This window comes from Erythrolamprus reginae, chromosome Z (genome assembly GCF_031021105.1).
Source record: "Erythrolamprus reginae isolate rEryReg1 chromosome Z, rEryReg1.hap1, whole genome shotgun sequence".
Taxonomy (NCBI): Eukaryota; Metazoa; Chordata; class Lepidosauria; order Squamata; family Dipsadidae; genus Erythrolamprus; species Erythrolamprus reginae.
In genome coordinates, this window is record NC_091963.1 from 136,132,365 (window position 1) to 136,657,217 (window position 524,853).

The following is a 524,853-nucleotide window of genomic DNA, read 5'->3' on the forward strand; positions in this document are numbered from 1 at the left end:
GTGCAAATTGGGTGCTCTGGGGAGGAGCTCCTTTTTCGCTACCCCACTGTGTTCCCCTCCATCCAGGCCTTGTGTGGCCCTTAATGAAATTGAGTTTGACACCCCTGGTATAGGGTGGAACTACGACGCCTTTATGACATGCGAGCTTCAACTTCCAGAATTCCTGAGGCAGCCATGATGGCTCAGGAATTCTGGGAGTTGAAGTACACAAGACATCAAGGCACCAAAAGTACACTGCTTTTTTCAACCATTATAACTTCAAATGATCCCTAAACGAATGTTTTTAAGCTGAGGACTATCTACATGGCTTTGCAAATCCTGGAATTAGATACAGTGTAGACCCAAACTCTTATGAATGATAAAGTCACTGCAGCATGAGCAGAGTCACAAAATAAGGCCATAAATTCTGCTCAGATTCCTGAGTATTATTAGATTAATTCCTGTTTTGATCTGTTTTAAGAATCCAGTTTCCCAGAATCCCCTGCTCAATGTTGCGAAGCTCTACTTTCCACCTGAAAACGGGGCTTGCAACAGAAGTGTTAGAGAAGTGCGAAGGGCAAGTTCCATACTTTAATAATCTTTATTAAATCTGTATTAACAAATTTACAACAAAAATACTCTATATAGCAATATAGATTTTTTTTCTCCATAGATAAATAAATCTCTCTGGATCAGGCCTGTCAACTTTGGTATTGAAATAGAAATATATATATAATATTATTCATGTTAAATAGCAATCAAAATTATATGTGCAAAATAGTATCTTCTTGTTTGTTTGCATGCAACAGGGAGAGGAAGAGGAAAGAGCATTACTGCCCCCTGCTGGTGTTCCTGCGACATGACCGCAGCTTCATTTGTAGAAATATATGCAGATTTTTTGGAAGTCACAAATATAGATATAAGCAAGTTATAGAGAAAACCTCAGTCAGCTTTCCCCGGTTTGATGTTCTCCGGATGAGTAAGAGTTACAGCAGTGTTTCTCAACTTTGGCAACTTTGAGACTATGGAACTACAACCCCCAGAATTCCTCAGCCAGCATGACTAGCTAAGGAATTCTGGGAGTTGAAGTCCGCATATCTTAAAATTGGTCAAAGCTGAGAAATACTGGGCCAAAGCAACCAGAATTCCCAGGAATATAGCAGACTCAGCTAGGAATTCTAAGATTTACAGTCCCAACACAGGCAGAGGGAGGCTGCCATAGGTTGATTTCATGGAAGAGGACATCCTAATGTAAGGGTCTCCAAACTGGGCAATTTTAAGACTTGTGGACTTCAATACCCAGAATTCCTCAGCCAGCCATGTTGCTGGGGAATTCTGGAAGTTGAAGTCCACAAGCCTTAAAGTTGTCAAGTTTGAAGACCTCTGCTCTAATTCATTGCAGAGTATAATACTGGTGTATTTTGAAGGAAGACTCTTAGGCCTATGCTGCTGTGCACTATTTCAGGTGGAACTGATAAAGTATTTTTATTTTTTTAGAGTTAGAAGCCTACTAGTCCTGCTAGTGGGTGGGTTCTGGTTTCTCCCGCTGCTGGTTCACTCAGGGCCGCCCCACATGCTGCTTTACACATGCCCACACACAGTACTTTTAAAAGGACAAAAAACCCAAAGTGGCGGTACCTACAGCGCCACTGACAGAACCAGCTCAGGGGCATGGCAGGCCTGGGTCACTACCGGTTCCAGCGACCCAGGCCGCCAAGTTACTACCGGTTTCATAGAACCGGTCCAAACTGGGAAGAATCCACTTCTGCTGCTCAGGCAGAAAACCTTAGCCCATTTCAAACAAATGACTTTCCAATGTCTTGTTTAAAACTTCCAGTGTTGTTGCATTCATGACCTTTTTTCCTTTGCCTGCCTGGATTTTAAGAACCTGGCCCAGATTCTCTTTTATTATCCATTATCCATCCCATTAAAATACAAAATAGATGTACAGTGATCCCTCGATTTTCGCGATCTCGATCTTCGCGAAACGCTATATCGCGATTTTTCAAAAAATAATAAATTAAAAATACGTGCACGGGTTTTTTTCTACACCACGGTTTTTCCCGCCCGATGACGTCACACGTCATCACCAAACTGACGTCTGCCATTGCTGGTTGGCCGAAATCTCGGCCAATCAGCTTTGCCATCGCAAAAAGTTTGCCCGGCAACGGTGTTGCAGCAAAATTACAGCCAATCGCTCCACAATCTGCGCATGCGCGGCCATGGAAAAAGGGCGCGCATGCGCAGATGGTGTTTTTACTTCCGCACCGCTATATCGCGAAAAATCGATTATCGCGAGAGGTCTTGGAACGGAACCCTCGCGATAATCGAGGGATCACTGTATTCTTTAGTATTTAGGCTTAGCCAATGCTTCCCAGAAAACAGATGTGTCTACATATCTACTAGCAGCTGAGCTCAACCCAAGGGAAAATTACTTTAAAAAAAAACAACAACAGTGAAAATAGGGTCTTCTGCGATGAACAGTTTGCTGGAAGATATCCGTGGGATATGGGTCAAAAATACAAGATGGCGGCTGCAGGAGTGAAGCGGACATCTTGGTGTTTTTTTTTTCATTCCCCCCTCAACGAATATTCCTGTTTTGCCAGCATTTGTCTCCCACTTGAAAGAAGGTGTGAACATTTCTTGGATTAGGACCACAACTGAGCTCAAAATTTCCACTCCTGTGCCTCATTTTATGATGTTTCTTGCCAGTTGTTAACTGTAATCTATTCCTTCTTCCGAGGGAGGGATGTGAGATTAATGTGCCCCTTCCTACCAGTCTTGATTCTATGAAAAAGTGAAGGATCAAAAGCCGTGTTTCTACTGCCATTCCACCAAAAGCTAAATGCTGCGACCTGTAGATTTCTCTCGAGCTGCCACTCTGGAATAATCCACTCAGTTGAGTCATGTCTCCAATTCACCAGAAGAGGGCGGTCTTAGAACTTGGAGTAGAAATTGGCCCACTGATGTTGGAAACCTAGATGGGTTTTAAAAGAGAGAAGACCCAATGTTAGTGTTGTACAATTCAGTATAACCATTAAAAGAGAATTGCATTTAATTCCATGACTTTAGCCAGCTCAATCAATGGGCCAACTGGTGCCATCCATTTCGGTGGCAGGTTGCTTACTGTTTCCCATCTGCTTAAATATTGTGACATTTTAAAAATCGCAAAAAAATATTTTTAAAAAGATGGCAGTGTGCACAGACTGGTAAAGACAGACTGGAACCGTCACACCAGAATTGTGCAATTGGCGGGCTGCTACTGGAGCGGGCACACCACACTGTACCACTAGAAACCCACCATTGATCCACTTGATTTGGCCTTGATTCAGACTGGAATGCTCTACCCAGCACTTGTGGTTACTTCTTGGATGGTCTTCAATAGTGTTTGAATTGTGCCAGCTGGGAATTACTGGTCTAAATATCAGAAAAATCATCTGGATGCATTGTGTTGTTAGAGGCTCCGTCAAGAGGTCCAATCATGGAAACTTTTAAGACCTGTGTGTGAACTTCAATTCCCAGAATTCCTCAGACTGGCTGGGGAATTCTGGAAGTTGAAGTATATAAGTCTTAAAATTGCCAAGGTTGGCATCCCTGGAGCAGATAATTGCACTTGTGGTGCAGTGGTTAGAATGCCTTGGAGACACAATGGTTAGAGCACAGTACTGCAAGCTGCTTCTGCTGATTGCTGGCTGTAGTTCACCAGTTCAAATCTCACCAGGCTCAAGGTTGACAGCCTTCCATCCTTCCAAGGTGGGTAAAATGAGGATTGTTGCGGGCGATAGGCTGAATTTGTAAATGAAGGACTCACTGAAGAACAGCCTAATACTGGGAACAGGGTGTCCAGAGGAAAAGCATTTTGAAATTTCCTGATATTTCCCTAACACTTCCATATAACTTGTGTCTAGTTAATGATGTCATACCAAATGGCTAAGCCGTGGAGAAATATCAGTAGCTGAGAAAGCAAGTTGTTGCCACAGTAATGCTCATTTTTACTTGACTCTGCCAGGCAGCACGATCTGTGTGTTTTTTTACATGATTTTCCCTGACTTTTAAACATTTTAATATAGTTTGGTTCCCCCCCCCTGATTTATTCCATTTTTTTCACGAATTCCCTGATAATTCCCTAATATTTCCTGAACCGCTAATTTCCCTGATAATTCCTTGTTTTCCAGGTTTGCTGGACACCCTGTGGGAAAGATTGAGGGCAAAAGAAGAATGGGGTGACAGAGGATGAGGTGGCTGGATGGAGTCACTGGAGCAGTCGGAGTGAGCTTAAATGGACTCCGGGGGATTGATAGAGGCCAGGAAAGCCAGGAGGCATGTTGTCCATGGGCTCGTGGTGGTCGGACACGACTTGGCAACTAACGACAAAACCATCTAGTCCTGCCTTCACATTTCCTTCACCCATTTTCCTGCCTTCAGCCATGTTAGAAGTTCCACACCTTCAACAATTCAGGTCTTCCGGAAGAGTGAGAAGAAACCCGTGCCACTGGGCATGCTGGCACCAGACCGAAATAATTCAGGGCCCTTGCCTTGTGTCGGTGGCTTTGGTGGTGGGGTGAGGCAGTGGCGTTCTTCCCGCTGTTTCTGGAGAAGTTGCTGGTGAATAATATACTGTATGTCATCCTGTAAACCGCAAAGAAAAAAAAATGATAATATTCTGATCAACGTGAAATAGAATCCAGAAATCCTCTCTTGAATGTCTCTGGAGCAATATCAGATATGCTTCTCCCCACCCACCTCCATTTCAAAGGGTTCATCTGCTTACAGTACAGATAGTCCTCAAAGTAGGACCACGTTTAGGACCAGATGTTTCCATTGCTAAGCAAGGGCATTGTTACGTGAGTTGCGCCAGATTTTATTATCTTTTTTGGCCACAGTTCAGTGACTCAGTGTAGTGTTTAAATTAATCATGCGGTCGTTAAGCAAATCCAGATCCTGCCATTGATTTTCTTGTGGGAAGCATCTGGGAAAATGGTTTGTAGATGGCAATAAACATGACCCTGGGGTGGTGCAACCATCATATATATCTCTAGCACTTAGCACTTAGATTTACCATATTTTTCGGAGTATAAGATGCAACTTTTTCCTCCCTAAAAGAAGCTGAAAATTTGGGTGCACTTTACACTCATTATTATTATTATTATTATTATTATTATTATTATTATTATTATTAATTAGATTTGTATGCCGCCCCTCTCCACAGACTCGGGGCGGCTCACAACAGTGACAAAAACAATATACTGTATATTGAAAAATCTAATAATTAAAATCTAAGATAACATACATTTAAAAATCTAAAAGCAAGGAACCCCAATATAAAAAAACATACATACAGTCATATCATGCACTAGAACTACATAGGCAGGGGGAGATGTCTCAGTTCCCTTACGCTTGACGACAGAGGTGGGTTTTAAGGAGTTTACGAAAGGCAAGGAGGGTGGGGGCAATTCTAATCTCCGGGGGGAGTTGGTTCCAGAGGGCCGGGGCTGCCACAGAGAAGGCTCTTCCCCTGGGCCCCACCAAACGACATTGTTTTGTTGACGGTACCCGGAGAAGGCCCACTCTGTGGGACCTAACCGGTCGCTGGGATTCGTGCGGCAGAAGGTGGTCTCGTAGATTCCCTGGTCTGGTGCTCACATACTATAAAAGTTTTTTTCGAAGCTTTTTTCACCAGCCCTAACGAAGTGCTAGCGATGTTCTCAGCTCTTACCAGCTTGCAAGCTCTTTCATTGTTACTCTCTGCAAAGAATGTTTTTCTAGCCCTAAGTCTTTGCAGGCTTTTTGCTCTACTTGCTCCGAATAAGTTTCTTTCCAGCCCTAACAAGGTGCTAACAATCTTCCCAGCTCTTACGGCTTGCAAGCTCTTTCATTGTTACACTCTCCGAATAAGGTGTTCTTTTTTTAAGTCCTTAGCAAGGGATAAAATAATGTGCTGAAGCTGACCAGACTAAGGACGCTAACCAGATGAATACAGATTTTTCCCTTCTATTTTCTTACCCAAAAACTAAGGAGTATATTATACTACGGTGCATCTTATACTTCAAAAAATACAGTGTATACCGCTTTATAGTATTTTATAGCCCTTTCTAAGGATTTACAGAGTCAGCAAATTTCCCCCAACAATCTGTTTCTTCATTTTACCAACTTAGGAAGGATGGAAGGCTGATTCAACCTTGAGCCCATCAGGATCGAACTCCTGGCAATGGACAGAGTTATCAATAGCAATAGCACTTGTATACTGCTTCACAGTGCTTTAAAATTCTCTCTAAGCAGTTTGTAGAGTCAGTGTATTGCTCCCAACAATCTGGGTCTTCATTTTACTGACCTTGGAAGGACGGAAGGTTGAGTCAATCTTGATCCAGTCAAAATTGAACTGCTGGCAGTAGGCAGTTAGCCTGCAATACTGCATTCTAACCACTGCACTGGGTCTTTCCCCACATAAATATACGTGCCCAAATATGGATCTTGTGACACTGGGGATGCTGTGACGGTTGTCCTGTAAATATTGGGACTGCTTCTAAGTTACTTTTTTCAGCCCCTGTGTAACTTGAACCAATCATTCAAGGAATGATTGTAAGTCAAAGGATTGCCTGTTACTTTGAATGAAAGGCATAATTTCAATCTTGGAGACTCCCACTTGTAAAGTATTTTTGCCCCAAATGCTCAAAGCAAAGACCAGAAAAGATGACTGTGATTTCATTTTGGCTTCATGGAAACCGAATGTCGTAATTTGTTCCCAATAATAGAGTTGCATCATTTTGAAAGTGATGTTTCCTTTTCTCGTACGATTAAGCACGCAATTGCAACCCAGATCCTCAATCAGTAATGTGTGCTCAGTGTTTACCCTGCTGGTCCCAACTCCAGATCATTCAAACACCTTTGTTGGTTTTTCGTACAGTAGGTCTTCGACTTACAACGGTTCGCTTAGTGACTGTTCAAAGTTACAACATCACTGAAAAAAGTGATTTATGACCAGAGGTGGGCTGTTAAGGTGGAACGGTGAGGTGTGCTCGCCCCCGTGGCTCTGAGTGCTAGCGGAGTCCAGCGCAATCCTGCTACTGCACCTGGGCAGGTAGTGAAATTGTGCGCAGATACGCAGGGGCACCAGAGGCCCAGGTGCAGTAGCAGAATTGCGCTGGACTTCGCTAGCACTCAGAACCACAGGGGCGAGCACACCTCACCATTCCACCTGAGCAGCCAACCTCTGTTTATGACCATTATTCACATGTACAACTGTACAACTCTTGCAGCATCCTCAAAGTCACATGATCAAAATTTTTATTTATTTATTTGCTTGCTTGCTTGCTTGCTTGCTTGCTTGCTTGCTTGCTTGCTTGCTTGCTTGCTTGCTTGCTTGCTTGCTTGCTTGCTTGCTTGCTTGCTTGCTTGCTTGCTTGCTTGCTTGCTTGCTTGCTTGCTCGCTTGCTCACTTACTCACTTACTTACTTATTGGATTTCTATGCCACCCCTCTCTGAAGACTCAGGCAAGCTGCGCAAGCTCCCTGCAAGCTCCACTTTTTATATTACATAGTTGGGCCTTTTCCTCCAAATGGTCCTGTTTTGTTTGTTAAGGGGTGAGATTCATACGCACTGAAGACAAATTTCTTGTGTGTCCAATCACACTTGGCCAATAAAGAATTCTATTCTGCTCTGCTCTGCTGCTCTGCTCTGCTCTGCTCTGCTCTGCTCTGCTCTGCTCTGCTCTGCTCTATTCTATTCTATTCTATTCTATTCATTCAGTAAATCTGAAACAAGCTGGGAGTGAAGGAAAAGAATAAAATTTCCCCCCAATTCAGATCCGTCAAAATAGCATCTGGGGAGGAAGCATTGAAGGAGGCAAGGCTATATCTGAGTGGGAATTTTTAAAAAGAGGGCATTGGGATTGTTACAATTCCTGACACATGGTTCACAGCTTGCAAACGGATTAACACTTAGGACATGTTTCCTGGTGGTTCCGATGTTTTGCTTACTCACTTGCCAAGCTTCCAATTCCTGGGAAAGGGCCATCTTCTGTCGAATGACACGCAGCAACTGTTGGCTCAGTGAATCTCGCTCCAGGGAGATTTTGGCCAATTCCAATTCTATTTCGCCTTTCCTGATAGGAAAAAAAAATTGTTGACAATCATCATAGGGATACATTCGGAAGCACCACCAAAACACGGTCGGCATTAACAAATATCTCCATCAGTCAATTGCAAAAGACAGCTTTACTTGGAACAGTGAGTGCCAGGAATGAAGGCAAATAGATTATTATTATTATTATTATTATTATTGTTGTTGTTGTTGTTGTTGTTGTTGTTGTTGTTTTGTTGTGGTGGGGTGGGGTGGGATAGAATAGAATAGAATTAGTACTTGACTTAAAACAGTTCATTTAGTGATCAAAATTACTGAAAAAATGACTTATGACCATTTTCACACTTATAACCCTTGCAGCAACCCCACATTCAGATACTTGGCAACTGGCTCCTATTTATGACGATTGCAGTGTCTTGGGGCCACTTTTGCGACCTTCTGACAAGCAAAGTCAATGCTAAAATGAGATTCACTCGACAACCGTGTTACTAATATAAGAACCACAGTGATTCACTTAACAAATGTGGCAAAGAAAGTCGTAAAACGGGGCAAAAGTCACTTAACACATTTCTCTCTTAGCAACATACATTTTGGACTCAGTTGTGGTCGTAAGTCAAGGACTACCCGTATTTCATTTAGGAACAAAGTTCATATGATTAGACACACAAGGAATTTGTCTCTGATGTAAAAGTTTTCAGTGTAGATGCAAAGCATATCAGTGAAAAATGTATTGAAATCCTCGGCACTACCCTGCAAGGGCTCCCTGATCCCCCTCTGATTTAGAAGGGAGCGGGTCATCCTAAACAAGGTGGCCAGGCGGGATTCCACTGATGCAATAAAGGAGGCATGATACTCACATCTTGCTGCCTTGAGCGCCTTAATAAAAGCTCTTAAAAGTGTTCGATCAGACTCGGATTTACTTTTCCTCCAGTACTTCTCTAGACGTCTCTTCTGGCATTTCAACACCTGGAGTTCCTCGGTGAACCAAGGAGCTCTCCGGGGTCTAGTGCCACAGAGAGGTCGCAACGGTGCAATCTGGTCAAGAGCCTCCGTTGCAGCCATATTCCAGGCTACAGCGAGCGACTCTGTCAAACTGTGTATGAGTGAATCCAGTAAAACCCCAAGCGCCCTATGAAAGCCCTCTGGGTCCATCAGGCGTCTGGGGTGGAACCACCTAGTCGGTTCTGCCTCCCTGCAGGGAAGGATTGGAGCTTTCAGGTCAAACCATAGCAGAAAATGGTCTGATCATGACATGGGCAAAACATCTAAGCCCCTTAATCCCAGACCATTACTCAGCTGCTCCGAGAGAAATATCATGTCGGGAGTGTGCCTTCCACTCATGAGTCGGACCCTCAACTACTTGGGTCTGGTCCATTCACCGAGCGATGGCAGATTAAAGTCCCCCAAGACGATAAATCCGGGGAACTCCATTACCAGCCCGGCTACCTCCTCGAGCTATGCAGGCAGGGCTGTTGACACACAGCTGGGAGGCAGGTACATGAGCAACAAGCCCACTTGAACCCCTAGGTCCAACTTCACAAAGAGAGACTCACAACCCGCAATCTCAGGAGCAGCGAGTCTGCGTAGGCTAAAAGTCTCCTTGGCTATAACAGCCACTCCCCCCACTTTCCTGGGGTCATGGCTGGTGCCAAACCGGCAATGCAGCTGGAAAAATTACAGAGAGAGGAACTCCTCCCTCTGGGCCCAGCCAGGTCTCAGTCACACAGGTCGGCCTCCTCATCCGGGATCAAATCCCGGATGAGGAGAGCGTTATTTACAACCTACCTGGCATTGAGTAGCAACAGCCTGAGCAACAGCCTTATTATCTTCAATAGAAGGCAAGGCATTGGGGAGATCACAAGTATCCAGATCTAAACACTGAAACTGAAAGAAAAGGGCTTAAACGCTGGATGCATACCCCAAAAATCGTAGCTGGAACTGAGAAAATATGAGCATTGCACCATTTCTGTCAGGCCGAATGCACGTTTTACATTATTGAACTCCCCGAGTTGCGATCTCAATTGAGGCCAAAATTTATATTGCCAAGTGAAACCTTTGTTAAATGAGCTTGTCCCATTTTACGACTTTCCTGCTACAGTTGTTAAGTGAATCATTTCCGTGGTTAAGTTAGGAACATGGTTGTTAAGTGAATCTGGCTTCCCCCATTAATTTTGCTTGTCATAAGGTCGCAAAAACTGATCACCTGACCTCAGGGCACTGCAACCGTCATAAATATGAATCAGTTGCCAAGCAGCTGTATTTTGATCACGTGACTGTGGGGATGCTGCAGCTGTCATAAGTATGAAAAATGGTCCTAAGTCACTTTTTTCAGTGCTGCTGTAAATTTGAACGGTCACTAAATGAACTGTTGTAAGTCAAGGACTATCTGTGTTTTCAAACTTGCAAAATGGATGCCAGCCCGGCCAAATAAACCAGACAAGAAACACAAATTCTATTTTATTTACTTTAAAATAAATAAAATTCTATTTTATTTACTTTAAAGTAAATAAAATTCTATTTTACTTAAAATAAATAAAATTCTATTTTATTTGCTTTAAAATAAATACAATTCTATTTTATTTACTTTAAAATAAATACAATTCTATTTTATTTACTTTAAAATAAATACAATTCTATTTTATTTACTTTAAAATAAATAAAGTTCTATTTTATTTACTTTACAACATGAAGATAAATTTGCAAATCTGAAATCTAAGACCTGGCTTTTCCAGCAGGCCTAGAATTACGATTAATTATAAGTATGCATGGTTTTTAGGATATTATAGATTTTATTGCACTGTTGATTTTATTGCTGTATTTTTATTGTTGCTGTATTTATGACTATTGTTAGCCGCTCTGAATCATTTTTGGAGTGAGAGGCATATAAATACAAATAAGGAAGGAAGGAAGGAAGGAAGGAAGGAAGGAAGGAAGGAAGGAAGGAAGGAAGGAAGGAAGGAAGGAAGGAAGGAAGAATCTCTTTAAAAGCTTGAGAAACTAGAGGAAATGTCTCCCTATTTTGTTCCACCCATTTTACAGCTGTAGGCTATGCTCTAGTAGTGGGTTCTTAATCCCATTGTTATCGGTTTATGCATGCGCAGAAGCATCCCAGGTGGGTGGGCGGAGTCTCCCACAGCTACTACCAGTTTGCAGAAACGGGTCGAACAGGGAGCAATTCACCGCTATTATGCTTCCACTTATCTGATGGGTCCCTAGATAGTTTCTCTTTGACTAATCTCCCAAAGCCATTTCCTACCATTATTACAAAAATAGAGGAGAGTTGCCATCTTTACTTTGGTTTATTTTCACCTTCCTGAGTAGACATTATTTTTATGATGTCATAAATTTGTGGTTTTGGGGAGTTACTATAATATTTGCTAAATATTGAATTCTCCTTTGTTTCTGATATAACCTGATGCTATGCTGTAAAAAGGGTTATTTTTAAGGAATAAGCAGCATTTTCCATTGGATCTGATAGTATCAATGCAGTGACTTCAAACCTGGTGTTATTAATTAACCCACTAGCCATAAACATTACAGTTGGTCAAACAAGCAACCTTTGCAGAGTGTACAGTGAAGTCAGCAAGTTTATTCAGGTTGAATAACTTTGATAAGCAGAAAAGGAACACGATTTGGCTAAAATTTGAAAGATTCAAGGCCGATGCTTAAAGATTTCCCCCAAGGTCACATTTCCATCATTTAAACCCTCCCAATAATGCAACGTTATATAAATAAGGCCGCTGGCTGTAAGAAAATGCAACGGTAGCAATAAATAAGAATATCTGTAGCTTAGGAATGAAATGAGTCCTTAGTGCTGTCTGAACTTGGTTGTTTTCTTGCAAACATTTCATTATTCAAACTTTGTAACATCATCAGTGCAATGCTAGATTATGGTTTTGATTGTTTGATTGTAAATGAATCACCATGGTTGTTAAGTGAACCATATGGATGCTAAGCAATCTGACTTCCCCGTTGATTTCTCTTGACAGAAGCAGACTTGTAAGGTTGCAGATGATGGTCACATGACCCTGGGACCCTGCAACCATTCTAAATACATGTTGGTTGCCAACCATAAAATTTGATCACATGACCATGGGGAATGCTACAAGGGTCATAAGTACGAGGACAGTCACTAGTCACTTTTTTTCAGTACGCCTTTGTAATTTGGAATGATGGCTAAATGAATGGTGGTTAAGTCAAAGGATCCCCTGTACATAAATCAATGGGGTTTGCAAAGCAAATACAGTGGTACCTCTACTTACGAACTTAGTTTGTTCCGTGACCAGGTTGTTAAGTAGAAAAGTTTGTGAGAAGAAGCAATTTTTCCCAAAGGAATCAATGTAAAAGCAAATAATATGTGCGATTGGGGAAACCACAGAGAAGGTGGAGGCCCTATTTCTACCAGGAGATTCCTAGAGAGGCCCCTCAGAGGCTTCTGCCCACCTTTTCCGGCCCTGTTTCCTCCCAGGAGATTCCTAGAGAGGCCCCACGGAGGCTTCTCCCTGCCTTTTCCGGTTACAGTTTTGGAGGCTCGGGTTTGTAAGTAGAAAATGGTTCTTGAGAAGCAAAAAAATCTTGAACACCGGTTCTTATCTAGAAAAGTTCGTAAGTAGAGGCGTTCTTAGGTAGAGGTACCACTGTACTCAGAACTTACTTGATTATAGCCTCATCCCGGTCTGCTACGGCTAACTTCAAGGCCTTGTCCCGATTGCTTTCTTGGTACAACCGCCGCTGGTTCTCTATCTCGGACTTCAAACCGCTGAGCTCCACGTGTTGCAAAGTCACCTGGGAACGGAGAAAAGCATCAAGCAACGTGGGGTTTCCAAGCTACGCAACGACGTTGCCCTCCTGTAAGAGAGAAATACGGCGCAGCTTACCTGATCCTGGAGTTTCGCAATCTCTGTTTCTTTCTGAGCCAGGATATCTTGCTGCTGACAGCTCAAGGCCGAAACCATTTTGGTGTATTCAGAGATTTTCTCCTCGGGTTTCGGAGAGGCCTTCTTTGGAGTGGAACCAGTCTTGTTGACGCCATGGGTGATTGACTAAAGCAGATAAACAGACAGACCACCCAAGGAGTGAGAAAGCTTAGTGCTAAAAAGTAGGCTCTGGGGTGGACTACAGGTAATTCTTGACTTATAACCAGTATTGGGTTGCTAACTGGTATGGGCCACACTGCGTACCAGTAGCGAAAATCGAGCTGAGCGTGCAGCTCTGCATTGCCGTTGTGCGCATGCATGCCCCAGTGAGATTTTGCTTCTGCACATGCGCATGCAGTAAAATCTTGCGTGCAAGAGAGATTTCGGCAAGTTTTTGCTTCTGTGCATGCGCGGAAGCAAAAAACTACCGCAATTTCTCACGCACATGCATCCTCATGAGATTTTGCTTCCTGCACATGCACAGAAGCAAAATCTTGCTGGGGCACGTGTGCACGCACCTGGAAGATGCATAGCTGAATGCACATTGCACCAATAACGGTGGTAAGTAGCCATCCCGCCTGCTTATAACCACTCGTTTAGCAACCATTCAAAGTTACAATGCCACTGAAAAAAGGGAGTTATGACCATTTTTCACACTTATAGATGTTCCGGCATCCCCATAGTCAGATGCTCAAAATTCAGATGCTTAGCAACTGGCATGCATTTATGATCACAGTGTCACGGTGCAACCTTCTGACAAGCAAAATAAATGGGAAAGCCAGATTCACTTAGCAACCGTATTACTATCTGAATAACTGCAGTGATTCACTTAACAGCTGTGGCAAGAAAGGTCATAAAATGTGGCAAAACAGCTGTCTTAATTAGCAGTGTAAATTTTGGGCTCAATTCTGGTCGTAAGTCAAGGATTATCTATATAGCCACATTGTCTTCATGTGAATCTCATCAGGCCAATTCGTCCTCCATGCTGCATTAAAATACCAACTATTTCTCTTTGGACCAAATTGCAGTGAACGGGAATGGGAATAGAAAATAGAATAAAATAGAATAGAATAGAATAGAATAGAATAGAACAGGACTTTATTTTTCTTTGAATATATTTCACTTCTCAACCAAGAACCTTCTTCACTTCTGACTGAATGGTGAAGAAATCTCCTCTGTTCAGTTAGAAGTGAAGAAGCTTCTTGGATGAGAAGCAACAAGTCTTCAAGGAAAAACAAGTCCTATTCTATTCTATTCTGTTCTGTTCTGTTCTGTTCTATTCTATTCTATTCTATCTATTCCGTTCTACTCTACTCTACTCTATTCTCCTCTATTCTATATTATTCTATTCTGTTCTGTTCTGTTCTACTCTATCTATCCTATCTATTCTGTTCTACTCTCCTCTATTCTCCTCTATTCTATATTATTCTATTCTGTTCTGTTCTGTTCTACTCTATCTATCCTATCTATTCTGTTCTACTCTCCTCTATTCTCCTCTATATTATTCTATTGTATTCTGTTCTGTTCTACTCTCCTCTCCTCTATCTATCCTATCTATTCTGTTCTACTCTATCTATTCTGTTCTACTCTACTCTACTCTATTCTCCTCTATTCTATATTATTCTATTCTGTTCTGTTCTGTTCTACTCTATCTATCCTATCTATTCTGTTCTACTCTCCTCTATTCTCCTCTATTCTATATTATTCTATTGTATTCTGTTCTGTTCTACTCTCCTCTCCTCTATCTATCCTATCTATTCTGTTCTACTCTATCTATTCTGTTCTACTCTACTCTACTCTACTCTACTCTATTCTCCTCTATTCTATATTATTCTATTCTGTTCTATTCTATTCTATCTATCTATCTATCTATCTATCTATCTATCTATCTATCTATCTATCTATCTATCCTATTTATTCTGTTCTACTCTACTCGCCTATATTCTCTTCCATTTTATATTCTCTATTCTATTCTATTCCATTCTATTACCATTCCCATCTTTGGGACAACCATGACCTGGATGACTGGGAATCTCCATAGACATTTGAGAAGGATTAGTAATGACTCACATATGGGTGATGCTTTGCACTCCCTCAAATTAGCATACAAATGACAACCTTCTTTTGACAGAAAGGTTAAAGGAAAAGAGGGACCTGAGATCTCCTCCCAGGTGCATCTCACCTTCTGTCCAGGGGCTCCTGGGGCATCGCCTAAGCTGCTCTCAATCTCAGATTGGATGGAGGTAACAGAGGTGTCCAACTCATGTAAACGGATCTCTTCCTTCAAATCCTTGACCTGGTTCTGGAGGCGCCTATTGGCAGTCCGGAGTTCCTCAGCTTCCGCATCTACCTGTTTAAACTTTGGATGGGAAGAGGAACAGGAAGAAGAGAGAGGCTGAAAATAGCTTCCAGAGAAGAGAAATGCAACTGTTTTCATAGAATTCTTCTTCCTAATTCTTTGCATAACCACCACTGGGTGACTCATCTTCCCATCAGTGGTTTCACATTTCCCTCGGTTTCGTCCCTTCAGTTTCGAGTGTGGCCATTGTTCCCTTGCACAGTAACACTGATGTGCAAGTAGAAACATCAACATACGGATTTAACAAATTAACAGAGTTGGAAATGACCTTGCAGGTCATCTAGGTGAAGCCACCCACTCAAGCAGAAGACTCCACACCAGTGATGGCGAACCTTTCTTCCCTCAGGTGCTGAAAGAGCGTGGGCACGAGCTATCGCATATGCGTGAGTGCCCACACCCATAATTCAATGCCTGGGGAGGGCAAAAACAGCTTCCCCTGACACCTAGAAATGGCTTATTTCTCAACTTCTGGTGGGCCCGGTAGGCTCGTGTTTCACCCTCCCCAGGCTCCAAAAACTTCCCTGGAGCAAGGGGAGAGTAAAAATGCCCTCTCCCATCCCCCTGAAGGCTCTCTGGAAGCCAAAAACGCCCTCCCAGAGCCTCTGTGCAAGCCAAAAATCAGCTGGCCAGCACACACATGCACGTCGGAGCTGAGCTATGGCAATGGCTCATGTGCCAGCAGATATGGCTCTGCGTGCCACCTGGGGCACCCGTGCCATAGGTTCTCCATCAGTGCCCTACACCAGTGTTTCCCAACCTTGGCAACATGAAGATATCTGGACTTCAACTCCCAGAATTCCCCAGCCAGCAAATGCTGGCTGGGGAATTCTGGAAGTTGAAGTCCAGATATCTTCATGTTGCCAAGGTTGGGAAACACTGCCCTACACCATTTTTGACAAATGCTGGCTGGGGAATTCTGGGAGTTGAAGTCCAGATATCTTCATGTTGCCAAGGTTGGGAAACACTGCCCTACACCATTTCTGACAAATGGCAATCCAGTCTCTTATTGAAAGTTTACCCGCAGATGCTTTTCATGGCTCTCTTTGCGGAGAAGGAGGAGGTTCTCGTGTAACGTGTCCACCAGTGCCTGGATGGCTTCGTTCTCTTCGCGGAGCTGGCGGATCTGTTTCTCCATATCTTGCGTCCGGTCTTGAAGGAGACGATTCTGCAAAGGAAGAGATCAGGAATGAGCGTAAGGGGCGTGCATAAGCACACCATTACGCCTACAGTCCCTGTCCTATTGTCTTCTATCGCTTCTTTTTATCATTAGATATTGACAATATCATTAGATATTGACAAAATTGAACGGGTCCAAAGACGGGCTACAAGAATGGTGGAAGGTCTTAAGTATAAAGCGTATCAGGAAAGACTTAATGAACTCAATCTGTATAGTCTGGAGGACAGAAGGAAAAGGGGGGACATGATCGAAACATTTAAATATATTAAAGGGTTAAATAAGGTCCAGGAGGGAAGTGTTTTTAATAGGAAAGTGAACACAAGAACAAGGGGACACAATCTGAGGTTAGTTGGGGGAAAGATCAAAAGCAACATGAGAAAATATTATTTTACTGAAAGAGTAGTAGATCCTTGGAACAAACTTCCAGCAGACGTGGTAGATAAATCCACAGTAACTGAATTTAAACATGCCTGGGATAAACATATATCCATCCTAAGATAAAATACAGAAAATAGTATAAGGGCAGACTAGATGGACCATGGGGTCTTTTTCTGCCGTCAGACTTCTATGTTTCTATGTTTCTATTACTCATCTAACACTTTATTTGTTCAAATTACCATCCTATAATTGTTTGACAAAATAAATAAAATAAAATAAATAAAATAAGAAGAAAGGAGGGAAGCCTTCAAAGATCACCTTTCCCTGATCAGTCAGTCCAATGCCTCATATCCAGTTTTGGCTTTGGACATGTAGAATTATTTTTCTTCCAATTCAAACCCAGAAAATCTGGAATAACACTGCATACCTGCCTTTATTATAGTTTTTAGAAAATATATTAGATAACAGATATCATTAAAGTGATAAATAATAATGATAATCACTAATCTGTCGACTCAGATTAGGCAATTGATTTGTTCATTTAATAATAATAACAACCAAGTTAGAAGGGACCTTGGAGGTCTTCTAGTCCAACCCCCTGTTTAGGCAGGAAATCCTACACCACTTGAGACAAATGGTTTTCCAACATCTTCTTAAAAACTTCCAGTGTTGGAGCATTTGTAATAGGAGATTGCACCAAGCGAAGAACATTTTGCCACAACAATCTGAGTCTTCATTTTACCAACTTTGGAAGGATTGAAAGATGAATCAATCTTGAGCTGGTCAGGATCGAACTCCTGGCCGTAGGCAGAGTTAGTTTGCAATACCTCCTAATCAGGTGGGTTCTGGCTTACCTTGCTGCCAGTTTGCTTCCTCATGCACCGTGGAGGCAGGCACATGTTGCACACATGCACAGTGCTAAAACCCAGCTCTGCGCATGCACAGAAGCAAAAATACACAAACAGCTTTTGTGCATGCGCAGAAGCAAAAAATGAGATGGTGGTGTCAGGGCTGTATTCAGCCGGCCATCACTGCCAGTTTGGTGAATGGGGGAAAATTCCCGCTATCAGTTTAATAATAATGATGATGATGATGATGATGATGATGATGATGATGATAATAATAATAATAATAATAATAATAATAATAATAATAATAATAATAATAATAAACAACAACAGAGTTGGAAGGGACCTTGGAGGTCTTCTAGTCCAACCCCTTGCTTAGGCAGGAGACCCTACACCACTTCAGATAAATGGTTATCCAACATCTGCTTAAAAACTTCCAGTGTTGGGGCATTCTGGAGGCAAGCTGTTCCACTGATTAATTGTTCTAATGGTCAGGAAATTTCTCCTTAGTTTTAAGTTGCTTCTCTCCTTGATTAGTTTCCACCCATTGCTTCTTTTCCTTGGGTGGCTTTGGAAAATAGCCTGACTTCCTCTTATTTGTGGCAACCCCTGAGATATTGGAACACTGCTATCACGTCACCTTAGTCCTTGTTTTCATTAACCGTTTTAATGGAAGGAAGACCAACCTGAACAAAAACAAACCATGTCCTTCTTTAAGCTATGGGCAACTCCAGCTGTGCAACATAGGTTAGGGAAGTGAGGGGAGAGTTGTTTAGGACGACTAGATGGGGGCTGCAGAATTACAGATGACCTCTAGATGGAAGCGAAATGGCAGGAAGCAGCAAGTTTGTGCTTCCATTGCTGATTGTCCATCTGCCTTGGACGGGAAGTGAACACTCGGACACCAAGCTGGGTAAAATGGGTCACTTTATTAAATATTAACAGAAAGACCTGCAGGGGACGCTAAATGGGGCGGAGTTTCCTGAACACAAACATGCTTGGGCAACTTAAATGGGCCTACTCCATGCCTGATCAGGGAGAGGCATGCCCCGCCTACACCCAGACCCTAAAGCCACGCCCAGCGTGTGGGAGGGCTCACCCTGCATGACCCGGAACCGGAAATGACGTAGGTGAGCCCCAAGGGCACCCCCTTCACACTGCTCCATCCGTGGAGGAAGCATGAGTTGTGCAACAGGGGTGCCAATCATCTTACAAAAGATGCCCAAAGGAGAACACACAGTTGCTACTGATACCCTTTCCGCCCCGTTTCTGCCATATAGTGACCAAGTATATAAACATCCAATTGTTGAATCAAAACCTATTTACATACAGATGCACCCCCGTAACCACAAACCCTTTCTCTCATCCAGGATGGAGTAGGCGAAAAACAATCCGTAGCAAATGCTAAATGATTGCAAAAATTCCTACTCGGCCCCAAACCAGGTGACCTATAAAATATCCTGTATTGAGCGGAAGGTGGGTGGGTGTCCGTCTTGTGAAAAAGCTCGGGGGCAAGGGAAGCCGAGGGAGCAAGCAAGCCCTGATAAAGGGTACAGGGCCCCACCCCTGGCTTCCCAGAATGCCCGAGCAGCCAATGGGTATTCTGGGGCGTTCCCACGCTACCGCGGGGATCGCCAGTGCCGAGTTAGTTCCCACCATCGGCAATTGTCGCCCGGGCATTAATTCGCCCGGTCTCTCATATTTTTTTAGCCCAAATTTAGTACAGTAGCTCTGAGTCATCAGTTACCAGTTTACTGTGTGCTGTAAATCCACTGTTTTCAAGCTAAGCGGCAGCACTCCTAGAATGGTGGAGAGGAAAGGGTTACAGTCTCTTTTTACCTGCCTGGCATCTGTAGTCAGGAGAGGGACATTAATCGACCGTCTTTTTTCTTACCTCGGCTTGCAGACTTTGCATCCGGGCAGCGTGTTCAGCGTTGCAAAGGGTCAAAGTCCGGTGCTCTGCACGTAATGCGATCAGATCTTCCTGGAGTTGCTGCTCCAAGTGAGTGACCTATTGTAGGTGGTGGAGCAGACGGCTCTGGGTTAGGCTTTGACAGTAGGGGGAGTCTCTTTAAAACTCTTTTCCAGGGTGGGTTCTGCAAAACGATGAGCAGTCCCCATTTCACGACTGTAATAGATCAGATTCCTAAGTTGTGATGGTCGTAACATGAGTCAGTCATGTGACCAGCCCAATTTTACACGCTTTTTTGTGGTTATTGTTTAGTTCAGTGTTTCCCAACCTTGGCAACTTGAAGATATCTGGACTTCAACTCCCAGAATTCCCCAGCCAGCAAATGCTGGCTGGGGAATTCTGGGAGTTGAAGTCCAGATGTCTTCAAGTTGCCAAGGATGGGAAACACTGGTTTAGTTAATGTGGCAATTGTAAAGCAGCTGCCATGCTCATTAAAGAGAGCACCATGGTCATTAAGCAAGCCCATGATTCATGATGGGTGCAGTTTTGCCAAAAAGTGGAAGTAAGTGCTGAATTTTGGCAAAATCATTGTAAAACATAATCAGTTGACCATTGAAGTCCAGCCCCTAAGCCCCTGAAGTTCAGCTGCATGAGTTATTTATTTATTTGGTTGGTTGGTTGGTTGGTTGGTTGGTTGGTTGGTTTTCTAGGCCGCCCTTCTTCAGTGGATTCAGGGCAGCTTCCAATATAAAATCAGATACAAAATGTAAGAAACCCAAATATAAAATCTAAATTTAAAATCCCAAACAATTAAAACCACTCAACTAGATTCATCCAGCCTTAACAATTTAAAGATTTAGGACATGAACATCTGCAAGAATTACAAGCTTTCAACGGGATGTTGTTTCTGGGGGTGGAAAACTGTATTACCAGTCTCTCTTTCTTATTATCCTATGTTGAGCCAAGCCGTGTTTTGACCTGTTCCCTAAGGGCTCCTTAACAATATCTCCAAGATACTCATGGTTTACATTGCCTTAATTTTCCAAAGATAAGAACAGACAGTAGCCTTGAATGTTAAAAGGAAAATAAACAATTTGCATACATATAATTTAATCAAACAACTTTTTAGATAGTTTGTTAGCAATATTGGACACTAATAAGGATTCCACATATTAGTACTATCCTATACATATGTGACATATAAATAAAATAAATAAATAAAACAGGAAGAGAGAGAGAGGGTGTATTACTTGGTTTCAGTCATTCTTTGGCTGTGTGTAATTGTCCAGTTCACAAAACAACCTCACACTTTTACATCCCATTTATAAATTTCACAAATGCAAGGGCCCCCAAAGAATCAGGCCCCTGACTAATTTTTAAATGGTTTTTTAAAAAATCTATGGCATCCCTTCATTTAATTTTTAAGGGCAGGGAGTAGGTATTTTAGGACTCTTATCTCACTCCTTTGATTTTCTTATCTTACTTGTGGTTAGATTGCTACTTTGCTAGAATCTTGCCAGTCTGGTTGGGGCTGTTAGACGGTAGGAATAATATAATGTGACTCAACAATGTTTTTTGCTCTAGCGTGGTACATTCCATCCACTGCGCAGTTATTGTAGTGAGAACAAATTTTTATTTGCATTTAAAAAGGAAATTCCCATTTCAAACCAGTTTACTTTCATCCACCTTATCTGTGGGGAACCTCGGGTTTTGGTTTTTTTTCCAAATATTGGTAAACTACAATCTCCATCATTCACACCACCAGCTCCGTTGCTTGAGATTGACGGGAAATAGAGGCTTGGTATGTTTTCCATAGATGCATAGATGGCGATGATGGGAATTGTAATTCAAATTTAGAAGGCACCTAGTTAGGGAAGATTATAATAATAATAATAATAATAATAATAATAATAATAATAATAATGACAACAGAGTTGGAAGGGACCTTAGAGGTCTTCTAGTCCAACCCCCTGCTTAGGCAGGAAACCCTACACTACTTCAGACATTCGTCCCCTTCTCTCTCTCTTTGCCACTATCCGCGAAATTCAAGTTAAGGAAATTGATGAATTTGGTCTTTTTAAGAGGGATGGGATTCAGTAAAGGTCTATGAACTCAACAAAACTGACCACTCTGATTTATTTTAAGTTTTACAGTAGCTTAAACTGACACACACTTTTGAAATTTCAGTGTTTTGAATCCTTCTCCTCTTGTTGCATTTCTGCAACAATGGATCAAATAAGGTGCAAGATATTTTAAAAGATGATGCCTCGTTCGGCAATCTCTTTCATGCTTCCAAAAGTGGTAGAATCCCTTAGGGCAGTGTTTTTCAACCAGTGTGCCGTGGCACACTAGTGTGCCGCGAGACATGGTCAGGTGTGCCGCGAAGCTCAGAGAGAGAGAGAAAGGAAGAGAGAGAGAGAGAAAGAAAGCAAGAGAGAAAGAGAACAAGAGAGAGAGAGAGAAAGAAAGAAAGAGAGAGAGAGAGAGAACAAGAAAAAGAAAGCAAGAGAGAGAACAAGAGAGAAATAAAGCAAGAGAAAGAGAGAAACAGAGGGAGGGAAGGAGAGAGAGAGAAAGACATAGAGGGAGGGAAGGAGAGAGAGAGCAAAAAAGAGAGGAAGGAAGGAAGAGAAAGAAAGAGGGATGGAGAGAGAGAGAAAGAAAGAGGGAGAGAAAGAGGGAGGGAGAGAGAAATAATGTAAAAGGGAGGAAGAGAGAGATATTTTTTTTGTCCAAACTTTTTTTAGCGCCCCCCCCCGCCCCACTCAATGTGCCCCAGGGTTTCGTAAATGTAAAAAATGTGCCGCGGCTCAAAAAAGGTTGAAAGTCACTGCCTTAGGGTACTCAGTACACCCTTTTTAACACGAGTGATTCACCTGAAAAAAACCCCAAGCCTCTGTAATCCGGTTCACTCATATCCAGTGTTGAGGTTCTTGCTTGTTTTCCTGTTCCCTACCAGGGTAATAAACATCTTCAGGACAACAACCAAACCCAGGGAACATGAAGAACTTGTCAGCTCAACACTGAGCTTCATATATTCTCAACTTCTGGATATGACAACGTGCTAAAATATATTACAGTACAGTCCTTTAGCCTACAAGCCAAGCTTCCTCTTCTCTAAATGAGAACATTGAGGACCAAACCTACAAATTGCACTCATAAATTTGATGTTTTTGCCCCTTTACCTTCATTGCCACAAAACTGGCAGCAGAAACATTCCACGGATCTGTTTGCATGGATAAAATTAGCATGGTGCTTCCTTGCCCATTGGTGAGCTTTCTCTGTTGGTTGACTTTGCCACTCTCCATTTTGTTGATACACCCCAAAAATCTTCCCTCCTAGGCCTCCGCCTTCCCAAGGGGGTCACGGAAACCCTGTCAAGGTCCCACCTCACCTGGCTGAGCTGCTCCACCAGACGTTGGTTCTGTTCTGAAAGGTCCAAGACGGCCTGTGAGCTTTCTCGACTGGTGTCCTGCTGTTCTAGACGCTTCTGCCCCAGTTGGGCTCGGGTGGCCAACAAGTCAGCCTCCAGCTCTGCCGTCCGGATTTCGAATTCCGCCCGGCCTGATTCCAGGTGCCTCCGGAGCTCGTGTTTCTCTTGTTCGAGGTGCTACAAGAAGCAGAATAGGAAACATGAGGGCCAGGAGGAAAGACTCAAGACTCAAGGTGTAGGAGAAGGATCCCAGAGCACGATTAAGGATCTTGAACTCCTTGACTTCAAATCATGCCTTCTATTAGAGCCTCCTTATTGATCCCACTATATAGAGCGCTGGTGAGACCACATTTGGGGTACTGTGTTCAGTTCTGGAGACCTCACCTACAAAAATGATATTGACAAAATTGAACGCGTCCAAAGACGGGCTACAAGAATGGTGGAAGGTCTTAAGCATAAAACGTATCAGGAAAGACTTAATGAACTCAATCTGTATACAGTGTCCCCTCAAGTTTCGCGGGGGGATGCGTTCCGAGACCGCCTGCGAAAGTCGAATTTCCGCAAAGTAGAGATGCGGAAGTAAATACACCATTTTTGGCTATGGACAGTATCACAAGCCATCCCTTAACACTTTAAACCCCTAAATTACCATTTCCCATTCCCTTAACAACCATTTACTCACCATTATTACTGGTACCATTGAATAAGATCACTTAGTGATCCTGATATTTATAAACATAATCAATTAATTAACAATAATTATTTTTTTGTTATTTATTTGCAAAAAATATTAGTTTGGTGATGATGTATGTCATGGTATAGAAAAAACCGTGGTATAGAAAAAACCCTGCGAAGTATTTTTTTAATTAATATTTTTTGAAAAACCATGGTATAGGCTATTCGCGAAGTTCGAACCCACGAAAATCGAGGGAACACTGTAGTCTGGAGGACAGAAGGGAAAGGGGGGACATGATCGAAACATTTAAATATGTTAAAGGGTTCAATAAGGTTCAGGGGGGAAGTGTTTTTAATAGGAAAGTGAACACAAGAACAAGAGGGCACAATCTGAGGTTAGTTGGGAGAAAGATCAGAAATAACATGAGAAAATGATATTTTACTGAAAGAGTAGTCGATGCTTGGAACAAACATCCAGCAGACGTGATTGGTAAATCCACAGTAACTAAATTTAAACATGCCTGGGATAAACATATATCCATCCTAAGATGAAATACAGGAAATAGTATAAGGGCAGACTAGATGGACCATGAGGTCTTTTTCTGCCGTCAATCTTCTATGTTTCTATGATGCACTCAAATTTCTGATACAGGTAGTTCTCAACTTACAACAGTTCGTTTAGTGATTGTTCAAAGTTATAACGGCACTAAATAGAAGGGATTTATCACCAGTATTGGGTTGCTAGCCAGTACTGGCCACGCTGCATTACCAGTGACGAAAATGGATCTGCATGCGCAGCTTTGCGTTGCTGGCATGTGTGTGCATGTGCTCTGGTGAGATTTTATTTCTACGCATGCGCAGGAAGCAAAGTCTCACAAGAGGACATATGTGCAAGATTTTGACCATTCTTTGCTTCTGCACATCTGCAGAAGCAAAAAAAAATTGCTGAAATCTTGCATGTGCGCGTCCTTTCACAAGATTTTGATTCCTGCGCATGTGCAGAAGCGAAATCTTACAGGGGGCGCATGGAGCTGCCTGTGCATCATTCTGGTAACGGCAGTAAGTAGCAACCAGCACCTGCTTATGACCATTTTTCACAGTTACAACCTTTTGTAGCATTGCCATGATCATGTGATCAAAATTCAGGCACCTGGCAACTGGTTCATTTATGATAAACCAGGGAGATCACCGTTTGCGACCTTCTGACATACAAAGTCAATGGGGAAACCAGATTCACTTAACAACGCTGTTACTCACTTAACAACTGCAGTGATTCACTTAACAACTGAAGCAAGAGAGTCATGAAGTGGGGCAAAATTCACCTAACAACTGTTTTGCTTAGCAACAGAAATTTTGGCTTGACAAAAGGAAACAAAAGGATGCCTGAAAATTGAAGAAATATCTATAAATAGCAATAATAATGAATAAGATTTATTTTATATATTTTATTTTATTTATTTATTTATTGGATTTGTATGCCACCCCTCTCCGGAGACTCGAGGCAGCTAACAGCAATAATAAAACAATCTACAATAATAATCCAATAAATACTAAAAATAATTAAAAACTCATTAATATAAAAAACCAAACATACATACAGACAGACATACCATACATGAAATTGTAAAGGCCTAGGGGGAAAGAGCATCTCAATTCCTCCATGCCTGGCGGCAGAGGTGGGTTTTAAGTAGCTTACGAAAGGCAAAGAGGGTGGGGGCAATTCTAACCTAAGATACCATATAGCATTAATACATATAGGAATAATGACAATAAGTTGAGGACTACCTATATATATGTCCATCTCATAAGATTATTTTAAGCAAGGAAGTTAGTTGGGGGAAAGATCAAAAGCAACATGAGAAAATATTATTTTACTGAAAGAGTAATAGATCCTTGGAACAAACTTCCAGCAGACATGGTAGATAAATCCACAGTAACTGAATTTAAACATGCCTGGGATAAACATATATCCATCCTAAGATAAAATACAGGAAATAGTATAAGGGCAGACTAGATGGACCATGAGGTCTTTTTCTGCCGTCAATCTTCTATGTTTCTATGTTGAATATCAAGTGCCATAATTACATAAGCAAAATAATCTACGATTGGTAAGCAATCCTCCCTGTTCTGAACACAGTGTTCAGATATAAGCCACAAATGATTGTTTTCCCCAACTAAAAATTTCAGAATTTTTGGTTATTAGCAAAAATTATTGAACACTTCTTCAGCCAAATTGGGTCTTTATAGCACTAGACAGGGATATAGGAACTCATTGTCTATTATATGTGCTGCATCTTGCTTAAGTGATCCCAATTTCCAGGACTTCAGGCTAAATTCTTTCAGATTCAGTATTGGAAGTTTGTACTGGAAACAAGGAGTGGTACCAAACAACCGAATATATAATAATAAAAAAGATTTTGTAATGGGCTGAAATGAACAAAATGACCATTGAAGAAAAAGAGGATTCAGAATACCACAAAACTTGGAATTTATTATATGAGAGGCTTGACAAAAGGAAATCAAATGATGCCTGAAAATTGAAGAAATATCTATAAATAACAGTAATAACAAATAAGATACCATATAACATTAATACCAAAACTGAGAAATATGTATATTAATAATGGGTGTTATAATTAACAGGGTATCCAGGGGGAAAGCAGTGTTGGTAATGACCTTTAAAGCCCTACGTGGCATTGGGCCAGAATACATCCGGAACCGCCTTCTACTGCACAAATCCCTTCTCTGGGTCCCGTCGACCAAACAATGTCGTTTGGCAGGCCCCAGGGGAAGAGCCTTCTCTGTGGCGGCCCCGACCCTCTGGAACCAACTCCCCCCAGAGATTAGAACGGCCCCCACCCTCCTTGTCTTTCACAAATTACTTAAGACCCACCTTTGTCACCAGGCATGGGGGAGTTAAGTTATTCTTTCCCCCTAGGCTATTACAAGTTATGCATGGTATGTTTGTGTGTATGTTTGGTTTTTTATAATAAGGGTTTTTTAGTTGTTTTTATTAATTGGATTGTTCATGTTGTTTTACCACTGTTGTTAGCCGCCTGCGGAGTCTGCGGAGAGGGGCGGCATACAAATCCAATAAATAATAATAATAATAATAATTTTGAAATTCCATGTGCAGAAGCAAAGAAAGGCTGAAAATCCCCCCAAATTGCCAATTTTTGCCGATTTCTTTGCTTACGTGCATGCGCAGAAGCAAATTCTTGTGCGGGGCCCCGCGGGGACACAGTGGGGATGCGCAGATGCACACACATTGCCGTTTCCGCTAACAAATCGGCGATCCCAGGCTTACCGGGGCAGCCCAACACTGACACCGAGCAATAACATAGAAACATAGAGTGAGGGCAGAAAAAGACCTCATGGTCCATCTAGTCTGCCCTTACACTATTTTCTGTATTTTATCTTAGGATGGATATATGTTTATCCCAGGCATGTTTAAATTCAGTTACTGTGGATTTGCCAGCCACGTCTGCTGGAAGTTTGTTCCAAGCATCTACTACTTTTTCAGTAAAAAAATATTTTTTTCACATTGCTTCTAATCTTTCCCCCAGCTAATCTCAGATTGTGTCCCCTTGTTCTTGTGTTCACTTTCCTATTAAAAACACTTCCCTCCTGAAACTTATTTAACCCTTTAACGTATTTAAATGTTTCAATCATGTCCGCCCTTTCCCTTCTGTCCTCCAGACTATACTGATTGAGTGCCATCCTCCAGCATTACCTCGAAAGAACGGGGCCCCAATTCCCTGCTCACAGTTCCCCTTTCCCACGTCTTGTTCCTGGAATAAGATCGCGCATACACCCCGTCTCCCACATGTATTCCTCTAACTGATGGTTCAGGCCGTTGCACCCCAATGGTGTAACCTGGGTGCAACCTATCCAGAATAATCCTCAATTTCCGACCCATCAGAAGCTCGGCCGGGGTCCTACCCGTGGACACACACGGAGTGGAATGTTGGGCCAACAACACTTCCGCCAATTTCTCTTTCCACGAGCCCTGTGGCATTTTCTTCAAAGCCTCCTTAACAGCCCTAACTGCCCGTTCTGCTTGGCCATTACTGGCCGGATGCCAAGGTGAGGAAAGGGCATGCCTAATGCCAGCTGATGCTAGGAAGGATTCAAACAAAACCGAAGTAAACTGTGGCCCATTGTCTGAGACTAATAGATCCGGAAGGCCATGTGTGGCGAAAAGGGCCCTTAAAGAATCTATCACTGTCTGAGCCTGAGTGGACCCTAACTGGGCCACCTCTACCCACTTGGAATAGGCATCAACTGTTATTAAGAATGTTTGGCCCAAAAACGGACCGGCCAGATCTATGTGTACTCTAGTCCAGGGTCCTGACGGCGGCTCCCATGCCAACGGCTCCGCCCGAGGGGGAAACGGTCTGCACTCCTGACAACTCATACAATTGGCCACTCTCTGCTCTATTTCCCTGTCCATACCCGGCCACCACACATAGTCCCGGGCCAATCCCTTCATTCTCACAATGCCCGGGTGACCTCTGTGCAACATGGCCAGCACTTGATTCCGTAACCTACCTGGCACCAAGACCCTCTCACCTCTTAGTATTGTGCCCTTCTCAACAGAGAATTCCGATCTGCAGCGCCAAAAGGGAACGAGATGCTCGGCGGGGGTCGAATTCGGCCATCCCCGCAACACCCACTGCCTAACCTGGGATAAAGCACGGTCCCTTCCAGTTTAACCCTAAAAGATTTGAAAAGGGTCCATCCACCACTATTAAGGGCAACTTGCCCACAAACGACTTGAATTTGACCGTAAAACGACCCTCCCCCAGAATTGGAATTAAGGAGCCTTGGTAGTCTTTGAGAACTGAGCTGCAGGGCCGTAGGTGATTCTTGCTTAACCTAGGAAAACAGCGCTTCAAGGTAGACCACGAAGCCAAAGAATGCGCCGATCCCGTGTCTACTTGCATTGAACACCAAGCGTCCCCCAGGCGAACTTCAACAGAAATTTTTTTCTGTGCCGCTCGACATCTTCCAGACATACGATGTTGCTAGACGCGGGAAACTGTAGACAGTATTACATTCATCTCGGCGGTTCGATGAATATTTCTTTTGCCAACGAGAGTTGTAGTTCTGGGACTCCCTCTGCTCCCTCCTCGGGGTTGGTGGGGATCTGCGAGAACGGCAGACCCTCGCAATGTGCCCCCGGGCACCACATCGCCGGCAAGCCGCGTCCCTAAATGGGCAATTTGATCTAAAATGGCTTCCCCCGCAGCCCCAACACGGAGACAACGGAGGACGGGGACGGGCAGCAGGCGGATCCCGGCTGCGGTTAGCTGCCAGCCGGCAAACCTCTTCCTCCTCCCCGGCATTGGAATCCTCCTTCTCTACAAGAGCCGGGGGCTTGTCTGGAAGCAGCGGCCCTTTACTGGTGACATTTACGGAGCTGTCCATGGCTGCGAGAGACAAGGTTGACAGCTCGAACGCGCGGGCTTCCGCCAGAGCTGTTTGAAAAGTTAAGTCTCGGGTGGCCAGGAGACACCTCTTAAGGCGTCCATCCCTCACCCCAAAAACCAATCTGTCCAATAAGTAGTCGTTTAGGTCTGTAAATTCACAGTATAAAGCCGCCCTGCGGAGAGCGGCTACAAAATCATTGATTGATTCCCCTTCCGCCTAGTTCCTCTGGTAAAATTTGTATCTCCGGGCACAGCGGGACGGGGCAGAGGCATAATGGTCCTGCAGCATAGACAGAAATTGCTGCCACGGAACCTCATGTATTGAGACTGGGGCGAACAAAGCCCTCGCCGTCTCAAACATCTCTGGGCCACAAAACCCGAGGAAATAAGATCTCTTCCAATCCCCTGATATTTCGGTATAGCCATTAGAAATTAAAAAACAATCGAAGCGGGCCACGTATGAGTCCCACGTCTCCCCTTGAGGGTCGAAGGGGGGAAAGGTCAGCTGTACCGACATCCTCACTTACTGTTACAATACTTAGTAAGAATCCGTATGGAACGTTCGCCTCTCGTCGCCAGTGTAATAAGTGAGGCCTCGGTTAAGTCAGAATGCTTTAATCAGAACTCATGCCAGGCTGGCAGGTACAGGCTTAAAGGAAAAAACATTACAGAGGCTTTTATACTCCAAGCTGCCTGAGGCAGCAACCAATTAACTTTAGAGAAACTTCCCGCTTACTATGTATCCAGGGGACGCGCGCCAATCAGCACCCTGGATAGCCCCGGCTCGCAAGACTCCTAGCGGCCGGCTGTTACTAAACAGACAGACACTACACTTTCCTGATAAGTTTTATGCTTAAGACCTTCCACCATTTTTGTAGCCCGTCTTTGGACCCGTTCAATTTTGTCAATATCTTTTTGTAGGTGAGGTCTCCAGAACTGAACACAGTATTCCAAATGTGGTCTCACCAGCGCTCTATACATGATCTTTGGCTCTGCAGCCAAGTCCCATATGGAAAGGAAATGGTCTATTATTGAGAGACAGAAGGTCCATGGGGCATCCCATGTGATTCGGGTAGAAAAGGTATCCCTCCTGCTCTCAAGAGGTCTCACTGTTAATCTCTTCACTGTTGGAAGTGCTTTCTAGGGATTACCTGACCACATGAGGTGTCAGCTATCATTTTAGGTCCCACGTAGTTGGCCTTCTCGGACAAAACAATGCTGTCTGATGGGACCCAGGGGAAGAGCCTTCTCTGTAGCGGCCCCGGCCTTTTGGAATCAATTCCCCCCGGAGATTCGAACTGCCCCTACCCTCCTTGCCTTCCATAAAATGTTGAAGACTCATCTTTGCCACCAGGCATGGTGGGATTAATCTCCCCCCTCCTTTTTTTTGCTGACCTTATTATGTTTATTATGTTTTTTATTTAGTTGGACTGAGTGTGTATGACTGTGTAGTAGATAAGTTTTTATAATGTATTTTTAAATTAGTCTTCGGAGAGGGGTGGCATACAAATCTAATAGATAATAATAATAATAATAATAATAATAATAATAATAATAATAATAATAATTTTCCTCCTAGAATTAACTCCCAGGCCCCTGCCTCATGGTAGGTTACTCCTAATCTCCTGAAGCTTGGGGACTGCAAAAAACAGCCCAAACGGAGGTTCACTTGTGTCCTCACCCCCAGGAGCTTGTTAAGGTGAGGACCCAAATTGTTGGGGGCAATATGCTGACTCTGTAAACCGCTTGGAGCAGCTGTGGAAGAAGTATATAAGTCTAAGTGCTATTGCTATTGCTGCAATACAATCCCAAGGTAGGGCAGGGCTTGTGTGGAGTCTTCACTGTAGGTGTCAAGACACCACATTGGTACAACTTGTTCCTTGCTTGCCAGCCAGAAAAACAGCCCAGCAAGGTCACCTGCCTCGTTTTCTGCCACCAATCCACTAATTAGTGGCTGAGAGTAAGCCAATTGCAGCTTGTTTTGCTTGCCGGCTAGCGATAATTAAAACTATTGTTGTTGTTTTCCCCATTTTTCCTTCCTTGGCTTGGACTTTTATTTAATTTTCCTGGAAATCCAGTTACAGCAGTGGGTTCCACAGGCTATATAATTCCTAATGAGGAGGCTATCAACTCCCCCTCCAGCAGACTTCCTTTTGCAGTGCCAATAAAATGAAAAAGCATGCCAAGGGGAAAGTATTTAAAGAAATCTTACTCCAGACACACCTGGAGGAAGTATGGCAGGTTTAAACATGACCTAAGCATGGCCCATAAAATCACCTCCTGCAACGTCCTTCCTGTCAATGACTACTTCAGCTTCAACCACAACAACACACGAATACACAACAGATATAAACTTAAAGTAAACCGTTCCAAACTCGACTACAGGAAATATTTTATTTTTATTTATTTATTTATTTTGTCCAATACACAATAATACACAAGGTTATAGAGGATATAGTAGAGAAGATAGGGGAGATATAGGAGAGACTATAGGACAGAGGACGGAAGGCACTCTAGTGCGCTTATGTACGCCCCTTACTGACCTCTTAGGAATCTGGAGAGGTCAACCGCCCCTTACTGACCTCTTAGGAATCTGGAGAGGCCAGCCATGGATAGTCTAAGGGTAAAATGTTGGGGGTTAGGGGATGATACTACAGAGTCCGGTAATGAGTTCCACGCTTCGACAACCTGATTACTAAAGTCATATTTTTTACAGTCAAGTTTGGAGCGGTTAATATTAAGCTTGAATCTGTTGTGTGCTCTTGTGTTGTTGCGGTTGAAGCTGAAGTAGTCTTTGACAGGCAGGACATTGCAGCATATAATCTTGTGGGCAATACTTAGATCATGTTTAAGGCGTTGTAGTTCTAAGCTTTCTAGATCCAGGATTGTAAGTCTAGTTTTGTTGGGTATTTTGTTGCGGGTAGAGGAGTGAAGGGCTCTTCTGGTGAAGTATCTTTGGACATTTTCGAGGGTGTTAATATGACTTTATCAACCAAGTAGTTAATGCACGGAACTCACTATTGGACTCTGTAGTTTCATCACCTAACCCCCAAAACTTTACCCTTAGATTATCCACTGTTGACCTATCCTGATTCCTAAGTGGTCAGTAAAGGGCGTGCATAAGGGCACCAGAGTACCTTCCGTCCCCTGTCCTCATGTTTCTCTTTTACTAGTATCATGTATGTAAACATTGTTATATCTTTGTATACTACCAGAATGTACTTGACACCAGTGTTTCCTCTAATTTTTTTGCGGGGTGGGCGGAAAAGTATAGTGTCTGAGCTGCAGTCCCTTCGTGACTGGGCGGCACAGAAATAATAAATAAATAAATAAATAAACAAACAAACAAACAAACAAAAAACCCACCCTGTTTTGCCTCAGAGAATATCAAAATAAAATACAGTACAGTACTGTACTGTGTGTCTATAACAGTGAGCTCATAATAGGGCAACTCTATCAATATCAAAATACCACTTAAATAGTTGAGCTAGTTTCAAACTAGATTTTGATTTTCTTTCTCTCTTCCTTACTCCCATTCTTTTTCTTTCTCTTTTCCTTCCTCTCTTTTTCTATCTGTTTCTCTCTCTTCCTCTCTTCCTCTCTCTCTCCTTCCCTCTCACTCTTTCCCTCTCAGCTTCTGGGCAGGTTTGGAAAACTCTGAGTTGATGATGATTTTTAAGCGAGCGATTGCTCACTGCTCAGCTTAGAGGGAACTATGCTTGACACAACTAAACAAACAAACAAGCAAACAAACAAACGATCGCACCAACAACAGTCAAGCAGGCTTGGCACAGCAAAAGTACATTGCTTTCCAGGACTGTCGTAAAGCCATAGTTGCCATGGCTTGTAAAGAGCCACAGCCCTGTGCAGAAATATTTGGGTACCGACATTTGTGGGTGAGGTCGTGTGGAAACGAGAGTGATTCACACTGGGTGCTTTCTCGCTTCTGTTCCTGCCAGTTTCACTCACTTTTATATCCTTCTTTCCGTCTTAGGTAATTATATCCACCCAGGTAAGCAGACTCGTGTTGGTTTTGTGATGCCTTCCTCTGGGCCAAACTGGTTCTCCCAGTAGCAATGGCCATAAATTCCCTAGTGTGATGCTGGTAACATTTGAAGTTGACGAATAGGGGAGCAGAGTATTTGAGGGCAGGGGAGATAGAGGGGCTGAGAAGACAAAATTTATCTGCAGGGAAGGCTGGAAAACAGCACTTGTTTCTGACAAAGAGAGGTGGCCCCAGCAGATGCCAATGTTGCTTCACATGCTAAGCAAGAATTCCCATGTTAGAAACTAACAATGTTTATGTGGTAGGCAGTGGCACGGCTTCAAGAAACGAACCTGGCAACCTTCCAGATGTGCAAGGCCTAAGGTTGGATATCTTGCATATACCTGAAAAACATTAGATCTACATTTGTCTGAAGTGAGATAGGGTTTCCTGCCTGAGCAGGGGGTTGGACTAGAAGACCTCCAAGGTCCCTTCAATCTCTCTTTTCTACCCTACTCTACTCTACTCTACTCTATTTACCTACCTACATATCTATCTATCTACCTACCTACCAACCAACCTACCCACCTACCAACCTACCTACCTACTTACCTACTTACCTACCTACCTATCCATCTATCTGCCAACCTACCTACCCACCTACCTACCTACCTACCAATGAACCTACCTACCTACCTACCTACCTATCTATCTATCTATCTATCTACCAATATACCTACCTACCCACCTACCAACCTACCTACCTACCAATATACCTACTTACCAACCTACCTACCTATCTACCTACCTACCAACCAACCTACCTACCTACCTGTCTGTCTGTCTGTCTGCCTGCATGCCTGCCTACCTACCTACCTACCTACCAACCAACCAACCTACCTACCTACCTACCTACCTACCTACCTACTAACCTACCTACCTACCTACCTACATATCTATCTACCTACCTACCTACCAATCAACCTACCTACCCACCTACCTACCTACCTACCTATCTACCAATATACCTACCTACCTACCTACCTACCTATCTATCTATCTATCTATCTAACTATCTAATTTGACTTCTATGCCGCCCAATCCCAAAGGACTTAGGGCGGCTTACAGCAATATAAAAAATACAAATATAGAGTTAGTTGAAGCAATGGGTAATGTTTTAATAGAATAATAGAGTTGAAAGGGACCTTAGAGATCTTCTAATCCTACCCCCAGCACAGGCAGGAAAACCCATACCAGTGATGGTGAACCTATGGCACGGATGCCACAGGTGGCACACAGAGCAATATCTGTTGGCAGGTAAGCTGTTGGCCTAGCTTAATTCCAACATGCCTGTGTATGCTGGCCAGCTGAGTTTTAGCTTGCACAGAGGCTCTGGGAGGGCATTTGGGGCTTGTAGAGAGCCTCTGGGGGGTGGGGAGAGCAAGTTCGGGGAGGCTTGAAATAGACTTCTGAACTTCTGGTAGGCCCATTTTCTGTAGGGTCCGTTTCTAGCCTCCAGAGGGCCTCTGGAGCCTGGGGAGGCCATTTCCCCCCTCCTGGATGCTCAAAGAAAACACCCCCTTCTCCCCAGCTGTAGTGCAGGAAGCCAACTAGGCTACAACCATGATGGCCACGCACAGCCAGCAACCACTCGCTAAAATTTTTGAAGCCCGCCCTTGGTTAAGTCATATATTGAAGCCAGTTGGAAATGTTTTCTAGTTTGCAATTCTGTGTCCAAACAGCCTTCTGTGGGAGGGGGAAAGATGAACCTCTGCTAAAGAAAGCTCCTGATCTCTCTCTCTCTCTCTCTCTCTCTCTCTCTCTCTCTCTCTCTCTCTCCCTCTCTCTCTCTCTCCCTCCCTCTCCCTCCCTCTCTCTCTCTCTCTCTCTCTCTCTCTCCCTCCCTCCCTCTCTCTCTCTCTCTCTCTCTCCCTCCCTCTCCCTCCCTCTCTCTCTCTCTCTCTCTCTCCCTCCCTCCCTCCCTCTCTCTCTCTCTCGTCTCCCTCCCACTCTCTCTCCCTCCCTCCCTCTCTCTCTCTCTCTCTCCCTCTCTCTCTCTCTCTCTCCCTCCCTCTCTCTCTCTCTCCCTCCCTCTCTCTCTCTCTCTGTACCCGTGAAAATCTATGAAAACAAATACAGTACATGTTTTGTGACATGGAAAGCAGCGGGATGAAACTATGTGAATCACGATCTGGTGATAAGACACAAGCAACCAATCAGGAAGCAATGGTGGCTGGCCATTTCAACAACTGTAGTTAAACAACTCCGGAAGACTATTTCACAAACCCGTCTTCAACAGTGAGTTATGTTGGGATGGGGGTGCACAAGTATTCCCCTACTTACGACCATTTGTTTAGCGATCATTTGAAGTCACTGCAGCAGTGAAAAAAAGTTATGGCTGGTGCTCACATTTTTGACCATCGCAGCATCCCCATAGTCGTGGGAATTTGGGAGCTTAGCAAACGGCATGTATTTAAGGTAGTTGCAGCATTCTGGGCTCATGTAATCGGCATTTTTTAAATCTTTAAATATTTTAATTAATTGGATTATTTATGATTTGTTGCACTTGTTGTGAGCCGCCCCGAGTCTTCGGAGAGGGGCGGCATACAAATCCAAATAATAAATAAATAAATAATAAATAAATATTTTTTTTTAACCTTCCAAGCTGATTTTTAACAAGCAAAGTCATTGGGGGAAGCCAGGTTTGCTTAATGACCACGGGATTCACTTTACGACTGCAGGGATTCACGTAACAGCCGTAGCAAAAATAAATAAATAAAATATTGCAAAACCGGATGCAACTCATTTAACAATCATCTTGTTTAACAATGAAAATTCCGGTCCCAATTGTAGTCGTAATTTGAGGACTAAAGTACCTGTATAGAGTTTTGGAGTTCACTTCTCCCAGCCTCTTTTCTGCACCACCTCTGCTTCACTCTCCTGAATACACTGTGGAGTTACAAGCAGCTGGTTCCTGCACCTGCTCACTATCTTATTTGGTTCAGAATTCCACCCTAAATGTCACAAGTTCATGTTTATCTAAAGTTTGTGGAAGCCACTCAGAACTCTTCCACTGTTGGGCTGGCACACCCAGGAGTAGCAATTGAGAAGCTCGTATATTCAAATAAATGAAGATTAAATGATGGAAGAGAAGAGAGAAAAGCACGGAGCAAATTCAAAACGAGAAATTTTGAAATTGATTGCTTGGTGCTGAATAAAAATGGGTGTAAATACAAGGGAGTGAACGAGGATGTTGGTGCACATCTATGCTCAGAACGAAGGGTGTGGAGATACAGCAGTAAAGCCGTAGAAGTCAAACTGCTACCCTTCCTACGAGAAAAACCTATGGAAGAAAAAGACTATGCAGGTAGTCCTCAACGTACGGTCAAAATTGAGCCCCAACTATCCGCTGCTAAGCGAGATATTCCTTAAGTGAGTTTTGCCCCATATTACGACTTTTCTTGCCACAGTTGTTAAGTGAATCCTGCAGTTGTTAAGTTAGTGACACAGTTGATGAATGAATCTGGCTGCCTGGTTGACTTTGCTTTCAAGAAGTCACAAAAGGGGACCACATGATTTCAGGGAATCGTCATAAATATGAGTCAGTTTACCAAGTGTTTGAATTTTGATCATATGACCATGGAGATGCTGCAAAGGCCGTACCTGTGAAAAATGTTCATAAGTCACTTATTTTCAAGGCGGTTGTAACTTCCAATGGTGGCTAAATCAATCATCGTAAGTCGAGGACTACCTGTAGAATGTTCCCACTGCAAAGAATGTCCTGATGCAACCTAAGACTTTTTTCACCCAACTCAATGTGTCATCTCCATCCGGGAAAGAATTCAAAGAGATGACTAAGAAGAAGGAAGAGAAGGATGAAAATAGAAAACTGGGAAGCAAACGGGGCAAAGGGCTCAAAGTTGGGATGGCAACAAGGGGTGGGCTGTAGGACTCTGAATCCATAACTTTGGTGAGAAAGTACAATGAAGCACAGCCCATGAGAAAATCCGCATCTCTGAGACTTTCAACCTAGCAAATACACTGGAGGGAGAGAACATGAAAGGGTTGAATAAATGATGGGTTGTTGTGGTTGGCTCTGGCCCAGCTCCTGCCCCAAGGAATGTAGAGGTGGATGCAGGGGAAACATCAACGTGTTATAGGCCTGCTTTATTGCCGACAGAGGCAAGTAGTGAAGTTTCCTCAGAAGAAGAAGAAGGTGAGGGTGACTTGGAAGAGGGGAGTTTGGCAGACAGCCCAGGACGAGATCAATCATCCTTATCATCCCTGGATTCGGAACAAGAATTTATGACACATCCACGCAGGCATAGAGTGATGCATAGGAGACAACAACTGAAGGATTATTACAGGAGATAAATGAGGCCACCTGTGGTTGGGTGGGGCTGCTGTAATTAGTGCTACAGATAAAAGAGCAGCCTGCTGTTTTAGCCTCATGGCAGTTTATCTGATTCATAGTTTCGTCAAGATCGTGGTTTTGGCTGTTCAACATGGTGTGTGGACTCTCTGGACTTTAGAATTGGACTCCATTTCCCAGTTATTGGGTGAGCAATTGGACTGCATTTAACCTGTGCCTTGTGTGTACCAGAAAATCCCTTTGACACTTAAAAAGGGAGCTGTTTCTGTTTTTCTGTTGATAAAGACTTTTGGGTATTCCTTCTATCATATGTGTCTTTCTAGACTAATTACCCTGTAATTACGGGCGGTTGAGACACGCCGGCAGAACAGTGGGTATAGGGCGTATCATAGCTCCAGTAGCTAAAATGGAGCTGCGCGCACATCTCCAGGTGACCGGAGGGCGTGCACACACATCTGAGCGAGATTTTGCTTCTGCGCATGCGCAGGAAGCAAAATCCTGTGAGAGGATGCGCATGTGAGGGAGAGTTCAGCGATTTTTTGCTTGTATGCACAGGCGGAAGTGTCTGAAAAAAAATCACTGAAATCTTGCGTGCATGCATCCCCTCACAAACTTTTGTTTTCTGCGCATGCAAAATTTAATTTAATTTAATTTATTTGATTTGTATCTAATCTGCCCCTCTCCGAAGACTCGGGTTGGCTCACAACAACATAAACAGTGTGCAAATCCAATTTATTAAAAATACAATTTAAAACCCTTATAATAAAATAATCACATAATCCAATCAAAACATGCACCAACCTTAACAATTGGGGTGTGTGTGTCAATTTCCCAATGCCTGGTGGCAAAGATGAGTTTTAATGACTTACGAAAGGTGAGGAAGGTGGGGGCAGTCCTAATCTCTGGAGGGAGTTGGTTCCAGAGGGCCAGGGCCACCACAGAGAAGGCTCCTCCCCTGGGCCCTGCCAGACGACATTGTTTAGTCGACGGGACCCGGAGAAGGCCAACTCTGTGGGACCTAACCAGTCGCTGGGATTCGTGCGGCAGAAGGCGGTTCCGGAGGTTTTCTGGTCTGACCGGAAATTGATTGGCAGCCAGTGCATGCACCGGTCATCTGGAACTGTACGTGGGAACCCCCGCTATGTGTAATCCCCACTTCACCCCTAACTCCAACCCTAATCCCAACCCCTAACCCAGGGTGGGTTCCATTTATCTTCCCTTCCAATTCACATTGTGATGGAACTGCACGTTTTGCGCGAAACACCCAGAAATACCCTCTGTGCATGCACAGAAAGCTTTGCGCATGTGCAGAGGAATGTATTTGCAAGCCGAAGGACCCGTTTGGAAGCATGAACCGCCAGTCATTGCTGCCGGTTTGGCGAGTGGCAGTAAATTTCTAATACCGGTCCAAGCAGGCAGCAACCTACCACTGCCCTAACACCAACCTTAACCCCAACTCCAATCATAATACCAATTCCAACCCTAACCCCAAACCTAACCTCAATTCCAAGCCTAACCCCAAATCTAAACCTAAACCTAATCCCAACTCCAATTCCACTACTAATCCTAATCCCAACCCAAACCCTAATTCCAAACCTAGCACTAATCCTAATCCAACCTCAATTCCAACCCTAATCGCAAATCTAAACCCTAAACCTAATCCCAACCCAACCCTAACTCCAACCCTAAACCTAAATTCAACCCCAACCTTAACTTGAAACCTAGTACTAATCCTAATCTTAACCCTAACCCCAGCAAGTTTTGCACCTGACCGAAACATCTCAGTCCAGATCTCCTCCCGTCTGCTCCTTATTCCGACCACCCGCCTCACCTCTTTCACTTCCAAATGTTCCTTCATCAGTTCATCATAGCGTCGTTCCAGTTCCTCGTTACGCTCCAGGAGCATCTTCCCCAACCCGGCGGCCAACAACAAGTCCTGTTCTTTCTTCTGAAGCAGCACCCCCAGATCCGCGTCTTCGGGGTCCCCTTCCCCTGCGGCTCCAGCTGCAGCAGCATCCCCCACAAAGGCTGGCTGGCCCTCGCCCCCAAAAGGATAGTACTCATCCCCCAGAGCGGGTGGGGGAGTCAGAGGGAAAGGGCTGCGGCAGGCATCTTCCTCTGGGTACCTGGAAGAAGCCATGAAGCCATGGAGTCTCTAAGGCAGACTGGGAAGGCCTGTCCCTCAGGCTGGTTACACTGCGGAGATTTTACAAGCCAGGATTCTTGGTCGCACTGGTTTCAGGCGGGTTGAAAAGGCCAGAGAAAGAGCTGAGAGGCAGAACCTGGCTTGTCCTATTTCCCCATGGAATAAGATGTCTCCAGGAAAAGAAAGCCACAGGTGGTCTCTATATCATCCAAGGTTCCAAGGAGGGGAGGAGATAATCAAACTCTTGAGGTCCACCAAAAGTTGTGGACGACCAACCTGGGAGATTTCTGGCTGCTTTCCTTCTGATCGGGTTTCGCTGTTTATTTCCCGATTGCAGCCTCCGCCCTCCCAGGCGACAGGTGAGGTTTGACGCTGTTTGCTCCACCTTTCCTAGCTCAAAGCCTCACCTGTTGCTAGTGTTTCTCCTCCCTTGGGAAATTCCTGACCGTGCAGTTTTTCCACTGCCTTGGTGTATCATAAAAGCAACCAAATCCTGTGGCTTAAAGGCCAGAGAAAAGCCTGTTTTCTGATTGCCCAGCCTTTTCCTTATTCAGACCACTTTTTTTGTTGTTGTTCTTGGGTTTTTTGGGGGCCATGCAGCCTGAAATTAGCAGTTCTTTGAACCTTTAAATGGGAGGTGCCAGGTGAGCAGGTTCATCCGGGTGACATTTAAACTCTCAAGAGTTAAAAGCACCAATTTAGGCTGTGTTTTCTATTTCCTTTCTTCTCGGATGGTTTCCCTGTTTATTTCCTGTTTTCTGCCTTTACGGCAAAGGTTACAAAAGTCTTTTAAGCACCTTTTGCAACTTCCTACTGCAGTTTGCAAATTGGAGATGGATGAAATAAGTTGGGTGCAGACACCAGTACATTCATGGCAGAGCTGAGATTTATAACTCTGCTGTCTTCAGCCACTAGATTATATCTGCACTCTCAAATATAAACATCCTCTGTTTATATGATATAATTAATAATTCCAGTTCCAATTCTTCCCGTCCTTAAATCCACATGGAATGCATAAGGATTAAAACAGGTTTAAAAATATCCCACATCAAGCAAAGCCGGAAGCAATACAGAAATTTAGGGGTAAATCTTCACACATATGTTGCATCATGCTAAGCATGAAGAAACATTTAAAGATTTCAGCAAAGAAGGGATAACATTTACGATAAAATAAACTGGAGCAAAACATAAAATGTATTTGTATTCTGTCTTTATATTTTTTTAAAAAATAACTCGGTGCAGCTAACATATCCACCATACTTTCTTCCTCCCCTTTTTCTTGTAACAACAACCCTGCAGAGTAGGTTAAGTTGAGAAAGAATGACTAATCCAAAGTCACCCAGCTGGCCTTCATAGCTAAGGCAGGATTAGAATCCACAGCCTTCTATTCTCTAGCCTGGTGCCTTAACTGCAAGACCAAAGTGGTTGTCAGGCTACTTTATTTTTAAATGTCATTTATAAGTGTGACAATGTTATTTATAATGCTCAATTTTTGGCAGAAAGTTGTGAAGATAAAGCTGATAGAGCAAAACTTCTATTATGGTCAAAATCATGTGTAAGAAGCCAGAAAATAAATTTGTTACAGCTTGGTTCAAATAATTTTTCACCCAAAGTTAGATTTAAAAATAATGACGGAATGTCAGAAAACAAGGGAGAGGGGTTTTTTTTAATCATGTGAGTAGAATTTATGATATGTGAAGTTCTCCTAAAACAGTATATTAATATTGTTGTTGACAGAAGTTAACCAAGTTATAGTACTCCTAAAAGTATGATTGTAAATATGCTTTAAATAAAATTCAGATTCAAGCCAATTTTTAACCCCTGTGAATTAAGAAGCAACCTCATTCTTTTAACATTTCTTACAGTAAGTTGCTTTCATATATATATATAGCCAAGATCAACATTTGTTTAAAAGAAAAACTTCAAAGAACTGAAAACTTCTAAGGGAAAGTTATTGTGAACTAAACTTTGAAATCGGGATTAACATTAAACAATTAACTGGCCTAATTCCCATTAGGTCTCAAAGATGAAGTTTAATAAATGGGATATCAAGCAGAAACCATTTGAATAATTTAATAATCTAATTCTGGTGATAGATCTGAGATAGGACCAATTTAATCAATACAGATAGTCCTCAACTTATGATCGCAATTGACCCCAACATTTATGTTGTTAAGTGAAAAATTTGTTAAGTGAGTTTTGCCCCATTATACGACTCTTCTTGCCATTGTTGTTAAGTGAATCTGGCTTCCCCATTGACTTTGCTTCTCAGAATGTCGCAAAAAATGATCGCTTGACCTTGGGACAACACAATAGACATAAATATGCACCCAATTATAAATCATGTGATCATGGGCTACAATGGTCATAAGTGTGAAAAATGATAATAAGTCACATTTTTCAGAGCCAATGTAACTTTGAACTGCCAGTAAAAATTGTTTTAAGTTGAGGACTACCTATATATAGATCTCTCCTAGTCTCCCTTAATTTTCAAATTCAGCAAAAAACACGTGACACATACAGAATATAGTTTGTCGGCTATGAATAAATTAACTGCCTTGGAAATGGCCCTGGGCTGGGCCGAGAGCTGTGATGTTCCTTCAATATACCAGGGTGATTCAACACAAAAAATATGTAACCCTTCCCTGGTACAGAGCTGAAGGGATTGGATACTGTAGCCTAGAGGTTAATTCTCTGCCTTACAAGGCAAAGGTTGCAAGTTCAAGTCCCAGTGAGGGTATGGCTAGCTGATGAGGCCAAAATAATGCTGAAATAGTCTTAGTCTCCCTTAATTTTAAAATTCAGCAAAAACATGTGACGTGTATATATATGTTATATATACTGTGTGTGTATATATCGGTGAATGTGATTTCACCGAAACGTCGCATCACATTCACCATCATCAGGCTGAAGTTGTTAGCTTCGTGCTGCTTTGAATATAGTTTGTTTGCAACTGCCATTTTGGGATTCCCTTCATTTTTGCTGGCGCTGCTTTGAATCCCAGCGAGGGGAGCCTCAGGGAAATCCCAGCAGTGCAAGAATGGGCGCTTTGGCTGGCAACGGAAGTCCGGAAGAGGGAATTCCCAGCAGCGGAGTGAGTTTTGGGTTTGCATGCATTATTCGCTATTTCATTGATTCCTATGGGAAACATTGTTTCATCTTACAAACTTTTCTATTTACGAACCTCGTCACAGAATGAATTAAGTTCGTAAAACGAGATACCACTGTACCTTCTTTGCTTTTGTTTATGTCTATACCATACCTGTTATCTTGTACACGTTTTGACAAATAAAATAAATAAAATAAAATAGTGGTTTGGTAATTTCTTCACTTTGCATCCTATCTCCCTCATTTTTGGTATGTGGGTGGGGAGATGAATATTCCCTCCCTGCTGTCTTTCTGGCAGATAGAATAGAATAGAATATAATTTTATTGGCCAAGTGTGATTGGACACACAAGGAATTTGTCTTGGTGCATAAGCTCTCAGTGTACATAAAAGAAAAAGATACATTTGTCAAGAATCATGTGGTACAACACTTAACGATTGCCATAGGGGTCAAATAAGCAATGAAGAAACAATCAATATTAATAAAAATCTTAGGATACAAGCAACATGTTACAGTCATACAGTCCTAAGTGGGAGGAAAAGGATGATAGGAATGATGAGAAAAAGAACTAGTAGAAATAGAAGTGCAGATTTAGTAAAACGTCTGACAGTGTTGAGGGAATTATTTGTTTAGTAGAGTGATGGCGTTTGGGAAAAAATCCTGTTCTTGTATCTGGTTGTCTTGGTGTGCAGTGTTCTGTAGTGACGATTTGAGGGTAAGAGTGGAAACAGTTTGTGTCCAGGATGCGAGGGGTCAATAAATATTTTCATAGCCCTCTTTTTGACTCGTGCAGTCTACAGGTCCTCAATAGAAGGCAGGTTGGCAGCAATTGTCTTTTCTGCAGTTCTGATTCTCCTCTGAAGTCTGTGTCAGTCTTGTTGGGTTGCAGCACCAAGCCAGACAGTTATAGAGGTGCAGATGGCAGACTCAGTGATTCCTCTGTAGAACTATCTATCTATCATCTATCTATCTATCTATCTATCTATCTATCTATCTATCTATCTATCTATCTATCATCTATCTATCTATCTATCATCTATCTATCTATCTATCTATCATCTATCTATCTATCATCTATCTATCATCTATCTATCTATCTATCTATCTATCTATCTATCTATCTATCTATCTATCTATCTATCTATCTATCTCCCGTTTTCCCCCAAATAAGACATCCCCTGATAATCCAATCGGGCTTTTGAGTGCATGGCAATAAGGCCAAGCACTTATTACAGGGTTCAAAAAATATAAGACAATGTCTTATTTTCAAAGTCATCCAGCCTGCTTTCATGTTGAAGGACTAGAAGACTACAATTCATCGTCTTCTGATTTCTAGCCTGGTGCTTTAACCCAAACTGGCTCTTGCCAAATTCTACTGAATTAAGCACTCACAGACAAAAGAGATTAAAATTTAACATGGCTTCTGCCTCAAATCTGCTTTTTACAAACAACCTAAATCCCCAAGGAAGGCCCTCTGGCTTCTTTTCTGCGCCTCCTCCAGCAACAGGAGGTACTTCCAGCATTTTATCTGAGTTTCTGGGAAGATTATCTCCCTATTTCTTTCTCCAGTTCAACAGCAGTAACTTCCGTTTCTGTTTTAGAAGAAAATTCCCCTCCAATTTTTTTTTCCTATTTAGAAAAGGAAAGAGATGTAGCGCCTGTCTGTCCCTGTGTTGATTCTGCTTGCTTAAAAGGAAGAAATGTGTATTCTCACTAGGAGGTTGACTGTCACTCCTGCGAAAAAAAATCAATGATTTGTTCCAGAGTTCAGATCCTAAAATGCCTGATCAATATTCCTGGCTCCTGCCTGGCTTCTCCTTTCCCCAGAAGAGATGAGAAATAATAATAATAATAATAATTTCCTTTAATATACTATTGCCAAGGAGAATACGTGCCACCAAATGAGTTGAGTACAGGTCTTTCCATAATTTATTTAGACCCAAGAGCTACCGATTACGATTTTGCACCCGGCCTTGTCTTGTGTTCATTTCCAAAGGAAGCAAACGGCCAACAAAATACATCCATACTTAAGGTTACTAACTGATAGGGAAGAATTTGACCATCTGTTCTTGAGAGCAAATTGGTCTCTGCAGAAATAAGCAGGGGAATTATTAATGCACGCAGTTCAGCTCTAATGTTTGCAGATCGACCCCTTGTTAATGTTACATGAGCAAAAGGTGGAGGGGGGAAAAATTGACATTTCCTCCCATCTAATGGGCATGACTTTTGGGGAGAGAGAAGCACGTGGTTCCTATTTTTAGAACATCTTGCAAATGCATGTTGTCCCTGATCTTTGGAAAGAGAATCCCCCAAGATAGATAGATAGATAGATAGATAGATAGATAGATAGATAGATAGATGGATGGATGGATGGATGGATGGATGGATGGATGGATGGATGGATGGATGGATGGATGGATGGATGGATGGACGGACGGACGGACGGACGGACGGACGGACGGACGGACAGACAGACAAATGAGAGATGATAGATTAGAGAATGATAAATATATAGACAGAGAGACAGACACAGAGAAAGATAAAAAATAGAGAGAGATAGTGTGACAGATGAGAGAGAGAATGATATAGACAGACAGACAGACAGACAGACAGACAGACAGACAGACGGATGGACGAATGGACGGACAGATAAAGAGACACGAGAATGATATAGATAGACAGAGATAGATAGGTAGATAGGTAGATAGGTAGATAGGTAGGTAGGTAGGTAGGTAAGTAGATAGGTAGGTAGGTAGGTAGGTAGGTAGGTACTAGGTAGGTGGGTAGATGATGGATAGATAGATGAGAGATGAGATAATGATAGATATAGATAGACAGAGGTAGGTAGGACGGTAGGTAGATGATAGATAGATAGACAGATAGATAGATAGATAGATAGATAGATAGATAGATAGATGGATGGATGGATGGATGGATGGATGGATGGATGGATGGATGGATGGATGGAAGAAAGAGAGAGAGAGAGAGGAGTCAGTTGCCAAATGCCTGAATTTTGATCACATGACGATGGGAATGCAGCAAAGGTCATAAGTGTAAAAACTAGTCGTACGTCATTGTTTTCAGTGCTGTTGTAGCTTCAAATGATCACTGCATGAACTGTTGTAAGTCGAGGACTACCTGTATTAGAATCTTTTCATGTCTGCAGTTATGCTGTTAACAGGAGGAACCGGAAGAAGGAGGAAATAAGTAAATGCCAGGAGATATAGGTAATCCTTGCATAATGACTGGTTATTTTGCGACCTACTGGAGTTATGACAGCGAGGGAACGGGTGTTTTATATTAAATACTACCAGTCACCATAAATGGTTACTGTGCCACTTCAGATTTCAAATGGGTCAGTTGTATGACTCATCCAGCATTCACTGTGGTTTTTTGCCAATTTGATGCATTTTTTCCAGCAAAAACACCCATTCAAATGAGTTTGCTTCATAAATAATGTATTCGTTTAATGAACTTTGTGAAAAAAAGTGGAAAATTTATTTCATGTGGGTGCCCCAACTTAGGATTCTAACGATTTATAACTGTAATTCCAAGTTCAATTATAGTTATGAGTTAAGGCAGACCTGGGCAAAGTGCGGCCTAGGGGCCGGATGCGGCCCACCCACTGTCTGTGACCAGCCCGTGGAGGTTGGAAAGAAGGAAGGGAGGGAGGGAGAGAGGGAGGGAGAGAGGGAGGGAGGGAGGAGAAATGGAGGGAGGAAAGAAGGAAGGATAAATTCTCTTTCCATGCCCTTTTGCAAAAGTCCAATAAATGCTCATTTTTAATTGTTCATTGGTTTCATTGGCCTTTCCAAGAAATTTGAAGCAAACCCCAACCCCACCTCTCAGGGGGAAAGAGAGGAGGAGGAGGAAGAAGAGGAATCCAAAGCTACTTTCAGGCAAAGCCTCCACTATGTTTTCTCAACTGACAATGTAGGTCTGTTGAAGAGAGGCACCTGAAAGGAATATTTTGAAAGAGAAGTAAAGGACTTCCCAAAAGCAGAAATAAAAAGCAGAGAAAATCAGAGAGACAGAAGCTTCTCTCCATCTGGAGAAGGAAGGAAGGAAGGAGAAATGGAGGGAGGAAGGAAGGAAGGAAGGAAGGAAGGAAGGAAGGAAGGAAGGGGTGGGAAATTAATTTATAATTGTAATAAAATTAACTCAGTTCTACCCAATAATATACAGTATTGGGTAGAACTGAGTTAATTATATTAATCTGGCCCTCTAAAACCATCCCAATTTCTCATGCGGCCCCATGGCAAAATTAATTTCCCACCCCTGAGTTAAGGAATACCTGTAATAACTTTTATCCCTCAGATTACCATAAACCTTCTACATGGGACTTCTTCTTGAAGATGAACTGGAAGCTGCACCTGATACCGAATGTAGCGTCCTCTGTAGTGACTGCGTCTAACCAGTTTAACAGAAAAGCCCAAAATTTCCATCGCTAAGCAAGGGACATATTAAATGAATGATGTCCCATTTTGTGACTTTTTGCCACAGTTGTTGAACGAGTCCCTGCAGTTGTTAAATAAACCATATGGTTGTTAAGTGAATCATGCAGTTGTTAAGCGAATCTGGCTTCCCCCATTCATTTTGCTTGTTAGAAGCTGGATGGGAAGGCTACAAACAGGATCACATGACCCTGGGACATTAAGACTGTCATATACACATGCTAGTAGCCAAGTGCTCAACATCTGATCATGTGGCCACGGCGATACTGCCTGCAACACTGGTAAATGTGAAAAGTGGTCATAAGTCGCTTTTTCCCAGTGCTGTTGTAACTTCAATCACTAAGCAAATGAATGTAAATTGAGGGCTATTTGTAGTCTGAGAGATATGAATTGAGTTTGAATGCTTTTAGTTAGGTAAACTGCCCAGAGTACATAGAAACATAGAAGACCGACGGCAGAAAAAGACCTCATGGTCCATCTAGTCTGCCCTTATACTATTTCCTGTATTTTATCTTACAATGGATATATGTTTATCTCAGGCATGTTTAAATTCAGTTACTGTGGATTTACCAACCACGTCTGCCGGAAGTTTGTTCCAAGGATCTACTACTCTTTCAGTAAAATAATATTTTCTCATGTGGCTTTTGATCTTTCCCCCAACTAACCTCAGATTGTGCCCCCTTGTTCTTGTGTTCACTTTCCTATTGAATACACTTCCCTCCTGAACCTTATTTAACCCTTTAACATATTTAAATGTTTCGATCATGTCCCCCCTTTTCCTTCTGTCCTCCAGACTATACAGATTGAGTTCATTAAGTCTTTCCTGATACGTTTTATGCTTAAGACCTTCCACCATTCTTGTAGCCCGTCTTTGGACCCGTTCAATTTTGTCAATATCTATTTGTAGGTGAGGTCTCCAGAACTGAACACAGTACAGTATTCCAAATGTGGTCTCACCAGCGCCTAGGCAGCTCAGAAATTATTAAAATTACAAAAACAAGCACATGCATCAATAATAAAAAGAATTCTCTGCACTTAGATATCTCTGAAACGCTAAGCAACAGTGGCTGCCAGGAAATGTTCTTTTAAAAAGTATTTTTAAATCATGATTACCTATGTACTTCTATGTACTTCTATGTACATACTTCTATGTGCTTAAATCATGAATACTTATGTACTTATTTTTAAAAAAATATGTTTTTATTGTGTTTTTCTCATCAAACAAATATTCATAATTTACATAACTGTGCTCATTTACATATTATTTACAAACCATTCCATTTTAATCTAAGTATATGCTATATATTTCAGTTATACTGAAAATAACAAGGCTGTTATTTCCTGTATCCATCTATGGATTTTTGCCCACTATTTTTTTTTTGTTTCCGTACATAACCACTGTGTATGTACCTTGTATTTGACCACATTTTTAGCAAATTGATTCTAAATTTGAGTATATCTTCACTAATCTAGTGGGTGCCATTGACTATCGATAAAACACTTTGTCCTAGTTCTCTTTATATTTTGCCGATTTAGTTATTTTATAATTTCTATTCAAATTTCCCCCCAAGTCTTCTAATTCTATACCATGCCCAATATTTTTTACCCAGGCTATTATAACTCTTTCCACTATGTCCTCTGCTGTGTCAAGTTCTAATAAATATTTGTAAATATTTGTTATTAATTTTTCACCCAGGCCAATCAATATTTTATCTAATTGCTGTGAGACTATCTCAAATCCATACTTTTTATTTATTTATTTTTATTTATTTATTTTGTCCAATACACAATGAGGGTTTTAGAGGGTATATATCTATATACACATAGTAAAATACATGATGAAGGTTATAGAGGAGATACCCATAGTAAAATATATCTAAGAAAGAATAGAAAAGAAGATATAGTAATAGAACATATCAATGAAAGAATAGAAGAAGAGATATAGGAATAGAAGAAAGGTATAGGAGATATAGGAGAGCAATAGGACAGGGGACGGAAGGCACTCTACTGCACTTGTACTTTTCTTTACCTTTTTTATATTGTGATTGAATTTGCAAATACAGCCGTCTACAATTAAACCCTGATTTTCCAATTCTTGTCTACTTTTTAGATTTTCTTGTCAATCTAGAAGTTGCTGATATTTAACCATTTTATTCAAATCCAAAGTATTCGGATGAATTATCACTTCCATTGTGGATACCTACCCAAGGACTTTCATGTAGTATTTTCTCTTAATCTCTCGCCATACTTGCATCGGAGCTTCTCTTACTTTGAGTCTGTTGAAGTATGTATGCAGTTTGTTCTCCTTGTTCCATAGGAAGGCATGGCAACCTTTTTGTAGATCCTCCAGTGTTAGTAATCTTTCATTTCTTAAATTAATCCACTCTTTAACCCATAAAAAATAAATTGCAGCTTTATAATAAAATTGTGGGTTATCCTATTGTCTTTTTATTTTTTTAGTTTATATGCCAGACACCTGCCTGCCTTATTTGCATTTTCAAAAAGGTGCTGGTTCATACATTTAATATTATTTACAGCTTTTTCTATTAAATTTAATTTGTGTTTGCCTATACAGTGATACTTCGTCATACGAACCCCTCGTCATACGAACCCCTCGTCATACGAACCTTTCGAGATACGAATCTGGCTTTAAGATTTTTTTGCCTTGAAACCCCACCTCTGGACTTCCGTGTTTTTGCAATGCTGCGATCTCGCTGAGGCTCCCCTCGCTGGAAAACTCCACCTCCGGACTTCCGTTGCCAGCGAAGCACCCGTTTTTGCGCTGCTGGGATTCCCCTGCTGGGATTCTCCTGCAGCATCATAAAAACACATAAGCCTGGAGGTGGGGTTTCCCATGGAAGGGAGCCTTAGGGGAATCCTATCAGCGCATAGACAGGTGCTTCAGCTGGCAAAAGGGATGAGTTTTGGTCTTGCACGCATTCATCGCTTTTCCATTGATTCCTATGTGAAGCATTGTTTCGACTTACGAACTTTTCACCTTACGAACCTCATCCTGGAACCAATTAAGTTCGTAAGACAAGGTATCACTGTACTGATAACATTCAACAATTTGTTCATCTCCTGGCTTCACAAGAAGAGTCCTCCACTTCTCTGCTCATAACAGAATACCTTTAGCCACCAGATTTGAAATTTTGGACTTAAACAACTTAGAACTATGCCACCTTCGGTATCTAACATAGTACATAAAATTATCTGCTACAATGTCCTACCTGTGTCATTGATTACTTTAGCATCAACCACAACAATACATGGCACACAAAAGATACAAGCTTAAGGTAAACCACTCCAAACTCAATTGCAGAAAATTCAACTTCAGCAACAGCGGTCAATGCCTAGAATGCACTACCTGACTCTGTGGTTACTTTCCCCAAATGCCCACAACTTTAACTTTAGATTATCTACAGTCGACCTCACCCCATTCCTAAAAGGTCTGGGAGGGGCGTGCATAAGCGCACCAGTGTGCCTACCGTCCCTATCCTAATGACCCCATTTATTTGTATCCATTTTATGTATTCATAATCATGTTTATAATTATACCTGTTATCTTATGCATGCTTGATAAAATAAATAAATAAAAATAAATTACAGAACTGTGGAATGGGGGATGTCTATTAAAACTTTGAATCTGGTTGTTCGTAGCTTTTGGGGGATTTGTCATAACTTTTGAAAGGAAGTAAGCAACTGGTCATAAATTAAGGACTCCCCATACTATTCACTCAGCACCATGATAAGTTTGAACAATTACTGAATGAGTAATCATTAAGTTAGGATCATCCCCTCCCAATATAGCCTTTGTTCCAAATTGCAAGCAAATAATGGGCAAGTGAAAAGCAGTTCCATTTAACTTAGTCTCACTCCAAATCCTAATTTATCAACAATTTCGCTTGCCTGGGACAAAGATTATAACTAGTGTTGGGTGAACCGAACCTGCACAATTCGGGTCTGTACTGAATTTTGTGGTATTCGGCATGCCGGACGCCAAACCCAATTTTTTTTTAAATTTGTGCTTCGGTTTGGCATTTGTGCTGAACATAGCGAAAGCCACCACCCAGCTGTCCTCTGCTGAGAAGAGGAGGAGAAGCTGGGCGCCGGTGGTGGCAGAGGAAGGCAAACAGCGGGGAGCTGTTGGCCGGTTGGGAAGCTGAGAGGGAGGCACAAAAGGAGCTGGGGAATCCCTCCAATGAAGAGATTCTGGGGGCGGAGCTTAGACATCACATATACCAGCAGGTTGCTAAGGATGCCAAGATGATCCCTTCCTGGATTCCCGGAATCTCTTTGTGGGATTCCCTAGCTCCTTCAAAGGGAGGTCTTTTCATGTAAAAAAAATATTTATTTTTACGAAAAAGGACGCCCTCATCACCTCAAGGCTCGACTACTGTAATCCTCTCTACATGGGGCTACCTTTGAAGAATGTTTGGAAACTTCAGATCATGCAGAATGCAGCTGCGAGAGCAATCATGGGCTTCCCTAGGTATGCCCATGTTACTCCAACACTCCGCAGTCTGCATTGGTTGCCGATCAGTTTCCGGTCACAATTCAAAGTGTTGGTTATGACCTATAAAGCCCTACATGGCATTGGACCAGGATATCTGCGAGACCGCCTTCTGCCGCACGAATCCCAGCGACCGGTTAGGTCCCACAGAGTTGGCCTTCTCTGGGTCCCGTCGACTAAACAATGTTGTCTGGTGGGACCCAGGGGAAGAGCCTTCTCTGTGGTGGCTCTGACCCTCTGGAACCAGCTCCCCCCAGAGATTAGGATTGCCCCTACCCTCCTTGCCTTTTGTAAACTCCTTAAAACCCACCTCTGCCGTCACGCATGGGGGAATTGAAACATCTCCCCCTTGCCCATGTAGTTTTTGTGTATGATTCGATTGTGTGCTTTTTTATATATTGGGGTTTTTTATATATTGGGGTTTCTTTTTTTGGATTTTTCAACCTAAAACTGTAATTTAGATTGCTAAATATTAGATTTGTTACTATGTACTGTTTTTTTTTACCATTGTTGTGAGCCGCCCCGAGTCTGCGGGGAGGGGCGGCATATAAAACCAATAAATCTAATCTAATCTACCTTTAATATTAAAAACAGAAGCCTGAATATAGTTTTTCTTTCCCCACCTCGCGGCTGTTTCCTTTTGTGCTGTGTCGTTATTTATTTATTAGATTTCTCTGCCGCCCATCTTGAGCCTAATCAGGGCGGCATACAACATTAAATATATACGAAATCTAATAACTATAAAGTATGAAAAATTACTAAAACACTTTAAAAGACCCCACGTGCACTCACACACATTCATTCATCCAATCCAATCATATCTCGTATTGGCTGGAGACAGTCTCATCACTCACGGCCCCTGGTTTAAATAAAAGAATTATTCTTACTGGTTCCCGCGTGGCAAGCCGAACACTGCCGCCAAAATTAAACGTCTGTCTGCTATTTTGCCGTGTTTTCTAGGACTATAAATAAGGCAACCGAGCAGCCGTTGCCTTTGTTGGGATTTAGCGTAGTTGGTTTATGTTCCTGTTTCAGTTCCTTGCTTCTAATAAAGCATTGAAGAACTTCAACGGTCTCGTGTGTCCTGACTTAACAGCCCCCATGCCCGCCGGCAGAGGTAGGTCTTCAGATCTTTACGAAAGACTAAGAGGGAGGGGGTGGTACGTATCTCTTGAGGGAGTTCCTTCCAGAGGGCCAGGGCCACCACAGAGAAGGCTCTTCCCCTAGTCCCTGCCATTTGACATTGTCTGGCCGACGAGACCTGGAGAAGGCCGACTCTGTAGGACCTAACTGGCTGCTGGAATACATGAGGCAGAAGACGGTCCCGAAGATAATCCAGACTATCAACTTTTTCACAATTTTTTTTAAAAAAATAACCTTGTTGGGTGACATTGGGTTAGTGCATTAGAGACATCAAAAAGAGATGAGCGACTAAAGACAAACACAAGAATCTGCCTGTTGCATCTGGTGGGTGAAGATTGTCTCTGGATGATTAGACAAGGATTGACCACACAACACACTGGTGTGGGCAAATCTATTACTGCAGAAATATGAAAAAACCCAGTGTGTAGATGTGAGTACCGGTAATTGTGATGGAAGGTGGAGAACTGGTATTCATTTTGAGAGAAACACTTTGATGCAAATCAAGAATTGGGCTTGGGATCCTTACGACTTTTACAATCTTTGCAGTTGTTGTTTTTGCTCTATTTTTAAACAAGAATAGTTAGAAATGACAAATGCTCTGCTTGCATCTGCTAACATCCTTATCATCAAAGCCCTTCAGATAACAGGAGGACAGGAGTATGGTTTTTCATCCCACCACATCCTGTTGCAACAGTTCAGGCAGGAAGGAAGTTAAGGCAATTATTACTCCCTTCTCGGACTCCTAAATATTTCTAATTTCCTCCCATTTGAGAGCTTGCAGAAAAACCACACATGCACACACACACAAAAAAATGGATTTAGCCGGCTCAGTTGTAAGACCCTCCATCTTGTCTTTGTCCCCCAGGCAAGCAGAGATGTGACCACTTTGTCATCACCAGATGGCCCACCCAACAATTGCACCATTGCTGTAACCAGATATGGGCAGATTACAAGGTCTGCAAAATTAAGCATCTGTCATCCCAGCCTTGTTTCCTCTTTTCTTGGCCTGGGGATCAAATGTCCGAGCTGGGGGAGGCAGCTGGTGAAGGAGAAACAGAGGATCCTTGCTGACTCCACCAAAGGTCAAAAAAGTCAAAAGACGATGCCCACAACCAATGCAGTTAAGGTCCTCCTCACCTCCGTTGATAAGAACATGGAAAGGAACAGCTTTGGTCACATGGTTGTAGCATGTGGATGGAGCCGTCTGGCTTTACAGGAGTCACAATTGGATTCTCCCATTTTGCATGGTAAACTGGCTCCAACATCCCTTGAGTTGTAAGCTTGACTAATTGCTCATCTACCTTTGAGCATAATGCAAATGGTATTCATCTTGGCTTCATTCTGACTGGAGCAACCTGGGGTCAAGGTTAAAGGCAGTGACGGGCTCCTACAGGTACAGTCAGTTACGCAGTACTGGTAGAAAATTTTTGAATATTTTTCCTTTTTTTCCCTTTTGGGCTCTGGGTTTTCTTATCGTAGTAAATCAGATTGAATGTGTATAATTTTAGAAGAGCCCTCTGTGTGTGTGTGTGTGTGTGTGTGTGTGTGTGTACATACCCATACAATTTATATAGTAGATAATTTTGTATTTATTTTGTATATATTTTGTATATACAGTGGTACCTCTACTTAAGAACATAACTCGTTCCGTGATGGTTCTTAAATAGAAAAGTTTGTAAGTAGAAGCAATTTTCCCCAAAGACATCAATGTAAAAGCAAATAATGCGTGCAAACCCATTAGGAAAGAAATAAAAGCTCGGAATCTGGGTGGGAGGAGGAGGAAGAAGAAGAGGAGGAGGAGAGTCGCTGCCGAACGAAGAAGGTGAGGTGAGAGGAATCAAAAAAATCCAAAACTTTAAGGCTTAAAAAAAAAAGAGGGACTTTGAGATGGCGAGGAGCACGCACCTCCTATGCACCCAGCGCGGGGCTGCCTCCCATGCACTGCACCAGAGAGAGAAACCCAGGTGGGCAGGAGGGGGGAACTTCCCACTCCTTTGACCGAAAGGCGGCGGCGGCTACCTGCTTCCTTCCCATACTGAAGGGCTCCCCTCTCCTCTCACTCGCTCACTTTGTAACTGGCACCTTTCCTACATTGTGGTGACTCCTCGGTTTGGCTGAAGCCAAGTTGATCTGGCCGGGGTGAAGCACCCCCTTTTGCTTTTCCATGCCCAGATGCTCAGGGGGGGTCCAACCTCACACCAGGTATATGGGAGGCAGCGCGAGGGAGTCACCACAGTGAAGTGATTTATTCCCTCTCCAAGGGCCCAGAGAAAGGAAAATGCTTTGTTCACTCTGGACTGCCAAAGCCTCCTTAAGTGCCACTGAAAGGCTCCTCTGGCAGCCAAGAAAAGCCTGCGATGGCTGGGATTAAAGGGGGAGTGGCAGGAAACTGGCCAGGCCTTCATGTCGCTCTCAAATTTCCTGGGAAATGTTTCCTGGCTCAGATTCTTAAGTAGAAAATGGTTCTAAAGAAGAGGCAAAAAAATCTTGAACACCCGGTTCTTATCTAGAAAAGCTTTTAAGTAGAAGTGTTCATAGGTAGAGGTACCACTGTATTTTTGTGTGCCTGTGTGTAATATGTATATATACATATGGCATATATACAGTACATAGAATTAAATAGTAATAGTTCTGTAATAGTAAATAAATAGGGAAAATGTATCTCTTTGAGGCAAGGAGAGGCCAGGCCCCCTAACCCTAATCCAAACCCTTGATGAGTGACATCAAGTTGGCCACCTTTAAGCCAGTCAGTCACATTAACTTTAAGCCACCCCCTGTCACATGATCCTTAAGCCACCTTTATCTGGACACATGGCCAGCAAGCCACACCACAAAATAAGCCATGCCCACAGTGTGGTAGTAAAAGAATTTGCAGCCCTTCACTGGTTAAAGGATATAGGTGTGCCTGTATTCTTGTTGGCAAATTCCTGGATCAAGGTCTCGATATCAGAGTCACTGATGGAGTTGATGCTACTAACTCCCAGACCCAGGGAGGAGAACGAGTCCAGTCCCAAGAGACTCAATAGGTAATTGTCCTCAACAATCAGTCTCAGCAGGCCCACAACGTCCCTGAATGAAATTTCAACTTTCAATGACAGGAATGCTGTTCCCTTGGTAGTTTCAGAGGTGAAGATGTTGATACTCCAGCTGTCTTTTAGAAAATTTCGGCACCAGTCTTTTTAACATGCTCCAGGAAACGATGGTCATGGAAGACCCTGCGTCCACCTCCATGTGACAAGAGAAAACCTCAATCATGATAGTGACATGGATCTTCTTAGCATAGGAGTGGTTGGCTTGCCCGATAACTGCTTCCACCCTGCAGGTGCCTTTGGAGATGGTGAGTCTTGTCCATGACTCTGTTGCCTATGCTGTCGATTGACAGCAAATTCTGGACAACTGTCCCTTCTTCTCACACATTTGGCAGATGGCATTTTTGAACTTGCAGGGGGATTTCCACCACAGCCAACACACGTGGTTTGCCTTTTTTCAGTCATATTTCTCCCTTTGGAGGATTTGAGTCTACATACATCATCATCCTTGTCCATTGACATCTCATGGTCAGCATCTTCATGGTGCACCATGAGTGGTTTCTGCGATGCTGTCAGGCTGTTCGGTTTTTTAATTTCCGTGGTTGATTGATTTGACCTCTCGGCTGCTTGTGCCCCATCGAATGCCATCTGCAGAGTGAGGTCTATTTTTTGTGAGGAGAGGGGACTGTAATTTGATGTCCCTCACGCCGCAAACCACTCTGTCCAAAAGAACATCATCTAAGTCTCTGAACATGCAATACAGCACTGCCTTCTGAAGGGCTGCAACATATTAGTTGATGGATTTGCCCTCTGCCTGGTTCCGATGATGGAAGGCATGTCAATGGAGGGATTTATGAAGGGTTGGACATGTAGTAATTCTGTAGCTCGCCCTGCAGTGTTTTCCGCAGCACTGCCTGAACAGCTGGAGGAACAAGGAGAGCTCTGACCATCTCAGAGATATGTGGGCCACAGAAGCTTAGGAACAGTGCCCGTTTCCTGTTGTCTGAGATTGACTTCTCCAGGTTTCTAAGAGGTCAGTAAGGGGCGTACATGTGCACTAGTGTGCCTTTCGTCCCCTGTCCAATTGTCTTTCCTTTATCTCATATATCATATATATTTTCTTCCTTTCATATATCTTCTCCTCTATTTTTACATATTATCTTTATATATATGACTTCATGTCTATTCTCTTCCATATGTATTGTGTATTGGACAAATGAATAAATAAAATAAAATAAAAAATAAAATTTCCGTAAGTCATTGGCTTCAGGGAAACTTTTGGAGTGAGCAATGTGTGAGTCCCATGTCTCAACGATTGGGGTGCAAAGAGTAAGCAGCTTTAGTGCAGCCATTTCTCATAGACCATTGCGAGCCTCAGGCAATCTGGGCTGATGCAATTATGGTCAATGAAGTTGCAGCAAACAGTGGATTCTCTCCATAGATTCAGCTCTTGAGTAGGTCAGTGATCAGCTCTTTGCAACCTCAGTTTCCATTTGATCCCAGTTTCGTCGCTAGTGTTAGGTTCTGGTGAAGAATGGAGGCGAAGCCAGAGCGATCTTCTACACACCTTGCTTATTAAACTCTTATGATAACAGCTCAGCTCTCTGGCTGACAGTGCTCCTTTTATAGGGAACTGACAGCCAACCAACCAACCAACCGGAATAAAGTATTTTGACTTGAGTGAGAACTTCAACTACTCATTTCAATATGTAATAGCTGTTTTGATTTGTTTTGGTCTAGGATCACATCTGTTGTCCATGACTTTTCAAAGATCACAGAAAACAGCTGTAGGATGGTGTCTGCAGGACTCTTAGGGGTAACACACTGATCCTGGAGATCTTAAGATTAATGCCTACTCCTTATTTATTTAGCTAATCTTCATTCGTTCCATCAGCTGTTTGCTTAGATCCATCTGAACCTTCCTTCTTTCTAGGGGAGGACAGGAATAAAGTAAGAGTTGATAGCCAGTTTGGTGTAGTGATTAAGTTAGTGTTTCTCAACTTAACATAATTCACTAGTGAATTCTAGTCCCACCTTGTGTGCAAAGTCAGCTGGGTGGCCTTGGGCCAGCCCATTTCTATCAGCCCTAGGATGGAGGCAATGGCAACCATTTCTGAAAAACCTTCCAGGGAGACTCTGAGAATTAGACACAGTAGAACTGGAGACACATATGTATGTATGTATGTATGTATGTATGTATGTATGTATGTATGTATGTATCTTCAGTAGAACACATATATATGTATCTCCAGTTATATATATATGGACGTGCATACGTACATATGCATGTATGTATGTATATATACATATACATACAAGGGACACCCAAAAAATGCATTGTACAAGCCACCATTATCTATCACAGTAATGGCGAACCTTTTTTGTTCGCCTGCCAAAAGGGTGTATATGCGTGTGCCAGCATGTGCATATGTGCCCACACCCATTCCCTCCCCCTTACAAATGTGCTCTCCACCCCCATGCTGTCCCTGCGCATGCGCACAATCTCCCCCTGTCCCCGCACATGTGCATGGGCCACACTGAAGGTGATAAAACAGCTAAGCTCTAGCTGATTTTTGGCCCTGGGGAAGGTCTTTTTGCTCTTTGGAGGCTTCAGGGAAGCTTCCCCAAACCCTTGGAGTGCAAAAAAAGGGCCAATGGGCAAACAGTAAGTTCGTAAAAATGGACTTCCGGTTTGCCTGCTGTGCTGTTTTTCGCACTGCAGAGTCTTCAGGGAAGCTTCCTGAAGCCCTTGAGTATGAAAAACAGCACAGCAGGCAAACCGGAAGTCTATTTTTCCGAACTTCCTGTTTGCCCATTGGTCCTTTTTTGCCCTCCAAGGGTTTAGGGAAGCTTCCCTGAAGCCTCCAAAGGCCAAAAAGAGCTTCCCCAGGGCCAAAAATCAGCTGGCTAGTGCTGGAGCCGACATAAGGGCAACGCCTCACGTGCACTCTGGTATAGCTCCACGTGCCATCACAGATCTATCATATCGTATAGTTAATTTGCCCATTCGCAGCGGTCTCTCTCTTTGCAAGGCAATTGAGAGGAGAAGCAATTCTATAAGACCTGTCTGTGGAGAGTTTCGTTAATTTAGGTCAGAGTTGCCTGCAAGATACTTTTTTCAAAAGGCAACTATTTTTTTCCCCCCTTGAAGAAAAAGGAAACATTTTATTCCTCACCGAAGACATTTAGCCATACACTTTGGGATGAACACCCTTCAAATGGTGTGGGATTGCCCTGAGGGCTCAGATTAAACCCCTAAGTGGCCTCAGCATCTCTCAGAGAGAGTGCTAATGACCAGATGACTGCAAAGAAATGCAATCCTTCCATGCCCCCTCTTCACCATCCTGTCACTATATTTCCATTCCCTCCCCCCCACCACCATCTGGTCACAACTGATAAAGCTTCTTGGATGCAAAGCGAAAAGTTTTCTTCTTCCTCAAGGAAACAGTCCAATTGCCTTTTGAACAGGGGTCCCCAAACTTGGCAACTTTAAGATTTGTGGACTTCAACTCCCGGAATACAGCTCATCTGTTTGGAACCCATACCACATTTCTGACATTAACACCCTCGAAAATGTCCAAAGATACTTCACCAGAACAGCCCTTCACTCCTCTACCCAAAACAGAATTCCCTACAAAACTAGACTTACAATCTTGGGTCTTGAAAGCTTAGAACTACGACGCCTTAAACATGATCTAAGTATTGCCCACAAGATCATATGCTGCAATGTCCTGCCTTTCAAAGACTACTTCAGCTTCAACCACAACAACACAAGAGTGCACAACAGATTCAAGCTTAATATTAACCGCTCCAAACTTGACTGTAAAAAATATGACTTTAGTAATCGAGTTGTTGAAGCGTGGAACTCATTACCAAATTCCGTAGTATCATCCCCTAACCCCCAACATTTTACCCTTAGAGTATCCATGGTTGACCTCTCCAGATTCCTAAGAGGTCAGTAAGGGGCGTACATAAGCGCACTAGAGTGACTTACGTCTCCTGTCCTATAGTCTCTCCTATATCTCATATATCTTCTCTACTATATCTCTATACTACATTGTATATTATTGCATATTGGACTAACTAACTAACTAACTATCTAAATAAATAAATAAATGAATGAATGAATGAATGAATGAATGAATGAATGAATGAATGAATGAATGAATAAATAAATAAATAAATAAATAAATAAATAAACAAACAAACAAACAAACAAACAAACAAACTGAAAAAATAAATTCTGGGTCCACAAGTTTTAAAGTTGCCAACTTTGAAGGCACCTTGGAGACAATTCTGTAAGGCAACCTGTTGCATCAACTTATCATTGTGTAGGGTGAGGAAGATTTGTTTTTGTTTAAATATCTTCTCTCCCCACCCCACCCCACCCCCAAATGTTCCCTACAGCAAACTACATCTGGCTTTGTAGAAGGAAGTTATTAATACACACCGACCCCATGTACACAACACATAAGGCCATATGGTTTGGTCTATTCTAGTCTTCCTTTTCTTTCTGAGCGTGGGACATAAAGGGATGGTCTTAAGTTACAGGAAATCCAGTTCCATGTGAATTTAGGAATTATTTCTCATGAGCAAGAACAGTTCAAGAGGAGAATTCAGTATCCAAAAGTTCAGGTAGCTTTTTGTTCCGTCATTTTACAACTGCATCATTCTGTTTGGAGAATCTAATTTTTAAAAAACCAAAACTTTAACCTTAGACTGTCTACTGTTGACCTCACCCCATTCCTAAGAGGACTGTAAGGAGCGTGCATGAATAAAATTTAAAAATTACAGTTAACAGCTGAACATGGGGTTTCTTAAATAAACTATGGCTACACTGTGGTTTATCATTAAATCATTCTATGACTGAAAGCTTTTTTTAAAATGCACTGCTTCCCCCTCCCCCACTCCAAGGCAAAGACTGAACCTAGCCCTGGTCACAGTCCATGCCGTAGTCACCTCCTGGCTTGACTACTACAATGTGTTCTATGTGGGGCTGCCCTTGAAAAATATTCAGTAGCTTCAATTGGTTCAAAATGTGATGGCACCGCATGGTTTTGTGCATGTCTAGATTTGCAAAAGAGTCACTTCTCTTGCAGAAGCTGTATTGGCTACTGATTTTCTTCCAGGTCCAATTCAAGGTGTTGGTTGTCACTTTTTGCAGTGGTGATATTCATTTATTTTTTAAAAAAAATAATCTTTATTGAATTTTAACATTAAAAACAACATATTGACCAACAAACAAGCCAGATCAAGAAACAACAAACAAAAAACATGTATACAATGTCACTATAGAGCACAAGACAACTGGACACAAGAACAGTTTTTTCACAAATGCTATCACTCTGCTAAACAAATAATTCCCTCACCACCATAGTTCCCTCTAAGCTGAGCAGTGAGCAATCGCTCACTTAAAAATCATCATCAACTCAGAGTTTTCCAAACCTGCCCAGAAGCCGAAAGGGAAAGAGTGAGAGGGAAGGAGAGAGAGAGGAAGAGAGAGAAACAGATAGAAAAAAGAGAGGAAGGAAAAGAGAGAAAAAGAATGGGAGTAAGGAAGAGAGAAAGAAAATCAAAATCTAGTTTGAAACTAGCTCAATTATTTAAGTGGCATTTTGATATTGATAGAGTTGCCCTATTATGAGCTCACTGTTATAGACACACAGTACAGTATTTTATTTTGAAATTCTCTGAGGCAAAACAGGGTGGGGGTTGTTGTTGTTGTTTTTTGTTTATTTATTTATTATTTCTGTGCCGCCCAGTCCCAAAGGGACTGCCGCTCAGACACTATACTTTTCCGCCCACCCCAAAAAAAAATTAGAGGGAACACTGCTCACCACTGTCAAACTATTGAATAAGTCTGACTGTAACTTGTTGTTTGTATCCCTAAGACAGTGTTTTTCAACCTTTTTTCTTCAGGGGAACCCTTTGGTGTTGTCAGATTTCTGGCGGAACCCTGGTTGAAAAACACTCCATTAAGCTATAAATCCTGAAGCTGAAATAGAATTCTTTCATTGGCCAAGTGTGATTGGACACACAAGGAATTTTTCTTTGACGTGTATGCTCTCAGTGTACATAAGAGAAAAATATATGCTTCTCAAGAATCATGAGGTACAACACTAAATGATTGTTATAAGGGTCAAATAATCAATCAAGAAACAATCAATATAAATAGAAACATAGAAACATAGAAGTCTGACGGCAGAAAAAGACCTCTAGTCTGCCCTTATACTATTTCCTGTATTTTATCTTACAATAGATATATGTTTATCCCAGGCATGTTTAAATTCGGTTACTGTGGATTTATCTACCACGTCTGCTGGAAGTTTGTTCCAAGGATCTACTACTCTTTCAGTAAAATAATATTTCTCATGTTGCCTTTGATCTTTCCCCCAACTAACTTCAGATTGTGTCCCCTTGTTCTTGTGTTCACTTTCCTATTAAAAACACTTCCCTCCTGAACCCTATTTAACCCTTTAACATATTTAAATGTTTCGATCATGTCCCCCCTTTTCCTTCTGTCTTCCAGACTATACAGATTGAGTTCATTAAGTCTTTCCTGATACGTTTTATACTTAAGACCTTCCACCATTCTTGTAGCCCGTCTTTGGACCCGTTCAATTTTGTCAATATCTTTTTGTAGGTGAGGTCTCCAGAACTGAACACAGTACTCCAAATGTGGTCTCACCAGCGCTCTATATAAGGGGATCATAATCTCCCTCTTCCTGCTTGTTATACCTCTTGCTATGCAGCCAAGCATCCTACTTGCTTTTCCTACCGCCCGACCACACTGCTCACCCTAAATCCTTCTCTTCTGAAGTTTTTGCTAACACAGAACTGCCAATGCAATACTCAGATTGAGGATTCCTTTTCCCCAAGTGCATTATTTTACATTTGGAAACATTAAACTGCAGTTTCCATTGCTTTGACCATTTATCTAGTAAAGCTAAATCATTTACCATATTACAGACCCCTCCAGGAATATCAACCCTATTGCACACTTTAGAGTCATCGGCAAATAGGCAAACCTTCCCTACCAGACCTTCCCCTATGTCACTCACAAATATATTAAAAAGAATAGGACCCAGAACAGACCCTTGTGGCACACCGCTTGTAACCTGTCTCTGCTCAGAATACTCGCCATTAACAATAACTCTCTGATGTCTATGCTTCAGCCAGCTTGAAATCCACTGAACTATCCAGGGATTAAGTCCAATCTTCACTAATTTATCTATCAGCTCTTTATGTGGAACCGTATCAAAGGCTTTGCTGAAGTCCAGATAGGCAATATCCACGGCACCACCTTGATCCAACACCTTTGTGACATAGTCAAAGAAATCAATGAGAATAGTCTGACATGATTTGCCCTCAGTAAAGCCATGCTGATTTGGGTCCAATAAGTTATTGTTTTTTAGGTGCTGGTTTATCCTCTTTTTGAGTAGAGTCTCCATCATTTTAACTACAACTGATGTCAACCTAACTGGCCTGTAGTTACCAGCTTCTTCTCTACTGCCCTTCTTGTGGATAGGCACAACACTGGCCATTCTCCAATCCTCAGGAACATCTCCTGTTAACAGGGATTGGTTAAACAAATCAGTCAGGGGGGTAGCAATGACAGATCTGAGTTCTTTAAGAACTCTGGGGTGGATGCCATCTGGACCCATTGCCTTATTTATCTTTAATCGTTCAAGTTCTTCTAAGACATCGGCTTCTAAGATCACTGGAGCTGAATCCGTACAGCTGGAAGCAATGCTATATCCCTCTATAGTATTATTTTGTAAGGTGTCTTTTGAGAAAACTGAACAGAAGTAGCTATTGAAATGGTCAGCGATTTCCTTATTCCCATCAATGCATGTATTATTCCTGGTACTAAGCTTTGTGATGCTGCAGTTTTTCTTCTTCCTATCACTAATATATCTGAAGAAGGTTTTATCCCCCTTCTTTACAGATTTTGCAATTTCTTCCTCTTTTGAGGCTTTAGTAGCATATATTATCTGTTTCGCCTCCTTCTGTCTCATTTTATACACCTCTCTATCAGCTATGCTTCCAGACTCTTTATACCTCCTATAGGCAGCCTTTTTTTCATTGACTATAGCCCTTACATCATAGCGGTTTCTTCTTCCTTTTACCTTTAGTTATTTGCTTTACATAAAGTCTTGTGGCTTTTAAGATGGCCTTTTTTAATACAGTCCACTGGGTGCTCCCTCCTGCCATTTTATCCCTCCCCTTTAATTCATTATTTAAATATTCCCCCATTGCATTAAAATTTGTTTTTCTGAAATCCAATACTTTGGTTGCAGTATAGGATTGCTCACAATCAGTTTTTACATCAAACCACAAACATAGATGGTCACTGCAACCTAAATTTTCTCCCACCTTGACCTCTGAAACCCAATTCCCATTTGTAAAAACTAAATCTAGAATATTCTCCCCTCTAGTTGGTGTCTTAACTAGCTGTGCCAGAGCTGCTCCTGTAAAGGCCTCTACTATATTCTTACTTTTGTATGCAAGGGCACTGGGGATATTCCAGTCAACATCAGGCATGTTGAAATCACCCATAACCACAATGTCTCCCTTTACTGCCATTAGGGTAATTTCATCCACCATCTTAGAAACATAGAAACATAGAAGACTGACGGCAGAAAAAGACCCCATGGTCCATCTAGTCTGCCCTTTTACTATTTCCTGTATTTTATCTTACAATGGATATATGTTTATCCCAGGCATGTTTAAATTCGGTTACTGTGGATTTACCAACCACGTCTGCTGGAAGTTTGTTCCAAGGATCTACTACTCTTTCAGTAAAATAATACTTTCTCATGTTGCCTTTGATCTTTCCCCCAACTAACTTCAGATTGTGTCCCCTTGTTCTTGTGTTCACTTTCCTGTTAAAAACACTTCCCTCCTGAACCCTATTTAACCCTTTAACATATTTAAATGTTTCGATCATGTCCCCCCTTGTTGTCATGTTCCTCAGATTGCCCTGGAGGCCTATAGATCACTCCAATTCTAATGACAGAACCGTCTTTATTTTGCATGCAAATCCAGAGGGTCTCCAGATCTTTACATGTATTTTGAATTAGTATTGTTTTTTGACTTTCTTTAACATAAATGGCTACTCCACCTCCCCTTCTCTCTATTCTATCCTTCCTATACAGTGTATATCCTGGTATGGATATTTCCCATTCATTAGAATCCTTAAACCATGTCTCCGTTATGGCAACCAGATCCAAATTATCTCTAGATATTATGGCCATTAACTCACAGAGCTTGTTGCTCAAGCTTCGAGCATTTGTGCACATTACCCGAAGAACATTATTTTCATTATTAGTTTGCCCCTTATCATCAACAACTACATCTATTTTATTTACAGCTCCCTTTTCATAAGCTTCCAGAAACTGATTTATCCTCATTGGTCTGGGACAGAAATCACCCACATCAGTTACACCTCTGTCCCCTTTACCTAGTTTAAATGCCTGTCCAAAAAAGTTCTGAATTCCTCACCGAGCACCTGGGTACCTCTGTATGATGGATGCAAACCATCCCTCTTAAACAACTCCCTATTAGACCACCTACTGACATCATGACTTACATAGCCAAAACCTTCAGCTTTACACCACTGCCTTAACCACACATTAAACTCTCTGATACAAGTTGTTTTATCCTCCTGGCCACAAACCGGTAACACCTCTGAGAAAGTCACTGAATCAGTTATTTTACCCAGCTCCACATTTAGACATTGAAAATCTCTTTTTACTACATTAACATTTCTCTGGGACAAATCATTTGTGCCAAGATGCACCACCACATCAACGTTATTACCTTTACTCACAGCCTTGACAATGTTTGTAATCCACCTCCTGTCCCTGCGGCAAGTGGCTCCTGGGAGACATAAATCGTGGAGAATGCAGCTGCGAGAGCAGTCATGGGCTTCCCTAGGTATGCCCATGTTACACCAACACTCCGCAGTCTGCATTGGTTGCCGATCAGTTTCCGGTCACAATTCAAAGTGTTGGTTATGACCTATAAAGCCCTTCATGGCATCGGACCAGAATATCTCCGAGACCGCTTTCTGCCGCACGAATCCCAGTGGCCGGTTAGGTCACACAGAGTTGGCCTTATCTGGGTCCCGTCGATGAAACAATGTCATCTGGTGGGACCCAGGAGAAGAGTCTTCTCTGTGGCGGCCCCGACCCTCTGGAATCAACTTCCCCTGGAGATTAGGATTGCCCCCACCCACCTTGCCTTTCACAAACTCCTTAAAACCCACCTCTGCCTTAGGAAATTGATTCACTTGGACCGTTTTTGTTTTATGCATTGTTTATGTGAAATGTATGATTGCTTTTGATATGAAGGGGTTTAAATTCTTTTAAATGTTGGATTTGTAATGTTTTTATTGTTGTGAGCTGCCCCAAGTCTTCAGAGAGGGGCAGCATACAAATCTAATAAATAATAATAATAATAATAATAATAATAATAATAATAATAATAAACAGATGATCCAAAGACTCTGTAAAGAAACAGATGAAACAATCGATCACATACTCAGCTGCTGCAAAAAGATCGCAAAGACTGACTACAAGCATAAACATGATGCTGTGGCACAAATGATCCACTGGAACTTGTGCCGGAACTACCATTTACCAGTAGCAAAGAACTGGTGGGATCATAAACCGGAAAAGGTGGTCGAAAATGAGCAAGCAAAACTACTGTGGGACTTCAGACTTCAGACGGATCAAATTCTGAAGCATAACATACCAGATATCCTGATTGTGGAGAAAAAGAAAGTATGGATCATCGACATCACAATCCCAGGGGACAGCAGAATTGAGGAGAAGCAGCTAGAGAAAATAGTGAAGTACGAAGATTTAAAAATCGAGCTGCAACGACTCTGGCATAAGCCAGTGAAAGTGGTCCCAGTGGTACTTGGCACGCTGGGCGCAGTGCCAAAGGATCTCAGCGGACATTTGAAAACCATCGGAATTGACAAAATCTCCATCTGTCAATTGCAAAAGGCCGCTTTACTGGGATCGGCAAACATAATTCTCCGCTACGTCCTTGCCTTGTTATTAAGTTGCGGAACCCCTGGCTTGCCCTTGCGGAACCCTTGGGTTTCACGGAACCCTGATTGAAAAACACTGCCTTTGGATTTTCCTAATGGGTTTGCACGCATTATTTGCTTTTACATTGATTCCTATGGGAAAAAATGCTTCTACTTACAATATTTTCTACTTAAGAACCTGGTCACGGAACGAATTAAGTTCGTAAGAAGGGGTACCACTGTATATTACAATATGTCCTTGGAGCTTTGCTCCTCCAGACTTGTCCTGTCTCCCTCACCTTTAATCTGTAGTTCTTCCTCTACTTTAAAGTATTATTCTTAAACTCTCTGGCCTCCCCCATTGAGGATATCCTATGTTTCTTGTTGGCTATTGAGATCAGCATTCCCTCTGGAATCAACCATTGAAATATAGTCTTTTGCCTAATCAGCTGCATGGATAAGACGTTATATGTTTTTCTTTTCTCTCTTACTCTCCTATAGGGATCTGGCTAAGTATTTTTTTCCCCATAAATAGTGAGTGTTTTCTCTCTAGACAAACTATATATCTCATCTCTTATATATATATATATATACAGTGGAACCCCGACATAAGAGCTGCTCTACTTAAGAGCAACTCGAGATAAGAGCTGGGAGGGGAGAGATATTTTTGTTCTACTTACAAGCCCAAATTCGAGATACAAGCGCCAAGGAGCTGTCTCCTGAAGCCAAACGCTAACTTCCGCGTTCGGCTTCAGGAGACAGCTGCGAAGCGGCGCGTGTGTTTTAAAAGGTTGCAGCCGGCCTGGGGGGCTCGGGGGGGTGCTTGCAGCTTTCTTTCTTGCTCTTTTTCTTTCTCTCTTTTACCTTCCCTTCCTCTATTTCTTCTTTTCTTTCTCCTTCCCACCTTCTTCCCTCCCTCCCTCCCTTCACTCATTCCTCTCTTACTCTCCCCTTTCATAAGTTTCCTTGCTTCCTTCCTCTGTTCCTGTCCCTTCCCTCTTTCCTTCCTTCCTTCCCACCCTCCGTCCATTCATTCACCCATTCCTCTCTTGATCGCTTAAAGCCGGTCCCTGGTGCAAAAAGGGTTGGGGACCTCTGTCCTACAGGATTGGGTGGCAGAGAAGTTGAACATATGTAAATTTAAAAGTTTAAGAAAGTTTACAAGTTAAGTGAAAGAAACTTCATTATTCATTTATATGTACATGTACATTTCTTCATTAAAAACATGTCTTTCTGCATAATTTAGACTAACTTTGTGAGTTTTTTGAGGGCTGGAACCAATTAAAATTATTTACATTAATTCCTATGGGGAAAAGTCGTTCGAGATAAGAGCTGCTCGACTTAAGAGCCCAGGTCCGGAACGAATTAAACTCGTATCTCGAGGTACCACTGTATATATATATATATTTTAATGAATTTAATAGGCACTTCTCTGGGTAACTTATACCTATGAGCATAGTTTGTGTACAATCTGTACACAATTCCTCCATTTCTCACAATCCATTTCTCCTATTAGTTCTTGTTTAGTCTTATACCCTAGGCTGGCTATTATGTCCGCTATTCTTATAGGGAGGTTTTCGTCCTTGTCCTCTGCAGTATCCTGAAATCTGAGATAGAATGTCATTTTCTCTAATTCCAGATGTGCGATGACTGGTTCAAGGTCATTACTTACAGGCTCTAGCCTCCCCTCATTTCCCTCTAGTCTTTCGTCTATTATTTCAGTTTTCCCTTCCAGTGTTTTAAATCTTTTTTCATTGTTTACGAGCACTTTTTGGATTGTTCCCATTTTTTTCTCAAGGTTCCCCATTCGGTCCTCCACCCTTTAAATATTTCCTTTCATTTCTCCCATATCCTTCCTCGCCCCTTCATGGTGTCTGTCCTTGGGTTCTTGCATCGTCAGCATCATTTCTTGCAACCCCATTGTTGTGGATTGCATAGTTTTTGTATTCATGGTAGCACCATTTTCTCACCCATTGTACTCTCTATGATACGTTAGCCCAGTGGAGGGAGGGTAACTACAAAGGTTTTTTCCCCTGTTTTGAAACCGTAATAATTGTACTTGTCATCTTCACATTCTTCCAAACTTCCAATATACCATATACGGTCTATTAATTATATAATGGTTATAATTCTAACACTACAATTTGTTATTACAATCACTTTCTTTACAGTGTAAATATAATAAATGTGAATAGAATAGAATAGAACAGAACAGAACAGAATAGAATAGAATTTTATTGGCCAAGTGTGGTTGGACACACAAGGAATTTGTCTTGGTGCAGATGCTATCAGCGTACATAAAAGAAAAAGATACATTTGTCAAGAATCATGTGGTACAACACTTAATGATTGTCATAGGTTCAAATAAGCAATGAAGAAACAATCAATATTAATAAAAATCTTAGGATACAAGCAACAAGTTACAGTCGTACAGTCCTAAGTGGGAGGAAAAGGATGATAGGAATGATGAGAAAAACTAGTAGAAATAGAAGTGCAGATTTAGTAAAAAGTCTGACAGTGTTGAGGGAATTATTTGTTTAGTAGCGTGATGGCATTCAGGAAAAAACTGTTCTTGTGTCTAGTTGTCTTGGTGTGCAGAGCTTTGTAATGACGTTTTGAGGGTGGGAGTTGAAACAGTTTGTGTCCAGGATGTGAGGGGTCAGTAAATATTTTCCCCACCCTCTTTTTGACTCATGCAGTACAGAGGTCCTCAATGGAAGGCAGGTTGGCAACAATTGTTTTTTCTGCAGTTCTGATTCTCCTCTGAAGTCTGTATTGGTCCTGTTGGGTTGTAGCACCAAACCAGACAGTTATACAGGTGTATGAATTGATTACAGTAGTCCCTCACCTATCGCTGGTGTTACGTTCCAGACCCGGCCGCGATAGGTGAAATCCGCGATGGGGAATTTATCGACTGATAGTACTTATTTAAGTATTTATATTGTAATTGTTTGGTAAGTTTTCATTATTTTAAGTGTTTATAAACCCTTCCCACACAGTATTTATTTTAGATACAGTATTTAAATACAGTATTTACAATTTTAGATATTTTTTTTTAAAAAACCTGCCGATCGAGTTCGGCGGGCTGTTTAAATCTGCTGATCAACTTCCTCAAAAACCCGCGAACCAGCGAAGATCCACGAATGATTTTTCTCATTAATATTTCTTGAAAACCCGCGATGAAGTGAAGCCGCAGTAGGTGAAGCGCGGTATAGCGAGGGGCTACTGTATAACACTATTCTCTTTTTAACTCTAGACCATATATTGCAAAGTCACACTCAGTTTTATCAGAAACACTAATTCAAAGCCAAATTCTATGCAGCCAGTTCTAATTTGTTACAAATATTCAGTTAGCAATTACAATCATTAATGCTTTTGAGAAAACAATATTTTCCCTGTGTAGTTCACTTCACTTAGTTAACAAACAAATAATCAGCCTGAATATAATTAATTTTTTCTTTGAATGTTTTTCCTTAAAAAGTCCAACTCAGTATTATCTATTATATATTTTAAGACTCATCAATTTCAGCATCCAGTATATTTACCACTCTTCATTATTTTCACTATCTTTGTACTTCTCCCCTTTCCTGCCCAGCTGCTGTGGCCTAGAAGTAGAGCTCTTGCCTCATAATCAGGAGGTTGAGAGTTCGATCCTAGATAGAGGCAGATGTAAGGATCTCCTCTTTTAAAGCAGTCTACCTAAGCAGGACCAAAAAGAAGGGCATTCTCTGTGGTGGCCACCTCCCTATGGAATATCATAGCCATGCAGATAAGGTTGGTCTCCCCTTTGACACTCTTAGGAAAGGCCCTGAAGACATTGTTTTGCTAGCAGGCTTAAAGACCCAACCACCAAGTGGTTGGCTTGATCATTATTACCAGTGGACCAGGCAGTTATACTGAGTTTTGTATTGTAGTTTTGGTCTTATAAGCTTCCTGGAGTCATGATTGCATTGGCAGTTCTGTGTTTGCATTGGCAGTTTGTGTTAGCAAAAACTTCAGAACAGAAGGATTTAGGGGTAGTGATTTCTGACAGTCTCAAAATGGGTGAGCAGTGTGGTCGGGCAGTAGGAAAAGCAGGTAGGATGCTTGGCTGCATAGCTAGAGGTATAACAAGCAGGAAGAGGGAGATTGTGATCCCCTTATATAGAGTGCTGGTGAGACCACATTTGGAATACTGTGTTCAGTTCTGGAGACCTCACCTACAAAAAGATATTGACAAGATTGAACGGGTCCAAAGATGGGCTACAAGAATGGTGGAAGGTCTTAAGCATAAAACGGATGAGGAAAGACTTAATGAACTCAATCAGTGTAGTCTGCAGGACAGAAGGAAAAGGGGGGACATGATCGAAACATTTAAATATGTTAAAGGGTTAAATAAGGTTCAGGAGGGAAGTGTTTTTAATAGGAAAGTGAACACAAGAACAAGGGGACACAATCTGAAGTTAGTTGGGGGAAAGATCAAAAGCAACGTGAGAAAATATTATTTCACTGAAAGAGTAGTAGATCCTTGGAACAAACTTCCAGCAGACGTGGTTGGTAAATCCACAGTAACTGAATTTAAACATGCCTGGGATAAACATATATCCATTGTAAGATAAAATACAGGAAATAGTATAAGGGCAGACTAGATGGACCATGAGGTCTTTTTCTGCCGTCAGACTTCTATGTTTCTATGATTTAGTCGGGCAACCATAAAGGTTTTCTAAATACAGGTAATCCTCAAGTTACAACCATAATTGGGCCCAACATTTTTACTATCTTTCCTGCCACCATTGTTAAGAGAATCACTGCAGTTGCTAAGTCAATAACACTGTTGTTAAGTGCAACCAACTTCCCCACTGACCTTGTCAGAAAATTGTAAAAAGTGATCACACGACACCAGCACACTGCAATAGTCATCAATATGAATCATTTCTCAAGCATCTGAATTTTGACCCCAGGATGCTGCAACAGTTCTAAATGTGAAGAATAATCATAACTCACTTTTTTCAGTGCCATTATAAACTTTGAATAGTCACTAAACCTTGTTTAAGTTGAGGACTAAGTCAATAAATCTGCCCTGGCTGCCGCCTCCTTCTCCCTTCCCCCTCCCCAGCCATTTTCCATCCTGTAAGAGCTGGACTTCAGTCTCTCACCCTTCACCTTCAGCTTCATCAGGAGGTAGCCAGGTGTGAAGGTGGAAATTAAACAGGGAGGTTTGAAGGAATGTAGGTAAACAAGAGCTGTGTTGATGCATGCCCCCAACCCCCACCAAAGGGAAACAAATGTTAAATGGTCGAGTAAACAAAACTTGGTTGGGCATAATACCCTAAGCTAAATCCCAAATACAAAGGCTTAGTGGTACTGTATTTTTAAAAAGCATGTTTATTTGGTAAAATGTTTGCAATGGAAGACAAAATATATATATAACAGTGGTAGTACAATCAGAGGAAAATAAAATAGACACAGTAATACAGATTAAAATGAACTCAAAAGAGGTGGGTGGGAAAGATTTATGTAGTATTAATACAGAAATAGCCAAATTCTGGGCATAACATCCTAAGCTAAATCCCAAACATAAAGGCTTAGTAGTATTTTTTAAAAGCGTGTTTATTTGGTAAAATTTTTGCAATGAAAGACAAAATAAAATATAACAGTGATAAGATCAGAGGAAAATAAAATAGACACAGTAATACAGATTAAAATGAACTCAAAAGAGGTGGGTGGCATTTATGTAGTATTAATATAGAACTAGCCAAATTCTTTAATGCAATGTTAAATCAACACTATTGGGAAACTTATTTCTCCATCTTTTAATTTTTACAACATAAATGCATTTTAATTATTGATAGAAAACAAATTTCTTGGATCTACTTTTTAATGTTTGGAGTGCTAATTGTTATTGTACCTTTATCATTTTCTTTGAAAAATTCCAGCACTGACAAGAGGCAGAAAGCATTTCTAAAAAGTGAACTTTTATGTTTTTATAGTATCATTCACGATTACATTTTATCTAACTGTTCTTCCTAAAGGATGTTTTAATGTAAATAATGGCTTGAATCCAAAAAGGGTCCATAAAGGAACATGACCACATCATCTGAATCAAAAAGACTTCAACTTTCTTATACCAAGCCACAAAAAACTCTGATTTTCATCCTATTCAAAACTATTTGCAAACCTTAGAAACATTGATTCCATTCATCATATATGTTATCTATATTAACTTTCATCTTTTTAGTTTCGAATAGAATGAAATTGTTATTTTATTTCAAGTCCATCTCCCAGCCACCCAAATCTTCCATGTACCTTTAAAACCACTAAAGAAATTGAGTCATATTTTGTGGCCATTGTATTATACAGGTAGTCCTCAACTTAACAACGGTTCATGTAATGACCTTTCAAAATTACATCACACTGAAAAAAGAGACTTATGTCCATATTTCACAGGTACAACTTTTGCAGCATCCCCATCATCATGGGATCAAAATTCAGATGATTGGCAACTGTTTCATCCTTTTGACCCTTGCAGCTTCCTGGGGCTGATGTGGATTACAACCTTCTGACAAGCAAAGTCATTGGGAAAGCCAGATTCACTTAACAACCACGTTAGTAACATCAACTGCAGTGATTCACTTTATAAATGTGGCAAGTAAAGTTGTAAAATGAGGGATAAGTAAATACTCACTTCGTTGGAGGGTTATGATAAAGGGACCACATATTTAGTTTTGCATGTACTGACAGCAGCAAGGATTATACAGAAATACCTCATCTTATGAACTTAATTGGTTCCGGAAACTTTTCGTAAGGCGAAAAGTTCGTAAGATGAAACAATGTTTCCCATAGGAAACAATGTAAAAGCATTTAATGCGTGCAAGGGGGATATTACAACAGTAATAATAATAGTAACCTGTTGAAAAATGTTGATTCTAAAGGAACAAACTGATTTCCCCCCAATATTTTAATACAGCAGCATAGATATAAATTATATTGCTACATAGCTCCTACAAAGTTTGGTAGGGGACATTAAATAATTCTCCAGGATAATCAAAATCAGAAGCATCTAATAAAAATCTATACTCAATGCTACAATACCTGCAATGTATTGGGAATTGCTTGGGTGCCATGATGTAACTCAATAGATGGAGAAAGAGATTTCTCTGGACTCACTCTACTCAGTGTTTTTCAAGCTTGACAACTTGAAGGTAGATGGATTTCAACTCCCAGAATTCCCCAGCCAGACTAGAATAGACTAGAATAGAATAGACGATCCATCTTTATTTTGTTTTTGATTTTGGCATACTATTGAGAAATTGACGGATGGGTTCCTTCAATTCACTCTGACCAAACTTCAATTCATTTTAGCCAAATAGGGCTAGGCCAGTGATGGCAAACCTATGGCACAGGTGGCACATGGAGCCATATCTGCTGGCACATGAGCCATTGCCCTAGCTCAGCTCCAACATTTATTGACTTGACTTGACTTGACTTGACTTGATTTGATTTCTATGCCGCCCCTCTCCGAGGACTCAGAGCGGCTCACAACAAGAACAATACAAATCCAACATTTAAAACAATTTAAATCCCTTAATATAAAAACAATCATACAGACCATACAGACCATACATAAAGTGGAAACGGACCGGGGGAATCAATTCCCCCATGCCTGACGGCAGAGGTGGGTTTTTAGGAGTTTGCAAAAGGCAAGGAGGGTGGGGGCAGTTCTGATCTCCAGAGGGAGTTGGTTCCAGAGGGTCGGGGCCGCCACAGAGAAGGCTCTTCCCCTGGGCCCCGCCAGACGACATTGTTTCATCGACGGGACCTGGAGAAAGCCAACTCTGTGGAACCTAATCGGTATCATCAGCGTACTGATGCATATCAGCGTAACATGCATACTTGTGCTGGCCAGCTGATTTTTGGCTCACACAAGGGCTCTGGGAGGGTGTTTCCAGAGAGCCTCCAGGGGGATGGGGAGGGCATTTTTCCTCTTCCCCAGCTCCAAGGAAGCCTTTGGAACGTGGGGAGGGTGAAACACGAGCCTACTGGGCCCACCAGAAGTTAGGAAACAGGCTGTTTCTGGCATTGAAAAGGCCTCCGGGGTGGGGGAAGGCGTTTTCGCCCTCCCCAGGCATTGAATTATGGATGTGGGCACTCGCGCATGCCCAACAGTGTGCACACATGCTGTTTCGGCACCCGAGGGAAAAAAGGTTTGCCATCACTGGGCTAGACTGTTAAATTTGTTAAATTTTTCACTTTACCACCAACCAACATTTACACATCTGTGGAATGGAAATTTCTTATTCTTTTCTTGTGTTGAGGTGGGGAATTCTGGGAGTTGGAAATCTTCCCATGTTCAAGTTGACAAGTTCAGAAACATTGCTTTAGATGAAGAAACTCTATTGTAAAAACCTACGAGTTTGAAAACATGTTTTAAAAATGTACTTTGAACAATATCAAAACTCTTGTTAGCATCCAGTACAGTGTATGAGCCAAGACAATGATGGAGAGGAGGAACAATGATGGGGAAGGAGATTCAGATTTTGTAAATTGGTTGGTTGGTTGGTTGGTTGGTTGGTTGGTTGGTTGGTTGGTTGGTTGGTTGGTTGGTGGGTGGGTGGGTGGGTGGGTGGGTGGGTGGGTGGGTGGGTGGGTGGGCGGGCGGGCGGGCGGGCGGGCGGGTGGGTGGGTTGGTTGGTTGGTTGGTTGGTTTCTTTGTTTGTTTGTTTGTCTGTCTGTCTGTCTGTCTGTCTGTCTGTCTGTCTGTCTGTCTGTCTATCTATCTATCTATCTATCTATCTATCTATCTATCTATCTATCTATTTATTTATTGGATTTGTATGCCGCCCCTCTCCGTGGACTCTGGGCGGCTAACAACAGTGATAAAAACAGCATGTAACAATCCAATACTAAAACAACTAAAAAACCCTTATTTATAAAACCAAACATACATACAAACATACCATGCATAAATTATAGAGGCCTGGGGGGAAAGAATATCTCAGTTCCCCCATGCCTGATGGCAGAGGTGGGTTTTAAGGAGCTTATGAAAGGCCAGGAGGGTGGGGGCAATTCTAATCTCTGGGGGGAGTTGATTCCAGAGGGCCGGGGCCACCACAGAGAAGGCTCTCCCCCTGGGTCCCGCCAAATGACATTGTTTAGTCGACAGGACCCAGAGAAGGCAAACTCTGTGGGACCTAATCGGTCGCTGGGATTCGTGCGGCAGAAGGTGTTCCCGGAGATAATCTGGTCCGGTGCCATGAAGGGCTTTATAGGTCATAACCAACACTTTGAATTGTGACCTGAAACTGATCGGCAACCAATGCAGACTGCGGAGTGTTGGAGTAACATGGGCATATTTGGGGAAGCCCATGACTGCTCTCGCAGCTGCATTTACCACCCTCCTTGGTGAAATGCTGGTTTAACTGCTTCCTTCCTATATCCCTCCCACACCCAGGCAGCACAAAGGCTTCTGTTTCACATCCACCATTTCTTTTGACTCAATTTTAAGGGACTCATAGAGTCCCTAGCAAGAAATTTTAAATGTTAACCAGTCCTGTAGGAGGAAAACCATGTTAGTCTATGGTAGCCCCAAAAAATCCAGAGTAGTCTGGTGCCACCTTAGATCAGTTAATGCTATGAAAATATAATGTATCTGCCTTTTAATTGTTTGCCTACAAAAGTGCAACTATACTGATTTGAGCCTTATCAAATCTCCCTCTCTCTTCCTTTCCAGCTTTGGCAGGCAGAAATTCAGCAGGTAGTGCACACACCTAAGCTACATCTACTGAGTTCTGTGCTATAAACAGACAATGAATGTACCAACCAGCTTCTGTTCAGCTCAACAAGCTCTTTAAATTCTGCATCCCTATCAGCCTTTGCTTTTTTTCCCATTGCAACCCCTTCTCTAGAAAATCTGGGGGTTCTACTTCCTATCTTTCTTCTCCCCCCCCCCCCTCTTAATTTGACTAGCAGGGCGGAGAGAAGAGAGAGGCAGGAAAGAGGGTGGGGAGATAAGGAGGGGGGAGAGGAGAGAGACTATATAGGACCTTCGACTGTGTCTGGAGACACCGCTGCCAAGATGCTCTTGATGTTGTTTTTCCTGCCATCGCTCTGGCCCATTGCTCAGATCCAGGCAGGGCCATCTAGGGCCCTAGAGTCGAAATCCCGAGACAAAATCAAGGGGTTGGTGAGTACAAATACCCTCAAGAAAGCAGGAAAACTGGGGAAGGGTCCAGAGAGTTAGGATAAATAGTTGGGTCATAGAAAATAATCTCCCCCCATTTATTCTGCCCAAACTGTTTATGGAGGGGAGAGACTGAATGGGAAGCAAGGGGGAAAACAATATTTTAAGGAGATTATTGGAATTTGGGGTGGTGGCATTATAAAGCAAAGAGGGCAGATCAGGAGTTGGGGAAAGAAATTGGTGCCTGAGATTAAGAGAGGTTGGAAAAGACAAACGCTTGGGAGATAAACAGAACTCACCAGGGAGGCTTGTAATAAAAGGTGAATGGGATTCACAGATTTCTTTTGTAGCATTTTGTTCCTCTTTCAAGAAAGATCAAATTGAATCGTCCGCCTTGGAGTTTCAAGTTACAGGCTGCCTTCAGGCAGGAAAGCATTGATCCCTAACATCAGTTTCCTTCCTCTTTATCTCCCCCTATAATTCGGCCATAAACTGTGGGAAATTGGGGGCCCTGAGTGCAGTTAACATGTTTATCAGGTTTGCAGATCTTTTTGATCCTCTGTCTCCTTGTCCAGAGGATCATAAAGAGATTCATGCAGCATATGGATCTGGTTTTCCACCCTCCAGTCCTGCCAGAGATTGGAAATAATCTGGAGCATTTACAGAGTGTTTCACATCTGCAGATGCAATTTACAAACACATGAAACCTTAACAGGATGGGTTTGATTCTGTCTTAGCATCTTTCACGAGTCAACTGTGATTTATTCAAAAATGTAACGAACCATGATTTTTAAAATGCTGTGGAAGCTCCCAGACATTGTTAATTCATTCAGAAACAAATTGCCTTTTTCAGGTTTGGGGTCTGCTGACTTTCAAACTTTAGCCACTAGGAGGCAGGCATCTGCTAGGCTCCCAAATTCCCACCTTGGGAAACTGTGGAATTCTTTGTATGGACCCTTTGCTCTGTGAAAATTCCCATGATCATTTTCCTGATTTATTTATTTATTTTGTCCAATACACAATGAGGGTTTTAGTGGGTATATATCTATATACACATAGTAAAATACACGATGAAGGTTATAGAGGAGATACTCATAGTAAAATACAGTATATCTAAGAAAGAATAGAAAAGAAGATATAGTAATAGAACATGTCAATGAAAGAATAGAAGAAGAGATATAAGAATAGAAGAAAGGTATAGGGGATATAGGAGAGTAAAAGGACAGGGGATGGAAGGCACTCTAATGCACTTGTATTCGCCCCTTACTGACCTCTTAGGAATCTGGATAGGTCAACCGTGGATAATCTAAGGGTAAAGTGTCGCGGCATGCGCACACCTGGTGGAAATGGAGCTAACCTACGTACTCCCATTTCCGCCACCGGAACGGCGTTTCCGACCATTCCGGGCCAGGCCCATCCCTGCTTGGGCCCCACCAGACGACATTGTTTGGCCGATGGGACCTGGAGAAGGTCAACTCTGTGGGACCTCACCAGCTGCTGGGATGCATGAGACAGAAGACAGTCCCGTAGGTAGTCTGGTCCTGGGTTTGCTACCAATACGGGAAAGGATGATGCATCGGTAGCGAATGCTGTGGTTCACGTGCAGGTTCAGTTACCTTACTTGGGTGTGCCTGTGTCCCAGTGTGGTTTTGCTTCTGCACACAAACAGGAAGCAAAATCTTGCGAGAGGGCATGGAAGAGAGATTTTGGCATTTTTTGTGCTTTTGCGCAATTTTTTCAGCAAAAAAATTGCTGAAATTTCTCACGCATGTGCGTTCCTCAGTGATGGGCTACCAAAATTTTTACTACCACGCTGTGGGGGTGGCTTATGCATTTTGTTTCAACATCTTTCAGTGCAAATTGGGTGCTCTGGGGTGGAGCTCCAAATTTTGCTACCGGAACTACGTTCCTGACCGTTCCCGTAGGAGCCCATCACTGGCGTCCCGTCACAAGATTTTGCTTCCTGCTAGTGATGGGCGAACTGAACCCGCACAATTCAGGTCCGTACCAAATTTTGCGGTGTTCGGTATGCCGAACACGAACCCCAAATTTTTCCAAACTTCGGGCAATGTTCGGGGTTGTGTTTGGCATTCAGAGCTTTGACATCACCGGCGGGTTGCTAAGGACACCAAGGTGATCACTTCCTGGATTCCATGAAATCCAGGAAGTGATCACCTTGGCGTCCTTAGCAACCTGCTGGTGATGTCAAAGCTCCACCCCCGGGATCTCTTTATGGGAGGGATTCCCCAACTCCTTCAAAGGGAGGTCTTCACGTAAAAATAAACATTGTTATTTTTATGAAAAAGGACACCGCAGTGGCACTGCAAGCAAAGGGTGGTCCTTTCACATAAAAATAAACATGCTCCGTCCCCAGAATCTTTTCATGGGAGGGATTCCCCCTTCGGGTTCGAGTTCAGGTTCGATTCAGGTTCGGCCGAACTTGCCAAACCTGAACACCATTGGGTTCGCCCATCACTACTTCCTGCACATGTGCAAAAGCAAAAACACGCTGGGACACGCGCACACGCATGGAAGCTAACCGAAGCTGTGCATGCAACACACCATAGCAGCGATAATAGGAATCCGCCCCGATTGCTACTATATTTTAGTATCTTTAAATATATCGTTTTCTGTTCTGCAGAACTAAAGAAAGCTACAAGTAGTCTTCAATTTACAACCATTTTTAGGGACCCAAGTTACAACAGCTTATGATTCTTGCTTGTATTTAATAATCTTGCAGCCACCCTGTGGTCACGTGATCAAAATTCAGGAGCTTGGCAACAAATATGTATTTATAGTTAGAGCCATCTCTGGACAGTATCTAAGAAGCAGTTTCAGTGATGGAAGAAAGATTTGCTGAAGAACTTTGTGATTCACTTTACAGCCGCTTGTTTCGCTTAACAACGGCAGTGTTTCAGTGGCAATTTTTTTTTTTTAAATAGATTTTAATCTTTGACATTTATTTATTTGCTTGCTTGCTTGCTTGCTTGCTTGCTTGCTTGCTTGCTTGCTTGCTTGCTTGCTTGCTTATGTTTTAAAGTAGATGCATTTTTGGTATGACTGTAAACTGCCCAGTTACCTTATGGTAAGATGGATGGCCAATAAATTTTATAAATAAATAAAGTCTTGAAATTAGCACAAGTGACTTAACAATTGCCCTGCTTAGCATATGGAAATTCTGATTGCAACTTGCTCACAAGTCGAGGATTATCTGTAGCGCATAGTTTGAAAATTGGAAGCTTTTTCTACCCAGCTGACTGCAAGATTTTCCCTGAATTTTTTTTCTTGAAAAACATGGAAAGATTTAAGAACCAAGTTAACAACAGTTGAGGTTGCATTGTCTGTAAGGATGCTTGATTGAATGAAACATCAGTTAACCTTTTAAAATCCTTTAATTTTTACTCTCTCAACTGAATCGGCTACATTGCTATAAGCCTAGTAACACAAGTAGTTCTCAATTTACCACAATTCATTTACTGACCATTTGAAGTTATAAGGGAACTGAAAAACGTGACTTATGGCCGTTTTTCACACTTATGACAGTCATAAGTGAATTTGCAATCCAAATTCAGACTTTTAGAAATTGACTCATAGTTATGGTTGTAGTGTCATGTTTTTTGCGACCTTCACCTGTTGCCCTGTTGCTAAGTTAACAAGTGCAATGATTCACTTACCAATTATGGCAGGAAAGGTTGTAAAATGGGGCTAAACTCATTTATTTTATTCATTTCGTGATATTTATATGCTGCTCAACTGCAGAAGAACACTGGGCAGCTCACAATAATCACAAAAATAGCACACACAAAAAACCCAGTGTAAAATACAACAGCAATAAAATCAACAAATAGCATTAAAAATACATAAATAACCAAAAAAAAAAAACCCCATGCATAATCATTCCTAGTCCCTAGCTTGCCAGAGAAGCCAGGTTTTAAGGGCTTCCCAGAAGGAAAGGGGTAGGGTGGGGATAGTACAAATTTTGGAGGCAGTTGTTTCCACAGGGTCAGAGCCATGACAGAGAAGGCCCTTCCCCATGACCCCATCAACCAATATTGTTTAGCAGATGGGATCCAGAGAAAGCCAGTCCTATAGGCTTTTATTGGTCGTTGAGAGGTATGAGGCAGAAGGTGGTCCCGTAAATAGTCTGGCCCTGGACCATGTAGGACTTAACAATGGTTTTTTCCTAGCAAGAGAAATTTGGGGCTCAATTGTGGTCATAAAATAAGGTCTACCTCAATATAAAATTATAAGGGACACGTTGGAAAGGAACGTTTAAATATCTTGTGGAAATAGACCCTGCTGCTTGGTGCCTGAGCTACTCTGCAAAATCAATAGCTAGAATGGAATTATCTTCATCCACTGCTAAAACCAAACTAGCTTCAAGCTGAGTTAATTGCTATTTCTCTTAATGTATAATTTGGCTGACTTGCTGGAAGAAGCAATGCTCTTGTACAAGTGCTATCAATCTTGCAGCATACTTAATTTACCAGGAATGGAGTAGTGTGGCTAAACTAGGGATAAATTTATTTAATTTATTTAATTTATTTAATTTATTTAATTTATTTAATTTATTTAATTTATTTAATTTATTTAATTTATTTAATTTATTTAATTTATTTATTTGTTTGTTTGTTTGTTTGTTTGTTTGTTTATTTATTTATTTATTTGTTAGATTTGTATGCCGCCCCTCTCCGTAGACTCGGGGCGGCTCACAACAGCAATAGAACAATTCATAACAAATCTAATAATTTTAAAACATTTTTAAAACTCCATTATTAATCAGACATACATACATACAAACATACCATACATAAATTGTATAGGCCCGGGGGAGATATCTCAATTCCCCCATGCCTGGAGGCAAAGGTGGGTTTTAAGGAGTTTACTGAAGGCAAGGAGGGTCGGGCAGTTCTAATCTCTGGGGGGAGCTGGTTCCAGGGGGTTGGGGCCACCACAGAGAAGGCTCTTCCCCTGGGACCCGCCAAATGACATTGTTTAGTCGACGGGACCCAGAGAAGGCCAACTCTGTGGGACCTAATTGGTCACTGGGATTCGTGCGGCATAAGGCGGTCCTGGAGATATTCTGGTCCGAAGCCATGAAAGGTCATAACCAATATTTTTACTTTAGGTTAATAAGGCAAATTTAGTTAGTAAAGTCTACAATTTCCTCCCACAATACCTAATGAATTTGCAGAATTCACTTTGGAATAAGTCGAGAACCCTCAACCTCTGAATACAAACTAAAAGAAGAAATTATGAAGAGGATAAATAAATACTTGCGATCCTTTTTTATATATTTTTTTAAAAGCTGTTCTGTTTCAACTGCCTCTCTATGAAACAGAGAAAAGTCCAGCCCAGCTTTCAAGTCTATTTTGAGGACAAGAGCAATAAATACTGCAAGTGTTTTAAAAGTGCCTTCTATGAAAGATTAATAACACACTTTCGAGTTGTTGGGGGGGGGGGTTGTTCTGCAAGCTGGATGGAAACTAATAGAAAGTCTCTCCCACTTGCCACTCCTCATCATGTATTTTACTATGTATATATAGATATATACCCACTAAAATCCTCATTGTGTATTGGACAAAATAAATAAATAAATAAATAAATAAAATAAAATAAAATAAAATAAAATAAAATAAAATAAAATAAAATAAAATAAAATAAAATAAAATAAAATAAAATAAAATAAAATAAAATAAAATAAAATAAAATAAAATAAAATAAAATAAAATAAAATAAAATAAAATAAAATAAAATAAAATAAAATAAAATAAAATAAAATAAAATAAAATAAAATAAAATAAAATAAAATAAAATAAAATAAAATAAAATAAAATAAAATAAAATAAAATAAAATCTCAGCCCTTCTGTCCTATGCTCATTCCCTATACTTTCTTCATTTTGGGAAGAAGCCATTCTAAAAATTAGTATCTTTGGAAAGAATCCAGTGTTTCCTGGCTTGGACCATCTTATCCTGATATTTGCAGCTGCAGTTTTAGCTTTCCTTCCGGTGGAAAGCAATGTTGACTAGCTGCTTGACCTTTTATTTTTTTTATAAAAAATGACAACTAACCCAACCAGCTGCAAACAGCAGGGGTTGTGTGCATTGATCTTATACATCGTTAGATAAGATAGATGGGAGGGGGGGGAAATTGACCCCTCTTGGAAACTGAGGCAAAAGGATGGTTGTAGGGAGGTCGCCGGGGTCTCGAGAAACCAGGGGGCGGCTCTTGGATTCTGCAGAAGCCTCCATGGAGTCAAACAAAGAAGGCTTTCAACCGGCCAGGGGGCTGAGGTAAATTGGGAATGAATTAAACTCACTCTGAGAGCCCTCAGGCCCAAAAAATGTTCAGAGCGCTGCCCCCAATTCCCAGCATGCCATCTGCTGGTCATAAGGAGAGTTGCAGGCTGGGAATTATCTCCAATTGCCAGCAAGTTATCCTTTTTAAGGTGTATCTGGGATGATTGTCTATAGCAGTGATAGCAAATCTTTTTTTCCTTGGGTGCGGAAAGAGCGTGGGTGTGCGCTATCGCGCATGTATGACTGCCCAAACCCATAATTCAATTCATAATTCAATCCCCCAGCCCCCTGGAGACCAGGAACGGCCTGTTTCTCAACTTCTGGTGGTCCCAGAGGACTCATGTTTCAGGCTCCAAAGACTTCCCTGGAGGGTAAAAACACTCTCTTCCATCCCCTTGGAGGCTCTCTGGAAGCCAAAAACGCCCTCCCAGAACCGCTGTGTGAGCCAAAAATCAGCTGGCCGGCACACACATGCACATTGGAGCTGAGCTAGGGCAATGGCTCACATGCCAGCAGATATGGCTCCATGTGCCATGTTTACCATCACTGGTCTATAGCTAAAGCATTTGTCCCAAAATTGCTTTTTAACACATTATTATGCATTGGCTGCCGATTGGCTGCCGATCAGTTTCTGGTCACAATTCAAAGTGTTGGTCATAACCTTTAAAGCCCTACATGGCATTGGACCAGAGTACCTCCGGAACCGCCTGCTACTGCACGAATCCCAGCGGCCAATAAGGTCCCACAGAGTTGGCCTTCTCCGGGTCTCATCGACTAAACAATGTCATCTGGTGGGCCCCAGGGGAAGAGCCTTCTCTGTGGCAGCCCCGGCCCTCTGGAATCAACTCCCCCCCGGAGATTAGAACTGCTCCCACCCTCCTTGTCTTCCGTAAACTACTTAAGACCCACCTATACCGCCAGGCATGGGGGATTGGAGACATCTTTCCCCCAGGCTTATTATAATTTATGTTTGGTATGTATGTGCTGTTTGGTTTTTAATTATGATAGGGTTTTTAGTTTTTTAATATTAGATTTGTGCCATTATAATATTGTTTTTATCGTTGTTGTGAGCCGCCCCGAGTCTTCGGAGAGGGGCAGCATACAAATCTAATAAATTATTATTATTATTATTATTATTATTGTTGTTGTTGTTGTTGTTGTTGTTGTTGTTTGATGTAGCATGCAAACCACTTTGAATGTAAGCACTGATTGCACATTTATTCTTTTTTTTCTACCCAGTCAAATCAGTTGTGATTTACATCTATTTGCGAGGCCCTACTGTCACACCACCAGTTTAGGATGTTTTTGCTGGAAATCTCCGATAACCCATCATGCTGGGTGGGGAATCCTAGGAGTTGTAGTCCATACAGTGAAGGGCTGGTTATTTTTTTTACTACCACTGTGGGCATGGCTTATTGTGTGGGTGTGGCTTGATGGTCATGTGACTGGTTAGGAGTTGTTTGCTGACCATGTGACCAGATGGTAGTGGCTTGACAATCATGTGATGGGGGTTGCTTAAAGGTCATGTGACTGGATGGGAGTGGCTTACCGAACAAGATAAGTTTTTAAATTATTTGAATAGCCACAAATGATAGACAGTGTTATTTGTTGAGAAGCACTGTAACGTTTTAAGGTTTTGTACTGAACCCACCAGGTTCAATATGATAACAGATTAGGCAAGTAGCTCAATTTTCTTTAATTGAGGTAAAAGTTCACTTTTAGATAATGATTAAAGCATTTATAGGTAAAAACATACTATTTAATTACAGTGATACCTTGTCTTACAAACTTAATTGGTTCCAGGACGAGGTTCTTAAGGTGAAAAGTTTGTAAGACAAAACAATGTTTCCCATAAGAATCAATGGAAAAGCGAATAATGCGTGCAAGCCCAAAATTCACCCCTTTTGCCAGCCGAAGCGCCTGTTTTTGCGCTGCTGGGATTCTCCAGAGGCTCCCCTCCATGGGAAACCCCACCTCCAGACTTTTGTGTTTTTTCGATGCTGCAGGGAAATGCCAGCAGGGGAATCCCAGGAGCGCAAAAACACCAAAGTCCTCAAAACCTCACCTCCGGACCTCTGTGTTTTTGCGATGCTGCGATTTCGCTGAGGCTCCCCTCGCTGGGAAACCCCACCTCCGGACTTCCGTTGCCAGTGAAGCACTCGTTTTTGCGATGCTGGGATTCCCCTGCTGGGATTCCCCTGCAGCATCGAAGAAACACAGGAGGTGGGGTTTCTCATGGAGGGGAGCCTCTGGGGAATCCCAGCAGCGCAAAAACGGGCACTTTGGCTGGCAATGGAAGTCCGGAGGCGGGGCATCCCAGCGGTGGCAGTGGGTTTGTAAGGTGAAAATAGTTTGTAAGAAGAGGTGAAAAAATCTTAAACTCCGGGTTTGTATCTCAAAAAGTTTGTATGACGAGGGGTTTGTAAGATGAGGTATCACTGTATTTCCTATTTTAAAAGTGATTAAGGATCATACTAAGTTACTAGAGAAGGAAGGACAATAAAAAAAACCTATTAAGTATTCAATAAGTAGTGCCTTAAAGTACTACCTCCACTGCGTTCCCCCACCCAGGGGGCAGCCGCCCATCGCTGATCTTAACATTGCTGAGGCTGAGAATCTGATGTCTTACTGAATTCTTACTTGAGGCCTCTACATTCCTACTTTCTGTTCCCTAACGCTGGAAAGAGACTTTGGGGAACAGCCTGTTCTGGATTCTTCTGAAAGCTGAAGGCATCTCTGTCCTAAAGCGATTTCCCCTCCACGGTTCTGCATTCCAGTTCTCATTTCTTTGTAAAGAAGAAGAAGGAACCACCGCTCCAGTCTAGAAAAATGGAACGAAAAGCAGCAATGAATCCTCTCAGGGACAGGCCCTCCGGGCAACCGAGGAGAAAAATAGCTCTCCTGGCACCGCCTTCAAAGGGAATCCCCAGAGTTTGCACGGAAAGATGCAGCACGGGCAACAAGAGGCTCTCCTTCGGGGATTTCTTGGCTTGAATTCCCCTGAGAGCTGCTTGCCTCAACTGAGCATGCTCCAGAGAGGTTGGAACTGCAACTCCCACAATGCATTGCTAGCCAGGAACTCTGGGAAATGTAGATGCATGCAATGGGAAGAATCCTCCATTGGAGAAACCTATTCTTTGTTAGCCAAACAAAGTAATGAAACTAGTAATTATTACTACTAATGCAGTACTAACGATACTACTATTGTTTCAATAATAATCTAGTAATATGTAATACAGTGATCCCTCATTTTTTGCAGGGGATGCGTTCCAAGACCATCCGTAAACAACAAATTTCCCTGAAGTAGAGGAAAGATTTTTTTTATGTATTTAAGGAGTATTTGGACTTTTAAAACCCATCCTGTGCATTAAACAGTCATTCTATAATGTTTCTCAGTTGGAACTACATGTGATATCGTACCAGTTTCTTTAAAGGAGTAGAGTAGTACTGTAGAAGAATTTTATGAATTTTTTGTTTTGCCAGGCTCTCTGATAGGAGCCTCCCAAAAATTCAAGGGTACAAATTTCAGACACACACACGTTTGAAAATTCAAAACAATGTTCTTTATCACAAAAGTCAAAATAAACTAAGCACTCTTTTTGTATTGCAAAGAACACTCTTCCCAAAACAACCAGGTAGTCTGTACAATTTCCCTTAAGCAGTCATTAAGTACTTAGCCAGCAGCTGTGGAGAAACTTCACACTCCTTCTTCTTCCAACGAAGTGACACACACACACGTTGCTCTGCTTTGGTTTCAAAAGCATGAAAAAGCAACAAAGTCCAGCACACAAGATTCCTGACAACTGCGAACAGATGTTCTTCCACAATGGCCAAACCCACATGCTGCTATTTATAGCAGCAGCCCTAATTACTGGAGCCCCACCCAAACACAGGTGGCCTCCCTTATTTCCTGTAACATGTTCTTACTTGGTCTCTTCTACGCATAATTCTGCGCTTGCGTGGGTCCAAAATGTCATCATCTGAAGCAATAGAAGATAAGGAAGATTGACTGCCTTGGCTGTGTGCCAAGCCCTCCTCTGCCGAGTCACTCCCACCTTCTTCTTCGTCCAAGGAAACTAAACTCTGAACTGATTCTGTCGGCAATAACACAGGCCTGTGACATGCTGAAGTTTCCCCTGCATCCACCTCCCCGTTTCCTGGGGCAGGAGCTGGACCAGAGCCAACCACAATAATTTTTAATGGATTAAAATTTTTTAATGGATTTAAGCCCCCTTTGAAAACCCGTGAAGTAGCGAATCCGCAAAAGGTGAACTGCAAAGTAGCAAGGGATTACTGCATACAGTAGGGGGTTGCTACCAGTATGGTAAAGGACAGCGCACTGGTAGCGATCGCTGTGCTGTGCATGCAGCTTCGGTTAGTGTGTGTGTCCCAGTGTGTTTTTGCTGCAGCACATGCACAGGAAGCAAAATCTTGCAAAGGGACACGCGCAAGAGATTTTATTTATTTGTTTGTTTATTTAGATTTCTATGCCGCCCTTCTCAAGGCAACTGCACAGGCAAAGAAGCAAAAAATTGCCAAAATCTCATATCTCCTCGCAATATTTTTCTTCCTCTGCATGAGTAGAAGCAAAATCTCGCTGGGATGCTCACTCCAGAGTCACGGAGTCATGCACACGGCTCCATTTTGGCTACCAGTGCGCAGTGTGGCTCGTACCAGGTAGCAACCTGATACTGGTGACCATGAGAAGGTTCCCATGGTCGTAAGTGTGAAAAATGATCATAAGCAGTGATTGGCTCCTACGGGTACGGTCAGGTATGCAGAACCGGTAGAAATTTTTTGACTTTTTTTCTTTTTTTCCCTTCTGGGCTCCGGGTATGTTTTTCCTATCGCAGTAGGAATGTGTATAATTTTAGAAGAGCTGTGCATGTGTGCGTGTTTGTGTACAAACACATACAGTTTATATAGTAGACAATGTACCCTGCTCAAAAAAATAAAGGGAGCCCTTAAATAAGCCATCCTAGATCTGAATGAATGAAATATTCTCATTGAATACTTTGTTCTGTACAAAGTTGAATGTGCACAACAGCATGTGAAATTAATTGTCAGTCAGTGTTGCTTCCTAAGTGGACAGTTTGATTTCACAGAAGTTTGAATTACTTGAAGTTATATTGTGTTGTTTAAGTGTTTTACTTGAAGTTATATTGTGTATATTGTTTAAGTGTTTTACTTGAAGTTATATTGTGTATATTGTTTAAGTGAATTATTTGAAGTTATATTGTGTTGTTTAAGTGTTTATTTATTTTGAGCAGTATATATTTTGGTGTGCCTGTCTGTAATGTATTACATACAGGCACACAAAAATATACATTATCTATTATATAAACTGTATGGATATGTACACATACACGCACGCATGCACAGCTCTTGTAAAATTATATGTATGGCATATGTACATAGAATTAAATAGTACATTTTGGATGTTCAGTAATAGTAAATAGATAAGGAAATTGTATTTCTTGGAGGCGAGGAGAGAACAGGCATCCTAATCCTAACCCAAACCTTTGACGTGAGTGACTGGCCACCTTTAAGCCAGTCACATGATCTTCAAGCCACCCCTCACCACATAACTGACAAGTCACTCCCACCTGGTCACATGGCCGGCAAGCCACACCCACAAAGTAAGCCAAGCCCACAGTGTAGTAGTAAAAAAATTTGCAGGCCTTCACCGATCATGTGACCTTGTCTAGTGCCATTGTAACTTTGAGCGGTCATTAAACAAATGGTTGTAAGCCAAGTAATACCTGAAATGTGTCAACTCATCCCATCACCTTGTTCTTTGTAGAGCGGCCCCATTGTGAGTTCAATCCTACCCCATAGCTGGGTCTCTGTATCAAGGGAAGGAAAACTATTTCTGAATTCCTGCCTGTTACGTGGCTAACCACTTCTGCCTGTCTGCTGTGTGGTACATCTTTTTTTAAAAAAATAATTTTTATTAATTTTAATAATAACAGATACACAGTACATAAAAGATGATACGTACTCCCACCACCATAGTTCCCTGTAAGGTGCACAGCGCGCTGTAGCGCAGGCAAATCCCAGAGTTTTCCAAGCTGGTGCGGAGCCGGCGCAGTTTCTCCCTGACCGACAGCTGATCCGCCCCTCCCAAGCTGTCGGCGGGGGAGAAAGCCCTGGCTTCCTCCGCTCTGCCATCGGCCGTGCCCACCTCCTCCCACGCCCTTCCACTTCCCCTCATGATAGACACCCGCATGGCGTCGGAGGAGGCGTTGGCCAGACCCCTCCACCAAGATGAGGGGTGTCCTTTTTTGTATTATTTTAAACCAAGAACATTACCATATTTGGGTATGTATGACTGTTTTTATATTAAGGGTTTTAAACTGTTTTTTAAAGTATTGGATTTGTACTGTGTTTTGTTGTTGTGAGCTGCTCCAAGTCTCTGGAGAGGGGTGGCATACAAATCAAAACAAATCAATCGATCGATCAATCAATCAATAGAAATTATAGAATGATTCCAGTTTATTCTTTATTACTTGGCCGCGAATTCTACTAACCTTGAAACCTCTAACCCTCCCTGTCCCATCTTCCCATCAGTTCTTTCACTTTATTTTCATTAATCATATTCATCTTTGAATCCATAATTTCAAACTGAATGTGTTCCGCCATGTACCGGTAACAGTTTTGTATTGTCCATTTTCTTGCATCCTTCCAACCTAAAACAATTACTGCTTGGGCATTTTCAATTGCTGCTTCTTTCATTTCTCTGATTCCACCCATATCACTCCTTATTACTAATACTACCATCTCCTTTGTTATCACCCATTTTATATCCTATTAATTTCCTCTTGCGCCTCTTTCCAGAGTTTCTGCACTACCAGACACTTCGAAAACATGAACACCCCTCTCTCCTAGCATCCGTGGCCCAGGGGAAGAGCCTTCTCTGTGGTGGCCCCGACCCTCTGGAACCAACTTTCCCCAGATATCAGAGTTGCCCCCACCCTCCTTACCTTTCGTAAGCTCCTTAAAACCCACCTGTGTCGTCAGGCATGGGGGAATTGAGATATTCCCTTCCCCCTAGGCTTATAAAATTTATGCATGGTATGTCTGTTTGTATGATTGGTTTCTTAAATTGGGGGTTTTAAAATTACTTTTAATATTAGATTTGTTATATTGTCTTTTTTACTGCTGTTAGCCGCCCCGAGTCTGCGGAGAGGGGCAGCATACAAATCTAATTAATAAATAAAATAAATAAATCCATGCTAACAGGCAGCCTTAACATTACGATAACTATACGCAAGTTGTGCAGGTGTATGATACCACTTATGTAAAAAAATTTCTCCTTGTTTCTCCAACCCTTGCATTCTTAATTTTCCTTATATTCTCCACTATATTCTTCATCTCTTGTGCATCTATTTGCAATTCACTTTGCCACCATCTAGTTAAACTGTGAATCACACACCCATCTGCCAGCATTAACATCCTATATATATTGTCTGCTTGTGCCTTTGTGCTGTCTGACACATCTTGTGAATTGTGCCCTCGCAGGAATGGTTGATCCGCTATGGCTACCTCCCCCAACCAGATCCCAGAGCAGCAAATCTTCAAAGCGAGCAGGAGTTATCCGCTGCAGTGGGAACGATGCAAAGATTTGCAGGTGTGCCGGTAACCGGGAAGCTAGGTAGGTGTCTCCATCCACCGAAGGATGCTAGCGTGAATGTAGGGTTATTAAATGGCCAGCAAAGGAAGATACGTCTTCATGTTGTCCTCAGGTTTTTACTATTTATTGATTTGTATCTTGCCTTATATTGTTTTTACAAATAACTCAAGGTGTTGTGTGCTCAATTTTTACAAAAGAATCCAGATGAGATGTTCAGGCAAAGACAATAGAAAAGTTTTATTCTCTTTGTGTATTCAAACGTTTTTAGCCAAAAGCGTGGTGAGCCCCTCGCGAGGCGACACCCTGCAAAAGCGGAGATGCTGGTTAATGTTGTGATTCCGTCTGAGGCCCCTCAGGGAACGGCTGATCCTCTGCCGGCTTCCTGCTCAGAGGGGGAGGATGAGGAACAGGAGGTTCAGGCAGACGGGGAGGAGGAATCTCAGGCTGAGGGAGAGGGAGGACAGCCAGAGTCCCCCGAGGGGGAGCTCTCCCCAGCAAGCAGCCTGGATTCCTTAGATGAAAATGCACAAGCAATCATCGATCTCCGGCAGAGAAGAGCAACACAACGAAGGGGACAATTAGCCAGGTACTTTCAGCACTAAAGAGGCAACAGCTGGGTTTGGGTGTGGTGCTCTCTGGAAAGGCTGAAAAGGCAGACCCACCCTTCCTGGCTTGTGGAGTATTATCTTTGGGAGTCCTGGGACCTGGCTGTGATCTTTGGCGTCTTGGAATTCTGGTTTGTGACTTTGAATACTGAAACCTTGGGGGGAAAAGGTGTGGGTTTTATTCTCTACAGTGGTGGGTGTGCCAGCAAGAAGTCTGCTGTATTGTCTGGCCGTCAGGACTCTGCTGTGAAGTCTCATAGCCTGCCTGTTGGGAAGAACAGGTTTTTCTCTGTGTTTATTTTTCAAACTATAAAGTGCCTTTGTTTTTACCAGCGTGTCTGGCTGTTTTTTCCAGTTGGTGTTGAAGTCTGGGGGCACCCAGACAGAACAGTTAATATGTCCTAATTACAAAAAAACACCCCTCCCATTCCTTCATCATTAGTGTTGGGCGAACCCAATGAGGTTCGGGTTCAGCGCCCGAATGTTTAAAAAGTTCAGGTTCAGCACCCCAACCCAAACTTTTGCTGGACTTCCGGGTTCGGCGTTCAGGAGAATGCCAGGAAGCGCCGCCGCCCAGCTGTCACCTTCCGGAACAGTCGGGGCGCTTCCCGGCACTCTCCCAAACCCGAACCCAAACTTTTGCCGAAATTCCAGGTTTAGTATTTGGGAGACCACTGAGAAATTCCACGGCTGTTTCTGAAAGTGACAGCTGGGCGGTGGCGCTTCCCAGAACAGCCAGGGAGCTGTCAGCCAGTTGGGAGGCTCAAAAGGAGGTGGGGAATTCCACGAGGGGATTCCAGGGGCGGAGCTTTGACGTCACTGAGACGTCCCTCCTGGAGTCCCCGTTTCAGCTGGCCAGGAGGAACATCTCAGTGATGTCCAAGCTCTGCCCCTGGAATCTCCTCGTGGGATTCCCCACCTACTTTTTCACCTCCCGACTGGCCGACAGCTCCCTGGCTGTTTTGGAAGGTGACAGCTGGGCGGCGGCGCTTCCTGGCACTCTCCCGAACCAGAACCTGAACTTTTGCCGAACTTTTGCAAAAATTCAGGTTTGGGTTCGGTATACCGAACCGCGCAATGTTCGATACGAACCCGAACTTTGCAGGTTCAGTTCGCCCAACACTATTCATCAACTATTCTGACGAGGTGGGTAACAAATTACATAAACATTCCTTTATAGTGATACATTTTAAACTAATGCTATGAATTTTGCTGAGTTTAAAGAAATAAGAATTATCTTCAAAAGGAGACAAGCATCCAAGCATTGTTTAGCTACATTTCTAATGGTCACAGCCTCTCAAGGTTGCAATACGTTCTCACATTCTAACAAAAACAAAATCTCAGCATTTCCTATCGGATTGAATTCCATCCCAATTTAGTTTACAGAGACAAAACTTAAACTCTTTTAGATTCTGCTTTCATTGTCAAATAGGGATTTCTTCACTGCCGGTTTGCTCAAGGATGCGCTGCACACATGCGCAGAAGCAAAAAACAAGATGGTGCCGCCTATAGCGGTGCTGAGAGAACTGGCTCAGCGGTGTGGCAGGCCTGGGTTGCTGATGGTTCCAGTGATCCAGGCCACCAAGTTACTACCAGTTCCATAGAACCAGTCCGAACCGATAAGAACTCACCTCTGGTGGCAAACGTATCTATTTTCGCTTTTGGAACACCTCCCCCCCCCATTCAGGTAGGAACCCAATACTGCTTATGACTTTAGCAGAATCCCTATGGTCATGTGATCAAAATCTGGGTGCTGGCTTGTATTTATGACTAGTCAGCCGCCCTGAGTTTTCGGAGAGGGGCGGGATACAAATCTAAATAATAATAATAATAATAATAATAATAATAATAATAATAATAATAATAATAATAATAATAATAAAAAGAATCAGAATCAGAATTAGAATAAATAATAAATAAATAATAATAACAACAACAACAATAACAACAATAATAATAATAAATAATCATAATCATAATGATTAATAATAATAATAAAATAGTAATAATAATAAATGATAATAATAATAATAATAATAATAATAATAATAATAATAATAATAATAATATGATTCCCTTTTGCAACCTCTTGGCAAGCAAAGTCAATGGAGAAACCAGATTCATTTAACAACTGTGTTGTTAACAAAAAAAACCTTAAAGTTGTAAAATGGGGCAAAGTTCACTCAACAACTATTTTGCTTAGCAACAAAAATTTGTGGATCCATTTTGGTTGTTAAGTTAAGGACCAATTGTAATTCCTGTTTGCAGGTCAGAGCAGAGAAAGGGACCTTGAATTAAAAAACATGGAAAATACAGCTTTGGTTCCATCGTTCCTCTCTCTCTTTTTGCAGATCATGAGACTTTGAAAATGATGAATAGGCCCCGTTGCTCTCTCCCCGATTTCATTGGCACCTCGGAGTTGATGCGACGGCGACGTAGAAAGAGACGCTATGCTCTCAGCGACAGTTCATGGCAAAAGACCGACTTGACATGGCAGTAAGTCTAACGGTCCCATCTCTTTTGACGGAGTAGGCCTGAAAACGCCGAGTAAAGCTAACCACATCTTCTTTGCTGTGGTTTTTGTCTTCCTGCAATTTGTTTCAAAAATCTCCGACCTCCATTTGTCACAGGAGTCATAATTCAACATCTCCTCTAAATTGAAGAAGTGTTACTTTCAGTACGCAGGTACGACCGAAATAGAGCCTGCCCTAAATTATAGTCATAAGTAGTTGACAGACTTAAAGCAGGTCAATCATGATTTTATGATTTTATGACCTGTTTCGTGGAGGTTATTAATTCATGGTCATTAAATCAACGTGTTTTTTTTAAAATAAATTCAATATTTGCTATAGCCGAAAACCAGAACTGAAATTCAATTCAATTTCAATTTATTAGATTTGTATGCTGCCCCTCTCCGAAGACTTGGGGCGGCTCACAACAACGATAAAAACAATATTATAATGGCACAAATCTAATATTAAAAATAACTAAAAACCCTATCATAATTAAAAAACCAAACAGCACATACATACCAAACATAAATTATAATGAGCCTGGGGGAAAGATGTCTCAAATCCCCCATGCCTGGTGATATAGGTGGGTCTTAAGTAGTTTAGGGAAGACAAGGAGGGTAGGAGCAGTTCTAATCTCTGGGGGGAATTGATTCCAGAGGGCCGGGGCCGCCACAGAAAAGGCTCTTCCCCTGAGGCCCGCCAGATGACATTGTTTAATCGAAGGCCAACTCTGTGGGACCTTATTGGTCGCTGGGATTCGTGCAGTAGCAGGCAGTTCCGGAGGTACTCTGGTCCAATGCCATGTAGCCATTTTTTTTTGCAAAAATGTTGTAAATAGTGCTCACATGACTACAGGATGCTGCAAATGGCTGCCAAGCACTCAAAATGCAGTCATGTGACTGTGGGAAATGGAAGCCCTTGGAACTCTGAAACAGTGGTAAATATCTTTTGAGGAGTCCACCATAACTGCGAATAGTCACCTAGCGGCTAGACATAAATCAAAGACTATCTATATGCTGTCTAGTTAATTTGTTCCCTGCTCACTTTTGTTATCTACTTCTAATTGTATAACTTACCCACTGGGCAACTGATGGAGTGTCAGGTAGGCAGTGAAGGACAGCCATTCACGGCCCTACCGGAATGCTCAGGGGGGAGGGACCAGAAGGGGGCGCACACACGCAATTTCCTGGCCAAAGCCATTCTGCCCAGGAGCTACCAACGAGAATAAATCCTCCAGGAAGGAAAGGATTTCTTTCCGCTGGCAGCTCCTGGGTGGGCTGGACCACCACCACTGCTGCCACCGCACAGGACCACAGCCTCATGGCTTCCAGCAAAGGCAAAGGCACCCTGTTAAGTCCCAGATTTCTTCCTTCTGTCAGCTGTTCCCTGGGACTAAATGGAGCTCCTTTGCCGGCAGCCATGGGACTCGAGCAGGCAGAGCACCGGGCGCGTCTCCTAGCTGAGCCAACTCAAGAAACAACTCAGAGAGGTGGCCGCCACCCGCCACACCCCCTATCCAAACCCGCTGTGGAGCATTTTTTCTGCTGGGGGCCACTTCTCCTAGCTGCTTCTTGCGCTGGCTCAGCTATGAGATGCACCCGGTGCTCTACCTGCTCGAGCCAGCCAGGTCCCACTCTTGCTGCGGTGGGGCAGCAGGCGCATCCCCTACCTGAGCCACTGCTGAGCCAGGAAACATGCCGGGCGGCTTGAGTCTCCTCTCCAAACGGCCTTAATGACAGCAGCAGCAGAGGTGCTCACACCCGCCAAACAAGTGTTGCGCTCTCTGGCCCCACCTAGCGGCAGGTGCTGTCGCTGCTGGCTGGGGCGGCGAGATTTGACTTGGCACAGCGCATGCATGGTGGGTGGCAATGGAGATGCATGCGCAACTCCATTTTCGCTGGTGGAACGGTGTTCCACACCATCCTGCCAGCAGCCCACATCTGCAGTAGGCCTCGACTTATGACCACAGTTGAGCCCAAAATTTCCATGGCTATCAAGGCAAGTGAATTTTGCTCCATTTTACGAACCTTATTGCCATCGTTGTTAAGTGAATCACAGCCAATATTAAATTAATAGCAATAGCAATAGCACTTAGGCTTATATACGGTTTTACAGCCCTCTGTAAGAGGTTTACAGTGTCAGCATATTGCCCCCGACAATCTGGGTCCTCATTTTATCCACGTCGGAAGAATGGAAGGCTGAGTCAACCTTGAGCGTGGTGAGATTCGATCTGCCAAACTGCTGGCAGCTGGCAGTTAGAGAAATAGCCTGCAATACTGCACTCTAACAACTGCGCCACTGTAGTAACGCAGCTGTTAAGTGAATCTGGCTACTCCATTGACTTTGCTTGTTAGAAGGTCCCAAAAATTGACCACATTGCAATCATCAAAAGTATACACCAAATGCCAAGAGTCTGAATTCTGATCACGTGACCACAGGAATGCTGAAAGGGTCGTAAATGTGAAAAGGTCATAGGTCATTTTTTTTCTGTGCTATTTTAACTTCAAACAACCACTAAATCAGTGTTTTTCAACCAGTGTGCCGTGGCACACTAGTGTGCCGCGAGACATGGTCAGGTGTGCCGCGAAGCTCAGAGAGAGAAAGAAAGGAAGAGAGAGAGAAAGAAAGCAAGAGAGAGAGAGAAAGAAAGAAAGAGAGAAAGAGAACAAGAGAGAGAGAAAGAAAGAAAGAGAGAGAGAGAAAGAGAACAAGAAAAAGAAAGCAAGAGAGAGAGCAAGAGAGAAAGCAAGCAAGAGAGAGAGAGAAACAGAGGGAGGGAAGGAGAGAGAGAGAAAGACAGAGAGGGAGGTAGGGAGGGAGAGAGAGAGCAAAAAAGAGAGGAAGGAAGGAAGAGAAAGAAAGAGGGAGAGAAAGAGGGAGGGAGAGAGAAATAATGCAAAAGGGAGGAAGAGAGAGAGAATTTTTTTGTCCAAACTTTTTTTAGCGCCCCCCCCCACCCCGCCCCACTCAATGTGCCCCAGGGTTTCGTAAATGTAAAAAATGTGCTGCGGCTCAAAAAAGGTTGAAAGTCACTGCACTAAATGAATGGCTATATGTTGAGAACTACCTTTATTCTGTCACAGCTGTTATATCCATTTGGAGAAGAACTACTATAAATTATCGCTTCTATTTCATCCATTTCTTGTGTCTTTTTTGTTCCAGAACCTTTATTCATTTTAATTAACTAACTAATTGATTAATTAATTACATGTATATGCTGCCAATCTGCTCGTGGATTCAGGGCAGCGAATAGCAATTAAAAATACAATAGGATACAATAAAAAAGCTACAAAAGTTAAAACCCCATGATAAAACATTCATCCATCAATCATTCAACAGTTAGGCTGGAGCAAGATGTTGGTGCTCAATAGCTCTCCCAAGTCTGCCAGCAAAGCAGTGTTTTGGGGGGCTTTTGGAAGGCCAGGAGAGTGGGGACAGTGCGAATCTCCAGAGGAAGCTGGTTCCAGAATGCCAGAGCCACCACAGAGAAGGCCCTCCCCCATGGTCCCGCCAGCCAGCATTGTTTGCCTGAGGGGACCCGGAGGAGGCCAACTCTGTGGGATCTAATTGGTCATTTGGTGGAAGATGGTCCCACAAATAATCTGGTCCTAAGCCATGTAGGGCTCCACAACTTTTGCCACAACTCCATCAGCAATTGCTTCTCATTATTCTTTGTTTATCATCACGACACTGAATAATACCGCAAGCTGGGTAACAAAATGTCCTATAAGAGGATGTTGCCTTCACATCCTGTTTGTGGGCTTCCAGTAAGTCTTTTGTTGACCATCTTGCAAAACTCCGATCCTGAACCACACAGGACTCTGGTATAACCTCATCCAGCAAAACTCATCTGGCGTTACCTTATTCTTTCCTTCTCTTCTTTGTTTCCCATTCCAGCATCCGTTCCTTCCCTACTTCCTCACAACTCACCCGCGATCATATCCGGAATCTCATTTTCTATGCTTTTCGAGCTTGGAGTAATTCTTCAGCCTTGACTTTCAAAGAAGTGTCTTCACCGCAAGCAGACATTGTGGTGGATTTTGCAGCCTCTTATCACGACGACACCTACCCCTTTGATGGGCCCGGAGGCACCCTGGCCCATGCCTTCTTCCCCGGAGAACATCCCATTTCGGGTGATACCCATTTTGATAACGAAGAGACCTGGATTTACGACCCGCAGAATCTTCGACAAGGTATCTTCCGAATTCCTCTTACCTTCCTATCGGTGTGCTGCATGCGCATCATGGCGTTTCGCACACGCGTCCCCTCACACAATTTTGCTTCCGTGCATGCGCAGAGGGACACTTAGAATTAGGGGGGGGAAAGACAGCACCACGCACAGACCAGCAAAAACAACACCGGAGCTGTCGCAAGCAAATTGCGCAATTGGCAGGCTGCTACCTGAGTTGCACACCAGACCGCATCAATAGTGTTCTGCCAGCATGTCTCAACCGCCTGTAATTACAGGGCAATTAGTCCAGGAAGACACACACCACACGATAAAAGGAAAACCCAAAAGTTTTTATAAACAGAAAAACAGAAACAGCTCCCTTTTTAAATGTCAAAGGGATTTTCTGGTACACACAAGGCACAGGTTAAATGCAGTCCAATTGCTCACCCAATAACTGGGAAATTGAGTCCAATTCTAAAGTCCAGAGAGTCCACACACACAATCCTGAAGAGCAAAAACCACGATCCTGATGAAACAATGAATCAGATAAACTGCCATGAGGCTAAAACACCAGGCTGCACTTTTATCTGTAGCACTAATTACAGCAGCCCCACCCAACCACAGGTGGCCTCATTTTCTCTTGTAATAATCCTTCAGTTGTTGTCTCCTATGCATAACTCTACGCATGCGTGGATGTGTCATTAATTCTTGTTCAGAATCCAGGGATGATACAGATGATTGATCTCCTCCTGGGCTGTCTGCCATACTCCCCTCTTCCCTGTCACTCACGCCTCCTTGGTCAGAGGAGACTTCGTCGGCAGATTCTACTGGGAGCAAAACAGGCCTGTGGCATGTGGATGTCTCCCCCCACATTCACCTCCACATTTCTTGGGGCAGGAGCTGGGCCAGAGATAACCACAACAAATAGGAACCCGCCTCTGGACTGGACTGTAGTATTTTCTAAAAATATTATCCAAAGAACCTCAAAATCCTGACTGAAATCTCCCTTTTCTCTTGATTTCAGGCCATGGCACAGATCTGTTTGCTGTAGCAGTGCATGAGTTTGGCCATGCCGTGGGACTGGCTCACTCTTCTGTTAAGGAATCCATCATGATGCCATATTACCAAGGTCCTGTGGGTTTGCCCCACCTCTTCCAACTTTCTGTCGATGACTACATGGGAATTCAACGCATCTACGGTGAGAGGCCTTGGTCTTATGAAAAACACAATTCTTTAATGTCACCCTCTTTCTGTCTGCCTTGACTGATGTTTCTCTTCCTTCTGGAGCATTTGACTTGCACCAGTCACCGTTTCTCTACTGCTTTCCTCTCATGCTCTGCAGTGGCTATGACAATTAAGGGTCATGGATGTTGCACACAACAAGCTTACAAAAAAGACAATTCTTTATTGAGTTGGAGGTAGATGTGCACATCTATTGATATACACATCCCTTCTCTTTTTCTCAGGTCAGGAAGTATCTCATACTGCAGTGCCTGTATGTCCATTTGATCTGTAGCCACCTCATTATTTCTCTCCTGTTTGTAGGTAGGCGGCATCATAGTTCAAATCCAGATCAAGACATCCCAGCGCCCCCAGTTCCCACAGCGCCTCCGATCCCAGAACTGCCACCAGACAAGCCGAGAGAAAAGTGAGCCTCTTTTCTGATTGGTTGGTCCTACTAATTCTTCCTTTCCTCATTGGCTCTTATAAATGTCAGGCAACGAGAAGGACAGCCACTGAGCCAAATCAGAGCACAGTTAAATGCAGGTGATCCTCGACTTACAACCATTTAGCGACCGTTCAAAGTTGCAACAGCATTGGACTTACAATTGGTCCTTCTACTTCTACTTATAAACCATTGCAGCATCCTCACGATTATTTGGATGCTGGTCAACCAGTTTACAACTGTTGCAGTATCCTGGGGTCTTGTGATTGCCATTTGCAATCTTCCCAGCAAAGTTAATGGGGGAAGCAAGATTTGCTAAATGAATGCATGATTCACTAAAAAGCTGGAATGATTTTTCTCTTAACAACTGTGACAAAGAAGCGTGTAAAATCAGGTGCCACTCCCTTAAGAATTGCCTTCCTTAATTAACAGAAATTCTAGTCCCAATTGTGGTCGTAAGTTGAGGACTGCCCTTATTGATCAAGGATGCAGAAATACAGTAAGTTAGCGATGGATTGGTTGCCACCTAGGACCATGCTAATGCCAATTAAAATGGCAACCTAAAAACGTGGAATGGCCAGGTACCCAGGAAAAGAAAAGGAAAGAAAACCCCTTAATCGACAGCAGTGTGTCCTTTTGATAGGTAGAAATTGAAGGATCTAATCTTTGATATCTTGAGCCACAGCCAATAGGAGAGGAGCAACCCGACTAGACAGTATGAGTAGTTAAGGCATTTGAGTCAAAGACAACTCACCATGGTCAACTCACCACGAAACAAAAGTCATTTAATATCTAAGAAATGGTGAAATTGATTCGTTAAAGAAAGCGGGGACACATTGAAAGGCGAATGGCAAAAATTAAAATATTTTTTTAATTTTTTAAAATAAGAACATTTAAAAAGATTGCATTAGCCTGCACCAAGTTTTCACAAAGTGAATTGTCCCGTGGCAAGTTGGGGCTATCCATGTGGCCCTGGTGAATTGGCAGTGGTGGGTTGGCCATGGCAAGTTGTCACAAATCTAAAAGCATTTAGCAGCTGGTTTTCTAGAAATTTTAAACAGCTGCCCAAAGATAAAACTTATGTGCTGGTGTTTTGTTTTTAAATTAATTTTCCATTCCTCTGTCCTTGGAGATTCTATTTGCTACTTTCACAAACCCTAAGAATGACCTTTTATCCAGGGGTGGGTTCCTTTTAACTTTCGCTACCGGTGCGCAAAATGACATTTCGCGCTCGGCCCCATGAATCATTTTACTTCCGTTAAGGTGACCAATTTTTTTTACAATGAAAAGGAGGATGAAAATATTTAAGAAAGAAGTACAATGTAAATAAATGAAACATTTATGTCCTTGTGAATAAATAAAATTAATAATTAAAACTGAAACTTTAATAACAAAACTTTACCAAATCTATATTTAAATTATTTTACACTTGTGTTGAAAACAGGGTTGTATAAAATTGAGTTAATGAATTAATAAAATGTGAATTGTACTTACCTGAGTATAATATTCACTGAGAAAGAAATAAGTTTGTATTTCCGTTAGAAGTAAACACAAAGTATAATATAGAGGCAATGGTGGCGAAAGTACAAGACACGTAAAGTTCTCCGGTGCCCTGAACATGCGTTTCATAATTGCATCTTTCTGAACTGTACCGTCACATGATGCATAATAGTTCAGCATGGCATTTCTGAGTACAGAGATTAACAGATTAGTTTTAAAATATCGAAAAGGAGGACAGGTAAGAGGACACTTTTCGAGGAAGGACAGAACCTACAAAAGAAGGACTGTCCTCCCTAAAGGAGGAGGATTGGTCACCTTAACTTCCGTGCATCGCCGAAAAATACCAAAACAAATATGGCGGTGCGCACAAACCAGCACAGCGCTGGAGTGTCACGCCACAATGATGTCATCAGCGGGCCACTACTGGAGCATCCGCAATGGACCGCATCGGTAGGAACCCATCCCTGCTCCTATCTTAGGTCAGCAGGGCAAAAGGCCACAAGTGCCCCTTGGCTGCTTGTGGGTGTGTGTGTGTTGGGGTGGGGTTGCGGCTGTGAACAAGACTGTTGATTTTTTTCCCCCACTGCTGCAATTGAGATTTGTCTGGAGGTACAGACAAAACGAAAAAATGCTAAAACTAAAAATCAAGAACAGGAAGGGGTAACTGTAGTGACCTCATGCAAAAATCCAAGGAGATGAAGATTGATATGCATATCTATTATGGGATGCAGAGGAGGAAGCGAGGCAGGGTGGAATTCCAGACAAGGCTTTTATTGTGCACCCCCAACGCCTCCTGCATGGAATTGAGCATGGAAAGCAGCATTGTTGGTTTCCATTGGTATCTGCCCCACATCTTCCCCCTGTTTCTCCTATTCCCCCCCCACTCCTACCATAAAGAAACCCATTAACAAGGGGAACAGAATAGCTTTGTTGTCTTCTTTATTGGGATCAGTTTAGAACCATCCAACGCTAATGAGGAAAGCCAAGTTTGGTTTTCAAATCGCTGTCCATATATTTCTCCTGCTGGTCTCAACTTCACCCCAGGGAATTAATGGATCGTCTTACTAATTCTCTATCCTTTCTAGGCCTTCCTTGCCAGCATTTGAACGTTGTAAAGCTGGGTTTGATGCTATTGCTAATATTCGTGGCGAAGTTTTCTTCTTTAAAGGTAAGTCAAACACGGACATGTATAAATACCATAGTCCTTGACGTACCGTATTTTTGGGATTATTATTATTATTATTATTATTATTATTATTATTATTATTATATTTACTTACTTACTTACTTACTTACTTACTTACTTACTTACTTACTTACTTACTTACTTACTTACTTACTTACTTACTTACTTACTTACTTATTTAATTATTAGATTTGTATGCCACCCCACTCCATAGACTCGGGGCGGCTAACAACAATAATAAAACAGCATATGACAAATCTAATATTTAAAATAATTTTAAAACCCTTATTTAAAACCAAACATACACACAAACATTTTATCTTTGCTTCTGAAAAAAGAAGAGGCAGATTTAATTTCTTCCTCTAGTTGAGGCTTTGCTCTGGCTGATGCCTGCCCAGGCCAAATGTATGGAAAAACTAATGCTTTGGTTCGATGGGCTGGGGAAGCAGGGAGACAGATGAATAAAACTGTAATATGGAAACACATATCTTTATCCCTTCCTTTGGAATCAACATGGAAATGACGAGTGGGTGAACCAGATGTGCTTTCTCAGAAAAAACTGGACTTTCGTGTTTTTTTCTTTGAAGACGTTTCACTTCCCACCCAAGAAGTTTCTTCAACTCTGACTGGATAGGGATGGGGGGAGGGAAGGTTTTATATTCCTTGCAGACAAACTGGTCATTGGTTTCCTTTTAGAGGGCATTGAACCACTTGAAGGTTTATCTTAGTTTATATTTATTATATAAACCTCCAAGTGCTTTGAAGACCCTCTAAAAGGATGCAAATGACCAGCTGTCTGCATGGAACATTCATTCATTCATTCATTCATTCATTCATTCATTCATTCATTCATTCATTCATTCATTCATTTGCTAGGCCGTCCTTCTTCTGAGACTCAGGGCAATTTACAGCATAAAATACATATTTAACACAGAAATCAGAATTAATCTAAAACAACCCAATCTAATGAAAAAATTAAAAACGGTTTACTCAACCACCACATCTCATACATCAATCTATCATACCAATTATTCAGTCAATGGTAGGGGCTGGAATAAAATGACCAGTTCAACAGCCCAAGGCCTGTTGGCACAAATGTGTTTTCAAGTTCTTTCGAAAGGCCAGGAGAGTAGGAACCATGCGGATCTCCAGGGGGGAGTTGATTCCAGAGGGCGAGGGCAACCATAGAGAAGGCCCTTCCCCAGCATTGTTTGGCTGATGGGACCTGGAGAAGGCCAACTCTGTGGGCCCTGACTGGTCGCTGGGATAGGTGAGGCAAGAGATGGTCCCGAATCCTTCCATTCCCTACCACTATCCAGTCAGAGCTGAAGACGCTTCTTGGATGAAAAGCAAAATGTCTTCAAAAGAAAAAACAAGAAAGTCCAGTTGCCTCCTCAAAGGCACCTTTGGGACAACCATGACTTGGATGACTGAGAAGCTCTACAGACTTCCAAAACTGAAGGAGTTCCTTTCCCCTCTACATGTAGTTCTCAATACATGTCTATAATGGAGCCTGCCGTTTGCCATTGTATTTATTTATTATTTATTTATTGGATTTATATGTCGCCCCTCTCCGAGGACTGGGCGTGACTTCCAGCATATTAAAAAACAAAATACAGTGATCCCTCGATTTTCGCGGGGGTTACGTTCCAAGACCTCCCACGAAAATCGATTTTCCGCGATGTAGCGGCGCAGAAGTAAAAACACCATTTTTGGCTGCCGCCGGCCCCCCCAGCGCCTCCGGCGCCCTGGCCGCTACCGCCCGCCCGCCCGATCCACCACGTTCCCCGTAGGCACCCGCCCACCCGCCGTTCACCTGGCCGCTCGCTCACTTTTATTTCACCCAACGCCCCCGGCTGATTTTCCCGAGCCAGAGCTGAGGCGAACTGGAAACCGTCCCTCCTTCTTCCTTCCCTTCTCTTCCTCCCCGTTCGGTCAAAGCCGGCGGCGAGTGTCCGAAGCCTGAACTTTTCACGGAGCTGAAGCCAACGGCGGGGGGTGGCGGGGCGGGAGGCTCCCTCCTTTCGAAATTGCGGAGGCGGCGTGTTTATTGATGGAGCCAGGAATGCAAGGGCGACGCCGGGCCGCACGTTTTCTGCAGACCCTTCCCTGGCGGCTTCGGCTGTCAAAAAAGAACTACGCCTCCGTACGTGCGCGGTTTAGGAACGGCGCGGTGGAGGCTTCCCTCTTTTGCAGCCTCGCGTTTAAAACTGAGGCAATTTCCCTCAACAAAACGCTTGTGCAATTCTGCCCCCACTGATGAAGAATGTCAGCTCGCTCGCCACTCGCCCGCCCTTCGCCCGGCCACCCACCGCTCGCTCGCTGCTCACCCGCCCTTCGCCTGCCCTTCGCCCGGCCGCTCGCTCGCCGCTCAAGAGCAAGAGGGGGAGAGATAGAGAAATAGAGAGAAGGAAAGAAAGAAAGAGATGAGAGAGGGAGGAAGAGAATGACAAGAAAGAAAGAGAAAGAGACAGAGAAGTGACTCTTGGTGATGACGTATGACGTCATCGGGTGGGAAAAACCGTGGTATAGCAAAAAAAAGTGGAGTATTTTTTAATTAATATTTTTTGAAAAACCGTGGTATAGCGTTTCGCGAAAATCGAGACCGTGAAAATCGAGGGATCACTGTACAATATAAATACAGTGGTACCTCAAGATACGAACCCCTCGTCTTACGAACAACTCGTGATACGAACCCGGGGTTCAGAAAAATTTTGCCTCTTCTTAAGAACTTTTTTCGAGTTACGAACCGGCGTTCGGAGACTGCTGGGAAGCCATGTGGCTGTTTTAAAAGGTGACAGCCGGGCGGCGGGGCTTCCCAGAAGCCTCCCAAACGCCGGTTCGTAACTCGAACAAAGTTCGTAAGAAGAGGCAAAATTTTGCTGAACCCCGGGTTTGATTCGGGAGGTTGCTGGGAAGCCCCCCAGGCCGGCTGCGACCTTTTAAAACACCCGCGCCGTTTCGCAGCTCTCTCCCGAAGCCGAACGCGGAAGTTTGGCTTTAGCGTTCGGAGACAGCTGCGAAGCGGCACGGGTGTTTTAAAAGGTCGCAGCCGGCCTGGGGGGCTTGCCAGCACCCCCCCGAACCCCGAACCCGAGTTCGGGGGGGTGCTGGGAAGCCCCCCAGGCCGGCTGTTACCTTTTAAAACAGCCGCACGGCTTCCCAGCAGTCGCCGAAAGCCGTTTTTTTGCGGGGGGGGTTTTGGTTGCACGGATTAATTGACTTTACATTGTTTCCTATGGGAAACAATGTTTCGTCTTACGAACCTTTCGTCTTACGAACCTCCTCCTTGCACCAATTAAGTTCGTATCATGAGGTATTACTGTATCTGAAATCCAATTAATTTAAATAATTACTTTAAAAACCCTAGTAATATTAAAAACCACTCATTCCCATTCAACAACATACATACATACATACATACATACATACATACATACATACATACATACATACATACATACATATATGACACTCGTTGGCCAGGGGGATAATATTTAGTGGCCCCAAGCCTGGCAGTATAGGTGAGTCTTCAGACTCTTATGGAAGGTGAGGAGGGGGGGCAGTACAAATCTCTGGGACCGCCTTCTGCCGCACGAATCCCAGCGACCAATTAGGTCCCACAGAGTGGGCCTTCTCCGGGTCCTGTCAACTAAACAATGTCGGTTGGCGGGGCCCAGGGGAAGAGCCTTCTCTGTGGCGGCCCCGACTCTCTGGAACCAGCTCCCCCCAGAGATTAGAACTGCCCCTACTCTCCTTGCCTTTTGTAAGCTCCTTAAAACCCACCTTTGTCATCAGGCATGGGGGAACTGAGACATCTCCCCCAGGCATATACAATTTATGCATGGTATGTTTGTTTGTATGTTTGTTTGCTTTTAAAATATGGTATTTTTTAATTATTATTTTTGAGATTTTAGAAGTTTTAAAAGGGAGCGGTCAGCCGCTTCCCCCCCCCCTCCATCAACTTTGATTTTCATGAATGTGACCATATAATTTTTTGCAGCGAGATATTTTTGGAGGATACAGCCATCCCAGAATCTGGTTTCTTTGGAGCCAGCCCAGACCCTCCGTTTCTGGAACGGACTTCCCCCAGATTTTAAGACAATTGATGCTGCGTATGAACGTGCCAACGACAGCAAGATTGTGTTCTTTATTGGTAAGTGTGTCAAGGTGGCAATGGAAGGTGGCAGATTTATTTGGAAGGAGAGTGTATATTAATGCAAAAAGAGGCTAAAATAAACCAGTTTAAGATAGTTTTTAAAGGAAAATCTTAAACACTGAGGTCTTCCGATTAATCTGCAAGTCAGAATCCAGAAATATATGTCATTCACTGTCAACAAACCAAGATTGACATGTGGAGTTAGTTCTGAGTAATTTCTTTATTGTGGTGTCCTTTTTATCTATCTATCTATCTATCTATCTATCTATCTATCTATCTATCTATCTATCTATCATCTATCATCTATCATCCATCCATCCATCCATCCATCCATCCATCTATCTATCTATCTATCTATCTATCTATCTATCTATCTTACTTATAAGCTGGCAAATCCCATTGGGACTCAGGGCACCTTACAACAATAAAGGAGCACAATAAAAAAGTCAAACATTAAGCAAAAAACCCCACTTAAACTAGTCAACCAATTCTAACAACTATAAGAACCTTTAGACTAACGATGCAATCATTCACTCACACATACAATCTAACCATAATTAATCCAGAACTAAGGGTGGGTGGGTGGAGGGAGGGAGGGAGGAGAGGAGGTAGATAGATGATAGAGATAGATAGATAGATAGATAGATAGATAGATAGATAGATAGATAGATAGATAGATAGGTACGGACGGACGGACGGACAGACAGATAGATATGATGGATAGATAGATATTTGGAAGCTGGGTATTAGATGTTAAAAATATCTGTTTGAAGGGAAAAGCTGAATAAAATGCATGTGGCTCCAGTAGAGGTTATTTATGGAATTGAATGAACAGAATTAATTTCTTGTTTCCCTTCTATTTGCAGGGGCCTACTACTGGGTTTTTTCTGACACGCGAGTCAATCACGGTTATCCCCGCCCCACATCCGAACTGGGGCTCCCTCCTGGCACCGTAGTTGGGGCTGTGTTTGTTTGGCCCCACAATGGTAAGACGTATATCTTTGAGAAGGATCAGTATTGGCGCTACGATGATCAACTGGGACACGTGGAGGCAGGGTATCCCAAATCTGTCACTCTCTGGAAAGGAGTGCCTTCTGACCTGGATGACGTCACCCATTGGAATGATGGTATGTTCTACCTTCTCAATTGCAGCAACTTGCAAGATGCGTGGGCTTCAAGTCCCAGAATTCCCCAGCTAGTAACTTAAAGTTACTGAGGATGAAAACCACCATGCTAAGGCTACTATCCTCTCGGGCTGTGATGCCGAACCTATGGAATGTGTGTCACAAGAGGCACATGGAGCTGTATCAGAGGACACACGAGGTGTTGCCCTATGTCAGCTCCAGTGTGCATGTGCGTGCTGGCCAGCTGATTTTCAGCCTTGGGGAAGGCTGTTTTCGCCCTCCAGGGGCTTCAGGAAGCTTCCCTGAAGCCTCCAGAGTGTGAAAAATAATCCAATGGGCAAACTGGAAGTCTGTTTTTCCAAACTTCCGGTTGGTCCCTTTGGCTGTTTTTTGCCGTCCTCAGGCTTCAGTGAGGCCAGTGCGCATGAGCGGTGGGCAGCAGGGGTGTTGTGTGCATGTGTGGGGTTGTCAGGGGTGTTGTGTGCATGTGTGGGGTCATGTGCATGCACAGGGATTGTGTGCATGAGCATTGGAGTGTGTGGGCACACAAGCCCAAAAAGGGATCACCATCATAGCTGTAGGAAGTCTCCAACAAGCCTATTCCAGACTTTAGGTTTTTTGCCCCATTAATTATTAGTTGCAATTACACACATGGTATGTTTGTGTGTATGCTTGCTTTTAATAATGGGGGTTTTAGTGTTTTTTAAATTATTAGATTTGTTCTTACATTGTCTTTGTTATTGTTGTGAGCCGCCCCGAGTCTACGGAGAGGGGCGGCATACAAATCTAATAAATAATAGATTAGATTAGATTAGATTAGATTTATTGGATTTATATGCCGCCCCCTCTCCGCAAACTCGGGGCGGCTCACAACAATAATAAAAAACAGCACAGTACATAATACCAAATCCAATGCCCACCAATCTAATTACAATTTAAAATTAGTAATCTCATAAAAACAGTATATATAAAAAACAGGCACACAGTCAATCAATCAACAAACAACATGGGCAAGGGGGAGGTGTTTTAGTTCCCCCATAATAATAATAATTGCAGAAATGTGCTGTGCAGTTCCCACGTATCAGAGCTCTGAACTATACAGAAATTGTTACCATGTAGAGGAAGTCTCCAGCTTACAACCTTTTGTTTAATAATCATTTGATGTTGCAACAGTACTGAAAAAAAGTGACTTGTGACCAGTGATGGGCTACCAAATTTTTTACTACCACGCTGTGGCCGTGGCTTATGCCTTTTGTTTCAACGTCTTTCAGTGCAAATTGGGTGCTCTGGAGTGCAGCTCCAAATTTTGCTACCGGAACTGCGTTCCTAACCGTTCCCGTAGGAGCCCATCACTGCATGTGACTGTCTTTCACATTTACAACCATTGCCACATCCTCATGGTCACGTGATCAAAATTCAGGCGTTTGGCATACATATATGTATGACGGTTGCAGTATTTGGGGGTCATGTGATTACCTGTTGTGACGTTCTGACAACCAAGGTCAATGGGGAAGCCAGATTCACTTAAACACCCTGTTACTATTAACTGCACTTATTCACTTAATGGCAAGAAAGATGGTAAAATGGGGCAAAATTCACTTAATAAATTTCTTGCTTAGGAACAGCAATTTCAGGCTGATTGTGGTCATAAGTCAAATACTATTTGTATTGATTTCTTTGACATATAGTTAGGTAATGATTATGTGCATGGTATCATGGTTCGGAAACTTCAGATCATGCAGAATGTAGCTGCGAGAGCAATCATGGGCTTTCCAAAGTATGTCCATGTCACACCAACACTCTGCAGTCTGCATTGATTGCCGATCAATTTCCGCTCACAATTCAAAATGTTGGTTTTGACCTATAAAGCCCTTCATGGCATTGGACCAGAATATCTCCGGGACCACCTTCTGCCACACAAATCCCAGCGACCGATTAGGTCCCACAGAGTTGGCCTTCTCCGGGGCCCGTCGACTAAACAATGTCGTCTGGCGGGCCCCAGGGGAAGAGCCTTCTCTGTGGCGGCCCCGAGCCTCTGGAACCAGCTCCCCCCTGAGATTAGAACTACCCCCACCCTCCTTGCCTTTCGTAAACTCCTTAAAACCCACCTCTGCCGTCAGGCATGGGGGAACTGAAATAACTTCCCCAGGTCTATATTGTTTATATATATGTTATGTGCATGTTTTTAAGTTATGGGTTTTTAGTTTAAATTATTAGATTTTTATTACATTGTTTTGCCACTATTGTTGTGAGCTGCCCCGAGTCTACAGAGAGGGGCGGCATACAAATTTAATTAATAATAATAATCATCATCATCATCATCATCATCATCATCATCAATGTATGTTTTATTTTTAAGGCAGAGAATTTTTTTAAAAAATATCCCATGATATCAGGAAGTTGAGTGGTCCATTCCAGATGTGCTCCTCCAAATTCAGGGACAAAAGGAACATTCATTCATTCATAAATATTCATTCATTCATTCTCTTGCAGGTCACATGTACTTCTTCAAGGATACTCACTACTGGCGCTTTGCAGGTGGCAGTGTGGCAGCTGATTCAGCCCATCCGCGCTCCATTCCCCGTGACCTGATGTTTTGCACAGATCTTCCCACCAGCTCCACCAGAACACCGAGAACAGGGCGGAGAGGGGAGGATGGTTCTTGCCTCTGTAGGTCTAGCGGACAAATCAACAACCCCTTCTTAGCTTGGATCTTGATTCTGCTCTGGATGATATGCTGATTGCTAGGTTAGCTACACGACTATGCACTTTACATTATAAAGAGGAGACAAAGCAGCGGGGGAAATACAGTATCCCCTAGCAAAAAGCAGGGGAGTGCTTTCCCCTTTATTCTTTTGGTGCTCTCAGTATCCGATGGAGGCTTCGTGCCCATGCTCAGTTTCTGAAAAAAGAAGTGCTTAATCTTAAAACTAACTTGGATCCTAGTTTTGGATTCCTAAGTTTTGGATCCTAACCGTGAATGTGTGATAATATCGTTTCTCAGAGGTAAAGGAAATGCACTCTGTGCATGCTCCGTGGTGCTGAACTTTCTGATTCTGTCCCATACCCAAAAGCTCAGATTTATCATGAATTACATGAGACCCTTTACGCTTTCCCTAATGGAAAGCAGAAGATTATTTTGGTTGGAGTACGCACAGTGTGATCAGGTGAGAAAACCCAGGAGCAAATACAATAAACAGAGGTTTTTATTTAAATAGTGTTTTATATATAAAAGCAGTGATGGGCTCCTACGGGAACGGTCAGGAACGCAGTTCCGGTAGCAAAATTTGGAGCTCCACCCCAGAGCACCTAATTTGCACTGAAAGATGTTGAAACGAAAGGCATAAGTCACACCCACAGGGTGGAAGTAAAAATTCTGGTAGCCCATCACTGTATAAAAGTACAGTGGTACCTCATCTTCCGAACGCCTCTTCTAACGAACTTTTCGAGATACAAACCTGGTGTTTAAGATTTTTTTGTCCTGGAACCAATTAAGTTCGTAAGACAAGGTATCACTGTATATATACATACCAGAGATGGGTTACCCCCAGTTTGGACCAGGTCTCTAGAACTGGTAGTAACTTGGCAGCCTGGGTTGTTGGAACTAGCAGTGACCCAGGCTTGCCATGCCTCCAAGCGCATTGCCTCGGCAGCGCTGTAGGTCCCACCACCTTGTTTTTGGCTTCTGCGCATGAGCAGCTTTGTTTTATTACTGTGCGTGCGTGCGTGCCCATGCAAAGCATGGGTGCCCAAAAGGGACTTCCCTGCGCAGCGCATCCCAGAGCAAACCAGCCATAAACCAAACCAGAACCACCCCGAGACATACATGTACTTTAGTCAGACCTCAAACAATAATCAGCAATTACAGCACAGAAGCACACACGGAAAGAAATGCCCAGGCGGGGGATCCTACTTACCGCCGCTACTGGTGTGATGTGTGTGCAGCTTTGTGTCACCAGCCACGCATCCCAGCAAGATTTTGTTTCTGTGCATGCACAGGAAACAAAATCTTGCATGAGGACATGTGCATGCATGAGATTTTGGTGCTGTTTTTGCTTCTGCGCATGCGCAGAATCAAAAAATTGCCGAAATTTCACACGCACCCTCATCTCCTTGTTAGATTTTGCTTACAGTGCACGCGCAGAAGCAAAATCTTTACTGGGACGTGCACGCAAGCATGCCGGAGATATGGAGCTGCACACACTGGTCCATTTTCGCTACCATTATACAGTGTGGCCTGTACTGGGTAGCAACCCTATACTGGATATGCCCCAACAGGGCATCTTCTTATTACAGGCATTTAAAGTGATATCAGCCCAAACACCTTGCTTATTCATTCCCAGTACAAACTCCTACAAACGCCTCTACTTACGAACTTTTCTAGATAAGAACTGAGTGTTCAAGATTTTCTTTTGCCTCTTCTCAAGAACCATTTTTCACTTATAAATCCGAGCTTGCGAAACTGTAACCAGAAAAGGCAGGGAGAAGCCTCTGTGGTGCCTCTCTAGGAATGTCCTGGGAGGAAACAGGGCCAGAAAAGGTGGGGAGAAACCTCCATGGGGCCTCTCTAGGAATCTCCTGGGAGGAAACAGGGCCTCCACCCTCCCTGTGGTTTACTCAATCGCACGCATTCTTTGCTTTTACATTGATTCCTATGGGGAAAATTGTTTCTTACAAACTTTTCTACTTAAGAACCTGGTCACAGAACAAATTCATTTCATAAGCAGAGGTACCACTGTATTACATAACCATAGCAGCTAGTTAGTTCTTAAATCTGACAGTGTTAATTCGGAATTGGCTTCAGTCTTCAGGATGTTGTAATGAAGTGGCAGACTGGAAAGGAACACATCTTAGAAAAGTAAGTCTAGTCTATGAATAAATTATCATATTTTCTCCAATAAATAAGAAAAATGTGAGAAAACCATGGGGTGATGAATATCTCGTGAAAGTATCACATCCCCACGGATGTTGTCCTCATTGCATTGCATATTGGCAATTACGGTCTGTGTATATTTGAATTTACGAAATAAATGCCATTTGGGATATCTCATAATTAAAAAATCTTTGGTTCCAGAACCAATTCTATGAGAAGAGCCCAAGAATTTTGGAGGAAGTTAATTTTACATGATTTAAAATCTTCTTGGAGACGTGGGGGGGGGGGGAGGGAAGAGCAGATTAGCCAGGAAGAAATCAAATGTGCATCACATTTTAATAATAAAACCCAGAAGAAAATCATCCTGACTTGTTTTTACTGTACAGTCTCGTTTTTCTAAGACAAAACTAAACGATGGAAGGTGGCAAAATCAGAGTTATGGGTCACAATTATGTTCCTAGTCTGTTCCGAGTCTGCAGAGAGGGGCGGCATACAAATCTAATAAATAGTAATAATAATAATAATAATAATAATAATAATAATAATAATAATAATAATAATAATAATAATAATAATAGTAGTAGTTCTTGGTCCTAAAATAGTTCTTGGTCCTAAATAATCATAGTTCTTGGTCCTAAAAAGGAATAAATTTCTGTGTGACTGAAGCTTGGCCATTTTAAGATATGTGGACTTCAATTCCCAGAATTCCCCAGCCAACATGGCTGGCTGGAGAATTCTGGGAGTTTCAGTCCATATATCTTAAATAAATAAATGTTGAGAAATACTCTCTTAGATCCCCTAGGCCCCAAATGAGGCATATATTCCATGCTCTTGTGATCCGACATCTCTGCAATAGACAACCTAAGAGTAACTTCTCTAAACCTTTAATCTAGTTGTTGTCCAAGTAATTCTACCTGATTCATTCTGCCTATCTAATCGGTATAGACACAAATCAAAAGGCAGTGACATTGAAGTACATTCTAAACCATTCCTAGTGAATCTGTTCTGCATATTTTGCCCTCCTTGAAGAAGGAACTGAACAATCAAGATGTACTATCACGTATTTCATAAAAACACAATTCACACGGTTGTTGCTCATCTATCTAATGAGGAACACCTTTGCGAGACTACATGGGGCTACCTCTGAAAAGTGTTTGGAAACTTTAGATCATGCAGAATGCAGCTGCGAGAGCAATCATGGGCTTCCCTAAATATGCCCATGTTACACCAACACTCCACAGCCTGCATTGGTTGCCGATCAGTTTCCGGTCACAATTCAAAGTGTTGGTTATGACCTATAAAGCCCTTCATGGCATCGGACCAGAATATCTCCGGGACCGCCTTCTGCCGCACGAATCCCAGCGACCGGTTAGGTCCCACAGAGTTGGCCTTCTCCGGGTCCCGTCGACTAAACAATGTCATTTGCAGGACCTCTGGAACCAACTCCCCCCAGAGATCAGAATTGCCCCCACCCTCCTTGCCTTTCGTAAACTTCTCAAAACCCAACTCTGCCGTCAGGCATGGGAGGAATTGAGACATTTTCCCCAGGCCTGTATAATTTATGTATGGTGTGTTGTGTGCATGTTTTTTAAATTATGGGTTTTTAACTTCGTATTATTAGATTTATATTGTACATTGTTTCTATCACTGCTGTGAGCCGCCCCGAGTCTACGGAGAGGGGCGGCATATAAATTTAATAAATAAATAAATAAAGTGGGACTTTGCATATCCAAACTAATGACTTGGGACCAAGAGAATGGGTTTCATTAAGGGCAGGAATTGTTCAAAATATGTACTTGAAGAAATATTTCCTAATTTGGTGCAAACAAAGTAAAATATGGGTTTCCACACAATTCAAGAAAGCCTGAAATGCAGCGGCTTGATGTAAATCGTGCAAAGTCCAGGAAGTCAACAGAAAATTGAATCATACCCCTGTGAGCTTATGGGAAGGGTCCTGTTAAATTTGCTTTTAACTTCCTCCTTTTCAAAACAGCAGCTCTGAAATATATTGGTACAGAAGTTCAAGAGGTTTCTAAATACTCTTGCCACTCGCCCATTATCTCTTTCCCAACACCTCGACCCTGTCTCTTAGGGGAAGAAAAAAAAGGAGGCAGGTTGCTTTCATCCATCAAGAAAGAAGCCGTTAAATGTGAAAGCCATTTTGCTTTCAATCGGGATGGAGAGAGAATGTTTTGGACTCCAGGGAGGGGTTCCGTGGAGAAAGATTTTTCTGCAGACTGGAGAGAGCTTGTTTTTTGCATGCTGCCTACATCCTGTTCTGTCCAGGCCTAGCAACAATCAAAAATAAAGAACCACACACGCTGATGCAAAGCTGATCATAAGCAAAATTTACTGATAAAACGAATCATGCACTTCACTGGGTAATATCTAAGGAACCGCCTGCTACCGCACGAATCCCATCGACTGATAAGATCCCACAGAGTTGGCCTTCTCCGGGTCCCATTGACTAAACAATGTCATCTGGCAGGCCCCAGGGGAAGAGCCTCCTCTGTGGTGGCCCCGGCCCTCTGGAATCAACTCCCCCCGGAGATTAGAACTGCTCCCACCCTCGTCTTCCGTAAACTACTGAAGACCCACCTATACTGCCAGGCATGGGGGATTTGAGACATCTTTCCCCAAGGCTTATTATAAATTATGTTTGGTATGTATGGGTTGTCTGGTTTTAATTGTGATAGGGTTTTAGTTATTTTTAATATTAGATTTGTGCCATTATAATATTGTTTTTATCATTGTTGTGAGCCGCCCCGAGTCTTCAGAGAGGGGCGGCATATAAATCTAATAAATTGAATTAAATTGAATTGAATTCTGGCAGCTATCTCTCTAATGAGCTGAAGATAAAACTCCCTGAAGCCAGAGTGCTATAAAGTGACTCTGGCAGCTTGAACAGACTCACGATTCATTGAAACTGTGCAAAGCATATCATCCGCATGAAGGAAAAGGATTTGAACCCAGAAAGTCCTCTCAACTTTGAGTCTCCATTATCCATGATGATGACTTTCCCTTATATACTGGCAAGGTGTGGCCAAGTGTCCCATAGATCTCTTAACACCAAGAACCATTCCTCTTTAGATATTCCTGTCTAGACCACATTCTCCTGACTCTTGCATCTAACGGTGGGGGGCCCTCCTCCTCTGATTCCCCATTTGACTCACTAACTTCCATAATTGGGAATGCTACAGTCCCTGGTAGTTCCTCAGTCTCCACTCTCAGTCTCCGAGGGCAAGAACACTCACCTGCGATGCCAGTACTTCTCCGTCTCCTGGTCCTCAAAATCCATGACCAGCTGAGCCAGACATGGATCCCTCACAGCACATCCCATGGATGGGGCTTTGCTTGTTTGTGCGGCCCAGTGCATGTCCACAGATCAGGAGTTGGGGACTTTGATTTAGAAGAAAATGTCCTTGTGCAAAGAATAAATGAAGGCATGGAACAGTGTTGTGGTTAGCTCTGGCCCAGCTCCTGCCCCAAGGACTGTGGATGTGGGGGAGACATCCACATGCTGCAGGTCTGTTTTGCCCCCGGTGGAGTCTGCTGATGAAGGCTCCTCTGACCAAGAAGACATGAGTGACAGGGAGGAGGAGAGTATGGCAGACAGCTCAGAAGGAGATCAATTATCTAGCTCCTCCTTGGATTCAGAACAAGAGTTAATGATACAGCCACACATGCGGAGAGCGATGCATAGGCAACAACAACTGAGAGATTATTATCAAAGAAAATGAGGCCACCTGTGGTTGGGTGGGGCTGTGGTAATTAGTGAGGCAGCTATAAATAGCAGCCTGTGGGTTTGGCCATTATGGAGGATTATCTGATCGTTGTGATTCGTGACTGCTTTACTGACTTTGACCTTTTGTGTGCTGATTTTCCCCCGCTTTGAAACTAAAGCAGAGCAAAGTGTGTTTCACTTTGTGAAAGAAGGACTGTGAATTGCCTCACAGCTGCAAGCTAAGTATCACAGAACTGATAAGGGACTTGTACAAATTACCAGTTTGTTTGGAGACCAGTGCTCTTTGCAATACCAAAAGAGGGCTTGGTTTAAGTGAATTTTCAGTATAAAGAACATTGTTTTGAATTTTCAGCTGGGGAGCGGATATAGGGAGTCCCTAAACGCGCGCGCTTTCCCCAGCAACGCGCGCGCGTTTGGGACTCCCTAGATCCGCTCCCCAGCTGGGGAGCGGATATAGGGAGTCCCCAAACGCGCGCGCTTTCCCCAGCAACGCGCGCGCGTTTGGGACTCCCTAGATCCGCTCCCCAGCTGGGGAGCGGATATAGGGAGTCCCCAAACGCGCGCGCTTTCCCCAGCAACGCGCGCGCGTTTGGGACTCCCTAGATCCGCTCCCCAGCTGGGGAGCGGATATAGGGAGTCCCCAAACGCGCGCGCTTTCCCCAGCAACGCGCGCGCTTTCCCCAGCAACGCGCGCGCGTTTGGGACTCCCTAGATCCGCTCCCCAGCTGGGGAGCGGATATAGGGAGTCCCCAAACGCGCGCGCTTTCCCCAGCAACGCGCGCGCGGTGGGGACTCCCTAGATCCGCTCCCCAGCTGGGGAGCGGATCTAGGGAGTCCCCAAACGCGCGCGCTTTCCCCAGCAACGCGCGCGCGGTGGGGACTCCCTAGATCCGCTCCCCAGCTGGGGAGCGGATCTAGGGAGTCTCCACCGCGCGCGCGTTGCTGGGGAAAGTGCGCGTGTTGCTGGGGAAAGCGCGCGCGTTTGGGGACTCCCTAGATCCGCTCCCCAGCTGGGGAGCGGATCTAGGGAGTCCCCAAACGCGCGCGCACCCCAGGCGCGAGCAACGGGGTGGGCGGGCGAAGGGCGGGCGGCAGTGGAAGCAAAAACACCATCTGCGCACGCGCAGATGGTGTTTTTACTTCCGCACCGCTACTTCGCTAAAAATCGATCATCGCGTGGGGTCCTGGAACGGAACCCTCGCGATGATCGAGGGTTCACTGTATTTGCAAACACAAGGCCCTGGTGGGGATTGAGCTGGTACAAAGACCTACCTTTAGAGCACCTTGTCAACCCAGGTGCTCTAAAGCAGTGATTTTCAACCTTTTTTGAGCCGCGGCACATTTTTTACATTTACGAAACCCTGGGGCACGTTGAGCGGGGGGGGGGGGGTAAAAAAAGTTTGGACAAAAAATTCTCTCTTTCTCTCTTCCTCCCCTTCACTCTATTTCTTTCTCCCTGCCTCTTTCTCTCCCTTCCTTTCTCTTTCTTTTTTTCTCTCTCCATTCCTCTTTCTTTCTCTTCCTTCCTTCCTTCCTCTTTTTTGCTCTCTCTCTCCCTCCCTCCCTCCCTCCCTCTATGTCTTTCTCTCTCTCCTTCCCTCCCTCTCTTTCTCTCTCTCTCTTGCTTTCTTTCTTTCTCTCTCTTTCTTTCTCTCTTGTTCTCTTTCTCTCTCTCTCTCTCGCTCGCTCTTTCTCTTTCTTTCTCTCTTGCCTTTTCTCTCTCTTGCTTTCTTTCTCTCTGAGCTTCGCGGCACACCTGACCATGTCTCGCGGCACACTAGTGTGCCACGGCACACTGGTTGAAAACCACTGCTCTAAAGCACCCACTTGCCTTGGAAGATGAAAACCCACCCAATCTGTATGTGGATTACAGGTAGTCCTCAATTTACGACCACAGTTGAAGACGGAATTACCCATCTTAAGTCATTGCATTCATATGTAGAAGCACTCACATACGAAGCCAGTAACCTTCTGGCTTTTATTAGGATCATTAATTGAACATCACAGTTGTTAAATGAAACCATTCGCTTAAGTGGGCGGTTTGCTGGGAACATCATGAATCAGTCATGTGACCATGGAATGCCATGACTGGTTATAGATGACTGTCCAATATGCCATCGTGTGCTACAATTTAAATAGCCAGGAGTGCTTTAAGGCTATAAAGCACCTGTTCTGTGGCAGTCATAACTGCAAAACAGTTCTAAAACAATCACTCATTAAACAAGGACTATCTGTACCCTGACTATATATGATGCAGGACACCCTTATTTATTTATTTATTTATTTTGTCCAATACACAATGAGGGTTATAGTGGGTATATATATATCTATATACACATAGTAAAATACATGATGAAGGTTAAAGAGGAGATACTCATAGTAAAATATATCTCTGAAAGAATAGAAAAGAAGATAAAGTAATAGAACATATCAATGAAAGAATAGAAGAAGAGATATAGGAATAGAAGAAAGGTATAGGAGATATAAGAGAGCAATAGGACCCTGAACCACAAATTATCACTACTATCGAATGGTTTCGAAAGCCCCATCTTTGTGAGTAGTTTATGATTCAGAAAGTTGTATAAATCCTGGAAATAAAACTTAGCAAACCACAGTTTAAGTGAATGTGTTGTGCAAACCTACTACCATGTGTGTAAACATATTGCATTAGGCAAGCACAGCCACTTTTGGACTGCAAATGGGGAACACAGAGCAATTTCATAAGAAAGAAAAAAGACATACAATCACTCTGCAATGACTGTGGCAAAATTCTTCTCTTTGCCATCAAGCCGACCACAAGGATGGGCAGCGCGCATGAGTTTAATAATCTGAAATGTAAAATCTTCTCTTGGAGTCAGAAATTTGCAGCCACCCAAGAAAGAAATTGAATGCAGCAAGGCATTCTCTCCTACATTTCAACTTTGCCATAAACATGCATGTTTTGAATTCCTGTAGAAGTATTCCCCAACTCCTATTCCAAAGTGGGAACATTCCTAGATGACTCTCCTGTGTGTCATTTTATTTCCTGGTGATATCAATTTATTTATTTAGTATTATTTATTTATTATTTCAATGTATAGGCCGTGTTCTGCCTGGCCTGTCAGTTGAGCAGTGATTAAGGTCAAAATCAAACACACAGACTGGAGTTTCAGAAACACCAAAATATATTTTCATAACAAGTTGGCTGAGAGCTGCAATTACGGCAAAAGAATATCTGTTACTGCCAAAGAGTCTGAGTTATCTTCGAGGCCGATAACAAATGTCCCAAACCCCACAAGGTTTGTAAATAATGTCTCCAAACTGGGCTGAAGCAAAGTACTCACTCTTTTATGCAATAGCTACACTCTTTCATAAAACAATTGTCCAAAGGCTGGGTTTCTCCAAGGAAGCAGGGGTATTGGTTTAGATCTGTTTCTCTTTCTCTGTTAAACCACGAACGATAACTCCTGTAAACAACACTCCCACAAACCTCCCCTTTTATGCACGCTGCAGAATTCCCTATTATTCTCAGCTGTGATCCAGATCTCCTCCTGCATCTGTGCAACTGTTCCTGTCTCCCCCTAATCCTTCGCACACGCACATTCAGGATTGGATCATTAATCACCCCCTCCTCATCCGACCCAGATAAGGCCTCCATAGGGATTACAAGGGCCTCCACCTCTATCTCTCCAGAGCCTTCATCTTCCATCTCTCCTTCCCCCTCATTGTCTGAATCCTCCAATAAACACACAGGTCTCCGATGCTCGGACGGATCCCCCTCCTCTGGCTCAAAGTCCATTATTAGAGGAGCTAGCTGTGATCCAACCACAACAGGCCGCCCTTCTCCTGATGGACTCGTTGACTCAATTTGTTCAAGCCATTTTCGTAGGCAAAAAAACCTGCCACCATACTTTTGTTTTTAATATACATTTATTTGAATTTTAAATTAGTTAAGTCTACTTAACGTCTAGCCCTCTCATCTCTCAATCCCTCCCTTCCTCCCTCCCTATCCATCCCATTCCTCTCCTAGAGATCTAGAGGTCCTGCCTCTCTGTTTTTCGGCCCTGTCCGACGAACTGTATTCTTCCTGTTCCAGACAAGGCAGGCATCCCGGTTTCCAAGTGGCACCCAGACCCAGAATCCTCTTCTCCCTTAGGAAACAGCTGAAGTTGAAGGAGCTTGCTCACAGGGAGTAGCTGCTCCTGCTGCGTTAGCATCCATTTGGGGTGAACGCTTGCGTTTGAAGAATCCAAACTGGAGAGATGATAGGGGCAGGGGTCGGGAAGAGAGAGAAGCAGGTTTAAGGTGAATCGCAACGCATCTCTCAACAGAACCAAAATAATAGACCAGCACTATGAGGATCTTCTAATCTTTTTTCTAAAATGTGAAAGTAGCTGCAAAGAGTACCTAACAGGAAATGTATTCCTTGCATCTGTTTACTTGTAGGTCCTGAAAAAATCCAGAGTGTAGAATTTAATGTGCTAATGCAGTGTTTTTCAATTTTGGGGACTTTAAGATGTGTGGACTTCAACTCCCAGAATTAACAATAGCCATAGCATTTAGACTTATATACCGCACCATGCTGCTTTTTCAGCCCTCTCTAAGTGGTTTAAAGCAGTGTTTCCCAACCTTGGCAACTTGAAGATATTTGGACTTCAACTCCCAGAATTTCCCAGCCAGCAAATGCTGGCTGGGGAATTCTGGGAGTTGAAGTCCAAATATCTTCAAGTTGCCAAGGTTGGGAAACACTGGTTTAAAGAATCAGCCTATTGCCCCCAACAATCTAGGTCCTCATTTTACCCACCTCGGAAGAATGGAAGGCTGAGTCAACCTTGAACTGGTGGTGAGATTTGAACTACTCAACTACAGCTAACAGTTAACTGAAGTAGTCTGCACTGCTGCACTCTAACCACTGTTCCTCCCCGGTTCTTGCCATGTATATCTAGCAGATGAGACACAACTCAAGAATCAAAGTGTGCGGGACAGATGAAGTTAATTTGGGTGGGGAATTCTGGGAATTAAAGTCTACTGTTGTGGTTGGCTTTGGCCCAGCTCCTGCCCCAGGGAATGTGGAGGTGGATGCAGGGGAAAATGCAACATGTCATAGGCCTGTGTTATTGCCGACAGAGTCAGTTCAGAGTTTAGTTTCCTCGGACGAAGAAGAAGGTGGGAGTGACTCGGCAGAGAGGGGCTTGGCACACAGCCCAGGCAGTCAATCTCCCTTATCTTCCCTTGATTCAGATGAAGACGTTTTGGACCAACGCAAGCGCAGAATTATGCGTAGAAGAGACCAAGTAAGGACATATTACAGGAGATAAGAGCGGCCACCGGTGTTTGGGTGGGGCTCCAGTAATTAGGGCTGCTGCTATAAATAGCAGCATGTGGATTTGGCCGTTGTGGAAGAATATCTGATCGGAGTTCTTCAGGAATCCTGTGTTGCTGGTTTCTGGACTTTGTTTGTTGATTTTTCACGCCTTTGAAAACAAAGCAGAGCAACGTGTGTGTGTGTGTGTGTGTGTCTTACTTCGTTGGAAGAAGAAGGGGTGTGAAGTTTCTTCACAGCTGCTAGCTAAGTACTTAATGACTGCTTAAGGTTAATTGTACAGACTACCCGGTTGTTTTGGGACGAGTGCTCTTTGCAATACAAAAAGAGTGCTTAGTTTATTTTAAATTTTGTGATAAAGAACATTGTTTTGAATTTTCAAACGTGTGTGTGTGTCTGAAATTTGTACCTTTGAATTTTCGGGAGGCTCCTACCAGAGAGCTTGGCAGAACAGTCTACATATCTTAAAGTTGGCAAGATTGAGAAACATTCTTCTAATATATGTGAACGTCACGTAATCCTTGATTTATAACCATAAGTGAGCCAAACAATTAAGGTGCAAGTTGTTACAGTTGTAAAGTAGATCACTACAGATCCAATGTTACAACCTTTTTTTTTTTTGGTGCTTGTTAAGCGAACCCATTGTTCACTGTGGGCTGATTTAAATGTAAATAATGTAATGTAAATCGTGGTCATGTTACCACAGGGCTCTGCAAATGGCTATAAATGTGGGCCAGCTGCCAAGCATTCAAAATTCAGTCATATAAAACTGTAAAAGGGATGACATCAGAAGCTCAAAATTCAGGTCATAATTAGCATTTGGAATCTGTTATAATTTCAAATGGGTCCTGGGTCATAAGTTCTTTTTTTTTGTTTCTCTCTGCCAGACCATACTCTGAGCTTCAAGAGGCTGAGATTTTCTGGCATAGAATGTGAACTGTCAAAGAACATTTCAGGGAATAATAATAATACTGCTGTATCTTACAGCATATGGAGAATACAGCCTGGGTACATGCTTTATTTCTATTTGAACTTCCTGCTAAAAAAAATAAAATAATCTGCTTTACTTTGCAATCAGATAGAGGAAATGCCTCCACTAAAACTGATCTAGGTTCTGGAGTTGATTTAACAGAGAAACTGACTAACTAATTAATTGACTAATTAATTGACTAATTAATTGACTAATTAATTGACTAATTAATTGACTAATTAATTGACTAACCAATTGACTAACCAATTGACTAACCAATTAACCAATTAACCAATTAACCAATTAACCAACTAATTAATTAATTAACCAATTAACCACTTAACCACTTAACTAATTAATTAGATTTGTATGCCACCTCTTTCCGAGGACTCGGAGTAGCTCACAACAGGAACAATACAAATCCAACATTTAAAACAATTTAAAACCCGTAATATAAAAGCAATCGTACATCTCATACAGACCATACATAAAGCGGAAATGGCCCAGGGGAATCAATTTCCCCATGCCTGGTGACAGAGGTGAGTTTTGAGGAGTTTGCGAAAGGCAAGGAGGGTGGGGGCAGTCCTGATCTCCGGGGGGGGAGTTGATTCCAGAGGGTCGGGGCCGCCACAAAGAAGGCTCTTCCCCTGGGTCCCAGCAGAAGACATTGTTTCGTCAACGGGACCCGGAGAAAGCCAACTCTGTGGGACCTAACCGGCCGCTGGGATTCGTGCGGCAGAATGAATGAAATGGGAATAATGTCCCATATGCTCAGATTCTAGCAAGTCAGACATCAAACTGAGTGACAGCACAAACCACCAGCACAAACCTTATACAAGATGGCCACTATAATGGCTAAAAGCACGATGCCTCCAATGGTGCTGCCAATGATGATGGGGACAGGATCGAACGGTGAAATTAGCTCAATTTCTGTAGTGATCTGAAAAAGAAAGCGATAGGAAGCTGAAAGCCTGTCCCCACAACCTGTTTCAATTTTAGGAATCGCTTTACCCAGAAACTTGCTTGCTAGGTTCAGTTTGCAAAACTGCCATTGAGACAGTGTAACACACTAGGAGAAATTAGCCTTTGCTGCACACTCATGTTGTTATTCCATTTGGTGTAATATGCTAAAAAAAAAGGGAGAAGAACAGTAGGTGAAAGAATTGTTGGATGTTCTCTGAACTTGATTGTTTTATTGTAGACATTTCATTACTATCTGATGATGGATGAACAATCTGAGTATTGCATTGGCAGTTCTGTGTTACCGGTAGCAAAAATTTCAGAAGAGAAGGATTTAGGGGTAGTGATTTCTGACAGTCTCAAAATGGGTGAACAGTGTGGTCGGGCAGTAGGGAAAGCAAGTAGGATGCTTGGCTGCATAGCTAGAGGTATAACAAGCAGGAACAGGGAGATTGTGATCCCCTTATATAGAGCGCTGGTGAGACCACATTTGGAATACTGTGTTCAGTTCTGGAGACCTCACCTACAAAAAGATATTGACAAAATTGAACGGGTCCAAAGACGGGCTAAAAGAATGGTGGAAGGTCTTAAGCATAAAACATATCAGGAAAGACTTAATGAACTCAATCTGTATAGTCTGCATGACAGAAGGAAAAGGGGGGACATGATCAAAACATTTAAATATGTTAAAGGGTTAAATAAGGTTCAAGAGGGAAGTGTTTTTAATAGGAAAGTGAACACAAGAACAAGGGGACACAATCTGAAGTTAGTTGGGGGAAAGATCAAAAGCAACGTGAGAAAATATTATTTCACTGAAAGAGTAGTAGATCCTTGGAACAAACTTCCAGCAGACGTGGTTGGTAAATCCACAGTAACTGAATTTAAACATGCCTGGGATAAACCTATATCCATTGTAAGATAAAATACAGGAAATAGTATAAGGGCAGACTAGATGGACCATGAGGTCTTTTTCTGCCGTCAGTCTTCTATGTTTCTATAAGGGGCACAAAATGTTGGGCAATTCCTATAAGGGGCACAAAATGTTGGGCATGTTGGGCAATTTGTCACAGCATTTGCAGTTCTGGTTTGAATGTTCTTCTGGGCTCAGAGGTCTGGCAGCCTTAGTGGATCAGCCTGCACCATGTTGATCAATCTTGTGCCAGGGATTCCCAGGAGGTGGTGTCAATATTGAGGGGCTTGAATGAGGCTTTCAAAGTGTCTTTGTATCTCTTGTACTGTATCTAGGTAATGTCATTTACCTAGGCAGTGGGATTGTTCTAAGAATGATAAAATTACCTAGCTCAGTAATGAAACATCCACAAAGAAAACAGCCAAGTTCAGAGAGCTCCAAGGACCTCACAGTTCAACCCTGATTTACAAATTATTATTATTATTATTATTATTATTATTATTATTATTATTATTATGATGATGATGATGTCTGGTTCTTCTCTGTTGCTCCCTCCTCTCTTCCATTCCCAGTGTTTCAAGTCTAATAACAACAAATCCTATTTATTTGTTTATTAATTCATTCATTCATTCATTCATTCATTCATTCATTCATTCATTCATTCATTCGACTTCTATGCTGCCCAATCCCGAAGGACTCAGGGCGGCTTACAATAATAATATAAATAAAGATACAAATAGATACAGAGCAATAAAAACAAGTCGAATATAAACTATGTAAAACCCCATATTAAAAGAAACCCAATTAATATAAAGCAGTCATGATCCCATATACATTTATACCAAAGTATATATACTTTGGGCACCTAATGGAAAAGTTTTGCCCGAAGGAAGTTGGTTAATCTTGAAGATGCTACCAGCTTACATGGTTCAGTTGCAGCATGGACTAAGAGAGCTTTCCAAAGAACTTGAGGGCAAAATAAGGCAATGAGTAGAAGCATATTAAAGATAACTAAGGAGAAACTTCCTGAAAGTAAGAACAATCAATGGAATAGCTTGCTTCGTGGAGTTATGGGTGCACCATTACTGGACATCTTCAAGAAAAGACTGGATAGAACTCCATGGTCCCTTCCCTATTATTCTATGACTCCTTCCTTGCATTTTCACAGCTCAACCATTCTTTAAATCAATCAATCCTGGCTCAGTTACCTGGCTGAAATCCTCTGCTTCGTTCAGGAAAAATCTGGTCTCATCCACCCTTATGGATGCCTCGCTGCCAACATGGAATGTTTCAGACTTCAGCTTTAGACGTGATAAGCAAATGAAAAAAGATCGATATAGTTTTGTCAATGAAAGAGGTCAATATAATATTGGTCTTGGAAGTGGGGCAAGGGCAATCCTGAGCATATGCAGAGCGACTGATTTAGGCTTAAGCAATCCTTCCATGGAAATCTCCCCATCCCTCCCTTATTTCCTCAATTGGTCCCTCAATTTTCGCGGGTTCGAACTTCGCGAAACGGCTATAACACGGTTTTTCAAAAATATTAATTAAAAAATACTTTGCGGTTTCTTTTTCCCTATACCATGGTTTTTCCCGCCTGATGACATCATACGTCATCGCCAAACTTTCATCCACCTTTAATAAATTTTTTTTTAACAAACTTTAATAAATAAACATGGTGAGTAATAATCTAAATGATTGCTAATGGAATGAGAAATTGCAGTTTAGGGGTTTAAAGTGTTAGGGGAAGGCTTGTGATACTGTTCATAGCCAAAAATAGTGTATTTATTTCCGCATCTCTACTTCGCGGAAATTCCACTTTCGCGGGCGGTCTCGGAACGCATCCCCCCGCGGAAATCGAGGGAACACTGTAATTGATCTAATAACCAGGTTGGAGTAGAAGACCTCCGTGATCCCTTCCAGCCTATGATTTTATATTTTTATATTTCTTTCCTCCTTCCTTTTTGCTTAGCTCACCAATCAATTGATTAAAAAAAAGCGAATTCTTTTTTCTTATTTTCCACATATGAATCCCAAACCAAACACCAAAGGTGGGTGTGATGGCTATTATAAGTGTTTCCCTTATAGGGATCATTCATGAATAAGAAACTCTTTATAATTCTTTCTATACCCAAGGAAGTAGAAATATGCCTTCCAAGCAGAACAATGTAATAACCCCAGTATCACATAGAGGTGCTTACTTACTTTGGAAGAGTTATCTTGTTTGGAAAAATCTCCGGAAAAATTGAACGTAATCCTTTCTCCCTTAGCAAGACTGTTGATAAAGCAGTAAATTTTGGGGCAAGCAACAGCCCCTAGACAACCTCTCTAACAAAAGAAGAGAAGAGAAGAGAATTGGCATTGCAGTTCAATCTGTCACCAGAAGTAAAAGTTTAGTCTTCCAAGTTTTCCGACTTATGCTGAAGGCCTCCCTCAGGGAATTTTTCCCTATCAAAATATGTGCTTTGGACTATTTTGATGTGCATATTGTTTGTGGCTTTGGCTCCTAAGTGTGTGATACGCTATTGGTAAATCACTCCTATTGATTGACAAGGGAGCCGTATTCTAAGGCTTCAAACATTTCCCTGGCTATTTTTGTACCTGCTCAGCCAACAATTTATTTTATTTATTTATTTTGTCCAATACACAATGAGGGTTTTAGTGGGTGTGTGTGTGTATATATATATATATATATATATATTTGTTTTCGTAAATTTTCACGGGTATATGTATGTAGATTGTTCTGAGTTCGGGTTTTGTCCTGTGTAATATTTTGCATGTTTATGCGACGTTTCGGTGAAATCACATTCACCATCATCAGGCTGAAGTTTCCAAGCTTCGTGCTGTTGTAAAATGGAATGTTTGCAACTGTCATTTCTTCCTAGTATATACTAGGAAGTATATTCCTACATACTAGGAAGAAATGACAGTTGCAAACATTCCATTTTACAACAGCACGAACCTTGGAAACTTCAGCCTACATGTGTCACATGCAAAGTCATGGAATCAATTATAAACCAATCAATTACTCTCCATCTAGAAACTAATAATTTGCTCTCTAACAAACAATTTGGTTTCAGAAAAAAACTATCCTACAACCTGCAGCTCCTCCACTTCAAAAATATATGGACAACTCATCTAGATCAAGGGAAATCTATAGATGCAATTATATCTTATATCTTAGTAGCTGAGAAATTGTATGTTTTTGTTCATTGCATATCCGCAACCAAGCCCCACGTAAATGCTACATGGGTCATTCTTTGTCAAGTGGACCAATTTTCAAAATCTTCCCTACTCGACCACCTTCAATTTCAATGAAACTTTGCACATATATTCCTTATGGTATAAAACTGAGGGGTGTGGATTTTTAGGTTAAAATTTTACACAGCTCAGTTTTATACCATAAGGAATATATGTGCAAAGTTTCACTTAAATTGAAGGTGGTCGAATGGAGGCACCTGGTCCACTTGACAAAGAATGGAATTGAGTAGAATATAATTTTTTTTATTGGGCAAATGTGATTGGACACACAAGAAATTTGTCTTGGTGCATATGCTCTCAGCATACATAAAAGAAAAAGAGACATTGGTCAAGAATCATGTGGTACAACACTTAATGATTGTCATAGGGGACAAATAAGCAATAAAGAAACAATCAATATTAATAAAATCTTAGGATACAAGCAACAAGGTACAGTCATACAGTCCTAGGTGGGAGGAAAAGGATGATAGGAATGATGAGTAAAACTAGTAGAAATAGAAATGCAGATTTAGTAAAAAGTCTGACAGTGTTGAGGAAATTATTTGTTTAGCAGAGTGATGGCGTATAGAATAGCCCATAGCACATATTCTGAAAGAGAGAAGTTCCCTGAGGATGGGCTCTAGCATGACTGCAAAAGCTTTGAAGACTAAGGTTCTGGTTGCGGTGATTGACCTCAAAAGTGGTCCTGCAACATTATCCTGGTACACATATATTTGCCTTCACTCCTCCACTCGAAACAGAATACCCTATGAGACTAGACTTTCAATCCTGGGCCTAGAAAGTTTAGAACTAAGACCGCCTTAAACAAGATCTAAGTATTGCCCACAAGATTATATGCTGCAACGTCCTGCCTGTCAACAACTACTTCAGCTTCAACCACAACAACAAAAGAGCACACAACAGATTTAAACTTAATATTAACTGCTCCAAACTTGACTGTAAAAAATATGACTTCAGTAACCGAGTTGTTGAAGCGTGGAACTCATTACCGGACTCCATAGTGTCATCCCCAAACCCCTAACACTTTACCCTTAGATTATCTACGGTTGACCTATCCAGATTCCTAAGAGGTCAGTAAGGGGCAAGTACAAGTGCACTAGAGTGCCTTCCGTCCCCTGTCCTATTGCTCTCCTATATCTCCTATTCCTTTCTTCTATTCCTATATCTCTTCTTCTATTTTTTCATTGACATGTTCTATTATTATATCTTCTTTTCTATTCTTTCTTAGATATATTTTACTATGAGTATATCTCCTCTATAACCTTCATCATGTATTTTACTATGTGTATATAGATATATACCCACTAAAACCCTCATTGTGTATTGGAATGAATGAATGAATGAATGAATGAATGAATGAATGAATGAATGAATGAATGAATGAATGAATAAATAAATGGTATTGCCACTTGCTACCACCATCTCAGACAAAAATGCACATGGCTTCAGTTGAAGTACTTTTGTCATAAAGAGATATTAAGGAAGGTGCATACTGGTAGTCCTTGATTTACAACCATTCATTAAGTGACTGTTCAAAATTAAAACTGCACTGAAAAGATGACTCACAACCAGTCCACACATTGATGACAGTCACACTTCCCTACAGACATAGGATCAAAATTCGGCTGCCTGGCAAACCTGAATTTATTTATAACGGCCTGTATTTATAACGGTGGCAACGTCTCAGGTTCACTTGGTCTCCATTTGTAACCTATCCAGCTGGTTCACAACAAAGAAACTCAATGAGGGAAGCTGGATTCACATAAGGACTTAACAACTGCAGTGATGCCCTTAACAACCATGTCAAAAAATGGTCACAGAATTGGACTTGCTTAAAAACCATCTTGGTTTGTAATGGAAATTATGCTTTCAATTGTGGGCGTAAGTCAAGGACTACCTATACCAAATTCTTACCGTGAGGCGTTTTGTGGCATTCTTCTTGTTGATTCCTGTTCTGAGAGTAAGCAATGATGTGCAGAAGTTATTTTCCTAGGGGGGGAAAAAGAAAAGCAATTTCGCATGAGTGGAACTTAACAAGAAAATGTACCAAGTGATGTTATGAAAGAAACAGGAGTATCACAAAACGACTAAACAATGTCGTTTGGCGGGACCCAGGGGAAGAGCCTTCTCTGTGGCGGCCCCGACCCTCTGGAACCAACTCCCCCCAGAGATCAGAGTTGCCCCCACCTTCCTTGCCTTTCGTAAGCTCCTTAAAACCCACCTCTGTCATCAGACATGGGGGAATTGAGATATTCCCTTCCCCCTATATATAAAATTATAAAATTTATGTATGGTATGTCTGTATGTATGATTGGTTTCTTAAACTGGGGGGGGGGGGGGATTTACATTACTTTTAGTATTAGATTTGTTCATATTGTCTTTTTGCGGTTGTTAGCCGCCCAGAGTCTACGGAGAGGGGCGGCATACAAATCTAATAAATAAATTAATTAATGTGAACAAGTTAATGGCCATTTCATGGTTAATCTTATGTGGAAAAACAATAAATAGTTCTATGATTAGTCTTTCTTTCTTTCTTGCATGCATACCAGACATTATTTTAACTAAACTAAATCAGCTAGCGGTACCTGAACACACTTGTAAGTACATCACAAGCTTCCTAACAGACAGGAAGCAGAAGTGAAGCTCGGCAAAATCACATCACATACCTTGGGGCACAGGGGTCCCCCAAGGCTATGTACTCCCAACACTTCCCTTCTCTCTATACACCAATGACTGCATCTCAAACGATGCATCTGTTAAACTACTGATGTTTGCAGATGATACAATAGTGATAGGTCCCATTTGAGACAACGATGAAAGGTGGAACACACTGAAAACTGTAGAAATGGTGATAGACTTTAGGAAAACCCCTCTCTCTCTCTACCTTCTCTTACAATACTAGACAACACAGCATCAACAGTAGAGACCTTCAAATTTCTAGGTTCTATCATATCTCAAGACCTAAAATGGTCACCTAACATCAAAAACATCATCGAAAAAGCACAACAAAGATTGTTGTTTCTGCGTCAACTCAGGAAGCTCAAACTGTCCAAGGAGCTGCTGATCTACTTCTACAGAGGAATTATTGAATCTGCACCTCCATATCAGTTGTTCCGTCCCAACTGAGCTTCCTATTTCCCAAACTGGATGACACGACTCTTATTCAAGTGTAGTTTTAATCACACAAAAAACAGACATGCGTGGAATAAATTTGCTACAGGTTTATAAAATACAGATAGGCCTCAACTTTCAACCACAGCTGAAACTAGAATACATACTTGACTGACTGACTGATTAAACAAACAAAAAAACAATCAACCAATAGTCTTCTTACCACATCACTGTAGGATGGCATTATATTCCAAAAGAATCCATGTTTTGTATTCAAAGGAAGCTCAAATGTTACATTGAGAGCAGTGGCGTTCGAGTCCAAATTCTTCACCTGCCGGAACAAGAAAAGGGAAATTGAATACATTTGGAAGAAATGGAATCAGGTAGAGAAGAAGATGTTGGCAGAATAAACGTGTCAAGAGATCAAAAAGTCCTCAGAACATGCCGTGCATTTGTCCTGATAGATTTCAATATGCTTGAGAGATTCGTGCGGCAGAAGGCAGTCTCGGAGGTAGTCTGGTCCTATGCCAAGGTCATAACCATAAAAATTCAGCAGTTTTTTTAATCATTTTTTTTCAGAGAGAGAGAAATTATCACACCTCCCCCCCCCCCAAAAAAAAAAGACCTCTCAAAAAGACCCCAGAGAGTGGTGAAATCCTACTGGTAGCAACAGTAGAGTGAGGCTTCGCCAACCTGCCCGAAAGTTGCCATTTCCTTGTTTTTAACCCACTGCACATGCGCTAAGACTTCCGTGAATGCCCAGAGGGTAAAAAAGTGTATATAACGATGCTGCACGGACTTCCAAACTGGTAAGGAAGGTAAGTAGATTTCTCCACTGCCCCAGAAAGACTGTTTGTTCTGGTACAAGCTCAACTTTTCCCAGTCAGATAACTCAGCACAATAAGATATCCCAGATCATTTTATTACAGGAATTCCTAACTTCAGTGGTCACTAACAAATGGTCATAAATCAAAGGCTTCCTCAACCTATACAGATGAATGCCTACAATCAAATGGAGCTAAATGCACTAAAACAGGAGTTTTTAACACTCTTCAGGAATGTGAGGACACAGTATGTTTGGAATATGGGGCCACCACAAAGAAGCCCCCCCCCCTATTTCATCACAGTCTTTCAAACTTCACTAGCAGGGTCAGTGGTGAAATCTACTTACCTTCCCTAATGGTTCGGAAGCGTACACTTTTTCACCCTCTGTGCATGCGCAGAAGGCTTTGTGTATACACAGAGGGTTAAAAACAAGAAAATGGCAGCATCCGGGCAGGTGGGCTGGGCCTTGTGCTGCCACCGCTACCAATTCTCCAATTCACCAGCGGCTGTCACTACCAGTATACCTGGACCAGGCCAAACTGGTAGCCTTTCGCCCCTGAGCAAGGTAGACTCTTAGCAGGCCTGCTTGAGAAGACCAGAGCAGATGGATGGAATCAATTTGGACAAATTATTATTAATAATAATAATAATAATAATAATAATAATAATAATAATAATAATAAGATTTGTATGCTGCCCCTCTCCGGAGACTCAGAGCGGCTCACAACATTGTTAAACCAACAGGGGGGGGAAAGACCAATCCATTACCTCATAGCTATGTGTAAGTGTTTTCTTCCCTGGTTCCTGAGTGGAGAAGTTGAGATATGAAGTGGACTGGAGCCTAGAAAGGAAAAGAGAAGCCTCCATTTGGATCACGAAAGGGGCAGAGTCTTACTTCTTCCTTCAGCAACAAGCAGGCTGAGCTGTGAGAACACAACTGGGCCCAAGTCACAGCAGGTTGTTATAATATGGAAGTCCCTGCTGTTAATCCAGGACTAAACTGATTTGCAATAGTGGTGAATATCTGTAGTTCAGGTGTAGGATGAGGGTGAAGGTTCATTCCCCGTGGGACAAACAACCACGTCAGTTAAAACCAGGATTCGTGAACACCGGCTAGCAGTCAATCACTACAATCCCAAATCTTTAATCTATAGCAGTGATGGTGAACCTATGGCACAAGTGCCATAGGTGGCATGCAGAGCCATATCTGCTGGCACGCGAGCCCTTGCCCTAGCTCAGCTCCTGAGAGTCAGAGTGGTTGATCATTGGAACAGCGATTTCACTTCTGCGCATGCTCAGAGACGATTTTACTTCTGCGCATGCTCAGAGGGATGATTTTACTTCTGTGCATGCTAACAAAGCAAAAAAAATCACTAAAAATTACCCCAAAAAATATGGCGGTACGCACAGACAGCACCGGAGCTGTGGTGCCAAAATTACATCATTGACAGGCCACTACCAGAGTGCCTGTACCGTACCATACTGACCTTCACTCTCACACTACCCTGGTTCTTGGGCTGGGAAAGTGGAACTAGGGCAGTGCTTCTCAATTATTTTCTATTATGCACCCCCAGGAAGAAGTAAATATTTCACATATAAACACAACTCCCTGCTGGGACCATTGTTTGCAATATTTGGCACATTTTCGCTGAAAAAACTCAAGTGACCTATCATCGTGATAGGGGTATAATGTGTTTAAGTGACACCTTAATTTTTTTGGCTTCATGCTGTCCGCTGCCAACATTTTTAGACACAGTAAACATACCGGTCTTTCCTCGTCTCCCACTGTAGTCACAGTGAAGGCAAGCGCTACATGCGCTTCGTCATATTTCTTCGTCTTAGCTTTCCGGTGACTTACATATGTCTCATTATCTCTGTCTCTCTCCTCCTTTCTTTTCATCTCTGTTAAATATTTTTCCATGGTGTCCCTTAAGGGTTTGTTATCTGCACTTCATATCTCCTGCTCTTTGCTGTGTGCTATTGTTTGGTGCAAAAAAAAACCCTACTCCCTGCAGCCAAAAAAAGCACGTTCCCTGGGGTTACTCGCCCTCCTGGCATCGCTCCATGCCCCCCCAAGGGGGCCCACCCCACTATTTGAGAAGCACTGAACTAGGCCAAAGACAAGAGAATGTGGCTGAGAATGGATTCGAATCCCTGTTTCCCAGCTCCTTTTTCAACATTTTAGCTAGAAACCAGGGTCATTCCTGGTAAATTGGCTCTCGGGGAAGGAAACCACAAAAATAGCAGACAGAATTACTCTTTCACTATGATGTTGACGGGTTGCAAAACAGGCAGCCGTCCGGTAGCCTCATTGTTTTCCTGCACATTGCTCTCATTCAAACTGGAAGAGACCAAAAAGGGAGAACGCAGTTAGGAGAAGCCAATCAGAAACTTGCAAGGGGATGGGGGGCAAACACTATCTCGGGTTCCTTACCTGTGTGCACGGATGGTGAAGTAAACGAACTTGTCTGGCCAGGTATCACCTTTGGAGGAGCGGAAGGAAACCCGAAGAAAGGCCTTCAAAAAAGAACATAAGAGATGGCACAGCCCATTAGCACGCTGGCTTTACTGTTCAACCCCATTTTCTTTTTTGTCAGCCATTTTCTTCAGGTAAATTGTCAGCCATTTTCTTTAGCTAAAACAGCTCCCTTCTCCTCACCAGCTGCAGCATCCCAAATACAGGTAGACCTTGACTTATGACCATAATTGAGCCCCAAATTCCTGTTGCTAACTGAGACATTCATTAAGTGGGTTTTGCCCTATTTTATGACCTTTCTTGTCACAGTTGTTAAATAAATCTCTCCAGTTGTTAAGTTAGTAAGGTAATATGATTGTTCAATGACTCTGTTTTCTCCATTAGCTTTCCTTGTCCAATTTTACATTTTTTCATTAGTTTATAATATAAAATGTAAAAATATAAAAGCAAATGGTAGGGGATAGGGGAAGGGGGAAGTGTAGAACAGAAGGGAAAAAAGAAAAACAAAGAGGTGTTGACTTCTGGACTGGTGCAATAGAATAAGACAGTAACATCAAACCACAACTTTTAACTCTTCCATGGTAGTATAAACTAGCCATTTCCATAACAACCAATCTATCTAATCAGTAAAATCCAAAATCAAAGTTTCATTTTTTCCCACCTCAAGCACAAAGTCCACAATCGGTTTCTAAGTAGAAACAAAAGTATTTTTCTTTTCTTTGATCAAACAAGTCCATTGACTTTGCTTGTAGGAAGGGGATCGCTTGATCCAGGATATTGCAACCATCATAAATAGGAGCTGGTTGCCAAGCATCTGAATTATGAACACTTGATCATGCAGATATTGCAATGGTCATACATGTAACAAATGGTTACAAGAATGGTGGAAGGTCTTAAGCATAAAACGTATCAGGAAATACTTAATGAACTCAATCTGTATAGTCTGGAGGACAGAAGGAAAAGGGGGGACATGATCGAAACATTTAAATATGTTAAAGGGTTAAATAAGGTCCAGGAGAGAAGTGTTTTTAATAGGAAAGTGAACACAAGAACAAGGGGACACAATCTGAAGTTAGTTGGGGAGAAAGATCAAAGGCAACATGAGAAAATATTATTTTACTGAAAGAGTAGTAGATCCTTGGAACAAACTTCCAGCAGACGTGGTTGGTAAATCCACAGTATCTGAATTTAAACATGCCTGGGATAAACATATATCCATTGTAAGATAAAATACAGGAAATAGTATAAGGGCAGACTAGATGGACCATGAGGTCTTTTTCTGCCGTCAGTCTTCTATGTTTCTATGTTTCTATGGTCATAAGTCACTTTCTTTTGGTGCCGTTGTAACTTTGAACAGTCACTAAATAAACTGTAATTTGAGCACTACCTGAATTTTGGATGCTGGTTCCCATGGACTCCAAAACTTTCACCAACCTATCTTATTGGTTGTGGTAGAAACTCAGAGACCCTAGTTTGTAGAAATGTTATGTATTTGCCTGTTTCTCTTTTAGTTATGGAACTGATTCTGTTTCATAAGAACATAAGAACAAAAGAAGAACCATGCTGAATCAGGCCAAAGCGCACCGAGTCCAGCATTCTGTGTCACACAGTAGCCCACCAATTGTACATGGGGATAATTTCCATTTAGTAATTAATTAAATAAGAAAGAAAGAAAGGAAGGAAGGAAGGAAGGAAGGAAGGAAGGAAAAAGAAAGAAAGAAAGAAAGAAAGAAAGAAAGAAAGAAAGAAAGAAAGAAAGAAAGAAAGTTCCATTCCTTGTTCCCTGCCAGTAATAAATGGAAATGATCCCCATGTACAATTGGTGGGCCACTAATGCTGGACTCGATGCGCTTTGGCCTGATTCAGCATGGTGAAAGTTTTGGAGTCCATGGGAACCAGCATCCAAAAATTCATTAATTAATTCATGTGTATGCCACTTTAGACTGTGACAGGGTGGTATATACATTTAATAAATAAATGAACACTATAATCTGTGCCCTGTCTCTCAATGCCTTTTCCACTTTTCTTCTGCTGGCTTTTAAAGTTGCATTCCCATCACAATTGCATTTATCAATGTGTGGAGTAGAAAAGTTTTCCTTGCAAAACAAGAGAATGCTGAATTCTTTCTCTTTCCCTGCAATTGTAATTGTGCAGAACTGGGACACAAGGCTTATACTGGCATCGTGCACACAGGAACTTTTTAGTTTTCCCATTTTGTTTTCACACACTTTCGTTCTCACAGCCCTCCTTTGCTTCTGTGTTTGACTTGACTTCCCATATCTTACCCAAGTGCCAGCCCTGAGAGCGGGAGGCCTGAAATGGCAGGAGCTGTAGCGTACGTAGGCATTTCCTGGATATGCGTGCATCTGACAAGCTGGGAACAGGGGCCAGTTCGACTTGAAACAGAGAGAGAATGTTTTTTAAAAAAAATATCAGATCATGCCCGGGGAATATAAAGGAAAGCGATATACAGTATTCCCTCAATTTTCGCGGCTTCAAACTTCGCGGAAAGTCTATACCACGGTTTTTCAAAAATATTAATTAAAAAATACTTTGCGGGTTTTTTCCCTATACCGTGGTTTTTCCCACCTGATGACGTCATATGTCATTGCCAAACTTTTGTCTGCCTTTAATAAATATTTTTTTTAAATATACTTTAATAAATAAACATGTTGAGTAATAATCTGAATGGTTGCTAAGGGAATGGAAAATTGCAATTTAGGGGTTTAAAGTGTTACGGGAAGGCTTGTAATACTGTTCATAGCCAAAAATAGTGTATTTACTTCCGCATCTCTACTTCGCGGAAATTCAACTTTCGCGGGCGGTCTCGGAACGCATCCCCCGCGAAAAGCGAGGGAACACTGTACAAGAGAACCAGGCTATCTGTCTTTTGCAAGCTACCCAGGCACACAGAACTTCAATAGATACATATTCCCAGTTAAACTTTTGCCATTAAATGTACATTTAATGGGAATGCAAGTAAAGGCTTTCAGGAATAGTTCCAAACTATGGAACTAAAATATACGAAGCACAGTTGTAGGAATTGGGTATGTCTAGTTTAATGAGAAAAAGGACTAAGGTGGGGTTCCAACATCTCATGGGCTGCCACAAAGAAGAGGGAATCAAGCTATTCTCCAAAGCATTTGAGGGCAGGACAAGAATCAATGGGTGGAAACTAAACAAGGGGAGAAGCAACCTAGAACTAAGGAGAAATCCCTTGACAGTGAGAATAATTAACTTGTGTAACAGCTTCCCTCCAGAGGTTATAGGTGCTCCAACATTGGATGTTATTAAGAAGACACTGGGCGACCACTTGTTTGAAATGGTATAGAACTTCCTGCCTGAGCAAGGGTTTGAACTAGAAGACCTCCAAGGTCCCTTCCAACTCTGTTATTCTGTTAATACTCTACCAGCTCATTAAATCTAGCTAATCCAATTCTCATTATTTGTCTGCTGGTAGACAAAGAAATTTTCTTTCGGTTGATCTTTCTTTTTCCCCGATATTTAAGGGGAAAATTAATACAGTAGTACCTCGTGATACGAACCCTTCATCATACGAACTTTTCGAGATACGAACGCAGGGTTCGGAATTTTTTTGCCTTTTCTTATGAACTTCTTTCGCCTTACGAACCCACTGCTGTGAACGCCAAACTCGGACATTCAGCAATAGAGAATTCCAGGGGCGGAGCTTTGATGTCATGGAGATGTCCTTCCTGGCCGGCCAAAATGTGGACTCCAGGAAGGACGTCTTCGTGACGTCAAAGCTCCGCCCCTGGAATTCCCTATTGGGATTCCTCACCTCCGTTTGAGCCTCCCGACCGGCCGACAGCTCTGCGGCTCTTCTGCGAAGATGACAGCTGGGCGGCGGCGCTTCTTGGCATTCTCCTGAACCCGAACGCCGAACCCAAACCTCTGCCGAACTTCCGGGTTCGGTGTTCGGGAGAATGTCGAGATGCCCCCTGGCTGTTTCGGAAGGTGACAGACGGGCAACAGCGCTTCTCACATTTCATCAACACTCTGAGGCTTGCATTGGCTGCCGATCAGTTTCCCATCACAATTCAAAGTGTTGATAATGACCTATAAAGCCCTACATGGCATCAGACCAGAATACCTTCGGAACCATCTTCTGCCGCATGAATCCCAGCGACTGATAAGGTCCCACAGAGTGGGCCTTCTCCGCATCCCGTCAACTAAACAATGTCGTCTGGCGGGCCCTAGGGCAAGAGTCTTCTCTGTGGCGGCCCCGGCTCTCTGGAATCAACTCCCCTCGGAGATTAGAATCGCCCCCCACCCTCCTTGCCTTTCATAAGTTACTGAAGACCCACCTATGTTGCTAGGCATGGGGAAATTTCGTTATCCTCAGGTTTATATAGTTTATGTATGGCATGACTGTGTTGTATGGTTTTAGTGACGGGTTTTTAGATGTTTTTTAAATATTGGATTTGTCACTTGTTATTATTGTTGTGAGCCAGGTCTTCGGAGAGGGGCGGCATACAAATCTAATAAATTATTATTATTATTATTATTATTATTATTATTATTATTAATTGGTGGTCTCTGAGCTTGGTTGTTTGTTTGCAGACATTTCATTACCCAACTAGGTAACATCATCAGTATTGGTAAGTATTGGATTTGCTCCTTCTTAATATACAGCAGTTGCAATATTTCTCCTGCTAGCTGGTCTTCTCTATAGAGTGTATAGTAGCTTATCTTTTTCTAGATCAGCCAACTCAGCAAGGTCATACCCTGATGGTGACACCTGAATTCTGAATTGCAAAAGTCCAGCATCTCCATCTTAATTCCCACCCCCATATTCTTTTCCTCCCCACTATAACCCCGAAAATCCCATCAAACTCACTTGAAGAACTGAAGCTCCCTGGAAGGATAAAACAGAAGAGTAGTTAAAAAAAATGGCCGGCTCATATGCCAATTCTCCGAGATTTTCTAGTTTCACTGTTAAGTTCAGTATGAAATTTGGGCTCAGCTTCAGTCCTTTAGATCTGTAATAGAACAAAGGAAAATATTTTCTCAATGCCAAGGACTCTTGGTGACATTTTATCTCTTTTATCTCCCCTACATCTAGATAGAATAATTTCAGAAAGCATATATCAAAAGTAAACTAATTCTTTCTAGGATTAATGATTCAACATACCGTATCTCATAGAAGTATTTTGTATTAGAAAAATTGCTTTAGCATACAATCTATATAATTTATGTATGGTATGTTTGTAGGTATGTCTGCTTAAAAATGGGGTTTTCTTAACTACTTTAAATTTTAAATTGTAAATTATTAGATTTGTTATGAATTGTTTTATTATGTTATGAGCCGCCCCGAGTCTACGGAAAGGGGCGGCATACAAATCTAATAAATAGATAGATAGATAGATAGATAGATAGATAGATAGATAGATAGATAGATAGATAGAAAGAAAGAAAGAAAGAAGAAAGAAAGAAAGAAAGAAAGAAAGAAAGAAAGAAAGAAAGAAATTGGTACCAAAATCTAATACAGGAATTACAAGGAAATTAATACAACACCTTCTAATCTAATGGTCAATGTTAGCATCACACAAAAGAAATTTAAAAAGGGGGCTGGTGGTCCAAATTTATTGCAAATTACTAAACTGCCCATCTCCAGCACTAAAGGACTGATAGAAATGGATACAGGACACAATCCAAGCGATGCAACTTGGACCGGCTATATAAAACGGATTGTGGAAGAAACAACTTTCACAGGCTCTGTATTTTATATAGGATTTGATCATAAATCTTGGGTTTAACCCTCAGCTTGTGCCCAGCGTCCTACTAAAGGCAGCACTTCCTAGTGGATGGTTGAGGTGTTTCTCCTGGCTCTTCCATCATTTCACATATTTTCCTGGGATGCTCCGAGTTTGCCGTATTAAAGACTATGGACACACGTGTCACTTACCCCGAGAAGTTAAAAGATACTGAAAGATCAGGCACACAAATTCCATCCTGACCACAGTTTTTCTGGAAGGGAACCTGACAAAATATGAGAGAAACAGCAACTGAAATTTGGGGGTCAACTGTGGTCGTAAGTTGAGGACGATCTGTACCAAAGCTTTGTGTTTATAGCAAACTTAGCTTTTGTAGGAGATGCAAAGAACCCTCTTGTGAATAGGTTTGCTTACAAATGTGACTGCAAGTTTGTTTCAGGAAGTGAAAAGTGTGTGAAATAAGCAAAAATAAGCACATACAGTGGTACCTCTACCTAAGAATGCCTCTACTTGTGAACTTTTCTAGATAAGAACCGAGTGTTCAAGATTTTTTTTGCCTCTTGTCAAGAACCATTTTCCACGTACAAACCCGAGCCTCTGAAACTGTAACCGGAAAAGACAGGGAGAAGCCTCCGTGGGGCCTTTCTAGGAATTTCCTGGGAGGAAACAGGGCTGGAAAAGATGGTGAGAAGCCTCTGTGGGGCCTCTCTAGGAATCTCCTGGGAGGAAAAAGGGCCTCTACCTGCCCTTTGGTTTCCCCAATCGCACACATTATTTGCTTTTACATTGATTCCTATGGGAAAAATTGCTTCTTCTTACAAACTTTTCTACTTAAGAACATGGTTCAGCTGTGGCGAGGGGGGCGTTTGCCCAGGTTCGCCTGGTGCACCAGTTGCGGCCCTATCTGGACCGGGACTCATTGCTCACAGTCACTCATGCCCTCATCACCTCGAGGTTCGACTACTGTAATGCTCTCTTTGAAAAGGGTTTGGAAACTTCACATCATGCAGAATGCAGCTGCGAGAGCAGTCATGGGCTTACCTAGGTATGCCCATGTTTCACCATCACTCCGCAGTCTTCATTGGCTGCCGATCAATTTCCGGTCACAATTCAAAGTGTTGGTTATGACCTTTAAAGCCCTTCATGGCACTGGACCAGAATATCTCCGAGACCGTCTCCTGCCGCACGAATCCCAGCGACCGATTAGGTCCCACAGAGTGGGCCTTCTCCGGGTCCCGTCAACTAAACAATGTCAGTTGGCGGGCCCCAGGGGAAGAGCCTTCTCTGTGGTGGCACCGGCTCTCTGGAACCAACTCCCCCCAGAGATTAGAACTGCCCCTACTCTTCCTACCTTCCATAAACTCCTTAAAACCCACCTTTGCCGTCAGGCATGGCGCAATTGAAACACCTCCCCCGGGCATGTTCAATTTATACATGGTATGCTTGTGTGTGTGTCTGTTAGCATATGGGGTTCTTTTAAATCTTTAAATTTTTTAAAGTTATTTGGATTATTTATGATTTGTTCTATCTTGTTGTGAGCCGCCCCGAGTCTTCGGAGAGGGGCGGCATACAAATCTAAATAATAAATAATAAATAAATAAATAAATGGTCACGGAATGAATTAAGTTCATAAGTAGAGGTACCACTGTATATCACTTATATATCACTCCCCAGGGCTTTATACCCCTCTCTAAGTTGTCTACAGAGTCAGCACACTGCCCCCAACAATCCGGGTTCTCATTTTATCGACCTTCAAAAGATGGAAAGTCAGCCTTGAACTGGTGAGAATCGAACTCCTGGCAGTCGGCAGAATTAACCTACAATACTGCATTCTAACCACTGCTCTTCCCCAGCTCTTGGTGGCAGATGGAACAGATTGACACAAAGCCAGAAATGCTGAGGTCTTGCTCATGACAGAGGAGATGTTAGTTCTAAATCAGAGTTCGCCAAACTTTCCGGTTGGTGGCTTGAAGCAGGAGGTGGGGGAGAGAAAGAGGGGTTGGTGTTGTGGGAGGGGCAAGCGCATGGGCGCATATAGGAGCACCCACAACTTTTGTGGTGCATAAAGGGTCACAAGTGCCAGTGCCGAAACTCACACAAATGGGGCCTCAAGTTCCCTGTGACAACACTCACACAAGTGGGGCTGTGAACACACATAGAGCTGTGCACACCGGCTGTCCAGTCACGTGGCTCTGTGGCAATTAGACCACGAACCCAGTAGTGGGTCATGGCCCAAAGTTTGGGGAAACCTGTTCTAGGTAAAGAAAGTGCTAGGACAGACAACAGAAAAATACCTCAAGGTCAATGAGGGTTTTTGTCTCGGGGTGAAGGACAGGTTGCAGATTCGTGTTATCTGGTAGCCCCCGAACTGAGAACTTTGTCCGCAGCACAACTGGAGAGAAGGAGTCATCGAGGCAGACCTGTGGCCAATTAAAAAAGAGATCAGACATTTCTCCATTCGGTGTTATAAAAGTTCTTACAATTACACTCAGCAAGAACTCCAAAGGCATCCGTTCTATTTCTCACCAAACCATTTGAAGCCAATCTACTTCACCTCTAAACACTTTGAAATAATAATAATAACAACAGCAACAACAACAACAACAATAATAATAACAACAACAACAACAATAATAATAATAGTAATAATAATAATAATAATTTTGCTGCTGCAAAAAGATTGCACAGACTGACTACAAGCATAGACATGATGCTGTGGCACAGATGATCCACTGGAACTTGTGCCAGAACTACCATCTACCAGTGGCAAAGAACTGGTGGGATCATAAGTCCGAAAAAGTGGTCGAAAATGAGCAAGCAAAACTACTGTGGGACTTCCGACTTCAGACTGACCAAATTCTGAAGCATAACACACCAGACATCCTGATTGTGGAGAAAAAGAAAGTATGGATCATTGACATCGCAATCCCAGGAGACAACAGAATTGAGGAGAAGCAGCTAGAGAAATTAGTGAAATACAAAGATCTAAAAATTGAGCTGCAACGACTCTGGCATAAGCCAGTGAAAGTGGTCCCAGTGGTACTTGGCACGCTGGGCACAGTGCCAAAGGATCTCAGCGGACATTTGGAAACCATCGGAATTGACAAAATCTCCATCTGTCAATTGCAAAAGGCCGCTTTACTGGGATTGGCAACCATAATTCACCGATACATCACGCAGTCCTAAGTGCTTGGGAAGCACCCAGCTGGTGATGAAATACGAAATCCAGCATAGTGATCTCATTTGCTATGTTGCATTGACATAATAATAACAACAACAACAACAACAACAACAACAACATTAATAACAATAATAACAATAGCAATAACAAAATAATAATAATAATAATAATAATAATAATAATAATAATAATAATAATAATTTATTAGATTTGTATGCCGCCCCTCTCCAAGGACTCAGGGTGGCTCACAACAACAATAACAGTACAATATAAATCCGATGTTAAGGAAAAAAAATAGTTAAAAAACCCACTATCATTAAAAACAATCAAGCTACACAATCACACCACACTCAAGTCCTACTAGTCAGAAGGAGGAGGCATTATGCTGTAAACATGCTGAAAACACTACAAATAAATTCATGCTCTCTCCAGGTAATCAGTTAGAAAGCACCAAGAAGTCTTCATTTAATCATCCCAGGGCAACAAAATCCTCGTCATTCCCATTAGCCCCAAACTGGAAATCAGATTAGATCTCAAAGTGGAAATCAAAATAAATTTCTAGCGTCACCTCCGTATCCACAGGTTTAGTATATATATGCATTTCTGTGAAAACATATGAGTTCTTGCTAAGAGGGGAAGTTTACCGGCTGCATCACTGCCGTTGCCGTATTGCAGTGATGGCGAACCTATGGTATGGGTGCCACAGGTGGCACACGGAGCCATATCTGCCGGCACACAAGCCGTTGCCCTAGCTCAGCTCCAGCACGCATGTGCTTACCGGCCAGCTGACCCAACTATTCTCTTCCGGCAGTGTGGATAAAGTCATAATTGTACCTACCTGAGCCCACAGAGTCTTGTTGATGCAAATGGGCATAATTCCAAGTCGTAGAGAATCTGAAAAACTGGGTGACTCGTTTTCTAGCATCAGACGTGGAAAATTCTGTTTAGCATCAACTTTGAAGGTGAAGTTGATTATGGCTCTCAAAGAAGCTTGTTTAAAAAAAAGAGTGACAGGAAAGACAGAAGGGAAAAAAATACTGAATCAAATGATCATTGATTGAGAGAACAACTTAATGGATGAATTAGCATCCAGAGAAAAAATTTAAATAACATGAGAATATATTGCTATTTATCATTGTGTCAGCGAACCAAACAGCATCTGAGAAATAAATCAATTTCCACTCCTGTGCATTCACACACGGTTCAATTTATTATTAATAATAATAATAATTTATTATTACAGTGTTCCCTCGATTTTCGCGAGTTCGAACTTCGTGGAAAGTCTATACCACGGTTTTTCAAAAATATTAATTAAAAAATACTTTGCGGGGTTTTTCCCTGTAACAGTTTTTCCCACCCGATGACGTCATATGTCATCGCCAAACTTTCGTCTGCCTATAATAAATATTTTTTTAATAAACTTTAATAAATAAACATGGTGAGTAATAATCTGAATGGTTGCTAAGGGAATGGGAAATTGCAATTTAGGGGGTTAAAGTGTTAAGGGAAGGCTTGGGATACTGTTCATAGCCAAAAATAGTGTATTTACTTCCGCATCTCTACTTCGCGGAAATTCGACTTTCCCGGGCGGTCTCGGAACGCATCCCCCGCAAAAAGCGAGGGAACACTGTATTATCCATCCAGGTTAAAGTTCATTTCACATCCCCACACTCACAAGTGCAATCATGTGGACCAATCCGGTGCAGGGATTTCTGGTTCCTTCTTTTGTTCAGTTAACCTTGGACTCAATGTGTGGTGGTATAAATCAATCTCTCTCTCACACACACACACACACACACCTCCCATTTCTCTATTGCTGCTACCTGTGTCAGGCAAAACCTCTAACTTCACATAATGACTGACACATTGTTTTACAGCAGTGTTTTTCAAACTTGGCACCTTCAGCTCCCATATTTCCTCATCCAGGATCAATTCCCTTAAATGGCCTAATAATGGCCTAAAAACAGCCCGGGCGACCCAGAATGGCTAAGAAAACCGCCTGTTTTTTGGCCCTTTTCTGGCGCTCCAGCTCCTGCAAAGACCAGTTGACCAGCATGCATTTGCATACCGGAAACCAGAACAGCGTCTGGCAATGGCATGCATGTAGGGTCATAGCCTTATATACTGGTACTCTGGTACTCAACTGCTTTGAAACTCATTGAATTTGGAACTTAATATCAGAGCTGCATTTTAGGAAGCTAGCAGCCCAAGCAGCAAACCAGCCCAACCAGCCATCCACAGACCAATAGATATGGAGTTGAAGTCTTCAATAAAACCTAGCAGCAGTAGGAAGTCTTGGAAAAATATATTTACTTCTTATTTACATTACTAACTGTATTCTACTTTACTATACATATATCACACTAGTATCACTAGTGTCTCACTACACCTATCTCAGTTACAATAACTTACAGGAACCAACAAATCAATACAGCAACTTTAGAGCACACTTCACACAGAGCAGGATCAGATGTCAGAGAGCAGCGAGCAGAGAACAGAAAGTTCTTGTGTATTTAAATACTTATCACCTAATCAGGTTACTGCATGCTTAATTGCCTCAGAATGGCTCAGCATTCTCTACTCAGGCTTCCTTCTGCATTGAGATATTACCTCAGGATATGCTTAATCCTGACACTTAATGCATTTTGATGTAAACATTTTGTCCTGGTGCTCATTGTTTGTTTGATACCCAGCTCAGAAGCTAGAACTACTACTCTTTCAGTAAAATAATATTTTCTCACGTCCCTTCTGATCTTTCCCCCAACTAACCTCAGATTGTGCCCCCTTGTTCTTAGGTTCACTTTATTTTATTTATTTATTTATTATTTAGATTTGTATGTCGCCTCTCTCCGCAGATTGTATCTTTACAGATTTTCTAGAATTAAAATGAACAAGGATTAAACACACCCTTGTGAAAGGATATTTCATAGCAAGGACAGCTATGAAACACAACTCCAGGCCTGCTCCCATATACTGGGAAGATGAGTTTTGGACCAGGGGGCAATTTTCAAATAGGCCTCTCCTGTTAATCTTAAGGGCTAGATGAGTACAAAATAAAGACAGGAAGTCCCTTATATAGCCAGGCCCTAACCATGAAGGACTTTAAATATTAATGCCAATATCTTATATTTTATTATGGAAATTCTGAGTTCTAGTCCTTTGTCAGACACAAAGTCAGCCAAATGGCCTTGGGCCAATCACTTTCTCTCAGCCCAACCCACCTCACAGGGTTGTTGTGAAGAAATTAGTAGTAGGACCTGATAGCTATGGCTTAAAAAGGAGTATTAACTGTGTTTCCCTGAAAACAAGACCAGGTCTTATATTAATTTTTGCTCCAAAGGATGCATTAGAGGTTATTTGGGGGAAAATGTTGTACTAAAATACATTATAATATTGTTTTTATCGTTGTTGTGAGCTGCCCCAAGTCTTCGGAGAGGGGCAGCATACAAATCTAATTAATAATAATAATAATAATAATAATAATAATAATAATAATAATAATTATTATTATTATTATTATTATTATTATTATTATATCAGACTGATGACCTTAATTGGGGCTTATTTTGGGGGTAGAGCTTATATTACGAGCATCCTGAAAAATCATGCTAGGGTTTATTTTCCAGCTGGGTTTTATTTTTCAGGAAACACCATAAGTGTGTTTGTCACTTCGAGTTACTTATACAAATAAAAAAGGTAGGATACAAATAAATCAGTTGATGAGAAATGTAAATTGGCAGGTGAAAAGATTGACTGCAAAATAAATTATCAACACTTAAGACGTGAGGGAAAGAGGAGAGAATCCTAAAATCTTTTAAAAATTAAGATTATGAAGCAAAAATAACAGTCATGCTGAGATGTTACCAGAGCTCCATTTTGTGCTGAGAAGAGTTAAGTTGAAGCAAAGAGTGACTTGCCCGCGAGAATCAATTTTTGAAATCTTCCTGTTTCCACACTCTGGATCATCCAAAGGTATTGAATCGGAGGAGAATCTCAATGAAGTGAGGACAGTGAAAACAGGCCGGGATCTGGAAAACAGAATAAAGATGTTGTGGTTTTTCCTAAACATCTGCTTTCCAAAATATGGAGATCTCTGATAAGGCGTAGTGCTGGCATGGGAGAAGTTACCATTTCACAATCCCCGTGTATCTCTATGCCAGTGTTTCCCAACCTTGGCCACTTGAAGATATTTGGACTTCAACTCCCAGAATTCCCCAGCCAGCAAATGCTGGCTGGGGAATTCTGGGAGTTGAAGTCCAGATATATTCAAATGGCCAAGGTTGGGAAACACTGCTCTATGCAATATGCAACACAATTCCTCTTTTACTATTAACAAAAGTGAAGCCTCTTTTGAGTCACGTTTAGCTTCTGGTTGAATTTGGTGGAGTCATTCATGCTGTAGTTTTCTTGGTAGCAGGAAGTGATCTGCCGTTAGCTCCTCCTCTGCCCGTGATCGCAAACCTATGGCACGCGTGCCACAGATGGCACGTGGGGCCATATCAAAGTACATGTGCGACTTTGACCTGTGTCACCTCCAGCACGCTTCTGGAAGCCTCCGGAAGCCCCAGAGTGCAAAAAACAGCACAAGGCTGCCCGCCCGCCCTCCCTCCCAGTCCTAGAGTACTTTCTTCCTTTTCCCACCACAGAGGAGAGAGAGAGAGAAAGAAAGAGAAAGAAAGAAAGAAAGAAAGAAAGAGGGAGGGAGGGAGGGAGGGAGGGAGGGAGGGAGGAAGGAAGGAAATAGTATAAGGGCAGACTAAATGGACCATGAGGTCTTTTTCTGCCATCAATTCTTCTATGTTTCTATGTTTCTAAAGAAAGAAAGAAAAGGAAAGAAAAAACGATGAAGGGAGAGAAAGACAAGAAAGAAAGACAGAAAGGAAAGAAGGAAAAGAAAGGAAAGGAGGGAAAAGGAAAAGAAGAAAGAAGGAAAGGAAGGGGAGAGAAGGAAAGAAGGAAGGGAGGTAGGGGGGAGGGAGGAAGGAAGAAAGGAAGGAAGGAAGGAAGATTAATGACCACAATTGAGACCAAAATTTTAGTTGCTAAGCAAGAGCATTGTTAAGTGAGTTTCCCCACATTTTACAAGTTGGCTTCCTCCACCCGGGCCACCTGACTACTAAGCCACACCCACCTGGAGCCACACCCACCTGGCCCCACCCACAAAATAACCATGCTCACAGAACTGTCAGTAAAAAAAATTTGAAACCCACCCTTGCCCCCTTCCCTACCGAAGCACTACTGCCCTTCCAAGAGCTCCAACGGCTAAGTCAGTCAGCCCGTCCCTGCTCAGATCCAACCTTCCCTGGATGGATTGTCCAAAAAACTGGAGCACAGGCGAAACAGAGGTGGCTGAAATCCGCTGCGGGGAAGAAGGAAGTAAGAAAGAGATCGTCAAGACTGGAACACATCAACCTACGTAGAGAAGCTTCAGTTGGCTATTCTTACCTTCCTTATTTTTGACACTTGGACTTACCTGGCTGTGTACTTCCTTCAGTTGGTCTGTTTCACCCAGGAAGATGTAAATGGCCCCCCGATTTTCGTCCTCCATGGGGGCTCCAACGGCCACATCTGTAAGGCCATCGCCACTGATATCGCCTATCGTGGAGAGAGCTGCCCCAAAACGGCCTAGTCCATTACCTGGGATTCCACGCAATGTTTGACGGTGAACAAGTTCACCCTGGAATGAAGCATACGAGTTACATTAGTTAGTGTAATTTTACTTTCCGCTAGAAGTTGTAAGTGCTCCAACACTGGAAGATTTTAAGAAGAGCCTGGACAACCATTTGCCTGAACTGGTATAGAGTTTTCCTGCCTGAGCAGGATGTTGGAGAAGAAGACCTTCAAGGATCCTTTCAATTTTTGTTATTCTCTTATTCTGTTTCAGAGCTACCTTTGAACATATTGAAGAAGATAACAAGGCTATCACTGGCTATCAGTCACACAAAAAAGGATTGGATGGATTCATTTCTTTCTTGCATATTACAGTAAAAGAAAGAATATATTTATAAGCAGGGAGATTAGAGTAGAAGATCTCCAAGATTCCTTCCAACTCCGTTATTTTATTCTATTTAAATTACAGTGTTCCCTCAATTTTTTCGGAGGATGCGTCCCGAGACCGCCCGCGAAAGTCAAATTTCCGCGAAATAGAGATGTGGAAGTAAATACACTATTTTTGGCTATGAACAGTATCACAAGCCTTCCCTTGACATATTATGAATAGCTTCTTTTACTAAAGATACATATATAGAGAGAAAAATTTTAATTAGCTATATGATATAAGATTAAATTTAGATAAAAAAGATTTTATTATTCTTTACATTGTTATAACCTTTTGTAGTAAGACAGTGAGGGAATATTTTTAAGTTAGAATTTTAAGAATTGCTAATAGTGTATAAACTTAACAGTAAATTTTATACGGGGAGAGATAAGACCCTCCATGGAGCGAGTAATGAGAAAAGAAAAGTTTGTATATGATTGATTTTAAGCATTGTTGTTGTGTTTATAACTATATGTTGTTTTATTTCATGGTGGAGAAAAAATAAAAAATCTTATACCAGCCAACATGTTCTTTGAGGAATCTATCTGTATTGAAGTTCTGATTTTAGCGGCTGCATTACTTGGAACACTGACAGATTACCTGTATATAATATATGTGTATAAGTATATATTTAAAAGATTTTGGCATTTGAAACTAAAACATGAAAATCTATAGTCAGACAGCTGTGAAGAAGGATTGAAGATTATGTTATGACCTGCCTCCTTTGGCAGAAATACAGTGATACCTTGTCTTACAAACTTAATTGGTTCTGGCACGAGGTTCTTAAGGTGAAAAGTTTGTAAGACGAAACAATGTTTCCCATAGGAATCAATGGAAAAGCAATTAATGCGTGCAAGCCCAAAATTCACCCCTTTTGCCAGCCGAAGCGCCCATTTTTGCGCTGCTGAGATTTCCCTGAGGCTCCCCTCCATGGGAAACCCCCCTCCAGACCTCTGTGTTATTGCGATGCTGTGATTTCAGTGAGGCTCCCCTCACTGGGAAACCCCACCTCCGGACTTCTGTTGTCAGTGAAGCACCCGTTTTTGCACTGCTGGGATTCCCCTGCTGGGATTCCCATGCAGCATCACAAAAACACGGAAGTCCTGAGGTGGGGTTTCCCATGGAGGGGAGCCTCAGGGGAATCCCAGCAGCACAAAAATGGGTGCTTCGCTGGCAACGGAAGTCCGGAGGCGGGGCATCCCAGCGGCGGCGGTGGGTTTGTAAGGTGAAAATAGTTTGTAAGAAGAAGCAAACAAATCTTAAACTCCGGGTTTGTATCTCGAAAAGTTTGTATGATGAGGCGTTTGTAAGACGAGGTATCACTATACATGGAAAAGCCTACTGAGATTATTAAGCATTTCCTCCAAGAAATGAACAAATGGAGCCAAAAACAATTCACCAAATGTAAGAAAGTTTGCTCTCAATCCTAGATTTCTCTTCCGGCCTCCAATGGTTTTACTCACCATGTTGTTGATGGAGGAGATATGGACAATCCCGCCTTGGCTTCCATTGTAATAATGAGGAGCCCCAATTAGAAGGAGGTCAGTATTTCCATCTTTGTTTAAATCCACGGAGGCGAGTTCAGCACCAAAGTAAGAACCCACCTAAAAAAGGAAGAAAACACATTATTTGAGATCGCACAACACACCGTCTGTAGGCAGACATCTATTTCGTAGATATCCAGCCGTTTTAGCATGGCAACCCTGTTGAGACATAGTATTATTTATTGCTTTCTCATCATGTGGTCTATTTATTTCTGATTGGAAACATCTTATGATTATTATTTTTTTGCAGAAAAGAAAACAAAACCCAATGATCAGAAGAAAGAGATAACTGGGGGGAGAAGAAACCTTTTATTTTTTGCAAGAGTTAGTTTTGTAACTGTAGTTATATTTGCTGTAAAGCAGTGTTTCCCAACCTTGGCAGCTTGAAGATATTTGGACTTCAACTCCCAGAATTCCGCAGCCAGCGAATGCTGTCTGGGGAATTCTGGGAGTTGAAGTCCAGATATCTTCAAGTAGTCAAGATTGGGAAACACTGCTGTAAAGAAACAGAAAGCGACTTCTTTCTGTGTCTTTTTCTTTCTTCTTGTGCTCTTTGGCCTCCCCACTCCCACTTTTATTTCTTTTCTCTCTATTCATTCTTATTAGTTATTAATCTCCTTTTCAAAAGGCTTAATAGAAAAAGTGTGCAAGAAAATAGGTCAGACTTTGTGGTCAGCAATTTTTAGGGAAGAGCTAACCCACAAAGAAAAGCTGCCCAGCTTGTTTAGGCAATCCTTCCACTCTTGTCTTTGTGTGTGTGTGTGTAAAGAGATCAGACATAGAACAACACAATACTGTGCTAACACCAATTTAAGTTTGACTGTTAGTAGACTAAATTCTTGTGAATCATCATGAAGGACCAAGGGAGACATGACAGCAGTGTACCAGTATCTCAAGGGTTGCCACAAAAAAGAAGAAGACAACCTATTCTACAAAGCATCTGAGGGTAGAACAAGAAGCAATGGGTGGAAACTAAACAAGGAGAGGAGCAACATAGAACTAAGGAGAAAATTCCTGGAAGCTAGAACAATTAATCAGTGGAACAGCTTTCCTCCAGAAGTTGTGAGTGCTTCAACAGTGGAAGTTTTTAAGATGTTGGAAAGCCATTTGTCTGAAATAGTATAGGGCAGTGATGGCAAACCTTTTTTTCCTTGGGTGCCAAAAGAGTTCAAGTCATTCCCACCTGGTTATAGGGCCAGCAAGCCACTACCACCCAGTCACATGACCATTAAGCCACACCCACAAAATAAGCCACACCCACACTGTGGCAATAAAATTTTTGGCTGCCCATTACTGTGCACAACCCCCCGGGCTGCCCCTGTACATGCATATAATCCCCCCCCCCATGTCTGCAATCATGCGCACAGGCCTCACTGAAGCCTGAAGACAGTGAAAAAACGGCCAAATGGACAAACCGGAAGTTCAGAAAAAAAGACTTCCGGTTTGCCTCTTGTGCTGTTTTTTGCATTCCAGAGCCTTCAGCGAAACTTCCTGAATCCCCCAAATGCAAAAAACAGCACAATGGGCAAACCGGAAGTCCATTTTTCCGAACTTCCGGTTTGCCCGTTGAGCAGGTTTTTTGCACTCCATTCTGTGCAGTTTTACGATCCTTCCAGCACAACAAGTTAGGTTGATCTGCATTCCGTTTCCTATCCTCCCTCACCTGTTGGCCTTGAATACTCCCTGTTAAGCGTCCACTCTTGCTTTCAAAGACCAGGACTTGGCCAATGTGCTGGAACCGAGGAGCTCCAGTGACGTAGAAGGTCTTTTCCTGAAAGTGAGCTAAAGCCACAGAGTAACCTGTCCAGCAAAGAGAGAGAAAAACAACCCATGGTTCTTGAATTTGACCAATTTATCACTCTGGGGCAGAGGGTGGAGAAAAAAACCCGGCCTCCATCACTCACCTATATAGGACTCATTGATACTGATGTTCAGGAATTGGGTCTGGGGAGGTTCTCCGAGGGAAGATTGTTCCAAGCCTCCAGTCCAGCTATAAGCACCGACAGCCCCAGTCACTGCATGTTCCTGAAGAGAAAAGGAAACAAGGAAGAGATGAAAAAGGGACAATTTATACACACATGTAGCTTTGTCACCAAGCAGAGGTGGTCCTCAACTTACGAACACAACTGAGGCCAAAGTTTTTGTTGCTAAGTGAGACATTTCTGAAGTGAATTTTGCCCCCATTTTACGTCCTTTCTTGCCCCAGTTGTTAAACGAATCACTGCAGTTGTTAAATTAGTAACACGGCTGTTAAGTGAATCTGGCTACCCCATGGACTCAGTTTGTCAAAAAGTCGTAAAACATGATCCTACAACACAGGGACACTGCAACCAGGCTGCCAATGTCTGAATTTTGATCACGTGATCGTGGGGGTGTCAAAAGTGTAGAAAAGGGTCATAAATCACTTTTCTCCAGTACCACTATAATTGTAAACAGTCACTAAGTGAACTGCTGTAAATTGATGCCTACCAATCATCATCATCTGGACCAGGAGTCACTGCTCACAGTCACTCATGCCCTCATCACCTCGAGGCTCGACTACTGTAACACTCTCTACATGGGGCTACCTTTGAAAAGTGTTCGGAAACTCCAGATCGTGCAGAATGCAGCCGCGAGAGCAATCATGGGCTTTCCCAAAAACGCCCATGTCACACCAACACTCCGCAGTCTGCATTGGTTGCCGATCAGTTTCCGGTCACAATTCAAAGTGTTGGTTATGACCTATAAAGCCCTTCATGGCACCGGACCAGAATATCTCTGGGACCGCCTTCTGCTGCACGAATCCCAGTGACCGATTAGGTCCCACAGAATGGGCCTTCTCAGGGTCCCATCAACTAAACAATGTCGTTTGGCGGGACCCAGGGGAAGAGCCTTCTCTGTGGCAGCCCTGGCCCTCTGGAACCAACTCCCTCCAGAGATCAGAATTGCCCCCACCCTCCTTGCCTTTCGTAAGCTCCTTAAAACCCACTTCTGCCATCAGGCGTGTGGGAACTGAGATATTCTTTCCCCCTGGGCCTCTACAGTTTATGCATGGTATGTCAGTATGTATGTCTGGTTTTTATAATAAGGGTTCTTAGTTGTTTTATTATTGGATTGCTACATATTGTTTTTATTACTGTTGTTAGCCGCCCCGAGTCCACAGAGAGGGGCGGCATACAAATTCAATAAATAATAATAATAATAATCATCATCATCATCGTCATAAACATAACAATAATAATCATAATAATCATAATCATAATTATTATTATTTATTAGATTTGTATGCTGACCCTCTCCGAAGACTCGGGGCAGCTCACAACAACAATAAAACAACACAGAAACAAATCAAATAATTAAAACTGTAGCTAAAACCGATTATCTTAAAAACAATCGATACTACACAATCATACCCACTCATAACTTTAATGGTCAGAAAGGGGGATACATTAGTTGCCCCATGCCTGGTGACATAGATAGGTCCTCAGGCTCTTGTGAAAGGTGAGGAGGGTGGGAGCAGTTTGAATCTCTGGGGGGAGCTGATTCCAGAGGGCTGGCGCCACCACAGAGAAGGCTCTTCCCCTAGGCCCCGGCAGACGACATTGTTTGGTTGACGGGACCTGGAGAAGGCCAACTCTGTGGGACCTGATCAGCCGCTGGGATTTATGCGGCAGAAGGCGGTCCCATAAGTATTTTGGTCCGATGTCATGTAGGTCACCACCAACACTTTGAATTGTGTCCGGAAACTAATCAGCAACCAATGCAGGCTGCGGAATGTTGATGAAACGTACCAGAAAAAATTAGGAGAAATGTGAAAGAACCAGACATTTGGGTTTTTTTAACTGTATAGCATTCAAAGTTCAAAAATGTGAAAAATAAATAAATGAATCACCATTCCCTCACCCACAAGGAATATACAGTGGTACCTCATGATACGAACTTAATTGGTTCCAGGAGGAGGTTCGTAAGGTGAAAAGTTCGTAAGATGAAACAATGTTTCCCATAGGAATCAATGTAAAAGCAAGTAATGCGTGCAAATCCTTCAGGAAAATCCCAAAGTTTAGAAGGGAGGCAAACAGAGGGCAGGGAGGAGCAGCTAAAGGGGGTGGGTGGAAGAAGCAAGGCTATGCTAAAGGGTGAGTGGGAAGGAAGAAAGGCAAGGGGGCGCCCCTCCCTTTTCTTTCTTCAAAAAACACTCTTTCAGTGCCTCTGCAAGCACACTGTTCTCCTACTTTTGTTAATGCAAAGTCTTTCCCCCTCCAAGCCGCCCCTCCCTTTTCTTTCTTCAAAAAAGTGGGGGGAAAGAAACCCCTTCATCCCAGCAGCAGCGGCTTGAGTTCGTAAGGGGAAAATAGTTCGGAAGAAGAGGCAAAAAAATCTTAAACACTGGGTTCGTATCTTGAAAAGTTCGTTAGAAGAGGTGTTCGTAAGATGAGGTACCACTGTACCTATATTTCCCGAAAAGTAAGACCAAGTCCTATATTAATTTTTGCTCCAAAAGATGCATTAGGGCTTATTTTCCGGTTAGGCCTTATTTGGGGGGAAATATGACACTAAGTACATCCATCTGGCTGGTAATCTTAACTCTGTCTTATTTTTGAGGTAGGGCTTAATGTACATTATTAGCCTTAGGGCTTATATTATTATTGGATCTTATTTTCGGGTAAACAGGGTACGTAAATATTTTAATAACTGATTTTTCACTGTTGCCTATGCATTCAGAGCAGCCTTCTGCAGGATTTTTATTTTAAAGTATGATTATTTTCCTTAAAATAGAGGTAAACAAATTGTGGGCCACTTGTGACTTTCAGCTATGAAAAGAGAGATGAAAATTTTCTCCTCCCCTTTTCCTTTGGATTTAGAGAAGTACTCCAGGTCAGAATGGGTGCTTAAAACATCCATCCCATGCCTCAAAACCCCAAGTCTTTGCTTTTTTAGTCTTTTTAAAAATATGACAAAAGGATATAAATTAGTATTGTGATGTCTACTCACTGGTGTAAGAAGGGAGCTGAATCCACCTTGGGAAAATTCTTTCTCGAAAAAAATGCTGTCTGAGGCATCAGGAGACGGTTTAGAGACTCCTTTTGCAAAGAAGAAAAATAATTAATAAGAGCAACAATTGGCCACAACATCAAAATATTTGAATCTGGTATGTGATAAATTTATGCAGTTTCCAATGGCTTCTATGAACTTTGCCACTTTAAGATTCATTTTATGATGTCAAGATTGTGGAGTGCTTGAATTATTATTATAGCCTCCCCATTATAGTCATAACTAATAAGGAGTTCTGAGTTGTAAAATGGATCAGTCACATAACCAACCCAATTTTAGGACATTTTTAGCGTCAGCTAGTAAGCAAGTACAGACACCGTGGCTGTTATGCAAATGTTGCGGTCATTAAACAAGTCTGGGGTTCAGTATGGTATGGTTTTGCAGTCATGTGACCACAAGGAGAGGTCACTGTTAGAACTTTGAATCTGGGTTATAAGTACCCTTAGAACAGTGTTTCTCAAATAATGGGGTGGGCACGGAGCAATGCCGGGGGTGGGGAAGCGTGACCCTGGGGAATGTGCTTTTTTTGCTGTAGGGAGTAGGGATTTTTTTGCACCGAACAATAGCACACAACACAGAGTAAAAGATACGAAATGCACATAACAAACATTTAAGAGACACCATGGAAAAATATTTAATGGAGATGAAAAGAAAGGAGGAGAGAGACGGAGATAATGTGACAAACGTAAGTCTCCCGAAAGCTAAGACAAGGAAATATGATGAAGCGTATGTAGTGCTGGGCTTCAATGTGACTACGGTGGGAGATGAGGAAAGACCAGTATGTTTACTGTGTCTAAAAATGTTGGTAGCAGACAGCATGAAGTCAAATAAATTTAAGGTGTCACTTAAACACATTACACCACAATCACTTGAGTTTTTTCAGTGAAAATGTGCTAAATTTTGCAAACAATCGTCTCAGTGGAGATGGGGCGCGCACACGGAATGTTTATTTTTTCCAGGTGGGGGGGCGTAACAGAAAATAATTGAGAAACACTGCCTTAGAGGTAGGTTGTAATTTCGACCAGTCACTAAGTGGCTGGTCAGAAGTTGAGTAATACCTGGAGTAACCTAATCTGTCATGAATGAAGCAAATGCTCTTGTTCCCTCATGAGATTACTGTTTACCAAATGTTTAAAAGTTTCATTTATCTTTTTATTATCTTGTTCGGCTCTCTAGAGATGGGCTGAATTATTGCTTCCCTGAAAAACCAAATGTGGGTTGGCTCTCCATCCAATGATTTTTATCTCCTGGACTTGAGATGAATTATTTTTATTTATTTCAGCTTTGAAATAAATCGTAGAGAAGAACAGGTAAGCTGTTATAGTTTAGCTGCGAAAGAAACTTTAAGAATTTTTTTAAAAAATAAAGAAATCACCCTCCGAAGAGCACCAGAAGGAGACTGATTGGAAAAGGATGAGTTCAAACCTTCAATATTAAAGATCTTATCCTTCAGCTGTTTCTGAAGCTGTTTAAGGGCATCAAAACTTTCCACACGGAAAACATTTTCATTGGATGAAGCAATTCTCCGCAACTCATCTTGAGCTGTCACGAAATCCTTACCAACCTGATAGATACAAAGGGGGAGGGAGGTAGAGGGATACACTGGATAATATATCTATGAAAAATGTCAGTCACCCAAGTCATGGTTGTCCCAAAGATGATTTATCAAAAGGCAACTGGACTTTTTTCCCGCTTGAAATGTTTTGCTTCTCATCCAAGAAGCTGTCATTGTTCCTAATAATGTCCGAGAAATAAATCTTGGCCTTCTTCCAAATTCCAATGTATTAACAGAGCCATGTTGTTTATGAACCATAGTCAACCCGATACTAACTTTTCCTACAGTTCTCCACCCAGCTTAAGGTTCACCCCTCATCCCCACACCCACAAGTTCATCACATGGACCACTCCGGTTCTCTCAACGTCCCCGACCCTCCCCTGCACTTCCGGCTGGTGCTGAACAAAGGAGAACCTTGAATCCCTGAAAAGAATTTGTTGTGGCTAGTATCTTTCCCTCTCATGCAACCCCCCCTTTCCAATCCCCACAGTACTATTCTATTTGTGGCAGGTCAAAGTCTCTAACTCAGAACGATGGCTTCAGCTCTTGAAGCTTCTTGGATGAGAAGCGAAGAACTGAAGAAACTTCTTGGGAGAGCAGTGAGACGTCTTCAAAGAAAAACCAGAAAATCCAGTTGAAAACGCACCTTTGGGACTTAATTTATGACCACAAATGAGCCTCAAAGTTAAGTGAGTTTTGCCCCAATGTAAGACCTTCCTTGGCACTGTTGTTAAGAGAATCACTGCAGTTGTGAAGTTAGTAAAAAGTTGTGTGAATCTGGCTCCCCTTCTGACTTTGCTTGTCAGAAAGTCACGAAAGAGAATCACATGACCTGGGGTACTGGAAATAAATACTAGTTGCCAAGCAACTGAAATTTGATAATATGACTACGGAGATGTTACAACATCCATAAGTGTGATAAATTGTCATGTTACTTTTCAATGCTGTTGTAACTTTGAAAAGTCACTAAATAAATTGTTGTAAGTTGAGGACTACCGGTAAGAACAAATTTGTACTAACATCCCATTCCTTTCCCTTTTTGGGTACCCTTTAGTCCAATTTCATCTAGGATGTTTCCTGAACTTAAAAAGTGAATTCCAATTAATCTACCCATACAACATTCCTATAGTGTTCTTTGATAAGTCAGAAGTCAAGCAGAAATATTGGTTATGTTGCTTTTAGTCTTACAATTTAAAAAAAAAAATACCGTATTTTCAGAGTATAAAACACACCTTTTTCCTCCCTAAAAAAAGGCTGAAAATTTGGGTGTTTCTTATACTGCAAATGAAGCTTTTTCATAGCTTTTTTTCCAGCTCTAACTAGGTGCTAACAGTCATCCTTGCTTCCCTCTGAAGATTTTTTTTCCCTGCCCTAAATCTTTGCAGGCTTGTTTTTATTCCTACTCCCTCTGAAAAAGGCATTTTCAGCCCTAACCAGGGGATAAAATAATGTGCGGAAGCTGAACAGACTAAGGATGCTAGCCAGATGAATACCTGGTGGGTAGATTCCCCCCCCCTTTTTTTTTCCTCCCCAAAACAAAGGTGTGTCTTATACTCCAAAAAATATGGTACAGTACTTTGCTATTCTGCTCAACCATAGACAAACATGGGTGGTCCATAGGATTTCCCAAACATGGGATCCCCCGCTTCATGCTAAGCTTGATTTAGCCAGATGTATAGCCCAACAGTGGTTGGGATTTCAAAACACATTAAGTCTTAAACCAGGACCTCGCCACTATCATGCTTTGTTTAGCAGATCAAGGACCATCCTTCAAAAGTGGACAGTGAGGAGATCCATATCAAAGGTTTTGAGGAGTGAAATCTCTTTGTAAATTCTCAACAAATAATTTTTTTTAAAAGGAGTTCTCCAACACTTGACCATAGTTTCACAGCTACTAAAGAGCTGTTGATGGGCCACAAGTAACCCTGAACCATATTATTTTATATATATTTCTGTCATATAACAAATATTAGTATATGGCAGAAATATATAGAAAATATGTTTTTTTGCTTGAACCTGGATTCATGCTATACCAACACACAACTTGTCTGATTTGACTCAATATTACCTGTGCCATTTAGTTTCTCGGAAACCAAAATAATTAACCTATTTTATTTCCTTTGACCCCTGAATCATCTCTGTTATGCTAGAGTAGGTTTTTCCAGCATTGGCCACTTTAACGAGAATGGACTTCAAATCCCAGAATTCTCCAGCCAGTGTATCCAGTCCTTTAAAGATGCTCTTGAGCGTCCAAAATTCTTAATCCAACATTCTCCAATTTAATGTTTTCCAGACAGACTTCAACTTCTAAAATATTTAACCAGCAAGTACAAAATACTTAGGGACCATCAGATTGTACAATATTACTTCGAACTCCTGAAGAAAATCCTAAAGTTGCATAGATTTTGCCCAGTAGGGTATGCCCAGCCTCTCTTTGCAGACAAGAAATGCCCAAAGTTTCATGTTTAATAAAATCAGATCTTGTCAAGATGGCAGTGACTAGAGATGCCATTACAAATTTCCACACGTCCAAGGGTGGGCTCCTACCTGTGCAGACCAGTATGTATGCACCGGTAGCGGCCTACTGGTGATGTAATTTTGGCGTGATGGTTCCGGTACTGTCTGTGCCGGTCCATGCGCGCCGCCATCTTTTTTGCAGAATTTTCGGCGATTTTATCGGGTTTGGATGGCTTCTCCGCCCACCCCTGCGTTAATACTGATCTTTATTTCTTTGCCCGGAGCACAGCTGAACAGCTCTTCAGCTGTGTTTGGGACTGAAATGCACAGAAGTAATATACCAAGGGCGCATGTGCCAAACGTCGCGATGCTCACCAGTAGCAAAGTTAACCGGAACCTGCCCCTGCACACATCCTTGTTTAAAGTCCAACCAGAGCAGTATTTTCAACCTTGGCAACTTCCAAATATGTGACTTCAAGTACCAGAAAGTTCTTCAATGGCCACGTTGGGACCTGCAGTTGACAATTAGTGTGGCCAATGATGAGAATTCTGGGAGTTGAAGTCCATGCATCTGGAAATGGTGAAGATTGGGAAACGTGGATCTAGAACCACTGTCTCCACACCGTATCCCTGCATACCCCAATGGAATAGCGGGTTATCCCTTTTTGGTTGGCAGCTTCTGTTGCCTGTTGAAATGTGGTCCCGTTTTCATTGGAGATACCATCCGTCAGAACAATGAGAAGCTTCTTGCTGTGAGGGCGCATGCCATGATTTGCTGTGAAGACTTCGTTTCTGTAAAGAGAACCACAACTGAGTGGGTGTTGGCTTGTCTCGGTATAGCTAGGCTGTGAAACCTTCGACATCACCAAGCAGAGAATTTTAACAGAGCGTGGACGTGTGATAAAGCCAAGACACAGACTTAGTTAAATAAGTATTATTTACATATAAACAAAATATAGAAACAATCCGGAATAAGCACAAAGCAAATACAGGATAATAAGCACTGAGCAATTACAAGATTAGAAGCACAAAGCAAAATACAATACAGTGGTACCTCGACATACGAGTTTAATTCGTGCCAGAGCCGAGCTCGTATGTTGATCAATTCGCATCTCGAACGAATGCCTTTAGATTTTGCTTTTGGCGCCGAGATAACTGGAAACATGGAATTCTTGCGCCACCTAGTGGACGCTTGGCTCATATCCTGAATTTGAGCTCAGGTGTCGAACAGAAATTTTGCTTGCGTCTCGGCTCGTAACTTGGAATACTCGCATGTGGAGCATCTCATATCTAGAGGTACTACTGTATAGATAATAAGCACGAAGCTTATACAAGAAGATACGCACGAAGCATAAACACAACTGCCCCTATTTCAGGCAAAGGAAATGACTGAGCAGAATAATGAGCTTTTATAGCTTCAATGAGGAAGTGATGAAACAGCCTTGAATATTAACTCTTCAAGTACAAGTTAACTCTTTAAGTGCACATTAACCCTTTAAGTACAAGTTTTACAGTAGCAACTGTAACATTTAAAGTGACAGTACAGTTTTACAGTGGCAAACCCTAACACACATGTACTCCTGTACTAACAATGGGTCTATAAGGCACACTGGAGACTTTTCCCTCCTTCCCTTCTCCGGTACTCACACCACATAAACAATAGCAGACGGGGTGTGGGTTTGTCCTTTGAAACGATTGTAATTGTAGATAATATCTTTAATCTTCTCTCTGGTGTTGTTATAGGTTGCAAAATCAAAAACAAGGGTAGGCATAGTGGAGTACTGAACCACAGCAAACTGGGGACAGAAAAAGAAAAAATATATTTATAATATAATTATAAATATGTAATACATCCATCCACACACATATACTGTATGCATACATACACAGTATATATAAATGTAAGGCAGTAACATATACAGTATATATAAATACTTAATGTTAAAAGTATTTATGTAAGACAGGAACAAAACAAAAATACAGTGGTACCTCGACACACGAGTTTAATTCGTGCCAGAGCCGAGCTCGTATGTCGATCAATTCGTATCTCGAACGAATGCATTTAGATTTGGCTTTTCACGCCGAGATAACTGGAAAAAAATGGAATTCTTGTGCCACCTAGTGGACGCTCGGCTCCTATCCCAAATTTGAGTTCGGGTGTCGAACAGAAATTTTGCTCGCGTCTCAGCTCGTAACTTGGAATACTCGCATGTGGAGCAGCTCGTATCTAGAGGTACTACTGTACTAGATAACCAAGAGCTGTGGTGGCGCAGTGGTCAAAATGAAGTACTGCAGGCAACTTCATCTACCAACTGCTTGGCAGTTCTATTCTCACCAGCTCAAGGTTGACCTAGCCTACCATCCTTTCTGAAATTGGTAAAATAATGACCTGGATTGTTGGGGACAATACGCTGAATCTGCATACTGCTTAGAGAGGTTTGTAAAGCACTATGAAGTGGGGACAATACGCTGAATCTGCATACTGCTTAGAGAGGTTTGTAAAGCACAGAGTGGGCCTTCTCCGGGTCCCGTCAACTAAACAATGTCGGTTGGCGGGCCCCAGGGGAAGAGCCTTCTCTGTGGCGGCCCCGGCCCTTTGGAACCAACTCTCCCCGGAGATTAGAACTGCCCCTACTCTCCTTGCCTTTCGAATGCTCCTTAAGACCCATCTGTGTCGTCAGGCATGGGGGAACTGAGACATCTCCCCCGGGCATATACAATTTATGAATGGTATGTTTGTATGTATGTGTGTTTAGAAAATGGGGTTTTTTAAATGTTTTTAGCAGTAATTTAGATTTGTTGCAAATTGTTTTCACTTTGTTGTGAGCCGCCCCGAGTCTGCGGAGAGGGGCGGCATACAAATCTAAATAAATAAACAAACAAACAAACAAACAAATAAATATAAGTTTAAGTGCTATTGCTAATCACTAAAAACAGACACATTGCAAAATTTAGTCCTATTCCCCATCTATCCTCAAAATTGTCAGAAGTACAGCTACTATTATTTGCATCACATGTTCATTCTTTGAGAGCCAATAAAAAAATCTGATTAATCTCTCTGTGAATTTCGCATTAAAATTTTATTGGTGACCTTAGCCCAGTGACAAATTAAGGAAAAAATTCCACTATTGAGTAATTGAGACTAAGACTACAAATATAATAAGTTCCCTTTTTGTTTAATGTTGACCTAGCATCCACCACACCCCATAAAAGATATTTAATAACTTCCATGATACAATGTCTGGTTCTCCTGCATTTATTATGGGAGCTACAGATCCATAGTAATAACTTTGGGGAAACTCTGGTAATTTCCTCTTAATGATCCCTCACTTTTCTTCCTACAGCCTACAATTCTTAAAAAATAATACTAGCGTACAGCTGTAACTGAGCCTAAAATTTATGCTGCTAAATGAAAAATTTGTTAAGGGAGTTTTCCCCCATTTTATGATTTGTCTTGCTACGTTTGTTAAGTGCATCACTGCAGTTCTTAAACTAGTAACATGGTCGTTAAGTGAATCTGGTTTCCCCATTGAGTTTCCTTATCCAAAAGTCACCAAAGAGGTTCGTGTGGGGCACAGCAACAGTCACAAATGTGATCCAGTTGTCAAGCATACGAATGTAAATCACATGGCATCACATGGCCAATAAAATTCTGTTCTGTTCTGTTCTGTTCTATCATATCCTTATCCCTATCCCTATCCATATTCCTATTATATTCTTTGAAAACGTCCCTTCAGATTTGGGCTCAGAATCTAACTAGCCAATGTTAGTTGCATAGAGCAGCTCTAAACCATAACTTGCACAAAGCCAACTTGTGATTATTCCATAAAAGGCTTGAAATTATCAGCTCTATGTGCCCTGCTGCACATCTCAAATGTTGTTCTCACCTGCACATCTGCCATAGCCACCGAATCCATCAGGTTCAAGAGGAAGTTCTTCATAGTGCGAAGTTGATTGTCTTCAATGCTTGCAGAATCATCGTATAAAATCACAGCATCCACACCAAAGACGCACTCTGGATGGACAAGAAAGAGGAGACATTGAATAAACCTTAACATTATCTTAGCAAATTTCAAGACATTGGTGAGAAAATTTTCCTGGGTTTCCTATATTTGGCATATGAATTCAACACACACACACACACATACACAGAGAGAGAGAGAGAGAGAGAGATGTGGAGCTAGATAGATAGATAGATAGATAGATAGATAGATAGATAGATAGAGATAGAAAGATAGATAGAAAGATAGATAGATAGATAGATAGATAGATAGATGATAGATAGATAGATAGATAGAAAGATAGATAGAGAGAGAGAGAGAGAGAGAGATAGAAAGATAGGTAGAAAGATAGATAAAAAGAAAGAAAGAAAGAAAGATAGATAGATAGATAGATAGATAGATAGATAGATAGATAGATAGATAGATAGATAGATAGATAGATAGATGATAGATAGATAGATAGAGATGGATGGATGGATGGATAGATAGAAAGAAAGAAAGAAAGATAGATAGATAGATAGATAGATAGATAGATAGATAGATAGATAGATAGATAGATAGATGAGAGAGAAGGACAAGCAAGCAAGCATTTTATGTATATTGAGAGTATATGCACCAAAGACAAATTCTTTGTGTGTCCAATCACACTTGGCCAATAAAGAATTCCATTCCATTCTATTCATAGTTTTATTGTTTTTAGATAAGGTTTTATATTCTATAAGCCACTTTGAGTAGTCACGTGCAGATAGGCAGCAATATAAAATAAATAAACAAATGAATCAATGAATGATTCATATTTAGGATGGTTGCAATATCCTGGAGTCGAGTGATCCCCTTTTCCAATTTTTGACCAGCAAAGTCAGTGGGGGATGCCAGAGCCACTTAACAATCGTGTTACTAACCTAACAACTACAGTGATTCACTTAACAACTGTGGCAAGAAAGGGCGCAAATGGGGCAAAACTAACTTAACAACTGTCTCGCTTAGCAACAGAAATTTTGAACTCGATTTTGTCGTAAATCAAGGATTACCTGTACATTCCAATCTGGTTTCTGATCATGGCTTATCATGACCAGGAATCAGAATGAGATACTATCTCTGACAATAAATTATGAGTGTCCCAAGAGGGCACCAATAATTACTTAGTGTGCTATGGTTGGCATTTTTACTGTTAAGGAGAAGAATAATTCCTTGCAGAACATTTTGCCTTGGCAATTTCTGAAAGAGATAGGTGCTATTTTTTATCCTTTCTCAAGTAGCAACGATCTTGGCACAATCTAGCTTTCAAATCTAATGTACAAATGTGAACTTCTCTTCTGACCTTGGAAAGCTGGCTGGATCTCCTTCACATTGCTATCGAGGCCATTCAGTATATAGCAGATTCCATTCAGATAATTGAATTGCCCACATCTTCGCTCCCAAGTGGGACCACAGGCCTGTGTGTAGGAAGAGTCAACACAAATAGCTCTTGTAAACTTTGGCAGTGTCAACCAAAATTCTCCATTATACACCCAGAGCAGCGCAGTCTTTGTGAGAAGTGGGCTCACATCCTCCACAAACTGACACAGATTATAGGATTCATTCTAATATTTTTATTGTGCTTAGATTTTTTTATTTTTTTAAAAAAAAACCTATTTAAATGTCGCTTACCATTATTCTGGATTCAGATGCTTCATCAGCAGCCAACGAAAGACCCAAAGATATTCTAGGAATGTCCTTGGCATCTGAAAAGATAGAACAGGGGGTTGGGCTAGAACAGTGTTTTTCAACCAGTGTGCCGAGGCACACTAGTGTGCCGTGAGACATGGTCAGGTGTGCCGCGAAGCTCAGAGAGAGAAAGAAAGCAAGAGAGAGAGAAAGAAAGCAAAAGAGAGAAAGAGAACAAGAGAGAGAGAGAGAAAGCAAGAGTGAGAGAAAGAGAACAAGAGAAAGAAAGCAAGAAAGAGAGAAGGAGAGAGAAAGAAAGCAAGAGAGAGAGAGAAAGAGAGGGAGGGAAGGAGAGAGAGAGAAAGACATAGAAAAAGGTAGGGAGAGAGAGAGAAAGAGAGCAAAAAAGAGAGGAAGGAAGGAAGAGAAAGAAAGAGGGATGGTGAGAGAAAAAGAAAGAGGAAGGAAGGGAGAGAAAGAGGGAGAGAGAAATAGAGTAAAAGGGAGGAAGAGAGAGAGAGAGAAATTATTTTTGTCCAAACTTTTTTTAGCCCCACCCCACCCCGCTCAATGTGCCCCAGGGTTTCGTAAATGTAAAAAATGTGCCGCGGCTCAAAAAAGGTTGAAAATCACTGGGCTAGAAGACCTCCAAAGTCCCTTCCAACTCTGTTATTCTGTTTGTCTCTATTCCACAGACTTATTACTTTCAAACACACAAGTCGAACCAAGGTAGGCTTTTTAAAAAATAAACAATATCTTATGAAGGATTTTGTTGGTCTTATTTGTGGCTCAAATGCATTCTGCAACTTTGCCTGGCTAAGAGTTTGTAAAAGGGATGCGTGGAGGGCCCACGCCCCTATGGGCACTGTTGTGCATTACTATAAGGAATGGATCAAATCAAAAGCTAAGAGAGCCGGGGTGGCGCAGCAGGTAGAGTGCTGTACTGCAGTCCACTGAAGCTGACAGTAGATCTGTAGGTCAGCGGTTCAAATCTCATCACCGGCTCAAGGTTGACTCAGCCTTCCATCCTTCCAAGGTGGGTAAAATGAGCACCCGGATTGTGGGGGCAATAGGCTGGCTCTGTTAAAAAGTGCTATTGCTAACATGTTGTAAGCCGCCCTGAGTCTAAGGAGAAGGGCGGCATAAAAATCAAACAAACAAATAAATAAATAAATAAATAAATAAATAAAGACTAAGAATGCACTTTTAAAAAATGATTTACTATTAAATATCTAATCTGTCTAATCTGATATTATGTAAATTGATTGCAAAAGTGTGTGTGTGTGTGTGTGTGTGTGTGTGTGTGTGTGTGTGTATGTATGTATGTATGTATGTATGTATGTATGTGTGAGGGTATGGCTAGCTGATGAGGCCAAATTCAGCAAAAACATGTGACACACATATATATATGTACACCTATATATGAAGGTCTTGGCATATACGGGTTTCTTCCCATGTAGGTTTCAGAGATTCCTGGTGATGTTTCGACAAGGTCCCACTCATCATCTTCAGGCTGGTGCCTTTGGCTTTCTGTTAGGGCAGTGATGGCGAAACCATGGCATGGGTGCTACAGGTGGCAACGCAGAGCCATTTCTGCTGGCACAGGAGCTCTTGCCTTAGCTCAGCTCCAACATGCATGTGAGTGCCAGCCAGCTGATTTTTGGCTCACGCAGAGGCTCTGGGAGGGCCTTTTTGGCTTCCAGAGAGCCTCCAGGAGGATGGGAGAGGGAGATTTTACCCTTCCCCGGCTCCAGGAAAGCCTTTGGAGCCTGGGGAGGGCAAAATGCTAGCCTACTGGGCCCAACAGAAGTTGGGAAACAGACTGTTTCTGGCCTCCAGAAGAACTCCAGGGGATGGTGGAAGCTGTTTTTGCCCTCCCCAGGCATTATAGGTGTGGGCACTCGGGCATGAGCGCCCACATTCTTTTGGCACCCGAGAGGGGTAGCAAAGCGCCCTAGCAGAAAGCCAAAGGCACCAGCCTCCGGAACATTTAAAATTTATTAAAAACTACTAAAGTCAACTAAGCTTTCGTTAGTCCTCTACTAATGTCATCAAAGTGTTAAAATCCTCATTGAAGACAGTTGATTTTATATAATGCTGCTCAATTTGCTAATTGGGGTTTTAAATTAACTTAAATATTAGATTTGTTTACATTGTATTATTATTGCTGTGAGCCGCCCCGAGTCCGTGGAGAAGGGCGGCATACAAATCTGATAAATAAATGAATGAATGAATGAATGAATGAATGAATGAATGAATGAATGCCCGCGTCACTGTGTCACAGTCACTGTGACGTGGGAAATGAGAAAATTGAGCAGCATCATAATTTTTCTGTGAGCCACCAACATTTTCTTGCAGACCACCAGTGCTCCATGGACCACTATTTGGTGACTGCTGCCCTAGATTACATCTGGACTGGATTCCCAACCATAATAATTCATGTTTTTTTCTTAATCATGGTTTATTGACAAATCACTATTATCTGGGTTCACAGACTTGCTAATCTATAATATTTAATTTAATTTAATTTATTAGATTTGTATGCCGCCCCTCTCCGGAGATTCGGAACGGCTCACAACAATCACAACGATATACAAATCCAATATTTTAAAAGAAACAAAACATTTAAAAAACCCATCATTAAGAACCATTCAATACAATCATACCATTCATAAAACTATATGTGCTCAGGGTAGCTCAGTTACACCCATGCCTGGCGACAAAGGTGGGTTTTAAATAACTTGTGAAGGGCAAGGAGGGAGGGGGCTGTTCTAATCTCCCGGGTAGCTGATTCCAGAGGACCAGGGCCGCCACAGAGAAGGCTCTTCCCCTGGGGCCCGCCAGACAATATTGCTTAGTTGACGGGACCCGGATAAGGCCAATTCTGTGGGACCTTATTGGTCGCTGGGATTCGTGCGGCAGAAGGCGTTTCCGAAAGTATTCTGGTCCGATGCCATGTAGGGCTTTATAGGTCATTACCAACACTTTGAATTGTGACCGGAAACTGATCGGCAGCCAGTGCAGGCCACGGAGTGTTGACGAAATGTGGGCAAATCTGGGAAGTCCTACAATAGCTCTCGCGGCCGCATTCTTCACAATCTGAAGTTTCCGACCACTTTTCAAGGGTAGCCCCATGTAGAGAGCGTTGCAGTAGTCGAACCTCGAGATGATGAGGGCATGAGCTTAACAATGAGCAATGACTCCCTGTACAAATAAGGTCATAACTGGTATCCTAGTTAAACAGCTAAAGTTCACACAACATGCTAACGAAAATCAAACTATATTATGGCTTAGGGATCTATGTGAACCCAGTAACATGGAAAATCAGTCCAAGCTTCCAATGGTAGTGTACTTTAAGAAATTCTCTTTTCATAAAATAAAATGAAAAAAAAATCCATTTGTAAGACAGTCACATATGTATTTTAGCTTGCACTTACGTTTGAGGACAACTGGTTGACACCTCTGTGTATCGTATGAGCACTGGAAAAGAGAACCTGTCCGATTGCCTGCGAAGGGAGCGCTTACTATCAACCTAATGGGATGTTAAATAATATTTTAGAATTAATAGTTGAGACACGCAGATCATTTCAAGAAATCTGAGATCCGTGTTCTTAACATAGTCAGCTCTATCCTCACCAGGAATTGCCATCGGATTTTGTCTGGACGACACGATAGCCAAACTGCTCAGTTTCTTCCCCAAGGAAAATCACAGGAGCCTCAAAATCGATGAGATTGAAAGCTGAAAAGCACGGAAGGCCTGCAAGGAAGCACAGAATCAATCAGCAGAGAAGCAAGTCCGGGTTTCTTTTCTTCAAATGATGACAGTAATGGAGGTAGGATAGTAAATTATTCATATACAGATGAATAATTCAGTGTACAACCATGGTTGGGTCTGAACTTCAGTCACAAGGCGGTCATTAAATAAATCGTGCCTGATCTTACGATCTCTTTTTCTGATTAAGAAAATCACTGTGGTTGTTAAGCAAATCCAGCTTCTTCCATTTTAACTGACAGTTAGAACAATTAGGTAAAGGTAAAAGTTCTCCTTGCATATATGTGCTAGTAGTTTATTCATTCATTCATTCATTCATTCATTTATTGTATTTGTATGCCGCCCCTCTCTGCAGACTCGGGGCAGCTAGCAACAATAATAAAACAGCATATAATAATAATCCAATACTAAAAACAGTTAAAAACCCATTATTATAAAAACCAAACATACATACAGACATACCATGCATAAAATTGTAAAGGCCTAGGTGGAAAGAGTATCTCAATTCCCCCATGCCTGGCGGCAGAGGTGGGTTTTAAGCAGTTCACGACTCTAGGGGGTGGTGCTCATCAACATCTCAAAGCCAAAGAGCAGGCGCTATCAGTAGACATTTCCGTGGCCATGTGGCCATTTTCTTCCCACCAAAGGTGATCCCTATTTTTCTATTTGCCTTTTTTTATGTGCTTTCGAACTGCTAGGTTGACAGAGGCTGGGACAAGTAATGACGGTTTATCACATTACACATCGCTAGGGATTTGAACCGCTGAATTGCCGACCTTTCTGATTGATAAGCTCAATGTCTTAGCCACTGAGTCGAAATGTCCCTTTTAAGAACAATTAATCACTGCAATATTTGCCTCCAGAAGTTCTGAATGCTCCAACATTGGAGGCTTTTAAGATTTTTACGACTTTTCTTGCCACGTTTGTTAAGTGAATCACCGTAGTTGCTAAATTAACAACACAATTGTTAAGTGAATCTGGCTTCCTCCATTGACTTTGCTTGTCAGAAGTTTGCAAAAGGTGATCACGTGACCCCAGGACACTGTAACAATCATAAATGTGAGTCAATTGCCATGTGTCTGATCATGGAGATGCTGCAATGGTCATAAGTGTGAAAAATTGTCATAATCCCTTTTTTCAATGTTGTTGTAACTTTGAATAGTCATTAAGTAAAGTGTTGTAAGTCAAGGACTACCTGAACCAGAAAGCTGCAGTACAGGTAGTCCTTGACTTACAACAATTAATTTAGTGAGTGTTTAACTTCCAACAACACTGAAAAAGCATGACTTATAAGATTTGGATAATTCATAAAATGGAAATACTGATATGATTCAGATGATTATGGATACTGATGGAATGATAAAAGATTAACAAATATTTAATATTACTATAAGGACTTTATATAAAATTAAGTAATTGATATATTAGATTTTTTTATTATGGAGAGTTCAGCTATTAACCAATAGAGGGAAGAATAATGATAAAGATTGTATTGGCTTAAATATAGAGAGTGAGTTAAAATAGAGAAAATTTATGTAAGAAACTTGAGAGAGGGATATAAAAGAGAGAATAAAAATAGGAATTTAGGGCATTTAGAAATGATAGAATTGGGGGGGGGAATGATGAGTAAAGATACTGGGGAGGGAATAACTCATCTTAAAATTAAGAGGTATGAGAGTCAATAACTATTTTGGGAAGTTAAGCTACAGTGATTAATGGGGTAATAATTGAAAATTATTTAGTGATAAACCCAGGGGACAAAATTAGGTTGGATGAGGCAGCATTAGATTAGTAACATATATATACCCAGAGTAAAGAGTCATACAAACAGAAAAAAATTAAAAATAACGATTGCAGAAGAGGCACCGCTGGTCTAAAAATGTAGGGAATATGTCATCAGTCTGTCAAATATGAAATGTGTTAGGATAAGAAGCACTCAGGAAAGGAGAAAGAAGGAGAAAGAGGAAGTAGAAAAGGGAAGGGAGAGGAGAAGGAGTGAAGTAGGAGGAGTAGAGAAGGAGTAAGAAGGTAGAAGGAGGAAATGAGATAGAGAGACGGAAGTGTAACGGAATGAAGAAAAAGAGACATGAATAGGAGTTGAAAATAGGTGCATAATAGGATATTGACTTTGAGCTGAATATATATATGTGTGTGTGTGTTATTGATAAATGGGTCTTTTTCTGCCGCTGTCAGCGTCTTTCATTCCTGCAGCTTCAAGGAAGATCTCAAATTTTACTATGTAGTCGTCCCAGGTGGACTTTTCTGGGTCGAAGGGATCGGGAGCTCGTCTGACAGGCAGGCTGTCCATGGTGAAGGATCGTAGGTTCGACCGTTCTTCGTCGCCAGTGAAGAAGACTGAGGCAGTCGGTTCTTTTAAATTCTTTATTTGGCTCAGCAGGAGAAAGCTCTTTTTGGAAAGTGACTTCAGCTCAGAACGCAACTGACTGAAACAGTGTCAGAGCGCTCCTTATATACTTTTACTTTCCCGCCTAAACTCAACTGTCAATGTTACAACCAATCAGAATGCTCAATCCACATTCAACTTCTTTACATGGCTTCAATGCATATTTAACATTATGGGTATGCATTGATGTGTAAATATGAATGGTGGAGAAAAAAAATTACAAAAAAGAAACAACTGTCTAGCTTAGAAATATAAATTTTGGGCTCAATTGTGGTAGTAAATTGAGGACTATCAGTATAAGTCCAAATAATAAATAAATATCCTTGTTGGGAAACCTTAACTATTTTGTACCAAAGGGGCTTTTTTGAGGGTAACTGGTCTTTTTTTTTTTTTAAAGATGTTTCACTTCTCATCCAAGAAACTTCTTCACCTCTTGAAAAAGCGAAATGTTTTCAAAGAAAAACCAGAAAGTCCAGTTGCCTTTTGAAAAAGCACCTTTGGGACCACCATGACGTGGGTGATTGTCTATTTGTCTATGGTTAGTGAATGATAACCACTCTTGCCCTACTGACCCCAGTATCAGCTGCTCCTCTGAGTCAAATCTGTGCCCACACCACAACGGAGAGCTAGTCAGCCCGGTAAAAACCCATAAACCAGAACCAGGAGTTGCCAAACAAAGGAAATAACCTTTACTCTAACTCTTGTGAGTTAGACAGATAATTCACTGAGGTTGAATAATACAGTAATTATTTCCTTCTTTGGCAACTCCCATGCAATGAGATTTTTGTGGCACGTCATGGTGATGAGGTCAGTATCATTTTGAGTGTCTGAAATGGAAAATACAGATATCAAGGGGACATACTATATGCAATTTATAGGAATTATTTAGGATTTATTTATGTTATTAATCCAATTTTTATTCATCCAATTTATATGGCTATCCGAGAAACCTTTGTAAGCAACAAAATAAAAATAAGTTTTATTTTTCATTAAATTTAAAAAAAAAAACCATAAATCCAGAATGCAAAATTATAAAACCCACTAATAAAAGGTACCCATATTACAGCTTCCATAATTAATTTCCTAGTTCTGGTGCCTGGAGGAATCTGAGAAATCTTTACAACTTTGCAAAAGAGCAACAGATTTGGGGCCGTGCATACTGCAGAAAAGGCTGTTTCCTGTTTTCCGAAGCTTACAAGGTGGTTCTGTTTGTTTGTTTGTTTGTTTGTTCATTCATTCATTCATTCGATTTTAATGCCGCCCTTCTCCTTAGACTCAGGGCGGCTTACAACATATTAGCAATAGCACTTTTTAAACAGAGCTAGGCTATTGCCCCCACAATCCAGGTCCTCATTTTACCCACCTCGGAAGGATGAAAGGCTGAGTCAACCTTGAGCCGGTGATGAGATTTGAACTGCTGACCTTCAGATCTACAAGTCAGCTTCAGTGGCCTGCAGTACAACACTCTACCTGCTGCGCCACCCCGGCTCATTACCTAGTTTACCTAGTCTACCTGAAGCACTCTGAGAATACTGCTAGGAGTGGCAGTCCTGAAAATTAGCTGGTCGCATGCCATGTATGGCTTTAATAACCAACACCTTTAATTGCATGCAGAAGCTACAGAAGGTCAGGTAGCTGTGGTGTTATATAAGCTCCTTTATCCAATAATAATTTTATTAAAGATAATAATTCCATCAATTAAAAAAGCATACAACCTAAAAACATTCAAAGAATATGAAGAAAGACCAGAAGATGCAAAAAAGTGAAAGAAAAGTATGTAGTAAGGAAAAAGAAAGTACATAAAGAGATTTCCTAACTTTATCTCAAGCATAACATTTTTAGCAACATTTGTTGATGTTGTTGGTCGTGAAGTTAACCTATCGCGACCCCATGAACAACATGCCAACACCCCTTCCCTCCCCCCTCCATGCATGCACACGCACCCCACGCTGTCCCTTGCACATGCGCACAGGATTTTCCAAAGCCTGGTAGATGAAAAAAATGCCCAAATAGGCAAACCGGAAGTGCGTTTTTCCAAACTTCCAGTTTGTTTGTTGGAGATTTTTTTTTTGCCTCCGGGGCTTCAGAAAAGCTTCCCTGAAGCATCTGGAAAACAAAACAGCCTTTCCCAAGGCCCAAAACCAGCTGGCCAGCACACGTATGCACAATGGAGCTGAAACATAGAAAAGTTTTGCGTGCCCTCCCATATAGCTCCGTGTGCCACCTGTGACCCAGGTTCCATAGGTTCGCCATCACAGACAGATGATTTTATTTTAGTTTTTTAAAGCCGTGTATTTCTGCGTACAAAATCATCAGAACCAGGGGCGCATAAGGGCACCTTTGTGCCTACCGTTCCTGTCCTGATGTCTTTTTTATCTTTTCTATCTCTACTTTATACTGATATTTATTATTTATGAATCAGATTTGTATGCCGCCCCTCTCCGCAGACTCGGGGCAGCTAACAGCAATAATAATACAATGTAAACAAATCTAATATTTAAGTTAATTTAAAAAAAAGAACCCCAATTTAAGAAACCAATCATACATACTGACATACCATGCATAAATTTTATAAGCCTAGGGGGAAGGGAAAGTCTCAATTCCCCCATGCCTGATGACAGAGGTGGGTTTTAAGGAGCTTACGAAAGGCAAGGAGGGTGGGGGCAACTCTGATATCTGGGGGGAGTTGGTTCCAAAGGGTCGGGGCCGCCACAGAGAAGGCTCTTCCCCTGGGTCCCGCCAAATGACATTGTTTAGTTGACGGGACCCGGAGAAGGCCAACTCTGTGAGACCTAACTAGTCGCTGGGATTCGTGCGGCAGAAGGCGGCCCCAGAGATATTCTGGTCTGGTGCCATGATATTATGTTAAACATACTACAATACATTACTATATTTGTATGACAAATAAAATAAATATATGAATAAAATAAATGAAATGCTCCCAGTTTGCTCATGCCTGTCGGTCATCGTAGAGCTGGTTGTGAAGGGAGTGCAAAGCTCCACCCACCTGCCCGGCCGCCACCATTTGGGTTCAAGGACGTTTCACCCTTGATCAGAATGGGAGCATTTCACCCTTGTTCTGAACTGTATGTTAGGGGTAGTGATTTCTGACAGTCTCAAAATGGGTTAACAGTACAGTCAGGCGGTAGGGAAAGGAAGTAGGATGCTTGGCTGCATAGCTAGAGGTATAACAAGCAGGAAGAGGGAGATTATGATCCCGCTATATAGAATGCTGGTGAGACCACATTTGGAATATTGTGTTCAGTTCTGGAGACCTCACCTACAAAAAGATATTGACAAAATTGAACGGGTCCAAAGACGGGCTACAAGAATGGTGGAAGGTCTTAAGCATAAAACGTATCAGGAAAGACTTCATGAACTCAATCTGTAAAGTCTGGAGGACAGAAGGAAAAGGGGGGACATGATCGAAACATTTAAATATATTAAAGGGTTAAATAAGGTCCAGGAGGGAAGTGTTTTTAATAGGAAAGTGAACACAAGAACAAGGGGACACAATCTGAAGTTAGTTGGGGGAAAGATCAAAAGCAACATGAGAAAATATTATTTCACTGAAAGAGTAGTAGATCCTTGGAACAAACTTCCAGCAGACGTGGTAGATAAAGCCACAGTAACTGAATTTAAACATGCCTAGGATAAACATATATCCATCTTAAGATAAAATACAGAAAATAGTATAAGGGCAGACTAGATGGACCACGAGGTCTTTTTCTGCCATCAGACTTCTATGTTTCTATGTTTCCCAACCTTGGCAACATGAAGCTATCTGGACTTCAACTCCCAGAATTCTCCAGCCAGCGTTTGCTGGCTGTGGAATTCTGGGAGTTGAAGTCCAAATATTTTCAAGTTGCCAATGTTAGGAAACACTGTGTTAGAGGGAAGAAGTTCGTTATTGTAAATAACTCTTTCAGTTTCTTTAGTGATTCACAACAGGACTGCTTTAGAAATGAGCTCCCAGGCTCTAAATCTCCGTGCTACATTTCTGTGAATTTTCTTGCGCAAGATGCCCCCGGCGCCCACTGGTGACCCATCTTGCATAACAAAACCCCAAACCGAAGCAGATGACAGGCATAGTTAGGACAAGCAGCATTGTCTCCTCATGAAAAAGTCCAATGAACCTGCTGTTCCGCTTTGACTGCCTGGATAATACGGTCAGCAATAACGGGAAAGAACCAGAGAAACAATTAACAAGAATTGCAGGCTCATTTATAGTGGGCATGCTCAGTGTCAAGGAAATTTTGGAACATGATTAGAAATTGCATAAAGGAAATAATAGAGCATGAAGTAAAATTAAAACCAGAAACATACCTGTTAAGGATTGTAAGAGGGCAACATAGTACTATCTTAGAATATCCTACTATCTTAGAATATCCTACGAAAATAGACTAATAATCCTGGGCCTAGAAAGCCTAGAACTACGGTGCCTAAAACATGATTTGAGTATTGCCCACAAGATCATATGCTGCAATGTCCTACCGGTCAATGACTACTTCAGCTTCAACCGCAACAACACAAGAGCACGCAACAGATTCAAACTTAATACGAACCACTCCAAACTTGACTGTAAAAAATATGATTTCAACAATCGAGTTATCGAAGCGTGGAACTCATTACCGGACTCAATCGTCTCAACCCCTAACCCCCAACATTTCTCCCTTAGACTCTCCACGATTGACCTCTCCAGGTTCCTAAGAGGCCAGTAAGGGGCGTACATAAGTGCACTGGTGTGACTTTTGTCCCCTGTCCAATTGTCTTTCCTTTCTTTCACCTATCTTATATATTCTCTTCCTTTCATATATCCTCTCCTCTAAGTTCACTTTACCCTTATATATATTACTGTATGTCTATTTTTCTTCCTATGTATTTGTATTGGACAAATGAATGAATAAATAAATAAATAAAATAATACATTTACTAACAACCGCTAGGATAGCCTTTGCATAGATTTGGAAGGATTCAAATCCCTCGACAGAGAACATGGTGATTAAGAAATTTTTGGATTGTGCTGCAATGAGTAGACTTTACTTTAGAAATACAGAACAGTCAAAAAAAAGATTTTTTTGCCATGTGGGAAATAAGTAACAACAACAAAAAATAAATAAATAAATAAATAAAATGTAAAAATAAAAAACAAGTAACAGTAATTGTAAACATCAACATTAATGGAAACTATTATTATTTATTTATTTTTATTTTATTTTTATTTATTAGATTTGTATGCCACCCCTCTCCGTAGACTCGGGGCGGCTCACAGCAATAATAAACAATATATAACAAATCTAATAATTTAAAAGAAACACTAAAAGCCCCATTATTAAAAGCAAACATACACACAAGCATACCATACATAAGCTGTGTAGGTCCGGGGGAGATGTTTCAATTCCCCATGCCTGACGACAGAGGTGAGTTTTAAGGAGTTTACGAAAAGCAAGGAGGGTAGGGGCAGTTCTAATCTCTGAGGGGAGCTGGTTCCAGAGGGTCGGGGCCGCCACAGAGAAGGCTCTTCCCCTGGGTCCCACCAAACGGCATTGTTTAGTTGACGGGACCTGGAGAAGGCCAACTCTGTGGTTGCTGGGATTCGGTTGCTGGGATTCGTGCGGCAGAAGGCGGTCCCTGAGATATTCTGGCCTGATGCCATGAAGGGCTTTATAGGTCATAACCATATTATGATGGATTAATAACTTTGTGAGATTTTGCTTCCTGCACATGAGCAGAAGCAAAACACGCTGGGACATGTGCCCGCCCACACAGGAGAACAGACGCTGCACATGCAGCACACTGGTAGCGGCAGGAATGGGAATCTGACCCTGGATGTCCACCCTTAACAACTGCAAGTGACTTGCTTAACAATGACAACCAGAACTGCTGCAACTGCCTTTGTTAAGTCTGTGCGGTCACATGGTATTGCAGTTTATAATTACATCACTTAGCGGTGGAGTTACCTTTCCCAATTACCATCATTAAGCGAGGGCTTATACTTGTGAAAAAGAGCCTCTCTCTCTCTGTCTCTGTGTGTGTGTGTGTGTGTCTGTGTGTCTCTCTCTCTCACACACACACAAACACACACACAGGGGTGGGCTACTGGCCAGACCGGGGGGGAGCTCGCAGTGGGGTAGTGAAAATGGAGCTCTACCCCAGAGCACCCAATTTGCACTGAAAGATGTTGAAAGAAAATGCATAAGTCAGACCTACAGTGTGGTACTAAAAAATTTGGTACCCTTCACAGCACACACACACACACACACACACATTCGAGCATGGAGACACAAACAGAAATATGTTTTTGCTTATGCTCAGTAACGTTGTCACCCTAGAAGGCTTTTATTCTATTCTCTGAAGATAATGAGATATGAAATCTCCTGGTTGAGTTGGGCTTAAGGTCCTGCTTGGAACTGCTGCTGCCGATGCTCTAATTGTGTCCATTGATAGCCATGGGTAACCCAATCCTGATGCGGAGAATCAGGCAAGTACATTTACTACAGGTCCTCTGTGAAGAATATTTGGGCTGAAATACCTTGGGGCTCAATCTTGTTATGTGTGATTTGGGAGAGGATTGGGTTGGAGCAGTGAAGGGCTACCAAAATTTTTACTACCACACTGTGGGCGTGGCTTGTGCAGGACGCCCTGCATTTTCTTTCAACATCTTTCAGTGCAAATTGGGTGCTATGGGATAGAGCTCCTTTTCGCTACCCCATTGCGTTCTCCCCCCCCCCCCCCCCGTCCGGGCAGTAGCCCACCCTTGGGTTGGAGTCATCAGAGGAAAAAGTTGCCTGTTAGTCCTTGGATTGTTAAGGCAGCTAGCAAGGTGACCTGTACTTGGATCTGAATGTGGGTTATAGGGACCCTAGAACTTTCCATCCATACTCTTAAGAAATGGTAGCACTTCCTCACTCAAACGTCCAAGGAGCTCAGTACAGTAAGACCTCACCTATCACTGGTGTTACGTTCCAGACCCAGCCGCGATAGGTGAAATCCGCGATGGGGAATTTATCGACTGATAGTACTTATTTAAGTATTTATATTGTAATTGTTTGGTAAGTTTTCATTGTTTTAAGTGTTTATAAACCCTTCCCACACAGTATTTATTTTAGATACAGTATTTAAATACAGTATTTACAATTTTAGATATATATTTTTTTTAAAAACCTGCCGATCGAGTTCCGTGGGCTGTTTAAATCTGCCGATCGACTTCCTCAGAAACTCGCGAACCAGCGAAGATCCGCGAATTATTTTTCTCATTAATATTTCTTGAAAACCCGCGATGAAGTGAAGCCGCAGTAGGTGAAGCGCGGTATAGCGAGGGACTACTGTATAGCCAAGGGGACTTTGTTCAGCTCTATCTGATTCCACTCTTTTTGGACTGGGATCTCTTACTCACCTAAGGGCTTGACTACTGCAATGACTGGTCATGGAACACTGCCCTTGACAACCACTCAAAAGCTTCAATAAGTCCAGACTGCAGCTGTGCTGTTGGTGATTTCTATGCCTCAATATGTCAATCTGTTTCTGGGTGTGAATCAACATGCTGGTTATTGCTAATAACCTGCCAACCTGCCTTCCATTGAGGACCTGTATATTGCACGAGTCAAAGAGAGGGCGGGGGAAATATTCACTGACCCCTCGCATCCTGGACACAAACTGTTTCAACTCCTACCCTCAAAACGTCGCCACAGAGCACTGCACACCAAGACAACTAGACACAAGAACAGTTTTTTCCCGAACGCCATCACTCTGCTAAACAAATAATTCCCTCAACACTGTCAGACTTTCTACTAAATCTGCACTTCTACTCTACTAGTTTTTCTCGTCATTCCTATCACCCATTTCCTCCCATGTTGACTGTATGACTGTAACTTGTTGCTTATATCCTAAGATTTTTATTAATATTGCTTCTTCATTGCTTATTTGACCCCTATGACAATCATTAAGTGTCGTACCACATGATTTTTGACAAATGTATATTTTATTTTATGTACGCTGAGAGCATATGCACCAAGACAAATTTCTTGTGTGTCCAATCACACTTGGCCAATAAAATTCTATTCTATTCTATTCTATTCTATTCTATAAAGCTCTAAATGTAGTAGGTCCAAATTACTTAACTATACCCCGTGATTTCCGTTTGGGCATTATATATTGGCAAAATTGCATTCTCTAGATCAGTGATGGTGAACATATGGTACCGACGCCATAGGTGGCATGCGGAACCATATCTGATGGCAGGCGAGCCATTACCTTAGCTCAGCTCCAAAGTGCATGTGTGTGCAGGCTAGCTGATTTTTGGCTCACACGAAGACTCTGGGAGGACATTTTTGGCTTCCAGGGAGCCTCTGGGGGGATAGGGGAGGGTGTTTTTACCGTCCCCCGGCTCCAGGAAGCCTTTGGAGCCTGGGGAGGGCGAAACACGAGCCTAATGGGTCCACCAGAAGTTAGGAAACTGGTCATTTCCGGCCTCCAGAGGCCCTCCGGGGGGTTGGGGGAAGGTGTTTTTGCCCTCCCCAGGCATTGAATTATGGATGTGGGCACTCACGCATGCGCGATAGCACACATGCACATTTTTTCAGCACCTGAGGAAAAAAAGGTTCGCCATCACTGCTCTAGATAATTTCAATTAACAATGCCATTCACTGGGATCCAGGAAGTGTGCCCTCTCTGTTATGGTGCCTGGCCTTTGGAATGATATCCTATCCTCTATCTCCCCCCAAATTCATGTTGCTCCCACCTTGTTGATGGTTCAATAAAGCTTTTAAAGACCTGTTTTTTCTCTTTGATCTTGAGATCAGACAGGAATCCCTGTGTAGACATTTTGTAACTTTTGTTTTGTATCTGAATAGTTTCCTGGATCCCAACTTGGTTTCGGTTTTAGTTTATTATTTGTGAATTACCCAGAATCAGTAAGAATCAGATGTTGCCCAAATTGAATAAAATAAATAAAATAAAATATCCATATTCAGATGAAAGTGGACAACCTATTCTCTTCCCCCCCCCCCCACCTGCTCCTAACTTTGGAATTCAGAGAATAAAAAATGGCTTAGAATAAAATATCAGTCAACAGAAATTTTAAAAACGGTTATAAAATATGAAGAATAAAATCCGACAGAGATTTTTAAAAAAGGGAATGCAAATGACATTGGACTAAGAATAGAATTAACTACAGAAAAGGAAGGGCAATTTCAATTATGCAAAGCACTAGAAACATCTTATTTTGAGGCATATCAAATATGAAATGGCTATTTCTGGTACAATATGGGCTGTTTTCAAGCGTTTTGAAAATGTGTCACATTCTAAATTACTGTCCCAAAGTTCAAAAGATCGCCAGAATGTTCAGTACAGAGGTTTTGATCTCAAAATGAAAAATTTAATACTCAGATCTGTTTGAAACTATGCATTTCACATACACACACCCTTCCTGGGAAATTATTGTATTTAAAAGCCCACACTTTTCCTTCTACACTGTTCCCTCGATTTTCGCGGGTTCAAACTTCGCGAAAAGTCTATACCACGGTTTTTCAAAAATACTAATTCAAAAATACTTTACGGTTTTTTCCACTATACCATGGTTTTTCCTGCCCGATGACATCATATGTCATCACCAAACCTTCGTCCACCTTTAATAAATATTTCTTTTAATAAACTTTAATAAAGAAACATTGTGAGTAATAATCTAAATGGTTGCTAAGGGAATGGGAAATTGCAATTTAGGGGTTTAAAGTGTTAAGGGAAGGCTTGTGATACTGTTCATAGCCAAAAATAGTGTATCTCTACTTCGCGGAAATTCAACTTTCGCGGGTGGTCTCAGAACGCATCCCCGGCGAAAATCGAGGGAACACTGTATTTGGTCTGGCGTCACAAGTTCCTAGCTGTTGTCTAGGAATAGTTTAAGATGCTTAGAGTGATCCAGATTAACCAGACCTCCTTAAATTAGAATTCATTAGGATGAAATACTGTGTCCTTTCTCAAGCATATACCAAATGCTATTTGTTATTGGAGTGTGTGTGTGTGGAATTGCATTATAAATATAAAATGCAACATTAATCAAATCTAAGTTAGCCTGAGGTTGCAAGGCTATTTTCTTCTTCTATGGTTTAAAAGCTGGTATTACTGCTTCTTGTGAAGATCATTCACATTAAAGCATAAAAAGTACTACTGTACTGAAATCAATGACAAAAGTACCTGCAACATAATAGCTAAATTAAACCTAGTTAATTTCATAGACCACCGCTGGAGAATTATACAGGAAATCTGTATAAGTTGAAATATATGATATAAATTGATGGCATTATTAGACAACATCTTTCATGTACTGAAATGGATAACATGACATTTTATAGTCTTGGAATGTTATTTATGTTGTATCGACTCAGGCAGTGATCTTTGCATAATCCCACAGAAAAAGAGTTAAACAAATCTTAAAAGCAATCTCCTATTTTAATAATTGTCTTGAAAATTGCTCAGGCAGAAAATGAAACATGCTATCAGTGAAAATTATTTCTGTAGCTGGGGGCGGTAAACACCCAGTCCTTTCTAATAATAATTTCCACATTAGGTATTGAATAAATATGCATTGCATAAAAACTGCTTAAATTGGATAAGGAGTAGGAAGCACTCCTTCAAACACAAGTTAATTTAAGCAAATCTAAGCACACTGTTCCCCCACCCCTAAACACCCCTGGCTGCAGTCTACAAGCCTTTAACCTATTTAATGAGCTTGACAGAAGGGCTAAGTCGAAGATATATTTAGCGATCCTCTCAGAATTGTTCAGCCAGTGCAACACTTAAGAAAGGCTTCTGTGCTAATATTATCTTTTCTTTTTTTTTTTCAAAATTCCTGCAGGTGATTCTTAATTAAATTAATTCAAGTGCATCTACTTGGCTCTTCGTTTTGCGGGGATGCAACTCAACTTTCTTTAGTTTGGCTGCAAATTGTCATTTATTCCCCAGCCAATTCCTCTCATTCAGGATAAAAAATATTACAGTAATCCAATTTGATTAAGGATATCATAATTCCTCCACCCCCGCCAAGCTGGAAAATGCTCTGAAATCTATGAAAGGCAAGATAAATCTGATACTTCTCAGGCCACCTGTTGCCCTGTTCCTGAGCCACCAACAGGGACCTGCTACCTACCACAGCCAAGGCAAAGAAGGATCACAGCATGGTAGAAGGGCTTGACTTCAGTGATAGGACCCATGTTGTGTGGCTTCACCTCTCTGGAGATTCTTCTCTGACTCCACTCTATATCTCACTTCCTTTTCTCTGCACGCCAATATATATATATTTCCTCCCAACGTTCTTAGTTCCTCCAACTTTTACTCCGGCCCTTCTTTGTGTAATCTCTAAGTACAGTATTTCTAAACCATTTCCTGGAGTACATTGAGCACTGGAGTGATTACATGGTCCCTATATCCTCCTGACCACGGTACGCTTAATGTGGTAGGCTGGCGATGGCAGACCTACCGTATGTTTGTATGTTTGATTGGTTTTAAAATAAGGGTTTTTAGTTGTTTTAGTATTGGATTGTCGCATGTTGTTTTTACCACTGTTGTTAGCCGCCCCGAGTCTACGGAGAGGGGCGGCATACAAATCCAATAAATAAATAAATAAATAATAAATATGTGAGTGCAGCAATATCATGCAAACTGATTACAAAGCTAGACATGATCAAGTTGCTAAATTAGTCCACTGGTCATTATGTTAAAAATACAACATACCTGTATCCAAAAAGTCATGTGAGCACAAAGTTGAAAACGTTACTGAAAATGAGATGGTGACAATTTTGTGTCACCTTTGAATATATCATTTGGAACACAATAGATATAATCTGAATAATTACCACCCTTTTCTATCAGACATGTTTTATATAAAATTCGTATAGCTTATAAATTTGATTTAATATTGAAAAGATTTAGATGATTATTGATGTTATAGGAATGATATAAGATCTGTATAATTAACACTTTAAGGGCCTCTATATAAGATTATATAACTTATTATTGCTGTTAGCCGCCCCGAGTCTCCGGAGAGGGGCGGCAAAGAAATCCAATAAATAAATAAATACGTGGTAGGTCATTTTTCGTGATACTTTAGGCCATTTTTGGTGACACGGCAGGCTTCCAGACTTTTGGGAAGTCAACTCAAAAATTGTGTGAGCATCCCTGTGAAGCTTTTGGAATTTCCTGAGCAGTGATGGACTCCTACAGGTACAGTCAGGTACTCAGAACCGGTAGAGAAAATTTATTCAGGTATACGGAACCAGTAGGGGGAAAAAAACAATTTCCCCCCCTTCTGGGCTCTGAATATGTTTTTCCTATCGCAGTAAATGAGGTTGAATGCATATAATTTTAGAAAAGCTGTGCGTGTGTACATACACATACTGTATACAGTAATCCCTCGCTACTTTCTCGGATTCGCTAGTTCACGGGTTTTCAAAGGGGGCTTAAATCCATTAAAATTTTAAAATCCATTAAAAATTCATAAAATTCTTCTACAGTACTACTGTACTCTATTAAAGAAACTGGTAGGATATCACATGTAGTTCCAGCTGAGAAACATTATAGAATGACTGTTTAATGCAAAGGGTGGGTTTTAAAAGTCCAAATACTTGTTACATACATAAAAAATATATTTCCTCTACTTCGCAGAAATTCATTTTTCACGGGTGGTCTTGGAACGCATCCCCAGCGAAAAACGAGGGATCACTGTATATAGTAAATGTATATTTTTGTGTGCTTCTGTGTAATATTTATGTACACATATGGCATATATACATAGAATTAAATAGTATACAGTGTGCCCTCGATTTTCGCGGGGGATGCATTCCGAGACCACCCGCGAAAGTTGAATTTCCGCAAAGTAGAGATGCGGAAGTAAATACACTATTTTTGGCTATCGACAGTATCACAAGCCTTCCCTTAACACTTTAAACCCCTAAATTACCATTTCCCATTCCCTTAACAACCATTTACTCACCATTATTACTGGTACTCACCATTGAATAAGACACTTAGTGATCCTGATATTTATAAACATAATTATTTATTAACAATAATTTTTTGTTTGTTATTTATTTGCAAAAAATATTAGTTTGGCGATGACGTATGATGTCATCGGGCGGGAAAGACCGTGGTATAGATGAAAAAATAGTGAAGTATTTTTTAATCAATATTTTTTGAAAAACCGTGGTATAAGCTATTCACAAAGTTCGAACCCGCAAAAATCGAGGGAACACTGTATTTTGGATGCTTAGTAATAATAAATAGATAGGGAAATTGTATCTCTTTGAGGTGAGGAGAGGCCAGGCACCCTCACCCTAACCCTTGACATGAGTGACGTCAAGTTGGCCATCTATAAGCCAGTCATGTGACCTTTAAGCCACCACCCCCAGTCACTTGATCATCAAGCCACTCCCACCTGGTCATATTGCCAGCAAGCCCCACCCTCAAAATAAGCACACCCACAGTATGGTAGTAAACGTTTTTGCAGCCCTCCACTGTTTCTGAGGCACCAGAAGAGCAGGACTTTCTTATACGATTTTCAGAGTCCAAAGAGGTAGTCTTGAGAAGTCTCCTTTGTCCATGTTATGTGTTTGTGATATGTGTGTATGATACACCAGCAGGGTCAAAATAGGCATTTTCTAAACCTTTGACATGCCAAGCTCAAAACATAGAAACATAGAAACATAGAAGACTGACGGCAGAAAAAGACCTCATGGTCCATCTAGTCTGCCCTTATACTATTTTCTGTATTTTATCTTAGGATGGATCTATGTTTATCCCAGGCATGTTTAAATTCAGTAACTGTGGATTTACCAACCACGTCTGCTAGAAGTTTGTTCCAAGGATCTACTACTCTTTCAGTGAAATAATATTTCCTCATGTTGCTTTTGATCTTTCCCCCAACTAACTTCAGATTGTGTCCCCTTGTTCTTGTGTTCACCATCACTGCTTTAGGCGAACCCAGCGGCCAAAATTCTAATAGGCAATGCTGATTTCGCTTCTATAATTCCATCCTAGGAAATTTTGTTCGATGAAGAAAAATTGACAGGGAATTCTATCAATGCCTCTAAGTCAAAATTGCCAACTGGACTGCAATGACAGCTGAGCCAAAATTTCCATTGCTAACCAAGACCGTTGTTGAGTTTTGCCTCATTTTACCACCTTTCTTGCCACACTTTTTGAATCTTTGGAGTTGTTAACTTAATAACATAGTTGTTAAGGTAATCTGGCTTCCCCATTGACTTCGCTTGCCAGGTCACCAAAAGTTGATCACATGACCCCAGGACACTGCAACTGTTGTAAGTACATGCCAGTTGCCAAGTGTTGTGATTGGATGGTGCAATAATTGTAAAAGTGAAAAATTGTCATGTCACTTTTTTTCAATGTTGTTGTAATTTCAAACGGTCACTAAATGAATGGTTCTAAGTCAAAGACTACCTGTATCCTAAAGATGGATATTGGCAGGCAAGCTTTCTAGAAATGCCGTTACTCAAAGTTTTCGTTAAAAAAATAAGACTAGCTAGATTTACAGGGATGTCAAAATGGTGGCTTACGGGCGGATGCGTCACGCGAAGACCATATCTATCCCAGCTCTGCAAAGGGGAAAAACTTCGTGAAACATCACGTGACGATAATGTGATGCTGTCAGTTTTACACCTGTGAGCTAAAACTTCAGTCGGAGTCACTGAATTGGCTCAATTTTATTCTGGCCATAAAAAGGGCCAAATTTACTCTGCTACAGAATAATCAGTTGAAAGAACGGCACACATTTTTTGGAACGTATGACATCTGCTTCCTGTCTGGGGCAATAAAATTCACAAGAAGCAAGAAGCTCGTTTTCTAAGAATAAATCTCTCAAGAAGTAACCAATAACAACTTTCACAGAAGTTGTGAAAGTTCTACAAAGATATCATGAGATAGGGTCCACCTCTAGAAGATGGTGGGGAAGAAAGGTAAAAGCCACCAGAACTTTCTCTAAAATTGAGGTTCCAATCCATTCTTTTTCTAAAATAAAAATAACATAAAGCTTATTTATCTATCTCTAGCTTGCTTCATTGGACATAGTAAAAGATCGATCGCTCAGATAAATTACTAAAGTTTCCTTCCTGTGTCAATGAGTTGGCTCAAGTTGAATTTCAAGACGGTTATCAAACATTTCCATCAGATTGCCTCCCACTTATTTAGTCATAAAAAAATTAATCTGTTCTTTAATTTGAAAGAGACATTCTGTCTCAGCAGATCTTTTGATATTATAGAAGAATTCATATTGAGGGCTCTTTTGAACTTGCAAAGAATCCCTTAATGCAGGGGCGGGCGACTATGGCCCCTTTAAAATCTGTGGACTTCAGCTCCCAGAATTCTTGCTGTCTCAGGAATTCTGGGAGTTGAAGTTCACAGATCTTAAAGGGCCAGTCACCTACCTCTGTCTTAATGGAGTAATGTTGAGACATCTACTTACTCAATAATAATAATAACAGAGTTGGAAGGGACCTTGGAGGTCTTCTAATTCAACCCCCTGCTTAGGCAGGAAACCGCTTTAGACAGATGGTTATCCAACATTTGCTTAAAAACTTCCAGGGTTGGGCATTCACAACTTCTGGAGGCAAGCTGTTCCACTGATCAACCGTTCTGTCAGGAAATTTCTCCTTAGTTCTAAATTACTTCTCTCCTTGTTTAGTTTCCACTCATTGCTTCTTGTTCTATCCTCAGGTGCTTTAGAGCAGTGATTTTCAACCTTTTTTGAGCTGCGGCACATTTTTTACATATACAAAACCATGGGGCACATTGAGCGAAGGCGAGTGGGGGGGGGCTAAAAAAAGTTTGGACAAAAAAATTATCTCTCTCTCTTCCTCCCTTTTGCTCTATTTCTCTCCCTCTTTCTTTCTCTCTTCCTTCCTTCCTCTCTTTTTTGCTCTCTTTCTATCTCTCCCTCCTTCCCTGCCTCTTTCTCTCTTTCTTGCTTTCTTTCTCTCTCTCTCTTGCTTTCTTTCTCTCTCTCTCTTGCTTTCTTTCTCTCTCTTGCTGAGCTTCGGGGCACACTTGACCATGTCTCGCAGCACACTAGTGTGCCAGGGCACACTGGTTGAAAAACACTGCTTTAGAGAATAGGTTGACTCCTTCTTTGTGTCAACCCCTGAGATACTGGAACCCTGCTATCATGTCTGCCCTGGTCCTTCTTTTCATTAAACTAGCCATACGCAGTTCCTGCAACTGTTCTTCATATTTTAGCCTCCAGTCCCCCAATCATCTTTGTCGCTCTTCTCTGCACTCTTTCTAGAGTCTCAACATCCTTTTTGCATTGAGGAGACCAAAACTGGATGCAGTATTCCAAGTGTGGCCTTACCAAGGCCTTATAAAGTGGTATTAACACTTCAAGTGACCTTGATTCTGTCCCTCTGTTAATGCAGCCTAGAATTGTGTTGGCTTTTTTGGCAGCTGCCGCACACTGCTGGCTCATATTTAAATGGTTGTCCACTAGGACTCCAAGATCCTTCTCATAATTACTACTCTTGAACAATGTACCACATATACTGTACCTGTGTGTTTTGTTTTTATTGCCTAAATGTAGAACCTTACTTTTTTCACCATTGAATTTCATTAGATAGCACCCATTGTACAAGATGTTGAAGACTTATCTATGTCGCCAGGCATGGGGGGAATAACTATCTCTTCCCCCCACCACCACCTTTTTTTCCTGACTGTAATTCATGAGAATGGTGTGATTGTGCAGTAATGATTGTTTTTAATATTTATGGGTTTTTAAATTTCATTTTTAATTTATATTGGATTTGTACTCTGTATATTGTATTGTTGTTGTTGTGAGCCGCCCCGAGTCTTCAGAGAGGGGCAGCATACAAATCTAATAAATACTAAGTTTGTCAAGATCCTTCTGTATTTTGCACCTCTCTTCTGGAGTGTTGGCTATGCCCGCCAATTTGGTGTCATCTACAACTTGACTGTAAATATCTTGCAACCCCATCAGCTTCTATTTCAGTTGCCATAAATTTGCCGAGTCCCATTAATAGAACTATTTAGATCCATGTTCCCAAACTTGAAATTTTATTTCGAAGGGATCTTTTGAAAAGATAATTTCACACAATTGTGTGAATTATTTGTCTAATATTTAATAATTTAATTAAATATAATTACAGTATAATATATTTAATAATTAATTTGTCTAATATTTAAAATAACTAAAAACCCTTACAAATATGTGTGTAATAGACAAATACAGATTTAAAAGCTCAAAAAAGCATTGATGACTAGCCTAATTCCTAAAATAAAACTAACATATTTTCCACTAAGGCTTGTTTAGTGTGCAGCCAAATAATTGTCTTGCCTCATGTTTCGATCATGTCCCCACTTTTCCTTCTGTCCTCCAGACTATATAGATTGAGTTCATTAAGTCTTTCCTTATACGTTTTATGCTTAAGACCTTCCACCATTCTTGTAGCCCATCTTTGGACCCGTTCAATTTTGTCAATATCTTTTTGTAGGTGAGGTCTCCAGAACTGAACACAGTATTCCAAATGTGGTCTCACCAGCGCTCTATATAGCAGGATCACAATCTCCCTCTTCCTGCTTGTTATGCCTCTAGCTATGCAGCCAAGCATCCTACTTGCTTTTCCTACCGCCCGACCACACTGCTCACCCATTTTCAGACTGTCAGAAATCACTACCCCATAATCCTTCTCTTCTGAAGTTTTTGCTAACACAGAACTGCCAATACAATACTCAGATTGAGGAGTCGTTTTCCCCAAGCGCATTATTTTACATTTGGAAACATTAAACTGCAGTTTCCATTGCTTTGACCTTATTTTCCAGCAACCAATCACGTTGTCTGCTGCAGTTGATATAATGCAGGTGATCCCAAATAAGTCACTAGCTCTGTTTAATGAGTCGTGATCAAGTAGTGCTGCACACGTCCAGGTAATCCTCAATTTACAACCACTCATTTAGTGACCGTCCGAACTTACAATGGTACTGAAGTTATGACTGTTTTTCACACTTACCACCATTGCAGCACCCCTGTGTTTACATAACCAAAATTTAGAACCTTGGTTGCAGTGTCCGGGAGTCACTTGATTGTCCTTTTGAGACCTTCTGACAAACTAATCCATCGAGGAAGCAAGATTCTCGTAGTAACTTTGATATTTAGCAACTATTGATGACTGTGACATTCAGTCATGTATGATGAGTGATTGAGAGACTACAGTGATCCCTCGATTTTCGCGATCTCGTTCTTCGCGAAACGCTATATCGCGATTTTTCCACCCGATGACGTCACTCTCTTCCTTCCTTTCTCATCTTTCTTTCTCTCTCTCTTTATCTTGCTTCTTCCTCTCTCACACTCTCTTCCTCCCTCTCTCATCTCTTTCTTTCCTTCTCTCTCTTTCTCTATCTCTCCCCCTCTTGCTGGCGGGCGGCGGGCGGGCGGGCGAGCGGGGGCATCAGCGAGGAGCCGGGGTTTCCTCTTTGCGTGGGCGACGAAGATCGGGGTTTCCCTGCCGCCCACGCAAAGGGGAAAGCCCGATTCGGCTCCTCGCTGCTGCCGCCGAGCAGATCAGCTGCTGGGCGGCCGCAGCAGCAGCGAGCAGACGAAGATCCGGGTTTCCCCGCCGCCCACGCAAAGGGGAAAGCCCGATTCGGCTCCTAGCTGCTGCCGCCGAGCAGATCAGCTGCTGGGCGGCCGCAGCAGCAGCGAGCAGACGAAGATCCGGGTTTCCCCGCCGCCCACGCAAACTCCACCATCTGCGCATGCACGGCCATGGAAAAAGGGCGCGCATGCACAGATGGTGTTTTTACTTCCGCAACCCTACATCGCGAAAAATCGATTATCGCGAGGGGTCTTGGAACGGAACCCTCGCGATAATCGAGGGATCACTGTATATGTGTTTTAATGGGGTTTTGTTAATGAAATGTTTTATACTGTTTTAGAAATTGTTGTTATTGGTTGGAAACTGCTCAGAATCCTTCGGTAGTTGGGTGGCATATAAATATAGTTAATAAAATAAATAAATACTAATTTAACAACTGTAGGAATTCATTTAACAACTGTCTCAAGAAAGGTTGTAAAATGGGGCAAAGCTTACTTAACAATTGTCTTGCTTAGCAACAGAGATGTTGGACTCAATTGTGGTCGTAGGTTGAGAACTAACTGTCGAAGATTATTTGTGTCTGGCAACTATTACCCCACACAAAACTTTACACAGCAAAGGGATGCCATAGCCAGCAGGAAAATAGAAAGAGCTCACTACCCAAACCAATTTAAAGGTTATTTTATTTTTCACAAAACCCCAAACATCCTCAGATTTAAATGGCGAATCAAACCCCTCTTTCCCTCAGCAAATGCAGCCACACACGCAAATAACCCTCACCCCCTTGCCCTCACCCCTCCCCAAAGTCTGGCAAGTTCTTTCAGTCTGTCGCTGGGTTGAACTCTGTCGTTTGTGCTCGGCAGGACCGGATCATGTGTACAGATCAAAATCAATCCGCTTGGAATTGTAAAACTGGCCCTCGGAATTATCCGTCTTCCGGCAGTAAATCCCATCGGGGAAATAGCCTTGGGAGACCCAGTCCTGAAGAGACAGGAAAAAAAGTATTTGAAAGTGGATGCCAGGGAAAAGAAGGAAAGGAAATAAAACAGACTCTGCACTGGACCAGAATATCTCCGAGACCGTCTCCTGCCGCACGAATCCCAGCGACCGATTAGATCCCACAGAGTGGGCCTTCTCCGGGTCCCGTCAACTAAACAATGTCGGTTGGCGGGCCCCAGGGGGAGAGCCTTCTCTGTGGTGGCACCGGCTCTCTGGAACCAACTCCCCCCAGAGATTAGAACTGCCCCTACTCTTCCTGCCTTCCGTAAACTCCTTAAAACCCACCTTTGCCGTCAGGCATGGGGGAATTGAAACACCTCCCCCGGGCATGTTCAATTTATACATGGTATGCTTGTGTGTGTGTCTGTTAGTATATGGGGTTCTTTTAAATCTTTAAATATTTTAAAGTTATTTGGATTATTTATGATTTGTTCTATCTTGTTGTGAGCCGCCCCGAGTCTTCGGAGAGGGGTGGCATACAAATCTAAATAATAAATAAATGAATGAATGAATGAATGAATGAATGAAGGAAGGAAGGAAGGAAGGAAGGAAGGAAGGAAGGAAGGAAGGAAGGAAGGAAGGAAGGAAGGAAGGAAGGAAGAAAGAAAGAAAGAAAGAAAGAAAGAAAGAAAGTAGTTCTCTAAGGATGAGATCTGGCCCAAGTACGAAAGCTCGATAGACCTAAACTTCTCGTCTCAGTGGCTGATCCAGATTGGGTTTTGCAACATTATCCTGGGACATGAATATTCGCCACCATTCATGAAAGAAAACAAAGCCACCTGGCATGAAATCTTACAAAACAGGCAACCAAAGTTGAAGGGGCTCACTTAATTGGCAGCATTATCCTAAAAGGGCCAAATAGGATCTGGTAGGAGAATATTAGAAGTAATCAAACTGTATGAATCACACATGTTTTGGCTAATAAGGAAGTGGAAGGTCATTTGTCATCAAATCTGGTGTTTCAAGGAAACTGAATGCTACACGTCCTTTCTGATTCTAGTTTTAACAGTTTTATTGAGTTATAAAACATTGTAAAATACAAAATACAAAAGTAAATAGAAAAGCAGCGGAAGGGGAAGGGGAAGGGAGGAGAGATAAGACTAAAAAAGCAAAAAAAAAAAAAGCATTGACTTCCAACTCTCCCTATTACCGTAAAATAAGGCATTAACATCAAATCACAACTTTTTGCTTTTTTCGTAAATATATTTCTGTAAAGATCTATCAAGTTACTCGGTGAAACCCAAAATCAAAGTTTCAACCTTTTTCACATCAAGCGTGAAGTTCAGAAGCGGTCTGATTCCCACTATGGAGGAAAGGCTGCAGAAGTTGGCTGAAATGGCAAAACTGACTACTTTGACTAAAGAAAAGAAGTACAGTGATACCTCGTCTTACGAACCCCTCGTCATAGGAACTTTTCGAGATACGAACCCAGGGTTTAAGATTTTTTTGCCTCTTCTTCCGAACTATTTTCACCTTGCGAACTCATTGCAGCCACTGGGATGCCCCGCCTCCGGACTTCCTTTGCCAGGCAAAGGCTCCCCTCGTTGGGAAACCCCACCTCTGGACTTCCGTTGCCAGCGAAGCGCCCGTTTTTGCGATTCTGGGATTCCCCTGCAGCATCGCAAAAACGCGGAAGTCTGGAGGCGGGGGTTTCCCATGGAGGGGATCCTCAGGGGAATCCCATCAGCTCGAAAGCGGGCGCTTTGGCTGGCAAAAGGGGTGAGTAGTCAGGGCTGTTCAGATGAGAATACGTTTTATAGAACATATTGGGGTGGCATGCAAAGGAGATGAACTCACTTAAGAATATTTTATATCAGTATCTTAGATTTGTTTAATATAATCCTTTGCACGAGTTATATTCTCATGTTTTACTACTCAATTTTAGCATATTATACTGCATTTTAACTTATTATTTATTCAAATTCGCTCTATTTTAGCCAATTTTATTGTTTATTCAAATTCGCTCTATTTTAGCCAATTTTATTGTATTTTAACCAGTCAGTTTTATGACGACCGATGTGGTCCCTTTCGTCGCTTTGATATGGTCGATTGACTAATCAAATAAAGTTGATATTGACTGAGTGAATTTTGGGCTTGCATGCATTAATCGCTTTTCCATTGATTCCTATGGGAAACACTGTTTCATCTTATGAACTTTTCACCTTACGAAACTCGTCCTGGAGCCAATTAAGTTCCTAAGACAAGGTATCACTGTACTTTTGTTTCCACACATCATTCCTCATTCTATATTCAAGGCTGCCTTTAGTTTAGGTTACTTCTAAATAAAAGAATCATCATTCATAAGATGTCAGGAAAATAAAAGATTCTAAAAGATGTACTTTGAGTATGCTACTATGGATTTAGGGCAGTGATGGCGAACCCATGGCATGTGTGCCATAGACCTGGAGTGCAAAAAAATGGCCCAATCGGCAAACTGGAAGTTTGGGGAAATGGACTTCCGGTTTGCCCACTGTGGTGTTTTTCCCATTCCGGAGGCTTCGGGGAAGATTCCTGGAGCCCCGGACTGTAAAAAACGGCCCAACGAGCAAACAGGATGTTCGAAAAAACGTACTTCCGGTTTGCCTATTGTGCTGTTTTTCGCACTCTGGAGGCTTCAGGGAAGTTTTTTCTCCGTCCTAGGCTTCAGTGAGGCCTCTGCACATGCGCAGGAGCAAGGGAGGTTGTGTGCTTGTGCAGGAGGCAGTGTGGGGAGGTGCACATACATGAGGGGAGAGAATGGATGTGGGCACCTGCGCATCTGCTAGCGCACATGCTCACCTCTTTGGGACGCGAACCAAAAAAAGTTTGCCATCAGTGATTTAAGGGCAGTGATGCGGTGTCAATCAAAACTAGTCCTCGAGCACCAGCAAATGTACTGTCCAGGAAACAAAAACTCTGATCAAGGAAATAAATTATAACCATAAACAACATAATGTGACACAGGATTAAAAATCCCTTTGATACAATCTCTCTAGGAACAAGCTTTCCTAGCCCAGAAGGAAGGCTGTACCATCAGAAACCTTCTTCCATTGGTACAGACTATCCTCAGCTTATGGCCACAGCTGAGCCCAATATTTCTGTTGTTAAGTGAGGAATTTGTTAAGTGAGTTCTGACTTTTCTTGCCATGTTTGTTAATTCAATCACTGCAGTTGCTGAATTGCTAGCACGGTTGTTAAGTGAATCTGGTTTCTCCACTGACTTTGCTCGTCAGAAGGTAGCGAAAGGGGTTCCCATGACCCCGGGACACTGCAATTGTCATACAAGTGATTCAGTTGCCAAGTGGCTGAATTTTGATCACATGACCACGGAGAGGATCATAAGCCACTTTTTTCTGTGCTATTGTAACTCCGACCAGTCGGTCACTAAGCCAACTGTTGTAAGTCAAGGACTACCAGAATTCATCGTAATCCAGGATTTAGGTACAATTGCAAAATTAAAACAATCAGCAACGCTAAATTATTTTTGGATTATTAGCCACTCTGAGTCCGTTTTGGAATGAGCAGTGCATAAATACAATAAATAAAATAAATGAAAAATAAATAAATAAAAGGAACAGAATTGTTGAAAGATGCATTTTTTTAAAAGTGACTCAGGAAAAAAGAAAGATAAAATCAGATATTGGAGAAGGGAATAGGATACAGTGATACCTTGTCTTACAAACTTAATTGGTTCCGGGACGAGGTTCTTAAGGTGAAAAGTTTGTAAGACGAAACAATGTTTCCCATAGGAATCAATGGAAAAGCGATTAATGCGTGCAAGCCAAAAATTCACCCCTTTTGCCAGCCGAAACGCCCCTTTTTGCGCTGCTGGGATTCCCCTGAGGCTCCCCTCCATGGGAAACCCCACCTCCGGACTTCTGTGTTTTTGCAATGCTGCAATTTCACTGAGGCTCCCCTCGCTGGGAAACCCCACCTCCGGACTTCCGTTGCCAGTGAAGCGCCTATTTTTGCGCTGCTGGGATTCCCCTGCAGCATCACAAAAACACGGAAGCCTGGAGGTGGTGTTTCCCATGGAGGGGAGCCTCAGGGAAATCCCAGCAGCGCAAAAACAGGTGCTTCACTGGCAACGGAAGTCTGGAGGCGGGGCATCCCAATGGCGGCGGTGGGTTTGTAAGATGAAAATAGTTTGTAAGAAGAGGCAAAAAAATCTTAAACCCCGGGTTTGTATCTCGAAAAGTTTGTATGATGAGGCGTTTGTAAGACGAGGTATCACTGTACAGTGGAACCTCAAGATACGAACCTAATTGGTTCCAGGGGGAGGTTCGTAACATGAAAGGTTCGTAAGACGAAACATTGTTTCCTATAGGAAACAATGTAAAGTCAATTAATCCGTGCAACAACAAAAAAAACACGCAAAAAACCGCTGCCGCCCGGCTGTCACCTTTTAAAACAGCCCGGGGGCTGTTTTAAAAGGTGACAGCCGGGCAGGGGGGCTTCCCAGCAGCCTCCCGAACCCGGAAGTTCAGTAAAAGTTTGGGGTTCGGGAGGCTCCGGGCCGCATTCGCCTTCCTCCGCCACCACCAGCATCCAGCTCTTCCTCCGCTTCTCCCTTCTCTACAAAATGACAGCCTGGCGGCGGCCTGGAGGCTAGGAGGGGGACGAAATACGGGAGAAGGAGGGAGGCAGCGTCCACCCTTTTCTTTCTTTGGCTAATTGGCCAAAGACGTTCCCAGCCCAGCGGCGCTTTTACATTGATCCCTTTCTCTGGCCACTTAGCTCTTCCTCAGAAAGGAAAGCGTGGAGGCTGCCTCTCTCCTCCCGTATTCCGCCCCCCTCCAAGCCGCATTTGCCTTCCTCCGCCACCACCAGCATCCAGCTCTTCCTCCGCTTCTCCCTTCTCTACAAAATGACAGCCTGGCGGCGGCCTGGAGGCTAGGAGGGGGACGAAATACGGGAGAAGGAGGGAGGCAGCGTCCACCCTTTTCTTTCTTTGGCTAATTGGCCAAAGACGTTCCCAGCCCAGCGGCGCTTTTACATTGATCCCTTTCTCTGGCCACTTAGCTCTTCCTCAGAAAGGAAAGCGTGGAGGCTGCCTCTCTCCTCCCGTATTCCGCCCCCCTCCAAGCCGCATTTGCCTTCCTCCGCCACCACCAGCATCCAGCTCTTCCTCCGCTTCTCGCTTCTCTACAAAATGACAGCCGGGCGGCGGCCTGGAAGCTGGGAGGGGGGCGGAATATGGGAGGAGAGAGGCAGCCTCCATGCTTTTCTTTCGGCGGAGCGAGAAGCAGAGGAGCTGGATGCTGGTGGTGGCGGAGGAAGGCGAATGCGGCTTGGAAGCTGGAAGGGGGGCGGAATATGGGAGGAGAGAGGCAGCCTCCGTGCTTTTCTTTCGGCGGAGGAGCTAAGTGGCCAAAGACGTTCCGCCCCCCCTCCCAGCCTCCAAGCCGCATTCGCCTTCCTCCGCCACCACCAGCATCCAGCTCCTCCTCTGCTTCTCGCTCCGCCGAAAGAAAAGCATGGAGGCTGCCTCTCTCCTCCCATATTCTGCCCCTCTCCCAGCTTCCAAGCCGCATTCGCCTTCCTCCGCCACCACCAGCATCCAGCTCCCGGCCAAGCAGCCAGGGCAGCCGAGCCGGGCGTGGCAGGGAACATCGGCACGGGAGGCAGCTTCTGCCGGACACGGGCAATGGGCGGGACAGAGAAGCGGGGAGAATCAGGAGGCTCCTTTGGCAGCTGGGGGCTGCCTGGCTTTGTTGTTTTGGCTGCAACGGGTGCCAGGCAGCCTCCAGCCACCAAAGGAACCTCCTGATTCTTCCCGCTTCTCTGTCCCGCTCATTGCCCATGTCCGGCCGAAGCTGCTGCCTGATTGCTCTGTGCCGGCGGGATGCAAAGTGCTGGGGTGGGGGGGGTGTCCTGACAGCCCCCCCACCCCAATGCTTCGCCTCCCACCGGGCAAGAGCGCTCAGGTGGCAGCTTCTTCTAGATACGGGCGATGGGTGGGACAGAGGGGTGGGGTTAAGCCCACGTGGCTGGGCTCCGCAACAGAGACCCGGCGGGGAGGAGAGCGGAGCTCACAGGGCTGGGCTCCGCAACAGAGACCATCGGCCAGCTGGTCGGGCCGGTGAGGAAAGGGGCGGAGCCCACATGGCAGGGCTCCACGGCCGCTGCCTGCTGGGCTGGTAAGAGGGGGAACGGAGCCCACATGGCTGGGCTCCGCAATGGAGACCGACGGCCTTCCCAGGCTGCTGGGAAGCCGCCCGGCTGTTTTAAAAGGTGACAGCCGGGCTGGGGGACTTCCCAGCAGCCTCCCGACCCCGAACCCGGAAGTTTGGCAAAAGTTCGGGGTTCAGGAGGCTGCTGAGAAGCTCCCCAGCCCGGCTGTCACCTTTTAAAACAGCCGGGCGGCTTTCCAGCAGCCTCCCGAACGCCGGTTCGTAACTCGAAAAAAGTTCGTAAGAAGAGGCAAAATTTTTCTGAACCCCGGGTTCGAATCACGAGTTGTTCGTAAGACGAGGGGTTCGTATCTTGAGGTACCACTGTATTTGTATCATTGAGGGGGGAAAGGACATTGCTAGGATAGCGAACAGATAGAGAGAAATGGGCACAAAGTGAGGAAGTGAAGAAGAGGTTCGTCTATCATCTTTTGGCCTCTTACCTGCATCTGAGAGCTGCTGAAGGGTCCGTAAAGTTCAGATGTGTTTGTGTTTTCCCACTTATATTCCCACATCACCTCCGAGAGTGTGTAATCATCACTCTCTTCCCGTGCCTGATTTCCTGTTGTTGGGGAATAAGCACACATGTCAGAAGAATTTTTCCTAATCAGCAAAGGGCCACTTTACTTACCTGCTACCGGAGCCCCCTTGGAGTCTGTCATGGGCGCGCGCACATGCACCCGTCGGCACAAGATTTGGCTCCTGCGCAGCCGCAATCCAAATCTTGTATGAGGACTCACGCGAGAGCGACATTTCGGCTACTTTTGCTGATATTTTTGCTTCCACCCATGCATGGAAGCAAAAAATTGGCGAAAGTAGCTGAAATCTTGCTCTCGTGAGCGTTAAGTGCGAGACTTGGTTCGCTGCGCATGCGCAGAAGTCAAATCTTGTGCAGGGACGCATTGGGGGACGCGGCTGCGGACGCACCTGGGATTTTCCTACTAGAGCTGCATACTTGGAAGCTCCGGCTGATGCCCGTCAGTGCCTAAATTCCCTAATAAAAGAACACCTATCCCCCAAAAGGTGATTGTACGGTTAAGGCAGCGTCTCTCAATCTTTCAAGATGTGTGGACTTCTGCCGCATGAATCCCAGCGACCGGTCAGGTCCCACAGAGTCGCCCTCCTCCAGGTTCCGTCAACCAGACAATGTCATTTGGCGGGGCCAAGGGGGAGAGCCTTCTCTGTGGGGGCCCCGGTCCTCTGGAATTAGCTCCCCCTGGAGATTCATATGGCCCCCACCCTCCTTGCCTTCCATAAGAGTCTGAAGACTCACTTATGCTGCCAGGATCTTTTCCCCCTGCCCAATGAATGCGTTGAGAAAATGCGGAGTGAATGTAATGATTGTTTTTTATGGTTTCTGGGTTTTTTTCTAGATTTTTAGTTAATTGGATTAAGATATTGTGTGAGCCACCCCGAGTCCTTGGAAAGGGGTAGCATAGAAATTCAATTAATTAATTAATAATAAATTAATAAACTCCCAGAAGCCGCCAGCAAACATGACTGGCTGGGGGCGTCTGGGAATTGGAGTCCGCACTTCTTAAAGTCCCCAAGGTTGAGAAATAACTGAGTTTAAGGATTTTTGAGCGGAGGGGTTGCATATTTCAAGGCTTCCCCAAATAAGCTCTTGACACACAACTTTACAAGTTTGGGAGGAATTTCCCTCCTGAATCCTGACGTAGTGAAAAACACCCCAACAGGTGATCCTTCGCCTGCTATGATAAAATTCAGCAAACCGTCTTAGAAGTCTGACGGCAGAAAAAGACTTCATGGTCCATCTAGTCTGCCCTTATACTATTTTCTGTATTTTATCTTAGGATGGATATATGTTTATCCCAGGCATGTTTAAATTCAGTTACTGTGGATTTATCTACCACGTCTGCTGGAAGTTTGTTCCAAGGATCTACTACTCTTTCAGTAAAATAATATTTTCTCATGTTGCTTTTGATCTTTCCCCCAACTAACTTCAGATTGTGTCCCCTTGTTCTTGTGTTCACTTTCCTATTAAAAACACTTCTGATCCTTATTTAACCCTTTAATATATTTAAATGTTTCGATCATGTCCCCCCCCTTTTCCTTCTGTCCTCCAGACTATGCGGATTGAGTTCATTAAGTCTTTCCTGATACGTTTTATGCTTAAGTCTTGACTGTATGTTTCCCATCCCGGAACACTGTAGCCCTCAGTTCCCCCAAGGAAACTCACCTGATGACGTCTTCTCTCCTAGTTTGGCTTCGTCGACCTCCTCAGCAAACATGTCGAGTTCTGGTTCAACAGAGGAAGGTGCCGGAGGAGGGTGCTGCAATGCCCGGAGCCTCAAGGCCAACTTCTCCCGGGTTTCCTGATAGATCTCATAGATGCCTCGTGCCACCATTTGGTCAGCCAGCCCTGACAGCTGTTCCAGCTGCTCTTTCCGCTCGGGTGACCCTGGCTTCTGGGGCTCATCTTCCTCAGCTGGATCAACTTCATCTACTTTGAGGCGGCTCCAGGGCTTCCGCTGGCGTCCACCACTTTTCGGTCCACCCTTGTCTCCAAACCTTTGAATGGCTCTAGCTACTGTCTCGCCAGGTAACAGTAAGTCTACCATCCTTTCCAGAAGTTCCTTCTTCTCCAGTGGTGTCCGGCCCAACTCAAGATCTTCATCATCTTCATCTTCTTCATTGTTTTCTGCAGAATCGAGTGATTTCTTTTGACCGGGAGGCTGTTCCTTTATTTTAACCTGGTAAAAAACCAAAAAGGATAGGTTAGGTAAAAGAAAAGTGATGCATTATGGATTAAAATGGATTTTAGGTCTGAAACAAGAATGTAAATGGCTGGTCTATTCTTGCAATAATTCCTATTATTGCAAGCACACTTTCCACCTGTCAATATTGGTCTCCATTTTATTGGTGTAGGGGTACTATGTAGAGGAAGCTAGGGAATTCTGGGAACTGAAGTCCAGACATCTTAAAGTTGCCAAAGTTGAGAAACACTGGTTTAAACTGATGACCATTATGGAGTGGATGGCCAAGAATTCTCTGGCTTGTCCATGGTATTTTCTTTTACATTCCTGAAACCTCCCTACACTTACTTCAAATAATGTATAGGCACACTTCTTCCAGTGATACTTTAGCAGCTAGAGGAAAATCAAACTAAATAAACAAAAAATAATAATGTGCCAATCTCTTATTTGCCTTCGTCGAAACGTTGCCAGGATTCTATCAACCTTACATGGGAAAAGACCTGAATATGCCAAGATCTACATACATATTCATGATGATTCGACACAAAAATATGTAACCCTTCCCTGGTGCAGAGCTGAAGGGATTGGATACTGTAGCCTAGAGGTTAATTCTCTGCCTTACAAGGCAAAGGTTGCAGGTTCAAGTCCCAGTGAGGGTATGGCTAGCTGATGAGGCCAAAATAAGGCCGAAATAGATCTATCCTAGTCTCCCTTAATTTTCAAATTCAGGAAAAAAACATGTGACACATATAGAATTGTCGGCTATCAATAAAATTAACTGCCTTGGAAATGGTCCTGGGTTGGGCCGAGAGGCAAAAAAGGAGCTGTGATGTTCCTTCAATACACCAGGGTGATTCGACACAAAAATATGTAACCCTTCCCTGGTGCAGAGCTGAAGGGATTGAATACTGTAGCCTAGCGGTTAATTATCTGCCTTACAAGGCAAAGGTTGCAGGTTCAAGTCCCAGTGAGGGTATAGCTAGCTGATGAGGCCAAAATAAGGCCGAAATAGATCTATCCTAGTCTCCCTTAATTTGTAAATTCAGCAAAACATGTGACACACACATATATATATATATGTCACATGTTTTTGCTGAATTTGAAAATTAAGGGCAACTAGGATAGATCTATTACATATACATACATACATACAGTACATATATATGCGCACACACGCGCACACACGCACACACAAGTACAGCACTGGTTTGTTGATTTATTTATTTATTAGATGTGTATGCCGCCCCTTTCCGTAGACTCGGTGTGGCTCACAACACAATAAAACAAGTCATGACAAATCTAATAATTTACAATTTACAATTTAAAATAGTTAATGGTTGTCTTGCCTTCAACTCTACCCAGAAAGACTTACCCAATCTATGTTGTCCAACCAATTATCCCGAATCAGTGCCTCTTTTTTCAAGAAATAGTTGCCTTCTGAATCAAAATGACCTTCTTCCATCTCCTCCTGCAAATTGAACGGGGTGATCCGGATACCATCTTCATAGTCAATAGTGGCAGATTCCTGCCCTAAAAAAGATAAAACAAGGATGTTGCAGATTTAATGTCTGATTGACCTGGCATTAATAAAAATGTTATTTAACCGTAACAGTAAATTATTGGAGTACAAGGTGAAAGTATGAAACCCCCTCCAAAATTACCATTTTACTTGAAATATAAAATCTGAAAACATTTTTTCTTATTGAGATTGATGAATAGGTGATGGGTCACTACATAATTCAGAGTATCTTAACTGTCATCACTAAAGAAATCCACCATCTTGGGGACTACTGACTTTTTTTTTTAACTGAGAGAAAAAAGATTACTGAACTCTATAATCAATACAGCTCCCTACTTACCTTCCACATCGTCTGATGCAAGGATGTCATATTTACTACCCTGCCCTTCATCTTCCTCATCATCTTCCTCATCGCTGTCCAATGAATGCTTGCCCTTAAAGCGGCTGCCTGGCCCTCCAATAGCAGGTTCCACCAGCTAATCAAGAGGTGAAGTGAATTTAGAAGTTCAGCATTTGAAGAACCTACACCGTTTACGTGTTTTCCCCCAATTGTCAAGCTAGAAAATTAGCTAATTCTCAAATTAGCAAGTTACTCCCTGTAACTTTCTCTACTTTTTCCCTGATAACCTTATAGGCAGTCCTCGACTTACGACCACAATTGAGCCCAACAGTTCTGTTGCTAAGTGAGGCAGTTAAGTGAGTTTTGTCCCCTTTTATGACTTTTGTTGACACAATTGTTAAGTGAATCACTGCAGTTGTTACTTAGTAGCATAGCTGTTAAGCTGTTAATGTAGGTTCTCCATTGACTTTGCTTAACAGAAGGTTGCAAAAAGTGGTCGCAGGACCTAGACCAGTGATGGCAAACTTTTTTTTCCCACAGGAAAAGAACGTGTGCTGTGCTATCGTGCATGCACAAATGCCCACACCTATAATCCAATGCATGGGGAGTGTTAAAACAGCTTCCCCCACCCCCGGAGGCCCTCTGCAGGCCAGAAATGGCCTGTTTCCCAACTTCTGGTGGGCCCAGTAGGCTTGTGTTTCACCTTCCCCAGGCTCCAAAGGCTTCCCTGGAGCCAGGGGAGGGGAAGAAACGCCCTTCCACATCCCCCTGGAGGCTGTCTGGAAACCAAAAATGCCCTCCCACAACCTCTGTATGAGCCAAAAATCAGTGCACACACATGCACATGAGAGCTGAGCTAGGGCAACGGCTCTGCGTGCCAGCAGATATGGCTCTGCATGCCATCTGTGGCACCCGTGCCATAGGTTCGCCATCACTGACCTAGACACTGCAACCATCATATATATATATCTGAACCAGTTGCCAGGAATCCAAATTTCGATCACGTGCCAATGGGGATGCTGCCATGGTCATAAGTGAGAAAAATATCATGTCACTTTTTTCAGTGCATTTGTAACTTTACAGGGTCATTAAACAAATGATTGTAAGTCGAGGACTACCTGAATTTAAGCCTGCAACTATAGACTACAATTTCACAGCCCAGTGTTTTTCAAATGTGGTAACTTAAGGATGTGTGTCCCAAAGGTCCTTTTTCAAGAGGCAACTGGACTTTCTTGTTTTTCCTTTGAAAATGTTTTGTTTCTCATTCAAGAAGCTTCTTCAGCTGAAAGTTCAGCTTTCAAATGAAGAAGTTTCTTCAATGAGAAAAAGTGTCTTAAAAAAAAACCCTCCAAGAAAATCCGGTTGTCTCTTGCAAAATGACATGAATAACTGAGAATTTCCATCGACATTTAGGATGTGTGGACTTCACACGTTAAAAAAACCCCAGCCAGGATGAGAATTCTGGGAGTTGAAGTCCATCTATATCTTAAAGTTGCCAAGTTGAAAAACACTGTTATGAACAGTTCCTCCTTAAGCTTTATTTTCTGGATCTCAGCTTAAATAATAGCCTTCCTCAACCTGGGTTCCATCAGGTGATTTGTCCTACAATTTCTAGGAGCTCCTACCACTAGTTTGACCAGTATTGATAAGAACTCTAACCAACAACAGGCAGAAGAATTCAGATTAGACAAAAGTACTATAAAGGTTTATTTCACCTTCTTCTTTGGGGGGATCATCTCCTCTTCATCATCATCGCCTTGGTCTTCAAATGTGACTTTCCGTTTTGACATGATGACCCTGTAAAATGCAACCCAGATCAACAGCAGAGTGTCTTAAGTAATTCACACACATCTGATCAACTTCCAAAACATGAACTTGGTAGTTCTGATAAGCCTCCTATCCAGCTTTACCAGAATGCTGGTTCCTCTACTGATAAGGACTTTATCATTACTACACGCTGCCTCTGGGGAAAGTGTATAAACAAGCAGCTGTCAACTCTTTTACTCCCCCATTCTATATTGCCTACTCTTTGGCGTCAATGAAGAATATGATAAACTTTCGGAATCAAAACATTGCCTCCAAAATTCCAATTTAAAATAATCCTGCATACTCCCTCACAATGCTATTATTTCAAATAGCTGTCAGGCTCTCCCAAATGTTATAATGATAAGAATCCTGCATTCCTTTAGCTGCTGAGACCCTTTTGCTGAAGTACAGGTAGTCCTCAATTTACGACCACATTTGGGGCCAAAATGTATTGTTATTAAGTAAGAATTTGTTAAGTTCTTAGTTAAGAAGGAGCGGGGCGGCATATAAATCCAATCAATCAATAAATCAATGTGAGCTATGCCCCCTTTTATGACTTTTCTTATCACTGTTGTTAAATGAGTCACTGCAATTGATAAATTAGTCACCTGGTTAAGTGAATCTGGCTTCCCTACTTCCCTTGGTCAGAAGGTTGCAAAAAGTGATCAAATGATCCTAGGATGCTGCAACAGTTATAAATAGGAATTAGTAGCCAAGCATCTGAATTTTGATCAGATGAGGAATACTGTAAAGGTTGTAAAGGTCACTTTTTTCAGTGCCATTAACTTTGAATACTCACTGAATAAAGTGCTATAAGCCAAGGACTACCTGTACTTGTAATAAAATAAAATAAAAAGTTATTTGAACTGCCTCTTGGATCTGGTTCACCTGCACTAGGCTAAACCTGATTTGTGGACAACAATTCTCCACTTTCTTTGGTGGACAGAAAGATGAAAAATCATTATTTTTTAAAAAAATTGTTACCATCTGTTAAAATAAATATCCTTCCCTTCCTGAAGCAGCACTACTCAGGTGATCCTGAGGACACACAGATAAATCTTCAAAGTGCTTCAAAGACCCTCTAAAAGGTTGCAAATGACCAGCTGTCTGCAAGGAATATAAATCCTTCCCATCCCCCACTATCCTGTCAGAACTGAAGAAGCTACTTGGATGAGAAGTGAAACATGTTCAAAAAGGAGGGGGGGACAAAGTCCAGTTGGCTCTTGAAAAAGCTTCTTTGGGATAAGCATGACCTGAATAACTGAGAAAGCCTAAAGGAAGAGAAGAAGGGGACTAACCTTAAAACAGTTTACTTGGCAGTAAAAAAGTTTACTTGTTTCAGTGGGATTTACTCTTAATAGATACACACGATTGCAGGCAGACAGCTTAGCTCAGTTGTTTAATAGGCTCTAGGTAAAATTTATACCTAAAACAATATAGGAGCAAAAAATCTGTAGACTTCCTGAACTACATAACAGCCTCCATTAATTTCAGCCGAAGCCCACCTACTTCCTTTTTCAATTGGGCATACTGGAGAATTGGCTAAAACGTATCGAAGGCAAAGAGAGGTTCCCACGATTTTTCTCGTGCATCCAATCCAATCAGCACCAAAGCAGCCACCAATGAAGTCAACTTAGGAGGCGACCTGGAGTCATTTGGTAACTTGGGGAGCCCCCCATTCCTTGAGTCTGCAAGCCCCTCCCCCCAGAGACCCTAAATTAGAATTGTTGGATTTGCACCTTCCCATCCCCGGACAAACGACCCGGATCGTACCTAGGTGGCTGCAACAACAGCACCTGAAGCCTCCCAGCAGCGCTGCGCAGTAATCAACATCAGACTCCTGCGGCCATTCGAGACGGATATGACGCCATATAGCTAAAAACATTTATTTCCCCCAAACCCAACTCGGCGCGCGGGAAGTGACGTTATTTCTGCACCCTGTGACTTCACCGCCCAGTTCGGCCGAATGAAGTGTGGGCAAAACTACGGGAAAAGCACTTCGTATGCTGAGGCCGATGATGGCGGCAGTGGGCCAATTTTTTCTCTTGATAAAATGCCGCGATCGATAGAGGATTTTTTAAAATTAGATCTTCCCGCTTAATAATAGTTTCGTCCTCTCCTGTTAACGGGGATAATATATTTATATTTTTATCCCTCGCTGACTTTCCCCCGCCATTTTCTGAATCTAATTGCGCAACGACGAATATTTAATGAACGCATGTGAGTTGGTTGTTGCGTTTAAGGGTTCTTGCTGTTCCGAGAACACTTGAAAAAAAAATGCCTCCCACTAGTTGTTTGAAAGATGGGTGGCATTGTAAATGTTTTAAATAAATAACTTTGTGAAAGATGAGGTGACCATTAATTCTAATTGGTAGGTTTAAAACTCCATGGCCAAAAGAAATCTATCTTAATTAAGCTCCAAATAAGGAAGAATACTCTTCAATCAAAATACTACGAGATATGGAAAGAATTTTACAGTTGGGTGGAAAACAGGAAGCAGAAGTAAAGCTGTATACAGGGGTACTATATTCAATAACTATAAAAACATGTTTTGTTGAAACTAAACAAGGATATACAGGGGTGGACAAAAAAATGGAAACACCTTGAAAAATCATCAAAATACTGTATCTTTTAATATGGTGTTGGCTCACCTTTTGCAACAAATACAGCCTCAATTCTCTGAGATATTGATTCATACAAATTGTGAATTGTTTACAAAGGAATTTTAGCATGGGCTTCAGTTAAAGTACCCTCCAGTTCTTTTAGAGACAATTGTGGAAATCGACTTCTTACTTGAATCTCTAAAATTGACCATAAGTGCTCAATAATGTTGAGGTCTGGTGACTGTGATGGCCAGATGAGATGCTGAACTTCATTAGAATATTCCTCCTGCCATTCTTTAACACTTCTTGCTCTATGGATTGGTGCATTATCATCTTGAAAGATGGTATCCCTCTCTGGAAACAGTTCTTGAACCATAGGATGAATTTGGTCAGCCAAAATTCCTAAATAGTGATGACTGTTAATTCTTCCATGAAGGGAAACCATTGGCCCGGTGGATTTCCAAGAAATAGCCCCCCAGATCATTATTGAACCCCCACCATGTTTGATGGTTGGGAGAAGGCAGTCTGGATGAAATAATTCTTTTGGCTGTCTCCAGATGTAAACACGGCCAGAGGTCGGAAAAAGGGTAAATGATGATTCATCAGAGAAAATCACATTTTCCCACTGAGGGACCATTTCTGGTGGTTTCTACACCACTCAAAATGCTTTGAAACATTTGTCTTTGAGAGCAGAGGTTTTCTAATTGCAGCTCTTCTGTGGAATTCAGATTTGTGAAACTCTCTTCAAACAGTTTTTTTGGAAACTGAATTCTGTACGTGTCTATTGAGCTCTGTAATGGTTTTAGGAGCTGTGGTCTTGCGATCTGCTCTAACAATTCACTTTAGGGTCCGACGGTCTCTCTCAGACAACTTTGACTTTCAACCAGACATGTGCTTGGCTGAAGACGTTTTCTCTTCTCTTTCAAAAGCAGTCATTACTTTTGAGACATTACCTCTTGAAACGCCAAACATTTGGGCACTTTCTGTTACACTAGCGCCTGCCTTTCGAGCACCAACAATTTGGCCTCTTTGAAAGTCTGAGAGGTCTGCCATTTCTAGATGGTTATAACCAATTTCCTTAAATTTCTATTAAAAAAATGTAGTTTTAAAAAACATATCAAATAACACAATTTTAAAAAACATTAAAATATGTCAAGTTTTAATTGATTTGAACATGTTCAAACATGCCAAAAAGTCAAGTGTTTCCATTTTTTTGTCCACCCCTGTATATACAAAGCAAAAAGGTTCTACATAAAGCCAAAAGAAAACTGTTGTTCTCAAACGCCGTAGAATAACATAAGAGAGAAAGAAGTACGGTAGCTTTCACAAAAGGGGGGAGGGGGCGAGCTGTTACATGTTCCTATGTTTCTTTTTTCTTACCTGTCCTGTTTCTGTCATCTGTAAATTGTCCATCTTAAGACATTGTACAATACAAGATTAAATAAATAGGAAACAGATGCTAAAGATAATGTACTGTCTTTTTTAATGTATACATTTTCAATAAAACTTTTTCTACTAAAAAAAAAAGGAAGAATAGCCTGAAGATAGAACTTACGAATACTCTTGGATGAGAAGTGAAATGTTTTCAAGGAAAAACAAGTCTAGTTGCCTTTTGAAAAAGCACCTTCAGGACAGCCAAAGGACAAGAATAGCCTACATTAATTTACCTTGTTTCTAAGTTACTGAATGCCTCTTTGTAAACAAAAATCCTGTACACAAAATCGGGAATTAAATGAAACATCATAGGTCTTCATAAAATCTTTTAATTTCCTTATGGAAACTTCCTTGAGTCAACCTTGGTTCCTGGCAATTTAATAAGTTTTTTGTGTATTAATAATAAGGAAATGATTTGCTAATCCCCCCTGTGTTTTTTTGCCTTTCCAATATATCTATTGCTTTCAAGTTTCCTGATTGGTTCCAAATAAATATTAATTGTTTCTGTTCATATTTAGGTTTTTGAGATCAGCCAAGGTAGTTAATCCTTGAGTATTCCACCAATTCCGCCAGCATGCAGAGATCCTTATACAACAATGGGGGTGCACAAAAGGCTTTGGGCACTACAACCATTCTATTAAACCAGTTGCTGTGTTTTAAGCAAAGTTTAGACTCACTTTTAGATTGTTGTTCAGCTCTTTTTCCTCTGTAATCTGGGTGCCATGAAACAAAAGATATTCAGTCCAGCGGCAGGTTCCACTTACCTGCATACCAGTGCACTGCGTGCGCATCCTCATTCGGGTGGTCGTGAGATTTTGCTTCTGCACATGCGCAGGAAGCAAAAAAGTCCCCAAAATCCCCAAAAGATATGGCACTGCCTGCTGGACTGGAATGGAAATTGCCCAATCTGGCGGTCGCTACCAGACCAGAACTCCAGGGTGTACCGGTAGCAACCGCACCATTTATTCAGCCCTAGAGTCTAGTTTGTATCAAAAAGAACAATTTGCTGGAGGTATTCAAAAGATCTTATTGAGGTAGAACTCAACCTATGTTCTTCTGCAGAAATATAATGCATTTGCTTTCCTCTGTCAAGAATTGCTTCCCTTCCTTATTTTAGTTCCGAGCTGAACCTGTGGGTCTATATCTGTTTTTCAAACTTGGCAATTTTTTAAATATGTGGAGTTCTGGGAATTGAAGTTCCCACATCTTAAAAGTTGCCGAATTTGAAAAACATTGTTTTACATGATTGTGGCTATTACTTGGCTGATGGATTGATGGGCATTAAATCCAATACTATATCATCTTACAAGTCACAGGTTTCATTATTCTTCCTTAGAGTGAGATATGTGGTAATTGCCTTTCCTCTATACTTGATGCTGACCCTTTGAAAATGAGACGAAGACCAGGATTCTCCAAATGTTCCACTAATGCAGATTACTGAAATTTGGTACCCCACAGATGAATGAGTACATATTGTATCCAGAAACACATATGATATACAGAAACACATTCTGCATGGTATTGGACCAGAGTACCTCCGGAACCGCCTGCTACCGTACAAATCCCAGTGACCGATAAGGTCCCACAAAGTTGGCCTTCTCCGGGTCCCGTTGACCAAACAATGTCGTTTGGTGGGCCCCAGGGGAAGAGCCTTCTCTGTGGCAGCCCCGGCCCTCTGGAATCAACTCCCCCTGGAAATTAGAACTGCCCCCACACACCTTGTCTTCCGTAAATTACTCAAGACCCATCTATACTGCCAGGCATGGGGGAGTTGAGACACCTTTCCCCCAGGCTTTTTTATATTTATGTTTGGGTATATATATGTTGTCTGCTTTTTTAAATATGATAGGGTTTTATGTGCTTTTTAATATTAGATTTTTTTCGCTGGAATATTGTTTTTATTATTGTTGTGAGCCGCCCCGAGTCTTTGGAGAGGGATGGCATACAAATCTAATAAATTGAATTGAATTGAATTCTGTCGTATAATAGTTTTTGCCAAGATCTGTTTATACACAGATAAACAATACCGATGGCTAATTTATACATGGTTTACTTAGTCCAGTTTTCACATAACTTTATTATATAGATTAATTTCACCTATTTGGTTCATGATGTCATGCATATATAGCATATGAATTCTCAGCCAACATAGCTAGCCAAAGGTTTTAGAATGTACATCAAATGTATCAGGACACGGTTAAGGAAATCTACCAAAACATATGCAAATGAAACTATTGAAAATTTGTCGGATATATTTTCTATTTCTTGTTTAGAAGGTAAAGGTTTCGCCTGTCCAATCAATGAGGTGGTGCTCATCTCTGTTTCTTAACCAGTATTGTCCAAAGATGCTTTTGTGGTCATGTGGGCAGCATGACTGTATGCCAAGGTGCCCATAATACTTACTTTCCCACCAAAGTGGTACATATATTTATTTGCTTTTGCATGGTTTCCAATTGCTAGGTTGGCAGGAGCTGCAGCAGGTAATGGGAGCTCACTCATCACGCAACGTTTGGGTCTCAAACCTAGGTGTCAGGGTTTCAAATAACACCCCCAATGAAATCAAAACCCCAAGGCAGGTGTTTTCCTCAAAGCTTGATTTTATTAGATATGTCACATATCTAAAACCCGAATCTGAAGGCCCTATGTTTTCCCTACCCAAAATAAAGTCAAAGTCCCTTCCCCTGCATTCATATGGACATCACATGGTCTAATCAGGTTGCTGCCCCAACTGTAGTTGACTCCCAGTCATGCCTCCCCAGGTGCAGGCTGAATGTCCTTGACTCCCAAGAGAAAATATGTTGTTATGGCTATACGCCAGACACCAGCTGCACTCCCTCCCGTTCTCACAGCTTGTCCATCCACCACTGTGGCAACCCTGAAGATTCCAAGTTAAAGGGCTGACACTATTCAGCTGATAAGCTCAACATCTTTAACTGCTGAACCACCACTCTCCTCCTCGACCCCATCCCCACTCCCATTTCTTGTTTAGTGGCCATAATTGGAACCAACAACTTGATTGTTAAGGAAATTGTTTGGTCACTAAGTAAAATTGCAGCCATGCTCACGATTTCACTTTGGTTTTCCTTTGCTTTGTACACGTGCAAAGGTTGTAAATACGAGGATTGCTTATAAAGTTACTTTTTCTTCATTGACGCAGTCGCTAAATGAGGACAACCACACCTAGCAGCTAAACTCCATCTGTCTTTCAGTAACTCTGAAGCTGAGCTGCCTGCCCTCCAGAAGCAAGCAGAAAAGTTGATTTCTAGAATTGTTTTTCTGTTTAGGGTTTTAATCATTCTATACCTCACTATATCATCATGCCAGGGTAACTTACAGTGTGAATAATAAAAAGGAAAATGGAAAGTTTTATTTAAAGGGAAAAAAACATTAGAAACAAATATAAGGTCCACACATGCAAAGTTTGAGAGATCCAAATATTTAAACAGAGTGCTATAAAAACGCATGAGTACCTCAGCTGTTTTATTCTGTTTGCAAAATTTGTGTTACATTCAATTTATTTCCCCCCTAAAACTGGTTCTCTTTAGGACCAGTGAGAACTCTAGCTTGTGGTCAAGTTATCTTCCTTTTTTTCTAGCCATTTGTTCTTCAAGCTCACTTGTGGGGAGGTGTGGATGAAGAAAACAAGAAACCATGATCAAAGTCATTTCCTGCTCTTATCTCTGTCACTTTGGACCAAGAGATCAAATGACTTTTAATGTCACTTGGATGGAGAGCATAGTGAGCATTAGCCCCACCTTCTTCATCTAGGAAATAATTGCTTTTGAATTGAGAGGAAAGGAAAAACCGTCCTACTGAAACACCTAAGGGGGGAAAAACTGATGAATTTGGAGCCAAAGGTAAGGGCTGAATGCAAATGCCTGCATGTCATACTTTTCTCTCATTACCCTATCTCGATCTTGCAAACTCAGAATCTTGCACCACTGTTTCGAGTCCCCATTTGGGCATGTCTGAAGGCTGCCTGTCATTTAATTAAGCAATATGACCTAGGAGACATACGATTACAAAACTGGTCTCTTTCCCTTTCCTTGCAATCCACTTTCCTTTCACGCTCAAAAGCTTAAGACTTTTTTTAAAATAACATTCTTTTTTGTACTACTTCAGAGTACAATTTTAATTTCTTATGTATCGGGCTTTCCATAGAAACATAGAAGACTGAGGGCAGAAAAAGACCTCATGGTCCATCTAGTCTGCCCTTATACTATTTCCTGTATTTTATCTTAGGATGGATCTATGTTTATCCCAGGCATGTTTAAATTCAGTTACTGTGGATTTACCAACCACGTCTGCTGGAAGTTTGTTCCAAGCATCTACTACTCTTTCAGTACAATAATATTTCCTCATGTTGCTTTTGATCTTTCCCCCAACTAACTTCAGATTGTGTCCCCTTGTTCTTCCATTCTCTGAAGACTCTCTTCATTCCCTTGTATGAATTCCCACAATTCTTTCTTTTGTGAAACTATTCCTGTATTTCCTCGTTCAAATCATTTCTCTTTTTTCCTTTCATTCCATTGCCCTCAATTTTCAATTTTGTATTTACTTTTACATCCTACTTCTTCTTTAAAAGTCCTTAATCCTTTCCAACTGTATGCGTTAAATTCCATGTAATGGTCTGACTGAACCTTTAAGGTTGAAGTTTGAAATCAGAAGCTTTCGCAGTCTGTACAGGTAGTCCTTGAGTTACAACCACAATTGAGGCTAAAATTTCTGTTGCTAAGTGAAACATTTGTTAAATGCATTTTCCCCCATTTGATGGACCTTTCCTGCCACAGTTGTTAAATTAGTAACTTGGTTGTTAAATTAATCTGGCTCTCTCATTGACTTTGCTTGTCAGGTCGCAAAAGGAGATATGATTTTGGGACACTACAACTATCATAAATATGAGTCAGTTGCCAAGCATCAAATTTTGATTGTGCGACCAAGGGGATGCTGCAGTGGTCATAAGTGTGGGAAATGACCATAAGTCACTTTTTCAGTGCTGTTATGACATTGAACAGTCACTAAATGAACTTTTGCAATTACCTCTGTCTCCTGTCTTGATGAATAGGATTGGTAGTTCTTGCCAACTTTGAGTCCCAAATTCTGGACCTTTAGTGTTGAGGTACATGACTTTTCTCTCCCCCTTGGAGGCAGTCCCTCTAGGGATAATTCAAATGCAACTTTGAAAGACAATTTTTAGTTTTAAATCCCAAACATTCATTGAAAAAAACCGGGAAATATAAAGCTTCTCATTTTCTAAGGAACTGTGGAAGAAATAAAGGAGAATATGAACCTTTGAGCAGAGCCATTGGTCTGGATCCAGTGTAGAAGTAGTTGCTTATAAAGTTGCAAAAAAAAAGTAAATACATACAAATACAGAACTTGCATAGAAGGAATACATTTCAAACACGATAAAACTTAAAATGTTAGTTTTGCCTAGTGGTACAGTATAACTAATCTTACGGGAAACACAGATTCATGAAATATAAATTTTTGCTTGCTTCCCTTATTTTTTCCCCATTTGCTAATACCTGTACAATAGTTTTCTACCTTGACAACTTTTAAGAGGTGTGGACTTCGACTCCCAGAATTCTGGTAGTTGACATCCACATCTCTTAAAGATGTCAAGTTTAATAAATACTTCCCGAATAGATTCAGACTTCCATCAAAAGTAAAATACTATTTATTTCCATTCTCTTTCCCTAGATCTGAACTTCTGTCTTTATTTTCAAACAAAACTTTCCAATACAGGATGATAGGAGCTAGGAGAATTTACTTCTTATCTTCTTCTGAATCTCTCTGAGATTATTGTACATTCAGTTAGTGCTCATTCAGTTTACCTTTGCTATACAGTAATTCCTATACAGGTTACTAGGAATATGATTGAGAGCATGTATGTTGATGGGGGTTTTTCAATGTCTTTTATTGTTTTTATGTATTGTTTTTTATTCATTGGAAGTTGCCCAGAGTCCTTTGAGAGTTGGGCGGCATATAATTTAATTTAATTTAATTATTTTGACTTCTATGCCGCCCAATCCCTTGGGGCTCAAGGCCGCTTACAGCAATAAAAATGTGATACAAAATGTTACAAAAGTCAATTTTTTAATTAATAAAAAGAATAAAACCCCATTATAAAACAGTAGCACCCCACTATAAAACGATAACCAACTATCCAATCAAACTCCCATGCATACCAAATCACTCACAATTTGGCCATGAGTAGATGTTATGTTCACGGCCTGCAGGCCTATCGGCAGAGCCAGGTCTCACGGCCTTTCGGAAGGCCGGTAGGGTGGGAATAGTATGGACATCGTGGGGCAATTTATTTATTTATTTATTATTATTTATTATTTGGATTTGTATGCCGCCCCTCTCCGAAGACTCGGGGCGGCTCACAACAAGTGAAAAACAATCCAATACAATCCAATTGATTAAAATATTATAAGTTTAAGAAAATCCCCTATACTAACATACACACATACAGGCATACCATATATAACTTCAACATGCCCAGGGGGAGATGTTTAGTTTCCCCATGCCTGACGGCAAAGGTGGGTTTTGAGGAGTTTACGGAAGGCAGGAAGAGTTCTGTAGGGGCAGAGAAGCCACAGAGAAGGCCCTCCACCGTGGGCCCACCAACCTGCATTGCTTAGTCGGCGGGACCCGGAGGAGGCCAAATCTGTGTGATCAAGCACGCGTGAGATTTTGGCAATTTTCATCTATTTATTTACTCCCGCGCATGTGCAGAAGCAAAAAAAAAGTCCGAGAATTGCCAAAATCTCACCTGTGCGAGCGTCCTCACACAAGATTCCACTTGCTGCGCATGCGCAGCAGCTAAATCTCATGCGGGGGTGCAAAGGGCAGGCAGGTGCATACGCATCGCCATTTTTACTAACTAATCGACGATTCCAGTTGTACTGGCTGCTGCCCATTACTGCTTTCAAGGTCCAGTCAATGAAGCAATGGAAGTGATGTGCCGGTGCCTGGAGGCTGTTGGGGCCTGGATGGGTGTCAACAAACTCAAACTCAACCCAGACAAGACGGAGTGGCTGTGGGTCCTGCCTCCTAAGGACAATTCCATCTGTCCGTCCATTACCCTGGGGGTGGGGGAATCATTGACCCCCTCAGAGAGGGTTCACAACTTGGGTGTCCTCCTCGATCCACAGCTCACATTAGAGAAACACCTTTCAGCTATGGCGGGGGGGGTGGCGTTCGCCCAGGTTCACCTGGTGCACCAGTTGCGACCCTATTTGGACCGGGAGTCACTGCTCACAGTCACTCATGCCCTCATCACCTCGAGGCTCGACTACTGTAACACTCTCTACATGGGGCTACCTTTGAAAAGTGTTCAGAAACTTCAGATCGTGCAGAATGCAGTTGCGAGAGCAATCATGGGCTTTCCCAAATATGCCCATGTTACACCAACACTCCGCAGTCTGCATTGGTTGCCGATCAGTTTCCGGTCACAATTCAAAGTGTTGGTTATGACCTATAAAGCCCTTCATGGCACCGGACCAGATTATCTCAGGGACTGCCTTCTGCTGCACGAATCCCGGCAACCAGTTAGGTTGCACAGAGTGGGTCTTCTGCGGGTCCCGTCAACCAAACAATGTCGCTTGGTGGGACCCAGGGGAAGAGCCTTCTCTGTGGCGGTCGCGGCCCTCTGGAACCAACTCCCCCCAGAGATTAGAATTGCCCCCATCCGCCTTGCCTTTCGTAAGCTGCTTAAAGCCCACCTCTGCCGCAAGGCATGGGGGAAGTGAGATACACTTTCCCCCTAGGCCTTTACAATTTTATGCATGGTATGTCTGTATGTATGATTGGTTTTTATATAATGGGTTTTTAACTGTTTTTAGTTTTGGATTATTGTCATATACTGTTTTATTACTGTTGCTAGCCGCCCGGAGACTGAGGAGAGGGGCGGCATACAAATCCAATAAATAAATAAATAAATAAAATAAGTAAGCAAATACCACTGCAACCTATCTACCCACAAGGGGAGGGGAGAGGCATGTGGCCCAGAATTACCTCTGCCCTGTTACTATTTTCCTTTTTAAAAAAAGAATAACTTCACCAAAGAAATAGAATACTTGATTTTTAAAAAAAAAACATCACTGTTGAAATGTCTTGAAAACTGGACTTGCAATTTTTTCTTTTTCCTCTGTTAGGTGAAATCGACAAGAATTCTGCCATTTTCTCCTTCTAAATCAAGTGACAGAAAAAAATGGTAATCCCCTCCCCTACCCCCTGGTCAAAATTAGGTCAGCTGTTGGGCACCTCAGTGTTGGAGGTTGAAATATTCCCATGAACATCCCTGAGATGGGAGTGATTGACAAAGAAGGCTCAAGGTGTAAATGCATACTGCTCTAGTCGTTTAGTGTTTCTTAATCTTGAGAAGGTTAAGATGTGTAGATTTCAACTCCCAGAATTCCCCAGCTAGCCGAGGAATTCTGGGAGCTGAAGTCCGTGCATCTTAAAGGGGCTGAGGCTGAGGGACACTGCTACATCCTTCTGCCCCCTTGGGTGTAGTGGGTCATGAGGCACTAAGTGGTACTTTTGGATTCGTAACTTTAACAGCTTGGAGGGAGGTCGGGGCAGATGACCATAGGGCCAAAGAGAAACTTCTCTGTAGTGCAGGGGTGGGCAATTAATTTTGCCATAGGGCCGCATGAGAAATTGGAAGAGTTTTAGAGGGCCAGACTAATATAATTAACTCAGTTCTACCCAATACTGTATATTATAAAATTATAAATTATAACTATATTATATATTATTATAAGTGTTCGGAAACTTCAGATCGTGCAGAATGTGGCCGCGAGAGCTATCGTGGGGCTTCCTAGTTTCGCCCACGTTTCTACAACACTCCGTGGCCTGCACTGGCTGCCGATCAGTTTCTGGTCACAATTCAAAGTGTTGGTAATGACCTTTAAAGCCCTACATGCCACTGGACCAGAATACCTCTGGAACAGCCTTCTACCGCACGAATCCCAGTGGACAATAAGGTCCCACAGAGTTGGCCTTCTCTGGGTCCCGTCGACTAAACAATGTTGTTTGGCAGGTCCCAGGGGAAGAGCCTTCTCTGTGGCGGCCCCGGCCCTCTGGAATCAACTTCCTCCGGAGACTAGAACAGCCCCCACCCTCCTTGTCTTTCACAAGTTACTTAAGACCCAGGCATGGGGGAACTAAGACATCTCCCCCAGGCTTATTATATGTCATGTTTGATATGTATGTGCTGTATGGTTTTTAATTGTTGAGGTTTTTATATATTTTATTATTAGATTTGTTCCATTGTTATACTGTTTTTATTACTGTTGTGAGCCGCCCCGAGTCTTCGGAGAAGGGCAGCATACAAATCTAATAAATTGAATTGAATTGAATATATATTATATATTATACCTTGAACACCTGATTCTTATCTAGAAAAGTTGGACCGATCTCCGTGGGCCAGTCATAGACAGGGGTGGGCCGCATCCGGCCCTCAGGCTGCATCTTGTCCAGGTCTGCTGTAGTACCTTAAAACCCCTATATTAGTGATGGCGAACCTGTGGCACAGGTGCCACAGGTGGCACGCGGAGCCATATTTGAGGGCACGCAGGGCGTTGGCCAATGTCAGCTCCAGCATGCATTTTCTTGCTGTTCAGCCGATTTATGGCCTTCTTTTTGGCCATTTTTGCTCTCCCCAGGCTTCAGAAAAACCAATAGGCCTACTGGAAGTCTGGAGGCTTCAGTGAAGCCTGTGCGCATGTGTAGGGAGGGCAGTGTGGAAGTTGTGCACATCTACGGGTAAAGGGCATTGCATTACGGGTATGGGCACACAAACCAACACTATCGTGCACGCACACTCTTTCGGCAACCAAGCTAAAAAAAAGGTTCGCCATCTTTGCCTTATACCATGGCTGCCAAACTTGGTCGCATCACATAACGTATCATGACGTATTGTGACATTTTTTGCTTTTGTGGAGGTGGGGTGGGCGTGGCCTGCACCTGGACACATCTGGCCCGCGAGCTGCTAGTTTGACAGGCCAGCCCAGTTTTAGTAATAGCAATAGCATTTATTTTATTTATTTATTTATTTATTTATTTATTGGATTTGTATGCCGCCCCTCACCGGAGACTTGGGGCAGCTAACAGTAATAATAAGACAGCGTATAACAATAATCTAATACTAAAAACAATTAAAACCCATTATAATAAAAAACCAAACATACATACAGACATACCATGCATAAAATTGTAAAGGCCTAGGGGGAAAGGGTATCTCAATTCCCCCATGCCTGGCGGCAGAGGTGGGTTTTAAGTAGCTTACGAAAGGCAAGGAGGGTGAGGGCAATTCTAATCTCTGGGGGGAGTTGGTTCCAGAGGGCCGGGGCTGCCACAGAGAAGCTCTTCCCCTGGGTCCTGCCAAGCGGCATTGTTTAGTTGACAGGACCCGGAGGAAACCCACTCTGTGGGACCTAACTGGTCGCTGGGATTCGTGCAGCAGAAGGCGGTCCCTGACTTTTATACTGCTTCATCATGCTTTTACAGCCCTCTCTAAGCAGTTTACAGAATCAGCCTATTTCCCCCAACAATCTGGGTCCTGATTTTACCCACCTCGGAAGGATGGAAGCCTGAGTCAATACTGAGCCGGTGGTGAGATTTGAACTGCTCAGCTACAGCTACCAGTTAGCTGAAGTAACTTCCAGTGCTGAACTCTAACTATTACACCACCATAACTTTGAATGGCTTTCTACCTACCATTTCTTAAAGGAGCATAGCAATAGCACTTATATACCACTTCACAGTGCTGTACAGCCCTCTCTATAAACTTTTTCGAATTAGCATGTTGCCCCCCAACAGTCTGGGTCCCCATTTTATCGGAAGGGTGAAAAGCTGAGTCAACTTTGAGCCAGTGAGAATCAAACTGTTGACAGTCGGTAGATTGAGCCTGCAATGCTGCATTCTAACCACTGTGCCGCCATGGCTATATAAGCATGAATTGTTCTCTATAATTGTGGAGTCTTTTTTTATTTATTATGTTTTTTTAATAGTATATTTTTAATAGTATATTTTAGATACTATTTATCGTTGTAAGCTGCCCTGAGTCCCATTGGAAGTGGGCGGCATAGAAGTCAATCAAATTTAAATTAAATTATAACTTGCCCAGGTTGCTGGGGAAAATATAATTCCACACATGTGGAAGCTCAGTTTAAGGAAAAAATGTCGTTTGGCGGGACCTAGGGGAAGAGCCTTCTCTGTGGGGGGCCCGGCCCTCTGGAATCAGCTCTCCCCAGAGATTCGCACTGCTCCCACCCTCCTCACCTTCCATAATAGTTTAAAGACCTATCTGTGCCGCCAGGCTTGGGGCCATTAGACCAGTGATGGCGAACCTTTTTTCTCTTGGGTGCCGAAAAAGCGTGGGTGGGTGCTATCGCACAAGCCTGAGTGCCCACACCCATAATTCAATGCCTGGGGAGGACAAACAGCTTCCCCCGCTCCCCAGAGGCCCTCTGGAGGCCGGAAACGGACTGTTTCCCAACTTCTGGTGGGCCCAGTAGGCTCATTTTTTGCCCTCCTCAGCCTCCAAAGGTTTCCCTGGAGCCAGGGGAGGGTAAAAACTCCCTCACCCACCCCCTTGGAGGCTCTTTGGAAGCCAAAAACGCCCTCCCAGAGCCTCTGTGCGAACCAAAAATCAGTTGGCCAGCACACACATGCACACTGGAGCTGAGTTAAGGCAACAGCTCACATGCCACCAGATATGGCTCCGTGCCATAGGTTCGCCATCACTGCATTAGACCCTAGCTCCCTGGCTGATGAGTGTAGTATATCTTGCTGTGTGAATGGGAATGAATGATTTTAAATGTTATTAGAGTTTTAAAAGTTTTTTAGCTATGTTAATTGCATTTTTAGATATGTATATTGTTTATTCTTTTGACATGTTGCGAGCAGCGCCGAGTCCTCAGAGAGGGGCGGCATACAAACCCAATAAATAAATAAAATGGTCAGCTCAGTTCTTTTAGCCCCTTCATCTTCCTTGTTATTTGTTCCCCCGTCCATTTCTACGATTCTCTCTCCAGTTTCAAAGCCAGCCCGCCATCAAACTCCACTTTGCCAGCATCCTTACCTCTCCCACCCTGGATCAACCCCCAGACCGGCAAGGCTTCCTTTTCAAGAAAAATAACCGCACCGCTTCCTATCATCGCTGCTGGTGTGAGCTCCGAGGAAATCTTCTTATCTGTGGGGAGCAGCCTGGAGACCGAAGTCAGCTCATTGTGTTAGAAGGCTGCACGGTGGAGTTGCAGGAGTCCAGCTCAGAGCCTCACACCTTTAAAATCTGCTACCCTGGTGACCTGCCCGACCAGTCCTATAAGATGGCAGCTGAAGATCAAGGGACCATGGAAGACTGGGTGCGAGCTCTAACCACGGCGGGATTCGAGTACCTCCGACCGTTGGTCATCGCGTTAAAAAGCCAGTTTCACAGGCTGAAGAGCCAAGAGTACTCTAAGGAAGAAGCAAGGTGCAAGGCCACTGACCTCCCCCTGCCACCTCCGAAACCAGTCGTACAAAGAAGATTGTCCCACATGGATTTTGCTTGCCTCCATCAGGAATTTGGGAAGGATGTCATAAGGGCTAGGAAACAATGGCAGGAGGGAAAGGGGAAGCCCGTCCTGTTAACGGGGCGTTCGATGCATTTTAATTAGAACAACCAGCAATCCCCAAACATTTGGCTGCGATCGATGAATTCCGTACCTGTGAAAAAAGATAATTCTTGTTTCAAAATATCGGTTCTTCTTTAAATGCTTTTAATAAACGGGTCTTTGGAAAAAGTTGGGTGCCAGGTTTTGGGGGGGTTTTTTGACTGAAATGAAGCAGTATAAAGGAGGACCAAGAGTTCTTCCCAGGAAAGGGACATTTGTGTGTTTCTTATTGTGGGTTTTCATTACCCCAATGTCTAGTGAACAAAATTACCTATCCAGAACAAAAGAGTGGTTCCACAACGGGATCTTTTCCAGGAGGAGTAAAAATACTGTTTTTCAGTAAGGCAGAATTGGGATCCACGAATACTGCAGCCTGATCTACACTAGACAGAGGGCTGTTACACTAATAAAAAATGACCCCAATGTCAGCCCTGAAGCCATTTCGGGGCTGCTATAGCCAGGCATGTTGAAGCTGTGGGGACATGAGGTGAGAGATAGAGATAATTGAGAGGGATGTGTAGCCAAAATAATTTTTTCCCCCCCTGTGGGAGCCAAGGACGCTGTATCAGATGTTAAGGGTGGACGAGAGCCAGATAGAGCTGAGACTATGACACGATTTTGGGCGATCAGATCATTCATTTGGCAGTTCCAAAAAGCTGCAATCTCCCTTTCCATTTCCTATAGTTTCCCTCTAAAGGGTAAAACAAATGTGGGGTGGCACCATAAGAGTTGGAACAACCTTGGACAGGTTTAGGGGAAAAGCAGCCACTCTCACACCTGTCCATTTTGCCCCCTGCCTTATAGAGCATGGGACTAAATGTACAATGAAATGGAGTGTCTAGAAAAACCAGGTTTTAGCAAAGCCTTTCTAGGATTTGATTTCAGTCACAAATGTCAGAGAATGCAATTAGCTTTCCAGAAAGCTGGACAACTGTCTGACTCCCAGCACAATCTATTTAGGACAAAATCTAAAACATTCTGGGTTGTCTGAATCCACCTCCCTCCAGAAAAAAAAATGTTAACTGAAATTTGTGTGGTACAGGCTTTCTGAACCTGGACTTCTTCATTAACAAACCGTTGCTTTTGATCTGAACCATCCCATAAAAATAAATAGCTTAATTCAGAACAAGCAATATTCCTGCTCTAACAGGAAACTCTACACCATTTCAGACAGATGGTTGTCCAATCCTTCCTTAAAAACCTCCAGTGTTGGAATTTCAGTCCAATTCATCCTTGGTTAACAAAGTTACTCGACAAACTTGATCTCCCATTTTCTCTTGTTAACATTTTTAGACAAAGCAATGCAAGAGGATGGGGAAATCTAATGAAGCACAAATTATTAAAAAGAAATAAATAAAAAAACATTAACAAGTAGGACAGCAAAGAGTTGTTATTTGTAATTTACTGTTTGATCAAATTAGGGGCAGCATTAAAAAAAAAAGTTTAAAAATAACAATAAGGCATGGGGAGATGATAAATTCCTAATTTCCAGTGTCCGTCCCATTAAATAAGAGCACAAGGTCAAAGAAAAAACCCCGAGGATCTGTATACATAATTACAATACTGAAACATATATATAATATATGTGTTAGAGAGAAAAAGTATATACAGAGAGGAGAATAGGCTAGTAGAACACTTTCGTTAGGGATATGAATCCAAAGAGAAACTGCTATTTGGTGCAGATACATTTGGGGAAGTTAAATTCTGAAACAGGCTCATGATTTTCAAACTATTCACAACTGCAGAGAACATGACACAAAAGAAGGAAAAAATGCTGCGGAAGAATTGGGAACTCACGAATCCAGTATGGACTCATAATACTGTAGCCCAGTCTGACTTCCAAAGCAGCATGAATTTATCTTCCAGTTTCAAACTCACCAAACCTCTTTCCACCAGTCCTAAACTGATCAAACCTATGAGCTGCCAATATTATTTTCCTAGACTGCATAGAATAGAAACCCAGAGTTTTGACAGTTGCCTTCTGCTCCACCATTAAAGATTTGCAAGGCAATTATCGGCACATAGTTCCTTAAAAGGAAACAGATCTCCATTGTGGCCACACAGCGAACCACAGAAAAAAAAAATGGCTAGAGCAAAATACATTCCAATTACTTTAAAATAGTGTTTCCCAATCTTGGCAGCTTTAAGTTGTATCGACTTAAATTCCCAGAATTCCTCAACCATTCCCAATGCTGGTTGGGGAATCCTGGGAGTTGATGTTCTGAGATCTTAAATTTGCTAAGGTTGAGAAATACTGCTTTAAAGGCCTATTTTCGTGGGACAAGGAAATCAGGCATGCATCCTATTTGTTAATATCTACATCAACAAGCTATAAACCAGCTTTATCAGCCACTGCTCAAGAAACCCTGTTGGTTTTATGAAAAGACAGGGAAGCAGCACTAAGATTGGAAAACATTTTCAGTTATCTTCAAAAAATACACCTCAGGAACTATCTAAGTAAATCAGTGGAGGTTAAAAAGTAAATCTTAAGGGATTTATTCTGTAATGGAGAAGGGTCTTTTGTTTTTAAGGGATAGGATTAAAAGCTAAATGTAACAAACAGTTCAATAATTTACAGCTACAGCCATTTGGAGAGACAGTTTGCAAAATCTCTTCTTGGGGACAGAAGTTCTCCCCCAAGGTAAATACCTCTTTTGGACAAAATAGCAAGCGGTCAGACAAAGATTACCCTCCTAGATTTCTCAGGAATGTTTCTGCCAAAAGCTATTACTGAAGGGCGGGGAATTGACTTTGCTCTGACTGAAACTATTTGACTACATATGAAAAACAGAGAACCAGAAATTTGAACCCAATCTCTAATTACTTTGCTTTTTCTGCACCAATGTAGTAAACTTTTCTAGAAACTGAGGGGTTTTTTTTCCCTTGTTGACCGCTAGGAATCCCTTACATGGGAACAGTCAACTGGCCACGCCTAGCTTCCTTGCTCTCCTGCAACTGTTTTGACACACATAATTGTAAAAGGCCAACAGGACCAAGCTTCTCTTTCCTTGAATGTCCAAGCTTGAAGAAGCTACCCTGGTTCCATGTCTGCCAATTAAGAAATGGTTCTGAAAAGAGAGGCAACTAGGCCAGGAGACAAGGCCGCTAGTTTAGCCTGTAAGAAGCCATGCAAGGGGGATTGTGGGTGGGGGGAAGTACCTATCTATATGGGATGTTTCCTAAGTGCCTTGTGGAGCCCATCAGGTTGGAGAGTATTGGGGGAGAAAATATGTGATAATGTTGAAAGGGCTAATCCACTTTGCAATGGGAGAAGAGTCTCTTAATATCGGGGAGTGGGGGAGAGTCCATATTTTGCCTTTCTGGAAGGAGGTGATGTCATCCCTGGAGCGGTCAAAGAGTTTCAAAGGGCAGCAGTTCATGAAGAACGCAATTGCTTCCTTGGTTAGGCTCCCAGCTTGGAGGGTGTGTGTGTGAGGAGGGCTGTGCAGCTGCATCTGTTGGTAGTAGTGAAATTTACACAGGGGGCGCCTCCACGCATAGAGCGCAGCAGCCATGGTTGACCTTTTCTCTCTGGTCCTTACGGTCGAGGAGAGCAGGATGGGGTGCCCACCTCAGGTGCATTAGAGAGAGGTAACCCCATGGACCCCCGTGTAATTCTCCTCCAACACCCCCCTTGACCCCTCGGTCTGTGGGATTTCCATGTCCAGTTGCGATTCCCTTTGGCGTACCTCTCCTCCAGTCCTTTGGGTCCTTCAACCTCATACTATGCCTCTAGCGGCAACCATGTTCTTGGTCCTCGGGAGTTGCTCAGCCTTGCGCTGTCCCAACCCTTCAGTATTACTCAAAAATAGGTGTCCTGGAGCACGGACCCCCCTGAGGTTTCCCCATCTCTCCCGTCCTCCGGGGCTGGCTTGGGTTCTTTCTTCCTCAGAGACAGCTTCTTCTCTTTCTTTAGCTTGGCCTCCTCTTTGGTCCGTTCTTTCTGCAGCTTCTTCTCCCGCTCCTTCTCCTGCTTCTCCCGCTCCTTCTGCAGTTTCCTCTCCCGCTCCTTCTGCACCTTCTGCTTCTCCTTCTCAATCTTCTCTTGCTTCTCCCGTTCTTTTTCCTTGCGCCTTTCTGCCTTGCTGCTGCTGCTGCTCTTCTTAGGGCCGCCCAAGGGGGTGTTGTTGCCGGTAGGGGAAGGAAGGGCAGCGTGGAGGCCTTCGGATACCACCACCTGGTTCTGGGCGGCAGCAGGGACCCGGGAAGGGGAAGGAGACTCAGCCAAGGTACTTATGGAATGCGCTGGGGAGAAGGAGGGGCCGCTGATGCTGCCTAGGGCAACCCTGTGCTTTAGCCCCGTGAGGCTCAGGAGGCTGGCGCTGGCAGTCAGGGGAGGGTTCATACGGTAGCGCTCTTCTTGGATGGCCCGCGAGCCGTGGAGTCGGCGGGAGGGTTTGTACTGAAGCTCCCCCCGAGTTTCCCGCCATTTCTTTAGCTGGGTGGTATTCTCTCGCTCGATGAGGGCTTCAGTAACGGGAAGATTAATCACCTGAATCAGAGAGGAAGAAAGAAGCAGGAGGGGGAGGAATAACTACATGTGGCATATTTTGATCCTTCTTCCCTTCTACAGCTGAGGACTCTGTCACGAAGGACACACAAGCCAGGAGCGGCTCTCATTCCAAACCCTTGCTAATAGAACCAGATCCCTTGCTTTTATACATAAAGCAATAGCGCCTAGACTCATAGATTACCTCAAAGTGCTTTACAGAACCCTCTTAAGCAGTTTACAAAATCAGCACACTGTTCCCAACAATACACACACACACATATACACAACCCTACCAATGCTCATTACAGTATTGATGCCAGAAAATCCTTCTAAATATATGTATGTATGTATGTATGTATGTATGTATGTATGTATGTATGTATGTATGTATCAAATGTTTTTAGCTGGAATTTTAAAATTAAGGGAGACTAGGATGGTCCCATTTCGGCCTTGTTCTGGCCTCATCAGCTAGCCACACCCTTCCTTACTGGGATTCGATCTGGCAGCCTTGTAAGGCAGAGAATTAGCAGTTGAGCCACCAGACCTGATCCCTCCAGCTCTGTACCAGGGAGGGGCTATATGTTTTTTTAATGTCGGATCACCCTGGTATATTGAAGGAACGTCACAGCTCCTTTTTGCCTCTAGGCCCAACCCAGGACCATTTCAAGGCAGTTAATTTATTCATAGCCGACAACTATATTCTGTATGTATATGTATATTTAGGACATAGTTAAAGAAAAGCTAAGGATATTCTTATCAGCCAATTTCAAATTACTGCACTAATATGATATTCAGAAAGCATTAAGCATCCCAACTAAGTTTCTGAATTTAAAATCCATTATTACATTCAAAACGTGATTATTTCAACAGGCTTGAGGATCTCAGGGAAATGGAGAATTGTGAGATGACGTATAGGTATGTAAAATGATCTTGGGAGAAGAGCAGAGATGCTGCCCAAGGAATAGTCAGGTAATGTAGCCTGAAGCCTGGCTGGTTCAAGGATTCTGGGTGTTGAAGCCCACTGTTTGTAAAGCTGCCATAGTCCACATGCCTGGTTTACATCACACTTGAAAACCTTGTTTCATTACCTGGCCCAAAAACTTCGGGGCAGCAATATACCATATTTTTCTGAGTATAAGACACACTTTTCCCCCCCTAAGAGACTGAAAATTTGGGTGTGTTTTATACTCCGAATGTAGTTTTGTTTGTTTGGTTTTTGTTGTTGTTTTTGTTTTCCCCCAAAAAAGTCTTCCCCCCCCCCCCATTCTAACGAGGTGCTAACGATCTTCCCGCTCTGGGCTTGCAGTCTTGTTTTCATTGCTACTCCCTCCAGGAAGATTTTTTTCAGCTCTAACCAGGGGATAAAATAATGTGCTGAAGCTGACCAGACTAAGGACGCTAGTAAGATGAATACCTAGTAAGTAGATTCCCCACCCCCCAATTTTCCTCCCCTAAAATTAAGGTGCATCTTATATGGTATGTAAAGAAAACTATGATAAGTAAAGAAAAACAACAAAGAAAAAAGTTGGGATTCTCACCTCGTGGACCATGTATTCCTCTTGCATGATCTGAACGGGGAGATTTCGCAATTTCTCCATTGTCTCATACATGCCTTGACAAGACCGCAACTTGTCCACCGAGCCCAAGGCATTCCGGAGTAGCACTAAGCCCACCCGGAAAATTATTTTCACTCCTGCAAGAAGATAAAGAGGAGGAAGAAAGGATCAAATCAAAAAGGGGAAGGAAAGTTAGAATAGAGGCCCAAATGCAAGATTTGATGCAATTGAAGGAACCAAAATCCATTAAAGGAGAAATGTCGTAAGGTTTTAAAACAATTCTAGTTGAATTTGGCTCTCAAATCCAGCACCCCACTTCATACAAATTGCAACCAATCAGGGGTCTCTGGGTGTTTGTGACAGTGTATGTTGTCAGCTACCAGGAAAATGTATCACCTATTCCTAGCTGTAATCTGCATTTTATTGCTCACTGAATGAGTAATCACCATTACCTTGTAGAACAAAGAGGATTCTATTATAAACTCCTGTGCAGAGAATCATTTAGCCTATCTTGAATTTTTGGTATAATTACATTTTTTATTTAATAATCCCAAATCCTAGCATAAAGAGTCATTTGGTTGAGGAGGGCTTGATTGAATAAATAAATAAGAATAAAATAAATACTGGAGCTGTTATTCCAAGCATTCTTTCAAAGGCAAGCCTTGTGAAATACAATGGAATTCCAAGCTACAATGCACCAGCACTGAGACAGACAAAATCATTTTTTTCAATACCATGCATAATTCACAAACATCTGAGTCGTCAGCTTAGTTCTCCTGGTAAAGAGATTGAATGACCCCCAGTACCATTTTGAGAATAATTACGTTAGACTAGATTTGACATCATATAATTCTCTTTCTCCTATCCGTTTTATTTTTTTGGTCAAACAGCCATCAAGATTGCCAAAATGCTGGCCAGGACATTTAAATAATGGCTGAGGGAGGTTCTCCTCCATCCAGTGAATTAAAAGCATTGGGGGTGGGGGTTGTAAGAGATTACAGATTCACTGTGGGTTTTTTCCCTTCCTGATATAATCTGTGTAAGGGAAGAAGCAAGCACACAGCATTTGACAGAAAGCCAAAAGAGAATTGAAGGTCACAGCTCACCTTCGCAGAAAAACATATCCCACACACGTAACACGGAACACCACGGCAAGGTCCGAGAGAAGATGCACATAAACCACTCGGTCATATATAAGATGGGGTCGATCTTGTATCTCTTCAGGTGACGATAGGCAATGGGAGACGCTCGCCGGAGAAGCGCAAAGAAGATCTCCCCGTCTAACTGGATTGCCTCCTGAACAAGAAGCACAAATGGGATCTGGAGTATTTGGGGGCTCTACAGATGATAGCCTGTATTCCCCCCCACTCATACTTTTATCCCCAATAAAAGGGTTTGTCAATAGGGTTTATAACCTCTGTGAGCAGCAAAGAAAATTAGGGTGATGAGACACAGAACTGAGTCATATATTGGCACCAAGCTTTTGTTTGTTTAGCCAGTGCTTGTTAAACATAGCAGGACTGGCTGGGTCCAGACACCAGACTAAGCCCTAAAGCATGCTTCGGATGACATTCTAAACCAAAGTAAAAAAAAAAAGATTTATGATGGGTCATCCTGCTATCTGAAGGCCAAACAAAAAAAAAATCTGCAAGACTGAAATGGATGCAACTGTTCAAGGTTTCTGGAGGGAAAAATGGTGTTGCTCCTTTCACTTCAATGAATTCAGAGACCAGATTGACCTCAGAGGGTGGGTGGGCAGGGTTCAGCTTTGTTCATCATCAGACACCTGGCAGAAGTCAGTCTGCTCGTGACAGATAAAGTCATGATTTAACTCAAGATGTCAGAGAATATGGAATTCCAAGTTGCCAAGGTTTGGGGGGGGGGAAGAAGAGGAAGTGAGATTCAACAAGAAAACTGCCGAAAAACAACTGAGATGAGGTGTCCCAATGGAAAAACCATCGCCTTTCCTTACAAGGAGTACATATTCTAGCTGTGGAAAGCTAAATGTTTGCAGGTAGCATCTTTCGGGAATTCCTTAAAACCACACCATCGGTTTTCAAAACTGCTCTACAGCTGCTCAATCCGGGAAAAAGGAGATTTTAAGGAACTGCAAAACTGTAGGGTTTTTTTGGTGGGGGGTCTTCAAATCCAATGCCCCACTAAATATTTTTCAAACTTTGGGCCACTGGTTCTTTTCAGAAAGTTCCATCTTCCAGCACAGTATATATTTCTACTAGAGACAATGCTACATCTTCCTTAGATGATACCAAGAAGCACCATCATTTCTGTACCTTAATAAGGGAATTCTATCCATTTCAGCCAGATTGGAAACCTACAGGCTGAATGACGTACCTTTCCATTCATAATTCCCCCCAATACTCTTTAAGATTCCACTGCCAAGAACAATGTTTCAGTAACCAGTGGATATTTTTCATCAGTGCAACCTATTTTTCAAACCAACAAGCTGTAAGATCAAAGAAGGTTTGTTAAAACTTCCAGCAAGCTTAACACGGGTAGTCCTCAATTTACGACCACAAGGGAGCCCAACAATTCTGTTGCTAAGTGATTCATTTGTTAAGTGACTCTTGCCCTATTTTACAACCTTTCTTGCCAAAGTTGTTATGTGAACCACTGCAATTGCTGAATTAGTTACATGATTATTAAATGAATCTGGCTTCCTCATTGACTTTGCTTGTCAGAAAGTCGCAAAAGGGGGGTCATGTGACTCCCCCCAGGGCACTGCAACAGTCATAAATACGAGTCAGTTTTCAAATGGCAGAATTCATCAATGAAGCTGCCATGGCCATAGATATGAAAAATGGACATTAGTCAATTTTCAATGCCGTTTTAATTTTGACTGGTCACTAAATGAACTGTTGTAAGATGAGGACTACGTCTACATTTACTTATTTGTATATATCTATTTTGGATGTTTTTTTAAAAATCCAAAAATCCACCCTTTAACAAAAGAGCTTTTATACTATTTTCCTTCTAAAAACACCCAGTTTGCTAACTCCTTGATTCTCAGGATTTTTAACATTTTAACAAGAAATGGAACCCTTAGTGCCAATCCTTACGGCTGGAAGTTTCTATGCCCAGGTAATCCTCAACTTATGACCATAATAGAGCTAGGACTTCCCATTGTAAGTTATGGTGGCTGTAAGTTGAGGCATCCATATGACCTATCCAACTTCACAACTTATTTCTTTTTTTTCTTTTTTTGCAGTGGTTGTTAAGCAAACACCTCAATCAGTAAGCAAACCCATTGATTGTTTTTCCCCCACCAGAAAGCACACTGTTGTAGAATGAGACCTTGTGGAAGATGTGTGTCAGAATACTGCCTTCATGAGATCACCCAGTTCACATAGACAGGTTAAGTTACCTTCTCTGCCTGGTGCATGATCTCATCTAGGTTACAACAACAGGATGCTCATTGAGATTGGGTGGAGGGGAAGATTGAAGGAGGAGAATTCACCAATGAAAATGCTGTGGCTCTCTTCTACCTTTTGCTGCTTGGAAAGCTGTATACAAGCAATAAACACTGCAAAGGCAATCAGACATCTTTGCATCCTGCCATGATTTGCCTCTAATTCTATCATACCGTGCTTCTCAGTATCTTATTTTCTTTTAGAGTTTGAAAATAAGCACTTGGGCAAGGAGGTTTTACTTTTTTGGAGGGGCAGCAAGCCAGACTGGGTGAGCTAGATGCGCCGTGGATGTACCGTTGCCTCCATTCTGAACCTTTGGTGTTCGGAATGGAGACTCGTTGGCGAACGGGAGGAAAATGGGGAGGGGGATTTTTCTGCCTGCCATTCTTCCCTCAGTCTGCGCTGAGCTTAAGGAATGGACGGCAGGCAGAAACATCCCCCCTCCCCCGCATTTTCCTCCCGTTCGCCAAAAAGCCTCCTCCTCCCAAAAAGAAGGAAAAAGTGTTGGTTATGACCTTTAAAGCCCTTCATGGCACTGGACCAGAATATCTCCGAGACCGCCTGCTGCCGCACGAATCCCAGCGACCGATTAGGTCCCACAGAGTGGGCCTTCTCCGGGTCCCGTCAACTAAACAATGTCGGTTGGCGGGCCCCAGGGGAAGAGCCTTCTCTGTGGCGGCACCGGCCCTCTGGAACCAACTCCCCCCGGAGATTAGGACTGCCCCTACTCTTCCTGCCTTCCGAAAACCTTTGCCGTCAGGCATGGGGGAACTGAAACATCTTCCCCTGGGCATGTTTAATTTATATATGGTATGCCTGAGTGTATGTCTGTTAGTATATGGGGTCTTTTAAATCGTTAAATATTTTAAATCTGTTTAGATTATTTATGATTTGTTTCCACGTGTTGTGAGCCGCCCCGAGTCTTCGGAGAGGGGCGGCATACAAATCTAAGTAATAAAAAAAAAAAAAAAAAAAGCAAAGCAGCTGGCTTCATGGAAGTGGCCAAAGGAACAGAAGTGCTGGACCCAGGAAGAGAAGGGGAGAAAGTGGTATTTGCACTGCCACCAGAGGGCTACACAACTGCCTCCCCCCTGCACTCATGCCCATTCCCCCTGGTCTCATTTTCAGGGTAGGGATAATATTAGGCCCACCCCCAAAAATTTAGAGTTGGGTTTATTATTGGGGTGGCTCGGAGAAACAAGGTAGTAAATCCTAACTGGGTCGCTGCAGAACACTGCAAATGGGTCATAAATGCAGGGCAGTTGCTCTCAAGAGGCAATCACAAGAATTGGGAAGGGGGAACTGGAGGGTGCAGCCAGAGGGTGCAGCCCTGAATCTATGGAGAGGGGCGGCATACAAATCTAATTAATTAATTAATTAATAAAAAACAAAAAAACAAACAAACAAACAAACAAATAAATATGGGTTGTAAGTTCCTTTTAGGGGGTCCATCGTAACTTCAAACGGTTGCTAAGTGATTGACTTTTAAGCAAGGATTACTTGTAATGCAAAAGTTATTCCCACTCAGGAATTCTGAAATTCTTTTCTCTTTTGGAATGTAGTTAAACTTACCAATCCAGCACTGTAGTATCCAGGAAGATATTTCTCACAGATTTGCACCAGGCACCAGAAAGCTTGCTGTGGAGAGAGACCAATGAATCTTTAGCCCGGATAATTGCAGTAGCCACAGTTGAGTGCATGGCAGATTAGTATTCTAGCAAACTTTCCAGTTACTAACCCAGCAAATGCAATTCGGGAGCCTTAGCCCTTTCCCAAACCTGGGGCTTCCAGGTTTCTTCAATGACACAGAAGTAACACCTTGGAGCTGGTAGCAAAGCCACAGAAGGAGAACAAAGTCACAATTTTGGGAAGGGACCAGATCCCATTAGGGCTGCTAGTCAGTGTAATGGTTATGTTTTAATCTCACACATGTAAACGTGGTTGCTATCAACATCAGGAATTAGTAAAGTCCTGGCAGTCCAAAAAGATAGAAGCTAACATGTAGGAGAGCAAGATGCCTGCTGTAAAAAAGACTTCCAAAGTGCAGCGACTATTATAGATATTTCAGTGGTCTCCAACCTTTGTGGCTTGGTGGCCCAGATGGGATGGGAGAGGGAGGGGAACCCAGGCCTTGCAAATGATGGTGGAATGTGCACAGCTCCACTCAAGCAAGAGGCATAGTTTCACGTACCTTCAGGCTTCTCCATGCCAAAAGCTTTCGCAAAGGGATGGAAGCCTGAAGCAGCACAACATTGTCCCCCCAAAAGCCTTTTGTCCATTTGCAAAAACCTTTGGCACTGAGAAAATTTTGGGGGTGCTGCTTCATGCTCCTTCAGATTCACCAAGGTTGCCCAACGGTCCAAAAATGGACCAAGTGTCCAGCACAGGATGCTTCAATGAGTCAGTGAAGCTGAGCAGGGCCCATTTATCCTCTACTCTCACCCCTCCCTTCTTGGAGTAGGCTGTTTGGTGGCCCAACTGGCAGAGGGAGAGGGGAACTGGCCCAAGCAAGGGCAGGCCAGGATTCACTCACAGACGTAGCTCCATTCACGCAAGGGAAAAGCCTTTGGGGCGGCACTCGTGCAAATGGAGCTGCACAGTGAATATTATGAAATATGGATGAAATTTTAGGTGTGGTTGGATAAGAAATGTAATTAGGAAAGAGATTGAGTAAAGTTTAAAAAGAAAGGGGGGGGGGGTCAGAAGTATTGTTATTAACCCAGGTGACAAGAATAGCAGGGAGGCAGCACTGATAAAGGTTATACAACCAAGATAAATGCTAATATTAGGTTGAAAATATTAACACAACAATAAAAACTTTGGCAAGACTATAAGATTGTAGAAAGAAACTGCCAGTCTGTTTCAATAAATGTTAGAATCAGAGACATTTCACTCAAGGAAGGGTAAAGAAAGAAGGAGAGGAAGTAGGAAGACAGTATGAGATAGAGGGTGGAAAGGGTGGAGAGGAAAGGGGTGGGAAGGTTGAAGGAAGTAGATGAGAGAGGAGAAGAAGAAGGAAAATGAGGGTCGAGTGAAAAGATAATGGAAGTCTAGAGTGGCAGACACTGGCAGTAATGACCTAGACTGAAGTCAAAGCAAGATATTATTGGCAATTCTTTATTATATTTTCTTTATGGTGATATAAATATTTGATGTATGGAGGAGAAAAATAAAAATATATTGGGGGGTGGGGGCTGCCTCTTCTGCAGCCTGGTTCCAAATAAACCATGGCCCAATAGTAGTCCACAGCCTGAGGATTAGGGACCCCTGATATACATGCTGGTTGATGAAAAGCCTAGGGAACAAACAGGGTGAACTGGAAATACTAACGTGACATAGTTGGAATAACTGAAACCTGGTGGGACGAAAAAACACGATTGGAACATACAGATTAAAGGATACAAACTTTTTAAAAAAAATAGATCACACAAAAAGGAGGTGAAATTGCACTGTATATAAAGGACCACTGCAATGCCACAGAGATACAAGTAACAAGAGAAGAAAACCCTCTAGAAAGCATATGGGTCAACATTAAAGAAAAAAGTGTGACACAACAATAGGAGTGTACTACAGCAAGCCAAACAGAAACAATGAACAGCTTTTTCATCAACCAGCTAACACACATATGTAAGATAAACAACACAGTAATAATGAGGCTTTAATTACCCAGACATTAACTGGAAAACCAATTCTGCACCAAGTGAAAAATCGAACAAATTTCTAACATGCCTTGGAGACAACTTCATAGTCCAAAAAGTGGAGTAGGGAACTAGAGGGGCAACCACACTGGACCTAATTCTCACAGAGAAGAAGTGATAGTAGGAGTCATAACAGATGGAATGCTTGGTGAGAGCAAGCCCACATTCTCAAGTTCAATATAATACTAACACAAACAATTCAACCCAACAACAGCAAGTCCCAGATTTTGGAAAAGCGGACTTCAATTAACCCAGAGAAAACCTGACAGAGGTCCCTTGGACAAAAGCCCTAAAGGATAAAACCAAGCAAGAAACTTGGAAGACTTTAAAAACTACAATCATAAAAGCCCAAAACAATGCTATCCCAATGAAAAAGAAATACACCAAATCCAAAAAGAAGCCAGCATGGCTGCACAAAGACCTTAGAAACAAACTGAATCAGAAAAATAAAACCAAACACAAAAAATGGAAAGAAGGACACATAACTAAGGCAGAGTACCAACAGACAGCCAGAATCAGCAGAGAAAAAATGAGGACAGCAAAGGCCCAGTATGAACTAAGCCTAGCAACAAAAATCAAAGACAATAAAAAGTTTCTTCCAACACCATAAACAGCAAAAAACAAATAACACCCCCCCCCCAAAAAAAAAACCATAGTTGGTCCACTAAACAGAGAATATGGCAAAGAAGTAACAGACAACAGAGACAAAGCAGAACTACTCAACACATTCTTCACGTCCGCCTTCATTCACAAAGAAACCGCAAGCCAACAAACCTGTAACGTGGTTGCAGAAATCAGAACTGGAACAAAACTCTATTTTAATAAAAGCACAGTAAGGGACCATCTATTGGAACTCAATGAGTACAAATCACCAGGAGCAGATGGACTACATCCCAGAGTTCTAAAGGAAATAGCAGATGTTATTGCTGAACCTCTGTACCACACCTTCCAAAGATCCTGGGTCACAGGAGAAGTACCGGATGATTAGAAATGAGCCGACGCGGTCCCCATTTACAAAAAAGGCAAAAAAACCAGACCTAAGAAACTACACCAATCAGCCTAATGTCTACATCTAGGAAAATACTAGAAATAATAATCAAGAAACAGGTCTACCACCCCCTTGAGACGAACAACGTAATAACCACCAGCCAACATGGATTCGTCAGGAACAAATCATGCCAAACCAGCCTCATTCTTCAACACTGTGACCAAGTCAATTGACCAGAGAAACATGGTGGACTTAATATACCTAGACTTTAGCAAAGCATTCAACAAGGTGGACCACAATCTACCACTCTGCTAAGTAAAGAAAAGTGGGATAGACAGTAACACAACAAGATGGATTGAAAACTGGCTGACTAACCACACCCAAAGAGTAGTCCTCAATGGGTCTATGTCTACATGGAAAGAAGTAAGTGGGGTACAATAAGGATCAGTCCTAGGCCCAATACTCTTTAACATATTCATCAACGATCTAGATGAGGCAATAGAGGGGGAATTAATTAAATTTGAAGATGACAACAAGCTGGCGGGAGTGGCCAATACCATAGAGGATAGGCTCAGGGTACAGAAAGATCTAGACAGACTTGTACAGTGGGCCCAAACAAACAAAAGGAAGTTCAACGTAGAGAAAATCCTACACCTAGGTAAGAAAAACCCAAAACATACATACAAACTTGGTGAAATCATACTCAACACAAGTGACTGTGAGAGAGATCTAAGAGTCTTGGTAGACAACCAACTAAATATGAGCCAGCAATGTGCAGCAGCAGCTTAAAAAGCCAACATAATCTTGAGCTGCATCAACAGAGGGATACAATCTAGGACCAAGGAGGTACTAATACCACTTTATAAAGCCCTTGTCAGACCACACTGAGAGTACTGCATTCAATTTTGGGCTCCACACTACAAAAAAGACATTGAAGCTCTGGAAAAAGTATAGAAGAGAACAATCAGAATGATAAAGGGACTGGAAACCAAAACATATGAAGAAAGGTTGTAAGAACTGGGCATGGGTAGTGTGGTGAAGAGGAGGTCCAGGGGGCTCATGATAGCAGTCTTCAGATATTTGAGGGGCTGCCACAGTGAGGAGGGGGTCACACTGTTTTCCAAAGCACCAGAGGGCCAGACAAAGGAGCAACAAATGGAAGCTGACCAAGGAGAGATTCTACCTACAAACAAGGAAGAACTTTCTGACAGTGAGAGCGATCAACCGGTGGAATGGCCTGCCTGCGGAGGTTGTGAACGCCCCAACATTGGAGACCTTCAAGAAGAGACTGGACTGCTATATGTCTGGGATAGTATAGGGTCTCCTGCACCAGAAAGTTGGACTAGAAGACCCACAGGGTCCCTTCCAACACAAACTACAATAATAACATGCCCTAAACTGCTGAAATATTCTGAAAATGTAACTAAAACTAGGAAGTGCGGTTCTTTCTGAGAGAAACTATGCTTTCTAAGCTGGCAACTGCAGTGCAAATGAAGCAGCTCCTCACCTCTGCGGGCATATGCATCAGCAAAACTGCAGCTACGGGCGCTTGTGCTTGGCAGTAACCTTCTTCTGGCCGGTAGATGGTATAGGCTTTCAGGATGCGATAGAGGTCCTGCTGCCTGTGACAGAGAAGGATGAGGAGGGGAAAATTTAATCTAGACCCTTGGACTCTAATGGAGCTCCTTGTTCATGAGACCAAACTCTAGGAAAGCAGAATTCTCTGTTGGGTTTCTTTGGGGGGTCTTAATTAACAACAAGGTCTATAGGCTAGTTAACGCTCAGCATTTCTCAGATCATGTGCCAGGATGTTAATGAAACAGCTAAAAGTGTCATGGCAGACATGAGTTCATGATTAACTTTGTGTCCCATTATCTTAAGTCTAGAGATCAAGAAAGGCACTGAAAGGCACATCAGAGGTCAGATGCAGGAGCAGGTGTAGTAGAGACTGGGGTGGTAGAGGCAATTCAATATAAGAAAGAGCCGGGCCAATACAGATAGTCCTCAACTTACCACTATTTGTTTTAGGTTACAACAGCATTGAAGAAAGTGACTTACGACTGGTTCTCGTATTTACGACCTCTCACAGCATCCCCATGATCACGTGTCCAAAATCCAGGCCCTTGGCAACTGGCATACTATTTATGATGGCTGCAACATCTGCAGGGGTCGTGTGATTGCATTTGCAACCTTACCAGCCGGCTTCCAACAAGCAAAGTATAATGGGGGAAGCCGGATTCGCTTAATGGCCATGTGATTCCCCTGACAACTGTGTGACCCACTTAACAACCACCTTGTTTACCAATGGGAATTCTGGTTCCGATTGCGATTGTAAATTGAGGGCTACCTGTAAGCTTATGAAAACTTTCAACAGGAGTTGGGAGGTGATGAGCTGATCCAGTGTGTGGAGGGAAAACTGTTGTACACATTCTGGGAATGGAAAGGATCGTAGTGACTTTCCAACCCTAGAGATCTGAGCACTGGACCCAAAACGCCCCTTCTTTAATTCTCTCACCCGTGGCCTCCTCGAGCTGCAAACATCTCGTGGAAAGGAAATTGCCTGTGGAGGTCCTTCTCAATCACATCTAGCCATTTGGGATCACCAGGCTGGCGCTCCAAATCCTAAGAGAAAAGAAAAGCCAACAAGGAAAGAAAGTCGGTGAATTTGGAGGCAGAAGCCTTAGAGCAGCGATGGTGTTGAAAGTGATGGTGCTGAAAGTGCACGCGTGCACGCTATCGCCCATTCACAAGTGCCCACACCCATAATTCAATGCCTGGAGAAGGAGAAAATGGCTTCTCCTGCCTCTCCGGAGGCTAAAAATGGCTCATTTCTCAACTTCTAGTAGGACTGGTAGGCCCCTTTTCATCCTCCCCGGGCTCCAGAGGCTTCTCTGGAGACTGAGGAGGGCAAAAACTCCCCCCCCCCCCCCAGGAGGCCCTCTGGAAGCAGAAAATTTGCTTCCAAAGCCTCTGCGCAAGCTGAAAATCAGCTGGACAGTGTGCACATGCGTGCTGGAGCTGAGCTAGGGCAATGGATTGTGTGTCGGCAAATATGGCTTTGCCTGCCACCTGTGTCATAGGTTTGCCATCACTGCCTTAGAGGATTTTTCCTTACTGCCTCTATGCAGGGTTTCCCAAACTTGGCAGCTTGAAGATAGGTAGACTACAACTCCCAGAATTCCCCAGCAAAACAAGCTGGCTGGGGAATTCTGGGAATTGAAGTCCACTCATCTTCAAGCTGCCAAGGCTGAGAAACCTTCACGGGATCCATTGTTAACAGTTACTGTTGTGGAAATGATTCCAGAAAGACATTCCAAGCGTTTGCTCAACCTTCTCCCTTCCTACCCTGTTATTTAGGAGAGTTCCCAATTGTTACGTTTAGGGGATTTTAATTGCATTTTCTTTTAATATAGTTTGATATTAGGTGTAAGCTACCTTAGAATATGTTGCGTTTGGAAAAGCAGGATATAAACATATCTGTTAGACACAATCAAACCTTCTGCATTCTCCAGGATAAGAAAGTAGGCTTCCCTGTATATTTTAGTAGCTTTAAAAGATTCGTGGAAATACCTCAAATTTTCCCGGATTTTGATCCAAAAGATCCTTGCTATTTGAGAGTAGCTGCCATGCTTTGGCACGGAGAGAAGAGGGAATCCCCTTCCGGCATCGCAATTTCACCTATGCGATAAAATGTACAATCATTAATACATGAAGTAAAAAGACAGAAATTCAAAAACCCCAAACAGAAATTAAAGTTCTTTATTAGCCAGGAACAGAGGTCTGTTCTCACCTTCTGAAATCGACGTGACAGCCACTTATCCCAATGAGAAAACATGTCCAACCACTTAAGTTCCCTCTGCCTGGCCACGTCCACAGGGATGGCGCTTTCCCTGCAGCAAAAAAGCAAACGAGGAAGATGAGGAGCTAAAAAAAATGCCACAAATGTTGTGCATCTTGCACAATTCTAGGGATTCTGCTCTTCAGGGGAAGGACTAAGGAAGTATACAATATGACGGATCTCTCAGCCTCTCCTTTGAGATTTCATACCAATAGAGACAAAGTAAATTCTGTTAATGAGGAAAGAAGAGCAAATTAATTCAAACCCTAAAAGACAAACTCTCGGGATAATGGCCAATTAAGCTTCTCCAAGGGTTACCTAATTCATCCTCACTCCCAGCATTTTAGTTCTTGGAAGCTCTGCAATCTCTTGCTCATTGTCACAAGATGGATCACAAACACCCTCTAAGCCAGTGTTTCCCAACCTTGGCCACTTGAAGATATTTGGACTTCAACTCCCAGAATTTCCCAGCCAGCAAATGCTGGCTGGGGAATTCTGGGAATTGAAGTCCAAATATCTTCAAGTGGCCAAGGTTGGGAAACACTGCTCTAAGCTAGCATGCTTGGCTTACAACCACAATCGAGCCCAACATTTCTATTTCTATTGTTTAAGCGAGACTTTTGTTAAGAGAGTTTTGCCTCATTTTTTGACTCTTCTTGCCAGAGTTGCTAAGTTAATCACTATTGTTGACAAATCAGTAAGCCGGTTGACTGAATCTGGCTTCCCCATTGCCCTTGATTGTCAAAAGGTTGTAAAAGGGAGTCACATGACCTTGGGACACAGCAATGCTCGTAAGTACGAACCAGTTGCCAAGCACCTGAATTTTGATCACAAGGTCATGGGGATGCGGCAATTGTTGTAAAGGTGAAAAATGGTCATAAGTCCCATTTTCAGTATTCTAACTTTGAGTGGTCACTAAATGAACTGTTTTAAGTTGAGGACTACCTGTAGTCATCCCATTCTGAACAAAGTAATTTTGTTAGATCTATATTTAGCTAAATTGCCTGCAGGCACAATCACTTAAACACATTCGTCATTGTTCGCACACACAAAGTAAAATATGGTAAAATTACACAGTAAAATATACACCCTGGATTACACTTTTGGCATCTCCCCTTGCTCCATGGCTCCAAGAGATTTATGGGAAAAGAGTTCTTTATACATTTGTATCCATAGGAAAAGAAAAGGCATTAGAGAACCATCTTTCAGCTGTGGCGAGGGGGGCGTTTGCCCAGGTTCGCCTGGTGCACCAGTTGCGGCCCTATTTGGACCGGGACTCATTGCTCACAGTCACTCATGCCCTCATCACCTCGAGGTTCGACTACTGTAATGCTCTCTACATGGGGCTACCTTTGAAAAGTGTTCGGAAACTTCAGATCGTGCAGAATGCAGCTGCGAGAGCAGTCATGGGCCTACCTAGGTATGCCCATGTTTCATCATCACTCCGCAGTCTGCATTGGCTGCCGATCAATTTCCGGTCACAATTCAAAGTGTTGATTATGACCTTTAAAGCCCTTCATGGCACTGGACCAGAATATCTCCGAGACCGCCTCCTGCTGCACGAATCCCAGCGACCGATTAGGTCCCACAGAGTGGGCCTTCTCCGGGTCCCGTCAACTAAACAATGTCGGTTGGCGGGCCCCAGGGGAAGAGCCTTCTCTGTGGCAGCCCCGACTCTCTAGAACCAACTCCCCCCAGAGATTAGAACTGCCCCTACTCTCCCTGCCTTCCGTAAACTCCTTAAAACCCACCTTTGCCGTCAGGCATGGGGGAACTGAATCACCTCCCCCGGGCATGTACAATTTATGCATGGAATGTTTGTGTGTGTGCTTGTTAGTAAATGGGGTTCTTTTTAAACTTTTTTAAATATTTTAAATTTATTTGGATTTGTTACGATTTGTTATATTTTGCTGTGAGCCGCCCCGAGTCCGCGGAGAGGGGCGGCATACAAATCTAAATAATAAATAAATAAATAAATGAATGAATTTAGCTAAATTGCCTGCAGGCACAATCACTTAAACACATTCTTCATTGTTCGCACACAGAAAGTAAAATATGGTAAAATTACACAGTAAAATATACATCCTGGATTACACTTTTGGCATCTCCCCTTGCTCTATGGCTCCAAGAGATTTATGGGAAAAGAGTTCCTTATACATTTGTGTCCGTAGGAAAAGGAAAGGCAAAACCTGGAAGTGGAATGAAAAAAAGGGATCAGCCTAGAATCCACCCTCCTCGCCTTTCGTAAGCTCCTTAAAACCCACCTCTGCTGTCAGGCATGGGGGAACTGAGATATTCTTTCCCCCTGGGCCTTACAATTTACGCATGGTATGTTTGTATGTATGTTTGGTTTTATAACAAGGGTTTTTTTAGTTGTTTAGTATTGGATTGTTACATGCTGTTTTTTATCACTGTTGTTAGCCGCCCTGAGTCTGCGGAGAGGGGCGGCATACAAATCCAATCAATCAATCAATCAATCAATCAATCAATCAATCAATGTATAGCTGCAAATGTACTTCCAGTCCTACCCAAGAGCCACTGGTTCTTATTTAATTCTTCCCAGGTACTAATAATTAATTGAGAAGATTATTGATTAAATAATCAAGAAAATTTCTGTGCACAGGACTTTAGCGATAAATCAGCTTAACTGAACCTTCACAACCTGATCTTTCCTGCCTGACAGTATTTCACAAAAATGTTTCTCTACCACACTGTTTATGGTTTCTGACTGCCCATTATTGCCTCCAGCATTAGCTGATGCACATCATCCCCGCCACAAACAAGGTTCACACATAGCCTCCACCTTAACAATAAAACAAAAGACATGAAAGAACGTGCAGGGCAGCTAAGCTATTGCAATCTGAAACTAGGAAGCTGCCCGCTGTGAGTGAGTCACAATCCACTGACTCTTTCTTGGGAGCTTAGGGGGCGATGAGAGTTCAGTTAGTTGTATGAAAAACTATAATCATGCAGCATCTGATTGAAGGTACCCAATTTCATCGGTTTCAGGCAAGGGGGTTCAGGGTTGATGGTGATCATAAAGCAAGATCTAGGCAGGGCTCTCATTAACAAAACCAAGCAAAAAACAGGAAGGGCTGCTTGCCAAACAGGAAGTGGTGGGACCGATTGTAAAGTCATAGAAATAAATATTCTGAGTGGGGGAGAAGAATTCTGTTCCCCCAATAGGGAAAAGGCAGTAACTGGTGCTTTTGTTAAACATTTTTTCTCTGTCAAAAGCAGGTGCGCCAACCTTATTAAGCATGTCTTTCACTGCCCTAAAGAAACCTATCAACCAGCTTCCGGTCACTTACTGACCATGGTCATATCACAGAAACAATCCTGGACTTGGTCATTAATGCCACCTCGAATCTGCATCTTCCTTTCCTTACGTGTCCTCCCCTAAACCTTCCAAGCAGTTTGCCAAAGGCTGTTCAAGGATAAACAGGAGATAGACAAGAGATCATTTGGATCCAACCGATCAATAGTCAGGTCTCAGCACCTGACCAGGCATGAGAAGGCTTGATCAGTACCTGAGTCAGACCCCATCAGCAAATCCCAAGCTGATAAACTAGTCCAGGAAGTCAAAGGAACATTCTGGAAGAAGGCAAAAGCAAACCTTTATATTTGCTAAGAAAACATAGATGTATGAGGGGAGAAAAAAAGAGAATACTATTGCACATCTAATTTAAATCAGACCCAGCTAATGTTTGGCTATTGGAATAAGGTAAGGAAAAATAGTTAAACGTGAACTGCAAACCCCAATTCTAGATTGTTTTTCTAACCTCTTCTAGTTCAAGCTATGAATAAAAGTGAATGTAACTGGAAAGTATATTCAAAGCTTGGTCAAATACTAAATACTACCTTCTCTTTTTCAATTGTAAGCCAATTTAGTTCTTAGCATACACATCTTTTTCTATTGGTTATTCTGCCTTGTGCTGATCAGCTTTCCTCAAAAAACAGGCTTCCTGTAGAGGGTTTCCACTCCACAAGTAGCTGAGAACGAACGACATAAGGTTAGTACAGATGGTTAGGCAGGAATAGCAGCTAATCCACAATCAAAAAGAGAATCTTGCCACAAAGAAACACCATCATCCCCTCCCACAGCACGTAGGCCAACAGAAACAAAGCGAAACCTACACAATAATCTATGTTAATATGCTTCGTTATTATCTGCTTTCCTGCAGAGAAATATCAGCAGCCTCAGGAAGGAAAGCACACACCTTTTTTACATGTGTAAATATGTAAGAAACCTTCATATTTAGCAAAAACGGGCATGCTTTGTTCAACTTCCTATTTTAACTTAAACAAGTTCAGAGAGAGTTCTTAGGAGATAATGCTTATAAATATCAATTAGCTGCAATAATTTATAACTGTGTCCAGTCTCCACCATACCTTATTCCTATTTAGAAGAGTGATTATTCAATCTTCCTTTGAGAGAGTGCAGGCTGCTATTAGACAAAGGAGCAGACATTAAAGATTCCTATACTGTACAACCAGAGAGATAGTTCTGAAATTTCCTTCAGTATCTTGAAATACCTTAATAAGCTGAATCTAATGCTGCATAATAAATATGCATTTGTTAGCAAATATTTTTCTTTATTGAACTGCTAGCTTCAGAGACAACTGCCGGAATTGCTGCATTAGTGCCAAAATGGACACTATAATGAATGGGTCAATGCCATAGATGCGTAGACACATGTGTTTACATGGCACGAGAGATTAGCACTGCAGGGGGTGGGGGGAATGATCCCTTACAGTCACCAGCGTATAACGCTAGCATAACCATGTGAGTTTGAAAAGAAGTGCTAACTGGATACAGTTTGGCACCTGCCATTCAGGGACTGTGGAAAGCGATACATGTTATAATGCTCATCTAACTGTGATCGAAGGCCACAGAGGCTCATTGCTTCCCATACTGCTGCACAATAACTTTTTCAATCAACTCCAAATTTCCCAGCTGAATAGGTTGTTGAGACAGCAAGGAGAAAAGCAATAAATTCCAAATGGCAGTGCTTGAAAGCTCTTCTGGAAAGGCAACACGTGCTTTTTCAGACTGCATAAAGAATGCATCAACCTCAGCACAAATTCATTATTGTAGCTGCCACCCTCTCTCAGCTGCAGTCTCGTGGGAAACATAAGCTGATTCTAAAACAATCAGCAGCTTTAAAAGCTGCTTGAAATTAAGGCTTGTGGGATGTGTGCATCAGAGCTTATACAAATTTATCTAATGGGATGCAGCATCTTACTGAACTTACCTAGGCTCAGAAAATAAGCAGAAGAAGCAAGCTTGCAAGAATTTGGATGGGAAAGGCTTATATACACTCTAGTGCAGTGTTTCCACACATCTTCAAATGCCAAGACTGAGAAACAGCGCCCTAGTGAAATACCAGAATTATAGGCTAACCTGGGAAGCAAAAAAAAAAAGGGGGGGGGATGGAGAGGGAATCCAGGAGGTGGTAACAAGCTGCTTGTCTATAATTGCCATGAAAATAATCTATAATGTCTATAGATATCAGTTAAAGTTATCAGACTCAATCTTGACTTTAAGAAGACTTCACCTTTTTGAAGTCAAAATCCTGAAGCAGATTTTTTTTACTGCTTTTCTTTTTGCATCATTACAAAAGTATGCAGTTACTGCAATAGGGATGATTTCAAGAGAACAGTATGAAGAACAATTTTTATGACAAGTATTCAAACTAACAAGAAACCACAGACAGTCAAGAGCCACATTACTGGTGTTCAAAAACCAAAAAAAAAAATGCATCACATGTATGGGCCAAGTCAAGAAATACAGCACTCAATCACAATGAAAAGGTGTATGAAGCCACACCCCGAGGGATGCAACTCTGATTTCATACCAAAGGAAACAGCATGCAAACTGAAAAGGAAAAATATAGTTATGGAAAAGAGGATAGAAATACATCTTAGCTATATATGGAGTGGGGAAATGACTCATTTGGCAGACCAGAGAACCAATGTTGCAATGTGATATTTAAGTGTTTAAGGAAAAGGAACCTGAGATAGTCCAATTGTCTATTTTACTACCCTAAGCTACTCAGATTTATGGACCTTTTCTCCCACGCAGAAGTGAATAGTGTGTATTGTCAATTTCTTTAGAGGAAGGAAAATGTAATTTGTTAGTCGCCCTTCGAATTTGATGCATGCCAAATACAGAATGATCAGAAGAAAGGGGAGGGTTTTTTTACTGAAAACCAACAATATTTTTTAATTATTTCTTCCTGAATGCTAATTAGAAAAATGAAGCATTATTAAAGCTTCCCAGAAAATTGTATTAGGTAAGAAAGATTATACAGTTTGAAGGGTCTACTAGTCCAACCCCCTGCTTAGACAGGAAGTATCCCAGAGTCTCAAATTGGAAGAAAAGTCATTTAAGAAAGCTGATCAATAATGGACTACTGATACACTTTAACTTCCTGGCAGAGTAATCAGGACACTACTTAAGACACAATTACTTCTCCTGAGTTCACTTTCACCAGGATAAGAGCTGGTGGGCCACAGGGCAGAAATTTGAAGCTCTCCATTATCAGCACTGTAGTCCAAGTGAGAGGGATGCCTTTCAGTGGGACTAGTTTGACTGAAATAAAGTACTTCTTCCTCCCAACATAGAAAGGCCATCACAGTGATGCTGATACTTACAGTGTAATGGAATACTGGTTGCCCCCTAGGAAGCCATATTTATCAGTCTTACGATAGGCAAGTCCATTGATTTCAGAATCGGATCCCAGAGAACTAGCATCGTCAAGGAATCCAGGACCAGTCAGCGACTCCAAAGTGCCCGACATGAGACTAACAGAATCTAAATAGCTCAAGGTATCAGAAGCTGGAGGGAATCTGGATGCAGTGGTGCCCAGGCTAGACTGGGAACCCATGTCTTGAGTTGGCTGAGGAGTGGAAAATTCGTGAAGCACCAAACCCTCCGGAGATGTTGGTGAAGTCTTCTCCGGTGGAGTCATAGGACTGGGGGCTACCACAATCACCGTCGGCGAAGCTGGTGCAACTGGTAGGGGTTTCACTACTGTGTCCCTTGGCATCGCCACCGATGGCGGCATCACCTGGCCATCATTCACGGTAGCCTTGGCAATGACAGGATCCATCGAATTGATCATGGGGACCACCGTGTCCGCTGAAAATGCGTCTCCAGCATCCATGGCTACGATTTCGGACCTCCCCTCTTCTCCAGGCTCTGCCCCCTTTCCAGCATTGTTATCCACGAGTGTTATCTCTGCAATCATCGTAGTTAACGTCACCTCCGCAGGTTTACAAGGTGCTGCCGGGGTGACACCGGTTGGCACCTCTCCCGGCTCCATGGTTATTGATGCATCGTTGGCTGTGGCCGCTGGCAAACCTGGCTTGCTGTTCGTGGTCCCTTCGAAGGCCTCAGCAGCCGGAGCCCTCCGCTTGAGGACGTGAAGGACCGAACGGGAGGTATTGGGCCTCGGAGGCGGCGACGGCGGGTCCCCAGAACCCGTCTCCATAGCAACGGGCCCCCCTCCCCCTGGTGGGGGGGGATGCGGCCTGGCCGCCCAGCCCAATGCCTGAGCGACGATGAGGGAAGGGAAAGGAGAGGGAGGAAGCTCAAAGCTCCGCGGCTCCCTCCCCCCCGCCTTCCCCACTTAGACGGGGGCAGCGACGGCGGCAGCTCCAGAAGAGCGAGCCACAGAGAGATAGCCACCCGAGTTGCGCACGCATTCCGGGCCGACGTTTCACCCAATGATCAGCGAGGAGGAAGACGGGGTTATCCAATCACGAAAGGGCTAAAAGGGAAAAAAAAGAAAAGGACGCTGAGGGACTGGGAATGAAGACAGGGGTCCTACGGAGACGTAGCCAATAGGAATAGCTTGTGACACTTGGGGCTTGCGGACGCAGCCAATAGCTTTTGGAGTTGGGGCTTGTGGACGCAGCCCATCACTAGGGGGACTTGTGGGAGACTGCAATGAAAATGAGGAAGGGAGGAGACAAGGTGTTCCGACGGGAGGCGGGACTAGCGGAAAGCGCCCGCCAATCCCTGACGCAACGTCGGGATTCCGTTTCTCTTAACCGGGAAGCTGAGGAAGCCGCAATGAAGTAGACCGATGTCGTTGTTCCGAGGCAGAGGAGGCGTGCACTTAAACACTATGCAACCAATGAAAAGACGAGACGGCAAGCCTCCTCCAATCAGCAGGGAGACCCCGTCCTACCGGCGCCACCAATGTACGTGATGCTCGTGCCGTATAAGCGACGGCCTGTCGTCAAATGAACGGCAGCCGTAAATGCGAGTCTTTCTACAGTAGCGTCCTTCCAATCCGACAAAGCGCCGTGTTGTTAATTTAGGCGTCAATGTGTCCAACCTTGGCCGATCGATTGAAAGGCCCGACATATTTTTCTGAGGGGAGAGCGCTGGGAGGCCTTATCTGGAAACAATGACGCTAAACCGAGCTTCGCATTTCAAACTAGCGAATTATTGGAGCCAATGAATGAGCAATTCGAACCAGGTGACCGAATCGCTTCCCAAGGTTTTGGATTGACACCTGACTTGGCAAATCGGAGGCGAGGGGAGGGGCGGAAGATCGGGAAAGACGGTTTTTAACGTTCTTTTGCCAGTTGTTTGATCCCAACGGCCTTTGCGCACCGGTTCTTCCCGATCCGGTTTTCTTTTGTGACGCTACGCAACGTCAGGATCCCCGAAGCCAAAATGGAATCCAAAAGAAGAAGCGATGTTAATTGAGTTGCTAAATGCTTTCGTTTCTTCGAGCCTTCCTTCCATAAAAGAGACAAGCAACCAGCCCAAAAAAGGAACAAACAGACCAAAACACCTCCCCCCGACCCAGCAATCAGCACAGATCAGCATAGATTAAACTCCAAGGTTAACAACAGACCAACAATCAGGTAAATAAACCCACAAAATGCCCTAAGGCTTGTCCATCCCAATATTTTGAGTCCTTCGGAAGTTGGGCGGCATATAAATCCAAACAAACAAATAAATACATTTTTATTGTCCACCCTACAATGTAGTGAGCCATGTGCAGATCTGTATCTTGGGAAAATAAAACAACCACTTGATAAAGACATGGCACAACAAAGGAGAGCAAACCCCTCAGGACTAGATTCAGCAGTCCACCTGCATTTAAAAGAGAAAGTTTACTTTTTTACTTTATTTTATTCTTATTGCAAATGGTACAACGAAATTAAAATGCTGTCTTCAGTTTACATTATAAAACTATAAAAGGAAAAACAAACACATTTTTACGTTCTATATAATTGAAATTGAATATCCAATATTGCACGATATCAGTGATGGCGAACCTTTTTTTCTTCAGGTGCCGAAAGAGCGTGGGCACACGCTATCGCACATGCACAGGTGCCCACATCCATAATTCAATGCCTGGGGAGGGTGAAAACAGCTTTCCCTGTCCACCGGAGGCCCTCTGGAGGCCTGTTTCCCAACTTCTGGTGGGCCCAGTAGGTTCTTGTTTTGCCCTCCCCAGGCTCCAAAGGCTTTCCTGGAGCTGGGGGAGGGTAAAAATGCCCTCCTCCATCCCCCCAGATATTCTGGAAGCAAAAATCCTCCCCCCAGAGCCTTTGCATGAGCTGCAAGTCAGCTGACCAACACACATTGCACGTTGAAGCTGAGCTAAGGCAATGGCTCGCATGCCAGCAGATATGGCTCCGCGTGCCACCTGTGGCACCCATGCCATAGGTTCGCCATCACTGCACTATACCATAGAATTAAATATAGTTAATGTCCTGGGATAGAAACTTTTTCAGAAATTTTTTATTTATTTCTAATTGTTTTTATTATCCTGTAACATCTGCCAGATGGTAATACAGTGTTCGCTCGATTATTGCGGGGGATGCGTTCCGAGACCGCCCACGAAAGTCGAATTTCCGTGAAGTAGAGATGCTTCCTTTCTTCCTCCCCCTCCCTCCTCCATTCCTGGTTTTACTTAACCGCAGAACCCGCAGGGGCAACGGGGTAGCAATCTGGGGGCTTTGCTGCACTCTAGGGCGCAGGTGATGGCGGCAGAGGCTGGAGTGGAGGCCGCGCATCTCAGCTACTCTGCAGCCCGCACATACCTGCTGCTGCCACCACCACTGATTTTGCCGCTGCCGGGCCTCTCAGCTGTTTGACAGCTCACAGGACCTCTGCTGCCGCTGCTGCCGCAGATCTTGCCACCGCCGGGCCTCTCAGCCATCTGGCAGCCCACGTGTCTTCTGTCGGTCGTTGCGGTGGCAGGAGGCGCAATCTGGGCAGCGGCGGCCGACACGTGGGCCGCCAAACAGCTGAGAGTCCCGGTGGCGGCGAAATTGGCGGCAGTGAAATTGGCGGTGGCATCCCGAAAGCGGAGGAGCAGCTCCCGGGATATCCCTCCGGCTTGCCCATCATTGTTAGGATGCTGACCAGCCCAAACCGTCGGCCCCCTTTGTTGCTGCAGGCAGGTAGCTGCCCATCCGTTGGGTTGTCTTGTGCCTCTGGATCCGGAGGCTCGCCCATGGCCACCGAGGGCTCCTCCCCAAGCGGCGCCGGCACCGAAAGAAGACGAGTCCGGCAAGGGGGCTGCCCAGATTGCACCTCCTGCCACCGCGGCGGCCAACAGAAGACACGTGGGCCACCAAACAGCTGAGGGGCCCTGTGGCGGCGAAATCAGCAGCAGCAAAATTGGCGGCAGTGGGTGGCAATAAGGCTCTTCAAGTGGAGTGTACCAACGCTCCAAGAATTAAAGGGGAAGGATCGGGAGGCTGGGTCAGAAGCGGAGCTTTTATTTAAAAACGGCTTCTTTAAATACATTTTAAAAATAAAAAAAATACCACGGGTTTTCAAATTTTTTATTTATTTATTTTTATTTTGAAAACCCGTGGTATAGGCTTTCCGCGAAAGTCGAGGGACCACTGTAGTTTCAAAAAAAAAAAGTGCCCAGGATGAGAGGGATCTTTAAGAATGTTTGAACTTTCTTAAGACAGTGGGAGCTATAAAATTCTTCGCAAGCAGGGAGTTGGCAGCCAATGATCCTCTGGGCAATGACGTTGAAGCTCGAGTGCTGTCCTATCTGCCACTATACAAATGCAATGTTAAAATATTCTCTATTGTGCATTGGTAGAAGGCCACCAGCAGATTTTCATTTAGTTGTTTCCTGAGAAGTCTCTGGTATAATCTCTGCTAGGTCCTTTGATCAGTGCTGCAATATGAGAGCTCCAGATCAGGTCCTCTTTTGAAGACACCAAAGTCCACATTTTAGACAGAGGATCACTACTTTGAAAAACAGATCAAAGTGGTCATCTATGTCAAAATTGAACAGTCCCCTCAACACTGGGGGAGAAATACAGTTTTTTCAGACGTTTCAATAAGGCTCCATACCCATTTGCACCATTCAGGTGGCACTGAGGACACAGATAAACCTCCAAATGTCCTTTATAATTCTCTACAAGAAAGCAAATGACCAACTGTCTGCAAGGAGTATAAATTCTTCCATTCCCCATCATCAAGTCAGACCTGAAAAGGCTTGGGTGAGAAGTGAAACATCACAAAAAAAACAAAGTCCAGTTGTCTCTTGAAAAAGCACCTTTGGGACAACCATCACCTGGATGATTGAGAATCTCCATAGGCTAGGGGTAGGCAAAGTTGGCTCTTCTATGACATGTTGAGTTCAACTCCCAGAATTCCTGAGCCAATCATGCTAGCTCAGGAATTCTGGGAGTTGAAATTCACATGTCATAGAAAATCCAACTTTGCCTACCCCTACCATAGACAATCAATAAACAATACCCAAATCAAGAAACTTCCAAAAAAAGCCAACAGTAAACAGTCCAACCAAAAAACAACTAAGAGCATTCCAGGACCAACCATTAGAATATAAATTGAGAGTAAACTCCACTCCTTACTAGCACTGATGATATTACCCACTTTGGGTAATGAAACATAGGCAAGAAAACAAGCTCAGAAATCACCAAAGGCCTCCCCCACTTATAAAGTTCCCCGTCTTGAAACAGGTGAGTTGAGCATAAAGACCATCATACCATCAGTCATCATTCAAAAATCACACCACTTTTTCCTTTGAAGCAACTGTACCCCGCCTTGACGTATGAGATTGAAGAAAAATGTTGGAGATGAAAAGCTAAAACATTAAATTTAACAGCAAGTAGGATAAAAAAGGACCAATGCCACCATATTGATATTGGTTGGTTAAGTGCCATCAAGTCAATGTTGATTCTTATTTACAGCACAAGAATTGATCCCAGAATAATTTTTCTTCAAATTGGCCTTTGTAAAATCTCAGTCTTCAGTATCTGAAGATCCCTAGAAAAGAACCTGAATGTTAGAAGGGATGGAGCAAGTATTGATATTTAAATATTGAATTCAACTTTGTAGCTCTCAAAGAACCATATTCCATCCAGGTTTACTATCATTCCCTTTTATCTGCACTAACTTTTTCAGAAAGCAGATTAGTGAACAAAGCTTTTGTTGGTTATACCAATCATTTTCAGTCTGATAAAATATTGGTTCAACATTTTGAAAGAGGTTTTGTAGACCCTTCATACTACACAATCTTGATAAAGATTGTCTGATATCCTGTGCAGTATATTTTTGTTAAAAGTACAGCTAGTCCTCAACTTAGAAGAGTTCATTTGGTGACCATTGACAGTTACAAGAGCACCCAAATTATTTATGACCATTATTTGCACACATGACTGTTGCAGCATCCCCATTATATAATTTATGTTCAGATGCTTGACAACTGACTCATGTTTATGAGAGTTAAAGAGTCCTGGGAGTGAGTATGAATGTGACCCCTTTTTACAATATTCTGATAAACAAATTCAATGGGGAAGCTGAATTCACTTAACAATTGTTTCTAATTTAATAACTGCAGTGATTCATTTCACAGATGTGGCAAGAAAAGTCATAAAACTCATTTCAATGTTCCATCTAGCAACATAAATGTTTGGCTCAATTGTATTTTGTAAGCTGTCTTAGCATCAAATAAAAAAAGACTTTTTCCTTCTGTTTCTTGAAGAACAGAAACAATTGATCACATTGTCTTTTTCTTCCTAAACAAAAATGAAAATGGACCCATTCTCAGCTGCTTGTACCTACCTGGAAGTAGAGAGAGAAAATGGTGCAACAATAGGAGAGCCCTTGCAGTCATTGGATCTTGATAAAAGCCTACTGTATATTGTCCTTGACTTCTTGTTGTGTCATTTTTACCTCTTTACACCTCTTCTATACTTTTCTGGCAGTTGTGACTGACCTACTTTTAAAACTGCTTTGCAGATTCATTGTCTATCCTCAAATGCTACAAAAGCCTTTTGACCTTATTTTTGGCTGTGTTTTATTATAGTGCTAGGTCTCCTACAAATCCATAGCTTTGGTGGTCTCCTATGTCCTGTAATTAACTACCTAAATCTTTCCCAAGTCAATTTGTGATGACTTCATTGTCCCATTCAAGAATTTACGTTGGTAGAAATACAAAGATTATTTGTCCTTGTTTTTCAAGATTTCTTTGATTTCCCAGTATCTGAATCCTTGAAGGTTTCCTGTCCAAATATTAACCAAGAATGATCCTACTTAACCTTTCTGAAATTGGCAAAGAAAGCTCAAAGCTACCACCTGGATGAAAAATAAAGTTATCTTTGTTTACCCCCATTTGACTGAAACTGTCTACTTAATTCTCTCCCTTAATTCTAAATTTACTAAATTTACTTTGAGGTTTCAGGGAAAATTCAAATAAAGACTTTAATTTCTATATTTTATTGAAATTAAGCCAAGTTTCTGTAACTGAAATAATCACATTTTCTTCAGCTGATCCATGCCTAAATTGCTTTCAAAGTTATAGTAGCACTGAACAAAGTGGCTTACAACCAATTGTTGCACTTATGACCGTCAGAGCATCCTTATAGTCATGTGATCAACATTTGGGTGCTTAGCATCGGGTATGTATTTGCAATGTTGCCCCATCCTAGGATCATGTCACCATTTGCAGTCTTTCCAGCTGGCTTCCAATAAGCAAAGTCAATGGGGAAAATCCAGATTCACTTAACAACTGTAGTGATTTTCTTAACAATTGCAGCCCCCCCCCAAAAAAAAAAATTGTAATGACTCGCTTAACAATCTCCTTGTTAGCAATGGAATTTCTGTTTCTAATTGTAATTGTAATTGAGGATTACCTCTACATCAGTGGTTCCCAAACTTTTTTTTGGCCAAGCCCCACCTAAGCATCTCTAAAAGTCTGAGGCCTCCTCTCCCTCCCACATATAATTCTTATTATTCAAAAAGTGAACTACTCACACTGAGGAAACCTAAAAAGCCATTAATTAGGTTTAAAAATGAAAATACCCACCTGTGGAGCATGGGCCCCATATTGGGAACCAGGGCTCTACATGCATGAACAAGACAATACTTTCTACCTTTTTATGTAGATAATGCTACACAATAAGAAGGCCAAATATAGATAATCCTTGACTTAACAGCCACAATTGAGCCCAAAACTTCTGTTCCTAAATAAGACAATTGTTAAGTTGTTTGCCCTCATTTTACCACTTTTCTTAACACAGTTGTTAAGTGAATCACTGCACTTGCTAAGTATCATGGTTATTTAACCACAAGGTTAAGTGAATCTGACTTTTTCCATTGGCTTGATTTGTCAGAAGATTGCAAAGGTTGATGACATGACTCCAGAATACTGCAACCTTCATAAATATGAGTCAGTTGCCGGATATCTGCATTTTGATCTCATGACCATTGGGATACTGCAATGGTCATAAGTGTGAAAAGAAGTGTCTTTAGTCACTTTCTTCAATGCTATTTTCATTTTGAACAGGTCACTCAATGAACTGTTGTAGGTCAAAGACTACCTTTAGTGGTAATTTCTTCCCCATTTTTCTCCCATTTATTTTTCAAAATCATGTTTGCTTTAGCAACTCAGACTAGGAAAAATGCAGTTTTCCCTCTTAATCATCTACCACCCCTCCTAACCGAGGTGGGGGCAGAGAATCCAAATCACGGGAATACACATGCAAACTTAGCACATTAGTTCAGAACTGTCTGCCATACGTGAACTGATTGCAGTTTTCCGAGATATCCAGCAGGAGTCTTTCTTAGCCACGGGGGGGGGGGGGGGGAGAGGGGCGGAGAGGGGAAACGACTTCTTCAACTCAAAGAATGTGCCTCTGAATTTTAATCCTTTTCCTGGAGAAACTATCACATGGATACATGGAAGCTCAAGAGGACTAGATCCATATCAAATTATGGGGGGGTGAAGGTTCCTCCTCCGAGCTTGTGAGTTGGTTTCTGAGCATTTCGTTACCAGGCTAGATTTAGCGGAATTTAGGAGAAACCCTTGTAAACAGAAGAACACGGACACTGACATCCCCTAAACTCCGCTGAAGATGTTACCTATCCTGATAACAAAATGTTTGGAAATCAGGAAATCAATACAAAAGCTCAGAGAACAAACACCCAACCTACAGATATTCACCACTATTTCAAAACAAATCAAATTTATAGATCCAAATAAAGTGGTCTAAAGACCTTGCTTACTATGTGTTGTGGTTGGCTCTGGCCCAGCTCCTGCCCCAAGGAATGTGGAGGTGGATGCAGGGGAAATGTCAACATGTCATAGGCCTGTTTTATTGCCGACAGAGGCAGGTAGTGAAGTTTCCTCGGAATAAGAAGAAGGTGGGGTGACTTGGAAGAGGGGAATTTGGCAGACAGCCCAGGAGGAGATCAATCATCCTTATCATCCCTGGATTCGGAACAATAATTTATGACATATCCACGCATGCGTAGAGTGATGCATAGGAGACAACAACTGAAGGATTATTACAGGAGATAAATGAGGCCACCTGTGTTTGGGTGGGGCTGCTATAATTAGTACTACAGATAAAAGAGCAGCCTGCTGTTTTAGCCTCATGGCAGTTTATCTGATTCATAGTTTCGTCAAGATCGTGGTTTTTTCTGTTCAAGATGGTGTGTGGATTTTCTGGACTTTAAAATTGGACTCAATTTCCCAGTTATTGGGTGAGAATTTGTATTGCATTTAACCTGTGCCTTCTGTGTACCAGAAAATCCCTTTGACATTTAAAATGGAGCTGTTTCTGTTTTTCTGTTGATAAAGACTTTTGGGTTTTCCTTCTATCGTGTGGTGTGTGTCTTTCTGGACTAATTACCCTGTAATTAAGGGCGATTGAGACACGCCGGCAGAACACTATGACACAGGTTTTATGATCTCCAGAGTTTTATTCTCAAGTCAAGAGTACAGAAGATAGATTTTCTAGACTGTCCATGAATATCGCTTTCCATTTTTTATCCAGGACGAGGATATGTCAGTTTGACATGAGACATTTTGCTGAGGCCTGAAGGGTCAACCCCAACTACACATCTCATTATTCAAATATCTGGTATCTTAGCATAGACTTTCTCAGGTTGTTTTTTAAAATATCTGAATACAGTGGTACCTCATCATACAAACTTAATTGGTTCCAGGAGGAGGTTCGTAAGGTGAAAAGTTCGTAAGATGAAACAATGTTTCCCATAGGAATCAATGTAAAAGCAAATAATGCGTGCAAATCCTTCAGGAAAATCCCAAACTTTAGAAGGGAGGCGAACAGAGGGCAGGGAGGAGCAGTTAAAGGGGGCGGGTGGGAGAAGCAAGTCTAGGTTAAAGGGTGAGTGGGAAGGAAGAAAGGCAAGGGGGCGCCCCTCCCTTTTCTTTCTTCAAAAGACACCCTTTCAGTGCCTTTGCAAGCACGTTGTTCTCTGCAAAAAATTTCCTCCCCCAAGCTGCCCCTCCCTCCTCCCTTTTCTTTCTTAAAAAGACACCCTTTCAGTTCCTTTGCAAGCACTTGTTCTCTGCAAAAATTTTCCTCCCCCAAGCTGCCCCTCCCTCCTCCCTTTTCTTTCTTCAAAAGACACCCTTTCAGTTCCTTTGCAAGCACGTTGTTCTCTGCAAAATGTTTCCTACTCCAAGCAGCCCCTCCCTTTTCTTTCTTCAAAAAAAGGGGGGGGGGAAGAAACCCCTTCATCCCAGCAGCAGCTGCTTGGGTTCGTAAGGTGAAAATAGTTCGGAAGAAGAGGCAAAAAAATCTTAAACACCGGGTTCGTATCTTGAAAAGTTCGTTAGAAGAGGCGTTTGTAAGATGAGGTACCACTGTACTTTGGTTGCTCTTTGAGGCCCCTGATTAGGGTATGTTAAGTAATTACACTGTAATTTCTTGTTTTATGTTGGGGTGAAGTATAAGCCTTGTTTTACTCCTCACTTGAGATGGTCTATAAATTCAGCCAATTGTGAGTATAAACGATACAGGAGTCCTTGACTTACAACAGTTCATTTAGTGGCCATTCAAAGTTACAATGGCAAAGAAAAAAGTAACTTGTGACCATTTTTCATCCCATCCTCATGACCATGTGATCAAAATTCAGATCCTTGGCCACTGGTTTATACTTAGGATGGTTACAACATCCCAGGGTCATTTGATCCCCTTTTGCAATCTTCTGAGAAGCAGTCAGTGAAGAAGCTAGATTCACTTAACAACCGTGTGACTGACTGAACGACTGCAGTTATTCATTTAACAACTGTGACAAGAAATGTCGTAAAATGGGGAAAAACTCACTTAACAGTTGTCTTTTTAGGAACAGGAATTTTGTGGTTGTAAGTCGAGCACTACCTGCATTTTATGGTTTGATGTGAACTTTATCTGTGTCCATTTTATACAAATAGTCCTTGACTTAAAACCATTCATTTAGTGACCATTGAAAAAAGAGACTTATGACTTATTACCCTTCTGACAATTGCAGCATTCTCATGATCATATGATCAAAATTTGGACTCTTGGCAGCTGACTCATATTTATGACGGTTGCAGTGTCCCGAGGTCCTGTGATCACCTTTTGCAACCTTCTGACAAGCAACTGTGACAAAGAAGGTAACAAAATGGGACAAAACTCACTTAACTGTTGCTAAGCAACATAAATTTTGGGCTCAGTTGTGGCCCTGAGTCAAGAACTACCTGTATCCTTTCCCCCCCTTTCCCTTCTCTTTATTTCCCATTAACTCTCATCTATTCAACCTTTCGAAAAAATATCACACACACACATTCAACACTGTGTTCCCAATCTGGGATTCTATCGCACCTTTCTATTTAGTGAACAGTTCATGTTCAAGCCAGGTATAGACACATTGAAAAACACATGGCACCTTTTTCTTTTGGGTTTTTCTTTTTGGATCATGGCAATTTAACCAATAATACTTCCTTTTCCCTAAAATCATATGACACTCACCATTTAACACTCATAAAAACCATGGAACATTTTTTTAAAACAATACAGCAGAAATTCAACATTAACAAATAATAAACCCTGTAAAAACAGTGACACCAATCTACATTGGGCAACATCCAATTTAAAGCACCACCTTGTAACTTCAAAACGCCACCAAAAGTTGTGCCTGCCTAGAATCCCTATACTATTTCAGACAAATGGCTGCCCAATCTCGTAAAAGAAATCCTGTTTTGGAGCATCCACAACTCCTGGAAGTAAGTCATTATACTGATTAGTTGAACTGTCAGATAATTTCTCACCCCAAAATCCCTAGCTGCTGATTTCTATATTGAAGAAAATTAAGCTGTGAACTGTTTTTCCGCCATTTCCCCCTTTTTGTGTTCATTCACTGATCTTGTAACTTGATTAGATATAGACATTGAATAACTTTATTATCACTTTGAATGTACACTAATCAGTACAGTATATATTAAAATTATCTCAGGAACCGCCTTCTGCCGCACGAATCCCAGCGGCCAGTTAGGTCCCACAGAGTGGGTCTTCTCCGGGTCCCGTCAACGAAACAATGCCACTTGGCGGGACCCAGGAGAAGAGCCTTCTCTGTGGCGGCCCCGGCCCTCTGGAACCAACTCCCCCCAGAGATTAGAACTGCCCCTACCCTCCTTGCCTTTCGTAAGCTACTCAAAACCCACCTCTGCCGCCAGGCATGGGGGAATTAAGACTTCTTCTCCCCCTAGGCTGATACAACTGTATGTATGGTATGTTTGCACGTATGCTGGTTTTATATATTAAGGGGTTTTAAGTTAGTTTTTAGTATTCGATTTTTACTGTACATTGTTCATGACTGTTGTTAGCCGCCCCGAGTTTTCGGAGAGGGGCGGCATATAAATCCAATAAATGAAATGAAATAAATGAATGAAATGAAATTAAGTTGCATGCAGCTCTACTTGGTCTGTTGTATAGATGTTGAGTGGTTCAAGGTGAAGAATCTGTGGTGGGTGGAGCATATTTTTTTACTATTATTATATGTGTTTGGACAGGCCTCTGGGCGTCATGTGACTTGTATGTGTATACAGTAGTCCCTCACCTATCGCTGGTGTTATGTTCCAGACCCGGCCGCGATAGGTGAAATCCGCGATGGGGAATTTATCGACTGATAGTACTTATTTAAGTATTTATATTGTAATTGTTTGGTAAGTTTTCATTGTTTTAAGTGTTTATAAACCCTTCCCACACAGTATTTATTTTAGATACAGTATTTAAATACAGTATTTACAATTTTAGATATATATTTCTTTTTGAAAAACCTGCCGATCGAGTTCGGCGGGCTGTTTAAATCTGCCGATCGACTTCCTCAGAAACCCGCGATGAAGTGAAGCCGCAGTAGGTGAAGCGCGGTATAGCGAGGGACTACTGTACATACCTATATATATTATATGACACGGGGAAACAACACTCTCTAATTTGGATGCATACGTATACGTGGCAAGAGTAATGAATCTTGTGAGTTTACCAGACAGATAGGGTGTAGAGGACAAAGCTGCCACAGAATCTGGTAGTCCTGCTAGAAAAACTTTACATATAAAAATACATGACAATTGACTTTACATATCTCACTAAGACAGGATGGTTTGTTTGCTTCTGGCCTAGCACAATATGTGAATGTAGCCAGCATGGGGTGTAAACTTTGATTGATCTTTCATATAATGTAAAGGTAGTCCTTGATTCATAACTGTTCATATAGTGACCATTCAAAGTTATAACAGCACTGAAAAAACCTGACATGACCATTTTCCAGGCTAATGACCCCCATGGTCACATGATCAAAACGCTTGGCCACTGGCTTGTTTATGACAGTTGCAGTGTCCTGGGGTCATCATGTGATCACCTTTTGCAATCTTTCAACAAGCACAGTCAGTGGGGAAGACAGATTCACTTTACCAACAGTAGCTATTCACAATGTGGCAAGAACAGTTACAAAAAATGGGGCAAAACTCATTTAACAAATGAGTCACTTAGCAACAGAAATTTCGGGCTCAGTTGTGGATGCTGACTACCTAAGGATATCCAGCCAGTCTATAGCAATTAGTTCAAAAACCTGTGATTAAAACAAATTATGGGTGAGATACTCGTTGGAGTTCTTTTAGACAAGAAAAGGAGGATCCACGTAAATGGACAGTCAGTCTATAGCGGGGCAAGGAAAGAAATTCTCATGGCTATCTTTAGGAGCGTCTGCTCTTGTCTGTGTGTCTCCCAAGTGACAGCTGAACCAGCGATCCCAAAAAGGAAATTTTCTCAGGGACATTGGATACCTTGAGTTCAGAGGGAAGGAGGGAGGAAAGAAAGAAAGAAAGAAAGAAAGAAAGGGAGAAGATGGAATACAGAAGTTCTCTTGGCATGTCGGGTCTTCCGTGCTCATGTGTGAAGCTTCCATGTATCTCAACAGAGGGGATCAATGGAATCTTCCATCCAGAAGCAGGAAGGAGGCTGATGCCCAGACCAGTACGAACTTCCAGGCTGGTATATTAGGGAGGAGCTGTCCAATAATGCTAGAGAATGTCTAGATCCTTAGTTAAAGATTAGCCAGCACGTCTTAAAATCCATGGAATGACTTAAATTCCAGACTGAAAAGGTTGTTTTAAACTTTGCAAATCCTGGTCCATCAAATCTGACAAATTCAGGATCTTTGACTTCTTTGACACTTTTAAAAATGCAATTGTTTATACCCAGAGTTTAGTATGCACCTTAAAAGAGATGTTGTTTTCTTTTTGGTTTCTTCTATGGGTGAATGTTTGAGCAAGGAATTATCCCCTGACTGGCTTCACATATTGACCAAAAAACATGTTTGCAGAACCATGGTTAAGTAGTAGATTGGCAAGCTATAATCAAGCAAACCATAGTAAGGGGTTTGTGTGGATTGTAAGATCATCCCCTTTGGATTTGGAGCTGGGTTATCACTGATCCCCAGAATAATAAAGGGTGTTGAATTATGGACCATCAAACCTAATGGACTTAACCACTGTCTCCAAGAAAGGAGTTGGCCCTCTTGCGTTCCTTTGGAGTCTATTTCTAGTTACCCCCATCCATCCTCCACCCACCCAAACTTGAAGATGTGACTATAGTTAGCTGTCCCGCCTCCTTCTGAGGGAGCCTATATAACCCCGGGGGAATTCACAGCCAAGTGTCTAGGCTGTTTGCCCTTCTGGCCCCCCGGGACATCCCCATCGCATCCACAGCTGCTGTTCACCCATTTACCTGCCCACTGAAAGAACATGGTAAGTGGTGTCAGGGACTATCTCAGTCCAAACAAGTGGAAAATGTATTGATTGAATTGTATCTTAATCTGCTTTTTTAAGCCAGCATTGGAATAGGAAAGTTTCTCAAATGTTCTTGACAAAAGATAAAATCAGAAAAAGGAATGAGTAGAAAGGGGTAAAATTTCTCTAGGCATTTTTTTTAATCCTTCATTTCAGCTTTTTTATTTACATATATGAGTGAATTTTGAGTGTTTTCAGTTAGGGCTTTTTTAAATGTGTGGACAAGAATAATGTGCATGTTAAGAGGAAGCTTAACAAACTGCTAGAGAGACAGGGAGGGCTGTGTGAAGCCAAAAGCATCTGTGCTGTTTTGAGATGAGGAAGGAAATGTGACTGAAGGCATGCAGACTAGCAGATTACTGTCTGTAGGTGATGATTTCACATCTATCATTCTGTTTCATTTTCTTCACTTTCTGAAATGGATCTGATCTTGCACATGTATCCCAACCCAAGCAGTTTTCATGCTTAATAATACTTTGTTTTACTTGGCTTTGCCTGTTCAATCTTATATGTGAATCCTTTAAAATCCCTGAATAAGTGCAATAACGCTCTTGAATAATACAGCAGGATGTTTTATTACACGTGGAATATTTTGGTTCTTTGCCTCCCCCCCCCAAAAAAAAAAGGAACAAAGGGTGGCTGGACAGCTGCTGAGCAGACAGGAGCCTCTGAGTCAGACTCCTCAAGGCACTTCAAGATCCAGACAAAAGAAGCTGCAACCTGTCTGCCCTCCCCCCCCAATAAGAAATAAGGAATAACTTTTAAAAAACTTTTCCTTCACTCTTTAAGTTTTGTTGTATGCCTGGTGTACCTCTGAAAAGCCACATCAGATGAAATGTAGGAGTGAGTAAACTCTGTAAGATATGTTGTTAGAGCAATCCTATAAATCTGGCCTTGGCAAGAAGACAACCCACAATAGTTTAGACTGTTGAATCTCTCAGGACCTCATTTCTTGATGCTAAAACATTAGCTTGTCAGCATGTATAAACTTTCTCCACCTGAGGCCTCCAGCCTACAATCCCATCATCTGACCATGCTTGTTATAAGGGCTTCCAAATTTTTACTGGGTTTTTACACCAGACCAATTGAATATGATTAGAGGATTGAGATGCATTTATTATTTCTAATCAATACCCCAAAGTTCATATTTTTGCTCTGCTTCAATTCATAAAAGAGACCCACTTAGATCTGGAACTGGATCTTCAGGTTCTCATTCCATTTTTGCCTTCTCATCTTTGGCTCTTCCTAGAACTAAAAAACATATCAGTTTTCAGGAATTGGGGATCAAGAAAGTGCCACTCTACAGAAAGAAGATTTTTGAAATTATTTCCGGATAATTAGTCATTCTAAATAACTTCCTTTGATGTAGATCATAATCCTATATCTCCTATGTATAAAATAACTTTGTTCAGAATGTGGCATAGTTTACAAAGTTGAGAGAGAGAGAGAAATTTCATATTATGTTTTTCTTTTCATCTATGGGTTAAATTTGCAAAACTAACTAAATTTATTTATATGACTATATTGAAAATAGTCTGCCCCCCTTCCCCTCTTTTCTATTAAATACCAATTGTGGATTAGTGCTACTTTCTGGAACAGTTGTCAGGTATCATCAAAATAGGCTTGTTCATACATGTTTTATTTGCCCAGGCTATCATTTTAAAGCGCTCCTCTTATTATATTAATTAATTACTTATATATTATTTATTAACTTAAAAGTTGCAAAGTGATTTTGGGGAAGATGAAAATTATAATACCCAAATACAGCATAGTTACCTTGAAGAAAAAAATCACCCTCATGGAAATTAGTTGTTATAATCCTGAAATGAAGACTTTAAAAAGATTCATTAAACTTTTATCAACTCGATATTTATATTAAAAGTAAGAGTAGATGCTTCTTCTTCTCAAACCAAAGTATACACTTTCTTTAAAATCATGAATATTAATGTTTCTCTCCAATGATCCAATTTTCTGTTGGGTTCTCCTTGATGTATTAATCCCTTCATTCCCTTATGTTACGGAAAATAACAAATACAAACAATATTTTGAAAATATATACCTAACCTAAAAAGACATTTAAAGGAAGTTTTAGTTATTAAGTTTAAATATTTTATATTTAGTAATGTCCCCTGCCCCTGGAAGCAAAAATGTAGAAAACTATGGCTTACTTAATCAATTCAAGAAAGTTCTCGGTTATGTTGCTTAAAGTCTACTATAATGGAAACCGTATATGTTTTGGGAAAACCAGACAAATAAGTAATTCTAGAAACTTTGCATGGTGGGAATCCTTTCTTAATAAGATGTTCTCATGTCACTGATGAATTGACTGCTTACACATTGTCCCCAAAGTGAAAATGCATCAGGATAAAGCAGGACCAAACTTGATGGTTTGTGTCACATTTGCAGAGAGAAAGGTACTAAACTATAAACCAGTTCTACAATTTATGTTGAAGGATAATTCATTTAATAGTAAAGGGTAAGCCATGATTAGATGTATGTATTTCCTTAATCAGTGATGTCTGTGCAAGTATCAGTGGCTCACTCCTTTTTTTTTCATTCATATAGTTTCAATTTTGAATAGAGACTCTCGCCTATAAAATTGGGAGGCTTGATTGCCCTAGATAAGGATGAGCTGATCTTGAATGCCCATCTTTCTTGTCTTCTAGGCACCCAAGAAGGCAAAGAGAAGGGCAGCAGAAGGAAGCTCCAATGTCTTCTCCATGTTTGACCAAACGCAGATCCAGGAGTTTAAAGAGGTAAGAACAAGAACAAAGATGGACGTGGGAAGGGGTGTCATCCATTAGGAAATATCACATATGTAATGATGCCATTAAAGGAGGGCTTTGGGGTAAATTACTAGATTCCAATCAGCATTGTCCAGGAGCACCACTCAAAATTGACATTCACTGAATAACTACATCACTGAATACAAAGGAATGAATTTTAAGAACAAAACGTCTTACACAAGTCAATTCAGATTCTGCCTTCCCTTTGAAAAATATTGCTGACTAATCACAGATATTTTGGCTGTTATAATAGAACCTAATTAAATGTTTTAGATAAGCCTGTTTTACATGTGCAGGTAGGTCCAGTTCAGTGTACTGCATGTATGAATCCCAGCTACATTTTCTCAACTTTAGCAAAAGTGACTAAATGTTAAAAATCTAGATAAATTATAGAGGTGTTTTTTAAAACATAATTTACTTCAAGAATCAACATCTGGATATCTGTTCATGTATGGGTTTGGTGGTGGTTTGATTTGAGTCGGAACCTTTTCAAAAATGTTCTTCTGTCTCCATATGATATGAATGCTAGCTTATTTTTGTTTTCTTCAGTAAGTCAAGATTAAGCAAAACATAAATTCTTGTGAAGTGTAAAGCAGAATACAAAATGGGTTTGTAAACCATGAGTAATGGCTTGTTATGATGTGTAAACATGGCCATATTTTGGACGAGTCAAAACAATGAGCAACTATGAGTGTATATCTCCACAAAATCCTACTTTGGAGCTTAGAACCCATTAATTGCATGGAAGATCAGTTTTTTACCTGCTATTAAAGTTGCTTTTCCTTTCCCAGGGGTAATTTCAGGTTATTCTCCTCAGGGCACTTGTTCTTTAAATTAATTTGGACTCACCTATAAAAATGAGAGTGAGGAACAGCTTTCCAAATGGAAACTCTTCTCCTCACCACTTAAATTCTTCTTTTCAGAGGAGCATTTTTTGCCCTTTGGCAGGCAGTAGACCTCCACACACCCACACACCACCTCAAAGTTGATGGTGTTTCCTTTCCAAGACCCTTGCAATGCAGCAGGGTCTATTTTGGGTGAAGGAGGACTGAGCAAAGAGGTGACATCTGTGCCTGGATGAAGCAAATGGCAGAGCCTTACAAGGAGATCTTTGGAAATCCATTCTGGCAGACTAGTTTGGGGAGGGCGGGGGAGGAGGAGATGAGAAGCCTCCCGATTTCTATCAAAAATGAAGCCTGAAGTCTTAAAATATCGATCAACTATAAAGGAGACTAAAGCTACATTAGAGTTAGAGTTGATAGCAAACTAGCATAGCAGCTCCTTTGGATTTTCTTCTTTTTCCTGCAACCTTTGTTTGTGCTTCTTTATTTTTTGAGGGCCTCCTGCTTTTAAAAATACTAGAGGACAGATCAGTCTTGCAATGTGCATACTTATTTAATTGTATGTATCACCTGCCTTTCCTTCAGAAAACTCAAAGAACAAGACTTGCCTTCTTTTCCCCCTTGTTACTTTTCTCCTTAAGCATGCAGTGAGACTGGTAACACTAAAAATCATTTATAGATGTTTGTGGCAGGATGGAACCCATCTCCCCTTAGTCTTCAGGCATTTCAGGTGGGCTCCTGCATTGTACAATAATCCTGATGTAATCATGGAATTTCAGGAGAACTCAGTGATGATTTCCCTTCATTTTACAGTAATTCTTTTGCCCTTCCTACAATTCCTTCTGCCATTTTTAAGTTTCCCATAATATGCTAACGGTGAAAAGATTACATTTCCACTTGTGGCAGTAGAGTCCACTGAGTAGATCTGTAGTGGAAACACAGTCTCATAGTCTGGTCGCAGAACCCCCAGGTTTATACTGCTGAAATCTATAGGCATCTGTTGGCATTTTGAAAAATGAAATAAAATTGGCCCATAGAATAGATAGGTATTTAATCCAAAATTGCAACTCCCGTTATAGGAATGGTGTGAATTTAAGTAACATCATGAGAGGGAATGAAGTTTGGGAAGGTTGCTTGAATACCGGCTAGCAGAAATAACAATCTTGATACTTAGATTTAGGGATACTAGATCTGGATGGACATTCACTGGATGGCAGGAAGGGATTTTAAAAAAACAACAACTAATTATTGACTATTATCTAGGAGGCATTAGGATTTTAGTAGCTCAGGTTAATCCTGGGTTCAGCTACTCATTTCTCCTTGGCCAGTTTGCCCCCTTGGGTATCAATCAACTGCTTTTCAGCTCTGCTTTTGTTGAATTCCATTCTGGATTGAATCTCTAGAGAGATCCTGCCATCCGGAACAGTGGAGAGGATGAACTGATGAGTTGACTCAGGATGAAGTTGTACGTCATACATAGTATTTTTCTAGCTAGAATATTTTTAGACTTTTGTGGGAAAATGGTAGGTTCACCATCAAGATTTCTGGACAGTCTTGCTTGTTTCTGCTTTGCTTTAGAATATCCTTTTATGCTTTTATTCTTATAATGTAATTTCCTCAAAGTAGAGAATCTTTCTCGCCCTTATTTAGCAAGTGCTGAGTAAAAAGCAACTGATCTTTTTTTTCCTTGAAGAAGAAGAGGAAGAAAACATTTCACTTTTCAAGAAGCTTCAATAGTTCTGATGGTGCCGGCATCACATAACCTGTTGTTACAAGTGATGAGAAATGAAACATTTTCTTCTTTTTCCTCAAGGAAGAAACAGTCTAGTTGCCTTTTGAAAAAAACACCTTTGAGATAACTATGACCTGGATGACTCAGAATCTCCACAGATAAGTGCTGAGTACATTGCTGACACTGTGGTGCTGATGTTACATTCCACCCAAAGTAGTCAGGGCCTTTGCTTTGTGTGAGTGTATATGTGTGTGGTGTAGTGTGTGTGTGTGTGTGTGTGTGTGTGTGTTTTAACATGAGTTGGAAAAGGTACTCCTGAGGTACTTCTCCAGCCAACATCAAAATTACAAGATTAATTAGTTGAGATGATGTAACTTCCACTCCATCTAGTAGTTATTCTCTGGAAGTTTCCCCCTTCTTTCACAGTGTAGAGAATCCATGTAGCTCTTCAGACCAGGGCTGAATTCACACAATATGTTGAGCCTGAAAATCTAAGAAACAAGCCCAATTTCTCCACCATTTTTATTCACACACTGCTTCTCAAGCAGTACTTTAGCTTGGTTTATAGGCGTTTGAGATAAAAAAAAGTGAAATTTGAAATCCAAGCTGGTTGTAGATTACACATTTTGACTTTCTTGTACCCTAAATGATAGCCATTCTACATTTGCACAACATAGCAAACATTATACTTGATTTAAGAGCCTTATTTCTCAGATGGCAAGGACCTGCCTAAGAGGGTAGGCTTTTTGACTGAATTTGTTCTGCCAGTGCAGTCTCTTTCAATTTGCTAAATTCTAGGATTTATTTTTTATTTGGAAAGAGATAGACACATAGCATTTAGCAAGAAAGAAAGAAAAGGAGGGGAGAGGAGAGGAGGAGTGAATTCCATCTGCCAGCCTTTGGAGACCTCATCAACAGCCCCTTCAGAATGTACCACCTGTCCCCTTAGGGAGGGCTTGGGGTTTAATATGAGACAGTTTAAGGTTGTTCACATTCTTGGCAGAAGGGAAGAAGGATATCAAGTGACAGGTGTTTCCAGGGCACAGCTGCAGAAAAGGGAGGAGGGAGAGGAGGATTGCACTCACTGGAGTTAACTCATGTCTCCAGTCCTATAATGAATTGCTAGATAAGTAGACAACTAGATAAACCACTGAAGTCTCCAGTCCCCATCTTACGTGCTCTCTGGAATGAAGTTCTTCCTGAGATAAAGATGGGGCCCACTTCTCTATGATTTAGAAAAGCCATGAAGATCTGTTTCTTCACTGAGGCCTTAGCCAAAGAAAGGGAGATCCCTCACTTTATCACGCTTCTCGTCTTTTAAGTTTTATTGATTTTATTGCAATTTGTTTGAGTATCAGAGGCTTTCCAGAGTTGTTGAATGCCAGATGGCATACAAGTTTAACTGTTTATGATGAAGATAATTTACAAATATAACTAACAGATCTTCTTTATTTGGCTCTGTATAGTTATTATACAATACATTAATCCAAATTAAAGTATATCTGATTGTAATATGCAAATCCAGCTGGATTTTTGTATCACAATAAACTAAAATTTTATTTAATTTGAATTAATGTGTTATATGAATCTAGCTCTTGGAATTGAGTCTACACAATTCTTTCCTTGATATTGTATGCATCCATCTAAAGATGATTCTTTAAAAGCTGACTTAGCATGATAACTAGCTTTGTCAACAATACCAATTGCTGTTCTTTTCACTGATTTGTTTCTTGAACTTTTGCTGTTACAATGTGATGTTTGGAATCAAAGCTGTATCCAGTGTGCATCACTGAAGGCCAGAAGGATCTTGCACAAAATACGGGGAAGAGAGAAGGATACAGAAGTTATTCCTTTCAAAATCCCATAATTATTTCTCCTGCCTGGTATACACCAATTTTCACAGCCAGAATCTTTTCTCCTGCAAGTTGAAATATCCTTTCCAAAAGGGTATTTGTGCAAGACTAAAGATATGCAAGAATCCATATGGCTCAGCTATACGGATGGTTGTGCTGTGGAATGGAAAACAATTACATACGGTAGTTCAAATGTAGGGTTTCATGTAGTTTTCCACTTATATATCACCTGTATAATTATTAAGTAATAAATGTAGGTAGATATATACATTCAACACAGCGGTGAAATTTACTTAACTTCCATACCAGTTCGGAAGTGCATGCTTTGCACATACGGATTACTGTCCCGTATGCATTTTCATCCTCTGTGCATGTGCAGAAGGCTTTATGTATGCGCACAGGATAAAAAAAGACAATGGTGACATCTGGGTGCTAAGTGGAGCCTTGTGGTGCTGCCACTACCAATTCTCCAAACTTCTGGTGGCTGTCACTATGCCTGAACCAGGCTGTCCTGGTAGCATTTCACCCGATTCAACAACCAATCAATATGTTGCAGATTGTACAAGTTGTCTGTTTACACACGTTCTTTTGTTAACTTAGTTTAAGAACAAATAATGTTAGGTTCTCAATTTGGAGTTGGGCTACACTTCTGGCAGGTTTCTACCATTGATCATGTTAACTAATACCAATAAGAATGGAAACTGTCAGATATCTAGAAGAATGCTAATTCCTGATCCCTATTCTAATTAATTCATGTTTGATGAATAAATTTGAATTTAAATGAATTAAAGGCATGAATTGCACCTAGAAAAAGCATTGCAGCTAAAAGTATCCATGAAGACAAGGTCAAAGCAGAAAAGCTGGTCATTGTGATCAAAGTTTTGTCTTTTGTGAAATCACCACTGCCTGTCTTTCCGCCTTCCCCATGTTGCTGGTTTTGTCCATTGGCTGCTATCCAAAACAATGATCAAAACAATTTCATCACGGGTTTCCCCTACTCTGGGTTAATTACATGTCACTTGATATGGCAGTGATGAACCAGTTCTCAGAAAAACAGAAAAAGCTTTCTTCCTCTTCTTAAGAAACGAAGATCTCTACTTTACTACATTGTGATTTGCAAAAATTGTGACAACATAACACATATACAGTCTTGAGTTGTCTTTGGTGCTCTGAAAGCACCAAGAACTTCTGATGTCAATCCTGAGCTACAAATGTTCTCCTTTATTAGAATATAATAAAGTCCAGTAGCACATTAGATGACCCTCACTCCGTCAAGGACCTAGGAGTACTCCTCTCAAATGATATAAGATCATTGTAACAGCATTGCCAAAAAGGCATTAAGAGTTGTTAACCTAATTTTACAAAGCTTTTTCCCTGGCAACACTGTTTTGCTAACTAGGCTATACAAAACCTTTGCCACACCAATTCTTGAATACAGCTCATCCACCTGGAACCCAGATGGACATTAACATATTTGAGCAGGTTCAGAGGTATTTCACAAGAAGACTACTCCACTCTTCTACTCACAATAGAACTCCCCATGCCATCAGGCTTGAAATTTTGGGCTTGAACAATCTGGAAGTGCACTGCTTGAGGCCCAATCTAAGCATAGTACATAAAGTTCTCTGTTACAACTTCTTACCTGTCAACAACTTCTTCAGAGACCCTTAGGAGTTGGGCGGCATTGAAATACAATAAATTAAATTAATTCAGCTTCGACCACAAGCAAACAATCAATACAAACTCAAGGTAAAACGCTTCAAACTCGATTGCAGAAACTTCAGCAACAGAGTGGTCAATGCCTGGAATGCTCTACTCTGTTGTTGACTCTGTTGTCACAGCCTCAAACTCTCACAGCTTCAATCTCAAACTCTACTATGGACCTCGCCCCATTCATACCAGCATACTTATCGTCCCTGTCTTACTGTCCCCATTTGTCTGTATTTACTTCCTTTGTTCATGTTTATCTTCATATCTATACTAGTTATCTTGTACACGTTTGGCAAGCAAGCAAACAAATAAATATATAGCCAGTTTAGATATGTGTTGGTTTAAATCCGAAAGCTACTATAAAGTAGTTTTGAGATCCTGGCTACTGTTTTGAGATCCTGGCTACTGTTCATTTTGGTAGGACAGGGAAAGGGAGTGAATTTTCTAGTGCCCAAACATGTTGGTTTCGTGTAGTCTGCTACGCTATAATGTGGGGTTTTTTAGTTTTTCCTTAGTGCAGCAGTTGAACCAAGCCATTGTGAATAGCTCAAAAAGCCCATTTAATGCATGTAATGCATGAATTTGTTAATGTATTTCTTTCTGTCCTGCTTCTTAGGCCTTCACTGTTATTGACCAGAACAGAGATGGCATCATTGACAAGGAGGACCTGCGAGATACATTTGCTGCTATGGGTAAGAAAAAAGAGAGAGGGCTGAAACTAAACTGAAGCTGGGCGGATGATCAGATCCTTAAATCAAATCCTCAGCAGTTAAACTTTCTTCCTTTCTGTGTAGGTCGCCTAAATGTGAAGAATGAGGAGTTAGATGCCATGCTCAAGGAGGCCAATGGCCCCATCAACTTCACTGTCTTCCTCACCATGTTTGGGGAGAAGCTGAAGGGTGAGTGAGTCTCTTGTTCTTCTCAGTCTTCTTCTATGTGACAGATAAGCTGTTCCAGCATCTCACTAATCTTCTGGTCTTGTCTCATCAGGTGCTGATCCCGAGGATGTCATCATTGGTGCCTTCAAAGTTTTGGACCCCGAGGGCAAGGGGAGTGTCAAGAAGAAGTTGTGAGTGTTTACCTTCCATTTCACTTCCAGCAGAAGCATTGAATCCATTAAAAGTCTGCAGAGGTTCTCAACCATCCAGGTCATGGTTGTCCTGAAAGGTGCTTTTTCAGGAGGCAACTGGACTTTCTTGGGTTGTTGGGTTTTTTTTAAAGATGTTTTGCTTCTCATCCAAAAAGTTTCTTCAGCTCTGAAAGGATAGTGAGGAATCCTGTCACAGCTGAAGAAGCTTCTTGGCTGACAAACGAAATGTCTTCAAAAGAAAAAAACAAGGCAGTCCAGTTGCTTCCCGAAAAAGCACCTTTGGAACACTGAATTCGTTCAGACCAAAACATAAAATAGCTGTTACTAGGTTCCCATGATCTCCTCTTCCATGTTGCAGACAGTTCGTAGTATTCCTCCCAATTAATTGCTTAAGCAAACCATATCTTGCCATTAAATTATATTCTAAATGACAGTTGGATCAGAAGTCACTTATATTTAGGGCCTTTGTCACATACTACGTTTCCTCTTGTCTTGCTACAGCTTGGAAGAACTCTTGACTACCCAGTGTGACCGATTCACTCCAGAAGAGGTAAGAAATTTTATTTGTATCTTGTTACTGTCCCATTCTTTTCTTTATTTGATTAATAGCAATAGCATTTACACTTATCGTATATACCATTTCACAGTGCTTTACAGCGCTCCCTAAGCAGTTCATAGAGAGTAAGCATATTGCCCCCAACAATCTGACTCCTCATTTTGCCGACTTTGGATGGATGGAAGGCTGAGTCAACCTTGAACCTACCGAGATTTGATCTGCCAAACTGCTGGCCCCCAGTAATCAGCAGAGGTAGCTTGCAGTGCTGCACTCTAACCACTGCACCACGGAGGCCCTTGTAGTTAGTTTGCCAATTAAGAGATTAATTGTTCCCTTGTCCAGATATTTTACTTCTGTGTTATTTTTTCATGTTGTCAACAATTCAACCTAAAATCTGTAGAAATAGGAGAAAAGGAGACAAGATAATCTGGATATACTGATTTCATTGAATCATTACATTAATTTTAAATATATGTGAGGCCAGTCTGAGACCAAAATCAATACTGAACTTTTTTTCCAACACAATAAGATTCTTCCAAGGATTGCATAACACTTTTCTGTTACCACAGAATAAAAACAGGTATTAACACTCACATTCTCTTTTCACATAAGTTAGCTCAACCACAGTGAGCAAAACCATGCCTGAAAATCAAGGACTGAGGGGATCAGGCCAGGAAAGAAATCTATAGCAATCTGTATTATTCTCGTTTAGCACAAATCCAAATCCTGAATAACACATTAAAGAAGTGTTTATAGAAACATAGAAACATAGAAGACTGACGGCAGAAAAAGACCTCATGGTCCATCTAGTCTGCCCTTGTACTATTTTCTGTATTTTATCTTAGGATGGATATGTGTTTATCCTAGGCATGTTTAAATTCAGTTACCATGGATTTATCAACCACGTCTGCTGGAAGTTTGTTCCAAGGATCTACTACTCTTTCAGTAAAATAATATTTTCTCATGTTGCTTTTGATCTTTCCCTGAAAGATCAAAAGAAGGATATGATATATCCTTCTTCAGTTAGCTATCCACAAGTCACTTTGGGCCAAGAGGCACAATTATTTATTCATTCATTCATTCATTCATTCATTCATTCATTCATTCATTCATTCGATTTTTATGCCGCCCTTCTCCTTAGACTCAGGGCGGCTTACAACATGTAAGCAATAGCACTTTTTGACAAAGCCAGCATATTGCCCCCCACAATCCGGGTCCTCATTTTACCCACCTTGGAAGGATGGAAGGCTGAGTCAACCTTGAGCTGGTGATGAGATTTGAACCGCTGACCTACAGATCTAGCAGTCAGCTTTAGTGGCCTGCAGTATAGCACTCTACCTGCTGCGCCACCCCGGCTCTTATCCTTTTCAATTATCCTTTTCATGGCTAAGGAGCCAGCTGAGGAATTCTGGGAGTTGAAGTCCACCAGTCTAAAATTGCAAAATTTGGAGACCCCTGATTTAGAGTAATAATTGAAAACATTGAAAGTCATCAACTGCAATCCTATCACTTCTCAACATACTCTTATCTCTTTCTGGCAGATTAAGAACATGTGGCACGCTTTCCCTCCAGATGTAGCTGGCAATGTTGACTACAAGAACATCTGCTATGTCATCACACACGGAGAGGACAAGGAAGGGGAATAAAACCTGATCATTTTTTTACCCTTGCTTTATGGGGAAATCCACCTAGACATTCCCAGGCTGGGGAATTTCATTTATGCTGGTCCCTGATGATCCACTTTTGTAATCAAACAACAAATATCTCAATCTGTTATTTATTATCTTATGGGGAGAAAAATTATGCCCCCCAAAACCAACCCTATTCACTACAACTAGATTTAACCTAACTGGGACTTCACACCATCAAGTCTTAATAAAAATGAGGACAGCTCTGTTTCTAATGCCCTTGTTTTCAGAGTCTGCTTATCTGCTCAGGCCACAGAATGTTAGCACAGATTCAATTTCTAAAACTAATTTAGCTTCAGGTTCCGAATGTGATTGTTTTTCTTCCTTTTAGTACGGCGATCATTCACTCAGGGTTTTTTTTTAGTGTGGCCAGTACAATTGTTAGAAAATAGTTTTGAGACACATCCCAAGTATAATTTTAAAAGATCATTCCTTCTTCTGTAAATGAGACACGATCACCTCTTATGTTGCTAGTACTAGAGAGTCATCTAAAATGAAAGAATGTCTGCTTCTGGATTCAGAACAAGTTGTTTTTAATCTATAATTCAATTTAAAGAATTATTTGATTAAAATAGGCTAATTAATTATGAAAAAATTTAAACTGAGGGAGCAGGCCTAATATTGCTTCACTTACATATTTTATTTTTATATCTTGGCTCCCATTTGGACCCTACTGTTAGTTCACTAAATCCATTCATGCCCTTTCCCAATATTTTTAAAATACTTGTGGATTTTTTTTGCTCACAAATAATCTAATAAGTGGGGGAAGGTAATTATTTGTGTTGGGTGAGATCAGAGTCACAGATGAAGAGGGATGAATCAAAAGTTGTGAAATTGCCTCCACTCTGGTTCTTCCCTTTCAATCAGCCATTTGTGGCTGATGGAATAGAGTAGAGGGGAATGGGTAAAAAGAGAAAACACAGACATTTTATACAATGTAGGGCACTTTAATTAACTGAGGATTGTATTTTACAAGGGGTCTGATACAGGATAACTTTAGCCAGGGCAGCTGGATCAGCTGAATATGACAGAAAAAGATTAGGATGACCACAAGTGCCATCTGGATTTTGATAGCTTTGCAGTAACTATGTAATTATTCTTATCAAGGGGAATTAAAGAAAAAATAAGGGATAAGTTTTCTCTCCATGCTTACAATGCTCATAAAATGGCAAAATGCGGATTTTGAATATGCAAAAAGATCGATGGATCTTGGCTTTGCGAGAATTGCCACAATTTTAAGGAAGAGAAAGCCACTGCAGAGATTCTTCAGAGAATTAGCTTTGAGGCTATCTAAAGTTTCAGCTCAAATTCATTGTATCTAGAAGAAAATTCCAGGGAGCCTTCAGCTACGCTTGGTTGTGATTTGCCCTGGAAAGTGTGTAATAGTGGTGAGGAATGCAATAGACTGGTAGGTGAGATGTGATGAAGATAGAGAGTAGCACAATTTGGGTGAGTTAAGTGCGAGGTGGGACAACTCAGAGATTGGACATGCGTACAGATGCACAACTCTGGAAAAACATGGGGTGGAAGATGAGAGCAATGTTGATATTGCAGGCCACGTCAGCATTGACAAACGACAATAGAACAATTTTTTTTTTTCAAAAAGATTTATTTGGCCAGTTTAACGAAATTGCAGTAGGCATGCAAGGCACCGTTTAAGAGAAAGTGGGAAGGAAATGGCATACATTTTATTGCTATCAAAAATCACATACACAGAAGACGTTTCGACAACAAACCCCAGTTGCCCTCCCTTCAACCCTGATGCTGGTTTTGTTCCCATAAAAGAAAATAATCCTTTAAAAAAATCCCTAGGGAGGTTTTACCAGGCAAACCCTGTACAAGAAATTTCCCGTCTTCCAGAAGTTTTGGAGTACAACCCTCATCATTTTAGATCAGCACAATTAATAAGCAGCAGATATAACTCAGCCCCCATTACCTCTCCAACTGCCCAACTCCAAAACATTTGAATAGGATGGTCCTGCCTCAGATCAGAAAACAAAATTACGCAGTGACGGCTTGCGAGTCTGCTCCTGGCTGATTTTGAGGGAGAAATCTACCACTTTAGCTGATTGGGTGAGGCAACCCAGGGAGATCACATCAATATTGGGCCCCACAAAGCGTGCCACATTCTCTTCAGTGATTCCTCCACTAGCTTCGATCGTGACATGGGGGAAGGAGGTCTTTATGGTGCTGGCTGTAGGATGCAAGTCCTGCAGAAGAAGAGGGGGGAAAAATGAGCAAAAGTACCCGGGAAACCAAACGTTTTCAGTCTTATGATGACAATACCTATCAGAATTATAGATATACTGTACAGTGATACCTTGTCTTACAAACTTAATTGGTTCCGGGACGAGGTTCTTAAGATGAAAAGTTTGTAAGACGAAACAATGTTTCCCATAGGAATCAATGGAAAAGCGATTAATGCGTGCAAGCCCAAAATTCACCCCTTTTGCCAGCCAAAGCGCCCATTTTTGCGCTGCTGGGATTCCCCTGAGGGTCCCCTCCATGGGAAACCCCACCTCCGGACTTCCATTGCCAGCAAAGCGCCCATTTTTGCGCTGCTGGGATTCCCCTGCAGCATCACAAAAACACGGAAGTCCGGAGGTGGTGTTTCCCATGGAGGGGAGCCTCAGGAGAATCCCAGCAGCACAAAAACGGGCGCTTCGCTGGCAACGGAAGTCCAGAGGTGGGGCATCCCAGTGGCGACGGTGGATTTGTAAGGTGAAAATAGTTTGTAAGAAGAAGCAAAAAAATCTTAAACCCCGGGTTTGTATCTCGAAAAGTTTGTATGACGAGGCGTTTGTAAGATGAGGTATCACTGTATATGGAATATGAGGTCAAAATTGAGTGCAAGCCAAGAGGGGGATAATGGTCCCACACGAGACAAGATTTTTAAAAAAATACACAACATGTAATGTGTTCTGAAGGCCTCTCCAGAAGCAGAACTTTCACAAATCATGTTTTGTTCAAGAGTGGAAGATACCCAAGTCAAAAGCTTTATCCACATTGGAAGTTTAATCAGCTGTTTACTGTAAACATGTTTGTATGCCATGTTTCACTATGTAAACCCCTTCAAAGAACTATCATGTGTGGTGACACATACATATTCTAAATAAATAATACAATTAAATCAAACCCTGCAGCAACCTAATTCCTGTTTCCAGGAAATGGCAGCTGGTTATAATTTGGGGAAAACAAAGATTTCAGAGGGAAGATGCAATCTCGAGCCTGATGCTTTGAAAGCAATCCTCTTAACAACCTTTGAAACACTATTTTATCAGCTTTCAAATGTCAATATTCCAATCATGATCCAAAAGAACCAAACAGGTTTTTTTAAAAAAAAAATCAGTCATGAATTTTAGTTTCTAGATCTGCCTCATCTTCTCTCAGCCAAATACCTCAGGAGTAAAGTTGTCCAGCATGACAATATCAGCGCCACCCCCTGATGCTTCAAGAGCTTCTTCTAAGGAGCCACACTCCACTTCTATTTTCAGGGCAAAGCCACCTACTCGCCGGGCATTGTGAACTGCCTGTGGGATTGAAAACATTGCGAGATGATATTGACAGTGGACCAGGTTATATGTTGATGCCTGCAGAAGCTTGAGCTAACCTTAGGTAGAAACATAGAGAAGTCTGACGGCAGAAAAAGACCTCATGGTCCATCTAGTCTGCCCTTATACTATTTTCTGTATTTTATCTTAGGATGGATATATGTTTATCCTAGGCACATTTAAATTCAGTTACTGTGGATTTATCTACCACGTCTGCTGGAAGTTTGTTCCAAGGATCTACTACTCTTTCAGTCAAATAATATTTTCTCATGTTGCTTTTGATCTTTCCCCCAACTAACTTCAGATTGTGTCCCCTTGTCCTTGTGTTCACTTTCCTATTAAAAACACTTCCCTCCTGGACCTTATTTAACCCTTTAATATATTTAAATGTTTCGATCATGTCCCCCCTTTTCCTTCTGTCCTCCAGACTATACAGATTGAGTTCATGAAGTCTTTCCTGATACGTTTTATGCTTAAGACCTTCCACCATTCTTGTAGCCCGTCTTTGGACCCGTTCAATTTTGTCAATATCTTTTTGTAGGTGAGGTCTCCAGAACTGAACACAGTATTCCAAATGTGGTCTCACCAGCATTCTATATAGCGGGATCATAATCTCCCTATTTCATACCAGCCATTTAGCTAGATTCTCCGTGAAAACGTATCCTATAGAAAACAAACCTTAGATTAGTTGGTCTATTATACCGTGTCATTTGAGGGCCTCTATTAGGCCTGCTCTAAACCTGGATACAGATTCTAATTCTACAAAGCAGGGTTTTCCAATGATGATTCTAAGACATGTGGACTTCAACTCCCAGAATTCCCCAGCCAGCTTCAAATTCTGGGAGTTGAAGTCCATGCGTCATAAAATTACCAAGGTTGAGAAATCTTGCTGCAAACAGTCCCAGCCAACAAAATGAGATTATTGGCGGGGGGAGAGGGGTGTTGGTTTAAACTAATTCTCTATTTCCAAAGGCGCAATCAATTTGGAACAATTAAATTATAAATAAAATATAAAAACAGTTACCATATAATAGCAAAAGGATCCTACCAAATCAAAAGAGCCAAAATGATTCTGAATCTGTCCACTGTTGTTTTTAAACTATATAGTCCAATGTAATTTTTAATCTAGATAACAAGTAATGGTTAGTGAAATTGAGATGTATGCTCCCTATCATTACATGATCATGTAGCACATAAAATAGTGCAAAACTGAATGAAGATTGCAACTAGTGCTGGTTTTAAGACTAACCCCAATTTAATAAATAATACAGAGCATTTAAATTACTTTTTTATTGTTGTAAATCTGATTATATATTGGATTTTGGCATTTCTTTTTAAAGGCTAATTTGTACAGCTACCAAAGCTGACCTGCCATACTCAATTCGACCCTTAGGTGGCAGCAGAGAGACATGAGAAAACCCCTATTCTCTGCTGCTCTCCAGCAATCATTTAGATTATTGCAGGCTAGATCACAATCACTGTATAACATGAACACCTTTGCATTTGCGTACTCACTTGTGTAATACTGCCAGAGGCCCAGACGTGGTTGTCCTTCAACATGATGAGGCTTCCCAGATCGTAGCGGTGACAGGAGGCTCCCCCAACTAGAAGTGCATATTTTTCTGGGAGACGGAAGCCCGGGGTGGTCTTCCTTGTCCCCGCGACCTCTCCATGCCACCCAGCTTCCTGTGCTGCCCGGCAAGCTTTTGCTGCTGATGTGGCGACCCCACTACAGCGTCCCAGACAGTTCAAAGCTACTCGCTCGCCCAGCAAGAGGTCATTGGCACGCCCATGGACTTCAGCCACTCGGGTGACGGGTTCAACCCAGGTTCCTTCGGTTTGGAGCCACTCCACTGAACAGCCGACTTCAGTAAAGATAGTTTCGAAGAACGGGAAACCAGCTAAGACGCCGGGGGATTTGCAGAAGAGCACAGCGGACGCCTGATGGCTGCCCACCGCATAGCCTCCATAGTCAAAGCTGGGGGCATCTTCTTGCAACCAATCCTGGGCGAGTTGACGCAATCGGGCAGCAGGGAGAAGGTGTGAGAGGTTTGAGGGGGAAGCCATGGTGACTAAAAGGAAACCACAAGGATGTTGGCTAAGTTGTACCAGATAATACAGGTAGTCCTGGACTTATAACAGTTCATTTAGTGACTGTTCAAAGTTACAATACTACTGCTGTAACGCTCTCTACATGGGGCTACCTTTGAAAAGTGTTCGGAAACTTCAGATCGTGCAGAATGCAGCTGCGAGAGCTATCATGGGCTTTCCTAAATTTGCCCATGTCACACCAACACTCCGCAGTCTGCATTGGTTGCCGATCAGTTTCCGGTCACAATTCAAAGTGTTGGTTATGACCTATAAAGCCCTTCATGGCACCGGACCAGAATATCTCCGGGACCGCCTTCTGCCGCACGAATCCCAGCGACCAGTTAGGTCCCACAGAGTTGGCCTTCTCCGGGTCCCGTCAACTAAACAATGTCGTTTGGCGGGACCCAGGGGAAGAGCCTTCTCTGTGGCGGCCCCGACCCTTTGGAATCAACTCCCCCCAGATATCAGAGTTGCCCCCACCCTCCTAGCCTTTCGTAAGCTCCTTAAAACCCACCTCTGTCGTCAGGCATGGGGGAATTGACATGTTCCTTCCCCCTAGGCTTATAAAAATTGTGTATGGTATGCTAGTGTGTATGATTGCTTTTTAACTTGTGGTGTTCTTAAAATTAATTTAATATTGGATTTGTCTTGTATTGCTGTTGCTGTGAGCCGCCCCGAGTCTGCGGAGAGGGGCGGCATACAAATCTGATTAAACTAAACTAAACTACAATGGCACTGAACGAAGAGACATGACCGTTTTTCACTTATGACTATTTCAGCATCCCCATGGTCATGTGCAGGTGGAGATTGCCACGACCTCTGCTAGCGGTGTGTTGCATGCACAGCTTCAGGTTTGTTGCGTGTGCGCATCCCAGCAATATTTTGCTTCTGTGCATCTGCGGGAAGCGAAATCTAGAGGGATGCGCACACAAGAGATTTTGGCTTTTCTTTTTTTGCTTCCATGCATGCTCAGAAGCAAAAAATTGGCAAAATCTCACGTACGCGTGCATTCCCTCGCAATATTTTACTTCCTGCGCATGCGCAGAAACAAAATGTTAGGACCTGCATGCGCACATGCTAGAGAACTGAAGCTGTGCGCGCTGCTCTAGTTTTACGACTGGTGTGGCGTCCACATCCGTACCGGTAGGAACCCAATACTGGTCATGTAGTCAGAATTTGGATGCTTGCCAACTGACTCGTATTAACGGTGGTTGCAATGTCCCAGGGGTCATGGGATTCCCCTTTTGTGACCTTCTGACAATGCAGAAGCTGGATTCACTTAACAACCTTTTTACTAATTTTAGCAAATGCAGTGATTCGCTTACCAGCTGCATCAAGAAAGGTCGTAAAATGGGGCAAAACTCACTTAACAAATTTAATTTAATTTAATTAACTCCTTGTGGACTCTGGGCGATGTACAGTAATAGAGTAATATAATATAAAAGCAATATAAATAATAATAAATAACATACCGCGTTTCCCCAAAAATAAGACACTGTCTTATATTAATTTTTGCTCCAAAAGTTGTGCTACGTCTTATTTTCGGGGGGTGCCTTATATTTCCCAAATAAGACAAATTCACAGGCAGAAAAGCTGACACTCCCAAAGAAAGTGTACTGTACTGTACACTGATTATGGTACGGTACCTGTCAGTATGGCACACACACACACAAACGACGGCACTTATATGGTACAACAGTATACTCCCGCTATTGCAGCTTCCGGCCACCAGAGGAACTACAGTCTATGTACTGTAGTGGAGACTGTAATGGCGGTGAGACAGCAGCAGACTGTGTCTGCTGTACTGGACGGTAAAAAGTGATGGAAGGGGCCAGCAGGGGACCCCACATTATTACGGTACCGCTATGAACAGCTTTGAATGGTACCGTATGTTTTTCCACCGTACCGTATGTAAACTTGACTACGCCTTATTTTTGGGGGGTGCCTTATATTAGCAAATTCTGCATAACCTCTGACGTGCCTTACTTTCGGGGTACGTCTTATTTTCGGGGAAACAGGGTAATAGAACAATGGCAATATAAAACAGTTTAAAAAACCCAAAATACAACAGTCATTCAACAAACCTGGGCCGGGCTAGTTGGTCTTGCTCAGCAGACTCAGGCCTGCCAGCAGAGCCATGTTTTCACAGCATTTCGGAAGGCTAAGAGGATGGGGGCAGTGCGAGTCACTGGGGGTAGTTGATTCTACAGAACCGGAGCCGCCACAGAGAAGGCACTCCCAAGCCAATCGGCACTGTTTGGCTGATGGGACCTGGAGAAGGCCGACCCTGCAGGTTCTAGCCGGTCGCTGGGAGATACATGGCAGAAGACGGTCCTGTAAATAGTCCGGCACAGGGTTGGCAAAGTTGCCTCTTCTTTGACATGTGGACTTCAACTCCCAGAATTCCTGAACTAGGATGAGTGGCTCAGGAATTCTGGGAGTTGAAGTCCAAAGTCGCAGGAAGAGCCAACTTTGCCTACCCCTGATCTGGCGCAATGCCATTTAGGGCTTTATAAATAGAGTCTTCGGAGAGGGGCGGCATAAAAATTTAATAAATAAATAAACAAACAAACAAACAATAAAATAATAAGCTGCATCAACAGGGGGATAGACTCCAAGACTAGGAAGGTATTAATAGCACTCATTAATACCCTGGTCAGACCACACCTGCAGTATTGCATTCAGTTCTGGTCACCACACTTCAAAAGAGACATAGAAACTTTGGAAAAGGTGCAGAAAAGAGCAACCGAAATGATAAAGGGACTAGAAACCAAGACATATGAAGAGAGGTTGCTAGAACTGGGCATGGGAAGCCTAGAGAAAAAGAGGGCTGGGGGTGACACAATAGCAGTATACAGGTACTTGAGGGGTTGCCACGGAGAGGAGGAGTTCACACTATTTTCCAGGGCACCAGTGGGCCAGACGAGGAACAATGGATGGAAGCTCACCAAGGACAGATTCAACATGGAAATAAGGAAGAACTTCCTGATGGTCAGAACAATCAACCAGTGGAAAGGCCTGCCAGCAGAGGTTACACATTGAAGAAAATGGCTGGGGAGGTTTAGGATTTCCTGCTTGAGTAGGGGATTGGACTTGATGACCTCTAAGGTCCCTTTCAACTCAAAATAAATAAATAAATAAACCTCCTTGGAGGCTTCCGACAACCAATGTCAATGGGAAAGAGAATTTGCTTAACAATTGTATAAGTCACTTAATTATCATGGTGGTTCATTTAACAACTATGTCAAAAAAGGTTGTAAAATCAGACACGGCTCACTTAATGATCACATCATGTAGGGACAGAACGTCTAGTCAAAATTGGGGTCATAACATGAGGACTATTTATTTATTTTTATTGATTTATTTATTTTGTCCAATACACAATGAGGGTTTTAGTGGGTATATATCTATATACACATAGTAAAATACATGATGAAGGTTATAGAGGAGATATTCATAGTAAAATATATCTAAGAAAGAATAGAAAAGAAGATATAGGAATAGAACGTATCAATGAAAGAATAGAAGAAGAGATATAGGAATAGAAGAAAGGTATAGGAGATATAGGAGAGCAATTGGACAGGGGATGGAAGGCACTCTAGTGCACTTGTACTCGCCCCTTACTGACCTCTTAGGAATCTGGATAGGTCAACCGTAGATAATCTAAGGGTAAATTGTTTAAATATATTTATATTTATACAGTAATACTGTATTTCTTACTCTGGGAATCCCACTTGAGAATCCCTCATAAACATTTCTGATTCAAATTGATTTTACAGAAATATTCTGAGTTTCCAGTTTTTTTTCATCTAAAATGAATGAAAGCTCAGATGTGTTAGCCCCAGTTAATTCCCATTGCAAAGAGAAGTCTGAAACAATACTGTAATGTTAGTGCCAGGAAAGTTAAACATTTACAGATTAACAATTAGGAAGCTTCTCCTAATTCTTCTCCTATTCAATGAACTTTTAAAAGTTTTCAGTATTGTATGTTTTGGAAGTTTTTTCCTCAAAAGGGGCAACAAATACCTGTATCAATTTTACCTCCTAAAGAAATGGGTACCTAATTCTACTATTACCCCCCCTTGAAAGATAAGCTACCTCTGAGAAAATTTGCAACTTCTGCCAATTTGGAGCCCCTCCTCGATGGACAAGATCAAATTTTAGAACAGCCCAAATAAAGAAACATAAAATCTCAGGAAAACTATTGTATTTCCGGTTCAATGCCAGGGAAAAGGAAATCAAGTAAACCAGTGTAGTCCCTTTGCTACTTCTTAATCTTCATTTTACATTGAACAATCTTGCTCTTCACTCCAAATCCTACCCATGGGAAATTAAAAGAAGGGTGGTTCAGTTGCTCACCTGAAGGTTTTTGGTCTGGCCTTCCTGGTGCCGTCTGCTCTGTAGCCTTTTCTCTTGTCCAACTGGTGGTAGGAAGTAAATTTTTGGAATTCCTGGGAGGTGGGAGGCTCCGTGGTGGGGGGTGGGATTAGAACCCTGGTGATTCTTTTTGGCACTTTGTACCTTGGCTGTTGAAATAAACAAATCTCTCCCACAGCAGCTGGGGATCCAGCCTCAGACAGCTCAGTTGACAAAAGGTCCTTTATGGGTATAAAAAGATTTTAAAGTTCTATTAGCCACATAAATGGACAAAAGGACTTTGCAACACTCCTGTCAAGCAGCAATTAGTGGAAATTGTTTCAAAGACACTCAGATAAATGGGCAATCCTAGTAATTTCCTTAAGGAAAGAGGGGAAATTCAGTTGAATTTTGCATGCGGTATTGTACAAACAGGGTCAACAATCAGAAGGTGCCCTGTAGTGCCTCTTTTTTACTATTTATTTATTTGTCAAATATGTATTTGAAGACAAATTCCTTGTGTGTCCAATCACACTTGGCTAATAAAGAATTATATTGCATCAGACTGGAATACCTCCGAGACCGCCTTCTGCTACACATAGTTGGCCTTCTCCGGGTCCCATCGACTAAACAATGTCGTCTGGCAGGGCCCAGGGGGAGAGCCTTCTCTGTGGCAGCCCCGGCCCTCTGGAACCAACTCCCCCCAGAGATTAGGACTGCCCCCACCCTCCTCGCCTTTCATAAGTTATTAAAAACTCATCTTTGCCGCCAGGCATGGGGAAACTAACACACACACCAATTGTCAAGGCTGGTGTATTGTTTGATTGGTTGTGTGATTATTTTATTTTATTATAAGGGTTTTAAATTGTATTTTAAAATTGGATTTGTACACTGTTTATGTTGTTGTGAGCCGCCCTGAGTCCTCAGAGAGGGGTGGCATACAAATCTAATATATTATTATTATTATTATTATTATTATTATTATTATTATTATATGTATTTTTAATAGGTATAAGTGTATATACACTGCTCAAAAAAATAAAGGGAACACTTAAACAACAGAATATAACTCCAAGTAAATCAAACTTCTGTGAAATCAAACTGTCCATTTAGGAAGCAACACTGATTGACAATCAATTTCACATGCTGTTGTGCACATTCAACTTTGTACAGGACAAAGTATTCAGTGAGAATATTTCATTCATTCAGATCTAGGATGTGTTCTTTGAGTGTTCCCTTTATTTTTTTGAGCAGTATACATAAGATGGATACTGATAAGAGGGAATATTAGGACAGGGGACGGAAGGCACACTGGCGCGCTTAAGCATGTCCCTTGCTGATCTCTTAGGAATCAGGTGAGGTCAACAGTGGTACCCTTACAGTTTTGAAAAGGAATATAATAGCAAAAGATGTTAATTGATGTTAAATTATATTTAACATTTATGGGATGTCATTTTATGAAGAATACTGGGCCTTGCAAAGAAAATGCTTATAAAAATGGAAAGAAGTCATTTTCTGGATATATAGGAATGGATTCGAGACATGTTAACTGATTTTTGAAATGTCATTATACTCTAAAAATGAAAAGATGAAATGAAATATTTTTATATGTGGTAGATTTATCACTAAGATTAAATATTATATTCAGTTATATGAATATTTATTTATTTTTCAGTTTCTACATAGTCAGTCAATGACTCTGGGCAGCTTACAATTTTAAAAAATGTATTAAAATTAAAATGCTAGAAACATAATAAAAACAAAAGAAATATCTTATTACATTTGTTGTTGTTTTATTATTTTATATTAATCACTATAAGTATGTAGATTTTTTATACTATGTAATCATCCATATATTTTGTTACTCGATATTTTTAAAATTAAAACGCTATAAGCCAGAGTCACAATAGGCCAGACCCACAATAGGCCAATTTATTGTGTAAAATATTAATAACACTGCAGCCAAAGCCTCTCAGCTTCATTCAAAGTAGCTTCTTGATTTTGGACTCCAATATTTATTTACTGGGATAAATCCATTGGAGGTTAATTGAAATTCCTTATGAAAACTTCTCAATGGAGCTGGTCTATTGGCTCAGCATCTGATAACTGAAGTCAAAGTACAACAGAAAATCTCTAACTTTAGAAACTGTTTCTGGAAAGGATAATACATGGAACTCACTTTTCTGCACACAACAACAACAACAACAACAACAACAATAATAATAATAATAATATTTATTAGATTTGTATGCTGCCCCTCTCCGCAGACTCACTTTAGACTTTAACTGACTTTAACAGACTTTATCTGGCTCTGCTTGTTGTACTTGCAAGACCACTGTGGCGTGGGGAAAAATTAAGTATCCAAATTAATGTATCTCAAGTCAACCTTGGCAACTTTCAAGATAATAGAATAACAGAGTTGGAAGGGACCCTGGAGGTCCCCTAGTTCAACCTCTCAGGCAGGAAACCCAGTATCATTTCACACAAATGGTTGCCCGATCCAGCGGTGAAATCTACTTACCTTCCCTACTGGTTCGGAAGTGCAACTTCTGCACATGTGCACCACCACTGCACATACACCACCACGTGTTTTTTCACCCTCTGCGCATGCACATAAGACTGTGAGCATGCACAGGGTGTTAAAAAAAGAAAATTGTGACATCTGGGTGGAGTCTCACATTGCTGCCGCTACCGGTTCTCAAAACCACAGGCCACCACTGCTACCAGTACACCCATATTTGGCCGAACCGGTAGCATTTCACTCCAATGTCTGTAGAAAAACCTCCAATGTTGGAGCATACACAAATTCTGGAGGCAAGTCATTCCACTGATTAATTATTCTAACTGTCAGGAAATTTCTCTGTAGTTTTAGGTTGCTTCTCTCCTGGATTAATTCCCATTGCTTCTGCTTTCTGCTTTGAAGAATAGTTGACCACTCACTTCTCTTCATTAAACTCGACAAACCCATTTCCTGCAACCCTTCTTCATATTTTGGGCTTCAGTCACCTAATAATCTTTGTTGCTCTTCTCTGCACTTTTTGTGTGGACATCTTGGCTCGGGAATTCTGGGAGTTGAAGTCCACACATCTTAGCACTTCCAAATTGAGAAACACTGGTCTATCTAGATAAACCTCTATACTCAGTTGCTATTAAAAGCATGAAATGGCCAATCTATAGCAGAAGATCACAAACAGAGGATCAGAAACGAGATCTCAGCCATGGCACATTGTAACAATCTGGCTTCCTGGTTAAAAAGAACTCAGCCAGGAGGATATTTTCCCTGGGGATCATGAAAGTTGGTCTGGAAGAACCTGATCAAGCTCTCCCCAATTTACTCTGGTGAAAGATAAAGTTTCCAAGTTAAGCTCAATTCAGATGATCCTTTGTGGACACAGTCTCTCTTGGCCTTTTTCTGGGACATTTTCCAGCTTCACCCAGGACGTTGCTGGAAATCTTCCCTCCAAGCTAGGGTGTCTGAAACTGCAGTGCTGAAATCTGAACGAAGTTTATCTGATCTATTCCAGGTCTACAGGGTTTAAAACATGCAGGATCTCAATAACAAAAAGCTTTTTGAGAGAAAGAAAAGGGGGGGGAAATTATTCACACCCAATACATCATTCAGGGCCTGAGGACAATCATACTCTCCATATTGCTGGTCTATAACTCCCAGCAACCCCTAGGCTCGGACCTGCTTCCAGGAGGATGCTGGGAGTTGTAGATCAACAATACTAGGAATTTTAGAGGTTGATCAATCCACAGCGCCAGTTTACTAAAACCTGATAGTCTTGGCTCTCCTCAAAATGCAAATGCCTTAGCTGGGGATCCCACGTCACCTTCATGTTGACTCCTGAAGTCTTCCCTCCCTCTGTTACTAATTGTTAAGAAAAAGAAACTTTGATTATTTTATTGAAATCAACATTTCTTTGGACAGGATAATTCAGCTTGCAGGGTTGCCTATGAACTAACTATATTTGGATGGCTACAAATTTTTATAGGAAAACTAAACTTCCAATAGAAGAAAATTAAATAAGTGATTAAACTTTTATTTTCCTCCCCATGTTTTTTTAAGAACCAGCTTTTTTTCTTCACGAACTGAAAGTTTCCAAAAGTGTTTCTACAATCTCTCCCGCGGGCGGGATGGATAAATATCCATTAAAAAGTATGCGAGTTATCCGGAAAGTAAGGTTACAAGGCACCTAGCTCTTGCAAGGAATATTTGCAGGGGAAGTTGGTATTACTATCGTGTAGCAGGAAGCCAGCGGAAGAGAACAAACGGTGCCAGTGGTCAATAGATCATTGACTGGCGTTGTGGTAAAGGTTAGAGACGAACGTCCTCATTCTGTTTCCCTCCAAGGGCGAAATGCGTGCTATAATATTTATTTATTATTTATTTTATTTATTCGATTTTTATGCCGCCCTTCTCCTTAGACTCAGGGCGGCTTACAACATGTTAGCAATAGCACTTTTTTAACAGAGCTAGGCTATTGCCCCCACAATCCGGGTCCTCATTTTACCCACCTCGGAAGGATGGAAGGCTGAGTCAACCTTGAGCCGGTGAGGAGATTTGAACCGCTGACCTTCAGATCTACAAGTCAGCTTCAGTGGCCTGCAGTACAGCACTCTACCTGCTGCGCCACCCCGGCTCATGCTACCTGAACGCGAAGGGCATGAACGCTACTGCAGTGGGTGCCCAAGATTTTTCTTGCCATTTGCTGAATTTTGCATTTTTTGGCTGAAGTAGAAAAGCCTCACCTCCAATCTCGAAACAGTCAAGAAATTCTTGGACGGCACCGTTGACTTTGTGCACTTCAGTAAGCATCTTGGGCTCCTACTGCAGTAGTGTTTGCGCCCTTAGCATTCAGATACCATATTACAGCGTGAACTTCGCACTTGGGAGGGAAACGGAATGAGGACGCTCACCTCCAACCTTCACAACGCTAATCGATGATCTACTGACCCCTGGCACTGTTTGTTCTCTTCCGCTAGCTTCCTGCTACACGACAGTAATACCAACTTCCCCCGCGAACATTCCCTGCAAGAGCTACGAGCCTTGTAACCTTACTTTCCAGATAACCCTTGTATTTAAATTTATCTAATTATTTAAAAAATATTTATATTGCTTTTATTATTTTCACAAATAGCTCAAGGGGAACACATCCAACATAGCCTCCTCCTCCTATAACGATGAGACAACTGATCAGAGAAGCCACTTGTTTGAAAAAGGTCTAGGGAGGCAGGTCTCCTACTTGGGCAGGGGATTGGACTAGATCAGTGATGGGTTTCTACGGGTACGGTCAGGTACGCAGTACCGGTAGCAAAATTTGGAGCTCCACCCTAGAGCACCCAATTTGCACTGAAAGATGTTGAAAGAAAATGCATAAGCCACGCCCACAGTGTGGTAGTAGAAATATGGGTAGCCCATCACTGGACTAGATACAAGACCTCCACGGTCCCTTCCAGACCTATTCTGGTTGATTCAATGCGTGAATTAATGAATGAAAGCAATTGGCCCAAAGCTACCGTACCTAGTTGGCTTCCAAAGCTAAGGCAGGATTTGAACTCACGGTCTCCCGCTGATTCATAGAAAAGGGGAAGAACTGTTGAAAAGTGGAAATAAAAGGCTTATTCTGAAGCCATGCCTGCAGCAGATTACCGTTTTACGAAGAAGAAGAAGAAAAGGGTATTTTAAAATATTTTCTCCCCGTCCCCAGATACTCCGCATACTAGCCTTTGTTTCCATCTACTTGCATTGTTTTCTTCCTTTCACTTCTCTGATTGGATGAGGTCAGGCGCAGATCCCCGCCTCTCTAACTTCCTTCCTTTTGGATTGGTTGGAAAACTCGGCGTGTGTTTTGATAGCTTCCTTCTATCGATCGCGGCTGCTAGCGTGTTAATGCTGCTACCCAATCAGAGGCCATTGCACTGGCTCTCGTTGATTGGCGGAGAGACTGGGTGAACCCGGGAAAAGAAATATCCCGCGATCCAACGTGGCCGGCGTGTGTTTTTATCGTGCTTGCTGTTGGGGGTGCCTCGCCGTCTGCGATAGGCAGAAATCCAGGTAAATTTCAGTGCTGTTTTTTTTTTTAATTAATTCATTTAGCACCAGAAACAGTTTTAATTTCAACAACTGCACAGAAAAAATGATATTTCAACCAGTGCTTGATTGAATTTCATGGAATTTATGGCTACCGAATCTGGTTTTGGAAAACACCCTGCAAATTCTAGACGGCATGAGGAAGTTAACCTCTGGGTTGGCATCTTAATGGTCGTCCAGAATTTTGCAGCCCAGATCCACGAGTCCCAGTTAATGATGATAATCATTTGCCTGCTATCCTTAAAACAGTGTTTCCCAACCTTGGCAACTTGAAGATATTTGGACTTTAACTCCCAGAATTCCCCAGCCAGCGAATGCTGGCTGGCGAATTCTGGGAGTTGAAGTTCAAATATCTTCAAGTTGCCAAGGTTGGGAAACACTTCCTTAAAAAATAGAATTAAAAAGTCGGAGAGATCAGCTTAGTTAGAGGTTCCGCAGCTTCTAGGGCTGGAGTTGGTTTTTAAAAAGAAGGATATTTTGGAGTGGTGTAAGGTGAAATTCTTGGAGGCAGGTTTTATCTAGCCCAGATTCCCCAGACGATCCAGCTAAAAACTTGTGAAAAGTCTGTACGATCTGAAAGAAAAAGCCCTTAGAGAGTTTTGGCTCAGGTTGTGCTAAATGGTGGTTTACTTCGTCATGATTATTGAACAAACCATAGTTAACTGTGTCCCTGAAAGGTCATGATTTACCAACCACAGTATTGTACTTGATATTATTATGGTAAGCCAAACCAAACCTCCAGGGACAGAGAAACCTATGGACCTATGGATATTCAATATCTGTCGGGTGTTTTACCTCAAAAACTACTATAGATAGTTTTAATGTCCTAATCTGCCTTATTATTATTATTATTATTATTATTATTATTATTTATTAGATTTGTATGCCGCCTCTCTCCGAAGACTCAGGGCGGCTCAATAATAATAGAAACAATATAACAGTGAAACAAATCTAATATTAAAAATAAAACATATATAAAAACCCAGCAATTAAAACCATACAACACATACATGCCAAACATAAAATATAAAAGCCTGGGGGAGGATGTCTCAGTTCCCCCATGCCTGGCGATAAAGGTGGGTCTTGAGTAATTTGCAAAAGACAAGGAGGGTGGGGGCCGTTCTAATTTCTGGGGGGAGTTGATTCCACAAGGCCGGGGCCGCCACAGAGAAGGCTCTTCCCCTGGGGCCCGCCAAACTACATTGTTTGGTCGACGGGACCCGGAAAAGGCCAACTCTGTGGGACCTTATCGGCCGCTGGGATTCGTGCGGTAGAAGGCGGTTCCGGAGGTATTCTGGTCCAATGCCATGTAGGGCTTTAAAGGTCATTACCAACACTTTGAATTGTGACCGGAAACTGATCAGCAGCCAGTGCAAGCCACGGAGTATTGCAGAAACGTGGGCGAATCTAGGGAGCCCCACGATGACTCTCGCGGCCGCATTCTGCACGATCTGAAGTTTCCGAACACTATTCCTTGAATGGAAAACTACCCTTACAAGAGTAGCAAAGAAGCTGATAGATAGCCCATGGAACTAAATAAGGATGGCATTTTGCTTCTGCTGCTGTGATTGATAGATGATCAGAAACCACTTTAGCAAAAGTACATCTTCCTTATGTTAAGGCTTTGAACCCTGTTTTTGAGGAGGACAGCCTTCTGCATATGCTCAGAAGCACCCCTTCCTTGAAAGATTCTGGTGTAAGCCCTTATACTGAAAGTAAATCTTCATCCCTGAGTTTTGGAACATGTCGACTCTAATTAAGTCAAAATTTGAGGACATAAGGATTATGTTTCGGTGAATTGGAGAAGTTGGAAATTGGGATGAAACTGGATTTTTGCAGTTTTTGGAGTGCATCTGAACGAACTAGAGAACACTGGGGCAGCTACTTCACCCAGGATGACTTTATGGCAAAACTCCACTTTGTCTGTCTCCATTCTGATCCTTACAGATGAAAAGGGCATATTTACATTCATCATCTCAAAGACAGAGGGATATTTTTTCCCCAAACCATAGGTCTTATATGGCATTGTGCTCCAGACACTGGGAGCAAAGAAGTTGATTTTATTTCAATTTTTGTTATATGTAATTGAAATTAAATAGGGTGATTATTCTCTGATTTTGTTTTTAATACTTAATCCAGAATAATATATGGTAAAAAACTAGAAGTTTATGGAGGCCATGTCTAAAGTTTTGAAGATGTTAAGATTGCTCTGACATGGCAGAATATCCTACAGTGCAGGTATTCCTCAATGTATAAAAGATCATATAGTGACTGTTCAAAGTTACAATGGCATTGAAAAAAGTGACTTATGACCATTTGTTGCAGCATCCTCGGGGTCACATGATCAAAATCAAGCAATTCTTGCTTGGCAGTTGACTCATATTTATGTCAGTTGCAGTGTCTAGGGGTCATGTGATCGTCTTTTGTGAACTACTGCCAAGCAAAAGGGGTGAATGGGGAAGCCAATTTATTTAAGAACTATGCTACTAATTTAACAACTGCAGTGATTCTCTCAGCAACTCTGGCAAAATTCACTTAACAAATATCTGGCTTACCAACAGAAATTTTGGGTTCAGTTGTAGTCATAAATCAAGGACTAAAGGAGAATGTCTGAAATAGTATTTCTTGTTTTTTGCCAAACCACTTTATTAAACCTTTCTTTCCTTCTCTCCTTCCCTCTATCCATTTCGTTTGTCTCCTTCCTTCCTTCCTTCCTTCCTTCCTTCCTTCCTTCCTTCCTTCCTTCCTTCCTTCCTTCCTTCCTTCCAGGTGTAACTGATCATGGCATCAACAAAGAGGGACAAAGGGAAGGAAACTGACACAAATGCCCAGTTTCAGGCCACCATAGGCAAGGAAGGAAGGGCAGCCTGCCAGACCTGCAAACATGAAATGTGTGTGAATCCATCTGACCCTCAGCAGCACATGGCCAACAATGCCCATGACAGTACCATAGAGTCTTCTGGGTCCCAGACTGGCAAAGAACATAGAGTTTCAGAAGATTGTGGTCATGCAAACACCATATTCAAAAAGACAGAGGTAACAGAGCTTCAGTTGTATTTGCTCACCCATAACCATTTTATGCATCTCATTGATTATTTGTCTCATCTTCAAGAAGTTCCTAAGCATTTTTTGAACTTATAGATATGAATTTCTTGGAATGCTGTAAGAATTATTTAAAGCCACAGTTTTGGAGAAAGTGAATGACAGAGTTTGCATGTGGTACTAAGCTGTTTAGCCATAGTTTCATGGGTAATTATGATTGCCTGGTTGTTTGCCAAAACACTATGCTTAGGCCAAGCCAATTATACAGCTAGGTAATCAGTGGGACAATTTGTCTCCAATTGTGAATGCTCCAATATTGGAAGGTTTTTTTAAAAGAGATTGTACATTTGGACAACTATTTATGTGAAATGATTTCCTGCTTAAATAGAGGGTTGAACTAGAAGACTAGGTCCTTCCAACTCTGTTATTCTGTTACATGGTGGCTTACTCTATAGATAAATCTGATCTTTGTCAACTTTCTTGTCTCTTAGATAGTGCCTATTAGCTTGGGGTTTCCAATGGGGGAGCATCATAGTGGAAGTGATTGATTGATTGATTAAGAAACAGATTCCACATTTCTCCCGATCTGTTTCCCACCTTCTCCATCTTTAATGGGGCCATAATGTTTGCTTGTGTATTAATGTGTATTTTTACAATTTTTATCTTTTACGGCTGTAAGCCATCCAGATTGACCCCATAGTAAGATGGGCGGCAATACATTTTATAAATAAGTAAATTTATATAAATAAATATTTAATTAAATCTGACAAACATCCAAAAAAATTATAAACCTTTTCTTAATCTCAAATTGCCCTAAAAAGTAAAGTAGCAAATCCTAGTGATTATAAGAAGCTGTGACACAAGATTGGTGGGTTTTTTTTAAGTTCTAATTTAAAACTCAAAGAAGGAAAGAATCTGGGCTACCATAGAAAGATCCACTTTAAATTTTCCTCTGCCCTCCGCTTCAAGCACACGTCTAACTTCTTATAATCGAGTTGTAAATAGGCCATTGCAAAGGGGTAGGGCCACTTTCTTATTCTCAAAAAGGTAAATATTCACTTTATTCTGATTTCTCTCGCTAGGCCTCCTTGAACGCCTGCTCAACGAAGGACGAGGAAGAAATAGACGAGGCAGTAGTGACTAATGGGCCCTGTGCATCTCCAGCACCATTTCGGTTTAGTGTCAATCCAACTTTGGAAGACATGTGAGGCACCCCTTTATCTCATCCCGCTTACCCTTCATTCATGCCATTTCCCCTTTCTGGAAGGGGGGCATATGGACAATCTCTTGGGCATTCTCATCCTCTCTTCCACTTTGTCTCCTACAGTCGGAGCCTCCAGTCGGCCTTCGCAGCTGAGAGAGGCTGGGGAAAGTACCACCAACCTCGGAATCTGCTTCTTGCTCTGGTTGGGGAAGTTGGGGAGCTGGCAGAGCTCTTGTGAGTATAGCAGTCTGTGCAATGTGGGGGGGGGGGGGAAAGATGGGGTATTGGTAGATCCAAAAATGCCTTCTTGGGGACCATAAATGTTTTTCTTTACTTCTGCTGCATTTGCCCACGCATGAGGAAAAAAGTCCAAAGTACTTTTTATTTTTATTTTTTAAAAAACAAAAGTACTTTCTACTTCTTCAGTAGGAAAAGGTACAAAGAAGATCAAGTAAGATTAATTTATTTATTTATTTATTTTAAATACATAAATAAATTGGGACAGGGTTCAGACATGTTGCTTTGCCAATCTGGACCCTTTGGTTTGATCTTAAATGACTCTTTTTTAAATTTATTCCATGATGCTTTTTTCATGATTTTATCAATTTGGAATGTTCCATAGGTCAGTGTTTCCCAACCTTGGCAACTTGAAGATATCTGGACTTCAACTCCCAGAATTCCCCAGCCAGCAAATGCTGGCTGGGGAATTCTGGGAGTTGAAGTCCAGATATCTTCAAGTTGCCAAGGTTGGGAAACACTGCCATAGGTTGTGTTACAAATGAAAGTGAATATGCATGTCCCAGGGTAATGTTGCAGAATCCAATTTGGGTCAATAAGTGGACCAGAAGTTTTGTCTTCTGAGCTTTTGGATTTGTTGTGGAGCCATCCAGAGGGAACTTCTCTGTAGTTTAGAGCACGAGTCTCCAATCATGGCAACTTTTAGGACTTGTAGACTTCCAGATTTCCTCAGCCAGCTTTCCTGAGGAACTCTGAGAGTTGAAGTCCACAAGTCTTAGTTGCCATGGTTGTAGGCCCCTGGCCTAGAGAGTTCCCTCAAGAAGGGCTCCACCATAAATCTGAAAGCTCGGAAGAAAGTATCTCTAATCCAGGTGACTGACCCAATGCAGACTGCGGAGTGTTGGTGTTATATGGGCATTTTTGGGAAAGCCCATGATTGCTCTCACAGCTGCATTCTGCACGATCTGAAGTTTCCGAACACTTTTCAAAGGTAGCCCCATGTAGAGAGCATCACAGTAGTCCAGCCTCGAGGTGATGAGGGCATGAGTGACTGTGAGCAGTGACCCCCGGTCCAAATAGGGCCGCAACTGGTGCACCAGGTGAACCTGGGCAAACGGCCACCTCGCCACCATGGGGGATTTGTCTTTTCTCATGGTCTTAGGTGACCCCTGTAAAACGGTCGTTCGACCCCTAAAGGGGTCCTGACCCCCAGGTTGAGAGCCACTGTTTTAAGTTGCTTTTTGCACTCGGTGCTTTTGTCTGTGGTCTTTTTTTAGCCAATGGCGAGAAGAAGCTCCCGAAGGCCTACCAGGGTGGACTGCGTTGGAGCGTGAGGACCTCAGCGATGAGCTCAGTGATGTCCTCATTTATCTGGTGGCTCTGGCAAACAAGTGCCACGTGGATCTCCCTACGGCTGCTCTCCGCAAAATAGAGAAGAACCGCCTTAAATACCCAGCCAAGCGTGTCTATGGTTCCTCCAAGAAATACACAGAGTATCAGGAATAAGTATGGAGTGTCTATCTTCCTGGAGGGAGGGAAGGGGGGGGGGGGGGAAACCACTCCGTGGCTTCCAGAAAATGCTCCTTTCACGATTTAGGTGAGATGAGTAGTTCAAAGCGACCCCTTTTTCGCCCTAGACTTTGTGGGACGGACCCAGCAAGCTCTGATCCAAAGATTGACAAAGAGACCTGTTGTAAAGGTCTCTGTTTTTTGTTCATTTATCTTTTCTTTTGCAAAACTAGATTTGGCCACCCAAGGAACTGTTGGGCTTCAGTTCAACCTCCCTGAGATCATATTGGCCGAGAGTCATTGCAGTTTTGAGCCCAACCATAGTTGGAAGGCTGCAGGTTCTCCATCCTAAACTTCAAGGGTTGCAGGTGGATGCACAGGTGTGCGGAGCGAACTCCTATCCGCTTGTGGAAAAAAGGTCATTTACTGAGAAATACATCCCCTTCCTCGTGGAGGTGTATCCAGCATAAACAAGCAAGGGGCTTTTTATAAACTCTGTTTTCTTAGTGAGGCCAGATTCTTCTCTCCAGCTCCTGGTTACAGTTTAGTTTTGCTTTTAAAATAAAAATAGGTGGCTGACGTTTTGACATGAGGAGTTGACAATTTCTTCCCGTTCTGCACATTCTTTCCAACAGAATTGCTCTCCCTGAGGTGTAGATTACATCTCATTTTGGTATTCCCTTTGGTTCTTAAAATCAAGCAGAGGGCATTTTTTAAAGGGGGGGGGGAGAGAATGGTGAGAGGCTGAAGAATGAAGCGGCTGTGGGTGGTTTTCTTGCCCAAAGTGGCAAAGTAGCAAGGCTACCGTTGTAAAACAATAAAATTTCAAGAGGTTGCTAAATACTGTACACCTTTTTTGTGTTTATTCATTTGACCCTACAAAGTGGGCGGAAAGGACGAGGGATATCATGGTGCAAATGTGACATTCCCCTATGACATGCGCGTGACAGTACAATGTATAGGCAGCGCATGCATGTATGATATTGCAACACGGGTGCAGAAACTGGAGCACATGTCAGGAGGTTGCAGCAAAAAATGTCACGATGTGGGAGGTATTGTGGATAGAAATGGATACCTGTTTTCTTCTTCGGCACTTCAATATCCCCTCCATCATATTCCTATTCTTGATGGCCCAATAAATTCTCCTGCTGATTCTGCATATTACAGGTAGTCCTCAACTTAACGACCGCAATTGGAACCAGAATTTCTGTTGCTAAACAGTGTAAGTCAGTGATGGTGAATCTATGACACGGGTGCCACAGGTGGTACATGGAGCCATATCTGCTGGCACGCAAGCTGCTGCCCTGGGTCAGCTCCAACATGCATGTATGTGCCAGCCAGCTGATTTTTGGCTTGCACAGAGGTTCTGAGGGCGTTTTTGGCTTCCAGAGAGCCTCCAGGGGGATGGGGGAGGGCGTTTTTAGCCTACCCTGGCTCCAGAGAAGCCTTTGGACCTGGGGGAGGGTGAAACACAAGCCTACTGGGCCCACCAGAAGTTGGGAAACAGGCTGTTTCTGATTTCCAGAGGCCTCCTGGGAATGAGGGAATATGTCTTTGCCCTCCCCAGGCATTGAGTTATGGGTGTAAACACTTGCGCATGTGCATAGCGCCGCCCATGCTCTATCGGCACCCAAGGAAAAAAAGGTTCGCCATCACTGGTATAAGTGAAGTGTGCCCAATTTCATGATCTTTTTTGCCATGATTGGCAAAATCACTGCAGTTGTTAAGTGAGTTATATTAAGTGAATCCAACTTCTCACATTGAATTTGCTTGTCAGAAGCCAGTTAGGAGTGCTTGAATTCAAGATGTTGCAATCATAAATACTTGCCAAGCATCCAACTGTTGATCACATCATCATGGAGTTACAACTGTCCTAAGTGCAAGAACTGTTCATAAGTCACTTTCTTCACTGCCTGTTCTGTCTGGGTGCCCCCAGACTTCAACACCAACTGGAAAAAACAGCCAGACACGCTGGTAAAAGCAAAGGCACTTTATAGTTTGAAAAATAAACACAGAGAAAAACCTGTTCTTCCCAACAGGCAGGCTATGAGGCTTCACAGCAGAGTCCTGACGGCCAGACAATACAGCAGACTTCTTGCTGGCACCCACACCACTGTAGAGAATAAGACCCACGCCTTTCCCCCCAAGGTTTCAGCCTTCAAGGCCACAAGCCAGAATCAGAGACGCCAAAGATCACAGCCAGGTCCCAGGACTCCCAAAGATAATACTCCACAATACAGGAAGGGTGGGTCTGCCTTTTCAGCCTTTCTGGGGAGAACCACACCCAAACCCAGCTGTTGCCTATTTAGGGCTGGAAATACCTGGCTAATTGTCCCCTTCTTTGGGCTGCTCTTCTCTGCCTGAGATCAATGATGGCTTGTGCATTTTCATCTAAGGACTCCAGGCTGCTTGCTGGGGAGGGCTCCACCCCGGGGGACTCAGGCTGTTCTCCCTCTCCCTTGGCCTGATATTCCTCCTCCCCGTCTTCCAGGGCCTCCTCCTCCTCCTCCTGTTCCTCATCCTCCCCCTCTGAGCATGGAGCCGGCAGAGGTTCAGCCGTTCCCTGAGGAGCCTCAGACGGAATCACAACACTGCCCTTGTAACTTCTGTTGCTGAATGAAGGTTGTAAGTGGAGGACTACCTGTATGATATTAAACTGAGAACTAGAGAGTTAATTTTCTTGGTGTCATATTTTTGTGGCTTACCAATTCTTGACCTCTAATATCTCGGCATTCTTGCAGAAGATCTGTAGATATTGTTGAAAATATTTGATTCTCATGTTAAACCCAGAGACGATGGTTTAATCATGATGGGTTTGCCTACCGTCATAAAAAAACACCCCTCCATGACAAAAGGAACAACGTACTTGAGTGAGTTGTGTCAGTTCAACCAGGGTGTCCTGATAAAATGATCCTCAATAAATCAGAATTGGATTAATGATTGGGTTATATTGAAAAGCAGCTACAGATAGTCCTTAGCTTACAACAAAAGCAGCTATAGATAGCCCTTAGCTTACAATCATTCATTTAGTGGCCGTTCAAAGTTACAGTGGCATTAAAGAGTGACTTATGAAAACTTTTCACATTTATGACCATTGCAGCATCCCCATAGTCACGTGATCAAAATTGACAATTGGCTTAATAATAATAATAATAATTTATTAGATTTGTATGCCGCCACTCTCCGAAGACTCGGGGCGGCTCACAACAGTCATAAAAATAGTATAACAATGGGACAAATCTAATAATAAAAATATATAAAAACCCCAATAATTAAAAACCATACAGCACATACACACCAAACATGAAATATAAAAAGCCTGGGGGAGATGTCTTAGTTCCCTCCATGCCTTGCGATATAGGTGGGTCTTGAGTAACTTGCGAAAGTTACTTGTGTTTATATTGATTGAAGACCCAGCATTATGTGACTTTGCGTTCTTCTGCCAAGCAAAATCAGTGGGGAGGCCAGATTCACTTAACAACTGTGGCAAGAAAGGGCAAATGTCATTTAAGAAATGTCCCACTTAGCAACAGATATCTTGGCCTCATAAGGCGAGGATTACCTGTGTTTGATTTGGACAAGACTCAATCACAAAGAAAAAAAACTGGGAAAGAATAACTGCATTAAAAATTCCAGGTTTGGCACAGATCCCAAAATTGCATTTTATTGGAGAGTTTTGAATTATCATTAAAGCACTAGTATACTGGCAAGTGAGAAATGTTTATGTTTATTTAGATTTGTATGCCGCCCCTCTCCGCAGACTCCGGGACTTAGAAATAATTCCCTTTTCCACTTCTCCAAGTGCAGAGTTCATTTGCCAGAGCTAACCTGGCCATTTTTCCAAAGCTGGTGGGTTTCTCTGACCCAGATTTCAGCTGGGGATGGGTGTATTCTCCTTTCGTGGATATCTCTGATTCTTGGGGAAAGCTTCTTTCACAAGCTGTCGCATTGTTCTCCCTTGTTCTGTAGCATCTGCTCCTGCATTTTCCGTAACATTTCCTGCATCCGACGGAGCTGGGGAAAGCAATGGAAAAATGAAATTTGTGCTCACAGTGCAGCCTTAGACTATTAGGAAAGAGCAGCTGAGGTTTGGATTGAAAAATTGATGGGTTGCCCTGGGCAAAGGCTATCATCCAAACTGTACCTAGCCTTACTAAGAGGGCAGGAACCTGCATTTTCCCTCTCTGTGGCTGGCAATTAGAAAATACATTTATCTTCTAGACTTAGTTAATAGATTGACAGTGTTGGGGAAATTATTTGTTTATTATTAATATTATTAATATTATTAATATTATTAATATTAATATTATTTATTAGATTTGTATGCCGCCCCTCTCCGTAGACTTATTAGGAGAAGCAAGATAACATATAATATCAAATCCAGGGAATTATTTGTTTAGCAGAGTGATGGCGTTCGGGAAAAACCTGTTCTTGTGTCTAGTTGTCTTGGTGTGCAGTGCTCTGTAGCGATGTGTTCTGGGTAGGAGTTGAAACAGTTTATGTCCCGGATGCGAGGGGTCAGTAAATAAAATGTAGATGGAAATCAAGCAGGAAAAATGTGATGGAATGTTGCAGAGGTCCATCAATTCCCCTTTGCCTTCAACTCATCACTTGCATAGTTGGAAGATTCAGTGGTTCAGGGAAGTGCAAAAATTTGCACAATGGCTCTGTTGCTCTTTGTGACTTACCTCTTCGTCCTTCTCGCGAATTAATTTCTCCGTGTCAGACATCGGCAGGACAGGCAAATCAGTGGCACTCTGGCGTGACAGTTTCCTAGAAAAACAGGAGTTTTAAATTTCACTGGGTCACATTCTTACTACTGTGTCTCCCCAAAAATAAGACCCTGTCATATTTTTTTGAACCCTGAAATAAACGTCCTTATTGTCATATACTCAAAAGCCTGATTGGGCTTATTATCGGGATGTCTTATTTTAAAGAAAACAGGGTATGTATCTATGATTTGCTTATTTATGCTTTACAGGTAGTCTCCGACTTGCAACGGTTCATTTAGTGACCATTCAAAGTTGCAACAGCATTGAAAAAAGCAACTTATGACTGTTTTTCAGTTTGTTTGTTTATTTATTTATTGGATTTATATGCCGCCCCTCTCCGAGTATTCGGGGCAGCTTACAACATATTAAAGGAAGCAGTGAAATACAATAGATAAATCCAATTAATTAAAACTAGATAAATTAATCTAAAATCCCCAATTTTGTTTTTAAAAAAATCAATCATACCCATTCAAACAACAATCACACATAACATTCGTCGGTCATGGGGCTAAGATCTAATAGTATGAGACCTAAGACTCTTGTGAAGGCGAGAAGGGTGGGGGCAGTACGAATCTCTGGGGGGAGCCAATTCTAGAGGGCTGGGCCCCCCCACAGAGAAGGCCCTACCCCTAGGCCGTGCCAAGTAGCATTGTCTAGTTGACGGGACCTGGAGGAGGCTGACTCTGGGACCCGGCCAGTCACTGGGATTCAAACGGCAGAAGATGGTCCCACAAGTAATCTAGTCGGATGCCATGTACGGCGTTATAGGTCATTACCAACATTTTGAATTGTGTCTGGAAACCAATCGGTAGCCAGTGCAGACCGTTGAGTTTAAAGAAACTTCTCACGCGGCTGCATTTTGCACGATTTGTAGTTTCTAAGCACTCTTCAAAGGTAGCCCAACATAGAGAGCATTGCAGTAGTCGAACCTTGAGTTACAACCTTTGTAGTATCCCCATGATCATGTGATCAAAGTTCAGATGCTTGACAACTGACTCATATTTACAACTGTTGCAGCATTCCAGGGTTACGTGATCCTCTTTTTTTGTGACCTCCTGACAAGCAAAGTCAATGGGGAAAAAACTCACTTAAAAAGCAGGTTACTAACTTATCAACTGCAGTGATTCACTTAACAACCATGGCAAGAAATGTTGTAAAATGGAACAAAACTGAACAAATCCTCACTTAACAACATTAATTGTGGCCGGAAATCGAGGACTACCTGTGTTTAAATTGGTGTTTTTCAGATTTGGCAACTTTTAAGGTGGGTGGACTCCTAGAATTCCCCAGCCGATGGCCATAGTTCCCCATAGAATCCCAGCCAATCCCTTGATTCATTCTTGACTTCCTTGTCTGAGTTCTATTAGCTAAATTCTCATTTTCCAAAATCGTAAAGCGGACTTACGCGCGGCTGCTGCGATCGCGAGCCCCAGGTCTGGTGAGACTCTGAAGGTACTGTGCGCGGTAATTTTCGTAATGAACCTCATGGGTCACATCCTTCAGGTCCTGCATATGAGTTTGAATCAACATGTTCCGAAGTTTAAGGAAGTCACAGTGAGCAGCGTTCTCCACTAGGGGAAGAGAAAATGAAATCAGTACCGTCCCGCGGCACAGCGCCCTCTGCTGCCCACGTAACTCTTGGCAGCACCCTTTCCTGTGAAGTGACAATTAACATTGACGTCAACTGCAGAATCGCCAAGGCAAGCTCTGCATTTGGTGGACTAATGACCAATGTGTGGGACCATCGTGGAATAAGCCTTGCAACAAAGCTCAGAGTCTACTGAGCAGTAGTGCTAACTACCCTGTTGTATGCCAGTGAGCCTTGGACTGTATACAGGAGACATGCTAGGCCAGTGATTTTCAACCTTTTTGAGCCGCAGCACATTTTTTTACATTTACAAAATCCTGGGGCACACCATCAACCAAAATGACACAAAATGATACCCTAAGACACTCTTCTCTCTTTTTCCATCCCTGTCTCCTCCCCCTTCTCTCTCTCTCTGTGTGTGTATACATACTCTTGAACCATTTCCAAAAACAGGTGAGGGCTGGGGGGTTTTTCTCTCTCTTATTCTTTGGGTGCTTTTTATCATATGCTTTAAATCAAGAGTCACTTCTCTCTCTCTTTTGTTTCTCTCTCTTTCCTCACATTCTCTGTCTCAATCATTTTCTCATTTCTCTTTTTTCCTCCCCTTTTTTCTCTCATTTCTCTCTCTCCCTTCCTCTCCTCTCTCTCTCTCTCTTGCTTTCTTTCTCTCTTGCTTTCTTTTCTCTCTCTTTCGCTCTCTCTCTTGCTTTCTTTTTCTTTCACTCTTGCTTTCTCTCTTTTCTTTCTCTTGCTTTCTCTCTCTCTCTCTCTCTCACTCTCTCTCAGCAAAAAGTTGCGAGACCGGAACCTGAGCTTCCTTCTTCGCGGCACACCTGACCATGTCTCGCAGCACACTAGTGTGCTGTGACACACTGGTTGAAAAACACTGTGCTAGGCAATTGAACCATTTCCACACAACCTGCCTCTGCAGAATTCTGAGGATCCGGTGGCAGGTTAAGGTGCCAGACATTGAGGTCCTCCCCAGAGCAGGCCTGGCATCAATTCACACCCTGCTGGTGAAAGCCCAGACATGCTGGGCAGGCCATGATGCTAAGATACCAGACCACTGCATCCCTAAACAGCTCCTCCTTTTCTAAAGGAAAGAGATCACACAGGGGACAAAGGAAGCGTTACAAAGACACATTGGCGCGTTATGCCCCAGCAAGACTTGCAAAAATTTATCCAAACTTAGACCCAATTTCTGGAAGTGTAAAAAAAAAATACGGAATGTACTGCCACCTTTGGTGGACAAGAAATTTTGGACTATGTTTCAAACCTGGATAAAAGAAATATTAGACTATCAATTGGAATTAAAACTGGAAACATACTTATTGGGAATAATAAGAGAAAAACATTCAAAAGCCCAATACTACTTAACTATACATATAATAACAGCTGCCCGACTAGCAATTGCACAAAGGCGGACAAATGAACACACGCCCTCTGAAACAATAGTAATGCACTATAATAGTAATGCAATAAACCACTGGAATGCACAGAAATGAGCAAACCTACCTTAGAACTGCGAAATGAACAAAGGAAAGAAATATACATTATATGGGAGAAACTATAAATACGTCTTGAAAAGAGAAAAAAATTATAAACTTAAAAACAATAAAATTGTGACGAGGTATTTCATAAAAGGTTGCAACGATGAATGTATAATTGATACATTGATGTTAAAGAAGCGAATATTACTGATAAGTAGTTAATATTGTTAGTTTTTCTTTCTTTTTATGTTATTCGCATTATTGGTACTGTATTGTTTTGTGTTTGTTTCTTTATCTTTTAATTTTTTTCCTTTTGTTATATGTATTTATCTCATTGCTTTTGTTTTTATGTTTGCCCGTAAAACTTTTGAAAATTCAAAACAAAAAAAAACCAAAGACACATCGAAAGCCTCCTTCAAGTCCCTCAATAATGACACCACCTTCTGGGAAACCCTGGCACAAGTTCAACCAACATGGCACATGTCGATCTACCAAGACTGCCACACATCTGAGGCCAGAAGTACATTCATAGCAGAAGAGAAGTGAGCACTCTGCAGAGCCAGGGCTGCAAATGTTGTGACAATGGTGCCCATACATGTCTGGCCAACATGTGGCGGAACATTCAACATGTTCCGGAGTTTAAGGAAGTCACAGAACAATTATCCCAGCGGCCAATAAGGTCCCACAAAGTTGGCCTTCTCCGGGTCCCGTCGACCAAACAATGTCGTTTGGCGGGCCCCAGGGGAAGAGCCTTCTCTGTGGTGGCTCCGGCCCTCTGGAATCAACTCCCCCTGGAGATTAAAACAGCCCCCACCCTCCTTGTCTTTCACAGGTTACTCAAGACCCACCTGTATCACCAGGCATGGGGGAAGTAAGACATCTCCCCCAGGCTGTTTATATTTCATGTTTGGTATGTATGTGTTGTATGGCTTTTAACAGTTGGGGTTTTTTATATAATTTTTATTATTAGATTTGTTCCATTGTATACTGTTTTTATTACTGTTGTGAGCCGCCCCGAGTCTTTGGAGAGGGACGGCATACAAATCTAATAAATTATTATTATTATTATTATTATTATTATTATTATTATTATTATTATTATTATTATTATTTTGTGACCATATAGACCTTACCAGGCACCTGTGGACCCATCATGTACAGCCCACAACCCATTAGATGTCAAGGTCTTCCACGAACACAATGGACCAACATCATCAACTCTTTAAAAGGTTTTAAGAAATCTTTAAAATATTTACCTTCCACCGTTCCCCATGGATACTCTCTTCCCCGAAATCCTTTGCCCTTTAACTCTCTGACCACATGGCTAGATCCAACGACAGCAAAAGGGATGCTTCTCTGCAGGGAAAACGCTAATTAGATCCTTGGCTGCTTTAACTAATCCAGTGCTAGACTTTAGCCACATGAAGAGGTGTGGACTTCAACTCCCAGAATTCCCCAGGCCCGCATCCAATGCTTTCACCTCTCACCTTCATCTCAGCATCCTGAGCTTTGAAAGCTTCATCTTCATCGGAGTCACACTCAGGAAATTCATAAAGGCAGATGCTGTTGGCTTCTAGCTCCTGCCGAATCTGTAATTTTAAAACAGCCTTGAAATGTAACTACGGAAAGGATCGCGAGAATTTAGTGCTGGTGTAGAATCAGGCATGACTAGAAGCTGGATGGGAGACCACAAGGAAATCCTAATAGGGATTTTTTAAAAAAAAAATATCATTCTAGAGAAAGCCAATATTATGACACTTAGCACTTCCAAGGGCACATGATCAGAATTTGGGTGCTTGGCAATCAGTGTGCCTTTATGACAGTTGCAGTATTCCTGAGTGGTGTGATTGGCATTTGTAACAAGCAAACTCAGTGGGGGGAGCCAGATTTGCTTAATGATTCGCTTAACAACTGCAGTAACTTGCTTAACATCCATGGCAGAAAACGTCATAAAACAGGGCCCAACACTCATATCAACCACCAACTGTGGTTGTAAATCAAGGACTATCTATAATACAGGCAAAAGAGGTCTGCATTTCCTCATAATAATAAAAAATAAGAATTTTTTCCTTGCAGGCACCTTTTCTTTCTTGAGTTGCACTTCTTTCGGTGTCAAGCAATCCGCTTTTCCAATCACAGGCAGAATGTTGACTTTGTCATGGACGGCTCGGAGGAATTCTACATCCAGGGGGCGGAGCCTGTAGCAAAAGGGGAGGAGCCAGATGTCTGACTGCCCTTGGAAAACATCCTAGAACACGGGTGTCAAACTTAATAATATCACATGATGTATTTATTTATTTATTGGATTTGTATGCCGCCCCTCTCCGTGGACTCGGGGCGGCTAACAACAGTGACAAAAACAGAATGTAAAAATCCAATACTAAAAACAGCTAAAAAAACTTGTTATAAAACCAATCATACATACAAACATACCATGCATAAATTGTAGAAGCCTAGGGGGAAAGATTATCTTAGTTTCCCCATGCCTGACGGCAGAGGTGGGTTTTGAGAAGCTTACGAAAGGCAAGGAGGGTGGGGGCTATTCTAATCTCTGGGGGGAGTTGGTTCCAGAGGGCTGGGGCCGCCACAGAGAAGGCTCTTCCCCATATTGCAACGGTTTTTGCCTTTGTGACACATGATGCAGCTGGGATGACACCCCTGTCACAGCAAAGGGCTCCACTTACTTTTTCCTACCGGTACAAGATACAAAGGCCGGCGTGGATGTACCCAAGACGTGTGACTGGACGGGGGTGGGTGGGGGTAACGCAATGGGGTAGTGAAAATGGAGCTCCACCCCAGAGCACCCAATTTGCACTGAAAGATGTTGAAAGAAAATGCAGGGCCTCCTGCACAAGCCAAGCCCACAGTGTGGTAGTAATAAAATTGGTACCCCTTCATTGATCATACCCGTGTCCAAAAGGCGAGAGGACGTAGAGGCAGCAATGAACTCGGCCATCCTGAATATTCTTGCGGTCAAGGCCACTCTCATCCCGAAAATACTGTTCAAACTGGCCATCAATGTAATCGGCAATTGGTTTCCAGCTGTAGGATAAAAGAGAGAGAAAGAGAACCAGTTTGGTCTAAAGCTTAAGTCACCAGGATAGAGAGCAGGAGGCTGTGAGTTCTAGTCTTGCCTTAGCCATGGAAGTCAGCTGGGTGACTTTGGGCCTGTCCCTGTTTCTCAGCCCAACCCACCTCACAGGATTGTCGTCACAGAGAAAATAGGACAAGGAAGGTGCATTGGATATGTTAGCCGCATTAGTTATTTATAAACATAATAAAAGCAGGATTAAAACAAACAAACAAGCACAAATAAATAAATACATAAATAAATTTGAAATGTCAGTTGTTTTTTTAAGCATTTCTAGAATGTGACTTTATCACTGGGGATGATAAAATAAGAGAATCTGAAAAGTTTCTATCTAAATTTTTCCTCACATTTTCTACGAAACAAAATTGAATCAGAGTTACTTTAATTCTCTTTCTTTCCTGTACTCGCTTCAGTCTCTGAACTATGTACTCATTGACTGACAACGATTGATGTGGTGATTCTTTAAAACTATAACAACACTGAAAAAAAGTCACTTGCAACCTGTCCCCATACTTATGGCTATTACATCATCTCCATAGTCACATGATCAAAAATTGGGCCCTTGGCAACCATCTTGTATTTATGATGTTTGCAGCATCCCAGGGTCACGTGATCATCATTTGCATCCTTCCTGGCCCATCTTCTCACAGTCAATGGGAGAAGCTGGATTCACTTAATGACCACATGGTTCTCTTAACAACTACTGTGTTTTACTTAACAACTGTGGCAAAAAGAATTAAATAAATAAAATTGAATTCAAAGTGTTGGTCATGACCTTTAAGCCCTACATGGCATTGGACCAGAGTACCTCCGGAACCGCCTGCTACCGCACGAATCTCAGCGGCCAATAAGGTCCCACAGAGTTGGCCTTCTCCAGGTCCCGTCGACTAAACAATGTCATCTAGCGGGCCCCAGGGGAAGAGCCTTCTCTGTGGCGGCCCCGGCCCTGTGGAATCAACTCCCCCTGGAGATTAGAACTGCTCCCACCCTCCTTGTCTTCCGTAAACTACTTAAGACCCACCTATACTGCCAGGCATGGGGGATTTGAGACATCTTTCCCCCAGGCTTATTATAATTTATGTTTGGTATCTATGTGCTGTTCGGTTTTTAATTATGATAGGATTTTTAGTTTTTTTAATATTAGATTTGTGCCATTATAATATTATTTTTATCGTTGTTGTGAGCCGCCCCGAGTCTTCGGAGAGGGGCGGCCTACAAATCTAATAAATAATTATTTATTATTATTATTATTATTATTATTATTATTATTATTCTGACATGGAGATAGCTGAAAATTGCACCAGTGGGTTCCTACTGGTGAGGCACTCTGGACCACACTGGTATGAACCTGCCACTGCCTACCATGCTTCAGAAAGCCCTGCGCACCTGCGCGGGAGGCAGCGCATGGGGTACGGATGTGTGGGAAGTGCTGTGGGCACGTGCATGCATGCTAGCACACCCACATACATCCCTTTTAGCATGTGAACTAGAAAAGGTTCACCATCACTGGTATAGTTTCTCCTGCTTGAGCCAGGGGTTGGACTAGAAGACCTCCAAGAACCCTGTTCTGATTGATTGATTGATGCAAATAATAATTAATATAGGCCCTCCCACTCTGTTATTCTCTAGGTGCCTCTTACCACTCCGTATTGTCTATTGCATCCCCAAGTCCTGGAGTATCAATGACTGTCAGCTTGACCTTCACTCCTTGTTCCTCAATATCTACTGCATGTTTGACAATTTCCAGAGTCTGGGGGATCCTGGCTGTGAAGCAGAAAACAGGAAAGCAGGACCAACACTGAGGCCTCCTAACCAGGTGACCCCTCCAGGCCCCTCTTCCCAAAACCTTCAGTTCTGCTCTCACCTTGTGCATCTGGGATCACTCGGTCCTTATAGATATCGGTCAAGAAAAGGCTGTTGATGAGAGTGGATTTTCCCAGGCCAGATTCTCCTACAGAACGAATGCAGAAAGTTTGTATGGTGTAGTGGGCTTCAGCAGGCAAGAAACAGCAGGCGATAGATACAACAACATTTATTGACTGAAAACTGGAACTGCAGGCAAATCCCTGTAATTTATACTCTGGGCCCACAGGGCCAATCATAATACTAGAAAAAGCCTGCCCAAATATGAATTTTCTAAGTTTCGGGAGTTCAAAGTTAGAGTCATCTAAAAGTTAGTTTCACTTTAGCAAGGTTTAACAAAACTATATACTGTATTTTTCAGAGTATAAGATGCACCTTTTTCCTTCCTAAAAGAAGTTTAAAATTCAGGGCCATCTTATACTCTGAATGTAGCTTTTTCAAAGCTTTTCTTTCCCAGCCCTAACTAAGTGCTAACAATCTTTCCAGCTCTTACCTTGCAGGTTCTTTCATTGTTACTCTCTGCAAAGAATATTTTCCAAGCCCCAAGTCTTTGCAGGGTTTTTTTTTTCATTGCTCTAACTTTCCCCTAAAAAGTTTATCTCCAGCCCTAACCAAGGGCTAACAATGTTCTCAGCTTTACTGGCTTGCAAGCTCTTTCATTGTTACTCTCTGTGAAGAATGTTTTCCAAGCTCTTTGCAAGGTATTTTTCTATTGATCTACTTACTCCGAATGTGTCTTTCCAGGTGCTAATGACGTTCCCAGGTCTTGCTGGCTTGCAAGCTCTTTCGTTGTTACTCTCCCCTAATAAAGTTTTTTAAAGCCCTTAACCAGGGGATAAAATAATGTGCTGCAGTGACCAGACTAAGGACACTAGCTAGATTGATACCTGGTAAGCAGATTCTTTTTCCTATTTTGTTCCCCAAAAACTAAGGTGCGACTTATACTATGGTGCATCTTATACTTCAAAAAATACAGTATATTGAATACATTATACCAGTATTGGGTTGCTACCAGAACAATAAATGGTGCTGCACTGGGAGCAAATGTTGAGCTTTGCACGCAGCTTTGGGTGTCTTCCGTGTGCATGCGTGCATCCCAGTGAGATTTTGCTTCTGCACATGCTCAGGAAGCAAAATTTCACGAGGGGAATGCACACGCACATGAGATTCTGCATGTGCAGAAGGGGGGGAAAAAATCACAAAATCTTACATTTCGTGGATCCCCTCACAAGATCTTGCTTCTTGCACATGCACAGAAGCAAAATCTTGCTGGGATGCATCTGCGCAGATGGAAGGCACCTAAAGCTGCGTGCGCAGGGTACTGGTCAGTGTTCACTAAGCTGTGCGCGTGCGCAAGCGCGCACCCCAAAATACCCACCCGCGCACCCTTTTCCATGGGCGCACACTCCCCATCCCCCTGCCAGCCCGCGGGGCGGGGGGGGCTGGCAGTAGAAGGAAAGGGAACCGCGGCTGCCCCTGCCTCCCCACCGTGCCTCCGGCCCCCTTGCGCACCTGGCCTCTCGGCGCTGCCTCCCACCTGCCCTATCTGCCCCTTCTCCTCCTCCTCCACTGAAAGAAAAGTGCAGAGGCTGCCTGCTTGAGCCTCCCGTTGATCCACGCAGCTTTGCCCTGCCTGTCATCCTGGGCGAAGCGCTGAGTGAGGGAGTCAGGAAGGTCCTCCCTGCCCCCCCCCAGCCGAAAACACAACGGAGGTCTGCCGCCACCAGCTTGAGCCTCCCGTTGCTCCACCCCGCTTCGCCCTGCCTGTCATCCTGGACCTCTGTTGTGTTTTCGGGAGGGAGCGGCGGGAAAGCCCTGTGCCGGCCAGGAAAGCCGGCTTTCCAGGAAAGCAGCGCGCCTTTCAGACACGCTGCTTTCCTGCACCTCTTTTCTGGGGGGGGGAAGTGGCCTCCTCCCCCCCCCCCGCCCAGGAAAGAGTTGAGGGAAAGCAGCGCATTTGAAAAGCGCGCTGCTTTCCCGGAAAGCCGGCTTTCCTGGCCGGCACAGGGCTTTCCCGGGCAGCTGGCTTGAGCCTGGTGGTGGTCAGCAAAGCCGGCTGCCCACCGAAGATGTGGAGAGAAAGAAGGGAAAGAGAGGGAGGGAAAGAGAAGTGGAGAGGAAAGAAGGAGGGAGTGAGGGAAGGAAGGAAGGGAGAGAAAAGTGAATGAGAGGGAGAGAGAAAGAGAGGAAGAGAGGAAGGGAGGAAGAGATAAATATAAAGGGAGAGAGGGAGAAAGAGGGGGGAAGGAAGGAAAAGAGAGAGAGTAAAAAGTGGAAGGAAGAGAGAAGGAAAGAAAGGAAGGGAGAGAGAGAGAAAGAGAGAGAAAAAGATAGGAAGGAAGAGAGAGAATGAGAGAGAGCAAGAAAGAAAGAGAGAGAGAGAGAGGAGAGGAAGGAAGAGCGAGAGAGAGTGAGACAGAGGAAGAAAGCAAGAGAGAGAGAGGAGTGGAAGGAAGAGGGAGAGAGAAATGATAGAATAAAGGGGAGAAAAAAGAGAAATGAGAAAATTATTGAGGCAGAGAATGACAGGAAAGAGAGAGAAACAGAGAGAGAAGTGACTCTTGATTTAAAGCATATGGTAAAAGCACTTAAATAATAACAGAGAAAAAAAACCCCAGCCCTCACCTGTTTTTATTAATAGTTATGTTTTTGGATTTGCTGGTTGTTTTAGTTTTAATAGTAATAGAGTTTTGTTTTGTTTTATTATTAATTTCTTTTAATAAAAAAGAAGGGATTATTTATTTATTTATTTATTTATTTATTTATTTATTTATTTATTTATTTATTTATTTATTTATTTATGCTTCTATGCCGCCACGCTATACTTTTCCGCCCACCCCGAAAAAAAATTACAGGGAACATTGGTACTGGTAGCAGCCGCAGGAGGAACCTGCCCCTGCATTATACCTCTCCTGCCCCCAGGATAGTTCTACCCTCAGTCTGTTCAATATTCATAGTCTTTGAGATACTGAGGCCCATGGATTCTGATGGGCCACTGCAATGTTCCTGGAGAATCCTGTTTAAGTGGAGTATTGTCCATCTCCAATTGGACAGAGTCTTGGTGGCCATTTTGGTCGCCTATGAGTGATGGTGGTTCTATGGCCCTTGGTACCTCTATTTCTCGAGAAATAGCCACAGGTGGCATAGGGCAATGTTTCCCAACCATGGCAACTTGAAGATATTTGGACTTCAACTCCCAGAATTCCAGAATTCAGAAATACAGAAATTCTGGGAATTGAAGTCCAGATATCTTCAAGTTGCCAAGGTTGGGAAACAGTGGCATAGACAAACTCAACAGAAAACAGTTTTCTAGTGAGTCTGCTAAAGACTTAAGATCCTCAGGAAAACACATTTCCAGTTTGCCCATTGTGCTGTTTTTTGCACTCCGGAGGGTTCACGGAAGCTTCCCGAATCTCTGGAGTGCAAATGCACAATGGGCAAACTGGAAGTTTGGAAAACATACTTCCAGTTTGCTGTTGTACTGTTTTTTGCACTCCGGAAGGTTCAGGGTAGCTTCCTGAAGCTCCGGAGAGCAAAAAACAGCACAATGGGCAAACCAGAAGTTAGGAAAACGCACTTTTGGTTTGCCCATCCTGCTGTTTTTTGCACTCTGGGGTTTCAGGAAGCTACCCTGAACCTGACACAGGCAAAGTGTCACATGCCCTCTGATATGGCTCCATGTGCCACCTGTGGAACATGTGCCCTAGGGTCGTCATCAGGGACATAATGTATAACACGTGTGAACTCAGTCTCTGACATAGTCTAACATCTAAACATCTAACATACTACACATCTGGGTATTGGGTGGGTTCTAACTTACCTCACTGCTGGTTCATTTCCTCCAGCACCGCATGGGTGCGCACACATGCACAGTGCCAACACCCCGGCTTCTGCATATTACCGGACTCAGTAGTGTCAACCCCTAACCCCCAACACTTTCCCCTTAGACTATCCACGATTGACCTCTCCAGGTTCCTAAGAGGTCAGTAAGGGGAGTACATAAGTGCACTAGTGTGCCTTCCGTCCCCTGTCCAATTGTCTCTCCTTTATGTCATATATCTTTTCTTCCTTTCATATATCTTCTTCTCTATTTTTATATCTTTTCTTCTATCCTTTTCTTTATATATATACAGTATTACTACATGTCTATTCTATTCAATATGTATTGTGTATTGGACAACCAACCAACCAACCAACCAACCAACCAAACAAACAAACAAACAAACAAACAAACAAACAAACAAACATAATGGCAGTGCCTGAGGCACCACCAAGAGAGTCAGTTCAAGCAAGTGTCCAGTTGGCCATCTCTGCCAGTTCAGTGAGCGGGGGGAAATGCTATAGAACCAGTCTGAATCGGCAGGAACCCACCTCTGCTGGGTGTCCTTCAAGGCTGAATCAAGGTGCAGGGTGTAACTTATGGCAGAAATGAATCAATGACCCAAATGCAATAAGAGAAAGCCTCAATTTTTCCTTATCCTGGCTATGATGTTCAGCTATTGGGTCAGTGGAGGAAGCGATGCAGGTATCCCTTGACTTACAATCATTCATTTAGTGACCATTCAAAGTTATGACGGCACTGAAAAAAGGGAGTTATAATTGTTTTTCATGTTTATGACTATTGCAGCATCTACATAGTCACGAGATTAAAATTCAGGTACTTGGCAATTGGTTCACATTTATGAACATTGCAGTATCCTGGAGTTAAGTGGTCACATTTTGCGACTTTTTGACAAGCAAAATCAAGGGGGAAGCCACATTCACTTAGCAATCCTATTAATAGGCTTGGTTGTTGGCTATTATCTATAAAACCCTACATGGCTCAGGACCAGATTACTTACGGGATCGTCTTCTGCCTCACATGTCCCAGCGGCCAATTAGGTCACATAGAGTCAGCCTTCTGCGGATCCCATCAGCCAAGCAATGCCAACTGGCAAGACCACAGGGAAGAGCCTTCTCTGTTGTGGCTCCATCCTCTGGAACCAACTCCCCCCCAGAGATTCGTACTGCCCTCACTCTCCTCACCTTTCAAACAGCATTGGAAACACACTTATGCCAGCAGGCCTGGGACCGTTGAGCAATATTTCTTTGCTCCGGCCAGTAGTATGAATGTGTGAAGATTGTATGCTGTTATGTTGGGTTTTGATTTTTATATGCTTTTATTCTATTATTGGGATATTTTAAATTGGTAATTATTTTATTGTTGTAAGTTTGAAAAACAATACAATAAATTTGAAAAATACTAACTTTACAACTACAGTGATTCACTTTATAACTGTGGCAAAAAAAGTTTGTAAAATGGGGTAAAATTCACTTAACAAATATTTCACTTAGCAACAGGAAGTTTGCACTCCATTGTTGCAGATCGAGAACTACTTGTGTGTGTGTGTGTGTGTGTGTGTGTGTGTGTGTGTGTGTGTGTGTATATATATATATATATATATATATATATATATATATATATATATATATATGTAGATTGTTCTGAGTTCGGGTTTTGCCCTGTGTAATATTTTGCATGTTTATGCGACGTTTCGGTGAAATCACATTCACCATCATCAGGCTGAAGTTTCCAAGCTTCGTGCTGTAATATTTTGCATGTTTATGCGACGTTTCGGTGAAATCACATTCACCATCATCAGGCTGAAGTTTCCAAGCTTCGTGCTGCACAGCACGAAGCTTGGAAACTTCAGCCTGATGATGGTGAATGTGATTTCACCGAAACGTCGCATAAACATGCAAAATATTACACAGGGCAAAACCCGAACTCAGAACAATCTACATACATATACCCGTGAAAATTTACGAAGGATTGTTCTCGAACCTGGCAGCATAAACTAGGTGCTCTTGAGAGTAGTACAGTACTATAAAAATTTAAGAATTATGAATACTAAATGTTAACTGCATTCTCTTTCAAAAGTGAAAACTCTCTGTTCGTAACCAAACAAGATGCAAACAAAATAAGACACCACCCATTTTCACCATCTTACATTACATTACAGTACAATCAGCAATTCTGAAAGGAGGAGAAAAAGGAGGAGGAAAGTCCCAGGAGCTCCCTTCAATGAATAGCACAGGAAAGCTGTGCTCCCACTGGGTACCGAGTGCTTTTTTCTGAATCTGGCCCTTAATGTTTGAATGCTGCACCACCCCAGAACATAGCGTGCCTAAATCAATTCAGGAAGCGAAAACGGACGGAAGAGGCAAGGACCTCTCGTGGGAAAAGAGCAGACGGGGTTAATGGGCTAAGGTGGGGACTTGGACATTTCCCCTGATGGAGAAAGCTAGTGGTAGTAGCAACTTACCTGCTACCATTAGCGTGAAGTCAAACCCCTTCTTCACGGTCTTCCTGTGGACCTGGGTGGGCAGCGTAGCGAAGCCAACGTAATCTTTATCCTGGAGGCCAGACAAAGAAAGTTAATCTCAAGATTTCCTGCTCTGAGGAAAGACGTCGAAGGTTGAGGGGGTTTGTTATATTTTCTGGGTTCTCTTACCATCATGGGTCTCTTGCTGAAGCGATGCGACAACGGCAGGAATGTCTGGGGCGTGCGTACCTTCGTGCCTCTGCCCGCCACTTCCTGTGGTGGTGAAACAGGAAGCCCATTTTGCATCTACATCAAGGCCTCCACATCTCCTGTTGTTTGCCTGGCTTTCATTTCCTCCAGTTTCTACCTGCGGGTTTGCCTTGTACTGAATCTGAAAATACACTTGCCTCAAAATAGTATCTGCTTCTCTTGGCTCTCCTGCTTGTGCCTAACAAACATTCAACTTCGACAACTTACAGGCAGTCCTCGGCTTACAACTGTCATTGAGCCCAGGATTGCAGCTGCACGTCAACGCTGATTGTTAAGCAGGTCACAACACGACTGCGTCCAATTTTAGGAAGATGTGTGTGCGTGGCAATTGTTAAGATGTTGACATGATTATTAAGTGCAAACAGCATGGTGGTTAAGTTTAGAGCACAGTTGTTAAGCAAATCCAATTTTTAGACAATGAGCGTTTTTGGCCAGGAAACAAAAGTAAAGACTATAAAATTCCAGTTATGTGATTGCAAAAGATGGTGTATTAGGTCATAAATTTAGGTGGATTGCCAAGCACCAAAGATGGCAATGGCCATTACAACTTAAAAAGTAGCTCTGGAGAAATCTGTTGTAACTTTGAATGGTCACTGATTGGTTGTAAATTGAGGACTACCTGTACTGACCTGCATCATTTAAACTACAGTGAGGGAAAGGCCCTGTGGATATTTTACAGATGTTTTAAAAGCTATTTAAGGGAGAACCAGAGAAAGATAGGAAAAACAAAATATAATCCAAACCACAGATGGATATCAGATTGAGATGGCTATGGACTTGCTTCAAATGCGCTCTGGTAGAAATAGTTTTTCATGATCTCATGATTAGTGATGGGCGAACCAAACTCGCACAATTTGGGTCCTTATCGAATTTTGCGGTGTTCGGTATGCCAAACACAAACCCGAATTTTTTTAAAACTTCGGGCAAAGTTCGGGGTCGTGTTCGGCATTTGGAGCTTTGACATCACCGGCAGGTTGCTAAGGACGCCATGGAATCCAGGAAGTGATCACCTTGGTGTCCTTAGCAACCTGCCAGTGACGTCAAAGCTCCGCCCCCGGAATCTCTTCGTGAGAGGGATTCCCCAGCTCTTTCAAAGGGAGGTCTTCACGTAAAAATAAACATTGTTATTTTTAGGAAAAAGGACGCCACAGCGGCGCTGCAAGCAAAGGGCAGTCCTTTCACGTAAAAATAAGCATGTTTATTTTTACATGAAAGGATGCCGCAGCAGCGCTTCAAGCAAAGGGAGGTCCTTTCACGTAAAAATAAACATGAAGGAGCTGGGGAATCCCTTCCACGAAGAGATTCCGGGGGCGGAGCCTTGACGTCACTGGCAGATTGCTAAGGACCCCAAGGTGATCACTTCCTGGATTCCATGGAATTCAGGAAGTGATCACCTTGGCATCCTTAGCAACCTGCCAGTATACGTGACGTCAAAGGTCCACTCACGGAATCTCTTGTTGGGATTCCCCGTTCGGGTTCGGTTCGGGTTCAGCCGAATTTTGCATAAAGTTCATCCGAACTTGCCGAACCCGAACACCATTGGGTTCGCCCATCACTACTCATGATTGAAGTGATTTATTTCTTCTATTTCCAAAAGGGTTGATATAAAAGCTTTCAAATCTTTAAAGTTTCAGAAGCTTTTATTTTAAAAAATTAAACACTGATTCCTTCTTCTTTCAAGAAGAAGGAACTGGTTCTCAAACATCTGAATTTTGATCACATGGCCATGGGATATTGCAATGGTCATAAGGGTTAAAAACACAAGTCACTTTTTTTCAGCTCCGTTCTAACTTCTAAAGAGTTCAGTATAAAATCATTGCAAATCCTCAAAGTTCAAAAGCTCGTATTTTTTTAAAAAAATAAATGATTCCTTCTCCTTTCATTTTCCAAATTATGTAATTACCTGCTAGAATTTGATAAAATGGAGGGTACAGTAAAGGGACAAATGATAGCATGGGCAAAGAACATCTATCATAACATACAGGTGAAACTCGAAAAATTATAATATCGTGCAAACGTTCATTTAATATGTGAAAATATATGAGAGATATTCATAACATGCAAGGCAAGGTGATTCAAGCTGTGATTTGTCATAATTGTGATGATTATGGGGTACAGCTCATGAAAACCCCAAATCCCCCATCTCAGAAAATTAGAATATTACATGCGATCAATAAAAAAAGGATTGTACAGAGAACAATATCGAACTTCTGAAAAGTATAGGCATGCATATGTACTCAGTATTTCATTTGGGCCTCTTTTGTAGCAATTACTGCCTCAATGCATGGAAGCTATCAGCCTGTGGCACTGCTGGGGTGTTATGGAAGACCAGGATGCTTCAATAGTGGCCTTCAGCTCTTCTGCATTGTTCCATCTCATGTCTCTCATCTTTCTCTTGACAATGCCCCTCTATAGGGTTCAGGTCAGGTGAGTTTGCTGGCCAATCAAGGAAAATAACCCCACGGTCATTGAAGCAGGTTTTGGTGCTTTGGGCAGTATGGGCAGGTGCCAAGTCCTGCTGGAAATTTTAAGTGATCGTCTCCATAAAACTCGTAGGTGGATGGAAGCATGAAGTGCTCCAAAATCTCCCAGTAGATGGCTGTGTTGACCCTGGACCTAATGAAGCACAGTGGATGAATACCGGCAGATGACATGGCTCCCCAAAACAACACAGACTGTGGAAACGTTACACTAGACCTCAAGCATCTTGCAATGTGTGCCTCTCCATTCTTCGTCCATACTCTGCCATAACTCCTCTCTGAAGAGGACAATGTGACCTTGTGGGCTTGTACAAGCCAAAAATAGATCTGCCAGGGCCATATGGATTTTCCAATTTTGCTTTAGAGAGGGGGAGAAAACTATAGATCATTAAAACAAAGGGGATTAAATCTTTGACTCCCAATTCTTGTGTTTGCCCCAAGCCTTGATTGGGGTTCTCAAACACTCCTTGATCATTTGCTAGTCAAAAAATTAAATTTTGAGTGATTTAAAGCTAACAAAAAGAAATGAAGTAGTTTTGTTTAGTAGAGAGGTCGGCAACCTTAAGTACTCAAAGAGCCATTTGGACCCATTTCCCACAGAAAAGAAAGCACCGGGAGTCACAAAACCTTTCCTGACTATTTTTTGAGCAACCACAGAACTAGCATATGTAGTTGAATTAAATGTCTTGTTTTCTTCTGAAACTTTTATTTATCCATGGTTGGCCTACTGGGAGTCGATAAACTCAACAAATCGTGTGCCACTGGGTATCGCACAATGGCGGTTGTGACACATATTTTGAACAACAGGGAGCTGCAGCAAAGTAAGAACACATGTAGCTCCATAGCCATGCGTTGCTGACCTCTGATTTAGTAGTTCAGGCTCTAAGATAAAATCCATGAGATGATGAGTTCTAATCCTGTTTTAGGCCGGGTGACTTTGAGATAATCATTGTCCCTCTGCCCAACCCATCTTGCTGAGTTGTTGTGGAGGAAATAATGGAAGAAGGAGCAGGTTGGTTTGTTGTTGTTTTTTGTTGCCTTGAGTTCAGTAACCGAGTTGTCGAAGCGTGGAACTCATTACCGGACTCCATAGTGTCATCCCCAAACCCCCAACACTTTACCCTTAGATTGTCTACGGTTGACCTATCCAGATTCCTAAGAGGTCAGTAAGGGGCGAGTACAAGTGCACTAGAGTGCCTTCCGTCCCCTGTCCTATTGCTCTCCTATATCTCCTATACCTTTCTTCTATTCCTATATTTCTTCTTCTATTCTTTCATTGATATGTTCTATTATTATACCTTCTTTTCTATTATTTCTTAGATATATTTTACTATGAGTATCTCCTCTATAACCTTCATCATGTATTTTACTATGGGTATATAGATATATACCCACTAAAACCCTCATTGTGTATTAGACAAAATAAATAAATAAATAAATAAAATAAAAATAAATACTTATAAAGTACAGAAGGTGCGATAAAAAAAACCTCATATATAAATAAAAATTGGACTTTTAAAATCTCCTCACAGCCTCTCAAAGCAAATACAGGGGGGGTATGGGAGAGAAAATCAGGGTATTTTTTTTAATTGTCTGCCCTGACAAACTTTCTAAAGTCCTTCAGAAGCTACAAAATAGGAAAAATGCGACTCGCGACCCAAACCAAACTGCTGGTTCTTGCATTTTAAAGATACATGGTTCATTTCAATGAAATCCCCCCTTCTATCTCTCGGGCAGCTTTTATTAAATCCATTTCAGCTGATCAGATGCTACAGGGTGCAGCATCGCACCACCTTTCTGAGGGTGGCTCAGTAACTCTTGATATTTAAAACTTAAGTTGGTGATGTCAGATGTCGCTACTGCAGAAGCTGCTTTCTCTCCTCCTTCTTTTCACTCTTCCCTCCTCTTCAGGTCTTGCTTTGCAGAAGATTATTTGATGTCGAAATTCAGCCTCACTTCTTCCCATTTCTGTTTTGGGAGTTGAGACTCGGTGGCTTCAAGGGGCTATCAAATTAGCGACCTACTGGTGTGCGCTTCTGGCCATGCGCTTGGGAAAGTGATCTCTCTTGCACCTGTTTTTTTCACCACTTCACGATGGCTGGTTTAATGTTTCCACGCGGTTTGTTCATCCTGCTGCTGGGACTGAGTTTGCGAGGTAAGCTGGTTTTGTGGGCAAGGGAAGAAGGTCTGGTAAACCCCACATTGAGTGAAATATTGGGGTCCTCTCTGCTATTTCCTTTCTTTTAAAGACAGGTTGATGATGGGGTGATGGCGGAGAGGGATGGAAGTGATAAAACAGTCATAAATGAGGTTTGCCAAGGTTGACTTTTAGGTCTGATTGAGCACTCAGCCAGAGAGACTCGAGGAGGAGCTGTTATTTAGCAAATCTTGTATGCAAAGTTCTCAGATTTGATTCTGAGCACTTCCAGATAATAAGGGCGGTATTTCATCATTCAATTTCAGACCATCCGTTAAATGGTGGTTAGAATGCTTATCCATAGCCTGGTATAGATTATTCTACCCGTTGCTATCATTATTCTATATATTCAGGAGTAATGGATCTTTTCGCGTTAAGCAGGCTTTCTCTGTCAAAAAATATCAAGAGAGAAAGAAAAGTTGAAAAGTTGGCCAAAGTCACTTCTAAAGGAACAGTTCGCCTGCTCTAATTTTGAACCGGGATGAATGATTTTTCACCACAAAAGCAGGGTTTGTTGTCGTTGAAAATGTAAAACATTGACAAATCGCGCGCGCACACACTCACAACCACAGGAAGTGCCAGCTGACCGGCACAAGATGCCATTGCAAAATGCAGTTAGCTATGCTTTGCTGGATAGTTTGAGAAATGTTTGCTGGGCCTCTTGATCATGTTAAACGTAATTAGTGCAATTAGTATATATATTTGTGGGTGTGTTTCTGTTTGTCCTTGTAGCCGCTTCCTTGCCCATTCATTAGTTTTATGTAGAGTAGCTATGCTAATTTTCCTTCAGATATTTATTGTGAATGGTTATTTATTTTAGTTATATATATATATATTGATTTATTTGCATTTACCCTTTATTATTTTTACAAACTCAAGGAAAACATACCCAATTCACTTTCCTCCTCCTACAATAACCCTGTGAGATGGGTTGAGCTGAGAGAGAATGGAGGACCTAAGGTGATCCAACTGGCTTTCGTGCCTAAGACTGAATTTGAACTCACAGCCTCCCGATTTCTAGCCTGGTGCCTTACACTAGATCAAACTGTCTCTCTGTGCTAAATTTATAACCTGTCTTTTTTCCAGGAACTCAATCTGATTCACCTTGGGATCTTCTTTAAAAAAAAATTTTAATTTTAAAAATAGACTTTATTTAAACAATTAAAATAAACTAAAATAAACTCATCTAGGGTTCTTCTATCATTGTTCCCCACAATAACAAAAACCTTGCAAAGGTTTATTTTATTTTATTTTACCCTGCAAACTGTCAGCTCCCACCTTGAAATATCATGGCATTTCTTGTTATCAAGATTTATTTCAAACATTATATTAGGCCACCATATTAAATATTTTAAAACGAGGGATATTTCTGAGGTTCCAGCACCTTCTGCCACAGGTTTTCACAAAAACAATTCCTGTCAAAGAGAACAAAATGGCACATTTTGTTACTCCACTCTGGTGTTGTGTAGGCTTTAATCTCTCCCAATTAACATTTACATCCACAGAGTGGAAAGGCTGTTCCAAATGTTGCATCAACATTTACCACTGGTGAGTCAATGCAGAGAACAAAATAGATAACTAGTCATTCAAATTTACAATAGACCCCATCCCAAAGTTAATGTCTCCACCCCCCCAGCCCCCAATTTTGTGTGCTTGCAACCAGCCCACATTTATAGCCATTTGCAGCATCCCGCAGTCACATGACCATGATTTACAATGTTTTGCTGAAATCTGGAATTTATTTTCAGGTTTTGACAGAGGACGCCATAGCAAACAATGGGTTTGTTTATTTTATTTTATTTTATTTTATTTTATTTATTTTATTTTATTTTATTTTAGTTTAGTTTAGTTTAGTTTAGTTTAGTTTAGTTTAGTTTAGTTTAGTTTATTATTTTAGTTTAGTTTATTTTATTTTATTTTATTTTAGTTTATTTTATTTTATTTTATATTTTATTTTATTTTATATTTTATTAATTATTTTATTTTATTTCATTTCATTTCATTTCATTTCATTTCATTTCATTTCATTTCATTTCATTTCATTTTATTTTATTTTATTTTATTTTATTTTATTTTATTTTATTTTATTTTATTTTATTTTATTTATTGATTGATTTTTATGCCGCCCTTCTCCTTAGACTCAGGGCATAACAGCATGTTAGCAATAGCACTTTTTAACAGAGCCAGCCTATTGCCCCCACAATCCGGTTCCTCATTTTACCCACCTGGGAAGGATGGAAGGCTGAGTCAACCTTGAGCCGGTGATGAGATTTGAACCACTGACCTGCAGATCTACAGCCAGCTTCAGTGGCCTGCAGTACAGCACTCTACCTGCTGAGCCACCCCGGCTCCTAACCATGGTGGTCTCTTAACAACTTCTGAGAAAAATTATCATAAAATTAGGACAGTCAGGTGATAACCCACTTTACGACTTACATCACGACTTACAAACCGTAATGGGCAAGTTCCATTTGGGTTAGAAGTTGAGGACTTTGATTCCATTTTAAAAAAAAAACAATCTTCAGCCTCAATAGAAGTTGAAAAAATAATTCTGATTGAAAATTCCATGAATGAGAAAAAAGTAGGGCAAAGACAGTCAGAGGATTTAGCTTTTAGAGTTACTTTTAACATGGTTGTTGTAACTCTGAACTCTCATGGCTACTATGGCAACTACCACATCTTCCAGCTTTTCAAAAATCAGAGTTGCCATATTATCTTCAATAGCAGGGCTAGGCAGGCAAGTAGGGGAACCTGTGGACTTCAAATCCCAGAATTCCCAAGCTAGGCATGCTGACTCAGGAATTCTGGGAACTGAAGTCCACAGGTCATAAAGTTGCCATAGTTGCCTGCCTACCCCTATTCTATCAGATACTCATCAGATATCATCAGATACTTCATTCATTCATTCAGAAAATAATGGTCACCACTGCGGAAACCTTTTCAGTAGGGTTTGTTGCTAAATACAAAGTTAAATTTTATTTACTTATTTATTAAATGTTTATGTCAGCCATCTCTCCTAGGTGACACAGTACAAATTCATTCATAAAAGAAAGTTGATGTCAAAAGTAAAGTTTGGAATAACTAAGTAATTTTTATTTTTTATAATTTTGTAACAGCAGTATTGTAGGATGCTTAGAATGACTTGGTTGAGTTGGATAACTATAAAAAATAATCATAATTAATTATCAATAATAATTAATTATAATTAAAATAAATAAATATACTTCTGACATCAAATCTATAACCATTTTCTGGTTTGTGGTCAATAACTATGTTATCTTGTGTTAGATTTCTTTTTAAGATTGTAGAGTGAATAAGTTTTTATTTTTTTAATGCTCCTTGGGTATAGAATCAAACTCTGCTATCAACTCCGCAGCCTGAAGGATACTTCTATAGTTTGGCATGTAATGCTTATTTGAAGTGCCATGCAATGTCAATCATTGTCAAAATGGCAACCATTTTGTTTTTTTCCAGAACATTTTGCTTTTAAAGAGGTGCAATTTGTCCTTGAGACCAATGATCTAGATCAACGGTCTCCAACCTTGGCAATTTTAAGCCTGGATGACTTCAAATCCCAGAATTCTTGGCTGGGGAATTCTGGGAGTTGAAGTCCGCCTGGCTTGAAGTTGAGCAATACAGTATAGCCTGTTTATGGCTTAACTGGTTGGAAATTAACTTAAAAAATCGTTTTCCAGATTTCATCTCTTTTCATTGGTTTGGCTCCAGTGGTGGATTTTCTTGATTTTTTTCCCCATCTCACCTGTACACCAATTGTGTTACTTCCTGTGTGTCAATCTTTGGAGGATGTGTTTCCAATGATAGATATAGATAGGAGAAGTTTCTCCTTCTTCTCCTATCTATATCTGTCATTGGAAACACATCCCCCAAAGATTGACACACAGGAAGTAACACAATTGGTGTATAGGAGATGGAGGAGAAAAGGGAGGAGGAGGAGGAGACCAATTTTTCACTTCTCCACAGGTGAATTTATTTATAAAAAAGTGTCGTCCATTGATAAAATGAAGAAAACAGCCCAGGTTCACTGAGCCTCCCACCCTGGCACTACTGCTTCTAATAACCGGTCCGAACTGGGAGCAACTCACCAGTTGCAGTGACCCAAGAATGGAAGCAGCATAGATTGACCAGTTGGAGTGGAAACATTTGTCTATATATGTAGTCTTCAACTTACAATCACAATTAAGCTCAAAGTTTATGTAGCTAAGTAAGAAATTTGATTTTTCTTGCCACAGTTGTTAAACAAATCACTGCAGTGGTTAAGTTAGCAACACAGTTGTTGCGTGAATATGGTTTCCCCATTGACTTTGCTTGTCAGAAGGTGTCGCAAAAGGGGATCACATGACCCTGGGACATTGTAAATTGTCAAGCATCCAAATGTAAATCACGTGACCATTGAGATGCTGTAATGATCATAAATACAGTGGTACCTCATGATACGAACCCCTCGTGATACGAACCCGGGATTCGGAAATTTTTTTGCCTCTTCTTACGAACTTTTTTCAGCTTACGAACCCACCGCAGATCGCAAAATGGTGCTCCGCTGGCCGCCGCCGCCCAGCTATCACCTTTTAAAACAGCCAGGGGGCTTCTTGGCGTTCTCCCGAACCCGAACCTGAACTTTTCGTGTTCGGGAGGCCCCCGAGAAGCGCCGCCGCCCGGCTGTCACCATCTGAAACAGCCGCTGGGCTTCTCGGCATTCTCCCGAATGCTTAACCCAGAAGTTCGGGTTCAGGTTCCGGAGGCCGCCAAGAAGTGCCCGGCTGTTTCAGAAGGTTACTTCCAGTCGGAGGTCTTCGTGATGTCAAAGCTGCGCCCATGGAATTCCCTATTGGGATTTCCCACCTCCTTTCTAGCCTCCAGATCGGCCGAAAATGCCGCCGCCGATCGCAAAAACGGCGCTTCGCCGAGCGGCACCGCCTGGCTGTAACCTTCTGAAACAGCTGGGCGCTTCTCGGTGGCCTCCGGAACCCGAACCCGAACCCAAACTTCCAGGTTTGGCATTTGGGAGAATGCCGAGAAGCCCCCCGGCTGTTTCAGAAGGTGACAGCCACGCAGCGACGCTTCTCGGCGGCCTCTGGAACCCAAACCCGAACCTGAACTTCCGGGTTCAGCGTTCGGGAGAACGCCAAGAAGCCCCCCGGCTGTTTCAGAAGGTGACAGCCAGGTGGCAGCGCTTCTCGCCGGCCTCCCGAACCCGAAAAGTTCGGGTTCGGGTTCGGGAGAACACCAAGAAGCCCCCGGCTGTTTTAAAAGGTGACAGCCGGGGGGCGGCGCCCAGCGGAGCACCATTTTGTGGGGTTTTTTTCTTTTCTGCACAGATTAATCGCTTTTACATTGTTTCCTATGGGAAACAATGTTTCGTCTTACGAACTTTTCGCCTTACCAACCTACTTCCGGAACCAATTAGGTTTGTAAGATGAGGTATTACTGTACTGTGTTCAGTTCTGGAGACCTCACCTACAAAAATATATTGATAAAATTGAATGGGTCCAAAGACGGGCTACAAAAATGGTGGAAGGTCTTAAGCATAAAACTTAAAAGGAAAGACTTCATGAACTCAATCTGTATAGTTTGGAGGACAGAAGGAAAAGGGGGGACATGATCAAAACATTTAAATATGTTAAAGGGTTAAATAAGGTTCAGGAGAGAAGTGATTTTAATAGGAAAGTGAACACAAGAACAAGGGGGCACAATCTGAGGTTAGTTGGGGGAAAGATCAGAAGTAACATGAGAAAATATTTGACTGAAAGTAGTAGATGGTTGGAACAAACTTCCAGCAGACGTGTGTGGTAAATCCACAGTAACTGAATTTAAACATGCCTGGGATAAACATATATCCCTCCTAAGATAAAATACAGGAAATAGTATAAAGGCAGACTAGATGGACCATGAGGTCTTTTTCTGCCATCAATTTTCTATGTTTCTTTGTTTCTAAATGTGAAAAATAGTCATAAGTCATTTTTTCAGTGCCGTTGTAACTGAACGGTCTTTAAGCGAATTGTTTTAAGTCACACATTACCTGTAATGAAGATAAGCTCAACTCATAAACTGGACGAAGTTGGGGCCAGAAGATTTTTTTTTTGGCGGGGGGGTTTGGTAGTGGGAGAGGCAAATATCACATGTTCCGGCCCTCAAGATATATTAACAACCTTCCTTTTCATGGAGGTAATGTTGATGATTGTGGAGATCAGCTATACAGTTTTTTCAAGCATTTGTTTGAGTAAATCCATTCGTGGTGCAGAAATAGATACTGTTGTGATGTCTGATAAAGCCGCCCCAGAGTCCTTCGGGACTGGGGTGGCATATAAATCCAAATAATAAATAAATAATAAACAATGAATGAGTAAATAAATAAATAAACAAACAAACTGGAAAGTTAGACACTTCACTTAGTTAAAGGAAATTGGGAGTCCAATGCAACCCCCAGACCTCCTAGATGAGGGCCGCATCTGGGTTTTAATTGATCTGGGGTAGGGAGGTGTTGGCTAGCTGATGCCAGCTTGACGTAATTTGTATTGGGGTCACCTGTGGTGGCCAAGTGTTAAGGCAGGATATCCCTCAGACTCTCCCTCTCTCTCAGTATAACCTTCTCTCCTTCCTTCCTTCCTTCCTTCCTTCCTTCCTTGACTCCTTCCTTGATTCCTTGATTCCTTCCTTCCTTCCTTCTTTTTCCTTCCCTCTTCATTCTCCTTTCTTCTTCCTTCCCTTCTTTCCTTCTTTTTCCTTTCTTGCACTCTTTCCATTTTTCCTTCTTTTTCTTTCCTCTTTCCCTTTCTTCTTTCCTATCCCTTCTTGGACGCACCAATGTCCAAGTGCCGGATGAAATGGATGTCCACATGCCACCTCTATGTTGGTTGAGGCAAGCAGGATTCCCCTGAGTACCACTTGTTGGGGGTCAAGGGAAAGGGAGGGTCTTGCCTTCTCTTTCTGCTCAATATCCCCATGGACAATTGGTGGGCCACTGTGGGACACAGAATGCTGGACACAATGGGCTTTGTCCTGATTCTTATGTTCTTATGTTAATGCAAAAGGGGAAACATGTCTCCTTTTGTTTTGTTTTGTTTTTAATTTGTTTTACTAGCCCACCTTGTAGAGAAAATGGAACCTGCCCCCCCCCAGGCCCTGTTTTTGTTGGCAAAGGCACCGCAGGCCAGTCCTTCACTGCCTGATATGGTCCCTGGGGCTTGAGTTTGACCTAGATAATGTTAGAACCTCCCAGAATACAGGTCTTTGATATACTCATCACAAGAAATAGGGAATCCATTAAACAATAAATTGATTGACCATGCAATATAAGACACAGATACCATTTGTAATTTTAAAAAATCCCATTTGGTTTCTTCTTTGATATAACGGATAATAGCCTCATATCTTGGGACAGGAAAGGCAGTTAATAACTGTGTATTGATTTTAATTTTAATTAATTGATTACCGGTAAGTAAATAAATATGTACACAAAAAGAGAATGAACTGAGTAAAGAGTAGACAAGGTTATAAAGACAAACAAACAAACAAAATAAATAAATAAATAAATAATAAACGAATGAATAGTAAATAAATAAATGAACAAATAATAAATAAATAAATAAATAAATGGTTGATTAAGTAAATAATGTGCACAAAAAGAGAATGAACTGAATAAAGAGTAGATAAGGTTATAAAGATAAACACAATAAATGAATGAATGAACGAATGAATGAAAAATAAATCAAGGAAGTGAATATCAATGAATTGTCAATAATACTGTTATATGCATTTTTTCTTTATGTTATTTGTATCACCTGTATTGTACAGTCTTGGGGGTTTTTTTGTTGAATGTGTTTATTTTATTGTTTTTTGCTCTTATGTCTGTTTGTAAAATCTTTGAAAATCTAAAATATTGTTTTGATAGATAGATAGATAGATAGATAGATAGATAGATAGATAGATAGATAGATAGATAGATGTATTTCCATGTATTCTGAGAGTCAGCAAAACCACACCCGTTACAATTAACATAAAAATAATCTGATTTGACAAAAGTATGATTCTTGCCCTTGGGACTTCATTATTCTAACACTTTCATGTTCACAAATCAATTGTTAAATTTTCAAAAAAATTCCAACATTGAGCAATGATTGTTTTTGTTGCTAAAAGTTAAATAGATAATCATCTTATTTTTCAAGGAATTCTTGAATTATACAAAGCCTTACTCTGGAGAGCATTTGGTTCTTAGTTTTGATATTATCTTCATCGGAAAGTTAACTATATACAGCCCTAAATTAACACAATAAATGGCCTTCATGGATATCGGGTAAAGATGATGTTCTGTATTCAAAATGGAAAACCACCAAGTTATTGGATGCAAAGGTCATCAAGCAGTCAAACTCTGCTTAGACCAAACCTACCTATTATAGAATAGAGTTGCATTAACCATTGAATAGAGCGGTTTGCTTGAAGAGAATTGAAGAGAACCAAAACCGATGAAGGTCTCAATTGCAACAAAACCACACTACACACCATGCCTAGCAGAACATGCGCACACTCAAATATGCAAACTTTGGGACCTTACTGTATTCGCCTTCATCAATTTGAAGTTCCAATTTGATGGACAAATATACAAATCCATTGAAGAAGCACCCAAGAGATCACTCATCTCAAGATTCGTAACAGAAATAATGAAACAACTCCTGAAAAAAATAGTCCTCCCACAGATTTATTTATTTATTTATTTACTGGACTTTTATGTCGCCCCTCTCCCTGGACTCGTGGCGGCTTACAATAATTCAATAAAAATACAATATATAAAACATTTCTAAATCCAATTAACAGAATAACTAATTTAAAATATTTTTTTTAAATACTAAACATTTAAAAATCAAACATTCAAAACACATTACAACATTCTACACACTCACTGGCCAGATGCTGGTGTCTAGTGACCCCAAGCCTGGTGGCATAAATATAGAAACATAGAAACATAGAAGACTGACGGCAGAAAAAGACCCCATGGTCCATCTAGTCTGCCCTTTTACTATTTCCTGTATTTTATCTTACAATGGATATATGTTTATCCCAGGCATGTTTAAATTCAGTTACTGTGGATTTACCAACCACGTCTGCTGGAAGTTTGTTCCAAGGATCTACTACTCTTTCAGTAAAATGATATTTTCTCATGTTGCCTTTGATCTTTCCCCCAACTAACTTCAGATTGTGTCCCCTTGTTCTTGTGTTCACTTTCCTGTTAAAAACACTTCCCTCCTGAACCCTATTTAACCCTTTAACATATTTAAATGTTTCGATCATGTCCCCCCTTTTCCTTCTGTCCTCCAGACTATACAGATTGAGTTCATTCAGTCTTTCCTGATACGTTTTATACTTAAGACCTTCCACCATTCTTGTAGCCCGTCTTTGGACCCATTCAATTTTGTCAATATCTTTTTGACAAAATTGAACGGGTCCAAAGACGTTTTCAAATTCTTACGAAAGGCAAGGAGAGTGGGGACAGTACAACTCTCTGGGGGGAGTTGATTCCAAAAGGCCGAGGACTCCACAGAGAAGGCTCTTCCCCTAGGACCCGCCAAATGACATTGCCAATCCATATGGTTCTATTATACGGAGGACATGTTCATCATTATCAAAAGGGTTTGCCTTAGATTTAGAACCATGTATATGTTGTAAGCCGCCCTGAATCCTCAGAGAGGGGCGACATATAAATCCAATTAAACAAATAAATAAATAAATTCCATGTAATCAGAATGAAAAGAAAAGAACAGCAGCCACAGTGTGCAGTCTTCCTGCACACATTCCTCAACAACAACAACAAACAATGGCATAGGTGTAGTATAAAACAATCCCAACAGTTAAGCACTGAACTGTCACACGGCCAAAGTTCTGACACAAAGCTGTGAAAGGACTCTCTATGGTCAAGCAAAAATGCACCATAATAATCCAAAACTCCCCAAAAGCAGAAATAAAAATGGAGAAACATGGCCTGCTCCAAACCATAGATATCTACACAGCTTCCTCAAAAAGTGCCTTTCCATGCATCCACCACAAAATCTGGCCAATTTCTGAATGGAATACTGTAATTCTATTCCATTCCATTTCATTCCATTCTATTCTATTCTATCTTATTCCCCAATGTACCTGAAGGCAAGACAAGAAACAATGTATGGAAACTAATCAAGGATTGAACCAACCTAGAACTAAGGAGGAATTTCCTAAGAGTGAGAACAATTAACTAGAAACATAGAAGACTGATGGCAAAAAAAAGACCTCATGATCCATCTAGTCTGCCCTTATACTATTTCCTGTATTTTATCTTAGGATGGATATATGTTTATCCCAGGCATGTTTAAATTCAGTTACTATGGATTTACCAACCATGTCTGCTGGAAGTTTGTTCCAAGGATCTACTACTCTTTCAGTGAAATACTATTTTCTCATGTTGCTTCTGATCTTTCCCCCAACTAACTTCAGATTGTGTCCCCTTGTTCTTGTGTTCACTTTCCTATTAAGAACACTTCCCTCCTGGACCTTATTTAACCCTTTGACATATTTAAATGTTTTGATCATGTCCCCCCTTTTCCTTCTGTCCTCCAGACTATACAGATTGAGTTTATTAAGTCTTTCCTGATACATTTTATGCTTAAGACCTTCCACCATTCTTGTAGCCCGTCTTTGGACCCGTTCAATTTTGTCAATATTTTTTTGTAGGTGAGGTCTCCAGAACTGAACACAGTATTCCAAGAGTCTTCGGAGAGGGGCGGCATACAAATCTAATTAATAATAATAATAATAATAATAATAATAATAATAATAATAATAATAATAATATATTACACTATAAAGCCCTACATGGCATCAGACCAGAGTACCTACGAGATTGCCTGCTGCACAAATCCCAGCGGCCAATTAGATCCCACAGAGTTGGCCTTCTCCGGGTCCCGTCGACAAAACAATGTCTGGTGGGACCCAGGGAAGAGCCTTCTCTGTGGCGGCCCCAGCCCTCTGGAATCAACTCCCCCCGGAGATTCGAACTGCCCCTACCCTCCTCGCCTTCCGTAAAATGTTGAAGGCTCACCTTTGCCGCCAGGCGTGGGGGGATTAATCTCCTCCCCCCTCCTTTTTTCGCTGAACTTTATTATGTTTATGTTCAGTCGGACTGAGTGTGTATGATTGTGTAACAGATAGGTTTTTATAACAATGTATTTTAAATTAGTTTTTTAAAGTTTTTAACATTAGATTTTTATTTATATTGTATTGCTGTTATGTTGTGAGCCGCCCCGAGTCTTTGGAGAGGGGCGGCATACAAATCTAATAAATTATTATTATTATTATTATTATTATTAATAATCAACCAATGGAACAGAAGTTGCTGGCTGGGGAATTCTGGGAGTTGAAGTCCAAATATCTTCAAGTTGCCAAGGTTGGGAAACACTGGTCTAGACTGTGACTCTTCTTCCTCCTGTCTTCCAAGGTCATTTTTTTTTACAGACCATGACATCAGACTATCAAATCTGAACTAAAAAAAAAAAGGAAAAAAAAACCTGGTGGCCATTTATTGGTCAGGTGGTTTTTGAAGCCCAAGTATAGGGTTCTACTGAGACGAGGGGAAGTCATACTCCGGGCAGAAATCTCATGTGATGTTGCATACATGATCACACATAAACCCCCACACATAACTAACACTGTTTCCCCTACTTTGTTTTTTGTTTACATCGATCTCTAACTCAATACACACACACACACACACACACACACACACACACACACAAACATAGAGGTTTATATCTAAAAGGGTGTGGGAACCATCCTTTAAACATTAGGTGTTGTGAGAGTGGTGAGAAAAAACCCAAGCTGCTTGCTTCCGTATACCTTAAAAGCAAGCAGCTGTTATCTCAGCCACAAAAAAACCCTAAAATCCTAATATCTAGGCCAGCGGTCCCCAAACTACGGCCCGCGGGCCGCATGTGGCCCGCTGAGGCCATTTATCCGGCCCGTGGGTGAGTGACACAACACAGTGTTCCATCTAATTTTCTATGAATAAAATGCGGTATTTTGTTAGTAACTAATATCAATCATCAAAAAAGTTGCAAAAGGTTTTTTTCTAATTTTGTCATCCAGTTACATTCATTTTCTTTTAATTAAATTCCCTCCTTAATGTTCCTTCAAAAAGTACACCAATTGTATTCTAACTTATTAACCAGTATGCCAAAGTGCTTCCTTCTTTCTTTATACATTTTCCTATAAGCCAAGAAAACCTACAATCAGATGTTAACAAAAGAAAATTAAAAACAAAACATAAACATATATGAATTTCAGACTTCTCCCACCCCCTCTAAATAGTACATTCCCATTTTGTTTTTTACTTTAAAACAAGGTATGTGCAGTGTGCATAGGGATTTGTTCATAGGTTTTTTTTATAGTCCGGCCCTCCAACAGTCTGAGGGACAGTGACCTGGCCCCCTGTGTAAAAAGTTTGGGGACCCCTGATCTAGGCACTTAATATTTGATAATTAGACAGAAGGAAAACAATACTAATTATTTTATAGGCCCTGCTTTCTACCGAGCTCTGGAACATAAAGATGTTGGTGGAAGATGCTTGTGTTGGTTCTATATGCATTTTCCTGTAATATTTAACTCATTATTATTATTATTATTATTATTATTAATATTATTATTATTATCATTATTATTATTATTATTATTTATTAGATTTGTATGCCGCCCCTCTCCGTAGACTCATATCTGTTTATTCAATTTATATATTCCCTTTTCACATTTCTACCCTGCTCATCATAAGCGAATCCTATATTGCATACAACTTTTTCATGCTTTAAAAATGCCAAACAGCAATAGATAGGCAGTATTCACCCACTTAAAAATTACTTCTGCTGAAAATCACGAGGCAACTGTATTTTGTGTTGTTAGAATTTCACTGTGACTGATATTAAGTATATGGACTGGAGCTTGTCAAATGTACATTCATTGTTAAGTTACTGCTATTCAACCAACCAACCAACCAACCAACATTTTACATTGGAAACACCAGTCTTCATTGTTGATTATTACTGATGACAGGTGAAGGACTACCAAAATTTTTACCACCACACTGTGGGTGTAGTTTATACAGGACGCCCTGCATTTTCTTTCAACATCTTTCAGTGCAAATTGGGGGCTCCAGGGTGGAGCTCCATTTTCACTACCCCACTGCGTCCCACCCATCCACCCACCCAGTCCGGGCAGTAACCCACCCCTGCTGATGACTCTCTCAGCCCAACACATCTTGCAGGATTGTTGCTGTGGGGAAAAAAAGGATGAGGAAGTACTATTAGTTGCCTCAAATTATTTATAAAAATAATAAGGGCAACTTGTAAATAGTCTAAAGAAAAAACAGAGTTAGGGTTATTAAATATATAACAAAGCAAAGAAGAACAAGGGTCATTTGAAAGGGAGGAGGACAAAAACCCCAGCAAAAATTAAAGAATTTAGCTTTACAGGTATATACAATTACTTTTTTCAGCATCAGATTTTTAATTATGATATTTCTCCAATAACGTTTTTATTTTCAAGAATCTATGCTTGCAATAATATAGAATCAAAGAATTGGGAAAGAAAGAATGGTGTGTGTGTATATATATATAATTAAAGAACACAGAAGTTTAAGTGATTACAGTTGTGAAAAGAGTCCAGAAAAGAAAAAAGACACTCATAAAGCCGGACAATAATTGATTTTAAACTTTTATGCCTGCCAGACAGAGAACAATGAAGACAAAATGAATCCCATTGGGAGTTGGTGGCATAGAAGTTGAATTAATAAATAAATTTTTAAAAGGGGGAAATTAGTTCATTTTGCCAGAGGTCTGGTAACTTAACCCTAATCAATAATCCAGCTGGAGCATTATAATCTAGATTTTTAATTACATTATGTATTGTATATTTTATATGTTGTGAGCTGCCCTGAGTCCTCAGAGAGAGGCGGCATAGAAATCCAATTAATAAATAATAAAATATAAATAAATAAATGAATGAATGAATGAATGAATGAATAAATAAATAAATAAATAAATAAATAATCTGAGGACATTCCTGATCTATTTTGAATGCAATCCACATGGCACGTGCTACAGTACTCAACCAGTAGAAGGGTATAGGAGAAATTCTAAATCAGAATTTACCAACTTTGGCATTTTAAAACATGTGGACTTCATCTCCCAGAATTCCGCAGCTCTGCTCACTGGGGAATTCTGGGAGTTGAAGTTCACCCCTCTTAAGATTCCCAAGCTTGGAGAACCCTGTTCTACATGGAGGACTGCTAATGCTAAGAACTGGTTTCATTTCATAAATTTCGAAAGAGGAAGAACAAGAGGTGGGTGTATTTGGGCGTTGAATGAGACAGGGTGATTCTGCATTTAAAACTCTTCCGTGGAAAGAACTTGGTGCCATGCCTTATTACGACCAACTCTGTCATTGGACCGAGATGGAGAGGCGATGCAGGGCTGGATGCGGGAAAACAATCACACTTCCTCTAGTTGCAATTTCAGCGGCATAGGAGCAGAATAAAAGCAATGTTGCAATGATTCCACTTCTCAGTACAAGAATGTGATTTTGCAAAACGCCCTGACTGACCTACGTGTGAGTTGGGCAGTTATATAAATTTGCTTAGTAAATAAAATGAAATAAATGTAATACCACAATGGGATGGAAACATAGAATATAGAAGACTGATGGCAGGAAAAAACCTCATGATCCATCTAGTCTGCCCTTATACTATTTTCTGTATTTTATCTTAGGATGGATATATGTTTATCCCAGGCATGTTTAAATTCAGTTACTGTGGATTTACCAACCACGTCTGCTGGAAGTTTGTTCCAAGGATCTACTACTCTTTCAATAAAATAATATTTTCTCATGTTGCTTTTGATCTTTCCCCCAACTAACTTCAGATTGTGTCCTCTTGTTCTTATGTTCACTTTCCTACTAAAAACACTTCCCTCCCGGACCTTATTTAACCCTTTTATATATTTAAATGTTTCGATCATGTCCCCCCTTTTCCTTCTGTCCTCCAAACTATACAGATTGAGTTCATGAAGTCTTTCCTGATACGTTTTATGCTTAAGACCTTCCACCATTCTTGTAGCCTGTCTTTGGACCCTTTCAATTTTGTCAATATCTTTTTGTAGGTGAGGTCTCCAGAACTGAATACAGTATTCCAAATGTGGTCTCACCAGCATTCTATATAGCGGGATCATAATCTCCCTCTTCCTGCTTGTTATACCTCTAGCTATGCAGCCAAGCATCCTACTTGCTTTCCCTACCGTCTGACCACACTGAATTTCCGTGAAGTAGAGGAAAGATTTTTTTTAATGTATTTAACGAGTATTTGGACTTTTAAAACCCACCCTTTGTATTAAACAGTCATTCTATAATGTTTCTCAGCTGGAACTACCAGTTTCTTTAATAGAGTACAGTAGTACTGTAGAAGAATTTTATGAATTTTTAATGGATTTAAAATTTTCAATGGATTTAATAGATTTAAGCCCCCTTTGAAAAACCCATGACGTAGCGAATCCACAAAAGATGAACCGTGAAGTAGCGAGGGATTACTGCATATGAAGAATGGTTACAGGAACTGGGCATAGCTAGTCCAAAGAAGAGAAGGACCAGGGGAGACTTGAGAGCAGTCTTCTGAATGGCTGCCACAGAGAGGAGGGGGTTAGGCTATTTTCCAAGCACCAGAAGGCCAGAGCAAGAAATAATGGATGGAAACTGACCCAGGAGAGATTCAACCTAGAAATAAGGAGGAACGTTCTGATCGTGGGAACCATCAACCAATGGAACAGAAGTTGCCTTCGGAAGTTCATCACTTGAACTTCATCAGTTGAGACTTTCAAGAAGAGATTGTGCTGCCCCTTGTCAGAAATGGTGTAGGGTCTCTGCTTGAGTAGGGGGTTGAGTAGGAGTGGATGACCTAAAGATCCCTTACGACTCTGTTAATCAATCTGTCTTTTAAAAAACCTTCAGTGATGGAGCATTCACAACATCTGGAGGCAAGTCATTCCACTGATTGTTCTAGAAATTTTTTCCTTAGTTCTAGGTTGCTCCTCTCCTTGTTTAGTTTCCACCCATAGCTTCTTGTTCTACCCTCAGGTGCTTTGGAGAATAGCCTGACCCCCTCTTCTTTGTGGCAACCCCTGAGATATTGGAACACGGCTATCATGTCAACCCTAATCCTTCTTTTCAATCAACTACCCAATTCCTATAATGCAGTGATGAAATCTGTTGAATGATGTAAATAGTTGAATCATAGAATATTGAATGGTGATTGGTTTAGAAATGCCCGGGAAATTCAAATAAGCGTCAGTTACTTTGAGCGGGAAGAAACAATGTATAAAAGCCGACAAGCCGACACGCGCCTGGGTTAGAGTTCGCATAGCAACTTTGTTTCTGCTATGCCGAGAATAAAAGTTAGTTGAAACTGACTACAGACTCAGTATTTTCCATTGGCGATAAAGGAGGTCTTACCTACGTACTTCCAGAATGGATAACCTGCCTGTGGGGAAAGCACCCGACCATTTTGACCCTGAGAAGTCTCCCTGGGACGAATACATGGGGAAATTTGAGGTCTTCCTTGAGGCGGCAGGTATGAAAAACGCCGACAGTGGTCGGAAGAGAGCTATCCTTTTAAACTACTGCGGCTCAGAAATCTATGCTTTAGCTCCAACCTTAACCGACCCGCTACCGGCCAACTCAGTTTCATGGGACACTTCAACTACTAAAGTGGCGTCTCACTTTAAACCTACCAAGCCTTCTCTACCGGTTCAGGAGCACCCACTTCACGCACACACACGCGCCACCACCATGTGCCTTTTTTTATACCTTCTGTGTATGTGCAGAAGACCGTGTGCATGCGCAGAGGATTAAAAAGAATTAAATGGTGATGTCCGGGTGGGTGGGTGGGCGGAGCCTCTGAACCAGTTGTGGCCATCGCTACCAATACGCCTTAACCCCTGCCAGCGTTCCCCGTAAGCTGCGCAAGGGAGCATGTGCGTGCCCCAAAATAACCCCTGTGCACCTTTTTTCACGGGCGCACGCTTCCCATCCCCCTTTATTTATTTATTTACTTACTTACTTACTTACCTACCTACCTACCTACCTATTTATTTATTTGTTTGTTTGTTTGTTTGTTTATATACCGCCCAGTCCCAAGGGGACTGCCGCTCAGACACTATACTTTTCCGCCCACACTGAAAAAAAATTAGAGGGAACATTGACCCCTGCTACCATTGTTCTTCGTATGTTTTAGCTTCCAGTCGACAGAATTGTCCAACGGAGAGTAATCAAATTGATGCCAATTAAAGGGAAGGGAAAAACATTGACAGAAAACTGGAAATTAAAAAGTAAATAGTGGAGAAAAAAGGTAATTGTTGTAGGCTTGTTTTTTGCATAACAGGATGTTTTGGCTGGCCCTTAAGTCGCAGACTGATCGACATGCCTTGATGTTTATTAAAAGACCGCAAAAAGAAAATTATTTCTGGTTATTTTCTGCTGATTAACTTGGTAGCCAAAATAGAAATAAACATAAGCACTTCCTGCTACTGTACATGAATCCCTGCATGTTCTTTGAACTGTTTAGTAGGCGGAAAAGTAACGAACAAATCGGTGGGTCATTCTAAAGGCAGATGAAAAAGGGCCCAATTTGGAAATTCCATCCATTTCTTCTATGCTGGCTGGGAAATTCTGGGAGTTGAAGTCCACACATCTTAAAATAGCCACGGTTGAGAAACCCTGATCCAAAATCATCTTCTTGCCCCCAACACTTGTTCCAGGCATGTCTTCCGTTTTATTAAACTATTTCACTTTCAATAACTCCCAGGACACGGCGAGTTTCGATCACACATTGGCATGGGAACGAATCCTTCCTCTTTTACTCTGCCTGATTTTAGTATGGAGAAACCCAAGAGGTAGTAGCTACAGTGGTTGCTGCTCTTTCAGCATCAAGGCAGGAAATTAGGCTTGTCATTTGACTAAAATAATTGCAGGCTGTCCTTTCCGTATTCTTTTCTTACGCCGAGATGTAACTGAGCTCTTCAAAACTAATTTTTAAAAAATCAAAATAAAACAGTTTATAAATGCAATTGTGCTGAGTAACCTAATTTATTTTTTATTTTATTTATTTATTTTGTCCAATACACAATGAGGGTTTTAGTGGGTACAGTGTTCCCTCGATTTTCGCGGGTTCGAACTTCGCGAAACGGCTAGACCACGGTTTTTCAAAAATATTAATTAAAAAATACTTTGTGGTTTTTCCCCCTATACCATGGTTTTTCCTGCCCGATGACGTCATATGTCATCGCCAAACTTTCATCCGCCTTTAATAAATATTTTTTTAAATAAACTTTAATAAATAAACATGGTGAGTAATAATCTAAATGGTTGCTAAGGGAATGGGAAATTGTAATTTAGGGGTTTAAAGTGTTACGGGAAGGCTTGTGATACTGTTCATAGCCAAAAATAGTGTATTTACTTCCGCATCTCTACTTCGCGGAAATTTGATTTTCACTGGCGGTCTCGGAACGCATCCCCCACGAAAATCGAAGGAACACTGTATATATATATATATATATATATATATACACATAGTAAAATACATGATGAAGGTTACAGAGTATATACTCATAGTAAAATATATCTAAGAAATAATAGAAAAGAAGATATAGTAATAGAACATATCAATGAAATAATAGAAGAAAAGATATAGGAATAGAAGAAAGGTATAGGAGATATAGGAGAGCAATAGGACAGGGGACAGAAGGCACTCTAGTGCAGTGTTTTTCAACCAGTGTGCCAGGGCACACTAGTGTGCCGTGAGACATGGTCAGGTGTGCCGTGGGGAAATTAAACATGGGTCCCCAAACTACGGCCTACATGTCGGATATGGTCTGTGGAGGCCATTTATCTGGCCCGCCACCAGCCACCTCCATCCAAACATAAACATTCCCCTCACCATCCCTCCAGTTACCAGCGACAGGAAGAGTGGAGACACAGGGAATGCTCACTGACCAATCACCTTCTAAGATTCATCCCGACCACTAGCAATGAACCAATAGCAGGCCGCCTCTCATCCATACCCAGGAAGGTCCCCGCTGGGGCTGCCGTGCACTTGTCATTGTGTGGCCGTGGTAAGTGGTTGAAGTTGCTACTGCTAAAGGTCCCGATTTATAATCCTGGTCAAGACTGAAGGTAAATGTTACCACCACTAGATGAAGCCTCAAGCCTCAGCTGGTTATGTTTACCCTGATGGTGTATATTATTAACTATATGTATAGTATGTACTGTGTTAGAGTGCCATTTTGTGTCATTTTGGCTGGTGGTGTGCCCCAGGATTTTGTAAATGTAAAAATTGTGCCACGGCTTTAAAAAGGTTGAAAATCACTGCTCTAGTGCACTTGTACTCGCCCCTTACTGACCTCTTAGGAATCTGGATAGGTCAACTGTAGATAATCTAAGGGTAAATTGTTGGGGGTTTGGGGATGACACTATGGAGTCCAGTAATGAGTTCCACGCTTCGACAACCTGGTTACTGAAGTCATATTTTTTACAGTCAAGTTTGTAGCAGTTAATATTAAGTTTAAATCTGTTGTGTGCTCTTGTGTTGTTGTGGTTGAAGCTAATGCTACTGTTGGAAGAAAAATCCAGATCCAGTTCCAAGCTGGGAACAAAATGGAGGCTGATTGGAAAGAAAGTTGGTTTCTTTATGAACAGAACCAACAACAGCATGTGATTCTGGGACAGCTGACAAAATGGAGTTGAGAGTAGAGGGGTTTTTTTTATTTCTATGGGGTCATGTAGGGGTCATGGCTGGCTCTATAGTCAAAAGGGAAAATGCAAATCCTAAGTGTTTGTCTGAGCTAATCTTGTCAAGCTTTGGCTTGTTGCTTATCTGAAGTTTTTTTCTGACTAAGTCTTTTTGGTTGGATTACCAAATCTGCATTTCTAAAAGCTCAGTTTCTGCTTGGGGCACAGATACTGGTGCTGGTTTTTGCCATTTTTCCTTTAGGGGAAATATTCTATCCTGCTTTTTTTAATATCCCCCAAAATATTTCATTTATCTAGGAGAATAGGTGGGATGCTTTCTACAGTACTGTTTCAGTTAGGTTAATACCAACAAAGACAAACAAAATGCTAAATTATGGTGTGATATGATCTGACATGAAAAGATAGTGTGAATGAATGGTTTGCTAAGCACAGTTTATGATTTAAATATACTTCATTCAATAAAATTAGAATGGTTAGAATTAGCAAACAACCATGTGCTATTGATCAGTTGTGCTGCATGGGGAATTCTGGGAGTTGAAGTCCATTCTTTTTTAAGTTGCCAAGGTTGAGAAATATTGCTATAGAATAGATGGTATTTGCAAAACAGCTCCAAATCAATAAAATGTTATTTAATATTCACTTGCATCAAAACGCAATCTGTTGGTCTTTTCTGGTTTCTGGGAAATATTGGAGGTAATTTATAAATAGGTTGTACAATTGGGAACTCTAGAACTAAGAGATTCAGGGTTCAGCATGGTGATTTATCACATTTTGATAAATTTTGATGATTCAGCACTTCTGCTGGAAGGCCTAGATCAGAAAGTGGCTATCAACAGAATGTATGAAAGTACATTTAAAAATTTTCTTCATTTCTTGTGTGTGTGTGTGTGTGTGTCTATTTCTCTCTGTGTGTCTCTCTTCCCATGTGCATGGGGTGTTGGTGTGTAATATCAGTTTGGGTTCTCTGTGTGTCTTGTTGATGTGAGTACATCAATCTGGGGTATTTCAGCCTAATCTGGGTATTTTCTATTAAAGTTACAATACCATTTGGTGCATATTTTAATTTATTTACTGTATTTATTTACTGGGTTTCTAGATTGCTGTATTCATAACACTAAGCAGCAGACACAACTAATACAACAGCTGGATAAAAGGAAAGTCATAAATAGATACAGTCCCTAATATCCCAGGCTCCAATAGCACAAGTCCTCAACTGGAATAGAATAGAATAGAATAGAATAGAATAGAATTCTTTATTGGCCAAGTGTGATTGCACACACAAGGTATTTGTCTTTGGTCAATATGCTCTCAATGTACATTAAAGAAAAAGATACATTTGTCAAGAATCACCTGGTAGAACACTTAATGATTGTCATAGGGGTCAATAAGCAATGAGGAAACAATCAATATTAATAAAAATCTTAAGGATACAAGCAACAAGTTACAGTCATAAGTGGGAGGAAATGGGTGATAGGAATGATGGGAAAAAACTAGTAGTAATAGTATTGCAGATTTAGTTAATAGTTTGACAGAGTTGGGGAAATTATTTGTTTATTAGGAGAAGCAAGATAACATATACAGTGTTCCCTCAATTTTTGCGGGTTCGAACTTCGCAAATAGCCTATACCACGGTTTTTAAAAAAATATTAATATTATATTATAATATTATAATATTATATTATTTTTCCTGCCCGATGACATCATACGTCATCGCCAAACTAATAATTTTTTAAAATAAATAACAGAATAAATAATTATTGTTAATAAATAATTATGTTTATAAATTTCAGGATCACTAAGTGTCTTATTCAACGGTGAGTACCAGTCATAATGGTGAATAAATGGTTGTTAAGGGAATGGGAAAAGGTAATTTATGGGTTTAAAGTCTTAAGGGATGGCTTGTGATATTGTCCATAGCCAAAAATGGTGTATTTACTTCCGCATCTTTACTTCCCGGAAATTCGACTTTCGCGGGCGGTCTCGGAACGCATCCCCCGCAAAAATTGAGGGAACACTGTAATATCAAATCCAGAAAGTACAGTAAAAGGTTATTCACTGAAGAACTGTGTCAAGAAGCGTCGTAAAATGAAGTAAAGCTCACTTAACAAATGCCTCATTTAACAACAACAATTTTGGGCTCCGTTATGGTGGTAAGTTGAGGACAATGGTGGGCTACTGCCTGGATGAGTGGGGGAACACAGTGGGGTAGTGGAAATGGATCTCCACCCCAGAGCCCCCAATTTGCACTGAAAGATGTTGAAAGAAAATGCAGGGCGTCCTGCATAAGCCACGCCCACAGTGTGGTGGTAAAAATATTGGTAGCCCTTCACTGGTTGAGGACTCCTGTGGTAGAAGAATATGTAGAATTGCAGCAGATCTTATTATTTAATAATACATATATTGGTTGCGGCAAGAATTACATTTGTGCAGAAATGGAAAGACAAAGAAATACCAAAGGACACAGAAGTTTATAAAAAAATAATGGAATGTGCAGAATTATATATGATGACAAAACGCTTGAATAATCAAGTAGAAACAGAATATTATAAAATATGGAATAAATTGGATGGTGGGATTTTAAAAATGATATTACAAGTTAAAGTAACAAGAATTTATAACTTTTTAAACTTATAGTTTTGAAATTTTATAAGTTAGAATTTAATAGTTTTAAAAAGGTTTATAGTAGAATAAATTTAGACATGATATTTGCTATATTATATGTTTTTGAATAAGTATTTTACAGACAAAGTAATTAATTAACATATAGAGTCAAATTTAATAAATATTTAATATAAATGTATGTTATTTTTCTATTGATCTGACTATAGTTAGTTAGGTTTTTATTTTTTGTAGTAGTTGGACTTCTAAGATAAGCAGAGCAATGGCAGCTCCTTGAGTGTTCAATGTTGTGTGTCTTTGTTTGTCCTTTAAAAAAAATTCAATTAAAATATTTTTTTAAAAAAGAATTGCAACAGATCTGCATAACACTGAATCTAGTAGGAAAACAGGATTATCCTTCGCCTTCCAATACGTTTTCACGCCAGCAGATGTTTTCTTGACCTGTTTATTTGTGTATTTGTTTACTGTCAATGATAACATTAAGAAACCGCTCACGGCGGAAGAGTTGAATCTGAAATAATCTGCTTTTTTTAATTATTATTTCCATTCCCAGAGGGGAAGGATGTCTGCAACCTCCCCAGAACCACACAGCACCACACAGCACTTTTGACAGTGAATGAGGTGTTGCTTTCCCTTTGTGGGTGCAAAATGGAGAGATAGGATCAAAGAGGGGCCTCTTCCTGTGTGACAGCTTGAGCATCTGCTTGTAAAGTTTTCATGCAGACCTGAAGGCCCAGGACTTTTTCTAAAGGGCTTCCAGACCATGAATGGGCTCTTGAAACAGACTCAGTGATGTGACAGACTCTGGTGGTTATGAAATAATCTGCCGATCAGTTTCCGGTCACAATTCAAAGTGTTGGTTATGACTTTTAAAGCCCTGCATGGCATTGGACCAGAGTACCTCCAGAACCACCTGCTACCGCACGAATCCCAGCGACTGAAAAGGTCCCACAGAGTTGGCCTTCTCCGGGTCCTGTCGACCAAACAATGTCGTTTGGCAGGCCCCAGGGGAAGAGCCTTCTCTGTGGCAGCCTCGGCCCTCTGGAATCAACTCCCCCTGGAGATTAGAACTGCCCCCACACTCCTTGTCTTTCGTAAATTACTCAAGACCCATCTATGCCACCAGGCATGGGGGAGTTGAGACACCTTTCCCCCAGGCTTTTTTATATTTATATTTGGATATGTATATGTTGTTTGCTTTTTTAAAAATATGACAGGGTTTTATGTGCTTTTTAATATTAGATTTGTTTTCGCTGGAATATTGTTTTTATTATTGTTGTGAGCCGCCCCGAGTCTTCGGAGAGGGGCGGCATACAAATCTAATAAATTGAACTGAATTGAATCTAGCCCAGCACTAGCAGTTTCCTAAGCCTTCAGATCAAGCCAGGGGTGAAATTTAGCAAGTTACGACAAAGTGAAGGGCTGCAAAAATTTTTAATACCACATTGTGGGCGTGGCTTATTTTGTGGGTGTGGCTTGCTGGGCATGTGACTGGGGGATGGCTTAAAGGTCACATGACTGGCTTAAAGGTGCCCAACTTGATGTCACTCACGTCAAGGGTTTGGGTTAGGGTTAAGATGCCTGCCCTCTCCTTGACTCAAAGAGATACAATTTCCCTGTCTATTTACTATTACCGAACATCCAAAATATACTATTTAATTCTATGTACAGTATATATGCCATATGTGTACATACATATTACACACATTATTTACTACATAAACCAGTGTTTCCCAACCTTGGCCACTTGAAGGTATCTGGACTTCAACTCCCAGAATTCCCCAGCCAGCATTCGCTGGCTGGGGAATTCTGGGCGTTGAAGTCCAAATATTTTCAAGTGGCCAAGGTTGGGAAACACTGACATAAACTGTATGCGAATGTACACACACACACAAACACGTATAGGCCAGTGAAGGGCTACCACACTTTTTACTACCACACTGTGGGCGTGGCTTATGCAGGATGCCCTGCGTTATCTTTCAACGCAAATTGGGTGCTCTGGGGTGGAGCTCCATTTTCGCTACCCCAGTGCATTCCCCCCCCCCAGTCCAGGCAGTAGCCCACCCCTGCGCACAGCTCTTCTAAAATTATACAAATTCCACCTTATTTACTGAAATAGGAAAAGTATACCCAGAGCCCAGAAGGGGAAAAAATTCAAAATTTTTCTACCGGTTCTGCATACCTGACTGTACCCCTAGGAGCCCGTCACTAGGTACACAAATCCGTTTATTGGCGAACAAACTAGAAATAGTTTTTCACTACTATGAAGAACTACACTATATGTGATCAAAATCAGAGGCTGGGCAACTGACTCATATTTACGACGGTTCCAGTATTCATGTGACCATCTTTTGCAAGCTTCTGACAAGCAGTTAATCAAATCACTGCAGTTGTTAAGTCAGTAATGCGGCTTCCCCATTGGTTGCTTATCAGAAAGTTGCAAAAGGTGATCTCATAACTCCAGGCCACTACGACGGTCATAAATATGAACCAGTTTCCAAGCATCTGAAGTTTGACCACAGGGATATACTGCAGGGGTCATGAGTATGAAAAACAATAATGCCTCTGTTTTTTCAGCAGCATGTTGAAGTGTGTCAACCCCTAACCCCCAACATTTCTCCCTTAGACTATCCACGATTGACCTCTCCAAGTTCCTAAGAGGTCAGTAAGGGGCGTACATAAGTGCACTAGTGTGCCTTTCGTCCCCTGTCCAATTGTCTCTCCTTATCTTAAATATCATATATCTTTTCTTCCTTTCATATATCTTCTCTTCTATTTTTATATCTTTTATTCTATCCTTTTCTTTATATATAATACTTCATGTCTATTCTCTTCGATATGTATTGTGTATTGGACAAAATTAATTAATTAATTAATTAATTATAATTTGGAATTGTCACTAAACAAATGTTTGTCAGTCAAAGATTACTTGTATTACTAATACATTTATGTAGATATCGGGTTTTTAATCTACTGTATTTTGTATAAATGAGTCCCATTATATTTTTAGAATAGAATAGAATTTTTATTGGCCAAGTGTGATTAGACACACAAGGAATTTGTCTTGGTGCATATGCTCTCAGCGTACATAAAATAAAATATACATTTGTCAAGAATCATGTGGTACAGCACTTAATGATTGTCATAGGGGTCAAATAAGCAATGAAGAAGCAATATTAATAAAAATCTTAGGATAGAAGCAACAAGTTACAGTCATACAGTCAACATGGGAGGAAATGGGTGAAAGGAATGATGAGAAAAACTAGTAGAATAGAATTTGTGCATACAATACAAAATCTACTTCTATAGGCAATCCTCTAGGTCAGGGGTAGGCAAAGTTGGCTCTTCTATGACATGTGGACTTCAACTCCCAGAATTCTAGCATGGTTGTCTCAGGAATTCTGGGAGTTGAAGTCCACAAGTCAAAGAAGAGCCAACTTTGCCTACCTCTGCTCTAGGACCTAGGTAGTCCTCGATTTACAACCATTCATTTATTCACCATTCAAAGTCACAATAGCACTGAAAAAGCGACTTATGACCATTTTTCACACTTACAACCATTGCAGCATCCCCATAGACATTTGATCAAAATTCAGGCTGTCCTGAGATCCTGGGATCACCTTTTGAAAGCTTCTGAGCAGCAAAGTCAATGGGGAAGCCAGATTCACTTAACAACCATGTTACTCACTTAACAACTGCATTGATTCAGTTCATTAAATGGGTCATTTTTGCCTTGTTTAGCGACATAAATTTTTGGCTCAGTTGTGTTCGTAAGTCGAGGAATATCCCATACATCCTCAACCTTGCTGATCAGTAGGCAGGGAAAAATTCAATAAAGTAAAAGATGCTTCATAACTCATTGGCCTTCTCCGAGTCCCGTCAGCCTAACAATGCCGACTGGCAGGATCAGGGGGGAGGGCCTTTTCTGTGGTGGCTCTAGTCCTTTGGAATCAACTCCCCCCAGAGATTCACACCGCCCCCAGCCTCCTGGCCTTCCGAAAGGCTTTAAAAACATGACTTTGCCAGGGCCATTGAGCGACAACACTCTGCTCCGACTAGTAGCAACGAATGAGAGATGGGTAAATGTTTGTTTCAATACTGGGGTTTATAATTTTGTATTTTTGTTTTATTCTTGTATGTCTCCCTGAATCCGTCAGGAGATCAGCGGCATATAAATCCAAGTAAATAAATAAATAAACAAATTCCCCAAAGCCTGAATAAATAATCCATTCCATTTGGGATTCAGTGGAAACATCTTGAATTTTCCAGCAGACAGGGTGCTATAGACCATTTTCCTCCATGGTATCTGGTCCTACTTCATGCTACCTCCTTGGCTTCTGGCCTCTCTTCCTTCCATTTAGGGCGTCAATATTTTCATGCTTACTTTTCTCTGAAGTTTTGATAAATTAGGAATGGAACCTTACCAGCTTTGCAGCTTAACTTTGATTGCTATTGTGAGGCTCTAGAAAAAATTCAGAGAAGAGCAACCAGAATGATTAGGGACTGGAGGATAAACATACCAGGAAAGGTTGCAGGAACTGGGCACGGCTAGTCTAGTTAAGAGAAGGACCAGGGGAGACATGATAGCAGTCTTCCAATTCTTGAGGGGCTGTCAAAGAGAGGAAGGGGTCAAGCTACTTTCCAAAGCACCTGAAGGCCAGACAAGGTATAATGGATGGAGAGATTCAACCTAGAAATAAGGATAATAAATAAGGAGAAACTTTTTGACTGTGAGAACAATCAACCAATGGAACAAAAGTCACCTTCAGAAGTTGTGGGAGCTTTCAAGAAGAGATTGGGATGCCATTTGTCAGCAATGCTTGGGTAGGGGATTGGACTAAAGGTCCCTTCCAACTCTTATTAATGTGAAGTCTAATCTGTGATGGCCAAATAAAACCGACCATGAGTGGTCAGGAGAGTGGACTGAGGGTTGCATGCTGATCTTCATTCTCAGCTTTTGATTACCAGGGAGCTGGGTGTGAGTGAAGTCATGTGCCATCCTGGATTTTTAACTTTGGTCCTAGTGAGGACACTGGTGGTTTGATCTAAAAATATTCTGAGTGGAGAACAAAAATGGTAGTTAGCAAGACCTGAATCCTTGAGTGGTTGTTTTTTTGTTGCAATAACAGACAAGGTAGTATATTTAGTATATATTAGTATAGAATACTAATATCGAATGACCTAAGTGCTAAAGCCCACTGCAACAACATCGCCAAAAAAGCCTCTAGAGTTGTTAACCTGATCCTACGCAGCTTCTGCTCAGGCAATCTCACTCTACTCACAAGAGCCTACAAAACTTTTGCCAGACCCATCTTAGACTACTGCTCATCTGTCTGGAACCCATACCACATCTCAGACATCAACACCCTTGAAAATGTCCAAAGATATTTCACCAGAAGAACCCTTCACTCCTCCACTCGAAACAGAATATCCTACGAAAATAGACTTACAATCCTAGGCCTAGAAAACCTAGAACTACGGTGTCTAAAACATGATCTGAGTATTGCCCACAAGATCATATGCTGCAATGTCCTACCAGTCAATGACTACTTCAGCTTCAACCGCAACAACACAAGAGCACGCAACAAATTCAAACTCAATACGAACCGCGCCAAACTTGACTGTAAAAAATATGATTTCAGCCATCGAGTTATCAAAGCGTGGAACTCATTACCGGACTCAATTGTGTCAACCCCTAACCCCCAACACTTCTCCCTCAGACTCTCCACGATTGACCTCTCCAGGTTCCTAAGAGGCCAGTAAGGGGCGTACATAAGTGCACTGGTGTGCCTTTCATCCCCTGTCCAATTGTCTTTCCTTTCTTCCAAGTATCCTATATATTCTCTTCCTTTCATATATCCTCTCCTCTAAGTTCACTTTCACCCTCTTTTATATTATCACATGTCTATCTTTCTTCCTATGGACAAATGAATAAATAAATAAATACATTTTTTTAAAAGTGGGTTTTGATAGGGAGGGAGCTTATAATTGCACTTAGATCAGCATTTCCTGTGCCAAAATTAGGCCAATGTAGTCAGTGATTCTCCACCCTCCCTGAGAAATAACAGAAATGGAAATCCCTTTTGATGATCTTATGAAAATGCTGGTATCTGTTTTAAATAGTAAGTACCGCCCACATTGAGCTAACTTTTCAGACGAAGCCTCTTTGTATGGTTGAATCAATTCTGAAATTAATAGTCGTCTTTCTTTAGTATTCATTGTGGGTTTATGATTATGAACTTAGAGGAAGCCTAGAGTTTAGCTTCTTACTCTTTTCAGAAAAGAGAAAAGTTCATTGGTTTTTGTTTTTTAAAATCAATTTCTTCTCTGCTCCAGAAAGACTAACTCAGGCCAGGAAATTTTCTAAATGTTGTGGTTCAGCCTGAGGCTCCTCAGGGACCGGCTGCGTCTCTGCTGGATCCATGCCCGGAGGAGGAGGACAGTGACCAGGAGAGGGAAGAACAGGCAGATGGGGGAGAGGAAAGTCAGGAAGAGGATGAGGGAGAGCAGCCTGAGAGCCCCGGTGGGGGGGGGGCTCTCCCCAGCCAGTAGCCTGGACTCACTGGATGAGGAAGCACAGGCCATAATAGACATGAGACAGCGACGTGCTGCTCAGAGATGGGGCCAATTATAAAGGTATTTGCACCACTGAATTGGCAACAGCTGGGTTTGGGTGTGGTTCCCCTCAGCAGGGTTTAAAAAGGCAGGCCAGCCCTTACAGCCTTGTGGAGCGTTATCGCATGGAAGTTCTGTGACCCTGCTCTGCATCTCGGCTTCTCTGATCTTGGCTTGTGGCCTAGAAGTCTGGAAGACTTGGGGGAGGCGTAGGTTTGTTATCTCCAGCGTTGTTTTTGACAGCAAGTATCCTGTCTTATTTCATGGCCTTCGTGAAACATCTGTGAAGTTCCAGAGTGTTCCTATTTGGAAGGACAGTTTTTGTTACCTGTGTTTGCTTTGAATTATATAAACTGCCTTTGCTTTTTACCAGTGTGTCTGGATTCTCTTTTTGGTTGGTGTTGGCTTCTGGAGGGACCCAGACAGAACACTAAATAAGCATCCTATTAGTACCACCTTATAAAGCCTTAATAAGGAATAGGATATATAAAGCTTTAATAAAGAATGCACCTGGAATATTTGATTTTGAGACTGGAGAAAGGGCAGAGAAGAGCAACTAAGATGATTATTTTATCCTGGATAAACCGGATAAATTAGTTTAGCCTGGAGACTAAAACACATGAAGAACGGTTGCAGGGTTTGGGTTTGGCTAGTCTAGAGAAAAGAAGGACTAGGAGTGACATGATAGCAGTATGCCAGTATTTGAAGGGCTGCCACAAAGAAGAGAGGGTCAACTTATTTTTCAAAGCACCAGAAAACAAGACAAGTAATCAAATTAATCAAAGAGAGAAATAATCTGGAATTAAGGAGAAACTCCCTAACAGTAAGGACAATTAACCAGTGGAACATCTTGCCTCCAGAGGTTGTGGAGCAGTGGTTCTCAACCTGGGAATCAGGACCCTTTTATTTTTATTTATTTATTTAATTTTGTCCAATACACAATAATACACAATGAAGGTAGAAGAGGACACCTTCAAGGAAATAAAATTAGAGAAGGAATAGAGGAGAGAGTACAGGATAAAATAAATCAATGAGAGAATAGAAGAAAGATAAAGGGATAGAAGAGAAGATATATGGGATATATATAATGGGACAGGGGTCGGAAGGCACTCTAGCGCACTTATGCAGTAGACTCCCTTTTGGGAGTTGAACAACTGTTTCACAGGGGTCGCCTAAGACCATGGGAAAAGACAAATTTCCCATGGTGTTAGGAACTAAAGCTTCTATTCTGGCACCTTGGAACTTTTTACAATCCGACCAATCAGGCGTTTACACAGGAGTGTCCTTCTGAACTTCCCGCCAATCAGCTTAAAGCTCTGTTGGGAGAATTGGCGCTAGACTTATGGTTGGGGGCAGTAATGGGCAGCCAAAATTTTTACTGCCACACTGGGGGTGTGGCTTATTTTGTGGGTGTGGCTTGATGGTCACATGACTGGGTAGGAGTGGCTTGCCGGTCATATGACCAGGTGAGAGTGACTTGAACGATCATCATCATTCCAGTGAACTGTTAAGTCCTCGATTTACAACCTCCCCAGTGTCGCTCTCTGTTGCGACAATTTGCTTCGCATTTTCCCATGGTCTCCTTCCTGGGTCACTCCCTGCCTCAGGCTGGGTAGCTAGGCGAATGGGTGCCAATCAGCTGTTGAGAAAAGAGGGGGGAGGAAATGGGCCCCCTGCAACTCTTGCCGGTGCTGGTCTCCCTGCCACTTTCCAAGGAGGAGGAGCAGGATGGGCAGGTGGGATGGTCTGCTGGCATTGGGCACACAGCTTCCTTTATGTTGTGAGCCGCCCCGAGTCCTCGGAGAGGGGCGGCATACAAATCCAATAAATAAATAAATAAATTTCCACTGATGGAGCTGCACTCCACCCCGTCCTGCCTGCTGCCCATCCCTGGTTGGGGGTCAACACAACATGAGGAACTGTGTTAAGGAGCTGCAGCATTAGAAAGGTTCAGAACCACTGTTGTAGAGGCTTTATCACTAGAGGTTATTAAGAAGAGACTGGGCAGTCACTTGTCTGAGATGTTATAATATAATCTATTGTTGTGAGCCACCCCGAGTCTTCGGAGAGGGGCAGTATACAAATCTAATAAATAATAATAAAATAAATAATAATAATAATAATATAGCAGTGATGGTAAATCTTTTTTTGCTCAGGTGCCGAAAGGGCGAAACCGCAAAACCGCGCACACCCAACCAGCAGTTACTTCCAGTTTTCTGCAAAAAAAACACACACCATCATACCCAACCATTGGTTCACTAAATGACTGTGGTATTTGCTTAATGATCAACACAAAAGTTTTTATAAAATCGGGGCGGGATTTACGACCGTCCTGACTTGTGACTGTGATGGGCAGGCTTTATTATGGTCGTATGTCAAGGACTGCCTGTACTTGATATATTTTTATTTCTCTACCCTGGATAAAGACGACTCCTTTTCTTTTTTTCTTTTACAGGCCCCTCACTATCTTTGGGGTACAACGTCGATCCTTTTCCAGCGATGGTCTTCGCATCGGACGAGAGCAAGCACTTTGGTTATCAGGTCCTCCAACTTGGAAAAGGCTCAGAAGCAAGGTAGCCCACCCTCTTTGTTCCCACCTTTGATATATCACAGTCCTCCACTTATGACCTTTGATTTAATGACCATTTGACTTTGGAATGGCGCTGAAAAAAGTGACTTATAAAAATAGTCCTTGCATTTGTGACTATCAGAATTAGTATAGGGTAAATACCGGTACGGATGAGGACGGCGCACTGGTAGCGAAAGTTGCACTGCGTGCACAGCTTCTGTTCTCCTGCATGTGTGTGCATGCATCCCAGCATGTTTTTGCTTCTGCACATGCACAGGAAGCAAAATTTTGCAAGGGAACATGCATGTGTGAGATTTGGGCAATTTTCTGCTTCTGCGCATGTGCAGAAGCAAAAGAAATCGCCCAAATCTCTCATGCACGTCCCCTCACAAGATTTTGCTTCCTGCGCATGCACAGAAGCAAAAAGACACTAGGACATGCACACATGCACACAGGAGAACAGAAGCTGCACGCATAGCGCACCGGTAGCAGCAGTAATGGGAATCCACCCGCGATCAGATGCTTGTCAACTGACTCGTATTTATGATGGTTACATTATCCCGGGATCGTGTGATTGCCCTTATGACAAGCAAAATTAATGGGGAAACTAGATTCATTTAGGATAGGATAGGATAGGATAGGATAGGATAGGATAGAATTCTTTATTGGCCAACTGTGATTGGACACACAAGGAATTTGTTTTCACCTCACCTACAAAAAGATATTGACAAAATTGAACGGGTCCAAAGACGAGCTACAAGAATGGTGGAAGGTCTTAAGCATAAAACGTATCAGGAAAGACTTCATGAACTCAATCTGTATAGTCTGGAGGACAGAAGGAAAAGGGGGGACATGATCGAAACATTTAAATATGTTAAAGGGTTAAATAAGGTCCAGGAGGGAAGTGTTTTTAATAGGAAAGTGAACACAAGAACAAGGGGACCCAATCTGAAGTTAGTTGGGGGAAAGATCAAAAGCAACGTGAGAAAATATTATTTTACTGAAAGAGTCGTAGATCCTTGGAACAAACTTCCAGCAGACGTGGTAGATAAATCCACAGTAACTGAATTTAAACATGCCTGGGATAAACATATATCCATCCTAAGATAAAATACAGAAAATAGTATAAGGGCAGACTAGAGGGACCATGAGGTCTTTTTCTGCCGTCCGTCTTCTATGTTTCTATGTCTTTTGTGCATATCCTCTCAGTGTACATACAAGTGTACATTTAACTCACTTAACACTTGTTGTGACTCACTTAAAAACAGTAAACAAGAAAAGTTGTAAAATGAAGCGAAACTCACTTAACTTATTTATCAACAGAAATTTGGAGCTCAGAGCACTGCCTGTAGTTACCTGATTGTGATTCAGGTCCCTGGAAAACTGGCAGATGTTTATGAGGCTAGCAGCATCCGAGAGTCACGTTCTTGTCATCTGCAGCCTTCATGGCTGGTTTCCAACAAGCAAAATCAATGGGGACACTAGCCAAAAGTTACAAGTCTCGCTTAACGACCATGGCAAAAAAGGTTGTAAAATTGAGTGTTTTCATGTGATACCTCACTTAACAAACATGCCACCAAACATAATTATGGCTGTAAGTTGAGGACTAGCTGCATAGCCCAGGTTTTGCAGGGAGAAATTGGATTGCCTGTTGGGATTCCTCGTAATTAAGAGCCGTGATGGCACAGTGGCTAGAATGCAGTATTGCAGGCAACTTCTGCTGACTGCCGACTGCCGACTGCCAGCAGTTGGGTAGTTGGATTCTCACCAGCTCAAGGTTGACTCAGCCTTCCATCCTTCTGAGGTTAATAAAATGAGGACCCAGATTGTTGGGAGCAATAGGCTGACTCTATAAACCGCACTGTGAAGTGGTATATAAGTGAAGTTGTATATAAGTCTAAGTGCTATTGCTAATTATAGGAGTGAGGTGGGGGAAGTAGAATTAGCATCCTTTTTTTATGTCAAGTTTTTAATGCTTTAATGTGACTCATCATGCAAAGAAGGGAAACTCACATTGAGACGTGTTTGCAATTTAACACCAGACACTAAGAATACAAAAAGAAAGACAATGTATGTAGAGTGAGAATTACGGAGGTGAGAATACATCAGAAGTAGAGATGGTTGAAGATAAGGAAAAAAAATACAGTAAAGTTCCTGTAATTCAGTATATTGGTTAAGCCTGATTTTGTAAGAAAAGTGTTTGCTTGTCTATCCTGATAAGCTTAAATACTAAATAAAAAATACTCTAATGCTTGCCCACATAAAAATAAATTGTTTCAACTCCTACCCTCAAAACGTCACTACCGAGCACTGCACACCAAGACAACTAGACAAAAGAACAAATATTTCCCTCAACACTTTCAAACGTTTTACTAAGTCTGCACTTCTATTCTACTAGTTTTTCTCATCATTCCTATCATCCTTTTCCTCCCACTTAGGACTGTATGACTGTAACTTGTTGCTTGTATACTAAGATTTTTATTAATACTGATTGTTTCCTCATGGCTTACTTGACCCCTGTGACAATCATTAAGTGTTGTACCACATAATTCATGACAGATATATATTTTCTTTTATGTACACTGAGAGCATATGCACCAAGACAAATTCCTCGTGTGTCCAATCACACCTGGCCAATAAAGAATTCTATTCTATTCTATTCTAAATATGTGTTTTGTCAGCATTTTGGAAGCTGATTGACAACCAATGCAGCAATTTCAAAATACAGTATCTGTTTTTTCAGCCACATAGTGTTGCTTTGTCACAATTCCATGTACTACATTTTATACAGTTGTAATGTCTGGATCATCTTCAAAGAATATGCTACAGTACTGTCAACTGTCTAATTAATAGACCCAATAAAAGCAGGCATCTTCCGGAACTTTAAAATCTCAAAAGCAAAACTTTATTGAGTTTATCAATTTGGCACAGAAGAAAACAAAACTAATTTTCCCGCACATCCCTATATAGTTAAAGATGGGTTTCATCCCCACCTCCCATGGAATGAGCCAGGTTGTCTAATTAGGAACCAGTCTTTTGTTTTGATAACAGTCCACATCTGCAGAAGTGTCCTTGGGTTTCACGGTTGGAGATTGTACCCTCCACATTCCTTCTCACCCATCCGTCCTCCCAATTCTTTGGCAAGTTGAAAAACCATAATAGTCACAGGAATCTTAAGCATTTTTCAATCTTGACAAGTACAGTCTTCAACTTGCAACCAGTCAGTGACTGTTAGAATGAAAATTATAGGGAAAAAAGGTGACATATGATTATCTATCTATCTATCTATCTATCTATCTATTTTTCTTTCTTTCTTTCTATCTATCTTTCTATCTTTCTTTCTTTCTATCTATCTATATTTCTATCTATCTATCTTTCTATCTATCTATCTATCTATCTATCTTTCTTTCTTTCTATCTATCTTTCTATCTTTCTATCTATCTATCTTTCTATCTATCTATCTATTTATCTATCTATCTTTCTTTCTTTCTATCTATCTATCATCTATCTATCTATCTTTCTTTCTATCTTTCTTTATTTCTTTCTATCTATCTATCTATCATCTATCTATCTTTCTTTCTATCTATCTTTCTATCTTTCTTTCTTTCTTTCTTTCTATCTATCTTTCTATCTATCTTTCTATCTATCTATCTATCTATCTATCTTTCTATCTATCTATCTATCTATCATCTATCTATCATCTATCTATCTATCTATCTCTATATCTATCTATCTATCTATCTATCTATCTATCTATCTATCGGATTGATATGCCACCCCTCTCCGAGGACTCAGTTACAACCTTCCCAGCTGGCTTCTGACAAACAAGGTCAATGGGAGAAGCCAGACTCATTGAATGACCATATGATTCACTTAACAGTGATATATTTAACAATTGGGGCAAAAATAGGTTGTAAAATCAGGTGCAGTTTACTTATCAATTATTACTATGATTATTATTTATTCAACTTCTATGCCACCCAATCCTGAAGGACTCACTTAGCAATAGAAATTCTAGTTCTACTTGTGGTCATAAGTCAAAGATTACTTGTAGTCCACAGCTCATCCAAGGGGCTATGGGGACATTGATTATCACCCCAAAGGCATCTTGGTCCTTGTAGATTTGTAGCTGATGTATCATCTGCAGCTAAATTACCCGGGTTCCAGTTTCCATCAGCCAAGAAGAACTCTTAAGTTGTGAACAGAACAGAACACAATAGAATAACAAAAAGGACCTTGCAGATCTTCTAGTCCAGGGGTAGCAAAGTTGGCTCTTCTATGACATATGGACTTCAACTCCCAGAATTCCTGAGCTAACATGATCAGGCCTGAGCCAACTTTGCCTACCCCTGTTCTAGTCCAAACCCCTGCTTAGGCAGGAAACCCTATACAGTGGTACCTCTACTTAAGAACTTAATTCATTCCGTGACCAAGTTCTTAAGTAGAAATGTTTGTAAATAGAAGCAATTTTTCCCATAGGAATCAATGTAAATAATGCATGCAAAACCATTTGGAAAGAAATAAAAGTTTGGAATTTAGGTGGGGGGAGGAGGAAGAAGAGAAGACAGTCACTGACGAAGGAAGAAGGTGAGGTGAGGGGAATTTAAAAAATCCAAAACTTTAAGACAAAAAAAAAAAGAGGAACTTTGAGGCAATGAGGAGGAGCACGCACCTCCCATACACCCAGCGCGAGGCTGGCTCCCACACACTGTGCCAGAGAGAGAAACCCGTGTCAAATGGCAGGAAACTGGCCGGGCCTTTGCGCTGCTCTCAAATTTCCTGGAAAAATTTTCTGGGCTTGGGTTCTTAAGTAGAAAATGGTTCTTAAGAAGAGGCAAAAAAACCTTGAACACCCAGTTCTTATCTAGAAAAGTTCTTAAGTAAAGGCATTCTTAGGTAGAGGTACCATTGTACTAGAGATGGAGAACCTATGGCAGAGGTGCCACAGGTAGCACCCCGGGCCATATCTGCTTGAACACGAGCCATTGCCATAGCTTGTGCTGGCCAGCTGATTTTTGGCTCACATAGAGGTTCTGGGAGGGGTTTTTGGCAGAGCCTCTGGGTGTGTGTGGAGGAGGGCATTTTTACCCTCTCCCAGCTCCAGGGAAGCCTTTGGAGCCTGGAGGGGTGAAACATGAGCCTACTGGATCCACCAGAAGTTGGGAAACAGGCCATTTCTGGTCTCCAGAGGGCCTCTGCGGGGTGGGGGAAGCTGTTTTCAACCTCCCCAGGCATTGAATTATAGGTGTGAGCATTCACGCTCTTTCGGCACCCAAAAAAAAAGAGATTTGCCATCACTGCCATATACCGTTTCAGACAAATGGTTATTCAGTCTCTTTTTAAAAACTTCCAGTGTTGGAGCATTTACAACTTCAGAACATTACTTCATCAAAACTACAAGTTATCCTTGATTTCCAAGCATTTGTCTAGTGACTGAAGTTACAACAACTCTGAAAAACGACTTATGATTGTTTTTCACACTTATGACCATTGCATAAATTCAAGCTTTTGGGCAACTGGCATATATTTGTGCTGGTTGTCAGGTGCCAAGGTCACGTGATTGCTATTTATGCCCTTCCCGGGCAGTTTCCAATGAGCAAAGTCAATGGGGAAAACAGATTTGCTTAATGACTGAATGATTCACTTGACAACAGTAGCGAGAAAGGCCATGAAATAGGGGCAAAATTCATTTAACAAGTGTTTTCCTTAGCAACAGAAATTTGGTGCTCAGTTGTAGTTATAGATCAAAGACTACCTGTAATTCTCAGAGCTATTGCTACTAATTTGCCCAATTGTCTATTGACGATTAATATTGATTGGTTGAGATTTCATTGGAACTGGATTTGTCCCATTCACATACTCACAGCCTCCAAGCACTAGTTGGCTGGACATCAGGTGCTTTATTTATTCTTGCTAGTTTCCCTAGCTTTGAGTTTGAACTGTGTTGTTCTGTTTCAGGGAATGTTTACTCTGCATTTATTTATAGCTAGGAGAAGGGTGGCTATTTCCAACCAGGTTCCCTTTTTGTTTTTGTTTCTCCTACCTTCCCACCACTCTAATTTTGAGGAAGTGAGAGTAAAGGCTAATAGTGGAATAGAGAAGGAAGTAAAATGGATACCTATTATTTTAAGGGAAGGGTTCCCCTTTAGAGCAGGAATTCAGATGCTGCAACTTCCTCATTGAAGAACATTGTCATAATGAACCGGCTTCTGGACTCTTCCATCTCAAATAAAGCTAAGTTCTGCCATCCAATATGAGAGTTGGCAGGAAACTACCATGCAAAATCATGGAATCAATCATAATTGGTGATTAGATGCTAGGGATTAGGTGCTAGAGCCCACTGTAACAGCATTGCCAAAAAAGCATTAAGAGTTGGAAACTTAATCTTACGTAACTTCTTCTCTAGAAACACTGAACTGCTAACCAGAGCATACAAAACATTTGTCAGACCAATTCTTGAATAGAGCCTATCTGTATGGAACCCACATTGCATAACAGACATTAATACAATTGAAAGAGTCCAGAAATATTTCAGAAAAAGAGTCCTCCACTCCTCCTTTCGAAACAAATTACCTTACTCCTCCAGACTTCAAATACTACGTTTAGACAATTTACAACTACATCGCCTCCAATCTGAATTAACTGTGGTTCATAAAATCAGACACCAAAATGTCCTCTCTGTTAATGACTACTTCACCTTTAACAACAACAACATAAAAGCACGCAATAGATATAAACTAAATGTAAATCGCTCCAAACTAGACTGCAAAAAATACGACTTCAGCAATAGAGTGGTCAATGCCAGGAATTCACTACCTGACTCTGTTGTTTCTTCCCCTAACCCCAAAATCTTCAATCTTATATTATCTACAGTCGACCTCTCCCTTTTCTAAGATGTCTGTAAGGGGCGTGCATAAGCGCACCATTGTGCCTACTGTCTTTGTCTTACTGTCTTTTTGTCCTTTCTATCATTACTTTCTACTTATGTTATGTTAATAAAAACAAAAATTCTATACTAGTTTGACTAAATAAATAAATAAATAAATAAATAAATAAATAAATAAATAAATAAATAAATATAAAAAAAATAAAACAATCCATTACCCTCCACCAAGAAACTAACAACCTACTTTCAAACAAGCAATTCAGTTTCAGGAAAAAATTACCCTGCAACTACTACACTGCAAAAACATATGGACCTCAAGGGCAAAACAATAGACACAATTTATATAGACTTCTGTAAAGCCTTTGACTTGAGCCTACTGAGATTCGATCTGCCAAACTGCTGGTAGCTGGTGAACAGCAGAAATAGCTTGCAGTACTTCACTCTAACCACTGTACCACAGAGGCCCTCGGAAAGCCATTCTTCGGCCACTCTTTCTTGCAGGAAAGTGAATCTTCTTCCTCCTATCTCCTGCCACTCATGAGAAGTGGGAAAGCCATTTTTAAAACACTGTCTAAAGATGAACAATCTTAAAAACCATTGGTCGGAAATCAGGAAGAAGATGTTCACAGTAATTCTGGCTGGTGGGGGTGGGGAGGAACTGTCCCCCTCTTTAATATTATCATGGAACTATTTGCGGCAGATTAAAATTGGAAAACAAAACGCCACCTTTGACGTGGAACAAGAAAAGGGGAAGACAGCCATTGCTTTCGGCTGAGGTTGGGTTAAGGTTGACATCAAATTGGTTGTGTCTTGGTCATGTGAAGGGAACCGTTTGTTGAGATAGTCTGTGATAGTCAAAGCTGATAATCAAAGCTGAGGTTTTAACAGAATAACAGATAGCCAAAGCTGAGGTTTTAACAGAATAACAGAGTTGGAGGGGACTTTTGAGATCTTCTAGTGCAACTCTATGCTTGAGCAGGACACACTATATCAGTGATGGCGAACCATTTTTTTGCTCAGGTGCCAAAAGGGTGTGCATGCACGCAATAGCATACGCACGTGTGCCCACATCCAAAATGTGATGCCCTCCCCTTGTGCATGCACACATACATCCCCACTCTCCATCCCACCGCACACATACTTGCAGGCCTCACTGAAGCCTTCGGACTTCTGATAGGCCCATGGGGCCATTTCCTGAAGCCTGTGGAGGGTGAAAAATGGTCCAACAGGCCTATTGGAAGTTTGTTCTGAACTTCTGGTAGGCCCTTTGGGTCTGTTTTTCGCCACCCACAGACTCTGGAGGCTTTCCTGAAGCCTGGACAGGGCGAAAATGGCCTCCTCCCACCCTCTGGAAGGCCAAAAATCAGCTGGCCCATGAGCACATGCACGTTGGAGCTGACACAGGGCAAAGCCTCGCGTGCCCTCAGATATGTCTCTGTGTGCTACCTGTGGCACATGTGCCATAGGTTCACCATCGCAGCATTATATCATTTTGGACAAATAGTTGTCCAATCTCTTCTTAAAAACCTCTAGTGATGGAACACCCACAACTTATTGAAGCAAGCTGTTCCGCTGATTAATTGTTCAGTTAATTGATTTTCTTGATTTATTTTGTCCTCTTCAGACTAAAGGTTGCTCCATTATTAGGCTATCATCTGTGTACAACAGCTGAGTTGAGTTTTCTGCTGACTCATTTGCTGTATCCAGAAACATAAACAGTTACGATAGTTGGGTACAACATTACAACATTAAGGCCAAGATAAAACTGCATTGCTCCATTCATTGCTTTCAGTGGGAATTTTAATATAGGGCAGGGGTAGGCAAGTTGGCTCTTCTATGACTTGTGGACGTTAACTCCCAGAATTCATGAGCCTATCATGCTAGCTCAAGAATTCTGGGAGTTGAAGTCCACATGTCATAGCAGAGCCAACTTTGCCTACCCCTGATATAGGGGAATGGCAGTTTAGTAGTCTGGTAATGTCATCCTATTGCAATTATTCTTTTTGGGGGGTTGTTTTTTTTACAAATAACTAATTAAATGCACACAGAGCCGGGGTGGCACAGCAAGTAAAGTGCTGTACTGCAGGCCACTGAAGCTGACTGTAGATCTGTAGGTCAGCGGTTCAAATCTCAGCACCGGCTCAAAGTTGACTCAGCCTTCCATCTTTCCGAGGTGGGTAAAATGAGGACCCGGATTGTGGGGGCAATAGGCTGGCTCTGTTAAAAAGTGCTATTGCTAACATGTTGTAAACCGCCCTGAGTCTAAGGAGAAGGGCGGCATAAAAACCAAATAAAATAAATAAAATAAATCTGTCATGAAAACAGGGAAACAGGTAGGGTGAAGTTACCTATTTATTTTACTTCTTTGCATGGAGCAGGACAAATGCGAATGTTCTTCCAGGACTTGCAGGAACTTATTTATTTATATATCAAATTAGAATTTACTTTTTTTAATCATTTGGTAAAACAGCAGGAACAGGCTAATGGTCAATCATTCCCTGTATGTTTTCTTCCTCCAAGAAATACAGGCCCGAGTTGGTTTTTTAAATTCTACTTTTATTTTATTCAAAAAAAGTTTAAAAAAGTTAAAGTACAAAACACCACATTTTAAAAGAAAAAAATAAGAAGGAAAAAAACCAGAACAGAAAAGACAAAAAATAAATTATTCTTCAAAGCACCTGAAGGCAGAACAAGCAATGGATGGAAACCAATCCAGGGGAGAAGCAACCTAGAACTAAGAAGAAATTTCCTGATAGTTAGAACAATTAATCAGTGAACAGCTTGCCTCCAAAAGTTGTGAATGTTCCAAAATTGGAAGTTTTTAAGAAGATGTTGGATAACCATCTGTTTGTAGGGTTTCCTGCGTAAGCAGGGGGTTGGACTAGAAAACCTCCAAAGTCCCATTCTATTCCATTCCATTCCATTCTTCTATGACATTAAAAAGAAAATGTATATAAAAATAGAGTAACACATATATATCAGTACATATGGTTCCCTTTAGCTGAGTACTAATTAATATAAGTTTATTATAATATTATTATTATAATATTATAATATAATACAGTGATATACCTTGTCTTACGAACTTAATTGGTTCCAGGATGAGGTTCATAAGGTGAAAAGTTCATAAGATGAGGGGAGCCTCAGGGGAATCCCACCAGCGTGAAAACGGGCACTTCAGCTGGCAACGGAAGTTCGGAGGCAGGGCATCCCAGCGACGGCGGCAGGTTCGTAAAGTGAAAATAGTTCGGAAGAACAGGCAAAAAAATCTTAAACCCCTGGTTCGTATCTTGAAAAGTTCGTATGACAAGGGGTTCGTAAGACAAGGTATCAATGTATTAGTTTCCTATCCCTTGCAAAATAGGCCCAAAGAATTTTGAATGACTAAAGTACCAATTCTACAATATTTTCAGGTTGTCATGTATATACTATATTCATAACAAAATAGTTAGGAAGAAAAGTAATAATAAAAAAAGACAAGATTAAAATTTCAAAATTGGTTTTCCAACCATTTTCAGGAAAAATAAACCAGCAGAATACAGAATTGTAGTTGGAACTATTAGGAAAAACATTAACTTGTTATTATTAATATTATCCCACCCCCTCTATTTATTCTCTTCCAGGGTCATTGTGGGAGCCCCCGGAGAGCAGAACTCTACAGGCAAAGTGTACCAATGTAATTTCAAGAGCCAAGATTGTGAGGACATTCCATTTGAAGGTAAAATGAAGGGTTTTACATTCTTTTGTGGCTGTGAATAAAAGGCCCATTGAAGGATGCAATGGTGGAGAAAGACCTTGATTTTCTAAAAAGTAGAGATGCTATCTGGTGCAGTACTACAGGCAGACTCTGTCTACAGCCAGGACTTCAATCCTGACCGGCTCAAGGTAGACTCAGCCTTCCATCCTTCTGAAGTTGGTAAAATGAGGACCTAGATCAGTGATGGTGAGCCATATCTGCTGGCACGTGGGCCATTGGCTAAGCTCAGCTCCAATGTGCATGTGTGTGCCAGCCAGCTAATTTTTGGCTTGCACAGAGCCTCTGGGAGAGTGTTTTGGGTTCCAGAGAGCCTTTGGAGGGATGGGGGAGGGCGTTTTTACCCTCCCTAGGCTCCAGGGAAGCCTTTGGAGCCTGGAAAGGGCAAAACACAAGCCTACTGGACTAACCAGAAGTTGGAAAACAGGCTGTTTCAGGCCTCTAGAGGGCATATGAGGGGTGGGGGAAGCTGCTTTCACTCTCCCCAGGCATTGAATTATGGGTGTGGGCACTCGCGCATGCACTATAGCGCACACCCACACTCTTTTGGCACCTGAAAAAAAGGTTCGCCATCACTGACCTAGATTGTTGGGGGGCAGTATGTTGACTCTGTTAACCACTTAGAGAAGGCTGTAAAGCACAGTGAAACGGTATATATCAATAGCACTTATATACTGCTTCATAGTGCTTTATAGCCCTCTGTAAGCAGTTTACAGAGTCAGCCTCTCACCCCCAACAATCTGGGTCCACATTTTACAGACTTAGGAAGGAGGGAAGGCTGAGTCAACCTTGAGCTGGTGAGATTGGAACTGCCAAATTGCAGGCAGCTGGCAGGCAGCTGAAGTAGCCTGCAGTACTGCATTCCAACCACTATGCCATCAGGGCTCCTAAAAGTTCTATAAGTCTATATGTCTAAGTGTTACGCCTCCATGGATGTATGTGCGAGGACAGCAGGGGAAGAGAAGAAGGTGGTCAGAAGCTAGATTAAATATTCTGAAACAGATCTTGTTTTTTATATATATTGGGGTTCTTTTGGATTTTTTAACTTAAAACTGTAATTTAGATTGCTAAATATTAGATTTATTATTATGTATTGTTTACCATTGTTGTGAGCCGCACCGAGTCTACGGAAAGGGGCTGCATATAAATCCAATAAATCTAATCTAATCTAATCTAAAGGATTAATATCTGTGGACACAGATAGTCCTCGATTTACAATCATTTGTTTACCGACTTTTTTCAGCCCTGAAAAAAGTGACTTATGGCCTGTCCTTACATTTACAATCATCACAGGCAGCATTGGTCATGCTGCCTTTGACGATTTGGGCATTTGACAATCAGCATATATTTGTGATGGTTGCAGTGCGCTGGAGTCATGTGTTCATCATTTGTGACTTGCCAGATGGCTTCTGACAAGCAAACACAATGAGCGAAGCCACATTTGCTTAATAATCATGTGGTTCTTTGAACAACTAGGCTGATCCACTTAACAACCATAGCAAAAAAAGTCATAAAACCAGTGACAACTCACTTAAAACTACCTCTCTTAGCAATGCCCATGTTCTGCGGACTGCATTGGCTCCTGATTGGTTTCCAGACACAATTCAAAGTGTTGGTCATGACCTACAAAGCCCTACACGGCATTGGACCAGATTATTTACAGGATCGCCATCTGCTGCATGAATCCCAGCATCCAGTTAGGTCCCACAGAGTCGGCCTTCTCCAGGTCCTGTCAACCTGTCAACCCAGGAGTAGAGCCTTCTCTGTGAGGGTCCCGGCCCTCTGGAATCAGCTCCCCCCAAAGATTCGTATTGCCCCCACTCTCCTTGCCTTTTGTAAGAACCTAATGGGGGCTTGGGGGCATCAGAACCCAGCCTCTGGACATTGAATGTTTGGTATGTTTACAGTTTATGATTTTAATGTTTGGCTTTTTATAATGTTTTAAATTAAGTGTTTATATTAATTGGATCTAGCTGTATTATTGCTTACTGTTTGGTTATTGATATGTTGTGAGCCGCCCCGAGTCTACGGAGAGGGGTGGCATACAAGTCCAATAAATGAATGAATGAATGAATGAATAAATGAATGAATGAATGAATGAATGAAAGTTCTGTTCCCAATTATGGTCATAAGCCGAGCACTAACTGTAAGGAGGAAATTTATGAAATATCTCCAATTAACCAATTAATCTTTTTCTGTTGTTCTCTTTTTTGCAGAGAAATCTCCAGTACCCCATCTCGGCATGACCCTGGCAAGCAATATAGAGGGAAATAAAATGATTGTGAGTTTGATCTGGAGGGGCATGAAAATAAGTTTAGGCATGGATTTAAAATGCTCTCTGACAGGTAGAGATAGATCTGTCATGGTTTCAGAAAACACCCCCAACTAAATAAACCTCCGAGGATAGAAGTTCCTCAAAGTTCCAATTTATTAGAGATTTATTTATTTATTTATTTGTTTGTTTGTTTGTTTGTTTATTTATTTATTTATTTATTTATTTATTTATTTATTTATTTATTTATTTATTTATTTAGATTTGTATGCCGCCCCTCTCCGCAGACTCGGGGCGGCTCACAACAAAGTGAAAAAACAGTTTACAACAAATCTAAATTTCTACTAAAAACATTTAAAAGAAACCCCATTTTCTAAACACACATACATACACACATACCATTCATAAATTGTATATGCCCGGGGGAGATGTCTCAGTTCCCCCATGCCTGACGACACAGAGATGTCTTATGAGCAAATCTATGGAAACCCAAATCTAAAAACTTCAATGATTTCCCACCCAGCTGAAAGTTCACATCCCTGCCCCACACCCACCGTTACATTACAAGGTCCAACCTAATCTTCACATTCAACTGGATGCGGTCCCCAACAGGTGCAGGCATTTGTCCTTGAGTAAAGAATTTTGTTATGACCAACTTTCTATTGCTCCAACAAAAACACCCCTCCCAATTTCCCAGGCTAAAATATGTGGCAGTTGAAGTAAACAGAAATAAGTGACAACATCTTTAAAATTGCTTCTCATTCCTGAGTCAATGTTAGAAGAAAAGCAGTATTTAAGTGGACAGGAATTTAAATGCAGGCATCATTTCTTGCAGACAAGTATTTACTCAGCGTCCATATATTTTGATCAAACTTGTGCTGGAAATTATTTTGCTGGTTAATTATTTCAAGTGTTATGAAAAACAAATTATTCTGAGTTTTCGCTGATTTTTGGCAATTTTTCTTCTTCCATGAAGCAAAAACAAGAAAATTACCAAAATTTCTCAGGCATGAGCATCCTTGTGTGAGATTTATTTGAAACTTCCACCATACAAACCTAGGCATCATGATAAACCAACAAAATCTATCCAGACCTATCCTAAGCAACCGAAAGGCCCACAGCCAAAGAAGATATAACAGGAGCAGGGGTAGATTCCTTCCATTTCAGACTGGTTTGCCCAAACTGGTAGTGACCTGCTGATGATGTCATGATGATGTCACCGAACCAGATCGGTCAGGGCCAGTCTATGGGCGCCACCATCTTTTTATATATGTGTGTGTGTGTGTGTGTGTGTATGTGTCTGTGGATATTCGTACATTTTCACAGGTACAGGTATGAAGGTCTTGATATACAGTGGTCCCTCGATTTTCGCGGGTTCAAACTTCGTGAAACGGCTATACCACGGTTTTTCAAAAATATTAATTAAAAAATACTTTGCGGTTTTTTCCCCTATACCACGGTTTTTCCCGCCCGATGATGTCATACATCATCGCCAAACTTTTGTCCGCCTTTAATAAAAAAATTTAAAATAAACTTTAATAAATAAACATGGTGAGTAATAATCTAAATGGTTGTTAAGGGAATGGGAAATTGCAATTTAGGGGTTTAAAGTGTTAAGGGAAGGCTTGTGATACTGTTCATAGCCAAAAATAGTGTATTTACTTCCGCATCTCTACTTCGCGGAAATTCCACTTTCGCAGGCGGTCTCGGAACGCATCCCCCGCGAAAATCAAGGGAACACTGTATTCGAGTTTCTTCCTGTGTAAGTTTCAGAGATTCCTGGCGACGTTTCAACAAGGTCCCACTCGTCATCTTCAAGCTGGTCCTTATGGCCTTGTAGTCTCCCTTCCAACTTCTGGCATTTAGCTTCTCGTCCAAGAAGCTTATTCAGTACTGACTCAATTCTGACTCAGAATTGAAGAAGCTTCTTGGATGAGAAGCAAAATGTCTTCAAGGAGAAACAAAGAAAAAAAGCACCTTTGGGACAACCATGACCGGGATAACTGAGAATCTTCACAGACATCCTTTTTCATCCCACACCTATTAAGAGAAGTACTCAAAAAACAATCAGGGAAGAAACAACACCCCAATCAGCACCCAAATTAAGATGCCACATATAAAGAGCCAGCAAACTCTATTTCTCCCTATATTGATAATGTTCTTCAGCCTCATGATGAAAGACTTGCAGCAATGGTGGGATTTTTTTAAAAAACGTTACTACCGATTCTGTGGGCATGGTGTGGTGCAGTGGGTGTGGCAGGGGAAGGATACTGCAAAATCTCCATCCCCTCCTGATCAGCTGGTACTCAGGAGGCAGAGAATAGATGGGGGCAGGGGCAGTCAGAGGTGGTATTTAACGGTTCTCTGAACTACTCAAAATTTCTGCTACTGGTTCTCCAGAACTGGTCAGAACTTTCTGGAACCCACCTCTGGTTTGAAGGAAGGAAAGCAAGCTTAGGAAGCATTAAGTACTCCCCCAAATCAACATAAACAAACATAATATCTGATGGCTGCTCTAATCTCACTAAGCTACTAAGCAGTAGGGGGCAGTGTAGAGCCGCATATGGCTCTTTCATCCCGCTGCTGTGGCTCCCTGTCGCTGGTCCGTTCCGCAATTAATAGGCCTTTGGGTTAAGACTAGTGGTGGGTTCTTACCAAGGCAGTCCAGAGCATTGCATCAGTAGAAACCCGGTGTCTTCATGTTGGAAAAAGGCCTCCCAGCCATCCTCATCTTAATGCCAGCCTTTATTCACCAAAATTACATCATCAGTGGGTTCCTACTCATGTGGTGCCTTGGACCGTAGCGGTAGGAACCCACCAAGTTAGGAAATGCATAGGGGGGGAAATGCAGCACTAAGAGGAGACTCTATAGTGGAGGAACTGGATTTCCGGTCAGCAGAGGACAAAAGGCACTACACAAGGAGGAGACTCTATGGTGGGAAAACGGGACTTCTAGTCGGCTCCAGAATTATATGGTTGTGGACAGCTTTTTTAAGAAGTGTGCACATAGTCCATCAGGTCCAATAGATAGAGATGGTTTTAGGTTGCATAATATCTTTCTAATGTTATCTTCTGTAAAATTGATTTGTGTTAGATAGTTGAAGTTGATTGTGGTACAACTAGGAAATATTGGGCATGAGCCATTGCTGATTACAAAGACTGAGCTGAAGAATGTGATAAAGAGGTTGCCTTTAACTGTTTTATCATGATAGTCTTTACCATTCAGTTCTTTAAGGGATCTTGAGTCTTTGAGTTGGTTGTTTACAAATTGTAGAATGCACGTGTGGACTTTGTACAGAGAAGATTTACTTCTTGATTGATGTGGCAGTTGGTACATTCAGTCTTTGGTCAGTTTGCAACGTAGCCTGTTTTATTTTTTTTAACAAAGAGATCTTTTTTGGGATTGGAGCTTCCTTATTTTTATGGGTAATTTATTTTTCTTGGTTTGGTGATTATTAGTGGTACATATAATTTAATGACCTATTGATTTATGAACAAAAATTGTAGCAGTCTTCAGCAGTATCACAGCCAGGGAATAGTGTATGCCAATCAAGAGAGCAGAGAGTGGCGTTTATGATATCATAGTTGGCTTTTTTAAAGTTGTAATTGATTATCCCATTATTAAGGTGGTTTCTGTAACGACGTTGAGACAAAAATCAATTGCGCTATGGTCACTGTTGGAAAATGGTTCTTTTATTTGTAGTCCGTAAATTGAGTGTAAACTATTGCAGAAGATGAGATCAAGATAATTGTTGAGTCTAGTCTTGTCAGTAACTTGTTGATCTAGTTTAGTTTAGTTTAGTTTAATCAGATTTGTATGCTGCCCCTCTCCGCAGACTCGGGGCGGCTCACAGCAACAGCAATACAAGACAAATCCAATATTAAATTAATTTTAGCCCTAGATTGGTAATAGCATGGTGAAGGGTTGAATGTATGGGTTCAGTTGTACATTTATTTAGGATCCAGTTTATAAGTGGTAGGTTTAGGCCACCAAGAAATATAAGATGATGTGGGTAGGAGGCTGCCCACGTTAGTAGTGAGGTTAGCTTGTTTGCATGTGTGATGTTGTAATCAGGGACTCTGTAACATAGTAGGAAGCGAAGTGTGGTATTTAAGGTCAATTCACATATGATAGTTTCTGGAAGATCAAGTTTGTGTTTAAATTGCACCTTTTTTAGGTTCAGTAATTTCTTATAGAAGATTGCAACTCCACATCCTCTATGGGTTTTGTGATCAGATTGGTAAACATGATCTTTAAACCATTATCACAATATCTTACTGTGATAATGGAGTTGGGGAGAGATGCATTTAGCCATATTTCACAGATAAATATAATGCCAAATTTAGCAATTTTCATTAGTTTGCATTTAAGATTAGCAGTGATTGATATTGAGGAAGTAAGGGGCATGCATACCTAGTTTTTATTTATGGGGGGTTGGTTTTGGTTGAAGGTGGATTGGAAGTTAGGATGGTTTTGAGGGTGCTTTGAAAGTTGGATGGTGGATTGCGGGTCTTAGTTTCGATGCAGCCAGCACAGTAGTCAATGTACAGGTCGGTTTGTCCTTGGTCTTGATGTTTTTTGAGATCTGCTCGGAGTTAATGGGGTTGGATTTATTATAGTACGCATAAGTCAGGTCTTAAGTGAAGTTTTTTGGGGCTTGGGGTTTTCTGCTAATAGAGTTTATAGTATAAATGAATGTTCGTTTGCTGACTTCATTTTTGCAAATGACTCTACAGAATTGTGGGCCACTGAGCCATCTCTATATTTAAACTCGGGGACAGCTCTAGAAACGTCAATGATTTCTTCAGCAGAGAATTTTGATGCAATAATATTGCGACCTTCATCTATATCAGGTTCATTTGTGACTTCAAGCCCGAACAGAATAGTGTTATTACATTTTTGTTCCCATTCAAGGATGAGTAAGGATATATTATTTGGATGGTTGGTAGATGGTTGAGGTATTGATTGCATGTGGTTGTGCATGTGGTTGAGGTAATGGTTGTTGTCTTGGAATATGTTTGGATTTCCATTTGTCTGTGCTGTAATTTTTTTAAATCAAAGATGTGAAGAATATTTCTACGCGTGCTTCCATGGAATCTATAGGGGTTGGGGTTTTTTTGCGGTGTTAAGGTTGTCTTCAAGGTCTGGAATCTATTAGACATGGAAATTAGATTTACATGTTGTACAGTAGTTAAATTGTTTTTATTAACAATGAACTGGAACAACAGCAAGTGATCGCTAACAGGCTGTGTAGCAAAAGACACACACTAAATTAACGACAGTCTATATATACAGTTCAACAGGGTAGGCACAGTTTTAACAGCCATTTTAAAACTGGCAGCAGCCGTGTTATCCAATCAGAGGCTGGTATTCAAATGGCCACTGTTGTCTAATCAGTGGCCGGTATGCAAATTTTCTCAGACAGAACAGTTGAGGTAACGGTTGTTGTCCTAGAATATGATTTTGAGCATTTGAATTTCCATTTGTCTGTGTTGTAATTTTTTTAAATCAAAGATGTGAAGAATTTTTCTATGCGTGCTTCCATGGAATCTATTGGTTGTTGTTGTTGTTTTGTGATGTCAAGATTGTTTTCAAGGTTTGGAATCTATTAAACATGGAAATTAGATTATCCAGTATAGATAGGCATGATGGACAGAAATAAATGTGGAGCTTTTTATAGGAAATTGACTATATTTTTGTTTACTTCCAGGCAGGTATTGTGGGCATAATTTGAGCACATGTAGCATTTTTTGCATCCTTCATTCTCTTTGGTGGTTTTGTTACATTTGTAGCATATATCATCTTTGGTAGAGATATCTTCCATTTGGGGGTGTTTGATTGTGGAGGTTTTTTATTTTCTGTTTGGCATGGTTAATAATCAAATAGTGGCTGACAAAAGATCAAAATGTAGTAACAATAATTCATCAGATCAATTAATTAATATCAATAGCCAATCAAATCAGTTAATTAATATCAATAATCAATGGAATTAATATCAAATCAATCATTTAATACCAATAATCAATCAGTCTAATCAAATCAATATCAATAATGGGCTTAATTAATATTAATATCAACAATCCATCAGTAACCACAAATAACCAGTTAATTAATTATACTAATTAGTATATCATTAATTAATATTACCTAACCAAGTCAAGCGATCAATCATAACAGTAAAATATCAGATTAATAAAAGTCAAATAATATAATTTATCTCTCAAGTTAAACAACGCTTGACCAATGCCTGAATTATTAATTGATCAATTGAATGAATATAAACAGTTAAATGTTATAATGAGAAATGATTGTGGGAAAGACAACCAGACTATCAGATGATTCTGTGGGTGAAACACACTGAAAGTATGGAATACTGTTGGTTATGACCTATAAAGCCCTTCATGGCACCGGGCCAGATTATCTCCGGGACCGCCTTCTGCCGCACGAATCCCAGCGACCAGTTAGGTCCCACAGAGTGGGCCTTCTCCGGGTCCCGTCAACTAAACAATGTTGTTTGGCAGGACCCAGAGGAAGAGCCTTCTCTGTGGTGTCCCTGGCCCTCTGGAACCAACTCCCTCCAGAGATTAGAATAGCCCCCACCCTTCTTGCCTTTCGTAAGCTTCTTAAAACCCACCTCTGTCGTCAGGCATGGGGGAACTGAGATATTCTTTCCCCCTAGGCTTCTACAATTTATGTATGGTATGTTTGTATGTATGATTGGTTTTAAAATAAGGGTTTTTAGCTGCTTTAGTATTGGATTGTTGCATGTTGTTTTTACCACTGTTGTTAGCTGCCCCGAGTCTACAGAGAGGGGCGGCATACAAATCCAATAAAAAATTATAATAATAATGCAGTACTGAAAAATATTTGGTACACATTGAAACAGGCTGAAATACTGTAGGTAGCAGCAGCTGGTTCAGGAGGGTCATTAAGTTTTAATCATTAAGTAGCAGAGAAGTGAAGTACTAACCTTTGATTTAAACTGTCTAGTGAGGGTTGTCTACAAGGTTGTATTTTCTTGATAACAATAAAATGTTCTCTTCTGCAGGCATGTGTGCCAGGCATTGAACAACACTGTGACAAAAACCTTTACGTAAGTGGAATCTGCTACCTGTTTGACACCAAACTGCACAACCCCAGGAACATAACAACTGGATATCAAAGTAAGGAGATGCTTTATTATTAATATTTTAATTGTAATGGTTAATACAACAGCGGAATGGAGTTATTAATCACTTGGGGAATATTTAATCCAAACCAGTTTCTTTCATCCCACAGAGTGCCTAAAAGGAAAAGTAGACCTGGTGTTTCTTTTTGATGGGTCAGCAAGCATGAAAACATCTGAATTCCTGATTATCAAGCAGTTCATGATTGACGTCATGAAAGAATTGAGGAACAGTTCTGTTCACGTAAGGATTTCTTACTGAGTACAGTCTCCATCCAAATACCTATTTACTGTTCTGTCGAGCTCTCTGGTAGAATCCTCTCGAAAATGCACAGATACAATTGCAGACACACACATGTTTGACAATTCAAAACAGTGTTCTTTATACCGAAAATGCAAATAAACGGAGCACTCTTTTTGTATAGCAAAGAGCACTCGTCTCCAAACAAACTGGTAATTTGTACAAGTCCCTTATCAGTTCTGAGATACTTAGCTTGCAGCTGTGAGGCAATTCACAGTCCTTCTTCTTTCACAAAGTGAAACACACTTTGCTCTGGTTGAGTTTCAAAGCGGGAAAAAGCAACACACCAAGGTCAAAGTCAGCAAAGCAGGCACGAAACACAACGATCAGATAATCCTCCACAATGGCCAAACCCACAGGCTGCTATTTATAGCAGCCTCACTAATTACCACAGCCCCACCCAACCACAGGTGGCCTCATTTTCTTTGATAATGATCTCTCAGTTGTTGCTGCCTATGCATCGCTCTCCGTATGCGTGGCTGTATCATTAACTCTTGTTCCGAATCCAAGGAGGAGTTAGATAATTGATCTCCTTCTGAGCTGTCTGCCATACTCTCCTCTTCCCTGTCACTCATGTCTTCTTGGTCAGAGGATTCTTCATCATCAGATTCCACCGGGAGCAAAACAGGCCTGTGGCATGTGGATGTCTCCCCCACATCCACAGTCCTTGGAGTAGGAGCTGGGCCAGAGCTAACCACAACATTTACTATGTTCATATTTATGTTTATACTATACCTATTATCTTGTACATGTTCCACAAAATAAATAAGTAGATAAGTAAATAAATAAATAATACTTGCCATGAAAATTTTATTTCCTTCCTCTCCTCTCCTCTCTCCATCCTTCCCTCCCTCCCTCTCCTGTTTCTACTCCTCCCTCCCTCCCTCCTTCCTTCCTTCCTACCTATCTACCTACTTACTTATCTATCTACTGCATTTCTTTATTCCAGCCTGGAAATGTTTAGACTGATTTAGTATATAAGAGGGTATAACCATTAAAAACCTTAATTTGACTCTCCTATAAAATCACACAATAAGAGGGAGGGAGGGAGGGAGGGAGGGAAGGAAAGGAGGCACTTGAAGTCAAACCTCCCCAATTCTGCTGCAGTGTTATAGTTGTGTATCTAGAGGCAGAAAGTGGGTCCATTGACTGATTTCATAAAGGGCAACTTATGAGACATGTTGGTTAAAAAAGAAAAACCATTCAAAATGACTCTGCCTTCATTAAGGAGACTGCCATAATTATAATCAGGGCTGGGAAATTCTCCTTATGGTTCTGTGTTGACTCCATATGGTTTAATTGTTTTCAACAGCACTATTTCATCAGACCATTTTGGTAATGAGAGACACACTGTGTTTGGCAAAAGACCTTTCCAAAAGCCATGACATGAACACCCATCTCTTTCTTTTCCATCCTTCTAGTTTGCTGCCGTGCAATTTTCAGAAGATGCCAAACTCGAATTTGATTTTAACAACTATACCAGTGATCCAAACCCTGAAAAGCTCTTGGCCAACATGGTTCATGCCATGCAAATAACAAACACCTTCAAAGCTATCCAATTTGTGGCGTGAGTAGTTTTCCTTTTGGTGGCAGGAGGTGGTTGGGGGGAAGGGTAGCTTGAGAAGAAATCCAGTCAAGTTGGAGATTTAAAATGGTGTGTCTTTTCTAAAGATTTAGATCACAATTGCATAGAAACATCTGGTGATTTATCAAGCAGGCCACCCAGATATGGAATGTGCATTGCATTCGAGGAACAGGGAGGCTTCAAATACAGTTTGAAATGACATTTTGCCTATTTCACTTGGCCATGTTGTCCAAAGATGGTTTATTGTGGTACTAGTTATATTAATGGGAGGCTGGGGTGGCGTTCCTGGTTCTGATATTCCCATCAGGATAAAATGGGGGCATAAAGCTAAGAAGAAATATGCAGTTTTTCCTATTCTCCAAGTCACTTGTTACTTTTTACTGTCTTAAGAAAAAATTTGGAAAACAAAACCTAGACGTTTCATAAATCCAGCCAAGACAAAGTGGATTTATCACAGGTGGCTGTGGCTTGCCATATTATCTGACGGTAAAGCCATGGTTAATTTTTTTTAAAAAAATTATTTTTCCAAAACATAATGAAGGTTAATGAGATTAACCATGTAGAATATTTATCAAAGAAAGGAAGGAAAGGAAGAAAGGATAGGAAGATATAAGAATAAAATGCAATACACCAATGGAGGATAGAGGAAGAGATATATAAGGAAGAAAAGAAATATGAGAGATAGGAGAGACAATTGGACAGGGGACGGAAGGCATCCTGGTGCACTTATACACGTCCCTTACTGACCTCTTAGAAATCTGGAGAGATCAATTGTGGATAGTCTAAGGGAAAAATGTTGAGGGCTAGGGGTTGCCACTATGGAGTCCGGTACTGAGTTCCACACTTTGACAACTCAATTGCTAAAGTCATATTTTTTACAGTCCAGTTTGGAGCGGTTAATATTAAGTTTGTATCTGTTGCGTGCTTTTGTGTTGTTGTGGTTGAAGCTGAAGTAGTCATTGACAGGCAGGACGTTGCAACGTATGATCTTGTGGGCAATACTTAGATCATATTTAAGGCGTCATAGTTCTAGGCTTTCTAGACCCAGGATTGTAAGTCTAGTTTCATAGGGTATTCTATTTCGAGTGGAGGAGTGGAGGGTTCTTCTGGTGAAGTATTTTTGGACATTTTCGATGGTGTTGATGTCCGAGATGTGATATGGGTTCCAAATAGATGAGCTATATTCACGGTTGAGTCTGATTAAAGTCTTGCAAGCTCTGGTAAGTAGAGTGAGATTGCCGGATTAGAAGCTACGTAGGATCAGGTTAATAACTCTTGAAGCCTTTTTGGCAATATTGTTTCCATATCATAAATCATAAAATGATTTAGACATGATTATTCCCTAGCTTAGTTTACCGTGTTGTACAAACCAGCTCATAAACAATGCTATACTCCGCATCTATTTCAGTTATGTTGATGGGAGTGAAGAGAGTAGTATGAATTCCATGCTGTGGTATGGGAAAAGGTAAAGGTAGTCCTTTACTTACAACCAGGGGTGGGCTGCTGCCGAGATGGGGGAGGATGCAGTGGGGTAGCGAAAATGGAGCTTGCACTGAAATTTGTTAAAAGAAAATGCAGGGCATCTTGCATAAACCACACCCACAATGTAATAGTAAAATTTTGTTAGGACTACCCATATTAGCTTCTAGCTGATACAACTTTCTAAATTTTCCATGAACAGCAGCCTTAACCAGTGGTGGGATTCATTTTTTTTACTACCGGTTCTGTGGGTGTGGTGTGGCTTGGTGGGCATGGCAGGGGAAGGATACTACAAATTTTTAATTGTAAAAGTTTGTAAAAGTTTAAAGACCTATCTGTGCTACCAGGCTTGGGGCCGTTAGACCCTAGCCCACTGGCCGATGAGTATAGTATGTCTCGCTGTGTGAATAGGAATGATGATTTTAAATGTTATTAGAGTTTTAAAAGTTTTTTTTGCTATATTAATTGGATTTTTTAGATATTTACAATTGGTTCCAGGATGAGGTTCGTAAGATGAAAAGTTTGTAAGATGAAACAATGTTTCCCATAGGAATCAATGGAAAAGCAATTAATGCGTGCAAGCCCAAAATTCACCTCTTTTGCCATCCGAAGCACCCGTTTTCATGCTGGTGGGATTCCCCTGAGGCTCCCCTCCATGGGAAACCCCACCTTCGGATTTTGTGATGCTGCAGGGGAATCCCAGCAGGGGAATCCCATCAGTGCGAAAATGGGCCCTTCGGCTGGCAACAGAAGTCCGGAGGTGGGGTATCCCAGTGATGACAGCGGGTTCGTAAGGTGAAAATAGTTCGGAAGAAGAGGCAAAGAAATCTTAAACCCCGGGTTCGTATCTTGAAAAGTTCGCATGGCGAGGGCTTCGTAACACTAGGTATCACTGTATATTGTATATTGTTTTGATATGCTGTCAGCCGCCCCGAGTCCTCAGAGAGGGTGGCATACAAATTCAATTAATAAATAAAATAAATAAATAAAATCTCCATTTCTCCCCCATTAGCTGGGAGATGGAGAATAGATGGGGCGGGGCCAGTCAGAGGTTGTATTTATCAGTTCTCTGAACTACTCAAAATTTTTGCTAGGGGTTCTCCAGAACTAGTCAGAACCTGCTGAAACCCACTTCTTGCCTTAACCTCAATTCACTCCAGCAATAGCCTTTGTTGTGTTAGCATAGTTTTAGCCCGACTGTGTCTGGAAGGATCAAATTATGACAAGGCCACTAGAGGCCAAACGTGTGTTTAAAGTTATACATGTGCCTTCACGTCCCAATAATTAAACTTGCACTTCGCATTTTCCTCAGTTTAGACCCATGTTTTTCAAAATTGTCAATTGTAAAGGGTGTGGACTATAACAGCTGTTGGCATGTTCAAAGAACACTGATTTAGATGATAATTCCTGTGTTTGTTGGTGGCAGAAATGAAGTCTTCATTCCTGAACGTGGCACGCGAAAAGAAGCGAACAAAGTGATTGTCATTATCACGGATGGAGACGCCTCAGACAGAGACCAGAAACATATAGAAGCTGTCAAGAAAAAGAACATTTTGAGGCTAATCATTGGGGTAAAGTATTCAGAGGTCTTGTGCCTCTGGCTAATGAAGAAATCCACCAAATAGTATCGAAGTGGTCTGCCTTATAAACATTACATTAATTGTTAATATGTAAACATGAGCTCCAAAGGAGAAAAGACGAAGAAGTGTATTTCAATTAGTAAGCTCAAATTTTTCCCCATTAATAGAAGTTAATTCCACACCTGCACAGTTAGTCCTCGACTTATGACAATAGTTGGGATCAGAATTTCTATTGCTAGGGCAAGTTAAGTGGATCAGGCCTGATTTTATGGGCTCTTTTGGCTACTTTTGGTAATATCAGGCTCCCTACATTGATTTTGCTAGTTGGAAGCCAGCTGGTAATGATATGGGGCTCTACAATACGCCAGATCATGTGTAATGAATATATGTGCTCTCCCACGCCGCAGGCATCTTTCGGCATGGCGATGGTGCCCCGAGCAAGTCGTGGCCTTCGGGAGCACAGCGCTGCCATGACTCGCTCAGGGCACCATCACCATGTGCGCCAAGAGATGCCTGCAGTGCAGGAGAGCAGAGATCAAGCCTTGCACCAGAGCTTGGGCAGGTCACTTTTGCTGCTGGCCCCACTCTAGGCGCCATAGCAAGATTCAGCTCCTGCACATGTGCATCAGCCGAAATCTCTCACGCAGATGTCATTCCAGCAGCAAAAATTTCCAGTTTCTTTCCTTCCGCGCATGCGCGGCAGCAACCCCCCCCCGCTAATTTTTAACAGAATCACACCGGTTGCATGTGCACAGCACATGCACATCCGCCCCAATGGAGCTAAGCTACACACTCTATTGCCGCCACCGGAACAGCGTTCCCCACCCTTCCGAGTCGGGCCCATCCCTGGTCATAGATGAAGCACTACCCCATGTATCAATTGTTCATATACAATTGTTCGTGTGCTGGCCCTAAGCCATGTAGGGCTTTAAAGATAATGACCAATGCTTTGAATTGCATCCAGAGACCAACTAGGAGCAAGTGCAGTTCACAGAGAATTGGGGGTGATGTGGATGTACCTAGTTGTACCCACGATAACTTGCGCAGCTGCATTCCAGACCAACTGTAGTCCCCGAATACTCTCCAGGGATAGCCCCATGTAGAGTGTGTTGCAATAATCTAACAGTGAGGTGACAAGAGATGAGTGACTTTGAGAAGAGCTTCCTGATCCAAGGAGGTTTACAATTGGTACACTGGGTGAACCTGTGGAAAGGTACCCCTAGTTACATCTGTCAAATGTTGGTCTAATCTTGGCTGTGAATCTAGGAGGACACCAAATTGTGAACCCATTCTGAGGGGGGCAATTTCTCTAACCCCCCCCCCCCCCAAGAATCAAGGATGGACAGTCGATATAGTCTTTTGGAGGCAACATCCACAGCCACTAAGTCTTGTCAAGGTTAAGTCTGAGCCTGTTAACCTCCATCCAGACCCTCATAGCCTCCAGAACCATGAACCTATGTGGGGTGGAGATATATAACTGGGTGTCATCAGCATATTGCTGATATCTCACCCCGTGTTGTCGGATAATCTCACACAGTGATTTCATGTAGATGTTAAATAGGAGAGGAGACAGTACCGAATCCTGTAGCACCCTGCAAACAAGGGGCCTGGGGGTCAACTTCTGTCCTCCTACCAACACCGATTGCGACCAGCCAGAGAGGTAGGAGGAGAACCACCATAACACAGTGCCTTCCACTCCCAGCTCCCTTAATCATTGCAGAAGAATACCATGGTATCGAAAGCAGCTGAGAGATAGAACAATGACCCTCTTCTCTGGTTCACCACAGATCATCCATCAGAGTGACCAAAGTAGTTTCTGTGCTGTAGCCATGTTTGAAACCCAATTGAAAAGAGTCTAGATAATCCGTTTCATCCAATGACCATAAGAGTCATTTTTTCTACAACCTTTCCCACAAAGGGCAGATTGGACAAAAGTTTTTAATTCTCCTGGATCCAGGGAAGGCTTCTTGAGGAGGGACCTCACAACTGCTTACTTTAATGATTGCAGGAGGGACCCCTCCCTTAAGGAAGTATTAACCAAAGCCTAGAGCCAGCTTTGTATCCCCTCCCTGCTGGCCGAAACCAACCAGGAGGGGCACGGGTCCAACAAACAAGTGGAGGAACTCATTGCTCTCAGAGCCTTATCCATATCCTCAGGAGCCACAGGATCAAATTTATTCCACACAATAGGACCAAGACCTGCCCCTGCCATCTTGGTCGGAATTGCCCAAACACAGTCCAGGTCCATCTGAATCTGAGTGACTTTATCCAACAGAAACTGAACAAATTCCTCAGTTCTACCCTACGATGGCTCCTCTGTGCCCTCTACATTGAGAAAGGAATGAGTCACCCTAAAGAGGGTGGCTGGGCGCGAATCAGAGGATGCAATAAGTGCAGAAAAATGCAAATATTTTGCCCTGTATCGCCACTAGATAAATCCTAATAAAGGCTCTTAACAGGGTCCGGTCAGAGTTACTGGTTCTCCAGCAGTGCTCTAGATGTATCTTCTGACACTTCCTCTCCTGGAGCTCCTTGGTAAACCATGGAGCTTTATTGGATCCACCACCATGAAGAAGTCACAAAAGCACAATCCGGTCCAGTGCCCCAGATGTCACTCTATTCCAGGCACCACCAGGGACTCACCGGATTGTGGACAAGGGTGACCGGTATTTCCCTAAGCTGCCTCTGGAACCCTGCAGGGTCCATTATGAATCTGAAGCAGAACCACTTAATCGGCTCTGGCTACCTGTGATGGAGGACTGATGCTTTAAAGTCCAACCTCAGCTGGAAATGATCTGACCATGACAAAGGAGAAGCATCTATACCCACTTAATTCCAGATCATATTTCCACTGCCCCGAGGGGAACACTATTTATTTTATTTATTTATTTATTAAATTTTTATGCCGCCACTCTCCGTAGACTCGGGTTGGCTCACAGCAACAGTAAACACAATGTTAAATACAAATCTAATATTTAAAAACCTAAAAAACCCATAATTAAAAAACATACACACAACATACCATACACAAATTATATAGGCCCGGGGAAGATGTCTCAATTCCCCCATGCCTGACGGCAGAGGTGGGTCTTAAGAAGTTTATGAAAGGCAAGGAGGGTGGGGGCAATCCTAATCTCCGGGGGGAGCTGGTTCCAGAGGGCAGGGCCGCCATAGAGAAGGCTCTTCGCCTGGGTCCCACCAGCTGACAGTTTAGTCGAAGGGACCCAGAGAAGGCCAACTCTGTGGGACCTAACTGGTCGCTGGGATTCGTGCAGCAGAAGGCGGTCCCGGAGATATTCTGGTCCGATGTCATGAAGGGCTTTATAGATCATAACCAACACTTTGAAATGTGACCAGAAACTGATTGGCAACCTATGCAGACAGCGGAGTGTTGGTGAAACATGGGCATACCTAGGGAAGCCCATGATTGCTCTCGCAGCTGCATTCTGTATGATCTGAAGTTTCCGAACATTTTTCAAAGGTAGCCCCATGTCGAGAGCATTAAAGTAGTCGAACCTCGAGGTGATGAGGGCATGAGTGACTGTGAACAGTGACTCCCGGTCCAGATAGGGCTGCAACTGGTGCACCAGGCGACCCTGGGCAAACGCCCCCCTCACCACAGCTGAAAGATTGTTCTCTAATGTAAACTGTGGATCAAGGAGGATGCCCAAGTTGCGGACCCTCTCTGAGGGGGTCAGTAGTTCCCCCCCCCCCAGGGTAATGGATGGACAGATGGAATTATCCTTGGGAGACAAAACCGACAGCCACTCCATCTTATCAGGGTTGAGTTTGAGTCTGTTGACACCCATCCAGACCCTAACAGCTTCCAGGCACCGGCACATCACTTCCACTGCTTCATTGACTGGACATGGGGTGGAGATGTACAACTGGGTATCATCAGCGTACTGGTGATACCTCACCCCATGCCCCTGGATGATCTCGCTCAGTGGTTTCATGTAGGTATTAAATAGCAGAGGGGGGAGGACCAACCCCTGAGGCACCCCACATGGGAGAAGCCTAGAGGTCATCCTCTGACCCCCTACTAACACCGACTGCGACCGACCGGAGAGGTAAGAGGAGAACCACTGAAGGACAGTGCCTCCCACTCCCAACCCCTCCAGCTGGTGCAGAAAGATACCGTGGTCAATGGTATCGAAAGCCGCTGAGAGGTCAAGAAGCACCAGGACAGAGGATAAACCCCTGTCCCGGGCCCACCAGAGAACATCCATCAACGCGACCAAAACAGTTTCCATGCTGTAGCCGGGCCTGAATCCTGACTGCTGAGGGCCTAGATAATTGGCTTCTTCCAAGGACCACTGGAGCTGGAGCACCACCACCTTATCAACAACTTTCCCCATAAAGGGAAGGTTGGAGACTGGACAGTAGTTGTTGAGAACGGCTGGGTCCAGGGAAGGCTTCTTGAGGAGGGGGCGCACAAGTGCCTCCTTGTAAGGAGCCGGAAAGGACCCCCTCCCCAAAGAAGCATTGACAATTTCCTGGACCCAGCTCCGTGTCACCTCCCTGCTGGCCAAAACCAGCCAGGAGGGACATGGATCTAGTAAACAGGTGGCGGAATTCACAGCTCCAATGGCCTTGTCCACTTCATCAGGTGTCACCAGATCAAACTCTTCCCAGACAGATGGACAAGTACGGGCCCCAGTCACCTCGACTGACTCATTGTCAGTCGACTCTGTTATCCAATTGGAGTTGAGGTCCGCCTGGATCTGAGTGACTTTATCAGCGAAAAATGTGTTAAAGTCCTTGGCACTACTCTGCAAGGGCTTCCCAACTCCCCCCTGGTTAAGAAGGGAGCGGGTCGCCCTAAACAGTGCAGCCGGGCGAGATTCAGTTGATGCAATCAAGGCGGCATGATACGCGCATCTTGCCGCCTTGAGCGCCACTTTGTAAGTCTTAATATGAGCTCTTACAAATGTTCGACCGGATTCGGACTTACTCGTCCTCCATCGCTTCTCTAGACGTCTCTTCTGGCGTTTCAACTCCCGGAGCTCCTCGTTGAACCATGGAGCTCTACGGGGTCAAGTGTGTGCCCCACCCACCCCCATGAGTTGGACCCTGACCTACTTGGGACAGGTCCACAGTTGTCATGGAAGTTAATAAATGAATTCTTGTAAGTCACAGACAACCTGTACTTTATTCTTTACTGCTTTTCACCTCCTTATTGCGTTTTCCTTTTTCTGCATCTTTCAACCTTTTTAAAGACAGACGACAGAAATGCAAAATGTTCCTTCCTTGTCTTTCCAGATTGGTAACCATCTTCATGCACCCGAGTCCCAAAGGAATCTCAAACAGATTGCCTCAGAACCCACAAGTCAATTTTTCAAATACCTTGCCAGTTTTGATCAGCTCAAAGACAGTTTTAATGATCTCCAGTCTAATATCTTTTCCATTGAAGGTAAGTTGGGCCCACCTCAGTGTTTTCGCCTCAGTTGCTGCTTTTAAAACGCTGCTTTTAAAAGTCTTTAAAATATATATATATACATCAATATCAATAAATAAACAGTGAGGCATCTGGGTATCATTCTTTGAATACAAGTTATAGTGACAGTATTAATATTTGTTGTGATTCAGCCTGAGGCTCCTCAGGGACCGGCTGGATCTCTGCCGGATCCATGCCCAGAGGAGGAGGACAGTGAACAGGAGGGGGAGGACCAGGCAGACGGGGGAGAGGAACGTCAGGAAGAGGAGGAGGGAGAGCAGCCTGAGACCCCCGGGGGGGGCTCTCCCCAGCTAGTAGCCTGGATTCATTGGATGAAGACGCACAGGCTATAATAAACATGAGGCAGCGACGAGCAGCTCAAAGATGGGGCCAATTAGAAAGGTATTTCCATCCCTGAATTGGCAACAGCTGGGTTTGGGTGTGGTTCTCCTCAGCAGGGTTGAAAAGGCAGGCCCGCCCTTACAGTCTTGTGGAGAGTTATCAATTGGGAGTCCTGTGACCTTGCTTCGATTCTTGGCATCTCTGATCTTGGCTTGTGGCCTAGAAGTCTGGAAGACTTGGGGGAGGCGTGGGTTTTATTATCTCCAGCGTTGTTTTTGCCAGCAAGAATCCTGTTTTATTGCCTGGCCTTCGTGAAACCTCTGTGAAGCTTCATAGTGTTCCTGTCTGTAAGAACAGTTTTTGTTACCTGTGTTTGCTTTGAATTATATAAACTGCCTTTGCTTTTTACCAGTGTGTCTGGCTACTCTTTTTGGTTGGTGTTGGCGTCTGGGGGGACCCAGACAGAACAAATATTATTTGTTATTTAGATCATATTCGTGATTATAATGTTATTATACATATTTATGTTAAATATAGGCCTTAGTTATGTAGTTATTCGATATGTTAGTCCCCCATTCTGGTGACAATAACAAGATCATTAAAATATACATCGCATCACCATCTTTCAACATTAATCTTTATATCTAACTATTACTTTTAATATGTTATATAAAATATGCATAATAATATTCCCCCAGTTCTTGTTTCTGGCTTTATTCTAGCTCCTAGTCAAGCCAATCTTGTGTTGCAAAACATTTCTTCTATCCTTCATCTCCTGTCCATTTTAATATTTCAATTCTTATTCTTGACTTGCCCCCCAAATTCCTCCCTTGGGTCTTCATCTCTATCTACATCTTTCCTGTTTAACTTAAGTATTTTTTCCATTCTGCTATCTTTTGCTACCAAGCATTCAGAGGATCAGCCCAAATCTCTGTTTTGTTTTCAAAAATATCTTTCTGTTTATCCAGTACCATTTTTTAGTCTTTTAGCATTTTCCCTTACTTGCTTCATAATTTTTTTATTAGCTTCTCCTTATCTTGTCTTATTTGTTGATTTGTCAGTTCTATCTTTTCCTCTGATCTCTCTATTTTCTCTTCTATTTCCTGAACGTTTTGATCATTATTCATTATTCCTTGTGGACAGTACCTGTCTTCTCATTGATATCATCCATTAAATCCATTATCTCCTTATGTTTCCTTGACATAATATCATAAAAACTTTGAAACAATGACACCATTTCTTTTTGCAGCCCATTTATCTCCCCCTGCTAAAACATTTTATCTCCTTTTGATAAGTTCAAAGATAGCTCAATAGTCTATCAATGATCTGTCACTGTCCTAGAGTTTCAATTGTATTTGCCCTCAGAAAGTCAATCTGTAAACCATTTATTCAGTTCTGATGTTGCTCCTCAAGAAATATAGTAATATAGTCCTTTATAGCTCTTTTTAAATAATCCAGGAAAGTTTCCAAATGTTTCCTTAAATCCACTCTGTGAGTTCAATCATAACTCCTGATATTTGAAAGTCGCTTTAATTAGATGTCTTCTGTGTTTTCACCACTAGAACTCTAGCAGGTAAGTATAAGATAGAACAGCAGTCCTCCAGGTATTATTTCTACTCTTTACTCTGTCTTATCAGTCTTTCCCCAGGTTTATAGGAATATAATGTCTATTCCATTTACCAGTAGGTGGCACTTTTAGCTTAACTTCAACATTGCACAAATTATAACAAGACTGATAAGATTTGTGTTTATTCAAACATATAGTAAAAATTTGGACGAGTAATTCCAACATTTTAAAATACCTTATTGGCAATAGAAATTAGAGATCCATTCTTTCTATGTTTTTAAAGCTTTTGCGCTCTTTTCTTAAAATCATTTTTTTGGGTTCTATAATTTTTCTCTCTGTAATTTTTCACTGCTTAAAACAAACTCTTCAAAGAGTCTCTTTTCCAGAGTTTATTTTCTTTAGAGTAGGTTTTAGATTTAAAAAGGTCAGCTCACCCAGTTCCAGTCATTGTTCATCCACACCACTCCAACACATTCTTTATTTCTTTGGTAGCCCCAGCTTCACAGCAGCCATAATGGCTCCCTCTCCTCTTTGTCATTGGATGAGAAGGAATTAGCTCTGGATCTAGCAGGAGAGCCACTGCTCTCTGAGACTTGCAGAGCACTCTTCCACTCTTCATCACCCTTACAGGGTAACTTTAGCCACTTACGGGGTCCTCCAACAAAAGGATTCAACGCAAGTTCGTGGAGACCCCATTCTTTATGTCAGATAACATTGCAATGTCAACTGGAAGTCTTAAAACATATACGTATAATCCCCACTAGTTGAATACTGATTAATATATTATGCAATATTACTTCCTCACCTCTTGTGAAACTCTCTCAATTAAAAAATTCCCTTTCTTTTTTCATAACAGGTTCCAGTAACAGCAAATCCTTCCACCTGGAATTGTCATCCAGCGGATTCAGTGCAGATATATCCCAGGTAAGGCCGAAGGATTGAAAAGACCTCCTTGACCCTCCCCTCAATATACAGGTAGTCCTTGACTTATTACCTCAATTGGGACCAGAATTTCCCTTGCTAAATAACATGTTGAGATATTGGTGAACTAGGAGAACCAGTGGTAACAAGCCTAGCCAATGAATAGATATGGCAACTAGGCCGGCCAGAGGGCTAAACACTTCTGAGTCTGTGCAGAGAATTGAAACTGAGACTGGAGGGCTGGGCTCTGCTGAAATGAAACTAATTGTTCTCTGCTACCTGTGTGTTTTCTTGTAACTACATTGAAGAAGAACTTTGCTAATGGTATTGTAAATTCATCTGTTTACTATGTTTATAAAAAGTTAATGAATCCAGCTGGATTAGTTATCTGTGTATGCTTCTTGTTTTGATTTTTGCAACAAACTTTAATATAACATGGTTGTTAAATTAGTTTTGCTTGATTCGTTTACCTTTTCTTTGCCACAGTTGTTAAATGAATCACACAGCTGATTAGCAAATTAAACTTTTCCCACTAACTTTGGCTGGAAAGATTGACCTCAGGATGCTACAATTGTTATAAATATGCCAATTGCTAACTACCTGAATTTTGATCACATGACTAGTTCACACTGGCTAGAGATTTCTGGGAGTTGAAGTCCACACATCTCAAAATTTCCAAGCTTGAAAAATGGCAGATTCCAAGTGTCTGACTTTTGATCACATGACCAGATCTTGCTAGCTGGGGAATTCTGGGATTTGACGATCACATATCTTAAAATTGCTGAGAAACACTGGTATGGATTCATCATCCATAGAACATTTGTTTTTTTAAAAAGTAAAATCAGGACTGAGAATACTTCTGGATGAACACATACTATAACTTATGATCTGCCTTTGTAAAATAAGATTTTTTTGGTCGGCAGGATCGTGTGATTCTTGGTGCTGTGGGTGCCGACAACTGGGCAGGGGGCATCCTGGAACAGCAGGAGGATTTTTCTGGTGAAAGATTCATCACAACTCCCTCAGTCCGCAAAGAGATGGAAGGGGCCTACTTGGGTGAGTAGAGAATACCATCATCCCAATTTAATATGGCCTACTCTTCCCCCATCCATCATTATATATTTGCTGAGGATCATGGCCATTCTGGATGTGTTTATAGAAGGTGGATTTGGATGTTTGCACAAGCTGAAGTTAGTTTTTGTTGTTTTGCTTATCCTATGGAATTAGGCAGTATCTAACCATTTTTTCTGTGGAACGTAGGTAGGGGTGAAATCATTTTTTTTTACTACCGGTTCTGTGGGCGTGGCTTGGTGGGCGTGGCAGGGGAGAGGATACTGCAAAATTCCCCATTCTCTACCCACGCCTGAGGGAAGGATACTGCAAAATCCCCATTTACACCCCACTTTGGGACCAGCCAGATGTGGTATTTGCTAGTTCTCCAAACTACTCAAAATTTCCACTACTGGTTCTCTAGAACCTGTCAGAATCTGCTGGATTTCACACCTGAACATAGGGTTATGGGTCAAACCTGTCTTTCAGTTTTGTGGTTACTTCTTTTTGTTACAGATAAATTTAAAATTATTCACAAATATAAATACGGGTAATCCTCGACTTACAACCACAACTGACACCAAACTTTCTGCTAAGTGAGACAGTTGTAAAGTGAGTTTTGCCCCATTTTATGACCTTTCTTGCCATACTTGTTAAGGGGACCACTGCTGTTGTTAAGTTAGTAACATGATTGTTAAGTGGCTTCCCCATTGACTTTTCTTGTCAAAAGGTCACAAAAGGTGATCACATGACCCCAAGGTACTGCAAACCATCATAAATATGAGTTGCCAGGTGTCTGAATTTTGATCATGTGATCATGGACAAGTTACAACGGTCGTAAGTGTGAAAACAATCATAAATTACTTTCTCGGTGTTGTTGTAACTTCGAACAGTCACTAAATAAATGGTTGTAAGTCGAGGACTACACATAGTAATATTCAATAAGCAGTGGTGGGATCCTGCTGGTTTAAAACCTGGTTTGATGATCTCACACTTTGCCCAGCAGCAAACTTCCACTTTGCTACTGGGGTGTAACATAGCTAAGGTGTGTCAATCTGCTTTTATTAGCTGAGAGGATAGAGGTGAATAAAGCTCAATGGTGGGCAGGCAGGCCCAGCTGATCACCTAAGCAAACCTGTTTGCTCCCATCACCAGAGCTACCGGTTCGCCTGAGCTGGTCCAAACTGGTAGAATCCCACAATAAGCATTTCAGTATAAAATGACTATACTGATCCCTATGAAAAGTTCTTTTCTATGAAATCTTTACCTATCGCCTTGATGGTTGCACAGACTTTATATAGATCTCTAAATATCAATTGTTTAAAAAAGCAATTTTACATTATATGTGAACTCAGGGATTGTGGTTTATAAACCATGGCCTGTTGTTTAGCATCAGTCATGGGCTGCAGCTCACATGGGGGCGGGACCCAGTGGGAGTAGCAAAAATGGATTTTACATGTAGTAGATAATGTATATTTTTGAGTGCCTGTGTATAATATGTATGTACACATATGGCATATATTGGCATTCTTCAGTCTCGAAAGACCATGGTATCATGCTCTGGGTTCCCCAGAACATGAAGCCTGGGTAAGTTAGGCATATATACATATACGATTAAATAGTATGTTTTGGATGTTCAGTAATAGTAAATCTCTTGTATCTCTTTGAGGCAGTGAAGGTCTACCAAAATTTTTACTAACACACTGTGGGTGTGGCTTATGCAGGATGCCCGGCATTTTCTTTCAACATCTTTCAGTGCAAATTGGGTGATCTGGGGTGGAGCTCCATTTTCACTACCCCACTATCACATGACCATCAAACCACCCCCCACAAAATAAGCCACGCCCACAGTGTGGTAGTAAAAGTGTTTGTGGCCCTTCACTGTTTAGCATGTATAAGCCTAGTTGTTCTGCTATGCTTTCCCAAGTATGTACACTAAGCCTAGTGTAACGTGTAAGTCTAGCTATTTTATCTTATTTAAGAAGCCATAGTGAAAACAAGATTTGATGTAAAACAGTGTGAAGCCCAGGCAGAGCATCTAATCCTCCCTACTATAGAATTGAAAGATAAGCTTTTATTGTGTAAAAGGCCCTTAGTTTAATTCAGTGTTTCTAAACCTTGGCAGCTGCAAAATCTGTCGACTACAACTCCCAGTATTCCTCAGCCAGCATGAATTTAAGGAGTTGATATCCACACATCTTAAAGCTTCCAAGATTGACAAACATTGATATAACCCTTCTGTAGGATGTCCATCCATCATGTTTTTAACCTTTCACAGGGTACACACTCAGTTTTCTCCGGCGTCATCAGAAAGCATTCTACGCCGTTGGTGCCCCTCGATACCAACATGTGGGAAGGGTCCTCTTATTTGAGGTCGATGCCAAAACTCAGAACTGGACTTTAAATCAAGAAATTAAAGGGCAGCAGGTAATGGAGAGGGGGGGGATCATAGAATAACAGGGTTGAAAGAAACTTTGAAGGTATTTTAGTTAAAAGGAACTTTCTAGATGTTTTGGTCCACTGTTGCCTAGCATCATTGTTAGAACTAGGCCAATGTTTCCCAACCTTGCCAATTTGAGGGTTAATAGACTTCAACTCCCAGAATTCTCTGCAGTGGCTAAGCTGGCTATGGAATTCTAGAAGTCTATATACCTGGAAATTGCCAAGGTTGATAAATCCTGATAGCAAAAGGACGATCATAGTGGCCCAAGAAAACCTAATTAAGGCTCTTCTCCTTCTCTTTCGCTATTAGATAGCAGTGGCTGATTTTTGTGAGCTGTTGCACACTTCATCAGGTGCATTGAATGATTAATCGGGTACCCAGAGAGAAAGAGAAAGAGAGAGAAAGAGAGAGGGAGGGAGGGAAAGGGAGAAGGAGAAGGAGAGAGAGATGGGATAGTGATGGTGAGGAGATAATGATTTTGCAGATAAAGTTTCAAGGGAAAAGATTACAAATACCTTGTCAATTAACAAATGCAATGTGTTAAGACCCACAGTATGTGTTCAGACTTTGTCAGACTATGTACATGTATGTGATAAGATGATAAGTTAAGATAAGGTAAGATAAGATAAAGGTAGGACAGGGGAGGCTAGGGATAGGGATAGAGTAGGGTAAGGTAAGGTAAGGACAGGGTAGGGTAAAGTAGGGTAGGGTAGGGTTGGGTAGGACAAGGTAAGGTAGGGTAAGGTAGGGTAGGGTAGGGTAAGGTAGGGTAAGTTACAATAGGATAGGGTAGGGTAGGATAGGGTAAGGTAGGATAGATAGGGTAAGAGGGCACGGTAGGATAGGGTAAAGTAGGATAGAGTAGGATAGGTTAAGGTAGGATAGGGTAGGGTAGGGTAAGGTAGGACAGGGGAGAGTAATGTAGGGTAAGATAAGATAGGGTAGGGTAAGGTAGGGTCAGGTAGGATAGGGTAGGGTAAGGTATGATAGAGTAGGGTAGAGTAAGTAGAATAAGGTAGAGTAGGGTAATGTAGGATAAGGTAGGGTAGGGTAGGGTAAGATAAAGTAAGATAGGATAGGGTGCGGTAGAGTAAGATAGGATAGGATAGGACAAGGTAGGATAGTGTAAAATAGGTAAGATAAGGTATGATAGTGTAGGATAAGGTAGGTTAGGACAACACAGGAGAGAAGAAAAGATAAAATAACTTTATTGTCATTCTTTACTGTGAGCACACTAGCCCACAATAAAAATGAAATTCTTTTGCCGGCTCTCAAGAGAAAGTGTATAACTACCCAAGCATAAACACAAGGCACATATATACTGTACATTCATAAATATATGTATGTGGTCATTTCAAAGTACAGTACAAAGATCAACTGTTATTTTCTATGATTAGAGATCCTGTGCTGATATGCTGCCTTTTCACTCTATGATTTTGATGTCCCTTTTGCAGACTGGGTCCTATTTTGGAGGGGTGCTTTGTGCCGTGGACCTAGACAATGACCAAGAAACAGACCTGCTGCTTATTGGGGCTCCGCAATATTACAGCGAAATGAGAGGAGGCCGGGTTTATGCATATGGCTGGGAAGAGGTGAGCCAGGAAAATGGGCAGGGCAATACAGGTTGTCCTCAACTTACAACATTTCATTTAGTGACTGTTCAAAAGTTAAAATGGCACTGAAAAATGTGACTTAAGGCCATTTTTCACAGTTATGAACTTTGATCTTGGGATCAAAATTCAGATGCTTGGCAACTGGTTCATATTTAGGACAGTTGCTATGTCCCAAGATCACTTGATCTCTTTTTGCAACCTTCTAACAAGCGAAGTTAATGGAGAAGCCAGATTCACTCAGCAACTGGATTACTCACCTATCAACTGCAGTTATTCGCTTAACAACTGGAGCGAGAAAGGTTGTAAAATGGGGCAAAATTCATTTAACAAATGTCTCACTTAGCAACATAATTTTGGAGCTCAATTATTGTCATATGTCGAGGACTGCCTGTACATATCCAGCATACCTGGGAGATGCCCACACTGTATCCTCGATTTGGAGAGTGGATGCTGTCACAAAGATATCTGACTGATTTTAATATATAGGGATTTTAGTTTGTAATTTTTTAATTAATTAGATTTGCTGTTGCATTGTTCATATTGTATCTTGTGAGCCGACAGAGAAGGGTAGCATACAAATATTATTATTATTATTATTATTATTATTATTATTATTATTATTATTATTATTATTATTATTATTATTATGTCAGTACAACACAGCAAACGAGATCACTATGCTGGATTTCGTATTTCATCACCAGTCGGGCGCTTCCCAAGCACCTAGGACTGCGTGATGTAGCGGCGAATTATGTTTGCCGATCCCAGTAAAGCAGCCTTTTGCAATTGACAGATGGAGATTTTGTCAATTCCAATGGTTTTCAAATGTCCGCTGAGATCCTTTGACACTGTGCCCAGTGTGCCAAGTACCACTGGGACCACTTTCACGGGCTTATGCCAGCTCGATTTTTAGATCTTCGTATTTCACTAATTTCTCTAGCTGCTTCTCCTCAGTTCTGCTGTCTCCTGGGATTTCAATGTCGATGATCCATACTTTCTTTTTCTCCACGATCACAATGTCTGGTGTGTTATGCTTCAGAATTCGGTTAGTCTGAAGTCAGAAGTCCCACAGTAGTTTTGCTTTATTGTTGTTGTTGTTGTTATTGTTGTTGTTGTTGTTGTTGTTGTTGTTATTATTATTATTATTATTATTATTATTATTATTATTATTATATCATCTTTCCTTCCAGGAAAATCTCATTCTCCTTGGAGAATTTAATGGGGATTTAGAATACCCCTTGGGCAGATTTGGAGCAGCAATCGCAGATCTGGCAGACGTCAATGGGGATGGACAGACGGACGTGGCTATAGGAGCTCCCTTGGAGGATGGAGAGAGGGGAATTGTTTACATCTACAACAGCCACGAAAAGACTCTATCCATGGAGTATAGCCAGGTAGGACCACAGCAATGGTGTTGCATGCTAGGCTCACCCAAGAGATTTGCTAAGATGCAACATCCAGCTGTTTGCTACTGATCTCCAAAGCTAAGTAGGTCAGATCAGAATAATGCATGGATTAGAAAGCACTACTACATGTTACAGCTCAGGCCTCTCAGAAGACACCAGTGGTCAAGTGTTCCTGCATTGTTCAGTGAAGCTACATGGATGTGTATGTAAAATCATCAACGGGGGGTGGGGTCAGTTTGAAGGTTATAATAAATAAAAAATGTAAAAGAAATAAACTAAAGGATCCTATAAGCCCAGGGCACTTAACCAGCCAGGAAACTCCCAAAAGCGCTTTTTCAAGAGGCAACTGGACTTTCTGTTTTTTCTTTGAAGATGTTCCACTTCTCATCCAAGAAGCTTCTTCAGTTCCGACTACCAATCAGAGCTTCTTCAGCGGGCAGAGCTGAAGAAGGTTCTTGGATGAGAAGTGAAACCAGAAAGTCCAGTTGCCTCTAAAAAAAGCACCTTTGAAATAACCATGACCTGGATGACTGAGAGTTTTCATAGACATTTCACCAGGAACTGCCCTGGACATTTCTGTGCATCAAGAAAGGTTCATACAATACCTCTGACACATTCACTTCACATTTTGAAAGACAGTCTTGGGTTCAGAGGACGTTAGAACCAGAGAGTTGATGGCCTACAGCAGTGATGGTGAACGTTTTTTGGTTTGTGTGCCAAAAGCATGTGTGTGTATGTTCCAACCACGCATGCGCACCCACCATGCTTGCCCCTGCACATGCACACATTCCCTCCCCCACCCCCATGCATGCGTACAGGCCTCATTGAAGCCTGGGACAGTGAAAAAAACAGCCAAACCGGAAGTTTTGAAAGTTGACTTCCAGGTTGTCAGTTGGGCGGTTTTTTGCACTGCAGGACTTAGGGAATCTTCCCTGAAGCTTCCGGAGAGCGAAATGGGGAAGGCCACAAATCAGCTGGCTAGCACACACATGCGCACTGGAGCTGACATAGGACAATGCCTCACATGCCCTCCGATATGACTCTGCATGCCACCTGTGGCATTCGTGCCATAGCTTCGCCATCATGGGCCTACAGCAAGGAGTGTCTAACCTTTATAACATTAAGGCTTCTGGACTTCAACTCTGGCTGGGGAATTCTGGGAGTTGGAGTCTACAAGTCTTAAAGCTATCAAAGTTGGACTCTCATCGTCCACAAGGTTTCTTCTGTTTGTATATCAACTATGTCTTTGAATAGACAGCGCCAAATGACTGACCATAGAAATCCTGCATTTATTTTGTCAATCACTTCTTATTAGATCTCTTGTACTAAAGGGGGGGGAGGATGTGAAACGCTGGGGGAAATGATAAGATTAGGATTACAAATGGAAGACGATCATTGACTTCAAGCTTGGAAAGATACAACAGCAACAACCCTTTTGGATGACGATCTACTGTCATTCCAAGGAAGTAATAAAACAGATTAAAACGTGGCAATAGAAACACAGTAAAATGCAGACTGAAAGATTAGTTTTTGAAGCACCAGCTTTCTGAAAGAATCAGTCTAAAGCAGGGGTGGACTTCAAAATTTTTAGTAAGGGGTTCTTTGCCCAGTTGTTGGGTGGGCATGGCCATGGTGGGCGTGGCCTAGTCAGCCTCCTGCACCATAGGGGGGGCAATTTTGCCCTCCCAGGCTCCTGAGGCTTTCCTTGAGTTTCCGGGAGGGTAAAAATGGCCTCCCTAGGCTCTGGAGCAATGGTGGTTTCCTACCGGTGCAGTCCAGAGCGATACACCGGCAGGAACCCACTGATGACACAATTTTCAGCAAAAAAAATTTGGCATCTCAAATGTGTCGAAAGAAACTCTCCCGCCCAATGCGCAGTCAGTGGGTTCCTACCGGCACGGTGCTCTAGACCACATCGGGAGGAACTCACCACTGCTCCAGAGGCCCTCTGGAGGCGAGAAAGAGCCCCATTTACAGTCTTCCTGAACTTCTGGTAGGCCCGATTTTTACCCTCCTAAGCCTCCACGCATACCTTTCACGTACCTGCATCCAAAATGTGCCACGCAAGGACTCCTGGAAGGGGAGGAGTGGGCTGGGCAGGGCAGGACAGAACCAGGAGTTGGATTTGGGGGTTCTCCGAACTGCACAGAATCTTAGCTAGCAATTCTCCTGAACTCCTGATAACCCCCAGCAGCCCACCCTTGGACTCTAAAGGTTTTTCCAGTCTGGAACTTTACTTCTAGTTAAGTCAACACACAGCATTTATCTCCTGCAGAGAATTACGGGAGCCAGCGTTTTCCCTGGTCTGAGATACTTTGGACAGTCCATCCACGGAAAGACAGACCTCGATGGAGATGGTCTCACCAGCATTGCAGTAGGAGCCTTGGGAAAGGTGTTAGTTCTCCAGTAAGTGACTGAAGCTCATATTTTTGGGTTGTCCCAGTTGAGGCCATAAGACTTCAGAAAGTGAATCAAAGAGCAATTGCAGGACATATAACAATATTTAACGGGGAACTTATTAGGAGAGTTTTTGTTTCCTATAACAAAACATCAGAATAGAAATTTCCCAGCTTGCAGGAAGCAATTCACTTTTTGATACTATAAAGAAAGAAAAATAGACTTTAGATGTTTGAAAGATTCTTTTTTCCTTTCTTGAAACTTCAGCAGAATAATTGAAAATAACAAACAAAAATATATACAGTACTTTTCTTTTGAAAAGTGAAAGTGAAGATAAGGAATTTGAAATGTATGTTAGATATTATGTAGCTTCAGAAAGAGAAACAATCTGATTTTACTTCTTTCTCCTGTTTAAAAAGTTGCATTAAACATTAAAGGCAGAATAAAGGGAAATTCTAACTCTTGTTAACAATAATTAGTTATGGAAAAAGAGAAAATACAATATTCTTACTTTTGAGAAAGGTGACTTTTCTCTAATTGGCTGAGATGGGGAGGAGTAAATTATTAGAAATAAAATCCCTGGATTTTACGAAGGTAAAATCTGTCTGAGCTGGGAAATTATTTCTCAAATTCAATTATAATTACAGGTAATATTTGACTTATGAGCCCAAAAATTATGAGCCCAAAATTTCTGTCATTAAGTGAGACATTTGTGAATTTTATGACTTTTCTTGCCACAGTTATAACAATAACAACAGAGTTGGAAGGGACCTTCGAGGTCCAACCCCCTGCTTATGCAGGAAACCCTACACTACTTCAGAGAGATGGTTATCCAACAACTTCTTTAAAACTTCCAGTGTTGGAGCATTCACAACTTCTGGAGGCAAGCTTCGCCACTGATTAATTGTTCTGACTGTCAGGAAATTTCTCATTAGTTCTAAGTTGCTTCTCCCCTTTAGTTCCCATCCATTGTTTCTTGTTCTACCCTCAACTGATTTGGAGAATAAGTTCACTTCTTCTTCTTTGTGGCAACCCCTGAGATACTGGAACATTGCTATCAGGTCTCCCTTGGTCCTTCTTTTCATTAAACTAGCCATGCCCTGTTCCTGCAACCGTTCTTCATATGTTTTAGCCTCCAGTCCCCTAATCATCTTTGTCGCTCTTCTCTGCACTTTTTCTACAGTCTCAACATCCTTTTTGCCTTGTAAAAGTTGTTAAGATAGTAATATGGTTGTAAGTGAAACTAGCCTCCCCATTGACTTTACTTGTCAGAAGATTGCCAAAAGCGATCACATGACCCCAGGACACTGCACCATCATAATTATGAACCTGTGGCCAAGTATTTGAATTTTAATTATGTGACCCTGGGGAATGTTGCAATGATCATAAAAAAGACAAAATTTTATTTTATTCACTGCCATTGTAACTTTGAACATTGTCACTAAACGAATAGTAAGTCAAGGGCTACCAGCAATTCTTTAATTGCATAAACATAATGCTATTCCTTTTCCATAGAATGTACAGATAATCCACAATTTTAAACTCCTACATTTCTCTTCTGTAATAAATACCTAAATAAATACCTTACCTAAACATAGAAGCTTTGATCCACAGGGACTAGTAAAATATTTTTGTTTTCTGGTACTTGCAGATCCAGACCAATTGTTAACGTGGCCACGCAAGTGACTTTTGAGCCCAAAGAAATTCCTGTAAAAGATGTTGAATGCTCTGGGCATAACAAACACTGGCAAAATATACATTTGAAACTCAGGATCTGCTTCCATAACAGCTTTGTCACGCAGAGGTACACAGGTGAGTCATCTAAGGACAACCAAACTGGGACTGATCCTAACCCAAAGAAGAATCCAGCATTCACATCCGTTGCATAGCAAGTGATTTGAGGTTTCTTGCTTTCCTATGAAATGGCCAACTTTAGAAAGAACCCAAATGTAAAATCAGCCAGTCCATGGGTAGGCAAAGTTGGCTCTTCTATGACATGTGGACAACTCCCAGAATTCCTGAGCTAGCATGATTGGCTCATGAATTCTGGTAGTTGAAGTCCACAAGTCATAGAAGAACCAACTTTGCTTACCCCTGAGCCAATCTATTACATTTTCTGCTGTTATACTCTTTTTTCCCCTCATGTAAAATGGCTTGGTGGTCTTAGGCTAAGCAAAGCACTACCAAGTCTTTGAACTCAGCTTTGTCTTTCATTCAGTGCTTCCAATGTTGCTCCTTTTTAAAAGTAGTTTTCTATTTAGGCAGCAATGGCAATGGCCCTCTTTATGAATGGCCTCCAATTGCTTAAAACAGGGGTCTCCAAACTTGGCAAATTTAAGACTTGTGGATTTCAGTTCCCAGCTGCTGTCTGGGGAATTCTGGGAGTTGAAATCCAGAAGTCTTAACATTGCCAAATTTGGAGGCTCTTGACTTATACAGACAATCCTCGAAATACAACCACAATGGAGCCCAAAATTTATATTGCTCAGGAAGACATTTATTGAGTGAGGTTTTGCCCCATTTTATGATTTTTCTTGCCACAGTTGCTAAGTTAAATTATGGCCGAACAATACACAGTAGCTAAGTAAATCTGGTTTATCCATTGACATTGCATATCAGAGTGTCACAAAAGGTGATCACATGATCTTGGGACACTGCAACCGTCATAAACGTGAATCGCCAACTTTCTGAATTTTGATCATGTGACCATGGGGATGCTGCAACAATTGTAAGTGTGAAAAATGTTCATGTTACTTTTTTCAGTGATACTGTAACTTTGAACGGTCACTAAATGAACTGTTGTAAGTCAGGGACTTCTTGTAATAATCCTCTTGGGGACTTTCTGTAACAATTCCTCCTAATACTTATTTCCCCTTAGCACAATTTGTCGTTATCTAAAAGGGAAGAAAGCACCTGTTTCCTTGGCACTTTTTTATTTTTAAAAGGTTTATAAATGTTTGTATAGGTTGCCCCTCAACGTATGATTAGTTTCTTAGAGACCATTTGAAATTACGACCTATCTGAAAAAGGGAACTTATACGATGACTTCCTGTTTACTGGTACTTCACTCTTTTTTTAAAGGCACACGATTTGGGGGGGGGGAGTGGGGGTGGAATTGTACGAGGGTCGCCCAGATGCACCACATTTGTTTTCTTCAACAATTATTTATTGAACACAATGAAACTTACACACAAGAAAGAATGATGAACATAAGAACATAAGAACACAAGAAGAGCCATGCTGAATCAGGCCAAAGCCCATCGAGTCCAGCATTCTGTGTCACACAGTGGCCCACCAATTGTACATGGGGATCTTGAGCAGAAAGAGAAGGCAAAACCCTCCCTTTCCCTTGACCCCCAACAAATGGTTCTCAAGGGAACCCTGCCTGCCTCAACCAACATAGAGGCGGACCATGGACATCTGTTTCAATAACCACTGATGCCCTTGACATCCATGAATCTGTCTAATCCTGCCTTGAAGCTATCCAGGCTGACAGCTGTCACAACCTCTTCTGGAAGTGAATTCCATAAACCAATGACCCTCTGGGTGAAGAAATATTTCCCTTTATTTGTCCTCGCTTTCTTACCTATGAGCTTTAAGGAGTGCCCCCTTGTCCTAGTATTGTGTGATAGAGAAAAGAATTTTTAACCTTTTCTATCCCATGCATGATTTTATACACTTCGATCAAGTCACCCCTAAACGCCGTCTTTCAAGGCTGAAAAGACCAAGGTGATATTTTTCTACACTCCCTATTTTTCCATGTAAACTCCATCCCATTCTATGGCCTTCCCGCAGCAAGACACAAGGGTGGGTCTGCCCTATCAGTACCACTCCTTGTTCTGTTCACGAAGCCATTTCCTCACTGTGCGAATCACCTCTTTGTCATCCTAAAATGTCTAACCATCTAACCATAATCAGTATGAAGAAACATAAAATTTACACACGCACTCCTGACAATTCAAATAATGTATATCTAAAGTTTTGCATTCATACCATTACTATAGGCTGAGAAAACTTTTTGGGTGCATTATGTTCTGGGCGACCTTCGTATTTTCCATACAACAGGATCCAGAGATTTACTGTGATAGTCATCAAAATAGACAGTGGACTTGCAGAGTGTCCGCTCTACCTTTTGCACACCTGCCAATGTCTTCCTTCTAGGACACCTGTCTGCAAAACTCTTGTTCCGCCTGGAGATTGATCCAGACAGGGTGAAGTACCGAGGAGAATTTAGAAATGGCAAGAATATTATAAACGGGGTGGAAGAAATCTCTCTAAAGCCAGTGTGCGTATCGGAGGAAATCAACATCACGGTAAATCAAAATTAATCATTGTTAAATCTCTTGTTGGTAGATTCTAGATTTCTTCCTCTTGTGTGCTGGTGAAGCACCTTCTTGAGAAAGCTGACTAGTCTACCACCAGATATTGCTAATGTGATGGTTGCTAGCTACATTATCGTACAAGAAGCCTTGCTTAAGCAGCTCCTGTCATTGTCTTTCAGAACTGCATTGAGGATTACTTGTCAGCCATTAAGCTCCTTGTGAATTTCTCCCTTGAGGAAGGCACTTTGCAGAAGATTAGAACTCCCAGGCCTATTTTGAATCCTTTAAGCAATCAGACAATGGTGCAGGTGAGTGAGACCCTCTTTGAGAGTGTGTGAAAGGGGAGTGAGGGAATATAACAGCTTTAGCCATCAGTAGAAGAGAATGTAAATCAGGATGGAACTGTGTAGTGTCCTTAGTGCTCTCTGAGCTTGGTTGTTTTCTGGCAGACTTTTCAGTACCAAAGTAGGTAACAACATTAATGTTAGCAGAGAGTGGGGTTTGTTCTCTTTTATCCATATTGGTGGGAATGGCCTTGGTGGTTCCTTAATTGGGCTGTTGTCTACTGTTAGCTTGTTTGGGTAACAGATTAACAATCGGCTATCAATCAAGACACAAACAATACCCCGATCTAGGAACTGTCAAACAAGTTAAGAGTACAAAGCAAGCCAATCAAGGAATTACCCAAACCATTGACACTGACAGGGAAGCCTCTAGAACTGAGATGGCGACATGCAGAGCCATATCAGAGGGCACGCGAGGTGTTGCTCTATATCAGTTCCAGCAGGCGTGCATGCACTGGTCAGCTGATTTTTGAGCTTGGGAAAGGCTGTTTTGCAAAAAAACCCCGCTGAATGAGCAAACCGGAGGTTTGGAAAAACAGACTTCCGGTTTGCCCGTTGTGCTGTTTTTCACATTCTTCCTGAAGCTCCGGAGTACAAAAAACAGCACAACAGGCAAACTAGAAGTTTAAAAAACAGACTTCAGGTTTGCCTTTTTTGCACTCTGGTGCATCAGGAAGCTTCCCTGAAGGCTCCAGATTGTGAAAAATAGCACAACAGGCCAATTGGAAGTCTGTTTTTCCGAACCTCCAGTTTGCCCATTTGGGTGTTTTTTCACTTCCTAGGCTTCAGTGAGGCCTGTGCGCATGTGTGGGGATTGGGGGGGGGGGGCATTGTGTGCATGCATAGGGGCAGCACAGGGGTGCACATGCATGGGGGGAGGGAATGGGTGTGGGCATGTGCGTGCATTCTAGCACATGCACACACACCCTTTTGGCACACAAACCAATAAAGCTTCGCCATCACTGCTCAAGAATATAAAACAAGAGCAAATTCCACTCACTGCTAGCCCTCATGATGTTACCTAGTTTGGTAATGAAAGGTCTGCAAAAAAAGAACCAAGTTCCGAGAGCATCAAAGACCTCACAGATAAAGCCACAAAGACAAATATGCTTAATAGCTTGTGACAGAACTGGGACTGGAGGAAACTAAATTGTTTTGAGTGAATCTGAATTTCAGCAGTTAGGAACAACTGATTTGGATGGAGATAGTTGGGATGCACCAGCTTAAAGCCAGCTGGGTAGGAACCAGGAGATGGGCCTCAATCTGGCATATTTTAGTAGAAATATCTATGGAGATTCTCAATCATCCAGATGATGGTTGTTCCAGAGGTGCTTTTTCAAGAGGCTTCTACACTTTCTGGGTTTTTTTTCTTTGAAGACATTTTGCTTTTCATCCAAGAAGGGTCTTCCGCTGTGACTGGATGGTGGGGAATGGAAGGATTTATATTCCTTATAGACCGCAGGCCATTTCCATTCATTTGTTTAGACTATTTGAGGTTTGTCTGTGTCCTCAGGGTCACCTAAGTAGTATGGGAAGGAAAGGGATATGACAATGATGGCAGACCTTTCCTTTGGGTGCTGAAATAGCATGGGTGTGCGTTATTGCACATGTGTGAGTGCCCACACCCATAATTCAATGCCTGGGGAGGGTGATAATAGCTTCCCCCAGCCTCCGGAGGCCCTCTGGAGGCTGGAAATGGCCTGTTTCCCAACTTCTGGTGGTCCTAGTAGGCTCGTGTTTCATCCTCTCCAGGCTCCAAAGTCTTCCCTGGAGCTGGAGGGGTTAAAAATGCACCCCCACCCCCACCCCCCAAAAAAATGCCCTCCCAGAGCCTCTGTGCGAGCCAGAAAACAGCTGGCCGTCAAATACATGCCCTTTGGAGCTGAGTTAGGGCAACCGTTCATGTGCCAGCAGATATGGCTCTGCATGCCACCTGTGGCACCCGTGCTGTAGGTTCACCATCACTGGGATATGACATCATTTGTCTGCAGTCTACAATAAAGTCCTTTCAGCAAGTCCAAGAAGAGTTTACACCCATTTGCATTACTCAGGTGACCCTGAGGACAAAAACAAGCCTCCAGGTGACTCTGTCTAAAAGAATGCAAGTGGCCAGCTGTCTACAAGGAATAGAATTCCTTCCATTCCCCACCATCCAGTCAGAGCTGAAGAAGCTTCTTGGATGAGAAGTGAAAGGTTTTCAAAGAATAACAAGGAAGGTCAGGAGGGTAAGGTATTACCCTGGACCTATGTAAATATTCCCTATCTTATCAAATACAACAGATTCCTTTCGACAAGAACTGTGGAGCAGATGAAGTCTGTGTGGCTGACCTGAAAATCACTTTCCATTCTTCAGGGTAAGTATACATTCCCTGACACTGTCAGTCACTTTTCTTTGAAAAATAGGAGAAAAATCAGAAGCTGTCTAGGAATATCAAAGTTTCAGTTTTGTCAATACTAATGCACATTTAGTTAGTGTTATTTTAAATAATAGGTAGTCCTCACTTAACCACCAATTGCTTTTTTAAATATATTTTTTTTATTTTCAAAATTTTCTAAAATGTAAAAAGTATTTATTTTTAATTTCATTTTCAATTTAAACAATGTGTTGTCAGAGTGCATATTCATGTATACACCAATATATACTTTCAAATTTAATAATATTGTAAACCTTTTTAACATCTTCTGTTATAATTTGTGAGTTTTTTCCCAGTTCTGGATACAAAAGGCATGCATCTGGGCGAATGGATCTGCTTATCGACCAAATGATTTGTTTAATGACTCTAGTGAGTCACTTTATAAAAAAGGTCATAAAATAAAGTCAAGTCACAGCGATCCACTTAATGATTACAAAGGTTTCGACCAAAATTCTGGGCTCAACAATGATTGTTAAGTGAGGACCATCTGTAGGTTGTTTTAATAACTTAGCTTTGTAAAATATTGAAATTTGATGTGAAGTTGAGTGAAGCCATAGATGACGAACATGGCTACAGAGAAGAATCCTTGAGATTCCTTGGTCTTTTATAAACTCCTAGCTTCTCTTCTACACCAATTGCTACAGTTCTAAAGGCTGGATGAGATTGCATTGAAAAGCCACTTGTGTGGCTATTTAGCAAGTTTGCCTCAAGGTTGCATCAACAGAAGGATACTGAGAAGACCATGTGAAGTACTAGTACTGCTTTATATTGTAGTGGTAAAATGTATTTGGAATAGATTTTTATGAAGAGATTGGACAGTCATTTGTTCACAATGGTGTAGGTTTCCTGCTCAAGCATGGGGTTGGACAAGATCTCCAAGGTCCGTTCCAACTCTGTTATTCTGTATTTCATAATAATAATAATAATAATAACAACAACAACAACAACAACAACAATAATAATAATAATAACAATAACAGCAATAATAATAACAACAACAATAACAACAACAACAACAACAACAACAACGAGTTGAAAGGGACCTTGGAGGCGTCCTAGTCCAACCTCTTGCATGGGCAGGAGACCCTACACTACTTCAGACAAAGAACCATTTGATTCTGCTTTCGGTACATTTGTGAAACTGGGAATGGAATAGAACTAATCCACTTCTACTCCTGAACAACAGATCTAAGGAACTGGTTGTATCTCCTCAATATCTGGTAGAAATGAATTTGGAACTGGTGAATCAGGGGGAAGATGCCTATTTTACGACGCTCTACGTGCCCCTGTTGCCAGGCCTTTCTTTCCGCAAACATTCAGTGCTGAAAGTAAGTATACCACCTTTTCGAAGGCAGGACTTTGCAGCGTGTGTGTTCTTGTCCCCCCTATCGACAGGTGCCATGTGTAACGTGGGTCAAAAATGTGTAACGTGGGTCAAAACTCTCTTAATCCCTGTCTTGCTTAGCAGTATAAATTTTGGGCTCAGTGATGGTCCTTAATCAAGGATTATCCATAACTCCAGATATCATTTTTGGTTCTTGGGACCTGACCTGAATCTTGCCAGACTAAAGTAACTATACTATACTGCATACGTATAAGATATACTTTGTGAACTGCTAGGGAGGCTCCACCTTCACTCTCTTCCTGACTATTAAACATTCTAAGCTCTGCTACAGTATTTCTTTGCCCTCCGGGAAAGTGCCACGCCTTCCTGCGACCCTGGGCCACATCCCACCACAGGACAACTGATCTTGAGTTGGAAAGGAGAAAGTTGCAGCAATTAAACCGATTTTCACCACTGCTTCTCTTCTTTCCCAGTCCAATTCGTTCGTCATGCTGCAATGTAATTCAATGCTTCACCATCAAGACTTTCAAGGCCTTGCTTGCAATATCAGTCACCCCATCTACAGGAATAGCACAAAGGTATGCAATCACACTAGTGAGCTGATAGGGGGCTGGCAGTGGTGGATCTTCACCATTTTCTATGCAGGATGATGGCTGTATTGTAAGAAATGCTTACCGGTATCGAAATCATGGTTTAATCAACGAAGCTCATTTCCTTGGTTTGCAGGACACACTTGATTAACAGATTAACGGAGTTGTAAGGGACTTTGTGGTTCACCTAGTCCAAAAACTAAGCATACGTGCTAAGTTTGCAGAATTTATGGATAGTTGCTTGCAAACCTCGCCAATCCTGGGCTATGACCGGGCAGCAGACTACTCAAAAGTCACTATAGTTGAAGGAATAAGGCAAGGCCATTCCCACATATTGGGTCAGTCAATATAGGAACCAAGGATCCTAAAGTGCTTTTAAGGATGAGTTACAATTTGCAAGTCATTTCAGTTGCAATTCATCACAGCAATATGGAGCAGTTGGCAATCTTGCATTATTTGTTTATTTTTGCCTAAAAGCATCCTCTAAACTAGAGATTATGACTTCCCCCCACTTTTGGGGAGCAGAATCTGTTTAAAGATGAGATCTATAGCAAAACTGATATCCTGAAATAAATTGTGTGCTAGTTCAGACTTTACAAGAAATCATCATTTGTTTATTGGGCATAGTTTTCTGAACCATCCACAATGCCTGGCTCATATATTGTGCTAAATTAAAAACATGAGTTTACAAACCATGTCAGTTTGTTCACCTAATATTATGTTAAGCAATAGCATCGCATTTGCATTTGGCCACTGCAGGGTGAGTCCTGCTGATGTCTCTACTTTAGGCATCTTGATTGTGAATATAGAGGATCAGACAGAAAGAACAGAAAATGTGATATTTTTAAATTTACAGTATTTCAGCAGTTGAAGCTGCTGAGCTTTTCAGGTGGAGAGCTGACAGTCCGGGTTCGAGACCCGAACTCTGTACAACAGAGTGAGCTCCCATACTTGCCACAGCTCCTGCTTACCTAGCAGTGCAAAAACATGCAAATGCAAGTAGATAAATAGGTAACACTTAAGTGGGAAGTCAATGGCATTCCATGAGCCATATGACCATGGAAATTGTCTTCCAACAATCCCAGCTCCCTCGGCCAAAATACACCACAGAGAATGAGTGAGAGAGAGAGAGGGAGAGAAAGAGAGAGAGAGAGAGAGAGAGAGAGAGAGAGAGAGAGAGAATAATTGTAAGTTTGAATCAGACGAGGGATTCAGCAGGTTCTGACCAGTTCTGGAGAAATTTCTGGTAGCAGAAATTTTCAGTGGTTTGGAGAACTGGTAAATACCACCTCTGGCTGACTCCGCCCCCATCTATTCTCTGCCTCCCGAGTCCCAGCTGATTGGGAGGAAATGGGGATTTTGCAGTAACCTTCTCCTGCCACACCCACCAAGCCACACCCATGAAGCCACGCCCAGAGAACCGGTAGTAAAAAAAATTGAACACCACCACTGCAAGGATATGCATCAGTGGTGGGTTGCAAATAATTCTGCTACCGGTTCGCACGCACACGCAAACAATTGCATGCACACATGATGCTTCTACACGTGTGCAGAAGTGTCCTGGGTGAGTGGGTGGAGCCTGTTGCCGCCGGTGTTGCTGGTTCTAAGAACCGATCTGAACTGGGAGCAGCCCACAGCTGATAAGCATCTTCTATTGTTTAGTGAGATTAGCGGGAGTGAAGGAGCTTGATCTGATGTGTCAGAGGCCAGAGACATAGAATGAAATTGACAGTAAAATGCTTGGCAGACATTGTGAACTATCTAAGTGCTGTCCTGCTCTCCCTTAGACTTTGATCCAGCTTCAGTTTGGTGTGCTCGACAACATGGACTGGAAAGAAAACTTGGTGATGGTGGCGTATGTCAACAGGTAAACTTCAATTACTTATTTTACTGAACTGTTGCGTTTTTATCTCTGGCAGCCTTACTATGTTAATTGCCACCTAGAAATAAAAATTAATAATAATTTATTGGATTTGTATGCCGCCCCTCTCCATAGACTCGGGGCGGCTAACAACAATGATAAAAACAGCATGTGACAAGCCAATTAATAAAACAACTAAAAACCCTTATTATAAAACCAAACATACACACAGACATACCATGCATAACTTGTAATGGCCTAGGGGGAAGGAATATCTCAACTCCCCCATGTCTGGTGGTATAAATGAGTCTTGAGTAGTTTGCGAAAGACAGGGAGGGTGGGGGCAATTCTAATCTCCGGGGGGAGTTGGTTTCAGAGGGCCGGGGCCGCCACAGAGAAGGCTCTTCCCCTGGGGCCCGCCAAATGACATTGTTTAGTCGACGGGACCCAGAGAAGGCCAACTCTGTGGGACCTTATCGGTCACTGGGATTAGTGCGGTAGCAGGCGGTTCCGGAGATAGTCTGGTCCAAAGCCATGTAGGGCTTTAAAGGTCATGACCAACACTTTCAATTGTGACCGGAAACTGATCGGCAGCCAATGCAAGAAAGTAAAATGAGCTGTCCTAATTTTAAATCCTCTACTTAGGATGAGAAGGAAGAGGAAAGATGGAAAATTAATAAAAGGTTTTGGAAAGAAAAATTATGGAGAAATGGCAGGGCATGCATGGTAAAATTGTGTGGGGGGGGGGGGGGATCCGAAAATGTAAAGGTCTTTAAGCAAAAGAGGAAACTGGATTGGATCACTGTCCTGAGTCGCTATGAGAAAGGTGGCATAGAAATGCAAGTAAGTAAGTAAGGTAAGTAAGTAAGTAAGTAAGTAAGTAAGTAAGTAAGTAAGTAAGTAAGTAAATAAATAACAAACAAACAACAGAAAAAAGATTAGATTGCAGCTGCAGAGAAAACAAGGATAAAAGCCCTCAGTATACACCTTCTATTTATTATAATTTAGTATTAATTTAATAGTTATTTATTACGATGTAGTACATGTATACAGTACAGTACACTAATATAATGTAGTACAGTCCTCAACTTATGAACAGTTTTTTTAAATTTTAATTGGATTTGTATGCCGCCCCTCTCCAAGGACTCGGGGCGGATCACAGCACATAATAAAACAGTAGAAAAACAATCCAATTAATAACATAAACAATAGTTTAAAAATTCTAATTTTAAAACTTCAATTAACAATTCATACAACAGTCATGGAGTAATGAATTTCATAATGGAGTCCTGAATTTCCACCATAGGTTATGATCGTCATACAAGGCACTCACACGATAGGATCAAATCTGACAACTTTTTTTTGATGCTGTTGTTAATTGAACATGTTGGTCATTAAGGGAACACCTCAGTCATTACATGAATCTATTTTATGAGTGTTTTTTCTATGGAAACTCCCCCATAAGGCTGGAAACCAGCCAAAATGTCATAAATCATGGTCGTGTGACGGGATGGGTCTAACTTACCTCACTGCCAGTTTGCTTCCTCCTGCGTCGCGTGGCGGTGCCTGGTGGGTGAGTGCACACTTTATGCACACACGCATGCACAATGCCAAAAACCCACTAAAAAAACCCAAAGTCACAATGGCAGCACATGCGCAGTGTTGGAACTCAGCTTCTGAGGATGCGCAGAAGAAAAAAAGAAGAAAAAAAATTAAAAGAAAGATGGCAGTGTCCATGGACAGGCACCGACAGAACCGGTTCACTGACATCATTGTGAATTCACCAGCAATTTTCTAGCAGGGAGGAACTGGGTGGGGCCCACCTCTGCTGTGTGATTGCAGAATACTGCAACTGCCTGTGTAGCCCTGTGTAGCCCTCTGTGTAGAACTCTGAATCTGTAGGTACCTTTTTTTGGGTGTGGGGACTCAGTTATAACTTCAAATGGCCATTAAGCAAGAACTATCTGTATCACATGCTGGAGAAGAATTATTTGCTGTAACAGACATGTTGGCTACAACAAAATGTATTGGTTGTTTTCATTCTAGCCTTCCATCCTGTTCATTGCAGGATGAAGGCCTCTTCTGCATGCTTCCAACCCATGTGGTCCTGAGATTTTTTTATTTTTCTTTACCAATTGGGCCCACAATTCTTGACAATTTCATTTTGTTTTAAGTCTCTTTCATGGATTTTTCTTTTTTATCAAGTAGGATCCATTCTATGACTGCCTTGGTCCAGTTGCCATCAATTCTTCTTGATCTGTGGCCATCCCATTTCCATTTCAATTCTTTGCTCTCTTGATGGCATCGTATACATTCATTAGTTCTCTAATCCATGTGCAGGTCTCTCTATCTTGTCTTACAATGCTGAGTGTATATCTTTCCATGGGTTTTTGTGCCGCTTTTTGCTTTTGCACTGATTGTGAAGTCCATGTTTCGCTGGCATGTTAGAGCAGGAAGGACACAACTGATCAAGCATAGTGGGGATTTTGTCCTTTTTTAGTTACTTATGTATGCAGAAGTCTGGATCGCCTCTGGAATGAGTAGCTCTAAGATTATATTGTGCGTTACTCTCTTCTAGTGAGAACGAGAATAATGGAACTCTTCAAAACAACAGAGCTATTCATAGCATCCCTGTGAAGTACCCCATCAACATCATTGTCAAGAGGTAAGACTCTCAGTTGCCTTTTTTTCCATTTTCCTCCCGGAAACGAAATCAGAGCTGTACGTATTCCATAATTAAGCAGAACACCCAGAACAACCTAGTGACTGTGGATCAGTCAAACTCTGATTGTCAGGCCAAAGCCATTTTAATTGGGATTTCTGGCCTGCTACACTTTATAGTATTTAAATGTGCATCCTCTATGATGGGAATTTGGGAGGGGGAATTGCATGAGGGCTGTCTGTATGTAGCCATAACAAATTCTTTTTAGATAGTCAAGGTCGTCCTCTGTCTTTGCACTCCTGCACCTACAAGAAAGGAGATGGGTGGATTCCTGCTAGGTTGGCAGCTGAAGATTGGCCAGCTGGTAGACTTGGGGGGGTGGGGACAAGGACTTGAACTTTCAACTGGGTGGAGAAACCCTGGGGACTTCAGATTTGGATTTCTTCCAGATGTTCCAACATGGCTCTGCTAATAAATTGGAACTTTGAGGAATACTTTGCCTCAGACTGTGATTTAATTTTCAATGCTATTTGGAACCCTGACACTGATTTAGTAACTTTACAATTTCTGGAGTTTGAAATTCCTGCAAAATCTTCCAGGCTCATTTCTCAGAAGATACAACATTTCCTGGACTTCCAACAGTTGCTTATTATGGCATCATCACAAATGCAGAATAGGGTTATTTTGCTTGGTTCCAAGATTGGGCTTCTAAATTAGGTTTTTATTCTGTAATTTGTTGTTGGGATCATAGACTATTAGGCAGAATACACACCTTGTCAGCTTTGAGCTGCAGCCTTCTCCCCTCCCCGCTCCAACACTTTCTTCTTTCTTTCTACAAAGAGAACCAGTTAAAAATTCTGAATGGTTGTTTAATGTCTTTTTAAAATTATATATATATATATATATATATATATATATATATATATATATATATATATACCGTATATATATGTATGTCACATGTTTAAGCTGAATTTGAAAATTAAGGGAGACTAGGATAGATCTATTTCGGCCTTATTTTGGCCTCATCAGCTAGCCATACCCACTGGGACTTGAACCTGCAACCTTTGCCTTGTAAGGCAGAGAATTATCCTCTAGGCTACAGTATCCAATCCCTTCAGCTCTGTACCAGGGAAGGGTTACATTTTTGTGTCGAATCACCCTGGTATATACACACACACACACACACACACACACACACACATTCCATCTTCTCTTTGGTCTGGGTACAAATATCTCTGAGCAATAAACATCAGAATTTACAACATTTTCCCTACATTGATATTCTCTAATCTTACAATTATAGTATATTGTACAATTGATTATAGTAGTGTATTACTTGTTCATTTTTCCCTCCTAACATATCTTCTAATAAGCATATAATAATAGCATTATAAATAATAATTATAATAATTATAGTAACCATTATCATATTGTTTACATCTTTATCAACATATTTTCTACTCTTCTTTAATCTCCCTCTTTTATTTCCAACTTCCATTTTTATTCTCTAACCATTGATAAAATTATTCCCATATCATACAATATTCATTTTGTTCTTTCTCCTCCTGGAGAGCCAGCATTAATCTGTTCATTTCTACACATTCTAATCTTTTTTGCACCTTTCTGCACATTCTAATATTTTCCTAATCACATTCTCATTCAGTAGGGATCTCTTTTCCAATTTTGTGCAAATATAATGCTAGCTGCAGTTAATACATGAACAATTAAGTATGTCTTCCCTTTGCTATAAGTTCAGGTATAATCCTCAAAAAAAATAATTCTGGCTTTAATGTCTTTTAATAATATTAGGGGCCCTCTCTCTCTGCAATACTGAAAAATTATTTTTCCCTTTTCAGCTAATATTGTGGACAGTTAAGTTCTCTTAACTGACAGTAAATTAAAGATAGTTCTAGTAATAAGAAGGTCTGTTGCTGTGTTCCACTTCAGGGTGGATTTGTCTTTTTCACCTTCTTCCTTCTCTGCTTGCTCATCCATAGCTGCTTTCGTCTCTTGCAGGTTAGAAACATCTAGTCTTTACCTAGAGTTCATTTCCAAACGGCAAGAAAACAAGACTGTAACACATTCCTACCAAGTAAGTTGGTGCTTGCAAGATTTATCCGAAAATAAGAACTCTGTAATGTCGGTCATGGTGCTTAGAATCTAGGGGATTTGAGAGAAAGTGGTCCAAAGGCTTATTTTTGTGTATTTTAATTTATTAAATAAATTTATATGGTTGCCCAAGTCACACACCGGTAACTCCGGAGGGCTTACAACATTATACATTACCAACTTTATAATGTATGGTTGCACAGTTAACCAGATGTTTAGACTGGGTTTGATATTTTTGTCAATCTCTCAAATCTTTCCCATATACTTGGGATAGGCAAATGTTGTAGTTAGATGGAGTTAAAGGTCTCGTCTCAGGATGTAAACTGTTCTAAGCAAAGCTGCCTTTCACAATTGACTGATGGTAATGTTGTCAATGGCTATGGGGTTCAAGGGATGCTACAGATGTTTTGGGATTGCACCAGGGGTGAAATCCAGCCGGTTCTGATTGGTTCTGGAGAAGCGGTAGTGAACATTTTGAGTAGTTTGAAAAACTGGCCAATGCAATATCCTTCCCCCGGGAGTGGGGAGGGAATGGAGATTTTGCAGTATCCTTCCCATCCACCAAGCCACGCCCACCAAGCCACACTTACAGAACTAATAGTTTAAAAAAATTGGATTTCACCACTAGATTGTACCCAAGGCGTCTATTACTATTGGTCCTATCTTGCTTTTCTTTTGCCACAGTTGTCCTACTTCTATTTGCAGGTCTTTATATGTGATGATTTTCTCTAGTTCTTTCTCTTTTCTTCTGCTGTCTCCAGGTATTGTAATATCCACTATCCATACTTTTTTTTGTCTTTCCTAATGACAGTTGTTAAGTGTGGTGTGGCAGATGCTTGTCTGTTTGAATTTTAAAGTTCTAGAGCATTTCTTCATTTGCTATTTGTCTATTGGGTGGGCCCATCAGTTTTTGCTTGCAGGGAAATGGTGTTTCTGGTAGATTTTTCAGTGCACCTTTGTAGCTACTTTGCCCTTCACCTTCCTTTACTTCCAGGTAGCTAACTGGGCTCTGGGGGCATTCCCACCACCTAGAATATTGGTGTATATAAGTGTGCCAACTAAAGTTCCCTCTGGATTGATGTGGAACATTGATAACATCCTAATTAAGGTACGTCAACTTACTTAATAGAAACGTATGTGAACTGTTGTTCTGTGTTCAAATCTAAGTTCCTGAGGCTTTGTTTGGTTCCATCAAAAAGGATCTACCGGAGGTAAGATCAAAACTTGCAATTTGGCAGATGGAGCAGTATGACCCAAATCTATGGTGCACCTATAAAAGAGGTGAGACTTTGATCGCGATATCATATCCACCTCTTACAGATTTACACATAGGCATACACTCATTTTACAATTACCAGACACATTCAATTTTTTTAAAAAATACCAAGAATCTTCCCTGAGATCTCATTGTTATCAGAGGTGGAACTCTTGCTTCACAATCAGGACGTTGTGAGTTGTGAGTTTGGTCCTAGGTAGAGGCAGGTATAGGGTCTCCTGCCTGGGCAGAGGGTTGGACTAGATGACCCATAAGGTCCCTTCCAACTGTTAATCTGTTAAATGATTTTGTCTAAGGCAAATACAAGAGTGTTAGGAATTACAGGATGGAAAAGTAATGTCCAAGGTTACAAAGGCATGGTGGATAAGAGAGAATATTTTACATAATTGATTCAGGTATATCTTTCTATATTAAAAAGTTTAGAACAAGTAAGCCAATATTTTGAGCCTCCTTTTCAGATCACAAAAATGGTTCCAGTATAACCGCCACTCTCACATAATGTTCCTATCTAAATATGTATTTAAATAATGTCTTAATTAATGTTTACTTGATAATCATGCCAGATAATCTGAGGCTATCTTGTTTTCTGCACTTAAAACATTATTGGCGTGGATTCATGTAGAAACCCTACTACACACACCCACACAAAATTATTGGTTTCACTGTGTACCCTAGTTTACAAATCTTTTTTAAAAAATTTCTGTAATTCTTTGAAGGCCTGTTGTCTAGGAAATCCACAATAAGTTAAAGATTTTGATGCCAATAGCCTCTGGAATGCCTTGCTGCTTTATTTAGACTGCCCCCCCCCAAAAAAAAGGTTGCAGTGTCATAGTAGTGATGCTGCCCATTTCAGCCATCCATTTGATGTTACATGCTTTGCATGACAATAACATGGAATAATTGGGTGTTGTTGTTTCTAGGATCCTAATGTGATTTGCCAACCTGAAATGAACATGACCATAAGGAATTATCCTGCTTTAATTAAGGTAGGTTATATCTCTAAATAGGATGCAACATTCTTAAGTAATTAAAAATATGCTGCCGTACACGTGCAGGCTCATACACTGGGCGATTCATGTTAAATAAACAACAAATGGTAGATGAAAGAGAAAAGGAAGCAGAGATAAATCAAAGAAAAACAGGTACAGATAGTCCTTGACTTACAAGAGTTCATTTAGTGACCGTTCAAAGTTATAATGGCACTGGGAAAAAGTGACTTATGACCGTTTCTCACAGTCATGACCATTGCAGCATCCCCATGTTCACATGATCAAAATTCAGATGCTTGGCATCTGGTTCATATTTGTGATGGCTGCAGTATCCCAGGGTCATGTGATCCCGTTTTGTGACCTTCTGACAAGCAAAGTCAATGGTGAAGCAAGATGCACTTAACAACCAGGTTATTACTGCAGTGATTCACTTAAAAACTGTGGAAAGGAAGGTTGGACCATGAGGTCTTTTTCTGCCGTCAGACTTCTATGTTTCTATGTTTCTATGTTTCTATGTTGTAAAATGGGGGGAAACCCAAGTAATAATAATAATAATTAATAATAATTAATTAGATTTGTATGCCGCCCCTCTCCACAGACTCGGGGTGGTAATAAATGACTCACTTAATAACAAATATTTTGGGCTCAATTGTGGTTGTACATTGAGAGCTGCCTATGCTTATTTCACTGAAATAGTCATGCTTGCAGTAAATTAGGAACTAACAAAGGGTAGATTGGGATTTATTGATTGCCAACTTCATTTCTTTTAACAATAACCCAAATTATGCTGAGATGGAGAACAGTCAGGAGTTGATTAGATACTTAGACCAGTGTTTCCCAACTTTGGCAACTTGAAGATATTTGGACTTCAACTCCCAGAAGTCCCCAGCCAGCGAATGCTGGCTGGGGACTTCTGGAAGTTGAAGTCCAAATATCTTCAAGTTGCCAAGGTTGGGAAACACTGACCTAGAGAATGTAAAGATTCTCAGGGATGAACTGATAAGTCTTGTGTGCTGATTCTTATTCATTGTTTTAAATAACTTTGGAAACTAAGGTATCAGCTTAAAGGTTTAACTGAAGAGGTAGGCTTTAAGCAGAACTCTGAAGGAAGAAATTGTCCATAGGAGTCTGAGATTCTGGGTTAGGAACAGTAAGGCAGGAGAAGTATTTTGGGATTAGGGGAGATATTAGAGATTGGTAGAGACAAATGAGCAAAGTTGTTAGAGAGGGACATACTGGAGGGGAGGAGGGAGGGAGGGAGGGAGGGAGGGAGGGAGGGAGGGAGGGAGGGAGGGAGGGAGGGAAGGAAGGAAGGAAGGAAGGAAGGAAGGAAGGAAGGAAGGAAGGAAGGAAGGAAGGAAAGGAAAGGGTATTATCTGAAAATGTCTTCCACCATTTCTCCTTTTGCAGTATTATTATTATTTACAAGGCCTGCTAGGGTGTATGGGAATATTAATTTGATCAAAAGAAACTGTCATTTTAAGAAATTTAAAAATTCTTTAAAAATATGCTGAGTGCAGCTGGAACATTTCTTTAACAGCAATGTTTTCTTTCTAGCACTGGGCAGTTGATGAATACGTTATCTACAAATGTGATCTTGGACAGATATCTTCATCTACGATCCATATTACTGGGGTGATGTCTACACAAAACAAATCAGAGGTAAAAACAGCTCCACAATTGACAATGGTTTCTAAACCCAAATTCTCTTATTTCTGAAACCAGGAGAATGGGAAAATTTATTTTTCCCTCACCTAATAGAATATTTAATCTGAATATTTTAGTAGGCAGGGACATTCATGAAGCTTGTGGACTGTAAAGGAAGGAAATTACAGACCTACAAAAACTGAAATGAGGTATAAGGAAAGAGTCTGTGATGGGAGTAAATGTCTAATCTAGCTATCTGTATGGCATGACATTATCCAGATTTTTAAAAGAACCTGCTATTTTGTTATGATTTGTTAGGTTTCTCTTAGCATACAATAGGAACACAATTGCCAGCACAACTGAGTGACAAATTGCTGAACATCAAATGATTATATACATTAAAGTTTTCTAACTACTGGTACCTCTGAGGATCACAGTTGTGTTAATGGATTTTTAACATATTACAATTGTTCATTTACACAGGGCTTGTAATCTGTCTCACACAATCCTATCTCCCCTTTTTAATCTACATTGCATTTGATGAACTGTAGTTACTTCATAAGTAACAAAATCCTATGTATACATATAAATATATGATTTTGTATGCACACGAAATCGTATATTTATACATACGTGCTACCCTCCAATTTTGGGATAGTATAAACTAACATGGCTTTTCACCTACAATGTTTATAATTAAAAACCTGAAGCAAACACAAACATTTTTGGGCAGGCTACTTGAACTCCCAAAGAATTATTGCACCCACATGTGTTTGAAAGCAAATAGCTTCCTTTGATAATAGGCATATTCATAACGGGCATATTGATTGTATAATTTATGCTGCCTGATGCAATGTAAACTTTGTTACCCTTTTATCTTGTTAGTACTCTCTTCGAGCCAAGCTTCACACAGCCTTGTGGGTTGAATTTGATACCGGAAGATATAAAAATGTCTACAGTCACGAATTTGCCCATGTTCAGGTAGGTTTGTGATTGAAATTATTTCTTTTCCTCCTTCCCCAATAATTTTCTATATTCTTATGGTATTGTAATCTTATGGAATTGTTATCTCTTCTACTATAATATTCCTCCAAACAATCCATGCGTTTTAGGTTGGAAGCTCTCAGAACCATTCAGAACAGGGGTATCCATCCCTCTGGCTGTGGTCCACTACCAGGCCTTGAGCCTTTCAGAACCAGACTGTGGAATTGGAGGATGTGCGTGCCCACTGCTTGTGCAAATAAAGCTGCACGTATGTGCTTGCCCGCCATGCATGCAGAACCATCCCGTCTCACTCCCCACCAATCTACAAAGCCGAAAAGGTTGGGGTACTCTGATTCGGAAGGCTCACAGAAAGGATGCAGAACACTTTTAAATTTATTGAGCTTTTTTCTTTACTACAATATGGTCAACTGATCAAACCGGCTACAAACCCTACGTCCCATGATTTTTTGAAGAGTTTTAATGCAACCTACTTATTTCACCCCCTGTATTAAATAAGTTGTATCATTCCTTTGAATACAATCCAAAATCTAATTTGCAAGTGTTAGAACCAATTAAAAAACACAAACCATTGGATAAAACATTCAAGATCCTCCAAAACTCCATCATTTTCATACATTACTTCAAAGTATGTTGAAGCGCACCCCCAGAATTTGTGTTTGGGAGGATTTTTAACAACTTTTTAAAGTCACTGAGTGCTAGCTATTGGTTTTATTTAAAGCAACTGCTTAATTATTTTTTTTTCAACGGGGAAAAGTATGGCCATATGCCAATATTTAATATTTGCTTATTTACGGGATCTCCCTGGCTTGTAAAGATGTGATAGTGACTTTATGCTTTCCTTTCTTTCTTTTATATGCCCTACAGGTCACAGAAATAGAAGTGATAATTATGATGAATTATCTCCCAATTATAATAGGCAGCGCCATTGGAGGCTTATTCTTACTTATTCTCTTAATTCTAGCACTTTACAAGGTGAGAATTACTTTATGTCAGAAATCCAGAGCAATTCTAAGAAATTGAAAATTGGGCTCTTCCTGGTCAGTTGGATTTTAAAAATTATTGGATCAGTAATATTTTAAACTAGCATTGCTAACATTCCAAAATTATTCAATTCATCCATCTCTACTTTATAATTTCCAAGAATATTGTAAGGCTACAGTTTCAGCTAAGATTATTTGAGATGGCAGAAATGAAGCCTAGGATTTTTGCTTGCAAAGCTTGCTATACCACTTGAGCTGAGATCAATTCCTAATTCTTACCAATTATTGTTGATGTTGTCCCTAGCGTGGAAAATTGTTTCCCAACTCCAAGAAAGAATTATTGGAATTCTTAAATTCTTAAGATTGTTCTGACTTAAATCTGATTTTAGCTGATCTAATACTTTACTTACTGTACTTAAGTTTTTCAAACTTACCAAAGTTTGAAAAGCAGTTTAATCAGAAAAACAGCATGGTTGTGGTCTGCTTTTTGGTATTCAGATTTTCCTGAAATATATTTCAGGAAAAGAGACAAAAGATATTTGTATTTTTATAACATTTCATATATTATTTTTATAATAATGTTACAGTTCCATAACAATGACTAGTAGCTCATTGCTTTCCCTGGGCTCTCCAAAAAGCATGTTGGAGAATATGCTAAGGTCTAAACTAGTAATTTTTATATTAGGATGAGGTGTTTTCCTAATGCAGAAACATGGGGATTATAAAAGGTGGCCTTATTCACTGCTCAGAACAGCTCTGAAAAATATTCTTGTTCAGATGAATCAGATTTCAACCCATTTTAATTTAAAAGGGTTTAGCTAAAGTCTTATGTTATTCAGTTAAACTAAGTTTCATACGTTAAAAAAAGAAAATGCCTATATTTCCCACTAAAAATCATCAGCATCTAGTACGGTAATTATATTATTTATGGATAGTTTATGAACACAACTGAAATCAAAAGTTTCTATAGCTAAGCAAGATAGCTGTTATGTGAGTTTTGCCGCATTTAACATTTTCTTTGCCAGAGGTTGTTATTTATTTATTTATTTATTGGATTTGTATGCCGCCCCTCTCCAGAGACTCGGGGCGGCTAACAGCGACAATAAAACAGTGTACAATAGTAATTTGGTATTGATGATTAAAAATCAATTAATATAAAAACCAAACATACATACATACATACCATGCATAGAATTGTAAAGGCCTAGGGGGAAAGAGGATCTCAATTCCCCCATGCCTGGCGGCAGAGGTGGGTTTTAAGTTGTTTACGAAAGGCAAGGAGGGTGGGGGCAGTTCTAATCTCTGGGGGGAGTTGGTTCCAGAGGGCCGGGGCTGCCACAGAGAAGGCTCTTCCCCTGGGTCCCGCCAGGCGACATTGCTTAGTTGACGGGACCCGGAGAAGATCCACTCTGTGGGACCTAACTGGTCGCTGGGATTCGTGCAGCAGAAGGCGGTCCCTGAGGTTATCTGGTCCGGTGCCATGAAGGGCTTTATAGGTCATAACCAACACTTTGAATTGTGACCGGAAACTGATCGGCAACCAATGCAGACTGCGGAGTGTTGGTGTGACATGGGCATATTTGGGAAAGCCCAGGATTGCTCTCGCAGCTGCATTCTGCACGATCTGAAGTTTCCGAACATTTTTCAAAGGTAGCCCCATGTAGAGAGCGTTACAGTAGTCAAGCCTCGAGGTGATGTTATATGAATATATATATTGTTATATGAATCATCCCAGCTGTTAAGTTAGTAACACAGTTGTTATCTGATTTCTCCACTGACTTCATCAACAAGTCGCAAAAAGTGATCACATGACCCTGGGGAAACATCAAAAACACACGCCAGTTGCCAAGCGCCTGAACTGATCACATGACCATGGGGATGATGCAATGGTTGTTAAGTGTGAAAAAAGGTCATAAGTCATTTGCTCAGTGTTATTATAATTTTGGTCACTGAATAAATGAGTTAAGTGATGGGCTAACTGTATTTGTGCTTGTAGTTTTTTAAAATTCTTTTTTTTTAATTTTGTAACATAACAAATTACAAATTTTGTAACAGTTCTGTGTTAGTAAAAACTTCAGAAGAGAAGGATTTAGGGGTAGTGATTTCTGACAGTCTCAAAATGGGTGAGCAGTGTGGTCGGGCGGTAGGAAAGGCAAGTAGGATGCTTGGCTGCATAGCTAGAGGTATAACAAGCAGGAAGAGGGAGATTGTGATCCCCTTATATAGAGCGCTGGTGAGACCACATTTGGAGTACTGTGTTCAGTTCTGGAGACCTCACCTACAAAAAGATATTGACAAAATTGAACGGGTCCAAAGATGGGCTACAAGAATGGTGGAAGGTCTGAAGTATAAAACGTATCAGGAAAGACTTAATGAACTCAATCTGTATAGTCTGGAAGACAGAAGGAAAAGGGGGGACATGATCGAAACATTTAAATATGTTAAAGGGTTAAATAGGGTTCAGGAGGGAAGTGTTTTTAACAGGAAAGTGAACACAAGAACAAGGGGACACAATCTGAAGTTAGTTGGGGGAAAGATCAAAGGCAACATGAGAAAGTATTATTTTACTGAAAGAGTAGTAGATCCTTGGAACAAACTTCCAGCAGACGTGGTTGGTAAATCCACAGTAACCGAATTTAAACATGCCTGGGATAAACATATATCCATTGTAAGATAAAATACAGGAAATAGTAAAAGGGCAGACTAGATGGACCATGGGGTCTTTTTCTGCCGTCAGTCTTCTATGTTTCTATGTTTCTACAACTTAAACTCCATTCCTAACAATCTTTCTGTGAGATAGCTTATGTGTAACCATTTGTTTCACAAATGTTGCACAGCTTGGCATGAATTGATTTACTGTATATCACACTGCTTAGATCTGCTTTTTAATTACTATAAAGCACTTGCAGTAAATAAGCAAGCAAGCAAACTGCCTATAAATAAGCAAATCTAGATCAAATCTAGTGTTTTAATATATGTACATAACTGAAAAGAAAATGGCATCTGATAAATATGAACAATATTTAACGTGTTAAAAATTGAGGCTGTAAAAATAGATGTCTGGAAGGCAAGACATTTATTTGTTTGTTTCTTATCTTTATTATTTGTAAATAATTATAAGCGGTCGGTGAACTTATTCATCTGTATCCCACTTTTATTATTTTTACAAATAATTCAAGGTGGTGAACATAATCAATAAGCCTTCCTCCTCCTATTCCCCCCACCCTCTCTGTGAAGTAACCTGTGCTAAGAAAAAGAGATTGGCCCAAAATCACCCAGCTGGCTTTTCTGGAGAAGACTAGAACTCACAATCTGCCGCTTTCTGGCTGGTGTGTAACCACTAGATTACACACTGGCTCTCCTTACCAATTCAAAATCTTTAAACGGAGGCTGGATCTCCCTACTCCCTACTCCCTACTCTGCTTCTAATGTTTTTTTGTTGATTTGTATTACAGTGTGGGTTCTTCAAACGGAATTATAAACAGAAGAAGGAACTTGAAGGAGAAAATGAGAATGCTGTTCAAGCAGCTGACAGTCAAGAAGATGGTGCAGAGAAGGAAGGTTCTAAGGCAGAGAAAGAGAACCAAAACAAACTCCTTACAGAACATTGAATACAGAAAATGAGACCCAATGATCAAATCATGTTTCTCTCCAGAGATTACAGCAAGGTTACTTGTAATAAATGTTCGGGGGGGGGGGGGATCCAAGAGATTGTGGTGCTGGTAATGAAGACTTCCTTTTTCCTTTCAAAAAAGAAAAAAGAAGTTATCGTTGCATTTAAGTGCTTCTACTGACCATCTTAGAAAAACAACTATAATATGTGATTGCCAAGGCAGATGGCAGGTACGTATGATGAGAGGACTGGAATAAGACACAGGCAGGCAAATGTGTTTGTCTGTGTTCTCTGCTAGTCCCTTGATCTGAGACAAATCTGTTTTGTGTGCATATTTTTGTGAGATTATTTTCTAAAGGATAGCAGATTTGGGGAGTCTGAACCTTTGGCCTTTGTTTGTCTTATCAGTTGCACAGCAGAAATGGGTAAAACTTAAAGGGGGAATTGTGTGAATTCTACCTTCACCCACTTGGCAAAGATATAAAAGAAACTCTCCAGAATTCTGGACAGTAACTCTCAACAGATGATTAGATTCACTGAGTTATAAATGTCAACCTCCAAAACCAAGAAAGATTCACTGAGTTATTCCAAAGCAGTTTCCTTTATTATTCCTCATCTATGGACAGATATCTTGCCACACTAAAGCAAACCACTAACATCAATAAAGATATAACTGAGTTGTTACCTTGAGCCTCTTCCTCCCAATCAAACTATTTAAACTTTGCTGTCTCTCGGTCTTCTGGAATGTGGTCCCCTCCTGCCTCGGAATCCAGACAGCATCCCATCACATTAATTCCCCTTAGAGATTACGGGGCCAAATCCAACCACCAGTTTATCACCTCAGCTTTCTTACTGGAGTCTACAATCCTTATTTTGGCAACTCTCAAACGAATGGGAGGAGAGGACGGAACAGCTTGGACTCTAGTCAGGAGCTTCACCATCTTAAACACCATTACGGCCCTGTAGCATATCTCTAAATACTCTTAAATTAATTTGATATTTCTTCCTGTGTTTAATATGGAACTTATTTAGAGATATCCTACAGGGCCATAATGGTGTTTAAGATGGTGAAGCTCCTGACTAGAGTCCAAGCCATTCTGTCCTCTCCTCCCATTCATTTGGATGGGAACATCCACCTCCAAACATAGAAACAAAAAATAACAAGGGTAACAAATGACAATCTGTTGCTGGCTAAGAAAATGGTATAGTATTCTGTCATCAGAAAACTTGGAACAGAATCTGTAAGTTAGGATCTGTTTCTTTTTTTTAAAAAAAAGCAGTATATATCATCAAACCTGTATGGTTTCAAACGCTGGGACTGTTTGAATTTTTCATTGATCACTTTTGCACTTAGTTTTAATCTGTGTTGAAATATTTTTGGGACATTTTTTGAATTTCTATTTTCTTCATATTTCAGTAAGTGCTTTCTTAAATATATATTTTGGTAATGTATTTGCAATAATGTAACTTTTTCGGAAAATTTTTAACAGTAATGTGAAAAAAGTAAAATTATAATAATTTCACAGACAGTGGCTAAAATAAATGTCTTGGATAACTTTTAACTTAATAAATGAAATCAATTTTGCAGAACAAAAAAGGTTTACATTCCAGAATCTCCATATATCACAAATCACTAATAAATTTCCCCCAACTTTGAAAAGAGGTTGGCTGGGCTCCTTCTTTGAGAGAAAAAAAAATCATGGTTAAGCATCCAGTGTACAGTGATCCCCCAATTATCGCGAGGGTTCCGTTCCAAGACCCCTCGCAATAATCGATATTTTGGGATGTAGTGGTGCGGAAGTAAAAACACCATCTGCGCATGCGCGCCCCTTTTTCCATGGCCGCACATGAGCAGATGGTGGAGTTTGCGTGTGGGCGGCGGGGAAGACCTAGGGAAGGTTCCTTCGGCCGCCCAACAGCTGATCTGCTCCGCAGCGCGGCAGCAGCGAGGAGCCGAAGATGGGGTTTCCCCGTTGCCCAGGCAACGGGGAAACCCCATCTTCGGCTCCTCGCTGTTGCCGCGCTGCGGAGCAGATCAGCTGTTGGGCGGCCGAAGGAACCTTCCCTAGGTCTTCCCCGCCGCCCAGGCAAAGGGGAAACCCCAAGATCGCTTGCCGCTTGCCCGTTCGGCCGCCCGCCCGGCCGCTTTGCTTGCCCGTTCGGCCGCCCGCCCGGCTGCTCGCTTGCCCGTTCACCCGCCCGCCCGGCCGCTTCGCTTGCCCGTTCACCCGCCCGCCCGGCTGCTCGCTTGCCGCTCGAGAGCAAGAGGGGGAGAGATAGAGAAAGAGAGAGAAGGAAAGAAAGAGATGAGAGAGGGAGGAAGAGAGTGTGAGAGAGGAAGAAGCAAGATAGAGAAAGAGAGAGAGAAAGAAAGATGAGAAAGGAAGGGAGTGACGTCATCGGGTGGAAAAATCGCGATACAGTGGTCCCTCGATTATCGCGAGGGTTCCGTTCCAGGACCCCTCGCGATAATCGATTTTTCGCGAAGTAGCGGTGCGGAAGTAAAAACACCAGCTGCGCATGCGCGATCTTTTTTTTTTTTTAAGGCCGCGCATGCGCAGATGGTGGGGCGACGGCAGTTCGGAGGCTGGCAATGGTTATTTTTCATGCCGGCCACCCCCCCAGTCCAATTTGAACCTGGTTTTTTTGTGCTCTCAAGTTGCTAGCTCTCAGTGAGAACACTTACCACTTCTGATTTCCAAGTCCAATTTGAACCTGGTTTTTTGGCCCTCCCAAGTTGCTAGCTCTCAGTGAGGACACTTGCCACTTCTGATTTCCCAGTCCAATTTGAACCTGGTTTTTTGGCCCTCCCAAGTTGCTAGCTCTCAGTGAGAACACTACACTTTATGATTTCCCACTCCAATTTGAACCTGGTTTTTTGGCCCTCCCAAGTTGTTAGCTCTCAGTGAGAACACTACACTTTATGATTTCCAAGTCCAATTTGAACCTGGTTTTTTGGCCCTCCCAAGTTGCTAGCTCTCAGTGAGAACACTACACTTTATGATTTCCCAGTCCAATTTGAACCTGGTTTTTTGGCCCTCCCAAGTTGCTAGCTCTCAATGAGAACACTACACTTTATGATTTCCCACTCCAATTTGAACCTGGTTTTTTTGTGCTCTCAAGTTGCTAGCTCTCAGTGAGAACACTTACCACTTCTGATTTCCAAGTCCAATTTGAACCTGGTTTTTTGGCCCTCCCAAGTTGCTAGCTCTCAGTGAGGACACTTGCCACTTCTGATTTCCCAGTCCAATTTGAACCTGGTTTTTTGGCCCTCCCAAGTTGCTAGCTCTCAGTGAGAACACTACACTTTATGATTTCCAAGTCCAATTTGAACCAGGTTTTTTGGCCCTCATGTCCTCCTTCCATCCCTCCCTCCTTCCATCCCTCCCTCCATCCCTCCCTCCTTCCATCCCTCCCTCCTTCCTTTCGTAAAAAGCACTTAAACAATGACAGAATAAAACCCCCCAGCCCTCACCTGTTTGAATTTCATTCACTCAGTCATTCATTCATTCTTCTCTATGCCACTCAGTCCCAACACTTTCAACCCACAAATTACCATTTCCCATCCCCTTAATGTACTGTACTGTACCTCTACCTGTACCTGTAACCTGTACTGTACACATTGAATAACACTTAGTCATCCTGATAGAAATAATAAAAATATTTATTTACATTTTTACATTTGGGGGGGGGGGGTTAGCATAACTAGGATAAATCGGGATCTTCTTCTATCACCAAGACAGATCCACAGATCCAAGACACAGATCCAAGACACAACAACTCCAAGACACAGATGCAAGACACAGCTCCAAAGAACAGATCCAAGAAACAGATGAAACCGCTCCGACCAACAGCTCCTACAAACGCTCAAAAAGTTGCAAAAGTTTCAAAGCAAACCACGCTGAGCAAACAACACTGATTGGCCGAGATTTCTGTCCATCAGCAATGACAACGCTGATTGGCTGAAATTTTGCTGTATCACCATTGCCGGGCAAACTTATTGTAATGGCAAAGCTGATTGGCCGAGATTTCGGCCAACCAGCAATGCTGCACGTCAGTTTGGTGATGACGCATGACGTCATCGGGCGGGAAAAACCACGCACGTATTTTTAATTTATTTATTTTTTTGAAAAATCGCGATATAGCGTTTCGCGAAGATCGAGATGGTATCAATTGCTGAAAAATCGCGATATAGCGTTTCGCGAAGATTGAGATCGCGAAACTCGAGGGATCACTGTATAGCCTTTCGCAAAGATTGAGATCGCGAAACTCGGGGGGTCACTGTATATATGCTAGTTATATGCAAGTGTCTTGAAACTGATTTAAAATATATTGAGTAATAATCCTGGCTCAATTTAAAAGAATGCATGGTGCTTGAGTGGAATCAAAAAGAGCATTTATTAGCTCAGCAGAGGGAAACACAGAAAAGAGAGAAGGATTAGAATGTTACAAAAATAACTACAGTTGGGTGAGATTCAGATCATGCAACAGAGGTTTCAAAGGCTGTTCTAGTTAAATATTGGAGTCTTAGTGTTCCCACATTCTGCTGGTTTCCTAAGTGAAAATCAAACAACTGTATTATCTTTTTTTTCCCCATCCCCCGCCTCCATCCCAACTTCCTTATAGACTGAATTGAAGGAAAATTTCTCCCAAATCAACTCCTGGGATCCAGCAAGAATTGCCACCGTAAGGAAAGGCACCCACTTATTTATAAAAAAAGGCATCTTACCTTGGAAGTGTTGTGAAACTTTTTTTTAACAAAACTTGGGCTGGAGTGGGAAGTATAATACAGCCTGTACACAGGTAGAGTAACGTTTAAAAACGGACTGACTAAAATCACCCTTTGGAATTATTCTGATCAGCAAACGGCGCAAGGCTTGGAATGGTACAGGGAGCCGGATCATACAGCTTGACCATAAGGCAGCCACCACACAGCGCTCTGTAGCACAGGCATGCAAGGACTGGAGTGAGGGACATGTTCAAGTGAAGAGTAGACATCACAGAATACCCTACAAATATAAATACAACTGTATTTGTTGCAGAAGGACACGACCGCTTTGCATCAAGGTACGATTCTGCTGTGGATAACTCGCTGGCTTGAGCTATTATGAGCGTTGCAGGCATTCTACTCTCTTCTACTGTATCCCAGTCAATCATTTCAATTCCTTAAGCTCCTCAGCTTCAGCAGGGTGACTCAGTTTCCGACTTCTGCCTTGTGCTCTCCAAGCTGTCCTCCCCATCTCCTAGCCAACTTTGCTTCTCACTGTCATCTTCACTGTCCTGCCACTCCTGTCCCTCAATGAATTTCTCCTGCCTTAAATTATCTAGAGTGGCCTCCCATTCTCCCCTCGTGCTTTCGCCTCCATCATCTTGCCAGTCGTGATTTGTGATCTCATCCCGGCTTTTCTCCCCAATGTTTGAATTCCTGTCACCTTGTGCGTATTGTTCTACGCTCTCACCATCTTCATCATCATGACACTCAAGCCTCATACTCAGATTGTCACCCTGGAAACTCCCCTCCACCCTCCTGTAATCATCGTCATCCTCATCGCCGTCCTGACATTCCAGCCTCATGCTTTCAGTGCAGTCCCCCTGTAATCCCTGTTCCAGTTGTTCATCCTCATCGTCCTGCCACTCGGTCATGGAGGAATCCACACCAGCTTCCCAAGTCTGCCTCATGCTTTCTCTGCCATCATCATCATCCTGCAACTGTTCCTCCAGACCTTCAACAACGTCATCCTGCCACTCCACCCTCATAGCTTCATCCCCGTCATCCTCCCATTCCTGCCTGGTGGTCTCATCCCCAACTCCCTGCCATTCAGGCTCCATAATCACCATCCCATTCCCCTGCCACAGGTTGTGTGCTTCCCCTCCCACTCCCTGGTCCCTGACCCCTTCCATTCCCGCCGCTTCCCATCCTTCCATCAAAGTCAGTGTCTCCCCTCTCCTCACGTGGGCTCGCCGGTGCTGAGAAAGTGCCGATTTCTGTCCAAACCCTCTTCCACAATAGGGACATCGAAAGGGCTTCTCACCAGTGTGAGTTGCTTGATGCTGAAGGAGAGCGGAACTACGCACAAAGCCTTTCCCACAGTCTGCACACGAATAGGGCTTTTGTCCTGCATGAATACGCTGGTGTATGTGGTAGGTGGAGCTGACACTGAAGCTCTTCCCACACTGGCTGCAGCAGTAGGGTCGTTCACCGGTGTGAGTTCGCTGGTGTTGCAAGAGTGCTGAGCTTACGCCAAAACCTTTCCCGCACTCATCACATTTGAAGGGTTTCTGGCCTCGGTGCACCCGCTGGTGCTGCTGGAGGTTGGAGCTCTGATTGAATCCTTTCCCACAGTCTGGACAGCGAAAGGGACGCTCGCTCATATGGATCCGCTGGTGTCGTATAAGATGGGAGCTCTCTGCAAAATGTTTCCCGCACTCAGGGCAGCCAAAAGGCCGCTCCCCGGTATGAGCGCGGAGATGACGGACCAAATCAGCCCGGAGACGAAAAGTCTTGGTACACTCTCCACAAGAAAATGGACGCTCCCCAGAATGGAAGCGTTTGTGTTGTGTAACCTTTGAGCTCTGAGAAAAGCATTTTCCACAGATGGAGCAGACGTAAGGCTTCTCCCCGGTGTGGATCCGCTTGTGCTGAATGAGATCAGAGCTGTGGCTGAAGCTCCGCCCACACTCTGGACAGGTGAAGGGTCGTTCGCCTGTATGTGTCCGTTGGTGGATGATGAGATTGGAGCTTTGTGAGAAGCCCTTGCCGCAATGTGTGCACCGGTATGGCTTCTCACCTGTATGAGAACGCATGTGCTGAACTAAGTGAGAGTCTTGGCGATAACTTTTGTCACAATGGGGGCATTTGTATGGTTTCTCACCTGTATGGACGCGACGATGACGGATTAGGTGAGAGCTGTTGCTAAAGCTCTTCCCACACTCAGGACAAATGGCAGCTTTGAGTATTTTGTCGTCAGAAAAATTATCTGTAGATTCCTGTCCCAGAGATATGATAGATTCACTGTTAAAGACCTCATGCAGAGTGCTTTCCACTTGATAGTCTTCTATTCTTTTCACTGGAGAGTCTCTAGGCTGCATTTGTTGGTCTTCTTTCTGTTTGTTCTGCGATTCTGGTTCCTCTTCTTTGTTTTCATGTGTCATCTTAATGCCTATAGACAGAAGTTATATCACAACAGTTTAATCTCATTCTCACCAAATAAATTTAAACTTTTTGCTCTACGTTACTTTAGAAAAGCAGATTATATCTTAAAATAACTGATGGCAAACTCAAAGGATTTTTTTAAAGTCAAGTTCACTCCTAATTTACACTGTTATAAGCCCACACCATCTAAAATGATGTGTAGAGGTTAATTTCGATATCCAAAGTTTATTGAACTGACTTTCCCATTGAAGTTATGAAGACTAAACATAATTTTTCTTGGATCCTTGTAAAACAGAAATATTTAAAAATGTAACTATTATTGACTATCCATATTTAGAAGGATCTTTTAACAGTTGAAATTACGTAGAATTTAGCACTAAAATGGCAATGTAAATATATAGTGAACAATTTCTGTATAGAGTTTTATTTTCACTCTTATTCAGTCATTAGCATATTTATTAGTGAGACAAAATTTGTTTCCTGTATTTGTAGTGAAGCAAAGAAGTTAAAGAATTTAGTTGAGTGGCATTCTAATTTCTGCCATAAAGTACATAGAGAAGTTAATATTTTAAGCTTCAAAAAAGAGGTAACTGTAAAGTGATTTTGGTTATGAATCACTGGTTGGGGTGAGTACACACACACACACACAACCCTGGTATTCTCCTCCCATTTACTATACAATTGTTACCCTCCGGGTCCTTTTAGACCCGGAGTATAAAAGGGTTGGTTCTAGCTACTGGAATGGTCTTCTTGAATTCTTTTTTCACTAATATACTAATTTGAACATTTCTGAACACAATGAAATGAAAATTGAAGTGAAAAAATAATACTTATTTGTTTATTTTGCTCATCAAACCCCTCCCCCCCATTTTTGTGAAATTTTGTTCCTTTTCATCTAGATTAGGCTGCAAAATCTTACTTTTTTGACCGTCTTTAGTATTGGGAAACTAATTTGAACATTTCTGAACACAATGATATGAAAATTGAAATGAAAAAATTTATGCTTATTTGTTTATTTTGCTCAGAAAAGGGCCAACCCCCTCACGGTTGTGTGTACTTTTTTTCAACTTAGAGATAGAATAGCCTGCCAAATCACAATTTTTGACCATCTTTGACATTGGCATACTAATTTGAACATTTCTGAATATAATGAAATGAAAATTGAAGTGAAAAAATTAATGCTTATTTGTTTATTTTGAACCTAAAAGCTCAAACCCCCCCCCCCCCATTTTTGTGCAATTTTGTTCATTTTTATCTCGATTAGCCTGCCAAATCAGAAACTTTTGACCATCTTTGGCATTGGCATACTAATTTGAACATTCTGAACATAATGAAATGAAAATTGAAATGAGAAAAAATGATGTTCGCAAAGATTATACACTTGTGCTCCTCCGGGTCCTTTTAGACCCGAAGTATATAAAGGTTGGTTCTAGCTACTGGAATGATTTTTTTGAATAATTTTTTCACTAGTACACTAATTTGAACATCCCTAATCACAAACAAATGAAAAATGAAATGAAAAAAAAATTGATTTTGCAGGCAAATCTATCTATAAATTGAAATAATTGCACACAGCCAGGGAGGGCAGGCTTTTCTCAGCAAAATAAACAAATAAGCATTAATTTTTTCATTTCAATTTCCATATCATTGTGTTCAGAAATGTTCAAATTAGTATACTAGTGAAAAAAGTATTCAAAAAGACCATTCCAGTAGCTAGAACCAACCCTTTTATACTCCAAGTCAATATGACCCAGAGGACTACAAGTGTTATAAACATTTTTTTTTTCATTTCATTATGTTCAGAAATGTTCAAATTAGTATGCCAATGCCAAAGATAGTCAAAAAATTCTGATTTGGCAGGCTATTCTATCTATAAAAAGTGCACACAGCTGTGAGGGGGGAAGCCCTTTTCTGAGCAAAATAAACAAATAAGAATCAATTTTTTTCATTTCAATTTTCATATCATTGTGTTCAGAAATGTTCAAATTAGTATTTCAATGCCAAAGATGGTCAAAAATGTAAGATTTTGCAGCCTAATCTAGATGAAAATGAACAAAATTTCACAAAAATGGGGGGGGGGCTTTTCTGAGCAAAATAAACAAATAAGCATTATTTTTTTCATTTCAATTTTCATATCATTGTGTTCAGAAATGTTCAAATTAGTATATTAGTGAAAAAAAGTATTCAAAAAGACCATTCCAGTAGCTAGAACCAACCCTTTTATACTTCGGGTCTAAAAGGACCCGGAGGGTAACATTGGTAACTTTTTTTTGCCCAGCAAAAACTATACACCCCCCCTCCCAAAACCCACCACCCTTAGAAAGAACCCCTCAAATGAGAAAAAGTCATAGAATTTCAAGTTTGAGATATGCAGGGGAAATTTTTTACAAGGTCTCCAACTTCATTTCGGGTCGTTTTAGACCCGAGGGGAATACCAGGGTTAATATAATAAAAGCAGCAGCCCCAAGAAAATATCTGTTAAGGAACAATATGTTAAAATAAAATGATTAACATTTGGAGTTACATTTACATTGAAAAATAAACCTAACTTAAATCTTGTTATCAGAATCCAAGATCTATGCCAACCTTCTTCTATGGTAGATCTGAGTTAAAGGTTTATGCCCAACTTAAATATATTTTTAAAAAGCTATTAAGAAATTGGGCTAGGGACAGTTAATATTGTAAGGCAAAAATGAAATTTGAAAAAGAATTGCAAGACACTCTTACTGACACATGTTCAATTTATTCAATGTATTCCTCACCTCTTAATATCTCTCTTTGACTACAGTCCAGGAGGTCCAGAATATAGGCTTGTTTTCCACTTTCCATGTGGGAAAACTGCAACAGTTAGCTCTGAAGAATTCTGATTCTGGGGGAGGTGAAAAAAACCAAATTTCTTTAGCATTATGAATGCAGATGTTTGTGAAATTCTGTCTCAAAAGGGGAAAAAAGCTTCTGAGTCTCCAGAGTCCTTCAAACGATTCTCTGCCTCCCTCCCACAGGCATTTGCTAGAGCTTGAATACCCTCAAATTCCTTTACATTTTACAGAGATACATATTTCACAAATCCCAACCCTTCGAAACAAGACTTCTTATTCCTTATACATGTACAACTACATTCCTCCTCGGTCTGACAGGAGAGATCGAACCTAGCAATAGTTTTTTTAAAAAAAATAACATGTATTTACCAAAATCATTAGGTTTTTTTTTTTAATTATTCAAAGCAAACGAAGGCTATTTTGACAATTAAAAAAAACACAGCGAATAGGTGAACTGGAGCTTTTCTTCTTTAGCTTCTCCCACTCCAGTGTTGTTGTCATTAACACTTTCCTGACCAGGCTGTTCTTTTGATTCCCACATGTTCCCCAGCCCTTTTCATCTTCTCTTCAGGCTGTCCGGAGAGATGCTCCTAGCGCAGCCATTTCAAACCTTGTCATTTGGCTGTGATCCCCCTGGCGTGCCGCCCCCCCGGCTTTGTTTTCATTAAAGAGTGGGCACGGGGAGGCTGCTAGGTGCCTAGCTATAGAGATCCGCTTTGGAACAGGAAGGTCCCTATTATTAAGACCCTTCGCCAACCCTACTTCCTTCTGGGTCCTTTCTAGGCAGCAGAAATCTTGTCCGCTCTACTGTTTTAACTCAGTCGGCTCCCCGCCGGCAGCTTGAGCGCGACCCCCGTTTTAAGAAAGGAAAAGGGGAAAAAAGAAAGAAAAAACCCGCTTTACCTCAGCTTTGCGCGAATCCTTTATTTCCAAGTTACCGGTTTCTTTTCGAGGCAGCAGCCGAAGAAGCCAATGCAACCAGTTCTAAATTGCATTAAAAGAAGGATTTGAATCAAGATCACGATAAGTCTTAATACCACCCCAGAAAACCTTAGTAAGACCACAACTAGAATACTGCATCCAGTTTTGGTCACCACACTATTGACAAAAAAAAAATGCCGGGAATCTATAAGAGTGCAGAGAAGAGCAACCAGAAGGATCAGGGGACTGGTGGCTAAAACATATGAAAAGCAGTTGCAGGAACTGGGCGTGGCTAGTCTGGTGAAGAGAAGGACCAGCGCAGACAAGATAGTCGTGTTCCAATACCTCAGAGACTGCCACAAAGAAGAAGGAGTCAGGCTATTCTCCAAAACACCCGAGGGCAGGAAAAGGAGAAATTGGTGGAAACTAATCAAGGAGAGATTCAACCTAGAAATACGTTCTTTTATCATTACTTTTTACTTATATTATGTTTATACAAACATATCCTATATATGTTTGACAAATAAAATTAAACAAACCAATAAAACAAGGAGATATTTTCTGACAGGACAATCAGCTAGTAAAACAGCTTGCCTTCAGAAGTTGTGGGTACTTCATCACTGGATATTTTTAAAAGACCAGAAAGACACTTATTTGAGGTGGTAGCAGGAGGTTGGACTACATGACTTACAAGGTCCCTTCCAACTTTGTTATTCTGTATTCCTTTTCATGCACCAAGACAAATTCCTTGTGTGTCCAATCACACTTGGCCAATAAAGAATTCAATCCTATTCTATTCTATGTCCACCAAAGATGCCTCTTAGGGCTCATGGATGTTAATTCAGTATTATTGCTGTTGCATATAACAGTATTTATGTACTACTATTCAAACAGGATTTAGAAACAAAACACTGTTCTCTGTGTTTTTCTCAACTATCCTTCCTTATAGGAGGTAAAGAACTGTCACTCTGCAAGGAAGGATTGTTGAGAAAAATACAGTAAAAGCAGAATGTATTAAAATAATTCCCTTTTCGAGGGTGGGCAGATTCTGAATGCCATTGTTAACACAGTTACATTCATCATATACATACATACATACATACATACATACATACATACATACATACATACGATGAATGTAACTGTGTTAACAATGTCTTCTTTAACTAGACAATGTCGCTTGGCGGGACCTAGGGGAAGAGCCTTCTCTGTGGGGGCCCCGGTCCTCTGGAATCAGCTTCCCCCAGATATTCGTACTCCCCCCACCCGCCTTGTCTTTCATAAGAGTCTAAAGATTCATCTATGCCGCCAGGCTTGGGGTCATTAGATACTGCCCCCGGCTGATGAATGTATGGTGGATTTGTGGATATGTGTGCATTTTAATTAATTTTCTAGTTTTTAGATTTAACTCTTAATGTTAATTAATTGGATTTCAATGTACATTGTCTTTTTATATGTTGTAAGTCACTCCGAGTCCTCGGAGAGGGATGGCATATAAATCAGATAGATGGATGGATGGATGGATGGATGGATGGATGGATGGACGGACGGACGGACAGACAAGATAGATAGATAGATAGATAGATAGATAGATAGATAGATAGATAGATAGATAGATAGAAATAGATAGATAGATAGATAGATAGATAGATAGATAGATAGATAGATAGATAGATAGATAGATAGATGCAAATAAATTTAACAGGTAAAAATTTCACTGGTGATTAATACTAGTAGACATTGACAACTTTCACCCCCTTTTAAATCCACCTGTGTACAGCACAGATCAATAATGCAAAACAGCCAGTCTCCCAGCATTAATGACCTTACCCAAATATTACTTCCAAGTGAAGGTAGGCAGGAATGTTGAATAATTAATTTTTAAAAAATAGTCGTTTTTCAGTTACCTCTGCTTCCCTCCTCCCATTTTCTATTACCTTTGTCTAAATAGTGTATTCTGTATTTTGTAGGAAAACAGCATGCCCATCGAATAGAATAATTGGAAGGATCCTAGGTCATCTAGTCCAACCCCATGCTCAAGCAGGAGGTACCGTTTATGTAAAATAAAGTGTAATTCAGACTCACTGGGATCCTGAAATGTACCCCGTTATTTTATTGGGATTCCGCCAAAATAATTGCATTCCTTTCTTGCAAAACTTTATTACAGATCACAGACTTTCGCCTTTGAGGGCGGCGGGGGAGACGGGGAGGGGGGTGTCCAACGGCTGAGGGCGTGCGTTCGCCTCTAGCTCCGCCCCCTCCTCCGACAGCTCTATAAATAGCCCTAGGGCAGGGATAGGCAAACTTGGCTTTTCTGACTTGTGGACTTCAACTCCCAGAATTCCTGAGCCAATCATGTTCATTCAGGAATTCTGGGAGTTGAAGTCCACATGTCATAGAAGAGCCAACTTTGCCTACCTCTGCCCTAAGGGAGGCACTCATTGTCTTCGCACCGTTGGGGTTACTTTCCCTCCGTCTCGTGTTTCATAGAAGAGCGGCGGATTTAACACCCACGCTCACCCCACCCACCCCTCCCTAGCCTCCATCCCCATTCATTTGCTCGATTTCAGCTCTCCTGCGTTTAATATGAATGTGGCATATAGGAGTTTATTTAAAATTGCCATTTCTACCCTACTCAGTTCTAGAGGGAAAAAATAGTGTAATGGCCAGGTCACTTTGAATAGACAAAAGGGGGTGGGTTTATATAAATGTAATAAACATAGCTGCTAAGAATTGAACCTTGAGTTGATGGCATGTCATCCGTTCCAAAATGATTCATAGGCTCATAGCTGCTTACAAAATGATAACCTATCTTGCCTTTATTATTTTTAAAAATAAAGTAGCAAAATATCCAACGCATCTCTTCCTGTTTTCCCCAGCAACAAACTTATGAGGTGGGTTGATGGTGACTGGTTTACAAGGTCCATCGAATAGAATACAGTTGGTCTCCTGTAAACCAGTCACCGTCTTATTTGGTTCATATTTTAGTCTTATGATGAAAAAATAATGGAATTTAGGTATAATATGAAAAAAGAGACTGCAGGGAGCATTGGAAGTTACTGGAGAGCTTTCATGCCTTGCATGTCATATTTTGACAGATAGAGGTGATAACCAGTGTTAAGTACAAGAGACATGTAGTATATGAGATTTTGTGCAGAAGAAATAGACACAGAAATGGATGGAAGAATCCTGCTGTTTATTGGGGGTCTCCAAAATTTTGGGTTAGGTTGGGAAAGGTTTAGTAATTCAATTCAATTCAATTCAATTTATTAGATTTGTAGACTCGGAGAGTAACCATTGAAAGAGGCAAATGTCACAACAGGAGACAAGTACAATACTGTCATATTTTATTTCTAGAAATATTTCATGAAACATTTCATGAAATATTTCAGTTTCCCTTTCAAAGCCCAAATCCCTGGAAGTCCAATGCTCACCCTTGTTTATTCCCCACTGCTCAACAAACCAATCCTTTTAAAACAAAAACAAAAAAAGATCTTATTTGCAGACGGCCTCAAAGATCTCCAGAGTCCTTTTAATCTCCCGGATCTGCTTAGCGAGGATGTGAACAGGCTGCATGGAGCGGTCCAACTCCTCGCACCTGGCCATCAGAGTGTACATCCCTTTGATGCTCATGTCCACCGATTCGCCCAAGCTGTCCACAGCATCTCGGTAGGTTTGGATGTAGCCCACGCTGAGTGCCGTCATATTCTGAATGGCGCTGTTCAAGGCTCTCAACATCTGGTCCACTCTCTGTGCCACATCAGTGGTCAGCCTTTCCAGATCCTGAAGGACCTGGGGATCCACTGGAGGGATGTCTGCAGTTTTGCCTCTGACAGAGTGCTGGGATGACATTGCCGAGGAGGTGGGCTCTGTATCATCCAGACTGCCCCGAGAGCTCATCTTGATCTTCATTTGCAAGTTGTTGGCCACAAAATGTGTCAGGTCTCCATCGTAGCTCACGGTTCCTTCCAATTCCAAGGCGCTCGATATAGTGGCCCTCCTGCCTTCCTGGTTTTTGGATGCCCCGTATACCTGACATATCCCATCCAGGCTGTGGCTGTCCAACAGACGTCCTCCGGCCATGCTTTCCCTGGCTGCAACTCGCACGGGGTTCGGCAACCGCCTCGATTCTTCCACGGCCACGGAATTGGACGAGGGGGTCTGGATGTGGACCTGGGCCATTATATGTTGCCCCTCCATCAGGCAATGAGGAAAGGAGACCTAGAAACCCCGAGGGGAACACCGAAGCAAGGGAAGGAGGATGCAAAGCAAAGGCGGGAGTGGGGGAGAGAAATGCAGAGAGAGAAGCCCTGGGGAGTTTCAAAGAAAAGATTCCACCGGAGACACAAAGCACAAAATCAACCCTTTCCCCGCCATCTCCCGCATCTAAACACGCAGGGGAACCCCTTCCGCTTTTCGGGGGCGGAGACTTGATGCAGGAAAAGGCGGGAAAAAGAGCGGATTGGTTATAAAGAAGCCTTCTCATTGACTGGCTTCGGTTTAAAGACCAACCAATCGAGGTGGGAAAACCGGACGTTGTTTGATTGGCTCTTTCCCTGTCGGAAAGAGCAGAATACACAAAATGTCATCCTGGGCAGGGAGAGAGGATGGAAGCGGAGCCTGAGCTGGCATTAAAAGGAGCTGAGCGATCGCATCACCCAAACACCGACATTTTTATTAGTACAGTATTATTAATATAATAATAATAATAATAATAATAATAATAATAATAATAATAATAATAATAATAATAATAATAATAATATAATTATTATATCTTTGTACACCATATTATATATTATTATACTGTAATAATATAATTATTATATCTTTGTACACCATATTATATATTATTATACTGTAATAATATAATTATTATATCTTTGTACACCAGCAATATGTATTTGACAAAATAAATTAAAAAAAATAAAATTTCAGTTTTGACCCTTAAAGAATGCATTTACTTACTTACTTACTTACTTACTTACTTACTTACTTACTTACTTACTTACTTACTTACTTACTTACTTACTTACTTACTTACTTACTGATTTGATTTTTATGCTGCCCTCCTCCTTAGACTCAGGGCGGCTTACAACATGTTAGCAGCAATAGCATTTTTTAACAGAGCCAGCATATTGCCCCCACAATCCCAGTCCTCATTCTACCCCCCTTGGAAGGATGGAAGGCTGAGTCAACCTTGAGCTGGTGATGAGATCTGAACCGCTGACCTACAGATCTAGTCAGCTTCAGTGGCCTGCAGTAAAGCACTCTACCTGCTGCGCCACCCTGGCTCTTGTAATGTGTATTTTATTTCATTACATTTATATGTCACCTATCTCACTATCCAAAGCACCTCTGCACCAGACCAGGAATGAATGGATGGAAACTGATCAAGGAGAGATTCAACCTAGAAATAAGGATAAATTTTCTGACAATCCACCAAAGGAACACCTTGCCTTCGGAAGGTGTGCTCATCACTGGAATCTCCCAAGAAGTGCCATCTGTCAGAAATGGTATACTAGGGTCTCCCACTTGAGCTAGGGTTTAAATTAGATGACCTTCAGTGTCCCAACTCTGTAAATATATAAACTCATGTATTCGGAGCCCCCCACACACATATAGGGTAGAGCGGTACAAGGTAGAGTCTTCTCAGTAAAAAGTTGAAGAGATGCAATACAACCTCAACATTTATAGTGGAAGGAAAGCCTGGTGAATTCAATAGGATTTACTCCGAAGCAAGCAGTACAAAGCGTCTTTGAGTTTTAGTTTTTAATCCACATTTTCTTTTTTAAAATCTTGAATGAGATTTAATACAGCTGTTATTTTCAAGCAGGAAGGAAATATAGAATTGTGGTCCTGTAAGCTGAATCCACATCCTGCTCTTCTTCGGCATTTATCCCTGGTTTGCTCTTCCCATCTTTTAATTATAAAGCTCTTTTGGCTTTATCGGAAATGGAGGAATGGGTGGAGAATTGCTGCCAATGAAGGTGTTCACCCTAAGAAAGGTGACAGCAACGAAGCAAACATTTCCATGTTTACCTAAAACGTTACACCAGGTGGCCATAAATACAGAGACATGTACAAAAGCAGATGTATATAAATAGTTAAACATAGTTAATAGTTAATCTAAATATAGTTCATAAAATCATCTACTACAATGTCCTACCAGTAAATGAATACTTCAGTTTCAACAGCAACACACACACACACAAAATAGATTCAAATTCAATGTAAAGTGCTCGAAATTCAGAAAATATGACTTCAGCAAAGAGTGATCTTTGGAATGCACTACCTGACTCTTTAGTTTCTTCCCCAAACCCCAAAAACTTTAACCTTAGACTGTACAATCAAGCTTACCCCATTCCTAAGAGGTCTGTAAGGGGCGTGCATAAGCCTACCATTGTGCCTACCATCCCTGTCCTACTGTCCAAATTTACCTACACCTACTTGCTTTTGTTCATGTTTACACCATACGTATTATCTTGTACACGTTTTGACAAACAAACAAACATTTGCATCATTTACTTTAGTGAGGTTCTTGTAACAAAGATTATTTCCACTGAAGCTTCTTTTTTCTTTAAGTGGACTAATTAAAAAAATCAGTTATATAATGAATTATTACTATAGGCATGTATATGTTGTTCTTTCTAGCCCAATACATTATTTGCATTTGTATTATCTTTAAGACATATCTTTATGACGTGAAGCAACTACTTGAATAAATATCACCCAAGCATAGCCTAAGGCTTCTGCAGTGCAACCAAGATAAAAACCACAACCTTTGCTTGTTCAGAAACAAGAGTTATTTCATAGATGACGCCTTTAATAGTGTTTGTCTTCCTTATTTCAAAATCTTTTTCTTGTATTTTTTAGAAGTAAGCATGAGGAATCAGACAATCTTATTTGTAAACCAATTTAGAATCTTTTGTTTTAATCTGAAAAATGGTTCCTTATTTTTCAATTCTATAATTTCACAAGTTATTTGGAAAAAAGCAGTAAGAGAAAGATGAAATTATTGATTTCCTTCGCACTTTATTCATTTTTGGCTCACTTGAACAAGTGCCATTGCAAATTTAAACAGTCATTATATGAATGGTTGTAAATTGAGAGCCACCTATGCATATTTTTCAGAGTTTTATTGGCTTTTAATGTTTTAAAACTGCCCAGAGTAGTCTCTGGGAGTTTGCCAAGATGGGTGGCAAACAAACAGTTTTGTGTCTGCCTGCTTGGTTACCATTTTGGAATCGTTTGCTTTGTATTTTACTTGATTTAAAAATGATTCTATGACCCATTTCTGCTTTAGTAATTTCAGAGTTTGGGTAGTTTTCTTTAAAGCTCACATATTGCATTCACCGGGTGCTCTCTACTCATGAAGTTTCCATCTGAAACTATCTTTGCTGACAAATATTAGGGATCCTTTTAAATATCCCCCGGAATGGCTCCAAACAATGTGCTCCTTCATTCTGATTCAGGAAAGGTACTTTTCTCACTAGACTGTATGCCTATAACTTGTTGCTTGTATCCTTATGATTTATATTGTTTGCTGATTGCTTATTTGTACCCTATGACAATCATTAAGAGTTGTACCTTATGATTCATGACAAATATATCTTTTAATGTACACTGAGAGCATATGCACCAATGACAATTCCTTGTGTGTCCAGTCACTTGGTCAATAAAAAATTCTATTCTATTCTAACCAAGTACGATTCTAAACTTTTTAAATAATAGTGAAGTGCCTTATGACACTCTTTCTCTAGTGTTTACAGTATTTCAAAGTTCTATTATATCGTATGCTGGCTTTTGAATTTGGAGTGTGGTAGACTACATAATGGTAAACAATTTAATATACATAAATACATGTCCAGTCCCCAGGCCTTGCAAACTCAGAAAATAAGCACTCTGAAAATTGTTAATAAAGCTTTATTCAACCTGAGACCTGGCAGTATTAAATAGTTGTAACATCAGCACTGGCAGTTACTGTTTCCTAGTGTTCTATATATAGGCAAAACCACGCTCCTTTCCTACCCACCAACATCTGACATCAGCGTTCTGTTTCTCATTAGCACTTCACCATCCAGTGGCCTGCAATTTCGATCTCCATCTGGCCTCCGACCACCAATCAGTTGAGCTTTATTTTCCTACCATCACCCCACCCCAGTATGGCAAGCCCTTTGGGGTTTGAGAAGTGGCTCCCCCTCCCAGGGCCTCACCTGGAAGACAGTAAATATATATGTTCATCATGGTTGCCCAATTTTCACCCCTCACCCTGGTTTATGAAGGCAGGACTTGTGGAACTTTCGGACTAGTCAAGCAGCCCGTATGTCTTTCTCTGCCACCCAGCCAGCCTCTATGGAAGGGTATCCTTTCCACCACCCAGGTACTTTATTCGACCCCTATAGATTCAGGAATCCGGTATTCGATGTATTTCATATTGATCATTGCTGATACGCCCTGGTGACTGTGGTGGGATCCTGATGTGGGTACAGTGTTCCCTCGATTTTCGCGGGGGATGCATTCCAAGACTGCCTGCGAAAGTCGAATTTCCGCAAAGTAGAGATGCGGAAGTAAATACACTATTTTTGGCTATGAACAGTATCACAAGCCTTCCCTTAACACTTTAAACCCCTAAATTACAATTTCTCATTCCCTTAGCAACCATTTAGATTATTACTCACCATGTTTATTTATTAAAGTTTATTTAAAAAAATTATTAATGGCAGACAAAAGTTTGGCGATGACATATGACATCATCGGGTGGGAAAAACCGTGGTATAGGGAAAAAACCATGAAGTATTTTTTAATTAATATTTTTGAAAAACCGTGGTACAGTAGTCCCTCGCTATACCGCGCTTCACCTACTGCGGCTTCACTTCATCGCAGGTTTCTGAGGAAGTCGATCGGCAGATTTAAACAGCCCGCCGAACTCGATCGGCAGGTTTTTCAAAAAAAAAAAAAAAAATCTAAAATTGTAAATACTGTATTTAAATACTGTATCTAAAATAATAATGAAATTATGAGAGTTGAAGTCCATACATTTTAAAGTTACTGAGGTTAAGAAAGATTATTTCAAACATATTCACCATTTATAGCCCTCCTTGTGATGCAGGACAGCCTGCTCCATGGCTACAGTGACTCAAGTCTCACGAGCTTTGCGGTTTTCAAGCAATATGTTTTGTTAGTCACCTGAATTGTTTCCTTTGATAAATTCAGATAAAATAATTAGTCCTTGCGGTAGTCCTTGACTTACAACCATTTGTTGAGCGGCAATTCAAAGTCACCACAGTACTGAAAAGACCTGACTTATGACTGGGTCCTCACACTTATGACCATTACAGCAGTCTCACGATCCCATGGTCAAAACATAGGCAACCGGTAGGTATTTACAATATTCAAAGGGTCACCTGCTCACTGTTTGTGACCTTCCCAGTTGGTTTCTGACAAACGCAGTCAATAGAGGAAGCTTGTTTCACTTAACGATTGCACCATTCACTTAACAATTGTGGAGATTTGCTTAAACCACAATGGCAAAGAAGGTCACAAAATTCAGATGCCGCTCACTTAACAACTACCTTGTTTAGCAAGAAACATAGAAACATAGAAGTCTGACGGCAGAAAAAGACCTCATGGTCCATCTAGTCTGCCCTTATACTATTTCCTGTATTTTATCTTAGGATGGATATATGTTTATCCCAGGCATGTTTAAATTCAGTTACTGTGGATTTATCTACCATGTCTGCTGGAAGTTTGTTCCAAGGATCTACTACTCTTTCAGTAAAATAATATTTTCTCATGTTGCTTTTGATCTTTCCCCCAACTAAATTCTCACCCCTATTCTGGTTGTAAGTTAAGGACTCCGTGTATGGCTGCTACTGTGTGAGCTGACGCCTGCTGAGAGCAAGAGTTAACCAAGGAGATAATCAAGGCTTGCAATGTTCACGACTCCAGGTTTCCCATTTATAGAGACACTAGAAGGTTGGGGAAAATAGGCTAAATAACACACAACAAGGAGCCTTGTACAACAGGCTTCATTGGCACAATTTATTCAGGTGAGCCTAGTGCGCATTTTTCTTAAGATACTGTTTACAATTTTTATCCAAGCAAAACAAGTGCGTGTCTCCATAGTAAAAAAAAATCGGTAAGGCTTTTTCTTCAGAGCATCAGAGCTTAACCGAGATATTGAAGAAAACAATGCAATCTTGGGACATTTTGTGTCTCCTGTACAAAGCTCAAACACGGACCTAAATATAAAGCTCCAGGGCGTGTAAAAAAAAATTCTATATGCATGCTAACTAAATAAGCTTGCTCAGTGATCAGATTCTTGCCCGGTGGCGCAGCAAAACCTTGCCTTGCCTATCTGGACTTTCGGGAAGTGCGTAACTTGTGTTGCTTTGCAATCAAACATCAGCCACTATTAGAAAGCAAATTGTTTCCCAGGATCAAGGAACAGGTGTTAAAAAGTCTCCTCTCAACTTCTTCGTCATTGCAGTGTCCTAGGTTACATCCATATAACCCTTCACTTTTCCAGCTACTCTAGAAGCTCCCAAATAATTGAGGGGAGGAGGAGGAGGAGAGACTGATACAAACCCAGTCTTTTGTTGGTTTATTTACTTTCAGGTCAGCCCCAACTGTCTTCTACCTGTCCTCACTCTATTGTACTCATTCAGCCATTGTGACTTTCCCTATCAGAAAAGAGAAGCTAAATAGGGAAACCCACCCTTTTAATTAATTAATTTTAATTAATTAATTAATTTTAATTAGATCGTCATTTCTCAACCGTGGCAACATTAAAACCTGTGGACTTCAAGAAATTGCCAAGATTGAAAAATACCGACCCTAAATTTCACACCACAACCAAGGAAAGGAATTTAAAGAGATGGACTCAAGGGGCCAACGAAGCCAATTCGAGCTCAACTCCTTGCAAGGGGTCAAGCCCGTTCAGTGAATGAGAAGACAGAATTGCCCCTGGCCTAATCTATGTCTCAAATTGTTACTGACAGATCAATAATTCTCTTTTCTTACACATTGGGCTTTGTGTTTGGACCTCAAGGAACCAGCTACGTCCAGCAGCTGTTACCGCACTCGGTACAGCTGTAAGGCCCTTCCCCCAAAGCCAAGTCATCTTGGTTGGTTTTCCGGAGGCTGGACTCCAGGTGGAAACCTTTGCCACAGTGGCCACAGATCAGAAGCCGGTCGCCTTCTTCATCAGAGCTATCGTTGCCATTGGTAACGCCGGCCTCAGTGCACAAAGTATCAAGACCAGCCATGAACGGGATCCCAACGCTTCCGTCGTCGTGGCCCTCAATGCTGCCCTCGTCAAAAGTCGGGTCACCCTCACACAGGAGGTCGTGGCTCATGCTGGGGCTGTGAGCGCTGGCGTGAGTGCGGCGGTGGCGGATGATGTGCGAGCTGAGCCGGAAGCTCTTCCCGCAGTCGGGGCACACGTAGGGCTTCTCCCCTGTGTGCACCCGCCAGTGGTCCACCAGGTTGGAGTGGTGGGTGAACCTCTTGCCGCATTCAACACAACTGTAGGGCTTCTCGCCCGTGTGAGTACGCCGGTGGTTAGCCAGCGTGGAGCTCCCCGAAAAGCGCTTCCCGCATTCCTGGCACTGGTAGGGTTTCTCTCCGGTGTGTGTCCGCTGGTGGCGAGTGAGGCATGAGCTCCCGGTAAACCGCTTGCCGCACACGTTGCACTCGTAAGGGGTAACCCCCGTGTGGCCGCGCCGGTGCAGGTTGAAGTTGGAACTCTGAGAGAAGGCTTTGCCGCACATCTCGCAGCGGTAGGGCCGTTCCCCGGTGTGGAAACGCCGATGCTGGAGGAGGTTGGAACTCGCCGTGAAGGCCTTGCCACAGTCCCCGCAGACGTAGGGGCGCTCCCCGGTGTGCGTCCGCTGGTGTTTGGTGAGCGCCGAGCTCTGGTTGAAGCTGCGGCCGCAGTCGTTGCAACGGTATGGTTTCTCCCCCGTGTGGATGATCTGGTGCTTGGCCAGGTTCGAGCGGCGGCTAAAACTCTTCCCGCACACACCACACGTGTTTGGGTGCAAAGAGGACGACTGCAGAAATGGAGAAGGAAGCGTGAAGAAGGGGGCGGTTTGGGGGCGGAGTTACACCTGTCTAGACCTTGTTCACCTATTTCTGAAATGGGTGCTCAGGGAAAAAAATGGTTTATTTGTGCCTCATCCCTTTCAGCAGTGGCATTTTTGTACAATACAATACCTAACTGAATTTCTACAAGCAGGGGCTTCTGCAGAGGTAAAAACAAGAATCAAGATTGTGGCCAAAATGGCACAATCGACTTCTTACAGATAGTCCTCAAGTTATACCTGTGTTTTTTCCAAAAATAAGACTGGGTCTTATATTAATTTTTGCTCCAAAAGAAGCATTAGGGGTTATTTTATGTTTGAGTCTTATTTTGGAGGAAATACGGTACTAAAATCTGTCCGTCTGGCTGACAATCTTAAATGCAGCTTATTTTGGGGATAGGGCTTATGTTACAAGGATCCTAAAAAAATCATGCTAGGGCTTATTTTCTGCTTGGGTCTTATGTTCAGAGAAACATGGTAACCATTTATTTAGTGATTATTCACAATTACAATGGCATCAAAAAGTGACCTTTGACCAGGTTAGGGTTATGAATTCTATAGTAGCCCTTGGCAACTGAAATGTATTTATGATTGTTGGCTCCGATAAAGACAATCAGATCAAATTATCAACCATATTACTAACTTAACAACTACAGTGATTCACTTCTTAACTGTGGCAAGGAAAGTCATGAAGTGGGACTAAACCTCACTTAACATCAGTTGAAGATTACATGTATGTGAATTCCTGTAGCCACCATCTTGATTTTTGACTAGAGACGGAATTGCCTTGAAAAAAACCCAGGAAAAAGGGGGGGCAAAAACCCCTCCCCATTTTTCCTGTTTTTTCTCCAAAACTTTCTTTCAAAAAAACAAAAAAACAGGGGAAAAAAGGGGGGGAAATTTCCCCCCAGTTTTTTCCAGGTCTTCCCAATTCTACTTTTGATCACACTTATCCCTTTCTGCCTCATAGTAGGGGAAAAAGCTCCCCATCTACAAGTTCATTTTTATTTTGCATTGTGCAATAGAAATACAAATCCCTTTGGTGAATAGATGATTCTTGGAAAGAAAGTCAGGGATGCTATTCCAGAAAAATTTCAAGTGGTGAATTACTATTTTTTCTTTCTTTCTTGTAACTTTATTTTAATTATCGGCCACCTAACCCCATCTGAGGTAGAGAAGCAAACTTTAGAATTTTCTTTTTCAATCAGTCCACGAATTAATAAAGTTCTGCTCAATATCCAAAATGAAATCCTTGGCTCAACTTTTCCTAATTATGTGAGCCTCTCATTCATTCATTTGTTATTATGTGCGGGTCAGCGACAGCAGAAAAGGGCAGGTTTGGAAAATTCAGGATGGGAATTACAACTACCCAATCAAAGGCCCACCCATTTTCAATGGCTCATGTGCAGAGATAGGCTTTGATTAATTGCACTGTCACTGCAGCCACCTTCATGCCTTTGACTCCTCTTACAGGGATGCTTTTGATCAGTATATAAGAGAGGAGGAAGCTAGAAGTGGCTGCTCCAAATCTCAGAGAATTAGGAGAAAAAAGTACAGTACTAAAAAAAACCCTGAATAACACCAACTTGGAATTCTGCAAACGGCAATACTGACCCATCTTAAGGATACTAAGCATGGAAGTCTGGTTAAAGGAGGCTTTCCCTAGTGCTTCAGCCCAGTGAATTGAAACATGCATCTGTCAACCACGATAGAGCCAGTTTTGGAAAGTCTGTTATGTATAATAGTGCTGATGCATAGCTGTGGAACTACAAGTAGTTTTCACCTTACATTGGATCATTTATAAGGCCATTCAAAGTTATAACAGCATTGGGAAAAAAGTACTTTTGACTATTTTTCACACTGATGACCACTGATCAGCCTCTCCCTGGGTCATGTGATCAAAATTCAGATGCTTGGCGGCTGGTTCATATTTATGATGGCTACGGTGTCCCGGTGGTGTGTGTGTGTGTGTGTCATGTGATCAGTTTTTGCGACTTTCTGACAAGCAAAATCAATGGGGAAGCCAGGTTCACTTAACTAATTAGTAACCAGTTAATTGTTGCTGATTTAACAACTGCAATTGTTGCTGATTTAACAAACTGCAGCTAAGGCAAGAAAGGGGGTAAAATAGGGCAAAACTCATTTTCTCACATATTTGGGGCTGAATTGTGGTCCTCGGAGAGGGGCGGCATACAAATCTAAATAATAAATAAATAATAAATAAATAAGTCGAGGACTACCTGTATTCCATTAAATAATCAGAAAACCATGTCGTTGTGAAGTTTACCCAGAAAGCTATTGTCAGAATGGACAATATGGACCTAGGGACCTAAAGAAGGTTGGAGCAAGCGAACTTCAACACACTTTAATAGATATGGGCTCATTATTTATATAAGAGGATAGATATTGAATTTTAGCTTGTGCTCTTATAAATGAAAATTTTGTAATTGAGTTAATTTTTAAAGGTTCGGAAATGGGAGAGAGGATGATCTGTAAGGAAAATAGGGTTTAAGTTGTTTGAGGCAAGAAAGGAATGTTACATATTAATATCTTTAGGCATGGATGCTGTGTTTCTTTTATATCATGTAAGTTTTATTTTATGTTGGAGTAAAAATAAAAAATTTATATGCCCACTCCCCAAATATGGACCTAAAGGAGAACCCCATATTCTCAGATTGATAGACAAAGCTCAGGACAAGTCCCAATAATTTATCAACCTGTAGAATCATAGCGTTGAAAGAGATCTTGGAGGTCTTCTAGTGCAGGGGTCTTCAACCTGGCGACTTTAAGACGTGTGGAATTCAACTCCCAGAGTTCCTCAGCAAAACTGGCTGAGGAATTCTGGGAGTTGAAGTCCCCAGGTCTTAAAGTTGCCAAGTCCCATAAATTATTGGGACTTGTCTTGAGCTTTGTCAATCAATCATGAGAATATGGGGTTCTCCTTTAGGTCCATATTTGGGGGATGGGCATTTAAATTTTTTATTTTTACTCCAACGTAGTCTATCTCTCTGCTCAACGCAGGAATCCTTAAACTAGCCCTTATCTCAAAGTTCCCACAGTTGCACTTTTACTACTCACCGAACCCTCTATTGGGATTGTGACTTTTTGCACCTCAAACTCTTGTACCTTCTGCTCCTCAGATTCCACCTTCATCTCTTCCCGAGTTGAGGAACCTTGTGAAGGTGCAGGACCCAGCTGGTTTGGGCAGAGACAAAACAATCCAAATAATAACAATCCTTAATGGGTTTCTCTCCTTACACATCAGTTTTTCCACCCAGCCAATTAAATCTTCAGTTCTTTGCCCCCACTCACCAGTTTTCCACCTGCAGAAAGTTCCATCTCAAATTCCGTATCCTCCTCCTTTTTCTCAGACTTTTTGCAATTGCTTTTCTTCATTACCACGCACTACGGCAGACAATCTATCCTGGGAGAAGGAAGAGTCCAGCTGGGAAACCCAAAAGAGCAAAACAAGAGATTCGGCATTTATGTTTTGTTCCCAAACAAAGAGATAGCTTGTTTAGTTTGTTCCCAAACAAGCAGACAGAGACAATATTTCACAGTCAATCTTAAAAGTTAAAAGTCAACAACGTATTTCAGCTTGCAAGTTCCTCATGCAACTGCAAACAAGAATTTACACACAGGTGTAATAACTTCACTAGGTTGCAAATTGCTATAGCTACCGTATTTTTCGGAATATAAGACGCATCTTTTTATACCAAATGAGAATAAAAATTTATCGGACCATACTCTTCGGAGATTTTTGGCCTCTGTGTATCGCATTTTTGAGTGGTCCCAGGCGGCAGGGATCCTCACTTTCACTTGGAGGTTTAAAACAAACCCTATCACCCTATGTGCATTTATTTGGAGTGGTGGGGTGGGAATGATTTTTATGGGGGCAGAAGAGGGACTTTGCATTGAAGGCTCCGCTCCCAAGACGCCCCCGTCTTCTTACCTATAGCTGTAGGCGTTGAAAGCCTAGCTTTCTCAAGAGACTCTGCACTTCAGTCCTCCTGGATGCTGCCACCTCATAAACACATTGGCGGGCTTCCTAGCAAACCCCCTGCGTCTTTGCTGGCTCGGTTGGAGCCTGATTCTTGAAGTGGGAAATTGGGATTGGGCTGGCACTTCGCTCGCCCCATTTTCCACATTCGTTAAAGACACGTTACAGCGCTAGCACTGTGCCAGGCAAACGTCTCCTGTTCTACCCGCTTTCAATGATTTGGTTGATCTCGCACCCTACGTCCCGATAGCAGAAATCAGGATTGCAACAAATGGCTTTCCTCCCCAATTCCAAAAACACTGCTTTTTTAATTATTATTATTATTTTATTTTTTAAAAATATTTTATTTACAAATATACAATGAATACATATAATTGCGATTGACAATGAAAACATTCCGAGTTACAGAAGACAATAATTATGTCGGATTATAGTCTAAACAATATACTTGACAATATACCAAGACAAATAAACAAAAAATTCGATAAACATATAAACATACAAAAAGAAAGAAAGGGAAAGAAAAGAGTAAAAGGAAGAATGGAGTGGGCAGGTGTATGGTAGATCTGTATTGAGATTATGAACTAGATATATTTTCAGCAGCTTATTTCCTTATATCTAATATTTATAATTGTGGATAAGTAAAAGAAAGCGTTGAATAAATCAAGATAAAGAGGTTTTAAGAAAGCCAGTCCAATTTTAGAGTACATATCAATGTCCCTTGCATCTATTGAGAAAGAAGGAAAGGTTTAATACCAGATTTGTGTCTGTTTGAATCATAGTTCCCTCTAAGCTGAGCAGTGAGCAATCGCTCACTTAAAAATCATCATCAACTCAGAGTTTTCCAAACCTGCCCAGAAGCCGAGAGGGAAAGAGTGAGAGGAAAGGAGAGAGAGAGGAAGAGAGGAAGAGAGAGAAACAGATAGAAAAAAGAGAGGAAGGAAAAGAGAAAGAAAAAGAATGGGAGTAAGGAAGAGAGAAAGAAAATCAAAATCTAGTTTGAAACTAGCTCAACTATTTAAGTGGCATTTTGATATTGATAGAGTTGCCCTATTATGAGCTCACTGTTATAGACACACAGTACAGTGTTTTATTTTGAAATTCTCTGAGGCAAAACAGGGTGGGTTTTTTATTTGTTTGTTTGTTTGTTTGTTTGTTTATTATTTCTATTCCGCCCAGTCCCGAAGGGACTGCCGCTCAGACAGTATACTTTTCCGCCCACCCCCCCAAAAAATTAGAGGAAACACTGGTTTGAATATATACAGTTCTTGTCATTTGTTAGGCAAGTTGTTCTTTTTTTCCTAACCAACGGTAGAAAGGGTAAGGCTGCTTCGGTCCTGTCTCCCAATGCGGGCCACAGGGATTGCTCTCCTGCTAGCTGGTCTGCGAGGACTCTTTGTTCATGATTGGGGAGCATGGATTCCCCCCACCCCCCATTTCACACTCTCTTCCCCGCCCCTGTCCAGGTTCCCTTCCTAAGCACACATGGAGAAAGGCGAAGGAGCCGGCGGTGGGGGAAGGCACAGGGTATTGGGTTCCTCCATGGCACAGGAGGCTCTGTTCAGTCTGCTGGTGCCTGCCTTGCCTTTTGCCTCTCATGCAATGCCCCTTTGGCCAAACAAGTCCAAACCTCCCATTTCAGGAATCAGGCTCCCACCGAGGCAGCAAAGGCGCAGGGGACTTGCTGGCAAGTCTAGCAATGTGTTGGAGATGGCAGCATCCAGTAGGACTGAAGTGATACGTCCCTCTCGAGAAAGCCAGGCTTTCAACGCCTACAGCGATAGGTAGGAAGACGGGGGCGCCTTGGGAGCGGAGCCTTCGGTGTGAAGTCCCTCTTCTGCCCCCATGAAAATCATCCCCCACCCCACTCACTCCAGTTAAATACCCATAGGGCGATAGAGCTTGTTTAAAATGGATTAAAAGATCTATGCTGCTCGTTATCAAAATCCAAGTGAAAGTGAGGACTTTGCTGATCCTGATAGGCAGATGCAGAATTGTTTTTTCTTATTTTGCTCCCCCAAAATTGAGGTGCGTCTTATACCCCGGAAAATACAGTAAGTGTCCACAAGGAATCCTCTTACGTGAAACACCACAAAGTGAATGCTAAGTACTCAGCAATTTAAGCCTGCGCATTCCAGATTTAAAATATGTTCCCATTATATTTCACAGGGGGGGCCATTTGAAATGCCAAATTTGTTTCCTATCGCAACTTCTAAAACCCTGGCTTTGTTTCTTTCCGGCATTCATTTTCTCAAAACTTCGTGGTATTCTAAGTCATGCGTAAAGGCATTTGCCACCCTAAAGCTAACCATGCTTTTCGTAATCACGTTACAATCAAGTGAAATGTGCCTGTTCCAAATCCAGCCTGTTCCTTCAAACCTGGGGTGGGGGCAGAGGGGAGGGGGGGAAACGACCCATGGCTTTGTCATGTTGGCTTTGTGCACCTTGATGTCTCGAATCCTTTCCACTCCCTTCTTCAGTCTAGCACTCAGTCCTGAAGAGTCCCAGGATCTGCCCTCACCTTTCACCAGTGGTCCATCCATCTACTTTCTACAGAAACTAGAAAAGGGAATCCATTAAAAAATTAGGCATAGGTCCAAATTAGATATCAAAATATTCTAAGAAACTTCCTCTATCCTATCTGGGTCTTCCTTATACCTGGGGCGGGATCCACTTACCTTCACCACCAGTTTGCATCACGTTTTGCACATATGCGCATCTCCCCCAATGCAATTTTTCTAGCAGGATTCAGCCCGAAACACAGCTGAGAAGCTGATCAGCTGTGCTTTGGGCGAATAAAGGTTAGTATTAACCCAGGGGAAGGCAGGAAGGCCCTTTTTTCAAGCAGTAGAAGAGGACCAGCCATCCAAACAGGGAATAATTTGCTAAAAATTAAAAACAAAAAAGATGGCAGCACCCACAGACAGGTACTAACCGTGACATCACCAGCGGGTTGCTACCGGTTCGGGCAATCCAGTCCAAGCTGGGAGGAACCCATCCTTGCCTTATACTACTAGTTTGGAGTAGAAAGAAATATAAGATGTTTGGAATTTTTAAACTGGACGTGTATAGGGAAACGTTCAGAGTTTGTGCTTGTTTATCTTGGTCCTGACCTCATCCAGAACAGAGATTCCCATGAACCAGGTTTTTCCTGTACTCTCCTTGTCCTCATCCATCATGAATGCACAGACAAAAGTAAATGGCTTTTGGAGGGAAACCAGATTAAAAGAAATCTCTTTAATGTAGCTGCTGAGAAGCAAGTAACTTGTCAACTGCCCACCATCAGGTCCTGCAGTAGTTCCATGAAGTTAGTGAGGCCATAATAAAGACAGGGTACTAATCAAATTCACAGTTTGATAGGTGAAATTTCGAGTGTACACCCTCAAAGCTTTCCCCAAAATTTCCTGTTGAAAGTCTCAAGTGTTGGAGCTCTCAGAACCTCCTGGTAGGCAAGCTGTTCCACTGGTTGATCAGAAAATTTCTCCTTATTTCCAGTTTGAATCTCTCTTTTGGTCAATTTCCACCTATTATTTCCTGTTTGCCTTCTGGTGCTTTGAAAAACAGCCTGACCCTCTCTGTGGCAGCCCCTCAGACTATTATCATGTCTCCCCTGGTCCTTCTCCTTGCTAGGTTAGCCATGCCCAGTTCCTGCAACCTCTCTTGGTATGTTTTACATTCTATTCCTCTAATCATCCTGATTGCTGTCCTCTGCACTTTCTCTAAAGTCTCAATGTCTTTTTGGTAGTACATGTATAGTGACCAAAACTGGATGCAGGACTCTAGGTGTGGTCACACTAAGGCTTTATAGAGTGGCATTAGAACCTCCCTAGTCCTAGATTGTATCCCTCTATTGTATCCCTGATATTCCTATCACCCATTTCCTCCCATGTTGACTGTAACTTGTTGCTTATATCCTAAGATTTTTATTAATTCTTCATTGCTTATTTGACCCTATTACAATCATTAAGTGTTGTACCACATGATTCTTGACAAATCTATATTTTATTTTACGGACGCTGAGAGCATATGCACCAAGACAAATTCCTTGTGTGTCCAATCACACTTGGCCAATAAAATTCTATTCTATTCTATTCTCTATTAACGCAGTTTAGAACTGCATTGGTTTTTCTGGCTGCTGCTGCACACTGTTGGCTCATGCTTAGCTGGTTGTCTACTAGGACTCATAGATCCCTCTCACAGTCACTGCTATTAAGTGTGGTTTCACCCAGTTTATATGTATATTTTTGGTGCTGGTTTACAACTTAATCCTGCCTAGAAAATTAAAGGTTTTGTCTGTACAGATAGTCCTAAACTTACAACAGGGTCATTCTTTATAAAGTGGCCCAGGTGTCCACTTGATAGATTTTTTTCAGCCTTATTTGAAAAAAAACCCATCACAAAAACATATATGATAAGAAAAAAACATGTTTTTTCTAATGATATAAAAATGAAGATGATTGAAGGTGAGAAAAAAAGAGAGCTCTGTTTCATCACCTTCAATCATCTTCAATAGAAAGAGCATTTTCTCCTATCACTCTATTTTCTCACCTTCAATCATCTTCATTTTTAATTCAATAGAAAGAACATGTTTTTTCTATCATATACTGTATGTTGTTTTTGTGATGGTTTCTTTTCAAATAAGGCTCCAATTTCACCTGGTCCACTTGACAAAGAATGACCCAACAGTTAATTTGGTGACCATTTAAAGTTGTAACAGCACTAAAAAAAAGTGACATATATGACCATTTTTCACAATGACCATTGCAAGCATCTCCATGGTCATGTGATTTACATTTCGATGTGTGGCAACAGATTTGTGTTTATGATGGTTGCTTGACAACTGGTTCATATTTATGATGGGCTCATGTGATCACCTTTTGCAACCTTCTGACAAGCCAAGTCAAGGTGGAAGATAGATTCACTTAATGACCGTGTGACTAACTGAACAACTGTGGTGATTCACTTAGCAAATGTAATAAGAAAAGTCGCAAAATGGGACAAAGCTCACTTAGGTTAGGCTCGATTGTGACTGGACGCAGCTGTGTGAGACTGTTGTGGGTGTACCTAGATACATCTATGTTACATTAACGCTTTGCGTTCCACACTGGCTCCCAATAGGTCTCCAGACACAATTCAAGGTGTTGGTCATCACCTTTAAAGCCCTACATGGCTTAGGATCAGATTATGTATGGGACTGTATTGTGCCACATACCTCCCTGCGGCCAGGCAGAGCCTACAGAGTCGGTCTTTTTCACAGTTCCTTTAGCCAGGCAATGCTGACTGGCAGGACCACGTGGGAAGGCCTTCTTTGTGCCGGCTCGGGTTCTATAGAATCAACTTCCCCCTGAGATCCTCACAATCCCTACCCTCCTCCTGGCCTTCCAAAAGGTGGTAAAAACAAGACTGTAGCCGGTGAATGATTTCATCTTGTCCCGGCTCAATTGATGAATGTTTTAATTAAGGGTTCTTAAAATTGTTATATTGTTTTTTTAATATTTATTTATTTATTTGATTTCTATGCCGCCCAATTCTGTGGAACAACAATATAAAACACAGAATAATACAATAATGGAAGTCAATATTAATATTAAAACTAAATAAAACAATAACAATATATGGCTGTTTTGATATTGCTGCTAGCCGCCCAGAGTCCATCAGTTAAGGAGTTGGGTGGCCTACAAAAATCGCATAAATAAAATAAATAATAAATAGATCGAGAACTGTCTATGTATGTATGTATGTATATATATACATATATATACTGTATATGTATATATATGTATGTATCACATGTTTTTGCTGAATTTTTAAAATTAAGGGCTTATGTATATATAAACCATATATATGTATATGTACTGTATATATATGTACAGTATATATATACAGTGGAACCTCAAGATACGAACTTAATTGGTTCCAGGGAAAGGTTCGTAACACGAAAGGTTCGTAAGACGAAACATTGTTTCCCATAGGAAACAATGTAAAGTCAATTAATCCGTGCAACAAAAAAAAAACAACCGCAAAAAAAACGCTGCCGCCCGGCTGTCACCTTTAAAAACAGCCGGGCGGCTTCCCTCTCTCTCTCTCTCCTTCCTCCCTCCTCCTCCTCTTCCTCCTCCTCCCGTATTCCACCTCCCTCCCAGCCCGCTAGGCAGGCCAGTGGTCCCCGTCACGGCGGCCCGATTGAGGGGCCGGTGGTCTCCGCCAGGGAGAGCTTCCTGGCTTTCGTTCTTGTTGGATTCGCGCGTTTTCATGCCCAGGAAGCTCTCCGAAGTGAGGAGAACCGCCGCTGTCGCCGCTCGGCCGCGCCTCCTCGCCCGCCGCCCGCCCGCCTGCCCAGGATGCAGACCTGCTGCCTCGCCCTGCGCCTGCTGCCGGCCCGATCCTGCGTCTATTGCTTCTGGGCTGGTTCCATTCTGTTCCCTACCGGCCCGATTGAGGGGCCGGCGGGAGGAAAGCGAATGCCTCTCTTCGTTGCGCTGCCTGGCTGGCAGCGGAAGATGTAAACGAGCCCACGGGGCCGGTCTCCGTGGCCGACAGGGAACGGAGCCTTCCATGGCGGCTGCCTGCTGGGCTGGTAAGAGGGGGAGCCGAGCCCAGCCCCGTGAGCTCGGTTACATCTTCCGCTGCCAGCCAGGCCATGCTGGTGGAAGCGCAACAAAGAAAGGCATTCGCTTTCCTCCCGCACGCAGCCATCTGACCGTGGGCTCCTTCCCGATCTCGGAGAGCTTCCTGGCTTTCATCCTTGTTGCATTCGCGAGCTTTCATGCCCAGGAAGCTCTCCGAGATCGGGAAGCCGCCCACGATCAGTCGGCTGCGGGCGGGAGGAAAGCGAATGCCACGGGGCTGGGCTCGGTTCCCCCCCTTACCAGCCCAGCAGGCAGACGCCACGGAAGGCTCCATTCTGTTCCCTGCCGGCCACGGAGACCGGCCCCGTGGGCTCGTTTACATCTTCCGCTGCCAGCCAGGCAGTGCAACGAAGAGAGGCATTCGCTTTCCTCCCGCCGGCCCCTCAATCGGGCTGGCAGGGAACAGAATGGAGCCTTCCGCGGGGAGAATCAGGAGGCTCCTTTGGCGGCTGGAGGCTGCCTGGCTTTGTGTTTTTGGCTGGGGGAGGAGACAGTAGGACCTTCCTAACTTCCTCCCCCCCCAGCGAAAACCCCAAAGATTGTTTGCTGCCACACGATTTAGCGGCGAAGTGACGTGAAGGGATGGAAAGCTGAAACCGGGCTGTTTCAGCTTTCCATCCATCCACGTCACTTCGCCGCTAAATCGTATGGCAGCAAACAATCTTTGGGGTTTTCGCTGGGGGGGGAGGAAGTTAGGAAGGTCCTACCTCTCCCCCCAGCGAAAACCCCAAAGATTGTTTGCTGCCATACGATTTAGCAGCAAAGTGACGTGGATGGATGGAAAGCTGAAACAGCCCGGTTTCAGCTTTCCATCCCTTCACGTCACTTCGCCGCTAAATCGTGTGGCAGCAAACAATCTTTGGGGTTTTTGCTGGGGGGGGGGAGGAAGTTAGGAAGGTCCTACTTCTCCCCCCAGCGAAAACCCCAAAGATTGTTTGCTGCCATACGATTTAGCAGCAAAGTGACGTGGATGGATGGAAAGCTGAAACAGCCCGGTTTCAGCTTTCCATCCCTTCACGTCACTTCGCCGCTAAATCGTGTGGCAGCAAACAATCTTTGGGGTTTTCGCTGGGGGGGGGAGGAAGTTAGGAAGGTCCTACTTCTCCCCCCAGCGAAAACCCCAAAGATTGTTTGCTGCCATACGATTTAGCAGCAAAGTGACGTGGATGGATGGAAAGCTGAAACAGCCCGGTTTCAGCTTTCCATCCCTTCACGTCACTTCGCCGCTAAATCGTGTGGCAGCAAACAATCTTTGGGGTTTTTGCTGGGGGGGGGGAGGAAGTTAGGAAGGTCCTACTTCTCCCCCCAGCGAAAACCCCAAAGATTGTTTGCTGCCATACGATTTAGCAGCAAAGTGACGTGGATGGATGGAAAGCTGAAACAGCCCGGTTTCAGCTTTCCATCCCTTCACGTCACTTCGCCGCTAAATCGTGTGGCAGCAAACAATCTTTGGGGTTTTCGCTGGGGGGGGGAGGAAGTTAGGAAGGTCCTACTTCTCCCCCCAGCGAAAACCCCAAAGATTGTTTGCTGCCATACGATTTAGCAGCAAAGTGACGTGGATGGATGGAAAGCTGAAACAGCCCGGTTTCAGCTTTCCATCCCTTCACGTCACTTCGCCGCTAAATCGTGTGGCAGCAAACAATCTTTGGGGTTTTCGCTGGGGGGGGGAGGAAGTTAGGAAGGTCCTACTTCTCCCCCCAGCGAAAACCCCAAAGATTGTTTGCTGCCATACGATTTAGCAGCAAAGTGACGTGGATGGATGGAAAGCTGAAACAGCCCGGTTTCAGCTTTCCATCCCTTCACGTCACTTCGCCGCTAAATCGTGTGGCAGCAAACAATCTTTGGGGTTTTCGCTGGGGGGGGGAGGAAGTTAGGAAGGTCCTACTTCTCCCCCCAGCGAAAACCCCAAAGATTGTTTGCTGCCATACGATTTAGCAGCAAAGTGACGTGGATGGATGGAAAGCTGAAACAGCCCGGTTTCAGCTTTCCATCCCTTCACGTCACTTCGCCGCTAAATCGTGTGGCAGCAAACAATCTTTGGGGTTTTCGCTGGGGGGGGGAGGAAGTTAGGAAGGTCCTACTTCTCCCCCCAGCGAAAACCCCAAAGATTGTTTGCTGCCATACGATTTAGCAGCAAAGTGACGTGGATGGATGGAAAGCTGAAACAGCCCGGTTTCAGCTTTCCATCCCTTCACGTCACTTCGCCGCTAAATCTTGTGGCAGCAAACAATCTTTGGGGTTTTCGCTGGGGGGGGGAGGAAGTTAGGAAGGTCCTACTTCTCCCCCCAGCGAAAACCCCAAAGATTGTTTGCTGCCATACGATTTAGCAGCAAAGTGACGTGGATGGATGGAAAGCTGAAACAGGCGAAAGGCGAGGAAGCCTATTGTAGCAGCTGCCACAGCGGAGACATTTGGGGTTTTGGCTGGGGAGGGAGGGGAAGGCAGGAGGTCCGGCCCTTCATTTGCCCTCCCAGCAAAAGGCAAAGCCGCGCAGCTCCGCATCGCCGAAGGAGGCTTAACCCCACCACTCTGTCCCACCCCTCGGCCGTATCCGGCATAACTTCCTCCTGCCTATCCCCGCTCTTCTGCCGGCCACGGCCGAGGGGTGGGACAGAGGGGTGGGGTTAAGCCTCCTTCGGCGATGCGGAGCTGTGCGGCTTTGTCTTTTGCTGGGAGGGCAAATGAAAGGCCGGACCTCCTGCCTTCCCCTCCCCCCCCCAGCCAAAACCCCAAATGTCTCCGCTGTGGCAGCTGCTACAATAGGCTTCCTCGCCTTTCGCCCGTGCCTGGCGGGAGCTGAAGAGTGCTTTGCCCAGTGCAAAGTTGACAGCAAGCAGCTCCGCAGTCCCGAAAGGAGGCTTAACCCCACCCCTCTGTCCCACCCCTCGCCCGTGGCCGGCAGAAGAGCGGGGATAGGCAGGAGGAAGTTATGCCGGATACGGGCGAGGGGTGGGACAGAGGGGCGGGGTTAAGCCTCCTTTGGGGACTGCGGAGCTGCTTGCTGTCAACTTTGCACTGGGCAAAGCACTCTTCACCTCCCGCCAGGCACGGGCGAGGGCGTGGAAGCTTATTGTAGCTCGCCCATGGCCGGCAGAAGATCGCTCTTGCCCGGCTTCCCCGCGAGGCATCAGGTCAGCATTCTGGGCGGGCGGGCGGCGGACGAGGAGGGGGAAAGCCTCCTGCAGCAGCTGCCACAGCCGCCGGCTTCCCCGCCGCCCGCCCCACAGAATGCTGACCTGATGCCTCACGCGGAAGCCGGGCAAGAGCGATCTTCTGCCGGCCATGGGCGAGCGGCAGGGAGTCGGGGCTGCTGGCAAGCGCCCCAGCCTGGCTGTGACCTTTTAAAACAGCCGGGGGGCTTCCCAGGAGCCTCCGGAAGCCAAACGCCAAACCCGAACTTCCGCGTTCGGCGTTGGGAGGCTCCTGAGAAGCCGCCCGGCTGTTTTAAAAGGTGACCGCCGGGCTGGGGGGCTTCCCAGCACCCCCCCGAACCCCGAACCTGGAAGTTCGGCAAAAGTTCGGGATTCGGGAGGTTGCTGGGAAGCCCCCCAGCCCGGCGGTCACCTTTTAAAACAGCCCGGGGGCTTCCCAGGAGCCTCCCAATGCCGAACCCGGAAGTTCGGGTTTGGCGTTCGTAACTTGAAAAAAGTTCGTAAGAAGAGGCAAATTTTTTCTGAACCCCGGGTTCGTATCACGAATTGTTCGTAAGACGAGGGGTTCGTATCTTGAGGTACCACTGTATATATATATATATGTGTGTGTGTGTGTGTGTGTCAAATGTTTTTTTTAGCTATTTATATTTATATATATATGGGTGTGAGTGTGTACCGTGTTTCCCCGAAAGTAAGACAGTGTCTTACTTTCTTTTTACCCCCAAAAGCCCCACTACGTCTTACTTTCGGGGTATGTCTTACATTGGAAAAAAATTGAAAGGGTCGCGTTCCCGAAGGCATCTCCCCAGAGTCCAGAAGGGCAGCTGCGGGACAGGAGCCTCGTGAGCCCTTTTCCAAATTCAACCTCAGGGCTCCAAGCGGCGTGCACGCGTGGAGCCACAGACGCGTGTCGGGGAAGCGTGTGTCTGGAGGGGAGGAGCCGCTCTGCGCAGTTGGGCAGCCCCACCTGCCTGCCGGAAAGGAGGCGGGCGAAGGAGGGCGCAGCTCCGGCCGCTCGCCTCGGAGCTGGTCGGCCTCGCTGGCCGCTTGCAGCCGAGCCTCGGCAGGACTCGGTTGCTGGGACGAGCGCCTTCGCTGCAAGCCGCCGCCCGCTCGGCTCGCTTCGGACCAGCGCCATCCTTCGCTTTGCCAAGCCGGGGAAGAGGCGGTGGCGCCACGGCGAGGCGAAGGGCGCGCGGGGAGCTTGGAAGCGACGTCATCGGGCTCCCCCCCCCCCGGCAATACCCCCGTGTTTCCCCGAAAGTAAGACATATGTCTTACTTTCGGGGTACGGCTTATGAAACCCCCGATACGTCTTACAATCGGGGGTGTCTTACTATCGGGGAAACAGGGTATGTATGTATATACTGTATACATGTGACATATATTTACAGCAGCACGAAGCTTATATATAAAAGGGGGGGGGGAATCGAAGTCGTGAAGGAAGGCTTCTTTCCCAAAAGGTTCAAAAGAAAGACGGGAGCCCCCCCCCCGCCCCCCGGATTGAGAAGCTGAACTCAGGACCCCGCTGCTTGCCGGCAGACACCCCCTCCCCGTGTGGCTTGGGCTGCCTGGGTCTCCCACACTCACCTTTAGCCTTCATTTCACAGCCGGGGCGAAGTGGGAGCGGGGATAGGGGGATGTACAGGAGACGATCCACAGCAACAGCTGGCTTTCTCCGACCCACGTGGTGCGGCTGCCCTTTCCACGCGATCTTTTCTCCGCGCAGCACCCCGAAGGGAGGGGTGGGTGGTTGGTTGGGCTGAAGCCGGGGTGGGGGGTACAGACGGGTGGGTGAGATAAGGAGATCGGGACCCCTCGAGGGAAGGACGTCGTCGATCGAGAGGATGTGACCGCTTCCTGCGGATCCGGCTCTGGCGGGGAGGAGAGGAGGAGGGAGGGGGATCTTCGCAGATGCTGGGGAAGAAGATCCAGCCAAAGGAGATCTCGAGGATCCCTCTGCCCGCCCTCGCCAGCCGCCCCAAAGCCCGCGCGAGATTCCCCTGCCGTGGCGCTTTTTGACGACCGTCCTTCCGAAGTAGCGACCCTGCCTCGAGGGGGGGGGGGGCAAGGCTCCAAGGAATGCTGGGCGGAGAAGAAGGGAGGAGGAGGGGGAATGACACAAGGCGGGAGCTTAGCGCAGATTGGCTAACGTGGACGGACCCCCCCCCCCCTCCTCCTGGTTTGTAACTGGCGGAGAAGGAGGGAGAGAGAGAGAGAGAGAAGAAAAAAAAGAGAGCGGCAGCGGACAAGAAAATGGCAACCGCTGGAGAGGCGCTGACCTGAGCAGTGGATTGGACCGCTAGAGTTCTGGGCCCACCCCGCTCCCTCTCCCTTTCCTCCACTAAGCCAGGAATCGCGCTCGCTCATTGGCTGCGATCTCCCCGTCGCTATAACGGCGCGCGCGACTGGGGAGGAAGGGGGGGCTTTCCATCGGAGAGAGGGGGGAATGACATCTTATTAGGGATAGGATTAGAATAGAATGGAATAGAATTCTTTATTGGCCAAGAGCGATTGGACACACAAGGATTTTGTCTTTGCTTTCAGTGTAGTGTATATAAAAGAAAAGATACATTTGTCAAGAATCAGGAGGTACAACACTTAATGATTGTCGTAGGGTACAAATAAGCAATCAGGGAACAATAAAAATAAAAATCTTAAGGATACAAGCAGCAAGTTACAGTCATAAATGGTAGGAGATGGTAGGAAAAAGTTAGTAGTAATAGTAATGCAGACTTAGTGATTAGCTTGACAGTAGTGAGGGAATTATTTGTTTAGTAGAGTGATGGCGTTCGAGAAAAAACTGTTCTTGTGTCTAGTTGTCTTGGTGTGCAATGTTCTATAGCAACATTTTGAGGGTAGGAGTTGAAACAGTTTGTGTCCAGGATGCGAGGGGTCAGTAAATATTTTCCCCGCCCTCTTTTTGACTCTTGCAGTATACTCAATGGAAGGCAGGTTGGCAGCAATTGTTTTTTCTGCAGTTCTGATTCTCCTCTGAAGTCTGTGTCGGTCTTCCTGGGCTGCAGAACCAAACCAGACAGTTATGGAGGTGCAGATGGCAGACTCAGTGATTCCTCTGTAGAACTGTATCAGCAGCTCCTTGGACAGTTTGAGCTTCCTGAGTTGGCACAGAAAGTACATTCTTTGTTATGCTTTTTTGATCACGTTTTTCAGGTTAGGTGACCATTTTAGATCTTGAGCTACGATACAACCAGGAGTGGGCTACTGCCTGGACGGGGGGAGGGGGCGACGCAGTGGGGTAATGAAAATGGAGCTCCACCCCAGAGCACCCAATTTGCACTGAAAGATGTTGAAAGAAAATGCAGGGCATCCTGCATAAGCCACGCCCACAGTGTGGTAGTAAAAATATTGGTAGCCCTTCACTGGATAGAACCTACAAATTTGAATGTCTCTACGGAGAGGGGCGGCAATACAAATCTAATAAATAAATAAATACTGTTGATACTGTGTTGTCTAGGCAGCAGCAAAATCCATTTTTTTATTGCAGGTTCTGTGGTGTGGCTTAGTGAGCGTGGTGTGGCTTGGTAAGCATGGCAGGCGAAGGATACTGCAAAATCTCCATTCCCACCCCACTCTGGGGCCAGCCAGCGGTTGTATTTGCCGGTTCTCTGTACTACTCAAAATTTCTGCTACCAGTTCTGCAGAACCTATCAGAACCTGCTGTATTTCACCCCTGGGTTTAAGGTTAGGGTTAGGGAGAATAGAACAGAAAAGAATAGAAAAGAAAAGAAATTCTTTATTGCCCAAGTGTGATTGGACATGGAAGGAATTTGTCTCTGGTGCATATGCTCAGTGTACATGCAAACATGCAACAGTGTACATGCAAAATGATAAATCATCATAAATTATAATCATCATAAATGATAAGGAAGGTTGAGAAAGAAGCAAGGGATTTGTGTGGAGAAAGACTGCCCTGGAAATTGCCTGTAGGGAGCAGGGCTGGAGTCTGATTCTCACAGTTGTTTTCCATACTATTTTGGGTCTCTGGAACAGGCTGTGAAGCCATATTTGCACTGCAGACATCAAGATTCATGCCTCTACTACGGTATTTTTCAACTTCACAGCTTTCAGACATGTGGGTTTGAACTCCTAGCATGTTGAATGGGGGATTCTGGGAGCTGCAGTTCATATGTCTTAAGGTTGCCTTGAGAAATGCTTGTTCTAGAGGTGATCACTAAAAGAGAGGGCATCTGAAAGAGAAAACCTACAGCTGAGAAATAAATGCTATTTACTATTATTGTAATTAGTGAGTTCCTGAAATGAAGAGGCTTCTGAAATTGTATAATAAAACACAGATCCTTTCCTTTAACAAATTCATTAATGTAATTACAGGTAGTTCTTACTTTACAACCACAAATGAGCCCAAAATTTCAATTGCTAAGCAGGGCAGTTCAGTTTTGCTCTATTTTACAACCATTTTTGCCATAGTTGTTAAACAAATCACTGCAATTGTTAAGTGAATCCTGGACATTAAGCAAATCTGCCTTCCCGTTGACTTTTCTTATCAGAAGCTGAATGGGGAGGTTACAAATGGTGATCATGTGATACCAATTCAGAGTCATTGTCATAAATATATACCAATTGCCAAATGCCTGAATTTTGACCATGTGACCATTGGGATGCTGCAATGGTCCTAAGTGTATCATAAGTCATTTGTTTCTGTGCTATTGTAACTTTGAACAGTCACTACAATGAATGGTTGTAAGTTGAGGAGAACCTATGTCAGGAATGGTTTCAAACAATTCACAGTCATCCCGACTAGTGTTTTCTCACAATGTGCTAGACTGAGAAACATTGGTTCAGTGTTTCTCAAATTTGACAACTTTTAAGATGCATGGGCTTCAGCTTCCAGAATTCAACAGTCCATACTGTATAATGAAGTAAAACACCACCGATAACACAGCCACTCTCCAAAATAACCTTAACTTTTATGTCTGAATGGTCAAACATCTGGCAACTCCAAATCTCAACCAAAAATGCTCTGTCCTACCCACTGGCAAAAAGAATCAGAACACCAAATACAAGCTGAATAAACAAGACCTTACAGACAACCACCATTCCATAAAAAGCCTTGGAATACTCATATCAAGTGACCTAAGTGCCAACGCCACCTGCAACAACATTGCCAAAAAAGGCATCAAGAGTTGTTAACCTAATCCTACGTAGTTTGTTCTCCAGTAAACTCACACTACTTACCAGAACGTATAAAACTTTTGCCAGACCAATCCTTGAATACAGCTCATCTGTCTGAAACCCACGCTGCATTTCGGACATAAACACTCTAGAAAATGTCCAAAGATACTTTACAAGAAGAGCCCTTCACTCCTCTACTCGCAACAGAATACCCTACGCAACTAGACTTACAATCCTAGGTTTAAAAAGCTTAGAACTATGTCGCCTTACACACGACCTAAGCATAGCCCATAAAATCATCTGCTACAACGTCCTTCCTGTGAATGACTACTTCAGCTTCAACCACAACAACACATGAGCACAAAACAGATACAAACTTAAATTGCTCCAAACTGACTGCAGGAAATATGACTTTAGTAACTTTAGTAATGCATGTAACTCACTACCTGACTCTGTAGTATCATCACGTAACCCCCAAAACCTTACTTTAGATTATCCACTGTTGACCTCACCCGATTTCTAAGAGGTCAGTAAGGGGCGTGCATAAGTGAACCAGCGTGCCTACAGTCCACTGCCCTTATGCTTCTTTCTTACTAGTATCATGTATATAAACATTGTTATATCTTTGTATCCATTGTTTTACCCTCTGATATTTTATAGAATAATTTGACCTTCTCTTCTTTGTGGCAGCCTCTCAAATACTGGAATACTGCTGTCATAATAACAACTTGCTACTTTGCTTTTGTAGGAATTACTTTGCTTCTGTAAGAATTAGAATTGCCTCTGCCATTTGCTTCTACCAGGGATCTAACGACTGTTATCTTGTTTTTGTGTGCAACTCAGTACCTCGTGTGTGGGGTATGTCATGGTCTGGCAGGGTTACATCTGGACAATGAGTTGCTAAGCATTCAGCCCCCGTTCCTTGCATTTCCAAAGGAAGACATGAACCAGGGCGGCAGAATTGGGTACTAATCTGATGTCTCTGAAGGTATAAAACGACAGTATTTATTTATTTATTTATCTATCTATCATTCATTCATTCATTCATTCATTCATTCGATTTTTATGCTGCCCTTCTCCTTAGACTCAGGGTGGCTTACAACATTATTATTATTACTGTATTATTTATTTGAATTTGTATGCCGCCCCTCTCCACAGACTCGGGGCGGCTAACAACAATGATTAAAAAAACAGCATGTAACAATCCAATTAATAAAACAACTAAAAACCCTTATAGTAAAACCAAACATACACCCAAACATACCACGCATAACTTGTAATGGCCTAGGGGGAAAGAATATCTTAACTCCCCCATGCTTGGCGATAAAGGTGGGTCTTGAGTAATTTGCAAAAGACAAGGAGGGTGGGGGCCATTCTAATCTCTGGGGGGAGTTGATTCCAGAGTGCCGGGGCCGCCACAGAGAAGGCTCTTCCCCTGGGGCCCGCCAAACGACATTGGTCGACGGGACCCGGAGAAGGCCAACTCTGTGGGACCTTATCGGCCGCTGGGATTTGTGCGGTAGAAGGTGGTTCTGGATGTATTCTGGCCCAATGCCATGTAGGGCTTTAAAGGTCATTACCAACACTTTGAATTGTGACCGGAAACCAATCGGCAGCCAGTGCAGGCCACAGTGTTGCAGAAACGTGGGCGAATCTAGGGAGCCCCACGATGGCTTTTGCGGCCGCATTCTGCATGATCTGAAGTTTCTGAACACTTTTCAAAGGTAGCCCCATGTAGAGAGCGTTGCACTAATCGAACCTCGAGGTGATGAGGGCATGAGTGACTGTGAGCAATGACTCCCTGTCCAAATAGGGCCGCAACTGGTGCACCAGGAGAACCTGGGCAAACGTCCTCCTCGCCATAGCCGAAAGATGAGGTTCCAATGTCAGCTGTGGATCGAGGAGGACGCCCAAGTTGCGAACCCTCTCTGAGGGGGTCAATAGTTCCCCCCCAGGGTAATGGATGGACAGATGGAATTGTCCTTGGGAGGCAAGACCCACAGCCACACCATCTTGTCTGGGTTGAGTTTGAGTTTGTTGACACCCATCCAGGCCCCAACAGCCTCCAGGCACCGGCACATCACTTCCACTGCTAGCATGTTAGCAATAGCACTTTTTTTTAACAGAGCCAGCATATTGCCCCACAATCCGGGTCCTCATTTAACCCACCTCAGAAGGATGGAAGGCTGAGTCAACCTTGAACTGGTGATAAGATTTGAACTGCTGACCTACAGATCTAAGCCAGCTTCAGTGACCTGCAGTACAGCACTCTACCTGCTGCACCACCCCGGCTCTATATGTTCCCCAAGGTGTGGCCTTTCACCACATGCTTTTTGTATATTGTGGCATGGTCTACCCAGTTCTTCTTTATAAAAATAAATTATTTTTTCCAAGCCTCTTCTTGGGTCTCTCTTTGGCATTATGGTGATTGAAGTACATTTTGGGATCTTAACAATCTCACACCTAATTCTTGTTTTCTTTAGACTAGACTAGCCAAAATCCTGCAGTCTTTCTTCATGTTTATATTCAAAGACACCTACCACCCTGTAAAGAAACGGCCATTCTGAATCGGAAGGGATCTCAATAGTCATAGTCCAACCCACTGCTCAGCAGTGGAACCCACAAAGTCATGCCTGCCAGTCCTCCAGCCCCCTTGTGCTGCAAATCTCCTGCCAAAGGGAGTCCATTCAATCAGCCCATTTCTTCTTCTTTTTTCAGAAGGAGCAAATGGTGCAATATGGAAGAGAATAGCAGCCAGATGTACATATTTTATTATTAAATATTTATAATCATATATTATTTACATCCAAGTTCCAACTTCTCCTCCCTCACCCCTTAGTTTTCTCCCATCGGCTCCGGCGTTTAAAATTTGCTTTGAAATCAAACTTTCACTTGCGAACAGAGTCATCTGGGTTCATAAATAGTAACGGAAACAAAAAAAACGCTTCTCCAGAGTAAAGAGATTTGGAAAAGCACTGGCCCTTTAAATTTTCACTTTCTGGGCTCCCCTCAAACGGCACCACTGGGAATTTGCCTTACTCCAAAATGGCTACCGATTTTTTTGATGGGGGTGCCTTATTTTGATAGCCCGTTTTTTGCCCTCACTCAAAATGGTGGACCTATCGACGTCAACGCTACGTTGACCCAAACCGAGACGGCGGTTACAACGCCTTTCTTAAAACGTAACTTCTATTTTAATTTTTTTCCCGTTTTAGCCATTGGTCCGAAACTGAGAAGGTTTATCCTGTGATGAATAATAGAAACAGAGGCCTCTGGAAGCCAAACGAGGCGCTGCCGGCACCGCAGTGACGGCACCGCAGCATGCGCCCTTTAAAAAAAAAATGGGGGAAACTCAGAGCGAGATACTGTAGATATACTTTTCATTGGCAGTCGGGAGATCAGTTTCGGGTGTCTATGGAGGAGCTGGAACTAAATTGAAACGGGTCCTTTTACTGGGTTTAAAACCATCCATTCTGTATCTAAAGACACGCTTTCTTGAATCCCCGATACCAAAATCGACCCGTCCTTCCCGACTCTTCAGCGCCACATAAAGGCCTTTGACGACAAATTGACCAGAGTTCCTACCCTAATTAATGATGGCGATTCCTGAATCTCCACTTAAGCAAAGAAACAGGAAGCTATTGGCTACGTCAGAAAACAATCCGGGCTGCTATTGGACAGGCGGAGATCTGGAAGCAGGATCCAAGAAGTGATGAGAAAAGGGCCGGGGGTGGGGGGTGAGGAGGAGGAAAAACTACTAACCGGGGAGAAAGAATCGTGTCCGTCCCCCCTTCCACCCCACGACTCCGTCCTCTGTTTTCCGACGCGACTTCTGCTACTTTCCCTGCTGTTTCGCTGGTAGGCAGACATCCTCGGTTCGCTCTCTTGGTGACCGTCAAACGTAGGAGCGGTTGCATGACTTCTATGTCGGGCGGAGGAGCGGGGCCGCCCGGGCGGAGGGACCTGCGAGATTGTGGGTGTGGGTGTGGGTGTGGGTGTTGTGTGTCCTCTGACATCTTCTTGGGGGGGGGGGGGTGTTCAAAGGTTGCAAAAACCAACCTACAGCTTTGCCTGTCCGTTTTTTTTTTCAAAGGTGGATAGATTTTTTTCAAAGGTGGATAGATTTTTCAACTCTCCTACTACAGCCACAGGAATTCTGGGAATCGAAATCCACCTGTATTTTAAAAGTTTACAAACAGACAAATCACGATCTTTTTTGTGCGGTCGTTCCCGCTGCGCTTAACCCTGCTGTTCTGTTCAGAAAAACTCCCTAATGTTATGTTCCCGGGTCTATTTGACCACAAATTGATCATTTAGGTACTTATATTTGGTCTTTTTGAAAGCTTTTTTCACTTGGAAACAAGTTTGAACATTTCTGCACACATTGAAATGAAAATTGAAATGAAAAAAGTAATGCTTATTGGTTTATTTTGCTGATAGAATGCGTGCCCCCCCGTTTTTGTGAAATATTTTTCAATGTATGGATAGATTTGCTTGCAAAATGCATTCTATTTTACTAAACTTGGTGTGGGATTGGTAGCTTGAACATTTCTGAACATGATGATATGAAAATTGAACTGGAATAATTGATGCATATTTGTTTATTTTGCACATAAAAGTCTCTCCCCCCCTGTTCAATTATTTCAATTTATATAAAAATTATGCTTTTAATTTCAAACTTACATACTTGTTTTTAGTAAAATGGATTTCTTTCATAAAATTAGTTGTCTGGCTACAATGTGCTTGCTTTTCAAAAGGATATTCCAAATATTTCTAGCCAAATATATATAAAAAGTGAAAATAATGGCACACAGCAAGGCCAAGGGTGGTGGTGGCTCTTTTGTGGCAAAAATAAACAAGTAAGAATCATTTTTTCAGTTCATTTCTATTTTTTTTTATGTTCAGGATTGTTCAATTTAGTATATCAAAACTTTTGGGGGGAAATTCCTTAGAGATTTGTAGCCTAAAAAAATATAAATTGACACAAAATTCAGAAAACATGGGGGGAGGGGCTTTTTGATCAAAATAAAAATACTGTATAAGCCTCAATTTTTTCAGTTCAATTTTCATATCATTACATTCATAAATGTTCAAACTAGTTTCCCAGTGGAAAAAGTTTTCAAAAAGATCAAATTCAAGTACCTAAAAAAAAACATTTTGGTCCGGGTCGACCCGAAACAGACTCAATGTGACTTTTTCTTTGCCCAGAAAAAAATTAGCCCCCACCCCAAAAATATTGTTTTGATGATCAGCAATGTTAAATTGAGTAAATGAATGCATAAGATATTAAAAATATTTCGGATTTGGAGCCTAAAAAAATATAAAGTGAAAATGTTTGCAAGCAGTGGTAGGGGGGGGGCTTATTTCTGATTTTAAAAAACCAATAAGAATCATTTCTTTCAGTTCATTTATATTTTTCTTATATTCAGAAATGTTCAAACTACCAATCCCACACCAACTTTAGTAAAATTGAACACATTTTGCAAGCTAAACTATCTATAAATTGAAAAAAAATTCACAAAAACAGGGGGTCTGCCATTTATAATCAAAATAAAGCAATATGCATAATTCTTTTCAGTTCAATTTTCATATCATTGTGTGCAGAAATGTTCAGACTACTTTGCAAGTGAAAAAAGTTTTCAAATTGACCAAACATAAGCACTTCAAATGAAGAGTTTTCGGTCTGGGTCAGCCTTAAAGTTTTGGATTTTTTTGATTCCCCTCATCTCACCTTCTTCCTTCAGCGACGATTGTCGTCCTCCTCTTCTTCCTCCTCCACCCACCCAAATTCCGAGCTTTTATTTCTTTCCTAATGGGTTTGCACACATTATTTGCTTTTACATTGATTCCTATGGGAAAAATTGCTTCTCCTTACAAACATTTCTACTTCAGAACGTGTTAAGTTCTTAAGTAGAGGTACCACTGTATAAGGCAGTCAGTTTGATGTAATAGCTAAGGCAACAGATTACAAGCCACCAGACTAGAAACCAGGTGATTGTGCGTTCTAGTCCCATTCAGGGGCAAAACCGACTGGATAATTTTGGGCTAGTCACTCTCCCAGCCCTGGAAAGTGGGCAGTGCCAAACCACTTGCAAAAATCTTGCCCAAAACACTGCTGCGACTAATTGAGGCAGTCACCAAGAGTCCAAAACTGACTTGAAATTGTACACATACACACACACGCACATGCACATACATGCTGTACTGTATATAAATTTATATAAATATAAAATGGCATTTAATTTTGTTGTAGGGGATGCAGTGACAATAAACTAAAGTAGAGGAATCTTCTAATATGCTTGGAAGCTTTCCCAGCACTATCTCAATTTAACTATTCTTTATTCAGCTTTTTTGAGCTCTGTTAATACTGTAGTTTATGAGAATAGAAACTGGTGGATGGTGGAATATCTTTTAAATGCATTTTGATTCTAAGATGAAATGATTTAAAAATAATTTTTAATTTTTTTTAAGCATGATTAAAATTCCAAATTGAAAAATGTGGGAAATGACAGAGCTAAGAGGCATAAGAATTTAATTCATTGTGTTCACAACATTGGTAAATTTGAGATGTGTGGACTTTTAACTCATAGAATTATGTCCACAAGTCTTAAAACCTGCTAAGATTGAAAAACAGTTTTATTTATTTATTTATTTATTTCCTTAGTCAAATCTTTCCTAAGGAGGCTCTGTTACAGTGGTTTGGGTACCTTATGAACAGTCTTCGGAGAGGGGCGGCATACAAATCCAAGTAATAAAATAAATAATAAAAATAAATAAATAATAAATTTTCAATTACCATATTTGGGACTATTTCAAGTTCCTCAGTGTGATGCTTTTTGCCAATATTTTCCTTTTTTAAAGACTTTTGCCAATTGTTTTATATTTCCTTCAGAAATACTCAGTTCACTACATTTAACAGAGGAGAATCCCTTTGGGGCACACCAAGCTCAAATTTGCTATTTTTTAACTATACAAAATCCAACTTTTTAAAAATGTTGCATCTCCCAGCCATTAACTCTCTGACATTGTTCTTACCTTGATCTGGGGATATTTTTTTAATGAAATATAGTTTTTCTCATTGCCAGTTATTTTAAGATGCAGAGGGGAATCCTTGTGTACATATCCATATGTTTTTAAATAGAATATTCATTGTTCATTTGATTTCTCTCCTACCGCAGAGAGGTAAGAAATGAGGTTCTGGTGAAAAAATGGGGGAGCTTTCCAATTCCCTCAAAAGGTATTGAGTCTGTGTCCAGCCATGGAATGCACCTTTCTCGAAGGAACCTCTGCTGGAGGTCATTTGCCCGTGTCTAAGTCTGAGAGGAAAGCCAGGCAGCGAAAACTCATATTCAGGTGAGATATCGCCATGTTTTTTGTGCTGGGAATTCAAAGTGGGGAGAAGAGGGGGAGAGGAAGGAATCCGGCTGTTGTTTTGAGAATCTCTTTCTGCATCCTTTTGCAGGCCTGCAGTTGAGGAGGGGGAGGGCACCCGTGTACCTCTTCTGGAGCCCCTAGACGGAGGCAGAATCTCACCCTCCTTATGTGAGAATGAAAAGTGGTCACTCAAGAAGAGGCAGCGGCTCCAGCAAGGCTCCTCGCTGATGGCGGAAGAGGACAAAGATGCTCGCGGTGGGACGAGGGAAAACCTGTGGCATGTGGCATCTGCCATGGAGAAGAAACAGCGAAAGGTGTTATCTATCGATCTGGAAGACTTCTCCACAACCAAAGTGCCTGTAAGGATGTTGCAAAACCCGGAGTAAATGCTAAAGGGATTTGTGGGATAGGCTACCAAACTGAATGGATGATGTATCTCCCAGGCTTTGCATAGGCAGATGGCAATTTCCTCATTACTAGTTGAGACTGGGCGTTCTGAAGTAATAAGCTGGTGCTGTGCCAGCTAAATCAGTGCCCAGTCTTTTTCTGGGCCCTCTGGCTGAAACAATTCCTTTCTCCAAATCTACCCACAGGGTACACAGAAAATCCACTTGTAAGTCTTGAATATCAAGGAGATGCATGATACAAAACATGATACAACCACCTGGCATCACCTTAGAGTGACTATATAAATTTGCTTAATAAATAAAAAATAATAACAAAAAAATTTTAAATGTCCTTTTACAGATGACTATCTATCCAAATAACTATCTAGGATTGTTTCAGGCCTAATTCCTGATTTTTTTTATTTGTTTATTATTAAGCAGAGAATTTTTGATTTATCCAAGCTTTTCAAACTTGCAAGTTATTTTCCCTGTTTCTGATCATTTGTGGGATGATGATGTTATACTAAGGCTGATCTATGGTAGGGCAGAATGAGATAGGACAAAATATTCTTGTCTCTAAAACTCTTCACAAAGCTTGTGGTTTGGAATTTAGATACTTGCATAGAACAAATGGGTAGATTTGATGGCCTATGCCCGTCATAGCTGAGAGTTTCTCAGAGTGCAAGAAATTTATTTATTTATTATTATTATTTATTTATTGGATTTGTAATGTATTTATTATTATTTATTTATTTATTTATTTATTGGATTGTATACTCTCCGAGGACTCGGGGCGGCTCACAACATAGCAAACAATATACAATGTACAAATCTAAAAATCCAATTAATTTTACTAGAAAAACTACTAACATTTAAAATCATTCATTCCCATTCACATCGCAAAACATACTACATTTGTCAGCCAGAGGCAAGGATCTAATGGCCCCAAGCCTGGTGGCACAGATAGGTCTTTAAGCTTTTACGGAAGGCGAAGAGGGCAGTACGAATCTCCGGGGGGAGCTGATTCCAGAGGACCAGGGCCCCCACAGAAAAGGCTCTTCCCCTAGGTCCCGCCAAACGACATTGTCTAGTTGATGGGACCTGGAGAAGACCGACTCTGGGACCTAACCAGTCGCTGGGATTCATGCGGCAGAGGGCAGTCCCACAGGTATTCTGGCCCGATGCCATGTAGGGATTTATAGGTCATAACCAACACTTTGAATTGAGTCCAGAAACCAATTGGCAACCAATGCAGACCGCAGAGTGTTGGAGAAATATGCGTGTGTCTGGGCAAGCCCGTAACTGCTCGCGTGGCTACATTTTACACAATTTGTAGTTTCCGAACGCTTTTCAAAGGTAGCCCCATGTAGAGAGCATTATTATTATTATTATTATTATTATTATTATTATTATTATTATTATTAAATTAATTAATTAATTAATTAATTAGATTTGTAGGCCGCCCCTCTCCGCGGCTCACAACAACAAAACAGTACAAAATCCAATTATTAAAACAATTTAAAACCCTTAATAGAAAAACAATCATACATCTCATACAAACCATACATACTGCACTGCAGTAGTCGAACCTCACTCATGATAAGGGCATGAGCAAAGACTCCCTATCTAGGTAGGGCTGCAATTGGTGCACCAGGCGAACCTGGGCAGGCGCCCCCCTCGCCACAGCCGAAAGATGATGTTCTAAGGTCAGCTGTGGATCAAGGAGGACGCCCAAGTTGCGGACCCTCTCTGAGTAGGTCAAAAGTTCCTCCCCTAGGGTGATGGAAGGACAGATGGAAATGTCCTTGGGAGGCCGTACCCACAGCCACTCTGACTTGCCAAGGTTAGATTTGAGCCTGTTGGTACCCATCCAGATCCTAACAGCATCCAGGCACATCACTTCCACTGCTTCACTGAGTGGAAATTGTTCAAGTGCAATGTTTTTTATAACTGAATCAAGAGAGTTAATCATACGGCCTGTAGTTCTCTCTGTGTGATGATCCAGGGCTTGGCATAAAAGCAACACAGCCAGAGAGCAGGTCTAACTTCCCTATATTGTTCCGCCAGAGCCCCCAACCTCCTCACGATTACTACAGGTCCTGAAGCAAAGCTCTTATGAGCATCTTCAACAGCCTCTGTCTGAGAGTAGTCCAGTAAGCAAGGTTAGCACGTAGTAACCGAGATAAGAAATCCAGCCCATCGCTGTGTATTTTACAGCTGTGTATTTTACAAATGCCCCTCCCCACAGCTCTCCTTAAGTCTCATTCCCCTCTTCCCTTGTAACCATCTCAATCTAAGTTTTCCTCAACTTCTCTCTGTGCTTTCGGGTCAGGAGGTGGTGGTCCTTCATCTCCTGAGCTCCATCTCTCCTGTTCCTGTCTTCTCTCTACCCATGAGCTGTTCTATTCCTGAACAGCTCTGGCTGCTCTTTTATTTATTATTATTATTATTTTATTATTATTTATTGGATTTGTATGCCACCCCTCTCCACAGACTCGGGGCGGCTAACAACAGCAGTAAAACAAGTACAACAAAATCCAATACTCAAAAAGCAGTTAAAAACCCATTCTATAAAAACCAATCGTACATACAAACATACCATACATAAAATTGTGAAGGCCTAGGGGGGAAAGTGTATCTCAGTTCCCCCATGCCTGGTGGCAGAGGTGGGTTTTAAGCAGCTTACGAAAGGCAAGGAGGGTGGGGGCGATTCTAATATCTGGGGAGAATTGGTTCCAGAGGGTCGGGGCCAGTGTTCCCTCTAATTTTTTTTGGGGTGGGCGGAAAAGTATAGTGTCTGAGCAGCAGTCCCTTCGGGACTGGGCGGCACAGAAATAATAAATAAATAAACAAACAAACAAACAAACAAATAAAAAACCCACCCTGTTTTGCCTCAGAGAATTTCAAAATAAAATACTGTACTGTGTGTCTATAACAGTGAGCTCATAATAGGGCAACTCTATCAATATCAAAATGCCACTTAAATAGTTGAGCTAGTTTCAAACTAGATTTTGATTTTCTTTCTCTCTTCCTTACTCCCATTCTTTTTCTTTCTCTTTTCCTTCCTCTCTTTTTTCTATCTGTTTCTCTCTCTTCCTCTCTCTCTCCTTCCCTCTCACTCTTTCCCTCTCGGCTTCTGGGCAGGTTTGGAAAACTCTGAGTTGATGATGATTTTTAAGTGAGCGATTGCTCACTGCTCAGCTTAGAGGGAACTATGGTCGGGGCCTCCATTTTCTCCCAAGCCAAAGGAGTTGCCCCCTCAATCTCTGGCGGTTGCTCTTCCAGATTGTCTTCCCTGCAGATTCAGGCTTTGAAGTGGGGCATGACCCACTGGGGGCACAGCAGGTGGGAGATTAGTTCATCTTTTCTACCCAAGGAAGAATGTCTGTTTTAAAGCAAATGCATGGGCTGACTTGCAGGATGAGGAATGGATGCTTCTTCTCTGATGTTTAGAGATGTTCAAAAATTGGATTTTTCCCTCTGTCCAGGAGATTCCACAAAGATGCCCCCTTTTACAAAGGCCTCCCTTGCCGCCTTCTAAAAAACCCTTCCAGGTTTCACTTGGGAACGAGACCAAAGTTTCCTGCTCAAGAAACAGACAGGATAGCACTGTGTGCAGGTGAGCAAGGATCCAGGAGGCAAAGGTTGATGGTGTGGTTTGTGGATGTCAGCAGCTACCTATCTGTCTTGCTCCTTCAGACCCCGTCTGCCTAAGGTATATTCTCAGCCCTGCCGAGAATCTCAGGAACAGTCGGCTCAAACGTGCCAAAAATTGGGGGACCAGAGATTCTGCCCCTCTTACAGCCGTGAGTCAGAGCGTCTGCAAGCCAAGAGGCAGCGCCTGCAGAATGGAGTGCCTCTAATAAATGGGAGAGAGGGGCCACGGTCCATCCCAAAAGAGGAGGCTCATTGGCCAATCCCCACTTTGGAGGATTGTCAGTTGACCCAAACCCAGGTGAGTTTGCTGCAGGAAATCATCCTGGGGAAAGGGGACGTGAGCAAACCTTTTGCAGGTTGGGGTCGGGGGGGGGAAGGTGGTTCCATTTTGGTTCAGATCCCTTTTCTCTCCAGCAGGATGCAGGCACTGGCCAGGAGCTTCTGGAAAACGTTCCACCTCCCTGCAGGTGAGTGTTTCCACTTTAGGGTGAAGGAATTACTATGCCAGTGATGGCGAACCTATGGCACGGGTGCCACAGGTGGCACGTGGAGCCATATCTGCTGGCACGCAAGCCGTTGCCCTAGCTCAGCTCCAACATGCATGTGTATGCCAGCCAGCTGAATTTTGGCTTGCACAGAGGTTCTTGGAGGACATTTTTAGCTTCCAGAGAGCTTCAAGAGGGATGGGGGAGAGCATTTTTACCTTCTCCCGGTTCCAGGGAGGCCTTTGGAGCCTGGGGAGGGCAAAACACAAGCCTACTGGGGCCACCAGAAGTTGGGAATTAGGCTATTTCCAGCTCCCACAGGGCCTCCGTGGGGCGGCGGAAGCTGTTTTTGCCCTCCCTAGGCATTGAAATATGGGTATAGGCACTCACACATGCGTGATAACAGACACCCACGCTCTTTCGGCACCTGAGGAAAAAAAGGTTTGCCATCACTGTACTAAGCCATCCTTTTCCCTTCACCAGGATTGCATTTGTGCTGCCAAACAGATCTTGAGAGTAGTCTTACTTAACAGGTGACTCCTCATGTGTGTTAGCCTTCCAAGTAGCATGATTGCTGAATGCCATGCTGGTAGGAGAGCTGTCAGAATGGAAGTTCACTTTATTTGGAGTCTCTGAATTGGGGAGGGCTTAACACTCTTTATCCTTTAATGACGCTAGATGGGTATATTTCTGATGCCCGTTCGGAAAGGGCTGTTCCCAAATATCATCAGACCGAGGAGCTAAAATGATTGCCCATCACTTCCCATTGTTTCTGCTCTTGCTCAGGAGTGACCGGCGAGAATTGCCTCATCAGTCACCATGCATGGAAACAGCAGTGCCTTCAGACCAGGAGCATCACACAGGTTGGTAGCACTCTGAATAAAGGGACCTGGTGGTATTTTAAAAATACGTTTATACCTAAACACTGATAGCAAAAATGATCAACCTTTCTATGGCCAAGGGTTGCATTTTTTTTGGAAAGGATCCCCAAATAAATAATACTAAAATAAGCAATTTGAGTGAATGGCAAAGGCAGGGAGGAATTCATGTCATGTAACACTGTTTCTGAACATTTAGAAAGGTTGGGGATTTATATCGCTAGATGATTCTGGATCAATGTATTGGGCAGTGTTTCTTACCCTTGATGACTTAAAATGTGTGGACTCCAATTCCCATAATTCCCCAACCTGCCATGGATTAAGAAACACTTGTGCAAAGGGAAAGGATTTATTTTTCTACCTTGACCTGTGATGAGAATGCCTTCTCTTCTCTTTATTTATTACTATTGACATGTGCTAGCATTACGGACACAACTGTTCAGGACAAAAATGAAGGCGAATTACTATACCCTTGCAAATACTTAGCAATATTACTCTGCATGAGAAAGAGAGCAAAAAAAGAGGAACAGTGAAAAAAGGAAGGAAAAGAGATGCGAAAGATGAGGAAGAGAAAAAGATGATGCTCTAGAGTACTTTGGACTTTGGACCTTTTTATCGCTTGCAGCACTGTTTCTCCTAGGAAAAGATGTCATGTACAGATAGTCCTCCACTTGTGACTTCAATTGAACCCCAAATTTCTGTTGCTGAGTGGGACATTTATTAAAGTGAACTTTGCCCCATTTTACAACCTTTCTTGCCATAGTTGTTAAATGAATTACTGCAGTCGTTAAGTTCGTATCACAGTTGTGATACGAACTTAACGACTTTCCATTGACTTTGCTCATCAGAAGGTCGCAAAAGGGGATCCCCCTGGACACTGCAACGGTCATAAATATGAGTCAGTTGCCAAACATCTGAATTTCGTTCACATGGCCATGGGAATGTTGCAACAATTTTAAGTATGAATAGCGGTCATAAGTCACGCTTTTTCAAGGCCAACGTAACTTCCAGGGGCCTCCAAGCGAATTACTATAAGTTGAGGATTGCTTGTATAGCAAAACACTGTTCTTTTCAAGGTAAACTGAGAATTTGAGATCCATCGTGGGGCTTCCTATATTCACCCACGTTTCTGCAACACTCCATGGCCTGCATTGGCTGCCGATCAGTTTCCGGTCACAATTCAAAGTGTTGGTTATGACCTTTAAAGCCCTGCATGGCATTGGACCAGAATACCTCCGGAACCGCCTGCTACCGCACGAATCCCAGCGACCGATAAGGTCCCACAGAGTTGGCCTTCTCTGGGTCCCGTCGACCAAACAATGTTGTTTGGCAGGCCCCAGGGGAAGAGCCTTCTCTGTGGCAGCCCTGGCCCTCTGGAATCAACTCCCCCCCAGAGATTAGAACTGCCCCCACACTTCTTGTCTTTCGTAAATTACTCAAGACCCATCTACACTGCCAGGCATGGGGGAGTTGAGACACCTTTCCCCCAGGTTTTTTTATTTTTATATTTGGGTATGTATATGTTGTTTGCTTTTTAAAAATATGATAGGGTTTTATGTGCTTTTTAATATTAGATTTGTTTTCGCTGGAATATTGTTTTTATTATTGTTGTGAGCCGCCCCGAGTCTTCGGAGAGGGGCGGCATACAAATCTAATAAATTGAATTGAATTTGGTGGAAGTGTCTGACATGTTGTGTTGATGATCCAGGCAGTTCTGTTGGCAAAAGCATTATGGCCTGGTCATGGGTCCATGCTACCCGAGGAGCCGTCTCATCCCAATGGGATTGGCCTTCTCTCACTTGCACAAGAGGCATACTGTTGATTCCATCGGCTGAGGGATTTTGGTTGGTGGGGGATTCAGGAGAAGAGCTTTTCCTGCTGTGGCTTCCGCCCTTTGGAACATTGTGCCCTCAAGGTGGGATGTGCCACCACTTTCTTGGTCTTCTGAAAAGGGCTGAAGACCCAGCTCTGCCATCTGACTTGAGACCCTGATGGGTATTTGTCCCTTCTTGCCCGGTGTTTTTGTTAACTTTAATATTTTAAATTTAATTATTAATATTTTTAATGAACTGGGTTTTTTTAATGATGTTTTATGACAAGGGTCCCCAAACTTGGCAACTTTAAGACTTGTGTGCTTCTATTCCCAGAATTTTCCAGGCAGCTATGCTGGCTGGAGAATTCTGGCAGTTGAAGTCCACATGTCTTAACATTGCCAGGTTTGAAGACCTCTGTTTTATGATATTGGAAGCTGCCCAGAATCACATGGTGGTGTCATGCATATAGATTTAGAATAGAATAGGATAGAATTCTTTATTGGCCAAGTGTAATTGGACACACACAATGAATTTGTCTTGGTGCATATGCTCTCAGCGTACATAAAATAAAATATACATTTGTCAAGAATCATGTGGTACAACACTTAATGATTGTCATAGGGGTCAAATAAGCAATGAGGAAATAATCAATATTAATAAAAATCTTAGGATACAAGCAACAAGTTACAGTCATACAGTCCTAAGTGGGAGGAAAAGGATGATAGGAATGATGAAAAAACTAGTAGAATAGAAGTGCAGATTTAGTAGAAAGTCTGACAGTGTTGAGGGAATTATTTGTTTAGTAGAGTGATGGCGTTCGGGGGAAAAACTGTTCTTGTGTCTAGTTGTCTTGGTGTGCAGTGCTCTGTAGCGACGTTTTGAGGGTAGGAGTTGAAACAGTTTGTGTCCAGGATGTGAGGGGTCAGTAAATATTTTCCCCACCCTCTTTTTGACTTGTGCAGTACTGTATACAGCTCCTCAATGGAAGGCAGGTTGGCAGCCATTGTTTTTTCTGCAGTTCTGATTCTCCTCTGAAGTCTGTGTCGGTCCTGTTGGGTTGCAGCACTAAACCAGACAGTTAAAGAGGTGCAGATGACAGACTCAATGAATCTGCAGATTCATGTTGACTAAACAGTTTTATACTGTTAAACTTATTACATTGATTACAGTTCTTCTCTCTGCAATTTGGAATATTAGGTCAGGTATGGCCCGATCCTAACACACCTTTCGCGACCTTCTAAGAAGCAAAATCAGTGGAGAATTCACATTCACTTAACAACCGCGTTACTAATTTAACAGCTGCAGTGATTCACTTAATAGCTTAATAAGCAAGAATGGTAAAATGGGGCAAAACTCACTTAATACATTTCTCATTTAGCAACATAAATTCTGGGCTCAATTGTGGTTGTATGTCAACATGTATGAAATATAAATAAACCATCGCATAGCTGTGTTTGAACATCTTGTGTACATGGCCCTTAAGGTGGCACAGCAGGTAGAGTGCTGTACTGCAGGCTACTGAGGCTGACTACAGATCTGTAGATCAGTGGTTCAAATCTCATCACCGGCTCAAGGTGGACTCAGCCTTCCATCCTTCTGAGGTGGGTACAATGAGGACCCGGATTGTGGGGGCAATAGGCTGGTTCTATTATTTATTTATTATTTATTTATTTATTAATCAGATTTGTATGCCGCCCCTCTCCGCAGACTCCGGGCGGCTCACAGCAATAATAATACAATGTAAACAAATCTAATATTTAAGTTAATTTAAAACCCCAATTTAGAAACCAATCATACATACTAGCATACCATGCATAAATTTTATAAGCCTAGGGGGAAGGAAAGTGTCAATTCCCCCATGCCTGACAACAGAGATGGGTTTTAAGGAGCTTACAAAAGGCTAGGAGGGTGGGGGCAACTCTGATATCTGGGGGGAGTTGGTTCCAAAGGGTCGGGGCCGCCACAGAGAAGGCTCTTCCCCTGGGTCCCGCCAAACGACATTGTTTAGTCGACGGGACCTGGAGAAGGCCAACTCTGTGGGACCTAACTGGTCACTGGGATTTGTGCGGCAGAAGGCGGTCCCGGAGATATTCTGGTCCGGTGCCATGAAGGGCTTTATAGGTCATAACCAACACTTTGAATTGTGACCGGAAACTGATCGGCAACCAATACAGACTGCGGAGTGTTGGTGTGACATGGGCGTATTTAGGGAAGCCCATGATTGCTCTCGCAGCTGCATTCTGCACGATCTGAAGATCTATTTAAAAGTGCTATTGTTAACATGTTGTAAGTCGCCCTGAATCTAAGGAGAAGGGCGGCATAAAAATCGAATGAATGAATGAATAAATAAATAAATAAGGTACTTCCTGTGTAACAGCATATCTTTCCCCTTCCATCAGGTCCGACCTCTGAAACACCCAGACCTTCCTTGGTTTCAACTCTCTTGCGTCCGTCCTTGGTCCCGCGTTTCAGGCCCTGGGGCTTGGTCCCAGTCTTCCAAAACATGCGTTCTAAACTGGAAGCCTTTGCCGACATCTTCCTCAGCCCACACAAGCCATCCCCGCCACCCATCAAAAGACCTCCGTCCCCATCACCACCTCCTCCAGTAACTGTGGACGAAGTGGCGACAACTCCACTGGCTGCCCGTCGTCCAGGAGTCAAAATCGAGGTGAAAATAGCCATTTCCGAGCCGTGTCCCCTCAAGCGGAGCTCTTGCCACGAGGAAGAGAAAGAAGAATCTGATCGCCTGGTGGTGAGCGGGAGGCCCCCTATCCGCCAGTGGCGCTTGAGCAAAGGAGAGCCGTCTCCACATCCCCACCTTGAACGTAGCTACTCCTGCCCTGATTTTCCTAGAGCCCGCTCTTGGCAAAACCTCTCCACAGTGCTTTCTCCCGTGCCACAGATGCCGCAACGCCGGCACACGATTTGCAGCCTGGAAGTAGCGCGAGAACTAGACCGTCCCATGATGCCTTGTCTGCGTAAGGAAGTGTACCCTTGCAGCACTCCCCCTGCCCGCCTCTTGCCACGGCCCTTGGTTCACACCACCACCCACTGTGATCCACCCTCCTACTCTTCCCTGGCACCATCCTGTTGTCATGATCCTGACCCGGTGCATTCCAGGTAAAAGCTTTTCCCTCCTCAAAGAGGTATGTTACCCCACCTCCCCCCAAAAAAACCTCAGCTTCACCCCCAACAAGGTGAGGATGATCCTGGAGGCACAGGATACTGGCTACTCCCTGAAAGGAACGGAAGGAACAGGATTTTTGATCCCTCCCTGTGGAAAGGCTGGATCTACTACAGCAGCGATCCCCAACCTTTCCAGCTTTGGGAGATCGTTGAGGGAATGGTTACGCCCCAAGTGGCAGGTCAGCCCATGTCCGATCCATTTGTACGAGTGGTGGAGAAACATTCCTCTGGTGCTTGCACAAATGGAGCTGCTGACCCACTGCTTCCGCGGCCCGGTTCTGAGGCCCCAGTTTGGGTACCCCTGTTGTACAGCATCTTTTTCATGTTGGGAGATCCCGGGTCACCTGTTCTTGGACTCCATTCCCAGGCAGCATGACCTGAAATAAAGGAGGTGTTTAGGGGCTGCTGTAGTCTTTGATTTAACAGCAGTTCATTTAGTGAGTGGAGTTGCAATGGCATTGAAAAAGTGATCATTTTATCACAGCCCTTTCACCTTCCCCATGGTCACGTGATCAAAATTCAGATGGTTCACATTTATGACCTTCGCGGTGTCCTGGGAGGGTCATGTGATCACCTTCTGTGACCTTTCGACAGGCAAAGTCAATGGGGAAACCAGATTCACTTAACAGCCATGTTACTAATGTTAACAATCACATTAACAAATTTGGCAAGAAAGGTCGTAAAATGGAGCAGAACTCATTTTAACAATATCTCACTTAGCAACAGAAATTTTGGTCTCAATTTTGGTCGTTTGTCGAGGACTTCCTGTAATTCAAGAATATATTGGAGTCCGTTGTCTGCTTTTTAGAGACTTTGAGCAGGAGTATTGGAAAGCCAATTTTTAAGATGAAGGTTATACCAAGCCATGTTCCCCTGAGGTCCATTTCTCCATAAGGCACAGATGCGTTTCCAGTTCTTAACTAGTTCTGGGATCTGTAGTGGGAGAGTCATCCCTTTTTTTTTGCTTTGCTTCCCTGCTCCACCTTTCCTCCAACTCCCGTGGTGTGCTGTATATTTAATAGGTCCTCCTGTTCAGTCAGCTCACTTTCTTTTTTCCTACCAGAAGTGTTGGATTACAGACCACCTGGTTGTACACGTGGAGGATGCGGATGTTTGTAATTGTGACACATCTGAAAATGTAGGAGGAAAAGAACTGGGCGGAGACTGAATTTAAGTTCTTTTCCTGTTCTGTCCTCTCCGAACCGATGAGCAGACTTCACCAACATGAAGAACATCTGGACTCCCTTTGATCTGTACGTGATTTGTTTCCTTTGTCCTTGCAGGAATGCCTCCCACTCCCCAGATGGTGGGCAAAAGGTACCCCCGGTTGGCTTGGGCACGGTTGCATCAGAGCAGCTGATGCTTTCACAAGATGAGATGAAGGTCAGTCAGTCACTGTGTCATGTAGGGCCTAACAGAGTCGCCTCGATAAGGGTGGCATAGAAATCTAATAAATAAATAAAGTGCTGCACAGTGAGGGGTGGGGGTGGATTAAGACACAGCCTCCCTCTCTATAGGGCATGTCCATGATTATCCCCACTTAATTTTCCTAAACTTGCAGGGATCCCAAGACAACACAGTAGGGAAGGTGTCCTGCATAAGAATCCGCAAGACGCCAGCCAGGGACAAAGCCAATCTCACCCCCATGGGGCTTCCCCGTCCGGTCAGGTGAGAGCATGCCTTAAACAAATTGGGAGAATGGGCCCCGAATGAAAATGTTTCTGCAGGAAAATGGGAATGGGCTTCTAAATTGCCCAATGGCGGTCAGAAAACCTAGGATCCAGATGAATTCAAGCTGGAAGGGGGCAGTAAGTAAGCAGGAAAGGGTTGGGCCTTTTCCAGGGTTAAAGTTCTGCTGCTGGGTCACTTGCTTTTCAATTGCATTGGAACAAATCTAAGACTTCTGGTGGTGGGTTAGAGGTCAATTTTTTGGGAACTCTGAAGAACAGGGGTTAAAGAGAAGGGAATTCTTAAACCTTATGCCTGGAAATTTTAGAAAGATGCTATGGAAAATATGACCCAGTGGGCAGTTCTGTCAAGATCTAAGAGTGGCAGGCTAAGAAAGTTGTCTGAAAAGCTGAGCAGAATGTTGCCCTATAAACTGAAAAAATGTTTTTACTATTCTGCAGAACAATTCTCCCATCTCACAGATATTTTTCCCTACTGGCCAAGTTATTCCAAAGTAATATGTTCTATTTTTTTCCTTTCTCAGGCTGAACAAAAAGGTGTTCAGTCTGGAGGAGATCTACACGAACAAGAACTATCATTCACCTACAGAGAATAGGTGAGAAACTGGTTAATGGCTTGTATGGTCTTTGGTCCAGGTTGGCCAAGGTGGAGTATTGTTGTCCAAGGTGATTCATGGTGGAATCACAAGGTGTTCTGGATTCTGGTTGGAACTTTGGTTAAATTGGAAATAACACTTACTGAATGCAGGATTTCATAAACAAAAACTCCATCTTTATTTCTCCTCTCCTCCATATTCAAAATGCATTACAGGCAATCACAATCCTTCCTCTCTTATCTTTAGCAATCAGAGCACACAAGAACATTCCTCCCGGCCTCCTCCCTCATCTTAAAATTTATGTCTATGCGGCGTAGTTCAAAAGAACAGCTGTAAAATAGCAGAAAAAGAACTAACTTACTTCGTAGCCATACCGGCAAACGTCCATGATGGATTTACAACATTGAAAACTCCGCCCTTCTTCCCCGCTGGCACCCAGATGTGACAAATAAATCACTTCAGTAATTAACCTGTTCCTCCCCTTAATATCTCTTCCCTAACACTTGTTCCCTGCGCCTTTGAACCCTTCTGAAATGCGGATTAAACCATCTAGTATCTTTCTCTTCTTCACTGGAGTCTGGACTCATAGCAATGTCCTGTGGCTGGCGTCCCACCTGTTCTGACATCTGTAACCCAGGACCTGCCACTAATTCATAAACACCATCTGTATCAGAGTCATCAAACTCTTCACCATCCTCCAACTGACCAGGAGTATATACAACACAAGGTGGGATCTGACCATCTCTATACACTCTGATTTATGGCTCAGCAGTCTTGTGAAACCAATTATGAGTTCTGCAAACCACAATACAAAGTCTGTGTTCAATCTAGAACTCAAAATAGCCAAGTAGAGTCAACACACTTGAAAAAGAAATGTTTGATAGTTTCTAACCAAAGATCTCCTGGCTATATTGGCTGAGACAAATTATGAGACAAATTATTTGCAGGGCACTTGGTGGAAGGAAGCTAATGCATATAAAAGTGCTAGACTAGTGATTCTCCACCTTTTCTTCACCACTAAAATACGTTTTGTGGCCATAGATCCCTAAGATTTAACTCAAGATTTAAATCATAACATTTCTTTAAGCCTTCTCACACTCCCTGTGTTGACATCACACCCTGCTCCCCCAGGATCTATGGACCATAGGTTGAGAGCCACTGTATTAGACTGATAGAAGACAATTGCTTTGGAGTAATAGTGTTGAAAGAGCAGAGGTGCAGTATCAACTATGTGTTACTTTAGCACAGTGTTTCTCAACCTCAGCAATTTTAAGATGTGTCGACTTTGAATTCCCAGAAGTCCCCCAGCCAGGGTGATTCAAGCCCACGTTTCTTTCATTCCAGAATGCTGGTTGGGGAAATACTGGGAGCTGAAATCCACACACCTGACCTTGAGAAACATTGCTTTAGCATTTGCTCCTTGTTGTGGAAGCAATGTGCAGTTTTGGGGTGGTGGTGGTGGTGAATTATTTTTATTTTTCTTCACATCAAAAACATACGTAACATTACATATATCTTCAATATGCATATAATTATCACTTAAAAGCAATACAATAACCCAAGTTACATTCCAATTTTAATTATTCGATTGGTCTCATTGTTCCCTCTCACCACTCCCCCCTTTCCATCTCAGGTGGCTATTCCACCTCTAATACCTACTTTGTTACACCTTTTTTCCCCTTTCTTATTACCATATCCTCCTCCTTCCTTTCTTTCTACTCTCTTGTCTTTCTCTCCTTCCTACTTCCTCTTACATCAGGGGTCAGGAACCTTTTTGGCTAAGAGAGCCGTAAACGCCACATATTTTGAAATATAATTCCGCGAGAGCCGTACGTATCTCCCTTTCTCTCTTTCTTTCTCTCTCTCTTTCTCTCCCCCTCTCTTTGTCTCTTTCTATCTCTTTCTCTCCCTCCCTCTATCTTTCTCTTTTTATCTCTCTCTTTCTCTTTCTCTCTCTCTCTTTCTCCCCCTTCTCTCTGAAGTGGGGAGGGCCGGGTTGGCACCAAGGGAGCTCGAGACGGGGTGCAAAAGCAAACTACTCTGCTGGCCCAGGCCCACATCGGAAGGAAGGAAGGAAGGAATGGTAAAAGGGGCGATCAAGAGAGGAATGGGTGAATGAATGGACGGAGGGTGGGAAGGAAGGAAGGAAAGAGGGAAGGGACAGAAACAGAGGAAGGGTGCAAAGAAAGCAAGGAAAGGTGTGAAAGGGGAGAGTAAGAGAAGAAGGAGTGAAAGAAGGGAATGAGGGAGGAAACAAGGGAGGAAGGAGAAGGAAAGCAAGAAATGGAGGGAGGGAGGGAAGGAAGGAAAGAAAGAAAGAAAGAAAGAAAGAAAGGGGGAAGGGACAGGAACAGAGGAAGGAAGCAAGGAAACTTATGAAAGGGGAGAGTAAGAGAGGAAGGACTGAAGGAAGGGAGGGAGGGAAGAAGGTAGGAAGGAGAAAGAAAAGAAGAAATAGAGGAAGGGAAGGTAAAAGAGAGAAAGAAAAAGAGCAAGAAAGAAAGCAAGAAAGAGAGAAAGAAAGAATGAAAGAGAAATAAAAATAGAGAGGGGGGATGAAAGAAATGGAAGGAGGGAAGGAAGGAGAGAAAGAAAGAGAAAGAAAGAAAGCAAGAGAAAGAAAAAAGAATGAAAGAGCAAGAGAGCAAGAGAGAAAGAGAAAGAGAGAAAGAAAGAAAGAAAGAAAGAAAGAAAGGCAACTTCAAAGAAAGGCTCACTGAGCATCTCTCACTCTCTCTCTTTCTATCCCTCTTTCTTTCTCTCTCTTCCTTTCTATCTCTCCTCTTCCTTTCTCTCTCCTCTCTCTCCCCCTCTCTTTCTACCCTCCTTTCTCTTCCTTCCTTCTCTCCCTCCCTCCCCTCCCTCCCTCCTTCCTTCCTCTCCATTTCTCTTTCCCTCCCTCTCTTTCCCTTTTCTTTCTTTTGGTCCACTTCTCTCTCTCTCCGCTTCTCCACTTGCCTCCCCCTCGCGCCTCGCCCTTCCCACCCGGCCACCCGCGCGCGCTTACCAGCAGCAGGAATTCAAGTAAGCCCAAAAGAAGCCATTGGCTCCGGGCGGCGTTCATGGCCCCCCCGAACCCCCAGCCCAGCTGGAGCTCCCTCTCACCGCCGCCATCTCCCTGCGACTGCCTGCGGCCGCTGCAGCCCCCCCCTCCCACCGGGCCACAAAGGACATTTGCCGCCGACGCCAGTGAAGCTTCAGCTGGGCGGGGCGCTGCTGGTACTTCCCTCCTGGGGCTCCCGCTCGCAGCTGTCCCCCGGCTTCTGCTCGATGCCGCGGTTTTCGGCGCTGTCCTGCTGTGCCCCAAAGACGGAAGGCGGGAAAAAGGCGAGAAGAATGGAGCTCTCCTTCTTCCTGCCTTCCGTCTTTGGGGCCCAGCAGGACAGCGCCGAAAACCGTGGCATCGAGCAGGAGCCAGGGGACAGCTGCGAGCGGGAGCTCAGTGCTAGGAGCCCTGTCTGCGAGCCAGATACGGCCATCAAAAGAGCCATATCTGGCTCGCGAGCCATAGGTTCCCGACCCCTGTCTTACATCTTCTTTCCCCTTTCCTACTACCATCTCCTTCTTCCTTCTCTACCACCCCTTCTACTTGCTCTCCTTTCTCTCCTTTCCTATCTCCTCTTATGCCCTCTAAGCCCTTCCCTGAGTGGGTAATTATAATTACATTTTCCCCTCCCCACTAAAAACATACATAGACTATCATAAACTGTTCCCCTCTCTATTTTTTCTTTTTTATTTATTTATTTTATTTATTTATTTATTTTATTTATTATTTGGATTTGTATGCCGCCCCTCCCCGAACCCCCCAGGCCGGCTGCGACGTTTTAAAACACCCGCGCCGCTTCGCAGCTGTCTCCTGCAGCCGAACGCGGAAGTTAGCGTTCGGCTTCAGGAGACAGCTGCGAAGCGGCGCGCGTGTTTTAAAAGGTTGCAGCCGGCCTGGGGGGCTTGCCAGCACCCCCCCGAGCCCCCCAGGCCGGCTGCAACCTTTTAAAACACGCGGGATACGAGCGCCAAGGAGCTGTCTCCTGAAGCCGAACGCGGAAGTTAGCGTTCGGCTTCAGGAGACAGCTCCTTGGCGCTCGTATCCCGAATGTGAGCTCGGGAGGCGAACAAAAATGTCGCTCCCCTCCCAGCTCTTATCTCGAGTAGCTCGTAAGTAGAGCTGCTCATATGTCGAGGTTCCACTGTACAATAAATCTATCAGAATGGGATAAAATCTGGACCCAGAATTACAAATTAACTACAGCCACTAACTTTATAGAGAACATCTACAAGATGTTCTACCGCTGGCACTTTCCTCCAGCCTGGCTACCTAAAATGTTTTCAACCAGAACTTCTTTCTGCTGCAAATGCAAACAAAAAATAGGGACCTACTACCACCTCTGGTGGACGTGCCCCAAAGCTAGAACCTTTTGACTAAAGATTAAAAAATACCTTAATCAAATTATACAGAAACCAATTCCCTTAAAAACAGAATTATTCCTCCTAGAAATAATCAGATAGCAAATAAATAAAGGTGACAGATACTTACTGGTAAACACTTTAACTACTGCAAGAATAACATTTGCCCAAACCTGGAAATTGGATCACACCCCATCTACCTTAAACTTCATTAGCAAAACTCACGAATGTGCTGAGCTGACAAAAATGACGCTTGAACTACAGGACAAAGAGGAATCAGTTCTACAAAGTGTGGAATAAATGGTACATTTGGCTAGAGAAAAGACAACATACAATTTCATCATGATCCTCATAACCTTCACCCCAATAACTATCCCACGAACCCATAACATTACAAATCATTGATAAAAGGATGAACAAATTTAAAATGACAAAAATCTAAACTCTAACTAAAGTTCAGAAACTCAAAATTTTCATCTACACTGATAGTAAAGATCTTAAAGCTGTAATCGGGTGAACAGATAAGTTGACACCATCTACGACACCTGATAAATTTATAGATATGAATTTACCTTTTCTTTTCTTTCTTCTTTCTTCTTTATTTCTTCTCTTCTTTTACCCTCTTTTTCTTTTCTCTTTCTTTCCTTCTCCCTCTTTCTCTGTAACTTTCTTTCCTTTAATATATATGTGTGTATTTTGACTTATAACTGTATATTCAAAACTGATATACATTAGTATCAATATTTGCAGTCCTTTTTTATGCATCCCCTCCCCTATTTATCTTCAATAAATATTATATATATATTTTTTTTTTTAAAGGAAAGATATTTTTTTTAATAAAAAGGAACTTTAGAGATGGATTCTCCTTTTTAAATTTAGTGTCTAGTCTCCTCTTTCCCCTTGCAGATTATTTGAGACCATATTTGAGGTACCAGTGGAACGCAAGGGAGTCCTTGTCTTCACCAGCCGACGCAAGCTGAAGAGGGTCATGGAGTTCCAGGAGGCGGGCTTTCCCCGTAAGCAACGCAAATCCCATCTCCGGAAGGGACATAGGGCAAAGCGGAGACAGGCCCAGCCCCAGTCCACGAAACTGGAAGAGTTACTACAACAAAAACTGGCTGAACTGGATGCTCTGTTTGAGGAGGAAGAGTGTTGAGCTAAGTCTACAGAAAAGTATCTATAGAAGTTCTTTCCCATCTTTTCCCCTTTCCCCAAAGTTCCTGTTTGTCAAACTACTCGTGAATTGTCTAATATTATTTTTCCCAAGCACCAAGTCACACTGAGCACTCCCTGGGCTTCTTTATTCTCCAACCTTTCGATCTCCATGACATCATCCAGGAATTCTAGGCTGCCCTCCAAACCAGGGCCCTCCAAACTTTAAGTTGGACTTTCGCTTGGACTTCAACTCCTAGAATTCCCCAGCCAGCAAAGCTCACCAGTTTGAAGAACTGGATGTTGGTGGTGTCTGTTCTTCGTGTTCAACTTCCGATGCACAATCAGACTCTCGGTGCCTGAGTTAGAGGATGGTCTGTATCCAACTATGTGGAGATCAGGTTATTCCTCTGCCATCTTGACTGAACCAGAAAACCCATTGGTTGCAAAGAAACGACAAAAGAGAAAGAGCGAAACCAGAACAGAACAGCGGAAAAAATGGGAAGGAAGATGTGTCAAGAAGCTCCGAAAGGAGATGTCTCAGAAAGGGTTATTAAAAAATAAATGGCCGTGAATCCTGCTTCAGTACTCCAAGTTTGAATAGACTTCCTGGTTTCTGTCAGGCATGACGGGGTGGGGGTGGGAGTTGCATTTTTATATTAATCTATATATTAAATAAAAGTTTACTTTTAAAGGAAAAATAGTTTTTGTTTATTCCTGTTCTGATCTTGTTTACCAGAGTGCCAAAAACAGTTGACAGATAAATGTCCATGGAGATTCTCGGTCATCCAGGTCATGATTGCCTCATAGGTGCTTTTTTCAAAATGAAACTGGAAAATGTATTTTCCCTTGAGGAAGAAGTTTCACTTCTCATCCAAGGCGCTTCCATCAATTCTGGCTGGATGATGGGGAGGAATTTCTGATAGGATAATGTGGAGGGTGGGTGGATGGAAGGATCGTTTTTTTGCAGTCATCTGGTCGTTAGTACTCTTTTTCAGAGCTGTCGAGGCCACTTGGGGGTTTAACCTGTGCCCACAAGGTCACCTGAATCTGCGAATAGATGTGGAATTTTCTTTGAACTGCTGAAAAGACTGTTGTAGATAGGGAATACAGGGTAATACAATCCTTCCACCACCCTAAAACATCCTGTCAGAATTAATCTTTCCATTTCCCATCCCTCCCTCCCCCGGCACCATCTAGCCAGAACTGATGAAGCTTCTTGGGTGATGTTGTGAGTACTCCTCATCCAACTCTGGTAATGATAGATTATGAGGAGTATGAGCCAGGCCCATCTTGGTATCATGGGCCAGGGGTGTTGCCAGCTGATGCAGAGAGTGAGAGTGAGGATTATAGTGTAATTGTATTATCTAGGCCAGGGGTTCCCAAATTTTTTACACGGGGCCAGTTCACTGTCCCTCGGACTCTTGGTGGGCCAGACTATTAAAAAAAACTATGAACAAATCCCTATGCACACTGCACATACCTTATTTTAAAGTAAAAAACAAAATGTAAAAAACACTTATTTTAAAGTAAAAAACAAGATTGCGTGCAGTTGAGCAAAAACATAGCAATTTTGGTCTCTCTGTATCGAATTCCTATAGTGTTCTTGCGGATTTAAATAGTAAGGATGTTGGAGATATTAGCAAGGTCCCTCAGGCAGAGAATGAGGGGATGTTCAAAGGGGAAGTTGTCGTAAATGTCACCAAACCATCAAGTACAGTTAGTAGAAATAAAAAGAGGACACATTTTCTTGTGGGTGATTCGATCGTTAGAGGTGTTGATTTGGGACAGAGCAAGGATGTGGTTAAGGTGCTGAGGTGTCTCCCAGGGGCCACTGCCAGCAGGGACAGGAGGCGGATTACAAACATTGTTAAGACTGTGAGTAAAGGTAATAACGTTGATGTGGTGGTGCATCTTGGCACAAATGATTTGTCCCAGAGAAATGTTAATGTAGTAAAAAGAGATTTTCAATGTCTAAGTGTGGAGCTGATTAAAATAACTGATTCAGTGACTTTCTCAGAGGTGTTACCGGTTTGTGGCCAAGAGGATAAAACAACGTGTATCAGAGAGTTTAATGTGTGGTTAAGGCAGTGGTGTAAAGCTGAAGGTTTTGGCTATGTAAGTCATGATGTCAGTAGGTGGTCTAATAGGGAGTTGTTTAAGAGGGATGGTTTGCATCCATCATACAGAGGTACCCAGGTGCTCGGTGAGGAATTCAGAACTTTTTTGGACAGGCATTTAAACTAGGTAAAGGGGACAGAGATGTAACTGATGTGGGTGATTTCTGTCCCCGACCAATGAGGATAAAGCAGTTTTTGGAAGCTTATGAAAAGGGAGCTGCAAATAATATAGATGTAGTTGTTGATGATAAGGGGCAAACTAATAACGAAAATAATGTTCTTCGGGTAATGTGCACAAATGCTCGAAGCTTGAGCAACAAGCTCTGTGAATTAATGGCCATAATATCTAGAGATAATTTGGACCTGGTTGCCATAACTGAGACATGGTTTAAGGATTCTAATGAATGGGAAATATCCATACCAGGATATACACTGTATAGGAAGGATAGAATAGAGAGAAGGGGAGGTGGAGTAGCCATTTATATTAAAGAAAGTCTAAAAACAACACTAATTCAAAATACGTGTCAAGATCTAGAGACTCTCTGGATTTGCATGCAAAATAAAGAAGGTTCTGTCATTAGAATTGGGGTGATCTATAGGCCTCCAGGGCAATCCGAGGAATATGACAACAAGATGGTGGATGAAATTACCCAAATGGCAGTAAAGGGAGATATTGTGGTTATGGGTGATTTCAACATGCCTGATGTTGACTGGAATATCCCCAGTGCCCTTACATGCAAAAGTAAGAATATAGTAGAGGCCTTTACAGGAGCAGCTCTGGCACAGCTGGTTAAGACACCAACTAGAGGGGAGAATATTCTAGATTTAGTTTTTACGAATGGGAATTGGGTTTCAGATGTCAAGGTGGGAGAAAATTTAGGTTGCAGTGACCATCTATGTTTGTGGTTTGATGTAAAAACTCATTGTGAGCAATCCTATAATGCAACCAAAGTATTGGATTTCAGAAAAACAAATTTTAATGCAATGGGAGAATATTTAGATAATGAATTAAAGGGGAGGGATAAAATGGCAGGAGCGAGTATCCAGTGGACTGTATTAAAAAAGGCCATCTTAAAAGCCACTGGACTGTATGTAAGACAAATAACTAAAGGTAAAAGGAAGAAGAAACCGCTATGGTTTAGCAATGATGTAAGGGCTATAGTCAATGAAAAAAAGGCTGCCTATAGGAGGTATAAAGAGTCTGGAAGTATAGCTGATAGGGAGGTATATAAAATGAGACAGAAGGAGGCGAAACAGATAATATATGCTGCTAAAGCCTCAAAAGAGGAAGAAATTGCCAAATCTGTAAAGAAGGGGGATAAAACCTTCTTCAGATATATTAATGATAAGAAGAAGAAAAACTGCGGCATCACGAAGCTTAGTACCGGGAATAATACATGCATTAATGGGAATAAGGAGATCGCTGACCATTTCAATAGCTACTTCTGTTCAGTTTTCTCAAAAGACACCTTACAAAATAATACTATAGAGGGATATAGCATTGCTTCCAGCTGTACGGATTCAGCTCCAGTGATCTTAGAAGCCGATGTCTTAGAAGAACTTGAACGATTAAAGATAAATAAGGCAATGGGTCCAGATGGCATCCACCCCAGAGTTCGTAAAGAACTCAGATCTGTCATTGCTACCCCCCTGACTGATTTGTTTAACCAATCCTTGTTAACAGGAGAAGTTCCTGAGGATTGGAGAATGGCCAGTGTTGTGCCTATTCACAAGAAGGGCAGTAGAGAAGAAGCTGGTAACTACAGGCCAGTTAGCTTGACATCAGTTGTAGTTAAAATGATGGAGACTCTACTCAAAAAGAGGATAAATCAGCACCTAAAAAACAATAACTTATTAGACCCAAATCAGCATGGCTTTACTGAAGGCAAATCATGTCAGACTAATCTCATTGATTTCTTTGACTATGTCACAAAGGTGTTGGATGAAGGTGGTGCCGTGGATATTGCCTACCTGGACTTCAGCAAAGCCTTTGATACGGTTCCACATAAAGAGCTGATAGATAAATTAGTGAAGATTGGACTTAATCCCTGGATAGTTCAATGGATTTGCAGCTGGCTGAAGCGTAGACATCAGAGAGTTATTGTTAATGGCGAGTATTCTGAGCAGAGTCAGGTTACAAGCGGTGTGCCACAAGGGTCTGTTCTGGGTCCTATTCTTTTTAATATATTTGTGAGTGACATAGGGGAAGGTTTGGTAGGGAAGGTTTGCCTATTTGCCGATGACTCTAAAGTGTGCAATAGGGTTGATATTCCTGGAGGCGTCTGTAATATGGTAAATGATTTAGCTTTACTAGATAAATGGTCTAAGCAATGGAAACTGCAGTTTAATGTTTCCAAATGTAAAATAATGCACTTGGGGAAAAGGAATCCTCAATCTGAGTATTGTATTGGCAGTTCAGTGTTGGCAAATACTTCAAAAGAAAAGGATTTAGGGGTAGTGATTTCTGACAGTCTCAAAATGGGTGAACAGTGCAGTCAGGCGGTAGGGAAAGCAAGTAGGATGCTTGGCTGCATAGCTAGAGGTATAACAAGCAGGAAGAGGGAGATTATGATCCCACTATATAGAATGATGGTGAGACCACATTTGGAATACTGTGTTCAGTTCTGGAGACCTCACCTACAAAAAGATATTGACAAAATTGAACGGGTCCAAAGACGGGCTACAAGAATGGTGGAAGGTCTTAAGCATAAAACGTATCAGGAAAGACTTAATGAACTCAATCTGTATAGTCTGGAGGACAGAAGGAAAAGGGGGGACATGATCGAAACATTTAAATATATTAAAGGGTTAAATAAGGTCCAGGAGGGAAGTGTTTTTAATAGGAAAGTGAACACAAGAACAAGGGGACACAATCTGAAGTTAGTTGGGGGAAAGATCAAAAGCAACATGAGAAAATATTATTTTACTGAAAGAGTAGTAGATCCTTGGAACAAACTTCCAGCAGATGTGGTAGATAAATCCACAGTAACTGAATTTAAACATGCCTGGGATAAACATATATCCATCCTAAGATAAAATACAGAAAATAGTATAAGGGCAGACTAGATGGACCATGAGGTCTTTTTCTGCCGTCAGACTTCTATGTTTCTAAATGGAAACGTACTACCCTGTTTCCCCGATAGTAAGACACCCCCGATTGTAAGACGTATCGGGGGTTTCAGGGGGGTCGGCTAATATAAGCCGTACCCCGAAAGTAAGACATATGTCTTACTTTCGGGGAAACACGGGGGGTATTGCCGCCTCCCTCTCATCTAGCTGCGCGCCGCCTCCTGCCCACGTCTGCACCGTCCCCCTCTCCATACGTCACCGCGCCGTCCCCTGCACTTGTCACTGCCGCCTCTGCAAATTTACTCGGGCATGTCCCTACTCCAAAGAAACCTCCCCCCCCCCGCCCGTCACAGAAGGTAAAACATATGTCTTACTTTCGGAGAAACACGGGGGTATTGCCGCCTCCCTCTCATCTAGCTGCGCGCCGCCTCCTGCCCACGTCCCCCCCTCCATACGTCACCGCGTCTGCCGCCTCCGTCTGATCCAAATGAGCGCCGCCTCCTGCCCACGTCCGCACCGTCCCCCTCTCCATACGTCACCGCGCCGTCCCCTGCACTTGTCACTGCCGCCTCTGCAAATTTACTCGGGCACGTCCCTACTCCAAAGAAACCTCCCCCCCCCCGCCCGTCCCAGAAGTTAAAATGCATATACACTAAAAAAACACATTTTACACATTTTTTTTAGCTGTCAGTGCCCCTTTAACAATATAAGACATACCCCGAAAGTAAGACATAGTGGGGCTTTTGGGGATAAAAAGAAAGTAAGACACTGTCTTACTTTCGGGGAAACACGGTATTTAGAGGGGGGGAAGTCTGAAATTCATATATGTTTATGTTTTGTTTTAAAAAAAAATTTGTTAACATCTGATTGGCTATAAAGAAGGAAGCACTTTGGCATAATGGTTAATAAGTTAGAAATATAATTGGTGTTGTACTTTTTTGATGAGGGAATTTAATTAAAAGAAAATTGTAACTGGATGACAAAATTAGAAAAAACTTTTGCAACTTTTTTTGATGATTGATATTAGTTACTAACAAAATACCGCATTTTATTCATGGACAATTAGATGTGCTTCTGTCACTCACCTGCGGGCCGGATAAATGGCCTCAGTGGGCTGCATGCGGCCCGCAGGCCGTAGTTTGGGGACCGCTGATCTAGGCCCTCGGCAGTCAGGATTCAGACCTGGCTACAGCACAGAAACTGCTTTGGTCACGCTGATGGATGATCTCTAGCAGGCCCAGGATAGGGGTTTATCCTCTATCATGGTGCTCCTTGACCTCTCAGCAGTTTTTGATACCATCGACCATAGTATCCTGGTATCCTTCTATGTTGATTGGAGGGGTTGGGAGGCACCGTTCTACAGTGGTTCTACCTCTAGTCAGTCGCAGTCGGTGATAGTGGGGGGTCAGAGATCGACTCCTAGGTCCCTGCCTTGTGGGGTACCTCAGGGGTCGGTCCTCTCCCTCCTGCTGTTTAATATCTACATGAAACCGCTAGGTGAGATCATCCAAGGGCACGGAGTGAGTTACCATCAGTATGCTGATGATACTCAGCTATACATCTCTATATCCACTCAGCGAAGCAGTGGAAGTGATATGCCGGTGTCTGAAGACCGTCAGTGTCTGGATGGGTGCTAATAGGCTCAAGCTGAATCCCAAAAAGACTGAGTGCCTGTGTATATTGCCTCCCAGGGACAAGTCCAACTGTCCATCCAGTACCCTGATGGGGAAATTGTTGACCCCCTCAGAGAGGATTTACAACTTGGGCATCCTCCTCAATCCACAGCTGACTCTAGAACAGCTGACCCTAGTCTTCGGAAAGGGGCGGCATACAAATCTAATAAATCATCATCATCATCATCTTTCGGCTGTGGCAAGGGGGGCGTTTGCCCAGGTTCGCCTGGTGCATCAGTTGGGGCTGTATTTGGACAGGGAGTCTTTGCCCACAGACACTCATGCCCTTATTACCTCGAGGTTCGACTACTGCAATGCTCTCTACATGGGGCTACCTTTGAAGAGTGTTCAAAAACTTCAAGTCGTCCAAAATGCAACCGCGCGAGTGGCTATGGGCCTTCCAAGGCACTCCGCTGACTGCACTGGCTGCCAATTAGTTTCCGGGCACAATTCAAAGTGTTGGTTATGACCTATAAAGCCCTACATGGTCGGGCCAGATTACCTCCGGGACCGCCTTCTGCTGCCTGAATCCCAGCCACCAGTTAGGTCCCACAGAGTCGGTCTTCTCCAGGTCCCATCAACTAGACAATGTCGTTTGGCGGGGCCTAGGGGAAGAACCTTTTCTGTAGGGTCCCTGGGCCTCTGGAATCAGCTTCCCCTGGAGATTCGCACTGTCCCCACCCTCCTCACCTTCCGTAAAAATTTAAAGACCTATTTATGCTGCCAGGCTTGGGGCCATTAGACCCTAGCCCCCTGGACAACAAATGTAATATGTTTCGATGCGTGAATGGTAATGGATGATTTTAACTCTATTAGTGTTTTTTAAAGTTTTGGTTATATTAATTTGATTTTTTAAATGATGTATACTGGGTATTGTTTTTAGACATGCTGTGAGCCGCCCCAAGTCCTCTGAGAGGGACGGCATACAAATCCAATAAATCAATCAATAATATAATATAATCCTGCCAATGATAGTGGAGTCTGAGTTAGAGGAGGAAGAGGAAGACCAGGAGCCTTTGCTAAATGCCCGCTTTACAAAACTAAGAAAAAGATAAGAATACTTGTATGGAAAAAGGAAGTATACAAGTCTAATAAATAATAAAGTAGTCTGCAGTTTGTAACTCTAGGGGATTGTTGGTCACTCCCTATAGGTATTTAAGGGTGGCGTATGGGTAATTTGGGCTAGAGTTTCAACATTTTGCAATGGAGTTGGATGCTGTTTGAGGTTTCAGCCAGGTTATTTTCCTGCTACAATCCTTGGACTAAAAGTGCCCTATCTGCGGAGATGTGGGAAGCTGTAAAAGTAAGTTTGTGAAACTGAAGATTCCTTATCTCATGAAGGAATTTTCAATTAGCTTTGAACTTTGGCAGCAGCCTAGCTGCAGAACTGTTATCTTTTAACTACTTTTACTGAGAAGCTGCCAAGGTGAACTCACATGCATGAATTTGACTTGTATAAATGAGACGTTCTATATAAAAAGGCTGATTTGAAATATCAGCACATGAATTCCTCCTTTGTTCTCAAGCAGCATAGGCCTGGGATAGAACATAAGGTAAAAAAACATAGTCCAGATCCCTTTCAAAAAAGCACCTTTGAGACAGCTCATGGGTACATTTCAAGGCCAGTGCCCCTGTAGGTCTAGCAAACTGAAGAATGCCGTGATACAGTGTTCCCTCGATTTTCGCGGGTTCGAGCTTCGCGAAAAGTCTATACCACGTTTTTTCAAAAATATTAATTAAAAAATACTTTGCGGATTTTTTCCCTATACCACGGTTTTTCCCGCCCAATGACGTCACATGTCATCGCCAAACTTTCATCCGACTTTAATAAATATTTTTTTTAATAAACTTTAATAAATAAACATGGTCAGTAATGATCTAAATGGTTGCTAAGGGAATGGGAAATTGCAGTTTAGGGGTTTTAAGTGTTAAGGGATTCTGCATCTCTACTTTACTTACTTCCGCATCTCTACTTTGCGGAAATTCGACTTTCGCGGGCAGTCTCGGAACGCATCCCCGCAAAAATCGAGGGAACATTTTACTTCATTTGATACCATAGGGCCAAGGTTCCTTCGGCCGCCCAGCAGCTGATCTGCTCGGCAGCGCAGTAGCAGCAAGGAGCCGAAGATAGGGCACGCATAAGCGCACCAGCATGCTTCTCGTCCCTGTCCTACTGTACCCATTTGTATATACTAATTTTATGTGTTTATGGCTATGTTTTACTTCTTCATATACATGTATCCTTACAATTTTTATTAATATTATTTCCTTATTGCTTATTTGCCCCCTATAATCATTGTGTTGTACCTCACGATTCATGACAAACATATTTTTTCCCTCTTATCTACACTGATAGCATATGCACCAAAGACAAATTCCTTGTGTGCCCAATCATACTTGGCCAATAAAGAATTCTATTCTATTTATTTATGCCTTTTTTCATGTGTCCTGTTTCCTTCCACTTATTGACAAATAAAACAAACCTCAGTTTCATTTTTATAAAGGTGGTGCACTACAACTCCCAGAAGCCTCCACCCAGCTGGGAAATTCTGGGAATTGCAGTCCATCCACTTTCAAGATGCCAAGTTTGAAAATCACGGCCCTACCTGAGGGTGGAACCCTGAAATCAATGAAATGGGTAAGCTGATGGTTCTCCGATTAAAGAAGAATCGCACGGAATCATTTCATTGTTGGAAGAGGGGGGGGAATCACGTGATCGCCATGACGTTTACTGGGTTGCCACTACGCCAGGCGTCAATGGGCAAATTCCCCGTCAAACGAGGCGTTGATTTCACTGCGAGGTGGCTATGACGTCATTGCGCGCAATTGCGGAGAAGCCATTCACTTCCCCGCCTTACGTTCCCCGCCGTCAGGGCTGTGACGTCAGCCCACACAGGACGGAAGTGACCTCGGTGGGGGTTGAAAGACGTTGAGGGAGCGACGTTGCTCCTACGCTCTTTATGACACGGGAGTTTATGTAGGAGGAACTATCCCCACCCCCCAAATTCTGCTCTCTTCCGGCGGAGGGATTCCGTCGCTTCTAATCCATTCACTCTGGTGGCGGAAGGATATGACGCTGTGGGCGGAGTTGCGTGCCGTGCGCAGAGGGGAAGGAGATCCGGCAGAGACAGCTAGGGAAAGAGGGAGTCTGGGGGACAGCAGCAGCTGAGGCGAAGCGCGGAGGGGGAAAAAAGGGCGACGGGACTTTACTCCCCTCCTGCGGGGGGAAGGGGACGCAGCACGGCCAAGGCAGCCGTTCTCCTTCCGCGCCGCTGTCCCTCCCCCATCCTTACTGAGTGCTCCGCTTCGGCCAGTCAGTTGAGGGGGGCGCCAGGCGAGCGGAGGAAGCCGGCCTCACTGCCAGTCAGGCGTAGAGGTTCACGGGACGCCTCGCTAGGGTGGAGAGACGGGCTGAGGCGACTCGAAACTACCCTCCACAGCCGGCGCTCTTAAAGGTACAGCCCGGGGGTGGGGTGGGGGGGACAGCGAGAAGAGTGCACCCTTTTCCGCCGGAGGACAAGAAACCAACCCCCTCAAGCCTCCAGCTCCTGTCAATGGATTTAAAGGGAACTCGGCCCTCTTAAAGGGGACGTTTGTCTTCGGGCCTCATTGTGACTTAAAAGAGGGAGGGCCGGCTCTTAAAGGGGCCGCTGGAGGACTTTGGACGTTGGATGCCCACTGAGCCGAGGGAACCGCTTGGAGGCCCTTTAAATGCCGATGGTTGAAACAAAAAAAAGTGACTCTGACTGACGAGGTGGACTTTAAAAAAATAAATAAATATAAATATATAAATGTATAATAAATGTACATACATATATATATATATATATATATATCAAGGTGCTTAAAGGCGAGGCCGTGCTTTTCGACAGGAAATGTGTGGCGGACTTTTAATCGGACGCTCTTAAAGGGGATGGAATGAAAGGAAGCGGATTCTCAAGACTGGACTTTTAAAGGGCAAGGTCACCACACCTCCTTTGAGGAGGAATCAGGGAGACCTTAATAATAAGGATGATAATTTAGAAAAAAACATTTCTAAAGGGAACCTGGCTTCGGAAGGAAATGCGGCCAGGGGAATAACTCTGGAGCCCTCAGTCCCCAAAGTGAGGGGGGAAGAAGCCAATGCTCTCCTCAGAGAGGAAGCCATTTGCCATTGTTGGCAGAAAAGCCGCATCTGCAGTCTTAAAGGGGAGGCTCCTGAAGCGCTTATTGGCCCTCTTGGGGTCCATGTAAAAATCCTCCTTCCAGGCAGAAAAGCCCTGAGGTTAAGATGATGCATTTTAGAAACACGTAAACACAAACACTATATCTCTTTAAATAAATACAGGCACTTAAAACAGAAGCTTCAAAGAGAAAAGCAAGCAAATTGGCAAGTACCAGAGGTTGGTTCCAAAAGATTGCCACTTTGGTTGGTTTCAAAGGATCCCACCTCTCTGTGACAGATTCACGAGATTGGAGGGATGTAAAATGCTGATTAAAGCAAGGTGTTTTGATGTCCGATTTTTTCTTCTTCTTCTGGACCCAAAGGTGAAGTTGTACCTTAAAAGAGAGTTCTGTTCGCTGGCACATGCTAATTTCCTATTAAAGAGTTATTAGATCTGTTTCAATCTTAGAATTTTCTTTGAAAAAGTATTTAATTATTTTTTAGTTTGACTTGTTCTGGCCTTGAGGAGGAAGTCAAAAAAGCAGAAGCTGCCATTTGTATTTTCCTTGAGAGAGAATTAAACCTGAGCAAAAGAGTTGCTTCCTTGACTTTCCAGAGCAAAAAAGGAACTTTTGGGATTTTGAATGGGTTTTTTACATGTAAATCAAGAAAAGTTGTTAACAATTCAGCTATAGGAGCCAAGGACTTCTTGTAAAAGAATACAAAAATTTACTTTCTCTCTCTCTCTCTAAAGCAATATAAAGGAGAACCTCTTTTTCACAAGCGTGGTGCTTTTCTTCTTGGCTTCCACGGAAGAGCAGAAAGCCAGCAGGAACAGCTGCAATGCTTCTGGCTGGTGAGGGGTGAAGGGTGTCTTCCTTCTTTTTTACGTGCCTGCAACAACCATTGGACACAACACAATTTATTTTCTGTACCTCAGAGGGGAGCATAATGGAAGGAACAACAGCAGTTCCTACTCCGTGTTGGAGTGGGGGAGGAGGCAGCAGTAGCCGAGCACGAAGACAGCGACGTTGCTCACGGCGGGACCGTGAGAGTCGCTGTGCACGCCGTAGAGGAAGCCGTCTTGGAGACCCTCCCCATCGGGGCTTGTCCTCTTCCTCATCTTCAGCATCAGACAGTGAAGGCCCCTCTCCACCTGCCCCTATGGCTCCTAGCAAAGGACGTCCCCTACGGCATGAGCGTCGAAGGCGACGGCCCCTCCGACGGAGGAAGAGAGTTTCTGGATCATCTTGCAGTCGTGAGGAGGAAGAGGAGGAGGAGGAAGAAGAGGACCTCATCGATGGCTTTGCCATTGCAAGCTTTGTCAGTTTAGAGGCACTTGAGGTAAGGTGATCCACAGCCTGTTCCAACAAAAGGGTCATTCATTATAAGGCTAAAACAATAGATTGGTTCTTGACCTTGTCTTTTGGCTTTACCTGAGATATGATATAGAAAAGAGAGTAAATTGGGATTCCACCTGTTTTTGTGGAGCTGTGCACATAACTAATAGTTATAAAAGATTTTGCACAGTGATATTTGTAAGGGTGGGTCGTTTTGGAAATGAAGATTTCTTTTTTCTTAATAGCGAGTAATTTTTAATGTCTTATTTTGCTACCATGGATCTTCTAATTAAAGGAAATTTACAATGATCTCAATTATTGGTAAGAGATACTAGATGAAACTGAATTGTTGCCAAGTGGAGATATACTCCTCAAAAAGATTGTCAGTGGAAACTCTGTAATAGCAAAGCAAAAGGAAATTTCAGCAGTGAAGTTCAGAAATCCGAAATTGTTTTTGTACACCCAGAAGATCAAGGGAAGATATAAAAATAAAACATAGACATTTATGGTCTGTGGTTTTTATATCCTTAGTTATCTGAGCAAATATTTACTATGTTTCTTCTTAAGCAGATACACAATAAGATTCTTGAGGTGAGATGGAATAAATATATATTTTCTTGGCTAAAATACCATCTAGGCCAGTGGTTCTCAACCTAGGGGTCGGGACCCCTTTGGGGGTCGAATGACCTTTTCACAGGGGTCGCCTAAGACCAAGGGAAAATACAAATTCCCCATGGTGTTAGGAACTAAAGCTTCTATTCTGGCACCTTGGAACATATTTATACAATCCGACCAATCAGGTGTTTACAATGGGGGTGTCCCTCTGACCTTCCTGCCAATCAGCTTAAAGCTCTGTTTGGAGAATTGGTGCTAGACCTATGGTTGGGGGCCACCACAACATGAGGAATTGTATTAAGGGGTCATGGCATTAGAAAGGTTGAGAACCACTGATCTAGGCAATTCAAATGAAGTCAGACAAGTTGTAATAAAAATAATAAAAGTTGTAAGATGGCTTGACTGACTGTGTACAATATCAGAACCACTTACTCGTTTGCAAAATTTTGTAAATATTCTTGACAACATCCATCTTACAGTAAGGGTATATCAAAGTTATTTCTGAATTTTTATACTGGGCATAATCTGTGCCACAGAACAGAAAATTCTGAACATACAGCCTGAACATTATTTGAGATGAGCTTGTTTCCTCCTTGATTGGGTATGAGGAACTGCCTATTTATTATGCTTGGTGGAAGATATGTATTTTTAGGTGCGAGTTTTAACTTACCCCTCCCAGGCATTTTTCTAGGGCTGGGATCTGTCTTTAAACTACATATTTCTTGGGAAGGGCTAATCAGAGGATTTCAGTAAGCAGTGCAGTTATTGGACAGTATGTAAGGCCCAGCTGTTTTACCTGCTAAAGCAGAGAGAAAGCATTCCTGCTTTACTCAGGAATGTTCAAGGCTGAGCATGTAGACCAGTTTCAGACTGGATTCACCAGTCTTTCTGGCTAGGCAGGATTGGGTGAGGAGTAGGGTTTTAATCCTTTACGAAACTCTAAAGCAGTGCAGTACACTGCCAAGAAACATTACTACACCACACACAATCAGGCATGTCATTCAAAAAGTATGCAATAACCTTTAGTGCAATATCTTGCCATCTAGAAATATATTTTTGCTTTTATGATTCATTTTTTCTAGAGTTCTTCCTTGAACCAAAGATGCCTTTCACAAAATTGACTACCTTTCTCATAGCAGTGTTTGATCATTATGATTTAGGAAGCATTTTTTGCAGTGTCGCCTTTTTAAAAGAATAATCTTTATTAAATATTTAAATTAAAATAAAACAAAATTTAACTAACAAACATAGAAACATACATTGAGTACTATAAGCACACATTTTATCACAATATTTTTCTTTTGTACATATTTCGTATTAGTTAAGCATATTTACAACAATTTACAGTATTCTTATTTAATTGTATAACTATCTTACTCTGTAAGTTTAAACCAATTTATTACATAAAGGATCTACTTGTTGAAGTGTTGCCTTATGAGTCTGTTAAATATCTAGCAAGCTAGCTCCTTGATCTATATTTTCCAGTTGTGGAATTTGGGACCTAATTGACCAGATTAAATTATTTTGCAATATATCCTTTTTAAAAAAGATCTTAGGGCAGTGTAATTAGCTTCTTTCCCTTCTTTTTGTTGCTGTTTTACCCTCCTAAAATATTAGACTTGGAAAAAAAGCAATCCTCAGTTTAGTCTCTGAAACTAAAAGCTATATATGGATTTAAACCAGGTGTCCAACTCGTGCCTTTTAACAACTACAACTTACTGGCTTTCATTGTAAAACTGTTTTTATAATATTTAGGATATTATATGAATAACTGGAATTCCATTTGTTTTCTAAGATGTTAGAATAATTCATTTGTTCAGTATTTGCAAAGCAGTGCAAAATAATGTAAATTATTATATAATGTAAATTAATGTATATAATGTAAAATAATGTAAATTATTAGGAAAGTGAACACAAGAACAAGGGGACACAATCTGAAGTTAGTTGGGGGAAAGATCAAAAGCAACATGAGAAAATATTATTTTACTGAAAGAGTAGTAGATCCTTGGAACAAACTTCCAGCAGATGTGGTAGATAAATCCACAGTAACTGAATTTAAACATGCCTGGGATAAACATATATCCATCCTAAGATAAAATACAGAAAATAGTATAAGGGCAGACTAGATGGACCATGAGGTCTTTTTCTGCCGTCAGACTTCTATGTTTCTATGTTTATTTCTGGATCCAAAATTTGTTTGTTTATTTGTTTATTCAGTTTCTAGGCCAAATTTCTCTGAAGGCTCAGCTACCGTAATTGTTAGTATTGATAGTAAAGTTTCCAGGCTAGATATTTCAATTTTGTTCCAGAGTTTTATATCACATTTTGTAAGATGGTTTCCAGTTTTTATATTTAAACACACATTTCTATATCCCACAGCAGCAGCTGCGCTATCACAGCTTTTATTCAGAGGGTAGAAAGTCTGCAGCCATTATAATGCCCACCTTGTCACTCCTGCAGAAGGATGCAACCTTGAAGACTCCAGAGCGATTGGAGCTTCGGCTGAAACATTCGGGAAAGAGGAAACGGGGTGAGGGAAACAATTCTGAGCCTGAAGATGAAGACGAAGGCTCAGAAAAGAATCGCAGCCAGGGCTTTAGAGGGGAGAGAGCACTGAGGAAACGAAGCAAGAGACGGCACAAAGAGGTGAGGTCTTGGGCTCAGGGAGTGGGGCAAAGGGGAGGAAACTGAAGCAGGCAGGTGTGTGTGTGTGTGATAGAAAGTTTGAAAACAGTTTAATTGAAGTGGGGAAATTTGCGGGCTGGATTAAGCTAAGAGAGACTTCTAGAAATCTGCTTCCATGGAACACCTCAGTTTCTCAATACTATCCTATGTAAAATTGCAGGATGGACTACAGAGGCCAATATCACTTACCACATTGAAAGGATGTTTCTTGAAGGCTCCATTTTGCCAGAGTATTACTGTGTTTCCCTGGAAATAAGACAGAGGCTTATATTTTTTTTGAAACCCCAAATATGCCCTTGTTCTTATTATCGGGGGTGGGGGGTGTTATATTTTGAAGGTGCAGTAGGTGGTAAGCATGGGACTGGATGTCCCATCACCACCATCTCCCCTCCCTGTTCTTGGCGCCAGCTGGCCTGCTGCCTCTGCTTTGTGGAGCAGGACTCTGCAAGACCTGTTGTGCCATTTACACACACGAACAACAGGACTGCCTCAAACTTCATCATGCCGGCACAGCTGGAGTTCTCCTGTCGTTCATGCATGCAGTGGCATAACAAGACTTGCAGAGCCCAGCTCCACGAGGCAGTGGCATGACAATCTTACAGAGACTCATTTCTGGCAGTTGGGCTGCAAAACCCATCCCCAATCTGACACTTGTAGCTCCGTCACGTTCCTTGGCTTTGTGTCCCAGAGAAACCCATTGTAAAAGAAAACTTGCAAGTTCAAGAAGTTTGATTGAACTCACCAGAAGTTTCCTTTTGCAATAAGCTTTTCAGGAGACAATGCCGAAGAACATGACAAAGCTCCAAGTGTCATGTAGGATGCATGTCTCATGGTGAAGTGAAATTTGAGAACAACCTCCCTTATGAAACCAGGTTGCAACGCCTTGGTGACTTGATCGAAGTGTATAAAATGATGCATGGGCTAGAAAAGGTCTCTATTACACAATACTAGGATAAGGGGGCACTCCCTAAAGCTCATAGGTAAGAAAGCGAGGACAAATAAAGGGAAATATTTCTTTACCCAGAGGGTCCTTGGTTTGTGGAATTCACTTCCAGAAGAGGTCCGACAGCTGTCAGCCTGGATAGCTTCAGGGCAGGATTATACAGATTCATGGATGCCAAGCATATAGATGGTTATTGAAATGGATGTCCAAGTGCTGCCTCTATGTTGGTTGAGGCAGGCAGGATTCCCTTGGGTACCATTTGTTGGGGGTCAAGGGAAAGGGAGGGTTTTGCCTTTTCTTTCTGCTCAAGATCCCCATGGGCCACTGTGGGACACAGAATGCTGGACTCGATGGGCTTTGGCCTGATACAGCATGGCTCTCCTTATGTTTTTATGTCAGGTGGGATGGGGTGGGTCAGGAGATGCACATCCCACCTGGACTTGTAGTTCCGTCACGTTCCTTGGAAAGAGAGAGCAAGCAAGAGGCAGGTGCGTGGGGGGGAGAAGAAAGAAAAGAGAAGAGGAAGGAAGGAGAGAGAGAGAGAGAAAAAGAGAGAGAGACCGAGAGAGAGAAAGACTTCTGCTGTTTCTGCTTTTGGCTGCACACAGGAAAAGCAGCAGAAGTCCTTCTTACTCCCCCTCCAAACTCTGAATTTGAGGCTTAAAACGCCAGTCAGGGCAGTGGCCGCTCTGCAAGTCTGCTTCCTGCTCTATGGTGACAGTCATTGGACGCCTCCTCCCCTGCTCCTCTCCATTCCAATCTCCCTGCGGTCCTCCCACCTGAGCGCTGACTGACCAGAGCACCCACCAGGAAGCCCCTCCAAGCTGGGACAGCAATTAAGCTGGACTATTCCTGGGAATAGGAGCCTCGTAGGACCATTGCCTGCACTTCCTCCTCCAGGCGCCGCTTACTCTTGCCAGACACCGGGCAGCCACACCAAGGGCAACCCCGACAGACACAGGTCACCCAGCCATGGCCAGTGCTCGCTCCCCGCAACTGAGCTTGCCCTGCAGAGGGCTGGCCGGGCTTTCATAGGCAGCAGCAGTGAGGGCAGCAGCAACATTTGCAGCGTCTCAACACCCAGCAGAAGCAGGCAGCGACCAAACCCGAGCTGACAGCCAAACTTCTAGCCGGGCACAGCAGCAGAAACAGCAGCCTGTGGTGCATGTAACACACAGGACAAGGAACCTTTTGGCTGCATGCTAAACGCTAGAAATCTTTCTTCCCTTTCACTCCAAGAAGCTGCACACACACGTCTCACGAAGACTCATTTCTAGCAGAGTTTGGAAGAGGGAAAGATTTCTTGTGTTTCATTTCTCCGCTACCCCATCCCTCCCTGCTTGGCACGCCCTCTCACCAGCCAAGATGGTCAGATTTGAGGAGCTGAGCATGCTGCCACCGCCCAGGAAGAAAGCAATGTGAGAAATGGGCTCTCTCGCAGCATCTCCTCTTTCTCCTTTTCTCCTGAGTGGCAACAGTGCATCTGTCTCACAGAATCTGGCCTACAGAATCTCTGGACACCCAGCTGCCACTCGGGAGAAGAAGAGAGAAAAGAGGCACTGCGAGAGAGCCCATTACTCACATTATTTTCCTGGGCAGCAGCAGCTTGTTTTTCTTTACATTGGAATTTCCCTGCAAAGACCTGTTTAAAAATAGAAGAGGTGAAGCTGACAGATATTGGTAAGATGTGCATCTCACAGCCCCGGCCCTCCCACTCCCCTGCCTCACCTCCAACCCCAATATTGTGCCTGAACATCTTACCAGGTAACTTCACTGCTTCTCTTTCTCAGCTGGTCTTTGCAGGGAAACGCCTTGAAATGTAAAGGAAAACTTATTGCTAGTACAAGCAATTAACAATTTCTTGCACTTGCAGTAAGTTTTCCTTTACGTTTCAAGGAGTTTCCTTTCAAAGACCTGCCGAGAAAGAAAAGCAGTGAGCTGCCAGATTCTGGTAACATGTTTGGGCACAATTTGGGGGTGGCAGCTGGAGCAGGAGATGCGTGTACGTAGTCGGGGAAGGGGGCTTATTTTCATTGGGGGGGATGTTTTATTTCAGTGCATGTCTTGAAAAGCCCCGTTGGGCTTATTATCAGGACATGTCTTATTTTCAGAGAAACACGGTATACATGCGGATCCAAGCAGTGTGGCCTTCTGCAATTGTCTGATGGCAGCTTGTTGATTCATAGATTTTTGGGGTATGACACACAGTGTGCTGATAACTACTGGGACCACTGTAGCTTTTTATGCCATAATCTTTCCATTTCGATTTTCCAGATCTTGATAGTGATTTTCTCCAATGCTTTGTATTTTGCTATCCCCCGGTGTTGCCACATCAATTTCCCACACCTTTTTTCAATCAAAGTTAAATCTAATGTTAAAAGACCAGACTTTATTAAATTTATATTTGGAAATCCCTCAATATTATTTCTGAGTATACTTGGAGTGCCAATACGAATCCAGATGCATAATTGAAATAAAAACACCTTTGGCAGCTGATACTGTGTTTTGCAGCTTCCCATTTCTTTTTTAAAACAATAAAATTGAAAAGATTAACTCCATGTGAAGCAAGGGGCCTTGCCACTATTAAGAGTGAGAAGTGATGCATGTATATAAGCAAAGGAACTTCAGGTTGGCCATGCTTGCATAGGGCCAGTGCAGGTTTGTACCCAAAATGGTGTTCCATTGGGGTAAACAGTTATTTGTACATCTATTATAATTTGCCACACAAGGGATGTATGCATTAATATTCAATAGGGGGAAAGAACAAAAGTGCAACACTGACAGCAGGAAACTGTCATTCTGCACTATACAGAATCAGAGCAGGAGCTTGAACAACAAAGCTATGACTCATAGGGTCCGAGTAACAGCCCATATGAAATCAAAACTCTAAGGCAGGGTTCCTCAAAGTATAGATTTGTTAGGCATGTCATATTGGCATAGCTGGTGAAAACCCAAACCTGAATTCCCCCAGATCCCCCCCCCAAGTTCAAAATCCAAAGTTCTCCCCCCCTCGCCCCCCAAATCACACACAATAATCGCATACCCTGCCCAATCAGGTCTCTCTCCATCCCAGATGCCTGCCATTCAGTGCCTCCAGGTGCTGATGTCCTTGGTTCCCAGAAGAAAGATTGTTATTTTGGCTACATATCTTCCCAGCTATCTCTACTCCCCATTCCCTTTCCCACAGCTGCAGCCAGCCTAGCTGTGGCAGCCTTGAAAATGCTCAGAGATGGCTCCAGGGTTGCAATGTTTACATAACTCTGCCATAAACACCTTCTGTCTTAATATACATGCTTTAATTAAGCTTTTATTGGAAATAAGACAAAAAAAGCATAGGAGATTTGTTGTTGTTATTACTATTGAGAGAGTCACAGCTGCAATGTTTTCTGCGTTGTAATTGAATCTGCCAAATTATTTATAGAGGAATAATCTTAGCACAATCACCAGTATGTCGTTATATGCCCAGCAAAATAGAAAAGGGTAGAGCAATTGTTTTCCACACATGTTCTATTGACCTGTTTAATGTTTGTAGCCAACTGCAAATCAAGGCTGACCTGTTTTAGATATATGGATCACACATTTTGAAAGTAGGTATGGCTTTATTTTTAGTTAAGTTCTACATTAGCCTCTAAGCAAAACAAAAGCTGGTATCTAAAGTTCTGGCCTATTTGCCCCTGGAGTTGCAAGCCTCATTATTATGAGTCTAATCAATTTCTCTCTTTTCTCTCCTTTTAAAACTAAATTCAGCCTTCTCTGCAATCTTACCTGGAAACTGGATATATAGTAAGTGGGTAATGTATGAATGTTCTTTCCTCAACTCTTTCAAAACAGGGTTCTGCAAGACCAAATTTTAATTGCCTAAGCATTCCATCAGTGGAATTATTTCCTTCAGACTCAAGAAGGCTTTAAGGCTTTAACTGAGTTACCAATGGCTTCCCCAGAAGAGCAGAGAAATCAGCTCCTCTTAATATACTACAGCAAGTGATGGATTGTGTATAGGACAGCTAGAAGGTGCTAAAATACTCATTCATTCATTCAGTTAGTTAGTTAGTTAGTTAGTTATTAGATTTGTATGTTGCCCATCTCCGTAGACTCAGAGCGGCTGGTTGTGGTTCTAATGATGCCAATGTGCATGCTTTGATTTTGTAAATGATATATTCCAATGCGTTTTAGGGTCTCTTGGGGTATCCTGATTACTTTCCTGGAATCTATGTACAATAATGACACGTCATTTTCCCTGTGTTCTACTGGTTCGCCCAAACCAATGTGAACCAGTAGCAACCCACCACTTATATATATAATATCCACTAAACTTGTGTGTGTGTGTGTTTTATTTGTATGTATGTATGTATGTATGTATGTATGTATGTATGTATGTATGTATCATAAATACATAGATAAAAATAGGAATATTTTCTATTATATTGCTCCTTTTGACATCTTTTTCTTTTTTTCCATTGTTCTTAGTGTGATACAGAAAGTGACCCAGAGGAGCAGGTAGGCAACTATCATTTTCTGGGCCTAATTTATGACATGTTCCCAGCAAAGTTGTTAGAAATTCTATTTTATGACGTAGTTTCTATGTAGGTAAACTGCTTTCCACGGTTCTATTCTGCACAAACATTTAATGTGTGAATACTTCAACCTTATAACTTTTTCCAGAATTACACCAAAGTTCCAGCCATGCACAAAATTGACAAAACTTGAAATGGCTTTTATTAGCGTTCATGGCTCCAAGCAAAATGCCCTATAGTTTGAGGTTTTGTACTGAGCTGGGGACAAAATATAGGGTATTTTCATTTCAAGGTGGAGAAGAGAAAGTGATGAATGTTTGCTCCTAATTTCAAAGAAATAATTAGATGGTAGATCAATTGACCAAATTGGTCAGGGGTGGTTTTTGTTGTTTTTTGTTTAGAAACTGTAGGTGAGTAGAAATAGCCATCCTTTTTGTAGCCTATTGAAAATGTTATCAGAAAAAGTTTGTAGCTGTCTTTTCTGGAAGTCAAATGGTAAACAGCACGAAGTATGAAGTACACCCGATGTATTTCAGTGGTCTTAGGATGAATAACGAGAGAGCAAGAGTCTGGAAACAATTACCTATGTGTACGTAAGGACACACACTCATATACAACAGTAGTAAAAAATAACAATATTCGGCCTCCACCACCTAATCCCAATCATGCAACATAAGCCAGTGAGAAAATCATAGAAGATAAAAACAAGGGCTTTAATCGGCATCTGGAAGTGAATAGCAAATGAATGCAGATCAGTAGTGGTGTACAGTGCAGGTAGTCCTCAACTTACAACCCAAACTGAGCCCCAGATTTTCCTTGCTAAGCGAGACAAGTGAGTCTTGTCCCGTTTTTGTAAGTTTTGAGTGAGTTTTGCCTCCTTTTATGACCTTTCTTGCCATAGTTGTTGAATTGCTGCAATTGTTAGGTTAATAACATGGTTGTTGACTTCCTCATTGACTTTGGTTTTCAGAAGGTCACAAAAGGGGATCACAGGACTCTGGGACATGGCAACTATCATAAATACATGCCAGTGGCCAAGCATCTAAATTTTGATCACGTGTCAGCAGGGAAGCTGCAACCATCATAAGTCACTTTTGAGTACAACAATACTGTTGTAACTTTGATTGATCACTGAATGAATTACTGTAAGTCAAGGACTGCTTGTAACAGTTCTCCAATGGGTATTGTTCTGGAAGAAATATTGCCATATTATATTCCAGTTCTGGTTACCAAGAGATATCAATGGTGGCGTGTATCAAAATTAGTGTTTTTTGTTTTGAAATGCTAAAAAGAAAATTGTGATGAATTAAGTGTAGTTTGACTTACATTTAGCAACCACCCCTAACCCAATTACCTGTTATGGAAGGCAACCAATCCTACATTAAAGATATTCAGAAATCCATCCTTCCTTGTGGGGGGAGGATTCTTATCATGAATCTGCCTCTAAAGGAAAACTACCTGGGTCCTTGAAAAGCTCCTGGGTAGCTTTTCTGCCAGTTCCAAATAAATTTAGAAGTAGGGGTAAACAAAAGGATTTGTGGAGTGTAATGAACCCCCTGTTTCTTGTCTTTCTGCAGGCCTCCATTGATGACCTCGAACAGTCATTCACTGTCTCAACCAGCAAAGGTTGGGTGTGGAGAAATAGCGGGTGGGGGTTGGGGGAGTTGTCTGCTTGTGTTTCTGTGCACTAAAGAAAACATTGCTGCATTTCTCAGTGTGACTTAAATGAACATGATTTTTGGTTCAGTGGGGAGATTGGTGCGCTGTGGTTCTGTTTTGTCTATACCAGTGAGGAGGAACCTATGATGCGCCCTCTGAGGGCAAGTGAGGCATTACCCTATGTCCGCTCCAGTGTGCATGCACATGCTGGCCAGCTAATTTTCAGCCTTCTTTTCAGTCATTTTTGCTTTTCCAAGGCTTCAGGAAAGCCTCCTGAACTCTGGAGACTGCGAAAAATAGCCCAGTAGCCAACCAGAAGTTAGTTTCCAAACTTCTGTTTGGCCCACTTGGGCATTTTTTGCCATTTCTGGGCTCCAGGAGGTTTTCCTGAACCCTGGGGATGGTGAAACACAGCCTGATGTGCCTACCAGAAGTTCAGAGGCTTCAGTGAGGGCTGTGTGCATCTATGGGGGGCAGTGCAGGATGGGTTGTATGCATGCGTGTGGGAGAAAAGGCGTGGCATTTTTGCAGTGGGCTCATATGCACATGCTATTGCATGTATGAACATCCTTTTGGCACTCAAGCCAAAAAAGGTTCGCCATCACTGTCCTATACCAAGTACCCAGTCCATCTGATTTAAAGAATCAGTTAGCAAGCAGGGTGAAAAAGCTTCCTATGCTTTAGATGTTGGATAACTATTGTGAGAGAGAGCTACAGCTGGAAAAAGTAGCCCTTCCACCTATGTGAGTATGGCAGCTTCAAAACATCCCAACCTACCTGGTTATTTATCTTGTCAGCTGAACGTCATTTGCTACAATCTCCAGGACAGTTTGAAGAAACTGGGCTTTAAAAAAAACAGATTTCTCCACTTAGTTTAGAACATAATTCTAACCAGATTTTTAATAAGAGTATCTTCTCATCAGCAAGGAATCAGGAAATACTGACTCATAAGAGGAAAACAAGGGCTTTAATAGAGTCCTGAACATCATCAGTCTGGGCGCAAACCTGATCTTTGGATTAAGGGGAACAACTAATCCTTATATGGGGTTCTGTCAAAAATAGGGCAGTAAGCAATTCTGAGTTTCCGAAGAGTTTGCTGTCATAAGAGTTGTGGTATTAAGTAGCCATGTGCAGATCACAACTGTTTCAACGCAGCAAAGAACCTCGTAGACTGGAACCACCGTGTCGCTGCAAAAATATCTTGGCTACCATTGGGGAGGGAGGCTGATGTGCTCTGTTTGATCACTTTGATTGTAGAAATGGCTTCCCCGCATACATATACAATATGACTTTTGCTATGCAAGTGATAGCTCTTTCTGATCAAGACACAGGGCTCTGTGATACTTCCATAAGGCCCTATGAGGGAGCATTTGCACAAAACTCCAAAGCAAAGTACTAATGCTGATAGCTAAAGGAGTTCTTTGCTTGAAAGCTCCCGCTAAAGTCTCCCTCAGAACACTTTACGGAGCTCCCACGGTGTCCTGCTTCTAACTGGGGGTGCAAAGTATCAAATAATTACATTCTTCCTGAGTTCTATGTTGAGAGTTGCCACCTCTATGGCTGGAAGTGCTTCGATTCACTGTTCTGCTGTTTTCATGGGATTTTTTAAAACATGTAATGTCAATGGAAACTTAGCCTCTCACACCCACCCCATTAGTTATTGTGGCTCTTGTTGTGTACATCAGCATCTGTAGCTGACAGGTTTATCCAGCTGGGGAAACAGGGCACCACCCCAAAGTTTTAAAACCCAACACAATCTCTTGGGGCTTTTCCAATAGTCTAACACCTGTTTTCTCTGTTTGCATTTTTTTTCTGGCAGCCTCGGGACCCATTGGTGCATTAAACGGGAGCTGTGAAGCCAAACTCTCTGTGATCCCTAAAGTCTCTGGGCTGGAACGGAGCCAGGAGCGTAACTATGAGGCTGACCGGGAGTCCCTGCTAGTGCCTTTCCTGCCTAAGGAACCCCCTTCTCAGGCTACTGCCCCTATTCTGGCTCAGGCCTTGCCTCCAACTCCTCCTGCCCCACCTCCTGTCAAGACTCGGGCTCAGACACCTAACACTGTTCGTGGGGCGCCCCAGCCCAAAGGCCAGCTGCCTTCCATGCCTCAGGGTGGAGCAGTTACTCACAGCCTTGCCCAGAGTCAACTGCACATGAAGGTGCCGCCCTTTGCCAGCCAGACACAGGGCCCATACTCTGTAGGGCTTGACCTCAGCACTGGAGGGTGAGTCCTGATGCCCTCTGGCTACAGAGCTCTCCCTGGTTATTGGTGTTTTCTTTTCCCACTCTCTTTATATAATTGTCTCTTTCAAGATTTTCATCTGTCCCTGTGTTAGTCTTCTGTCCTTTTCTTCTTTGTTTCCTCTACGCTTTCATAGTTTTTATTTCCTTTAACTGTTGCTGCTTCTGTCTACTTTGAGACATTTCGCTCCCCTTCTTTATGTCTTATTAATAACTTGAAAAATTTGAGAGCTCTTTGTATATATTTACTGCAACCCTGTAGATGGTTGTATATATGTTATTGTAGCTACATTGAAAATTAACTACTTAAAATGGAGAGAATGGCCTGACTTGCTCCAAAAGGATGAGCTTGGACTGGGGCTTTCTGGCCACAGTTGAAGTGAGTACATCAGTTCAAATCTCACCAAGCTCCAGGTTGACTCAGCTTTCCATCCTTTTGAGGTTGGTAAAATGAAAACCCAGATTGATGGGGGCAATATCTTGACTCTGTAAATTGCTTAAAGAGGGCTGTAAAGCATTGAAGTGGCATGTAAGTCTAAGTACTATTGCTATCATGTATTGGGACTGCATGTTGTGAGCCTCCCCGAGTCTACGGAGAGGGGCGGCATACAAATCTAATAAATAATAATAATAATAATAATAATAATTTTCTCTCAATGTTTTTCTCATTTCTTTCTTTAGAAATAGGGGTTTTTCTTGGGGTTTTTTTAAGTTTAGTGGGAGGAGATAATACCCTGGTTTGTGCTGATAATAATTCCACAAGACCTGTCATCATTGTTCCCTGTATGCTGTAACTGAGGACATGATGCTGGATGAAGCTTCTAATCCAAGACTAATTGAGTCCATCACTGATCTGAGATGATGGGAACCGAAGCCTTTCAGAGCCTAATAAATGGCTTTCTTGAATGTCTCTTTATTTCCATCATTATTGTCTCCTCCTGATCTAGGCATATATTTATTTTTTTCTCCCTCTTTTCAGGTGCAGCCGCGGTGCAGCTCACCCCAAGCCCGTCCTCCCGCCCTGTTCCCCCTCCTCTTCTCAACTCCCTCACCGGCCTTCCACCCCCTCGCTGGCCCTGCCACCCCACGCCTTTCCCTCCACCCTTCGGCCCCCTTCCCACCATCACCCAGGCATGTTCACCCCCTCGCCTGGCCTCCCACCGCCACCCCCATTGCTTCAAGTTGCTGGGCACCCAGCTGCAGCCGCTGCCATATCCGGTAAGAGAGAATTCAATAGAGGGGAACGCTAGGGTATGACAAGTACTTTGGGAAGATTGGCAGGGGCTAAATTGAAGAGAAGAAGAGAGATTGAATAAAACAGATTGAACTGTTTATGGCTCATGGTTGTCCAACCTTTTGGCTTGCCTCAGCCATACCAAGTGAAGAGGAATTGTTTTGGCAGACATATAGAATAAATAATATAGTTAATGTATATTAATAAATGACAAGGTTAAATGTTGACTATCTTGTGGGGCTGCATGTGGCCTGCAGACCATTGGTTAGACATGCCTGGTTTAGTCTATGTTGTGTGTATATTCAGGACACAGGACACACATTTCAGTGAGAACTGTGTTTGTCAAAAAAAAATACACATAAAAATGTACACTGTATAGGTACTCTTCAACTTAACAACCATTCACTTAGCGACTGTTCAAAGTTAGAACAGCACTTTAAAAAGTAATTTATGACTTTTTTTTACATGACGACTGCAGCATCCCCATGGTCATGTGATCAAAATTCAGGTTTTTGGCAATTGGTTCATATGACAGCGACAATGGTCCCAGGGTCAACTGATTAACTTTTGCAACCTTTTGTGACGCAAGATTAATGGGGAAGCCAGATTCATTTAATAACTATGTTACTAACTTAATAACTGCAGTTGATTCACTTAACAGAAGGCAAGAAGAGTTGTAAAATGGGGTAATACTCACCTAACAACTCTCTTCCTGGAAATTTTGGGGTCAGCTGTGGTTGTAAATTGAGGACTAAATTAATGGATGTAGAATATTTAATCTCATAAATATTCTTGGCCAAATTGTACATAGAGTTTAGAGCAGAAGCACTTTGGGGGCACAAAGCTACATTTGGTTTTTTTTAATTGCATGCTGGAGATTGAGTTCATTAAGCATGAGAGACAAAAACGAACTTTAGTGTCAGTCAATTTGGGTTCTTTAAAAACATTTAAGAATAACATTTCATTTTGATTTAATAACTACACTTTTACTACATTAAATATTATAATTTAGAGGTAACTTTGAGATTTTGTTCTAGGAATCAACCTAGTTGTACAACCTGGCTTTAACACTCTATGCCAGGGGTGGGCAATTAATTTTGCCATGGGGCCGCATGAGAAATTGGGATGGTTTTAGAGGGCCGGATTAATATAATTAACTCAGTTCTACCCAATAATGTAAAGACCCAGACCCTGGCCTGACCTAAACACCCAGACCCACTCTACAGACCCCTAATTGTTTGTTTTATAGCAACATGGTGCACCACAGTCACCCTGCTGGAGTGTTTGCATGGTTTCTGTGCTTGGCCGCTCTCGGTAGGAGGTTGGGGTCCGCTCCAGTGCAAGGATGAAAGAGCTCACAGCGTCTGCCGGGACTCCTCCAATTCCTGCTTTCCTCATGATTTATTGGGAAAGCAGGAACCAGAGGAGTCCCGGCAGACGCCGTGAGCTCTTTCATCCTCGCACTGTAGCGGACCCCAACCTCCACGGAACGGTCACAGATAGTGGGTGGGCCGGTCACAGACAGCGGGCAGGCCGGATGCGGCCCATGGGCCGCCCCTTGCCCAGGTCTGCTCTATGCAGTGGGTAAAATAAGATTATTTTAAGGAAGCTTAGCAGAATTTTTACCCCCAATTTTGAAGAAAGAGTTTGACTGGCAACAGGAAACAAGGAGGAGGAGGAGGAAGAAAATCTATGTTCAAATGGAAACTAATGTTATCAAAGGATATGTGGAAGCTGTAAACTAATAGGACTGTTACTGCCTTGGAAAATATGATAATGAATTATGAGAGAAAGACCCTTAAGATACAAATACTGGACTACCAGTAGTTGAATACTTGTAGAAAAATTAGGAGCTACTGTATAAGGCAGAGTTATCAATAGTCTTAAACTAACAATTGTAATTGAACCTGGAATTACTGTTGCAAGTCATTGCAGTTGTAAGTCTAGGTATGAGGTGACTAATTTGAAATTATATATATATTTATATATTTACAAGGGTGGTTAAGTGAATCCTCCCCTCTGGCCCAGTGGACATTTTTTCCACAAACCAGAAGTAAATGCCAGAAAATTGCAAAAAAAGATATATGCAAATCATGGTCATGTCACTATGGAACATTGCCAATAACTGTAAAAGTGAAAGAGAGGGGAAGCAAGAAATGTCGTTGGACCCAGAAGGGACTTCCCATCAATTGGCTTGTTTAATTGTGCACTGTTGCTAGGGATGGGTATGTTTTATCTTTTTATCTCCTCCCCCCCCCCCCCCCATTTTGTGTTTTTACTGCTTGTATGCTGCCTACTGATAAAGTTGCAGTTGCTATGAGTGAAAACAAACAAAATGTGCCAAAAATGTGATCACCTGACCTTAGGGTAGAAGGGTGCAGCCATATTATTCTGAAAATGGTTCTTAGGTAGCTCTAGGGTGGTCTGTCCTAACTTGATCATTAACCAACCAGACATAAATTGAGGACATCCTATACATGGAGAGTTATGTGTGTGGGGGGTATGAGTCAAATATTCTCTCTCTTTTTCAGTATTGGTTCCTTTTTCTCCTGACAGTTGACAATTACGGGTTGTTCTTCTGTTTCCTCAGAACAAGAATTAATCCGCCAGGACTTGAGTTCCCGATTCCTCACGACACAAGGCGGGGCAGACATGGGGGCTGCTGCCATTCGCCCTCTGGCTTTCCAGTTCCACCAACACAACCACCAGCACCAGCACACCCACCAGCACACCCACCAGCACTTCACCCCTTTCCCGTCAAGCATGGTGCCCACACCCAGTCCAGCCATGGTAAGTGCAGTATAGATTTAATGAGGTGGCAGGCAAAACTTCACAGCTCGTGGGCCTTGTAGCATCTCGAAGGATCAACTTTGTCTATCAGAATTTAGAAGTTAGTTTAAAAGGATTCTTGTGGTGCAATGTAGAGAGGTGGATTGCCAGGAGGGAGGAGTGCATCTTAGAGAGCAGTAAGAGGCAGCTCAATCCAGATATTTTGTATGAGAAAGGAGGTGAAGACAGTCTCTCCCTAACTGTGTGCGTGATATAGACAATAGAGGGCTTTAGTTTGGCAAGATTCTGTCTATAGGTAGGGAACTGTAAAGAACTTTGCTTGGGAGAGTCATCATGTATCTTTCCTGGTTTGGGGATCTGACAATATTCTTCCTTTCCCTCCCCTCTTCTGGAACCTGTCTGACCCATTTAAACAAGGGTCTTTTCTGATTTCTCTTTCTGCAGTATGAAAAGTACCCGGGGAAAATGGATGGGCTTCTGAGACATAATGTAAGTGCATTCATTTTGGAGGAGGGGGCTGGCCTTTTAAAGCGGCCCCATTGAAATTATTTATCAAAACTGCCTCCTGAGAAAGGAGCAGAAACCTCTGCTGCCTTAGTTCTCCGGGTGGTGCCTCCATAGCTTTCTCTTCTTCGTCTTCTTCTTCTTCCAGTTTTATCCTGCCTACCCCCCAACCGTGTCGGGGATCTCCCCAGTCCTGCCTCCTGCTGTGAATTTTGGCTCCCTGCAGGGGGCATTTCAACCTAAGGTGAACCCTCTAGACACAGTAGACCAAGTGGGGTTTTGTGGAAGTTTGAGCAGAGGGGAAGCTTTAAAATGGACAGCTTACTTTCTGGTAATGGAGGCCTTTTCGCATGTCATAGTGGAAGTGGGCGGGTTTGAGGACTGTGTCGCTTGAGTTTTCTGCATGCAGTGAATTTGGCGGGATTGATTAGGGCTGTGGAGAATCATGCTGATCCAAAAAGATTGCAGATCAATGGTTCTGAGCATGAGAGGGCAAGTCTTCTGGGTGTCAATTCAGCCATAAGCTTTGAGAAAGAACCCGTTTTTTGAAAAAAGCTGTGGGGTTGTATGTGGTCCCATAGAGCGGTGTCATTTCATGTTGGTGAGAAAAAGAATCGCAATTCCTTAGCAACTGGGTGTGAAACAAGAATATTTCAGTAGAAGAAGCAGAAAGCTTTGTGAACTCTGCGGTTGGAGGGGGGCGGTTTCAAGACAGTCTATGCCAGGGAATGCTAGTCAACTGATTGTGCTTATATTTAATGATTCGTTTGGTTTTCTTTCTTCCCCAGAGCACTAATTCTGACCTGCCTTCCCGGCTGGGTGCTGTTCCGCCCAGCATGTCCCAGAAAGGCAACCAGGTGATTTTACCTTTCATTTGGGAGAATGGCAGGGGCAGCAGGGAGAGGATTACCCAATCCCATGTGGTTTTTCTGTCTCCTTGCAGATCACCGATCCTTTCAGGCCGACCTTGAGAGTGAGTAATGTTGGGGAGACCCTTTGATCCCACTGCAAAGTGGTGGATACCTGAAGTGTAAGGACTAGAAGTGGTGGGGAGGGGGAGATACACCCTGGGTTGGGGAGAGTGAAGAAGTCAGGGTATAGGGCAACATGTGCCTGGCCCTCAGGGACATAATGTGCAGAGCTGATGGTTCCCCCTTCTCTCGCAGAAGCCGGGGAAGTGGTGCGCCATGCACGTCCGTGTGGCATATATGATCCTGCGGCACCAGGAGAAAATAAAGGTAGGGTGAGCCTAGGCCACTTTTCCCCTCCACCTGCCGTGTACGGTGTCAGGGTGTGGCACAGGAGGTCCCTGCAGCCCAATGGAGAGGAAACCTTGCTCTTCTGATGTCTCTGATGCTGGATCCAAGTTGGGATTTGTGGTGCTGGGTTAGAGGTTGGAGAGCAGAATCAGGAGACTGATGTGAGGCAGAATAGGAGAGATCTCTGCCAAAGTATATAGAGTGAGGCCAGTTGGATGGATTTGTGCCTGACTGGCTGCTTACCAGGACTTCTTGCTCTTCTGTTTCCTCACAGCTGATGCAGGGTGATCCCCATAAATTGGATTTCCGGAATGACCTCCTGACTGGCTTGCCTGAGACCGGAGTCTTTGGCAGTCTGCCCCATAGCCAGGAGCTGGCACGCCCTGCCACCCTTTTCACAGCCGCTGGTCAGTGTCCTTTTCACAAATACCGGAAGGTTTTTCCTTGATAATTAAATAACTGAGACTTCCTAAAGTTCACCCTGCCCCATTTTTACCACTACTAGTAGCTGTTGCCATCTACCTGCTATGGCACTTGGTGTTTTAATAATAAGACCCGTAATATTAGCCTTTATTCTTTCCTCCCTGAACAGGCAGCCCTTACTTTAATACAGGGGTTATGAGAGAAAACTAATTGAGACACTTAAAATCTGTTGTGCTTAAATTATTTTATCTTGGAAGTATTTTTGTTTTGGGTGTCCTCATTCTTTTCATGTGAAGTATACTCTTCACACTCCCCTCCCCACTTTTTATTTTAATCTATTATCCTGTCTTCATTTCCTCTCTCTTGCAGGTGTTGTCCATCCAGGCAATGCCCCCTCCTTTGGCCCTGCTGCTACTCCTCATGGCTCTTTCCTCAACCCCAGCCCCCACATTGGTAAGACTCAAGGCCTCAGGGTAACACAGCCAAGAGAGCAGGATTCAGAAGCTCTCCTGCATGATTGCTCACTCCTCCACTGATTTCTTTTCCAGATCCCTTTGGCAGGCCTCCCAGCTTTGCCTCTCTGGGTGCCCTCTCCAATGGAGCATTTGGTGGCCTGGGCAACCCTTCCTTCAGTGAGTACTTTTAAGAGAAAAGGGCGCAAGTCAGCTTTCTGTGGATTATCAAAACAGCTAAGCATACCAGCATTTTAAAAGGGGGGGGGGTCGGAAGCAACCAAGGGCTGCTCTCCCATTACTTAACTTGAATAGTAATTATTTGTTCTAATCACTGAGGTCTTGTGAAGTACAGGCTGTATTGCTATTTATGTTGTCATCTTCCTCCTCTTCTGCAGTGGGTATGTGTGAAAATAAGATCCCCTGACTGCATCTGCAGTAACACTGACCCATATCCTATTGCTATGATTGTTTCAGCTGCAGTTAAAAAATTAAAATTGTAGCAAAGGCTTCCCAGTCTCTTGCAGGCTATAGGGTTATCTTGGTGAACAATGTTGTATGAAGACCCCCAGCACACACAGTGTTCATGAATGTTTAGGTTAAATCTCTTGAGATGAGAGTATCCTTCATTTTCCTTTCTTTCTCACAAGCGCTAGGAAATTATAGCTTTGTGATTTCCTAGTTGGCTGTGGCTTAATCTTGGAATTTGGCCATTGATTTCTGAGGCCACATGAAAGACTGAGAATGCCACAAATTGAACAATTCTTTTATACCAGTCAACCAAGCGCATAATGAAGCATCAGATGCCAAATATCTTTCTGTTAACAACTGACGAGCAACACAGAGCTGATAACTGTCACCTCCATAGCACATTATCAAGAGGAAAAATTTCAGACATTTTAGCTCTTTAACTGTTTTCCTTCATCACAGATTTTGGATTTGTTTGTCCGATTCATAAAATTCTATGATTTATATAACCTCTTCTCTTGCCCATTTGGTAATTTTTGCAAGGTTTAGGTAAGGCTTTGAATTTTTCTGATGCAAGCAACATATGAGAAACTCCACTCAAATCTTTTCCTTTTAGAAAAGGCAGGACAGTCAGATAGCTCTCTGCCTTTATCGAGCATGTGGCTAGAGGTTTTCTTTGTCACATACAAGCCATCCTCAACTTACAGTAGTTCACTTAGTGACCAAAGTTATAACGACACTGAAAAAAAGTGACTTACAATAATTTTTCACACTTATTTCCGTTGCAGCATCCCCGTGGTCATGTGATTCTCATTCAGATCCTTGACAACTGGTTCCTACTTATAACATAACGACTGCAGTGATTAACTTAACAGATGTGGCACAAAAGCCGTAAAATGGGGCAAAACTCACTTAACAATTTTTTTCACTTAGCAACATAAATTTTGGGCTCAAATATAGTCATAAGTCGAGCACTACTTGTAATACCTCCCAATATGTTGACCATTCTTTTGTGAGTGAGCATGTTCCCCCTTCCTCCTTTGAATGAATCATTCCACCCGCATTTAGAAGTAGAACGATTTAAGACTATACCATGTACCTTTCTGAGTGTGGAGTGCTCTACACACTACTATCACTCTTTTAATGGGGTAATTGAGTTCCTTCCATGTTTGCATTGATCCTTGAGCTGTAGGGGCACCATTGCATCTAGAGTGGGTACCTGATTTTTCTTCTCTCCTTACCAGACTCAAGTGCAGTCTTTGGGCAGAAGGATAGTCCTGGAGCTCCTGCCTTCCCTAGTCCACACGAGGCATGGAATCGCTTGCACCGTACACCTCCTTCCTTCCCCACTGCCCCAGCCTGGCCTAAAGGTGGTGGCAGTGACGGAACGGAGCGTGGAAGCAGCCAGCTTGACAAGGAGAGTGAGAAGTCTGAAGGGCCAGTGATCAAGGATGAGAAGGACAGGTAAGAGGCAAAGGAGAGAAGGGGCAAAGATTAGCGTCAGAGGCTTCATATGAAGCAGAGTCGCATCCACCATTACAGAGATAGGTGCCTACATAAATAAGGTATATATATAAAAATTCTATGAAGAGTATTCCAAAAGAAAGAAAGAAACGGAGCCAGCAGGAAGGATGACTTGAAGGACTAGAGGTGGGTGACAAGGAGGTGGGTGACTAGAGGTGGGTGACAAGGAGCAACTCACAAATCTATCTTTTAAAACAAAACACCTTGCGATGGTCACACCCAGCCTGGCAGCCATTTGTAAATTGGCCAACCTCTCCCCTGCAGCCATTTTGTAAGAGCTGTCAGCACTATGGTCTCTTCACTTCCATGTAGCCACCAGCCCCAGATTGCTACCTGCTGTTGCTGGGTTGGAGATCGCTGAATACTTTTCTTAGCGATAAGGGGGAAATATAGATAACTTTTCTGAAAGTTTTTTGATTATTTAAGTTCATAGGTACAATAGGTGAGTGCTAGTCAGTGATCCACTGCCAGGTTGCACAGGAAGTCCTGACCCTCCCATTTTATGTCTCTGTGTGTGTGTGATTCAGAGATTCTGGCTTCTTCTCCCGCCATTCGCTGCGCTCCTCTCCAGCTACTCCCACCTCCAAGAACCCCTCGCTGATCCATGAGGAGCCTCCAAGCCGACCCCATGTACAAGCGGAACGAGAACATCGCTATGGCAGCCCAGCAAGTTCAGGGCATGCCTCCCGCTCCCCTTACCCAGAGTTGCCTCTCAAGAAAGAAGTGAAGATCAAGGAAGAGCCGGAGTTGACTGGCTTTGAGGGAGCTCTACGCACAAGTGCTTCCTATCACAGTACCCTGCATGTCTCCCATCCCCTCGGGACTTTGGCCGTGTTTGAGAGACCCCAAGCTGGGACTGGAGGAAGCGTCTCTCCCTACTTGGTGGCCGCTCCGCCCTCAGCTGCCTCCTATGCTGCTCTGGAGGCATGGCGGGAGCCCTACCACCGGGGCCTGGAGTTACATCCGCTGCAGCGCCTGCCCCGTTACCTGGAGACCCCATCGCCTGCTGCTGCTGCTGCAGAGGACTATGAAAGAGCCCGGTTGTATGGTTTGGCTCCCCCGCCACACCCCAGCCTCATGGCTTATCCCCGCCATCAAAACGGACTGCTGGCAAAAGCGACGCCCTCGGCAGCTGTGGCAGCTGTGGGGCTGCTGAGCGCCCCACCACCTCTCATCCCAGCTTCCAATGCTCGACCCTGCTCCCCTCGGCGAGCCCCAGATATCCGAGAACTGGCGGCCTCCTACAAGGACCGGGACTCCAGATAATGGTGCTCTGGTGGCACTTTGGAACGTGAACACCTCTGTCAAGCAGCCTCCCTAAACTCCAGGAACTGATGGGACAGGATCAGGGGAGTCTAGGAGGCCCATCCAAATTAGTGGGGAGAGGAAGGTGGCTTTTGGGTCACTAGAGCTTGAGTTAGGGATATTACTGCTATCATCACCCGGAAGGTCTTTAACGTTGGAGTTGAATAACGGGGTACATTTGGGGAAAGAGGCCAGGAAGGCAGGTGCTTGTCATTGTTCCTGATTTCTGCAAAGGCTTCCTCTTCCGGCCTCTGAAGATGTCGGGATTTCTGTCCTCCTCCCAGCATTCCTGCTGGGCTGAAAACAGACTTGGCGTGTTCTTTATCCTGAGTGGACTGATGGGAAGGCTGCTTTCAGGAGAATGGGGAGAGCTTGAATCTTGGGTCACCTCTCATGAGGCAGTGTAAATATTTATATATTCTCCCCTAGGCAGATGGGGAAAAGGTTTTTGTACATTTATAAAAGGTTTGAGATTGTGATTTTAAAGTGACTTCTCCCCCGCACCCTGTCGTCTTTTGTTCCCCTTTGTTTTTAATGTACTGCTCTTTTCTATTCCTGTATTCATTCACTCCTGCCCAATCTCCTGATCCCTTTCCTTCCCCTGTAATTAATGGGATGGTGCAACACACTTGTCCAATGCCCTTTTCTTCCCCAGGCTGGTTAATTAAACTCCAAACTGGTGCTTCTGGATTCTTTGCTGTGTGTGTGTGTGTTGAGGAAAAGGGAGGGGAGGGTACCAGGTTCTTCCTTCCTTCCAGGACAGCAGAAAACAAAGGAGAGGGTGAAATTCTTGGATGGGGAAACTTCTCTCTTTGGATGGTTTTAATTTTGAAGTCTCTGACAAGCATAAATGGAGCTAAATGCAGAATCTTTATAGTTCTTTAATGCAAACGTCCTTGTGGCCCTGAAAATATTCACAGAGCACAACTATCACAGTAAATTTAGAGCTGCTGTTTGTGGCATAGTTCCCTCTAAGCTGAGCAGTGAGCAATCGCTCACTTAAAAATCATCATCAACTCAGAGTTTTCCAAACCTGCCCAGAAGCCAAGAGGGAAAGAGTGAGAGGGAAGGAGAGAGAGAGGAAGAGAGAGAAACAGATAGAAAAAAGAGAGGAAGGAAAAGAGAAAGAAAAAGAATGGGAGTAAGGAAGAGAGAAAGAAAATCAAAATCTAGTTTGAAACTAGCTCAACTATTTAAGTGGCATTTTGATATTGATAGAGTTTCCCTATTATGAGCTCACTGTTATAGACACACAGTACAGTATTGTATTTTGAAATTCTCTGAGGCAAAACAGGGTGGGTTTTTTATTTGTTTGTTTGTTTGTTTGTTTATTATTTATTTATTTATTTATTTATTTAATATTTCTGTGCCGCCCAGTCCCGAAGGGACTGCCGCTCAGACACTATACTTTTCCGCCCACCCCAAAAAAAAATTAGACGGAACACTGGTTTGTGGGAGGCAGAATCAGCAGTACTTTGGGAAAAGAATAGGAGCCGGTTTTCCTTTCCACAGCTTTAAAGTAGAGTTGCTCAAAATCCTGTCTGCAGTCCCCAAGTATTCCTGGATTGTACTTGTTAATGTGGAAAAGGGGCAGAATTATTAAGTACATGGTGAATAATCGTATAGGCCAGTGATGGCGAACCTATGGCACGGGTGCCACAGGTGGCACACGGAACCATATCTGCTGGCACGCAGCCGTTGCCTTAGCTCAGCTCCAACATGCATGTGTGTGTCTGCCAGCTTATTTTTGGCTCACACAGAGGCTTTGGGAGGGCGTTTTTGGCTTCCAGAGAGCTTCCGGAGCGGGGGGGGGATGGGGGAGGATGAAACACAAGCCTATTAAGCCCAACAGAAGTTGGGAGGCAGGCCATTTCAGGCCTCCAGGAGGGTAGGGGAAACTTTTTTCACCCTCCCCAGGCATTGAATTATGGGTGTGGGCACTCACACATGTGCGATAGTGTGCGTGCACACTCTTTTGGCACCTGAGGGAAAAAAGGTTCGCCACCACTGTTATAGGCTCTTGTTTGTTTAAAATATAGTTTTTCCTGCAATACCTGATTTGCTAGGACTGAGCCCACTGTTTGAAGAGTGCTCCCTGTCTGCACAGATCTGGCCCTTCGTCTATAAATTTTGCTGATATCCTGAAGAATAAATGAAGTTCTGCATGTGGTGCTGCATATAACTGCAATTAAAAATGGGGGGTTTGCATTTTGTTTCCTCCACCCTTGTTTTTTTGTAGGTGAAGCCCACAAGTTTCACCTAATAAAATCTTGGCTGCAAAGTAGTGTTTCCTGCCATAACACATCATTAAATTCAAAAAGGCAAATACTTTAGAATGAAATATAATAATCCAGAATAAAGTACTGTATTTGCTAGGCAACACCCTAAGTGGGTTAGATAAAAATGTTTGCTAAAATTTGGGGGGTTTATTAGAATACATGAAATACAATGGGTGCCTGTGGGCCTGCCTTGAATATTATGGAGTGCAGTATTCCAGGGTTCCAGCACTTAAAACTTTTATTAAATCATTTATCGTTTTGTTTGAATTATGAATCGGAGAGCGCCATGCCTTTGTGTCTTTTGATTGAATTTATTTATTTATTTATTTATTTATTATTTGGATTTGTATGCCGCCCCTCTCCGAAGACTCGGGGCGGCTCACAACAAGTGTAAAACAAATCATAAATAATTCAATTAATTAAAATATTTAAAGATTTAAAAAACCCCATATACTAACAGACACACACACAGGCATACCATGTATAAATTAAATGTGCCCAGGGGGAGATGTTTAGTTCCCCCATGCCTGACGGCAAAGGTGGGTTTTGAGGAGTTTACGGAAGGCAGGAAGAGTAGGGGCAGTTCTGATCTCCGGGGGGAGTTGGTTCCAGAGAGTCGGTGCCGCCACAGAGAAGGCTCTCCCCCTGGGGCCCGCCAACCGACATTGTTTAGTTGACGGGACCCGGAGGAGGCCCACTCTGTGGGACCTAATCGGTCGCTGGGATTCGTGCGGCAGAAGCCGGTCTCGGAGATATTCTGGTCCGATGCCATGAAGGGCTTTAAAGGTCATAACCAACACTTTGAATTGTGACCGGAAACTGATCGGCAGCCAATGCAGACTGCGGAGTGATGGTGAAACATGGGCATACCTGGGTTTGATTGAATTTGCTTTTCCACATTTTTCCTATTTTTCTAAATTTCAATTTTTAAACACACACACACACACACATATTTATTTTAAGAAATGCAATGGAAAACAAATACAAGCACTTACACCTTCGTACAAAATTACTTGGATTAATACATTAAAATAAACTGCAATGTTTAATATTCTGAGCTGATGTGTCTGTAATAGTAGACATAAAAAATACTCTGCAACACACACATTCTCCTATAATCTTCCTATTCTTATGCATTTTTACCAAACATTTTGTAGACAATCTGAAGTCGATAAATTCTTGCAAGTTCAAATAAAAGCTATAATAAATTTATTGAAAAACTAGAAGTTCGGAACACAATAATCAAATGTATCAATACCATATTTTGCATCTTTCTGAATAAAAACATGCAAAATATCAGGTATAGTCCTATGCATTTCAATTTAAAAGTGCCATTGGGATCAGTGGATTTTTAAGAAAACAAAATATTTAATACAAAGAATTTCTGCACAGAATTCTCATTAAATAAACAACACCATTTCAGCTTCTTACAGGTCCAGAATACTACACAAAAATAGTTGTGCTTTTTTGAGGTTAGAATTAAAATACTGTATATTAAAATTATTTTTAAAACCCAGTCACTTTGAATTTAAAGTAATATTAAACACAGGATTAAGGATTTTTTTCATTTATTTATATCCTGCCTGTATTATTTTTACAAACGAGTCAAAGTAGTAAACATATTCAATGGACTTTCTTCCTCTTTCCCCCACAATTCACTTGGACTAAAATTGCGAGGGGTCACCTCGCCATTTTTCCTGGCTGATGGTGTTCATCCATCATGTTCAAAGAGTACCTTGACATCCAATATTGAGGTGGGCAGTGTGGTCCTAAAGAGGGCTGCTGAGTCACACCCAGGTAAACACTGAGTTCAGCTGTAGCTTTGATCAGCAAGACCATTAGACATGAGTCGCCTGTGTTCAGGTCTGTAGCCACAGCTCCCAAAATATCCATACCTGCTGCTTCGTTGCTTGCCCACCGTCATAAGACTTTTCACTGGAATTGAGGGGGATGTCAAGACTTGCGCATGAATTGGATTAAAGTGAGGGAGAGGTGCACATAGTCAGCCTCATTCTCTCTTCCCAGATTCTTTCTTGCTCCAATTGGAATGGAATGGAATGGAATAGAATTCTTTATTGGCCAAGTGTGATTAGACACACAAGGAATTTGTCTTTGGTGCATATGCTCTCAGTGTACATAAAAGAAAATATAGATTTGTTAAAAATTGTGGTACAACATTTAATGATTGTCATAGGAGTCAAATCAGCAACGAAGAAACAATATTAATAAAAATCTTAGGATATAAGCAACAAGTTACAGTCATACACTCATAAGTGGGAGGAAATGGGTGGGAGGAATGATGAGGAAAAAACTAGTAGTAATAGTGCAGACTTAATAAAAGGTTTGACAATGTTGAAGGAATTATTTGTTTAGCAGAGTGATGGCGTTCAGGAAAAAATGTTATTGTGTCTAGTTGTCTCGGTGTACAGTGCTCTGTAGCGACATTTTGAGGGTAGGAGTTGAAACAGT

At 42.1% G+C, this 524,853-nt stretch overlaps 15 protein-coding genes across 37 annotated transcripts; 7 read left to right on the plus strand and 8 right to left on the minus strand.

The window, feature by feature from the left end:
• Positions 1–566: 566 nt before the first annotated feature.
• Positions 567–40,041, minus strand: LOC139153012 (BICD family-like cargo adapter 2). 2 transcript variants are annotated; one of them, XM_070726527.1, is made up of 10 exons: positions 39,377–40,041; positions 23,043–23,258; positions 19,631–19,747; positions 16,352–16,498; positions 15,157–15,333; positions 12,936–13,100; positions 12,713–12,843; positions 7,960–8,080; positions 4,515–4,608; positions 567–2,956 (listed from the first exon to the last, which is right to left on the minus strand). In XM_070726527.1, the coding sequence occupies exons 1-10, from the start codon at positions 39,683–39,685 to the stop codon at positions 2,916–2,918; spliced, it is 1,518 nt and encodes a 505-aa protein (XP_070582628.1). In that variant the 5' UTR covers positions 39,686–40,041; the 3' UTR covers positions 567–2,915. The 2 variants fall into 2 exon arrangements, with proteins under 2 accessions (XP_070582628.1, XP_070582627.1); XM_070726526.1 differs by having other exon boundaries at positions 4,425–4,608; positions 39,377–39,995.
• Positions 40,042–77,032: 36,991 nt separating this feature from the next.
• LOC139154858 (matrix metalloproteinase-25-like) lies at positions 77,033–113,234 on the plus strand. Its single transcript, XM_070729887.1, has 10 exons — positions 77,033–77,140; positions 90,960–91,092; positions 94,028–94,172; positions 98,087–98,382; positions 99,385–99,558; positions 99,906–100,008; positions 102,612–102,694; positions 106,716–106,868; positions 107,738–107,998; positions 110,489–113,234. Exons 1-10 carry the CDS (start codon positions 77,033–77,035, stop codon positions 110,734–110,736), a joined length of 1,704 nt encoding a protein of 567 aa, XP_070585988.1. The 3' UTR covers positions 110,737–113,234.
• A 6,525-nt stretch (positions 113,235–119,759) lies between these two features.
• Positions 119,760–183,044, minus strand: LOC139154815 (integrin alpha-X-like). The gene is made up of 30 exons (XM_070729815.1): positions 182,936–183,044; positions 169,253–169,373; positions 169,054–169,148; positions 165,620–165,693; positions 165,291–165,405; positions 163,856–163,983; positions 161,616–161,764; positions 160,607–160,760; positions 157,382–157,520; positions 155,897–155,985; positions 152,830–152,950; positions 152,589–152,725; positions 150,845–150,985; positions 148,818–149,021; positions 148,573–148,703; positions 147,209–147,372; positions 144,183–144,334; positions 142,458–142,583; positions 140,355–140,428; positions 139,287–139,428; positions 136,714–136,824; positions 134,387–134,469; positions 134,210–134,293; positions 132,721–132,793; positions 131,351–131,458; positions 129,931–130,005; positions 126,961–127,083; positions 125,964–126,056; positions 123,715–123,825; positions 119,760–120,846 (listed from the first exon to the last, which is right to left on the minus strand). Exons 1-30 carry the CDS (start codon positions 182,997–182,999, stop codon positions 120,745–120,747), a joined length of 3,483 nt encoding a protein of 1,160 aa, XP_070585916.1. The 5' UTR covers positions 183,000–183,044; the 3' UTR covers positions 119,760–120,744.
• An 8,021-nt stretch (positions 183,045–191,065) lies between these two features.
• CD2BP2 (CD2 cytoplasmic tail binding protein 2) lies at positions 191,066–205,830 on the minus strand. Its single transcript, XM_070729816.1, has 7 exons — positions 205,707–205,830; positions 203,843–203,924; positions 202,128–202,263; positions 201,641–201,798; positions 199,752–200,265; positions 197,995–198,113; positions 191,066–191,381 (listed from the first exon to the last, which is right to left on the minus strand). The coding sequence occupies exons 2-7, from the start codon at positions 203,915–203,917 to the stop codon at positions 191,271–191,273; spliced, it is 1,113 nt and encodes a 370-aa protein (XP_070585917.1). The 5' UTR covers positions 203,918–203,924; positions 205,707–205,830; the 3' UTR covers positions 191,066–191,270.
• A 5,894-nt stretch (positions 205,831–211,724) lies between these two features.
• Positions 211,725–220,773, plus strand: LOC139153158 (sesquipedalian-1-like). 2 transcript variants are annotated; one of them, XM_070726779.1, is made up of 3 exons: positions 211,738–211,827; positions 216,136–216,194; positions 220,024–220,773. In XM_070726779.1, the coding sequence occupies exons 2-3, from the start codon at positions 216,192–216,194 to the stop codon at positions 220,645–220,647; spliced, it is 627 nt and encodes a 208-aa protein (XP_070582880.1). In that variant the 5' UTR covers positions 211,738–211,827; positions 216,136–216,191; the 3' UTR covers positions 220,648–220,773. The 2 variants fall into 2 exon arrangements, with proteins under 2 accessions (XP_070582879.1, XP_070582880.1); XM_070726778.1 differs by lacking the exon at positions 216,136–216,194 and having other exon boundaries at positions 211,725–211,827.
• A 1,258-nt stretch (positions 220,774–222,031) lies between these two features.
• TBC1D10B (TBC1 domain family member 10B) lies at positions 222,032–246,441 on the minus strand. Its single transcript, XM_070726768.1, has 9 exons — positions 245,302–246,441; positions 238,597–238,696; positions 238,377–238,484; positions 237,322–237,428; positions 236,314–236,428; positions 231,693–231,758; positions 227,799–227,988; positions 226,675–226,829; positions 222,032–225,136 (listed from the first exon to the last, which is right to left on the minus strand). Exons 1-9 carry the CDS (start codon positions 246,138–246,140, stop codon positions 224,447–224,449), a joined length of 2,370 nt encoding a protein of 789 aa, XP_070582869.1. The 5' UTR covers positions 246,141–246,441; the 3' UTR covers positions 222,032–224,446.
• Positions 246,442–246,632: 191 nt separating this feature from the next.
• Positions 246,633–272,703, plus strand: MYL11 (myosin light chain 11). Of its 3 annotated transcripts, none has more exons than XM_070726782.1 (7): positions 246,633–247,530; positions 262,898–262,987; positions 269,771–269,846; positions 269,949–270,053; positions 270,145–270,223; positions 270,746–270,794; positions 272,342–272,703. In XM_070726782.1, exons 2-7 carry the CDS (start codon positions 262,952–262,954, stop codon positions 272,444–272,446), a joined length of 450 nt encoding a protein of 149 aa, XP_070582883.1. In that variant the 5' UTR covers positions 246,633–247,530; positions 262,898–262,951; the 3' UTR covers positions 272,447–272,703. The 3 variants fall into 3 exon arrangements, with proteins under 3 accessions (XP_070582883.1, XP_070582884.1, XP_070582882.1); XM_070726783.1 differs by lacking the exon at positions 246,633–247,530 and adding an exon at positions 256,433–256,559; XM_070726781.1 differs by lacking the exon at positions 246,633–247,530 and adding an exon at positions 260,104–260,189 and having other exon boundaries at positions 272,342–272,528.
• Positions 272,704–274,076: 1,373 nt separating this feature from the next.
• On the minus strand, positions 274,077–288,328 carry QPRT (quinolinate phosphoribosyltransferase). 4 transcript variants are annotated; one of them, XM_070726636.1, is made up of 5 exons: positions 288,215–288,328; positions 282,490–282,728; positions 277,555–278,111; positions 275,887–276,018; positions 274,077–274,698 (listed from the first exon to the last, which is right to left on the minus strand). In XM_070726636.1, exons 3-5 carry the CDS (start codon positions 278,104–278,106, stop codon positions 274,477–274,479), a joined length of 906 nt encoding a protein of 301 aa, XP_070582737.1. In that variant the 5' UTR covers positions 278,107–278,111; positions 282,490–282,728; positions 288,215–288,328; the 3' UTR covers positions 274,077–274,476. The 4 variants fall into 4 exon arrangements, with proteins under 4 accessions (XP_070582737.1, XP_070582738.1, XP_070582736.1 ...); XM_070726637.1 differs by having other exon boundaries at positions 288,012–288,264; XM_070726635.1 differs by having other exon boundaries at positions 288,140–288,259.
• Positions 288,329–288,427: 99 nt separating this feature from the next.
• On the plus strand, positions 288,428–297,154 carry DCTPP1 (dCTP pyrophosphatase 1). Of its 2 annotated transcripts, XM_070726640.1 has the most exons (6): positions 288,462–288,544; positions 291,350–291,616; positions 292,705–292,826; positions 292,950–293,060; positions 294,341–294,569; positions 297,064–297,154. In XM_070726640.1, the coding sequence occupies exons 2-5, from the start codon at positions 291,362–291,364 to the stop codon at positions 294,567–294,569; spliced, it is 717 nt and encodes a 238-aa protein (XP_070582741.1). In that variant the 5' UTR covers positions 288,462–288,544; positions 291,350–291,361; the 3' UTR covers positions 297,064–297,154. The 2 variants fall into 2 exon arrangements, with proteins under 2 accessions (XP_070582740.1, XP_070582741.1); XM_070726639.1 differs by lacking the exon at positions 297,064–297,154 and having other exon boundaries at positions 288,428–288,544; positions 294,341–295,413.
• Positions 297,155–297,713: 559 nt separating this feature from the next.
• Positions 297,714–313,950, minus strand: SEPTIN1 (septin 1). Its single transcript, XM_070767080.1, has 11 exons — positions 313,871–313,950; positions 313,682–313,772; positions 307,378–307,464; positions 307,154–307,277; positions 305,330–305,464; positions 304,503–304,620; positions 303,910–304,011; positions 303,679–303,778; positions 300,750–300,915; positions 299,261–299,345; positions 297,714–298,586 (listed from the first exon to the last, which is right to left on the minus strand). The coding sequence occupies exons 1-11, from the start codon at positions 313,874–313,876 to the stop codon at positions 298,506–298,508; spliced, it is 1,095 nt and encodes a 364-aa protein (XP_070623181.1). The 5' UTR covers positions 313,877–313,950; the 3' UTR covers positions 297,714–298,505.
• A 4,402-nt stretch (positions 313,951–318,352) lies between these two features.
• On the plus strand, positions 318,353–418,295 carry ITGAL (integrin subunit alpha L). Its single transcript, XM_070728883.1, has 30 exons — positions 318,353–318,586; positions 350,139–350,256; positions 360,762–360,856; positions 363,109–363,173; positions 370,214–370,328; positions 370,444–370,574; positions 372,053–372,198; positions 375,122–375,266; positions 380,538–380,688; positions 383,478–383,545; positions 384,466–384,598; positions 386,871–387,019; positions 388,490–388,627; positions 389,839–390,042; positions 392,330–392,460; positions 394,103–394,263; positions 396,613–396,764; positions 396,953–397,081; positions 399,398–399,471; positions 400,718–400,859; positions 401,350–401,454; positions 403,254–403,333; positions 405,906–405,992; positions 408,009–408,084; positions 409,096–409,209; positions 410,298–410,363; positions 411,924–412,028; positions 412,899–412,994; positions 413,883–413,990; positions 417,454–418,295. Exons 1-30 carry the CDS (start codon positions 318,526–318,528, stop codon positions 417,607–417,609), a joined length of 3,501 nt encoding a protein of 1,166 aa, XP_070584984.1. The 5' UTR covers positions 318,353–318,525; the 3' UTR covers positions 417,610–418,295.
• A 3,422-nt stretch (positions 418,296–421,717) lies between these two features.
• Positions 421,718–456,660, minus strand: LOC139154138 (zinc finger protein 271-like). Its single transcript, XM_070728569.1, has 7 exons — positions 455,962–456,660; positions 443,903–444,035; positions 443,669–443,785; positions 439,569–440,560; positions 427,527–427,609; positions 423,644–424,771; positions 421,718–422,620 (listed from the first exon to the last, which is right to left on the minus strand). Exons 2-7 carry the CDS (start codon positions 443,984–443,986, stop codon positions 422,448–422,450), a joined length of 2,577 nt encoding a protein of 858 aa, XP_070584670.1. The 5' UTR covers positions 443,987–444,035; positions 455,962–456,660; the 3' UTR covers positions 421,718–422,447.
• On the minus strand, positions 431,682–432,922 carry BORCS6 (BLOC-1 related complex subunit 6). The gene has a single exon (XM_070728884.1). It carries the CDS (start codon positions 432,702–432,704, stop codon positions 432,000–432,002), a length of 705 nt encoding a protein of 234 aa, XP_070584985.1. The 5' UTR covers positions 432,705–432,922; the 3' UTR covers positions 431,682–431,999.
• Positions 456,661–462,628: 5,968 nt separating the features above from the next.
• PRR14 (proline rich 14) lies at positions 462,629–485,846 on the plus strand. 8 transcript variants are annotated; one of them, XM_070729200.1, is made up of 12 exons: positions 462,800–463,383; positions 466,704–466,878; positions 466,988–467,258; positions 470,774–470,904; positions 470,985–471,240; positions 471,357–471,409; positions 472,214–472,290; positions 476,519–477,239; positions 478,589–478,688; positions 478,867–478,973; positions 479,518–479,589; positions 484,900–485,846. In XM_070729200.1, the coding sequence occupies exons 2-12, from the start codon at positions 466,784–466,786 to the stop codon at positions 485,147–485,149; spliced, it is 2,133 nt and encodes a 710-aa protein (XP_070585301.1). In that variant the 5' UTR covers positions 462,800–463,383; positions 466,704–466,783; the 3' UTR covers positions 485,150–485,846. The 8 variants fall into 8 exon arrangements, with proteins under 8 accessions (XP_070585307.1, XP_070585301.1, XP_070585303.1 ...); XM_070729202.1 differs by having other exon boundaries at positions 462,885–463,383; positions 471,360–471,409; XM_070729201.1 differs by having other exon boundaries at positions 463,240–463,426.
• Positions 485,847–495,108: 9,262 nt separating this feature from the next.
• Positions 495,109–520,795, plus strand: FBRS (fibrosin). Of its 8 annotated transcripts, none has more exons than XM_070728768.1 (19): positions 495,109–495,462; positions 496,906–497,495; positions 500,486–500,752; positions 505,482–505,517; positions 506,202–506,231; positions 507,826–507,874; positions 509,727–510,129; positions 511,126–511,364; positions 513,971–514,170; positions 514,615–514,659; positions 514,823–514,918; positions 515,463–515,531; positions 515,618–515,647; positions 515,841–515,912; positions 516,208–516,340; positions 516,726–516,809; positions 516,905–516,988; positions 518,521–518,740; positions 519,328–520,795. In XM_070728768.1, the coding sequence occupies exons 2-19, from the start codon at positions 497,103–497,105 to the stop codon at positions 520,064–520,066; spliced, it is 3,189 nt and encodes a 1,062-aa protein (XP_070584869.1). In that variant the 5' UTR covers positions 495,109–495,462; positions 496,906–497,102; the 3' UTR covers positions 520,067–520,795. The 8 variants fall into 8 exon arrangements, with proteins under 8 accessions (XP_070584869.1, XP_070584872.1, XP_070584870.1 ...); XM_070728769.1 differs by having other exon boundaries at positions 495,131–495,462; positions 500,489–500,752; XM_070728772.1 differs by having other exon boundaries at positions 495,131–495,462; positions 500,567–500,752.
• The last annotated feature ends 4,058 nt before the right edge of the window (positions 520,796–524,853 follow it).

Excerpts from the sequence above, each read along its gene's own strand:
- DCTPP1 (XM_070726639.1), top strand. The coding sequence starts at position 291,362 with ATGGCATCAACAAAGAGGGACAAAGGGAAGGAAACTGACACAAATGCC. Across the intron at positions 292,827-292,949 it reads AATCCAACTTTGGAAGACAT|TCGGAGCCTCCAGTCGGCCT; the intron begins GTGAGGCACCCC and ends TGTCTCCTACAG. Across the intron at positions 293,061-294,340 it reads GGGGAGCTGGCAGAGCTCTT|CCAATGGCGAGAAGAAGCTC; the intron begins GTGAGTATAGCA and ends GTCTTTTTTTAG.
- ITGAL (XM_070728883.1), top strand. The coding sequence starts at position 318,526 with ATGGCTGGTTTAATGTTTCCACGCGGTTTGTTCATCCTGCTGCTGGGA. Across the intron at positions 380,689-383,477 it reads TAATATCTTTTCCATTGAAG|GTTCCAGTAACAGCAAATCC; the intron begins GTAAGTTGGGCC and ends TTTTCATAACAG. Across the intron at positions 413,991-417,453 it reads TAATTCTAGCACTTTACAAG|TGTGGGTTCTTCAAACGGAA; the intron begins GTGAGAATTACT and ends TTTGTATTACAG.
- MYL11 (XM_070726781.1), top strand. Across the intron at positions 269,847-269,948 it reads AGATACATTTGCTGCTATGG|GTCGCCTAAATGTGAAGAAT; the intron begins GTAAGAAAAAAG and ends CTTTCTGTGTAG. Across the intron at positions 270,795-272,341 it reads ACCGATTCACTCCAGAAGAG|ATTAAGAACATGTGGCACGC; the intron begins GTAAGAAATTTT and ends TCTTTCTGGCAG.
- QPRT (XM_070726636.1), bottom strand. The coding sequence starts at position 278,106 with ATGGCTTCCCCCTCAAACCTCTCACACCTTCTCCCTGCTGCCCGATTG. Across the intron at positions 276,019-277,554 it reads CCTCTGGCAGTATTACACAA|GCAGTTCACAATGCCCGGCG; the intron begins GTGAGTACGCAA and ends TCAATCCCACAG. Across the intron at positions 274,699-275,886 it reads TGGACAACTTTACTCCTGAG|GACTTGCATCCTACAGCCAG; the intron begins GTATTTGGCTGA and ends CTTCTTCTGCAG.
- LOC139154815 (XM_070729815.1), bottom strand. The coding sequence starts at position 182,999 with ATGGGTCCTATCACTGAAGTCAAGCCCTTCTACCATGCTGTGATCCTT. Across the intron at positions 134,294-134,386 it reads TTCACCATCCGTGCACACAG|TTTGAATGAGAGCAATGTGC; the intron begins GTAAGGAACCCG and ends GGTCTCTTCCAG. Across the intron at positions 130,006-131,350 it reads TGCCATCCTACAGTGATGTG|GAAAATAACTTCTGCACATC; the intron begins GTAAGAAGACTA and ends TTCCCCCCCTAG.
- LOC139153012 (XM_070726526.1), bottom strand. The coding sequence starts at position 39,685 with ATGGCTTCTTCCAGGTACCCAGAGGAAGATGCCTGCCGCAGCCCTTTC. Across the intron at positions 13,101-15,156 it reads CAGGAGCCCCTGGACAGAAG|TCAATCACCCATGGCGTCAA; the intron begins GTGAGATGCACC and ends TATCTGCTTTAG. Across the intron at positions 4,609-7,959 it reads AGGAATTGGAAGCTTGGCAA|GATGACATACAGTATATTAT; the intron begins GTGAGTAAGCAA and ends TGCGGTTTACAG.
- LOC139154138 (XM_070728569.1), bottom strand. The coding sequence starts at position 443,986 with ATGAAGAAAAGCAATTGCAAAAAGTCTGAGAAAAAGGAGGAGGATACG. Across the intron at positions 440,561-443,668 it reads CAATCCCAATAGAGGGTTCG|TCGTCCTCTTTGCACCCAAA; the intron begins GTGAGTAGTAAA and ends CCATTTCTGCAG. Across the intron at positions 422,621-423,643 it reads GCATCAAGCAACTCACACTG|GGTATTCTGTGATGTCTACT; the intron begins GTGAGAAGCCCT and ends TTATATTTGTAG.
- PRR14 (XM_070729200.1), top strand. The coding sequence starts at position 466,784 with ATGGAATGCACCTTTCTCGAAGGAACCTCTGCTGGAGGTCATTTGCCC. Across the intron at positions 470,905-470,984 it reads CAGGATAGCACTGTGTGCAG|ACCCCGTCTGCCTAAGGTAT; the intron begins GTGAGCAAGGAT and ends TTGCTCCTTCAG. Across the intron at positions 478,689-478,866 it reads TTTCACAAGATGAGATGAAG|GGATCCCAAGACAACACAGT; the intron begins GTCAGTCAGTCA and ends CTAAACTTGCAG.
- SEPTIN1 (XM_070767080.1), bottom strand. Across the intron at positions 305,465-307,153 it reads GCAATAGACAATACGGAGTG|CTGGAAACCAATTGCCGATT; the intron begins GTAAGAGGCACC and ends TTTATCCTACAG. Across the intron at positions 303,779-303,909 it reads CTCAGGATGCTGAGATGAAG|AGAAGCATCCCTTTTGCTGT; the intron begins GTGAGAGGTGAA and ends TTTTCCCTGCAG.
- FBRS (XM_070728768.1), top strand. The coding sequence starts at position 497,103 with ATGGAAGGAACAACAGCAGTTCCTACTCCGTGTTGGAGTGGGGGAGGA. Across the intron at positions 515,648-515,840 it reads CTTTCAGGCCGACCTTGAGA|AAGCCGGGGAAGTGGTGCGC; the intron begins GTGAGTAATGTT and ends CTTCTCTCGCAG. Across the intron at positions 516,810-516,904 it reads CAACCCCAGCCCCCACATTG|ATCCCTTTGGCAGGCCTCCC; the intron begins GTAAGACTCAAG and ends TTTCTTTTCCAG.
- TBC1D10B (XM_070726768.1), bottom strand. The coding sequence starts at position 246,140 with ATGGAGACGGGTTCTGGGGACCCGCCGTCGCCGCCTCCGAGGCCCAAT. Across the intron at positions 231,759-236,313 it reads TGATGCATATGCCCGCAGAG|CAAGCTTTCTGGTGCCTGGT; the intron begins GTGAGGAGCTGC and ends CTCTCTCCACAG. Across the intron at positions 226,830-227,798 it reads GGATATGTTTTTCTGCGAAG|GAGTGAAAATAATTTTCCGG; the intron begins GTGAGCTGTGAC and ends ATCTTCTTGCAG.
- CD2BP2 (XM_070729816.1), bottom strand. The coding sequence starts at position 203,917 with ATGTCAAAACGGAAAGTCACATTTGAAGACCAAGGCGATGATGATGAA. Across the intron at positions 202,264-203,842 it reads TGATCCCCCCAAAGAAGAAG|CTGGTGGAACCTGCTATTGG; the intron begins GTGAAATAAACC and ends CCTCTTGATTAG. Across the intron at positions 201,799-202,127 it reads TGCATCAGACGATGTGGAAG|GGCAGGAATCTGCCACTATT; the intron begins GTAAGTAGGGAG and ends TATCTTTTTTAG.
- BORCS6 (XM_070728884.1), bottom strand. The coding sequence starts at position 432,704 with ATGGAGGGGCAACATATAATGGCCCAGGTCCACATCCAGACCCCCTCG.
- LOC139154858 (XM_070729887.1), top strand. The coding sequence starts at position 77,033 with ATGCTCTTGATGTTGTTTTTCCTGCCATCGCTCTGGCCCATTGCTCAG. Across the intron at positions 77,141-90,959 it reads GAGACAAAATCAAGGGGTTG|GAATGGTTGATCCGCTATGG; the intron begins GTGAGTACAAAT and ends GTGCCCTCGCAG. Across the intron at positions 107,999-110,488 it reads CGTCACCCATTGGAATGATG|GTCACATGTACTTCTTCAAG; the intron begins GTATGTTCTACC and ends ATTCTCTTGCAG.